At 36.9% G+C, this 576716-nt stretch overlaps 1 protein-coding gene and 2 pseudogenes across 7 annotated transcripts; 2 read left to right on the plus strand and 1 right to left on the minus strand.

Moving 5' to 3' along the window:
• Window positions 1-29522: 29522 nt before the first annotated feature.
• LOC141520325 (aldo-keto reductase family 1 member B1 pseudogene) lies at window positions 29523-29882 on the minus strand (annotated as a pseudogene).
• A 2467-nt stretch (window positions 29883-32349) lies between these two features.
• On the plus strand, window positions 32350-373218 carry TTC7B (tetratricopeptide repeat domain 7B). 7 transcript variants are annotated; one of them, XM_074235506.1, is made up of 22 exons: window positions 32350-32521; window positions 64623-64777; window positions 72007-72175; window positions 106614-106744; window positions 117853-117974; window positions 151398-151476; window positions 163426-163598; window positions 177937-178000; window positions 197868-198005; window positions 220022-220105; window positions 220951-221055; window positions 222778-222895; window positions 224629-224686; window positions 232029-232101; window positions 235792-235952; window positions 258874-258990; window positions 267135-267232; window positions 272314-272484; window positions 275261-275311; window positions 286062-286202; window positions 297540-297742; window positions 369671-371554. In XM_074235506.1, exons 1-22 carry the CDS (start codon window positions 32401-32403, stop codon window positions 369890-369892), a joined length of 2754 nt encoding a protein of 917 aa, XP_074091607.1. In that variant the 5' UTR covers window positions 32350-32400; the 3' UTR covers window positions 369893-371554. The 7 variants fall into 7 exon arrangements, with proteins under 7 accessions (XP_074091607.1, XP_074091610.1, XP_074091608.1 ...); XM_074235509.1 differs by lacking the exon at window positions 369671-371554 and adding an exon at window positions 300202-304031; XM_074235507.1 differs by lacking the exon at window positions 197868-198005 and having other exon boundaries at window positions 369671-371576.
• Window positions 185448-197861, plus strand: LOC141522246 (low molecular weight phosphotyrosine protein phosphatase pseudogene; annotated as a pseudogene).
• Window positions 373219-576716: the final 203498 nt, after the last annotated feature.

Raw genomic sequence — 576716 nt, forward strand, 5'->3', positions numbered from 1 at the left:
TCAGATAAAACCAACAAGATAGAATTCTGACTTTGTAGTTTGCCTTTTTCAGTTCTCTGACTGATCAGATGGAGTTCTTTTGGGGCCATGGAGTCTGTCACACTGGCAAAATCAGACAGCATTGTCGCAATCTTTACAAAGCTGGGTCTGTGGATTAGCAACTAAAAAAGGCAAGTGTGGAGCTATTTATAGAGACACTGAAGTAATTATCTTGCTAGACTGAGTGAGCCAGGGAATATCATTACCCCTCAGCCAAGTTTTGGGTTTTCTATTGTTACCCTGAAATTAATGTCTTCTCGGACTTGTCATAGATATCAATTGCCCATTCATATATGGCAGATATGACTTCTTTAAATAGTCCCCTAGAATGCTGAGTAACATGTATCAGGATCATGAAAGCCTCATTTTTACAAATTCATATTCATTAACCTTTTTGCAAAATTCACCAATATTTCTATGAAGTATGACTAGTAGGATGGTATAATGGAAAGAGTGCTGGGCCTGTATCAAAAAAAAACTAATCAAATTTGGTCTCAAACACTTACTTGCTGTGTGACCCTGGTCCAGCTTCTTTATTCTGTTTGCCTCAGTTTCCTCACCTGTAAAATGAACTGGAGAAGAAAATAGCAAACTGCTTTAGTTATCTGCCAAGAAAGCCCAAATGGAATCACGAAGAGTTGGACATGACTAAACACCACCACAACTAAAGTGTTTGCTTATTCTATTTGACATTCACACGAAAGGATATAATTAGTGACAATGTTTACTCCATCCTGAGAGCCTAGCTGAAAATGAGTGCAGCCCTCATAGAAGTTGTTGCTGGTCCTGCAGAGCCTGTATCATACTAAAAAACAATTTTAAGATCTCTTTGGCCACACCTTGAAACAAAGTGGCACAGCTCTGAATGACTAAGAAAGAGTAACACTAGTAGGCAAAACAGCACAGTAAAAGTCAAGGCCGGGGTATGCTCTAAGGGGGCACTGACTTCTCTATTTTTTTTTCTATCAGCCTGAAGCTTCACATTAACATTCATTCTTTCCTTCAGGATTAAGGCATTATCTCCTGGAGAGCATTACTCATCATTTATCATTCTTATCTTAGTATGAATTAGTCAGGACACTCGACCTATTTTGCTGACAGTCCAAAGTGCATTGTTCAAAGTACTGGACATTGCCTAGGGGTGATTGTGCTGGGGGGTGGGGGAAGAGAACTAAGGGAATACTGGTGGAAGGAAGGAAGCTGAAAGGGAAATGTGATGATTCAGCTCTGGTCAGGCTCTAGACCTCCCTGAACTCCTCTCAGGTCCCCAGAGCCCCAGACTTTTCTTTGGAATTCATCCAAGAGAACTTTGCCCCAGAGTTTTCGCCTTTAATGATTTGTTAAATCTCACTGATTTCTAACCCCCAACACAAGACATTAAAGTCCCTAGTTTCTTAATGAACTTCACTCTGGATTCAGAGATCTGAATCCCTGATGACATTTCCTTATGTTCTACTGTTATTGGATGACCAGTTCTGAATTCTGCCTTTTCTTTCCCTTATTACTACTTGTTTCCATGTAGTTCAGATGACAATTACAATTCCCAGCATTAATGTTCAAGAGAAAAGTACACAAATTCAGAAATAATATTCTAGGATAAGGAATTGGGAGAGAGAGAGAAGTATGTGAATGCTTTTCATTCCCGCTGGCAGAAGCAGAAGTCAATGGATGGTAGAATGTTGCATATCTTGTCTGGCATGGATGATATTTTGACTAGTTTTGCTAAACTATTTTTTCCTCTTTCACTTAAGGTCTTTTTTGCAAGACTGGACTTGGATAAACAAGAAACAAATGTTATATTATACATGTATAACCTATTATCAGACTGCTCTCTGTCATGGTAGAAAACTCTGGAACTGAAAAACTAGCAAAAAAGAATGAATACTGAAGACTCTTGGCATGTAAACTGGAAAATAAAATAAATGAAGGTTATATAAAGGTTATATAAAAGCAAAAATTAAGACTAAAAAAAACCCTACTTGGAACCTAAAATTTCTAAGAAGTTGTGAGTTTCCATATTTCTACAAATGGCATGATTATATAATAGTGTACACGACAAAATGAGCAGGCAACAAGATGAGCTAAATTTACATTGTTCCTTAGGCAAAGCCCATACCATGTGTCAAGATGAGCTATTTTTTGGGGGGGGGGATATGGAGATTAATGCAATAACTAATAATAAATAAGCAGACCTAATGTCTGCAATGGCATGTCCCAGATTGAAATAAAAGGGACCTTGGATGTTTATTACAAGCCATGCCTTTTTGGTATCTTTTATTTTAAGTTCAATATGCTATATCAATGTTATTTCCTAGGAACCTGGGCATCCTCTTTTCTATCCAAATACCTGTTTCAGTATACGCTAAATAATGTATGTAAAACAGTTTGTATGCCAATTAACTGCTATAAAAAGCTATGGTCAAAATGGAATATCTTTTAAGTGGTCAGAGTTAATGAAAGTCACCTTAGAAACCCCAACCCCACCCCAGAGGCTAGATAATGTTTCTAAAAAGTCCTTCATTCAATGACCTCTCTGATCCTTAGAGAGTCCCATTTGTGCCAAAATCTATGGTTCCTCTGCAGTCAGAAATCTCTTTTTACTAGAAGCTCAAGAAATCTAAGCCCTTTGGAGCAGAGGGATCTCTCCTGAGAGAGACCCAAATCTCCCTTCTGGATAAGGCCTTTAAAAAAACAGTAACTCTGACCTAAAGAAAATGACTACTTCTACTACAGCTGACAACTTCTTGAGGCTTTTGGGATAGTTTCAAACGATAGTATTCCCTGGAGAAGTGCAGTTAGCCAGGAGATGAAAATCAATGTGAGGCAGTGAATAAGGGCTAGGATTTTAAAAACAACAAATATACTCAGGTCTGGGCAGAACGATTTTCCAATTGCTTAATCTTTCAGGGGAAATGTGAGACCAAGTTCAATTTTTAGGGTTTTGCTAAAAAAAATTCATAAAACTAAACTGACTAGATAGCTCCTAGTTTTTCAAATTCAAAGATGATCTTGACATCAGGGAGGTGATGCCATGACATGCAAGTGAATTGGATTTAAGTGAGGCAGGATTGTGCAAAGTCACCAAGCTCATTCTCTCCTCTGGAGTAATCTAGGTCCATTAGGAAGGTATAGATCAGGACTACTGGAATGACCCCTAGATGCAGTGGAAGACTTTGACCTTTTTAAGTTAAAGTATTTCCCATAACTCTGATAGAGGTTTACTATCTAGAATATCTGAGAAATTGTTACAAATTCAGAAGAGCAATCATCTTCCCCCAAAAGATAATTGGTCAAAGGATATGACCAGAGAGCTTTCAGAAGAAATAATGCCAACTTTCAACAACTATCTAGGAGAATAATTCAAATAAATGCTTATAAGATAAATATACATTAAAACAACTCACATTTTACTTTATACTAACAAATTGGGAAAGATTTTTTTAAAATGATGAAAACCGGAGGAATTATAAGAGGATAGACATATTAGTGTTTTGTCCTTCATTTTTGAAGAAGACCAACAACATCAGGGAGGTGATGCCATGACAAACACATGAATTAGATTTGATTGGGGGGGGTGCTGTGCTAAGTCACCAGACTCACTTTCTCCTCTAGAGTCATCTGGGTCCAGTAGCCAGATATGAATCAGGGTGACTGAAGATGGCCCTGGATGTGAGTCATTCAGGGTTAAGTGACTTGCCCAAAGTCACACAACTAGTAAGTGGCAAGGCTGGATTCAAACTCTCATCCTCCTGACTCCAAGGTCAGTACTCTATCCACTGCACCACCTAGCTGCCCTACTAATAGTTGAGGCGTGAATGAAATATGATTTTGGAAAACAATCTAGAATCATATCTCCAGAGTTACTAAATTGTACATACCTTTTTCCTCTGTGATACTATTACAAAAAATAAAAATTAAAAAATAAAAAGATTGAGGCAAAGATCCCCAAAGAGTTACAGTTTTTAGTTTTCAGTTGTATCCATCCCTTTGTGACCCGTTTTTGTGGTTTTTCTTGGCATAACTGGAATAACTTGCCTTTTCCTTCTCCAGCCTATTTTACAGAACAGAAACTGAGGCATACAGTTAATGACTTGCCCAGTCATATAAGTGTCTGAGGTTGGATTTGAACCCAAGTCTTTATTACTACAGACCCATGAACTATCTACTGTGCTACCTAGTGCCCCAAAGAATGATAGCAGCATTTTTTATTGGCAAAGTACAGGAAAAAAAGTGAAATTCCTCCCACATTCCTTCCAAACTTACAGTGCAGTGTTGTGCTTTAACATAAGAAATTAAATGGGAATTTGGAGGGAGTTTTGCAAAAGCTGCAGACAACTTGAAGAGGCCAATAGAAGATACAGAGTCTGTGGCCAAATGCTTAAACCAAATTTTACAGTAAGTTACTGTAAATACCCCTATAAAAGAAAAAAAAATTCAGACTTCTTCTCTGGTATGAAAGGAGGTCTAAAAATTTTACATGGCTTTTCCAGATTTTAGGGAACCATGCCCCTAACCTTGGTGATGTGGGAAGGGTAACTATGTTCATCAACAGAAATGTCTGGAAAAAAAACATAAAAATATGATGGAATTTGATTGTGTTGTAAGAAATAGAGAATGTGACAGATTCAAAGAAATTTGGAAAACAACCAATATTTATTAAGCATTTATTATGTGACAGAATCTATACCAGTCAAGGGATACAAGCACAAAGAATTAAACAATCTCTTCTAGCAATAAGCTTACAGTTTAATAAGAGGCAACAAGTACTTACAAAAATATAATTTAAATATAAGGTTAGTAAATGTTTATATATTTACATATATGTATTTTCTAGTCTTTTATTTATGTTCATAAATATGTAGGAAATTGTGTATTTAACCTTATTTATATGTATATGTGTATTTACTACATATTTATTTATTTTGAAGACAGTTTCATGGTGCAGTGGACAGAATACTGGCCCTGAAGTCAGGATCAGAGTTCAAAAGTAGCCTCAGACACTTCTAGCTACATGGCCTTGAGCAAATCACTTAACCCTGATTGCCTCTTATCCAGGACTATATACCATAGCCCTGATTCATATATCTGGCCACTAGACCCAGATGACTTTGGAGGAGAAAGTGAGGTAAGTGACTTAGCACATCACTCCTTCACTCAAATCCAATTCAATACATGTCATGGTATCACCCTGATATCATGGTCTTCTTTGAAAATGAAGGACAAACATCATCATCATTTATTTATTTTACTCATATATGCATTAATTAACCTATATTTAACTATTTATATATGCATGTCTTTTTTTAACACATTTATTTATTTGTCCATATACGTTTAGGGTGGCTAGGTGGCATAATGAATAAGAGCATCAAATCTGGATTAAGGAAAATTTCAGTTCAAATATGAATTCAGATACTTACTAGCTGTGTGACTTTGGAGAAGTCACTTAACCCTGTTTACCTCAAGTTCCTTATCTGTCAAAAAAGCTGGTGAGGGAAAAGGTAAAGCACTCCAGTATCTACCAAGAAAATCTCAAAGAAGATCACAAAGAGTTGGATATAACTGAACAACAACCCCTACAACCATATGTATATGTATGTATTTACTAACCTTATATTTATTTATGTGCATATATTTGCTTATCTGTGCATATATATACTATCCTTATATGTAGCCAAATGTACATATATATAACTGCTAACCTTATATTTATTCATATACCCATATATATGTATATACTAACTTTATATTTAGCTGTTTATAAGTATCTATATATTTACTAATGTCCTATTTATTTATATGTCCATTTTTAACTTTATATTTAGTTATTTTGTTTATATATATGGGTGTCTACTAGTCTTTTATATATCCATATAACCCTGTATTTATATATAGATATATAGATATAGATATTTATAAATATGCCTTTTCTAACTTTATATTTATTTATATGTCCAGATTTTGGAATATATATTTACTGACTTTATAACTGAAAGAAAGATGGAAAGAAGAAAAAAGAAGGAAAAAAAGGAAGGAAAGAAAAAAGAAGGAAAGGAGAGAGAGAGAGAGAGAGAGAAAGTGAGGATATTTTTATAAGTTTGTATTGCCTTTTCTATTAGAATATAAGATATTACTAGGAGAGATTGTTTACTTATTTGTACTTGTATTCCTATTGCCTGGTATAGTTCTACTAAATACTGGTTGATTTCCAAGCTTCTCTGTATCTGTTATAGTCTTTATTTCTTACAGCACAGTAATATTCCATATTTATACATCACAATTTCCCAGAAGTTTATGTACATATAATCCACAAAAACACAAGGTAGTTTGGAGGTAGGGAGGATACTATTGCTTGGGGCAATCAGGAAAAGCTTAATGGAGAAAATGGCAGCTGAGCTGCAGCTCAATAGTAAGAGAGGGATTCTATAAGCACAGGTGAGGAATGACTGCATTCTAGGCCGTGGAGAAGACCAGAGGAAAGGAGCAGAGTAGATGCAGTGCCAGGAGTGATGTACCTCCGAAGGAAAAGCCTCTTTGGCTAAGAGGACTAGAAATACCTAATAAAGAATGAGAGATAGGTTGGTGCAGGGTCAGATAGGATTTTAATAGTTAAACAGAGGAGTTCCTATAGGGTGTTCCCCAAATCTTAACAAATTCTATTGCACTAAAACTTTGGGGACACCCCTGTATTTTATTCTAGAAGCCATAAAAAGCCACGGGAATTGATTTCCTAGGGGAGTCACATGATAAGACTTGTGCTTAAGGAAAGTTATTTTAGCAGCAGTGTATAAAATGGACTACAGTTGTGAGAAGACAGAGGCAGGGAAACCAGGTAGGAAGTTTATGTTGTGAGAGAAATGATTATCTTTCTCATATCTTAATAGCCAAATATTAAAATTGAGGAGAGCACAGCTTCCCCCCCAACATCCTATTTTCTAGTCCAGTCTCTCAAGTTCTGAGCTGATGAAAGATAGGATTAACATTCTCCTGGTTGCTACTCCACTCAATTAGATCAGACTTCCAATCTAAGTCCCTTTGGCTTGGGTGGGGGATAAATTCTTTGAATAGATTGCCTAAGACTGTGGTAACTTAGAAAGAAAATGACAAAGTTCAGATCCAGCCCCTCATTGTAATAGTCATTCTTTCATTAATTATAACCAATTAGAATTGATTGCCACCTCCTCCAATGGGCATATAAACCCCCTTACCCCATTATTGTCTGCTCTAAGAGAGAGATAGTCAAATGACCATCTTTTTATTAAAATGCTGCTATTATTAATAAAATAAATCATTTACCCAGAAATTATGTCTCTCAAAATATTTTTAATAATCACAGTTGCAATAATCTAGGTATGAGATAATGAAGGAGATCTCAGCTAAGGCAATACTATGTGAATGAAGAGAAGGGGTTAGATATAAAGAGATTTTGTGAAAACACTAATAGTAGGATTTGGCAATTGGTTGTATATGTGAATGAGGGAGAATAAGGAATTTAGACAATGCAGAGATTATAAAACTGACTCATGAGAGAGGATTGTAGTGCCCTTGACAGATAATAGGGAAGTTTGGAAGAGGGGAAATTTTAAGGGGAGAGAAAATTTAGTTTTAGATATGTAGAAGTAGAAAAACTTGTGTGAATTGATGCAAAACCAGAACAATTTACATGATAACCACTATAATGTAAAGAAAAACAATGTTGAAATATTTCAAATTGTCACTTCAGAAGACTGCTGGATGGGAGGAAAGCCTCCTGCCTCTTGATAGACAGGTGTGGAATCAAAGTGATCAAGGTATCTAGTTGGCACAATGGGTAGAATGCTAAGCTTGTAAGGGAGACAGATTCAAATTCAGCTTCAGATACTTGTTAGCTGTTTGCCTCAGTTTCTTCAATTGAAAAATAGAGATAATAATAGTAACCCCCTCAATAGACTGTTGTGAGGCTTCATTCTCAATGTAGGAGCAGTGAGTGGAGCATTTGAGGGGGCAGACGAGGATTTTTGCTAAATAAAAAATATTTATATATAAAACTTTAAAACTAGACCATGGTCCCTGACCTCAAGGATTTTACAATTTAATAAGAGTGATGACAGAAGATTACAATGCAGCATTTAAGAGAGGTTGTATAGAAAAGACTATAAATCTTAAGCTGGGGTCGATGAACTTGTTTTTATAATATTTTGATAAATGTATTTCAATGTAATTGATTTATTTGTAATCCTATATGTTTTATTTTATATACTTAAACATATTATTCTAAAAAGGGGGAATATAGACTTAGACTGCCAAAGGGATTAATAACATAATATAAGGTTAAGAATCCTTGTCATAAACCCTATAGGAATTCTATACTTTTTTCCAATTTCTTATATTATGAGCAAGGCAAAATTGAAGTAACTCCAAGGAAATTATGAGATGCAAAAATTTAGAGTAACTATTTCAGGTGTTCACAGAAATTATTTAACTTCTTTGATGTCTGAGTTCCATAGCACCTGCTTCAGTCTCCTTCATAATCTTTGGAACAAATTGTTCTCATTCACCCTTTCTACTGGGGGAAGTCTTCACATACTTGGGATAGACATCCCCCCTCATTTCCTGATACACCTGAGGCTTGCTGGTTACCCTCAACCCGGTTTAACCTGACAACCTAGACAGTTTTACAAGTTGTGGCTGCTGTACATGCTACATCTTCTTGGAGTCACAGAGGAGAGAAGTGGATGAAAAGTAGACACCAAAGGTAGATGAGTAGCCCTGAAAATGTCTCATCGAGCCCTCACACCAAAGGTGTTAGTCCTCCCTGATCATACCATATACTAACTTTTGACTTACTCCCCTTTTAGAATAACTACATGAGGACAAAGACAGTCTTAGTTAAATTATATGCTTTCCCCAGAATCTGCAAACATGGTTGTCAAATGAAGCAAGGGGTCTAGGGAGGATATTTCTCTAGCCATGTTCTACTACTAATTTGCAATGGGATGTTAGGCAGATTAGTTCAATCAGTCAACTAACATTTATTTAAGTTTTTTTTTTTTTTTTTTTGAGGGGTTTTTTGCAAGGCAAATGGGGTAAAGTGGCTTGCCCAAGGCCACACAGCTAGGTAATTATTAAGTGTCTGAGGTCGGATTTGCACTCAGGTCCTCCTGACTCCAGGGCTGGCACTCTATCCACTGCACCACCTAGCCACCCCCTCAACTAACATTTATTAATATGTATCAAGGACTGTGCTAAGCTTACAAATAAGGGAACAAAAAAACGGCAATTCCTTGCTTAAGAAGCTGAATGGGAAGTAAGATAGAAAGGGGGGAGGGAGCTTAGGGCAGGGGAAGATAGAGGTTGCAGCCTAGAGAGGAAAGAAACATAGTTGGCCTGGACATCTCTTTAAATGGAAGTTCTGGAATGGGCCATGCAATCAGAGAGTGAACACCTTTGTGTGAATTCAAAACACCTGAGAATAAGTTTGTCTGGACTATATTAGAGAGAGTCAATGAGTTCACCCCTCTTGAATCTCAATTTCCTAATCTATAAAATAATGGGGTTGGTTATATTCATCTTTAAGGTGCCTTCCAGCTCTGATGATCTTTCATTGATGCTATTTCTGATCATTTTCTTTAAATCTTACCATCCAGAGCTAGGCTGTTTCCTGTCATGCTAACTTATGTCTTGCCACTGGACTCTGATCACGTTGGAGGAATGTGTGAGGCTGATGACTTTGCAAACTCTTCCTCACTTAAATCCACTCATAAGGCAAGACATCACCTTCCTGATGTCACTAGTCCTCTTTAAGAATGAAAGAGGAGGGACAGTTAGGTGGTGCAGTGGATAGAGCACCAGCTCTGGAGTCAGGAGTACCTGAATTCAAATCCAACCTCTGACACTTAATAATTACCTAGCTGTGTGGCCTTGGGCAAGCCACTTAACCCCATTGCCTTGCAAAAAAAAAACCAAAAAAAAAAACTAAAAAAGAATGAAGGAGGAACAACAGCGTTCTAAAGCAAAGGTTCTTAACCTACATGTGAAGATGTGAGGAACTCTGGATTTTAAAAAAATACATATTTGATGTTGAATTATATTTATTATCATAATTATGTAATATGTAGATACAATAACAAATTATATGTGATATATTTATATTTAATAAGATACAAATGATTATTATATAATTATATAATATATTTCATTAAAATTAGTTATTTTGTAATCTTGTATATTTTATTTTGCATAATTGAAAACATGATTCTAAGAAGGGGTCTACAGACTTCATCAGACTGACAAAGGGATTGCAAGTTCAAAAAAAGACTAAGAATCAGTGACCTAGGCAGATGTTTAGCCTGCTTACCTGAGCTGTGGAATCTCACAATGTGCTCAACAATTTATCTTCAGCTGGGTTCATTTGAGAGTATTTTTAAAATCTGTTCCGGAGTGAGTTCTATGTAATAGCAATAGATACAAAGGACCACAGAAATCCTGACTTTTATCATAGGCTCAAGCCAATCCAGCTGTAGTCCTGAATTGGCATGGTGAATACCTTCTTTGAACCTTTTACTTTATTGGTCTCCATGCCCTAGGACAATTCAAGTGCTCCCTTTTGGTATTGCCAATAGAAGAGAATCCAGGGAAGGAGAGAAGAACAGGTAAAATTCAAATGGATCAATTTGTATGTGGGTTAGAAACACTGCCTGTCCCAGAATGGAGGAAAAATCAAAGTGATCATTTAAATGAGATTTGGGATTGACCCACCAATGTTGATTATATATAACTAGTCCAGTTTACTAAGAATGTTGGTCCTGGTGTCAGAGGCTGCCTCTTATATATGATATTGGCTAACCAGTCTACACTTCAGTTTCCTCATAGTACCTATCTTGGAGAATTGTTGGGAGAATCCAATGAAATAATGCCTATAATGCACTTTGCTGACATTAAGGAGCTGTATAAATGATGTGTTGTTATTATTATATATAAAACTCTTTATCCTTCCCTGCCTTCAATATATAACAGTTTTAGATCTCGGAGTCTCAATGTGGAAATGGCCTGAATCTATATTATACAGTGGAATTATCCATGGATTTGGATCCAGAAAATCTTGGTTCAGTTCTGGCTCTGTTAATTACTAACTAAACTGTACTTGTTTCTACTACTTGTACCAGCTATGCTAACCAAATTTTAAAATTAAGAAAACTGAGGCAGACAATGGTGACTTGTCTAGAATCACACAGCTAACTATCAGGAATAATAGCTAGCATTTATAAAATGTTTTAAAGTTTTTGAAACACTTTACATACATTAACTCATTTGATTTTGGGAGGTAGAGGTTATTATTATCCCCATTTTACAACTGAGGAAACTAAGGTAGATAAAAGTTAAATGACTTGATTACACAAGTACTATATGTCAGGTTGAATTTGAATTCAAATCTTACAGACTCTAGGCCCAGTGACCTATCCACTTAGCTCTCTCCAGATGAAGTTTAGTGACTTGCCCAGGGTCACCCAGAAGTAAGTATCTGAGTCAGAATTTGAATTCAGGTCTTCCTGACTAATCCACACTCAATCTACTGTGCCACCTGGTTATCTAAATGAATATATAATGAAATGCAGAATTAGATCTCAAGGATCATTGTATCATAAATACAATGATTTGGTCCTTCCTGCTAGCTCTAGGGTGAAGGAGGGTACTATCTTCTCTTCCATCTAGCACTTTTACATTTAGACACCCAGTATTCTCAGCCCTTGCCCAAACTGCTATGAAGAAGGACCTTGTATTTTTACTTTTCAGTTAAGTGAAAAAAAAAAACAGAAACAAATCCCAAACAAACAAGCTTAGAATTAAGGACCAAAGTTCAGACCCTTTCAGTTTTATATCAATAAACTACAAGTATACCATAAAATGCTGACTCTTGTTTCTCATTTACAAATAAGAAAATGCACAAGTCATAAAGAAGTTATCACCCATCTTAATTTTATATCATGGATAAGACAGTTTTTTTAATACTCTGCAAAGCAAGAATTAATGACTTAAAGAATAGAGTCAGAAATAAATTTCAACCATTTGTAAAAAGAAAGGGAGGGAGGCAATAAAAGTACATAGTAAAAGCCCTTCTCTTTCTCCAGTCTTCTAAGGGGAAAAAAAACAACCCAACTAACATATATCATACATATTAAATATACTATCAGGCATTTTAGCAATTTAAGTTGAGACTAGAGAATTAGGCATTTGCAAGTTTATGGACTGGGCTAGCTGAAATCAGAAAGGGAAGTTCTGGGCATAGCCCTGTTCAATCCTCTGTTCAAACCCACTGCCCTTCCTCAATTACATAAGTATAAACTAAATTCAAGGTCAAGCCATTAAGGGTGTGGGGGGACAGGAAAGGACTTATTTAGGAAGTAAAATTTGAGCTGAAACCAAAAGGCCTACAATGCAATGATCAGGAAAAGGTCTTCTCTGTCAAGAGCTGTTAGTCCCCCTTCCAGTCAACCTCCCAGCCTGATGAAGATATTGCAGTAACATTCCCAAGAATGCAAACTGCTTTAAAGAGCCCTCACACTCAGATTACAAACTATTCTATGGAGAGATGATGTGAAGATATTTAAAAATAAATGAAAACAAAATCAACCCCCAAATCCTAGTATAATGAGGACAGAAATTCTTCCACAAATCCTAACAAATACTGAAGAGGGCACACTTCATAGTTAACTCCACAGACATCACTAAAATATTTGTCAGCTTTTGCCTTATATATCAGTTTTGAAGTGAGCTTTATAACAGTAAAAATTTCCCATTTTAATATGAGGAGAGGGGATTGGGAAGGATGCAATAGAAAAATAAAAGATACATTCCTGAAAATTGTAAATTTATAGCACAACCTATGTATCTATAATTATGTTCATCTCAGGTTTTGTTTTGTTTTTTAATTTTATCTTTCAAAGGACAGAAATATCAGCGCAGAGAAATCAGATTTTTAAGAGACTGACTGGGTGTTGTGAAGTGTGACTACAGGTGTTTTTTTTTTTTAATGAAGGAAATTTGTTTTAATGGGAACCTAGCAATAGTTAAAGGGGTTATAAGAAACATGGGAGATGGGGGAAAGCTTTTCCAGCTAAGGTCCCCAAGAATGTTTCTTAACTTGAGGCTAAAAACTGAGGGAAACTGAGGGAATGCTTTGGGAGACTTCTTTCCTTTTCTTAGCCCTAGACACTTAATTTCCTCTGCCTGTCTTAACTCTACCTCCGCAATTTTTCTTCCAAAACTGAATAAAATAGTCTTTAGGACCCTCCAATGATGTGCCAAGTGGGAGGCATTACATCATCAGTATCTATTCTCATTGGCTTGTGTTAGTCAGCAGGCCCAGCCCCTTGGTTTGAGGATTCTGAAAGCCGCTTCGTTTTCCCTAGATGAAGCTTCTTGGTTAATCCGTGCTTCCTATCTTAGACTCCCTCTAGATACTCAAAAGTTTTGCTCAGTTTAAGGCAAAACAACCAGGGTGCCAGTTGCCAGCCTCAAAATGGGATAGTTCTATTTTCTTTGAAAAGTTTCCTGGGTGCATCAGTTTTCTACACCTTACTTACCCCCTCCCCAAATACTCAACCATCCAGGGACTCTGGTTTCCTTGCTGTTACACAAGAAGTTCAATTTCCTGAATCCCTGCATTTTCTTTTCTTTTTATAAAAATAATTTTTAAAAATTTTAAACTTATATGTAAAATGAGTGGGAAAAACATTGCCGTGTACACAACAGATCATAAGAGAGGACACAATATTTAAAAAAAAAATTCCATTTCAAGAAATTCTATATAATAAATACTACACCTTATTTTCAAAGCTGCCCAGCTTTTCATTGCTTCCTTGTTGGCTTTCTTTTGTTCTCTACTATACATTTTTAATTTTTATTTTCCCCTCCCCCTACCAACCCTAAAAAAAGTTATAATTAAACATATATATACTCATATATACATACACACATAGATAGCTGTATACATATAGATATCTATATACATATACATGTACATATAGATATCTATAAACAGACCATAAATAGTATAAGACAATGCTATTTATTTTTACCTGTCATCTGTTTCTCTGAAGGTGGATAGCAACTTCATAAGTCTAAGTCTTTCCATGTTTTTCTGAATCAACTAGTTTATCATTTTTACACCACAGGAATCTTGCAACCCAATCACAACCTATCTGAGAGATTTCCTATGAAAGTTTTTTCCCCCACTGTTCTGCATTCCTTCTATTCTTAACATTATTTTTATTTATACAAGAAAATTTTAATTTAAAATAATTTTTTTTTGCAATTCAACTATGCTCTCCCTTATAATTTAAGATCCAATACATTGTGCTTAGCAGTTCTCTTCTTCATTATACCTGGAATGTCTAGCAACTGTCCACCCTCACTAATTTGCTCTTTTGTGTAATCATATAAATATAATAAAAAGAATTGAACTCCTGGGCTCAAGAGTCTGTCTCCCTTTTCCACCAAGAAGTTACTCTCCTCTGATCCCAAGCAGACAGTCAGAACTTGGTTTATACCTTAGGGGAACCTGGTCACCTAGAAGAGGGATCAGACTCCATTTCTAACATTCTGACTTTCAATAAAGTTTAATAAAAACAACATTGGTTCTGGAGACAGAGGATCTGAGTTCAAATTCTATCAATGAATATGTTAATAAAATTCTACCATGTAACAAAATTTATGACACCTCATATGGAACTAAAGGGCTTGCCTCCTCTGGTTAAAGTAAAATGGGAAAATTAGAATTAGTTTAGCACAGGATAATTTTGGAAGAGACATGATAATTCCACTGGACATTGTCTCTATTATAAAATAAATGATGATGATGGGGGTTTTTTTTTTAGGTTTTTGGGGGGTTTTTGTAAGGTAAATGGGGTTAAGTGCCTTGTCCAATGCCACACAGCTAGGTCTGAGGCTGGATTTGAACTCCTGACTCCAGGGTATTGCACCACCTAGCTGCCCCATGATGATAGGTTTTAGTGTGTAAAAGTTGACCACCCTCTGCAGAAAAGTATGTAAAGAATTGAATGAACTTATGTTAAGTGAAGTGAGAAGAACTAGGAAAACATTATAAACATTAATGATAACATTGTGAGATGATCAATTATGATGGATGTAGAGCCTCTCAGCAGTTCAGTGCTAAAGGACAATTCTAAAATGTGATGCATAATGCTTAAAACACATCCAGAGAAAAAACTATGGAATCTGAATGCAGACCATAAGCATACTATGTTTACTTATTAAAATCTGTTTTTTGTTTTTTCTTTCTTCCTCATGGGTTTTTTCCTTTAGTTCAGATTCTTCTTTTACAACATTACTAATATGGAAATATATCAAACATGATTACATGCATAATCTATATGAGATTACTCACTGTCATGGGGAAGAGTGAGGGAAAGAAGGATGACATAGAAATGTGGAACACAAAAAACTTACAAAAAGAGGAAAACTGTATTTGCATGTAACTGGAAAAAGTAAAATAAATTACCTTTTTTTTCTTTTTGCAAGGCAAATGGAGTTAAGTGGCTTGCCCACTTAACACACAGCTAGGTAATTATTAAGTGTCTGAGGCTGGATTTGAACTCAGGTACTCCTAACTCCAGGGCCAGTGCTCTGTCCACTGTGCTACCTAGCCGCCACTACCATTTTTTTTTTAAAAAGAAAGTTACCTGCCTCTAAAAATATCCACATCTATAGGTGAAGTACCAAAAAGGGAGGTAAATTGGCTGGGGAGGGAGACCCAGGATTATTACTGTCGGATTACAATAGGGATTTATGATCCCTAGAAGAACAAATCTCTCTACATTTGTGTATGTATGTGTGTACCTATGTAAATATATAGGGAGGGGTATTTGGAAGACTGACATACCTCTTCCAGAAGTAATATCAGAATATAAATGCAAGATAACCTGGGAGAAAAGTGAGGTATGATTGGTGCCAAATCTGAAATAGAAGAATTTGGAAAGTGTTGACCAATCAGAACAGCGAAACCCTGGGTAGGCATTCTGGGGATGAAATACATCTTTAAGGACACAATTTGTATGCCTCTGGGAAGGTCACAGTCTTCTTAGTCCTCAGTTTCTTTAATTGTCAAAGCAGAAGATTAGACTTCTGACTTTAGCATCAGATTCCCGGGTTTAAGAAGCATTTCTTATGGAATTCCTTTTGTTAGCTAAAAGCCTGGCAAACTAGCTTGCAATAATAGGTGAAGCAAAGAGGTGAATACCTTCCAGGCAAATTTGTACTACAGTCTATTATCTGGCATTTGTTTACACCACATTACAATTTACTCATTATCCTGGTCTCCTCCCTCCTCCCCCCATCAACCCTTCCCTATGCCTAACTTTAATACTACAGAGGTGCAGTGGTCTTGGGTTGAACCAGATTAAAATGTAATTGGGAAATACTGAACAAAATAAATAAGAATACCAAAAAGGGACGTAAATTGACTGGGGAGGGATGAATGTATAGTTTTCTAAGTCAATATGCAGCAGGCAGGGATCTTTAAGTGTGGTTTAGTGGACAACCTCCCTTCCCCCAATTGATTCTATTTGAATTTCACACCATTACTAAAGACCTAACCACTATCTTCATAGTCACTCAGATTTCCAAATGAGATATCATCCTTCACTCATTTTCTCATCCCACAAATACAATCAGTTGCCAAGTGCTGTCAAATCTACTATCACAACATCTATATATTTCCCTTTCTCTCCTCTGACACTGCCACCATCTTAATGCAGGTTCTTGTCCCCTTTCACCTGGTCTCTTGCAATAGGCTACTGGTGGATCTCCTTGGCTCAAATCTCTATTTCTATTCATCCTCCACCCAGCTTTCAAACTGATCTTCCTAAAATGAAGGTCCGACTATATTAGCCTACTTTCAATAAATTGCAGTGACTCCCTATTACCTACAGGATTAGATATGAAATCTATTGTCTTTTAAAGTCCTTCATAATCTCTTACCTTTACAATCTTCCTTACTCCTCTCCATATACTTTCTCATTCCCATGATACTCTTTCCCACTCAAGCTACTTTTATCCTTCAACTATAGGTATATTACTGGTTGCCCCAAATATCTACAAAATTCTCCCCTTTCAACTTTGTCTTTAAAAATCAAATGTAAGTCTAAATTAAGCCCTATATTTGTTAATTGATTGATTTAATTTAATATAGAGACACAGAGTGAGGAAGCTGGTCTTGGATTAGGATTACATAAATTCAAGTGTCACCTCTGACATACAATGACTATGTGACCATGAGCAACAGGTCTCTCAGTATCTAGGCAACTCTCTAAATCCTTAAAAATCTCACCTTCTACAAATATGGTTACAGACATTTTCACTAGTTGTGTGATGCTAGACAAGTCACTTAATGTTGTTTGCCTCCTTACCTCATCTGTCAAATGAGCTGGGGAAGGATATGGCAAACCATTTCAGTATCTTTGCAAAGAAAGCCCCAAATGGGATCTCAAAGAATCAGACATGTCTGAAAATAACTAAACAACAGAAATGTGAGCTGCTATTACTATGAAAATAACCCAGAGGCTCTACTAGACCCTTATGCTCCTCTGGGATCATGTCAGCCTCCATTTTCTTAGTAATATAGATGAAACTTACTGAAACAGCAGGGTTGGGGTAGAATTGGGAAAAATTTCAGAATCTCATAATGGGAAATAAATGTTATTGCTAAGTCATTTCAGTTGTGTACAACTCATCATAATCCCATTTGGGATTTTCTTGGCAGAGATTCTGGAGTGGTTTGACATTTCCTTTTCCAGTTTATTTTACAGATGAGGGAACTGTGGCCAAGAGGTTAAGTGACTTGCTCAGAGTCACATAGCTAGTAAGTGTCTAAATTCTGATTATAGGGTAGCTAGGTGGCAAAGTGCATAGTACACTGGTTATGGAGTTAGGAGGATGGGGAGTTCGAATCCAGCCGCAAGACTCTTGCCACTTATTAGTTGTGTGACCTTGGGCAAGTCACTTAACCCTGATTGCTTTGCATCCAGGGGCCATCTCCAGTCATCCTGATTCATATCTGGCCACTGGACCCAGATGGCTCTGGAAGAGAAAGTGAGGCTGGTCACTTAACACAGTGCCCCCTCACTCACATCTAATTCATGTGCTTGTCATGACATCACCTCCTAATATCATGGTCTTCTTCGATAACAAAGGACAAACATCAAATCCTGATTTGAACTCAGGAATATGAGCCTTCTTGATTTCAGGCCCATCACTCTACCCACTGTGTCACCTAGGTGCCTGTCCAACCAACATCTGAACAAAAATTTCTTCTATAACCTTTCCTTGTTGGTTATCTCCAAAGACAGTTCCATTTTATTTTTGGATAGCTCTGGCCCATTTTGTTTTTGGATAGTTTAAATATTTTGGAAATTTTTCCTTACATAAAACCTAAATTTATTTTGCAACTTTAACCCATTATTTCTGGCTCTACCTTCTATGGCACAGTAGAATAAATCACATTCTTTCTCCATATGACAGACTTTCAAGTATAGATGCCCCCAAAGTATAAATGCTTTAATGAATTAGAACTGTACTAATAGAACTGTACATTGTATTCTTCATTAAAGAAGTCAGTTCCATCCAGAATCTACCCTCTACATACTTATTTTACATTTAGAACAAATATCAAATTTGTGAAAAAGATACAGAGCAGCTAGGTGGCACAGTGGATAGAGCACTGGCCCTGGAGTCAGGAGGACCAGAGTTTAAATTCGGCCTCAGACACTTAACAATTGCCTAGCTGTGTGGCCTTGGGCAAGTCACTTAATCCCATTGCCTTAAATAAATAAAAATTTTAAAACATAATAAAAAGGAACAAAAGATACACACATATGTTTATTTACATTACTTATTTTCAGAAAGAAGAAAAGTCCAAACTGCATAAAACTCAAAAATTATGTTAAAAGTTTGAATATAAAACTGAGAGATCCAACTGGAAGACCTAAGCTGTGAACTATACTAAGATTTTTGGGACACCCTCTACTTGAAAGTTATTATATCTTCTCTTCTTCAAGCTAAACATCCCATTTCCTCATATGGCAGGAAAAAGTGATTAACCTTCCTGAACCTGCTAATCCCCCTCAGTTAAGCAATGTTATTCCAAAATTGTGGTATCTAAAACTAATTGCAATAACTCCAGATGTGATCAGACTCCAGGTCTGATCAGGGTAGACCTAGATCTGGGTATTATGCCTCTCTCAATGTCACCTACAACTACATTCAGTCTCTTGGCTACCATATCTCAACATTGACAAATTTGAACTGTAGTCAGTCCACTAAGATCTCTAGATTTTTTTCAGATCAAATGTTATTTAGCCATGTATCCCTCATCTTTTACTTGTAAAGCCAATTCTTTTTTAAAAATCAAATGTAGGTCTAAATTAAACCCTATATTTGTTAATTGATTGATGTAATTTAATATAGAGAGACACAGAGTGAGGAAGCTGGTCTTGGATTAGGATTACATAAATTCAAGTGTCACCTCTGACATAAAATGACTATGTGACCATGAGCAACAGGTCTCTCAGTATCTAGGCAACTCTCTAAGATAATAAATTGTAGAGAATCTGCAGCTGTAGAAAATTTGAATTATTGGGGGAAGTCCTTCATGAATGTTCTTAATCTGGTTAGGTATGATTTTAAAAAAAAGAATTGCTGGGTTTTTTTGTTTTTTGTGTTTTGAACAGAGGCATCCCATATAGTGGGAAGAATGTTGATCTTAAAACCCAGGAAGACATGACTTGGAATCCTGTTTTATATTTATTAGTTCAACTGTGGACAAGTCATTTAACCCTTATTACCTTAGGGGGATCTTTAGGATTTAATCAGAAGTTCCATACCCTGAGCAAAGGAAATTACAGATTATTAACTGTTTAATATAGATCATCTCACTGAAGATCCTTTTGAGTTCAGATTTTTTTTTAATCCAATCACTTCTATCTTCTTGTTTGGTGTCATTTACAAGTTTGAAAAGGATGCCATCTATATAATCAAGTCATTGGTTATGAAATATATATGTATTTTTGATGTTTCACATACTATATATATATATTATATATATATATATATAATATATATATATGTATATATGTAATAGCCAAGGCCAATTCAAATCCCTTGAACACAACTACTATGGAAATCAATCTGAAATGAATGGAAATGGACTGATGTGCAATCTGGATCTGTGATCCTGGGAAGGATCTTCCTTTCTTTTACTCTAGGAAACATTCCAAGTTGTAAAGCAGATGTTGACCTGCATTGGTAGAAGTCTCTTCTTTTAATGAAATCACCAGTCCAGTCTCCATTCCTACATGAGTATCTATTGTTTCCCTCACTGCATCTGGCACCTAATAGATGCTTAGGAAATGACTAATTGATCCCTTTAAATTTCAGGGCTAAGTCATTTCAGCTACTGCCTCCCCATTTAAGCAATAGGCAAATATAACTTTCTGTCTTGGTTGCAGTATAGACTTCTTTGTTGCTGGGCAAAGTGTGGGACTGTGTCACCAACTGTATGTTTAAGACCAGGGCTAAAGCTTTTCTTAAATTTCATAATCCTCACCATCAGCCCCTCCTCTCTAGCAGGCCTTCCAATTCAATGGATTAAAGACACCAAAGATAAGCATTCTAGGAGATAGATTGGCTCTACTCCATCAGGGTTTTCATATTTGGAGACTATTGGATGCAGTTGCATCTGGGATGAAGGCAGGGCAGAGGTGCTTATAGAGGGGTGAACAGATACAAAGAATCGTTATAAATCTTCACAGTACATCTGTTTAAAATGAACCCATGGCAGGCCTAACTTCTCAACCCTTCTGAGTCATTTTTCTCAATTATCCAAATAGATTTCTGTAGTTTTCTTCACCATGGTGTATTCTACATAGAGCAAGCATGTGACTCTCTTTAAGTTCTTGAAATATCTGACCCATGCAGCATGATAAAGTGATGGAGCGCTAACCTTCCTCTGTCTGAGCTACTAACTTCAAAGTCTAAACTGCTGTTTATTCTTCTCAACATGCAGAATTCTCTCAGGCCCCTTACCTTTGCCTCATACCTATTTCCATACTTTTCCTTATCTTAAAACTGACCTACATCTACAGGATCCTACATTTTCTCCAGTGTTCTTTCCTTCTGACCCCTCCTTGTTTTCTTCATCCCAATAGCCTTTCTCTCCCTCTCTGTACACAATTCCCTTTGGTTTTCCTCTATGTTCTCTCTCCACCTCTGATTGTCTCTCTCTTTCTATCTTCCTCCTTTCTTCCCTCCCTCCCTCATATTTCTCCTTATGTCCCTTCCAGTTTCCTTCCTTTTTCCAGTGTGTTCACCCTTCCCTTTCACTCAGTATCTCTTTCTTCCATCTTTTTTCTTCATACTGTTTTTATTTTTACCTCATCTATATGCTTGGTATTGTTTTCTCCTTTCTCCATATTCCTTCCTTTCCCCATTCTTCCCCTCCATCTTTAAGCTCTTCCTCTATTACCTCCTCTCTCATCCATATACCTATCCCTTCCTTATCCTATTTTCTCCCCCTCCTTTTCCTCTATATCTTTCCCTCTTTCCTCTCTTTCTCTTCCCCTCTTATTTCTTCCCCTTTCCCCCTTTCTTCTTCCTCCTTCCCCTGTATTTCCTCTACCTTCCTTTTTCCTCTCCCCCCTTTTGTGCTCTTTCATTCTCCTCACCTCTTTCTTCTTTGCTTCTATTTCCTATGTGTCCCCTTCTTCAAAATATTCTCAAAGTATTCTCAGTTTCCCCCCTACTTTGTCTACATACTCCACTCAACCAGTAAAGGATCACTTACTAAGTTAGACTTGAAGGGAAGGAAACAGATTCATAGAAGATTTGGATTCCATGTTCTTTTGTTAACTACCCACAAGATCTTTTACCTATGGCTATCAAGTTGATGTCTTTCAAAGTATTAGCTTGGGGTCACCAATCATATACACCCTCCAGCTTGGCTCCCTTCCTGCAATACATCCTGAGTTGGATTTGGCCCAAAGGCTATGATTTTCATATCTTTGTCAAACTTGTAAAACCTGAAAGCCCAGAAATAAGATGCCAGCATAATTACTATTATTAACATTAAATACTTCCTACTTCTAAATTCATTGGCATGCTGTCTACAGGTAAGCTCACCTGCAATTTAGGGAAAGTTTAACATACTATTATTTATTTACTTGTCTCTAGGTTTTTGCAGTAAGAACTTTTCTAGGATCCTACTAAATGGACATAGAACTACAGTATCATGGAAATGAAACGGGATTTGCAAGGTCAGGTGTTTAAGGTTACTGGTTCTATACAGGTAAACATTTAAACCATTTGGCACATAGGATTGATTTGTCTTTTCTCCAATGCCTAGGGCACACTCTTTTTGATAAATTTTAGTTTAGCGCTTTTTTTTTAGGTTTTTGCAAGACAAATGGGGATAAGTGGCTTGCCCAAGGCCACACAGCTAGGTAATTATTAAGTGTCTGAGACCGGATTTGAACCCAGGTACTCCTGACTCCAGGGCTGGTGCTTTATCCACTGTGCCACCTAGCTGCCCCCAAATTTTAGTTATTTTCTATTATTTTCATTCTTTCTTTGCTCAATTAAACCAGCAGGGTCAGGACAAGTTAGCTATGGCATACTGTCAAAAGCTTGTTGCCATAAAATTAGACCATCGAGAGATGATTCCAAACCAGCAAAGAGCCTCTGATATGGGAAAGACTCTCAAAGGTCAAGGTCTCCCACCATCCTGATTTTACTATGTCAGGTCACTGGGCTCACATAGAATAGTGAGAATGGTGTCTTTGCACAAAGCCCCCTTCACTTTCCTGAAGTCATGAAGTTACCCTTCCATACTGGAAGGTAACTATTAGACTTGGATCTTAAAGTATTTCATTTGAAGGGGTATCTTTATCAGTTTCTTCTTCACTCATATGAGATATTTCCATTGTAGTCTGTGTTAACATTAGAACCCCTCATTGTTCTGACTTGTAGACCTTCCTCCTCTAAACATCTCCCCAAATTCCTCCCACTTGTAAATGGGGGGGGTATTAATAGAAATAATAAAAAAATCATCCATTCTTAAAAACCATAGAAAAGATTATGGAAAAGGATTGTACATCTGGAGCTAAAGTTGGGGTAGGGTGAGTGGGTGGGGCCAGCTAGGTAGCACAGTGGATAGAGTACCACACCTGGAGTCTGCAAGGCTCACCTTCCTGAATTCAAATCTGGCCTCAAACATTTACCATATGACTCTGGGCAAATCACTTAATCATGTTTGCTTCCATATCCTCATTTGTAAAATTAAATGGAGAAGGAGATGGCATTATTTTTGCCAAATAAACCCCAAATGGGACCATAAAGAATTGGACACCACTGAAATGACTGAATAATAAGAATATATGTCTGGAATTTCTCTTGGGGTAAGCAATTATATTTAAAGGCAAATTGGGGAAAGAAAACCCAGAGGGCAGAGATATGTCTTCCATTCCATCTTTCCAGTTGATGGAATTTTCAAGGGCTGTTCAATTCCCTTGACTACAGATTCATCTTCATTATGCTGATTTCCATCATCTTCTGTTTGAGGGTGGTTGTTTAAGTACTGTTCATTGTGCTTGACCCTTCCTTTGTAGGCCCCTCCCCATTGTTGCAGGCTATGGTAGCAGTGTGTGATCAGTAACTATCACTGCCCAGCAGTAGTTCTACTCTCAATGTCTTGATGTGATCGCAACATTTTGTCCTATATGGGGAACAGAAAGTCTTTTTTTTATTAAAGATTTTTTTTATTTTGAGTTTTACAATTTTTTCCACCTATATTGCTTCCCTCCCCCCATCCCCCATAGAAAGCAATTTGTCCTCTACATTGTTTCCATGTTGTACATTGATCCAAATTGAGTGTGATAAGAGAGAAATCATATCCTTAAGGAAGAAACATAAAGTATAAGAGATAGCAAGATCAAGCAATAAGATATCAGTTTTTTTTTTTCTAAATTAAGGAAATAATCCTTGGACTTTGTTCAAACTCCAAGATTCTTTCTCTGGATACAGATGGTATTCTCCATTGCAGACAGCCCAAAATTGTCCCTGATTGTTGCACTCATGGAATGAGCAAGTGCATCAAGGTTGATCATCACCCCCATGTTGCTATTAGGGTGTACAGTGTTTTTCTGGTTCTGCTCATCTCACTCAGCATCAGTTCATGCTTCTTTTTTTTTTTTTCCTCCAAGGCAATGGGGTTAAGTGGCTTGCCCAAGGCCACACAGCTAGGTAATTATTAAGTGTCTGAGGCCGGATTTGAATTCAGGTACTCCTGACTCCAGGGCCAGCGCTGTATCCACTGTGCCACCTAGCTGCCCTCTCCTTGTTTCTAATAGAACAATAGTGTTCCATGACATACATACATCACAGTATGCTAAACCATTCCCCAATTGAAGGACATTTACTTGATTTCCAATTCTATGCCACCACAAACAAGGCTGATATACATATTTTTGTACAAGTGATGTTTTTACCCTTTTTCATCATCTCTTCAGGGTATAGACCCAGTAGTGGTATTGCTGGATCAAAGGATATGCACATTTTTGTTGCCCTTTGGGCGTAGTTACAAATTTCTCTCCAGAAAGGTTGGATGAGTTCACAACTCCACTAACAATGTAATAGTGTCCCAGATTTCCCACAACCCTTCCAACAATGATCAGTAGCTTCAGAAAGTCTTTCTTAAAGGTCATGCTGCTCCCATATTGAATTGTAATAGCAATTGCAATCAGAAACTGCAATTGCTCACATAACTAACAATGGAAAGGAAAAAGGAAGCCCCAAGACCTATATGCCCCTATATAGAGCTCATCACTTCTTTTTTTTTAATATTTAATATTTATTTATTCTCATTTTCTACAAATAATTTTTTTACATTAATAAAATATTCTTGTTTAAAAGTAAACAAAATACCCCCCCAAAATATAGACTCACTTGAGTGATAAAGTAAAGGGGAGAGAAAAAAATTAAAATAAAAAATAAAATAAAAAATAAACTAAAAAATAAAAAATAAATTAAAATAAAAATAAATTAAAAAAATAATAGTAATAATTGTAGGTATGGCCAGGTGGTGCAATGGATGGAGCACCAGCCCTGGAACCAGGAGCACCTGAGCCCATATCTGGCCCCATACACCCAACAATCACCCAGCCATATGACATGTGAGCCACCCCAACCCCACTGCCCTGCAAAAACCGAAAAAAAGAAGAAAAAGACCCAAAATAAAATAAAATAGTAATAATAGTAGGGGTTGCTGGGTGGTGGACAGAACATTGGCCCTTGAGCCAGGAGCACCCTTGTCCAAATCTGCCCTCAGACACCCAACGATCACCCTGCTATGCAGCCCCAGGCAGGCCACCCAGCCCCATTTGCCTTGCACCCCACCCCCAAATAATAATAATAATAAAAAAATGTGCTTCAGTCTGTGTTCCAACACCAACAACTCTGTCACGGGTGGATCACATTTTCTATGATAAGTCCATGACAAAAGTTACTTCCATATTTTTCCACCGTTGCCATTGCTGATCGTAACTCCCTCCTTTCGTATTTCTCCACTACCATGTACTCTATTTTCTCTCTCCTTTCACTCTGACTCTGCTGTAGGGTCGCTGAGTGGCAGAGCAGACAGATCCCTGGTCCTGGGGCCAAGAGGCCCTGAGCCCCCATACCACCCCTTAGGCCCAGCATCCACCTGACCCTATGGTCCTAGACAGGCCTTCCAATCCCAGCCCTTGCAAGAAGTAAAAAAGAAAATGTGTTATATCTGACCACTCTCCCCCCATGGTCCATCCTCTCCTCCATCACTCACATTCCCGCCCCCTTCCCCCTGACCCCCTTCTTTCCTTCTTACTACAGATGTCTATACCCCATTGAGTATATATGCTGTTTTCTCTCCTAGCCACCTCTGATGAGAGCGAAGATTCCCTCATTCCCCCTTGCCTTCCCCCCCTTCCATATCATTGCAATAGCTCATTGTAATAAAGAAAAATCTTATTATATGAAATATCTTGGCCTATTCCCCTTCTCCTTTTTCTTTCTCCCATTACATTTCCCTTTTTTCTATTGACTCCATTTTTACACTATATTTTATCTTCAAATTCAGCTTTCTCCTGTGCTTCAACTATAAAAGCTCCTTCTACCTGCTCTGTTAACTGAGAAGGTTCATATGAGTATTATCAGTATCATTTTTCTATGCAGGAATACATGCAGTTCATCCTCATTAAGTCCCTCATATTTCCCCCCTCTCCTCCAATCTCCATGCTTCACCTGAGTCCTGTATCTGAAGATCAAACCTTCTCTTCAGCTCTGGCCATTCCAACAGGAACATTTGAAATTCCCCTGGTTCATTGAAAGTCCATCTTTTTCCCTGGAAGAGGACATTCAGTTTTGCTGGGTAGTTGATTCTTGGTTGCATTCCAAGATCTTTTGCCTTCCAGTATATTATATTCCAAGCCCTACAAGCTTTTAATGTAGTTGCTGCTAAGTCCTGTGTGATCCTGACTGCAGCTCCACAATATTTGAGTTGTGTCCTTCTGGCTTCTTGTAATATTTTCTCTTTGACTTGGGAGTTCTGGAACTTGGCTATAATATTCCTAGGGGTTGTTTTTTTTGGGATCTCTTTGTTGGAGGGATGGGTGAATTCTCTCAATTTCTATTTTTTGCCCTCTGCTTCTAGGATATCAAGGCAATTTTCCTTTAGTAATTCTTTGAAAATGATGTCAAGGCTCTTTTCCTGATCATGACTTTCAGTTATTCCTATAATTTTAAAATTATCTTTCCTAAATATGTTTTCCATATTAGTTGTTTTTTCAATGAGATGTTTCACATTTTCTTCTAATTTTTCATTTTTTTTTTTGGTTTTGAAGTAATGAGTCCTGATTTCTCATAAATTCATCAATCTCCCTGAGTTCTATTCTTTGTCTGAAGGATTTGTTTTCCTCAGAGTTTTCTTATCTCTTTTTCCATCTGGCCAATTTTGCTTTTTAAAGCATTCTTCTCCTCAATAACTTTTTGAATTGTTTTATCCATTTGATTCCTGTATCTCTCTCATTTCTTTTCCCAGTTTTTCTTCTAACTCCCTCATTTGATTTTCAAAGTCTTTTTGGAGCTCTGTCATAGCCTGATCCCAGTTTCTGTTTTTCTTGGAGTCTTTAGATGCAGGAGCTTGTGTTTCCTCATCTTCAGACTGAGTATATTGATCCTTCTTGGGATCATAGATAATATATTTCTCAATGGTGTTTCTCTTTTTCTCTGCTTGCTCATTTTACCAGCCTAAGCCTGGTTTTGGGGTGCTTTCTGAGCTTTTGGGACACTACCACAAGGGTCTCAGTGTGTGAGGCTCTGTCCTCCCTCCTGGTGTGTGAATGACCATAAGTGCCCCCCTCTGCCACGGGGCTGAGGTGGGGGGGGGGGGGCCCTGCTGTTCTATAGGGTGGCCTAGACTGTGATCAGGATCTGAATTTGGTCAGAGCCCCAGAGTCCTGTTCCAGGGGCAGAGGACAGAGCTTGGCAGTCTCTCTTCACTCCCTTCCCTAGATTCAATGGACTCATGCCCTGGGGGCTCCTGTGTATGGGCTCCTCCTGCTTCTGTTTCCTGGATCTGGAATGCAGTGGCCTGAGGGCTGGACTTCACGTGCTCACTCTGGCAGAGGTCCCCTGCTGTTCCTCCAGGTTGTACTGGGTGCTCCCTGGGGTGTAGCTCAGGAAACTCCCCCACTACTGTGAGCTGTGGCTCCCAGCACCCTGGGGCTGCCTCTGGGAGGCTGAAGTTCTTTCGCTCTGGTGGGCCACCCCTCTGGCGGGCTGCACCTCCAACCCCGGGGAGCAGAGCCTTTGTGCTCTTTTCCAGGTTACCTTGAGTAGGAGAACTGCCTACTGCCTCACTGGGTCCCTCTGTGGGTTCTGTCTCTCGAAAAGTTAGTTAAAGTCCTTAGTTTAGAAGATTTATGAGAGAGCGCCTAAGGACAAGATCCGCTCTTGTTGCCATCTTGGCTCTGGCCCCTTCTCATCACTTCTTAATGTTTCATAATTTTATGTCCACTTATGGAACTTCTAGGAGGTTTCTTGGTTCTCCACAGAGATGAAGCATGCCATAGAAACATCCCCTGCATTCCTAACACTAAAGTCTTCTAATGACAGATTGAAAAAGCATTTATTGTGCTTTTTTTAGGTGGGTAGTTCAGAGAAGTGTGGAGAAGAGAGGAATGATAGTGAAAAGAATGAAGTGAGCATGGCCTAGTCACCTCATGAATGTCCCAGTCAAAGGAGAGGACACAGATTTGAGACCTCTCCAGGATGTGAAGGCTACCAGGCAGAGAAGTTTCCTTTAGCTCTTCAGGTTCATGTCTCTATACATAGAAGTGAATCTGCTTTCTTTAAGGTTGCTGTAATATACAGCAAACTCTTAGCAAGTTTTGATTTTGTATGGCTAGAACCAAGCCTTGCTAAGGAGCTTATCATCAGAGGGCTGATCAAAGGGCAATGAATTTTTCTATTTCCAGCAAGTCATAAAGATCATCTACTCAAACTAGGAAGAGATCATAATCTATCTCCATAGAGGGAACACCTACACTGATGAAATCATAAATCTTTTGAGTCATTAAAGTAAGAAGAAAATTTCAATCCTGATGGAAATAAAGAAAGAGATTTTCTGGTAAAAGTTCCAACCATTGGAGATCTACTGTAATTTTTTCTTTTAGGTTTTTGCAAGGCAAATGGGGTTAAGTGGCTTGTCCAAGGCCACAGAGCTAGGCAATCACTAAGTGTCTGAGACCAGATTTGAACCCAGGTACTCCTGACTCCAAGGCCGGTGCTTTATCCACTATGTCACCTAGCCGCCCCTATCTACTGTATTTTCAAGCTCAAAATTATAAAGTTCATTCTGATTGAAATGCTGAGACTGGTATTAAAGAAGAGGTTGTAGGAGTAGGCTCTCTCTCAGGGTTAGAAATTATATTTAAAGGAATGTTTTGGATTTTAATCTGTAACATGGGCACAGATGTACCTGTCCTACCTGTATTTTAGACTTGTTTTTCAAAGATTAAAAACTTTGGGCTAATAAGTATGGGAGTTTAAGATCAGCTGGATGTGGTCTCTATTCTAATGAAATATATATTTTTAAATTTAAAGCAACAAATTAAGGTTTTTGACTTCAAGCAGATAAAATCTGCTAGTTACTAAAAAAAAGAAAACCATTTGCTGGGGAGGGGGTAGTCATTCTGTAATTCTCCTAGTTGGTTAGGAAAGAGGGTCCTGAAAACCAGGAATTAATCAACTGGAGACCCAATACTGATATTCCCTGGTTGATCTAACTCTTGGGAGCAGAGGCCAGGGTTGAGCATTGCAATGTAGAAAAACAATATACTCTTGTCAAGATAAGTCAATACAGCTAGAAGCATCAGTAAACTGTGCAGCAACTAACCAGAATTTCAAAATGAGACATGGAAGGAGTAATCTTTGTGAGAAGCAGCACTGGCCAAGGTACAGACTCTCCAGTCTCAGTTGAAGCTTAGAATAATCAACATCTCCTCATCAGTCAGTTCAAAATCAAACATCTGAAAGTTCTCAGCAATCCTTGATGGCCAACTTGGGAGTCCATGGCTGATCTGGAGGACTGTAGGTTGTCACTTGGACTGGCAATATTTAATCAACTTCTGGGTGAGATATGAATGACACTCAGTCTCATGCTCCAGTGCAGCCCTGGCTTTGTCAAGTTTCTTATTCTAGAACTGGTTGAAATTGGATCCTCCAATGGCTTTCACCAATCCCACATCCATCAACTCTTCCATGTCTGTCCTTCTGTTGGCAAAGTTTATATTACTGACAATGACATTACCCTTGCCTTCCAATGGGAAAAGCTCCTTCCTAGCCTTGAATCCTGTAGGTCAAAGAACAAGGTAGAGATTCAAGTAATCCACTTTAAAAGTCACTCAGAGTTTTTTGGCAGACTTTTTTTTTTTAGGCTTTTGCAAATGGGGTTAAGTGGCTTGTCCAAGGTCACACAGCTAGGTAATTATTAAGTGTCTGAGAATGGATTTGAATCCAGGTACTCCTGACTCCAGGGCTGGTGCTCTATCCACTGTGCCACCTAGCTGCCCCATTGGCAGACTTTTATAATGGTATATGCACCAAAGCTTGAATGAAGAGATCGTTATGTTTGAAAAAATTCACTTTCATTTTCTCTTGAGTGGCCTGGCCTACTTCATTCTCATTCTGATAGATATGGGCAAAGTCCAAGTCTGGGCAGCGGTATCCATTATCAGTTGTAGCCTTCACTGACTGCATCGTCTACTTGGCCTGGAGGGGACAAGTGCCGTCCAGGATAATCATCTTCGCCTTGTTCTTTAGCATGAGGAAGATAGCCATGATGTTCTGATCCTGCAGAAGATGGCTTAGACTATTAATGTAACAACTGGCCCACAGTACAAACCTGATGGTGTGTTTCTAGTTGCCCTGCAATCCTTATCCTCTAAGAATTCTTAAACTTAAGGAAATATACTCTGTGTCAGAGAAATGAGTACTGACATGATAAGGAGTAGTGAATAGGGTGGATTTCTGTTTCTTGAGTCTGATACAATCTACCATGCCTTATACACTATTCCACTCTGCCAAAATGGATTCATTCCTGTCAAACTTACTGTTCCATAGATCTATCCTGCCCTTTACCATTCCAGGTCATCTTTGCTTATGGAATCTATTTCCCTCCTCATACTCACTTTTTCCATTTCTGACTCTTAAGATCCTTCAAGGTCTCAAATGAAGGATTCTCTCCTTTGTGAAACCTTCCCTCATTCCCCAAGCCCAGAATTATTTCTCCTCTTCCCTTGGATAACAGATAATATTTTGTTCATATCATTTCATTATGTATTGGTAAAAACAAATCAACTAAATGTGCATTTTGTATTTTCACAACTTGCATATATAGCATTTAAGGGATGTAATCTAGTAGAAAGATAAGGTATATTATTGATTCTGTCTTTACAGTTGAGAGGTGTGGGGTAGACCCCCTTTAATTCCATAGCAGCCTTGGGGTCTGTCAGTTTCTTCCATCGTGGTTTAGCCCAGGATGATTTACCCTCCTGAATAGCCTTCTGTATGTGCTGCAGCCACAAGTGGACATCACAGATGGAAGAGCAGACCTGAAAAGGAGGTAGCGGTAGCAGTCTTCCCTGAACATCCCATACACTCCACCTGTGCAGAGAAGATGCTTAATAAATGTATATTGAATTGGTTAACTCACCCATTAGATAATAAGTTCCTGGAGGCCTTTTGTCTCCTTTTGTACTGATATTTATATTTGCTTGGCACATTTTTTTTTTGTTCAGTTCTGTTCAATTCTCCCTTGCTCCTCAGTCTATACTCACCCTGCAGTTTTCTTGGCAAGGAGACTGGAGCAGTTTGTCATTTCTTTTCTCCAATGCATTAAGGTCAAGAATGGTTAAGTGACTTGCCCAAGGTCACACGGCTAGTGTCTGAGTGGAATTTGAATTCAGGTCTTCCTGAGTCCAGTCTCAGTGTCCTAACCACCGAGCCACCTGCCTGCCCCTTGCTTGGTACATGTTACTGTTACTGTTGCTGTTTTTCCTTTTTCCTTTTTGTTTTTGGTTTTTGCAAGGCAAAGTGGTTAGGTGGCTTGCCCAAGGCCACACAGCTAGGTCATTATTAAGTGTCTGAGGCCGCATTTGAACTCAGGTCCTCCTGACTCCAGGGCTGGTGCTGTCCTAGGTGCTTAATCAGTATAAAGGTTTCACCAAAATGCCAAAAGGGTCCGCTTTTGGCATTTTGGTGGAACTTTTGACCCCTTGTTACAGAAAGTATTTAAAAATTTAAAAATTTAAATTTAAAATCTAAAAATTAAAAAGTTAAAACATACAGCGGAATACAAAGGAAAACGTAAATTTCTCATTTCTCATTTCTCAATTAAAGTATGTGGCACAGCGCTTAGCAGCGCCCCTGCCGGGGCGGCCCGTGAGCCGCGGCCTGGGGGGCTCGGCCGGGAAGGCGCGCTGCGGGGACTCCCCGGACCTCTGACCGCGGCGCCTCGCGCCCCTCCCCTCGGGCGCCCCGCGGGCTCCCGGCCGGCGCTGCGGCGCCGCCCCTGGCCGGCAGGGGGCGCTGTCCGGGCCGCCGCCGTCCCCGCCCGCCCCTCGCCCTGCCCCCTCGCTCGGCTCCCGTTACGCCGCGGAGCCGGGAGCCCGGAGCCGGAGCCGGGAGTCCGAGGCGGCGGCGGCGGCGGCGGCGGCGGCTGGGCCTGCGGGGCCTGCGGGGCCGGGCCGGGGCCGGCGAGCCCGGGGCCCGAGGCCCGACATGGCGACCAAGAAGGCGGGCTCGCGGCTGGAGACGGAGATCGAGCGCTGCCGCTCCGAGTGCCAGTGGGAGCGGATCCCCGAGCTCTGCAAGCAGCTGTCGGCCAAGCTCATCGCCAACGGTGCGGCTGCGGCCGGGGCTGGGCCGGGGCCGGGGAGCGCGGGGCCGGGCCGGGCCGGGGCCTGGGAGCCGCGGGGCCGGGGGGCCGCGGGGCCGGGCCGGGGCCGGGGCCGGGGAGCGCGGGTCCGGGGAGCGCGGGGCCGGGCCGGGTCCGGGTCCGGGGAGCTCGGGTCCGGGGAGCGCGGGTCCGGGCCGGGGAGCTCGGGTCCGGGGAGCGCGGGTCCGGGCCAGGGAGCGCGGGGCCGGGCCGGGGAGCTCGGGTCCGGGGAGCGCGGGTCCGGGCCGGGGAGCGCGGGTCCGGGGAGCGCGGGTCCGGGCCGGGGGCACGGGTCCGGGGAGCGCAGGGCCGGGCCGGGTCCGGGGAGCGCAGGGCCGGGCCGGGTCCGGGGAGCGCGGGTCCGGGCCGGGGAGCGGCGGGGCCGGGTCCGGGGAGCGGCGGGGCCGGGTCCGGGGAGCGCGGGTCCGGGGAGCGCGGGTCCGGGCCGGGGGCACGGGGTCGCGGCCCGGGGCGTGCGGGGGGTCGCCCGGCCCAGGCCCGTGGAGGAGGCCTTGTGCACGGGGTCACTCGGGGGGACGCGAGAGCGCGGCCCGGGGCGGGGGCACGGGGGCGCGATGCTCGGCAGAGGAGGCCCCGCCGCCCGCGGGCCGCCACTGGGGACCGGCGGGACGGCGGGGGGCTCCCGGCCCCGGCGGGGGGCTCCTGGCCCCGGGCGCCCCCCCTCTGCCACGCGCCACCTGGGCGGCAAAGGGAAGAGAGGCAGACCCGCGCCGCGACCCGTGGGGGAGCCAGGGCACCGCCGGGGCAGTGAATGGGGTGCCAGGCCCGAGGGTCGCTGCCTGGGGACCGGCTCGCCCCGGCGCGGGGAATCTTCCCTAGTCCCTGGGCATCCGCCCACTTGTGGGGAGAGACTGTGCAAGGTGATCTTTTTATTGTTTTTTAGGTTTTTGCTAGGCAGTGGGGCTAAGTGGCTTGCCGGAGGCCACACAGCTAGGTCATTATTAAGTATCTGAGGCCGGACTTGAACCCAGGTCCTCCTGACTCCAGGACTGGGGCTCTACCCACTGTGCCGCCCCTGTAGAAGAAGGTGATCTCGATCAAGTAAGGGACAGACCCACACCAGTTTTGGAGTCTCCTCCCATTCTGCATGTGTGTGTGTAAATCCCTGGGGAACTCATGGTTCATGTATGCGTGTGCAATGGTATGTATGTATAGAAGTCTTGTTTCCAGGGCACAAGGAAGCGGACTGTGTGACAGGCACAGCGTTGGCATGGGAAACTTAAGATGTCAGAGTGTGTGTAGACTCTGATTATTCATGCCAGTTGCTTGCTGTAGCAGGGTTGCATGGGGAATCGGGCTGTTTGCAAATTTATTAATGTCTGAACTTCATAAGGATGCATATTGTCTATTTAGGGACCGTAGGGGCATCTGGGATAGGAGGGTCTGTGTTCTGAGTATTTTCATGGGAAAGCAAGGCATCTACATAGATAAATAAAGAAGGTCCCTGAGAGGTCAGGGTGGGGTCCCTGAGGTCATGGATGTGCATGGATGTTTCCTGGGGTGGGGATGGAGGCATCATATATAAAGACCTTTATATAGGAGACAGAACAAGTTAGGATTTGTATATACTAGAAATTCAGAGAACGGTCAGTTATGTCCAGGTTATGCTAGGCAGGGGCTGGGTCTTCAGATGATTGGAATCAGTGTGAATATGGCATTACAAAATCTGCATGGGGAGGGTCACTGAAGCAGGATCCAATATGCACAACATCATAGCCACGAGGGTTCTATTCATGCGGTTGGGTCACACAAGGACTCATGATTGTATGTCTGGAGGCTGGGTCACAGGGAGTCAGTGAATGTCTCTGAGGATTACAGGGAGTTAGTATGTGTATGGAGTGTCCAGACTTAGTTCTGAAGGTCACAGAGAATAAAGATATGTGCATGGGAGGAAGTAGGTGCTTAGTTTACATGTATAGAGGCTGTATTCTGAGACATGACAGGGTTTGTCTACAGGAAGCTCTGGGAGTCAGGACATAGCTGTGTCAAGGCTGCAAAAATGGACAGAGAACCTTAGGACAACTAATATATTATAGCTTTGAAAAATGGAGTGTCAGGTGCCGTTGTGCTAAGTTTTGGGGATACAAAGAAAGGCAGAGGTCAGTCTCTCCTCCCCAGGAGCTGACAGCCTAGTGGGGAGACAACATGCAAGTAACCCAAACTATATACAAGATGTACAGTGTTTATGTAAGGGTTGAGTGATATATGACATAGGATATTTATAAGAATATGATACTTAGGAGGGAATCAGGTGTGAATGGAGTAGGAGAATGGCAGGTTTGGTGTGTATATCACTGCCAGTATTGGTTATTTACTTTCAAATTAACTGAATTTAAACTTGTACTATGTAGAATCAGTACTGAATTGATAATCCAATTCCAGAGCAAAGCTCTGCATGATCGTATTTGCTTTTGAAACAAGTATTGCTAATATTTGAAGTCAATTAGTTTTGGTTAGTATAACAATATTACATTAGGAAAGATCCATCCATTGCTTTTTAACCTTCTTTTCACTCTTAAAATGGTAGAGAACTCTTAAGGTATGCATTCTGTACTTCAGTATTCTTCCCAAATATGACCAACTGTCAATGCCCTATTTCTTACTATACACTTCATTCTCCTGTGGTAAATTTCACTGACCAGGACTTTGGCTTTAACCACCTCACTTTTGCTGCTACAGGCCCATTTGTGGAATTAATGTGTCAGCATAGCTATAACTAGGAAAGAATGGAAGTGAAGTTAGAAGCTAGGGAAATAGGTTTAAAACAAAGTTGTACATTTTCTTGTTTGTGTGACTTGCTTAGCTATCACAATCATATAATAATAAGACCTTATACTTTATAGTGCTGAATAGTTTTCCAGAGTACTTTTACATTTATAATCCTTTAGGTAAGGAGACTTAGGCTCATGAGTGATTTCCTGAACATCTTCATAACGGTCAAGTTGAAGATCCAGGACTTAAACTTGATTCTTCTTACTTCTGGTCTACAGTTTTTTTCCCCCCACTTAAAGTGACACAGTTACTGCATTTAGAAGCTTCAGGCACCCCATCTTTCCGGGGTGACCATCTTTGCTATGGTTTAACCAGAGTTTTTATGTTCTCTTCTCCCTACTGGGATCATTCTAGACATTTTCTTCACTTTTAGGAAGAGAGGATCATAGAATTATGGAAAGGACCTTAGTGTTCCTCAGGTCTATCCTTCCCATTTTGTAGCTAGGGTTCCTGAGGCCTTGAGAACCCACAACACTTCTCTGAGGTCACACAGGGGGCAGCATGAGGATCTGATTCCATGACCTCTGATTTAGTCTAGTATGCAGTAGGATGAATGCTAGACTTGGAGTCAGAACACAGTGAAGGGATAAAAGTCTAATCATTCAATCATATCAACTCAAATTCCCACAGTATTCTTAAATTTGACACTTCTCTCATTGCAACTTTGGGAGAGGTAGTTAATGCAAGAATTATCATTCCCTTTTCCCAGATGGGGAACTTGTAGCCCTTAGATTTTTAAGTAATTTTCATAAGTATTTATATTTAATAGTATATCTTTGCTGGGATTTTAGAGCTTTTGATTCTCTCTGTAGTAGTTTTTTTTTTTTTTAACATGAAGAGTTGGCCTTTAATCATTTGACTCCTTCATCAAGGAATCCAGGCAGAGGAATGAATAACCGAGAGAGTGCTAAATATAGCCCTAAGATAGACCTTTAAATTTTCTGTAGATTTTCACTTTTATCATGATTGTAACCCCCTTAAACAAGACTGATGGGGAGGGCAAAGTTTTGTTGGGTGTCTACATGAGTGGGTGTGTTTCAGGGGCCCTAGTTGTTTGAACCAAAAAGACTGCCTGGTAAATCTTTACTTTGATGGTAAAAGATCACAGAGACTGTTTAGTAAGTTTAAAAAAGAAAGGCAAAGAAATCAAACCACTCCATCCCACCAATTAAACAAAAGCTATACTTAGAGAGAAGCTAGTGATGAAGGAGGAGGTTAGGAGGCAAAAGCAGGAGAATGAGACACTACTCAGCTGGCAATACCACTTTTCAACTTTATCAGTAAATACTTTTAGAAGACTAAGGGTGAACCAGCCATTTGACTAAGAGCCTATTTCCCATTTTTCTTTTGAGCCCTAATCATTTGCAGCTTAAAATAAGGTGAAGGGATTGAAAGTTAGCTATTTTCATAATTGTCTAAAATGAATGTATACTATTGTATTTAAAGTTATTGTTAATACATAAGGGACCCTCTCAAAATAGCATTTGTTATTGCTTCAAATGAGAAGAAATTGCATTGTCTAGTCTGTGTATCACTTAATTATTAATAGTCCATCTCTAATGATCTTCTAAGGCTGTTGGAACACTTTGCTTTATCTTCACAATTTTTTTTTTGCAAGGCAATGGGGTTAAGTGGCTTGCCCAAGACCATACAGCTAGGTAATTATTAAATGTTTGAGACCGGATTTGAACCCAGGTACTCCTGACTCCAGGGCTGGTGCTTTATCCACTTCACCACCTAGCCGCCCCCTGTCTTCACAATTTTTGAGATGTGTTGTTTTATAATTTTTTCCAAGATTTAGATAAGTACAGTAAAGGGCAATTACAAGCTGAAAAGTAAAACCCAGAAATGGAAAAATGATAACTCTGTTCCCTTGCTGGTTCATTGACCCTTTTAATTTACCTTCCCCCAGCTTTATTTTTTTTCAAGGCAGTAATTGAATGAAAGGCTAAAGGTAAATTATAGCTGATTCAGGATAAGGAAAATTAAAAAGTGGATAAAGACTAGAAAGCACTCAAGGTTAATTGACTAGAGCAGGGATTGGCAGCTTTAAAGTGTGCTTGCCAAAGATGGCCACTAGCCTGTCCCACAAAATGGGACACTAGCCTGTTGCTGCTTCTTTGGCTCACTGTATTTCTGATGAGGGCTATTGTCAATCTCTGGAATTGTTGAAGAGTATTAACAACATACATTTATATATCAATTTGAAATTTGACCTTTGTATACATTGTACAAGCATCATCACCCCCCCCTCCATTTTAGAGAAGAGAGAAGTGAGCATCAGAGCTAATATTTATACCCTGGGTCCTGATATGATTCTATGTGTTAGAACTAAAAGATATAGATAATTTATTCCAACACCATTTATAAATTATTAGATTTCTTGCTTAATCACTTAACTGGTTAGCTGAATAATAGATGAGACTAAAGCCCAGCCCTAACTTGAGTTTAGTGCTCTTTTGGCTATATTCATTGTTGAATAAGGATGGCATGGAGAAGAGTATACTTCCAGAGAGTCTCTTGCTATCTTCCTTCAACCCCACCCTCAATTTGTATAAATCAGGGTTCCCCATACCCTTCTAGTAATTAGTTTCCATTTCACCCTCAAAAAGAAAGAATTAGAAAGATTGCTGCCACTTTTTCTTCCTTGTGTGGGTACTCCAGGAGTAGAGGTTTACAGTTTCACAATTCCTCATTTGGCGTTTTTTATTTTTGATTAGAAAAGAAATTCTTTCCCTTAATATGTGTCATATAGTTATTAAGATTCTATTTTGGTTTTTTATTTTTCTCTCTAGTAATTTGTGAGTACTAGACCAAATTCTTAGATGAGTTCATGATTTTCCTGATTCACATGATTCCTCTATGGATGCAAACTGAAACCTTTTTATGCCTCCCTCTGTTTAACTATTTTCCCATGCCTTCCCATAGATTTGTCAAAGACAATCCACCCAACATTCTAGAGGCCTTCCACAATTTCTCCAAAAAAAAATCCTCAATCTATCCACCTCTTACCTCCCTCACTCTTGCAACCTTAACAGCCTTTCTTTTTCCATCACCGTTTTCTTCTTCTTTATTAAAGAAAGATTTTATTTATTTGAGTTTCACAATTTTTCCCCTACTCTTGCTTCCCTCCCTCCCACCCCCCACAGAAGGCAGTCTGTTAGTCTTTACATTGTTTCCATGGTATACACTGATCTAAGTTAAATGTGATGAGAAAAATAAAGTATAAGAGATAGCAAAATTACATAATAAGATAATGGGTTCCCCCCCCAAATTAAAGGTAATAAGTCTTTTGTCTTTGTTCAAACCCCCACAATTCTTTCTCTGGATAGAGATTATATTCTCCATCGCAGCTAGCCCCAAATTGTCCCTGATTGTTGCACTGATGGAATGAGCAAAGTTCATCAAGGTTGATCATCACCTCTATGTTGCTGTTAGAGTGTACAGTGTTTTTCTGGTATTGCTCATCTTGCTCAGTATCAGTTCATGCAAATGCTTCCATGCTTCCCTGAATTCCCATCCCTATCCCTTCCTGGTTTCTAATAGAACAATAGTGTTCCATGGCATACATATATCACAGTTTGTTAAGCCATTCCCCAATTGAAGGACTTTTACTTGATTTCCAATTCTTTGCCACCACAAACAGGGCTGCTATGAATATTTTTGTACAAGTGATGTTTTTACCCTTTTTCATCATCCCTTCAGGGTATAGACCCAGTAGTGGTGTTGCTGGATCAAAGGGTATGCACATTTTTGTTGCCCTTTGGGTGTAGTTCCAAATTTCTCTCCAGAAAGGTTGGATGAGTTAATAGCTCCACAGATTTCCTGCATGTCTTCCAACATTGATCATTGTCCTTTCTGGTCATATTGGCCAGTCTGAGAGGCATCACCTATTTTTTTAATAGTACCCTTTACTCCTGTACTTTAGGGTCCATTGCTACTCAAAAGAGTTAGGCCTAGTTATCTACACAGAAAAAAAGAATGCTTGTGCTAGATGAATGGACAACTTATAGTGCTGTTCATCAGTATATAAATTTTGGACAGATAGTACAAATGGCCAATGAATTGACTTCAAAATTAAGCAGAAGGAGACCAGACTGAATAACCTTTAATAGAATGTGAAGCTCCTTTAATAATCCAAATTTCTCAAGTACCCAGGGCACATCTCTTTATATTTAATATTCTAGAAATCAATTATTTTAGTCTCTGAAGAGTTAAAAATAAGTATTCAGAAGGCAGTGGAGAGGCATTTGCCAAGTGAAAAACATACATACATACATATATATATATATATATATATATATATATATATAAACAAGAAACTTTTGACTCTGCCTAAATTTCAATCTTGTTTTAATTCATTAAATATAAAATAAGCCTACTATGAGCAGAACACAAAGATGATATATAGTAGTACTTGTCCTCAAGGAGTGAACATGTACACAAATGAATGTGATACACTACAAGTGAAAATTAGAGATCCAGATAGTGCTAAAATAAAAAAAAGTAGGAGAATATTAAATAATCATAAATATAAAGTCTAAAGGAACCTTAGATTTCATCAAGTTCATCCTCTCTCAGTTGACAAATGGGGTAATAAAGCCCTAGAGAGTCTTGGTTAAGGGAGTAAAGCAAGACTTCAGGGAAAAAGTACCCCCTGAGTAGGGCCTGGAAGGTCTTCACAGTCATCAGATCCTAATTCTGGAGATGGAAGGTACCTCTTATTTTACGTGTGGCATAGGGGGTATAAGTGTCTTGCTTCAGGACACCAAAGTAATAATCATTAGCTTTGGGTTTGAATAAGGTCCTCTGGAGTTCTAATGTAGGTAGAGAAGGTAATACTTTTTTGGTTTTGTTTTCCCTTAAGCTCAGAGTTCATCATTATTAAGGGTTCATTGTATGGATTATAGCTTTCACAAGTTCAGTTATCATCGCTATGCAGAAGACTTCTCAGATTTAATTTTTTTTTTAGCTTCAATTTTACATCATTATTGTACTTTTTGAACTGGATGTCAATTTGGGTTCAAAAGAGAACTCATATAAGATGTTCCAAGAAATCTTAGTTTTTTTTAAGCTGTTAAGCTATTTATTTTGTGCTTTTCTCCTCCTCCTGATACTCCCCTTTTTCTGAACTTCCCTAACATTGTTGAGGGTATCAACCTTCTTCCAGGTTCTTAGCCACTATGTCTTCTTATACTTCTTACCCTTAACTCTACATACTCTACCTTAGTTGAATGGATTGTTGAATTGGCCTTCTATTCCTTCTCATATGTCTCAAGTCTCTACTCACTCTAATCCGTTTTTTTTAGGTTTTTTTTGCAAGGCAAATGGGGTTAAGTGGCTTGCCCAAGGCCACACAGCTAGGTAATTATTAAGTGTCTGAGACTGGATTTGAACCCAGGTACTCCTGACTCCAAGGCCGGTGCTTTATCCACTACACTATCTAGCCGCCCCTCTAATCCATTTTCTACATAGCTACTAGAATGATTTTCCTGAGGTAGAGATCTGCCCACGTTAACATCTCCCAATACCCATTTAATAAGCTCCCAGATCCTAGAGCACTTCACAACCTCACTCATCTTTTTGTCATCTTTACTCTCTTGCATGTATTTTTTGGTCTAGCTGTGTCATCTTAATTGATATTCTTCATAAATGAGACTCTACCTCTAATCTTGACCTCTTTGCAGTCATGCCTGAAATGTTCTTTATTCTTTTAGAATTTTGAGTTTCTTTCAAGATGGAATTTGTCACCTTCTACAGTAGTCCTTTCCTGTTCTTTGCTTCCTCTGCTTTACTTTTTATATAGGCATACATAGCTACTTTGTGAATATGTTGTTTCACCAGTAAGTTCCTTGAGATCAGAGAGTAGTGTTATTTTTCTTTGTACTCCCCTCTCATAGCATGGTGTTTAATTGTTACTTATTATAAGGATTTACACTTTGTTTTTAGTTCCTTGCTACAGTAAAAAAGTGGTAATTTTGGTTTATATGGGCCCTTTCACCTTTTTGAGGTATATGACTAATAATGAAATCTCTGTGTCAAAGGGGGAAAGCCATTCTCTTGTCCTAAACCTTTATTTTCTCATCTGTAAAATGAGGGGGGTGTAGATTTAAGGTCTCTTCCAGCTCTAAAACATATGATCTTAGTAGTCCAATTTGACAGAAATGAAGAGTGCATGAAGGAAAAATCCATCATGAAAGGTAGATTGTGGTGAGTTTTATAAGGCAAGAAGAGAAGATTGTTTTTTTTAAATCTTACATGCACTCTGCCCTTTTTGTTGTTCCCTGCACAATATACACCATGTCTTGACTGTGGGCATTTTCATTGGTTGTCCCTTATGCTTGAAATGCTCCCCCTCCTTGTCTCTGCCTCTTGGCTTCAGATCCCAGCTACAGTCCCATCTTCTACCGGAAGTGTCTCTCTCTCTCTCTCTCTCTCTCTCTCTCTCTCTCTCTCTCCTTCATCCCTCTTTCAGGTAGCTTCTTTGTCTTAGGCTCTTTATTTTCTTGCTCTGGCAGCCTGTAGAAAAATGACTTATAGATTAAGTTTGACTTATGTCTGGTCTCCCGTAAAGAGGAAAGTAGAAACATACTCAATATATAAAAATGAATCAGATATGAAATGACTTTATTGCCTATGAATAAAAGAATGCTCAATACAGATAAGATTCACAATGTACAATTAAGCACACATTGACAAAAAGACTTACAGTAGACATTTGAGACTCAGAAAGAACTATCTTATCAGATCACTGAACAGACATTTTATATTTCACCTAGGTTTTGTATTGTCAACTCTCTTTAGGTCTGGGTTTTTTTTTGACAAGTCAAGTAAGGGCTTGAGGTCATCCTCTTCAAATGCAGGAGAAACTTTCCTTGTCTGTCAGCCAGCTTTTAACAGTGGACCCAGGATCTCTAGATCTCAAACACCTATGCTTCCATCTTGATATTGATATTATTTGTTAGGAACACAAAGCAGAAGAGGGAGCCAGAGACCTAACCTCAAATTTGTATAGTTTCGCCCCCTGTTAATCACTATAATTTAGGAGGAGTTATCAAGCTTCTGGGAAAGCAGCAATTTTTTCATCCCCATTCCTCTATGGATAATAGTTGCTGATAGTCCTGATGTGATCTGATGAGAAGAAAAAAGTGATAGAGGGTCACTTTCTTTTAAAGATTCAGTGATTCAGTGACCTATCCTACCAAGTAGCCAGTAAAATGATTGCTTTGTTATTCCAAAGAACTTAGGTCCTTTAAGAATGAGCTCTTAGCATGAAAGTGGAAAAGGAACAGGTTCAGCAGTTATGTGGGTACTCTATCCTCTCCAACATAAGAATGATTTTCTGAAATAGGGAGACTGTGAAACTGTTTTGGCTAAAAGGGGCTAATATTTTCACATATTCTGGTATAAAGATTGGAAAGTTTGTGTTTTTCTCTCTCTCTTCCCTAGCTGAGCTTGTATTTCTTTGTATAACTTGGCTTTTTCATCAGAGTTCATAGGTGTATATCAACCTGGTTGGAGAAATAGGAGTGGTGAGACCTGATATTGTTGTTAAAAAACCTGAACCTATTTTTCTTTGAATTTTTTGGAACAATTGAATTACAGAAATGGAGAGTATAATAGAAAATTGAACCAATCTTAACACAGAGTACAAGTCTCTTTTGAATCAACTGAGGATTTCTTACCTTTCAAAATCTTTTTATCTATGTAGTCATGTTCAGATGCCAGATACCTGAGATCTTTGTCTAGGAGTATTGAATTTACTTAAAACCATATAACTTCCACAATGATAGTTTCCACTTTAAGGAATTTCATTGCTCTGATTTAAATCTTATTTTGAGATATTTTAATTATGAAAGAAGCTTTAACTCTGAATTATGAAACAGAGAATTCTTCAGGAGTAAAGCTTATTGTAAAAAATGTAACCAGACTGTAGAGTGGGAATAAAATCATTCTGGCATTTTCTAGCTGATGTCATTCTGGCATTTTAAGGGAGCAGTATACATTGCATTATTAATTCTGTATCCATATTTCTTAGAGGAGGGAAACGTATCTGATAATCAAGACCTTCAAAAGAGTGAAATGTGCAGGGAAGAATAGGCTCATAAGGCAGCCATTTTTTAAAACAAATTTATTTAAGCAGCGGGGTTAAGAGTGACTTACCCATGGTCATACAGTTAAGCAATTATTAAGTGTCTGAAGCTGGATTTGAACTTAGGTCCTCCTGACTCCAGGGTCAGTGCTCTATTCATTGTGCCACCTAGCTGCCTCTTGCCATTTTTATTTTAGAAAACTTTTGTCTATTCCTTCTTCCTTGTAAGGAGCTGAAATCTACTGCCCTATAATTCCTACCCATTGTTCTTCATTCTCCCCTTTGTAGCCAAGGGATATAAATCTATCCTATAATATCACAGACTTTCTTAAGTCTTTGTACTTTGACCCCTGACATCATTTTAGAAAGGGGAGGTGTGAGAGCAGGTTGAAAAGGACGATTTACCATACTTGATAAATGGACTTACTATTTTAATAGTGGTTAATGCTTCCATTTAGATCAGTTATGTTATGTATCCTGCTAACATTTTGGTGAAGCCTGAGTTTCTTCTCAGATTAATGTTTTTAATGCATAAATTAAAATACCCAGAATTATATAGTAAACCATTTCTGTTGAAATATAGTAAGCAAAATATATATTTAAAAAATAGGTTCCTTGGCTCTAGGTTAAGAACCCTTTTTTAAGAAGGAATTTAAATATCAGTGGGATTAGTATAGTAATGGATAAATGTGATTAGTTTATTTTGGTGTTCATAATCTTCATTTCAGCCCTTGGACATAAGACAGGAGGCAATACCAGCTCCTAGGAAGAATTAGGAAGGTTTCTACCTCTGGCTGAGGGAGATTAGTCCAGGTGGTTTAGTGTTCATATTTATTGTTTTTTGGGAAGTATTTTTAGCCATTTGGAAGATAGCAGGATCCTTAGAATTATTGGAACAAGGCATCTGGGTGTGGTCTGAGTTATCTTTCCAATTTATTTCCCCCTTGCTCTGTAATCTTAACCCTTGAATTTGCCTAGGATTAGCTTTTTTTCCCCCTCTTGAACTCACTATTGGTTTCTGTGTATGTGCTCCTTTGTTGCAAGATCCAGGGACTGTGCCTTAGCTATTATTGTATCCTCTGTTTAGTAAAGTGTCTTGCACAAAATAGTAACTTAATAATTGCTTGTCGAGTTGAATGACCTTTGCTCATAACATTCCTCCTGGCAATAGTACAATTCTTTCTTTGCTCATACAAATTCTACCTGTCTTCCAAGGCCCACATCCTCCAAGAAGACTTTTCAGACTGTTCCCACTGTTGTGGACTGTTTAATCCTCTGATCCCAAGGGTATCATACACTGGGATATTCCTTTTACTGATCAACTCCTTAATGAGTTGCTCTATCAAAAAAAATATCATTACCTGGTTGCCAGTCCTCTCTGGTAATGAGTATCTTTGAATTTAACTGGATTTGTCCTCCAACAACAACATATTAAGAACAGAAATTGAAGCCTCAGACACTAAATAATTGCCTGTGTGACCTTGGGCAAGTCACTTAACTCCATTGCCTTAAATAAAAATATTTTTAAAAAAGGAAATTAACTATGAAAGTAATAAGGATGGCTAATTGTCTTAGAATCAATTCTTCGTTAATGCTATAGAAGATAAAACAATTATAAAAGATAATTAGATATTGTCAGTTAGGTTTCTGATCATCACAATAAGCAAATAGTGCAATAAAGCAAGCCGGATGAACTTTTTTTGGTTTCCTAGTCATGTAAAAGGTATGTTTATTGCCAACTATAGTCTGTTAAGTATGTAATAGTATTATGTCTAAAAACAATGTCCACACTTTAATTAAAAATACTTTATGGCTAAAAATGCTAAGGTTTCAAGTGAGTCAAAATCTTTTTGTTGTTAAGAGGCTCTTGTCTCTGTGTTGATGGCTATTGAATATTCAGGATGATGGTTGCTGCAGGTGATAGTAGGCAATTCTTAAAATAAGATAACAATGAAGTTTACCACATTTGTTGATTCTTCTTTTCTTTCTTTTTGAATTATAAAGATTTTATTTATTTTGAATTTTACAATTTTTCCTCTAATCTTACTTCCCTCCCCCTACTCCCCACAGAAGGCAGTTTGCCAGTCTTTACATTGTTTCCATGGTATACATTGATCCAAATTGAATGTGATGAGAGAGAAATCATATATCCTTAAGGAAGAAACATAAAATGTAAGTGATAGCAAGTTGATTCTTCTTTTCACTTGAATTCTTAGAGTCATTTTAAGGTTATTAATTGAATTTAATTTCAATCTTTTTAGACCATTCTTATTAAAATTTTATGCAAATTAGAAAAAATATGAGTAAGTATTCAGGACAGACAGTATTTTACATATATACATATAGGGTTTTTTTAAGGTACCTTAAAAAACATTCTTCTGTTCTACAGGCATTTATTAAGTCCCTATGTTATGTGTAAGACACTAGAGATTCTAAAGCAAAACAGTCCCTGCCCTCAAAGAGCTAATACCCTACAGGGGGAAAAACATGAATACAGATAAATCTAACATATGAAAGGAAATACATTAGAAGGTTTTTTTGGGAGGGGACAACATGTAAATAGGAGATATACTTGAGCTTGATTGTGCAGCATGGAAGATACTGACACAGAACTGCCTGGTCTGGAGTGCTCCCATTAGAGAAGGTGCTGTGCTCTATAAGCATGGCAGAATGGGAGCAGCTCAAAGGAAGTGTGGAATGTGCAAATTTAGAGAGCCCACCCAAATGTTCACATGGACTGTTTGTGCCTGACCAATGGTGGAACCTTCTGAGCTCATATTAGTTTGATCAGCCACAGTTGTAAACATTCTAACTTATGTCTAAAATAGTGATGTTGTTTTGGTCTTCAGTAAGAATTTCAATAAGTCAAGAACTAACCAAACAACCAATTTGAGATTCTTGTAGGCAAAGGAGGAGGAGAACAATTCTAGGTATGGAGCAGTTTGTGAAAAAGGCAAACATAGGAGATGGAATGTCTTTCATGAATAATAGTAAACAGGCCAGTTTGGTTAGAGGGAGGGGAAGAATGTGTGTGAGGAAGAATAATGAAAGAATTCTAAAGATTAGAGCCAGATTATGAAGAGTTTTGAATGCCAGAGGCCTTTGTATTTTTTCCTATTGATTCTAATCCTATAAGTATGCAATGTAGGTGTAATTCTCATTTTATATAAGAGAAAATTAAGACCTTGTCTAAGGTCAGACAGCTAGTAAACAGAAAGACTAGGACTACTTTTGATTGTTCAGTGATTTCTGTTGTATCTGAATCTGTAATCTTATTTGGAGTTTTCTTGGCAAAGATTCCCAATTTCAATATTGTTGTGTCTCAGAGAATAGGAAGGTCCCACAGGGCTGAGCACAGTGGAACACATATAATATTTATAGATTAAGTTCTCACTCTTATATGGGCATTTGTAGTGCCCTCAAATAATTATAATAGTAATATCAAAGGTTACTGATCATACATCCCCATGACAGATATAATAATAATGAAAACATTCAAAATATTGTGAAATTTAAGAACAATGTGATGTAAAGACATGATGTGAGCACATGCCTTTGGAAAAAAAGACTTTGTTACTTGTAGGATTGCTTTCAAGTTTACCAAATTTGTTTATTATTTATTAAACAGACCTTCAATTTATTAAAAAATGCCCCCATCTTTGAAGCAAAAAATAACCGAAGTACAATAAAACAAGGTATATCTTTATATTTCTAAAAACTTAAGCTTGTTGTGCTTTTCTTCTTTCTGGTCCTTCTCATCAATCATGTGAGGTAAGTGGTAATCTGTTATTTCCCCTGGGTGAGAGAACTGAGACTCAGGAGTTAAACAATTGTTAATTATCCCACAGGTTGTAAGGTTTGGAACTGAGACACAAACCCCTGTTTTCTAACTGAAATTTGTGTTCTTTTTCCATTTATATCATGCTGCCTCATCAGTCCATTTATTGCTAGCCCAATATTGAAGCTATTCCAACTTCATAAAAGTTAGTAGAGTTTGAGATTTCATGGTATGCCCCTTTGGAAAATCCAGTTACTTATCTGTCATGCTAAAACATAAAGAGGATTTAAATGGTAGGTTCCATTCTGTGTTGCTTTTTTTGGATATTCTGTGTGTGTGTGTGTGTGTGTGTGTGTGTGTGTATATGTATATATGTATGTATCTCCTCAGTGCCATCCGAAGTTCACTGAAGTTAAGTTATTAGGCCTTATATTAGTCTTTGTGTCTTCTAGTGTATAGCATAGTGCTGGGCCCATTGAAGAGGTTCAGTAAAATCATTGACCTTCATTGCACATATCCAATCTGAATTGCTTTATTCTTGGTCCTCAATCTGGTCATGTGGAAAAGGAATTTGAGGCCAATTATACTGTTGCCTCATCGACCAGCAGTAGCACCTTATGTCCCTGTCATCCAGCCAGCAATTTCATTTGGTCCTCAGGAAATGGTGTTGGCTCCTCTGATTCAGAGCAAATTCATGTGGGAGGCCTCAGGCTACTCTAGGTGACCTCATGCTTGGCAGACTATTGGAACTTATGGCCTATTTTACTTGTTTAGAGACCAACATTTCCCTTCTAAGGAGCCAAGGTGTTTTCCCTTGCTGGGAAAGTGTTTGCTGATTTGTTTAGAAACCAGCTCCAACTGTGACAAATGAAAGAGTGAGTTTCCCTTGGCAAAAAGGGTTAGATGGCCTTAGTACAAAACAGATGGGTCAGCCGCAAACCACAGAAAATCAAGCTGAAGGCCAAGGAAAGAAATGTTCTTGAGGACACTGCCCTAGGCATCTCTGTATTGTTACTCAGTTCAGCAATGGGAAGGAAGTGGAACTGGAGGAGGGTGAAGGATGGGAAGGAAGTGGAACTGGAGGAGGGTGAAGGTATTTGGGGAAGCTTGTTTTAAGTTTTGATTCTTTAGTACTTGTTTGGGGTTAGGGAGTATTTTAGTTAGGATTTAGCTAGCATTATAGAGATCAGAACACTTGGACTTTACATCTAAATTTGTCATGGATTGATTTTGCACAGGCTACTTTTAGAATTAGTTTTCCTTACTATCTAGTAAAATGGAAAGATCATTGGCCTTGAACCTCCATATCAATTGGCATGTCATTTAATTTTTCTGAGTCTAAGTACCAGCAAAATTGTATTTCTCACTGCTCTTTAACTTCAGACTCTACTTTGAGTAGGATGCCTGGATTATGAAAAAATTCTTTTGTAAACTTATTATTTTTTTTTTAGGTTTTTTTGCAAGGCAAATGAGGTTAAGTGGCTTGCCCAAGGCCACACAGCTAGGTAATTATTAAGCGTCTGAGATCGATCGGATTTCAACTCAGGTACTCCTGACTCCAGGGCTGGTGCTTTATCCACTGTGCCATCTAGCTGCCCCTTGTGTAAACTTATTGAAGCATTGTTACCATTATTCTCTCAAGAGAGTTATGAGTTAAGTAACTCGTTTTCATAGAATATTTGCTGGGTAGTTATAAATATTCCTTGAATGCTTAGTGTGCTAGATGTTATAGTATTAAAAAACAAGGAGCACACAATTCTTTCCTTTTTAGAGCTTACTGTGGTAAAGAGATGTTAGAGAAGATAAAGGACTGGACATGGTGTCAGGAAGACTTTGACTCAAATCCAGCCCCAAATATTTACTAGCTTATATAATCATGGGCAAGTCATTTAATCTCTGTCTGCCTCAATTCCACCATATGTAAAATGGAGATAATAATGGCCCTTACCTCTCAGGTCTATTTGTAAAGAACACATATGTTTGAGCTATTAGTTTTTATTACTTTTTAATTGAACTAAATCTATCACAGATCAGTAGTATTAAAGTGGATGGCACAAGTCCTGTGGAAACACAGTAAGATAATGATAATCACAATGGGTTTTAATTAGGGGAGGTTTTAAGGAAGAGCTGTTTTGAATGAGATCCTGAAAGATGTGACAGATTTGAATTGGCAGAGAGAAAGGACATTTAAGGCGCAGTAAAAGCACTAATACCCATGTAAAGTCAAATTAATTTTTTATAAGACCCTCTATTAGATTGAAAATGTCTTGCTCTTTCGTCTTGCTTTCCCCCACTCTTGTCTTCCTTCAACACAAGTTCTTATACCTAGTTTCAGTTCATATTTGTTGAATGATTATTGTTTTTATTTTAAAAGAGGTATAAAAGTAGGAATGAGTAACCTGTGGGAATGACAACCCAGAAGAAGAAAGACAATTTTTGAATCTTAGACTCATAGAGTTTTAGAATTAAAAAGGACCTTAGAAGTTAGTACAGTCCCTTTCTTTTAAAAATAAGGATCCAGGGATGGCTAGGTGCTACAGGGGATAGAGTACCAGCCCTGGAGTCAAGAGTACCTGAGTTCAAATCTGGCGTCATACACTTAATAATTACCTAGGTGTGTGGCCTTGAGCAAGCCACTTAACCCCATTTCCTTGCAAAAAAACCCTAAAAAATAAAAAAATAAAATAAAAATAAGGATACAGAAATCAAGACTTAAATGAATTGACCAAGATTTATTGATGGTGTTGTTCAATTTTTTTTTTTTTTTTAGCCAAGTCCAACTCTTTGTGACCTCATTTGGTTTTAGGTTTTGTTTGTTTTTTTTTTTTTGCAAGGCAAATGGGGTTAAGTGGCTTGCCCAAGGCCACATGGCTAGGTAATTATTAAGTGTCTGAGACCAGATTTGAACCCAGCTACTCCTGACTCCAGGGCTGGTGCTTCATCCACTGCTCCACCTAGCCGCCCCCTCATTTGGTTTTTACTGGCAAAGATATTGGAATGGTTTGCCATTTCCTTCTCCAGCTCATTTTATAGATGAAGAAACTGAGGCAAACAGTATTAAGTGAATTGCCAGGGTCACAAAGCAATAAATATCTAAGGCCAGATTTCAGCCCAGGAAGATGAGTCTTCTGAACTTCAGGCCTGGTACTTTATTCATTGTGCCACCTAGTTGCTCTTGGCCAAGATAATAGCAGATTAATGAGAATTGGGGGCTAAAACCCACATCTCCTAATTCATAGATCACTTTCCCTTTTAGTGTCTTAATGTAAGTTAAATTTAATTGCTGCCTCTTTCATTAGACAGTAATCAATCAATACACTCTTAAGATCTATTGAAGGAACTTGGGATGAGGTTTATCTTTTATCCTCGAAGACCATGACATCAGGGAGGTGATGTGATGACAAGCTCATGATTTGTGTTTGAGTTGGGGTGGGGAGGGAGCTTTGCTAAGTCACTGGCCTCACTTTCTCCTCTGGAACCATCTGGGTTCAATGACCAGATATGAATTAGGACCACTGATGTGAGGCAGTCAGAGTTAAGTGACTTGCCCAAGGTCACACAGCTAGTGAGTATCAAGTGTCTGAGGCAGTATTCTTGTCCTCCTGATTCCAGGGCCAGTGCTCTGTCCATTTGCCCTCTACAAGGAACTTGGGATAATTAACATTCTCTCAAACCTGTCTGTCTTCTTCAAGCTAAAAGTCTTGAAGTAAGGTCTGTCAATTAGAAGGGAGATTAGATTTATTTTCTTTACCCCCTGAGGGTAAAGGATCGTTGAGTGGAAGTTTCTGAGAGAAACTCTGGTTCAATGAGAACCAAAACAACCTGCCAGCTAGAACCAGAGGTCTCTGATAGAGAATTCCCTCACTTGCCTGGAGGGATTTGACCATGTGGTCCCTAAGATCCCTTCTATGATTCAAGGCTAGAATCAAATTGGAGAGCTTGGGAGGTTGTGGAGTGATTGTGCTAGACTTAAGAGGAGGATTTTAGAAAGTATTGAGCTCCTTTGAAGAAAGGTGCTGTATTCATTAGATTTATATTGCTTTACTCTTTACACAACTTTGTCAGACTTCAGTAAATGGTTAAAACAAAGGTCTCTGCAAATATAAAGATTATTGACTTGAGAGTCTAATGGAATTGAGAGTTGGCTTTTGAGGTTTCTGGAATTCAAAGTGCCTCCTGATGGATTTTCTCCTCAGGAACTGAAGAGTACCCCCTGAAGAAATGGCTTTCCTGTGTTGGCGGGTGTGAGTGTGGGCCATGACCATATGTTGTTTTGCATATGTTATTAAAATCAGGAAAAAGTTTTCCTGGCTAAGGGAAATGAATCATGACTCCTCCCCCCACCCCCAGTCTATGGTTGCTATGGAATCTAATGAGAAAAGTAGCACTATAGGTACTTCTTGGTGGTCTGTAGAAGTGTTTCAGTTGAAAGGGATTCTGGGCAAATGTGGAGATCAGGTCCTGGGTGCATATAACCAGATTTAAAGACTCCTGTGTTTCTACTGTTCAGCTAGTGGGGATAAATGAAAGTTCTAAGTGTCTAATTCAGCATCCTATTGTTTATCCATTACCAAACCAGTTTTGAATGTTGCCTTGACCTAGTTGCCCTGGACTTAATGGTTTTCTGACTTAACTTCCTCTTGGGACATTGCTGCCTCAGGCCCATTTAACTCCATGAACCAAGATCACTGTTACTCTGCTTTTATTAACAGCAGAGTTCTTTTCAGCCCTTTTGATTCCATCTTCACTTGTTTCTGTGGCCATTAACATTTTGCTATTCTGTAACAGATGATTCATTGGGCCTCTATTTTATTGGACTCTTATTTTATTTCAATCAGTATTAATCAGTTTGTTGTGATTCCAAAGATGTAGTGATTTTAAGTTCTGATAGTAGGCCTCAGAGCTGTGAACTACAGATTGTAAGTTCAATTACTTAATCATAGAAAGCTACCAAGAAGACCTCTCCCTTGTTTTTCCTTCTTATGGTGACCAAACCCAGCTTGGCAGTGGTGACTCAATTACATTGAAAGCCCCTCCCCCCCAGCTATTTTTGTTGCCTTTCTATCTTTTTGTCATCCCAATATTGCCCAACATGGGGAGATTGTCCCATGCAGATGTTTTGACATCTCTTTATCAACCCAGTCCTTAATTATGTTCATTGACTTGGTGGGACCTCCCCAAGAGTCATGATTGATCTATTAAGATCTGCTCACTTGACCATTTGCCCATCAATTAGATTCTGTATTTTATGTGAACCCTCCTAGAGTAGCGGGGCAAGATTGGTCTGTACATCAATAAGACTGTATTTTTTTTTTACTGTTCCACTTGAATTGTCTGGGTTTCAAGCACTAGAAACCTAAGACTCTTGAGGAAGTAGACATCTCAGATTGTGAGGAAGATCTGTGGTTTACTTCATTAGAGAGGGCAGAAACTTAAATTAGACCAACACCTCCCACCCTATACCAAGATAAGATCAAAATGGACACAGGATTTAGACATAAAAAACAATATTATAAGCAAACTAGATGATCAAAGAGTAGTACACCTGTCAGATCTATAGAAAGGAAAGCAGTTTATGACCAAGAAAGAGATGGAGAACACCATTAAAAACAAGCCAGATAATTTGGTTACATTAAATTAAAAAGCTTTTGCACAGACAAAACCACTGTAACCAAGATCAAAAGAAATGTAGTAAATTGGGAAATGATTTTTACAACTAGTATTTCTGACAAAGAAATCATTTCTAAAATGTACAAAGAACTGAGTAAAATTTTCAAAAAATAAGCCATTCCCCATTTGACAAATGGTCAAAGGATAAGCAAAGACAATTTACAACTGAGGAAATCAAAATGATTCAGTCATATAAAAAATTGCTCTAAATCACTACTTATTAGAGAAATGCAAATTAAAGCATCTCTGAGGTACCAATTCACACCTCTCAGCCTGGCCAATATGACCAGAAAGGACAATGATCAATGTTGGTAGGGATGTGGGCAATTTGGGACACTAATGCATTGTTGGTGGAGCTATGAACTCATCCTTTCTGGAGAGCAATTTGGAATTATGCCCAAAAGGCAACAAAAATATGTATGCCCTTTGATCTAGCAAGCCTGGAAGTGTTTGATGCTGAGCAAGATGAGCAGAATCAGGAAAACATTGTACACCTTAACAGCAACATGGGGGGTGATGATCAATCTTAATGGACTTGCTCATTCCATCAGTGCAACAATCAGGGATAATTTTGGGATATCTGCAATGGAGACTATCATCTGTAGAGAAAGAATTGTGGAGTTTGAACAAAGACTAAAGACTATTACCTTCAATTTAGGATAAAAAAATACTATATTAATATGTAATTTTGTTATCTCTTATACTTTACTTTTTTTCTTTAAGGATATGATTTCTCTCTCATCATATTCAACTTAGATCAGTGTAAACCATGGAAACAATCTAAAGACTAACAGACTGCCTTCTGTGGGGGGTGGGGGAGGGAAGCAAGAATGGGGAAAAATTGTAAAACTCAAAATAATAAAATCTTTAAAAAAATAAAATGCCATTGATTCAGAGCTCTGCCTTAGTGGTTTTTCTTGCAGATTGTTCAGTTTTAGAGTACTGCTATTCTCTTCTTACCATTGCCCTGAGGTTTGCTTCAAAATGTTTTGACAGAAGCCCTTTCCTTTCTCTTCCTTGTCTTGGGAAGCCTTTGATAAATATTGTATTTAGAGCTGAAAGGGATCTTAAGTATTGACAGTCTTTTTGGAGGGGAACCTGAGATTATAGAAGGGAAGTAACTTTCCCAAGGGCACACAGATAGAAAGGAATAGAATCAAAATTTCAATCTGAATCTTCTGGTATTAACTTAGAATTTTTCTGACTATTATTATTAACAGTGTAAGACCTTATACATCTGGATTATCAAAAGGAATAACACCAGATGTTTGAAGGAGATGTTCCAAAGTCAATCAGGGTTTTGTTTTTTGTTTGTTTTGTTTTTTTTTTGTTTTCAACATTCATTTTTTGTAAGATTTTAGTAAAATTTTTCTCCCTCCCTCTCATCTTCTCTCCCCAAGATTGCAAGCAATCTGATAGAGGTAATACATATGCAATCATATAAACTTATTTCCACATTAAGGTATTTTGTGAAAGAAGAAACAGAACAAAAGGGAAAAACCACAAAAACCCCCAAACAAAAAAAAAAAAAGTAAAAATAATAGCTTTCAGGATCTGCATTCAGACTCTATAATTCTTTTAATGCATATGGGTAACATCTTCCATAATAAGTCTTTTGGAATTATTTTTGGTAATAGTATTGCTTAGAAGAGTTAAATCAGTCATAGTTGATCAACTCATAATATTGCTTTTACTTTATACAGTGTTCTCTTGGTTCTGCTCACTTCACTCGGCATCAACTCATCTAAGTCTTTCTAGGTTTTTCTGAAATTTGCCTGTTCATCATTACATTCATAGACCACAACTTGTTCAACCATTCTTAAGTTGATGGGTAGTCCCTCAATTTCCAAGTCTTTGCCATTGCAAAAAACCCCCAACTCAAACAGCAATCTGCTCTGAATATTTTTGTACATGTAAGTCCTTTTCTGTCTTTTATAATTTCCCGGAGAAAACAGACCAAGTATTTGTATTGCTGCATCAGTTGATTGTCCTTTGGGCATAGATCTTAATTGCTCTACAGAATGGTTGTATCAATTCACAACCACACCAGCAGTGCCTTAGTGTCCTAGTTTTCTATATCCTTTCCAACATTTATCATTTCCCTCTTCTGTCATATTAGCCTTTCTGATAGGTGTAATTTGCATTTCTCCAATCAATAGTGATTTAGAGAATTTTTTCATATGACTATAGATAACTTTAATTTCTTCATCAGCTAGCCAGTAGAAGAAACCTGGCTAGAGTTTTGTCATCAATGTGGGGTAAGAAAAGAACTGCCTGTGTTTTCTGAGAGACTATATGTTCGGTTTCAACAAAGATGGAAGTTGTCGCCTTCTGGATTAGAGATTTTTTTTTGCAAGGCAGTGGGGTTAAGTGACTTGCCCAAGGTCATACAGCTAGGTAATTAAGTGTCTGAGGCTGTATTTGAACTCAGGTACTCCTGACTCCAGGATAGGTGCCCTATCCACTGCACCATCTAACTGCCCCATGGATTAGAGATTTTTTAAGGATAAGAATTCTGTGTTTCATAATTTGTATTACTGTTACAATTTGCTTCTCTTAACAAGTTTGTTTTATTTTACTTTCTTTTTCTTTTGAAAAAAAAAAACAACTTCTAACTCTGGGGGAGTCCCAGGGGAAGAGGTAGCCATATTAAATTAAGGAAAGACTAGTGAATAGAAAATGGGGTAAAGATAATTAGTTTTATGGATACTCATGTAGAATTTGATAATGGAATAATTTAAGAGAATAACCTTAGTTAGGACTGGATCTGGTTGCTGTTCTTTCCTGGAGTTCCAATTCTTAGGGTTAGTGGAAAGAGTACTCAGTTTGAAGTCTGAGAATGTGAATTCATATTCCAACTCTAATTTTTAATTCTTGCAGGACCTTGGGTAAATACTTCTTTAGTCCTCAGTTTCCGATACTGTTGGAACTAGTTTGGGCTAGATGTAATTTAGAATCTTTTCTAACTCTAAATCTCAGTACTTTTTTTAATAAAAAGAAAATTTTTACTACTTCAGGTATCTTAATGCTATTTTCTCAAAATATCAGCTGTGGCAGTCCTATAAAAGTAAAGGAGTTTAGGAATAAGAATGATATTTTAGACTGTATTCCCTTCACAGGCTCCTAGCTGAGAGCTTGAAATGAGCTATAGATTGAACTGTGTATTTAAGAACTAAAATTGAAAGACAAGTGTACCACCCCTTCCTGCCTTTCAAATTTTATAAATGTTTGTTCAAGGCAGGACCCCACCCATTTTCCAAGTCCCCTTACCACTTAGCTCTTTCAGTGTCAGGATTTCCCTTTCCCAAGAATGTTGCTTAACCCAGATTATCAGGTTGGATTAGGGTGACTTCAATCTTTAGAAGACCACCCTTATGGAGCAGAATTGAGACTTGGTTTTCCCTTTCTGCTTTTTTCTAGTATAGCTCCTCAGTCCCAGGGCTTCAGGATTTATTAGAAGGGATTTTTAGAGATTTCCTAGTAGAGTGGTTTTTGAAATCTTTGATCTTAATACCCTTTTGGGTGATTAAAAGTTTTTGAGTATCCTAAAGATCTTTCATTTATTTGGATTATATCTGTGAATATTAATTATATTAGAAATGAAAACTAATGAAATTTTTATTATATGTTAACATAAATAACTTTATTTTCACAATGAAAAGAACAAAAAAATTAGTGAGGAAAAAATGGGGTTGTTTTACACATTTTTGCAGATCTCTTTAATGTTTAGCTTAATAGAAAACAGACAGATTCTCATATCTGCTTCTGCAATCAGTCTGTTATGAAATGTCATTTTGGTTGAAGTATATGCCAGGCTCCTACTGATATGTAGTTAGAAAAGGAAGTAATTTTTTTTTTTTTTTTAGTTTTTGCAAAGCAAATGGGGTTAAGTGACCTGCCCAAGGCCACACAGCTAGGTAATTATTAAGTGTCTGAGGCAGGATCTGAACTCAGGTACACCTGACTTCAGGGTGGGTGCTCTATCTACTGTGTCACCTATTTACCCCCAAAAGGAAGTATTTTAATAGGCAAATAATGTCTTAATTCATATTGGTATAAAAGTAGCATCTACAGACCACACTTGAAAACTGCTAATTAGTCCATTACCCTTATTTTGCAATTGGAGAAACTGAAACAGAGACATAACTTATATAAAATGAAAAAAGAAATATGTTGAATCCAGATCCTTTGATTTCTAATCTAGTGGTTATTTCACACTATATTACATTGTGTTTTTTGATCCTATCTCCTTAATGTGAATATTCTAGAAGATTGATGTTTTCCAGTTTTTATTCAAATAGACTTTTTTTTTGGTTCACTCATTCTCAGCCCTTATGATATTAAGTTCTATTTATAGATGAACACTAGTCTGCATCAAATTTTTACAAAACCCTTAGTAAAAGTTTTACTGTTGTTCAGTGAAGATTTTAACCATCTGCTTATTATACACAAATGGATTAGTCCTTCCTAGTTTGGCATTGTGATTAGTTTTAGAGTTAGGAAGTCTTAATTTCACATTAGTTGTGACCACTGGCAAATCCCTTAACTTCTTTGAGCCTCATTTTCTTTCTTGTTTTATAAAGCTGAGATTATACCTCTACTTTCTATTTCAAGTGCTTTTATGAGGCTCAGATGCAAAAAAGCTATGTAAAGTGCAAACTTATTTTTATTTACAGAGTGGTCATCATACACATATTCTACTGACTTTATATCAGTTCATAGAAGTCTTTCCAGATTTCTCTGAATTTGTCCCTTTTATCATTTCTTAGAGCATAATAATAATACTATTATTATACTTGTATACTATAATTTACTTAGCCATTCTCTAATTTATGAGCACTTTCTTTGTTTCCATTTCTTTGTTATATTAAAAAGTGCTGCTATAAATATTTTCCCCCGGGAGCAGCTAGGTGGCTCATTGGATAGAGCACCAGCCCTGGAATCAGGAGGACCTGAGTTCAAAAGTGACCTCAGATAGGTGAAAATTACCAGCTATGTGACCTTGGGCAGGTCACTTAACTCCATGGCCCCACAAAAACAAATTTTGCACATATGGATCATTTCTCTTTGACTTTAAAAATCCTTTGGCAGTATATGGTTAGTAGTGGTCAAAGGGTATAACATTTGGGTATGTTCCATATTGCTTTCCAGAGTAATTCCTTGCTCTGTCAGCCTTGCATTAGTGTGCTGGTCTTCCCCCACAGTCTCTCTGCCAAATTCATTTTCATTTTTTTGTCATTTTGTCATTTTGATGGATGTCAAGTAGGATTTCAGAATTTTTTTTTAATTTTCAATATTCTTAGGTGAATGAATTGGAGTATCCTTTCATTAGTTTTCTTCCTTGTGATCTACCTATCATATCCTTTGACCATTTATTTATTAGGTAACAGCTCTTGTTCTTAACATGTTTATGTCAATCCTTTATACATTTTTAGATTTCAGAGAAATTAGCTGCAATTGTTTTTTCATTTCTAACTTTAACTTCTAACTTATAGTGCTTTTATTTTTGCAGAAAACTTTAGAATTTTATGTATCCAAAATTTTCCATTTTATTTCCTTTGTTAATCTCTGCTCCCTCTGTGATCAAAAACATTTCCCCTCTCCATCACTAGAAGATACCTTTTTTTCTCTAATTATGAAATGATCTTTTATATCTGGGTCATGTATCCATTTGGAGCCTATTGTGGTATATAGTATAAGAAATTGTTCTCAGCCTAATTTTTCCCAGGTTGTTTTCCAACTTTTCAGGTGGTTTCAGAAAATAAATTCTTACCTTTACCACTCAGTATCTTTAGGTTGCTAAAGCTCTATGTTCCTATGTTTATTTGCTTCTCCATTTTGTTTATCTAATCTCTTCCAATGATCAATTTAATGTTTGTGTTTTTTTTAGCCAGTACCAAATTCTTTTGATGATTACTGCTTTGTAGTATAGTTTGATATCTGGTATTTCTGGGCCTTCTTCTCACTTTTTTTCTACTATGTTTTCCTTTGAGTTCCTGACTGCTTGTTCCTCCAGATGAATTTTGTGATTTTGCCCTGTAAAGTGATCTTTTACTAGTTGGAGCTATATAGCAATGAAGCTGTAAATTAATTTAAGCAAAATTGTTTTTTATGATAATAGCATGGCCTAGCCATCAACAATTTATTCTAATTCACTTATCTGTTTTTATTTCTGTAAAAGGGTATTTTGTTTAATTCCTATGTGTGTCTTGGTAAGTAGACTTCCAAATATTTTGTATTCTGTAGTCATTTTGCATAATCTTAATTCTTTTTTAAAAAATCTCTCTTTGCTTGGTCTTGTTGGTACAAAAAGACATGATATTTATTAGTTTATTTTATATATTGCTACTTTGCTGAAATTATTGAATTTTAATTTTAGTTGAATCTCTAAGGTTCTCTAAGTCAACCCCAGTGATAATTTTTTTCTTCTTTGCCTGTTCCCTTGATTTTTAAAATTATTTTGTTGCAATAACGAGTATTTCTAGAACTAGATCAAGTAATAACTGTGAATATCTTTGTTTTATCCTTGATCTTATTGGAAACTAGTAGTTCTACATTATAGATGAATTAGATAAATGCTCTCCCTTTATTTTATTTATTTATTTTTTGCAAGACAATGGGTTTAAATGACTTGCTCAAGGTCACACAACTAAGTAATTATTAAGTGTCTGAGGTCAAATTTGAACTCAGGTTCTCCTGACTCCAGGGAGTCTCTATCCACTCTATCCACTGTGCCACCTAGCTGCCCCACTCCCTTGATTTTTAGAAAGCTATTTATTATATTTAGGAAGAGTCTATTTCCTCTTGTTCTTTTTACTACTAGCCCTGACAGACATCCGTGGTATATTGGGGATGGTTTTGGTCTGGAACCTCTTGCATATCTTTTTGTACAGATGTCTAGACAATGAATCTGTCTCTTGCATTTGACTCTCAGTGCTCTAACTTGTGCAGAGAATTGGGGAGCCCTCTTTTCCTTTTTATTCTTTTTAGGTTTTTTTTGGCAAGGTAGTGGGGTTAAGTGACTTGCCCAAGGCCACACAGCTAGGTAATTATTAAGTGTCTGAGGCCGGATTTGAACTCAGGTCCTCCTGACTTCAGGGTTGGTGCTCTATCCACTGCACCACCTAGCTGTGCCCCCCCCCCCCCCTCCCCACTCCGTTTTCCTTTTGGGTGACTCATGGAAGTTGGATTTTCCTTTGCTTCTTTTTTGACAAGCCAGCAACCTGTTAATGAAGCTCACATTGACTTGATATGCCTGGAACTCCTATTCACAATGTTGGCTGATTTCAGAATTCACTGCATATCTTTACCTCCCTTCTTCAAAGGTTTTTGAATTTATCTGAGCTGGCTCTGGCCTCTTTGAATCAACTTCTATCAGCTTTTGTACTCTCTGAATTTATTTGTTTTTTTTGTTCAGTTATGGATTGGATGAAAAATCTTATTTCAGAGGGTTTTCTGACTTGTTACTGGTCTTTCTGGGGCCATTTTCATCTTCTGTGGTTTCTCTAGGTGAGTTAGATTTCCCTACTATTACCTTTAATTTTGCTATCTTCTCTGGAAATCCTAAATTGTTTTCTTAATGCCTTTTTTTTAACCATAATAATACCATAGTGCCATAGTAATTTTCCAGTATCTTGTCCCTCTACCTTGTTGAACACACCCAGTTGAGCAAACCTGTATGACAAATTGATTAGCATATACTTCATTCCATTTATATAAACCTGTACTTCTCAGCAGAGAGGAGAGAAATGGGTTTTATCATTTTTTCTCTGTGATCAATATTAATTAATTCTTTTGTAACAAAAATTTCTTAGATTAATTCTCAGACGATAGACACACTACCTGCTATCTTTAGACTTTTTTTTGGGGGGGGTTGCTAGGTAATGGGATTAAGTGACTTGCCCAAGGTCACACAACCAGGTAATTATTATGCATCTGAGGCCATATTTGAACTCAGATCCTCTTGACGCCTGGGCTGGTGGTGGGGGGAGGTTTATGTGTACCCTTGCTGTCCCACTTTAGACCTATTCTTGAAGCTTTTCCTTTTTTGGCAGGGTCATTATAGGTTGGACAATTGGCATTGCTTTGGAGAACCCAAAGTTACCTCTGAGATAATAATAAAAACAGTAACTTATCCTTACGGTTTAGATGCTTTTTTTCTAAACTTGAGGGTACAGATACATTATTGGTTTTTAAATCATTTTTCAGATGAGAACACTGAAGTTCTGCACTTAATAATTTTGTGACTATAGGCAAGTCACTTAAGCATCTCAAACTTTAGTTTCCTAATCTGTAAATGAGGATGGTAAAATGACTTCCCTCATAGGGTTGTTGTGAGAAACCCCTAACATTATACAAATGCAAGCTGCTATTTTGGGGGAGTATAAAGGGATTGGGACATGTGTTAGAATCATTAGTGTGGATGGATCTTCCCATGTGGAAATTCCCCCCACTAATGGACTTCAACTTAAAGCTTTGGAGAATTGCCAATGCCATAACAGGCCTGTGCGTGAGTCAGAACTTTGAACTCACATCTTCTTGCCTACAAGGCTAGTTCTCTATCCACTGTACCACAATGCTTTTCACCATTAATGCCTTTTCTATAAATGGTTGTTAGAGAGTTTCTGGGGGGCCTGAGAGGAGGGAGTATGTGATAAGGGAAGCATTTCAATTCAATCCAACTCTCTATCATCTATGCCATTTTGCCTGTCATACTTTTCCTTTTCTTACCTCTTCTTTCCCCATCTATATACTTATATAGTATATTGTACAATACAAACATAACTAATTATTGTGACTGCTACTATAGTAATCTTTTCTTTTTTCTTTATATTTAAATTTTATTTATTAAGTATGATTTTGGTTTACTTATTTTATATCATTACAATAATTTTGGTATAAGATTTTGGTATAAGAGTAAACATAAATCTCCCCCCCCCCAAAAAAATGAGAAACCTCAAGAATAGTGAGACAGAGAGAAAAAAAGATGTACTTCAGTCTATGCTCAGATTCCAATGGCTCTCTTTCTGGGGGGAGTTGCCTTTTTTTTTTTTTTAGGTTTTTTGCAAGGCAAATGGGGTTAAGTGGCTTGCCCAAGGCCACACAGCTAGGTAATTAGTAAGTGTCTGAGACCGGATTTGAACCCAAGTACTCCTGACTCCAGGGCTGGTGCTTCATCCACTGCGCCACCTAGCTGCCCTCGAGTTGTCTTCTTTATCATAAGTCCATCAGAGAAGTTCAATATTTTTTCCACAATTGCTATTACTAGTTGTATTTCCCTCCACTCTATTCCTCCCCATTCTCATCTATTCTATTCTCATCTATTCTATTCTATTCTCATCTATTCTATTCTATTCTCATCTATTCTCATCTATTCTATTCTCATCTATTCTATTCTCATCTATTCTATTCTATTCTATTCTATTCTATTCTATTCTATTCTATTCTATTCTATTCTATTCTCTCTCCTTTCATCCTGGCCCTGTCCAAAAGTGTGTTGTATCTGAGTACCCTCTCCCACAAACTTCCCTCTCTTCTATCACCTGTTCTCCCCTTCCCTCCCCCCATTCCCTCTTATCCCATCCCCTCTTATCATTTTTCTCTAGGGTAAGCTAGATTTCTATACCCTATTAAGTGTGTATGTTATTTCCTCTCTGAACCATTTTTGATGAGAATGAAGGCTCACTCATTCCCCCTCACCTTCCCCCATTCCATTCCATTCCATTGAAAAAGCTTTTTCTTGACTTATGGGAAATTTCTTAGCTCCTTCTTCCTCTCCTTTCTCCTCCTCCCAGTACTTCCCTTTATCACCCATTGACTCCATCATTTTACTATATTATACCATTATATTCTGCTCCTTCCTGTGCTCTGTCTATATATGCTCCTTCTAACATCTCTTCATATGAGTTCATATGAGTTATCAATATCTTCTTCCCATGCAGGAATACAAACAGTTCAATATCATTAAGTTCCTCATGGTTAGTCTTTTTCATCCACCCCCTCTATGGTTCACCAGCGTCCTGTACTTGAAGATCAAACTTTCTGTTCAACTCTGGTTGTTTCAATAGGAAAGTCTGAAAGTCCCCTGTTTCATTGAAAGTCCACCTTTTCCCCTGAAAGAGGATGTTCTGTTTTGCTGGGTAGTTTATTCTAGTTTGTAAAACCAAGATCTTTTGCCTTCCAGAATATCATATTCAGATCCCTCTGAGCTCTTAATGTAGATCCTGTGTAATCCTGACTATGTAGCCATGGTAGTTGAATTGTTTGTTTCTGGCAGCTTTTAGAATTTTCTCTTTGACTTGGGAATTCTGTAATTTGGCTATAATATTTCTGGAAGTTTTTCTTTTGGGATCTCTTTCAGGAGGTGATCCGTGAATTTCCTCAATTTCTATTTTGCCCTCTGCTTCTAGGATCTCAGGGCAATTTTGCTATATTATTTCTTGAAAAATGAAGTCTAGGTTCTTTTCTTGGTCATGACTTTTAGGTAACCCAATAATTTTTGAAATATTTCTTCTGGATCTGTTTTCAAGATCGGTTGTTTTTCCATTGAGATATTTCACATTTTCTTCTAATTTTTGGCCTTTTTGGAAGAGTTTTATTTCTTCCTGATTTCTCGTGAAGTCATCAGTTTCCTTTAGTTCCATTCTGCATTTGAAGGAGTTATTTTCTTTTGAGATCTTTTTTATCTCCTTTTCCAGCTGACCAATTCTGTTTTTTAAGGCATTCTCCTCATTTGCCTTTTGTTTTTCTTTTTCCATTAGGCCTAAACTGGTTTTTAGCATATTATTTTCTTCAGTATTTTTTTATATTTCTTTCACCAAGCTGTTGATTTGGTTTTCATGATTTTCCTGCATCACTCTCATTTCTCTTCCCAATTTTTCCTCCACCTCCCTTAATTGCTTTTCAAGTCTTTTTTGAGCTCATCCATAGTCTGAGTCTATTTTCTATTGCTCTTGTAAGTTTTGGATATAGAAGCTTTGATTTTGTCATCATCTGAGTATGTGTTTAATTTTCTATGATCAGATTCTTCTTTTGCTGTTGTTTACTTATTTCTTCAGTCCAAGACTAAAATTACAGCACTTCCAAAGCTTTATGGGTTTTTTGGGACACCCCACTGGGACCTTTATTCTTTCAAGGTCTTACCTCTCTAGCCTGTGCTTTGATATGTAGATGACCCTCTGCCCTGGAGCTGTGAGCTGTGAGGAGGATCCCTGCTATCTTAGTATGGAAGACCAAATTGCAACCTGGATCTGAGTGTCAGTAAACAGCAGAGTCCTGCTCCAGGGAGAGTAGAGAGATTTCTGCAGTCTCCCCTGACCCCCTTACGGTCTGGAGGTGCAGGCTGGTTTCCTCTGATTCTAACTGCAGGTTCTGTGGCTGGTGCTCCTCACTCCACACTCATTCTAGTGTAGTAGAGTTCTCTTACTAACCCTTCAAGTTGTTCCCTGTGATCCCTGGACTGGGCTCTACAATAATGTTTTCTAAAGAACAAAATTCATTATCCAATGACTTTCTTTTCAACCTTATCCAAGATAAAAATTCCAAGAGTTCCTCATTATAAGAATTCACATCTGAGGTTTCTTCTGTTAGTTATGGAACATGAGAATAATGTGGTACTGAGTGAAGTTATTTTTTTTCTCTTGGTCATCTCTATTGTCCATCTTCCAGTTTTCCAATGTACATCATGAACCAGTTCTCCGACCCTGATTAATCTTTAATTCTTTTTCTTATAGATGATATGGCTGAGCTCCTCCTTGGGGAATCCAAGCTAGAACAGTTCCTGAAAGAAAATCCATTTAAACAGGGGACCAGTCCTCGGGGTCCCAGGCCAAAACTGACAGAGATTCGGAAACACCTGACTGCTGCATTAGATCGAGGGAATCTCAAGGTATTTTGGGAACTCTGAAGGAAGGTAGAAAAAAATGGGAGGAGACAGATCACTGGGACAGAGATCTCTACAGAGTTTGGGATTTCTAATTCAAGTGCTTCAAGAAAACTGAGAGGAGGGAGGGAAAACATCTAAAAAATTTTTTTTAATTGCAGCCTAGCCATTTAATGTGACTTTACCCCTAGAAATAAGATTCTCTTTCCTGGATTTATTGGAGCCATTTATTTCACTTTGTTAGTTCCATAATTTACCAATTATCCTTTGGGTAATGCGGGCTGAGCAGTGTCCCTCAGACCAGATTAAAGTTATTTATTCAACTCTAAAAAAATTTAAGTGACACCTAGACCACTTCTATCACTTTACAAATGAAACTGAAGTCCAGGTTGGTAAAGTGACTTGCCCAAGGGGGTAGAAATATTGTGTCATAGCAGGGTTTTCTTTTAAGTCACTTTACATCATATTCTTTGAAAACGTATTATCTTGCAAAGCCATGATTTTCTTTCCTGAAATAAAACTGAAAATATATTACAGAATTCCCAAGTTAAAACTTTGCTCTTTTAGTAAAAGAGGAAAGTTGATCACAGAAATTTCTCCTATAAAATAATTTCCTATCTTAAAGCATAAGGGAGTTGCAATGAACTGATCTGGCTACATAGGAATATTCACACTTTTAAAAAATTGTGCCTGATATTTCAAATAGAGGATAGTTGGAGGATTTGTGTTACTGTTGAACCAGATAGGTCTCTAGTCTGATGTCACCATTTTCTTCCCTTTTCCTGTGTTCTTGTTTCTATCAGCCTTCTTATCTCCCTCTTACGATGTTTCTTGGCCTCTATTTCTGTTCCTTGTAGTACCCCACAATTTTTCTTTTTTCTTTTCACATAATGAATTCCATCCTCTCTGGATCCTTTCCCCTTTTGCTTCTGAAGTTAAATTTTTATCTTTTGTTCCAGTGGAGTAAAATGGACAGAATGGGGTCAGAAAGACCTGAGTTTGAATCCTGCCTCTTTATACTTACTAGCAGTAAAATTGTGGGTAAAGCATTTAACCTTTATGAGTTTGTCTTCAAAATGAAGATAATATTTTTAGTACCTGCCTCACAGAGTCATTGAGTCTCATTGCAGAATCTTAACAGTCATAGAAATGTCACCTCTCATTTTTATTCTCATGGTAGATTTTACTCTGCCACCCCCATCTTGTCTTTGTGTTTTTTTCCATAAATCCTCATTAAAACAGCTATTTAAATTGCGATCATATCTAATCCCTTCTTTGGGGGCTTTTGTTTTCTTCATCATATTATCTTTATTGACAGTCATTCTTCCCTTGTAATTTTGATATTGTATTTTAACCCTAATGGTTTCTCTTTCTTTTCTTTTTTGACTTTTTTAAATGCTGGAAACATGTTCAAGCCTGCTGCTTACTTAGTTTTGAGACCTAACAAGTAACTCTACCTCTGTAGACTTTAATTTCCTCATCTATAAGTGGATGGTTTGGACCAGATGTCTCCAAAGTAGCTTCCAGCTTTAACGTTGTTTGAAGTCCTAATTCTTCCTGCTGTGGTCCTTTATTTCTCATTAATTTGCTAATTCATTTTCTTTCTATTCTTGGAGAACTCTGTTGTTTCTAGCATAATTATAATGAAGAATTAATTTCATTGTATTCTCTTAGTTTCAGTCTATTACTTTAGTCTGTTTTAGCCTAATTTAAGTCTATTACTATAGGCTTATTAAACATCTTCAAAAAATGAGGTAGTTCTCACAATTGAGGCAGAGTGGATGGCATAGTATAAATACATTCTTCACCTTAGAAGAACACCTCAAGTCATATTACCTTTTCTAGTGGCTTCTAGGAAGAATCCCTCCTTTATTTCCCCCAGTAGACAGTAAACACCCGAGGGCAAGAATTATTTCTTTTTTGTTCTTTATAGCTCCAGATCTGAGTGTCATGCCTTGTATATGATAGGTACTTTAAAAAAATTTTTAAAAAATTTTATTGATGCCTTTTATTTTTTACACAACAAATATTTTCTCATAATTCCCTTCTCTCCTCTACATTGTCACAAAGAAAAACAGTTGAGCAAAACAACTAACATAGGGACTACTTCTGATGGCTATTAGGCACCCAATTCTTCTACCTATTCTCCTACCACTGTGGAGGAGTTGTGTTTTATTAGCTATCCTTTTGAACATGTTATCATTGCCTTCAGTCAGAGTTTAATTTAAATTATTATAATTATTTTCAACCCTCCAGGACCATAAGTTATAAATCAGATTAGTTCCACTGGGCATTCCTTTAACCAGTGAAATCCTAGGTCCAAACAACAAAAAATCATTGTGGATAATATTGATTTCTTGGTTCTTCTTCACTTTGCATCAGTTCATACATCTTCTGTTTCTCAGGTTTCCTTATATTCCTTATGATTCCTTGTTTCTCATGCTTCAGTAATATTTTGTTATATTCATATGCTCTAATATGCTCAGTCATTCCTTGATTGATGGACATTCTTGAAAAATTGGAAAAAATCTTGCCAATTTAACTTAAAATTTTAATTCTGGTCCTTATCCTTTATCCTTTATCCTTTTTTGACCTTTTTTTCCCTCTACCAGTACTGTTTCTCTCTTTTATTCCAAGCACAGAGGTAGTGAAATCTAATCATACTTTCCCATATATCTTCAACCACATTCTCAGTCTTCCCCATATCAGAGATTTATGTTTTTCTTTCAACATAATTATTGGAGTTAGAGGACTTGAGTTCAAATGTGACCTCAGACACTTGATACTTACTAGCTATGTGACCCTGGGCATATTACTTAACCCTGATTGCCTCACATCCAGGACCATTTCCAATTGCCTTATTCATATCTGGCCAGTTGACCCAGAGGACTCCAGAGGAGAAAATGATGCTCAAATTCAATTCACTTACTTTTTATGGCATCATCTCCCTGATATTATGGTTTTCTTTGAAGGACAAACATCAATCAGTCAATCATCTATTATTTTTTCCACTTAATTTATGGTTCTTTTTTTTTTTTTGCTTTTTGAACTCTGTAAGAGGCAGTGTTAACACTAGAGAAATTTGGAGTCAGAAGGACCTATTTTGAAACCCAGAATATGTTTTTAATATTCTTCATGGCCTCCAGATACTCATTTTGTAGTCTGTCAAAGAATATAGGTGAGAGTTGGAGACTAAAAGTTTTTGGGACAATGGTCACACACTAATGGTTCAGTTTTCAGTAAATTTGCTTAAGATTCACAGATGCCTTGTTTTTCCTTTCTTTGAAATGTTGGAGGAATACTAGAAATGGTAAAGGAAGGGAAGACTTTTAGATATAATTAGCAAAAAAAAAAATCATCCTTAAACTGGGTAGGTTTCTGATGGGATTGTAGCTTTAGAGATGGAAGAGACCTTAAATGTTGTCTAGTCTAATTTCTTTTTGCTGATGAGGAACCTGACAAGGCTTGGCTCATCTAAGAGATTAAGCGGCTTGCCCAGGGTCACATGTTTAAGACATGCCCAGGTACATGTTGGAGAGAGAATTTGAGGTTTTCCTTGACTCCAGTCCTTGACCCTATGTGGCATAGTGCTTCTCCTTCACAAACACTGAGAATGTGAAAAAAAGGAAAGAAAAAGAACTAGGAGAGATACAATAGATTTATTATCTTTTAATCTGTTGGTAGCTTAGTGCAGTGGGGAAAGAGCAGTTAATTGGGACCAGGAGCCCTCCTTTCAGGCTGTCCTGAAACTAGTCTCCTGTGCCCCAGGCTCCAGACCAGTTGCCACTTTACTCTTGACTTTGCTACTCATAAGCAGGATGACATTGGGTGGTAAGGTCTTTTCTGCGAATCATTTACCTTATCTGTAAAATTAGGAGGTTAGACTAGAGAACCTCTTAGAGGTTGTTATATTTAACATCCATTCTATTTTTTTTTATCAGCTTCATTTCTATTAAGTCTCCTCTGTTTTTGTTAAGTTCTGGATGTGAATAAGAGCTTACTCATTTTCATGAGCTGCACTCTGACTTTGCATAAATGTCATAATACTAGAGCCAAACAAACATACTTGAACCCAAAAGACTTTATTGGTTTTAACGCTCTCTGCTTTAGGCAAGCCCAACTCCAAACTGTTCCCTGAATTCTACATCACATCACTTATTTCTGTGCATTGCACAACTTTCTCCATACTTCTCTGGCAACTTGATGGTCTAGTGGATAGACACCTACTTGGAGTTGGAAAGATGTGAGTTCAAATTAAGTCTCAGACACATACTAGCTGTGTGTCTCAGGGCAAGTCACACAGCCCCTTTTGCCTCAGTTTCCTCATCCATAAAATAAGCTAGAGAAGGAAATTGCAAATCATTCCAGAATCTCTGCCAAGAAAACCCCTAATGAGATCATGAGGAGTCATATAGGACTGAAATGACTGAACAAGTCTCTACTCAGAATCCTTTATGTTCTTTTCAAGACTTAGTTTAATTGTTTATCTCTAAGAAACCTTCTATGCTTTACCCCCTGTTAATGCCCCTTCCCTTCTCAAAAGATCTCTATTTGAGTATATGTAATAATCATTGTTTCAGTCAATATTTATTAAGCACCTGCTGTGTGCCAGACTGTCTAGTGCAAGGCATACAAAAAAAGGTGAAGCTTGCAATTTAGGGGGAGACAAAAAAGGGAAAAAAATGAGCAGAAGGAAAGCATAAGAATTAAGAGGGATTAGTAAAGACTCCATGTCAGAGATGGGATTTTAGCTGGGAATTAAAGAAAACCAAAATGGCAGTAAGTGGCGTTAAAGAGGGGAGAAAACCAGAGAAAAATGCCTGCAGCTTCAAGATGGAGTGTCTTGGTGGTGGAACAGACAGGAGACTTGTGTCACTCAGAGTATGTGGTAAGGAGTAAAGTAGAAGATTGGAGGAGTTAGGAGGAAGCCAGTTATCTTTTCTATAGATTATAGATTCTTTGAAGGTAGGAACCATTTCATTTTTTTAGACTTTGCATCTCTAGCACTTGGCATGCTATGAAACACTGTGCTTAATAAATGTTTGTTGAAATTCAGTTCAGTAATTTGATAAATGTTTATTAAAAGCCTACTCTATGCAGAGTATTGTGCTAGATGCTGAAGGAAAAGTAAAATTTTGGTAAGAGATTGTCTTCAAGTGTCCAAGTCCTAGTTACAGTTCTTTCTAGCTACCCAGCACTGGTCAAGTTCTTTAAGTTCTGAGATTCAGTTCCCTTATCTGTAAAATGAGATGATAACAATAATTCTATCTACTTCATAGAGTTAGTCTTAGAGCATCTGTTGATATCATGGATGTGACTGTATTTAACAATAATGAGAATAAGAAATTTGCCTGTCATTTCCAAATATAATCCAAATGTCTGATGTAGAAAACATCCCTTGTACTAGCCTGAGGCTACTGTTTTTAACTATTATTACCTCTTTCCTCTATTTAATGCTTTTTTAGAATTAATTATATTTAGATTTAGAAAGGACCTTAGAAGTCATCTAGTCCAACATCTTCATTTTTTTTCTTAGGTTTTTGCAAGGCAATGGGGTTAAGTGGCTTGCCCAAGGCCACACAGCTAGGTAATTATTAAGTGTCTGAGACCGGATTTGAACCCAGATACTCCTGACTCCAGGTCTTGTGCTTTATCCACTGTGCCACCTAGCCGCTCCAACATCTTCATTTTTTAAAATTGATTTTCTTCAGTTGGATTTTCTTCAGAGGATTCTTCAGAGGATTTTCCCACCTCTAATCTTCCTAATCCTCCAGTGAAAAAACAACCATGCATAATCAAGCAAAACAAATTCCCAGTTTTCCATATCCAAAAATGTATGTTTCATTCTTCATTGGTAGCATTCTTCATTATCTATCATCTGGAATCATGATTGATCAATGTTTTGATTGATCACAAGACTTATTTAGCCCTTCAAAATTGTTCTCTCTTACAGTATTGCTATTCCTCATTTTATAGATGAGAAAACTTTACCCAGGGAGATACTTCATTTACTGAAGGTCTCACAAATAGGAGGTATCAGGGCCGGAATTTGAACTCCTCTCTTTCTTACTCCAAATCCTTTGCTTTTCCCACTTTGTTTTGCTTCCCTTTAGTTGCCTTTTGTTTGTTTACCCCCTTGTGAATATCCCTCTTAGACCTGAGGAAACTGCAAAATAAGGTAATTTCTCTTTAGAAAATACTTGAAACTATTTTATCAGCAACTTCCTTATCTTATCTCAGTAGCAGTGGCTGTTTGCCAAATTCTAGATGTTAATAAAATTGTTAATAAAATTGTTTTTGTTGTCTATATGGATTTATGTAAGATGAATAAAGAAAATTTAGCCTTAGTTCCAAGAAGGGCTAGATATAGGTATGGAATTTATTGCTTCCTTTTCTTCCTTAGAATAAGAGAGAAGGAAGGGGGAGGGATTATGAACTAGAGGATGGGGGAAGAAGCATATATTTTTGGGGTGTTGAGAGGCCTGTATTAAATTACAGTAACTGGTACACATAACACTTTAACGTTTATAAAATATTTTCATACATAATTTATTCTCAGTTCTTTCAGGTAGTTATTTACAGGTATTATTATTTCCATTTTATAGATGAAGAAATTGAAGCCCTTAGTGATGAAGAGGATGGAGATGACCTGGTTAGGAAGGGTCAAAGGCAGGCAATTTGACCATTCTGAGTTTCAACCCAGGTCCTAAGTTTTGAGAACCTGGGCTGAAAAGACTGAAAGAGCTTGCTAAAAATGACCTACTAAGTATAAAAATTGACTCCCATTTCATCTCATCTCTCTCTGAGTTACAAAAGCCTTCAGTTGAAGAGTGCTGGCATAAGGGGCAGAGGATTTAGATTTGAACCTTGACTCTTCTTCCCACCCTGGTGACCATCTTCATCTGTAAAATGAGGAGAGTAGTTTTGGGAGATGTCACCTTAAGTTGCTTCTGTTTTTAATCCTATTTCACTTGTAGCTGCCATTTCTTGGTGAGCATCATCAGGAGTAAGGGATCCTAAATGGGTCAGTTGATGGCTAGATGGATACTATGTGAGTAAATCCTGTATTCTTTTCATTAATGAAGAATTCATTCTGCCCCCAATCCAGACTGCTCCTGGTGCCCATGGGTGAACTTTGATACATATCAGCTGCTGCTGCCTCAGACGTTTGGGGCAGAAGGAAGCCGTATCTATAATCTTGGAGGAAAATGGATTTTCTTTTGTTTTCCTTCTAGTCAGAATTCTTACAAGAATCCAATTTGATCATGGCCAAGTTGAACTACGTGGAAGGGGATTACAAAGAAGCACTCAACATTTATGATAGGGTGGGTCTGGAGGACTTGACGCTGACAGGAGTTCCACCTTATAGGTTGCGAATGATTGCCGAAGCATTTTCTACCAAAGGTGAGAGAGACCCTTTGATTTTTTTCTTTTTTTTTAAAGTTCTTTTTCAGGAGTGATATTTGGAATACTGGGAAAGCATTTCACACCTTTTCTTTGGCACTTTTGCTCTTCTCTGGTGATTCATACTAGCCCAATGCAAGGTTTCTTCCTACTGCTTACAGTGCCATGGGGAAATTTTCCATTGGTTAGTGGTTCATTTCAATTCATTCTTCTAAAATGAACATGTCATAGAGTCAAAGGTCAGGGTCTGGAAAGAATCTCATAGACTTTTTTTTTAATTTCCATCATCTCATAGGTGAGGACACTGAGGCTTAGGGAGGCTAAGTGACTTGTTTATAGTCTCGTAGGTAGTCGGCATCAGAAGTAGGATTTGAACTCAAGTCTTTTGATCTTTGAGCTAGTTTTTTTTCTCACTGTACTGTGCCACATGGCATCACAGATAATACATTAAATTTATAGTCCTATAATCCAGGTTTGCATGTTTGAATATTGACTTCACTAGTAGTCTTGTGACTTTGAGTCTGGGCCTCAGTTACTTTGACTGGAAAATAAAGGGGTTGCTATGGAATCTAGACTGATAGATTATCTATAGAGGTTTCTCTAGCTAACTTCTATGACCATATGAATTAATCCAACTTGCTTCAGGGTAAATTATTTGAGCTAAAATTAAGTCTGTTTTGGGATACTGTATAAGCAACTACATTTTCATTTTTAAAAAATTGTATACATTGTTTAGTTGATCTTGATTAACTGTTTGGTAGAAGCTTTTTTCAATAATTATCAAATATTTATTGTTTCTAATATGTTTAGAGTTCTTTTCTAAGACCTGAAGGGGAATATAAAGATATATAAGGCATATACTGAGCCCCTAAGAATCTTACAGTATAGAAGGGAGATAGGACATGAAGAGTTGGCTCAGGATCTTGCACTATGTTTAGGCATTTAATAAATATTTGTCAGTTCTCAAATGTTGAATCATGTGGAGCAGCAAATTATTAAGTAAAGCAAAATATTAAGTGCTATAAGAATCCAAAGAAAGAATACTTTTGAGCTGAGGGCCTAAAGAAAGCTATATGGATGAGTGGGAACTTGAGTTGGATTATATAGAGTAGGTAGAATTTTCACAGCTGAAGAGAAGGATGGAAGATATTCCAGGGGGAGGAGGAGTAAGGTGCCTTAGGTCATCGAAGGATGACTGAGAGGAGGGGTCCATTCACTTTTTTTGTGGGTCCAGAAAACCACTTAGAAAAGACAGAGCTGTGAGAGCTTGGCTTAGCAACCAGAGGTGGGGGGGGTAAAAAATAAGCTTTGGTGCCCCTTCCTCTTAATACCTGCTATGGAGTGGGGGGAGAAATGACTTATGAGTTGGTTTGAGATTAGAGAGGCTGTGTGGTATAGTGGAATAAGTGGACTTAGAGTTGTTGGATTTAGGTCTAACTCCCAATTACTAGTTAGGTGACCTTGACCAACCCAGAGGAGAAGAGAACCTCAGGGCTGGGAGGGGCTTTAGAAACCATGTGGTATAGCTTGGACCTCCTCAAAAGTCCTCTCTACAATATCACCAACAAATAATTAACTCCTTTTGGTTTGAAGACCATGAAGGAGGATGAGCTTTCCAAGACAACTTATTCCTCTGCAGAATTATAATTGTTAGGATTTTTATCCTTAAATTGAATCCCAATTTGCCTTTCTTAGATTTCTACCTATTGCTTTGAGTTCTACCCTCTGTGACAAAATAGGATAAGTTGAACGCTGCTTTCACATGACAACCCTGTATGTAATGTAAATTACATAAGTCATTTACAGGCTAAAGACCCCATTTTTCATGTATAACCTCCTGAGAACATGGAATGGCACTTCCCAATCTTTTATGCTGCTGTTTAAGTCACCTAAAATTGATTTCCTAATTTTAAAATGATAATAACTGTATTCATTGATCTTGAAAGTCTATTGTGTGTTAGACAAGCTTGAGGTTTTATGAGCTTACAGGACCTTCAAAATTTCATCCAAAGCAATTCTTTCATTTTTAGTGATTGAAGAAATTGGGAGGGGTGGCTAGGTGATGCAGTGGATAGAGCATGGGCCTTGGAGTCAGGAGTACCTGGGTTCAAATCCGGTCTCAGACACTTAATAATTACCTAGCTGTGTGGCCTTGGGCAAGCCATTTAACCCCATTGCCTTGCAAAAACCTAAAAAAAAAAAAGAAATTGGGAACTAGAATGGTGAAGTGACTTGTTCTAGGTCACACAGAGTAAGTAAGAAATAAGTATTTGTTTCCAGGTTTTCCCAATTTTTGGTCCAATGGTTTTTCTTCTACATCTCAACACTTCTTACATAATGTTCATTATGTTCATTCTGTTGATGCCATGCTTGTAATATGTTCAGATATTCAATTTGGCTATAGTTTTTTTTTTTTTTTTTTTTAGGTTTTTGCAAGGCAATGGGGTTAAATGGCTTGCCCAAGGCCACACAGCTAGGTCAGTTTTTTTTTTTTTTTTTTGCAAGGCAATGGGGTTAAGTGGCTTGCTCAAGGCCACACAGCTAGGTAATTATTAAGTGTCTGAGGCTGATTTGAACTCAGGTACTCCTGACTCCAGGGCAAGTGTTCTCTAGTCACTGTGCCACCTAGCTGCCCCATCACATCATGCTTTAATCAATCAAAAACCTATTTCTAAGGGCCTTCCTTGTGGCAGGCACTATAAGAGGGATACAAATGGATCAGTCCTTATCCTCTTGCATTCTGTAATGTGAAATAACATGTCCATATATTATTTGCAAAATAAATAAATATTAAGGTAAAGGTTTTAGGGGAAGGCTTCTGGCAGCTGGGTATGATCATGTAGAAACTGGGTCTTTGAGCTTTTAGGGAAGTAGAGATTCTAAGAAATAGAAATTAGGAGAGAGCTGATTCTAGGCCATTGTGTCAGGAACAGTCGGTCTGATTGGATTATTGTGTATTGCAGGGACTAATGTACATTAAAGTTGATTGGAATCTGGTTGTAAGGACTTTAAAAATAAAGCCCAGGAGTTTGTATTTGATCCTAGAGGCAATAGTGAGTCTCTGGAATTTATTTCAGTGGTATACTCAGACCCTTACTTTAGGACAGGTGTGGGGAACCTTTTATTTTTTTGCCGAGGGCCATTTGGATATTTATGATATCATTCTTTGGCTATATTTGATCAAACATTTAATTAATTGACCCCCCAAAAAACTCCTAGATTTATTGAATATCGAGTTCCCCAAACCAAAATGACCTGAGGTTCCCTATCCCTGCTTTAGGGCAGTCATTTCTGTAGCTGTATGAAGGTCAGTTTGCCAGAGAGGAAGAACTTAATTAAGGTCTGGAGAACAATGAGGAAATTATTGCATTATTCCAGCTGGGAGTCAATTAGGGCCTGAACTAAGTAGTTGAAGAAAGAAGAGGACTGTTGAGGGATGTACTTTTCTGTTTTTTGTTTTTTTATAATTTTTGTAAGGCAATGGGGTTAAGTGATTTGCCCAAGGTCACACAGCTAGAAGTATTAAATGTCTGAGGCTGGATTTGAAGTTAGGTCCTCTTGACTCCTCTCAGATGCTTTTCCACTGCAACTCTTACAAATGTTATCATCCACCTGTTTTATAGATGAGGAAACTGAAGCTGGTTTGTTAGAACCATTATAGTCTTTCGTCTATCTAAATTAATTCTGTGGGATCAGGTTGGGCTCATCTATGTAAATAAGAATGAGCTTCATATACTTTCTGACATGGATTTCATAAAAAAGCTCAATGTCAGGAATTGCACTTGAGAAGCATAGATTTGAGGGACCCTGGAGAGATGTTTACAATAGAATGAAAGTTCTAGTCTTTAATTTTGCCTCTGGGAACAGTTTCTCTGAAGGCTCCAAGTATAGTATTTTTGAATGTGCTGAGTTTCTCACTTTAGTTTTAAGGCTGCTCCTTCAATTTGTCTCTTGTCTGCAGAATGTATTAGACCCTAGGGGACATGGGCAGTTTAGGTAAAATATGATCCCTGTCCTACCCTTTAGACTGCCTGTAGTTGCCTGATAATTCAGGGCACAGTACATATGCCCAATAAGTGTTTAGTCAAAGGGTATAGCTTGCTTGAAATTTCAGTTGCTTCTCTCTAGAATTGATCCTAAAAGTTTATCTGGTTCATGAACAGTTTGGACATAGAACTGTTTGCCACACTCAATACTGAACACTCAACATGAACCATTTAAATGAAGATAGTGGAGGAAGTATTTGAGCATATGCAAAATATTTGAGTCTATTCAACCATGGTAGCTATACTTTGGGCCCCAGAATCATGGACTTTGAGGTGTATTACAGTTTTATTCAACATCCCTTCAACAGGAAATCTTGTACCCTTCTTCTGGGTGTTTTAGAGGAAGAATAATTTTATTAGGCAGCATCAGTTGAACCAGAATATTTGTTGTAATGGTAATGGGTAATCTCAATGGGGTAACAGTCCTGAGTAATTCCAATTCATAATTTGTGTAGCTTAAGGGATTGTGTTTTAGCTCTACCTCTCCTCCCATCCATTTTCAGTTTCCTTTATTGGATAATTATTCATCTCTCTCTCTCTCTCTCTCTCTCTCTCTTTTTTTTTTGGTAAGGCAGTGGGGTTAAGTGGCTTGCCCAAGGCCACATGGCTAGGTAATTATTAAGTGTCTGAGGCCGGATTTGAACTCAGGTACACCTGACTCCAGGGCTGGTGCCCTATCCACTTCACCACCTAGCCACCCCCATCTCCTTCTTTATAATCATCAAGGATCTAATTTTTTTGACTTGTCATTTTTTTCTTTTTTTATTGATACTTTATTTTTCCAGATACATGTTATAAAAGTTTTCAACATTCATCCATATGCATACATTATTTCCTTACCCCCTCCCTTCCCAACCCCCTCCCCTTAGAGGTGAACAGTTAGGTGAATATTGTACATGCATATTTCTGTTAAACATTTTTGGTATAAGGAATTAGGATTAAGGGAAAAGAAAGAAAACCATAGAATAGGAAAGAAATAGATAAGAGAAAATTTTAAACAAGTGAATGTAGTGTTCATTAGATTCCGAAGGTTTTTTGTTTTATTTTTCTTCCTCTGGATGGGGATAGCATTGGTTATAGTCGGTCTAAAAGGGTTGTTCTAGCTCTCTGAACTGCTAAGAGAAGCTGCATCCATCAAGGTTGATTAACTCACAGTGTTGTTAACATTTTAGAACATTCTCTTGGTTCTGCTCCCTTCATTCAGCATCAGTTCTTGTAATTCATTCTATGCTTCTCTAGAGTCTAAGCATTCATGGTTTCTTATAGAACAATAGTATTCCATAAACATTCATATACCATAACTTGTTTAGCCATTCCCCAATTGATGGGCATCCCCTCAATTTCCAGTTCTTTGCCCCCTTAAAAAGAGCTGCTATGAATATTTTGAAACAAGTGGGACTTTTCCCATTTTTTAAAAAATTTAAGATAATGGGGTTAAAGTGACTTGCCAAAGATCACACAGCTAGGTAATTATTAAGTGTCTGAGTCTGGATTTGAACTCAGGTACTCCTGGCTCCAAGGCCGGTACTCTATTCACTTTGCTACCTAGCTGCCCTTCTTTTTCCATTTTTTTAATTGCTCTTTGGGCATAGTTCCAAATTGCTCTCCAAAATGGTTATATCAATTTACAACTCTACCAGCAATGCATTAATGTTCTAATCCTCCCACAACCTCTCCAATGTTGATCATTTCTCCTTTTTGACATTTTAGCCAATCTGATAGGTATGAGGTAGATACCTCATGGTTGTTTTAATTTGCATTTCTCTAATCAATAATGATTTGGAGCAATTTTCCATATGGTTATATATGGCTTTAATTTCTTTATTTGAAAATTGTTCATATCCTTTGACCATTTCTCAATTGGGGAATGACTTGATTCTTATAAATTTGATTTAATTCTTTATATATTTTAGAATTGAGACATTTATCAGAATCCCTAGTTATGAATGTTGTTTCCCTAGCTTTCTGTTTTCTTTCTAATCTTGGCAGCATTGATTTTATTAATGCAAAGTCTTTTTAATTTAACATAGTTGAAATCATCCATTTTGCAATTTATAATGTACTCTATTTCTTGCTTGGTCATAAATTTCTCCCCTTTCCATAGCTCTGACAGGTAGAATATTTCTTGGTCTGTTAACTAATCTATGGTGAACTTTATGTTAAGAACTTTATGTCTAAGTCCTGCACCCATTTTTTAAATTTAATATTATTCTCATTTTGTACAAATAGTGTTTTTTTATACATTAATAAAATATTCTTGTTTAAGAGTAAATGAAATACCCCCTCCCCCCATAAATATAGACTCGCTTGAGTGATAAAGTAGAGGGGGAGAGAAAAAATTAAAATAAAAAAAATAGTAATAATTGTAGGTATGTCTAGGTGGTGCAATGGGTGGAGCACCAGCCCTGGAGCCATGAGCACCCGAGGCCACATCTGGCCCCGTACAACCAACAATCACCCAGCTGTGTGACATGCAAGCCACCCGAACCCCACTGCCCTGCAAAAACCAAAAAAAAAAAAGGGAAAAAAAGACCCCAAATAAAATAAAATAAGATAGTAACAATAGTAGGGGTGGCTGGGTGGTGGACCAAGCATTGGCCCTTGAGCCAGGAGCACCATGGTCCAAATCCGTCCTCAGACACCCACTGATTACCCTGCTATGCGGCCCCAGGCAGGCCACCCAGCCCCATTTGCCCTGCACCGCCCTCAAATAATAATAACAATAACAAATGTGCTTGAGTCTTTGTTCCAACACCAACAACTCTGTCTCAGGTGGATAACATTCTTTATGATAATTCCATTACAAAAGTTGCTTCCATGTTTTTCCACCATTGCCAATGCTGATCACAACTCCCTCCTTTCATATGCAGACAGATCCCTGGTCCTGGGGCCAAGAGGCCCCGAGCCCCCCTACCACCCCTTAGGCCTAGCATCCACCTGGCCCTATGGTCCCGGACAGGCCATCCAATCCCAGCCTCTTGTAAGAAGTAAAAAAGAAAATGTGTTATATCTGACCACTCTCCCCTGATGGTCCATCCTCTCCTCCTTTATTCACATCCCCACCCCTTCCCCCTGCTCCCCCCTCCTTCTTACTCCAGATGTCTATACCCCATTGAGTATATTTGCTGTTTCCTCTCCTAACCACCTCTGATGAGAGCAAAGATTCCCTCATTCCCCCTTGCCTTCTCCCCTTCCATATCATTGCAATAGCTCATTGTAATAAAAATCTTATTACATGAAATATCCTGGCCTATTCCCCCTCTCCTTTTTCTTTCTCCCCTTCCATTTCCCTTTTTTTCTATTGACTCCATTTTTACACCATATTTTATCTTCGAATTCAGCTTTCTCCTGTGCTTCAATTATAAAATCTCCCTCTACCTGCTCTGTTAACTGAGAAGGTTCATATGAGTATTATCAGTGTCATTTTTCTATGCAGGAATACATGCAGTTCATCATCATTAAGTCCCTCATATTTCCCCCCTCTCCTCCAATCTCCATGCTTCACCTGAGTCCTGTATTTGAAGATCAAACCTTCTGTTCAGCTCTGGCCATTCCAATAGGAACATTTGAAATTCCCCTGGTTCATTGAAAGTCCATCTTTTTCCCTGGAAGAGGACATTCAGCCTTGCTGGGTAGTTGATTCTCTGTTGCATTCTAAGCTCTTTTGCCTTCCGGTATATTATATTCCAAGCCCTCCGAGCTTCCAATGTAGCTGCTGCTAAGTCCTGTGTGATCCTGACTGCCGCTCCACGATATTTGAACTGTGTCCTTCTGGCTGCTTGTAATATTTTCTCTTTGACTTGGGAGTTCTGAAACTTGGCTATAATATTCCTAGGGGTTGGTTTTTTGGGATCTCTTTCTTGGGGGGATTGGTGGATTCTCTCCATTTCTATTTTGCCCTCTGCTTCTAGAATATCAGGGCAATTTTCCTGTAGTAATTTTTTGAAAATGATGTCAAGGCTCTTTTCCTGATCATGACTTTTAGGTATTCCAATAATTTTTAAATTATCTTTCATTGTTTTCCATATCAGTTGTTTTTTTCAATAGATGTTTCACATTTTCTTCTAATTTTTTATTTTTTTTTTTGATTTTGAAGTATTGAGTCCTGGTTTTCTCATAAATTCATCAATGTCCCTGAGTTCTATTCTTTTCTGAAGGATTTGTTCTCCTCAGAGAGTTTTCTTATCTCTTTATCCATCTGGCCAATTCTGCTTTTTTAAAGCATTCTTCTCCTTAATAACTTTTTGAACTGTTTTATCCATTTGACCTAAGCTGGTTTTTAGCATGCTATTTTCTTCAGCAGTTTTTTTGGATTTCCTTGACTAAGCTGCTGACTTCATTTTCATGTTTTTCCTGCATCTCTCTCATTTCCTTTCCTAGTTTTTCTTCTAACTCCCTCATTTGATTTTCAAAGTCTTTTTTGAGCTCTGTCATAACCTGAGCCCAATTTCTGTTTTTCTTGGAGTCTTTAGATGCAGGAGCTTGTGCTTCCTCATCTTCAGACTTGAGTATTTTGATCCTTCTTGGGCTCATATGCAAAATATTTCTCAATGGTGTTCCTCTTGTTTCTCTGCTTGCTCATTTTCCAAGCCTGAGCCTGGTTTTGGGGTGCTTCCTGAGCTTTTGGGACATTCCCACAAGGGTCTCAGTGTGTGAGGTTTTGTCCTCCCTCCTGGTCTGTGAATGACCATAAGTGCCCCCCTCTGCCATGGGGCTGAGGTTGGGGGGGGGCCCTGCTGTTCTATGGGGGGGGGCCTAGACTGGGATCAGGATCTGAATGTGGTCAGATCCCTAGAGTCCTGTTCCAGGGGCAGAGGACTGAGCTTGGCAGTCTCTCTTTACTCCACTCCACTCCCCAATGGGCTCATGCCCTGGGGTCTCCTGCTTACTGGCGCCCCTTGCTTCTTCTGTTCCTGGATCTGGGCTGCCACAACCGTGCTGCTTGCTGTGTGCCCTGAGGGCTGGGCTTCATGTGCTCGCTCTGGCAGAGGTTCCCCCCCCCCCTGCCAAAGCCCTGTTCCCCCGATTTGTGCCTGGTGCTCCCTGGGGCCTAGCTCAGCAAACTACCTAGCTGTGGCTCCCAGCACCGAGGGGCTGCCTCTGGGAGACTGAAGTTCTTTCGCTCTGGTGGGCCCCCCCTCCGACCCCGGGGAGCAGAGCCTTTTTGCTCTTTTCCAGGTTACCTTGAGTAGGAGAACTGCCTCCCTGGTTCCCTCTGTGGGTTCTGTCTCTCGAAAATTTAGTTAGAGTCCTTGGCTTATGAGTTTTATGAGAGAGCGCCTAAGACCGCAACCAGAATCTTGTCACCATCTTGGCTCTGCCCCCTCTAAGTTCTGTACCCATTTTGACCTTTTTTTGATATAGAGTATTTCGGTATGAGATGTGGGTCTATGCCTAGTTTTTACCATACTGTTTTCCAGTTTTCCCAACTATTTTTATGAAATAATGAGTTCTTATCCCAGAAGCTGATGTCTTTGGTTTTGTCAAACAATAGATTACTGAAGTCATTTCCTACTGTTTCTTTTTTACCTATTGTAATTCACTGGTCTAGTACTATATTTCTTAACCAGTACCAGGCAGTTTTGATGACTGCTACTTTATAGTATAGTTTTAGATCTGGTAGGGCTAGACCATCTTCCTTTACTTTTTTTTTCAACAGTTCACTTGATATTTTTGTCCTTTTGTTGCTCCAGATTAATGTTGTTACTATTTTTTAGCTGTAGTTTAGTTAGTATTTTTTTACCTTAGTATTGTTTGGTGGTTTGTTTGGTATGGCACTGAATAAATAATTTAATGTGGATAGAATTATCATTTTTATTATCTTAGCTTGACCTAACCCATGAGCATTTGACATATTTTTCAGTTGTTTAAATCTTAATTTTATTTAGGTGAGAGGTGCTTTGTAATTGTGATCATACAGTTTCTGGGTTTGCCTTGGCAGGTAGATTCCCAAGTTTTTAATGTTGTCTGCAGTTACTTTAAATGGAATTTCTCTTTCTATTTCTTGTTCTTGGGCTTTGTTGTTCATATTTAGAAATACTGATCATTTATATGAGGTTTTTTTTATATCCTGCTACTTTGCTGAATTTGTTAATTGTTTAAAGTAATTTTTTAGATTCTCTAAGCATACCATCTTTTCATCTGCACAGAATGAAAGCTTTGCTTCCTCGTGGCCAATTCTGATTCCTTCAATTTTTTTTCTTCTCTTATTGCTAAGGCTAATATTTCCTAATACTAATGATGACAGTGGACATCTTGTTTCACCTCTGATCTTATTGGAAATGTTCCTAGTTTATCCCCATTACATATAATTTATCGATAGTTTTATATAGATACTACTTATTATTTTTAAGGAAAACTCCATTTATTACCATACTTCTTAGTGTTTTTAACAGGAATCAATCTTGCATTTTATCAAAGGCGTTTTCAGCATCTATTGAGATAATTATATTATTTCTGTTAGTTTTTTCTATTGATATGTTCAATTATATTGAGTGTTTTCCTTAATTTTGAACCATCCCTGGTATATAAGTCCTACCTGACCATGGTAATAACTTGTTGTACTCTCTCTGCTATGTAAGATTTTCACATCAATGTTAATTAGGGAGATTGATCTGTTTTCTTTGTTTTGGTTCTTCTTGGTTTAGATATCAGCACCATATTGATGTTATAAAAGGAATTTGGCAAGGGATGGCTAAATGGTGTAGTGGATAGAGCACTGGCCCTGGTGTCAGGAGTACCTGAGTTCAAATCCGGCCTCAGATACTTAGTAATTACCTAGCTGTGTGACCTTGGGGAAACCACTTAACCCTATTTCCTTGCAAAAATCTAAAAAAACAAAAAAGGAATTTGGCAGAACTCTTTTTTTTTTTTAAATAGTTTATGTAGAATAGGAATTAATTGTTCCTTAAATGTTTGCTAAAATTTATTTGTAAATCCATAAGGACCTGGAGACTTTTTCTTAGAGAGTTTATTGATGGTTTCTTCAATTTCTTTTCCAAAATGAGGTTATTTAAATATTTTATTTTCTCTTCTGTTAATCTGGATAAGTTTATATTTTTATAAATATTCATCCATTTCACTCAGGTTTTCAAATTTATTGGCATACACTTGGACAAAATAGTTTTGAATTACCTCTTTAATTTCCTCCTCATTGGTGGTGAATTCACCCCTTTCATTTTTGATACTGGTAACTTGGTATTATTCTTTCTTTTCTTTTTAAAAAATCAGATTTACCAAAGGTTTATCTATTTTATTGTTTTTTCATAAACTCAGTTCTGTTTTATTAATTAGAACTATGGTTTTCTTTGCTTTCAATTTTATTTATTTCTCCTTTGATTTTAAGAATTTCTAATTTGGTATTTAATTGGGGAATCTTTAAATTGTTCGTTTTTCTAGCCTTTTTTTTAGTTACATTTCCAATTCATTGATATTCTCTTTCTCTATCTAGAAGACAGAAAATTTCTCCTAGGAGTTAATTCTTTTGTGGAGGTCTCAGAACTTTAAAACATACATTGCTGACCACACTGTACATAGATATATTGATGTATTTGAATTTTCAGTTTTTTATGTTATATAGGCCCTACTCAAGGGAACCTATTGGAGCCTTAGGGCTATTGGAGCCTTAGACCTAGAATATGGAGAAAGAATGGATTTGTTGTTTTTTGTCATTGACAGCTAAGGGAATGTTTTTTAGCTTGAAGTAATTCACCAGCCACCCACATAATTTTGCTCTCTGAATGTATTAGCCAAGTGCTGGGAGTAATATATATACTGAAATAAGGCAAAGTGACAGCTTAGATTCCTTGAGATTTTAGTTAGAGGAGAGGAAGATTTCTCAACTATTGCATAATATTCAAGAAGGAAAAGGTTAAAATGGTTGGGTTTCAAATTCCAGACTGGTCAGATAACAAGAAGAAAGTTGAGGTGCATTAGCAGATCTATCCTAGATTCAAAAGAAGAAAATTAGGCAGTTGGGTATCTCTGCTGTGATATTTTTAGGTGCTTATTGTCACAAGAGTATTTGTAATTTCACTTACTCTATGGTGTCTTGTTTACTGTTTTTAAGGGGAGTAATTCCATATATAATTTTTAACTTTGGGTAATTAAACATGTAGAACTTATATATGGTGCCTGAAATTTTGTCACAATGATCTGGGGTCTTATTTGCTGGAGAGGGAAATGACTAATGTCTCTGGTATCTTTGCCAAGAATGGAGTCAGACATGACCAAGGAACATCAGCAACGATTTCAATAATATAAATCATAGACCTGGATTTTTAAAAAAGCCATTTTTTGGGACAATTAGTTGGCATAGTGAATAGGAACATTGACTCTGGAGTCAGGAATACCTGAATTCAAATTTAGCCTCAAGACACTTAGTAACCATGGTACCCTGGGCAAGTCATTTAATACTAATTACCTAAAAAACTAAAAGGAATTATTTGCAAGTGAGAAGAAAAAAATTCTGTCATATGCAATCTTAGATATTGTTTTGTTTAACTCTGTCTTTTTACCAATCAATAAAATTGAGAGCTAGAGATGAATAACTTGCTTGTATCATACAATAGGAGAGCTGGGACTAATACTGAAGATTACCCAACCCTTTCTACTTTGATACCACTTTGTATGCAGAGCTAGTGAAGGTGGTTACTTACTTGTGATTTTCAAGACCCCATGAAACCCCTTTTGCCATACCTCCCCTGCCCTCATTGTTTCTCTTCATCATAACTGTCTCTTGTTTAAATCTGATTTGTTCACATCATCAGAATCCTTCCCTTCAGTTAAATGACAAAACAGGTATTTTCTTTAGTATGTCATTAAAAAAACAAACAGTAAACAAGTAGTTATGCAAAATTGAAGTTGGAAGAGGCTATAGAGACCATCTAGTCAACCTATAAATGAAAGCAATTTCTATTGTAACTTACCCATCCAGTAGTCCTCCAACTTCTACTTGAAGATTTCTTTAGAGGAGAAATCCTCACCTCTTGAGGCAGTCTTTGGTTCTTGGGTAGTTGCGATAGGTAGGAAGGTTCTTCTGCCATTCAGCTTGAATTTGCCTTTTACAGCTGGCTTTCACCCAGTTTTCCTTGTTCTACCTCCTGGTGCAGGATGACAAGTTTAGGTCCTTTCTCACATGATAGTTCATATTGACATCTACTATGTGGGTGCAAGGGGTTTTTGATTCTACCTTAAAAAGGGAGTGCAAGCACAGATGTGAGATGATCCCTGACCCAGCTTATGAGGTGGATAGAACATCTTTCCAAATAAATACAGGAGATGTACAGAATAAATACACTGATTTTGTATGTGTGGGGGATAAGGGTAGGGAATACTAACAATTTGGTGAATTTAGAATTTGAACTGAACCTTTAGGGGTATGAGGGGCTCTTAGAGGGAGAGTGAGGAGGAGGAGCACTAGGTATGAGGGACAGTTTCTGCAAAGGTGGCCATGATACTTGGAGTGTCATGTATGGGAAACAGCCAATGGGCTGATGAGGGAATGAAGAGGATAGGATGGAGTCACCTGACTTTAAGGTGATAAACAAAGGGACTGGCATCTGTTCTCAAGGGGACTGTCCCTGGTTCTTCTTGAGCAAAGGAGAGACATATGCACTTCTAGAATGGCCAGATTTGGCAACTTTGTGGAGGATGAATTGGAGAGGGGAGAGACAATCAGGAAGCGATTGGAATGTCCTGGAGAGAAGTGGTGAGGCTTTAAACTAGAGAGGTGAATGGGAGACATGTTTAAGCTAGAATTAAAAAGCTTTGGGACAGGTTCAGTTCAACACTCATTACATGTGACAGGCATTGTGCTGAGCATAAGGGTAGAGAGAAGGACAGAAATATCTCTGCCTCAGGGACTTCGAGGACAGTGATCAGTGCATAGACAGGAGATGAAGGGTGGTCCTTGAGAAAATGAAAGTAGATCAGTATAGCTGGGCAGTGTCTGGAGGTCAGGAAGGAGTCAGGCAGGGAAGTCTCTAGATGCCAAACAGGCCAAATGGTCCTAGGGAGCTACTGCAGTTGATCGGGTGTGGGTATGGGTGTACATGAGCATGTGTATGGCATGGTTAGACCTGCACTTTTAGGAAGATGAATGTGGTTGCTGAATGGAGGATGGAGTCACAAAGAATGATTAGAAAGCTAGTGATAAGAGGACTCTTCTGTATTGCTGGCTCTGTGCATGACAAGAGGGAGTATGTTAGAGATATATTGTGAATGTAGAAATCACAGGCTTTGGTGGTAGATTGGTTATGTGGATATGAGACATGCTTCATTCAACAACCATCTAGTATTTGCTGCTATGTGCCAGGTTGTGGGTATGCACAGGTGAGGAATGAAACAATCCCTGCTTACAAAGAGCTTCCACTGGAATGGGGGCAGACAGCTAGATGGGCATTTTGGAGACATCAAGCATTATGACCAATTGACTGAGTCAGAGGAAAAACATTATGTGCTCTGAAATAAACTGCATATTGGGCAAATGGAAAAGCAAAGGATATCTCTGAAAAGAGAGAATTTTGGAAGAAGTGCTCAGGTGGCTCTGAACACCTAACAATACCTGTCTGGAAATCCCAGCACTGTAATCAGATGATCTCTAGTCATTCCCACACCCTCCAACTTGAAAATTCAGTGTCTTCACACCCCCATAGACTTCAATTTTCTATACTGTGATTCAGTCACTGGTAACATTGGCTTGAAAAGATGTTGGCGAGGTATCTGGGATGCTGTTTGCTTGTTTACTTTCTGTTCCTGCCTTTGTCAAATTTAATCACTTGCAAAGGGAGATGATTGCACTAGATGATGTTTTAAAATGTATTTTTAATTTTTCCATTTTTAACATTCATTTCTAACTATATGCAATATTTTGTATGATGGTCCTCCACCTCTTTACAAAGATTAGAGTTGTGGGTTGATGTTCTTTTCTCTGGAATATGATTTTTTGCAATTTTAAATGATCCTCTGATACATTAACTATACATTTGGCTCTAAAATTCTGTGATTATTTTGCTCCCCACATCAGTTACTTTAAAAAGATTTAAGCAAATTTTCTTTCTTTTTTTTTGCAAGGAAATGGGGATATGTGACTTGCCCAGGGTCACACAGCTAGATTATTATGAAGCTGCATTTGAACTCAGGTCCTCCTGACTCCAGGGCCAGTGCTCTATCCACTGCGCCACTTAGGTGCCCCTGCAGCCAATTTTATTTCAAGGCTAGTGGAGTAAGTTTGCTTGGAGAGGCCTAAAGTATAGATTCCTTGACCAGGGAATTTCAGTAAAAGTGTCTCTCAATCTATAATAATAGATTTTTTCCAGTTTGAAAGAAACAGATGAAAAAAGCTTCAGGGTCTTAGGGATTTGTGGGGGAGGGAGACAGGTCTCTGATGGCTAGGCACAGGGTCAAAAAGAGAAGGCTAGGAACTTAGATGCCATTTTTCTAGAATCAGTCTTTGGCAGAAATTGTCATTTAAGTTATGTAATCATATTATAAGCTATCCCGAAGAACACAGCTTGGAGGAGCAGATGTCAAAGGCTGCTTCTGCTGCTGACTAGCTGAGTGGCGTGGTGGACACATTTCTTCATGCCCTTTTTCCTACCTGTAAATGGGGATAATAATACTTGAAATACTTATTAGTGACATTAGGCAGATATATACTTTAATATTACAATTAAGTTTTTGATCTCAAAAGATTTGTGTGCCTTTCTGTTAATACAGATTGAATCCTTATATTCCTTTTGTCCTTTGTAATTCTTAGTCGTATTCTCCTATAAATCCTGCATTGAGGATCTCACTGTGTTGGAAGAATTCATCTAGTACTGTTGAGGTTCCAGGGGCAACAAGCATTTAGGCCATCTGTTACCCTTCTCTCTTTCTGCATGACTAACCTAACTCCTCCAGTCACACGTTTCTTTTTATGCCACTTTTTGATTCCAGGTTAGTAATAGACTATAGCTCATGTCCCCAGTATGGGCTTCTATATAACCTATTGAGTGAGTCATTTGCAGTTTTGATTTTTCAGAAATTATTGTAGTGACCCAATATTTAGCCATGCCATTCCATTGAAATAATTGTGCTAAAAAAGTATAATTATTGTCAGGCAACAACTTGACATCATCGAAAGGGCTGCACAATTTGCCAAATGTAACCTACCTCCCTATTCCTATTAAATTATGAACCCAGCTCATTATCCACATGTAATACCTATTCAAGAGACATGAACCAAGTAAGCCTTAATGGATTGCTACTCCAGCTGAGCATCATAGTTTGGGCAATTTGTTTATTCGTGTGAGGATTAGTAAAACAGTTTTCACTGTCACTAGAGAAATCCCTTTCATTTAATTTTTTTTTTTTTTTGCAAGACAGTGGGTTAATTGACTTGCCCAAGGCCACACAGCGAGGTAATTATTAAGTGTCTGAGGCTGGATCTGAACTCAGGTCTTCTTGACTCCAGGGCCAGTGCTCTATCCACTGTGCCACCTAGCTGTACCGATATTCTTCTTAACAGAGGCAAGCACACATCTATTTTATGCTTATGTCCTTGAACAAAATTATCTCGATGGTTATATCCATCAAGAAATCTTTTATGATTTTAATGTATGCATGAGCTACAAGTTGGAGAAAAATTTTTTAAGATTGCATTTAGTTGGGGCAGCTAGGTGGTACAGTGGATAGAGCGCCAGCCCTGGAGTCAGGAGGACCTGAGTTCAAATCTGGCCTTAGACAATAATTACCTAGCTGTGTGACTTGGGCAGCAAAAATTTAAAAAAATCACAAAAAAATGCATTTTGCTTCATTTAATTTTTTAAAATAGAAAACAATTCAGTGAAATTTCATGTTTTCTACACATCAGTCAGTTGGTTGATGGTGAAGATGTCATCTCCTGTAGAGAATTATTTGCAAACATATGAACATATGCTTATTCTTTCTCATATTTTCATCAATTTCCTTTGATATGTGTGATTATTTTCATAAAGATTTTATGGAGATAGAAAAAGAAACCTATGACTCACTAGATAGTAATGTCCTCTAAATTCTGTTTTTTAGGTCATAGTACCTTTTTTCCTAGTCATTTGAAATTTTCCTTTCTTTTAAATAATTTCTTCAGTTGTTTCAGTTGTATCTGATTCTCTATGATCCCATTTGGAGTTTTCTTGGCAAAGATACTAGAGTGGTTCTTATCCAGCTCAGTTTTACAGATGAGGAAACTGAGATTTGCTCAAATTCACACAGGTAGTAAGTGTCTAAGGTCAGATTTGAACCCAGATCTGCCTGACTCCTGGCCCAGGACCCTATCCACTGTGCTGCCCATGAGATGGCACCACTGTCTGTCTACAGCTAAAAAAGTTGGCTTCAGGTCCCAAAGAAAAGCCCACCTTTTACCTTCCCCAGCTCCTCTTAATTCTGGTGCTTTCCCTCTGTTAGATAGTTTGCTTTATACATATTTGTGTATTTGCAAATGCATAGTCTCTGAAGACATTGCTGAGACCTTTGACCAGTATTAAAAAAAAATAATTGCTGCTTTTTTTTGGTTAAAAAAAGCATAACACAAAACAAAAATCAGAATCAAAGGAAGTTTGTAAGACCTGTGAGAGCTTTGATCTTTGAAAAAGACCAAATGTAATTGAGGGTTAGAATCAAAGTAATTATTGCAGCATCCTCTTCTGCCTCTTGATTCTTTTTCCCATCATTTGAGATCTGTAACATCCCCTTGATTGCAGGGATGTTAATTATCACCAGGGGTCAGTGTGAGTCTGTTTTCTAATCAGTCAAGATTTTATTGGTTCCCATCCTCTAGCAGAGCTTGTACTAAATACTGTCTGGGTACCATAATTCCTTTTGGCTTTATTACAATTTGAAGTTTGAACGCTAGTCTATGGAGGTCACTGAGGTGATGCAATTGTAGTGGACCTTCATTGCCCAGCCTGGTGAGCCTTCCTGAAGGGCATGAACTCCTGTCAAATGGCGTCCTCCCTGCACCATGGTCCACCAGCTTCTTAAAGAAGTTAATTTTGGGAACTCATTGGCATCCCTTGGATGAATAATTATTTTCATTTATTGGATTTAAGCTTACCTGATTTAGCTAAAATTCAAGATACACATCAAAAAGCTTAATAACTAGTCTTCCTTATTGACTTTAATTAGTGAATCTCCTTTGGGAAAAATACCAGTATATAGAGAGAAAAAAATCAGAGAATTGTGTATTTCACTTAACATTTATATTGCTTGTGGGGATTCACTTTTAGAAGTTATTTGCCACTTGGTGATTATTTTAGACAATTGTCATGAACCTTTAACTGATATACTAATTTACTTGTTCTCTATGTTAGCATTTTTAGAAATTCTCATATGAGTTAAGGGTTCATTTGTATAGTATAGTTGGAATCTGAAGAACTAGGTTTGAATGCTGACTGCCATCACTTGTAAGCTCTATGACCTTAGAAGTTCATTCATCTCTCTGAGCCTCAGTTTCCAGTCTGTGGAGTGGGAATAGTATTATCTGCACTACTACCTCAGAGGATTTTGGGATTATATAGATGTAGGAGACATGAGATTAAATAGACGAGTAAGAAGCACTTGTAAACTTAAGGGTTGGTTGGTTTTGTCTTTTGTTACTGAAGAAGACCAAAATGATATCACTATGTTTGAGACAAATTACAGTGAGTCACACCTGTGACTGATCAGACCAATATGAGCTTAGAATGCTTTACCATGTGTTGGACACAAATAAACTGTAAGATGTTACAGAAGTGGCAGCAAATTATCTTTGTATTTTCTTTCTTTCTTTCCTCCCTCCCTCCCTCCCTCCCTTCCTCCTTTCTTCCTTCCTTCCTTCCTTCCTTCCTTCCTTCCTTCCTTCCTTCCTTCCTTTCTTTCTTTCTTTCTTCTTATTTTGTACAAATAATGTTTTTTTATACATTACTAAAATATTCCTGTTTAAGAGTAAACACAATACCCCTTCCCCCCAAGAAAAATATAGACCCGCATAAGCAATAAAGTAAAGGGAGAGAAAAAAATTAAAATAATAATAATAATAATAATAATAGTAAGTATGGCCAGGTGGCGCAGTGGACAGAGCACTGGCCCAGGAGCCAGGAGCACCCAAGCCCAAATCTGTTCCCAGACACCCAACAATCACTCAGCTGTGTGACCCCATGCAAGCCACCCCAACCCCATTACTCTACAAAAACCACAAAAAAAGACCCAAAATAAAATAAAATAGTAATAATAATAATAGTAGGGATGGCTGGGTGCACCCGGATCCAAATCCGGCCTCAGACACCCAACAATCACCCAATTGTGCAGCCCCAGGCAGGCCACCCAGTCCCATTTGCCCTGCAACACACCCCATAAAATAATAATAATAATAAAAAATGTGCTTCACTCTGTGTTCCAACACCACCAGCTCTGTCACAGGTGGATCACATTCTTTAGGATAAGTCCATCACAAAAGTTACTTCCATATTTTTCCACCATTGCCATTGCTGATCGCAACTCCTTCTATTCATACTTATCTACTACCATGAACTCTATTTTCTCTCTCCTTTCATGCTATCTCTATTGTAGGGTAGCTGAGTGGCACAGCAGACAGATCCCCAGCCCTGGGGCCATGAGACCCTGAACCCACATACCACCTCTTAAGCTCAGCATCCACCTGGCCCTATGGTCCCGGACAGGCCATCCAATCCCAGCCCCTTGCAAGAAGTAAAAAAGATAATGTATTATATCTGACCACTCTTCCCCCCATGGTCCACCCTCTTCTCCATCACTCACATCCCCCCTCCTTCCCCCTGTCCCCCTTCTCTCCTTCTTACTCCAGATGCCTATACCCCATTGAGTATATATGCTGTTTCCTCTCCTAGCCACCTGTGATGAAGGCAAAGATTCCCTCATTTCCCCCTTGCCTTCCCCCCTTCCATATCATTGCAATAGCTCATTGTAATAAAGAAAGATCTTATTATATGAAATATCTTAGCTCTTTCCTCCTCTCCTTTTTCTTTTTCCCATTACATTTCCCTTTTATCTATTGACTCCATTTTTATACCACAATATATCTTCAAATTCAGTTTTCTCCTGTGCTTCAACTATAAAAGCTCCCTCTACCTGCTCTCTTAAATGAGAAGGTTCATATGAGTATTATCAGTGTCATTTTTCTATACAGGAATACATGCAGTTCATCATCATTAATTCCCTCATATTTTCCCCTTCTCCTCCAATCTCTATACCTCATCTGAGTCCCATTCCAACAGGAGCATTTGAAATTCCCCTGGTTCATTGAAAGTCCATCTTTTTCCCTGGAAGAGGACATTCAGTTTTGCTGGGTAGTTGATTCTCGGTTGCATTCTAAGCTCTTTTGCCTTCTGGAATATTATATTCCAAGCCCTACAAGCTTCCAATGTAGTTGCTGCTAAGTCCTGTGTGATCCTGACTGCAGCTCCACGATATTTGAACTGTGTCTTTCTGGCTGCTTGTAATATTTTCTCTTTGCCTTGGGAGTTCTGGAACTTGGCTATAATATTCCTAGGGGTTGGTTTTTTGGGATCTCTTTCTCGGGGGGATTGGTGGATTCTCTCCATTTCTATTTTGCCCTCTGCTTCTAGGATATCAGGGCAGTTTTCCTGTAATAATTCTTTAAAAATGATGTCAAGGCTCTTTTCCTGATCATGACTTTCAGGTATTCCAATAATTTTTCAATTATCTTTCCTAAATCTGTTCTCCATATCAGTTGTTTTTTTCAGTGAGATATTTCACAGTTTCTTCTAATTTTTCATTTTTTTTGGTTTTGAAGTATTGATTCCTGATTTCTGGTAAATTCATCAATCTCCCTGAGTTCTATTCTTTGTCTGAAGGATTTGTTTTCCTCAGAGAGTTTTCTTATCTCTTTTTTCCTTCTGGCCAATTCTGCTTTTAAAGCATTCTTCTCCTCCATAACTTTTTGAACTGTTTTATCCATTTGACCTAAGCTGGTTTTTAGCATGCTATTTTCTTCAGCATTTTTTTGGATTTCCTTGACTAGGCTGCTGACTTTATTTTCATGTTTTTCCCTGCATCTCTCTCATTTCTTTTCCCAATTTTTACTCGATCTCCCTCACTTGATTTTCAAAGTCTTTTTTGAGCTCTGTCATAGCCTGAGCCTAATTTCTGTTTTTCTTGGAGTCTTTAGATGTAGGAGCTTGTACCTCCTCATCTTCAGATTGAGTATTTTGATCCTTCTTGCGGTCACAGGCAAAGTATCTCTCTCAATCGTGTTCCTCTTTTTGCTCTGCTTGCTCATTTTTCCAGCCTGAGCCTGGTTTCGGGGTGCTTTCTGAGATTTTGGGACACTCACAAGGGTCTCAGTGTGTGAGGTTCTGTCCTCCCTCCTGGTCTGTGAATGACCATAAGTGCCCCCCTCTGCCACGGGGCTGAGGTGGGGGTTGGCCCTGCTGTTCTATGGGGGGCCTAGACTGCGATCAGTATCTGAATGTAGTCAGAACCCCAGAGTCCTGTTCCAGGGGCAGAAGACAGAGCTTTGCAGTCTCTCTTCACTCCTCTCCCTAGGTTCAATGGGCTCATGCCCTGGGGCTCCTGCTTACAGCCTCCAGCCTCCTCCTGCTTCTGTTTCCTGGATCTGGGTTGCCTTGGCCGTTCTGCTAGCTGTGTGCCCCGGGGGCTGGGCTCCACGTGCTTGCTCTGGCAGAGGTCCCCCGCTGTTCCCCCACTTTGTGCTGGTGCCCCCCCCCCCCCGGGGGGTGCAGCTCAGGAGACTCCCCCACTGCTCTGAGCCTGGGCTCCCAGCGCCCTGGGGCTGCCTCTGGGAGGCTGAAGTTCTTTCTCTCTGGCGGGCCACCCCTCTGGTGGGCCACCCCTCGGATCCCGTGGAGGCGAGCCTTTCTGCTCTTTTCCAGGTTACCTTGGGTTGGAGAATTGCCTCACTGGATCCCTCTGTGGGTTTTGTTTCTTGGAAATGTAGAGTCCTTATTTTATAAGTTTTGCTCCAGAGCACCTGAGAGAAGGTCCTCTCCTGTCGCCATCTTGGCTCTGCCCCTCTATCTTTGTATTTTCTTGTCTATTGATAACATGCCCACAGCCTTTAGTATAATAAAGTATTTTTTTTATATTTTAGTAATTTAGTGTAATACTTCAGGTATTATGAAGTGCAGTGCTTCAGTACCTAGCAGTGTTTAATTAAATTCACTACTGATTTTGTCCTCCTTGGAATATACCTGGAATAGGAAAATAAGGAAACAAATGATGAAATGGCTTAAATTATTTCTTTTCTGCCAGAGCTGTTTTTTAAGTATATTTGGAGTTTTCATTCTAGATCTCAATGTGATATGGTGGAAAGAGCACTAAACTACCAGCCAGGTGATTTAGATTTAGTCACCTCCCTTCCATTAGCTAGCTCTGATACCTTAGGCAAATCATTTCTCTCTGTAATTTTTCAGAATGGGAAGGTCATCTAGTCCTCCTAATTCCAGAATCTTGGGCTCTTAATAGTTGAAAGGGACTTCTAATGCCCTTCTGAACATCTAAACATTTATTCATGTTTTAGATTTGAATTAGAAAAGTCTCTTCAAGCTCAAGATTCTGTATATTTGCTTTTGTTTTCTCACCTGTAAAATGAAGGGTTTGAATTGTCACTAGGGCCCTTTAACCTTTTTGTGAAGAGAAACAACTTCTTGTTTCCCCAAAACCTTGTAGTCATCTGGGGGCAAGGGGTAATGTCTGGCAAAGTCTTGTGGAGGATGGAGGTAGACATTTGTAGTAAAAATCTTGAGTGGGAGACAGGGTCTTATTTCTGTCTTCACTATTTCCTGAATTGCTGTAGGGAGAGCTGGATATGTGAGATTGAACTATAGAGATCTTGTAGGTGAGGCTCTGTGATTCACCAGGGAACACCCAGATGAGATAATCATGAGGATCATGAATCTGAGAGGGATCACCTCATTTTTCACATGGAGAAACTAGTGCTCAGAGAAAGTCAGAAAGGGACTTGTCCAAAGTGACGTAGTCTGTATGTGGAATCAACATTTAAATGTGTATGAGTCCAAATCTGGTGTGCCACAGTCTGTGAGATGCTAGATACCATATTGCATATGGCCTCCCATCTCAGGTTGCAATTCATGCTTCCTGTTTATATTTAGATGTGGTAAGAAGAGAAAGAGGCGTTTTATTGCCACTGACCCACATTCACATTTAGACTGGTTTTGATGAGTTAGGTAGTTGGCTCTCCTTTAGTTCTATTTAGAGAGAAGTAGATACTGGGAAAGTACAGAGCATCAGTACATAAGATTTGAAATTTTTCTGTTGAGTAGTCAAAGGTGCTCTGGTTAGGTGGACAGTTTGGTTTCAGACAGAGTTCTGTGGGGGATCCCTATCAGGGAGAGCCCTCAAATTTAGGTACAGTGAAGAAAATGCAAAAATGCAGTCATTTTATGTCCTTTTAGTAAGATTTGGGTAACTTGGTGGCACAGTAGAGAGAGTGTCTGCTTAGAGTCAGGAAGTCTTATCATCCTGAGTGCAAATCTGATCTGAGTGACTCTGAACAAGTGACTTAATCCTGTTTGTCTCAGTTTCCACATTTGTAAAATAAATTAGAGAAGGAAATGGCAAACTACTCTTTTTTTTTGCAAAGAAAATTTCAAAAGGGGTCACAAAGAGTCAGGATGCAGCTAAAATGATTGAACAATAGCAGTATGATTTCAAATCTGGTTAGAGGGATAGGAGAGATTTGAATACTATATATCTTTTTTTTTTTGGTTTTTGCTTAGGCAGTGGGGTTAAGTGACTTGCCCAAGGTCACACAGCTCCATAATTATTAAGTGCCTGAGGCTGGATTTGAACTCATGTCTTCCTGACTCCAAGGCCAATGCTCTATCCAGTGCACCACCTAGCTGCCCCACTGAATATCTCTTTAAGAAATCCAAAGTTAGACTTTTAATTCTTTATGCTTCTTTTTAATAACCATGAAGAACTGATGTTCGCTGCAGCACAGAATGCTAGGTCCTGGAAGATGTTTGAAAGCTTAGGTAGCCTCATGAAGTTTACTGTCTAATAGGAGGAGAAGAAAAAAATAATAATCATGGAAAGAAAAGCTTCATTGTAAGGATAAAATAAAGTAGAGCTCCTTAGGAGTCTGGGAGGGATTTATCTGAAGTTCTTCAAGTCAGAATTTGTTTCCTTAGGTTAAACTTTCCTTAGAATGAATTTTAAAATGCTAGAGTTAAGGAATTCCCTTTGAAGTATGAAAGAAGTAAGTTTGCTTTTAGTAGAATGAATTTCTTTTTCACACAATGATAAATTTACCCATTCTGCTAGTCTAGACTAAAGATAAAGATAGGACCAAAATCAAATAAATTTAGAGATGGTGATTTTATAATGCATTGTTGAGGGGAAAATGTTGTGGAGATATACATTATTTTTGAGATTAAATTCATTTCCATAACAGATAATTTTCAAGGTCACTTCTGATTCTTTTCCAGTTTGATAGATGGACTTTTCAATAATTTCACATACCTATTGGATATATGAAAACTGAAAATAGTTTAAAAAGAATGTGAGGGAAAGAGTCCTGTTTATAAGATGAAGAGAGAGTAGACAGAGCATGAAGGCCTTAGGCATAGATAACTTTTAAAATTTAAGATAATTTTAAAAAAATATAAGTTTCACTTTGAAGAGAAGGAAACATGGCATGGAAGAAAGAAGATAGATTCAAGGGATTTAGGATTTAGGATTCATTTTGTAGAAGTGAGCAAGTCTGTAGGCATAAGGGAAAGAGATTAATGATGAGTGAAAGATTGGAGGTGCAGTTGGGTGATGTGGGGAGAAGTTAGGTGGGCTAGAGTGGTGGATGGAGCTAGTTGATCACTGGATTTGAGGTCAGACAGAGGTCAAGTTTTATAGTTTAAGCAAACTGAGGCCCAGAGAGAATAAATGATTTGACCGGTAGAAAGTAGTAGCACCAGACCCTGGGACTTAAAATTGAGCCTTTGTTCCACAGATTGCATTCTCCCCATTCCCCCCCCCCCCCCCATCTTGAATCTTCTCAGTGAAGTGCGATCCTCAGTCATCTTCTGCTTCAGTGTGTATGTGGGCAGAGCTGCACTGGGAAGTGAGAAGGGATGGAAAGTTAGTTTGGATACATGATATAAGACGTGAGATGGGGAGTTGATAAGGGTAAGAGTATCAGGTTCATAATAATAGCTAGAATTTATATAGTTCTTTAAGATTTGCAAAACACTTTACAAATATCTCATTTTCTGCTTATAATTCTGGGAGGCAATTGTTACTATCTTCATTTTCCAAAAGAGCACACTGAGGGTCAGGGGATGTGACTTTGCTAGAGTCTTACTGTTAATTAAGTGGCTAGACCTGGATTTGAGCTCATCTTCCTGACTCCAGGGCCACTGCTCTATCCATTGGCACCCCCAGTTGCCTAGGTTGTCCAGCATGAGTAAAGAATTTATAGTGGATGAAATCAGCTCATTTTGTGGCTTTCGTTACTGAGGGCTTGTGATAGAGAAATAAGCAAACTGAAAGTGTCCCTGGAGCGCTGCCCTCTGGCCCTCGGGAGCATGGTGTGTCAGGATCAATAAAATGTGAGCCAGTGAGTGCTGACAATACCTTTCCCTTAAGGGCTTTTAGGAAGAACAAATGAGAATTTCATATCTGCTCATTTAGAGAGTGCTCTCTGGGGGAATAAAGTGTTGATATTATTTCTTTCTTAATTTAATTAATTCAAAATATGTAAAGATCAGGCTGGTTATTTTCATCTGGTTATTTTCAATGTCCTCCTTTTTTGTCAGGGGATAGCAATTGTCTCTGCCTCACATTCCTCTGTTTCCTTGGGAGAGAGCTTATGCTTTTCGAGAAAAACTCCATGCTCCTCTAGTTACTGATTTCTAGTTATACTTTATTGAAGCACAGTGACAATATCTCTCTGCTGTTAACATCAGTATTCTGTATTTCCAAATAATAGCTTTTCTAGTTCTGTGATTTTGTGGGTGCTTATTGAAGAGTTACTGGTACTAGAATAATCCTGTCACATAAATTATTTGCAGAATAAAATCTAGAAGAGAAGTTGTACTGAATAGAGGTCAGAATAGATAATTTCCAAGGTCACTTCTGATTCTATTCCAATTGGATATGATCCTGTGAGTTTTTGGAATGTCTTTGTTTTCATTTGTAGAAACTGAGACCAATTGTAGGTAAGAGTCTTGAAAACTGTCTAGATACAATTTAGATCAATTCACAGAATCATCTAACCTAACTTATTCACCAAAGTAATCTTCACTTTAACCTGATACATGGTTTATCCAGTCCCTGCCCAAAGACTTCCAAAGAAGGGGAAACTATCTCTTCTCTCTCTACTGATGATAACTCTAATCATGGGAAAGTTTTTGCTGATTTCAAGCACATGTTGGCCTTTTTTCCATCTTCTTCCCATTACTCCTGATTCTGCACTGTGAAGCCAAGCAGAGTAAATCTACTCCTCCCCCCATCCCCTCCAAAAAACACTGATGCTATCCATAATTTATCCAGGATTTGTCAGTCCCTGTGATTATTGCAAATGCTTGCTTAACTTTTTCTCTAGTGTCCTTTTTTTGTTTGTTTTTGCTAGGCAGTGGGGTTAAGTGACTTGCCCAAGGTCACATAGCTAGGTAATTATTAAGTGTGAGGTTGGATTTGAACTCAGGTTCTCCTGACTCCAGGGCTCCCTAGTGTTCTAGAGCTCAAATGGAAGAGGAGTTCATGAGAGGAAGAATAGGAGGCAACTAGGACATACTGTAGACAGAGCATGGACCTGGAGTGCAGAAGACCCAAGTTCAAATCTAGTCTCAGGCACTACTAATTGTGTCTTGCCCCAGTTCTTACTCCAGGTCACACTACTAATTGGGTGACCACCTGGGGCAAGACACTTAACCTCTGTGTTTTCTCAATTTCTGCAGGTGCAGGATGAGGCAAAGTAACAATCCCTACCTCATGAGTTATTGTGAGGATCAAATGAGATAAATATTTGTAAAGTGCTTACCATAGTGTCTGGCTCATAGTAGGAGCTATAGAAATGCTTATTCCTTTCTCTTCCCTTTTCACTGTAGTTAGTGTTTTCAGATGATACTGTGCCAGAGTTCTAAATAAGATATTTTTTGTATCTAGTACCAAAAAAAAAAATAGGTAGAAAAAGTGCCCTTAATTGAAGGGCAAGTGGAGACAGACAGTGAAATAAAGGAGAGAGAAGTAGAGGAAAGATTTTATCTCAACCCTGCAGATTATCTGGTAGCTTCCATTTGAATCTAGAATCTAGTTTAATTCTAAACTTCAAAGAGAATCCCTTGATTCTAGTATTCTAAAGAATATTAAAAAAAACATATTTAACCCAGTGAGACACTTCTTGGCTTTAGGGACCTCAAGGAAACCCCTCTTAGCCAGCTCTAAACAAACAGATATCAGGCACCCACTAAGTATAAAATGCCGAGAACACAAAAGCAGTATGAAAAAAGCACCTTTATTCAAGGAGTTTCTATTGTTTTTGGGGTGGGGATGAGCACGGAGTCTGTAAATAATAAGTATATAAATAATATTTGAAGGAGGGAGGGAGAGAGAGAGAGAGAGAGAGAAAGAGAAAACACTACATAACTGAGTCCCTGAGCCTTAAAGAAAGCTATGGATTCTGAGAGGGAGGGGGTGAGGCAGAAGCCTCAGGTAGCCACATGTGCAAAGACATGGGGATGAAAGAGGAAATTTTGTATGTGAGGAATTGCAAGTGGACCACTTGTTTGGAATGGAGAATGGGCAAAGAAGACTAATGTGAAATAAGCCTGGAATAATAAGCTCTGAGGCATATTAGCAAGGGCTTTTAAAGTCAAATAGCGGGGGAAAAGATGGAAAGCAAAATTCAGGGAACAAATATGCCAAACAGCATGCATAACTAATGCAAAGTAAGCCTAGAAGAGTAGACTGTAGCCAGATTGTGAATAGCTTTAAATCCAGGCTGAGGAGGTTGCATTTTATCCTACAGGCAAGAGGTAACCTCCAAAGTTTCTTGAGCAGAGGAGAGACGTAGCCAGACTTGTGCTTTAGGAAGATTATTTTGGCATCTGAGTGGTGGACAAATTGGAAAGAGGAAATATTGAAAACTGGGCGTCTAGTTAATCCTGTTGTAACAGGGCAATCTGAGGGAGAGGTACTGGGGGCTTAAGATTCATGCTGAATGCATAAGTGTGAAATAGACAGATGTAATTTTGTGAAGATGGTAGATGCCATTAAAGAAGGCATCTGATTGACTATGAACATGAAAGAAGTGGAGGAATTAAGGATATCTTTTAAGTTAGGAATTTATGTGATTGGAAAAAATGATATTTTATTCAAAAGAAATAGAAAAGTTAGGAAGATGATTTAGGGTTTTGAGGAAAGATACTGAGTTCTGTTTTGACATGTTAAATCTGACTTAACTCTAAGGCAGCTAGTCCAGTTGTAAAATATCTGTTGAATATTTTGTGATGTGGGTCTAGAGTTCAAGACCTTGATATCTAGAGTCATTTGCATAGAGATCATGGTTGAACTCATGGCAGCAGATGAGATCAATGAATATAATGAGACAGAAAGAGCCAGGATGGAATTTTGGAACACACCCATTTTTAGGGGATGGGAAATGATGATGATCCTGCAAAGGAGTCTGAAAAAGATCAGCCAGATGGATATGAGGAGAACCATCAGAAATCAGTGCCATAAAAATCCAGGGAGTAGAGAGTATATTCAGGAGGGTCAGTTGTACAAATACTTCAAAGCCATCAAGAGAAGGATGTAGTGTCAGAAAAGACCATGGGATTTAGTAATTAGGTGGTCATCAGTAGCCTTGGAGAGAGAAATTTCAGTAGAGTAATGAAGTCAAAAACTATATTGCTAGGAGATAAGAAGGGGGTGAGAGCAGAGGAGATGGAGGTGTGAGTCTAGAGAACTGAATAGTAGTGATGTCATTGGACTTCAGCAGCTTGAAGACTCCACACTCTTCTCTTCTTTGAAAATCAGGACAAAAACTCTGCTTTAGACTTGTAAACATGCTCTTTTCAGGTCTTATAGACATTCATTTATTCCAGCTTTTTAAGAATCTGGATTGAAGTACTTGGACTTGATTATATGATGCAGGACAGCTAGATGCTCTCTTAATATCTCATCCTTCAATCAACAAGTATTAAGTCTCTGCTATGTTTGTCAGATGCTATGATAAACATAAGAATACAAAGACAAAAATGATTATCTTTTGTTGATCATGTGAGAGCCTTCGTAAGATAACAGATCATGTTTCACTCACTTAAAACTGACTCTATTAGTAAGAAGGCAACTGATACAGAGGATTAATTACTAAAATATAAAAGGCACTAAAAGTCTTCCATGATACCACCTTATCACCATTTTCCACTTTATGAAGGTAAAAACATCTTTAATGCCATTTAAAAAAAAAATTTGTGGTTATTGAAGGTATTCCTTCAATCTGACAAGGAGTCTTCTTTTTTTATTAATTTGGATCCAGTTGGAGATAACTCCCTGTCAATGTTGATCCTCAACATTTGAAAATATATAGATCTGGTTAGTTCAGGGCTTGTGACCAGCTTGCTACTGGGAAATGAAAATCCTCTTGCTCAAAGCCTGATAAATTAAATCCCTGCTTTTATTCTGAGACTATCAGCAAATCCAGGGGATTGATGATTACAGTAATCATTTTACCTTATCTTTGTATTTAGCATTTTACAGTTTACACATCACTTTCACATAATTAGTATATTTGATCATTGCAACAAATACTTCTATGAGTAAGTCGTCTTAGCAAAAATTATTGTCTGCATGTTACAGATGAAGAAACTGAGATTCACTAGAAATCACATTGTTGGTAAATTCATATAGCTGAATCAAGAGAAGATCAAATCAGCAGATTTTACAGCTGCGTGTGGGCTAGATTTTCTATAATGGGAAGCTTCTTTTATAGTGGAATTTATGTTGTTTTGAGATTGATATGTGACTTTTGTTTCAAAGAGGACTAGTGATATTGTGGGGTGATGTTTTGACTTGCATATGAATTTAATTTAAGCAAGGCAGACTTGTACAAAGTCTTCAACCTCACTTTTCTGAATTCAGTGAAATCCAGTGGCAGGAGAAAAATCAAGAAGACTTGGCCATGAATGACTCAGGACAGTGGATGATTTTGGCATTTTTGATATCAAATCAAGCTTTAAGTACTTCATTTTCAACCACTTTTATACTAGAGGAACATATTCTTATCTGCCCATACTGTTAGAGGAGGTCTTCATCTGCTTTGAGTTGACATTCCCCTGTTTGTTACCATCAACTTAGTCTGTTACCATCAACTTAGTTTAATCCATCTGCCAAGGTGGGTAGGTGTGGCTGCTGTGTATGCTACAGCAGCTTCAAGAGAGAAAGTCTGGAGAGTCAAGAGTGAAGATGGAAGAGGAACAAGTGAGAGAATATGACTGGCTTTGAACACTTTTTTTTTTAAAATGAAGGTTCCAGGAGCTCTGGATCAGATGAAGGGGAGAGAAGTGATCTTTCGGGATAAGAGAACTGTTACAGGATGATAGCTTGGAGAGTCAGGAGCAGAGACCAGAGAAGAATGAAGTGAAGGGTAAAATCTTAAGAAATTTATAATGAAATCTAGGAAATATCCCAGGGATGAATTTTGGCAGAACAGTGTTAATATTGTAAAATGGCACAGTAGAAGGAAGACTAACTTTAGAACTATAGAAATCTGGATCCTGGTCCCACCTCTGCCACTAATTTCATCACTTTGAGTCAATCACTTCACATCTTAGTCAATCAGTTACTTTATTTTTTAAGTGGAAGTATTAGTGGATGGTCTTGTGATACTTGTAATTCCATGAAATCATCAAACATTTCTGTTTAAAATGATGGATATATTGGAGTATTCTAGCTAATTTAAATTAAAAATAGTAATGGTTGACATTTATGTAGGACTTTATGGGTTATAAAGTGCTTTCCATACATTATTTCTTTAATATAGGCATTGTTATCTCCATTTTAAAGATGAGGAATTTGAGGCTCAGAGAAGTTAATTAATTTGCTTAATCTCTACCAGATATTAAGTGTTAGGACTAAGATTTTAATTTCATATGTTCATCATTTCAGAATGAGTGTTAGCACTTTTTAATCTTACTATAGCTGCTGATTGTCACCAAAGATTGTAGATAACATCAATTAATTAATTTCTTATTCATGCATTTTGTATCTCTGATATTTCAAAAGATGCATCATCTTTTTTTTTTTTTTTTGGCCAGACTATGGGGTTCAGTGATTTGCCCTAGGTCACACAGTTAGGTAATTATTAAGTGTCTGAGACCATTTGAACTCAGGTCCTTCTGACTGCAGGGCTGGTGCTCTATCCACTATGCCACCTAGCCACTCCTGACACATCATATTTTGTATGCATTTCTTCAGGATACTCATTGTGGACTTTAGTCATTATATAGGACTTTAGGGCCCTAAAAAATAAAAACAACAACAAAAAAATTCTGGCAAAAGAGAGCATTTAGTTTGTTAGGTGTGATGGCAATGTTTAAGATGACACCTTCTTATTAAAAAACCAAAAGATGCACATTTTCTTTCTTTTTTTTTTTTTTGCAAGGCAAATGGGGTTAAGTGGCTTGCCCAAGGCCACACAGCTAGGTAATTATTAAGTGTCTGAGGGAGGATTTGAACTCAGGTACTCCTGACTCCAGGGCCGGTGCTCTATCCACTGTGCCACCTAGCTGCCCCAAGATGCACATTTTCAAATATGACTTAACGGTTCTAATTTAATCCAAGTTCATCTGGCTACTTCTTCTGATTATTCATTTTAACAAGTAATAGTTAACAGCTGAGGGGTGGCTAGGTGGCGTAGTGGATAAAGCACCGGCCTTGGAGTCAGGGGTACCTGGGTTCAAATCCAGTCTCAGACACTTAATAATTACCTAGCTGTGTGGCCTTGGGCAAGCCACTTAACCCCATTTGCCTTGTTAAAAAAAAAAAACAAACCTAAAAAAAATAGTTAACAGCTGAGATAATTTTCTTCTACATCTGATTTTCTTCTTACTTTCTTAGGTCTTTGCTTTTAAAATTGATATAAACAGTTTAAAAATCCCATTATTAAAACTACTAGAAGGCAGAATCATTTCTGATATTTTATTATACCAACAATGCTTGTTATTTTTAACTAAATAGCCAACATTAACTTGTTTCCCTCATCTTTTTATCACAAAAGTTTGGATTATAAAATTAACAATAGTGCAGTGTGGTTTTTGAACCTTTTCTCCCATAATAACCTAGTGGCGAAATTAGTTATAATAATTATTCCCATTTTTCAAATGAAGAAATTTAGATTCACTGAGTTAAAATGCTTTTCTGTCAATCACATAACTTGTAAAAGGCAATCACTAAGACTTGAGTCAGGTCTTGCAACTCTTAGTTTAATGTTCTTTCTACAAGAACATTTAGCTTCTTCCAGTTATGCTTCATGTATGTATATATCTCTTTCTTTGCACTGCATAACAGAGAGATATATTTTTTTTGTGGAGGGGAGGAGCTTTAGCTTTCTGGTTATTTGGATTCTGGAGAAGTGAGATTTAGAAAGTTTCATGGGTTTAATCACACTTGTTTTTTTCAGGAACCAAGTTCTTCTGGTAGTTTTATTTTTCTGTATTCTAAAATTTGGACCTAATAAAAGGAAAAGAAAAGATATTATGTTTTTCCCCTAGATGCCACACACCACATCTTTTTTTTTTGCTTTTGTTTTATGTGGAATTTAATTACTGCTTCAGTCACAATCTTTGGGATTTTTCTTTCTTTGACAAGATATAAGCCTCTCCACTACCTGTATTCAATTGGGAGAGACCTCGGAGACAAGGACTCTTTTTCTTTCAGGTTTGTCTCTGCAACTCATAGGTGAATGTGGGTCAGTGCCTGCTGAGGATGATTTAGATGGAAGTCATGCAGATTTAGATAGAGGCCATGTAGGCTTGTAATGGGTTTTCGTGTAGACATATTAGCTGACTTTTCTTAGAAGTTCATCTCTGTTTATCTAGGGTCTGCTTTAGTTTCCTCACTTGTAAAATGGGAGATAACACTTTACTCCCAAGGTTAAAGTGAAGTGAGATGATGATTGAAATGCATTTAACATAGTGCCTGGCACATTGTAGGCGCTGTAGAAATGTTAGCTATTTTTTTTTTTATTATTATTGTTAAGACTGTTACTGATGAAATGGCTGCTCTCAGTCCTGAGAGGAGACCAAGGATCCTTCCAGAGTCAAGGAGTGTTTGAGTGTATTGGGAGAGCAGGATCTTGCTACCATGGAGAGAGAACCAGAGTATTGCCACTGCTTGGGATTGGAGTGGAGCCCTGCCCTTCCTTAGCCACTCATACATGAAAGGATGCTCATGTATGAGAAGAACCCAGACTGTGATTGGGTTGAAAGCTACTCCTGCTGCTCTGCCATTCTTATTCTGCTTCTCTGTTTCCACTTTGCCTTTCCTGTTCTCTCAGAGGGGGAGATGAGTCTATGCCCCCTAGATCCCATCTTTCTAAGAGATTTTTAATTTTTTGTAGTTGGTATGTATTTCCAAAAGAAGTCAGTTTCAGGAAGATACTATTCATTTAATTGACTATTAGCATCTCAGAAGGGTCTCAGGCATAATGGTGATTTAAACCCAAATGAGATTGACTGATAGCTTCAGTCAAAACTTATGTACAGTTAATTTGTATTTATTATATATGTATTAATTAATGTTTGTATATATTTTGTATGTATGTATATAAATGTTGTTTTCCCTGGATATATTGTAAAATTCTTAAATGTAGGGATTGATTCACTTTTGTTTGTATAGTGCTACATCTAAAACTACTTGCTATATATAGAGAGAACTTAATAAATGATTGGTACTTGATTGATTAATTGAGGGTGCTAAGTTATCCTTTTGCAAGTAATTCTTTTGCTTTCCATTTCATATATCTGAAATATTTATGGATTTATTTATGGTCATTTCTATTTTATTTGAGGGACACCATTATTTTCTTATTCTTGTGTCTGAATGGTGTCTTCATTAATTAACTGATTCTTATAGTTATCATCCTGCATCTTAAAGGCAGTTAATGCATCATACCTCATGGAAGCATTTGTATATTAGAATGCTTTTTCTCCCTACAATTTATGGGGTTTGGTTCCTTCTTTTCATGTTTCTTTCTTTCCTTTCACCAAGCCTTAAGTGGAACCTCAGTCAGAGAGCTCTTTCTCTGATTATTCATGAGACAGAGGACCCTGAGTATTCCTACTGTCTGGGACACCATTGATAATAAGTTTTTCACAGACTAACATCTTTACTCAATTTTGTGTCTTTCTTTATTTCAGGTCTTTGTTTAGAGAAGTTGCCAATTTCCTCTTCTACTAGTAATCTTCATGTAGACCGGGAACAAGACATTATTACCTGCTATGAGAAGGCAGGGGACATTGCCCTCCTTTACCTCCAGGAGATAGAAAAGGTGAGTGAGAATGATTTGTACATTTGACCTGAACTTTCTATTAAGGTTAAATAGGAGGAGAACCTGAGTAAAGCTATGTTATTGTATGTTTTATTTCCTTTATTTCTCTACCTATAAGATGATGACGTGGTTAATTGTTGCTTGCAGGTGAAGCAGAGAGAATATCAGGCATAGAATCAGAAAAGGACCTTGATTTTAGTTCTGGTTCAGCTCCTTTAAATTAAAATGTTGTCTTAAGTGCAGGAGTTTTTAGTGGGATCTGTGACCTTGTCTTTTAAAAAAAATTGATAAATGCTTTTCCATATAATTGGTTTTATTTAAAAACATGATTCTGAAAAGGTTAGTGGATCTTTGACAGCCTTTTGTTCTTCATTTGACTCACCTAGAAACAAAGTAGGGAACTTAGTTTGTGCTTTGTTTGTTCCATTTTCTTGTTTTTCTGAGCAGCTCAATTAAACAGTCAATAGAATGCTAAACTGGAAGCCAGAAAGACCCAAATTCAGATCCTACCTTTGACCCTGGATAAGTCTCTTACCCTCTCAGTTTCAGTGTCCATTTGTAAAAATAGAGATCACATTCTAGCAGCTATCTCCCAAGGGACTTGTGGAGGATCAAATGGGGAACACATGCAAAGTGCTTTGTAAATCTTTTAAGTGTCACAAATATGCTAACTTATTACTGAGGAAGGATTAGAATTTTTATGTCATCATTTTTGTCAACTTTAGTTTCCTAGTTTATACCTTCTGAGTAAATGGTCCACAGATTTGGGACAAATGCATAAAATTCCTCTTTTAGGATTGATACATGAAGTATAGTGATTCTAGGAAATGACCATGTGTAGAACTGAGGACAAAAATCACACTGTATAAATATCAATATAGGGATTTCTGACCCAGCCATGCTGGGGAAGGATGTGTTTTATATTACAGTTTGTTTAAAATGTCATCTGGGAATTTATGGATATATTTGCTTTTCTTAACAAAGTATCATCCTATTGGAAGACTGTTGTGTGAAGGGAAAAACCTTTGTTTGAAATTCTTTGTATTATCATAGAGAAATTGCCAAAACATTTTTAACGTACTTATTTATTCACATTTATTTTTAACTTGTCTATTTCTTCCATCAAGTAATGCCTGTTCCTTAGGTCAAAGTAATCAATACCCTGTCCCCAAGCTCACTTACACCCTAGTGATTTTGAATGTTTTTGTCTCCTAAAGGTATTGGTATTTGGGGACCCTTACTTCTCAGCATTGCGTAGTTACATAGCTGCCTACTACTAGTCTGGGTAAATAAAATTATATACCTTTTTAATGACTTGGGAATTGACAGTTCACAATATCATTCATGTGGATGTTATAGCTGAACTATCCTTAAGAATATATAGCACTAGGGCAGCTAGGTGACACAGTGGATAGAGCATCAGTCCCTAGAGTTAGGAGGACCTGAGTTCAAATCTGGCCTCAGACACTTAATAATTACCTAGCTTTGTGACCTTGGGCAAGTAACTTAACCCCAATGCCTTGCAAACTGCGCTACCCCCTCCCCCGAAAAAAGAATGTGTGGAACTGAGACTATTTTCTTAGGCAATGAATTTCAAGTTGCCAATTCCTTATTATTTCAGTACCTGAACAATAATATTGGTATAAGACAAGGAAAGTGATAAAAACAGAATCTGAAAAAGGTAACAAGGAGCATGTTAAGTCAAATGTTACTTAAAAGTATTCACCAAACAGATACACTAATAAACAAAAAGTAAAAACTTTCAATCCTGATATTTGCAATTCTGTACATATTCAGTGAATTCAGATGGCAGATGAATATTCTATAATTGGTATTCTATACCCTTCTATTGAATATCTTCAGATAAAACTCAACTTAGTTTTTTTATGAAGGGCAGAAATTCCTAGGAAGAGTAAATGAGAAAAGGATTATTCATGATTTGCAGTTTTTAAAGTGTAACTTTTAGTGTGTTATTCTGTATGCCTCAGGATCTCTATCTGTATAGGGAGATCTATATGTATGACCCTAATTATTTCAACTTAATACTGCAAATATTTATTCAGTGCCTATAGCGGATTAGACATTGCTTGATAGGCATGGGGGATAGAAAGACAAAAATAAAACACAATTTCATTGTATTATGTCGGGAGTAGATGCAAGTTGTTTTGAAGAGTCCTGATATGAAAGTTTGCATTAACAGGGTTATTTGAAGATCTGTAAATTTTTTTTCTGGAGGAGGGGAAGGAATTAATCTCCTAAAGAGAAGAAAAGATTTCTGTATAAATGTTGCATCTTTTTCTGTAATTGAATATAATAAATCAAATTAAGTAATATAGAATGTTATAAGTTTATAAGCTTGATTTTGTTCAGAAGTGACATCATACAAAAAGTAAATAAAACTGTCTTCCCTGAAAGAAATTTGTGCTGTTGTATTTCTATTAATAAAGATGGTTTCATAATTAAATATTTTCTTTTGGATCTTGCTTTTAGCAGATGAAATCACCCTGTCTTCATCTTCTGTGAACATCAATTAGTAAATCAGTTTTGACTTGCTTCAGCATGATTTGAACCAGAGATAGAAACCTTAATATATATATAAAACAGTTCATGTCTTTACTTTCTATTTTGGGAGAAAAAAAAGCTGATATTAAATTGTAGGACTTTCGTGCCCTTTCTCTTTACTATTTCTGGAATTTGGTGTTGGAAGACGAAACATCAGGTGGAAATTATTTTCAATATTAATCCTGAAAACTATTTCCAGTTATGCAGGAAAAAGAACTCTCAGCTATTTGATCTACATATTTCTTCTCTTCCTGTGATACTTGCCTTGTGTCTACTTGACATTTATCTTAGAGCAGAAGTTCTTAATCTTTTTTTTTAATCTAATGGTCCCCTTTGGCAGTGGTGTGATAGTCTTGCTCCTTCTCAGAATCATGTTTTTAATTACATAAAATAAAATAACATAGGATTATAAAGAAAAGCAATTATAAATACAATGATCAAAATAAAAAAATCCAAGTTCACTAACTCCCTTGCCCCCTGTTAAGACTCTTTAGTCCAAAACCCTTGTTTCTTGGAGAAGAAAATTGAAACTTTGGAAGATTGTGACTTGAAAAAGATTACCCAGCTGTTAAGGGTCAAGGCATACCTAAAAGCACAGAAGACAGAGGATTACAAAGTAAACCAAATAGATTAAATATAATTATCAAAAATACTAAAGGCCAAGAAAAAGAACTCCTTTCTGCAGGAGAATTTAGAAGCTGGTTTAGATGTAAGGTCACTTTGTAATCTGAGTTCATAACCAAGAGAATATATTGAAAGGTCTCATGAAAGGACTGGTGACTATTGAAGGCCCATTTATCATTTTGAGGTTCTACAAAATTGGAGCATGAAGAAAAGACTACTCATACTTTTACCCAGATTGCTCCATCTCTTTTATTCTAGTAAGCGTGGCATATAAAAAAAGTTCAATATTTCATGGGGAATCCTTTGGAATCACTGCTTCCTTGTTTTTTTTTTAAGTTTTTATCCTGACAAACCCCGAATTAAATGAGTGTTTCCATGTAGAAAGTAAACTTAGAAAAAGATTGAATGTGAAATTGCAGGGTCTTTTATATTTAGCATACTTTTTATTTTCTTTTTTCCTGAAATAAATTCAATGTATAATTTTCAGAGCTATCTGGTCTCTCTATATTTCCTATTAACCTTCCTTTACTGTCTTCTGTGTTAAGGAAATAACTTCCATAATCCTTTTTTCTTTCTTTTTTGGAAATACCTCTTTAGCTAGCTCTCCTTTTCCTTTTCTTCCTCCTCTATAGGCAGGGGAGAGGAGGGTGTGTATAGTCAAGCAAAAGTAAATTCTCCACATTGACCCTGTCCAAAAAATGTCTCATTTTGCCTCTTCAGTGCATCTTCTTGCTGTCAGGGCATGAGTGAGATACTTCCATCATGACTGGTCATTGCATTGATATGTGTGTGTGTGTGTGTATATATATACACACACACACACACACAAATATATATATATATATATTATATATATATGTCTTTCTGAGTAGTTTTTTCCCTTGGCTTTTTTTTTGGAGGAAATTGGTTCTTGCCAGTTTTTTTTTAAGTTTTTGCAAGGCAATAGGGTTAAGTGATTTGTCCCAGGACACACAGGTAATTATTAAATGTCTGAGGCTGGATTCGAACTCAGGTCCCCCTGACTCCAGGGCCAGTGCTCTCTCTATCTACTCAGTCGTCTAGCTCCTCCTCTGAGTTATTTTTCTTGCTACTATTTCAGTTATTTAAATAACTGGCTCTGCTGTCTTCCTCACATACTTTTCTTAAAAGTGTTATATTTGTGAAATATACTTGATGGAGTGACTTAAAATGTGTTTTTGCATCACTGTCTCAGGAATTTAGTGTAAAGAAGAACAGAGTAAGTTCAGGATTTTTATGGAATCCTGAGTTTTTCTCTTGCTCTCTCCTCACCCCAGTTCTATTCATTAATCTTGGCTTCATTCTTGAGTCCTCTACCTAATTTCTTCTTTTTTGACCTCTGGTCTGTTCCTTTTCAAAAGCCTTGTTTTCTTGTCCTTTATCTGATAGTCTGGGAAATAGGAAAGTAAACAAGGTTTTAAATTGTTTAGGTGTTTTTTGTGCCTCGTCCCCTCCCTCTCTAGTTTATTCTTGAAACAAAGTAGTGTTTCTGCAAAATAATTTTTCTAATGCTTAGGTCCTAGGGTAAAGTACTTTGTATTCAGAACAAGAATGGACTTTAGGGATTATCTAGTCCAGTCCATTTTTTTTTTAACTGCTAGGAACAATGAGGCCCAGGGAGGTAAAATGATTGAACCAAGTTACACAACTAGTAATTTAGTAGAAGCAGATTTTTGAATTCCATTCTCTGTCTTCAAACCAGTGTTCTTTTGCTTGTATCACATTATCATTTCCAGGTTTAAAAACCTTTAGGGGGCTCATTCTTTTATTTAGGGTAAAATAAAATATCCTTAATGTGACATTTGGGGCCTTTGACATTCTGACCCCATCCATCCTAACTTTCCAGTCATGTTTTCTTTTCTTTTTTTTTTAAATATTTTATTTGTTTCCCAATTATATACAATAGTAATATATACCCATCATTTTTTGCAAGGCTCTGAATTCTACAATTTTCCCCCCTCCTCCCTTCTCCCCCCCCCCCCCAAGGCTGTCTGACAGTCTCTGCATTGTTTCCATGCCCTTCAGTGATGTAAATTGAATGTGTTAGAAGAATAAACATAAGAATAACCATACCTCCCCCCCCCAAGAAGATGGGAAACCTCAAGGAGAGAGAGAGAGAGAGAGAGAGAGAGAGAGAGAGAGAGAGAGAGAGAGAGAGAGAGAGAGAGAAAGAGAAATGTACTTCAGTCTGTGTTAAGATTTCAATGGCTCTGTCTCTGGGGTGAGTTGCTTTCTTTATCATAAGTCCACCAGAGAAGTTGCTTCAATATTTTTCCCCCTAGTTGCTATTACTACCTGTTCCTCCACTCTATTCCTCCCCACTCCCATTTATTCTATTCTTTCTCTCCTTTTATCCTGGCCCTGTCCAAAAGTGTGTTGTATCTGAGTACCCTCTTCCCTCTCTTCTATCACCTATGTTCCCCCCTTCGCTCCCCCCTCATTCCCCCTCATCCTGTCCCTTTTCCTCCCATCCTTCCCCAGGGCAAGACAAATTTTCTCACCCTATTAAGTGTGCATGTCATTTCCTCCCTGAGCCATTTCTGATGAGAATGAAGGCTCACTCACTCCCCCTTGCCTTCCCCCCTCACCTCCATTGAAAAAGCTTTTTTTTTTGACTCTTATGTGAAATCTCTCACCTTCTTCTTCATCTCCTTTTCCTTCCTCCCAGTACTTTCCCCCATTGCCCATTGATTCCTTCCCTTTACCACATCATACCATTATATTCCTTTCCTTCCTATGTTCTGTCTATATATGCTCCTTCTAACAGCTCTTATAAATGAGAAAGTTCATATGAGTTATCAATATCTTCTTCCCATGGAGGAATACAAACAGTTCAACATCATCAGGTTCCTCATAGTTAGTCCCTCTCTTCCACTCCCTCTATGGATCACCAGAGTCCTGTACTTGGAGATCATTTTCTGTTCAGCTCTGGTTGTCTTGTTAGGAAAGTTTGAAAATCCTCTGTTTCATTGAAAATCTATCTTTTCCCCTGAAAGAGGATGTTCAGTTTTTGCTGGGTAGTTGATTCTCGGTTGTAAACCAAGATCTTTTGCCTTCTGGAATATCATATTCCAATCCCTACAAGCCCTTAATGTAGATGCTGCCAGATCCTCTGTAATCCTGACTATGGAGCCTTGGTAGTTGAATTGTCTGTTTCTGGCATCTTTTAGAATTTTCTCTTTGATTTAGAAATTTTGGAGTTTGGCTATAATATTTTTGGAAGTTTTTCTTTTGGGATCTCTTTCAGGGGGTGACTGGTGAATTCTCTTGATTTCTATTTTACTCTCAGCTTCTAGGATCTCAGGACATTTTTTGCTGTATTATTTCTTGAAAAATGAAGTCTAGGATCTAATGGTCATGGCTTTCAGATAGTCCAATAATTTTCAAATTATTTTTTCTGAATCTGTTTTCAAGGTTAGTTGTTTTTCCAATGAGATATTTCACATTTTCTTCTAATTTTTGGCCTTTTTGGAAGAGTTTTATTTCTTTCTTTTTTCTTGCAAAGTCATTACCTTCCTTTGGTTCCATTTTGCATTTGAAGGAATTATTTTCTTCAGAGAGCTTTTTTATCTCCTTTTCCAGCTGGATAATTCTGCTTTTTAAGGCATTCCTCTCCTCATTTGCCTTTTGTTTTGCTTTTCCATTAGGCCCAAACTGGTTTTTAACATATTATTTTCTTGAATTTTTTTTGTATTTCTTTCATCAAGCTTTTGATGTGGTTTTCATGATTTTTCTGCACCGCTCTTATTTCTCCTCCCAATTTTTCCTCCGTCTCCCTTAATTTCTTTTCAAAGTCTTTTTTTGAGCTCATCTATAGTCTAAGCCCATTTTCTATTTCTCTTGGAGGTTTTAGATATGGAAGCTTCAACTTTGTCATCATCTGAGTATGTGTTTTTGATCTTCTATGGGACTAAAGTAGTTCTCTATGGTCAGATTCTTCTTTTTCTGTTGTTTACTCATTTCCTCAGTCTAAGACTAATTTACAGCACTTCCAAGGCTTTGGGGGTTTTTTTTTTTGGGGGGGGACACCCCACTGGAACCTTTATTCCTCCAAGGTCTTATGCTCTCTAACCTGTGCTTTGATATGTAGATGGACCCGTACTTCCCTCTGCCCTGGGGCTATAAGGAGAGATACAGCTTGGTTATTTAGTATGGAAGTCCAAACTGCAATATCTGAGTGTAGGCAAACAGCGGAGTCCTACCCCAGGGAGAGAAGAGAACTCTCTGCAGACTTCCTCTATCATCTCTGGGGGTGCAGGCTGCCTTCTCCAGATTCTTGCTGCAGATTCTGCGGCTGGTGCTCCTCACTCCTTGCTCACCCGGGTGCAGCAGAGTTCTCTCACCACCCCTTCAGGCTGTTGCGGGTGATCTCTGGATGGGCTGGGCTGCACCGAGGCTTTTTTCCCAACCCCCCTTTGCTGCAGAACTTCTAAGTTATCTTGGACTGGGAAAATGTATCTGTCAGTTTTGCTGTGGGTTCTGCCCCTCTAAATTTTGGCTAGAGCCATCCTTTGTTTTTTGGGGCTTTAGGGGTCAGAGTTGTCAGGGAATGCTGCCTTCATTGCTGTCATCTTGGCTCCCCCCCCCCCCAGTCATGTTTTCTAAAAATGTTTTCCATACTCTTTGCTCCAGACAGAATAAACTTTCCTAACTTCATCCTGTCCTTTCTTGCTTCCAAATAGGCTGCTCTTCCAGCCAGTAATAGTTTCTTTGTTTCTCATTATTGAAGACATGCTTCTCTTCCCTTGAGTGAGCTCAGGCTCACTATTCAAAAATTTTACCAGCTTTAAAGAGTTCTTGTCATTATTACTTTCTATCTTATGGCCTACTTGGTCATTTATGTGCCATCTTTCCTATTAGATTATAAGCTGTATATTTCTATCACCTGGCACAGACTGCCTCGTTGCTTAATAATTTTTTTGTTTTGGGTTTAATTGAATTTTTAAAATTGCCCAACCAGATCTCTTTCCATGTTCTCAGAAAGGTTTTCTTCTTTCCTTTCTTCCTTCCTTCCTTCCTCCCTCCCTCCCTCCCTCCATTTCTCCCTTCCTTCTTTGAAATAAAAGTCATTGGTTAAAAAGTCAGTAGTGAATACTTATAGTCTTTTTTTAGAGAATTTGATAATAGTTCAGTTTTTGTAATATTTTATGATTTAAATGATTTTTTAAATTTTGAACTTGACAAATGATCATTTCCAGTAGAAAATTAAGTTTATATATGAATCCATGATTATATGTAATATGTGAATCTATATTTTACATGAATCTATAGCCTGGGTTTTTACAGTCTGTTCTGCTTATCTGTAACTTTTTTAAAAAACAAAAACCACAGTTAAACAAAATATATTGAACTTGACTGAAACTATGTGTATCTTGTTTTGTTCCTTGAGATCACAAGGAGGTTGTCAGGAGGTTGGTAATAATCTTCACCTGGAGTCACGTTTGCTCATTGTTTTTATCAACAGTTCTTAAGTCTTATACAGTGTTGTAGTCATTGAATAAATTGTTTCCTTATTCTGCTCACTTTATTCTACATTAATTAATAAAGATTTTCCCATTATCCTTTTCATCATTTCTCATGGAACAGTAATATGCCAGTAAATTTGTTTGGCATACTTTGTTCAGATATTCCCTAATTGATGGAACTTTATGGTTTAAAATTTTTTTTCTCACAAAAAATATTAGGTAGATCATACATTAATTTTAAATCTACATTTTATAGATGAGGAGACTGAGAAAATTAAATGATTTGCTTACAGTCACATCATTCCTAAGTTTTACTTGCTACAGAGCTGGGACTTAAAACCAGAAATTCTGCTTCAAAGTCCACTTCCTTCTGTGTCACTTAGCTGCCTGTATTTAAGGCATCAAGTCATCTGTAATATTTTGGACTTGATCAATAGTTGGGGATTTTAGTTTTGTTTTTTATTTTTTCAAGGCAGTGGGGTCAAGTGACTTGCCCAAGGTCATATAGTTAAGTCCTTTTTTTAAAATAGTATCTGAGATCAGATTTGAACTCAGCCCCTCCTGACTCCAAGAGTGCTCTATCCACTGCACCATCTAGCTACCCCAAGTTGGGGATTTAGAAAGCTCCATTACTTGTCTCTTAAAAGTGAATTCTTAATAACTAGAGGTATTTAAGTAGAGGTGTAGTAACTGTTTGTTACAGGGCAGGGCCAGGTGGTTCAGTGGTTGGAGTGCTGTGCTGGAATCAGGAAGACTTATCTTCCTGAGTTCAAATCTGGTCTCCAATACTTACCAGCTATATGATCCAGGGTAAGCCACTTCACCCTGTTTACCTCTGTTTCTCATCTGTAATGATAAACCATTCCTGTAAAGAAAACCCCAAATGAGATCATGAAGGGTCAGATGTGGCTGAAAGGACTGAACAACAATAAATCATTTGCTGGAGATATTTGTAGATGGGATACTCAGGTTAAAAATGCAGCTAGATGACTACTAGAGTACTTTCCAACTCTGAAATTCTCTATGTTTGAAAAAAATCTTTGATTTAAAGTAGTTAATAAATAGGTTGCAATTTGAATAAAGGCTGTGAATGCCTCATATACATATTTAGAGACTTAGGAAAAGGAACATTTGTCTTTGTTTGCTTATCAATTTGCCAGCTAGGTGACCCATTGAATAGAGTACTGGACCTGGAGTCAGGAAGACTTTAGTTCTTACCAACTCTCTGACCCTGGTGAAGTCACTTTATCTGCCTCAGTTTTCTCTTCTATAAAATGAGTATAATAATAAAAGTAGCTACTTTCCAGGCTAGCTGTGAGAACAAAGGTGATATTTGAACACTATCTGAGATATTTGCACTTGATAGGTCTTTTTCTTCACTCCCTTCCTCACATCTATCCTGCTTTTCCTTACTCTTGAATATTTCTTCTAGTTTTCGGATGAAACCTTCCCCGAGTTTGAGAAGCAGATTCTTCCACAAGGAAATGTCAGTCAATGTATGAGAAGTGCTGAGGGTTACTTTCCTAGAATGACCTTCAGAATTGATTGTTTACCTTGAGTTATTTCTGCATCTTGAATCTTTTGGGCTTACAGATTTAAATCAGTCTGCTTAGTGCCAGGAGCAGTGATGAATGCTTTTACCCACGTGAATTGGATAATTTTTAAAAATTAAATTAAATTTTTTAATTATTTTTTTAAATTCTGAATTTAAATATATACACGGGTAGCATTTCCATATTCAAAGCAAGATACAAAGATGATTCTATATGAACCTGTAAATCTCTATTTTGTAATACTTAATAATATTTCATTAAAACATTCATATACCATAATTTGTTGGGATTTCAAATTTTTTGTTTTTGTTTTGAATTAAAAAACATAACAGAACATTCCCTCATCTTTTTCTCTCCCCCCTTTTCTTTTAATCTATTTGTGATCTTGGGCACATTGACCTCCTCTCTCTGAGCCTATTTATTTACCTGTAAATGAGGGGACTGGGTTACTGGATTAATAAATTCCCTCTCATGTTCTGTGCTTCTGTGAGAAGCTCTGCCTCTGATTGTGCCTGCCTTTGATAGCTCCTTCCTATTTGAGTGTCATCTCTCTTGGGTCTCAGGACTGCTTCTGCCCTTTCATTGGGATACTGTCACTCTGTTCCACTTCATTTGCTCTTCCTCTCAACTTCTGATATTTATCTCAAACCCTACTTCTGAGTCAGCCTTACTGGGCTTCACAAAATGTGGTTGAGTTTTGTCTGAGCACCTGACTTGGGAAAGCCTTCTTACTTTGCTTCATATTTAGAGTGAGCAGCTCTGAATATGAGCCTATGCTTTACTTTTTTATCTTGAATTAGATTTGTAAACATTTTGTATTTTGCATAGAAAGGCAGTGGACTTATGGAATATCCCTAATTCTTTTACTTATTTTATCTCCCTCTAGGTACTTCTTACTAATATTCAAAATAGAAGTCCTAAGCCTGGCCCTGCACTCCATGATCAAGAACTAGGTTTTTTCCTAGAAACAGGATTACAGAGAGCCCATGTCCTTTACTTCAAAAATGGGTAAGATTTTTATCCCTTTCTAATTCTGTTCCTTTCCATGAATAAAAAAAGGAAATCCTGATCTGCTGCCTTTAGCTTAATTTCTGTGCTAAGGCAGCTGTTTAAAATATGAACTAGAATAGATGTATTTGTGGCAGCTCTGTTAAAAAATCAGGGGAAAAAGAGCCCAGATCATTATTTTTTGGTCATCTTGACTCTGCTCATACTAGATATATGGCATTGTAGCACAGGTACAGGAGGGGACTGTGGCTCGGCTTTCATGAGTTGTCTCACAGCAAAAGCCTCTGATCATTTGAAGGAAGAAGGCAACTTTACCTTGGGAACTTTTTTCCTCAACATATGGAACTCCTCCCTTCATATCATTGATACTGCCATGCTGTGTAAGACCTTACTCAACCTCAGGGTTTTTTTTGAAAATTTGAAGCATAGAATCCACATACATACATGGTATTGCCAGTACCTCTTAAAGTCATTATTTTAAAGTTTAAGTGTGTGATTGTAGTGTTTCTGATTATGTAAAACAGAGGTGTCAAACTTGCTGCCCTTGCCATGTTGGGAACCTGAAAAACTCCCAAGTGTTATGGAACCAGCTCAAAATATATTTGGGAAATGTTTAACAAAATAATAAAAATGCAATACATCACAGATAAGTCATCACATGACTTCAGTTATCTGTTTCAATTTGAGTTTGACACCCCTGTGCTAGAGCATTTGATTTAGGTCTTTCATGTTGTGCCGGAAGTCATGATAAATGTCATAATCTTTTTCCAAATCTTTTCCATTGTTGCCTATTTTAACAATGTGCTGCAGGATAGATGTACATGAAGATCAACAGTATGTATCTGGACATTCTTGGTTGAATCACCTCTAGATCCTCTTAGGCTTTGCATGGAATATCCTTTGTAGCTCTTATAAACCTTCCTTTAGGATGTACTAAAATGTGCTTTGTAAGGCAGACAGGACATAATTCCCAGTCCTCACAAAATGAACAAAGGTATTCATCCTTCTCTTCATTTTTAAGAGCTTCAAAACTTGGGGCACAATTTTCAGGAAAAAAGATTTTGTTTGTAGAAATGGCTCAAAGCCAGCATGTATTCTTTTTTTGGATTGGGAGAGTAGGTGGCTGCTATTTTCCAAATAATGATAAATCATTGTCTAGGCATATTGGCACATGCCTGTGGACCTCACTACCAGGGAGGCTGAGGCAGGAGGTTCTTTTGTGCTCAGGAATTCTGAGCCGTACTGGACCATGCTGCATGAGTGTCCTCACTATTTTGGCATTAATTTGGTGAGTCCCTGGGATAAGAAAGTCATCAGATTGTCTAAGGAAGCTGTGAGTTGACCCCAGCTGGAAAAGGATTAGATAAGAGCTCTATGCTGATCATTAGTGACATTGGGCCTGCTAGTCTTCCAACCTGAGCAAGATGGAGAGACTTAGTATTTTTTTTTTAAAGATAACTTTCTAGTTTGGGGGAAACTAGTCTGTTGTTACAGATTGGGTTTGAGAAGAACCAGTAAGCAAACTTGAAATAAATGCTCCAAGGTTTGAAACTTGGCTTTGGCATGAAAATGCTTCCTGAGTTTGATCTCATTTGTGATGAATTGAGTTAGTGAAATGCATGACTTTTGAGCCAGTATTATATTCTAGCTCATTTGCTTTTATAAATAGTGGGTAGGGGAAAATGGAATATGTTCTTATTCCATTTTTTCTGTTTTCTTGAATTAAAAGACTTCTTTTTAATCACAAAAAAATCTCCCAATCTCCCCCTTCTTGTTCTTTTCTTCATCTCTGACAACCCATAAGCAATGTTAAGTAAATGAGAAACTTCTAAGGGAAGGACTTCATTCATTTGGATCTTAGATATATTATCTTCTTCTGAAATTCAGTGCTTGAGTTTGGGAAGTATGAGACAGTGGGAAGAGGAAGCAAAGGTGTTCCAGACTCCAGTCTATTTCCTTGACTGCCAACTATATGTGTCAACTACATATTTTAAAGCAATAGAGTTTTGCTAGTAATGGGTCTACAAATTGTAGATTGTTTAACTCCATGATATCTCTTCTCTCTCACTCATACTTTACTACTCTTTAACCTAGTATTAAGGAAATTTAATCCTTTTTAAAGGGCTTAATTTTTTTTTCCCCAATGTTAGTCTATAGCACTAATGTTGGATTTTGAATTCCAACTGCTTGATAATGTGATATATGTTTGCTTCTGCAGAAGGGGTAGGAGTTTTGACCATTAAATCTAGTATTAATATCATAAAACATCAATGAGGGGAGACTGTAGCTCTTCAACCACTACCTTTATATAAGTGGTCTTGAAAGTGTCTTAAAAACCATGAATGGCAGAAATTTGTCATCATAGTGTTAGGGTGAATGTCTTCATGCTGATGTGAATGAACTGAGTCTTGGTGGCTGGCTCCAGAGAGACCCAGTCTGGCAATTTTCAGTTTGGTGATCAAACAAATTACCAACTGGTCAGTATTTAAAATGCTGAAAATATTGTTGTAGTAGTAATCAGACTAAATAGTTTTAATCTTTAGGGTTTCACTGTAGAGTTCCTGTTTATATTATTCTGCTTTCCTCTTTGCCTCACTCCTATATCATCTTTGTGTCCTCTGAATTGGCTGATATTTTGTTTTTTGTAGTAACCAAAAAAATCTTGTAGTTCCTCTGTGTTCCTGGAATGAAGGGAGACAGATGGGGGTTTTGGTAGATTTTTTTTTTTCAGTTGTAAAATATGTAGCAATATGAGTTTAACAGAGGACACTTTATCCTTGAGAAATATTTCTTCTAACTTCATGGGTGTCATTGACAGCATTTCTAGTACTTCAAGTAATTGATCTTTTCTCTTATTATGTTCATCTTTTCTTCAAGTGTTTGCCAAATTGATGAAACTGGGATTTATCTATTTATTGAGTAGGCCCCAAATACAACTATACTTTTGTTAGTGCAGGGAGATCTCAATTATTCTGTAGTACTAAATTTGGTAAGCACCTTAAGCATTTATCTTGTTCATCTTTCCCTCTTCAAAATTTAATTCAATTTTTCAAACATTTATTTTATACCTAACCTTTACAGAATACTGGGGGATACAGAAAAAAAATTGCATAGCCCTTGCCTTCATGATGTTACAGTTTACAGGTAATATGTGTTGAATACAAAGGAGATACTCAGAATTTGAGGAGTGAGATCAAGGATTTAAGGACCTTGGTTATCGTTATTTCAGTTCATGTTTATCATCCAGTCCAGCCTTATTTTTAGTAATTTGGAAGTCCTTATGAACTAAGGTCACACAGCTTCTTTCAGCTGGGGACTTTTAGGAACATTACCAAGGCTCAACCTTGAAAGAAAAATCATGATTTCAAAAGTTGGGGAGGGGAAAAGAAGGAAGTATGTTTTAGACACCAGATGTGGATGGCCTGGGCAAATATAATGAAGTGGGAGAGGGCAAAACTAGATCAGAGAATAATTAATTGAGAGCATGGAGAAGAATCAAATGAAATATGACAGGATTTGTAGTTTGAAGTCAGATTATGGTGAACCTTGAAATCCAGGCTAAGGAGTTTATATTGTATTTTGTAGGCAGCAGGTGAAGAGAGAGAAGGTGAAAAGTCATTCTAAGTGGCTAACCCTAAACTGCACAAAAGAACTAGTTTTTTTTTAAATCCCCCTTTAGATTCATAAAGACATTCCATAGCCCAAATTTTTACAGTTTTTATTAACATAGCATCATATAGCTCTGTCTATCTTATCCATCTATAACTTAAGTAAGTCATTCATGCTGTAAGAGAGGTTTTATCCTGTCTTCATTGGGAGGAGAGAGCAGCTGGTTACAATAATATTTGTGGAATTAAATTGAAGTGTTATCCCTTCTGTCCCAAGTCCTTTGTGCATACTCTTGGGGTACAAACTCATCTAATTGTCTTTTAACTGCAGGTGGTAAGAAACTTGCCATTTGGAGGAAGCCAGGAGTGTTTAGTGTTCAAGACCTTTCACAATTGAATCCTAAGCTAGCTTTCCAACTTGATTTTAATCTACTTCTCCTAGAACATTCTAACAAAATTTCACTAGTCTCATGCATCAAATATTCTGACTGGCTCTAACCAGCTTTTTTTCCTTCAGCAAGTTATTTAATTTTTCAAGGTCTTCTTTCCCTCATTGGTCATTTTTGGAGAACCCTTACACATTTTGAGGTTCTGTGATGTTCCATGTTTTTTCTTTTATTGGTTTTTGTTCATGGAATTTCTGACCTCAGGAATACCTACCTATACCCCAAAATCCCAGCCAGCAAGACTCCCTCAGCTCAGAAGACATTTCTTTAATTTTCCCCAATTATTTCTTTGACCCTCTTCTGCTGAGCTGGCATGACTGTTCTTTCTCATTTTATTCTGTAAAAGCACTTTGTGTTCCCATGAATTTGGAACATTCTAATATGTATGTTTGTGTATAAAGAATAATCATTTATTTTGACTAATACGGAAATGTTTAACATGATTGAACATGTATAACCTGTTGATTGTTTACTATCTCAAGGAGGAGGAACAGAAAAGAGGAAGGTATAGAATTTGGAACTCTAAACTTTAAAGACCAAATGTTTAAAAAAATTTTAACTCATAATTTGTGGAAAAGTAAAATATATTAAATAAAAAATAATAATTTATTGAATGACTACTCTGTGCCAGGCACCGTGCTAAATCCTATCCTCAAGAAGCTTGCAATTTAATGGGGAGGGACTGTGCTGAAGGGGCAGGAATGGGACATCTGGCCCAGAGCTGCTTGACAAAGGCCTGCCAGACTAGGAGATGATCTGAGGAGGTGAGAGTTTTAAAGTTGATCTCAGTAGCAGAATGATGAATTTCTGAAGATGATGAAGCCCAGGAACAGAATGGGAATGCTAAGGACCATTCCCAGAGCACCCTTCTTAAGTGGTGGAGGATTTTGGGGAGGAGGTACAGAAAGGGTAGAGGAGGTATGATTGCTAGAGCTATTACCATCTTGCACACTGTAGAATTGGAGAGGAGAAAGAAGGAGGCAGTTGGACTGGATGACTTCTTAAGGTCCCTTCAGTGCGGGGCTCTGCACTAGATTCTAAACTCCTTGTAGGCAGAGACAGGCTTCCCTCAGCATTTAGCCTGTTGCTCAGAACTTAGTGGGTGCTTAATCATCTTTGTTGGATAAATGAGGAAATATTTTATGGCTTAGTGGCATCTCAGATTAGACTCTCAGAGGGCAGTCTCCCTCCTTATTTTACTGTGTGATTGGTCATAGTGGACAGGTAATAGTAATTATCCATATTGGTTTAATATAGACCACCCTGATATAGGTTACATTTCTAAAATATACTCTCATTGAAAGGAAAATATAAACTTTTATACACTGAAAAGACATTATAGGATAACTTGTATAAGTCTTATTTCGGGGATTTTTATGTGGATCAATATGATACTATTGATTCTGTAGAAATTGTGATGCAACTAAAGTTGTATTTCAATTGAATGAGGTCTTGAAAAAATGGATTCTTTTATATTTATTGTTCAGCTTCATATAGAAACTTTTTAAACAGATTAATTTGTTTTTGCAAAAAAATCATTTAAAATGATTGCTTATCTGATCATCCACTAATTTAAGTGAATTATGTTGAAGATGGAGGACAATTTATTTGGATGGCACTGAATAATCAATCATTAAGATGGAGTTTTCAGGGTAGAGAAGCAAGGGTCAGATTTAATTATGATTGTAGTGTAATTTATAGTATATAAAACTCTCAAAGACTGATTATGGAATTTAATCCAGGTTTCTACTGCAGAGTGAGAGAAAAATGCTATTCAATTGATGTATACCATAGTTACTATGGAATGTGTGCTTGTAATGTGTATTATTCATATATGGAATTTTACAAAAAAGTAGTTTCAAATTAACAAAAAATGAAGGCATTTCATGCTTCTTTGTCATCTTTTAACTATTCAGGTCTTTACTGTCACTATATGAATAAGATTTTTTTTAAATGAATTCACAGCAATTTAGTTTGTTTCTTTCAGAACAATTTGTCTTTTTTTTTTTCAGGATGCATGTTCCTGAACATACATTTTACTTTCTTTTTTCAGGATCTTGTTCATTTTTAGAAACTGATTCCTGAAAAACTACCTAGGAAGTAGTGTGCCTACTGACTACAGAGTTTGCTCTCTGGGGGCAGTAGTATCAAACTCAAATAGAAAGGAAGCCACTAAACTGTGCATAAGATTCTTTGAACACACCATGTTGTCTTAGAAAACCACATAGTAACATTATTTATGTTTTGTTTATTTTGTTAAATATTTCCCAATTATATTTTAATCTGATTAAGTCACATAGAGAAATGTGGGCCAGTTCATGTTTGACTCTCTCTTTCCTATGGGATACTTTGACTAGTAATGGAGGTAAAAACAATAAGTGATTGAGAGAGGATTTTACTGATACCTTGGAGGGAGGAAGATGGCAGACAAAAAATGTATGACTTGGTTTTTAAAATATTTATATGATAAAAAAAAATTGTTACATTCAGAGAAGGAACTATCCTTTGCCTTTCTTTGTATTCCCAGGGCTTAATTCAATTACCAAGACTTAATAAATGCTTGTTTACTTGATGTGACTTCACTTTTCATAATTCACAGATTGTATGTTAATATGGTACAAATGTAGGAACAATAGGTTAAAATCATGAAAAAGCATACAAGTTCTGTCAGATTGTTCACTGCCGTGGGGAGTGGGGAGGGAAGAAATTGGGTGATAGAGAACTGTGGAATTCAAAAGCTTTCAAAAGGATGAATGAAAATGAAAACTATCTTTGCATATATTCAGAAAAAATAAAAAATAAATAAATCATTAAAAAGCAAATTCAAGTTTGATGTAAAGGAAAAACTTCCTAACAACTATATAGCTATCCAGAAGAAAAATGGATTGTGTTGGGAAGTAGATTTCCCTTTACTAAAGTCCTCAAGGAAAGGCTGAATGACCCCTTGTCAGGACTGTTGTAAAATGAATTCTTTTTTCAGGTAAAACTTGTACCACATAACCCTTAAGGCATGTTTCAGTCCTGGGTTTCAGTGGTTCTTATTCTGTGAAATGTATAAGTTAAAAGTCCAGCTGAAGACTCTGTCTTCCAAACCCTTGCTGGGTTATTTACATTATCTGGGGCTACTTTTCAGAATAGCTACAGACATGAAGAAGCAGCATTAATGCCTCCTAAAGTAGGTTCCTAGGAGTGAAGCTAAATCTATAATCACTTTGTGTGGCAGTTGGGGAGATGAGGGATGTTAGAAGATATGGGGAAGGGAGCAGCTAGGTGGCACAATGAATAGAGCACCTGGAGTCAGGAGGACCTGAGTTCAAATGTGGCCTCAGACACTTAATAATTGCCTAGCTGTGTGACTTTGGACAAGCCACTTAACCCCATTGCCTTAAATAAATTAAAAAAAAAATCAGCAGAAGATTTTGGGAAAAAGAGTAAAACTATAAAATTAAATTATCAAAGACAAGGCATCACAAGTCTAAAAAAGTATAGGAATTACTGCTCTAAACATAAATTCAGTGGGAACATAGCAAATATTCTACAGCTCTGATATTTCACACAAAGATATAGTTTCTGCATGTTTCCAAGAGAGTCCATGTTAAGACACTGACTGACAGCATTGTATCATGCCTTCCAGAAAAAAGGTAGGCAGCTGGATAAAAGTAGTTAAGCAAGATACTTTTATGCAAATTGAGCCAACCAATTTAATTAGACAACTAATTAATTCACTGACTGATTTTTTCTAAACTAGAAAAATTCCACTCCATTTTTTTTTTTTAGTAAAATGAACAACAGTGAAATAGGGATGCATTATCTCTCTAAAGGTAATAAAGGTTTTAGACTGAGATTTTTTTTTTAGATTTTTTTTTTTTTTGCAAGGCAATGGGGTTAAGTGGCTTGCCCAAGGCCACACAGCTAGGTAATTATTAAGTGTCTGAGGTCGGATTTGAACTCCTGACTCCAAGGCCAGTGCTCTAGCCACTGCACCACCTAGCTGCCCCTAGACTGAGATTTCTAATGCTTTTTTTATGTTAACATTTATGAAATACATAGAAAAGCAATTATTTCCTCCTCTAAAATTGTTCCTCATATAATCCATCATTGAAAAGATGATCCTGGAGTTTGATAATTGAAAGTGGGGAAAAAAATTTCCCCACCCAAAGTGTGACATTATTAAAGAATAATAAAGCAATTGTCTAGTCTGTGTTTCATTAAAACAAATGATTCCACTTGGGCTGGGGTTTTTACCACTAAAAAAGAAATAATAAAATTTTTTGAAGGGTTAAAAGTAGTTCTGCCATCCAATTGGAATTAAAAAAAAAGATTATTTTCTATGTGTAAAATGCTATCTCCAACTATATGATATTTCTAAAGGAAGGAGTGAAGAGAAGGTGCTAGAGTGGAATCAGGAGAGCTCAGCATTTAACCCCCAAAAATCAATTTTACAGATATGGAAATTGAGGCACCATAGTAAAGTGAAAAGAGTCAGAAGACCTGAGCTTAAATTCTGGTTCTGCTACTTATAAACTGTGATCACTTAAACTGGTGCCTATAGAAAAGTCACTTAAGACTTTTGTGCCTTTCTTTCATCCTCTGTAAAATAAGTGGACTGCATGGCCTGGTAGAGAGAGCTGGTCCTGAAGTCAGACATGTTTCTGTTGTGTGACTCTGGGCAGCTCCCCTAACCTCTCAGGGAACTGGACAATTCTCTGTAACTTAAGTAAAAGTGCTGAACTTCACTGGAATGGAGTTATCTATCTCATCTACAAGTCAAATAAATCCTTGAAATTGCAGGCATAGTCCTCAAGCCAGTGGTGTAGAATAAAAATTAAAGGACTGGGAATGAGAATTCCTGAATTTCAGGTGAAGCTACCCCCATTTACCATAGGGGAACCTTGGATATAATGATAACTAATCAGCATAACTGATCGATAATATAGAAAAAGGGGGCGGCTAGGTGGCGCAGTGGATAAAGCACTGGCCCTGGAGTCAGGAGCACCTGGGTTCAAAACTGGTCCCAGACACTTAATAATTACCTAGCTGTGTGGCCTTGGGCAAGCCACTTCACCCCAACTGCCTTGCAAAAACCTAAAAAATAAAAATAAAAATAATATAGAAAAAATCCAATGTTCAGGACCTTTAGACCTTGAGCCTCTATGAACGGTTGGTCTGGGAGTGTTTTCTCTTATCTTTTCTTTATGATGCTGCATCATTAATTTTATATTTTTAGTATTATGCCTGTTGCTTTCTTTATTAAAGCAGTTTGTTATTTATTTAAGGCAATGGAGCTAAGTGACTTGCCCAAGGTTACACAGCTAGGCAATTATTAAGTATCTGAGGCTGGATTTGAACTCAGATCCTCCTGCCTCCAGGAGGTACTGGTACTCCATCCACTGCGCCGCCTAGCTGCCTGCTGCCTGTTGCTTTCTTGACTACTTACTACACACTGTGTTTAGTTCATGTATCTCATTCCTGGCTTTTCTGTAATCATCACACACATTTTCTTAAAGCACAGTAATATTCCATTATATTCAAGTATACATTTGTTTAGCCAATCCTTAATCAGTGGTCATTTACTTTCTTTCCAATTCTTTGCTGTCATAAGGGGGAAAGATAGAAAGAGAATAAGTATTTGTATGGCATCAGTTGTTTGTCAGGCACTTTATAAATATTATCTCATTTATTCTTCATACTTAGGATCACACAGCTGGATTTAAACTTGAGTCTTCGTATTGCCAAGCCCTGTGCTCTATCTACTGTGTCACCTAGCTGCCATAAAAAGTGCTGCTAAAAATATTTTGCTTTATTTGTGAACTTTCTTAACAGTGACCTTCTTGAGTTATAGACCAGTAATGGAATCTCTAGATCAAAGAGTATGGGCATTTTAGTTCTTTTATTTGCATAATTTTAAATTGCTTTTCAAAATGTTTGTGCCACACTTATATGCTTATCTTCCTCAAACTTCCAACATTGACTATTGCCAATCTTTTGTCACCTTACTCAATTTGTAGCATGTGAGGTAAAATCTTAGGGTTTTTAAAATTTAATTTTTTCTCTTATTAGTAATTTGAAGCATTCTTTCATGTGGTTGTCAGTTCTTTGCAGTTCTTCTTTTGAGAACTTTGTTTATATCTTTTTACCACTTGTTCTTTAGGGAATAGCTTTTGGTCTTATATAAATCTGAAAATTGTTTATGTACCTTAGATTCCAAAAGTTTTCAGAAATTGGATACATATTTCAACTATTACCCTAAATTTATTCATATTCTAGATATATTCATTTTTTCTGTATAGAAGCTTTTGAGTTTCGCTTAAATTAAAGTCATATGTTTTACCTTTGGACATTGTCCATAGCTGTGAGAGTTTTATGTTATATTTCTTTTCTAATTTCTTATTTTTTAAATTACCATCATGCATCCATTTTGAATGTATTGTGGGAAATGATGTTAAGGTGTGGTTCTAAACCTAACTTGTGCCAAACTGCATTTCAGTTTTCCTATCACCTACCTGTTTTTTTTTTAATTTTTGTTGATTTAATGGAATGTGATTTACCAGAATTTGGCCTTTTGACCACAGTTTTTTTTCCCCTTATTGATATTTTATTTTTCCAGTTAAGTTTTTCCAGCATTCATCCACATGCATATTTATAAGTTACACAGCTTTATTTTATCCTCCCTTCCTACCCCCTCCCTTTAGCAGCAGTCTAGTGAACATTGTACATGTACATTTGTGTTTAACATGTTTCTGTATTAGTCATTTTCTGTATGAGGAATTAGGAGTAAGGGAAAAGAAAGAAACCTTTCCTGTTATGTCCCTTCTTCTTTTTTCCTTTCCCTTTTACTAAAAGTACCTCATTAGCTAGAGTATGAATTAAAATACATATTCACTTTCTAATCTCTTTATATCCAACCCTTCTAAGTTATACTCCCACCCTCTGCTCCTATTGTATCACAAAATCTGAGTATCTAGTAGAGTCACTTTTGATTTAATTATGTATAGAGCCTCTTAAGTGCTCTAAGTTCTGGGACACACTGAAGGTTTCTCTTAAAAACTTTAGAATTGATTTTAAGGCATGGGAGACACTGACACAGAATCACCCAGCATAGGGTACCCTCATCAGACAAAGTGCTAAGCTCTATGAGCAAGGCAGAATTAAAGTAGCTCAAAGGGAACTTGAGATACATAAGTTTAGAGTAAACACCTCAGGTATTCACCTGGACTATTTGTGCCGGACCTGTGGTAGAGAATTCTGAGCTCCTATTGTTCTGATCAGCCACAGTCATTTGCACTGTAATTAGTCCCAAATGTAGTGATATCATTTTGATCTTCTTTGATAATGAAGGGCAAGAACCAACTATACCCATTTCTTCTAAGTACAGTCTCTTCAACTATATTCAGTCCTTTAACTATCTCAAGAGAAATATAATTCTTAGAGTATACAAGAGTTAGAAGTGTTATCTTCCCTTGTTGTGGGGTTGTATACAATTTAATGTTCTTGATTAACATTTGTTTTATTTTTTCCCTCTTTCTGATTATCTTTTTCAGTTCTCTATTTCATCGAATATCCACCTTTTCTCCTGATATATTATGCTGAATTTTTCAGGGTAATAAATTCTTGGTTGTAATCCAAGGACCTTTGCTTTCCACAATATCATTTTCTAGGCCCTAGGCCCCCTGATCTTTTAATGTTGAAGCTGATAAGTCATGTGTAATTCTAATTATTCTTCATTTGTATTTGGCTGCTTGAAATATTTTCTCCTTTATTGAAATTTCTGGAATTTGTTTATGATAGTCCTAGGGTCTCTTTCTGGAGGTGTTCTGTGTATTTCAAGGAGTATTTTGTCTTCTTGATCTAGTATATTGGAAGAATTTTCCCCAATAATTTCCTGAAAGATAATTTTCAGGTTCTTTTTTTGATCCAGACTTACTGGTAGACCAATAATTTGTAAATTATCTCTTCTTGATCTATTTTTTCCAGATCTTTGTTTTTTTTCCTAAAAGGTACTTTACATTTTCTTCAATTTATTCATCTTTTTGATCTTGTTTGATGGAATCTTGGTGTCTCATGGATTCACTAGTTTCTATTTGTCCAATTACAATTTTTAGTTTTATTTTCTTTAGTTAGCTTTTGTGTTTACTTTTCCAGTTGCTTAATTTTACTTTTTTGCTGAGCTGTATTCCCTTTCCAGGTTGTTGATTTGACTTTTAGATGTTGCACTTCTTTTATAGTTGGTTGATTTTGTTTTTTGAAGAATTACATTCATTTTCCAGTTGGTCATTTTTACTTTTAAAGGAGTTGATTTCTTTGGACAGTTTTTCATAATTTTCCTGCATGGCTCTAATTTCTTTTTTTCCATTTTTCTTCTTCCTTTCTTCTTTGGTTTTTAAATTCTTTATTAAGCTCTTCTAAAATTTTGAGTTCATTCCATTTACTCCTTTGAGACTTTCTATGTAGGTAATTTATCACTGCTTTTTTCTTTTAAGGTAGCATTTTTGTCATCTCCATGTGCAAAGTAGCTTTCTCTGGTTAGTGTTCTTTTAGTTTTTTGCTCATTTTGATTGTTGAGCTCTGCTCCTGGGGTATAGGGAGTATAGTCCTGAGTGTTCTGTGCAGGCTGGTAAAGATGTTCTCCAAGCAGCCCAGATGTTGCCTATGAAGAGGTTTGTTTCCTTCTTTATGCTTAACCTCCTGTTGGCTTTCCCACTCTCCTGCCTTGCTGGGCTTTACCCCCCCCCCCCCCCCCACCGCAGATAGAAGTGTTCATTGAGGATCCTCCACAATGTCTACAGTTGGAAACTTATTTCAATCTTTTTTGGGGGGTGGGTGGGGTGGATTAGTAGCTTTTATGTCTGTGCAGAGGCTTCATTTCTAGCAGTGTGTAGGGTTGTGTTTCTTAGTTGGATTACTGTTGACTGCTCTTACTCTGATTCTCAAAGGGTCAGCATTGTAAATACAAAATTTTGTTCCTTGGAAAGAGAATAGCACTTTAAAAAATGATCCCAGAAATGTTAGGAACTCTAGGAACAGGTGTAATCTGTTTTAGGATTTTAGGATATAATGAGAGGAACATCAGATGATACCTAGGTGTGGCATGGTATACTCCAAAGAATATGGTACTTGGAAGATCGACTTTTTAGCTGTGTGACAGCCAGACAAATCACTTCACCTTCTCTATGAACCTCAGTTTCCTTATTTATAAGGGAGGGATGATAGTGTTTGGTAGTGTTGCTGATCTTAAAATCAAGATGACATGAATTGAAGTCTCACCTACTATATTGTAACTGTATGACCTTTCTTAGCAGAGGACATTCCTTACTTGAGCAAGGACAATAGCTGAATGAGGAAGAGAAACTTTTCCATAGCTAAGGTAAATAGAAAGTAGAAGTTTTTTGGACCTCTTATGCTAGGGAAGAAAACAACATGCAATCTTTATGATGTATTCAAATATACCTGAGCCCTCTAAGTCCAGAAGTATTTAAGATTATTCTTCCCAACTCTCCCTTTCTTATGAGACTTTGCAGGACCATTGTGTTTTCCTAGTGAGCATCTTGCCTGCACCCTGATGTGCCAGCCTTTGGCCTTTGAGAAAGGAGCCTAGGAAGGACTGGTTTCTGATTTGCACATAGAGGGGCTTGCTATATGGAAACTTATTGGCCTATATTAATAAATGGAGGAAATATTTTTTAAAAAATAAGGCTTCCTTCTTGAACACCAACATCAGAAGACCCTGAGAATATTCAGGTTGCTCCTTTCTGCTGCCCCTTCCTCTTCCTTTTAATGAGAGTGCTTTAACAGCACTTTTCTTTCTGGGAAATGTCTAGCATTTTGTTTTTTTTTTATAGTCATCTTCCATAAAACCAAAAAGTATAAAGGACTTTAATAACCATTTATTGAGGTGGGATGAGAGCTAAACAATTCCTTTATTTCTTTGTTTTTTTAGGCTTTTGCAAGGCAAATGGGGTTAAGTGGCTTGCCCAAGGCCACACAGCTAGGTAATTATTAAGTGTCTGAGACCGGATTTGAACCCAGGTACTCCTGACTCCAAGGCCGGTGCTTTATCCACTAGGCCACCTAGCCTCCCCTGAGCTAAACAATTCCCAAGAAAGAGAATTGATTTTTTGATAGTGTAGGCTGTTTAAAAATATTTGGTTTTTGAGTCCCATAAACTCCATTTTTTGTATACCTCTCCAAATATTTAGCTCTTTAGGTTAAAGTCTAGTGAATCTGAATTGAGCATGTAAGCATACTTTATGATCATAAGGCATTCCCTCCTCAGCAATGGACCTTTGCTTATTTAGGGGACTTTATGTCCTGTCTGACCATGTGGCAACATTTGTGTATATTACAGACAAGTCATAAATATTTTGTAACTAGAGACAAGGTGGAAATTAAGTCTGGAGATGGGAAAAAAGCACTATCAGGAATGTCATTTTCCTTGTCAAATTTAGTGACTTGCAAGTTTTAGCTCCTAGGTTTGGGTGTTAACATCTATTTGGATTTTCTATATTTTAAAATTGTAGCTTTAAAAGTTTTCAAGATAATATTTTCTCATTCATTTTTATAGCTGCATTTTTACCCATCTTTTTCTTTCTGTGCTAATAAATATGAAGGTAAACAAGGAAATGATTGAGAAATTATCTATATTTTCAGGAACAATAAAGTTTTCCAATGAAAATGAGTAGGACATGCATTTTCTTTTAAATACTTTTTTTTGTCAGCATATACATTTATATGAAAATTAACTAAGCACCTTAGAACATTAATTTTGCTGATGTTTTGGTCAAGAACTTTGGAGTAAATCTAGAGAGACTTTCCTTCTCCTCCTAGGCTGTACTTTGTCTTACATTTTAAGGAGTTGTAGGTACAAAATGGTCAGTGTGATGTTTGGTTTGTTTCAAAGATTCCTTGAATGTTGGATTTGTTGAGGATTTTATGAGGAACTGAATGGAGCTAAGATTAGAACTAGCCATTGCTCTATATTCTTTCTATTATATTTCACTGACTTTTTACTACTTGACTTAAGTCAATGAATTTTTATTTATTTTAATTAAATTAATTAATTAGTTAATTTATGCTTCAGTCTGTATTCAGACACCGTGAGCTTTGTCTTTGGGATGGATAGCATTCACTATATCAAAAGTCCATCAGAGAAATTTCTTCAGTATATTTTTCTTTCCCAGAGTTGCTATTGCCAACTGTATTTCCCTCCATCCTATTCCCCCACCCTTATTAATTCTATTCTTTTTCCTTTCACCCTGTCCTTCCCCAAAAGTGTTTAACAAATATTTATTAAGCCTTTTGTATATGCCAGACTCTGTACTAAGCATTGGAGACACAAGCCAAATGAAAGACAAATTTTTGCTTCTAATGAAGGAAAACAACAAATAATAGGGAAAATAACAGAGAAAGTCTGTGGGTAACAACAATTGTGGGGAAATACTAGAGAAAGTCTGGAGAGTCAGGTATGGAGCCCAGAGAAGAATGAAGACATTTCTGACCTAAGCATTCTCCTTAAGATGATAGTTATTTTAGTACCATGTAATAAGAGGAAGGCTGCTAAGGAATAGAGTACACTTCTAGAGGGAAAAGCCTAGAAGGTGAAAAATGTGGTAATCCCGGAGGTTTGATGGCCTGAAGGTATAGGTTTGGTGGGGTGGTAGTGACAGGGGATTGGACAGGCTATTTGAAAGAAGTGTGCCCAATCATCATACTCACAGTTTCAGTAGGTAGTCTATGACTACTTAGTGTAGCTGTTTAGAGCATTGGTAAAGTTACAGTGGTGGCTTCCATCCCAGTATATAAGCTCATTAACTCTGTACCCCATAGCTCTTTGGCTAAATATGACTCTTTAACTCAATAAGCTATTTTGTAAATTCATGCCTTTTGATTCTAAGTGGGGAAGCTGGATCCACTAAAAGCTATCACCATCATGAAAAAAATATTATATCATCTTTGGATCAGAAGCATTCTTTTTATTTCTCTTATTTAAAAATAATAATTAATAATACTATTAATTATCTTTTGCTTCTCTACCAATAATTTCTCCATATGTCCTTTCCTGCCTTGTAACAAGGTAAAAGTTAAGCAACACTAGCTAACTAGCTCTGACAGTATAGAAGTATTTTATCTAAATGTGAAGGACATCATATTGGTGATTATGACTAACCTAGTATTTTATTTTCTAGATTGAGCTTTCTGGCTAAGATTTCATACTTTCATAAAACAGTAGAATCTTAAGAGAAGTTCAGAACTATCTAATCTAAACCTTACATGAAGTATGAATCCTTGACATAATATCTCTGAAAAATGGTTGTCCAGCCTCTGTTTAAAGCTAAAATCTTTTCTGTTTTAAGTTTACTGTTATATTGGGACAGCTTAGTCTATTCTTTAATGATGATAATGCTGTCGATGATGATAAATAGCTCCTATTTGTATAATACTTAATAATAATGAGGTATCACAGATACCTCACAGACATTAGTATTTCTATTTATTTTGCATTTAAGATTGAGGGGTTAAGTGACCGAAGTCATAGAATGTTGAGTTTCAGAAATAGACCCTGAACTCAGGTCTCCTTATCCAAGTCCACATCCTTTTTATTAGGAAGCTCTTCCTTATATCTTGCTGAACTTTACTTTCTTGTCTCTCTTCTCCACAGATGTAATTGGTGTTCTCTGCAGCCAAATAGAACAATTTGGATCCCTCAAACAAGAGATGCTACTCAGGGTTACTTAAAATATTGAGAAAATTCCAGCATCTGGGCATGTTTGAAGATGTAGATTCATTGTGTATTTTAAGTTCTTTGAGAAATGGAAATTTGGAGAGCATGTGAATGTAAAGTGGTAGGGACAGTGAGAAGTCATAGTAATTATTTTTAAAATGACTTCAAGGCTTTTTAACAAAACTTGAAAATGTAACTATGTACGGGATCTTTTCTTCCTTTTTCAGTGAAGAAACATATTGGGTCTCTCCTGAAGCAGAAATGTTATCATGAGAGTGTTTGTCAGGTTGTATTCCTACACTACATTTGATTTCTTTCTTTTTTTTTTTTTTTGCAAGGCAGACGGGGTTAAGTGGCTTGCCCAAGGCCACACAGCTAGGTAATTATTAAGTGTCTGAGACTGGATTTGAACCCAGGTACTCCTGACTCCAGGGCCGGTGCTTTATCCACTGTGCCACCTAGCCACCCCTACATTTGATTTCTTAAAAGCATTGGCAGTTCCATCACACTCATGCACTCAACTCCTAGAAAACTTGAGTTTGGAGTCTTCAATTTTTCCTTGCTGAGTCTTACTCACTGTCCTCAACTTTAGTACCCATCAGAGTAAATAATGAAGCAGTCAAGAGTGTGGACTGGAAAAAGTGCCTTTTGCAGAAATGAATGTTCATCAAGGCTCAGAATGGGAGTATCTTAAGTGTAGTATCTTAAAAATTTTAGAAAATTTTCAGAAAGACTAGCACTTAGGACTTTATCCCAAAGTTTATGGGCTTTAAATATTGCCATGCTTTTTAGTTTTGAAGTTTTTTCAGTTATAAAAAGAGAATGCTTTTTAAAAAAATTAATTTTATTTTTTGAATTAAAGGCTCTCAAAGAAACAAAGTTTAAAACTATCTAAATGTTCTTTTTCTTCCATTCCAGCATAAAAAAAAATAGCACTTTTATTTTCCATTTTAACTTTACTACCACAGGAGAATGATGAGAATAGAAGCTAGATATTAGATATAAAATTTAAGAGCATTATAATATGGCTTTGGAGTTGTAATATTAAACAAAATTTGGATAAATAACAAAGGAAGATGAGGTATTATTTCTACTTCCCAGACAAGCAAAATACAATATATTGAATTTAATAGTGAATCTAATATTGAATTCAGCCTTAGAAAGCCCTAGGCTATTTCACTTTTATACAGTCCTTGATTCTAAACACCCTCAGCTTCTCCAGTCTGATTTTTTTTTTTACTGCATTCCTCTCACTTGTTTTTCCTTTTCCTTTCTTCCTCTCCCTTCCCCCTACCTTCATCTTTCATTTCTCTGTCCTGCCCTGCTCTGTCCTTTGAGTATGAGAGTAAAGAACTTGATGCCAGTATTACAGAGCTGGATATGACATGGGGGAAAAACAATCAGCCAGGCCTAAAATATTATAAATAAGAATTTAATAAAAATGACCAGATTTCTGGTGCCAGAAGCCAAAGCAGGTGAAACTGAGTGATCTTGTGCCTCTCTACATAAGGGAAAAGGGGATGTCATTGAGGCGAGCCTATTGTTTTGACCTGGATTGATTTGGAAGTCTTCTGATATATTGTCCTACAAGAGCTGGAAAAGGAGGCTTTGGAAGAAGAAAACGAAAAAGAAAGAAAGGAAGGACTGAAGAAAGAAGAGTGTGAAAAGCCTGTTGAAGAGAAGTCTGTTCTAGTGGGGGATGTCTAGTTGGTTTGATTTTAATAGTGTGCTGCTTGTAATGTTAGCTAGAGATTCTTCTAGAGGCTGCATATTGTGAAAGAATTGTGAAAGACTGGGGGGGTCTTGAGCCTGGTTATGCTTCCTACTAGCTGTGTAACTTTGCTAACAGTCTCTGTCTATAATCCTCATCTTAATCTTAAACTTTGTGCTTTTCCCTCTGACTCCTGTAGGTTAACTTTTGCCTAAGGGTCTCATGTCATCTGCTCTCTGTCATTCTTCTTTCCCCTCTCACTAGAACATGGATGATGTCTTTTGGGTGAACTTTGGCCTTATTTTTCTGAGACCCAGGACAATACATCCTCTTCTGGCCTGTTACCTTGTGCTGTCAGTCCTGCCAGCCTACTCTTGTGTTTGGTTTCTTTCTTTTTTTTTTTTTTTAAGGTTTTTGCAAGGCAAATGGGGTTAAGTGGCTTGCCCAAGGCCACACAGCTAGGTAATTAAGTGTCTGAGACCGGATTTGAACCCAGGTACTCCTGACTCTAGGGCGGGTGCTTTATCCACTACGCCACCTAGCCGCCTCCTACTCTCTTTTCACAAAACCTTTTTTATAGGTTGTCTTCCCCTATTAAATATAAAGTTTAATATCCTGGTACTTAGCCTATCACTTGTCCTGGCGGGTAGAAGGGGCTTTATAAATTGTATCTTTATTTTTCACTTTTACCTTTCTGGACTTGAGTTTCTTCACTTGTGATATGGAGGAGCTTGCACTAGATGTTCTCAAAAATTCCCTTCTTGGTCTAAAAATCAGAGATTCCAGTCTTTTCCTTCTAATGAATAGGTTACTATTGCTTTTAACAACCATTAAAGATGAGTGAAACAGTTGTATAGATTTCTAGAGAAGAATTTGAAATGAACTTGAATATTATGTCCTTCATGATAGGGAATTTATGAAGTACCTATTGTGTTCCAGGCTCTATGCCAGGCCCTAGGGATACAGAGCTGAAAAACAAGAATTCAGCTCTCAAGGAAAAAAAAAAAACTGTCACAGGAAGCAATGTATAAGTCTTCAGAAAGCAGGTGATACCAGGTGTTTTTGGAGAAGGCAAGTGCTGGCAGCTGGGGAGGGGATCAGGCGAGGTGTCTGTTAGGAGGAGACAGCTCGAGATTCTGAAAGATCCCATTGAGATGGTATTGTGTTCCAGGCCTGAGGGGCAGCCTGCGGATGGAACATGCTCTGAGGAACAGCAGGCAGGCTGGATTGTGGCTGGATTGTAGAGTGAATCAGGAAGGAAATCAACTAGCATTTTTAAAAGTACTTATTATATATGAGATCCTGAAAATACAAAGGCAAAAATGAAATAGCCCTTGCCCTCAAGAACATTCCAATGTGAAGGGGAATAAGGTGTGCTGAAAGATCCTTTGGGGGGAAGCTAGGTGGCACAGAGGATAGAGCACTGGACCTGGAATCAGCTGGACCTGAGTTCAAATCCAGCCTCAGACACCTCATAATTGCCTAGCTGTGTGACCTTGGGCAAGCCACTTAACCCCATTGCCTTAAATAAATAGAAAAAGAAAGAAAAAGAAAGATCCTTTGGAATCAGATTGTGAAGGCTTTTAATTGCAAAACTGAATCTTTTTGAATGGAAGAATTTGAGTTAATGGTCAGTCTGTGCTTTATGACTATCATTTTTAGCAGCTTAATAGAGAGATATGTTGGAGAGAGGAAAGACAGACTGGCATCAGAGTAATGGGTTAGGAGGCTTCTGCAGTAGTCCTAGAGAGATGATGAAGTTCTGAACTCAGGTAGTGTCAGTGTGAGTAGAGTGAAAGAGGCTGAAGCTAAAGGTGTGTAGGTAAACTAGAAAAGACTTGGTGATTGACTGATTATAGAAGGGGAGGGAGCGTGAAGAGTTGAGGATGATCATATTGCAGCTTAGAATCTGTGTAACTGAAAGGTGGGTGATGCCTTTGAAAGAAAGTCAAGTTGAGGTGAAGGGTGAATTTGGGGAGAAGGGACCATGTGTTCAGTCTTGGACTTTGAGAGTCTGAGATGGTGACACAGGCAAGCCATATTTGTGATTCCACATCTCATTTGATGGAGGTGGAAGTTATGTGCTACTGCACAAAGAATACCACCAGTGTTTTCTGATTTTGAAACCTTTATTAAAGTTGCACACATTGGTTGATTCTGCAGCATGCCTTTCATCAAGATCCTACTTTAGCAACATCTGTCTACTGCAACCGTGGTTCACATGTTTGCACCCTCATATCAAATACGTATCAAATAAGCCTATTTTAAATTTGTATATACAGCAAAACCCATTATCCACAAACTCTCCTTTCTCCCCAACTTTTCTGTTACTGTGAGGAGTACTATCATCTTCCCATTCACCTAAGGTTTGCAACATTAATGCCATCCTTGAATCCTCAATCATTCTCACCCTTTATATCCAACCTGTTGTCAACTTTTTTCCTGTTCTATGTTTAGAATATTGCTTGTATATATGTCTGCTTCTCATTCACACAGCTGCCGCACTCATCACCTCTCACCTGGACTAATGCAATAGTCTACTAACTGGTCTTCTGCAGCCTGCAGTCTTTTTCCATTCTATTCTATTCAGCTGCCAAAGTGATTTTTGTAAAGTGCAAATTTAATTATGTAACTGCTCCTCCAGGTTTCTGCCCAGCCCCCATAAACTTTAATGACTCCATGTTATCTCCAAAAACAAATATAGAATTCTCTGTCCTCTTCTTTCATTTCTAGTCTTTCCTTCAATTTATTCCCATATACAGTTGGATTGAGATTCACTGACCTCCTTGCTATTCATCACCTAAGATTTTCCATCTACCAACTCTACCTTTTTACTGGAATGTTTTCCTCCCTCACCTTGACTTCCTAGTTTCCCTGACTTCCTTAAAGAATCTGCTCAAATATCACTCTACGTCTTCTCTGCTGTTTGTGCCTTCTGTTTATACTGTAAATATCTTCTGTGTGTGTGTGTGTGTGTGTGTGTGTGTGTGTGTGTAGCTATTTATGTTTTTTCCCTCATTAGAATGGGAGCTTCTGGAAGACAGGGACCATATTTCTGCTTTTAATTAATGCTTGTTTAATGACTCTGGGACATTCAGGTGGGATGTATTCAATAGACAGTTGGATATTTAGTTGAAGAGACAAGTTTCTGTGATCCTATTACAGTTTAAGAGAGAGATGAAACCTGAATATGTAGATTTAGGAGTCAGTCATCTGCATGCAGATGATAAGTGGAAAAATGGGAAAATGCATATTCAGAGAGCTTGAAGAGGCCATGCTTAAGTTCTGATATTCCAAGTCCCAAGTTTTGACTTCCTGCCAAAGTTCTGTGCTGTTTGTGTCCTGGCAAGAACATTTATGCTGAGGACAATTTACAGTAATGAATTCTGACATCATTGCACTTGTAAAGTGATTAAATGACAGACTATCAAGAGTCTATTTGAAACCATCCAAAGGACTGAGGATTCTTGGCTCTTGTTTCCATTAAGGAATGAAGTTTTTAAGTACTAGGACATCCTAAATGTTGAGTGTAGCATAAAATTTTGCCAGCTGTTTGGAAATGTCTGTGGATTTTAGGAACATGTTGTGTTAGTTTTCCTTTAATTTAGAATTACTCTGTGGTAGGAATACACTTTTTATTATTTTTTTCTATAATGACTTTCAAGGACAACTTTCTGTTTTCTCTCTCAGAACTTTGATGTTGCCTTGTGCTTTTTTGATTTTTTTCTTTCCTTTTTTTTTAGGTTTTTGCAAGGCAAACGGGGTTAAGTGGCTTGCCCAAGGCCACACAGCTAGGTAATTATTAAGTGTCTGAGACAGGATTTGAACCCAGGGACTCCTGACTCCAAGGCCGGTGCTTTATCCACTGCGCCAGCTAGCCACCCCTTTTTTTCTTTCTGAATTTGGAAATACAATAAATAATTGGTTCATGAAAATGGAATTTCAAGGTTGGAAAGGACCTTTGAGATTATTGGATTAGGATGTTTACTGTGAATAAAGGATAGGTGAAATTATACATTTTTTTCTTGGGATAGTTTTTTCCATTCCTTGAGTTTAAAAATTTTGATCTTTAACCTCCCTGATACTCAGTTTTATTTTCAGTTTTGAATCCTCTGTGTTTCCTCACCTCTCCTTCACTGTTGAGAAGGCAGGAAATATAAAACCCATCACAAATATGAAGTTATGAAAAAAGATTCTATACTTAGCCAAATTCTGTGCTTATGTAGAAACAAGAAAAAGAAAGGAAGAGAAAAAACAATAGCATCATTTTGTCCTCGGGGTCCATCAGTATTTATCTAGAGATAGATAACATTTTTCTTTTCTTTTTTAAAAATTTTCTTTTGGGGGTAGCTAGGTGACTCTAGGATAGAACACCAGCTTTGGAGTCAGGAGGACCTGAGTTCAAATCCTGTCTCAGACACTTAATAATTACCTGGCTGTGTGACCACATTGCCTTGCAAAAAAAACCTTAATAAAATTTTCTTTTTATTTTCAATATTAAATACTCTACCTCCTTTTTCTCCTTCACCATTGAGAAAGAAAGAAATATGATACCTATTAAACATATGAAGTCATGCAAAATATTTCCAAATTAGTCATTTTCTGAAAATAGAATCAAGAAAAATAAAGAGAAAAAATGTGTTTTAATTTGCATTCATAATTCATCACTCCTTTCTCTATAGGTGGATATTTTACATCCTGAGTTGTCAGAATTGTGAATCATTGCATTGATTAGTTACTAAGTCTTTTACAGATGATTATTTTGACAATATTACTGGTACTGTGTAAAATTGTTCTCCTGGTTCTGTTCACTTAGTTTTGAATTAGTTTATATATATCTTCCAGATTTTTCTAAAACTGTCCCTTAATTATTTCTTACAATACAATAATATTCCATCTTATTTACATGCAATAACTTGTTCAGCCATTCTCCAATTGATAAAAATACCTTCAGTTTCCAGTTCTTTATCAATACAAAAATAGCTGCTATAAAAATGTCTGCAACAAATGCATCCTTTTTCATTAAAAAAATCTTTTGTGGGTATAGACCTAGAAGTTGTATTTCTGGGTCAGCAAATATACACAGTCTTATATCCCTTTGTAGCCAATTCCAAATTGTTTTCTAGAATGGTTAGACTAGTTTCCACCTCTACCACCTAAATAATGTTGTTCCTATTTTCCCACAATCCTTCCCTCATATTTGATTATCCTTTTCTGATATTGTAGCCAAGCTAAGTATGTGGTAGTACCTCAGAGTTGTTCTATTTTTTAAAGTATTTTTTGATTTGACTATTGATAGCTATGATTCCTATCTCTGAAAACTGCTTGTTCATCTCCTTTGACCATTTATTAATTGGTGAATCTCTTGTCTTTTTTATAAATTTGGCGCAGTGCTATATATATTTGAGAAATGAGATTTTTTCCAAAGAAACTTGATCTAAAATTTCCTCCAACTTCCTGTTCACCTTCTGATTTTGGCTATGTTGGTTTTGTTTTTATGAAACCTTTTAAATTTAAGATCGAATTATTCTTTTTTCTATACTATGAACTTCTCTCTTGTTTGGTCATAAATTCTTCCCCATCCATAATTTATGACATTACCCTTTATGTCTAAATCGTATACTCATTTTGAGCTTGTCTTCCTATACAATGTGAAATGTTGGGTTTATGCCTAATTCCTGTCAGACTACTTTCCAGTTTTCCCAACAGATTTTGTAATAAATAATTTTTTGCCACAGTAGCTAAGATCTTTCAGTTTCTCAAACATGAGGTAACTGTGCTCATTTGCTTTACTGCATACCTAATTTATTCCATTGTTCTGTTACCTTTTTTCTTGTCCAGTACTACATTGTTTTTATGATTACCATATTGTATAGTTTGAAATCTGGTACTACAAATCTGGTACTCCTTTCACATTTTTTTCATTGATTCCCGTTATATTTTTGACTTTATGTTTCTGCAAGTGATTTTTTTCCCCCCTAGCTTTAAAAAGTAATTCTTTGGTAGTTTGGTATTGCACTGAATAAAAAAAATTGATTTAAGGAGTATTGTTGTTTTTATTCTATTGACTTGATCTGCCCATGAGATAGTTCTCCTTTTATTACATATCTTTTCTTTGTGTGAAGATTGTGGTGTAATTGTATTCTCATAGTTCCTGTTTGTGTCTTGGCAAGTTTCTTGTTTTTTAATCCTTATACAGATAAGGACCTTTTCTAACTCTTGAAAGTCTCTCTACTTTGAATTTATCACTCAGAACTGTGTAATGGTGACACAGCTTCCAGATGGCTCCTGTTCCTATACACCAGTACTAGTACAGAGGTTCCATAGCATCTCCTTTTGCTCAGGTTTTCAGTCCTCTTATGGTCTGTGAGTTGCTTTCCCCACTACTGCCACCCTCACAGCTGACTGCTACTTCAGTTCTTCTGTATTATGTATGCTAGTCCCCACTCCAGCGTCCACGGAACTCTCATTTGTTTTGCTAAGTTGTCCTGGGTCCTAAAAATGACTCACGTGACTTTATCTTGATTTGCCTGATCAGAATTCAGTCTGGAGCATTATGTAGATGTGTGGAGGAGCCAAGGTAAAAGTGCTGCCTCTCATTCCACCATCTGATTCTGACTCTTAAAAAAAAAAAAAGGATTGTATGTAAAAGCATCATCTTATCTCTATAATTGAATAGTAAGTTCCTTAAGACTGTTTCTGTGCCCTTTTTCTTTTTCTTGTTTTAGGTTTTGCAATATTTTTGGGACTTAGGAACTTTCACAGAAGAGTTATTACAAGCAACAGGCTTTTAGGATGGGTGCATTTTTATTAAGGAAGGCAAAATAACTGATTCGAGATACACAGTGGAAAGGAGTAAAAGGAAGTATAGAGTATTAAGGAGTAGAGTATAAAAGAGGGAGAAGTTCAGAAATTGAGTGATGTTATATTGTATCTTTTTTTGGGGAAGATTTTAATTGTCTTCATTTTTATTTTTTGTTATTTCTGTATTATGTGAATCATACTGTTTTCAGATACAGTACACATAGGGCAAGTTATATTCAAGACCAGAAGGGACCTTAGATATTATCTAGTACAGCCCTTTCACTTAAAATAAGGAAAACTTGAATACACAGATTCTGTTTGTCAATAAAATAGTGAATGGGAGAACTAGATTCTCTTTTCCTCTGCTTTTCCCTTCACTTCCCTCTCCCTCATACTCCACCCCAAACCCTTTTTTAAAATTTATTTCTTTTGAATTTCACAGGTTTCCCCCAGTCTCACTTCCCTCCCCACCCCAAACCCCCACAGAAGGCAGTCTGTTAGTCTTTACATTGTTTCCATGGTATACATCTTTCTAAGTTGAATGATGAGAGAGAAATCATATCCTTAAGGGAAAAAAATAAAGTATAAGAGATAGCAAAATTTCATAATTAGAATAATGGGTTTTTTTAAATTAAAGGTAATAGTCTTCGGACTTTGTCCAAACTCTACAACTCTTTCTCTGGATACAGATGGTATTCTCCTTTTCAGGTATCCCGAAATTGTGCCTGATGGTTGCATGATGGAATGAGCAAATCCATTAAGGTTGATCATCATCCCCATGTTGCTGTTAGGCTATACAGTGTTCTTCTGGTTCTGCTCATCTTGTTGTAGCTTTTATTTCAAGAACTATGTCAAAAATAGTAAAGACAGTAAGCATTCTTGTTTAGAATTTTTGTAGCATTTTTATTTAAAAAGACCATATTTAACCTTTCTTCCTTTCTCAATTTATTTATAAGTTCCTTTATTCCTTACTAAGTGATCATTTTTTTAAAATTTACCTTGGATTGCTAAAATATAATATTCTTCTTAAAATATTATCAAAGTTTAATCTTGTTTAGGTTTTTTTTTTAAAAATCTTTCTATTCAGGTCTTTAATTTCTTCCAAGTGGTTCCTTTTGTATTTGTAGAAGTATGAAAGATGCATTTTGAAATTATCGATTATTTTTGTCTTAATAATTAGATCTTTGTGTGATTGTTTTCTTTTAAGTACTATATTTAGGTGCTATGCCATTTGATGCATATAACATTGTTTTTTCATTTGTGGTTCCTTTATACATAAACATTGTCATTTTGATTCCCTTGAGTCTGTTTTTATTAATACCTTGTCTAAGATCATGATTTCCACCCTTGCCAACTGAGACATGATAAATTCTATTCCAAACTTCCCATTTTAATTGCAGATCTTTATTTTAAGTATATTTCTTCTATTGTGCATATTTTTTGAGTTTTACTTCCATTCTGCTGTTATCTGATTTCTGGACAAATTTTCTATTACTCATATTAAGATGGTTGTTTATTTTTTCCCTCTTTCAAATCCAGTTGTCCTGATTTTGTATTGCTTGTAATAATCTAATCTCAATCTGATTCCACTATCTAGTAAAATAAAATGATATCAGGCACTGACCTGGCATTGAGGCTAAGAAGAGGGACTAGACTAGTGGTTTCATTCATATGGGGAACTTTCTGTAAAGAAAACTCCCTCTACCATGCAGGTCAATGCCACTTGTCTCTGCACATTTTAAGAGAGTTGCAATGAATGTTGGGAGGCAATGTCAGAGGCAAAAATTGAACCGAAGTCTTCCAGGCTCTGAGGCATTAAGTACTTAATAAATACATGTTGATTTACTTAGTTTCTTCCCTTTCCATTTTTCCTCAGAGAAATGACTAGGCTTTGTATTGTGGTTGCTTATGCTTTTCTTTTGAAATCATTCATTTTGAGTGCTTTCCCCTCTCTTAAACCTCCTTTTCCAGTTCAAACTCTCTCATTCCCTTTTGCTATTCTAGCCCCATCTCCTGTTTAATTTAATCTGCTTCTACTGCTGTAATCTTTTACATTTTTAGTTTTACTTGTCCAGATAAGTTAAAAGTGTTGTTTGTGACATTCCTTCTCTATCTCTGCGACATCTATGGAGCCTAATTTCATGAAATACTGAGTTCCTACCTACCTCTCATTCTTCTCAGGTTCAATTAGTTCTTAAAAAGTTCTTAAAACTTTTCGGTCTTAAAACCCCTCCATTCTCTTAAAAATGATTTAGGACTTCTCAGAGGACTTTTGTTTTATGTGGGTTATATCTATCAATATTCACTATAATATAGATTAAAATATCTTAATATTATTATGAAAATAATTTTGACCTCAAGGACACCTCTACTTAAAGGGTCTCAGAGAGACTTTCAGGCATTACCAGGACTGTACTTTGAGAACTATTGTTTTTAAATCCATAATCTTAGCTAAGATGGAATTCCCAAATGTTAGTAGTTCTGTCTCCCCCTTTAAGTATGTATTTCTGAACTCTTCAGACTTACCTTTCTTCAATTTCTTTTTTCCCACTTGATTTTTATTTTTTTTTTTTAATTTCCTTTTGTTTTCTTCAGGGGTGCTTTAGAAGTTATGAATTCTGATAAAAATCCATTTCCCCCTGGGGAATTATATGTTAATTTATAAGATAAATTATCTTTGGATTCAAGCCATTTTTTTCTTTTTTCTTGGTTATGTTGGATTCCAATTCTTTCTTTTCTTATTGATGGTGAGTAGTACTGTGAATGATTCTTAATTCTCACTAGATTCTTTGATGATTTGTTTCTTTTTGACTTTAGAAATAGTTAATTTTTGATAAGGGAATTCTATCATTTTATGGATTTTTTAGCTGTATAGAATCCTCTGGTTCTGATCTATATGGGAATTTTTTTTTAAATTTCCTCAAATGTGGTATTCAGGATTTTTGTTTTATCATCTTTTTTCTAGGAAGCTAGTACTTAGCTTATTTCTCTGAGTTTTCTCTCCTAGGGTCAATTAAAAAAATAATCCCTCATATAGTTAGTTTCATGTTCTTATTTTTTTTTGTCTTGGCTTTAATAAAAATCATTATGTTATTGACTTCTTGAGTTCTGTCTCCTATTTTTTAGGGTATCTATGGCTTTATTAAAATTTTCTGTTTAATACCACTAGTTCTTGTTTTGAAATTTGCTTTAAGAAGTCTAATTTCATTTCTTGTCTTCTCTTATTCTTTCATTAGCTCTTACAACCATTCTCAGATCTGTATGACTATTCCATTCCCTAATCTGAGATACTAGTTGTAATTATAGAATATGAATTGTTCTCTTGATATTCTCTGACCATCTAGTTTTTTCTAAAATTATAAAAAAGAAATTTTCTTTGTTCATTGATTCAGACTGCTGATTTTTTCCTGAAGTTTTTTTCTTATTTCCTTTTTACTCTTTTAGTTATTTGGCATATTTCACAGTGATGTAGAGCAAGTCATCCCTTCAATGAGCTGTCTTGCCAGAAATTCTTCTAAAACCCATTTTAGAAATCTCCTTATGCCTTAATATCTTTTTATGTATGGATTAACCTTATTGTAATTTTATGTATCCCTTAGTACTTAAACCAAGTCTGACTTATTGCTTCTTTATTTTATGGTCTGACTAAATATAACTTTTATATTTGAAAATAAAATTTTATTTTATTTAAAAATTATAAACAGCAGACCAGTTTTGACCTTAGAGCCAGTCTTTACCTTAGTGGATGAATCATGAATCATAAAAAAAATTTAAAGGGTATTAAAAAATACCCCAAATACTATATCTATGAATATGAATGCCAAATATCTTTTCTTGGATAATTTACTTGACTTCCCATTAAAATCCATTTTCCCCTAGGGGATTATGTATAACTTTATAAGATAAAAGTAATAGCTTTAAAAATAATTTTAATCTTTGTTGCTATCTCTACCAGATGTTAATTAGAAATTGTTTAAAGGAACCATGTTTATTGCTGGAGGAGGGAATAAAGAGACAGCTTTTTACCCAGGTTTATTGAAAAGAATATCAGATTAGGATTCCAAAGACTTGGGTTTTAGTCAAGGTATTCTACCAACTAGCTGTGAATCCTTGGACAAATAATTCTCTTTACCTTAATTTCCCAGTTTTTAAATTGAATGCAAGATCATATAGGCCCTAAGGTATTTTTTTGCCCTTAAACTTTTATGAATTTAAATTTCTTATTTTATCCCCTTGTCTATCCAGTTTATTTAATTATGGGGCATTTCCAATGTTCTTCCACCAGAGGGCCTCAGTCCTGCATGGGAGAAACCATCCTGGTGAATCAGAGGGGAGTTTGATTTCTTCATTGATAGTTTGCCTGCCAAGAAAGCTGTGGCTTTTTTTTTTAACATAAGCAGGAAGCCTATTTCTTTATATGTGTCACCTCATCCATTCTTATCACCTCTCCCCTGTTACCCCCTTGCCACTCTACCACTCCAGCCAAGATCAAACCAGAGTTCAGAAGAAACTTACAGTTTATGATGGATTTAGAAATTATTTTAGTAACCTTACCAGCATTATATTTTCAGATGTTAAGTATTAGTAAGGGGTTGCACCAGGAAGGCATAAATAGTAGAATAAAATGATTACTATTAATTAGGAAACTTGTATTCTGGTTAATCCACCAGTAACTTGGTGCTAGGAATTGAGTCAGACACTATGGACTAAATACCCTATAATAATCCATTATTTTATATGGGCTTAAAGTTATAGAACACACTATACTTTTATTTCTTCCAGAACTTTACTGAAGAATTTTGTGTAACTTAATTGAAAAAGGCACTATTTCATTGGTGGAGGGAATTTAACCTATGTTTACTATCAGTTAGATCAGATAATCTCTAAGGTCTCTTCTTTCTAAAATTCTCTTTCTTTTGGTGTATGCGAAGACCATTCTTTGAAAAGATTCCTATCTTTACTTAAGCAAATAGGATTTACATTTTACAACCTAGGTCAGCTGGTATTATTTAGTAATGAAAGCAACTGTGGAGTCTCTTTAAAATAAGAATCATGGATTCTCAGAATTGGAAGGAACCATTGGGGCTATCAGGATCACCCTTACTAAAGGGTGATATTAGGTTAAGTGGCTTGCCCAAGGCCACACAGCTAGGTAATTATTAAGTGTCTGAGACTGGATTTGAACCCAAGTACTCCTGACTCCAGGGCTGGTGCTTTATCCACTACCCCTATTCCTTGGGTTTTTTTACCTCTGCCTGAAGACCTCTTATTCTGGAAAGCTCATCATCTGAGTCAGCTCCTTCCAATAGTTGCTAAGATGTTCTTCTAGTTGGACTTTATATCCCTTTAACTTCTAGACATTTTGTCTATAATCTATTCGTGTGTGTGTGTGTGTGTGTGTGTGTGTGTGTATACACATTTCATTTATTTGAAATCATAGAAAAGCTTGAAGGGACTTTAGGGTTACCACCTCATTTTATAGATAAAGAAACTGCCCTATAGAGAACAAATGATTTGCCCAAGATCATTCTAGTACTAGGCAACAGAGTTGGAATTTGAACCTAGATCTTCTGATACCTAATTCAATGGTTTTTTTTTTAATTTTCTTTTTGTAAGGCAATGGGATTAAGTGACTTGCTCAAGGGCACACAGCTAGGTAATTATTAAGTGTCTGAGACTGAATTTGAACTCAGGTCCTCCTGACTCCAGGGCCAGTGCTCTATCTACTGCGCCACCTAGCTGCCCCCTTAATGTTCTTTCCAAAATACGATACTGCCTCATAGTCCCATTGTTTCTTTTATTCTCCAGATTACACATTCTCATTTCCTTCAATTTCAATATATTCTTGTTTTTGCATAATTTCAAGTCACCCCACTATTTTTGTCATCCTTCTTTCTTCACATTTAAATTTGTTAATGTCCTCCTAAAATAGGACATTAATAGCAGTCATAGTATTTCAAAGGTGGTTTTACTAGGCCAAAATACAGTGGTACTATCATCTTTATTCTGGCTAGTTTTCTTTGGACTTCAGTTTCTCCATTTGTATAATAGAAGAATTGAACTAGATTAGAACTAAGACTACTTTTAACTTTGACATTGTATTAAATATCTAAATACTTGATTTAAATATTTGATGGATTAGGATATGGTTATCTTGAAGCAATCTTATATGTGATCTCCTCATTGCAGTATTGAGGCTAAATTGCAGGTACCTTAGGGTGCATATAGTGGTTATAGTAAACATTGGAAATTAAAAATTGAAATAAACCTTTCCAATTTCAGAACTCTTTTGTTCTTTTGTTTGTGCTGAGATTCTGTTTAATTTTTAGTAAAGCAGTTTTGCAAAAGACCCATATTTTTTCTAAACAAGACTTGAACTCATTCTATTGTCTTGTCACCACCCTATTTTAAGAAACCCACTTCTTATTATTCTTTGACCCTTTAGTTTGCTTAAGATACCAACTATTATCTTGTACCAAATATGCTTGATTCCCCACATAGGCTGTTGTGAAAACCAAATGAAAAAGAAATTAGAATTGAATAGCAGGATAAAAAGTGTATCTCAGAGTTGCACAGATTTCCTTTTAGCTATTCCCCTCCCTCCTTTAGATCTGCTCAAGATCTATATTTATTTTTATGCTACTTTGAAGATTTTGATCCAGTATCCTATGTGGATGAGAGGGGATTGAAAATGCTTTTATACCTGTAATGATCAAAGGTTGTTTTTAAAGTTGTTATTCTGTACATCCTTTGAAAAAGATTTGAGTCAGATATCAGAGTCCCACACGTCAGTGTCAATAACTTGCATTCAGGTGAAGTTTAATATCTTCATTTGGTTTCAGGTATCATGTGGGAAAAGATCAAAATACAGAGGGCATTTGTTATGGATGCAGAGATTTAGCTAATAGGGTTTGTGCTGCTTGATTTCCTCTGTGGTTAATTGAAAAGAGTTTTGACCTGATGAGCATGTTATACACATTGTCAAATTACAACATATGCTGTGGCTATATTCAGTCCAAAGGAAAGAAAGATCTGGAAAATGATACCAACTAAAATCTTGTTTTAGGAAAAGGGGAACAAGCCAGTTGGAAGCAAAATAGCAGTTCTGTCTTTTAAAAAAATGAGTCATTTGAAGTTGTTTACATACAACATACATATCATTTGAAATGGTATTTGTTCTGTTCTCAATCATCGTGCCCCCACTTTATTGTAGTAGATCTTAAAAATTGCATCTTTGATCCAGTTACTATGTTCAACAAGACTGATGTTGTTAGGCAATATAGGGCATATGGAGGAGAGGGATGTGTAAGAAGTCTGGTCACCAGTTTGTGAAGAACGTTAAACCTGGTGGAAGAGTTTAGATTTGATTCAGTATAAAATCTTTTGTGTTGTTCTTTGATAGGATATTTGTTCTGAAGGGCCATGCTCTTGATGAATGGGGGGTGGAGTAGTTCCTTAGAGACTGACTTTTCATGCATCTCAGAATACTTTTATATTGCCATATATCTACTATTGAATCTTCTGACCACACATTTTATCTATATTCTCGTGTTCTTTTTGGCTCATGATGCAATTTAGTAACATTTAAAGAGAGTAATAAGTGTAAGTAATTTACAGTAAAGCTACAGTAAAATAATGTATCATGGAAGGGTAAGTGTGGAGACATCCTGGGGAATGTTATAGAACTTCTTTGATTAGCATTGGTTTTCAGGTTTTGATTAATACCGCAGATTTTTTTTTTTTTTTTTTTTTTTTTTTTAGTTTTTACAAGGCAATGGGGTTAAGTGGCTTGCCCAAGGCCACGCAGCTAGGTAATTATTAGGTGTCTGAGACCGGATTTGAACCAAGGTCCTCCTGACTCCAGGGCTGGTGCTGTATCCACTGAGCCACTTAGCCACCCCCAGATTTTCTTTAGTTATTTGCACTGAAGTTTCAAAACATGAGACTACTAGTCCTTGATCATTGTTTTTAGTGGGAATATTTTTAATAAAAATGAATAATTTGCTCAGGAAAACTGCTTGCTTAGACTTTGGTTAACAGCTTTTACTTAGTCAAATTATGTTTCAATGTGATCTATAATTGTTTAATAATAATACACACCAGATGGAAACCCTATCAAATTCTGTGTACATACAGGAACTTGACAAGAGGAGTCGGTAGATTTAGAGAGATTCTAAGAGCTGTTGAAACAAGAACCACACAAAATCTGCGAATGGTAAGTTTTGCTTATTGACTGTTGAAAGTCAGTAGGGGCTAGATATAAACTATGTGTCGTACAGTTTGCTATAGCATAGATTTGCATTTATCTTGAAGTAAAAACTTAAATGTCAAGCATATAGCAACAAGATTCAATGAAAGCCTGTTATAAGAGTTTGCTTGTAAGGTCATATTAGTTCTGGCCTGAGGCATCAGTATATTTAAAGATGTTCCAATGTGCATTAATTTTTTCAACAAATATTAAGTGCCTGTTATGTTCAGAAAACTGAGATAAAAATATTTAGTGCCAACTTAGGAAATGGACCCCAAAAGAGATAAAGATTGTCTTTTATAGCTCAGTAGAATCTCCAAATTCTCTTTTTATGTGTATGCATATGTGCAATGCACATAAATACACATGTATTTTGTGTATGTGCACATTTGCAGTTTAGTAGTCTGTGAATATTGCATATGGAAACAGTATTTACAATATTTACATATCACTTAACAGTCCAAAATATATGCACATATACTGTTTGTATTTGTGCGTGCGTGCGTGTGTGCGTGCGTGTGTGTGTGTGTGTGTGTGTGTGTGTGTGTATGTGTGTGTGGAGAGACTGAGATAGACAGAGAGCACACTCAGATAACCATACATTCTTAGACCATAAATTTATATAAATATGTATATGCAGGTTTTTTGGACTATTAAACTATAAGTGTCTATATATAATCAAAGGGGAATGATCACATTTAATTTCAGCATGGAGGCTCTGGAGGCTGACCATGAAGTTTACTGATTTATTAATTTTTATAATTAATGGCACAACAACATGAACATAACTGTTTGAAATAAAATATTGATTAGCATTGTTGCTCACCTGTTCATTTGTTTATTCTCTTTTACTTTTTGAGCCCTTAGTTTCCTCTCTGGTGTAAAAAAATGAACGAGAATTCTCTAGCTTTATCTTCCCAGCAGCTCCTGTTCTATGGTAGCTTCTGCTCCCCAAAGGCTGTACCAGTGAAAATAGCTCAGAATAGACTTTAACCTTTTGAGTAGATTGAGTAGATTTTAAACATGGTGGAAGAGTTTAGATTTGATTCAGTATAAAATCTTTTTGTCATGAGAGGTTTTTCCTCTCACCGTCTAGGACATCTTCTACATTCTTCACAGATCCTTTAACTGCAACACAGGATTGTTAGGTGAGGAGGCATCACTCAGAAGTTTTCAGCATGAAGTGGGTTTTGGAGGGAACTTGCAGAATTTCATCGCCTAGAGAGTCTTGGACATGGGTCAAACAATTTCTGGTGCTTGATGCAGTCCTGGTTGGAGGGTTGGGGAGGGGTGTAGATAAGCCTGAATGTTCTCTCTGGTGAAGGCTCATATCACTTTGCACTCTGCTTTATATTACATTTGTGTACTGTATTTGGAGTCAGCAGATTTGATTCAAAGTCATTGCTTTTCCATTTCCATTTTAAAGTCACTTTACTGGTCTGGGCCACAGAAAGCACTTTCTAAATCAGAAATCAGTGTAGAGATATTAAACAGTCTGCATTTTCACAATTATTAGCACCAGTAGAGAAATCAGTACAAAAGTAATATAAAATAAATGACTTTGTTATAAATTCTCTGAGAACAGGGACTGTGTCTTAGCCTTCTTTGTATTCCTCTTAATATGTAATGCAGTGGCTTTTTAACAAATGTTTGTTGCATTTGTTGTTCTATGTAGTAAATATTTGCTTTATATTATTTATAAATTCATTAAAAAGGTTCTGATAGAACACTTCAATTAGGAAAATTCTTTAAAAATAAATAGAACGACACATGTGGGTAAACATGTGTTCTTTTTTCTCTTAAATATATTTCCTCCAACATCTCAGTTGGCCAGTGTATGAGGGCCTTCAAAGATTTCCATTCAGTATTACAATGGCACATGTTTTCATAGCTTTTAAAAAAGGATAATGAAAACCCAGTTTTTCAGAATTGATTAAATATGAAATAATATTTGCTGGCTACTAATTTCAAACCTGGTTGCTGTCAAATATTTCCTATTCAGTAAAGGACTTAATATTCTGTTTTCTTCTTAGTTTCCTTTGCCTCTTTTAGGGTTTGGTGGGAAATAGTTTAGCTTAGAAATACTTCAAATAACGACAGGAAATCATAGTGATCATTTTAGTTGAGGAAAAGACTTTTGTAGTGCCAATATTCAGGACCTCTTTTTAATAGGCCAATATCAGATGAATTAGTGAATATTAAATAACCTTTAGTCATTGTTTGTTAGAAATGCAAATTCTACTTCAGATGTGAATAGATATCCCTGTGCTATATCTTAATGTCATTTACTGTAGTTGACCTTGATTAAATTGCTCTTACCTCTGGACCCATATTTACTGGTATTTCTTTTTCACATATCAACTTAGGTCTGACCTTCCTACTTTTTAAAGCTCCCTTCTGAGTTATACATGGTGTTCAGTTCTTTGTGATTCCCTTTGGAATTTTCTTTTTTGGCAAAGATCCTGGAATGGTTTGCAATTTTCTTCTCCAGCTCATTTTTCAGAGGAGGAAACTGAGGCAAACAGGGTCAAGTGACTTGCCCAGGGTCACACAGGTAGTCTGAGACTAGATTTGAATTTAGGAAGATGAGTCTTACTAATTTTAGACTTGGTACCATCTAGCTGCTCCAGGTTAGGTATATATGTGATACAATAGACAGTGTTCTGAACTGAGAATCTGAAAACCCAAGTTTAAAACTTATTTCTGTCACAGACTTTATGGTAGTTATTTAACCAGATAAATTTAAGTTTTCTCATTTGTAAAATGTAGATGATCATGCTTGTACTATTTTATTCATAGGGTTGTTAGGATCAAATGAGAGTATTACTATGCAGTACTTAAGAGTTCTTTAAGAAGAGGGAACCTGTGATACTGTTTTTACAGTATTGTTATGACTTTTTTTGTGATGAACCTGAATGTTAGAGAGGAAAGACCCTTAGAAATAGAGCTATTCCAGGGTTTCCCAAATGGGACATTGGATCAATAAAATAGCTTGGTCGTCTTCCACTAACCTCTATACTTTTCACAATGTTAGTGTGTCAGTTTTTAGCAACTGTGAGAATGGGACCTAGAGCTGGAGAGAAAAGAAGAAAATAGAGGTGAGAGGAGTAAGATCAAAGAAAAAGAGAAAGCAAAGGAGTCAGTTTTGTTAAGGCTCTTTCGCGGGTTTAAAGAAGTCAAGGTGTCAAAAGGAAAGGTTTTGTGGACCACTGAAAATTTTGCCTTGTACTGGTGTATAAGTCTGCAGAGTAGCATTTGTGATTGATTGATTCAAACCAACCCTTTATTTAATAAATAAATAAGGGAACTGAAGCCCAAAGAGGAAAAGTTAGCTGGTCAGTTAATGACAGAACTGAGACCCAGCAGGATAACTTTCCATTTTTCTTTGTTCATTATCAAGGTCATTTTGAGAACTACTAGACTCCGAGAGGGCCAGGTGCATTGGGATGGGGGATAAGGAACACACATTTAGGTAGAAGTTCTTAGAATCCTTGAAATCTCCCTGTACTCACTGTATATTGTATGTGACATGGAAATTTTCTTTTAAAATCTTAGTATTTATTCTTTGGTTAGTGAAAGGAAGTAATCCTCTGTTGGCCTCAACTTTCAGGGGAAGTCATTAGTTTACATGACTGAAATGGGATCAGATTGGAACCGTAATGGAAAGTTTAAGGAAAACAATGTGGGAACTATTTAGTTTCTCAAAATTGAATTCATATCATATCTTTGCAAAGACCTCTCTAGGGACTAGCAAGTGTACGTTTACTTTCAAAATTTTATAGGTATTTAAAAGCCATTGGGATTTACTTAGAAATGATAGGAAAAACTCTGTCATTACCCAGTGGTTATCAGAAACCATTAAGCCAGTGATTTGGTTGTAGTTAAGTTTCCATGTGGTGTTTTAAAAGATTTCAAATTGTTGGAAACCTAGAAATAATCCTCTTTTGGAATATTTTTATTATTAGAAAACTCATTTGCATAGAAAATTAGTCTTTTGTATGGACTAGAGAGAAATGAAATTCTGCCTTTTAGAAAATGTTCTAGCTTAGTGCCTTAGACATACAGTAGTATTGCTTAGTATGTATTTGGTAAATGAACAGATACTTTTAAACATCTTCTTTTGCTGAAGTTTATGTGGAAAGGATATATTTGGAAATGAAGGTGATGCAAAAACAAAAGAATAATTAAAAAATACTCTTTCAGTATAGAAGTTATACTGTGACCATGTAGTTTGAGAAATTAAAATGTTTTAAAGAATTGGCTTGATGAATTGGATTTGTATTGTAATAGGAAGTTGATCTTATTAGCATGGATCCCCAAAACAAATTCAAGCAAGACAAAAATGAAGTCACTGTAAAATTGCTGACTTGAAACTCAGGATTTGTTCCTTTGTTAAAGAATGCTAAGTTGACCGATCATGTTTCTCCATGGCCCAGTATTTTTATAATAAAAAAATAGTTTCCTTCTCATGTCATAGAGAAAATGTGATGATAAATTATACCAGATTAAATTCAGTAAGCTTTTGTTGAGTGCCTATAAGAATAATTATGCCTACAAGTATAAAAAAAAAAAACATAGGAAGTAGCGTTAGGGATCTATCAACATATTGTTGTCATATAATATCAGTTTCTCAGAGTTGCAAAGGATCTCTGACAATTTAATTTAAACTATAATGATACAGAATCCCTTTCACAATGTCTTGGTTAGCAGTCATCAATTTTTTACTTGAGAACTACTACTTTTCCAGATACCTTATTCCACTTTTGGATACTTTTAATTATTAAGAAAATTATTCCTTACATTACTTCTAACTCTTATCTCCCTAAAACTTCCTAATCATTGTCCTGGTTTCACCCTCTAGAGCCAAGAAGAACAAATCTAGGTAACTTGTTTTATATAACTATTTCCCATCCTACTTTTCAAATACTTGAAAATAGTTTTCTTTTATCTGTCATCCCTGAGTTTTCTATCATGATAATCCCTCTACTAAATTCTTCTCTTCTTTAGGCTAAATATAATGCTTTCCCCTTGAGGTCTTTAGTTCTCTCATCTATAAAATAATGGAGGCCTTGGCCTGGATGGTCTGTAAAGACCTTTTCAGTTCAAACATTCTCTGATTGTGTGGGTATTGGGTCAATACCCAATGGAAGATTAAAAGAAGGATGTATACAAGAGTCTCAGCAGTCATAGTTGTGGAGGGATTCTGATCTGGAACTGGAAAGGGAAGCTCTAGCTAAGAATTGGAGACAGTAGTAACTCCCATTTTTATAACCATTTTTATTGTATGAAAAGTTTTTAAAAACAACCCTGTGAAGTAGTAGTAAAGTATTATTATCTTCATTTTACAGGTAAGTAAATGGAAACTCAAATTTAAAGTAAGTGGTTCTTGGCATCATTAGCCTAGTGAGTGCCAAAGTTAGAACTTACACCCAGGTCTTCTGACTCCAAGTCTAATGATTTTTTCCACTATACAGAATGATCTCATCATGTCTATTGTGTAGCATTTGCTTTATCAGATTCTAAAGTGAAGTTAGTTCACAAATACCCTGAGCCTAACACTGTGCTAACTACTGTGTTTGCAAAGAAAATGGGAGGATCGCGATCCTTCTCAAATGAGCCAGTAGTCAAGAGTGGGAAGGTAATATCCATTTAAGTATTTTAACAATGAAAATTTTTAAGGACCTCAAGAGGGAAGAAATACTCATGTTTAATTCATTAATTAAAACTATATTTATTGACTCTCTCCTAAGTGCTTGAGCTTTTTTTTTTAAATTCCCAAATCTCTTTGAGCTTTTTTGTAGCATTTGGTGCTGGTGGCCACTTAATACTTCTCAGTATTCACTCCCTTCTTTTTTGAGTTGTGTGACACTGCTCTCTCCTGGTTTACTTTCTTTCCATCAGAGTTTGCCTTCTTAGGCTGTCACTGATTAATCTTTCTCATCCATCCTCTTATATGTAGGTGCCCTGAGGAGATATACTCAAATTCTCTTCTTATATTCCCTACCTTTAAAATATTATCTACTCACTTGCCTTCAGCATTTGCTTCTATGGGGATAACTTTTACATCTGTGTATCTAACCAGTGTTTCTTCCTTGACTATCAGTCTATATGTTTAGCTGCCTGCTGGACACTGCAGCATATGACGGAGGAAAGAGTATTGACTTTTGCATCATAAATCTTAGGTCCCAATTGTAGCTCTGTCAGTGACTTTGGACAAAATATATAATTTTGAACCTTAGTTTTCTTAAATTTTCTTTCTGTTTTTTTTGCAAGGCAGTGGGTTAAGTGACTTGTCCAAAGTCACATGGTTAAGGAATTATTAAGTGTCTGAGGTTGGATATGAACTCAGGTCCTCCTGATTCCAGGGTTGGTGCTCTATCCATTGTACCACGTAGCTACCCCTGTTTTCTTAAATTAAAAAAAAATTTGATTTTTTTTACAATGCAGACATTTATGAACTGCTTTAATTCAGTGAGAGATCTGTTTTTAAACAAAGTAAAATAAACAAAACTACAATACAGTGTCCTTATCTGAAGGTGTAGGCTACATTCCATATCTACAACACCTTCCGTTCCCTAAACTCTATTTAAAAAAAAAAACCTTTATAAATGAACGTATTTATTTGCCATGATCCACATGAGCGATGACCGACATGTTTCTGATGTTGGCCTTTTTGTCTATGATGGCCCTGATCTGGTCTATGGTGAAGTTTACCATGGTGGCGGATGGCGGTGGATTCTCTGGCTCGCAATCCAACTGGGGCGAGTCGCGCCGAGAATGGCGGCGGCGACGATGGAAGAGCATGAACATATCTATTTATTCTCTCTCCTACTCCTATATGGGTGAAAAAAGCTAATTTCTTGTATTGCCAGGCAAGGCATATTCCCTCATTAGCTATATACAGATATGATTGTGTGTATAAGTCTGTACCCTGTATCACCTCTTTCTCTTACCTCTCAACTCTCTATCAGGAAGTTGATAGTATTTTTTAATCATTGATTCTTTGGGATCATGAATCATCATTTTTTTGACTATAATTCTTAAAACTTTCAAAATTGTCTTTACAATGTTACTCTTATATAAAGTGTTCGTCTATGTAACTAAGTGGCACTGGAAAGACTGCTTGGTCTGGAGTCAGGAACTTCTGAGTTTAAATATGGCCTCATATACTTAGGAATTGTTTCACTTTGGATAGGCCACTTAACCTGTTTGCTTTAGTTTACTCAGTTCTAAATTGGAGGTCATAGTAGATCCTGTGTAAATAGTATTCACAGGTAAGATGGTGAGCCCAGTGCCTGACTCCTAGTAGGCACTTAATAAATACTAAAATCTTCACAATTGTTCTTTTTAATGATAATGGTTTTAGAATGTAATTTGTTCTTCTAGTTCTGCTGACCTCACTCAGCATTAATTCATGTGTATCTTTTTCTTTTTTTTGAATTCATCTGTTTCTTCATTTTTTATTTTATAAAAATATTCTTCATATTTACATTCTACAACTTGTTCAGCTATTCTTCAAATGATGAACATCTCTCTAGTTTCATTTTTTTTGTCATTTCAGGAAGAACTACCATAAACATTTTTGTACATATAGAACTTTTTCCATTTTTTTTCATTCAGGGGGTTTAGGCCTAGTATGTACTTTTTAATTAACTTTTTTTGGTATAATTCCACATTGTTTTCCAGAATGGTTATCCATTCACAGATCCACCAAAAGTATAGTATTTTCACCCATCTCCTAAGAGAGTTGTCATTTTTCTTATTTGTCATCTTTGCCATTCTGAAGCATATGAAGTGGCATTTCAGAATTTCTTTAATTTGCATTTTTCACTTTCGTAATGATTTGGGGCATTTTTTCATATGGCTATAGATAGTCTTATTTCTTCTATTGATAATTGCCTATTTGTATCCTTTGACCATTTATTAATTGGGAAAACTTATTTTTACAAATTAAAACAATTCCTTCTATCAGAGAGAATTTTTGCCAGTCTTCTAATTGATCTCCTTGCCTCTAATCTCTCTTAATTCTTTTTTGTTGTTGTTGTTGTTTTTTGTGGAAAAAAATTTTGTGAGCATTAAGTGACTTGCCCAAGGTCACACAGCTAGTAAATATCAACTGTCTGAAGCTGGATTTGAACTCAGATCCTCCTGACTCCCAGTCCTGTGCTCTATCCACTGCACTGACTGTCTTTAGTCTTTCTTAATTCTAAGCCATTTTCCATATAGCTACCTCAAGATTTTTTTTTCCTCTGTAAAATGAGGGATATAGAATAAATGACTTCTAAAGACCTTAATAGTTTTAAAATTGTGACCCTATGATCCCTGCTTAGTGAAAGTTGTCCTTTTATCATTTAGAAGTCAGCATGACCAAAATAGAATTCATAACTTTTATCCCCTAAACCTTTCTCTGTTTCTATCATCTTTCTTATGGTTAGCAGCTTCAAAAACCATGACATCTTACTCTAAAACCCAGTATGGCAAGGTTTTGTTGATGCCTCCTCTATAGTTTCTCTCACATATTCCCTTCCTACTCACACTGCCACTAAGGAATTATTACTTTTCATTAGGACTATCAAAATAGAGTACTGTAGAAGAGATATTGTAATATCTCCTCAATGATGTAGTCACTGTTGAGAATTTCTTGTGAAAGCCCTACTACTGCTTTCACTGAGGATGTATAGATTTCTCTCATAAAGATTTGGTAAAATGGGAGAACAGACATATAGAATGGTAGTTATTGGTATTCATTTTGTTGCCTTTTTTAGTGTTAATAAGGTTTAAGTTTTTTTCCACACTCTTTTGGTATGTGAAACAAAACAATCCATGGGAAGCTCATTTGAGAGGTACAAAGCAGAGGGCTATGGGACTGTCAGTTTTCACAATTGTTTTTACTAGCTGTACCTCCACTCTATTTCTCCCCACTCTCATTTATTTTGTTCTCGTTCTCTCTCTCTCTCTCTCTCTCTCCTTTCATCCTGGCCCTGTCCAAAATTGTGTTGAATATGAGTACCCTCTCCCTCAATCTTCCCTCTCTTCTATCACCAATTCTCCCCTTCCCTCCCCCCATTCCCCTTCATCCCGTCTCTTTCCTCCCATTCTTCTCCAGGGCAAGATAGATTTCCTCACCCTATTAAGTGTTTATATCATTTCCTCCCTGAGCCATTTCCGATGATGAAGACTCACTCATTCCCCCATGCCTTCTCCCCCTCCACTCCATTGAAAAAGCCTTTTCTTGACTTGTGTGATATCTCTCAGCTTCATTTCCTTTTCCTTCCTCCCAGTACTTCCCCCATCACCCATTGACTCCATCCCTTTACCACACCATACCATTATAATTCCACTCCTTCCTGTGTCCTGTCTATATATGCTTCCTTTTAACAGTTCTTATAAATGAGAAAGTTCATATGAGTTATCAATATCTTCTTCCCGTGCAGGAATACAAACAGTTCAACATCATCAAGTTCCTCATAGTTAGTCCTTCTCTTCCACTTCCTCCATGGTTCACCAGAGTCCTGTACTTGGAGATCAAACTTTCTGTTCAGCTCTGCTCATCTCAATAGGAAAGTTTGAAGTCCCCTGTTTCATTGAAAGTCCATCTTTTCCCCTGAAAGAAGATGTTCAGTTTTTTTGGGGTAGTTGATTCTTGGTTGTAAACCAAGATCTTTTGCCTTCTGGAATGTCATATTCCAACCCCTATGAGCCCTTAATGTAGATGCTGCCAGATGCCTGTGTAATCCTGACCATGAAGCCTTGGGAATTGAATTGTTTGTTTCTGGCAGCTTTTAGAATTTTCTATTTAATCTGGGAGTTTTGGAATTTAGCTATAATATTCCTGAAAGTTTTTCTTTTGGGATCTCTTTCAGGGAGTGACTGGTGAATTTTCTTGATTTCTATTTTACCCTCAGCTTCTAGGATCTCAGGGCAATTTTGCTATATTATTTCTTGAAAAATGAAGTCTAGGCTCTTCTCCTGGTCATGGCTTTCAGATAGTCCAATAATTTTTAAATTACTTCTTTTGGATCTATTTTCAAGGTCGATTGTTTTTCCAATGAGATATTTCACATTTTCTTCTAACTTTTGGCTTTTTTTTGGAAGAGTTTTATTTTTATTTTTTTTTTTTAAGTTTTTTTGCAAGGCAGTGGGGTTAAGTGGCTTGCCCAAGGCCACACAGTTAGGTAATTATTAAGTGTCTGAGGCCTGATTTGAACTGAGGTACTCCTGATTCCAGGGCCGGTGCTCTGTCCACTGTGCCACCTAACCACCCCCAGAAGAGTTTTGTTTCTTCCTGATTTCTTGCAAAGTCATCAGCTTCCTTTAGTTCCATTTTGCATTTAAAGGAATTATTTTCTTCAGAGAGCTTTTTTATCTCCCTTTCCAGCTGGATAATTCTGCTTTTTAATGCATTCTTCTCCTCATTTGCCTTTTGTTTTGCTTTTTCCATTGGGCCTAAACTGGTTTTTAATATATTATTTTCTTCAGTATTTTTTTGTATTTCTTTCATCAAGCTTTTGATGTGGTTTTCATGATTTTTCTGCATCGCTCTCATTTTCTCCTCCCAATTTTTCCTCCAACTCCCTTAATTGCTTTTCAAAGTCTTTTTTTTGAGCTCATCTATAGTCTGAGCCCATTTTCTATTTCTCTTGGAGGTTTTGGATATGGAAGCTTCAACTTTGTCATCATCTGAGTATGTGTTTTGATCTTCCATAGGACTAAAGTAGTTCTCTATGGTTAGATTCTTCTTTTTTCTGTTTACTCATTTCCTCAGCCCAAGACTAATTTACAGCACTTCCAAGGCTTTAGTTTTTTTTAGGGGGGGGGAACACCCCACTGGGACCTTTATTCCTCCAAGGTCTTATGCTATTTAGCCTGTGCTTTGATATGTAGATGGACCCGTACTTCCCTGTGAGAGATCCAGCTTGGTTATTTAGTATGGAAGTCCAAACTGCAGTATCTGAGTGTAGGTAAGCAGCAGAGTCCTACCCCAGGGAGAGAAGAGACCTCTCTGCAGACTTCCCTTGCTGTCTCTGGGGGTGGAGGCTGCTTTCTCCTGATACTCGCTGTAGATTTTGTGGCCCATGCTCCTCACTCCACACTCACCCAGGTCCCTCAGAGTTCTCTCACCATCCATCCAAGCTGTTGCGGGTGATCGCTGGGCTGGGCTGGGCTAGGCTGGGCTGGGCTGGGCTCTGCCTTGGCTGTTTTTTTCAACCCCCAGTCCTGGTGAGACACACCTTTCCCCTGGAACTTCTAGGTTATCTTGGACTGGGAAAATGTATCACTCAGTCTTTCTGTGGGTTCTGCCACTCTAAATTTGACTAGAGTCATCCTTTGTTTTTTGGGGGTTTGGGGGGTCGTCATTCCCAGGAATTGCTGCCTTCGTTGCTGCCATCTTGGCTCTGCCCCTCCAGAGCTGTCTTTATGAAAATAATCACTGATTGGATCAATAGAAACCTAGTGATACTAGTCATTCTTATAAAAAGAAAATTATTGGGAGTCCTTTGGATAGTCAGGAGGTTGAAGAGGATCTGGAGTCTGTCCTGACTTTGTCCCTGACTATGTGGATTTGGCAATTCAATGCATTTCCATTCAACAAGCACTTATTAAACACCTGTTTTGTTTGGCACTGTGCTAAGTATCTGAAATACAAAGACAAAAATGAAAGTTCCTTGCCTTCAGGAAGCTTAACATTTTACAATATGTTAACCTCTATGAGACTTAGTTTTCTCATTTGTGCAGTGGGAATCATTATACTTGGCACTGTCTACATCCTGTAGGTTGTTATGATCAAATGGAATGACATATTTAAAAGTACTTTGTAAATTGTAACACTATCACTGTTATCAGGAGTAAGTTTCTGTCATAAACCAAAAATGTCAATGTAGGATTACCAATGTTCATTTTCTGTTTCATCCACAGACAATAGCCAGGCAGTTAGCAGAAATTTTGTTAAGGGGTATGTGTGAACAGAGCTACTGGAATCCTCTGGAGGATGCTCCATACCAGTCACCTCTCGATGATCCCCTCAGGAAAGGAGCCAATACGAAAAACTACTCTCTCCACCGAAGAGCCCGAGTATACACAGGAGAAAAGTATGGGAGTTCTTTTGCCTTCTCTTTTTATACAGTTGTTATTAGGAGTTAGGAGTAAGAAACCTCATGATAATTTTAAAATATGATTTTTCTCCTTTAAAAAAAGGAAAGGGGCCTCTAGGTGGTGCAGTGGATAGAGCACCAGCCTTGGAGTCAGGAGTACCTAAATTCAAATGCAATCTCAGACACTTAATAATTACCTAGCTGTGTGGCCTTGGGCAAGTCACTTAACCCCATTGCCTTGCAAAAGCTAAAAAACTAATTAAATAAATAAAAAAATAAAAAAAAGGAAAGGCCACTAGAAATGGTGGCCCAATAATCTTTGCTATTGAGGAGGAGGCTGGTGGATTGCTTAAGCTCAGGAGTACTGAGTAAACTTATATTAAGACTTAAGCTGGTGTAACTTTGAATCTGGTATTATGGTAAAGTATTTTGGTGTGTGTTTGGGGAGGATACTAAGTTGGCTTAAGAGGTGATCTAGTCCAGGCTAAAAATGGAACAGGTCAAAATTTCTGTACTGATCATCAGTGGGATTTGGCTTTTCTGAGTACCTACTATACATCCTCTCTGAATGAGAAATGGAGAGAGGCAAGAAGAGGAAGCCACTTCATTCCATTGTTAATTTAACTTAAAGACAATTTTTACATTAATTTATTCACTCAACAAATACTTGTTGAGCATGAATGAGTGGATAGAGTATGATGATATAGGAATCTGAGTATCTTTTGTTACCTTACAAACCTTCATCTATTTTTAAAAATTCTTATCTCAAATAATGAGAAGGTAGTACCTCACTAAGAATTACACCCTAGTCAATAGCAAAGTTAATTTTTCCTATGATAATACTTTTTCTCTTGAGTAATTATTGATGTTTTGAGTAAAAAAGAATATTTTAAACTAGCTTGTTTGTGAGAGAATATTAAGAAGTAGGAGAGAAATGATTTATAAGTGATAGGTGATATTGAAATTTAGAATTTTCTTTTCACATTTTAGATTTGGAGTCCTTTGGGTTAGGGGATGAGAAAGGAAGTAGATAGCTTTTTTAGGCTTTACTCCTTTCTCCAGTATTTCTACAGGGTTTTTTTTTTAAGATTTTTATTTATTTTGAGTCTTATAATTTTCCCCCTAATCTTACTCCCCCCCCCCAACCCTTCCCATAGGGGTTTTAAAGGAAACAGCCTCACAGTCCTGTACCTCCAACCCTGGGCAAGTAAGTGAAAAGCAGATAAGGAAATAGAAAAGCAGCTAGACCCAGTAGATCTCAATAGGTTGGACTTTATACTCTCCATAACCCACCTTTTAATTTTAATCCTTTGACCACTTGGTCCTCCATTAAATTAATCTAATTCTTGTCATAGAAGTGACCCTGAGTTTCTAGAGGCCATGCTAGTGTAGAGTAAGTTCTGATAGGATTTCCCTGGTTGAAGTACAGGCACAGAGATGAACTGTGTTAGTGAAGGACCAGGTTTAGCTTGAGTCCAGAGAGACTCATCGTCGTCAGAACACTGGTCACAGATGATTAACTTTTTTCACTTAAAGAAGTTCATGAAACTGCCTACTAATGCATACTAATTATATTTTTAGAAAGCAGAATCATAATTGATAAAAATCACAGATCTAGTAGAGTTTTTGAAGAAATTTATCCTGGTATGGTTTAGAGAAATTTCATTGTGAGCAAGGAAGGAATTAAGACAGGGAAAAAGGATAAGGGTGGATGTGGTCCATCTGAATCTTCCACATCTTGACTCTTCTCCATTCTTATAATTGACTGGGATTAGTATCATAATTAATAATTGACTATACCATATTTTTACCAAATGCTACAATTACAGAATGTTAGAATTGGGACAAATTTTAGAAATGACTGAATCTTGTCTTTTCATTTTTAAACACAGGGAGACAAGCTCAGAAAAGTTAACTTAATCAAGGTCATACAGTAGCAAATAGAACTGATTCAATCCCATGTCTTCCAATTCCAGAATCCATTTTCTTTCTGCTACACCATCCTACATTTGACTTAAAGCCCAGATATTAAACATTGAAGAATGCCTTCAGAATAAACATTCTAGATTGTAGCAGTTGAGACAGCAGGGCAGTAGTTAGTCATTTTGTAGGAGATATTTGAAAAGTATCTGTACACTCAGCAGAGAGATTGTATTTCTCAAGGTTCTTAATTTCTGTAAACCTGCCTTAACATTTCTCTTTGATAGCCTCTTGTTCAGTTTGCCATTGATTCAGACAAATGAACATATTCCAGCCTTTTTTCCTAGACTGATTTAAATACTTTGGTACTCTTCCCCTTTGCCATTGCTTTCTTGAAACCTAAACTTGTTTAATTTGCCTCCCTCAAAATCTGTTTCATATCTTCTTCATCTCTCCAGTTAAAATGCTCACCCTTTATTATTTTGAATGACCACTTATCTACAAAGTTAAAAATGGTTTGAGATTTTTTTATTATCATTTTTAAAATGAAAAGGGGAAGCCTGATGTAGTAGAATGAGTTCTGATTTGAGAGTTAGAAGACATAATTTTTTTTGCAAATACATATAATTTTATTGATATATTTTTATATCAACCATATTTCTGAATGTATTGTTCCCATCTATCCAACCTAGCAAACTATAATAAAGAAAAAAAAAGAGAGAAACAAAACTAATTCAACAAACCAAGCTAAATCTCAATGGAGTCTGAAAGAATATGCAATATTCCACATGCATAGAATTCCCCACTCCTAAAAAGAAGGTAGGGGGCAACATTTTTTTCTTCTCTAAGGTCAAGCTTCTTGATAATGATAATTACACAACATTCAGGGATTATTGTTATTGCTGTTGTTTCCATTTACATTGTGCTAATCTTGTGTATTTTATTTCCCTGCTTTTCCTTGTTTCATTCTGCATTGGTTCATATAAAAGATATGAGTTTCTTATCTCTTTTATTGTAGACCTTACTGTATGATCTTGGTTAAGTTACAAGAGTGTGAGATAGCCTAAGAACTTGAATTCAGATCTTAGTTCTGCCGCTTATTACCTGTGCAAGATTTAGCAAGCCATTCTCTAGCCCTTGATTTACTCCACTGTAAAATGAATAGGAGTTTGGGATGTTCTCTAAATTCCTTTCCATCTTTTGCCATTCCATGTTTTAAGGTATTTTCCTGCTCTAATAGTATATGGTTCTAGGTTCTATTTCCTAAAAAAAATCCTTTTCAGTTCTGATACTTTAGTACTCAATATTTTAATAATTTTAAAGAAATTTGTTCTCTAATTTTTATAATCAATTTTTTGTTTGACAGTTTTTAAAAGAAATTCTTTTTTTACAATTTTTATGTATTTTCCAATTATATACAACAGTAATTTCTACCTATTATTTTTGTAAGGTTTTGAATTTTACAGTTTTTCCCCTCCTTCCCTTCCCTCCCCTACACCCCCCACCCCACAGAAGGCAGTCTGATAATCTTTACATTTTTACAATTCTTTAAAACCTTTTGATGTTTTATTTTTCCCCCCAATTACTTGTAAGAACAATTTTAACATCTCCCCCCCCCCCCCCCAATTTTGAGTTCCAAATTCTTTCCCTCTTCACTCATTTTGGTAAGGCAAGCAAATTTGACATGGTATACATGTGGTCATGCAAAATACATTTTTTTTTTGGAAAGGCAGTGGGGTGAAGTGAGTTGCCCAAGGTCATGCAGCTAAGTAAGTATTAAGTATCTGAGGTAGAATTTGAACTCAGACCCTCCTGACTCCAGGGCCAGTGCTCTATCCATTTCACCACATGTAAGTCCTTTTCCTTTAACTTTTTAAAAAATTCTTTTTTGGTATAGACCTAGTGGTTGTATTGCTGGGTCAGAGGATATGCATGATTTTATAGACCTTTGGGCCTAGTTCCAAATTGTTTTCCAGAATGGTTGAATTATTATACAACTTCCCCAACACTGCATTACTGTTTTAATTTTCACATTCTCTCCAACATTTGTCATTTTTCTTTTTCTGTCATATTAACCAATCATATAGTGGGGTACCTTAGAGTTCTTTAATTTGCATTTCTCTGGTTAATAATGATTTAGAGCATCTTTTTCATATAACTGTAGAGAGCTTTGATAACTTTATCTGAAAACTGCCTGTTCATATCCTTTGACCAGTTCATCAACTGAGATATGGTTCTTATTTTTCAATTTAACACAATTCTCTTTCTCTCTCTCTCTCTCTCTCTCTCTCTCTATATATATATATATATATATATATATATATATATATATATGAATGAGGTTCTTTATCAGAGAAACTTGCTGAAATTTTTCCTCAGTATGATTACTCTGTCATTCCCTCCATCCTATTTTCCCCCATATTTATTCTACTCTTTCATCCTGTTCATTCTTAATAGTGTTTTGTTTCTGATTTTACCTACTCTAATCTGACCACCCTTCTATTATTCCCCTTCTATCTCTTATCGCCTTCCCCTTCTGCTTTACTATATGTTAAGATCGATTGCTACATTCAGCTGAGAGTGTATGTTATATCCTCTTTGAGCCAGTTCTGATGAGAGCAATATTAATTTACTCATTCTTCCCATGTCCTCCATTACCCTTCACTGTGAAAGCTCTTTCACACTTTTATGTCAGATAATTTATCCCATTCCACCTCTCCTTTTCCCCTTCTCCCAGTACCTTCTCCTTTCTCACCCCTTAATTTAATTTAATGTTTTTTTAATCATCCCACCATATTCAACTCATTCCATGCACTCTGTCTGAGTATACTCCTCCTAATTGTGCTAATAATGAAAGTTTTTATGAGGTATAAATATCATTTTCTCATGTAGGAATGTAAACAGTTTTACCTTTCTGAATCCCTTATGATTTTTCTTTGCTATATTTAAGCATTTTTCTTCTCTTGAGCCTTGTAGTTGAAAGTCCTTTTTTATTCATCTCTGGTCTTTTCAATAGAAATGCTTGATTTCATTGATTGTTACATTTTTCCCTGAAGGATATTCTCAGTTATTCTGGGTAGGTGATTCTTGCTTGTAGTACTAGCTTTTTTACCCTCTGGAATATCTTATTCCAAGTCCTATGATCCTTTAATATAGAAAATGCTAAATCTTATGTTATCTGGACTGTGGTTCCTTGATATTTGAATTGTTTCTTTTTGACTGCTTGTGATCTCTTTGTTATGGGAGCTCTAGAAATCAGCTCTAATATTTCTGGAAGTTTTTGTTTTGGGATTTCCTTCAGGGGATGATCAGTAAATTCTTTCAATTTCTATTTTGCCCTTGGGTTCTAGAATATCATGGCAGTTTGTTAATTTTTGAAAGATGATGTCTAAGCTATTTTTTTGATCATGGGTTTTAATAATTCTTAAATTATCAAGTCAGTTGTTAAAACAATGAAATATTTCACATTTTCTGATGCCAGCATCCCACCATATTCAACTCATCATGACTTTCCCCAATTTTCTTCTGTTTTTTTTCTTTCTTTTGATTTTCTTTTATTGTTTCTTGATGTCTCATGGAGTCAATAGCTTGCACTTGCCCATTTCTGATTTTTAAGGAGTTGTTTTCTGCAGTGAAATATTGTACCTCTTTTCCAATTGTCCAATTATACTATGTTTTAAGGAGTCCTTTTCTGCAGTGGATTTTTATACTACTTTTTCCATTTGGCCAATTCTTTTTCCATTTGATCATTTTTCTTTCCAAGGCATTTTTTCCCCCACTGAATTTTGGTGCTTGTTTTATCATTTGCCTTACTCTGTTTTCAAAAGTGTTGCTTTGTTTAGTTTTTGGTGCCTCCTTTACAAAGCTGTTGATTCTCTTTTCATAATTTTCTTGCATTATTTTCATTTCTCTTCCCAGTTTTTTCTCCATGTCTTATTTGATTTTTAAAATCCGTTTTGAGCTCTTCCATGACCTGGGACCAGTATGAGTCTTTGGATGCAGGATGTTTTGAATCCATTATCTTCTTCCAGGTTTCTATTTTTGGGCTTACCTGTCACCATAGTAACTTTTCTGTATTTAAGATTTTTTTGCTCATTTTCCAACCTATTTCTTGACTTTTAAATCTATGCTAAAATGGGGTTCGGAGAGAGCACTATTATAAGCTTTAGGATTTTTTTGCAGTTGTTTTCAGAGATAATTCAGGGGACCTGTAAGTTTTTGGTACTTCCAAAGTGGTATGATCTAGGAAAAGATGTGTTTAGGACTCTCTTATACTGTGCAAATGGCCTGTGGGTGACCATACGCACTCTTTTCTATCCTGGAATTGTGACCAGGGTTCCAGCTCCCTTGCAGCTTCCAGCTCTAGTGTGCTCATAGTCCTTCTTACCCTGAGACTGAGAATCAGGATTGGAACACAGATCCAAATATAGGTAATGCAACAAGAGTCCTGTCCCTGGGTCCAACAAAGGCAGCCTTGTAAACTTCTTCTGACCAATTGTCTGACCCACTGTGGGCTGAGAGGTCAGGAACCTACCACTACTATCTCTGATTCAGTCACGCTCAAGACCATCATCTGGTTTCCTTGGGCCCAGTTTGTGCTGGTGTGCAGCCTGTACTCCATTCTCACCCCAATGTGACAGACCTTTCCTGCTGACCTTCTAAGTTGTCTTGGACTGGTAAATTATTTCATCCTTTCCTTTTCTGGGTTCTGCCATTCTAGAATTTGTTGTGTGGCATTATTTAAAAGTGTTTAGAGGGGTTTGGGGGAGAGCATAAATTAGTCCCTGCTTTCTCTCCATCATTTTGGCTCCCTTGAAAAATTTTTTGAAAGAAGTTTGTGAAAGGTACATAGAGGCAAAATGTGGAAAAGCAATTAGAAGCACAGTCTTCCATTTTTGCTAACTTTTTTTTCTTAAAAATAGTAACTTACTAATAATCTCCTTAGAAAAGCTTCTTAATACACAAAGTGACCTTAACCTTAATGTACGTCACTCTCTACCTACTATCAGGCTTGATACCTATAGTTTATTATAAGTTTATTTTGGTATTATCTCAGTTTGACCTTGAATGAGTTGCTTTGTTATGGGCCTCAGTTTCTTCTGTTGAACACTGAGGAAGGCTAGACTAGATGTTCTCTAAATATTATTAATATTAGAGCTACTTCAAACTCAGATCTCTTAAATTCTGTTATCCCTACTCTTGCTTATGAAATATTACTTTAAGCCATTGCAATTTAATTTCCTAAATAACATTGTAGATATAGAATTTATGAATTTATAATTTGACATTTTTTTAGTTGACAATAATTACAATAAATTATATTTTTCATGATTACCTGGAAGGAGAGATCTATACAGTAAATCTTGAAGTAAAAATGAAGTTTGCAATCTAATATTGTAAGAGGGAAGAGTAGTATATCACAAGTGTTTCTTCTTGGCATCAGAATTTTTCTATTTTTTTTGGTAGTTAGATTAATTTTATTTCAGCATTTGGGATCTTTGAAAGGAATTGAAGGTAATAATAATAATAATAATTGATAACAAGACTAAAGACTTGTAAATAGTTCATCAAGTCTTCTGTCCTTGCTTACAATTCAAATAATAAAAGATCAAAAGCTCTTATTATAGAGAAAAACTTTTACTTATGTGAGGAGCACAAAAACATATTCAGGACACAGAGAAAATTCACTTTAGCTAGACAAAATGCTTTTTGGTGGGATGTCTGTATATAACTTTATTTTCCTGAATTCTTTTGAAAGACCATTTGTTATAAAGTGCATTTTTCCCACTACCCTATCTTTTTCACACTGTTTCACTTACATGAAATTTCTTTAAGATATGCCGAATGGGAATAAAATTTTAGTGGAAGAAACTTAATGATCCACAAATTGACTGTAGTACTTGAAAATCAGATGTAGGGGTGGCTAGGTGGCGCAGTGAATGGAGCACCGGTCCTGGAATCAGGAGTACCTGAGTTCAAATCCAGCTTCAGACACTTAATAATTACCTAGCTGTGTGGCTTTGGGCAAGCCACTTAACCCCATTGCCTTGCCAAAAAAAAAAAAAGAAGAAGAAGAAGAAGAAGAAAATCAGATGTAATGTCTTAAAGCCCTCTTTTAGGGATTCTCTACACTCAAAGGTCTCTCAGCTTAGTAATCATATTTTATTTAGGTGTTTTTTTTCCCACTCTTGGTTCCTGATTCATCAACTGTTATTTAATTGATCATGATGCAATGGCATTGTCACAATGTGGACAGAGAGCTGAGTTTGGAGTCTGAGAATCTGGTTTTAAGAACCCACGCTATAACTTGTCTGCTTTGCCATATTTTTCAGAAACATTGGACACAGAGCATGCAGGAGGCCCTGGATGTGTCAAGGACAAATCCTCCTCAGCTGATGGTTTGCAGCCATCATATCTTCATTGTCTAGCAGGGACAGTGTCTTCTCCTCCCCATTTTTACTGCAACTTTCCCCACCTCATGCCACACCCCTTTAGATGGAGATTTGTAATTTCTCCTGCTTCCTTTGTCCCACTGCTATAAATATTGGATTGGGAACTCTTTGAGCTCCAAATGTATGTTTATTTCTCACTAATAAAACTAGTTTTCATATAAGTTTCATGAAGTTGTGAATGCTTGTTGGCAGCCTTAGGCAAATCTTTTAACTTCTTGGCATCTTTGTGTTCTCTATCAAATGAGGAAGTTGCACTAGATAAGACTCTAAGGTTCCCTTCTAGCTTTGATTTTAGAAAAAGTATCTCTTCTTTGGTTGCTCATCACTTGACTTAGATATTGCTTTAGTGTCTCCATAAGAGGGGTAAGGCAAGTTAGAAAAGATGGACTTGAAGTCAGTAAATGTTACTGTCCAGGCAGGCTGATAAGCCCAGGATTGCTTTGCATTTGTGTGTGGCAGATGGTTCTGGTGTTATGTGGAGCAAGGAGACTATTAGCTGGCACTGTGATATTTCACATTAAAACAAATAGGCAGTGGTCTTGATGATGCAGTCCACCACTGTACCTGGAAATTATTGTTGGGCTCTTGAAAGTCTTGATAAACATTATGGAAAACCTAGCATGTAGAGGGATAGTGTTTATGAATTCAAAAATCCCTTAAAGGAAAGTTTCCAGTTAACCAGAGTTGATTGCTTCATGGAGACCATGTCAAATTCCAAATCCTGTCATTATCATTCATACTATTTCCTCCTCTTTATTGATCTCTTTTGTTTCTATAACAGTATTTTCTGGATTTTCCCAGGCATCTTTCCTTTGTGACAAACTAAAACACTTTGTCTGTATATGTCTACATATGCTATATATTATTTATTATTTCTATATTATGTTTATATATAGACAAGAACCAAGGCAGCTACCACTCTAAATATAACATTCCACAGCCATAATCCCCGCCTCTCCAACAAAAGGAAAGAAGTACATTTTCTCATCTTTTCTAAGACCAAGATTTGATCTTTCTTTTTTTATCTCATAAAATTGTAACACTCTATAAAGCTGAGTGTTCACTCCATCATCTCAAATCTGTAATGGAATTTCTAAAATATAAGCATAGAGTTGTGTTTTCATATATACTATCTCATTTCCTTTTAAATCTATACAAAAACAAAAACTACTATATTTAATAGCTAATTCTAGAGTAAGTAGCTAATTCTTGTTTTATTACCTCACAAGGTTAAACTAAAGACTTGATTTAATTTACTAATTTGCTCAGGCAAATATTCTTCTCTAGGGGAATAGGGTTTTTTTTTTTAATCTTACTGGATATTTTCCTTTAGATACATTAAAGACTATTGGAGATCTTCAGAACAGAAAGGGAGGGAAATTACAAAATTAAAAGTGCTGTAGAATCTGTGCAAAGCAGAGACTAGTGTTACCTTTTGGTTTCTCTTCCGTGATCCTGAGCAACACTGAATTAAAAGTTTTCCTTTTAGTTCATTCTGATATAATTCAGATTCAATTACTTGCTACAGGTTGAATTGAATTGCATTTACCCCCACCCCCGCCCCCCCCAGTTAAAGGGACTCCATTCAATCTCATTTGAATTCTTGAATAGGGATGATAATTTAAGGTTCTCATTTGTCTTTTTTATCCACAAAAATGGAAGAAAATAAGAATAATTCTATATGTTAACATGCCTTCACTTTGTATGTATAGAAGGCTTGTTGCTCTATACAATAAAATTTTCTAATTAGGTAAATTTCTCTTTGTTTAAAAGTCAGGTATGTATAAAACAAGTTTTTTTGTAAGTAGAGTGTTTCCCTCCCATTAACATACATAAATGTCAGCAGGGGTGGAGCCAAGTTGGTGGAGTAAAGGCAGGAATTCCTACAGGCTCTTCCCCAGACCATTCCAGATATCTTTTTTTTTTTTTTTTTTGCAAGGCAGTGGGATTAAGTGGCTTGCCCAAGGCCACAGAACTAGGCCATTATTAAGTGTCTGAGGCTGGATTTGAACTCAGGTCCTCCCTCCTGACTCCAGGGCCTGTGCTCTATCTGCTGTACCACCTACCCGCCCCCCCCCATCTTTTAATAATGAATCTGATCAGATTCTAGAGTGATAGAACCCACAAAAAGATTGAGTAAAACAATTTTCCAGCCCAAAGACAACTTGGAAGATTGGCAGGAAGGGTTGCACTGTTTCACTGGGTTTAGAAAGGCCCCACAGTGCAGTTGAACTGGAGTGAACTGGCTTCAGTCATCCAGGAATAACCCACAGGGTGCCTGGGTACCTGGGTGCCTGGAGATGAGGCAGTTGGACAGTTTCTAGTTCTCTCAGCCCAGGGATTGCCAGGGACAACTTGCAAGCTCAGCAGGAAAACTCTGCTGCTCTAGGGTGAGCATGGAACCCAGTCCATTGCAGGTCTCTGCTGGGGACGAGGATCAGGTCAGAGGGGCCGCCTGGCAGTTACTTCCAGAGCTCCCAGCCCATGGACAATAAAGGGGGTCAGTAAAGGAGTCGGAATGAGGTTGCTCAGGTCTCTCTGCTATCTCTGTGGCTTTACCCATACTTAGATATAAGTCGCAGTCTGGGGTCCCTGTCTCAGGAAAAGGAATTTTACTGCTTGTAGTGAAGCAGGGATGCTCCTCGTGGTTCTAGAGAAGAAAGGAGTGCTGGTGGTCATCTATAGACCAGAGCATAGGCCAGAAGAGCAGTCATAGTATCTCATAAGACCTTGAGAGGAATTGAGAATGAATTGAGTTGCAAAAAAAACCTTCAAAAGCTTAAGACAGTGTGCCCTCCACCCTGGAAGCAGAGCCCCACCTTAACAAAGAGTTAACATCAAATCATAGACTGGGGAAATGAATAAACAAAAGAAGAAAAAAAATCCAATCATAGACAATTACTTTGGTCCTATGGAGAATCAAAATACATACTTAGCAGATAACAGGGTCAAAACATCTATATCCAAGAAAAATATGAATTGGGTTCAGGCTATGGAAAAGCTCAAAAATGATTTTGAAAATCAGGAAAGGGAGGTAGAGAAAAAATTGGTAAGAGAAGTGAGGACAATGCAGGAAAATCATGAAAACCAAATCAACAGCTTGGTGAAAGAATTACAAAAATATACTGAAGAAAATAACATCTTAAAAACTAGTTTGAGTCAAATGGAAAAAAGAGTGCCTTAAAAGGCAGAATTGAGCAGATGGAAAAGGATTTACAAAAGCTCTGAAGAAAATAATTCCTTGAAATATAGAATGGAGCTAAGGGAAGCAGATGACTTTCTGAGAAATCAAGAAACAATAAAATAAAAACCAAAACAATAAAAAACTAGAAGAAAATGTGAAATATATAATTGCAAAAACAACTTACCTGTAAGGAGAGTTAATTTTTTTTTTAAGATTTTATTTATTTTGAATTTTACAATTTTTCCCCTAATCTTATTTCCCTCCCCCACCCCCACAGAAGGCAGTTTGTAAGTCCTTACATTGTTTCTGTGTTGTACATTGATCCAAATTAAATGTGATGAGAGAGAAATCATATCCCCAAGGAAGAAACATAAAGTAAAAGAGATAGCAAGATCAGACAGTAAGGTAACAGGTTTTGTTTTGTTTTTTTCCTAAATTGAAAGTAATAGTCCTTGGCTTTTGTTCAAACTCCACAGTTCTTTTCTCTGGATACAGATGGTATTCTCCATTGCAGACAGCCCCAAATTGTCCCTGATTGTTGCACTGATGGAATGAGCAAGTCCATCAAGGTTGTTCATCACCCCTATGCTGCTGTTAGGGTGTACAGTGTTTTTTTGGTTCTGCTCATCTCACTCAGCATCAGTTCATGCAAATCCCTCCAGGCTTCCCTGAAATCCCATCCCTCCTGGTTTCTAATAGAACAATAGTGTTCCATGACATACATATACCACAGTTTGTTAAGCCATTCCTCAGTTGAAGGACATTTACTTGATTTCCAATTCTTTGCCATCACAAACAGGGCTGCTATGAATATTTTTGTACAAGTGATGTTTTTACCCTTTTTCATCATCTCTTCAGGGTATAGACCCAGTAGTGGTATTGCTGGATCAAAGGATATGAACATTTTTGTTGCCCCTTGGGCATAGTTCCAGACTGCTCAGGAGAGTTAATTTTAAAATTATTGGGCTACCTGAAAGTCATGACCTGCCCCCCCCACTTCATTTTCCAAGAAATTCTCCAGGAAAATTGCCCTGATATCCTAGAAACAGAGGTTAAAATAGAAATTGAGGGAATCCCCTGATCATATCCTGAAAAGAGATCCCAAAATAAAAACTACCAGGAATATTAAAGCCAAATTTCAGAATTTCCAAGTCAAGGAGAAAATATTACCAGCAGCCAGAAAGAAAGATTTCAAATATCATGAGTTATTTAGCAACTTCTACATTAAGGGTTTGTAGGCCTTGTAGGGCTTATAATATGATATTCCAGATTCTTGGAATGCAACCAAAAATCAACTACCCAGCAAAACTGAACATCCTCTTTCAGGAGAAAGCATTCAATGAAATAGGAGATTTTCAAAATTTCCTGTTGAAATGACCAGAACTGAAGTGAAAGTTTGATTTTCAAGGACAGGACTCAGGTGAAGCATAGAGAGGATGGACTGGAAGGGTAAATGATAAGGGATTTAATGATATTGTAATGCTTCTATTCTTGCAAAGGAAGATGATACTAAAAACTCAAATGAGGGGCAGCTAGGTGGTGCAGTGACCCTGGAGTCAGGAGTACCTGGGTTCAAATCCGGTTTCAGACACTTAATAATTACCTAGCTGTGTGGCCTTGGGCAAGTCACTTAACCCCATTGCCTTGCAAAAAAAACCCCTAAAAAAAACAAAACTAAAACTCAAATGAACCTTCTCATTTATTAGGGTAATTAGAAGGAGCATATTTAGACAAGGCACAGGAGGGAGTTGAATTTGAAGGTATAACATATTTAAAAGAATTAATGGGTGAAGAAGGAATGTACTGGGAGAATGGGAAAGGAGACAAAGGAAGACAAAGAGACAAGGAAAACTTTTCAATGAAGTGGAAGAGGGGGAAGATGAGGGGAAGTGAGTGAGCCTTTACTCTAATTGGAAGTGGCTCAGAGAGGAAATAAAATGCACACTCAATTGGGTATAGAGATCTGTCTTACCCTAGAGGAAATAGGGGAGGAAAGGAATGGGATTAATGGATCAGAGGGAAGTTTGTGGGAGAGGGTAGTCAGATAGAACATTCTTTTGAGGAGGGGCAGGGTGAAAGGAGAAAGAGAATAGAATAAATGGGAGTGGAGGGGAATAGGATGAAGGGAAAAACAGCTAGCAATAGCAACTGTGGAAAAAATATTGAAGCAATTTCTCTGACGGACTTTTTTTTTTTGCAAGGCAAACGGGGTTAAGTGGCTTGCCCAAGGCCACACAGCTAGGTAATTATTAAGTGTCTGAGACCGGGTTTTCTGATGGACTTATGATAAAGTTAGAGCTAATGGTGTCTGAATACAGACTGAAGCACCCTATTTTTTCCTCACTTTATTTTTCTTGAGTTTTCTCTTTGTGTGTGGGGGATGAATTATATATACTTTCACAGCATGACTATTGTAGTAATGTTCTTCATGGCTATACATTTTTAACCTACTCCAAGGAATTTGCTTTCTTAATGAAGGGTAGAAGAAGGAAGAGAGAGAATTTCAAATTCAAGGTTTTGGAAGTAAATGTTGAAACTTCCTTTTGCATTGTAGCTGGGGTTGAAAAAATTTTAAAAAATTTAAAAATCATTATCAAAAAAAATACACAAATGTCATGGGATATTATTCCCAAACAAGCTGGTGAATTCCCAGTAGTCTGTTCCTTTGTATTGTAAATGTATAAACTTTCATGTAATTTCTGCTCTGCTTCTAGTAATGTATGCTTACATTATTCTAACTTGGCTTTACTAAGATTGATGTTTTGTTTTGTTTTGGCAGCATTTTTTGCCCCCAGGAAAATACTGAGGAAGCTCTTTTGTTGTTACTGATCAGTGAATCAATGGTAAGTGCCATACAGACTATTTTTTCTTCTCCACTAAGATTTCTTTTTGATCAGGGTGCAGGTTTGTTTGTCAGATGACTCAGGAGGAATGTGATTCCTAGAGGGAGTACTTCATTTTATTGTCTCTGGGAAGGTGCATGCATGAGTGCTGAGAAACCAATACAATTTGCTTTTGGACTGTGTTTCCCTTATTGTTCAGACTTACTGATCTTGTCCTTGGTCAGAATCTGTGTTGACACAAGACCCAGTGTTTCCTCTTAAATCCTGATGTCATCATAGTATAAATAAGCTCTGCTAGACCCATGACAAAATTACACTGTCTGTGGTTCCAATCAACATAACATATATCCCATTTATAGTCCTGTAATCAGATGACTATCAAGGATCACCTTGATTAGGAAGTTAAAAAAGTTGATTGTGATGGAAGAAGATAATGTAGAAATAGGGAAGGGACCCTCTTACTTATTTTTGTCTTAGTAATCTAGGCATTTTTTGGGGGGGGTAGTTCTATGTTCTATCTAATATAATATCAGGTCAGGCTTACCAAAAGGTCTTGGCTTATATATGTCAGAACTTAAAATTAACTATGAGGTTGTTTTTGTTTATTTTGTTTTAGGATTTTGCAAGGCAAATGGGGTTAAGTGGCTTGCCCAAGGCCACACAGCTAGGTAATTATTAAGTGTCTGAGGCCAGATTTGAACTCAGGTACTACTGACTCCAGGGCCAGTGCTCTATCCACTGTGCCACCTAGCCACCCCAACCATGAGGTTGTTAATGTGGTCATCAGACTGTTGAAATGGTGCCAAGGTAGTGGAGTCAAGAAGATTTTAATTCAAAACCAGCCACAGCCATGCTAGATGGGTGACCCTGGGTGAGTCACTTAAACCTCTTTGCCTCAGTTTCTTCATTTGTAAGATGGGGATAGTAATAGCACCTACTTACCATGGTTGTTGTCAGGACTTAGCATGGTGCCTGCCACATAGTAGGCACTCTATAAATGTTATTCTCATCTTCCTCTTCCTCCTCATCACCATCCTCATTATCATGAAAATCTCTCTTAGTGTTGACAAATCTATAAAATTTAAATAAAAATTTTTTTCTGCGTTCCCACTGTGTAATGTTGTAGACAAGATGAAATTGTTGTTGCTGTTCAGTCATTTCATTCCTGCTTGTCTCTTTCTGACCCAATTTGGGGTTTTCCTGGCAGAGATACTGGAGTTGTTTGCCATTTCCTTTTCTAGCTCATTTTACAGATGAGGAAATTGAGGAAAGCAGGGATAAGTGACTTGCCCAGGGTTCCACAGCTAGTAATGTCTGAAACCAAATATGAACTCAGGAAGATGAGTCTTCCTAGCTTCTGGACTAGCACTCTATCTCTTGTGCTTCTGAATTGCCACAGTATGGGGATAGATTGATTTTATATTTAAAAGTAAAGTGGGGGCAGCTAGGTGGTGCAGTGGATAGAGCACTGGCCCTAGAGTCAGGAATACCTGAGTTCAAATCCGGCCTCAGACACTTAATAATTACCTAGCTGTGTGGCCTTGGGCAAGCCACTTAACCCCATTTGCCTTGCAAAATCCTAAAAAAAAAAAAAGTGAACTGAATTTTCAGTTTTGAGTATTTATGGTATAGCAAAAATAATACTAGACTGTGATCCAGAATGGTTGATATCATAGCATGTAGAAGAGGGAGAGAAGGTTTTAGGATTGGGTCTCATTTGAATCCTGCCTTTGCCACTTGGTTAAGTTGTTTCACTCTTAGGTGATCTTCTAGGATTTCCTCTGGTCCTAACATTCTATTTATTTATTTTGTAAATGATAGTGTTTTTGTCATCAGTTAGTTGATCAACTAGCATTTATTAAATATCTACTATGTCCATTAACCAACAAACATTTATTAAAAACCTATTATGTGACATACACTGTTATACACGATGAAAATACAAAGAAAGGTAAGTCAGTGTCTTCTCTGAAAGAGCATAGAATCTAATGAAGGAGACAATATTGTGAAAAACTATGTACAAGTTAGAGATGGTCATTGGAGATAATCCACAGAGGGAAGGCACAAGTAGTAAGGGTAATTGAGAGAGGCTTCTAGCAGAAGGTGGGCCTTGAGCTTGTACTTGAAGGGAGCCCTGGAAGCCTGAAGGCAGGTTTGGGGAGGGAGAGTGTTTGATGCTGCTGTTCAACACACTTGGCTAGATGTCCTGGTCTAGTGAGAGACATTTCAAAGCATGAGAGCATTATCCTTTGCCCCCTCTTTTTTTTCAGTCTGACTGATGATATAGTCATGGGAGGACAGAGCTAGAAAGGACCCAGAGATTCTCTAGCCAAAAATTGTCTTTATTTCAGTATAATTGATTTCCATGGTAATCCTTTGTACTTTATGAGTTTAAAAGCATTTAGGAAAGGGGGTTTGTAGGCTTCATAGACTGCTAAAACCCTCAGTTGAGAGTTCTTTACCTCAACTGTGTGAAGACTTCTCCTGGAAGAAAGGGTGGATGAGAACGATTTGTTTCAACAGTCAAGAAGGCAGCTGAAGCAAACTCCATGGAGTGCATAAAGCTTGGTCAAACATCAACAGCCTTCTGGACTTTTGCCCTTCTTGACTTTTCCCTGCTGCTGGACTTTAATGACTTTGGAAGTGAGAGTGAGAGTGATGAGTTGGTACAACTCTGTCTCACTTAAATCCAGTTCACATGCAAGTTATAGCATCACCCTGTGATGGTGGTCCTCTTCAAACATAAAAGATGATCAGAAGACCAGACAACGAGGTTCATGATGCAACCTTGTACTGGGCAACAACAGTTCTATAACAGTGCTGAAGTGATTATCTGACTTGTATCTGCATGTCTTGCAATGAAAGGGAACTAATTTCTTCTCTTTTTGAATTTATTTATTCATTTATTTATTTTCATACATGTGTATGTATATATTTTTAAGTTACAAAATTTCCTTCCACCCTCTCTTCCCATCCTCCACCCCTCAATAATGAACAGTCAGGTTAGCACTGTACATACATGTTTTTGATAAACTATTTATAGATTAGTTATTTTCAGTATGAGGAATTAGGATTAACTGAAAGAAGTAAATAAGAGATCATTTTAATAAAGTGTTCATCAGATTCTGAAGGGTTGGTTTGTGTGTGTGTGTGTGTGTGTGTGTTTGTTTTTCTTCCTCTGGATAGGGATAACATTCTCCATAGCTGGTCTAATACAGTTGTCCTAGCTCTCTGAATTGCTGAGAGGAGCTGTTTCCATTGAGGTTGTTCATTTCACAATGTTGTTGTTGATGTGTACATTGTTCTCTTGGTTCTGCTCCCTTCACTCAGCATCAAATCCCATAAAACATTCCATGCTTCTCCAACCATTTATGGTTTCTTATAGAATATTAGTATTCCATAGTATTTATATATCATAACTTGGTTATCATGAATATTTTGGAACATGAGGGATTTTTCCCATTTTTTAAAATTTTCTTCTGGATATAGACCTAGAATTGGAATTTCTGGGTCAAAGGGAATGAATGGTTTTATTGCCCTTTACGTATAGTTTCATATTGCTCTCCAGAAAGGTTGGATCCATTCACAACTCCACCAGCAATGCATCAATGTCCTAATCCTCCCACAACCTCTCCAACATTGATCATTTTCCCTTTTTGTCATCTTGGTCAATCTGATGAGATATTTCAGTGTTGTTTTAATTTGCATTGCTCTTATCAATAGTGATTTGGAGTATTTTTTCATGTGATTATATATATATCTTTAATTTCTCCATATGAAAACTGTCTATTCATATCCTTTGACCATTTATCAATTGGGGAATGACTTGTGATCTTATAAAATTGATGCAGTTCTCTATATATTTTAGAAATAAGACCTTTATTAGAACTCCTAATTGTGAAGATTGTTTTCTAGCTTTCTGCTTTCCTTCTAATTTTGGCAGCATTTATTGTAAAGTGTAAAACCTTTTTTTAAATTTAATATCAAAATCATTCATTTTGTGATTTATAATGTGTTCTAATTCTTCTTTAGTCATAAATTTATCCCTTTTCCAGAGATCTGCTAGATAGAGTATTTCTTGGTCTATTAATTTTTCTATGGTATTGCTCTTTATGTCTAAATCCTGTACCCATTTTGACCTCATTTTGGTATAGGGTATGAGATGTGAATCTGTGCCTAATTTTTGCTACTGTTTTTCAGTTTTCCCAACAATTGTTGTCAAATAGTGAATTTTTATCCCAGAAGTTGATACCTTTGGGTTTGTCAAATAGTAGATTGCTGTAGTCATTTACTGCAGTTTTCCTTGAACCTATCCTAATCCGTTGATCCGTTACTCTATTTCTTAACCAGTACTAGGTAGTTTTGATGACTGCTGCTTTATAGTATAGTTTTAGATCTGGTAGAGCTAGGCCACCTTTCTTTACATTTTTTTTTCATCAGTTCCCTTGCTATTCTTGCCCTTTTAATCTCCAGGTGAATTTTGTTACTTATTTTTTTCCAGCTTGGTAAAGTAGATATTTGATATTTGATTGTTGTGGCAGGTGGTTTGATTGGTGTGGCAGAACTCTTTTAGAGACTATTTATACTTTGGGGCAACTCTAATTTTTTGAAAATTTTTTCTTTACATCTAACTTTAAAATAATAAACTCTTAGTAATTTCTGACCATTACTCTTAATTTTATCATGTGAGGCTAAGTAAAGAAGTTTTGATTCCTTTTCACATGAAAACTCATCAAATACATGATAATATCAAGTAAGGTGCATTTGTAAGTTCCTTCATTCTGTACATTGTGACTCTCAATGAATGACTTGTTGGTTATTTTGTTGTTTATATCTCCTTATCAATTCATATTTAGGATGACCTTTGAGGTTCTTTCTAACTTTCAGATTTTGTAATTGTGATTTTTTAAATGTACTAAGTAGAACATTACATTTATTCCTTTTACTTTTTATATTTTAACTTTTATTTTTCCTATTAAATGCAATGGTAATTTTTTAACAATCATTCAATTGCAATTTTATGAGTCCCACATTTTTCTGTCATTCTCCCTTCCCTCCCTCCTCCCTATGGTGGCAAACAGTCTGGTAAAAGTTGTACATGTACATTTATGTTTAATATCTTTACATATTTGTCATGCTGTGAAAGAGGAATTAGAACCAAAGGGGAGGACTGCTGGGGTGGAGCCAAGATGGCTAACCTGCTCCGGGAGCCTTTCCCTACCAAAGATAAATGAAGCCTGTACTCTGACATTCACACTACAGATCCCACCAAGAAAAAGAGAAGATTCAAAGAAGGTTTCAACTATAGACATTGTGGAAGATCTTCTGTGAAAGTCTGTTTCTTTGGGGGAAAAGGGGAAGTAAAGTACAGGAGGCAGGAGAGTGAGAAAGCCAGCCAGGAGGCTTTTAGCTGCAGTGCACTCCAGGTCCTGACAGGTTAATAATAACAGAGATCTGGCAGCTAGATAGCAAGCCTGTAGGGAGGATCCCAACCCTAAACAAAGTCTGAACCCTGAAAACATCTAAGCAAAAGACAGGATTCAGTTGTGAACAATCCTCTGTTAAGTCAGAACCTGGACATGGTGGGGGATGGGGTGGGGACCTCTGCATAGGCAAGGCCTGAACTACATAGACAACATCTTGGCCAACAGCAAGTCTAGCAAAATAAAAGCTTGGATCTATATTCCATATACCCCAGGAGCAGAACTAAAACAGCAAAGATGAACAAAAAAGCTAAAAGAGCGTTCACTATAGAAAACCACTTTACAGAAAAAAGATGACAGCAATGCCATATCTGAAGTAGAAAGCACTGAAAAATCACTCACAGGGGAAGTATCAAAACAATTTATAAATTGGACTCAAATACAAAAGCTCATGAAGAACTTAAAAAAGGATTTAAAAACCAAAGAAGAGAGGAAGAAGAAAAATGGAAAAAAGAAATGAAAGCTATGCAGGAAAATTGTGAAAAGTTGGCTAAAGAAATCAATACCAGGGTGGCTAGGTGGGGTAGTGGATAAAGCACCGGCCTTGGAGTCAGGAGTTCAAATCTGGTCTCAGACACTTAATAATTACCTAGCTGTGTGGCCTTGGGCAAGCCACTTAACCCCATTTGCCTTGCAAAAAAAAAAAAAGAAATCAGTACCATTAAAAGTAAAAATAAGCAACTGGAAAAGGAAACACAAAAGCTAATTGAAGAAAATAAAATAATAAAAATTAGAACTGAACAATTAGAAACCAATGAATCTACCAGATTATAAGATGCCATCAAAGAAAATGAAGAGACTGAAAAAACTGAAGAAAATGTAAAGTACCTTCTAGGGAAAATGAATGACCTGGAAAATAGATCCAGAAGAGACAATCATCGGATTACCAGAAAGCCTGGACCAACAAAAGAATCTGGAAAACATGCAAGAAATTATAAGGGGAAAACTGCCCAAATCTACTAGAGCAAAATAACATAATATGACCATTGAAAGAATCCACAGAATCCCTCCAGAAAGAGACTCCAGGATAAAAAACTCCAAGGGCTGTAATAGACAAATTCCAGAACCCTCAAATAAAGGAGAGAATTTGCAAGCAACAAAAAGAAAACAATTCAAATACAAAGGGAACATAATCAGACTACCAATCAGCCTCATCATTGAAGGATCGGAAGGACTGGGGTAACATATTTGGAGAGCTAAGGACCTAGGATTACAACCCAGAATGTACTACCCTGTAAAATTCAGCATATACTGTCAGGGGGAAAGATGGATGTTCAATGCAGTAGAGGACTTCCAGAATTTCCTGACACAAAGACCAAAACTGAACAGAGAATTCAATTGCCAAATGCACAACTGAGTTGCATAAAAAAGGTAAATGAAAAGGGGACTGAAAAAACAAAATTGTTTTAAACAAATGTTGCTTGACTATCAAATTGTATACAACCCTAAAAGGGAAGATATAACACTTCTAATTCTTTAGAACTTCTCCAAGCATAATTAGAGGATAGAATATAATTGAAGCAAATGAACCTAAAGGATATGGGTATAATTGGGTTTTGCTCTCAATTGAATAGGTCCAGGATGATATCACTATGTTTGAGACAAAAAGCCCTGGGAAAAAAAGCAGGGGTATTAACTTCAATTTAAGTGTCTCATTATCTTTGACTCACTATAACCACATGTTTCTAAGCATCTTGTCTACTGAGGGCATCATAAACTGTAAGGCCCTGAGACATTGTTTCTGTTATTTACAATCATTTATAAAGTTCTCAGGTCAGACCTCCAGAGCCTCCAAGTACTTAGAGATCTTCAAGATTCAGTTAATTAGATCAGGGTTTGAATTAATTGGTACTTCACTTAACAAGAGGTTAAGTACCCTGGGTGGGGAGTGTGTGCTGGGGGGGGGGGGGGGGGGTTTAAGGTGGGAAAGACAATAGGCCCTTGCTTCACTTAAAAAGGTGTTAAATAGCTTGGGTGTGGAGGGCAGGAGGAAAACATAAAAGAGAATAGGCCTGGGGGTAGGGGCACAGATAGTTTAAGAAATGAAAAGCTTTGGATGATACTTTGGCTTGTGAGGAGGATTGTGTGTACTTGAAAGATACTAGAAAAAGGCGATAAGGTAAAAAAAAATGATTTTAATTATAATTTGATGTAATATGAGTCAATGCTGCTTATCAAGCAATCAAGTAAACAATTTGTGATAAAATCTTGATAACAATAGCTTAACAAAGAAGTAATGAAACTGAGATTGATGATACCTGATTAATATTATTAGAGTGATAAATAATACCAAGGCAAGAGGCACAAAGATTTATAATTTTAGAGGAAAAGAAGGGGAAAATGTGAATGCTGAGTAAATTCTATTCAATAGATTTAGCCCAGTGAAGGAATAAAATACATTCTCACTTGGGTTTAAAAATCCAACTTAATCTACAGGGAAGGGAGGCCTGGCAAAGAAAAAGATAAAGGCAGAAGGGACTGATAAAAAGGATGGGAAGATTTAAGTGAAAATAAACTGAAAGTTAATTTTTTTTTTAAGAAAGATTTTTCTGGGGTAGCTAGGTGGTGCTGTGGATAGAACACTGGCCCTGGAGTCAGGAGTACCTGAGTTACCTAGCTATGTGGCCTTGGGCAAGCCACTTAGCCCCATTGCCTTGCAAAAAACCTTAAAAAAAGATTTTATTTTGTTTTATAATCCCCTCCCCATTCTTGCTTCCTTCCTCCCACCCCCTACAGAAGTCATTCTGTTAGTCTTTAAGGGAAAGGTAGTAAAATTTTGGTGAGGAGGAATAAGAGTAAAGGAAAGAGATAAATATAAAAGGAAAGAGACAGCACTGAGGGAAATACAGAATTAGTAATCCTTACTGTAAATGTGAATGGGATGAACTGTCCCATAAAATGGAAGCAGATAGCAGAATAGATTAAAAACCAGAATCCTACAGTATATTGTTTGCAAGAAACACATTTGAAGCAGAAGAGTTCCACACAGGGTAAAGGTAAAAGGTTGGAGCAAAATATATTATGCCTCAGCTGAAATAAAAAAAAAAATCTGGGGTAGCGATCCTGAACTCAGACAAAGTAAAAGTAAAAGTCAATCTTATTAAAAAAGGATAAGGGAGTAGGGAATAAAAATGGCCACGGAGGGGACCAGGTCCGAGCAGTTTGTGTGTCTGGGTAATATTTGTCCCTCACCTATAGCTGAAGCTGTTTTTAGGAAACTTGTAAATAATCAAAATATTTCAGATAAGTGGATCAATGACAGTGGTGCTGTCTCTGACTGGAATGTGGGGCGTTCCCCAGATACAAGAGCTATAAACTGCCTAAAAAATCATGGCATTAATACAACTCATAAAGCAAGACAGATTACCAAAGAAGATTTCCTGGCCTTTGATTATATATTATGTATGGATGAAAACAATCTGAGAAATTTGAATAGAAAAGTTAATTAAGTTAAAAACTGCAAAGCTACAATTGAACTTCTTGGAAGCTATGATCCACAGAAACAACTTATTATTGAAGATCCATATTATGGAAATGACTCTGATTTTGAAACTGTATATGAGCAATGTGTAAGGTGCTGCAGAGCGTTTTTGGAAAAATCTCATTAAGGTTCACACTCATTTATTGCTCAAGGACAACAGTGATTGCCTTCAACTTAAAAATGATGTATGTATATCAACTGATGTGTTATTAAAAAGTAATAATGTACTGCATTTGAAGACCATCATTGTTTCTTCAGTTTATTTAATGTTCATATATATTCTGATTTTAAATGATAATGAAACTCAGTCATCATTTTTGGAGCAATAATATTTGATTATAAATCAGTTATTTTCAAACTAGATAGAACGCCCAATTTATGTTACAAATTTTAAAAATGAATAAATTGTATTGTGGAACAAACTAAAATTTGCATGTGAAAACTAATACACAATCATTTATGTCTAATTGGGATCTTTAACAGGTGAAGAAAATATTTACTTTTATGCCCTAGATATAGAAAATAAATGAGATCATTGTGAAAAGTTAAAGACAAATGTATTTTCGTGCATCAGTAGTTATTTGATGGCAATAACTTAATAAAACAAATTCTGTTCATCTTTTTTTTTTAAAGGGATAAGGAAGGAAAGTGTAACTTCTTAAGAGGTATCATTGGAAATGAAGCTATATCATTACTAAACATGTATGTATCTAGTGGTATAGTGTCCAGATTCCTAGAGGAAAAGCTGGGTGAATTACAAGGAGAAGTAGATAGCAAAACTTTAATAATGGGAAACCTCAATCTCCCTCTCTCAGAACTATATAAAATTTAACAACAAAATAAACAAGAAGGATGTTAAGAAGGTGAATGAAATCTTAGAAAACTTAGATATGATAGACCTCTGGAGAAAACTTAATGGGAATAGAAAAGAACATAGCCTTTTCTCAGCAGTACATAGCACTTTCACTAAAATTGACCATATACAAGGGCACAAAAACCTTAAAATCAAATGCAAAGGGGCAGAAATAATAAATATACACTTCTTAGACCATGTTGCAATAAAAATTACATGTAATAAAGGGTCAGGGAAAGATAAACCAAGAACTAATTGGAAATTAAATAACTATTTTAAATAGTGGGTGGATCAAATAGAAAATAATAGAAATAATCAATAATTATATCCAAGAAAATGATAATAATGAGACATCATATCAAAATTTATGGGATGCAGTCACAGCAGTTTTGAGGGGAAAAGTTACATCTCTAAATGTCTATCTACATGAATGAAATAGAGAAAGAGGAGATCAATGAATTAGGTATGCAACTTAAAAAAGCTAGAAAAAGAACAAATTAAACACCTCCAATTAAATACTAAATTAGAAATTATGAAAACGAAGTGAGAGATTAATAAAATGGAAAGCAAGAAAACCACTGATTTCATAAATAAAAACTAAGTGTTAGTTTTATGAAAAAACTAATAAAATAGACAAATCTTTGGTTAATCTGATTAAAAAAAAAGAAAGAAAACAACCAAATTACTAGTTTCAAAATGAAAAGGGTGAAATAACCACCAATGAGGATGAAATTAAAGAGATAATTTGGAGCTACTTTGCCAAACTGTATGGCAATAAATTGGATAATTTGAGTAAAGTGTATGAATATTTACAAAAATACAAACTGCCCAGATTAACAGGAGTGGAAATAAATTACTTAAACACCCCATTTCAAAAAAAAAGAAGAAATTGAAGAAACCATCAATAAACTCCCTAAGAAAAAGTATCCAGGTCCAGATGGATTTACAAGTGAATTCTTTTTTTTTAAGATTTTATCTATTTTGAGTTTTATAATTTTCCCCTTAATCTTACCCCCCCCAGAAGGCAATTTGCCAGTCTTTACATTGTTTCCATGGTATACAGTGATCCAAATTGAATGTGATGAGAGAGAAATCATATCCTTAAGGAAGAAACATAAAGCATAAGAGATAAAAAGATCAGACGATAAGATATCAGGTTTTTTTTCCCCTAAATTAAAAGTAATAGTCCTTGGTTTTTGTTTAAACTCCGAAGTTCTTTCTCTGGATACAGATGGTATTCTCCATTGCAGACAGCCCAAAATTGTCTCTGATAGTTGCACTGATGGAATGAGCAAAGCCATCAAGGTTGGTCATCGCCCCCATATTGCTCTTAGGGTGTACAGTGTTCTTCTGGTTCTGCTCATCTCACTCAACATCAGTTCATGCAAATCCCTCCAGGCTTCCCTGAATTTCCATCCCTACTGGTTTCTAATAGAACAATAGTGTTCCATGGCATACATATACCACAGTTTGCTAAGCCATTCCCCAATTGAAGGATATTTACTTGATTTCCAATTCTTTTCCATCACAAACAGGGCTGCTATGAATATTTTTGTGCAAGTGATGTTTTTACCTTTTTTCATCATCTCTTCAGGGTATAGACCCAGTAGTGGCATTGCTGGATCAAAGGGTATGCACATTTTTGTTGCCCTTTGGGCATACTTCCAAATTGCTCTCCAGAAAGGTTTGGATGAGTTCACAGCTCCAGGAACAATGTAATAGTGTCCCAGATTTCCCACAACCCTTCCAACAATGATCATTGTCCTTTCTTGTTATACTGGCCAGTCTGAGAGGTGTGAGGTGGTACTTCAGTGAAGCTTCAATTTGCATTTCTCTAATAATTAATGATTTAGAGCAGTTTTTCATATGACTATGGATTGCTTTGATCTCCTTATCTATAAATTGCCATTGCATATCCTTTGACCATTTGTCAATTGGGGAATGGCTTTTTTTTATACAAGTGAATTCTACCAAACATTTAAGGAACAATTAATTCCTATTAATAAACTATTTTAAAAAAATAGGAGAGACTATAAATATAAAATATTATTTATTATAAAATATTATATTATATAAAAATATAGAAGAGACTATATGACACACAGTATTATAAAACTCTCCTTAACCAAATAAACCCATATCTAAATAACTGGAAAAATATCAAATGCTCTTGGTTAGGTCGAGCTAATATAATAAAAAGGACAATTCTACCCAAATTAAATTACCCAAATTCTACCCAAATTAAATTATTCAATCCCATACCAATCATACTACGAAATAACTACTTTACTGAGCTAGAAAAAAATAGAAACAAAATTCATCTGGAGCAACAAAAGGGCAAGAATAGCAAGGAAATGATGAAAAAAGTGTAAAAAAAAGGTGACCTAGCTCTACAAGATCTAATACTATACTATAAAGTAGCAGTCATCAAAATTGCCTGGTATTGGTTAAGAAATAGAGTAAAGGATCAGTGGATTAGGATAGGTTCAAAAGAAACTGCAGTAAATGACTACAGCAATCTACTATTTGACAATCCCAAAGACATCAGCTTCTGAGATAAGAACTCACTATTTGACAGAAATTGTTGGGAAAACTGGAAAATAGAATGGCAGGCAGAAACTTCCACAATTCACACCCTGTACCAAAATAAGGTCAAAATGGGTATAGGCTTTAGGCATAAAGAGCAATACCATAGAGAAATTAATAGACCAAAAAATACTCTATCCATCTGATCCTTGGAAAAGGGATAAATTTATGACCATACAAGAATTAGAGCAGATTTTAAACTACAAAATGAATGATTTTGACTATATTAAATTAAGAAGGTTCTGCACTAATAAAATCAATGCTTCCAACATTAGAAAGAAAGCAGAAAGCTAGGAAACAATCTACATAACCAGGAGTTCTGATAAAGGTCTCATTTCTAAAATATATAGAGAATTGCCTAAAACTTATAAGATCACTAGTCATTCCCCAATCGATAAATCGTGAAAGGATATGAACAGATGGTTTACAAATGAGGAAACTAAAGCTTTATATAATCATATGGAAAAATGCTCCCAATCACTATTGATTAGGGAAATGCAAATTAAAACAACAATGAGATATTATCTCATACATATTAGATTAGCCCAAATGAGAAAAAGGGAAGATGATGAATGTTAGAGAGATTGTGAGAGGATTGGGACATTGATGTATTTCTGGTAGAATTATGAACAGATCCAACCTTTCTGGAGAATAATATGAAGCTATGCCCTAAGAGTAATAAAACTGTTCATAGCCTTTGACCCAGCAGTTCCAATTCTAGGATTGTAAATTGTAAAATTGTAAAAATTGTAGAAATTGTAAAAAATGGGAAGAGTCTTACATGTTCCAAAATATTTGTAGCAGCTCTTTTTGAAATGGCAAATAATTGGAAATTGAGGAATGGCTAAACAAGTTATGGTACATGAATACTATGGAATATTATTGTTCTATAAGACCATAACTGGTTGGAATGACTTACAGTATCTGATGCTGAGCGAATGGAGTAGAGCCAAGAGAACAATGTACACATTGACAACATTATGAGATGAGCAATCTTGATAGAAGCCACTACTCTTGACAGTCCAGTGAGCTAGGACAACTGTATTTGATTGGTTTTGGACTATATTATTCCCAACCAGAGGAAGAAAAAACAAAACAACACAAATCAAAACACATAGAAAAAAGCAACCCTCTTGAATCTGATGAACACTTTATAAAAACTATCTCTTATGTATCTCTGTCCCTTAATCCTAATTCCTTGTGCTAAAATTTACTAATTTGTAAATATGTTTAATAAAATATGTATGTAAAATGCTTACTTGACTGTTCCTTGCTGATGGGAGAGGGGTAGGAAGGGAGGTGGAGGGAAATTTTCTAACTTGGAAATATGCATGTACAAATGAATGAAAATAAGTAAATAATTTTGAAAGGATCTAAAGGGAAAGGAAAAAACCATGAGAAAAGAAGGAAAGGAGGTGCATTCATCATAGTGGATCATCTGATACTGTTGGTAATGTGTACAATCTTCTCTTAGTTCTCCTCACTTCACTCAGCATCAGTTCATGTTATTCTTTCCATTTTTCTCTGAAGGCCAATCACTCATGATTTCTCAATAAACAGTGCTACTCCATAACATTCATATACCATAACTTGTTCAGTCATTCCCCAGTTGCTGGACATTGCCTCAATTTCAAATTCTTTGCCACTACAAAATGAGATGTTTCAAATCTTTTTGTGTACACGAGTCTTTTCCCATTGTTCAGGATTTTTTTGGAATATAGAGCTAGTTATTGGGATTGCTGGGCCAGATTTATTGCTCTTTTGTCATAGTTTCAGATTGCTTTCCAGAATGGCTAGATCTGTTCACAAGTCTATCAACAATACATTTATTTTCTAATTTTTCCATATTGTCTCCAACATTGATCTTTTCTTTTTATGTCATCTTAACCATCTGATAGATTTGAAGTGGTACTTCATAGTTTTAATTTGCATTTCTCTATTCAATGATTTGGAGCATTTTTTCATATGACCATATGCATGTATGTATATATATGTATATACACATATATAGCTTTATGTGTGTGTATGTGTATATATATCTTCAATTGATTCATCTTAAAACTACTTGTTCATATTTTTTGATCATTTAGCAATTGGGGAGTGACTTTTAATCTTAAAAATTTGATTTAGTTGTCTATATATTTTAGAAATTACTCCTTTATCAGAAACACTAGCTGTGAAAATTATTTCTCAGCTTTCTGTCTTCCTTCTAATCTTAGCAGCAGTGATTTTATTAGTGCAAAAATATTTTTATTTAATATAGTCAAAATAATCCATTTTGCAATTTCTAATGTTCTCCATTCTTGCTTTGTCATAAATTTTTCCCCTCTCCTAGATTCAGTAGTTGAGTATATCTAGTTTTCATTATTAGTCTATGGTATAAGGGGTGAGATGTGGATCTATGTCTAGTTTTTGATGTGCTATTTTCCAGTTTTCCCCAACAGTTTTTTTTGAATGATGAGTTTTTTTAGTATAATTTTTTTCACATTACTACAATAACCTTGGTGTAAAAGTAAACATAATCCTCAATCCTCCACAAAGATAGAGAAACTTCAAGAAAAATAAAGTGAGAGAAAAAAAGCAGTCTGTATTTAGATACTGTCAGCTCTCCATCAGAGATGTTGCTTCATTTTTTTCCCACAGTTACTATTGCTAGCTCTATTTCCCTCCATCCTATTCCTCCCTGCCCCCATTCATTCTATTCTCTCTCTCCTTTTACCCTGTCCCTCCTCAGAAGTATGATGTACCTGACTACCCTCTCCACAATCTTCCCTCTCTTTTATCACCTACACCCCAGCTTCCCTCCCCCATTCCCTTTCTCCCATCCCTTTCCTCTTCTTTTTTTCCTCTAAGGTAAGATAGATGTCATACCTATTGAGTGTGTTTGTTATTTCCTCTCTAAACCACTTCTGATGAGAATGAAGGTTCACTCATCCCCCCCCCCCCCAATTGCAAAAGCTTTTTCTTGCCTCTTTTAAGATAAATATCTTAAACCATTCTACTTCTCCTTCCCCTTTCTCCCAGTACCTTCCTTTCTCACCTATTAACTCAATGATTTTTCTCGCTTTGCTCTCATTTTTCTTCTCAGTTTTCCTCTACCTCCCTTACTTTATTTTCAAAATCTTTTTTGAGCTTTGCCATAGCCTGAATTCAATTCATATTTTTCTTAGAGGCTTTGGATATAGAAGCTTTGACTATGTCTTCTTCTGAGTATTATTTTGATCCTCCATGGGTCCAAAGTAATTATCTGTGGTCTGATTCTTTTTCTTCTGTTGCTAGCTCATTTCCCCAGTCTATGTCATGATGTTAGCTCTTTGTTAAGGTGGGGCTCTTTCTCCAGGGTGGAGGGCACATTGTCCCAAGCTTTTGAGAGTCTTTGCAGCTGTTTTCAGGGACCTCAATTTCTCAAGGTCTAATGAGAGACTTTGACTACTCGTTTGGCCTGTCTAATCTGTGGATAGCTATAAGCACTTCCCTCTGACCTGGAAATTTGAGGAGGATCCCCTGACCCCTTTACTGTCCATGGGCTGTGCACTCTGGAAGCAGCTGCTGGGTGGCTCCACAGGCCTGCTTTTGGTTCCTGGGGTGAGGGCATCTCTGAGGCTACCTGTAGATCAGACCCTTCTTGCAGATCTTCCAAGTTTCCTTGGGCCAGAATATTGATTCATTCAGGTTTTCTGTGAGTTCCATCACTCTAGAATTTGTTTAGAGTCATAAATTAAAGACATTTGAGTGGTCTGGGTGGAGAGCTTCTGGGATTTCCAGCCTTCACTGTGCCATCTTGGCTCCGCCCCACATATGTTCCTTTTAAATATCATATTCGTTGACTATGCCTATTACTCTATCCTGTGGCCATCATCTTTGGATCCTGTCTCTGTCATCTATCATGTAAATTGTCTTTTTAAGCTTCATATCACTTTCACATTTGACAGGAATATTTTTCAAAGCTTCATCCAAACCATTGATAAAAATATTGACTATTACTCAGGTCATTTCTCTGGCTGGTAGATCTTGAGCAGGTAGAGATGCCCACTGTGAGTGATCAGGTCAGAGGCAGCAAGTTGTCAGGAGAGGCGTCCCCACCCCACCAATGAGAAGGGCCCTCTCCCCCTTCCCCAGCTGGGGCCCAGAGTTGTAACTGTTGAAAGAAGGTGGAGATTTTGTTTTTAAATCTGATTAAACTGCCCCCCCCAACCCTCCAAATATTGACCATCCTAGAGTTAAGGACAGATCTTGAATACTGTGCCATTATTGATTATTCTGTGAGTTAGTTATCCAGCAAATTCTGAATTCACTTATTATCTAGTCTCATTTCTTCATATTGAGATTTTCTCAAATGCTTTGCTGAAATTTTGATACATTTTATTTATAAAGCATTTCCTTGACCATCTCCTGACCTAGATATTGTATCAAAATAAAAAAAAATGGAGTTAGACTGATATGTTATTGATGAAGTCACAGTGCTTTGAATTATCAATCACTGCTTTCACTTCAGTGATTGGTTGAAGGATTTTTATCAAGAGTAGAAATCAAACCTTCAGTAGTCTTCTTTTATTAAGTAATTTGGGACCACTTTTGCTGTTCTCTACAATTTTTCAAAAATAATTGAAAGTGACTCAGGAATTCTCAGAGTTTTCTGGGGAATACAGACAGAATAGAGAAGAACTGGTGAAATGGGGAATAAAGGCATTAATCAGGGAAATTATTTTTGTCTTTATTAAAAACTGGAAAGTGGTCATGTTTGTGTGGTCAGAATTTCTATCTTCATCAATTCATATGTTTTTCTTTGACTTGTCTTTTCCATCATTGAACTTAATCATCCTAGAAAGTAACAGGCTGTTATCCTTGCTCACCTATGCTTATTACTTTTCAGCCAGTTGGCACCTCAGGAATAATTTGTGTTTTATGATTTCCCCAGATTCTTCTTGGTCTAATAACTTCATTGCATTCTTTTATCCTACTCTGATCAAGTCTATTTCATATTAGACTTTCAGGAAATGGTACTCTTATAATAAGCATTCTGGCTTTACCAGAAATTTACTGTATCTGGCCTGAAAGGCAATATGTTAGTTTGGGGAGGAATAGGCATTTCATTTATCCCTGTCTGTCTTTAATTGTTAATAGCTTAACTTTTTTAATAGTTTTTAATAGATGCTAACTAGATGACTGAAAAAATGAGAGCTTTTTAGATTAGTGACTTGGAAACTATCAAAAAAAGGTTTTTTCCTTTTGTTAAACTCACCAGTATATATTAAGATCTAATGACACTATTTTACAATGATGCCAAATGATTCTTTGGTTAGAAATCAAAATGACAACTCCCTGACCAAGATAGTTATGTGCAACCTGTTATCCATTCCATAATTAGAAATTATGTCAAAATTAGTATACCATCATGAAAACTTGTTTTCTTCTCTATGATTTTTTAATTTTTTTCAGTTTGTGTTCAACTTCAGAATCAAAATGAACAATTTTTGGTTTTTTAGTGACTAAGAAAGTGGTTTATTTTTATGGCTCTATTAAGCTGTAAAGCAGAAACATAAATTTACCTGTTAGAGCCTACACCCACAAGAAGTAAGTTTAGTATTGAGTTGCTGTGTGTCATCATTTTGATTCTGGTTAATCTTTCCATAAAATAAAGGAAGTTATCAAACTCATAGCTATGTAATGGTAACTAAAACAACCACCTTAATTTCACTGAAGTGAAAATCTAGTGTTCGCAATGGTGTTTGAAAACATACATTATACATTTGTAAACAAAGAATCCTGGATATTTTCTTTGGAAATTAAGAAAAAATTATTTGATAAAGCTTGATAGCTTCAATTATGATCTCTCACGAATACCAGAATTCTTCCAGTTCTTTTCCTTTTCAAGTTATGGTTTTAGGACAGGTAGCAGTGAGTAAAAAAAAAAAATAGGATAAGATTATTTCTGGCAATTCTTACTTGGTTAATTCATCATTTCTTTCCCTGACTTAGAATTGACACCTGGATCAGGAAAACTCTGATGAATATTTCAAAATGAGGCCTGCTCTAACAAGAAGTGATTCATTCAATGAGAAGTGCCCTGATTATCTCTTATTCTAACTTTTATATTTCAGAGGAGGGAGTTTTGAAGCCAAATCCATACTGATCTATGGTGCTAACAGTAAATGCCAAGGAGTTGGTGCTGAAAAGAAAGGCAGTTCCTTCTTAGTGGGAGGCAGAGTTGGTAAGCAGGCTTTCAGAATGGCATGAAGGAAGGAGAACATCAAAATGGCCATCTTTATGACCCTAGTACTTACTTTATGTGCCACTCCAAGAACATAGTCCTGGGGGCCTTCTTTCTACCTTTACTGATCCAAAATTATGAAATTTTGAAAGACCAGGCCTGTCAAATAAAGGCAGATTTGAATCATTTTGGTCCCTCTAATAAAAAAATGGGAAAAATGAGCTATTTTTATCTCTAATACATTGTTTTTCTAGGAATCTGTTGAAAAATAAAATTTGAATGCTAATAAAACAAGTTTGTTGTGAAAAACATTTGATTTCTAGATCAATGAGATTATTACGTTTGAATGTGTGGTATGTTTCTGTGCTAAGGTATGGAAGACTTTAAATTAGAAAGGGGCTCTCTGTGGTATTATTTAAATTAAAAGATCTGCTCAGTTTTTTCTACTGTAGGTCTGTTTTGCTCTCCTGTAACCCATATTGACTTGTAGTCCATTTTGGTGAAGATCATAGAGGCATAGAACTATAGATTTAGAGCCATAAAAGATCTCAGAGGCCATGTAGTCCAATTTCCTCTTGGGTCTGATAAGGTTAAGAGACTTGCTCAAGGTCACAAAGGGATCAGGGATGTGAGTGAGTATTGTATAACTTATACCATGGAAAGGAAAACAAATCTCTGCAGGAACTGTTGATGTGAAAGCACTATTTCATGATGGAAATTGTGAGAGTTAGGAATCTTCCTTCCTTCCCTCCTCCTTCCTTCTTTTCTTCCTCCTTTGCTTTTTTCTACCTTCTCTCTGTCCCCCCTCCGAGGAAAAGTACCAAATAAATGTTAGATATCAGTAATCTTTCTACTGGTTGTATAGTGCTGTTCTCCTAAAGCTACGCTATGTGTGCAATGATTCCATAAGGGCATATATGCATCTGGGAAAATAATTTTTCTTTGTATTAACTTTAAATACTTTTCTGCACATGTTTGATTTCAGTTGGAGCAGCCTTTTGAGTTAGTCCCATTGTTTACATATGAGAAATCAAGTTTGTTTTTGTGCAGAACAGTGTACAAAAGTACTACAGTGGCCAGCTTTCAACTGCCAACAATGTATTTGTATCTGTTCCTAGTTTTTTCTAAGACCTGATCTATACATTGTTGGCTCTAGGAGCATTTTTGTGAAGAGTATTTTATAAACAGCAAATAGATATTTAGTATGTGTACTGACCTTTCTCAAAGCCCTTTTTCTTTTTTGATGTTCTCAGGCAAACCGGGATGCTGTATTGAGCAGAATACCAGAGCACAAAAGTGACCGCATCATCAGCTTACAAAGTGCATCCGTGGTCTATGATCTATTGACTATAGCTTTGGGAAGAAGAGGCCAATATGAAATGTTGTCAGAGGTATATGGCTCATAAGTCACTATGATCAGTTTAGTGGGTGCACCCTTGGAAACCATGAGATGTATTTATGTCTAATTAAATGGACATTTTCTTGAAAATATATTTTATGGTCAGTAGACCCCACTAGTCTATGTGGTATCTGCTGGAAAGAAGTTTGCTATTTCTAAAGTATATGCATCTTCCAAAGTAATTGTCCATCAGAATTAAGGAACTTTGTGGACTGTGTGTTACAAATTTTCATGTGAGATGGAATTAAAAAAAAATCTCTACGTAGCTTCTGATGAGATTGGTACTTAAAAACACAGTCTTTTTTAAATCAGCATCTATAAGGTACAGTATTGAGCAAGATCCTAAAACAAAAAAGTGACTATATCATCAATTTTTAGTGTCTTAAGGACTTTTTATTTGTCAATGAGTTATGTAGTCACTTAGCTTTTCTTAAATAATTCTGCTCAGAATTTTGAGTTTTCAGACTTCAGAAGATGATTAATCTTAGTTTGCCACTGTCTCAATTCGCAGTTTTCATGCCGTGAAAAGCATCAAATTACTTTATGGCTAGATATGAGCTAGATAAGTCCTCAGGTAATTTTGGCTTTTCTTTTTGGAATTTTTCAAAGAATCTATATTTTGAAAATAATTAGTTTTCTAAGTTTATTTTTCCCTTAAAATTTTTCCATCCATTGCCCTAGCTCTGCACAGGAATATATGAACAGAATATCAGAATGAATTAAATCAAATTTTCTCCCCTTTTGCAACCTTGAGATCCTTCCATTGTATTTGCACATTAAACAGAAGCTGAGTGGGAACAGATGAGCCTTACATATCTTAGGTCTTTGTTACATATACACACACACACACACACACACACACACACACACACACACACATATATATATATATATATTTTTTTTTTTCTATACAAAATCATGGTTAGCCATTCTTTTAAAAAAAAAATCACATCTGTGACTATGTAAAGCAATAGTCAGATGCCCTGGACATAGTCATGACTCATTGTCCCTAGGCTTAAACCACAATTGGGAATATGCTGTGTTCTGTCTGGAAAGTTAGTCAGCACTATAGAGTATCCCTTATAATTCACCATCAAGAACATTTTACAATGAATGATTTCAATAGACTGACATTATCTCTGATCACAGCAGTTCTCTGTATTTTCAAGGAAAGTTGTACTTATCTATGGAATGTCATCTGGTGGAGGTGGTTAGTACACAATATGCCCTTATTAGTAGATTTGTTTTATGGTCAGGTTTTTTTAAGATGACATCTAATATCTTTTAAGATACCTCTTTTAGGGGCGGCTAGGTGGCACAGTGGATAGAGCACCGACCTTAGAGTCAGGAGTATCTGGAGTCAGGAGTTAAAATCTGGCCTCAGACACTTAATAATTACCTAGTTTTGTGGCCTTGGACAAGCTACTTAACCCCATTTGCCTTGAAAAAACCTAAAAAAAAAGATAACCTTTTAAGATGACACTTTTTGGGGTGGCTAGGTGGTGCAGTGGATAAAGCCACCAGCCCTGGAGTCAGGAGTACCTGGGTTCAAATCCAGTCTCAGACACTTAATAATTACCTCGCTGTGTGGCCTTGGGAAAGCCACTTAACCCTATTTTCCTCGCAGAAAAACTTAAAAAAAAAAAGAAAAAAAAGATGACACTTTTTGACATGTCTTTAACTTAATTATTTTCCCAGATCTCTTATTTTCAATATTAAATATTGAATCCCTTAATATTAAATATGATTTTAACATGGTAGTTGACATAGGGCAGTCATTTCACTCTATGGTTTTTAGTTATAAAAAATTCTAAAGCTTTAATTTTTTGGGCATCTGAATTCAGCCTGTCTTGCTCTTTGCAGGCTTAATGTTTTCCTGCATATTGACTCTTCATTTCCTAAATGATTTGAGGGAGACTGCTATAGTTTTAGCAGCAGTCCACTAAGAGAAGATCAGAGCTAAGGCAGGCATTTCCTTCCATTATTGAATACTGAAAGCTTATTTTCATCAAGATGATTTTTCATTTTATTTTCAAGTGTAGTTTCCATCTTGTGATGGAGTCATGTTTTAGCAATTTTCCTCAGACCCACAAAGTTCATAAACTTAGGTTTTGTTTGTTTGTTTTTTATAAGGCAATGGGTTTAAGTGACTTGTCCAAGGTCACACAGCTAGGCATTTATTAATTGTCTGAGGCGGAATTTGAACTCAGGTCTTCCTGACTCCAGGGTCAGTGTTCTATCTACTGTGCCACCTAGCTGCCCCAAATTATACCTTTTTTTTTGAAGACTTTTGTATTCCTGAAAGTCTCTACAAAATTATTTTTATTTCTGATTTTAAAAATGTCAAAAATGAGACATCTAATGAGAAAATTGAACTATCCATCTTGAGTTTATTGGTCTCCCTTTTTCACTTCTGTTCCTTTGCTGTAATAGCAGAATTTTAGGTGTCCTCCCTTGCCAGCATTAACTGCAATTCTGACCCTTGCAGCTCCTCAGAGAACTTGCCCCATCTGTTGTTCGTTCTCTCTCTCTCTCTCTCTCTCTCTCTCCCTCACTCCCTCCCTCCCTCCCTCTTTCTTCTCTCCCTCCTTCTTCTGTTCTATTCCCCCTCCCCCCATGCCTTTATCCCTCTTTCTCTCTAAACCAATTGCTTAAGAGACATTATGGACTTAGGCTTCTCAAACTCAGCATATCCAAAACAGAATAGTCTCACTCCCTTTTAGAACTTCCTCATTTTTTTCAGAGGTTCAGCCAAGTTTTCAGTTACACAGATTCCAACCATGGAGTGAGTTGTCCTGGACTTATTACTCTCTCATCTAATATATACAGTTATCTGCCAAGTTTTGTCAGTTGTGCCCTCACAACTTCTCTCACATTTTCCCCTTGTCACTGCCTATTTTTTCTTACTTATTCTCCTCTCAAGACTCTTTCTTTTCACACAGCTATCAGTGTAGTATTTCTGAATCACAGGTCAGAACACTTCATTTCCCCTTCTCCAAAAACTCCATTGGATATCCTGTTATCTGTAGGATATAATCTAAATTCCTTGTCATTTAAAGATCTTCACAAGTTGACTCTAACCTATCTTTCCAACCTTATATTCTATGTTGTCCCCTTCATGTGCCTTTAATTCTGTCAAATTATTCTTTTTATTGTGCTTCACTCTATCTCCCATCTCTCTTCCTGGGCACAGGCTGTCTTCCATTTCCGGAAGGCATTTCTCTTTGTGCCATCTCTTATGATTCCTCATTTTCATCAAAGCTCAGCTCAGAGACCACTCTCAATGTGGTCTTTTCTGAATCTCACAACTGCAAATGTGTCCCAAACCACAATTACCTTGTATTTATTTTTTTTTAGAGTGACCTTCCTGGAGTCAGCCATCATGCCCTCATCTCTGATCTTGCCACCATGACCACTTGAACTTTACCATCATCATGCCCCTGTGTGGACTTTCTCTCCCTCCTCCACCTTTTTTAAGTCCCCTTTTTTATTCTGCTGCTCCTAGATCCCTCCATCCCTGTCCTCAGCAGCACTGCCCTCGCATCTTCTCCCATTAGAATGTAAGCTCCTTGAACATACTTTTATTGGTATTGCCAGGACACTCGAAACAGAGCAAGCATTTAATAAATGCTTATTGTTTGTTGCCTATCTAGAGAGCTGGCCTCAGAGCCAGGAAGATTCATGTTCAAGTTCTGTCTCATACCGTGGGTAGAGTAGTATTTCTATTACTTATCACTTAGTTGTTATTGCCATTGTCATTGTTGTTTTAGCTTTGGATGATGAAGTGGGGTCTGGTATAGGTAACTCCCAAGAAGGAAATACCATCTGTCTACCAATATAACTTGGCACGTATGATGCAGTTTATAATTTTAAAGTTTCCTGGGGTCCTGATAGCTTAAAGTACCTACCTAGGATAAGGGCAGATAGCCTATAAAACCAGACCTAAGCCTCAATGTGGGTTGTGACCTGGGCATGAGTGTGACTCTCTTGACCTTAAAGGACCTAATAGCTCAGCTGATGCTCATCTGCCTGACAACTGGGCTTTTCTCTTCCCCATTGAACAGAGATGAGGGGAGAGGAAGTTGTGGGGAAGGGCTAAGGGTGGTGGAGGGAACAGATCAGTTTTCTCATATGTGAAATAAGGGGTTTGATAACATACAGGATGTCCTTCAGTTTCAAGATCTTACATCAGATCTTATTCTTAGTATTATTATTATTATTTTCTTATTCTTATCTCTATACTATCTTTTTTATATAGAATTGATATGGGAAGCTAGATGATTCCAGTTCTTCAGGTTTACATTTCATCTGTCCAGAATTATATTCCTTTTTGGGTTTAGGACTTGGTCTGGCCCACTGAACATTGATTTACAAAGGAAAGGAAATATGTTTCTTTGTTGTTATCTTAGGGAAATCATGCATGAACTGATGGTATCTTTAGGACTTAATCCATAGATACAAATCTACATGTTCTAGAACTATTGCCAATGGAAATTGAAGCCATAAGATTGATTCCACATTTGAACTCAGTAGTGACAGATGGACCTGAATTAGCTTTAAAAATGGAGCAGATGAAATAATTATGTTATTTTGCTGTTGCTAGACTACTTTCTACCCTTGTTGTGTTGTTCCTCTTTTCAACTGCATTTTTTATTTTCAACTGCAAAAGTAATATGACTGATTTTTTTAAAACAAATATATTCAAGTATACAAAAAAAGATTATTGGCCTTCTCAAAGTAATTGCTATGGGAAACTTCTTTCACAGTGCTGCCATTTTCAAAACACTTCTGGAATTGTTTTTTAAAATTTGCCTTTATATTGTACTCTGGTTGTGTAGACATATGTAGACAGGTCCCCCATTTTTTTGACTTTCATTTCTAATTCTTGTACTATCTGCATCACAGAAATGTTATAAGGAAAGTACTCCATGAACCTTAAAATTGCTATATTAAATGCAAGATGTTATTATGATTAATTCAGGTGATATGGGTCTTGGGAATGTATTTGGGGGATTCTGCAGGGGGAAGGCTCATTTTGCTCCCCAAACAGATTGGACTTTAATGAAATTGATTGGAAGCAGGGAGGGTGTGGCTTGTTAATGGGCTGTGAAGGCAGTTTTCCAAGAGAATTTAATACAAGAACTCCTTCTGGAAGTGACTGCCCTGCTGTGGATGACACTCATTAGGAGATAATAAGCTCTTCCATGTTTCTTAAAATACATTAATATTTTAAAGGTTCTGTGATTTTGTTATGGGTGCTATGTACTCAGAGGTAGATTACAGCCTTTCTATTACATAACAGAGAATTTTCTTTAGTTGATGTGGCCAAAAAAATTAATCACTGGGTGGGTGGCTTACCTTCTGGTAATGAGCATCCAGATTTAGCTAGGCTGGTCTTCAGATAACTGGCATATCATCTGTCACCAGACTTGTATTCAGAGATGTTCCAGCTTGGTAAGAACTTAGCTCAAACTTTCTTTGCACTGGCATGACCTATGTGAACCCAGGATCATTCTCAGATTTTTCTCTTCTCACCCCCTCCCCCTTGAGAATTTATTCTGTGTTGGAGAGACAAGTGGACACAGAATGGCCCTGCCCCCCTGGAACTTATTTTATTCTATTGATTTCTTACAAGTCTGCTGATATAATGAGGAATTTTAACAAGACTTTAGAAGTATTTATCAAAAAGAATACTTTAATAGCTTTATACTGGCATCCTGTCTCTACCTATTTTTGTTACATAGTATGAAAGCAGAGCTTTGAGGAATACTTAAACATTATTTTGGATCAAGTCTGTGGCCCACTCAGTATGATGTTTATAGTCCCCAATTATGCACACTAATTATCCAGACAAAAATTATTATATATATGTTTAAGCTAAGCATTCTTTACCCACAATTCATAATGACTTTTTCTGACATGACACTGGTCTCTCCATAAGTTCCATCTGGAGAAATTCCAATTTTGCAACACTTTATAATTTTATGCAACAATATGTCCTATTTGGACAGTGGCTTTCAAAGGGAAATTTAAGAGTTTATATTAAAATTCTCTGTTATGAATACTAATTCCTCTTAACATTCCACTTTGTTCTTCTACCATCATGTAGCATTTCTCACTCCTTTAACTAAGATCAAATTATTTTATCCCTTGGGTTTGTGTGACAAAATATCCTTCAACTTCATATTCTTGAACTAATTACTGGTTAAATATTTATTTGTGCCTTAATTTATATATATATATGTATATACTAGTCCTACCACATAATCCTCTTAATGTTCTTGCCCATGTTACCCACTGAAGTGTGATTCAGATCATTAATAACCTCTTGAATAGTTCTGTGATCACTACTTTATATGGATTGACCTTTCTTTTTCCTGGATTCTGTCAACAAGGGGTTACTAACATCCCTGTCATGTTATTCTTTCTCTTTTTGAAGTCTTAGCTCTTCCATCTCCAGATAATTTCACACGTACTTCCTGCATTTTGGTTCCCTTTGTCATTTTGTTTAAAGTTCTTGAGAACTGCCACATGTGATAGTCCTCATATGATAGTTGTGGATGTCTATTTGCCATATTGTCTTTCCAATGATGCTCTTTCCTTTTTTACATTGGCTTCTTTTTGCTGATATTTTTTGGATTTCACCATCTAGGAATCTGTATTATGTGTTCAGGAGTAGTACACCCACTTTCTTATGGGAACTGTTGTTTTTCCCTTTCTGCCACCCATTGTGCTGAGATTCATAACATCAAGTTCTTTTTATGCTCCAGGATTGGCTGTATTTTTGCATTCTGCCCACATCAGACTCTTTTCAACCAGACGCTGGACAAGTATGATGACATTAAGGGAAACACCAACTGAATATTTGTCACATCTATCTTCTAACAATTTTATGTATAGTATATAATATTTATCATATTGCCAAAGCTATGACTTTTCATGTTTAAGGACTAATTTTGAGGCTTCTTGAAAGGCTTGCGTAGGAAGGAGAAAACTGGTTTTTTTTTTCTTCCTTCAATTTAAGTAGCAGTTCTAGTTGGCATGACAACCTAAGCTATTAAAAGTAAAGCATCAAACACTGTCTCCTCTATTTTTTAGAATGAACTAAAGCTGCTAAAAAGATTGTTTTTTTGCTGTTGACTATTAATGGCTCTTTGGTGGTACTAAGCTATAAAAACTTTTTTGAAGGATATATATATATATGTATTATATATATGTCTACTATATATCACTTTAGATACAAAGAATAAATGTTATTTTTATTCTTTCTATGTAAAGTAATACATATAATCATTTATATAAAATCTCAGTAATATTTGACCCATGTGCCATGATGGCAAGCAGCACTGAGAATTATGTAGAATAGTTTTATTGCCTCTTAGGATCATATTTATCTTTATTTATAGAATATTTATAGAGATCGAAGGAACTTTAGAAAATCATCATCATTTTTCAGTCAGGAAAGAACTATGCCTAATATCATCCACATAGGGCAGGACTGTCCAAAATATGATTGTAGTAGGCTGTATGCCACTGCAGTTTGTTTTTATGCAGCCCCCCTGTGGGTTTACTTAATGCTTTAGTAAATGAAGTCAAGCTACTGCAGAGCTCTCACTAAAATGGCAAATCAAAATATATTGTCTATTGTTTCAATAAAAACTTTTAAAAATAAGGTTGGACAGCCCTGACATAGGGTGTGACAGTCAATTTTAAACCCAGGGCCTCTGACTCCAAACCAATTTACCTTCCATATTCTCTTTTGGTTTTTCTTTGACTTCCTAAAAGTTCTCTGATGCAGACATGAGTCTAGTTTAGTTATTACTCACTAAACCATATTTGTTCAGACTTTAAACAAAATTAGAATGGGCCATATGGAAATGAGACAGTGATTATATGTGTTTTTATTTCTCCTAACTTTTAGTTTAATACATTGCACATAGTGAGCCCTTAATGAGTGAATTAATAGTAGAAACATTCTTCTTGGTTTTCTTTCTTTTTTAGAGAAAAGTGTATTTTGTGATAAATTCTGAACAAATTTAGATGGTAAGTAGGATACAGAGATGAACAGCCAAAATAGAAAGGCATTTTTAAAGACATTTAAAGAGACAGGGCAACTGAACATATAGCAGATTCTTTTTTTTTTTTTTTTTTAGTTTTTTTTGCAAGGCAATGGGGTTAAGTGGCTTGCCCAAGGCCCACATGGCTAGGTAATTATTCTGAGATCAGATTTGAACTCAGGTACTCCTGACTCCAAGGCCAGTGCTCTATCCACTGTGCCACCTAGCCATCCCAGCAGATTCTTACATTAACCGTTGTGTTGTATATCAGGAAGATTCACCTCTCTGAAGAGTCCATTTCCTCTCCCATTTCCTGTTGTTTCAAACTCTATCATTATTGCTCTTCTTATTACAGTTTTAAAACACATACATAATCCAGGAGAAGAGGTCTTTTTAGGTTGAGACAGAGAATTTGAATAGAGATAAGTAAATGGGAAGGGAGCGGAGGATGTCACATAGAGATAACTTTAAATTTGTTCCAATAAAGAGCTCCCAACAATCAAAGGTAGTTCCCTTAAGATAGGAGTGCCCAACCTTTTGGATCTTTTGGACCACATCACCCAATAAAAACTTGTCAAAGGCCATATAAAAAATTTATTATTTATACAAATTTATATATTCATATTATACATAAATATAAAAGTGTAAGTATATAGTTATTTATATGAAACATAATATAGAATAACTTATGTAAACTTATATTTATAAACATATAAATAAATTTTATATATAATAGGCATTTCTATTTATATATTAGTATAAATTTATATAACTCATTTAAATACTAAATTCGATATATATGACCCTTGATAATTTTTTTGTTGGATGATACAGCCCAGAAGAGCTAAAAGGTTGGATACCCCAGGTAAAAAGTTCCTAACAGCAAAGGAAAAATTTGAGCAAAGCTCATGTGACTTTAACTCTTTGGTTTCAATGACATAGATCAGTTACTGTTAATATTATATACTATATGTATTGTTGTCCTCTCCACATTAGACCATATGACAAATCTTGGAAGGGTATTTTTTTAAGTACTATTTTGACTGGATAATCTCAAAGGACCTCATACATTCTACATTCTGTAGAATGAATGAAGTCCTGTTCTAACAGCAATTGATATGAAAAAATTTGGAACTTTTAGTGCTTTTGTGAATGCAATGTGAGCTAACAGTGTAATATAGGTGATGTGAAAACTAGTGTTGTCTTAGGCTTAAATAATAAATATAATGTCTGGAGTAAAGATACTTATAATTTTGCGTTTGGTAGGCCTCATCTAGGTAGTTTGATTGTTGTTAGCAAACTAGAGCACATTGAAATGAGTACAACCAAGACAAAAGAAGGAAATAAAAAACATTTACTAAGAAGATTAGTTGAAAGAACTGGAAATTTATCCTGGAGAAAAAAGACTGGGGCTTATGGGGACAGTAATAGCTATCATAAGTGTCAGAGAGACTGTCATATGAAAGAGAGATTAAACCTTTTCTTTATGGTTCCAGAGGGAAGAATTGGGACTAGTAGGTGAATTTTACATTAAGGCATATTTTTGCCCAGTATAAAGCATATTCTGACAATTAGAATTGTCTCAAATGTAACCTTCAGTGGAAATATTCAGGCAAAGGTTAAATGACCACTTGTCAGAAATGTTGTATAAGAAATTCCTATATGGATAAGGAGTTCAACCAAATGACCAGTAATTGTCATCTAACTCATAATATTTAATGACTTATCTATACTAGAACCTTAGAGTGAATTAGAATCACAGAATTTTAGTTGATTGGCACTTTGAGACCATTTTGTCCCACCTCATATTCTTTCTTATTCCCTGATAGATGATTGTTTGGTCTCTACCCAAACATTTCTAATGGCGTTCTTACTCTTATCAGGAGCTTGTTTCCATTTTTTGTGATAGTACTATCATAGCAGCCAAGTGGTGGAATAGGTAGAGCACTGGACCTGGAGTCAGGAAGATCTGAGCTCAAATCTGGACTCAGAAACTTATTAGCTGTTTGACACCGGGCAAGTCACTTAACCCTGTTTGTATCAATTTCCTCATAAAATGAAGATGATGATAGAGCACTAATTCCCAGAGTCGTGGAGATCAAATGAAATAATACTTGTAAAGCATATAGCATAGTGCCTGGCTAAATAGTAGATCCTATATAATTGCTTATTTTTAAATTGGACCTGAATTTTGCCTCTTTTAACTCTTAATTTGTCCTAGTTCTCCACCTTAGCGCAATATAGAACTCCATGTAATAGCTCTTCAGATTTATTTTTTATTTTTATTTTTTTTTAGTTTTTGCAAGGCAATGGGGTTAAGCGGCTTGCCCAAGGCCACACGGCTAGGTAATTATTAAGTGTCTGAGGCCGGATTTGAACTCAGGTACTCCTCTGACTTCAAGGCCGGTGCTCTATCCACTGTGCCACCTAGCCGCCCCAGCTCTTCAGATATTTTGAAAACATTTGTCCTCTTTCCTTGATCTTGTTTTCTAAAACTTAAATACATTTAATTCCTTTAGCATTTCCACAGGTTTTATTGCTTCTATCCCTTCACCCTCCTTTGGGTAAGATCTCCTTGAAAATGGATCCAAAGGGGGCGGCTAGGTGGCGCAGTGGATAAAGCATCGGCCCTGGAGTCAGGAATACCTGGGTTCTCAAATCCAGTCTCAGACACTTAATAATTACCTAAGGCCGTGTGGCCTTGGGCAAGCCGCTTAACCCCACTTGCCTTGCAAAAACCTAAAAAAACCCCAAAAAACAAAACGAAAATGTATCCAAAGCTGAACAGTATTATTCCAAATGTGTTTGAAAGAACTAAGAATACTTGCAATTAAGTGGATTGATCTTTTCCTCTCCCTGAGTAATTTTTAAAATATAAACTTCAGTGAAATAAGCAAAATCATATGTAACACCACAAACTAAAAATATTCTAGTGTACTAAATGGAAAATAACAAAAGTATTATAGTATTTCCCTTTTTGTTCTCTTTTTTATCTTTGTATTTATCATTTTGTTAGATTATTTTATGAAGCTTTAATGCTTATTGTTGTTTCTCCCTTTATCTTTAAACCTCCCCTCCTCTCCCCCTTACCTTAAGCTTTCATTGATCGTATAGGAAAGCTTTAAATATATTAATGGATTTTTCGAGGAAAAAGCCTTTGTGATGTGAAGAATTTTATTTTAATACAGATAATCACCTTTGTAATTTTATGTTTCATTAGTTTAGTTTTCTATGTAGCAAAGAAACAATGACTTTATAATGTATTTTAATACCTTTAGTTTTCACTAATTTAATATCTTTAGTTTTCACTGATTCACTCATTATTTCATATTGCATCATTTTGTATAACTTTTTTCTGTATATCTTTGTGTTTTTCAGATTTGCCATTTTATCACAGAATTAATTGAATAATCACACCCTGATCTATATGGCAATTCCCTCGTTGTTGGACATGAAAAGTTTGTTTAGCTGTTTATCGTTATAAAGCAGTCAACTGTGAATAGTTTGTACAGAAACTTCTTTTTTTCCTCTCTTAATAACAACCTTAGGATTAGTAACTATTGGTCAGAGTTAAAAGCCATGATCAATTTTGTAACTTACTGTAAATTGGCAAATGATTTTCCAAAAAGATTGTACAATTCTTACTTCCAGTGTCAGTGAGATAATAATGTACCTATTTCCTTAAGGTCCTGAGAGTAATGACTTTTAATAGTTTTGAAACTATTTGATGAGCACAAGCTTATAGCTAAAGTTGTTTCAGTTTGTTTTCTGTAATAATTGTCCAGAGTGATTACTTTACTCAAAATTAATGATCCCTGTGGCAGGACCTAGGAAATGGGTCCTCTTATAAATTTTTGTCCCTTTCTTATAACTTTGAATGTCAGGTTTTTTTTTTTTTCAGATAGGAATATGGTGCTTTCCTCTCCTCCAAATGTTTTCTTTTCTTTTTCTTTTTGGGTATGTAAAATAAAATCCACCTATTTTGTTTGCATTCATTTCTTGCATTTGATTAAAAAAATTATTTCATACCCCACAGAGACAAATATATCATTTCTCTTTTTGACAGTTTAAGATGTAAACTATTTTTTAGGGATAGGAATTGCACCTGTGATGTCATTAGTACAGGAAATTCCCTGGTGAGGCAGCTCCTTCTGCTAAGGCTGGTTGACACTTTCTTTGCAACTTAAAGTCTGAGAGTTGCCTAGATCTCTGAGAGATTCATGCCACTATGAACCCAGGGTTTCTTAGTTTCCAGACCAGTTCTTGACTCATACTTGATTCTAAACTTCCTCTCATTTTATTATATCATATAAATATAGTTCATATCTATATACATTATACATATTTATATATAGAAAGAAATCTTTTAATTAAAAGTGTTGTAAAAATCAGGATGAAAGATGTGATAAATTAATTGCCAAATATTTGATGTATTTCCAGATGAATTCTAAAGTTCTTTATACCATTAAACACTAAACTTCTTTGTTACTTCAATTGGATTTTGGGTGGTTGTTTTTCTAATGTTGAAAAAAATTTAATATTTGACAGTTTTGACTTTTTCTTGTGGATCTAATGATTGCTTTTGAAATCCTTTTATGAGACTGATTTAATATTTAGATCATATTTTTCCCCTAGGAGGACATCCCATTGTATTTGTGTGTATTGTCAGTACAGTCCAATGTGGCATGGTTTAGTTAAAGGCCTACTGTGTGCAAAATACTATGCCAGGAATATAAAGACAAAAGGGAAAAAAACAAAACAATTCCTGTCCTTAGGGAACTTAGCTAAAACAGGGAAGAGAGCACTAACAACAATGGAGGTTAGGAAGGCTCATCTTAGAAGGTGAGCTTACTCTTGAAGCTTGATGCAGCCCCTTGAAAGTTCTTAAATACAGAGCTGACGTGGTCTGTGGGTGGCCATATGTATGCTTTAGGAAGATTATTTGAACAGCTAGCTGTTCAGTGAATGGATTGGTGAGGGTTTGGGAAAACTGGAAATCAAAATGGGAGGTTTGGATGTCAGTTCTTGTTTCCTTATCATCTGTGGTCCTTGGATACATGGTAATGGGTTGAGTAGATTTAATTTAAAGGGAATAGGAATAAAAGGTGTCAGGTAGTGGGGAATGAAGAACTGATTTTGAATGCTGGTGGTTGAGAATTCAGAATCACTTGGGAGAGTGTTGCTGTGATGTGTATATTAATAATTGAGGCAATAAATTTCAGTAGGTTATCATTGCCTACAGTGGTAGAGCATCAGGAAGCCTATTACTCATCCAGATATTTGAAATTGAAATAAATTTAGGCTTAATGTAGGAAAAACTTCCTAAAAATTGAATTCTATTCACATGTAGCATTTGTTGCCTTTGGTGATGGATGAGTTCATTAATAACTAAAGGTGTACCAGGAAAAATCTTTGTTATTTAGTAGATTTTTTTTTCAGATACAGATTAGAGTAAATGACTTCTGAGGCATCTTCTAATTTTGAGGAACTAACACTCTGTTGAACTGCAATGTGTCTTCTGTAGAAAATTTTTTCCAAAACTATATTTCCATTTTATATTTTCATAAAGTAAGACTTCAGTGTTTAAATAGAACACTGGCATATACCCATTCTCCTTATTGTAGGGGGAAGGTGATGGAAAAGATGTACAAGCAAATTGTAGCATTTTCTGTAAATTCTTCATAGTTTTGTTTTTGTTTTCCAGCCCCTTTTAATAGCCTGGAAAAAGACTGCTTTATTTGTATCTTATATTTCTACAAAACTTGCCATGTGTAAAATATTTTTTTGTCAAGTAGATTTTTGGGGAGCTAGTTTTAATTTGCTTTTTAAAAGAAGTTTTATTTGATAATCAAATGACAAAGGTACCTGGATTCTTATCCTGCCACTGTCACTTACATAGATGTGTAACCTTACGAGGATTTCCTTCTCCATGGGCCTCAGTTTCTTCACCTTTGAAATGAAGGATTTGGACTGGAATAGTGATTCTCAAAGTGGTATCTGAATTCTCCTGGGGTTTTTGAAAACTTTCTATAATAATACTGATATTTTTGCATATTAAAATACTCCTTCCTTACATATCTGAGGCCAGATTTTCTTTATATACTTCAATTAAAACAACATATTACAGCAGATTGAATGCAGAAGCAGATCAGAGAGTTCACCTGACTTTTATTAAGGTAGACATTAAAGAGATTTGAAAAATTTGTAAAACAATGCCAATCTTTTAATTTTTTATTTGGAAATTAGAATTATTTTTCATAAAAATATGTTAACAGATAACAGGTTAATTTTTATAACTCCTAACAAAATGATCCATAAGTCCATCTAGTTACATAATATAGTTTGTTCTTAATAGTGATGGGTTTTAACTGCAATCAGTCTATCTCAAAACACTGAAATGGAATTTCCTCCCTTTATATTTGTGGATGCTGTCTATTCTTGAATTTAGAAAAGAGAACTTGACATTTCATAGATTGTTTAATTAGATTTTATATGCCAGGGAAGTTGCTAAATCAGAGTTTTTGTTTCTTTTGTTGTTGTTGTTGTTATTTTGTATCAGAATAGTTTCCCATTCTTGGACCCCCTCTGTAGCTGGCATGGTTGATACAAGTCAAAATAATAAGTTATAAGCGAATTAGCTTCTTGGTATAAAAAAGCAAACAGATTTTTTCAGTGACATTTTGACCACTACTCAAGTGATTAAATACTAATTAAAGTCTTAATTATTGCTTTTTAAGGATTCTACTGAATAATTATGGTATTAATTTTAATGTGTGACAGTAGTCTAATTGCAAATAATAGATTTCTTTTTCATGTTAGAAATAATCCTGCTTTCCTTTGTTAACTAATTTGTCATCTATTCATTAATTACTCCTAAATCTATACTTCTGATTCTGATCTTTCATCCCCATTCTATTCTTCTGTTTCCATTTCAGTGACTGAAACCTGAAACTAAAATGTCTTAGATAACTGAACTTGTGTTCCTCTCTAAACAAATTCTCCTGTTTACCTGTTTAACCACTGATTTCCTGCCTCCCTAACCTTATCAAGTTAAAATTATTTAACTCTTCTGACCATTACCTTCCCAATGTCTAATTCCTTGTATACTGTTGATTCTTCCCCTACTGTTTCTTTTCCATTCCCATAGCTTATGACTTCTCTTGGGTCTTTATCATCCTTTTCTTAGATTAATGAAATAATTGCACTCGAAGTACAAGGTTGTTGGCAGCATTCTGAGGTACTCACAGTAGACTAGATTCTATCAAGAAGTTTTTTTATGGTTAGATTTCTTGGGTTTCCAAAGTTTTCCTTATTTGCATCAATGTTGCTTTTTTCATAGTGTTTTATTTTAAATAACCTGGAACCCTATTCTGATTAACCCTTCAATTTTTGTCCTCATATTTCTTGCCTATGAACTTTTCTTATTTGTACATGTCAGACCAGAAAGAAAATGTGGGTTTCCTGCACATGCTTTGGGAATAGGAGCCTAAAAACTTAGCTTATATCTTAGAAAATTGCAATATTTGATATTTATATAGCATCTTAAAAATTGCAAAGCATTTTACATATATTATTTGATTTGAACCTTGCAACACCTTGCAGTTACTAAGTGGCAAAGTTAATATTAAAACCCAGCTCTTTAAGTTCTTAGTCCACTCTTATTTCCGAAACCCTATGCTTAAAGTGTAGGAATATCCTTCTTTTCACAACCATTCCACCTTCCTTATGTTTCCGAGTAAACAGCAAAGCAGGAATAGGGAGAAAAAAATTAAACACTATATATATATAGGAATTTAGCCCCAAGGTCAAAGTGGGAAATTGAAAACAAATGAGTTGAAAAAAAAAAAGATTATATAAGCATCAAATTCATTTTTTTTCTGTTTACTTTCTTATAATTTGCTTTGAGCTACTTTATTAAATAATAAAGGTTGTATGTAAAATTGTATTTCTTATTTTATATATTGATTTAGCTAGTGGCATATGCTGAACCCAATGTCTAACTTCTCCCTACCCTAATCTGTCCTACATAAAACTCCTAATGGTTGCCATGGCTAAAAAACAACACTGGAAATCTAGCTTCTCTCATTGTCCTCTTCCCTATTGTTTTAGCAATGGGCATGGCTATCTTCTACAGCTATAAATATGGCAGGAGATCTTGAGCTTGTCACAGACACCTAATGAGATCCATTATCATGATCGTGGTGCCTTTGACACTCTCCCCTCATTTCTCTAGGCTGTGCCCAGAGCAACTATGTCACTGTCCCCATGATTGGACTCAAATGTTTCTGATGCTGCCACCAATGATAAAATCCTGGGTTTCTTCCTCTTCTGCTACTGCTCATTAAAGGTCATTGGCATCATCTTCTTTCTTGTTCTCCCTCAATTGGAAGCTATTGAATCTCTCATTTTTGGGGGGTAGGGAGGGGACGTTTTCTTTACTTTGCTTACATATGCTTTACATTTGTAGTCCATTTTGTTTTCTTGTTCCATCCCAACCCCTTGATTATAAAAGCCTTGAATGTACCCCATTAATTTTGTTCAGCTCAATGTTCAGCATGTGATAGGTACTTATAGACCTGGGATTCTGTAGTGGATTATTATAGGGATTTGTACTTGATTTTGTGCTGTAATCAGGGACTTGAATAAAAGTTTAAATGATAGGCTCATCAGATTTAGAGATGATTCAAAGGTGGGAGAAATAGTTCCTAAAGGATGTTTGGTAGCCTAGAGCATTAGACTCAGTCTAATAATTAAGATAAATGTAAAGTCTTCCACTTGGGCATAAAAATTAAATTCCACAAATGAAATGGGGGAGGCATGGGGAGGCAGAAGTCATTCTGAAAGAATCTAGGTGGGAATGTAAGCTTTTATTAGTGAAGTAATGAGGCAGTTAACAAAAAAATGATGATAATCCTACTGTACTCTGTCCTTATCAGACCTGATATTGAATTTTATATTTAGCTTGAGACACAATACTTAAAGAAGGACATTAAAAAACTAGTGTCTAGAAGGGGGTAGCCAGGACCTGAATTCATAACATAAGATTGTTTAAAGGAACTGGGGGAAAGATGCTGGGTTGGGGAAGGAAATAAAATTGCTATGTTCACATTTTTGAAAAATTGTCATATGCTGAAGGGGTTCAATTTGTTCTTTTTGGCTCCAGAGGGCAGAACTGGAAAGAATGAGGGTTAGAAATTACAAAGAAGACAAGGCTGGATGTTAGGAACCCACTTCTTAACAATTAGAGCTGTCTAAAAACTAGAGCAGCTTGACTCAAGAGGGTGTTGGGTTTCTCATTTTTTTTAATGTTTTTGCAAGGCAAATGGTGTTAAGTGGATTGCCCAAGGCCACACAGCTAGGTAATTATTAAGTTTCTGAGACCTGATTTGAACACAGGTACTCCTGACTCCAGGGCTGGTGCTTTATCCACTGCTCCACCTAGCCGCCCCTGGGTTTCTCATTCTTAAAAGTCTTCAGACAGAGAGTAGAAAGCCACTTGTTATTGATGTCATATTTCTTTTGTATTTCTTTTGAATACGAATTGGGACTGTATACCTGCTGAGGTCACTGCCGCTATCAAATTCTGTGATTCTTTGACTTGTTGGAATAGGGAATCCCTAGGTGGGGATTCCCAATTCCAAAAGAGATAGGTATCACTCATGCAATTTAGAATCTTAGAGAATTTCCTAGAAAAATTTTGAGAGCTTGTGACTTGCTCAGGGTCATGCAGCTACTTTGTGTTAGACTTAATATATGCTTTAAATCCATTTTATTTATGTAGAATCCTGTGCTAAATATTTATATGTGTTTGTGTTCTTTTTTCTATAATTAAATGATATATTCTTTGGAGGTTATGGGGTATGGAGCAAGTTTTGTCTCTGGTCCTTTCTGCTATGCCTAAATTAAGTACTTGGAAATTTTGTTTTACTGACTTTTAGTTCTTAGGATAAAAGGAAATATGTGTGCATGTTTATTTTTAGCATCTAGTTTTTTTTTTCAGAACAAACTGTTTCCATGACTGCTCTTCTTTCATTTATAAGGAAAACAGTTGATATATAATATTCAAACTAGTGAAAAAGAAGAAAAATATAAAACATTTATATATATATAAGTATATATATTTGTTATATATAAATATATAAATATAAACATGCAATTGGCATATCATTGAATTTTTTAGGGTTATTATTAGATTAAGACTGATTTATATTTATTTTCCTCCTCTAAAATTGCTCTCCTTTCCAATCTCCCAGTTTTTGTCTGGGGTTCCACCATTTTTTGAATCCCTTCTACCTTGCATATCCACAGTCAGTTTCCAAGTTGTCTTTTTTTTTTTTAAATCATTCTTTTGGCCCCACTTTTTCTGATTCTAGTCACTATCCTAGCCCAAGTTCTTATCATTTCATAGCATGATTATTCCCCTATGCTCCCTTCATCCAAATCATTTCATACAAATTTTGCTTGTTTTTGATGTCACTCTGTTTTAGAAACTGTTGTTTTTCATACCAAATCTGAATTCCTCAGACTATCTGTTCAAAGTCCTCTATTGACAATGTCTTCCTTTTCCATCCCTGTGTATTCTCATTTCTTTCCAATGTGCATACTCTGCTTGATTAGCCTGAGTTTTTGTTTTTTTGGCCAGGATTATTCCTGCCTCTATGCATTTGCTCATTCTCTTTCCCTATCCCTATTCTCCCTGTTTCCATGCTAATAGAGATAAATGTAAAAGTTTTACCATGGTTTCACAAAATACACAAAATCTAAGTGGTTGGTGCAGTAACTTGCACAATTATATTTGAGAGCTTGTGCCTTGTTCAGGATAATGCAGCCATTTTGTGTTAGACTTAATATATGCTTTAAATCTATTTTATTTATGTAGAATTCTGTGTTAAATATTTATATGTGTTTATGTTCTTTTTCTATAACTAAATGATATATTCTTTGGAGGGTGTAGGGTTGGAGTGATGGCTACACTGTGCAAAGCATCCTTCTCAATTGCCTTTACCATAATTATTCCACCCCATGGTCTGATTGATAGGTAGTACTTATCAGCTGGGGGAAATCTAGAGAAGGACAAACCTAGTAACTGAAGTTACTTGAGTCCATTCAAGGACTGGCTAGAGGAACTCAGCATTATTATCAATTAAAAGAAAAGTTTTTGGGTGGACACAATAGTTGTTTTCACATATTTGAAAGTCTCTTATCTTAAAGAGATCAAGCTTTTTCTTCTTAACTTTAGAAGGCAGATCCAAGAACAGTGTGTGGAAGTTACAAAGGGGAAAATTAAGACTTAATATAAGAAAAAACTTTATAATATTTTGAGTTATCTAGAAATGGAAGAAGTTTCCTGGGAAAGTAATAAGGCCAAGTAATAAGGGACCAAGGAAAGGTTAGATGACCACTTACTTGTCTAGTGTATATTAAAGGGATTTTTTTCCAAGTTTGAGTTGGATTAGATAATCATTAAGGTATCTCTTGGGGTTTCTTTGATCCCCCCAAGATGAATTTACTTCTCTTCTTCCTCTCCAGAATATATAATAAGCTTACTTTACACATGATACTTACTCAAGATGCCTCTTCTGTGAAACGTTTATGTTTCACATGAAACTACAATGATCTTCTTATTATATCAGGTCCACAATAATTTTTACCTTTTATCAATTAACTTTGTAGTTTTCTCTTTTAAAAAAAAAGTCCAGGGGTGGCTAGGTGGTGCAGTGGACATAGCACCAGCCCTGGAGTCAGGAGTACCTGAGTTCAAATCCGGCCTCAGACACTTAATAATTACCTAGTTGTGTGGCCTTGGGCAAGCCACTTAACCTCATTGCCTTGCAAAAAAAAAAGTCCAGCTTTTAAAGTTAGATTATATGTTCTTTTAGGGGGGAAAACCATTTAATTCCTGAAAGCCTGAAACAGTGTTAAGAGCATTGCAGTAAATCAATCATTTAATATCTCCTGTGGACCAGGACCGTGGTAGGTGTTGGAAATACAAACTGCATGACTGACAGAATCCCTACTCACTTGGAGTTTATATTATAAGAGGAAAGAAAATGAATAATTATATAAATATAGATAGAATGAATTGTTTATTCATTTATTCTTGTCTACCTCTTTGTGATCCTATAGACTTCTGTCTATAGGCTTTTCTTGGCAGAGATACTGGAGTGGTTTACCATTTTCTTTTCTAGTAAAGAATGAATAGAAGAGTATAAACTCAAAGTAGTTAAATATAAGCTAGTTTCAGAGGGAGAAAAATGACAGTCTTGGGAGAATCAGAAGACTGTGCATGAGTTTTGATTTGAAGAAAAAGAAGGCTTCTATGAGCTACTGCTGAAGCCCAGAGATATGATATTGAGCACTGTCTAGCAAGACTGGAGAGTCAGCTTGGGGTCAGGTTGTATTGGGTTTTAAAAGCTAAACAATGGAGATTATATTTTATCTGTGAGACATTAGGGAACCACTGGTGTTAGTGTAGTTGGGAAGTCACACAGTCATATCTACACTTAAGGAAAATAACATTAGCCTTCTAGTATAAAGGCTGAACCAAAGTGAGGAGAGAACCAATTTGCTGTCTTTTGCAATAAGCTAGGCAAGAAGTGATGTGGATCTGATATAAGATTATGGTTAAATGGGGAGAAAAGATTTATTTTTATTAGGTGTAAATGATAGGAGGTGGTAATAAGAGGAGATTTGATCTGTGTAATGAGTGACTGTGTGGAGTTAGGGATGATGTCAAGGTTTGGTGACATGGAAACTGGAAGAATTGTTTTGCCTTTGGGAGAAATATGGATGTCTGGAAAAGGAATGGGGTTTTAGGCAAAGATGAGTTCTATCTCAGACACACTGAAGTTTAGGATGTCTCATTGACATCCTGTTTGCCATGCTCAGTAGACAAGTGGTAATGCGAGTTCAGAGGATGATGAAATTACCAAAGAGAGTATAGGAAGTCAATAATGGGGGGCTCGGACATGACAGAGTCTTTTTGAGTACTCAGAGTGAGATGATATTATGTGGATGATGAAGAGAGGGATGTCATGAAACCCAGAAAAAAGAGAGGATCCAGGAGGAGAGAAAATGGTTAGCATTACTGGATATAGAAGATAGATTGCATGTGATGAAGACTAAGAAAATATCAAATCTGGCAATTAAGAGATCATTGGTAACTTTGGAGAGAACAGCTTTAAGTGGAGTAATGAGGTATGAAGCTAAATTGTAAAGGCTTGAGAAGGAAGAGGAGTCCTATGGGTAGGTAGTTTACTTTCTTTGCATTTACTTAAGAATAAAGATAATTTGCTTTTATGTAGTACTAGATACTTTGTAAAGTGCTTTTCTCATAACTTGCCAACAAGATGAGTAGTGTCAAATACCATCATCTGGGTAACAGAAAAGTGAAGTGAGCTGCCTAAGATTGCAAAGTTAATAAATGACAGGTTAGGAACTTGAACTTGAACTTTTTCCTTTGCAGGAAACACCAAAACAACAACACCGAAAGTTTCGTGCATAGTTTTTTTTTTTTTTAAGCCAGGTCTTTAATTGCTTTGGGGATGGGGAGAGGGGAGTTCCCAGTAAGCAAACTTCTACCAGTGCTGATCAGCACATGGTCTAAAAATTATCAGTCCTCCCCCACTCCCCTCTTCCACTATCTCTCCCCCTTCCATACTTCCTCACTACCAAATGACTTTTCTAGGCTAATATCATTAGTTTGTGTCAGAGACAGCAAATTGAGTTCTGATTTTCCTTTCGATTAGGCAGCTCTTAAGTTAATTAAAGTCTATTTTTATAGTGTGCCATCCAGTATTTACAAAAATTCCAGAATATACACATGATTCACCCATGAATTATTCTGGACATTCCTTCTAGAGGTATGCCTTGGAAACTTTGATATCTGTTCATCATTTCTATATTCGTAACTTATGATTTGCTTATCTTTACTTTTTTCTTTTCAAATTAGTGTTTAGAAAGAGCTATGAAGTTTGCATTTGAAGAGTTCCATCTCTGGTACCAGTTTGCATTGTCATTGATGGCAGCAGGAAAAGTGAGTTACCCTCTTTTATGTGCAGTTCTCAATTTGAGTAGTTCTGAGGAATCTGTAGCCAGAAATTAAATTGCATCTTATGGAAGTTAAAACCAAATGTTGGGAATCATATTCAAGAAAACAATTGAAGCCATTGGACTAGCCAGGTTTGCTGATCTGGGGGAAAACATTTTGGAGAGAATTACCCTCTGTAATGGGTCTTTTCTTAGAAATTTGAATAATAAAACTTGGGAGGAAGACTCAAGTCTTGAACACAAAGCTAAAATACAATTTTAGGGAAGTAGTTTGAGGGAAAATTTTCTAGAAGAGAAAATCCAATTCACTGTTTCATTCTGACCCATTTAATGCTTATTCTGTTAGTGATAAGGTCCAAGATAGAGGATTTTCTATTTATTTAAGGGAAAATTAGCCAAAAAATTGTATAATAAATGATAAATGAAATAGATATTCCCACCCTTAAAATATAAACTTGTTTCCGTGTTTAGTAATCATTTTGTTATAAGGAATGATTTGTATGTTGAAAAAAACTGAATTGATTTGAGTGATTTTCCTCTTTACTCATATTACTAGGCAAATTAATGTTCTCTGAGGCTTCTGTCAAAAGCTGCAGTGCCTTATATTTATTAGATTAGATTAGATTTTGGTGGGGGAAGGACAAGAAGATTGATGAAAGAGGAGAATCTCTGCAGGGATTTCTTTGTTTTATCAGAAGTTAAAAATTAATTAGGAATCACTTTGATAAAAATAATTTTTCTTACCCAGCCCCCTCCCCAAGATATGCTTTGTCACAAATTTGTCACAGATTTTATAATTGAGTTTCATAGAACTATTTCTCTCTTGTTAAGTCTGCTCGTGCTGTAAAGGTCTTGAAAGAATGTATCCGTCTGAAACCTGATGATGCTACCATTCCTCTCCTGGCTGCAAAGTTATGTATGGGTTCTCTTCATTGGGTAAGTAAGTTAGTGCTTTAAAATCCTCATTAAATTTGAAGATTATTTCACCATGTTAATTCATAGTCATAGAAACATTAGCTCATAAATATTGTAGCAATAGAGTATTAGAACTGTTTCCCTGTTGTTATCTTCCTTTTTGAAATGGGATGCTACTTAAAAGTAGCATGTAAGTAAACATTTTATACATTGACTCATATTTTAAAATATGCTTATTGTTTAAAGAAATCCTTTGGTGAATCCTTTTTAAAAAGTGAATCATCACTTCACTTACTCGTGGTACAAATCTGGATGTTTACTGGGTTTTGTGTACAGCCTGCTGATCTTGTATAAAAACAGGTTCTACTTCTTTTCTACATTTTTCCCCCCCTTTCATTTCAGTTCAGCACACATTTATTGAATGCAAAGGTCTGTGTATTGTTATTCTTCAAATGTGTATTGAATTATGCTTAGATGTAGTGTGGATGTGTGAATTTCTAAAACTCAGTCCCTTAAACAGAAACAGAAAGCTCGGGTACTAATGGTAAAGGTTCCCAATGATAGAAAGATGTCAGCTAATATCTGGTAGAGTGATTAATTTTTTTCACCTTCAAAGATCATTGGTTAGATTTTTCAAGGGAAAGTTTGCCACATAGTTAACTCCTATTGATTTTTCAGTTTTAGAAATAGAAAAGTAAACACAATGGAAAATTAATCTTTGAACTATTTAAGTTCTGTCTGACTAAATGTAGAAAAAGGTTGTATTTTCAAAGACAAAACATTCACTTGAAAAGCATGGCTTTCAGGAAGTTGTGTTAATGTTTGCAGGATTCTGCAAAGATTTGTACGGTACTACTGACATTTACGAGCCTGGAATGTTGGAGATAGGTGGCTCCAAATGGAAAAATATGGATCAACTTAAAAGAATTTTTGAATTTTAAATTCAATTTGAGTTGAAAATTTTGGTTTCTAGAAGGAACTGTTGTGTTGCCCTCCATAAATGTTACCGTTTTTTCTAGTTTTTAAAAAAAAGCATTTTGAATTCTTGTGTATATAGTTTATTTGAATTTTTGTTATTCTGTGTACATAGCTTATTACTTGTCCTAGATTATAAATAACTGGAGGGAAATGATTTCATTTATTTTTATTTATCTTTGTTTATCTTTATTTATCTTTGTATCTCCTCCAGTGTCTAAAATAGTATTGTAATTACTTATAGAGGGAACTTAATAATGTCTTTTGAATGAATGAATGGGTGAATGTATTGAATAAAAACATCTGAGTACTATTTAATAATTTTTAACATATAAGATGAAAGAGGATCCGTGTTTTTTTCAACTAAACCAATCAAAGGAAAAACCTTAAAAAATTATAATTTTAAAAAATTTTGGACTATTGGAAATGTTGAATGGAGTTTTAGGCAGAATATTGGAGCTGAGAGTCATAGAATAAGACATGGTAAGAGACCTAGTGATGACTCCTAGAGCAATAAAGAGAGATTTTTAAAAAATCATTAATTGTTAGAAGAAAAAAGAAAAAAAACAAAGTAAGAATTTTGTGTAACTATGGTCCCAAAGAGACACCTCAGTGTAACCTCAGAGTCTGGCAGTTTCTCTTAACATTTTTTTTAATGTAACCTAGTACATTTCTGCTTTCAACCATACATTCTTATAGGAGCTTATGTAAACAACTGATCTAAGGTAGTCAAATAAATTATATCTTTAAACTTGTCTTCTTTTTCAGTTGGAAGAAGCTGAAAATTTTGCCAAAAATGTAGTTGACATGGGAGAGAAAACATCAGAGTTCAAAGCCAAAGGTTACTTAGCTTTGGGACTCACTTACAGTCTGCAGGCCACTGATGGTAAGATTAAGTCAGGGCAAGAATGGATTATTTCATTTAAGAGTTATTCTCTTGCAACCTATGTTGCTATCTTTGAGATGTTTCTATAAGCAAGGAAAGAATGATTTTCCATATGTAAAAGAAGAGTGGGCTATTTGATCTGCATCTTTATAGACTCCTTTATACTCATGCCAATCATTGCAAATAGGTTAGGTTGTATATTAGTTCTGGAGCTATGAGCCTTGTGGGACCAGATCCAACCAACTTCTCACCCATATGTAGTCTGGTGGTTTCTTTATGGAAAGGCTTGTTGGGTTTCAGAGATAATGACTTAAACAGTGTCTCACCTCTTCAATAAATTTCTTATATCTAAGCAATGATTGCCCTCTCTCTTTACTAGCAATTGTTGTGCATATAAAAGTGGAAAGGAAAAAAAAATATATATATATATATATATATAATATTTGGAAACAAACAGAATATAGACTTTAGAATTAGCTCTAGCTGAGTTACAAGCATCTCAGATTATGTTCTGAAAACTTGATATATTTATAGCTAATCTGGATTTTCAATGTTATTGGTTTCATTATGTGCTTTTAAGAGAACTCATCTTGGAGATGCTTTCTTTGAATAGTCTAAGAATCATTCTTAGTACTTCCATTACTAATTTTTCACAAAATTTGACATATCCTGTGGATTTTGTATGTTGTTGAATTAAATTTTTGTTCTTTTATATTACAGAACACATAGTTTTAGTGGATTTAACTGTTCTTTCATTGAAAGCAGCCTGATGGTATACAAAGACAAGTCATTGTTAGAGAAAGCAGCCTAATAGTATACCAAGGTAGAAGCCCAAGACTTCTAGTCCCATAACCACTTATTCACTGTGTTAATCCCAACCTTACCTACCTCATAGGAAATTGAGTTTAGTGGTCCTTTGAAACTCCAAAACTCTATGACTCTAAATGAAATGGGGAACTCAACAAAGGGAAAATTATATATATTTTAAAGCTGCTTGTACCATTCTACTTCACCTCTAACCAAGGACATTCAACCAGTGGGACTGGATCAATACCTAAAAAATTTCTTAAGCCCTTACTCTAAATTTGTTCACATTGCTATTCCTTTCATTGCTTTCTGGTGATTTCCCTGTCTCTTACTGTTAACCAGTTTATTATTTCTTTATGAAACTATTGATCATTTCTGAGTGAGAGATACATTATTTAAGGGTTGTTTTTTCTTTCAGTTGTCATGGTGAGTTTGTTATGATATATTCACAAAACCTAATTAAAGGAATTAAGTCCATGTTGAAGGTATTATCCTTGACTATGAAACAGTTTAATTTTCTTAGTCCACTCAGAACTTTAACTAATAACCATCCTCTAACCAATTAATTTGTTTATATGTAATAGAGAAGATAGACTGTTTCTGAAGTTAGCAGCCTTTCTCTTTGCAAGTAAAACATATCCAGGTACTGCTGACCATCAGTCTGTCACAATATCACTGTAATCTTCAAAACTGTGCTACAGTTGGCTTATAGATGTAGAACATATCTTTCTAAGTAGATCATAAACCCTCAAAGGCAGGGTATGAAATTCTTGTTCTGTCCCTGACAGTCCCTAGTATGCCTTGTAACCGTTCAGTAAATGTGGGTTAACACATACTTTTTTTTTCTCATGTGATTGATTTTGTATATATAATATCAGTTTTCTGCCTTTACATATCACACTAACTTGACTAAATCCTTTTCTCAGCATCTTTGCGAGGGATGCAGGAGGTCCTGCAGAGAAAGGCTCTTCTTGCTTTTCAGAGGTGAGTGGGTGTAAATCTTTCCATTCTGCTGTACATAATGGAGGGAAAAAACCTTATTATAAGTATAAAAAAGAAGAGATATTTATAAAGATTATATAAACAGTACTTTTACCTCTGAGAATCTTCTATAGTACAGAACATATTGTATTAAAAATTGCTTCATCATTTGTTGCTATATGAACCCATATTCTTACTCTGTTTATTCATTTGGGTTCATTTTATTATTTAGCTCTTTGATATGCACAAAGACATGTATGTGGGAATACAAGGTGGTAATTTTTTTTATTATAAACATTTGTCAGGGCGGCTAGGTGGCGCAGTGGATAGAGCACTGGCCTTGGAGTCAGGAGTACCTGGGTTCAAATCCGACCTCAGACACTTAATAATTACCTAGCCATGTGGCCTTGGGCAAGCCACTTAAACCCATTGCCTTGAAAAGTCTAAAAAAAAAAAACCATTTGTCACTATCTAGCCAAGAATTTTAAGGGATTGTTTTGATACCAGCCTGTTCTGAAATAGTTTTGGGTTTTTTTTTGTTAAAAACTGGAGACAGATTTTTGTTTTAAGTAACTTAAATTGACATTTTCAGGCCATTCCTGATATCTTTGAAACATCTTATGATCAGTCTTTGTATAGCAAATAAATTACAGCTCTGTCTGCTGCAATCTAGCCACTGCACCACAAAATTTTTATAATTTTGTTTCTTATTTTGGGTATATTTACCATCTCATTATTTAAATCCACCTGTTAACAGTAAGCTTCTTTGGGTGCCCTTCAACCTGGAATGTGACAAATGGGAATAGGAACTGACTTACTTCCTATGTGACTTTTGGCAAATTATTCACTTGATTTCCTCATCTGTAAAATGGAAGGATTTGGTATTTCTTATTCTTGATTATTTCCTAGAGCACTTTGACTTGATCTCTTCTTTATCTCCACCATACTGTACCTTCTTTATCTCCATCATACCATACCACACCATATCATGTCAGATCCCCTATAGTAGAATGTAAACTTCTTGAATGAAAAATTGTGTCATTTTTTTGGTCTGATTTTCCTCTGGACTTAGAACAATCCCTTTACAATTTACAATTGAATTGACATGAATTGAATAAAAAATATGGAATGAAATTGGAATAAGAAAGATTTAATGTATATTGGTATAGGAGGGTTATTTTGAAAATTGTATTATTATCTATGACTATATTTTAATATCTTATAGTCATAAATATACTAATTGTATTAAGTAAATATACTTACTATATTTTGTAGTCATCAGCATGACTATATCTTAATATTTTTAGTATTTTAACAAAACTAAGCCTCAGTTTTCCTCATCTGCAAAATGGCAATCCTTTATCTGCCATGTAGAATAGTTAATTGTAAGGGCTGGGTGATATAATGGTTGTTAAAAACTATCTAAAAAGCTTAAAGTTCTTGCTTATTCAACTTAAATCGCTGGTACTGAGTGTGAGCAGATATTGTAAATTTCTTCGTTTACACTCCTTTATTTATTTCTCCCTTTGATGTAATGCTTATGTTTTAAGCAAATTTATTTTCTTATACATAGAGTGCAACATTACATAATAATTTTTTATTTAATAGATTTCTTAGACCTCTTTGAAGTGCTTCTTCCTTTTACCAAAGTCTTGATTTTAAAGCTCTTAGGTTTACAATAATTCAAAGTTTTCTAGAGAACATTCAAGAAGAGCAAGTTGCATTTCTAATATTTTTTCCCTTTATAGGAAAGGGGGGCAAAGTAGAAAGTGAAGAATAGATAAAAGGGAACAATTTGATTTCATTAGAAAAATCAAGATAAAAACTTGAAATGTGCCTGTTTGGCATGTGCTTTTTGGAGATAAATTCAAATTGATTAATAATCCTATTTAATATTCTTTAGATACAGATTTACTATTTTATATAAATACTAGTTTCTTAATTACTTTTGTTGTTTGACAAAACAAAACATGAATAGGACAAAGATTCCATTGTAGGTGGTATGCTTGCAGGCATCTGATGAATTCAGGTCATAACTTTGAGACCTGATTTCCTCCCCTCCCCCCCACATTTACTTCATAGGATAATTTTCTAATGTTTTACTTGATAGTAGGTAGAGATGGTTATTATTATGACATAAATAAGTCATGAACTTATTTGCTCAACATTTGTGGGCCTAGCTAAATATGTAATAGCCCTAAGAACTTTTTCTGAAATTTGAGGAAATTAGATTTTATTAATAGTCAAAAGAGGTAACATAGGGAAATAAATGTTTACAAGTATCCCTCTTTTTTTTGGTTTTTATTCATTTAAGGCAGTGGAGTTAAGTGACTTGCCCAAGGTCACACAGCTAAGTAATTATTAAGTGTTGGAGGCTGGATTTGAACTCAGGTCCTTCTGACTCCAGGGCCAGTGCTTTATCCACTAATCCACTTAGCTGTCCCATAAGTGTCTCTTAATAATTAATTCCTTCTTTGAGTATTCTTGCCAGTGTATGTAATGTGGAGGTAGAGGGGAAGTTGGGCCAGAGGAGGAGAGAAATACAAATCACTGGATTCCAGTTTGAAGTTTTTGGTGGAAAGTGTAGAATAAAATTCCAGTGTCATGCAAAATCTTCAATGGCCAGTAGACAAAAGAACAAACCTAAAAGGTGGGCATTGCACTGAGGTAAAAGATACATTCACAGGATTAGGATAAGATTATATGACAAATGGTAATCTCAGGTTACAGAACGTGTTTGTTCTTTGAATGGTCATCACAGTGACTCATTTCTATACTGCTTTAAATATAACAAGCTGCTTTGATCACAAGATCCTTGCAAGGCTGTTAGGCCGTATTAGCTCCATTTTATAGAAAAACAAACAAAGGCAAAGGCATGTTAAGTGAATTACCCAGGTTAAACTAGTGACAACACTAGAATTTGAAAAGAGCAAGAATTGTAACTCTTCTACTATTAGTATATGATTATGCTAAAGATTTAGTAAAGCTTTGACATGATGCAGTGAGAAAGCACAGAAATTAAAGTCAGTCAGAACAAGAAAAAGAAATTGGAGATAGGCAATCTGTACAGCTTCTACCAGTGCCACTTATTAATGATGTGACTTTATATAGACACTCTCTGGACCATTTTTCCTTATCTAGAAATAGATTTATAAAATTTCTTTTATCACATAGGTTTATTGTGAGAACAAGAGAGATCATAATGTATGTAAAACCTCCACTAACCATGAAACACTACATAAATATATAATGATGTTCTTATTTGTTATCACCTAAGCTCACTGAACAGGTGAACATTAGGTGCCTACTCCATGACAGGGGTGGGGACACAAAGAGGCTAAAGATAGTCCCCATCCTCATGAAGCTTACAATCTACTGGGGGAGTCCATGAGCAAACAAATTTGTACAAATAAGCAATAGGTAAGCATTAAATCTTAAAATTTAATCTTTTAAAAAATCAATAGAAGTAAGGTACTAGAAATTAAGAAGTTTTGAAACCAGGGAATCATTAGGTGGAGATGAAGAAGGAAAGCATTCCAGATTCTTTGCTGCCAGAAAAAGCAAATGACTGGTGCAGAAATGGAATGGCTTGTACATGAAATGTCAAGAAGGACAGTATCACTGAATCAAAGAGGACATGTCTGGAAAGAGAGGAGGAGAATAGACTCTGAAGTGCTTGGAATGCCAAGCAAAGGATTTTTGTATTTGATCCTAGAAGAGATAGGGAGACTATGGGTTAAGGTGGAAAAACCCACTAGCAGTTTATTAATAACTACATTTATATATTTCTTATTCTATGCAGCTTGTTGGTACATTAGATTGAGCGCTGGGTCTGGAATCAAGAGGACTGGAGTTCAAATCTAGCCTCAGATACTTAGTAGCTATGTGATGAAGGGCAAATCATTTCACTCTGTTGGCCTGAGTTTCCTCATCTGCAAAATGAACTGAAGAAGAATTTGACAAACTCATTCCAGTGTCTCTGCCATGGAAATCCCACATGAAATGATAAAAAATCAGATATGACAGAAAAATGACTAAATAGCAATAACATACTATGTGTTTAGATGCTTTGCACTTATTATCTCATTTGATCCATATAACAACTTCTAGAGCTAGGTTTTATTATCATTCCCATTTTGTACAGATCTGAGTATTAAATATTAATCATTTTATCCAAAAGAAAAAATGAGACTAGACCTATTTTCCTAAACAAGTTCCTTATTTGGTAAATTTGATCTAATTGCAGTTTTAAAAATTCCTAATTATTGGACTAATGGAATCTGATATATAAAAAATTATTCTCAGGGCAGCTAGGTGGCACAGTGGATAAAGCACTGGCCCAGGAGTCAGGAGTACCTGGGTTCAAAACCTGTCTCAGACACCTAATAATTACCTAGCTGTGTGGCATATTCTTATTTTATTAGAGCAGTTAGAAGGAGCAAACACAGACAAGGCATAGGAGAGAGCTGAATATGAAAGTATAATATGTTATAATGGGTGAGAAGGAATCATACTGTGAGAAAGGGAAAGGAGAGGTAGAATAGGGCAAGATATTTCATATAAAAGAGACAAGAAAAAGCTTTTGCAATGGAGTGGAAGTGGGGGAAGGTGAGGGGGGAATGAGAGAGCCTTCATTCTCATCAGAAATGACTCAGAGAGGAAATAATGTACATACTTTATAAGGTATAGAAATCTATCTAGGTGGCACAGTGGATAGAGCACTGGCCCTGGAATCAGTAGTTCAAATCCAGCTTCAGACATTTAATAATTACCTAGCTGTGTGGCCTTGGGCAAACCACTTAACCCCATTTGCTTTGCAAAAACTAAAAGAAAAAAAAAAAGAAATCTATCTTACGGGGAGGGAGAGGAGGTATAGGTGATAGAAGAGAAGGAAAATTGTGGGAAAGGGTAGTCAGATACAACACACTTTTGAGGAGGGACAGGGTGAAAAGAGAAAGAAAATAAAATAAATAGGGGTGGGGAGAAATAGATTGGAAGGAAATACAGCTAGCAATAGCAACTGTGAAAAAAAATATATTGAAGCAACTTCTCTGATGGACCTAGTCCTTCTGCCCAGAGAGGAACTGGGGCCTCAATGAATCTCCCTCAGAGGTTAAAAATGTTGAATTATTAACTCTATTCCATTCAACTAACTTGGATCTGTCATTACCCAACTCAGAGTCTTTGCAGTCATTTGTGATATGATAGATGGGCACTACTTCCTAAGTGTATAGTTTTGTGCAGTTTTATAACCTCTTCTGTTTCAATTTCCTCACCTGAAAATGGAGAGAAATATGCAACTACCTCTTGGGTTTATTGTGAGGAGAAAATGAGATACTATTTGGAAAGTGCTTAGCCAATGCCTGGTACTTAGGAGGCATTTTATAAATGCTTTTCCCCTTCACTTGCTTTCTTCCTTCCATCTATGGCGACCAGCTTAAGCTGGGTCAATAAGCTCTTCTCAAAATTCTAGGTGCTGAGGATGCAAAAATACAAAGGTTAAAGATACTCCTTACCCTCAAGGAACTCACAGTCTAATGCTAATGACCAGGTGAAAAATAAGATATAGACAGTAGAATGTGGAGCTCTTTGAGGGAAGGCACTAGCTTTAGTAAGTGGAATTTTAGCAGATATTTGAAGGAAGCCCCAAGGTAAAGACGAAGAGGGAAAGAGTTGTAGGATTGAAGTATGACTATTGGAAATACCTGGAGTCAGGAACTGGTATGTCTTGTGGAAAGGGAGGAGGGATGCCAGTGTCACTTGGACTGAGGAGTCTAAGGAAGGGGAGTAAGGAATATGAAGACTGGAAAATCAGAAGGTACTGGGTGATGACTTAAAATGACAGAGGATCTTATATTTGATCTTGGGGGCATTGAGGAGTCAATGGAAATTATTGAAACAGTGGAATGACACAAGCACTTTAAGAAGATCACTTTGATAGCTATGGGAAGAAATTTATACAGTGACAAGTCAAAAGAATGCTGCTTTAGTCCAGGCATGAGTGATAATAGTCTCTACCAGATGAGGCATTGCCTTAAGTAAAGAGATGTGTTTTTTTTAAGTAATGTTTTAAAGGTAGAATCAATTGGGACAAGGGGTGGTGAAAAAGAATGAAAATTTAAGGATAATAACTAAGTGATGAGACTGGATGACTAGGAGGATGGTGTTACCCTCATCTGTCATTGGGAAGTTAGCAAGAGAGGAGATTGGATAGTGGGGTGTAGAATGACTAGTTCAACTTCGAACATGTTGAAGATGTCTGTGGGACATACAGTTAGAGAGGTCTGAAAAGCAGTTGGAGATGTTAGGAGATCAGAAGAGATGTTAAAGTTGCATAAATAGATCTGGGAATCACTTGAATAGAGATGACAACTAAATCCTTGGTTGCTGATAAGATCACCAAGTGAAATAGTGTGACTTCTTGCCAGAGATTGCCCAACTGAAAACATACTTCTGTTTTGCGCATATATATATATATATATATAATCTTTTTTAATATTTATTTGTTTTTCCATTTACATGCAAAGATAGTTTTCAACAATCACTTTTTAGTAAGGTTTTGAGTTTTACATTTTTCTTTCCCCCTGTTTCCCTTCCCTCCTTCCTCCTGACAGGAAGCAATCTACTTACTATATGCTATATGTGTGTAACTATGTTAAACATATATCCATATTAATCTTGTTTTGAAAAAAGAATCAAATCAGTAAAGGAAGAAAAAAAAAGAAAAACTATGGGGGGGGAGTAATTATAAATAAAACAAATTTTGAAAATTGTAAATAGTAAGTTTTGGTCTGCATTCAGATTCCATAGTTCCTTCTCTGGATGTGAATGGTATTTTCCATCACAAGTCTTTGATTAATGTACTGCTGGGATGAGCGAGTCCATCATAGTTGATCATAACACAATATTGCTTTTAGTGTGTTCAATATTCTTTTGCTCTGCTCACTTCACTCAGGATCAGTTCATGCCAGTCTTTCTAGACTTTTCTGAAGTCCTGTACCTCATGTTTTCTTACAGAATAATAGTACTCCATCACATTCATATACCACAATTTGTTCACCCATTCCCCAATTGATGGGCATTCCATCAATTTCCAGTACTTTGCCACTATGAGAAGAGTTGCCATAAATATTTTTGTACATATAGGTTTTTTTTAACCTTTTTTTTACACATATATATTTCTGATGGTGAGAGAAAAATTGTTATAATGATCACTGGTGGAGTCAAGATAAATATTCAAATTCTTAGTAGCATAGAAAAAGGTTATTAAATGAGCTCACACACTTGGTAAAAAAAGCATCTTTTATGTGTATTAATAATTGTAAATAATTTGAACTTTTTTTAGGGCCCACAGTTTGTCACCTACGGACCACCTAGCAGCTTTTTATCTGGCTTTGCAGCTGGCCATATCTAGACAGGTAAGTTTATATAGCATTATTTCCTGAATTTAGGAAGAGATACCATCCAGGTTTAATTGCTTCAGTTTTTTAATTTGGTATTTTAATGGATCTTTCATCCACTTGAAATTAAATTGAGACTTTGAACCTTTCTAATCAATCTGCCAACTATCTATATAGTGTAAATGGAAGGCAAACTCAGAAGGAAGATTCTAGTAGAGTCTTGAAGGTGAGGTGGGTAGGCCTTCTGTAGAAAGTAGGGAATTGGGGCAGCTATGTGGCACAAATGAATAGAACACCAATCTTGGAGTCAGGAGGACTTGAGTTCAAATGTGACCTTAGACACTTAATAACCAAGCTATGTGACCTTGGACAAGCCACTTAATCCCATTGCCTTGTAACAACAACAAAAAAGAACATAAGTAATGGAGCTGAAGTCATCTTGGAAGCCAGTTAAATATAGCGTTTGGAGAGAGGGAATTTCAGATGTGAAGAGCAGTCACTGAAAAGACAACAGAGTGAGAAGATGGCCTGTGTTTAAGGAATAGCAAATAGGCCAGTAGGTCTGTGTATTATAAAGTATGTGGAAGAAAACTGGAGAGATAAAGGATAATAGTGAACTGGAATGATTGGATCAAATGAAAGTTTTTATGTATGGGGTTTAGGTGTATTTGTGGGCAACAAAGCATCATTAGACAGGGAGAGACTGGAGATTGGAGGAAATGGTTATATCTGCTGGAGAAGATGGAAGAGAATGGAAACAAGGGTGCCTGTATAGAAGTTTATCTCCACAAAGATTAGGACCACCTCTTCATAATGATGTGCGAAGGAATAATGGGAAAAGATGGATCTAAGAGAGAGGGTAGGAACACGTCAGGTTGTGATAGATTTTATATGCCAGATAGCATTTTATATTTCATTTTAGAGTTAAAAGAGAGAACACCGTAGTTCATGAGTAAAAAATCGATGTTAATCCTGTGGATTAGTGAAATCACATTGGTAGTTTAGGGGAGGCGGACTGGAATGGGGAAAGATATGAGAAAAGGAGACCATCTAGAACACGAGTGCAAGACTGTGGATATGAGTGATGAGAAAGGCCTTGTAGAAGAAATGTTATGAAGTTAGAAAATACAAGACTTGATAACAGATTGAATATGTAGGGTGAATATAAATGAGAGGTTGAGGATAAAACCTGGATTGTCAGCATTGGTAGAGAATGGTATGCCCTCCATAGTAATTAGGAAAGTAGGGAGTAATAGGAAAACCATGTAGAAAGGAGAGTTTGGAGGTAAAGACAGTGAAGCCTGTTTTATGAATGGTGTTTGAACTAACTGAAGGCCATCCAGTTTGAGATATCTTTGAGGCAATGCTGGGAAAGCCTATAGAGGAGATAGTAATAAGGAGAAGGTGACAGTGTCATATGTTGCAGAAAAGTCAAGGATCAGGATTGAAAAAAAGACCTTTAATGATGGCAATTATGAGATCATTTCAACTTTGGAAAGAGAAGTTTCATTTGAATCATAAGATCAAAAACCAGATTTCAGAGACTTTAGAAGAGAGTGAGAGGAGAGCAAATGGAAGAATTTAGTGTCAATGGCTTTCTCAAGGAATTTAGCTAATAAGAGGTAGGGAGATAAAGGGCAATAGTGAGCTAGGATGATTGGATCAAATGAGAGTTGTTTGGGGTATAGGTGAATTTGTGGGCATCAAAGAAAATGTCATTAGACAAGGAAGGACTGAAGATTGGAGGGAATGATTACATCTGCTGGGGAAATTGGAAGGAAATGAAAATAAGAGTGCCTGTATAGGAGTTTGTCTCCACAAAGATTAGGGTCACCTCTTCATGAAAGATGTATGAAGGAATAATTGGGAAAAGATGAGAGAGAAACCTTATATATACTCACCTGTTGGGGATGTTTCATAGATGTATCTTTTGCATGGAGATTGAGAAAGATCCTTCTTGCAGGTAGAAAAGGCCTAACATAAAAAGATGGTGGAGAAAGTTTGAAGGAGACCTTGTTCAGCAATGTCAGATGTTGCAGAGATCAAGAGAGATAGAAAAGGCCATTGTGACTGGGGAAAGAGATTCAGTAGATAAGGAGAGGCTCAAAGTTGTCACGGAAGGGGTGATCAATGACTAAGGAGATGATATTAAAGGCACAAGTTGAAGGATTGGTTTGGGGAAGGTGATTGAAGAGGGCCTCACCATGTTGGTTGAAGTCTCCAAGTTAATTTTTAAAATTTTTTTATGGTTTGACACTCTTCTTTTTTATTATTATTATTTATTTTTCCAATTAAAGATAACTTTCAATATTCACTTTGGTAGTTTTCTCCACTCTCATTGTTTCCTCCCTTCACCCTAAACTAGCAGGTAATCTGATATAGGTTATACCTGTACAATTGTGTTTCCAGAAGGAAAAAAGAAAAAAAAATTAAAAACATTTTAAAAGGTAAAAATAGTATGCTTTGATCTGCTTTCAGATTCCATATTTCTTTCTCTGGATAGGGTGGCATTTTCCATCACAGATCTTTTAGAATTGTCTTTGATCACTGAATTGCTGAGAAGTGCGGGTCTATCATAGTTGAACTTCGCACAATGTTGCTGTTAATACACAATATTGTGATTTTGCCCACTTCACCTAGCATCAATTCATGTAAGTCCAAGTTTTTCTAAAGTTGGCTTGCTTATCATTTCTTATGGAGTGATAATATTCCATGATATTCATATACCATGGCATGTCCCAATTGATGGCATCCTTCAGTTTCCAATTCTCTGCTTCCACTAAAAGAGCTGCTATGAATATTGTTGTACATGTGGGTCTTTCCCCCTTCTTTTTGTGATCTCTTTGGGATAAAGACCTAGTAGTAGTATTACTGGATCAAAGAGTATATTGCCCTCTGGGCATAGTTCCAAATTGTTCGAGTGATTGTATCAGTTCACAACTCCACCAATAGTGCATTATTATTCCAGTTTTCTCACATCATTCCTATATTTATCACTTTTCTTTCATATTAAACATTCAGGTATGAGAATTCTTTTAATTTGTATTTCTTTAATAGTGACAGAGCATTTTTTCATAGCTATATAGCTATAATTTCTTCATCTGAAAACTACTTGGGAGCAGCTAGGTAGATAGAGCACCAGCCCTGGAGTCAGGAGGACCTGAGTTCAAATCTAGCCTCAGATACTTAATAATTACCTAGTGGTGTGACCTTGGACAAGTCACTTAGCCCCATTGAATTGCAAACCTTAAAAAAAAACCCAAAACAAAAACTACCAGTTTATATTCTTTGACCTTTTATCAATTGGAGAATGACTTGTATTCTAATAAACTTAACTCAGTTCTCTATATTTTTTTAGAAATAAATCCTTTATCAGAAACACTGACTGTAAAAATTTTTTCCTATGTTTCTACTTAACTTCTAATTTTGCTTGTATTAGTTTTGTTTATGCAAAAACTTTTCTATTTAACATAATCAGAATTATCCATTTTGCATTTCATAATGCTCTCTTTTCTCCTTTCCATAGATCTGACAGGTAAATGATTCCTTGCTCTTCTGGTTGGCTTATAGTATCATTGTTTATGTCTATATCATGTACCCATTTCAACTTTTATCATTGTGTAGGGTGTGAGATGTTGGTCTATGCCTAGTTTCTGCCATACTATTTAAAAGTCTTTTTTTTTTTTTTTTGGTTTTGTTTTCAACCAGATACCAGAAGCATTGGGCTATGTTCGCCAAGCTCTTCAACTCCAAGGGGATGATGCCAACTCTTTGCATCTTCTTGCACTCTTATTGTCAGCTCAGAAACATTACCATGATGCTTTGAACATTATTGACATGGCCCTGAGTGAATACCCAGAAAACTTTATGTGAGTAGTCTGTCTAGTTTTCTCTTCATTAACTCAGAAAAAGGTCTTCATTTTGTGTAGCTGAGATCTACTCTAGTTTTGGCCAACTCCAGCTAGAATCTGGTATAAAAGTGGTTTCTTTTCAGAGCTCATAACCACTATGCAGATTAGTTGGCATGTGTCCTATCATCATTCTTTTTAGAGATTTACAGCAGAGTGTAATTTCAAATTAATACATTACTCTTTAAGTATTGTATATAATACAGTGTCTGTATGCTAATAGACATACTGTGGAAATAAGGAAGGAACTTTGGGTCAAGAATCAAATCTAGTAGTATTTCCAGCTCTGCTCTTGAAACACTGAACAGCCAGGATAATGTCACTTCCTCTCTTTGTAACTCAGACTTGTTCTCTGGGCAATGGAATTATGTAAAATGAATGAATTAATAATTGTAGGGTATGCTGAGAGTGTTCATTTTAAAAAAAGCACCAAATTTGGGAAAGTAAACTGCTTACCTAACCAATCATCCTATACGTTCTGACGAATGATTATGTTTATAAGATAGGAATTGTAGAGAAAATTACCTTCAGTCTTCTGGGCTACTTGTCCAAGTTTCACTCTCTAGTAATGCCTTACCAGAATTCACCAGAGTGTATGATCAGAAAACACTAATGTGCTGTTGAGAAGTAGCACAAGGACGCAAAGATTCTCACCAGCTTGTTTCATTTCCACTAACCAGCAAGGACCTATTGTTGTGGGGTGGGGGGTGGGGGAGTGAAATAGCAGCATGGGAGGAAGAGGAGGCAATCTTAGGTTCTCTTCAGAACTAAGTACATCTTCAATAATTTAAAAGGATTATCTTGTATGTTATTCCTTTATATTATCACCTCCTAGTGTTTTCAATCAGTACCATTTCAGCAATTCTACTTAGAAAATAGGTGCCTAAACTTCCATTACAATTTTTTTCATCTTCAAGAAGGAAAAAAAGCACCCTTAACTACTGGATGTTAGATAATAATTTGGGAAAATTCAGACTTAGGATATAACACTAGTTTAGATATTTATGTAGAATGAGCTAACAAGCTATTATTGTTGCTTTCATTTCTTGCTAGTCTTAGAATCATTCCTTCCCTCACTAAGTTTATTTCTAGATTTTGTCCAAATCAGTGTAGTCTCTGAGAACCTTAAAAATCATTTCTTTCCCTTTTGATTCCTTTTCTTTTTAAAAACTGTTCTTTTCCCATCAATAAATTATCACCTACTGTATCCAAGTTCTCTCATAAATATTCATAAAGCTACTCCTTCCTTGCCCTTCTTTCCCTTTTAATTTTATTTTTTTAAGTACAGTGTTACCTTACAGTATTGATAGCCTAATGTGTCCCTGAGAGGAGGGAGACTGAATGAAAAATTGTGCTATAAAATAAACAGTAAACAAAAACTACTAATATTATCCTGAAAATTGGTGACAGCTCCAAGTGACAGCTGCTGACAGGCTTTTCAAGTGGCAGACCTAAAGAACAGCAGTGGAGATATTTGAGGAGTGAAAGGCTGTTATTTTAATGTTAAACAGTGAGCTTGAAAAGGCAAGGCATATGGCAGCAGGTTGGAAAGCAGTAGAAGTCTAGGTTGCTGTTTAAATATTTGTATTTCTTGATGTGATGGGAAACTTATCTTCTGGGAATAAATAGTTCATTGAAAGTTTGGGTCAGACATGGTCTACCAGTCATTCTGACTGTAAATGAAACCTGGGATTTCTCTTTTCTCTCTAACCTGAAGAAATCACAGTAGAATTAAAGAAAAAAAGTACTCAGTCATACTTACATCTAGCAACATCTTTAGCACACAGTAGGCTCTTTGTTGTGTGGGCAGTTCAGTTACCAATATTAGTACAAGCTGTTCCCAGTTCCAGTTCCTTAAGCTCTTTTTACCAGTACCTGTCTCTGGGTTGACAGTTTCTGAAATTGCTGTTGCAGTATATGTGGTCTTTGAATAAGCTTCCGTTCAGATGTTATAGGCATCTCTTGCTGACCCCTGAAGTTTACTTCAACTGGGAAAGTATCTCATTATGTCTCTCCCCCTCTTCCTCCCCCCTTTTTTAATTGACTGTGCTACTCCAAAATTTAATGTCATGTTATTTTAAAAGTCTGTGAAGTCTTGTATGAATTGATATGGAATGAAATGAAGAAAACCTGGAGAACAATTTAAACAACAGCAACATTGTAAATGCACACAACTTTGAAAGAGTTCAAAACTCTGATCATTGCAATGACCAGTCAAGAATGATCTTTAAACATACTACCTATCAATTTTCTGGACAAGGCCAATATAGAAATTTGTTTTGTTTTGACTATGCAGAATTACTTTACAAGAATTTTGGCTTACGTTTTTTAAGTCTTTTCAAGGGGAGCAAGGACAGAATTGTGTGGAGGAAAAATAGATTCCTTTTAAGTGAAAGTAAATAAGATTGAATTGGAAAAAAATGAAAGCACATTTTTTTTAATTGAACATTCCATACATAGACCATTAACTACATCTAATGTCATTGTATCAAAACACATGCTTTTTTTTTTAATAAAGTTTTTGCAAGGCAGTGGGGTAAGTGACTTGCTGAAGGTCACACAGCTAGGCAATTATTTTGTGTCTTAAGGTCAAATTTGAATTCAGGTCCTCCTGACCCCAGGGCCTGTGCTCTATCCACTGTGCCACCTATCTGCCCCTCTGTCATCTTTTTAAAAATTAACTTTGCGTTGTTTTCCCTTGATTGATACATCTTACTAACTCATTTTTTTATTTGCCAAGATGATGAAATTAGGTGGCAATGTGATGAATGGAACAGACTTTTTACACATTTGTCTTTCTTTGGGACAATAAAGCAATATGTCATGATTTTTTGTAGATCTGGAGGCTACAAAGAGGTCTCTTTTTTATTGCCATTCCTATTTATTTTTAAAAAATGCATGGACTGAGAATTGATGATCTATTCATTGGAGTCTATCGAAAATATAACAGTTGTAAACTAGCATCAAATTTTGATAATTCATAGATTCACAGATTTTTTTGTTGAAAACTATATCAGAATTTGCCTAATTGGAGAGTGATAGACTCTTAAGTGAGAAGGTACCCCAGAGGCCATCAAATCTAACCATTGAGTTTACAGTTGTAGACAGCAAGGGCCAGAGAAGTTAAATGATTTGCACGATGTCACAAAAGAAAATAGCACAGTTAGGATTTGAACTCACGTCATTTGATTCCAGATCTAATACTTTTTCCACTAGAGCATATCCCCATGACATTACTTTATTTTGAGCTCTGTAGTTTAATGCCTTCTAACAAATTGTGGCTATATTTTTTGTTAGGAATGCTTTATTGATTTGACTCATGTTATTTCCCATTTGGAAAGAGAAATATGAATGTATTTATTTAAATTATACATATGCACACATATACATATGTTTAAATAATCATATATATTTTACTGTATGTATCACATCCCAGATCTGTGATTTGATTGGTATGAATCTATCTTCTACCAATATAGATTATAATCCTGCTAAAATATTTTTTCATTTTATTCAACATTTATTAAACTTCTTTAAGTGCCAGGCACTGTGCTTAAGGACCCAACTAAGACAGAGAAAGATAGCCTCTATTCTCAATCCCAAAAATATAATGGGGAGAAGACAAGATCAAAAGCAAGCTGAAAAAGAGGAAGGTATGGGAAAGACACCACAGAGGACCCAATATTTGAATTATAGCTACAGATGAAAAGTGGATAGTGAACAGAAATGTCCAGATTCTGTCCTCTGTCAAAGAAAGCTTTGGGAAGAGTTTAGTGTTCCATCACCTACCCACCATTCAAAGTGGGGAGGAGATTGAGGGAACTGGGAAGGTATTGAACATTCAAGGCTGAATTAGCAGCATGGTGAGTAAATTTATTACTTTTTCTGCTTTTGCCCCTTTGGTGGTTTGGTGAAGTCTTATGGACCTTCTTTGGTAATTATTTTTAAAATGAATACAATAGGATATATAGAATTCCAAAGGGAAACCAATGATATTTAAATACAGATGTAATTTTCCCTTCATCCTAGTTCACAGATTCACTGAAATCTATCTGTAGACAGCTTGGTGAACTGTGACCCCTAGGTTATAAACTTCTGCTTTAAGTCATTCTTTCAGTTAGCCTTTTGCTGATGTGTCTCTCCAAATTTAGTTAGTGTCATCTGTGGATGATAGACTCACTGTGCCTCACCAGATCCTTACATAAAATTGGTTTATCTTGGTAGAATCAGCTAGATTTTATGTTCTTGGAGCCTATCGTCTCCTGTATTCTTTGCTGAAGTTTTAAGGGAAAAGGGGAGGAAATCTTTAATGAAGGTTATATGCTATATATATCATCAATTAAATAGTATTCCAAATGTTATTAAAAGAACAATGATCATGTATTAGACTTCATAAAGGAGAGGAGAGCTAATACCCAACAATTATTTATACATAAATTTAATATTAATAAATGAAAAGATAGTTACTTTAGGGCATATATCAGTCATCTCCAAATGGACACATGGCACCATTTTTAAAAAGTGACATGAGAGGCGGAGCCAAGATGGTAACAAGAAGGGATCCAGTCTTAGGCGCTCTGTGATAAAACTTGAAACTAAGGACTTTAAACTTTCGAGAGACAAAACCCACAAAGGGACCCAGTGAGGCAGTTCTCCTACTCAAGGTAACCTGGAAAAGAACAGAAAGGCTCTGCTTCCCGGGGTCGGAGGGGCGACCTGCCGGAGGGGTGGCCCACCAGAGCCAAAGAACCTCAGCCTCCCAGAGGCAGCCCCAGGGTGCTGGGGGCCTCAGCTCACAGCAGTGGGGGGGAGTCTCCTGAGCTGCACCCCGAGGAGCACCGGGCACAAAGTGGGGGAACAGCGGGGGACCTCTGCCAGAGGGAGCCCAGCCCTCAGGGCACACAGCCAGCAGCATCTTCTTTCCCCAGCCCTGATCCAGGAAACAGAAGCAGGCGGAGCCAGTAAGCAGGAGCCCCCAGGGCATGAGCCCATTGAGCTGAGGGAGGGGAGTGAAGAGAGACTGCAGAGCTCTGTCCTCTGCCCCTGGAACAGGACTCTGACCACATTGAGATCCTGATCCCAGTCTAGGCCCCCCCATAGAACAGCAGGGCCCCCCCACCTCAGCCCCGTGGCAGAGGGGGCCACTTATGGTCATTCACAGACCAGGAGGGAGGACAGAGCCTCACACACTGAGACCCTTGTGGGAGTGTCCCAAAAGCTCAGGAAGCACCCCAAAACCAGGCCCAGGCTGGGAAAATGAGCAAGCAGAGAAATAAGAGGAAGACTATTGAGAAATATTTTGCAAACGAGCCCAAGAAGGATCAAAATACTCAGTCTGAAGATGAGGAAGCACAAGCTCCTGCATCTAAAGACTCCAAGAAAAAAACAGAAATTGGGCTCAGGCTGTGACAGAGCTCAAAAAAGACTTTGAAAATCAAATGAGGGAGTTGGAAGAAAAACTGGGAAAAGAAAGGAGATAGAGATGCAGGAAAAACATGAAAATGAAGTCAGCAGCCTAGTCAAGGAAATACAAAAAAATGCTGAAGAAAATAGCATGCTAAAAACCAGCTTAGGTCAAATGGATAAAACAGTTCAAAAAGTTATTGAGGAGAAGAATGCCTTAAAAAGCAAAATTGGCCAGATGGAAAAAGAGATAAGAAAACTCTCTGAGGAGAAGAAATCCTTCAGACAAAGAATAGAATTCAGGGAGATTGATGAATTTACCAGAAATCAGGAATCAATACTTCAAAACCAAAAAAATGAAAACTTAGAAGAAAATGTGAAATATCTCATTGAAAAGACAACTAATATGGAAAACAGACTTAGGAAAGTTAATTTGAAAATTATTGGAATACCTGAAAGTCATGATCAGGAAAAGAGCCTTGACATCATTTTCAAAGAATTACTACAGGAAAATTGCCCTGATATTCTAGAAGCAGAGGGCAAAATAGAAATGGAGAGAATCCACCGATCCCCCCGAGAAAGAGATCCCAAAAAACCAACCCCTAGGAATATTATAGCCAAGTTTCAGAACTCCCAAGTCAAAGAGAAAATATTACAAGCAGCCAGAAGGACATAGTTCAAATATCGTGGAGCTGCAGTCAGGATCACACAGGACTTAGCAGCAGCTACATTGGAAGCTCGGAGGGCTTGGAATACAATATACCGGAAGCCAAAAGAGCTTAGAATGCAGCCAAGAATGAACTACTCAGCAAGGCTGAATGTCCTCTTCCAGGGAAAAAGATGGACTTTCAATGAACCAGGGGAATTTCAAATGTTCCTTTTGGAATGGCCAGAGCTGAACAGAAGGTTTGATCTTCAGATACAGGACTCAGGTGCAGCATGGAGATTGGAGAAGAGGGGGGAAATATGAGGGACTTAATGAGGATGAACTGCATGTATTCCTGTATAGAAAAACGACACTGATAATACTCATATGAACCTTCTCATTTAAGAGAGCAGGTAGAGGGAGCTTTTATAGTTGAAGCACAGGAGAAAGCTGAATTCGAAGATAAAATATGGTGTAAAAATGGAGTCAATAGGAAAAAAAGGGAAATGTAATGGGAGAAAGAAAAAGAGGGAGAATAGACCAAGATATTTCATATAGTATGATTTTTTCTATATTACAATGAGATATTGCAATGATATGGAAGGGGGGAGGCAAGGGGGGATGAGGGAACCTTTGCTCTCATCAGAGATGGCTAGGAGAGGAAACAGCATATATACTCAATGGGGTATAGACAACCGGAGTAAGAAGGAGGGGCGGGACAGGGGGAAGGGGTGGGGATGTGAATAAAGGAGGAGAGGATGGACCATCAGGGGAGAGTGGTCAGATATAACACATTTTCTTTTTTACTTCTTGCAAGGGGCTGGGATTGGATGGCCTGCCCAGGACCATAGGGCCAGGTGGATTCTGGGCCTAAGGGGTGGTATGGGAGCTCAGGGCTTCTTGGCCCCAGGACAAGGGATCTGTCTGCTGTGCCACTCAGCGACCCTACAGCAGAGTCAGAGTGAAAGGAGAGAAAATATAGTACATGGTAGTGGAGAAATAAGAAAGGAGGGAGTTGCGATCAGCAATGGCAATGGTGGAAAAATTTGGAAGCAACTTTTGTGATGAACTTACCATAAAGAATGCGATCCACCCATGACAGAGTTGTTGGTATTGGAACAAAGCCTGAAGCACATTTTTTTATTATTTTTATTTGGGGGAGGGTGCAGGGCAAGTGGGGCTGGGTGGCCTGCGTGGGGCGCCACATAGCAGGGTGATCTTTGGGTATCTGAGGCCGGATTTGGACCCTGGTGCTCCTGGCTCAAGGGCCAATGCTCTATCTGCCACCCAGCCACCCCTACTATGATTACTATTTTATTTTATTTTCGGTCTTTTTTTTCCCCTTCTATTTGGTTTTTGCAGGGCAGTGGGGATTGGGTGGCTTGCATGTGACACGGCTGGGTGATTGTTGGGGCCAGATGTGCGCTCGGGTGCTCGTGGCTCCAGGGCTGGTGCTTCGTCCATTGCGCCACCTGGCCATACCTACAATTATTTCTATTATTTTTTTTATTTTAATTTTTTTTCTCTACCCTTTACTTTATCGCTCAAGCAAGTCTTTATTCGTGGGGGGGTATTTTGTTTACTCTTAAACAAGAATATTTTATTAATGTAAAAAAACATTTGTACAAAATGAGAATTAAAAAAATAAAACAAAAAAAGTGACATGAAGTGCAGAAAAATGAAATGAAAGGAAATACTATTAACAGCTATCATTAGGGGAAGAATTTTAACTAGTGGAAGGATTGAAGTCACAGAGGAGAAAATTTTCAATTTTGAATACAATGAATTGAAAAAATTTTGCATAAACAATGCAGCTAGAATGAAAAGAGAAGCAATTAACACGAGAAAATTCTTTGCATTAAATAGCAAAAACCTTTAAATAGATGATCAGTCATAGGTCATATGAATAGTTTTCAAAAGAAATGAAAATTATCAAAATTATGAAAAATGTGAATGGTATTTCCATTTAGCTGCAACATACTTACTTTGTTTGGTTCCAATTATAATGAGAATATTGGTATTGATACGTTTCATTTTGTGTTCCTGCAGACTAACTTATACCTTTACTCAGACTAACCATTGAAGAGGTTGGAGACAAAGATGAAAAGTTCTTAGTTTATTCAACCACAAAATACCCTCCCACACACAACAGTCCCTTACAGTTTCAGTTTTATGTTTAGTTAATCATTGGACAAAGGGTCTTGAGTTTACAATACAAAGAGTTAAATTCCTGTTTATAGATAGTCTAAAAAAACCTTAGTAATAATCAGTGTCCACTGCACTGTCTTCTTTTCTATTCTTCTGTTACTTTCACTACAGGCTTGCAGAGAGACTACACAAAGCTAAAGGCCTCATGACCAAAGCTTTCATCACCCAAGTGGCAAGCTTCCCAATGATGAATTTCTTCATAGTTAACCAGACTGGTCTGAGTTAGACTGACCTCATATATCACAGGAAAAGCCTTTGCACTATGGTTGAACTTGTCAGAAATTTCATTTCAGTGGCCTAACATTTTAGAACCTAGAGTCATCTCTAGGGTACAGTGAGCTTTGTAGCATGTCCTTTGTAGGTGAATGTCTTTAAGTTATAACTATTTATCTTTCTTTTAAAATTCTAATTTGTCATAAAAAGAGATCCTAGGATGACTTATGACCTTCTTTAGTAAAAAATGACCATAAAATATTGTAGGAAGAGGTTGAAACAGTACCAGATGTTTATACACCAGAATTTTCATTTTATAGGTCAGGAAACTGAGGCACAGGGGCAAACCTGAGGTATTATAATTCCTTTGCAGTTTATATTGGGTCCAAGATTTATGAATCTGAAGAACTTCTTGTACTCTTTAACAACTTTTTACTCAATATTTGAACTCAAGAGTTCAAAGCAGATTTATACATGTAATATTTATCTTTGTAGCATTATTCCTAAGTAGATATCACAGAGTTTTAGACTATTAGGAATGAATGAGGCCCTGAGGATCCTCTAGTTCAGTGCTTAATACCCTCAGTTAACAGATAGGGAAACTGAGTCATTGAAAGGATTATCATTTACCTAGGATCATGCAGTTAGCTTATGATGAAGCCAGAACTAGAACATGGATCTCTTGATTCTCAACCCTGTGTTTTTTCCCACTTTACCACATTTTAATATTTTTCTCCTTAGTTTTGTTTTTTTTTTCATTGAAACCTAATGAAGTGGTGGAATTTTATAGAAGTCAATAAACTTTTCAGTAGATTTGGTTCCATTGACAAACATAAACCTACATTCTTTCCTCTTTATCATTACCTTTTTTAGTTTCCAAAGTTTCAGTATATTGCTTTAAAGCCTTATTAAAATGATAATGGTGTATTCAAAATAATTTGTAATTTCAATCTCCTGTGATTTCTCAGTTAACTAGATGCTACTGTTCTTTAGATAAAAATTACTGAATAATCCAAATGCAGTTAAATCAAAGTCCATTTGTTCCAGACTCTTGCATTTTGAGGTGTCTGGCAAAGTCTCTGGACTCTGTCAGAAATTTTAAAATGCAATTCACTTCAGTAACAGGATTTTATTTCTTTCTTTCAAAAAAAAAAGAGGAAAAAACCCAATATAATCAAAGAATTTTGCTGACATAGTATGGAATTATAGATTCAGAGAATGTTAAGAGTTTGAAAAAAGTTTAGCATTCATCTCATTCAACGGCCTCATTTTATAGATGAGGATACTGAGGCTCAAGATGTTCAAAATCATAAAAAAAATTAACATGTAGTAAAGAGGGGAAAAACACAGGACTGAGAATCAAGCATAGAAGGAAGAGCCACATGGATTACAATTCAGACCTTGAACTTTTTTACTATAACATATTGTGTTTTTTTTTAATCAGCCATTAAATAGAAATCATGGAATATAATAGTAGAGCTGTAAATTTTGTTAGTGCACTGGACTAAGTTATTGAGGGGCATTCTAAATTCCTGGTATTTGCATTTCTTTAATAGGATAAACCTGGAAATAGAGCTACATAAAAATATCTTTGAAGTCTGTGATAGAAAGCTAGTTCTTTAAAATGATATGAACTTTTTCTCAATGTACTGAAACTTGAAGTCCAGTTAATTTGTTTGGCTTTAGTTAGACATCTTTATAATTTTTTTAAGGAGAAAAAACATGAGAAATTTTGAGGAATAAAAACATACCAATTAGAAAGCGGAGAAACAATCTTGTAGAGAAATAAAGCCCAAAGAACGTCTCCACAAATGAATGCTTCGGTTCTGAGCTGAGCCAGACCACTCTAGCACTGCCCATAAGGCCCACAGTCTTCCCTCTGAGAAGACTGTTGAAATGAGAAACCTGTCTGGAGCTGAAGACATCAGAATCTAGAAAACATCCGGGCAGATAAAATCTTGAAATACTTGGTAGTAAGAGTGTCTTGGGCACTTAGAAGATCTTAGATAGAAATGAATGGCAAACCTTCCTTTGACCTTCATAGTACATGCAGGTGACCAATACAAACTGTAACTCAAGAGGTGTCTAGCAAAGCCTCTGGATTCCTTGTCAGAAATTTTAAAATGCAATTCACTTCAATAAACATTGACGTTTCTACTATGTGCCTGACTCTTTGCTAAGTATTGGGGATTCAAATAATAAGAAAGACTATACTTGCCCTTCAGTCTGATGAGGGAAGACTATACAAAAGGAAACTGGGGGGGGGGGTTCCTGGGGAAATTGAAGGCATAATGTTTTGGAGAGGTGGAAACTGGTGGAATTACTGATGGAAATGGAGTTATTATAAAATAATAGTTATCCCTTTTGCAAAGAGATTTTCCCCATTGCAGTTTCAATATTTCATGGGTCAGCATAAGAAATTAAATGGAGCAATTTTGGGGGGAGGAGTTTTGTGGAAGTCACAGATGACACAGAACAAGTTTTGAAACTCAGAAATACATAAAATATATGTATCGTGTTGCATAATATAGTCTAGGAGCAAATACTTAACCCAAATTTTATGATAAGGGTACTATAAATACCCCATAAAAATAAAAGGGAAAAAAAATTCAGACTTCTTTCATATGAAAGGAGGGCCAAAAATTTTTATGCCAGTGTTCCAGATTGTAGAGGCATCCCACTTTAACCCCCAAAATGTGGAAGGGGGTTATGTATGTATACATTTATATGTTAAATTATGTTTGTACATATGTATAGACTAATATATATTATATATACTAATATATTAAATTATTATTATCAAAATATGTAGAAAAAACACAAGTTCATGATTGTTGTTCAGTCATTTCAGTTTTGTCCATCTTTTCATGACCCTCTTTGAGATTTTCTTGGCAAAGAAATTTTATTATCTCTTTCTCCAGTGCATTTTAAAGATAAAGAAATTGAGGTAAACAGAGTTAAATGACTTTCCCAGAGTCACACAACTAAGGAAGTTTATTTGAGCTCAGGTCTTCCTGACTAAATCCCCAGCATTACTGATTATGCTACCTAGTCATGTTCTCCAATTAAAAACCTTTCTTAACATTTCTGCAATATTATTACTATATTAATAAGATTCTGTGTTTGAGAGACACAAATGATCCACAGTATTCTCCTATTTACTCTTTTTTTCCTGCTTCTTAAAGTGTTTACTCTTGTTCTTGAAGGTTTCTTATGTTTCATTTTCCTTGTTAATTAGAAAGGAAAAAGAGAACAGCTTTAAGTCATTCAATGAACTCTGAGGAAGATGCAGAGATGAAAAAAGACAGGATTCCTAATCTCAAGGTTTTTCTCTTCTTTTACATAAATTCATGCACATCAAGAAGACTTGAATTTAAAGAAATCCAGTATCAGAATTCTGATAATAGAGGTCACTTTTGGGAGAGGACATCAGGGAAGGCTTAAAAGGGAAGGTGTCATTTGAATCATCCTGTTGAAAAATGCGTAGGATTTCAAAAACTTGAAACAAAGACTTGGTACACTGGCATTCCAGAAGCAGTTTGAACATAGGCATCTAAGAAGAAAAACACAGTGTTTTATAGAGTTTTGATGAAGCATAGTATACTTGAGGGTAATGGGCCCTTATACTTGTACCTCAGAGAGCTAGGGAACAGAAGTAGAACAGTGGGTAGGAGTTTTAGACAAGCTTGTTTACCTCAGTGTCATAAAAAACTTTCTACCATTTAGAGCTGATCGGAAGGGAAGGAGGCTGCCTCAAGAGGTGACAGGTTCCCAGTTGGGGAAGATATCAGGTAGAAGCTAGATGATCACTTAAGTGTTTGAGGTGTTGTAAAGGTTATTCCTATCCATGCATGCTAACACCTTGGACTTGATCATACAGGTTCTCACTTTCATGTATAAACTGATTTATATGATGACCTAAGGCTAAAAAAATGCTATGAAAGAGGTAAAAAAATATGCTCTGCCTCCAGGATCAAATGCCAAATCCTCTGGCATTTTAAACTCATCATGACTTGGTTCCTTCCTACTTCTCCAGCCTTTTCATACTTTGCAATCCAGCCTCCTCTTGGCCTTGTAGTGGCCTCCTAGCTGGTTCACAGAGAGGATATGCCTCTCCCAACTCGAGGCATTTTCACAGGACCCATGCCTAGAATGCTCTCCCTTCTCGTCTATGCCTCTTGGCTTCCTTCAAGTCTCAACCAGGCTTATCTTCCGTGAAAAAACTTAATGCATGTGTCTTCCCTTTAACTGTAGCTCCATTCAGTTTATCCGGTCTGTGCTTTGTATGTTGCTGTTTCCATGCTGTCTTCTCCATGAGAGCAGAGGCTTTCTTTTTATCTTCAGTGCTTCACATAGTGTTTGTGTAGTAGTAGATACTTAATATTTAATTGACTATCAGACTAGTGACTATTTGAAAAAGGGAGTCATTAAAAATTGTGGGGAATGAAAGGAAAAGGTGATCCATCCCAGGTGAGCCTTAGGAAAATTAGTCTATAAAGTTTTTAGGATGAACTAGACTGTGGAGAGACTGGAAGCAGAAGCTTAATTAGGAAGTTATTATAATAATCTGAGAAAGCAGTGTTGAGGCTCTATATGGTAGTGGTAGGTATGAAGAAAAGAGATGGGAGAGATTGTTGGATACCATGGTGGATAGGGGGAAGAAATGATCTAAAATGGGATTTTTTGAGATGTTTTATTCTTGCTAAATATGTCCTTTTGTTCTAAAAATACTTCTAGGAGGATGGAGTATCCCAGATTGTTAGCACTTTGACTAAAATGAAAAGTAAATGTAATTGACATGGGATCTAACAGTAATTCTTGCCTGTCATCTACAAAAAAAAAATATTAGAGTACTAAGAAAATATACCAAGATTTTTAAAAATTATAAACTTGAAAATCATTCAGCAAATATTGATATTTCATATATATATAAAGAAATCTACCAAGAGAACATTATATGAATCCATGAATCTATTATATAAATCTAATTTTTAAAATATTTTATTTTTAACATGGTAAATCAACATTGTATTGCTTGTCCATATCTGCTTTTGAACTTCCTTCTTTCTTCTGTATTTTTACACACTTTGCTGTCCTCCTCTCCTCCCTTCCTCCTTCCTTTCCTCCCTTTCTCCCATCCATTCCTTCTCTTCTCTTCCCTTCTTACCCCTTTCCTCTCCTATTTTGTTTTAATATTCCATATTACATAATATTTTCAATATATTATTTCTTTTTTATATTTTATTCATTTTTTTGCACTGATAGCCATTAGAGATACTGTTTTTAATTTTCTTTCTTTGCTTTCTTTCTCCTTGCTTTTGGAATCAGAACCTTATTTATCTTATAGAAAGAATTTGGTAGGTTGTATTTTTTCTTTATTGTTAACAAGAAATCATGTAAAATCAGAGTAAGTCCAATCAGGGAGAGTGTCTTTGAAAATCTGTTTATGGCTTGCTCAGTTTTTTTTTCCTGAGGTAGGATTATTTGAATTTTCTATTTCTTATTCAAATAATATGGATATTTTTTATTTTTAAAAAGCATCCATTTCTTGAAAGTTATTTTTCTTGGCAATTATTCAAAACTGCTTTTAAGAATTCTGTTTCTTTTTTATTCTTCTTTCATTTTTTATATTGACTCATTTGTTTTTCTTTTAAAAATCAGATTAGCTAATGTTTATTTTACTTGAATTTTTAAAAATTCAGCTTCTATGTCTACTTATCAGCTTAATAGTTTTTTGTTTTCAATTTGTTTTTTGCTTTCGGATATCCTTTTTTCCCTTCTTAGTTGGAGTACTCTGTTGTTCTTCTAATTTTTAAAAGCTGCATATGTTATTTCATTCATCTGTATGACAAAGGTGTTTAAAGATAAAATTTTCCCACAAGGACTGTTTTAACTGAATCCCAGAAAAGATATCTCATTGTGGTGATTTTCTTTGAAATTATTTTTTTGAGAGAGGGCTAATTTGTGACTCATTAGTTTCTTCAGATTAAATTATTCTTAATTTTAAACTCTTTAATGGAGAAAACTCAAAACATAGGTCACCAGAAAAAAGGGGTCAGGGCCATGAGATGAGAGATCTTGAGGTTTAATCATGACTTGGCCATCATTTAACTAAACAAACTATATATTTTCTCTTGACCTCAGATCCCTCATCTGCAAAAAAAAAAAATTAATTTTGAGCTTTTAATCTGGGGTAAACTTTTTTTTAATTTTAAATTTTTTTTAGTTTCACATTACTATAGTAGTCTTGTTAAAGTATCTATGATCGCCCCTCCCCCCACAAAGAGAGAGAGAGAAACCTCTGGAAAAAACAAAGTGAGAGGGGAAAAAAAGTATACTTCAGTCTGTGTTCAGATACCATCGGCTCTTTGGGCAGCTAGGTGAGACAGTAAACAGAGCACTGACCCTGGAGTCAGGAAGATCCAAGTTCAAATCCAGCCTCAGACATCCAGCAATTATCTAATTGTGAGACCTGGCCAAGCCACCAAATCCCATTGCCTATCTATGGGCTAAGAGCTCTGGAAGCAGCTTCTGGATGGCTCCGCAGGTTCCTTGGATGGGCTGCATTGCGCTGAGGCCTGGCTGGCCTGGGCTCACTCTGGAATGACAATTTTCCTGCTGACCTTTCAAGTTTTCCTTGGCAGTCCCTGGACTGAGAGGTCTGGAAACCACCCCTGTTGCCACCACAGACCCAGGCGGGCTGTTACTGAAAGGTTGGAGTTGGTTTTCTCTGGTATGGGACATCGCTATGAGCCTTTCTAACCACAGTGGAACAGACCCTTCCTGTGGTTCTTCTAAGTTCACTTGGGCCAGAAAATTTTTTCTCTCAATCTTTCTGTGGGACCTGCCACTTATAGAATTGGATTAGAATCATAATTTTAAGGCATTTGCAGTGATCTTGGGAAGAGCTTCTGGGAATTTCTGTTTCCATTCCACCATCTTGGCTCCATAACCCTTCTTCCCCCGCTGCCTTCTTAACCTCTGTTCTTCTTGTTCTTCTGGTACTTCTTTCTTCACTATGCGTCAGTTGGCATCATCTGTATTCATACTACACAGTCTTTTCTGAAACCAAATATTTAGTCATTTTTTATGGTGCTGCGGCATTCTACTACATTCAGTATAGATCAGTTTGTCTAGTTAACTGTTAAGTCCTAGTTATTCTTTTGTTCTTTTAGGCAATCCCCCCCCCCCCCAGTTTTCAGAAATAGGAAATTTGTTTTGCTTGTGACTCTTTCTCCTCAGTATTATCTTCTGTGTTTGTATTTCAAAGTTCCTATTCACTTCTGCTCTTTTAATCGAAATGCTTTAAGGTCCTCTATTCTATTAATGATCCATTTTTCTCCCCATAATATAGATGAATACCCAGACTTGCAGGGTAAATTGTTCTTGGATATAACCCTTTTTCTTTTGCCTCTTGAAATGTTGTGTTCCAAGAACCAAGTCTTGTATGAGTTTGATTGTGATTCCTTGGTACTGACCTTCTCTTTTGAATGCCTACTGTGTTTTTTTCTTTGATATGGGACTCTGAATTTTGGCTACGACATTAATGGATTTTTTTCTTTCTGTCATTTATTGCAGACAATGCTGGGTAGATTCTTTCTATGTTTAATTTGTTTTCTGGTTTGTATAAACATCATGACTTTCATTTATGATTTCTTGATTTCTATTTTTTTTTTTTGCAAGGCAATGGGGTTAAGTGGCTTGCCCAAGGCCACACGGCTAGGTAATTATTAAATGTCTGAGGCCGGATTTGAACTCAGGTACTCCTGACTCCAAGGCCAGTGCTCTATCCACTGCACCACCTAGCTGCCCCTCTATTTTTTTTAATTACAGTTTTCAAGCAATCCAATGATTCTTAACTTAAATCTCTTGACCTCTTTTCCAAGTTAGCTTAAAAAATACCTCTTTGTTGATTAAAAAAAATACTCTTTATTGATCATTGCCTAAATTTCTTCCTATATCCCTTCTCAAAGGGATCACCCCTTACTACAAAGAATTTTTTAAATCAAATTTCTTAGAGTATTTGGAACCTTTTATCTTTGAATTTTTGAGAAACTTCTCATTTAATTTGCAGTGAGAATTTAGATTTATTAATTTGCATTGTCATTCTCTGGGAGTTAAGAAATTTCATATTTTCAAATCTATTAATGAGTCATTTAATTTTTGTATTTCCATATAATTGTTTTTTGCTTCATAGTTTCTATTGTCAGTTGGGTATATTATTTTTCAAAGCTTCTACTGGAGTGATAAATGCTAATCACTGTTTGTGTGTATCTTAGTTTTTTTTGATTTAACGTAAACCAGGCCAGATGTTTTAGAACAATCTTAAAATGTGTGAACAGAGTATGGCAGGGATGATGATAAGTATTACTTAGTGAATTTTTAAAAAATGTTTTGGAGGTTAACAAACATTCAGAAATTTTTGGAAATTGATAAAAGAATTAGCACTTATTTTTTACTTGTTCATTTCCTACTTTTTCCATCATTGCTATAAAGATGGTATACATGGCTTTTTGTGTCCAGTTTTTTAAGTTTGTTATAAGATCTTTTCTTTTTATTTCCGTAAAATGTTTTTTGATTTTTCAATCAGTGAAATTTTATCCATCTATTCTTTTTTCCTGCTAGCATCTCTATTTCAAGCCATTTCTTCTTGCTTAACTTTCAGGTGTTGTTGCTAGCTTTTTCTTTAATTTTTGCACACTGAATTGTTCATTGTTCTCTCTGTCTGGCTTCCTTTAATTCAACCCACACCTTTTCAACTCCATATCCTGAGTCAAGTGTTTGAAAGCTGTTATTTAATGTTAATTAGAAGTTCTTTTTCCAGCAAGCATCAGGGAAAGAACATTCCTTCAAGCTGTGAGGCTCTGGCTTTTTGTACTTTCTGTACATTTAAAAAAAAATCTGAGATAATTGCCAATAAAAAAGGTATATTACCCATATATTATGGAAACTGTTCCCCCCTCTCTATCCATACAGCCCTTATCTTCTTACTTTCCATATGGATTACAGTTTAGTCCAACAGCCAGAAAATAATTAATTTAATAATAAAATACATATAGCATGTAGAATTGTTAATGGTTTTCCAACATTTCAAACTTAGCTTTCTCTCTCATTGAGTTGACTGGAATAGTTTCCAGGGTAGTCATTTGTTTCCTACATTGCACTAAGAGATTTGGTGGTCCCTCCCAAGCTTGGTTTATAATTGTGTTATTAATCTGTTTTATTTTTCTTCTTACTATCTATCATTTTTTGCTTTGCCATATATACTCCCAGCAGTGATTATGGTTATATGAAAGGCCAATCTGAAACATTTAGTGATTGATCTTTTTTTCTATATAGCCAGTCCCCATCCCTAAGTCTCATGTGAACTACCACATACCTATTATTACTCCAGCTTTTTATTATGGGTTTCAGATGGATGTCGGAGGGAGAATATGTGGAAAAATAATCCCATTACAGAATACTTTAGAAAATCCTTGTTTCTTGAAACTCTGAATAGCTTTACCCTGAAAGTCTGTTATTCTTCAAAGGTTAAGCCATAATACTTCTATAAGGATTCGTATTTCTCTTTTTTTAATTTTACTGAAATTTCTATACTATATTCAATTTGTTCCTCTCTCAGGAAACTCATACCATATGAATTAGTGATGACATACACTAAAATATACTGATTTAAGGGGCAGCTAGGTGGCACAGTGGATAGAGCACTGGCCCTGGAGTCAGTCAAATCTGGCCTCAGACACTTAATAATTACCTAGCTGTGTGGCTTTGGGCAAGCTACTTAACCACATTGCCTTGCAAAAAGAAAAAAAAAGAAATTCAAAAAAATATATACTGATTTAATAATCATAATTTACATATATATGGTATATATGGATTACATAGACACATAATACATGTGGCATATATAAAGCCATTAGATACAGAAAACTTTGAGGGATCGTATAATCTAAGAGTACTTCACATATTTTTAGATTTCCTTTGAGCTATTTGGGTGGTAGAATCCTAGATTTAGAGCTTCTAAGGTCCTTAGATACCTTGCAGTACAACTATTTTATTTTGCATATGAGAAAACTGAAGTTAGATTAAAGATTTGCTTCGGATCACTTTGTAATAAGTGTTGGTGCTAGGATTTGAACTTAAGTTCTTTGACTCCAAATCCAGCATTCCTTCCACTGAATCACATTCAGCACTGTCAAATCAAATCCCAACCCAGTAGTAGAAGCAAGATTTGTCTTAATTGTTCCTACACTAAGAGAAATATCTTCTGTTTAAGGACCCAACAAAGTGATTCAGTAAATTTCTCCACTAACCTGTCCAGTGTCTTACTCAGCTCAGTAACATAAGAAACATTTATTGATTTCTCCTATAGAGACTATATCAAAAGATAAAACACAATGCTTACCCTTACAGTGTTTAGTCTAATAGTTATGGCTTGATACTATTTTTATTTGCATATAATTTAAATCCTTCATGTTAAAGGTTAGAACCCTATATCCTTTATTTCTATCCCCAGTGGAAAAATCAGTCATCAGTCCTATAAAATACCCACTATTTGCAGACCACATATTAGTCCAATAGAGTCTTAGAAGGGATTACATGTTCTCAGAGAGCAGAATTAGGAACAGTGGGTTGAGTTTTAGTAAGTTAGATTTAAGATCAATATAATGAAAATCACAGTCAAAGTTATTAAAAATTGAAAATGAAAAACGTTAAGAGCTTGCTCTCACTGGAGGTTTTTAAGAAGAAATTAGATGACCATTTCTTGGGGACATTATGGAGAGGATTCCTTTTTAGTTACCTGTTGGAATATATTACCTTTGTGGTGTTGTGATTCTGTGACATGGATTTTATGGCACTTGCTCTCAAGAAGATTATAATCTTTTTTTCACATTGAAAATTATACATTTATTATTCCAGCTACATACAAAGATAGTTTTCAATATTCACTTTTCTGTAATATTTTTGAGTTCCACATTTTTCTCATTCCTTCCTTTCCCTCCTCCATCCCCTTGATAGTGAACAGTCTATATTAGGTTATACATGTACAACCATGTTAAACATATTTCCATATTAGTCATGTTGTGAAAGATGAATCAGAACAAAAGGGAACAAAAAGCCTTAAGAGGGTAAAAAAGTCATACTACAAAGCAAAAATCAAAAAAGATTATAATCTTTTAATAATGAGGAAATCAAATGAGAGACCTTTATTATAAAGCACCAGTTAGTATGTATAAATTGAGTAGGGGAACAAATGAATTTTCCCAGAAGAGATTATTTGTTAACTGAATTTAGAAAGAAATAAAGGTCTTATTTTAATGAAGATGAAGGTAGAGGGAGTAGTACATATGCAGTCTTAATTATCTTTTTATCTCCTCAGTAGCCTGTTAATTTTGCATATATCATATTTCTTTGAACCTAGAAGGATCTTACTAAATGGAAGTTGAATGAGTTAATAAATGTAAAAAGGAAGAGTAATTTTTAGGTAAGAGAAAATTGGCATGAGTAAATGGCACTATATGAGAAGCTCACTGTTTGGTAGAAGTCTTAGAATATCATAGTAAAAAAATTGATTTTAGTTTTATAAAGAAGTCTCTTAAGTAGGCTATTATAGAAATGTTAGGTGAGGAAGAATGTTAACTAAGAGTTTAGTAATGATTGAAAATTGAAGGGGGTAGCTAGGTGGCGCAGAGGATAGAGTACCGGCCCTGGAGTCAGAAATACCTGAGTTCAAATCCATCCTCAGACACTTAATAATTACCTAGCTGTGTGGCTTTGGGCAAACAACTTAACCCCATTGCCTTGCAAACACCTTAAAATAAAAAGAAAGAGATATTAAAAGATGGAATCAAAATGTATTATGTAGAAAGTCTCAAAAAACTTTATTTCAAATTTAATGGAATAATCAGGGAAAGTGGGTAAGAAATTAGGCATCTAGAAAACTAGAGGAAATGAAGCCTGTGAAAGTAATGAAGTAGTACCTTCATAATTGCACTGAGTGATGAAGAGTCCTGGTATTTTTGTTTGTTTGTTTTTGTAAGGCAATGATGTTAAGTTGCTTGCCCAAAGCCACACAGCTAGGTAATTAAGTGTCTGAGGCTGGATTTGAACTCAGGTACTTCTGACTCCAGGGTGAGTATTCTATCCACTGCGCCACCTAGCTGCCCCCTTGTATTGTTTTTTTCATATGAATGGAATGTAAAAGAATTTATTAAGCATTTTACTAGGTAAATGCAGGGGATATAAATAGAAAATTTAGATAATCCCTGATCCCACAAAGTTCATATATTATTTGGGTCAGATAACACAAAAAGAAGAAGGGTGATGGATGGATGGAATTGCCAGGTGAGACATGTGTTATAAAATTTCATGAGGATTCAAGTGCATCTGTTCTATCGTCAGAGATAAAAAAATCTTTCATCTTCCTCTAGGGTTCCTAAGGCTGTTCACAATCTGGCTTTAAATCTACCTTTTGGACTTTATTTCTTAGCACTTTCTTTTTTATATTCTCCATTCTAACCAGACCAAACCATGAAAAAAAAAAAATCTTCTCTTTTCTCATACATGAAAGTTTGGCTTATCCTTATATCAAAAAATTAATTCCTGTACATATCTACCTATTAAAACCTTTCTCTTCAAAACTTTACTGAATTGTTACCTTTTCCTTTTCAGATTACTCGAGTTGAAATTGATCTCTCTCTGTTGTTCCTGTTGCATTCTATTTTGTATCTTCCTTATTTGAGCATATCTTGCCTATCAGATTGTAAGCTCCTTGAGGTGGCTAGTGACACGGTGAATAATAGAGCACCAGCCCTGGAGTCAGAAGGACCTGAATTCAAATGTGGTCTCAGACACTTACCACTTGTTTAACTGTGTGATCGTGGGCAAGTCATTTAACCCCATCGCCTCGCAAAAATTAAAAAAAAAAATGGGACAGCAGGGTGGTACAAATTCCCCCACCCCAAATGAATAAATGAAAACAAGAAATTATGAGTAGTGGCTTCAGAAAAGAAAATAGGGTGCAGCTGGGTGATACAGTGGATGGAGCACCAACCCTGGAGACAGGAAGATCTGAGTTCAAATCCAGCCTCAGACACTTAATAATTTCTTAGCTGTGTGATCCTGGGCAAGTCACTTAATCCCATTGCCTTTCAAAAAACAAAGAAAAAAATTCCGTTACTTAATAAATGTTTACTCAGTTGAATTATGTATCTATTCTCTAGTCCACTGATCTTTTTTAAGTCTTTCTTTATAGGCTTTGTTTTCCAATCATTTCAAATACTAAGTAATACCCTCAATATTAGTAATTCTATTCAACAAGCTTTACTAAACAACTGTTATGTTCAGAGCATTAAGTCCTGAGAGTATACTGAGTTGAAGATATCACATATTCATGAAGCTTAATAAACTTGAAGTGAATCAATATATCCTGTTACTAACTGAATTTTTTTTTCAAGGCATTGGGGTTAAATGACTTGCCCAAGGCCACATAGCTAGGTAATTATTAAGTGTCTGAGTCCAGATTTGAACTCAAGTCCTCCTGACTCCAGGACCAGTGTTCTATCCACTGTGCTACATAGCTTCCCCTTACTAACTGAAATTTAACTTAGAAAATATCATAGAGAAAGAATCAGTTACAAAACTGAGATTTTTTTGATAGTGTTTATGTTAGCTGGTTCATAGTACATGTAAAATTTTATAAGTGAAAAGAGAATTCTATTGAATCTTTAAAATTTTGTAAATACTTTGACTTTTTCTAAAAAAGTGATCTTGGCAAGATTATATTGCTTTTCCAAGTCTTGGATATATCATTTCATTTTGTGTTTTCATTTGACCACTTTTATCATTTTTGTTGTTCTTTAGCGATCTGAATGTTGATACTTTACACACCTATTCCATCTACTCATTTAGTATTTATCTGAGAGTTTATGATCCTGAATTCTCACCCTCTTTATTTCTAAAATCTCTTTATATCTAAAGTCATAAACTCTTTATATCTAAAATCAACCTGATGATAATAACCACCCCATTTGCCTCATAGGAATGCCATGAGGACAAATTCTTTATGATACTCAAGTTTCTCATTTATTAAGTTGGGATAAAAATTTATTTTATTAATATATAATATAATATATAACATAATAAATAATATTTTAAATATACCATGTTTGTCTTGAGATTCAAATGCAATAATGTATGTAAATGTTAAGTTTTCAAGTCTTGAAGTACTATAGAAATGCCAAGGTCTATAGAAATGCCAATTGTTGGTACTATAATAAATTGATAAAAAAAAAGTTTAACAATGACAGGACACTTTAGATTCATAATATTGTCTGTTGTTATTCTTGGCTTGGTGATTGTTCCCTGAAATAAATATTTTCCTTTGTTTCTTCCTCTATTTTGCTACATCAGATTACTGTTTTCTAAAGTGAAACTGGAGTCTCTCTGTCGGGGCCCAGATGAGGCCCTCCTTACTTGTAAGCACATGTTACAAATATGGAAATCCTGCTACAACCTCACTAATCCCAGGTAAGAGACCAGAATATACTGTTTTGCCTTATCTTTGCATAGTTTCTCAATGGACAGAATTCTTTTAAATTTACATTTTAACCATTATTAACCCCTTATTGAAAATGCTTTGCCTGGTCTTTTTATATTTGCTTCTTCAAAAAAAATCAATTGCTCATATATAAGATGCAGGAAGCATGGATATAAAGCAGTTTGGGAGGGTGATAGGTATTTTAATGAACTACAAGCTAATTATGTTTAAAAAAAAAGATTGAGACTCCCTGTCTCACATAGGTTAGTAGTATAGGAGTTACTCATGATCCCAGTCCCACTTTGTTTGGCATAGGAATTTTGACTTGCTTCTCTGTTTCTGACCTGAGTGGGTTTATCTGTCCTTAAGCAATTTGGTTTTCCCCTGCCCTCCTGTACCCTCCTACTTCCTCAGGCTCAACATTTTAATGATGAACTTCATGCAGATACCTGATCCTCTTGGTACATTGTATATTGGAAATCCCAAAATTAAGACATCCACCAACCTCCCCTAAGCAAAGATTATAAGCTTGCAACATCATAAATAGTTGCAAACTTGGGATGAATCAACAGCATGACACAGTAGTCAGAAAAATCTTAAACTATCTTAGATTGTATAAAAAGAGGCAAAATATCCAGAGAAATAGTCCCACTGTATCCTATATTGTGTCATGATTGGATCCTATTTGGAGTGCTGGTTTCAGTTTTGTATGCCATCTTTTAGGAAGGTCATTAACAAACGAGCTCATCCAGCAGATGACAAAATATTTAGAATTCTTAAAGCCAGGCCAGGTGAGGATTGATTGAAGGAACTTTAATTATCGACAAGATAGCTGTCATTAAGTATTTTAAGATTTCTCATGGGTAAAAGGGTTTAAACTTTAAAAGGCAGAAATAAAAGCAAGGAGCAAAAAAATGTTTCATCTAAGAAAAACCTTCCTAACAATTAAAACTATCTTTTAGAACGAACTTCTCCAGGATGTGACAGATTTTCCATTCCTGAAGGTCTTCAAGGAGAGACTAGATGATCACTTACTAGAGAAATAAGAGGGGAAATTTTCAAATTAGGTATAATATTGCTTTGGTCAGCATAGCAAAACCTTTGAACTTTATATTTCAATTTGAAGGGAATCTCATAGTAATATTAACCAGAAAAACATATAGATTTCTTTACTCTTATTTGTATCAAACTCAATTCAAATTTGATCTCTACTTTCTTCACCCAAACTTATTTAACTCCTTTCAAATCCCTAATTATCCATCATGGGTCACAAATAGACCCATTAATAAGTTTACTTAAGACATAGTGATAGAAACGGTGCTAATCTTCATTGGGGGAGGAAGTCCCAACTTAATAAATGAGAAACTTGAGTATCATAAAGAATTTATCCTCATGACATTCCTGTGAGGCAAATGAGGTGGCTATTATCATCAGGTTGATTTTAGATGTAAAGAGTTTATGACTTTAGATATAAAGAGATTTTAGATATAAAGAGGGTGAGAATTCAGGACCATAAACTCTCTTTAAATTGATGACATCATAGTTAAACAACATGACATTTAGTTAAAAAAAAAAATAAGATCCACCAGTTCTTATACTCCTTGAGAGAGGGAAAATATTGACCTGTCTGGATTATTAAACCACTCTCTGTTGCACCATGAGAAACAGTTGGCCAAAATGGCAAGAAAAAGACTGGAGAATTCATTCAGCCTTACAGAAAGCTTCTGAAATGATCACAAAGTAGCTTATTGCCACATCATCTCTTGTTTAAAGGAGTCTGGATATTACAGAAACATATCCATTCTCTTGATTCAGTTTTTCCATTTTTATTAAAGAAGGGGTAATCATTACCTTCAAGAAGAAAACAGCAGTCTCATATGCATCTGTTTCTCTGTGTTTTAAAGGAATAGATTCTTTCTTAAATATTTCTTGCTTTTAAAGAAATAGATTCCTTTTGTGTTTCTAGCCTTGTCATCTTAACCATAGCTGGGATGACTGGGACAGGCCTTTCCTGGAGTTAATGGAGCAGATGTGAAGCAAATATGGCTATTTGAAGGAGACTTTCTTATCAAGAACCATAGTGATATTTTGTGACCAAAGCTTTAGATGTATAATGATAGTAGTTTAAGCCCATAAGTCCACAAGCTGTGAAACTGGACTTAACACTTAATATAAATCTACAGTTTTTCCCTAGCACACATGAATACTATGAGAATAATTCTATCCCAGGAAACAAAGTGCAATTTTTCTAAGGATGGGCACAAAAATAATATTCATTAATACGTCTTCACTGAAATTAGATCATTTTATAAATATCAGTGTGCTACCTGAAAGAAATCTTAGTGGAAATTTGAGGCCAAACCCAAGATTAGTTCCCTATTTTTCTCTTACTTATATATCTCATTTAAGAAGGATAAAATAAATCCACCACCTTTCTATTGCCAATTTTTACCCAGTCCTCCACACTTCTCCCACCTCCCCACATTTCCTCCCACTTAGCAACCAAGAATATTGAATGCAAGGGGGAAAATAGCAAAAATTTAAAAGTTTAAAATAAACAATTGGCAAAAAAGCTTCCACTGTGTCCACATTTCCTGTCAGCCTATTTAAATTAAGAGCAGAGATCAGTCTTCTTTCTATACTTAGCATTCGTTCCTTATAACACAGTATAGACACTTGAGAAATGTTTGTTGAATTGATTGTTTATCATTGTTCCTCTAACCATCTCAGAGTTCGGAGAGAAGAGGGAAGGGGCTAGTTTTGCAAGGATTATTGTTTGGCTATTCAATCTTCAAGATGTTTCCCCTAGAATAGAAATAAATTCTTCAGAAGTGGAGACCCCTTTTTCATTTTGCAAATATAGTTACCCTTCTTATCACTCACTAGAAAGATTAAGCCTTCTGCATATAATAATAAAAACAAAAAAGTTAAGTGTCAGACCAATGTTCAGTAGTAGTTCAGGCCTGTCTTATTGCTATTTCTCTGATAATTCAGGCTAAAATTTTCTTTTGCTTTGCTTATAGGGGTCTTCCAAGTAGTACAAGTAAGTGTCCCCAACAGTGAAGCATCACAGAAGAGACTTAAGCAGGGAGAGTGAGGAAGGAATATTGAGAGTTGGAAGTGACCTCAGTGACTATCTAAGTACTTGCTCCATATTTGATCCCTTTCACCCCCTTTTAAAAAAAAATTTATTCCAAGGTAGTGGGGGAGGGTAGGGGGTTGTTACTTGCCCAAGGTCACACAGCTAGGTAATTATTAACTATCTGAAGTTGGATTTGAACTAAGCTCCTCCTGACTCCAGGGCCAGTGCTCTATCCACTGCTCTACCTAGCTCCCTCCTTTTTCCCTTTTAAAACATTTTGTCTAGAAGTCAATTTATTCTTTGTCCTCAGCTTATCTCCCTTAGCATTTTTTTCTACTTGTAGCAAGAAAGTGTTTTCCATAGCTGTTACAGATTATGTTAGAGAGGACAACGGGGCAGTAAGAGAGAAGTCAAAATGGACATACAACTTAGCTCACAAACCCTGAACCAATGTATACCAACTCCCATGTCACATCACAAATTAGAAGAGAATTATATTATGAAAAGTGCCACTTAGTCCATGGCACTGACCAATTTGAAATAGCTTTTCAAATGCTGTGAGTAAAATGGTGAATGAGATTTTTTAATCCATGTATTCATTTGCCAAGGAATTTGTCATATTAAGAGGTCTGCTTACATTCAGTGTAGAAATTTACAAATGACTGGTATCCTCTCCTTTGTGTCTTTAAGCTGAAAATTTTAAAGCTCCCTTAGTTCTTATGCCAGAGTATCAATTTAATGATAGCTAATCAAGAAATATGGATTCTGACCTTTTTTGTTGTCAGGTTTTGGACTTTTTCAATAAGTTGGGTTTTAGGTATTTCAGTATAAAATAATATTAATATTATTCACCTTAAAAAAAAACCCAGTCTCTACAAATAGGTTTTTGGATGGGTTGAGCAAAAGGAAAGAGATGATTATAAACTCTATTGTTATCATTCAGCTGTTTTAGTTATGTCCAACTCTTCTTGAACCTACCTGGAGTTTTCTTGGCAAAGATACTGGAATGGTTCCCTATTTCCTGCTCTACCTCATTTGTCAGATGAGGAAACCAAGACAAACAGGGTTAAATGACTTGCCCAAGGTCACACAGCTAGCATCAAAGGTTGGATTTGAAATTAGAAAGATGAATCTTCCTGAATCTAGGCCTTGTATTCTATCCACTGTTGTCGTGTGAACTTCTTACCTTTCAATAATCCTTGATTTTTAAATTGTTAATTGTGAAATATTCCAAAATCATGACCCTTCAGGTATACATTTTTACACTTAGAGTAAAACTATTGCTAGTCTATAGCCCTGTCATATAATATCTTCCCTATTTTCTAACGCTTTGGAGCCCATGGCATAACTGTAGGACTTTAATGAGAAGGGGGAAATAGTTGACCAACTTTCTCTGACCCACATACAACTTCTGCCTAGTAGATAAAGACTTACAAGAGATTGTTGGGGAAGCAGTAAAGAAATCTTTCTAAACCCTGCCAGTTTCGAGAGTTTTTCCTTCCTTTTTCCTATCTTCTCCCTTAGGACGTGCCCTGAGCAGGAGGGGGAAAGGATGTGGACCAAAATCCCTTTGCATTTTCAGATTTATTGGATCAATCATATTGTTTCTGCTATACAGTATTTTCAAATGAGAAAATAGGAATTCAAACAATTAATTTAGCTAGAATACTCAGAGGGAGAAGGTAGAGAGAATCCAGGGAATTTGTGATTCACTTAACTAGGATTTTGAGTTGCCATGGTTGCCAGAGGTAACCTCCCTCCCTCACCTAATGGGTCATATGAAAGTCAAATCTTGAGTATTTATGAATCTGTATCATGTAAATGAAGAATTACAGATTGCATAAGACACCCAATATAATTCTTAATCAGTCACAAAAGCCTGATTATTTTTAGAGAGAGAGAATTTTCAGTGTGGAAACAAAAGCATCTCTGTTTTCAATAGATAATTGTTGCTTTTATACTTTTTTGAAAAGAAAATATGGAAGGTAGAAAAAGGAATGTAATGAATCCTGTTTCTCATTCCAGTCAGTTGACAGGTTGGGAGAACATGGATCCAATATTTCTGTCAGTAACTGAAGTTTCAGAACCTAAGATGGCAACTAATAGACCAAAATTGTGTTGACTTCCAATATCCAGGAAACTCTCTAAAGCTGATTGTACATATATTACTCAAGGCTCACCTCATTGCCACCCTCAATCTCCAACTTCTTAAAAGTGAAACACCAATTGATTGCCTTTTTTGGGAAATCTGTTAGTATTTGTAACAAGGAATAATAATAATAATATATAAATACCTTGTTTTACAAGTAGTTACTTGTATTATGCATATAACAATCCACCTGCCCCAAAGGGTTGTTCTGAAGATCAAGTGAGATGATATATTTAAAATGCTTTTATAAACCTGAAGATGATATATAAATGCTAGCTGCTGCTGCTACTTCTCACTGAATGTGGCAGATATTAGTATCAATACTTCTTTGACAGACATTGAGTCAAAGAAGAGAAGTTAAAGTGATTTGTTCAAGGCTGTGCAGCATGGTTGAGAATAAAAAAAAATATTTCTTTTGTATACTAATCCCAACCCCATTTTACTAGGTCACAAATAATATGTTTTCTTCATAGTTCCCTAAATCTGAAACTCTTCAGGTCAGGCCTACAGGATGAATGCAAAATTAATCCTGAAAACAAAGCATTTATTTCCTTAGATCTGGTCAACTTGAAATAAGACCTTTTTTCAGTACAAACATATAATGAACTTCCCTTTATTAGATAACTATATTATATTTTCAGATAAAGACTTCCAAAATATTTTTAAATAGGAAGGAAGGAACAATGCACTGAGGTTTTTCATTATTTATAGTGTTAAAAAATCTATCAATTACCAATTGTAGGCCTAGGTCTCATTATAAAGGAAAAAATAAATATATATACACACTGAAAAATTAATATTGTCTGATTATAGGCTTTACCTGGTATATCTGAGACAAAAATGTATGTTATATATAAGATAACAGTGATGCTCAGTAATGTGATGATAATTTTAATCATGTTCCTATTCTGAGACAGTTATGTTATCACTTCTAAATTATGGAATTAAGTGATAAGTTACAAAAAAGTACTGTATAAATTAATATTTGTAACTAAGAAATCATCTGTGCTCAAGAAAATTAATTTCTGTTTCCTATGGAGATAATGAACTACTTTACTACATAGAGAAATGATTACTTACAAGCAGTATTAAATACTGTACACTAATCTGACAGTTATACAAAGGGAGGCGTTTTCCTTTCTTACAAAATTTTATAACCTTGTAACTAAATATTTAATCTACTTTGATATAAAAAGATTCAAAATCTTAGAGACAGATGGCATTGTTCAAGGTTTTGGGGTTTTTTTGTGCTGTATAAAAAAGATTCTAGAATAAGCACAGAAGTTGAAGCAGCAACAGCAACAATAGCATTAGGAGAAGAAATTTTTGGTGTAATGATTGTAAAAAGAACTTAAAACTATATAATACTTTAAATTTGTCAAAGTGAGGTAGATAATATAAACAACTACCTTGTGAGATAGCTAATACAAACATTTTATATCCATTTTATAGATGAGGAAACTGAGATTTAGAAATATTAAATAACTTGTTCATAGTAAGATACTGAGTGCCAGAATCAGGATTTGAATTCAGATTGTTTGCCTGACTAAAACTCGCCATTTTTTCTGCTTTAATATCATATATAATCTATTTCTAGTCTGACCTAACTACCTTCCATAATACTTTGCCAGATTAATTGCTTTCAAGACTGTCCTGTCGAAACAGCTACATAGTAGATTTAACTTGTGAGACAAAGGTATAGTGTACAGAACACTTGGGAGTTAGGAGATAGGGATTTTACTCTCAGCACTTGCTCTCAGAGAGCTGGGTAAATTTTTGTTTGTTTGCTGTCTTGAGTCTGTTTTTTTCTCTTTTGTAAAATAAGATAGTTGACCAAGATGTGCTGTAGGTTTCATTTTTAGCTCTAAAGGTCCATGATTTCCATTCTTATCACTGGTGATTTAGAGATGAAATACTGACCCTGTTCCTATCAAGGTCTTGAAACACATGAGGACACGAGTCCCATTTAGCCTTTTTATAATAGCTCAGGTTTCTTTTCTCCCAAATGAAGATCCATTTAAGTGCTCTTCATGTCAATCAAATGTGAAGATACCTGAATGGATTTGGCAAAGTGTAAGGAACAATGATGATAAAGCTGATACTGATTGTGCAACTTGCATAGCATTTTGGGGGGCCTCAGATTCCTTCTCAGTTGAATGAGAGTTAGATTTCATGACTGCAGAGATCCTTTGCAGTTCAACATTTTAGATCCTATGTAAATGGAAGACTCCACACAGAAGTCGAATAATAAAATGGTTGTCCTTCTCAACCCTCATCTCCATTTTGTTGTATAAAATTTTGTGGTTCAGCTCATTGTTATTAAGTTTGTACAATGTTAAGGACCTGTGTTCTTTGTTGATAATACAAATATGAAAAAATCTAACAGTTCCTGAACTCCAAGAATTTATAATCTTATGAGGGGCTTAGATAGCAACACATATAACTATGATGTCATCAACAAAAAGGAGTGGATCAAAATTGTGTAAGAAAATTTGAAGAGGGAAAGATTACCTTCAGCGGAGGGAAATAGCAGAGGTTTTTTGGGAGGAGCTGGTCTCTGAGTTAGACTTTGAAAGCAGCAAATATTTTCCACAGGCTAGAGGCTGGTGGAGGAAATAGAATGGGGTTGGGGATAAGACCACATTTAAGTTTGGAGAATCATGTGTTCAAGTTTTCATTTTTGTCCCTTATATAATGGCAAAAATGAGACTGATTTGAATTGCTTCTGTTTTATTGGGAACTGAAAGAAATTCGCTGTTTCATATTCCTCTCCCTAAGCCTTGAAGCAGGATTTCTCATCTTCTCATCTCAGCAGTCTCACATAATTGATTTTATATATATCAAGAATCAGTATGTGACTTTTTTTGTTCCAAATGACTGACATTTCTAGCTATGTTTTATAGTGATTCTGGACGGGGGAGCAGTCTCTTAGATAGAACCATTGCTGACAGACGACAGCTTAATACAATCACTCTACCAGACTTCAGTGATCCTGAAACAGGTGAGAATAAAAAGCAAAGGGGAAATATGGAGGCTAAAAGCACTTAGGGTATCATTCTGTATAATAGTGTGAAGAGAAATCAACAAAACTGGGGTTAGGCAGAAACATTTTTTATGCAAATATTTTTAGTTCTTAACTTGCATTTTATTGAGTTTCTTTTACAACTGTTTATATACAATTAAAGTAGAACAGCTGGTACCTGCCCTAGTCAAGTAAGTCTTTAGGAAAGTTCATATTCTCACTCTTTCCATGAGAGCTAAAAATTAAGAACAAAAACATAAACAGGTTACTTCCTTCATCTTTTCCTGCCTCCCACCCTTCCACCTCAGCAATCTACCCTCTCCTTTCCTACCGTATCAATTACTTTTCCTTTTAAGGTTTTATGCAAGGCACTGGGGTTAAGTGACTTGCCCAAAGCCACACTTTAGGTAATTAATAAGTGTCTGAGGTCAGATTTGAACTTAGGTCTTCCTGACTCCAGGGCTGGTGTTCAATCCACTGTGCCACCAAGCCACCCCCCTATCAATTACTTTTTAAGGTTTTTCTCTTATTACTCTCTTTTTAGACTACACTCTAGTTTATAATTAATTGCTCTTATTGTAAAGAACTAAAGAAAACATAGTACAGATACCCACGTTGAGGATTTCAAATTCCAGTCTTCCAAATCAGCCCTCTCTAAATCAAATCCTGCACATGTTCATTAAAAGCTCCTCAGGGTGTCATCCTCTGTGCAGATATACCCTGTCATTTGGGTTTTCCGTATTTGCCTTAAGTACTGTGTAGTGTAAATATACCTCTGTGATTTCATAAACCAAAAGCAAGTACATTGAAAAACTACTGACTGTTTCGGAGACTCAGCAGACTCACAAAACAAAATGAAATTCACTCATATTCTAGTCCTGAAATAGTTTAGTACAATGGGACTTCATTTCGAACTTTATATCAGACTCTTGCAGTTGATGGTCTCTTGTTAGGTTTAATCCCTAATTGTGTTTTACCTGATATGTTTGAGCTGGTAAAGCACTTGTGACTTTTTTTTAATTCTTTTTAAGATATAGACTATCAGCCCTTTATAACAGACAAAGTCCTTTAAAGTATATCCCACAAAGAGCTATCACTCATGTAGAGTTCAAAGCTCATCAACTTAGAAGGGTATAGTCTCCTATTAGCTGTTGGCATGGTAATGAAAATGGTGGTACAGGGTACTGAAGACATTCTGCATTGCATTCCAACAATGTACAGTTTAACCCAGAATGACACTTGTATTGAATTGCACAAACTGTATTGACACTGATTTGGAGTTCAGTTTGCTAGCATTTCTTTATCCTTATATTGCACCTCTATCACCACCTCCACATCCTATTAGTGACCAGAGATGTCAGCTCCTAAGTTTCTGATGACAAAAATCTCTGCTTAAAAATAATTGTTAAAAATGAGTTGATGTTAAATTTTAAAAGAAAAGAAAGCTTAGAGAGAGTCTGGCTTAAAACCCAAGTTCCCTGTGAGCACTTGCAACCTAGCAAACAAGCTAATAAAGTGACAGAAGCTTTTCTGTTGCCCAAATTAGCCATTGGTGGTTTGTGGTGTTTGACTTGTAAATCCTTTTAAATCCAGCGAGATTGAATTTCAGAAGTATATCCCTATGGTAAAAATCTTCATTTTTTTTGATACACAGTAATTCTCTGCCTGGGGAACAAACCTTTCCCCATTTCTTCAAAGCAAAATGTTCAAGACTAAAGCATATGCCAACTTCCTTGATATCCCATTGTTTTTCAAACCCTTTTGAGGCATTTTCTACTGCCTATTCAGTATTAGAAAGGTACCTTGCAAGTGGGTTTAGGGCATGTGTAGGGGTGAGGTGCTTATATTTTATGACTCAGGGAGACTGAGTGCCTCACAATGTTAAAGGAATAGGCGTTTCATCATGATTAACTACTGCGTGGAACAGCTCTGTCATAGCAAAGATAAGGAATTGGGACTCATTAGAGCACCTGCAATGATTTAGACAGATCTAAAACAGCTGCTCTGACTTTTCTTCTCTTTCCTCTTCTCCAGCTCCCTGTGAGGCAAGCCATGCTGAATTCAAGATATTTTTCCTTCTGGCCCAACTTAGAGACAACTAGCCAAGATAGTTACATACTTGAAAGCTCAGTTGCCCTTGGAGTCCTAAAAACCTCTCAAAATGCTGCACCACATTAAAAATAGTTTTTTTTTTTTTAAGGCTGATTTTAGAAAGGAAATTTTAACATCTGTTTTGTTACTATTCTTCCTTTTGTTTCTTATGGCATTTTTCTCCAAAGTTCTCCAAACTTTCTTGAATGCCTTTCTAACCAAATGAAAGGTTGACTTGATGAATGTTCTTGTGGTGCAGCAGTGTCTTCATCAAAGTGCAACCTTTTTCTCTTCTCCTTCTTATTCATTTATCTGGTTTTCAGTAGACACAGTATTTATTCAGCTTTTAGGAACTTGGAGAATGTTATGTCTAGACTTTTCCATACAAACATTCAGAGAACATTTGATGTGATTTTTGGTGGTGAACCCCTTTTTTAAGAAATCCAGTGAGGGAATGAATTTCTGTTAAATAGCCACAGTGAACCAGTCACTGAACAGATACAAAAGTGTAACAGATTTGCCCTCACAGTCTTTCTATTCCAACCTTAGTTAGGAAAATCAAAATCATAAACAGAAAAATTAGCAGGAAATCTCTTACTTTTCCAAAGAACATAAAGATTCCTTTAAATAGCAGTTACTTTTGTACATAGAGTTGTTTACCCAACAGAGGGGGAATAAAGAAACTTCTGGTAGAAGTATTAGGATTGTGGATTCTAATTGAAGGTTCCTCTCTGAAAAGATATTTTTTTTAGGGCACAATCTTTTGGGTAAAATCTTTTGTGGACATCAAATCAAAAATAGTTAGCTTTTATATGGTGCTTTAAGAATAACAGAATGCTTTACTGTTTATTGTTATAAAATAACAACAACTTTGGGAATTAGGTGCTATTAATTTTCCCATTTTATAGATGAGTAGAGCTTTCTAACTCCAGGTTCAGCTCTCTTTATCCATTGTGACACACCTGGTTATTTCTGTGGGATTTACCCTGAAATAAAAAAAAATTAAAATCCAACATTTGTCCTTCTGTTATATACATTTAAGTATTACAAAAAACATTTACATATATATATATATATAAAATACTTACATAATATATTCATGATTATGGGTACATATGAATTATATAGTTTGTGAATTATAATATATTTTAAACTGTGCACATGAACTCATTTTCTTACCTGTTTGCGTGTTGCTTAGAGAGACAGGTTAATTTTAAGTATGAATCTGAATCAAAGAAAAAACACAACTTGAAAAGTAAACTTGCAGAGAAAAAATAACTTAGAATACAAAGACAAATGTAAGTGACCTGGAGTCTTTTTTGAGACCAAAGGCTATCTTGACCATTTAAAAATATATATGCCTTTAAAAGCTTGTGGTTGACTTTCATTGAATATATATATATATATATATATATATATATATATATATATATATATGTATATATATATACATATATATATATATATATTTAATTCAGGTTTAATGATATGATATGCATTTCTATGAACATCAGGAGAAGGAAGAACTCTTGGTACTTAGGGTCCAAATAAGTAGAAAATAACCATGAATATTGCACTTGGATGTTCATTTTATTTGTGGGAAGGTTAAAAATAAAATACCAACAAATCATCAAACATGAATACTCTTTACTTCAGCTGTCTTCTCTAGCTCCCATCATTGCAGTCAAGTGGGTTCCAGCTGACATAAAAAGAACACTCAAATTGTATTACAACCTTGATTCTCTGAAGTTATGAGTCATTGCCTTTTTTGTTGGCATAAATTGGTAGCTTCTTAAAGAGAGGCTTTTTTTTTAAAAAAAAAAGTATTCTGCTTTTTTTTCAAAATTAGTTATGGGATATTTAGAGTTATTCTTTTCATGGAAAGTAGATATTGTTCAAACATATATTCAAGGCAAAATATATCTTTTAATTTGGAAGAACTCTGTCCCTTTATAAAAAAACACCTTGCATTGAAATTATAAGAGCTAAACCTTATTATTGTTATTCAGTCATCAAATGAAACATGGGATGCTTATGAATAGCTTCTATTACAAATGGACCTAGTGATAAACTTTCATCTGAGAAAATTCAACAAGCCCTTCTTCATGATGTTTACTTGATATATCATTATATTTGGTGTGTGTGTGTGTGTATATATATATATATATATATATATATATATATATATATATATATAATTGTGAAAACTTGATATTTGAAATAAACTCTTCATAAGTGCTTCTCAGAAAAGCTATTTTGGAATTCAACAGCTCTCATGGCATTTTATAAATTAAAATATCCATATACATGCCACATATTTCATTGATATCTATAGTCCTTTCATTGATAAAACAGCACTGTTCTATCTGCTCTTTCATCCTGACAGTTCTTATCTTCTGCTTTCTATAAATCCTCCTTAGAGAATATACCCAACACATTGGAAGCAAGATTTTAGTTCTTTTATTATCTTGGGTGTATGAATGTACTATTCAGATGACCCAGCTTTTGTTTCTAGATCTTACTACATGACCTCTTTTTTTTCAGTCATTTGTATTTTTGATGATGTCCTTTATGTAACTTTTATCCAAAAATTAATTCCAGTTTCTTTAATTAAATCTGTTTTGTGTTTAGTGATCTTGCCAAGGAATTTTTCTCTGGAAAATTTCCTTTCATTCTATGTTATACTTGTAGATCAAATAATACCCTCCCCCCATCCCAAACCATTGTTTAAAAATCATTTGTTTTCCATGCATGGTATTTTATTGTCAATACTGAAATTGAATGTGTATTGCATTATCTCATTTGATTTTCAGTTTTCCTTGAGTATGTTAAAATTATGTTTGTAGATTGTTTTTGTTTTTGTGTATTTTTGAGGAATTGCATTGTTTTTATTTGTGGGGTTCAGGTTGTTTCTTTGGGTTATTTTTGGCCTTTATCCTTTTTTTTTTCTCTCTCTCTTGCTTTTGTAGTGTCAGATTCCTCTTCCTCCTCCTCCTCTTCTCTTTCAAGAACAGAATCTCCTCTTCACCTGTTTGTATCTACTCATCTTCCTCATTCTCATCCCAAACCTGACACTTTTGTGCGATCACGGGCAGCTTATTCAGTCAGTGACCCAGCCCCCCATCGGAAACCCTCTCTCTGTAAAAATGTTTTTGGCATTCCTATTGAGTTTGCTTGGTGTTTTGTTTTCTGATAATCTTTCTAACTGATAAGCCATGTTTAACAAACATACAGTGATACTCAAAAAGTTTAAAAAGAAGAAAAGCTTCCCATTAAATCATCAGAAAGTTGGGAGTAGGAAGAAGGGCAGGGAAGTGGAAGTATGTATGCAAATACGTGACTTTGCTCCCCAATTTCCAAGCTCTTTTCCTAATTGAAAAAAAAAAAGGAGTTTGATGTTTCTTGTTCAGAACATCAATAAACAAAAGTCAGCATACCAAGCACCTGTGGAAAGCACATTTGTATGCATTTTTATATTCAGTATATATCATATATCATATTATTTTATATACATATATATTATATTCAGTATATAAAGTACTTTCCAAAAACCAAGATACAAGGTGCCTTTCTAGAGTACAGCATTGAGTATGTAAGATACCTTTCCAGCATCTGTGAATCTTTCTAGGGTGATCTTCTGAAGTGTAAGTGCATGTTAGTATAAGTGTATAATAAAAAAAAAAGGATTAGTAGGTACAAAAATATTATCATTATTGTTTTCAATTTTAATTTTAGAAACATAATTACATTGTCATTTTGTTACTTCTGAGTTACTCTTCTATTTTCAGAAAAAGGAAAATATTAAGATTTTTGTTGTGAAGCTATGCAGGGAAATAGGAAAGTTGATGGGGGGAGGGAGGAAGTATATGTGTGAGAGGGAATAGGTATTTATATAGATTCTATTATGAGCCAGTTATTGTGCTAAGCACTTTTTACAAATATGATTTCATTTGATCTTCACAACAATTCTGAGAGGTCAGTGCTATTATTGTTCTCATTTTATAGTTGAGGAAGTTGAGGCAAGCAGAAGTTAAGTGACTTGCCCAGAGTCACACAGCTCATATATCTGAGACCAAATTTGATTTCAGGTCTTCCTCATTTCAGACCTAACACTCTGGGCACTGTGTCACCAGCTGGACTAATTTAATCTTGTTTAAATTGATACTGATGTAGAAGAAAAATTTAAGCCAGACAAGGACCAATCTGTTAGGAAGACTACCTTTGGATTCAAATGAGATGCTTTGGGTGGTGATTTATCATTATACATTGCTATATAAAGGTATAACATTCTCATTAATGCATTAATGTTTGTCCAAGTTTCCTGTTCCCTGTTTCTTTTCCATTTATTCACTTGGAATATTATTGAAGAATTTCATTGCGGGATACATATGCACAACTATTTTCTATTCCCATCTTAAAGAATGTACTGATTTGAAGAGTCTTAAAGGTAACTAATGCTTCAGTAATAGAAAACTATTTTCTTTAAAGCAGGGAAATTTGTTTTCCATATTCTGTATGATTAACCCATTATATTGTTCCATACACACGAAGTGAAGAAATAAAACTGTCATCTAGATAGCCCAAACTGAGAAACCCACTTGCCTCAATTATGCGTTTTGAATTCTGCTTTTAACTTTAAAGGTAGTTTCTTGAAAGACCATGATGGAGATTCCTCAAAAAATACTTATAATCCTTTCATATAATTTTGATTTTTGTGTCTCTTAATGTATTGATTAAGAGGCAAAAGTCAGTAATATGTTTTATCTTCCATTAATTGGAATATATATGTGTGTGTATATATATATATATATATATATATATATATATATATATATATATATATATACACATACATACATACACACACATATGTGTATATGGGTATATATTTATATATTTAACTTTTTAAGACAAATTTCCAAATATTTATTCCAGAAAAATAATTTTTTTTACAGAATTAGCTTAGTCCAACCCTGATCTCAAGTGAAAACTAGATTTTACTATTCCTGATATATTTCATCATTATATTTCATCACACCTCCATTTATCCTGAACCTCATTAAAATAATTCTTTAAAAATATAAGGGGAAAATATGTTGCTAGGTACTTAGAAAAACTTTTTTGTTTCACTGTATCTTTGGAATTCTGAAGTTGTGATTTTGCTTTTGTCACTTGACTACATGTTAATTACTAATTGTTAGAGTTTTGAACTTCTAGACTTTCTGTTCATTGTGGCCAGAGCAATGCTCATTTATTTGTGTGTGTTTTTTTTTTTTTGTGGAGCTGAGTCATTTCTCAAGGGATATCTAACCACTAACAAGGAGATGTGTTAGCAGAAGCACTAGGATTCTAGGACTTAGGATTTTATTTTTGTTTTTGTTTTTTTAAAAGACAGGGATGCACATCCTTTTCTAGATTACATGTTGAAACTCAGTTTCTCTGTGGTAAATGCCTGAAAGAAAACAGTGACATTGAATCACTAAGCCTTTCTTTTAGGATAAATAGATTTCTCAGGTTCTAAATTTCATAGTTATTTTTTCCCATTTTTACTTGATAGGAAGAATTTGCTTAACACTTGTGAATATAACCCATGATGATTGGAGCTTACTTAAAGAAAAATTTCAAACCTTTTTTATTTTTGTTATTCCTTTGAGAACTTCCTTTTCTGGAAAACAAATTCAATTTGTGAAATGGTCAGTATCATGTGAACTTTTCAACTGGGAGAGAAATGTACAGCAGTTTTTCTTTAGTTAAAAAAAAAGCAGTGTGCTAGGAAAATACACAGAGCAGCACTTATTTGAAAATCTGAATCAAAATAAGACTTAACAGTAGGAAGGTTATCAGGAATTGATTTGCTTTCTTGTTTTTAATTTAATCATTTTGTTTTTAATTTGTGGTTTGATTTGTTATTTCAAGGCAACTCTCCAGAAGCATACGTTCATGGTTTTTCTTCCCTTTTTTCAGTTAGTAAGTAGCTTACAGATCTATTAACCTTTTTTTAGGCCTCCTTTCCTCCTTCCCTCAATCACACCTCCCTCTTTCACCACAGAATGTCTTTTTCTATTGTGATTGATGGGTTGTGGGCAATTGACATAATGTGTAAAGCAAGGCTGTAGCATGTTTAGCCATCTGGTCACTCTAAAGGCTGTTTTATTACAAGATGTGAAAGCACTCATCTCTGCTTGAGTTTAATTATTGAAGAGGCAGTATTCTTTTGTCAAGGACTACAAAGAAGCATATTAAGGAAGTGAGTAGACAGTTTGGCTTAGTGGGAAGACCACTGGTCTGAAAGTATGATGCTTGTGGTCAAGCTATTTCACTTCAGTTTCTTCTTGATTAAAATGAAAGTCTTGGATGACATTATCTTTAAAATCCCTTGGCTCTAAATTTTTATTCTGATCACAGAGAAATGAATTCTACTAATTTTATTAAAATTGAAAGTGGAACATGATTTTTACTATGCCTGCTAGATCCTGGAGGTGACTACCCCCTTAGGTGTAGGTAGGTGTATTAGAAGAGATATTCATTCTTTTAAAACTTTGGGGTGGTGTTTAACACTCTAGTACATCCTAATGGCCTGCAATAATGAATACAAGTCTAAAAAGTACCCAGTGAATTACTTTCTCACTTGTAACATTATAGTGATTTTATTTCCACTTAACTATGTGAAAATATGTGCTGTGAAAAAGGGATTTCTCTAAGGTTGTGTAGTGATTACTCTCATTACAAAGAGGATTTTTTTTTTATAAAAGAATTCACCTCCAGGTTTTCTTTCATCATTCATTGAGGAAGCATTTTTTAAGGATCAACTGCATGCATAGTTCTAGGCTCCCTTAAATATTGAGCTTTTCTGGTATACCTCAAGAATATGATATCTAAAATCAACTTGCAAGTTTTCAGAAATATATAATATGAAGCAAAGTCTATTTTATTTTTTAATTATTGATTATTTTCTGATAATTTTCTAATAATTACCTTCCTTTTATTCCTGAAAGGGACTGTTTAAGAAAACACTGGGTAGATGTTTACTGAAAATAAAGGCTTCTTGGTTCAACTTTTCATATCATTGATTCTAGTGAAATCATGGAACTTGTCATTGCCACTGAGATAATCATTCTTTAAGAATGAATAACCCAAGAAGGGAAAGAGAAAAACTGATCAATAGTAGAATAAATCACAGCCCAAGATAAAATTGATAAGCCAAAAGCAAGATTACATTAATTTTCCTTTTTCCATTATGATATTTTCTTATTGATAGTATTTAACACAGCATTTTATGCTGGATAAAAACATAATAAGTTTTGCACTTGCTTAGTTAAGCTTGCTAAATGTAATCTTTTTTAAAAAATTCAAATATGAAATTATTCCAGCATTTAAAAAATTACACTTTAATAATAATCCCAATTCTAGATTAGTGACTTTTTGTATCATTTTATATATTATAATTTGAATGATTAGGTATTTTTATACCCCTTACCTAGTACCCAGCAAAGGGTCTTTCACTTAGTAGGCACTCAAGAAATATCTGTTGGATGAATGAATAATTATTAAATTCAGCACAGTGGGTTTCAAATGCAGTACTTTTTGGAGGATGAGATGTTAAGTATTCCTTTTACTACCAATAATAATTTAGTTTCCCCCCAACATTTTAGGTTTATAAAATACTCTCTTCACAACCTATGATGGAGGTCCAACAAATATTTCTAGCAGCATCACAGTTCATGAAATTCTTAAGCTCACAGTGGTGAGGTTGGCTTGATCCACTCATTCCAGTAGAGATGGGTCTGGGATTCAAACTAAGGTCTGATGCTAGGACCAGTGCTCTCTCTCTACTGGTTTAGGTTACTTTTTCATCCAGCAAAATTCATATGTAAATCAAACAACTTATAAATTACAATAAATACATTGACATTTGGGTTAGAAATTTTTAATTAAGAATTAGTCTTTATTGTTTATTTTTTAAAAGTCAGAAAGGGGAAGAAAAAAAATCTGTTCTTTTGTTCTTAAAGAGAAGAATATTGTGATCAGGATAAACGAACTGTCCAGGATAAAAAGACAAAGCCATATGAATATTTAGTGTGGAGTATTTACATGTAAATGGAAGCATCTGCCAGTTGTAGTCCTATAGAAGATACTGTCTCTTTTGGTGCATAAAGCCCATATTGGTAGTTCATGTATACATTAATTTTCCTGCATGTTTTCTGAATGACTTAGTTTAAATGCTTTGCTGTTTGACAGTGGCACATCAAAAATTTGAAGCATGGTACCTTTTGCCCTGCATGGTTTTGGTGACATCCTGATCTCTTCCATCTATCAGTGGGATAATTTCTTAAAACTTAACTTTAAAAAAATTTTCACTTTCCAGGAGGAGAGAGAACCTGAAGTTTTAAATTGAATTGTGCATTTGACATGCTGTAGTTATTTGGAAATCATGATCTACTAAGGTTTGGGTCCATGGGTGTGATCATTCTTGTTGATGTAGCTCTGTGAAAAAGAAGCAACATAACCACTGAACAAATAACTTTTTCAAAGACTTCACTAAAGAAAATATCATGATTGACTTCATTATTATGGTATTTGGTCACCTGGTTTCTTTCTTGCACCGGTAATATTTTTCATAAATGCCAATAAGACAGTTTCTGTCCTTGAACCTTGTCAGTTCTCTGTTATTGCTCCTCAAATTATGAATTGTTGGGCTCTTTCTGAATTAGACACACCTAAGATATGTAGGCTGCTGACGTAGCATGAATGACTTTATAGTGACCATATTGATTAAATATGGTACTACCACCCCTACCACTACAATATTCTCTCCTCATAAATCTAGAATACAGAGTGGGCATTTCTGTCCTCTTCTCGAAGTGGCAATGAGCACAAAATCAGAAGGTTATGAATAAGAAAAAGGTAAAGTGCTAACGTGGCACTAAAGCATGGAAAGATATCAACCTCTCATCTGGGGAGTGAAGCTTCTCTTTTACACAAACAATGGTCCCTTAGTCCTCTTGCTCCTTTTTTTCATATCTGATTTTAATCCATGGGGTAGGTTGCAAGTCTGATAACTGAAAGACATCAACTCATTGGCAAGTGTTTCACGGGGTGGTATAATTTTGTTTTCAGTTATGATATTAAAACCTGAAATTCCTTTCCTTTTAAAAAACAAATGTTCTGATCAAAGCTTGCTGACAGTGCTGAGTCATTCTTACTGTTATTTAATATTCAAAGACATTAAGAAATGAAACCATTTCTTTTTGAATTGTATTAGGCCATAGCTTTTCAGAAATTGAAAACTAAGTAAACTGTTAATAACTGATATTTAATCATTTGAGGGCTAGGGGTACTGCAATGCTGTGATATATTTTTATATTTCAGTGACATAGCTGTTCAAGGGAGGGCTCTGATCCAGAGTTAAGATGAAAGAAATATATATGAGAAAGGCACAGGCAGGACATGAAGATATATGTTCATATGCTTACTCACTTCTTATGGTGGCACTTCACATAATTATGTCAAAAAAGCAAGTCAAAATCCAGTTTCAGGTATAATAATAGATAATCTACCAATGGAATTTTTTTCTATATAACAAAGAGGCATCATGGTTTAGTGGGCAGAGAGATGATTTCAAAGCCAGGGTGAACTGAGTTTAAGTTCTCCCTCTTAGCCTTAATAGATGTGTGACCCTGGGCAAGGTAATAAGCCTCTCAGGCTTGTCAAGGAAGCTCTCTAAGACTTTAGAAATCACAGAGAATATTCTAACCCACGTTGATAAAGGGAGTTTTTCTCATTGATAGTTCCTATACCAGTAACGGTACAATCTAGTACCTATCCCTATTAAACTCCTTTTTAAAAATTCATTTTTGCAAGACAGTAGGGTTAAGTGACTTGCCCAAAGTCACACAACTAAGTATTTAGGGTCTGAGATAGGATTTGAACTCAGGTCCTCCTGACTCCACCTAGCTGCCCCCAAATTGTATCAATTTTATAAATGCTAAAAAGAAAAATTAAGAAAAACAGTGGGACTAAAGAACTCAATGCTATCAGAAAAGTCAATATGATAATATTATGGTATGCAGGTAGACTATGTGTAAATAGACTTGATGGTAAAGATTTTTGCCCAAATTTTGTAATGTAGAATGGGAACCTAGGGAAGTGTGGGTTGTAGTGGGGGGAGAAACTGTATTCTTGGAGTACAGTATTGTATTCCTTATCCTTATCCTTATACTTATATACTGTCTAAAAAGGCAGGCTACTTTTCCTATAGGGCCCTCAGGGTGTCAGTGCAAAATTCTTCCTCTACTTCTTTCTGCAGCTCTTAGTTTTTTTTTCCCCCCCTCATGTTCCAGGACAGTAGTCCAGAGGAAAAGCCCTAATTATTCCAGGGAATGGCACTGATAATTCAGTAGGTGGCACTCTTCCTCCAAATCAGGATTAGTATCACTATGACTCTAGACCAAGAAGGAAACTTGGGTATTTGAGGGAGGAGGAGGAGAGGCTTGCAGTTCCCATAAAACTGAGATCAGAGCACTCTTGCTTAGTTGTATTTCATGACCTTTCTCCCCTTCTATCTAAAATTGACAATTTAAACAGAGAGACCTCTGTAATATTTCATTATTTATTCTTATCTACCTGCATCAGCTCTCAGTTCAGCTCATTATAAAGACATTTTTTCCCCTTTCAAACCCACTGTATAATGTTGCTCAGGTTATGTATATCAATATCACTTGATCTGCAAGAGGACAGGACCAGCTGTCAAGCAGTGCCCAGGACTGATAGTTGCTATAAAGATAGGCACTTCTCAAATTAGTAAGGTAAATAATAGATGATCTTCATCCAAGTCATTTTCCATGGCTAACCTGTTGAACCTAGAGGATTTGGAAGCAACTGAACTTGTATTTCCTTTTTCTATAGAGCCCTATGGGTTAAATGGAGTGATTACCTGGGAATGAATCTTCTAGCAATAATAGGTTCACTGAAGTAGCAATAGGTACACTATAGCTTATCTCATACTATTCATTGAGTTATAGAATGGTAGACCTGATCTATTTTTTGTTAAGTTCAGATTTTTTTAAAAAAAATGATTGAACTGGAAGGGACCCTTAGAGGTCTTCTAGCATTTATCTTATAGGAGCAGGTGGGGAAATGACTTGCCCAAGATCACACAGATCATGGGATCACAGAATTCAATCCTCTCATTTTACAGAGGAGGAAACTGAGAATACCCAGAGAGGTTAAGTCACTTGTGTAAAATCATACTGTGGTTAAGTTTCTAAGACAAGATTCAAAGGCTGGTCTTCCTGCCTCTTAGGTCCAGCACATTAGCCACCCTGAAACCTAGCTGCCCACCTTATGGTACTTTCTAACTCCCAAGGTAAGAATAGTTGACCAAGAATGGCTACTAAAGAAACCTCTTCTAGCGTTTCTTGGCATAGCCCTGAGGATTTAGGGGTGGTTGGGCTTCTAGTGCTGTTGCTCACAAGTCTCTATCAATTGTAAAATAGTCAGAATTAGCTAATTACCTTTTAGAAATTAGTATTTACTGAGGAAAATATGATATGTACAGCTGGTACAAAAGCATTTCCCAGAACTCTAGAATATACTTTCCCATAAGGACATAGAAATTCTAAGGGAGGAGTGGAATTAAGTACAAAGAACTCATGGAGCAAAGAGTAATTTACTAGATGTCTGGAACCCAACTCTGCTCTCCCTAGCTAAACTAATCCTCTTGATGTAATAATATAAACTAACCCTTTAAGACACTCCTGCATTGTAATGAAGAAGTTTCGTGGTGAAAGGGAGAAAACAATTATTTTTATATCAAATAGTAAGGCTGCTATATTAGTATTAGTGTATGTATATGTTATATGGTTTGGTTCTTTGTTGTTAGTATTCCTCTTCTTTACTGTCTCCAATTTGGGGGTAGTTAATTTCAACATACTTCCAATATGGTTGGCATTCTTCTATAATCTGGGAATACAGAGTCAAAACAAAAACGTCCCTACCCTCAAAGAGTTTACATCTGCTTGGGGAGGTGTAGCACATGCACAAATATGTGTAAAATAAGAAAATTTGAGGAAGACCAGAGTTCTCACAATTAGGGAAATGGTACAGATTCTTCCTGGTGAATGTGGATGTTGAACTGAACCTTGAAGGAAGCTAAAGATTCTGAATGTTGGGTATAAATAGGAAGTACATTTGAGGGATGACTGGATTTTTTATTTTTAAAAATGCATACATATGTGTGAGAGTGTGTATGTTTGTGTATGTATACATATAGTTATTCTGAATTTGATTTATCAACAGATATGGGAACTCCCATCTTTAAAGAACATTAAAAGAAGATTGCATTGAAATCATAAATATTAAGACTAGCTTTATTTTGCTAATTCCCCACACAGTCAATGTTAACAGGTGAACACTGCCATTATCATTTCTAGAAGTAGTAGGGATTTGATTACGTACAATGTTTCATTGCATGATTCAAAGCACATTGGCTCAGCCTTCACATAACTTGCATTTTGGGTCATTGACTTAAGAGGAGCAAAGGTCTATTACTGTTGTTGTCATATAACTGTTAACATCATAAACATTGCCACGTTTTCCTTTTCTTTAATTTTTAGATTACTTTGACAAAATGAGAAAGTACACATAACCTTGAGACAAACATCTCCAATGTGTTTCCAACAGTGTCACAGACATCTAGATCATTAATACTGAATAATATCTGAATTTCTTTGAGTTCATGAAGATATGTTCTTCTGAACAATGGGTGTACACATACAGAAAACTATTGAGACAACATTCCCTAGGAAAACAAAATAGAAGCACTAAAAAAACGACTATTTTTTAGGGTGTCATCATATCAGGGAATCATCCCTTTTTTGAACTGCTTACATTGAAGTCTCTGTTGAATGTATCCATGTATCTGTGTCACACTCACATATTTATCTTTCTTACTGAATGTATCTAAGATGTGACTAATGTCTCCTTTATACAGAGAGGTATGGCTTGGGTTTGCATTAGAAGAGCAAATAGAACTTAAATATTAGTATAAATTAGTGGCCTTAATTAGTCCTTTCTGCATGTTGGAACCAAAACCCAGTGAAGTAGCAAGTCCTCTTTATTTATTTATTTGTGTTCATTTTAACATTAACTAGATCTGGAATTTGGATTTTATTTATGCCTATAGACTGAGTTTACTTAGCTTATAACGGACATGTAGATAACATAATTATTAGATATCTTTGTCAGTTTATCATAGGTTTTAAAAAAAAAGAGGACCTAAACAACCCTTGAAAATAAACATAGTTTTCTCAATAAGTAAACAATAAAGTCTGATAGAAAATGTAAATAAACCTTACAGTTTTTATAAAGGGCTTTACTGGGCCTTGAAAACTAAAAGAAAGGATGAACTAGAATGGAATGAGTGAGCTCTAACTGGCAATGTCTCCAGTTTTTCCTTGAGTGAATATTCAGTGCTTGTTTCTTCATGGTTGGTCTACCTATGTTTTGGAAAGCAAGCAAGCTTAGTAATGAAAGCAATATTGCCAGATATTGTATATATTTTTGATAGTTTACTGTTTAAAATCCTTTGGAAAACTTCTATAGCTAGAATAGAACATAGAATTACAAAAATTAAGGATTCATGGACTCTTCAGAAAACATAGTAAAGATTTTTATTACAAACTAGTAACTAATATAAAAAATCAAATAGATTTATAAAAATAAGCTACAATATTTTAATAAACCATTAGTATTTTGCCAAAGTAGAACCAAATGGATTAATAATCAAAAATCGGTTCAATTGTGTTCCTCATCTCTTTGTATATGTATGTGAAGATCCAGATATCTTTGGGTTTTTTGTGTGTTTGTGTATGTATGCATTTATATTTACATATATACATATATAGTATGTATGTATGTTTATATTTTTATATGAGTGTGGGCATGGGTATATTAAATAGTTGTAGTCAATATCTGGACAATTATAATTCTGTTGATCTCACTTAAATAATTTTAGATATTTAACTTTTGTCATATTCCTTATAACCTTCATAATTATTACTTTTATAGCTCCTTAATATCCCATTACATGAATATAATTTATTCAGCCATTATCTATCCATGATAGTATGAATTGTTTCCAGTTGTTATTCCATATATAACAATTAGGCATTTTTTGTATAGAAGAGTCCTATTTTTCTTTTTGCAATATATATAGAGTTAAGTTTCCACCATGTTAGGGTCAAAATATAAAATATGATTTTGTACTTTTGTATTGCTCTTTAAAACTATTTTTAAATTTAGCATAACCTTTTCTGATTCAAGTATTTTTCTCATTGTTCTTTTGATGAAGAGTATTGATGTCCTAGACCTAAAATAAGACATATAGTTTTTATTCTTCACTGCCCCCCCACCCCCTGGTCCTCTCCTTCTCTTTTCTCATCTTTCTAGAAGTTCATTAAACCATTCACAGGTATTGTTCCATTATTAATTGGTACAAAAACTTTGACCTGCTCTTTTTCTGACCCATGACAGTTCATTCCTCCTTTGGCAGACTGATGGTCTTTCAGTCTTGAAGGCTCCTTATATTGGTGCCAGGTTTAGTGTGACACCAGATCAGCTTTGTCCCTTCTGCAACTCAGAATTCCTCAAGCTTGAGGGTTCTACCATCCTCTGCTCTAGTAGCAGAAAGAACAGGTTGTACCATCATGCCTATCAATGGCTACATTTTAGAGCAATACTAAAGAATGTTGAATAATGCATGTGATATGAACTGAAAAATTCCAAAGTGCTGAATTTTAATGGGATAGTTTATAACTTGGGAGAGAATCTGTCTTTCTTATAGTAATGAAATCGTCATCTCGTCTTAGACACACACACACACACACACACACACACACACACACACACACACATACACAAACACACACACACAGAGACACATCCTGAACCTTAAAAATCGATGAAGGGTGACATTTAAATTGGAATTTAAGGTTTGTGAAATGCTTTATCTATGTTAACTAATTTGATCTTCACAACAACCCTAGCAGGAAAGTAGTATAAGTTTTATTTTTCTCATTTTATATATGGACAGATTTTCACAGAGGTTAAGTGACTTGATCACAGTCACACAGGCAGAATTTGAATCCAGGTTTATCTAATGTCTTGCACTCCATTCAGTCTGCCATATTGCCCCTCAAAAAAGTTCATAAAACCATAAGTTAGACCTTGAAAGAAATTTAGAATCCATTATTTTCAACCTCTTCATTTTACAGATGAGGAAACAGACACAGAAAGATCACATGTTTTGCCCAAGATCAAAACAGCTAGTACCTGAGGCTAGTATCTCTGACTAAATTAGGCCTGAGATGTTAAAATTTAATTAATTATTGATAATATTTTAACATTTAGCAGTGATGTAACAAGGACATAAGTTCATTTCAACTAGGATTTATTCAGTCCTATTATTAGCAAAGCCCTCTGGTTGGTGTCATTTTCAAATTATATTTCAATATTTACAGGGTCTGTGATTTGGGGAATTTAAGTATTCCTGTTACCAAGTAGATACCTTTCTCATATGAGGTGCTGTGACTAAAAGAATTTATCACCTGATGGTGATTCTGGTGGCAAACCTACATTGTGGTGGTTTTGCCAGTTGGGTCTCAATAAATGAATAAAGGAAAATCTTACTTATCCAGGAGCAAAGAGAAATCACTGGTTCTCCTGTTCCTAATAGTTTAACTTGAGACAAATGGGCCATTTTGTTTTCTATGTGATTGTTCCTTTGACTTGAAAACATTTTCGTTTTACTGCTTTTCATTAGCCACTATCATGGGCAGTACAACTTAATTGTATTTTCTGAGCTGGATCACTCACTGAGCCCTTATATTTTTGTTCTAACTCTTCCTGCTGCCCCCATCCTCATCTATTATTAGCCCTAATAATAGTCATTTGATTGCACACAGTGCAAAAAGCAAAGCTACTCATCGCATTAAAGCCAAGCCGTATAATGCAGGGTCTAGAGGAGAGGCCTTGCTCAACCTCCTGTATTCAGGCTGGCCAAGTCAATGTAGACCTCTAAGTTTTTGGAAATTAGGAGCTCTTAGTAGTTGCTGTCTCAGTGACACTACGCTGGCTCTGTGGACCCTTCTGAATATTATAGTTACTCAATAATGGCAGCCATTATTAATGCCAGAAAATTCTATTTTCCATCACTCATGGATATTTATTTTGTAATGAATTGTATATATATTACAGGAAAGGCTTAAAGTCTCTTGGGAAGAGTAACACTGAATAGACACAAGTTTTAGGCTTTGTGCAGCTGCCCTAATCCTTCTTTGATTTCAGAAATGATGAGCCAATCTACTTCAGCCAGTAGAAAGAGTGCTGGCTCAAAAACTAAACTCTCTCCTTTTCTATCTGATGACCTCAGACAAAATACCTTCCCATCTTTGAACCTCAGTTTCTTTAAATCCAGTAATTCTGTGATGATTCCTCACAAGTAGTTTCTTGGGATGGTTGCTTCTACTGGATACATTTCTATCAAGACCAGAAAAATAAAGTCCAAACTTCAAAACAAAACAAAAAGTTGCTAAGAACTGTTTTCTTAGAAAAGGTTGTACCAGTGTACATAATGGCATGGTTTGTTGGTTTGTGGAAGTTGTGGGTTTGTTGAAGTTTGTTTGCTTGTTATGATTTTTTTTGAACATACTTTTCACAGGTTCAGTTCATGCCACCTCCATAGCAGCCTCCAGAGTGGAACAGGCCCTTTCAGAAGTGGCTTCATCTTTGCAGAGCAGTGCCCCTAAGCAAGGGCCCTTACACCCCTGGATGACACTGGCCCAGATTTGGCTCCATGCAGGTAAGATGGCAAAAGCCTAATTACCATACACCCTCTCCTCCCCCAGCTCCACACCCTTGCCAAAAAAAGGACGACAAGCTACATATATGGGTATGGAGTCATTTGGCAGTTTTATTTTTGGCAGGTGTACCAAATATGAGTATAGTGCTGTAGTATGTTGGAAATGGGCATTCTGATGCAGGGTAAAGAAGGAAGACCTCTGTCTCTGGAGTCAGAGGACTTAAGATTCATATCTCATTTCATGTGCATGACCATAGGATAGTCACTTAATCAGCATGAGCCTCAGCTTTCTCATCTGTAAAATGTGGGTGTTGGACTAGATGGCTTCTGCTCTCTATCTCATGTAGAGTAGGGCTTTATATTTTTGTTTGATAATCCTGAACCTCATTTATATGATATTGTTAATAGTAGCTCACATTTGTATATTTGTTTTTTAAGACTAAGTTGTACAAAGTATCTTTTAGCATGCCAAAATTTTGAGACAAAAACATTACATTTTATTTCTCTTAAAATGAGGATCTGGTTCTTGGAGTGCTCTTTTTTTTTTTACTTGTTACTCATGGAAAATAATAAATGATTTGATGAACATGTGAATTACTTGAAGAACCTTGGGCACTCTTGAATTCCTGATGGTGCTAATTATCTATGTGGTGTATCTGGAATCTTTGCTCCCTTTCCTTCTACTTGAGTTATTTATTTCTCTGGTTCCTATTTCACCTCTGGTGGTTTTTGGACTGATTCTTCTTTCTCTTTACATCCAGTCTGTTAAGTTTTGTTTTATTTTGACTGAGACATAAGCATCCCTGAAACCTATTCTGCACTTCTTCCCTTTTTACTGAAGTTGATAGGTTACCTTCCCAAATTAATACCAAGGGAGAGATATGAGGATCAGTGGGCCAAATAGCTGGGATCACTAAAGCTAGATATTCATTAAGAAACACAAAAATTTTTCACTCTAAAATATTAATGGTGTCTTCAACTGTGAATGTGAAGTCTTTGTTTCTATTTATAATCAACTTCTTATAGTATTCAAAGGGAACCATTCCAACATAGTGCCAATGGGTTTATATTACCACTGATTTCTGAAAGCCAAGAAATGGTGTCATCATGATTGAGAGTGTACTTATCATGGATGCATAGATCTGTAAGCTCTGCAGACCCTCCATTTAGAGAATGCAAGTTATTAGCTCCCTTTTGCCTTCCAAATCATGACAGAAGGATGTGTAATTGAACATAATGCATAATAATGTTGTAGTCAAGTATGTTTCTTAATCTTTGTGCTGGACTATGCAGATTCTTTTATTCTTCAAAAGGCTCAGCTCAGTTGCAGCCTCCCATGAAGGCTGTCATAGTTCTCCCAGTTGTTAATGTCTTTTTTCTAAATTACTTATTATTTATTTATCTGAGGGCTTATTATATCCTCCCTTATGGAATGGAAGCTTCTTGAAGAAAGAGACTTTGCCATTTTTGTCTTTGTGCCTTGCATACATTTGTCAAGTTCAGTTGCTTTTTTGATTGTTACTCTCTTCCTTAATGTTTCCTATCAATTAAGTTTAAAAATAAAAAGGCACTGCAAATCACAGATGCTGATTTAAATAAGAGAAATAAAATGTAATATTTTTGTGTCTCAAATTTTGATTTGCTGAAAGAAACTTCAAGTACTACTTAGCCTTAAAAAAATAAATATACAAGGGTGAGCTATTATTAACGATATCATATAAATGAGGTCCAGGTTTTTCAAACCCTACTCTTCATGAAAGAGAGCTGGAAGGGATTTCAGAAACCATTTAGTCCAATGCATCATTTAACATTATAGTTAGAAGAGATCTTTTTTTAATTCATATTTTATTTTATTTTTCCATATATTTTCTATGGTTGTTTTTCAACATTTATCCATTTGCAAATTTATAAGTTGTACATTTTTCTACAGTCGTCCCTTCCCTCCCTCCTTCTCCTCATGGCCAACAGAAAAAAGTTGTACATGTGGATTTATGCTCAACACATTTATATTGAGTCATTTTATGCAAGAGGATTTGATGATGATGTTTTGTCCTTCATTCTGAAAGAAGGCCATGATATCAGGGAGGTGATTCCATGGGAAGCACAAGAACTGGATTTGAGTGAGGAGTTGCTGTGCTAAGTCACCAGTCTCACTTTCTCCTCCAGAACCATCTGGGTCAAGAGGCTGGATATGAATCAGGATAACTAGAGATGGCCCTGAATGCCAGACAATCAGGGTTACATGACTAGCCTAAGGTCACACTACTAGTAAGTGAAAAATGTCTGAGGTGAGATTCAAATTCTGTTCCTCCTGGAGTCCTCCTAATTCCAAGCTAGTGTGCTATCCACTGCACCACCTAGCTGCCCCAAGGAGAATTAAGACTAAAGAAAAAGAAAGAAATCGTAAGGAAAAAAAACACAAGAGAAATTTTAGAAAAGTGAACCAAGTATAATTTGGATTCTGTGGTTTTGGGACTTTTTTTAGTGTGGATGTGGAAGGCATTGTCCATATCAGGTCTATCAGGGTTGTCCTTAACCTCTGAACTGCTGAGAGGAGCTGCATCCCTCATAATTGATCATCTCACAATGTTGTTAATGTGGACAATGTTTTCTTGGTTCTACTCCCTTCACTGAGCATCAGTTCATGTAATTCTTTCTATATGGAAGGGAACTTTAGAAACCATTTTTTTTAAGGGTGAGGAAATGAAGTTTTAGAAAGGAAGTTTTTTCCCCAAACAAATTAGTGGCAAAACAAGCTTTTTCTGACTCATATTCTAGTTAATTTTGGGCTACACTAAGCTCCTCTTCACGTGGAAAGGGAAAGACGGAAAAATCTACTATGCCAAATTGGTTACTCATCTGTAGCTACCTGTTAGAAGTTTACAAATTTTTTGGATCATCTATATATGTATATTAATTCATGTGATTAGACATTTCTTTTTATCTTTGATAAGAGGATATACCATAGCAAGATAGAATAATGTGTTTCCATCTAATCAGTGAGTAAAAGTTCTGACATTTGTCCTAGACTGGTGGTGATAGGGAATAATATACCATAAATGCTTCCTATATTTCCTCCTACAATTTCTTTGGTCAGAGTAGAAATTATATAATAGAATGAGATGAATTTTTATCTTTTTTCAAAATTATCACCATTTTTGACTGTTTCAAAGCAATTGCTTTCCATGGAAAATTCAGAATATAAGTAAAATTTCAAATACTCTTTGAATGTATGAGTCTTCAAAGAAAAGAACAAAGGCCATCCATGCTGATGTAATAATAGCAGTAATACTTAACATTTATAAAGCACTTCTATGTGCCAAGCACCATGCTAAGCACTCTACAGATATTTCATTGGATCTTAGTAATCAACCTGGGTGGTAGGTATTGTTGTTACTTTACAGTTGAAGAAATTGAGGCACACAGAGATTAACTGACTTGCCCAAGTCCACACAGCTAGTAAGGTAAACACTGGATTTGGATTCAGGTCTTCCTAACTCAGCACTTTATCCATTGCACACTTATCAGCACACACACACACACACACACACAGGAGAGACTTGTATGTATAAACATGCATTCACAAGTAGAAACACAAAAATATACACATATTTTAAGAGTAACACAACAGTGAGATATTCAGTAATAATAGTTCACATGCATATGTTTTAAGGTTTACAATGCATTTTCTGCATAGTAACCCTGTGAATAATGTGTTTTCTTAGTACCATTTTACTAATGATAAATCTGAGGCTTAGAATGTTGAAGAGACTAGTCCAAGATTGTACAGTTAGCAAATATCCAAGTAAGGACCTGAACCAGGGTGTTCTGACTCTAAGGCAAATGCTCTTTTCACAGAGTCAGCAACTGATTTCTCTCCAGGAAGCAACCTGTTTCTAGAGTGTTTCTAGTATTTCTAGCATGTTCTGTAGATTTTCTCTCATTCCCTTGTATATCTGGTGGTTTTAGCTATAATGGGAATGATACATGTGGAATGGAGGCAGTTGAGGATTCATACCAACATTCTTTGAAATCTAATTCTAAAATGTGGCCTTCTGATGTCTAGCCTAGTTTTTCCTCAACTAATTTAGTCATAGAACAATTATGGACTTGAAAGTACTGACAGAACCCATAATATTTGGAGTAGGGTGGGGGGCAGGGGGGAGGAGCATGAAATTTAGTTTGGGATAAGAAGCAGTTGAGAATGTTTGAAGCAGAAGTGTTTCTCTATTTTGAACCCATTGTCATAGTTAAAAATCATTATAAATACTTTTACTTTCCACAATTTTTTAAATTTAATCTTTAGAGATAAAAATATCACTCATATTAGACTTTTCTTACAACTCCTTATTTGTTTCATATGGAACCTGGTTTAGGAAAAAACTAATTCAGGTATTTGTGTAAGAGGATGCTTGTAGATCTCAGCAGTTCTGGTTCTCCTGTGAATCGCAAATCACCTAAAGAAAAAATAGATTTATTTAACATCTTGCTTCCATTCCAACCCATTTTGTGGTAACTAAATAAAGGAAAGATGGGCAAATTGAAGAATAGATTCCCTTGGTAGGACAGCTGAGGCATTCTATAATAGAAGGGGTGTCAGCTGCCCAAGGCATCAGCTCAAAGCCCCATAGGCTTTGGGGAATAATTCACTCACCCACCCACACATCATTTTGAAGTTTCACCAACATGTTATTAATCCCCACATATTCTGTGGCCAAATTAATTTGAAAAATCACTGACATGGAGAATTTAGAGATCTTTGTATCCAAAATTCTCTGTAACTAAAGTAGCCCCAGCTCCCATTTTGGGAGAAACTAGACCTCTACTGAGAACATGGACTTTGCAGTGTGTATCTGGGAAGTTGAGTTGTAATACTGGTCTCCTTCCACTTTCAAAAACATTGACTTTTCTCCCTCTATTCCAGACCACACCCCGTCTTTTACCTCTCTGTGTCCCTCCTCTTTCCTCCCAAACCCAATTCAAGTGTGCCTCCTACAAGAGATCTCTCCTCATTCAACCAGTTGTCAGTGCTTCTCCCACCCCAAAAATTACTTTGCATTTTATTTTATTCATATGTATAATGTTATATTATATAGTGTACTATAGTATAATATATATTTGTATGTAACACACACATATACATATGTAGGTATATTCTTTACTGATTCATGCACACAGGTTTGTTTCCCTAAGTATTCTGGGAATTCCTTAGGGCAAGGGCAAGTTGAAGGGTTTTTTGGGAGGGGGAATGGGGTTTGACTTTATTCCCACTTCTAAACCTTAATGCTGTTTCCATTATTAGTGGAGGGAGAACTTTAGAGAGACTAAGGGTCCTGGTGATGACAGCAGTGCTTAGAGAATGTAAATAGCGGACATATCAACATATTCCCAATTCAAGTTTCTTCCTTTATTTTGTGTTACCCAGAAAAAAGTGGTTGTTTCAAGGATATTTTTCTTCATTTTTCATTTCTTAGCTACATCCAATGTTGTTTCCTTTCATTGTCCCTCCTGGTAAATTCCCTTAACACTGTGCCACTCCATTTAGCAGTGGAACTTTTTCTTCCAAAAAAAAAATTCAGATTGCTTTCTTATGTCATTTGATTGCTTACCCCTGTGAGGTAGGGATGATAAGGAATTATTCTTTCATTTGATAGGAGAGGAAATTGAAGTAAAGTACAGTATTAAAACAGTGAGTAATTTGCTCAATGGGAGTTTAGAGTATTAGATTAGGAATCGAGAGGCCTGGGCTCTGAGAGTTGACTCATATATATCATTTGAAGGTAGAGAAACTCCAAGAATAACCCAAACTTCTTCTGTAAGGCAAACAACTCATTGTTAACACATTATTAACACAGTTTATGTTGTTTTCAAATGAATTAGGACCTCTCCCAAGTCAAGTTAGCTTCTTGGTACTACCCATCTTTTCATTTAAAATCATTTGGATGGCAGCTAAAAATGATGCTGTGGTAGGTGGTTAATTTCTGCTTGTTACTAATAATTATAGCTTCCATTTTGGCACCTTTCACAGACTAAACTGGTGGCTATTCTTAGCCAGTATAAGATCAGATTTTCTGATTTGCTTTGGGAGTTAAAAGGCAGAGTATTTTGTTGAAGTCCTTGACTCCAACTGTCAGTCTGTAATGTAAGCCTTTGCTCCTTTCTTCCTTTAACTTTCTTTTATGATCTTATTCACTACTGTGGTGTAAGGTAGCAAGGTCAGAGGTAAAGTATAGCCCACTTCTCTATCTTGACCATTTTCGATTAAATCCAAAAGCATATTCAATGCCTCTATTTGGCAGATATGACCTAGGCACCCAGAGGTCCCAAGGAGGTGCCAGGTGGCATCATTATACACTGAGTATATCTGAGAGCAGCCAGGCTTGGTCATAAATCTGGCCTATCCAGCTGTCTCCTGCCTCAGATAGAATGTTAAATTTCACTGTATATAATGGTGATAGAATTGGAAAATTAGAGGTAGAAAGGATCTTAGTACCTCTAATATAAGCATCTAATGGTAGTAGCTCTCATTACCATAACAGTTTAGTATTTATAAAGCACTTTTATTTCGACAGCCCTATGAGATAGGCAGTATAACTATGATTCTTCTCATTTTTTACAAATAAGAAAACTATGGTTTAGTGTTCAAGTGATTTTTTTTTATAGGTCATGCACAAATGGTCAATTTGAATAGATTTTTTTCTGGATATATAACAATAATAGGTTATAGAAAGCACTATAAACCTAGGAATTTTATGTATCATCTTATAGTTTTGATATTCTTTTATGTCCATTAACTCAATTTAATCCTTACAAATTCATGTGAAGAGTTATGGGTAATTAAATGAAATATTGTAGAGAAGCCTAACTCTTCCACATTAATCTCTAGCAAATACTTTAAAAGAGCTACAGAAAGACTGATGCAATAGAAAACTGAAAAAAAAAAATAGTGATCCCCTTGCTCTAGTTCAGAATTATACAGAAAGACCAGTGTGGATCAGGAGAGTAACTGTACCAGGGAAGCCAGCATGAGCACAAAAACTAGCAGAGGTGGGGAGATGAGCAATTAGTTTCCAACCATGAGCAAGTAAAATAGCTTGAGCTCCCATAAACAGAGGTGATGGCAGCCAGTGCTCTGAAAAGAGAAAGTTGAAAACCAGTCTGAGATCTTGAAGTCAGATTCCAGCCCTGATCTGTCAACCAACAACAACAGCAAAAAAAGAAATGGGTAATACTATCTATTTCCATAGGCCTCTGCATGGAGAAATAGGTCCTGGATATACTCCTTAGAAAACTGGGTCAGCTTAATACCTGGTCATTACTCTGGTGAGGGGGTTGGCAAAGGCCATGCAGGAGGCCTGAGAACCACTCTCCATGGGTATTGCCAGACCTACAGCATAGAATAAAAGAATTCCTAGATGAGTTTCATATTAGGAGAAGGAGAAAGGCAAGCTGGCCCTGAATTCACAGAGAGAGTTCACATTAACCAAATAAGAAATAGAGAATCTAAATAACCCAGTTTCAGAAAAAAGAAAATAATCCATAAAGAACTCCTTAAGGGAAGAAAAAACTTAGAATCTGATAGATTTGCAAGCAAATTCAATTTCCTACCCAGAGGAAAGAAAAAAATAAAAATTTATTAAACCCCTTCTTTGTTTCCTGGAACCGTGCCAAGCACTTTACAAATACTATCTCATTTGATCTTTATTAAAACCTTGGGAGGGAGATGTTAATAGTTTTTTAGTTGAAGAAACTGAAGCTAAAAGAGGTTAAGTGACTTATCCAGTATCACATAGCTAGTCAATAGCTAAGTATAAATTTGAACTAAGATCTTGCTGACTGCAGGCCCAGCACTCTAGGTACTATACCATATAGTTGCCTCAGAGAATTTCAATATAAAATTTAGATTACTTTCAAAATTAAGAAAAGAAGGATCAGTTGGTAGAATTCCTTCTTTTCTTAATATGTGACAAATATGGCATTAGTACCCAAGGAGAGATAGAGTAGAGAAAGACAACTATAGGCCTATGTCTCTAATGGATAATGTTATAAAAATATTGAATAAAATATTAACAAGAAAGCTATAATAGCATAATTAAAAGATTATCTCCTGTGACCAGTTTGAATTTTTACCTGAAATGCAGGATTAGTTCAATATTATGTAAAACATAAATACAACAGATCATATAAAGAATAAAAACAATTTTAAAGTTACTTGGTTATATCAATAGATTCAGAAAAGACTTTTGACAAAACACATTGCCTCAAGTTTAAAAAAAGCACCAAATAGCACAAGGATAATATGGTATGTGTAATTTCTACGATTACTTAATATGATAAATAGTATCTACCTAAAAATTAACACTATCTATAATGGAAAAATTCTAGAGACTTAAGAAGATAGGGGAAAAGCAGATGTGTCTAATATCATCACTATTATTTAACAAAAGTTCTAGAAATGCTATATTTAGCAACAAGAAAACAAAAATAAATTGAAAAATAAGCATAGACAAGAAAAAATTATCAATATTTACAAATGACTTGGTTTACAGAGAGAATACTAAATTCAGCTGAAAAATTTGTTGAAATAGTAACTTGCTCCACAAAGTAACAACTTATAAAATCCACAGAAATGATCAGTCTTTATGTTACTAATAAACCCAGTAGAAAAAACCAAAGAAATTCCATTCAAAATGATCTTAGAATGTATAAAATACCTGGTGGTCTAGCATCTATAAAACAGAAGTATCCAGTGATAGTTATTTTCATACTTGGCCTATGTGTGAAATGTTTTATTTGTACTTACTTGTTTCAAAGTAGGTTTTTTTGGAGGTGATGGAGAGTTCTAGGGATGATTGAGAAGGTGTAGTAGCAGTCACCCTCCCCCACCTCCCCAACAACCCCAAAGAAAGAAAAGATCATTGAAGAAACATTTTAAAAATGCACAAAATCTAGTAGAAGGTAGTTCAGCAGAGGAACAAAGGCAAACCAGGTTATATTGCAAATAAAGTTAATTTTAATATATACTTTTAAAAAATTCTTAGTTAAATGTACAGAACTGAGTCCGCTTAGATTTCACTATTTCTCTTGCCCCCTGAAATTTAGTTTTATAGATCTGTACTTGACTTTGACTGATCATTAGGAAGTAGGCTTCTTATATGAGAAAGGTTCAGGCGCTGCTACAAATATTTAAAAAGCCAATCACCATCTTTACAGGCATGTTATCCTTAACAGAATTGTAAATGAATGCCATCTTTCATATGTTAAGTGCACAGTAGTTGGGAAGCAGGAAAATTGTGTCTGTGGTACCCTTAACTCAGCAATAGGTCACCAAAGAGATCAACTTTACCCATATTAATAGAGAAATCTAGAACTCTGGGAGTGAATACTTTCATGTCCTTTGGCTTGAAGACATGAACCTATGAAGGTTATTTTTTCTTCTATCTGAAGAAGATGGTGTTTGAGTTTCATACTAAAGGAAAGGGGGCCTCTGTGAAGGGAATGGGGGACAAACAGTGCAAAGGCATAGTGATGGGAAACAGTTTTTTTTTTGAGAAATAGAAAAGTTAATCTGATAACTAAATTGCAGAGTGTCATGGGGTAGTGTTTTCCATCCAAGTTAAGAGACAGACTGGACCGGGTTGTGAAGAACTTTCAGAACCAAACATGAGAGATATCAGTTGATCCTAGACAGAATAGGAAGCCTGTTAAGCTGAAGTTTTTTGAGTAGGGAAATGACCTGAACAAATTTGTGCTCTAGGGGGAAAAAAAGAAAAAGTGGAGGGAAGACCTGGATTTGTGTTAGAGGTATAATTCTTTCATACCCTCTGAAATCCTCTTAGTTTAGGTTCAGCATTGGGGCAAAATTAGTCACTCTAAGAATATTTAACAAAAGAGGTTTCTCAAATAAATCAAAATATACAACAGTGAGGCAGTGACCTTTCACTTCTTTGGACATGGTTCCCATTTTTTCCTCTCTGGAAACATCTTCTGATCATCATGGTATGGCAATTCAGGAAGTCTTAGTTACCTACCAGATTTGAAAGGCTGGGTCTGGAACTTTATGTTCCTAGATGACTAGGAAGCTGTCTCTGGAAAACTGAGGCTAATCGGACCCAGAATTCAAAGGTATCTTCCTTTTTTCTTTTTTTGGGTAGAGCCAACTCATTTATCCTGGGAGGGAAGAAGGGAAATGTGTTCCTATTACATACATAGGCTATTGACTTGAGAGAATGGTTAAGATAACTTTTATTTTAGGTGAAAAATGAATTGTGGGAGAGATATGGACATGTTTGCAGGAAGCAGGGGAAAAATCATTCTTTAGGAATATGGGGGAATGACTACATCAGTCTTTTGGCAGAAAAAAAAACTTTGACAAGGATCAAGTTGACAAGCAGAGAGACTCTTGGTGAGAAGGGCTACCTCTTTTATCAATGATTAAATAAAGGAAGAGTTGCAGTTGATAAGAGTACTGGCCCTGGAGTAAAGAGGACCTGAGTTCAAATCCAGCTTCATACACTTAATAATTGCCTAATTGTGTGACCTTGGGCAAGTCACTTAACCCCAATGCCCTGCAACACCCCCCCCCCCCAAAGGAGAACTTTACTAATATCAAAAGTTTTGAGGTACAGAATAGGGAGTCAGAGGGAGCTTATATGATAGGACCTCACTTTTTTCAATAAAATATGCTAGAATATATCTGATGAGGAAAGGGGTTTATAAGAATGTAAGAAAAAAGTTTACTACAGGTGCTTTTTACCTCCAGAATTATAATAAAGGCCTGAGAGTTAAATCATTTGAGTTCTTTGCACATAGTAGGAACTGAGTAAATATTTGTTTAAGTGAATTGAGTCTGAGTTACTTGAATTTCTGCCATGACTGGGTCCTTTGCATTTATGCTGCCATAAGAAACTGACAGAGTCACAACTCAGTGACCCCCAAGCCCACTATCCTATCTCTAATGATGCTGCCAGGAGGCAGAATGGTAATTGTCTTCCTTAGAGAATAGTTACCTGAATATTACTAATTTTCCCTGACCTTCATGGAGAAATACTTTTTAATCTTTTTAAATATCTGTATCAGACATGGTTCTAGTGATTGAATTAATAGACTGAATAAATAAACACCAATATACAAGGTGTTATCTTTGAGGGAATTGGTTGAATTAGGGCACTGCTTGTTCTGTTCCTTTTCCAGATGGGTCTCTTCCAATATGAAGCTGCCTGGTTCACCTAGTGGGAAATCAAAACCTACCCAACCAGTGAACAGCTGTGGGAAAGAATAGCTGTATTGATGTGTCCTGGGCAAGTGCAACCCACCCTTCTGCTCTTCTCCTCACAGCTGAAGTCTACATTGGAATTGGCAAACCTGCAGAAGCAACAGCGTGTACCCAGGAAGCAGCTAACCTCTTTCCAATGTCTCACAATGTCCTCTACATGCGAGGCCAAGTCTCTGAACTCCGGGGAAACATTGATGAAGCCAGACGTTGGTATGAAGAAGCCTTATCCATCAGTCCCACTCATGTGAAGAGTATGCAGAGATTGGTAAGTTACAAATATAAATCATCACGCCATTGTTGAGTTGGCATCCATCTTAGAAGCAATTGGGAGTTCATATCCTTTGAATTTTGTTTCAGTTTGAAAGAGTAGATTCCAGTTAATTAAGATGCTGTGAGCTTTGGGGACCTGTCCCCCAACTTAAAAAAATGCCAAACTGAAAGTTAGTGATTTCATCTTGAAAGTGGCTTGGTTATACTGTGTCAGAAGTTTCAGTGTTGTCAAAATGCTTATAAATTTGAACCTTTAACCTACAGGTGTGAGAATGTGCTTGTTCTCAAAATTTTTGTGATTGCTTTACCTTTGAGGAATTTGTAACATTTTTGTTCCCTTATGGTAGCTCTACTGGAGAATTTCCTAAGCACTCAGGTCCACATCTGAAGTACACCAAGGGAAACTAAAAAATTTTATCTTATACCATTTAGTTTCTTGAATTTTTGACAAGTGAGTGACATTACCCTAAAAAAGAGATGAACAGTTCCATTCACAGTACAATTACTTTTCCCATTTCACTGTGAAGGTGGGATTGTGAGTTTTGATGATTTGATGTGGGTTCTTTGCTATCTAAGAATTACCAGGATTAAAAGGTAAGTAGGCAATCTGGAAAGAAGCCACATTGTTCATGAGTTTGCTGTAAATGACATACTTATTATTTCACTTAGACTACCATCTTCTGGGAATTTGAGGCATGGGTCAAGGACTGCTACAATGGGTCCACTTTCCTTCCTATCTGAATCTTCAGTAGTTATTTGGGAACCTGGTTCTGTGGAGAATTATCCACCATGTTTGTCATGTCCACAATTTATATCCTAATTTTAGATTGCTTAGGTAATGAATAATTCTAGGCAGGGATGAATTGACTTGGTTCCTTGGAAAAGTGACTTGACCTCTCTCACTTTTAATTTTTTCAACCTATAGAATGGGGATTAATAAATAAATTACTGTATACCTCAAAGATTTTGGGGAAGAAAAATGCTTCAAAACCCTGAGGCTTTGTTTAAATGTAATTAAATGATTCTTTCTAGTTGATCAGTTAAAACTATTTACTGAATGCCTCCAAGATACCACATCTTTTAAATGTAATTCTGAAATTGAGCCTAAATCAGCTAATTATTAAGAATTATTGATATACCCAAAAGTCAGAGTAATTTTTTGAGACAAAAAAGTATATATTTCTGTCATATATGTATATAAAGATGTACATAGATATGGATATATGCCACTTTGTGAAAACATATTATTCTTTCACTTAATATATATCAAGTCCAAATCTGTTTTTCTCTTCTAACATCTCCGACTTTTTCCAATATAAGGAAACAAAGTTCCATGATAGTACTTGGGTGCTTTTGATATTGCCAACTCACTGGAGCTTTGGACTTAACATCCCTACTAGCTTTTTTTTGTGTTCTGACAGTCCATCAGAAGGATCAGGAATGGTAGAAAGAAACACTGATTTGATAATCAGGAGATAAATTTGAGTCCTTGCTGTGACACATATTGCAGCATCATAAATTAAGAATTAAAAGGGATCTGAAAAGTTTTCTAATATAACTCTCCTAATTTTACAGATCAAGAAATTGAGGCCCAAAGAGTTAAATGACTTGCACAAGACCACATAGGTAGTAAATGGCAGAACTGGAATTTGAACCCAGTTCTTCTGAGTTCAAATCCTGCTCTCCTTTCACTATATGTAGCATATAAGTAATATTGTATAATTACCTTCATTTGTTTGATCTTCAATTTTCTCCTCAGCAAAAGGAGAAGTTTAAACTTGATGGCCTTTAAGATTCCTGCCATCTCTAAAATCTTATGATTTTTTAATAAGTAATGAAATACTTTTACCAGTACAAAACTAGTTTTCATTATTTTATTGATTCTCACTGTGCTTTTTGGTAATCAATATTGTCTTCCATTTTTTAAAATGAGAAAATAAGTAAGATAAGGATTTTTAATCAAAATTTTCATGATAGCAACTTTTTCATCTTTTAAACCTCCATATATATATATATATATATATATATATATATATATATATATATATAATATATATATATATATGTATGTATGTATCTTTGCTGCTTTCTAAGTAATTTCACATAGTACCTGTAGTTTGAGTAAAAGTATTAGATGACTCTTAATTTTTGTCTTACTATCATAAGGGGAATTTTTATAAAACTCTTTAAGATATTGCTGCTATCACTAGAGTGTTCAGAACAGCTATAATCAACTTCTTGTACCCAATCTTTTTATTCAAAAGGATAAGTGAGTTTCTGCCTAGGTACTTATGAATTATTCAAAGAAGTATTTCTCATACATCCCTAAGGGGAACATATGAGACAAAAGATCAAATAGGAGAATTGCACAGGGAAAGTTTTATGTTTCACCTTTGCAGCTTTTCAAGACATATGAGCTCCCAGACAAAAGCCAAAAGCTTCATTTTCTTGCAGAAGGAAGCAGTGGATCCAAAACAGGAAAGCCGCATGTAACAGACTATACAGATCATCATTTGGGAATTTTCCTTCTAAGTCTATTGGAAATTAGTGACTTTAATTTGAGGCCATTCTCCAGACTACATAAGATACTAACTCTTCTCAGAATTTGCCCAATGAAGAAAGAATTAGTTTTTTCAAGACATTCCTCTCCATGTTTTTCTGTTCTTTTCGACTTAGTCATTTTGAAATGTCCAAGAGCTAACTGAATTGTAAATTTAGTCCCATGACACTAGGACCACTTTTAATGTTTATTGCATTTGAGAAAGTTTTTGAAACACATGTTTCTTTGTTTTAGGACTCTGATATAAAACTTAAAGGGCTGCATGGAAATTTTTTTCTTGGTTGATTTGTAAATAAGGAAAGATAGATTATATCCTCTGATGATTTATGCCCAAGAGAGTATTTGCAATACGGTCCCCAGAGTTTTGAGAGGAGGAGAACCTCCCTCCACCATCTAAGAGTATACCTGGTAGCAGGGAGTGTTTAATTTACCCAACTTCTACCAGTAGTCTGTGTGGTTGAGAAACACTTGAAGCATAAATGACCTCAAAGGGAAATTAAGCTAATTAGAGCACATTTTTCCCTGCTTCCATCTTCCGGTGCCTTCCTTGCCCTTCTTGGATAACTTGGAGAATGCATGGAATCTGTTTTGACTCTGTGCAGAGTAATTCAAGGAAATAGGAAAGAAGAGACACAAAGAGTACCCCAAATATTGGGTTGACCTTCTGGGTATGGAGTAATGAATAATTAAACATAAATCATTGTAATTGGTTAGTGATCCCAAGGAATTCCTAGTAGAATCTCTCAGAAACCTGGGGTCTGCAGGGGAAAAAAATAAGGATTTGGCACCTAAAGGGAATCTAGAAAGCAAGTGAGAGGGTTGGGAGGAGGAAGAGGCCCTTCAGAAGGCATGGCTACAGGTGAAGAGCTAGAGCAGACTGGAAAATAATTGACTATAGGAAAGAAAGAAGCATAGCTGGGACCCCTTCACCAGGGACTTTCTGGAGATCAAAAAACACATTGACTGTAATAGGTATTCATTTGTCTTAGAAAAAAAAAGTAGCTACACGAAAATATGGAATGAACCTACTATTTGTTTCTAAGTACACTATATATAAAATGTAAACATTTGTGTGAATGTAAATATTTTACCATGTCAGGAAGGCTGATTTTTATAAAGCCAAGCCTTAGAAATGCTTTTGATTTGACATGAGGAATATAAACAGAACCCAGATCATTAAGTGTTTAATAATTCTCTTCTGCTGTAATATTAACTGATAGTTGGTCCTTTGCCTTAGTATATATTTGATTGTTAAAGAAACAGAAAGGGATGGCTATCAGAATGATAAAGGAATATCCATAGTGTTTGGAAGAGAAAAGACAAAGTGATAAAATAAAGGAGGGTAGAAAATTAGTGTCTGATAATATACAACAACCAGATTCCCCCCCCCCCCATCTAGGAAATCCGTAAATATGTCTTAGTTTATTTTGCATAAATATGTAAATACACAAAATTTGCATGGTGTGTTTGAAAACCTATCTCTACATGATAGTAAAACAAAAAGCAACTGTATAAAGAATATACATTTTGGTTTATAGGAGGGAAATGTGATTAATAATGGTCTAAGGAGAAGAGGACAGTTTCCTCAGACTATTTTCCATGGAACTGGCTCATTTACTTAGTATAGCCAGACAGAATGACCAGAAGACCTCTGCAAAATGGGAACATCTGGTAACCCCATGATAACGTCAGTATTCTCTTTTAAAGAAAATTTTTGAAATCAAATGATAAAGGAAAAGCAAGAGATTTCAGGAGAGAGTTAAATATGGAGAAGAGCCAGTAAGGTTATTGTATATGGGAGCTGGTAAATGAAGAATAATAGCAAGGAAAAAAGTAGAAATAAGGAAAGAATGTGTAAATTTATTCTAGAAGTCAGTATGGTGCCCATTGTTCTTTGAATACCCACGACAGATTGAGAACAGGAATGAAAAAGAAATTGATGGTTGCATTTCTACTAAAAAAAATACTAGAAAGCATAGGAATAAATGGAATATTCCTTAAAATGATAAGCAATATTTATACAAAACCATCAGCAAGCATTATAAGTAATGGGGATAAGCTAGAAATATTTCCAATAAGATCAGGGATGAAACAAAGATGCCCATTATCACCATTATTTAATATTGTATTAGAAATGTTAGCTTTAGTGATAAGAGAAGAAAAAGGAATCAGGATCAGTAATGAAGAAATAAACCTCACTCTTTGCAGATGATTTGATGGTATACCTAGAGAACCCTAGAAAAATATCTAAAAAACTATTCGAAACATTTAGCAACTTTAGCAAAGTTGCAGGATATTAAAAAACCCCACATGAATCCTCAGCATTTCTAAATATTACTAACAAGATATAGCAACAAGAGACAGAAAGAGAAATCCCATTTAAAATAATTTCAGACAATGTAAAATAAATACTTGGGAGTTCACCTGCCAAGGCAGACTCAGAAACTTTATGAAGACAACTATAAAACATTTTTCACACAAATAAAATCATATCTAAAATAACTGGGAAAATGTCAGTTGCTCATGGGTAGGCTGAGCTAATATAATAAAAATGATAATTCTACCTAAATTAAATTACTTATTTAGTGCTATATCAATCAGACTTCCAAAAAATTACTTTAGTGAGCTAGAAAAAAATAGAAACTACATTCATATGGAGGAACAAAGGGTCACAAATATCAAGGGAATTAATGGGAACAAAATGTAAAGGGAGGCGGTCTAGTCATACCAGATCTAAAATTATATTATAAGGCATCAATCATCAAAACTGTCTGTTACTGGATAAGAAATGGAGTGGTGGATCAATGGAACAGATTAGGTGCAAAAGAGATAGCTGTAAATGTCTATAGTAATTTACTGTTTGAGAAAGGCAAAGATTCTAGCTTCTGGGATAAAAAATCACTAGGCATAGATCAACATCTCACACCCTTTACCAAGATAAGATTGAAATGAGTGCAGGATTTAGATATAAAAGGTAATGTTAAAAACCAATTAGGAGAACAAGGAATATTTTCACTGTTAGATCTTTGAAAAGGGGAGCAGTTTATAACCAAAGAAGAGATAGAGCATATTATAAAAATCAAACTAGATAATTTTGATTGCATTAAATTAAAAAGGTTTTGCACAAACAAAACAACTGCAAGCAAGATTAACAGAAATGTAGTAAGTTGGGAAACAATTTTTACAACTAGTATTTCTGACAAAGGGCTCATTTTTAAAATATCTAAAGAACTGAGTCAAATGTATAAACAAGTCATTCCCCAATTGATAAATGGCCAAAGGATATGGAAAGGCAATGCTCAAAGAAATAAAAGCTATCTATAGTCATATAAAAATTGCTCTAGATCATTTTGATTAGAGAAATGCAAATTAAAACATCACTGAAGTACTCACACCTCTCAGATTGGCCAATATGACTAAAGAGGAAAATGGTCTATGTGGAGGGGATGTGGGAAAACTGGGACATTGTTGGTGGAGTTGTGAACTGATCCAACCTTTCTGAAGAGCAATTTGGAATTATGTCCAAAGACAATAAAAATGTGCATACCCTTTGATCCTGAAATACCATTACTGGGTCTGTATACTGAAGATATCATAAAAAAGGGTAAAAATCCCACATGTACAAAAATGTTTTTGTAATAGTAAAGAATTAGGAATTGTGGGCTGCCCTTCAATTAGGGAATGGTTGAACAAATTGGGGTATACAGAATACACATACGCATACATACATATATATGTATGTGTATATATATGTGTGTGTGTGTGTGTATATATATATATATATATATATATATATATATATATATATATATATATATATAATAGAACACACTATTGTAAAGAAATCATCAAGGACAAGATTCCAGAAAACTCTGGAAAATTTTGCATGAATTGATGCTGAGTGAACTGAGGAGAACCATAAGAGCATTATATACATTAACAAATTAACAGTATGGGGTGATGATCAACCATGATGGACTGGTTCATTTCAGCAGTACAATAATTAAAGACAATTTTAAAAGACTTGTGATGAAAATTACCATCTAGAAAAGGAGCTGTGGAGTTTAAATGAAGACCAAAGCTTAGTATCTTCAGTTTTTAAAAATTGTCTTATGTATTATGTATTTTTTTCTCTCTAATGTTTTTTTTTTTCCCTTCCTTTTGGATCTGATTCTTCTCACTCAACATGTTTAATATCAATCTGTGTTTAGGATGGTAATAAATGTAGAGCCTATATCAAAATGCCTTCTGTCAGGGGGAAGGGGAGAGGAGAGAGAAGGAGAAAAATTGTTTAACTCAAAACCTTGTCAAAAAATGATTAGTAAAAACTAGCATTGCATATAGTAGAAAAACAAATAAATATAATATTTCAAAAACAAAAACAAAAAAAGAAATTGGTGGTTGGAGTAAGCCTATGTTTGTGGAGTGAATAATGCCTAAGGAAGGAAAGGTAGCCAGAAGGAACTATTAGAATTCAGCCCCATGACTTTGGAATATTAAGAGGTTTGTGGGAGTCAGAGGCAGAGAGGTATAAATATACATCAGAGTAATGCTGTTGAAAAGCATGAGGATTGAGTGAGCTGAGTGAAGGTGCTAAATGATAGAATGAAGGGAATTAATGAATATAATAAATGAGGAGATGAGAGATAGATGGAAAAAGTATTAGACAATTGCCATAGAGGAACATAAGGAAAAGAGAATTAGACAATGTCAGTGTTAATTCTGTTGTTTCTAAAAGATAAAATTGAGATTCAAAATTACCAAGCTATCTTCAACTACCGGAAAATCAAAGTTTCCAGAGTACCCAATACACAAAACTGAAGCAAGAAGACCAAAATTCAAAGGAAAATGAGAGTTAATGACTTTTTGAAGTAGTAAATTCTAGTGGAAATAGAGTAGAAGAAAAATTAAGAGATTAAAAAGAAATAATTAGAAATGAATAGGTTAACCTCGAATGATCTGCAGAATTAAATGTGGTCCATTAAGGGAACTTGCATTACTTCTGTATTTCTGTAGAAGTGCTTTGGGACCCTTTCAATATTGAGAAGACAAGACTGTCTTCAAGCTAAAGTGTACTTAATTTGGTTCTATTAGTATTTTTTTGTTTTCCTTGATTTTGTTTTCTGTTTTTGCCTCATAGTAAAATATCATTGTGATATATTCCAAGTAGCAGCAATGGATAATAATGTGATTTATGTTATTAACAAGAAAATTAAGCAAGTTGTTGGCAGACTTCTGGGGGAAAGACTAGCTGAATAGTTGAATGAAGCAATTGCTTATGAAGTATTGAAAGATATCTATATTGTACACTGATAGTGAATTTGAAAGGAAAACATTAAAATACATTGTATGGGGGCAGCTAGGTGGTGTAGTGGATAAAGCACCGGCCCTGGAGTCAGGAATACCTGGGTTCAAATCTGGTCTCAGACACTTAATAATTACCTAGCTGTGTGGCCTTGGGCAAGCCACCTAACCCCGTTTGCCTTGCAAAAACCTAAAAAAAAATACATTGTATGGTAGGGTATGTCTTAGAGATTTTTTTCTCATTTATCTTATTTACCAGTTTTAAAGATTGATCTAGAAATAATCATGAAGCACAATCAAATAAATGCTTCCCTAGAAAAAATGAAGGGCCCGTGGCAGCTTTCAAAAGTCAATTTCAAAGAGAGATCTCAAGTTGAGGCTTTCTTTCAACTGACTTCTAGTTGCATGGACTTTTTTACTTTGTGAAAGTACTTCCCCTCTTCCTTATGGATAAATGTAGTAGGAGAATTAAAACTAAACAGTGGAGGTGAATTCTGTACTGCTGAACTCCAAAGCTATGTTCATTCTTTTTTTGCCTCTCTTTCCTCTCCTTCCCTTTCCTTCTCTCTCCCTTTTTTATATATGAAAAAGACCATCTGTTTAATTTTCCTCTGGAGCATCTAGTTATATTTCTTAGGCAAAATTGCTTGTGTCTGATTTTTCTGTAGTTTGGCACAGTGTTTTCCAATTTGTTTTCTATTGGTGGAAAGGAGCAGCATAAAATCAATGGAGAGTTTTCAAAGAGCCCATCAAGGGAATATTTCCCTGAGCATCTTTCCAGATTTTGCTCATCATAATGGTAAGAGAGTCAGTATCACACCCCAAAGTACAGACACAAACAGTGATTGAAATGAGAGAAAAATGGTAGTGTTTGAGGTTTTTAGCCAGTCTTAAAAAGATTGCCATTAATCCCTTCTGCTACTTACTATGATTAAAACAGACATAATTAAAGTAATGATTTATGATTGAAATATGTTTTTATTTTGAAATGCTGATAGAATTAGATTGCTTTTATCTAGAATGCAACTATTTCTTTGTGTATCCAGTAGCAGAGAGAATGATGACTAGAAAATAAAACTTGAGCATGGTTCAGGAAACAAACTCTGATTTGCCATTTATAAGAAAGGCAGCCTGGTTTGAGTAGAAAGAGGACTGGCCTAAGAATTAAGAGGCCTGGGTTGTCCATTGCTCATGAGCCTCCTGAACTTAGACAAAACTATTCTGACCCTTTACTTCCTCATTTATAAAATGAGAATAATGACAGTCGTTGTAGGGGTAATACTTTGTAAACTGTAAAGTGGTACGCCATTATAAGCTGTCATCATTTGGAGGCTCTCCACCAAAGAACTTATACTGTGATGACCAATATTTTCAATCAAAACAACTTTTGAAGAACATCAACTAAGGTACAGAGGGATTCTCAGCCTGCCTCAGTGGAGAAAGCCTTCTCACTGATGGAAATCATTATCCTTGAACTATTGAAGTATTATTTAATTTCCTTCATCATTTTTTTGCAAGGCATACCAATGCCTTAAGTGACTTGCCCAAGGTCACACAGCTAGGTAATTAAGTGTCTCAGACTGGATTTGAACTCAGGTCATCCCGACTACAGGCGGGTGCTCTATCCCCCATGACCTAGTTGCTCCTCATTCATCAATTTCAAAATGTTGACTATGTATATATTAAGAGAAACTTTTTCCGCTCTTCTGTTGTTTAAGATACTTTAGATAACCAACTCTCAACTATATTGGTATGGTTATCATTATTGATAATTTAATACTAAATTTGAAATGCACAGATACTAGTTTCTTTAGTTCTTTAAAAAAAACTTACCATAAATATTGGTGAATATTCCTAATGTGAGATTAAATTAGTGGTATGCCAAAAATAGCTGTTTATACTGATAGGCTCTAGATTGTAGATCCTTTATTTCCTCTCTTGCTTAATTCTTAATTCTCTTTAACAGGATGCCTATGACACTGTCTTTTTATTACCCTCATAAGCTTAGTGTATTCTTGAGATTCCTTAATATTTGAAATGCACAGTAGCCTTTTCTCCTAAGAAGCTCAAAATTTGACATCTGTTATCTGATTCTACATCTTTTCTCACATAATGAGGTTCAATGATAGAAATGGTGTTCTGTAATGAACATCTTTTTCTGAGAGTATGCATATAAAGGCCTGGAGTCTGATGTTTGGAGATATTGAAAGAGGAGAATTCCTGCATTGAAAGAGAGTTCTGTTAGGTAATCTGTAAGATCCTTTCCTACTTTCACAGCCTTTCTCTCATTCAGTTTAGTTCCATGAATATTTTGAGATGCCAGTATGATGTCCTTTAAACTTCAATAATTTCTTAGTGGGTATGATGGAAACAACCTGCATCTCCTTGGTACTGAACAAAAGGCATATTTTCTTCTCAGCATTGATAGGGATCTTACATTAGTCATAAGACACAAAGTATTTGAAGTCAGAAAATGTGGATTAGAGTCTTAGTTCTACACTTAGTAGTCAGACAGATTAATTTCTCTCTCTGAGCCTGTTTTCTCATCCATAAAATAAGGATAACAATAACACTTCACAGGAGTCAGATGAAATGTAAATGCCATTTATTATTGTTGCTGAGCTATGATCATACATTTATTTGTCACAGAATATGAAATATAAGGTGTTTGACCCCAACAGTGAGTGGAAGAAGTTCCATGGTGCAGTGGAAAGATCACTGCACTGCTGTGAGAGTCAGACTAGAAATCCTCTCCATTGATAAATATTTGAACCTAAGTTTTAATGAGGAAAGTTTAGATGTAATGTAAGGAATATGGTATAGCTATCCAAAATTAGATGGAACTGCCTCCAAAAGAAATGGGTCTCCTTTTGCTAGAGGTCTTTAAAGCTAGATGTCTAGTTGTTTGATATGTTGTCTGGGGGCTGGGGTAGACTCAGTGGCCTTTGAGGCCTTTCAACTAACTCTAAGGAAAGAGAAGAAGCATTTGTAAAGCACCTATTGTGGGCCAGCAACTATGCTTGGCACTTTTTGCTTTAATTTAGATATCCATTTCAAACGCTAAAATCCAGTGATGTGATGACCTTTAATAAATTTTCATTTTTCAATATTTTAAACCTATAGACTAAGTTGGTGAACTTTAAAACTGCATAAGAATTTGCTGATTAGACAGAGTGTGAATATTGATTTGCTTATTTTCCTATATTATCAGCAAAGAATTCTTTCTTGCCTAACAAAGAGGAAGGACTGAACTATGAACACATATGAGATGGCTTTCTACCTTCTTAATGGGCAGAGACAGTGACAAGTCCCATTGCTCAGCAGCACACCCTAAGGAGCCGTCTTGTGCCTGGCAAGTTAAGCCCCCACCATCCTTCCATGACCCTCTCAAATACTAGTAGGGACAATCTAGGATTATGAAGTTCTAGGAATAGCATTGCTTTCTCCCCCCCCCACCCAATCACCAAATTTGTTTCTAGCCCATAGCCATTACGCAGGGAAGAAATCATAGGGAGAAAAGGCCCATGTTCCTCATCACCACCAACCACAATTTCTAACTACATGCCACAATCACAAATTGAGAGGCAGAGGAGTACTAGATCACTGTTGCCGCTTCGAGCCCAGCTCTCATGGCTATCATATAGTAAACAAATCCTTTGGAGAAAGGGCTAACTATCCCTGTTACTGGCCATCCAGTACAGGCAAGCCATCCATGATGAAGCAGAAAGTTTCCCTGGGGAAGACAGGAGGCAGTTTATAGCAGGAAAGTTAGACCATCACCACCACCTTGACCACCATCTCCCCTCAGATCTTGATAGGAAGAACCTAGGACCCTGAACCCAAGAGTCTTGGGACTAATATTCATTTCACTGCTATGGTGGAAGCAACCCCTGGAGAAGTTGCAACCTGGCACCTCCTTCCACAGGGTCTATACCCATAGCTACTAAAGATCCAGAAAGGAAAGTGCTTATCACTAAAGCCAAATGGTTCAACATCAAAAGTTGCAATCATTTTATCAGTGATATTACAAAAGCGTCATAACCATCTGCTTTGCCTGTTTACCCTAAGGACCCCAGGACTTTTCCTTCTGATTTGTAACTGAAATGCTCCATATTTGGTTTCTCACTCCTTGAGATCTGAATTCCTTTTTCTTTTTGGATTCCCAGCACTAAGCATAGTACTCTGCACATAGCAAAAAATGCTTCATTCATTAATTCCTCTATTTTCCCCTCTAGAAGAGAGTCTAATACCCTCTAGAAGAGAGTCTAATAGGGTGATAGGGATAACAACTTGACCCATATTTTCATTGGTAAAAAGATGCCCCACATAGAGTCTCCCTTTGACTAACTCAAGAAGAATGTCCTCTGTAACCAATTGACTCAAAAAGTCTACTAGATTACTTCAAGGTTAAGTGATTTGTGTTCAAGAGAGGGTGGTTGGAAGGTGGAGGGAAGGATGAAGAGAGAGAAAAATGTAGAAAGATGGAGAGAGGAAGGAATGGGGAGACAGTAGAAGAGGGAAGGAACTATTAGGAGACTGCTACAATATTCCAAGTAAAATCTCAGGAGAAAGGTTGATACTGGCTGAGTAGGAAGATATTAGAAGATTCCATGGAAGACATAATAGATTTGAGTTGGACCTTAAAGAAGATGGATAAGAATTCTGTAATTTAAGAGGAAGAAAGGAGTATTCAAAATAAAGGTTAGACTGAACAATGCAATGAAGTTAGGAAAGTTTAAGATGTGTTTAAGTAACCTGATGTTATGTGATGAACCCTAGATAGTTGAGTCTTGAATACCAGACAAAGAAATCTGAATTTTTTTTTTTTGACTTGTATCAAATTGAACTTGACTCAGATTTCTGTGGCACTTTAAATTTTGTAAAGCACTTTCCGCACAATGTTGGTGTTGAGATAGATAGTGTCAGTATCATTATCTTTTATAAATAAGGAAACTGAATCTTATAGTTAGTACAGGTTAAATCTAGGAATAAAAGTTTGATATCCTAATGTAAAATTCAGTGATCTTTTCACTATACTTTACTGCAAAGGAATGAAAGGACCAAATTGATACATAAGAAAATTAGTATGGAAGCTATATAAATACAGTGGAATGGGAAGATGATGTAAGTGGGAAAACCTATTAGGAGGTTACTACAATAGCTCAGCTATGCCCAAGGGGCCCATAAAGCAAGATTCCTAGGGTCTGTTAACTTTAAAAAAAAAGAACTTTTAAAAATAATTTTAATATAATTGGTATTCTTTATAATAATATATATAACAGAAATCTATCTGTTGAATCACCTTGCTGATTTTAAGATGACATGTACACAACTTTAAGAAATAAAATAAAAATATTCAGAGAAGGGGTTCTTACAAAAAATTATAGAGAAATGAATGTCCCTGAGAAATGTTTTGAAGATAAGAACTTGTTAATGGAAAGAGAAAAAATGAATAAGAGGGAAGAGATAAAGGTAAAATAAAGGTTTTTGAATTAGAAGATCAGACTGGTACTCCCAAATCAGTTGTGAGGCCAAAAGGAAGAGTCTTTTAAGAGGAAAGAAACTGAGTTTTGGACATTTTGAATTTAAGGATTCCTTCAATCTCCCTCAGTGCCTAATGCAGTATTCTATAGGCAGTAATTGTTTAGTGGATGTTTATTGAATTGAAAAAAAATCCATCGTCTTCAGCAGTGGTTTCTGGGATAATTGATTTTGATTGATCCCATCAGACCAAAAGAAATAGAAATGAATCAGACAATGTACTTCAGGATGATGTAGCATTTTAAATGCCAAGCTGTAGAAACGAGGGAGGAAGCTTGCTGGCTCTTGTTTTCCTTGGCTGCAGAATTAGAAAGCATTGTAAAGGGACACTCAGTGCAAAGATATATGTACTATTGACACAGATGTTGCTCTTTTTGTTTGTACCTCTCCTGTTTAAACAAAACTCAGAACTGGAAAGAACCTCAAACATTCATCTCTTCCAATTTTGCTCCCCTGTAGGAAACTTGTCCCTGAACATTCTGGGTGATAATGACCTTTGGCTTCAGGGCTTGGCCTGCAATAAGAACTGGGCTTGTGGCATTTTCTTGGTCAAGAGGATGCTTGGTGAGGATGCATTCTCTATTAATATAGGTCATTAGTACCTCCTTTTTAGAAGATACTGGAGCACTGAGAGGCCAAGAGATTTGTCCAGGGTCGTAGTATAAATGGTCAGAGACAAGACTTTGATTCTGAGGCCAGCACTCTCTTCACTGTGCCATGCTTTGTTTAATGAGGCTTAGGTCTCAGAATAATTTGCTTTGAAACTCTAATGAACCTAAAAAAGTTTGGACATTTAATTTAGTAAACATTTACTCAGCACCTACTATTTACAAAAAAATTAAAGCCTGTCTTTGTTTTTTGTGTTAACAGCTTCTCCTATACTCTTTGAAGGCAGGGATCATGGCTTTAGGTCTCTGTATGCAGTTGCAGCACCTACTAAATGTTTGTTGTATTGCTGTCCCTTTTCATTGTTGGGCAGATCTTGTTGTTAAAAAGTCCTTTCTTGTGGGGATGGTGTAGTGGAGTAGTGGATAAAACACCAGCCCTGGAGTCAGGAGTACCTGGGTTCAAATCCAGTCTCAGACACTTAATAATTACCTAGCTGTGTGGCCTTGGGCAAGCCACTTAACCCAATCTGCCTTGCAAAAAAACCTTAAATAAATAAATAAATAAATAAGTCCTTTCTAGTGTTGATGCTAAAATCTGTCTCTCTGGAACTTCAACCCATTTGTTCTTTTTTGTTATCCCTGGTGATAAAGACATTCAGCTCAGGGACCAAGTAAATGAATGATAAATAATAACAGTATCTTCTTGATGACTATTTTGAAGTTCCACGTATGGGGTGAGGGTGTTTTGTTTGTAATCATTTCATTTCAACAACGGCACCTCCTTAATGTATACTCCAAGAGGGATATTCTATTGCTCTAGAGAGCAAATCTTGCTAGGGGCAGCTAGGTGGCGCAATGGATAGAGCACCGGCTCTGGAGTCAGGAGGACCTGAGTTCACATTTGATGCCAGACACTTAATAGTTCCCTAGCTGTGTTACCTTGGGCAAGTCACTTAACCCCATTGCCTTACCAAAAAAAAAAAAAGAATAAAGTTCCTGGGAATTTTGGTTCACCTGGTTTTTAATGTTTGATTAATAGTTCACTTTCTAAAACAGCCAAGAATATTGATTATCTGCCCATCTGGCAATGTTGGCAGGTTGGCAATGAGGGCCATCATTTGTCAAACTGGGTTCTAGAAGTTTGGAGCCAAATTGTTGTACTCACTTTGTGCCTACCTGCCCCAATTCAATTCAGCAAATTATTATCAGCATCTACCTTGTTTAAGACCTTGTGCTTTGGATTTGGAGAGATAGAAAGATAAATAAAAAATATCACTTTCGCTGGAGGAACTTACAGCCTTTTCAGAAGAGGATGAAACAAGCATTTATTAAGCACCTTCTTGTAAGAGGTACTGTGAAAAGCTCTTAGATATGCTTCTTGGGGCAGCTAGGTGGCTCAGTGGAAAGAGCACTTGCTCTGGATTCAGGAGGACCTGAGTTCAAATCCTGTTTCAGACACTTAATAATTACCTAGCTGTGTAATCTTGGGCAAGTTACTTAACCCCACTGCCTAAGAAAAAGAAAAGATATGCTTCTCATTGGATCTTCATAAGAATGCTGGGCGGGAGCTGCTGCTATTAACCCCATTTTGCAGTCAAGAAAATTGAGATTTGCAGAAATAAAGTGACCCACCTAAGTCATGAATCTAGTTTTCTATTCTGTTTGAATTTTAACTCTAGTTTTTGATCTACAGGCATAGAAATTTATCTGTTGAATCACCTTGCTGATTCTAAAGATGACATGTATATAACTTTTTTTTGTTTTTGTTTTTTTTAGGTTTTTGCAAGGCAATGGGGTGAAGTGGCTTGCCCAAGGCCACACAGCTAGGTAATTATCAAGTGTCTGAGACCGGATTTGAACCCAGGTACTCCTGACTCCAGGGCCGGTGCTTTATCCACTGCACCACCTAGCCTCCCCGACATGTATACAACTTTAATTTAAAAGAGAATGTAGTAAGCAGAGAGGGGAAGTACCTAAAAGTTCTGTGAAAAAACCAAGAGAGAGAAGCTTTAACTGCTGGGATATAAGGCAGCTTTATAGCCCTTGTAGGATGGTCTTGAGGGAAAAAGAGAAATTAGTAGGTGGAACTCAATTGAGGGCACTTTAAGAATAGGATTTAATGTGAGCAAGAATGTATAGAGCAGGGGCAGCTAGGTGGCGTAGTGGATAAAGCACCGGCCCTGGAGTCAGGAGTACCTGGGTTCAAATCCGGTCCCAGACACTTGATAATTACCTAGCTGTGTGGCCTTGGGCAAGCCACTTCACCCCATTTGCCTTGCAAAAAAAAAATGTATAGAGCAACAAAAGTAGAAAGGATGGGTATTATTTTGGGATCCGCATCATTCAAGAAGGTGAGCTGCTTAATAAATGTATTTAAAAAGTACCTAGAACAAAAACAAAGGTCAGTAAGAAACAGACAAACAGAATAGCTTTGGAGAGAAGATTTTGAGTTTATTATATGCTAAAAAAGAAATTCAAACTATTTTCTATTCTGCTTTGTATATGGGAATACTCACTGCTGAGGTCAGAATTTTTTTTCAAAAAGGGGAAAAATGCATTTTATTAGTGAAAATATGTGTTATCCTACCAAAGGAGAATTCTTCTGCTATATACATATAAGTATACGCATTCTTCATGAAAGAAATTTGAAAAAGTAATGAGTTAAATTTTGATTTGCAAAAGATCTGGGGAAGTTTTTTTTCTTTTTTAAAAAGTATTTCACAAAGTTTTACATTCTTGATTTGGGAAAACACAAACCATAAGTAATCCTTTCATGTCTTCTCTTTAGTTCAGAGAATATTCTTTGATGCTAGAAAAGTAGATAGTACACCACTAAATTTTGTGAGATGAAAGTTTAGAATTTAAGGGAGAAATGACTTCTCATCTCAATTAAATTTCAATCTGCTTCTGCAGAGATGTGCTGTATACTCAACTTGGAGACGGAAGAACTTGGATTCAGGTGTAGACATTGACATTTAGCTAGTAGCATGATGTTGAGAAATTATTTAGCTACATGTACCTTAATTTTCTCAAATTGTAACATGGGATTAATAATAAGTCAATAAATATCTATTTAGTGCCTCCAGGCATAAAAAAAAACAGGCAAAAGACAGTTTCTGCCCTCTAGGACTTTACAGTTAAACTGAGGAGAAATGTCAGCAATTATATGCAAAGAAACCTATATACAGGATTTTGTTGTTTAGTTGATTTAATTGTGTTTGATTTTTTTTGTGGCCCCATTTGGTGTTTTCTTGGCAGATACTGGAGTGCTTTGCCATTTCCTTCTCCAACACATTTGACACAAGAAAACTTAGGCAAACAGAGTTAAGTGATTTGCCCAGGTTCACACACCTCAGAAGTGTCAGAGGTCAGATTTGAACTTAGAAAGATGAATCTTTCCAACTTCAGACCTAGCTGGTAAATAGGAAATAGTTGACAGAAGGAGGACACTGGAATAAAAGCATTTGAGAAAGGCTTCCTTTAAAGGTGAGATTTTAGTCTAGACTTAAAGGAAATCAAGATGGGCACCTGAGTAGAGTCAGAGTGTGAAAGAGAGCATTCCAAGCATGAAGGACAGCCAGAGAGAATGCTGAGCGCCAATAAAGGGAATGTCTTGTTTGTGGAACAGCAGCATGGCTGGTGGTCAGTGGCCAGTGTCAGTAAGCCATATTGGGAAGTAAGATATGAAAAGGTAGAAAGGGACCAGGTTATGAAGGTTAAGAATTTTGTATATGTTCCTGAAGGCCATAGAAAACCATTAAAATGTACTGAGTTGGGGAGTGCAGCAGTTTGGGGTGGGTGGGTAATGTGGGATGCATTTTAGAGAAATCACTTTAGTGACTGAATGAAGGATCAATTGGAATGGGTAGAGACTTAAGGTAGAGAGATCCACCAACAGGATCTTGCAATAAACCAGGTCTGGGTTATGAGGGTCTGCACCAGAGTGGTGGCAGTATCAGAGAAAAGGAGAAGGAGACATATTTGAAAGGTGTTACAAAGATGAAATCAGCAGGTCTTAGCAACAGAATGGATAATTGAAGGGTGAAAAATAGTGAGGAATGGTGTTGCCCTCTACAGTAATATGGAAGGTAGGTGGGGGAGGGAGGATTTAAGAGGAAAAATAAGGAGTTTAATTTTGGATTTAATATTATTCAGTTTGTGATGTCTGAAAGGCAGTTGGAGGTTAGTCAGGGAGATTGGGACAGGAAAGGTAGATTTGAGAATACTCATCATAGAGATAGTAATTAAATCCATGGGATGTGATGAGATCATCAAGTGAAATAATACAGAAGGAGAAAAGAAGAGGGTCCAGGACAGAACCCTGAAGGACACTATGGTTATAGTTTATGATCTGGATGAAGATTCATCAAAGAAGATAGGAATGGTAAGATTGGTAGAAAAACCAGGTGAGAGTGATGTCTTAAAAAACTTAGAAGAGGGGCGGCTAGGTGGCACAGTGGATAGAGCACTGGCCCTGGAGTCAGGAGTACCTGAGTCCAAATCCGGCCTCAGACACTTAATAATTACCTAGCTGTGTGGCCTTGGGCAAGTCACTTAACCCCTTTGCCTAGCAAAAAAAAACCCCCAAAACTTAGAAGAGAGTATCAAGGAGGAGAGAGTGATCAACTGTGTCAAAGACCACAGAGAGGTTAAGAAGAATGAAGATTGAGAAAAGACCATTGGATTTAGCAATTAAGAATCTGTTAATAACTTTTCAGTGTAATTTGCAGATGAACTTTTTAAGGAGTTTAGCTGCAAAGGGAAGAAGAGATTTAGGATGATAGTGGAATGGAAGAATCAGGTTGGATTTTTTTCAGGATTGAAGAGATGTGCTTGCTTATAGACAATAGGACATGAGTTGTAGAAAGGGAGAAATTGAAAATAAAGAGAGGGGGATAATAGAGGGGCTGATCTCTTGGAGGAAATGAAATGAAATGGGATCACTTGAAAAAGGAGAGAGATTAACTTTGGTCAGGAATCAGGGTGAAAGACAAATGTAAAGGAGAAGATAGTTGCAGAAGATATCTTAGTGTTAGGAGATGCAGAAGAGGGGAGAAGAGGGAACTCACAGTGAATAGCCTCAATTTTTTTCTGTAAAATATGAGGCAGGGTCCTCAGCTGAGAGAGGTGGTGGTGGTGGGGGGCGGAACATGCAAGGTTTGAGGAGGAATTAAGTGTTTGGAAGAGCCATTGTAGAGAATGCGATAGTGAGTTGATTAGGGAGGCATAGAGGAATTGCCTAGCAGCTGTGAGCCCCCAGCTGAGGTTATATAACATAAATTTGTAGTGGACTCAGAATATTCACTTGATTTTCTCTACCTTTTTCAGCAGCACGAGTAGGAGTAAAGGTGATAAAGTAATGGTGAGGATTGACTGGGCATAATCAGCAGTATTATAAGGGGAGTAGGGATCCAAGAGAGAAGTGCAATATATAGAATCAAAATGGAGGGGAAAAAAAAAAGAGAAAATTGCTAATGCAGGAGAGATAACCTGGGAGAGAATTGAGGGGTAAAGGAATTGTAGATCATGGTGCTGATGAAGAATAAATTTATGTAAAAAGAACACAGAAGGATAGACCAAAAGTTGATATATTTCATTCAAATAAGGGAATTTCCAAATTCTTGAAAATAGAGGTGATATATTGTAGGTCATGGCAAAATCAAAGAAAGGTATGATCATATTTGAATGTGTGGCTGAAGTGGAGGAGTGAATAGTTCATGGACGGTGAGGGTGAGTAGGGTGAGGAATTGAGGGGTTGAGGTATTTAAAGGAGAGTCCTTATGTATGCTGAAGTCCCCAGACAAGAGTTGGAGAGGAGAAAAAAATTTTAAGTGAAGTATTAGACTCATATAGGGAAGAAATAGGAATGACCTAAAGGACTGTAGACATTAGCTACTAGAATTGTTATTGGGTGATAGATATAATATGCCTGTCTCACTGGGTTCTTTATGAAATAAATGAAAAATAATATAAGAACACTTTTAAATGAAAAAGTTTAAGGGGCAGGTAGGTGTCACAGTGGATAGAGCACCAGCCCTGGAGTCAGGATGACCCAAGTTCAAATCCAGCCTTAGACACTTAATCATTACCTAGCTGTGTGACCTTGTGGGCAAATGACTTAATCCCATTGCCATGCCAAAAAAACCCAACATAAATGAAAATTTTCTTTACAGAGATGGTGAATAATTCTTATTACAATACCAAAAAACAAAACAAAACAGGTAAATCTCTTCTAAACTTAATATGAGCCATTGGACTGCACTGAACCACCTCTCTGGTCTCCTCTAACCCTCAAGTTCTAGGACTTTGCAGCCTCTTTCATGCAGTTCAGGTATGTGTTATTAAGGGTTAAACATGGCACATAATGAGATGGAGAGAGAACAAAGCAAGAAAAGGAGACAAAAAAGTAGGCCAGTTTGATTGGAATTTTGAATATGCCCAAGATAAACAGATTGTAAAGGGCCTTGAGTCCTTTGGTCAAGAATTTAAGCTCAATGTAGAGTCAATGAAGAACCCTGAAGGAGGATTGTAGTCCACAAGCATTCCTTTACTTCTGATTGTAGAAAAATACATTCCATATTTATTTCTGTTTTCTGTTTTATAGTTTTCAATGACTAATTATAGGTATCCCAGTTAAGTTTCCCATTAGTAATTATAGATCTATGATTATTTTAAATGTGACATACTGTATTCAAATCATTTATTCTTAGAAATCTGGGTGCTTTCTTGCCATTTGACATGTCTTCATTGGCTTTCTATTTCACAGCAATTACTTGACTTGTTTTTATTGTTATGAGATGATTATCACTCTGGGTTTTCTACATTTTCTCAGAAGATTTTCCTTCAGTTCTTCATTCTTATAGTCTGTTATGGAGATTTATATCTATAGTTCTCTTTCTAAATTTCTAATACTATTCTTCTTACCACTGATATTTGATCTCCCCCTTCTACCTGTCCTCCAAAAGGAAGGGTGGGACTGACCTTTGGCCTTAGATAAACATTGAAAAGTGGATGTTTGAGTTTGGGGTTTTTTTGTGTGTTTTTTTCCTAACAGCAAAAGACTGAAAATAGGTCATTACCATCTTATGACTGATCATATATCATCTTTCCACCTACTAATATCCAAGATACTTGGTATTGGCTCAAAAGCCTTCACGTTCAACATTGTAGGACTGGTCTTTTATGTATCATTTCTTCTCTGTGTGTTCTAGAACACACCTTATGGCTTAGTTTTTTTTTTTTAAGTTAAGTCTAAAATTTGATGTATATACTCAAAAATTATTTCTCCTGGGAGACAGCATCCAGTTCAATACTCTATACCCTCAATTAAAGAGATATACAGAATAAAAATTCTGATCCTAATTTCTTTATATATCTTTTTCATACTTCCATTTTCCTAAATGCATTATTGGGTTTATCTATCTCTCTTTCTGTCTGTTTATTTCATTCAGTTATTCTTTTACTCTTTAATATATGTTGTTTCTTTGAATAATATTAATGAACTTTGTGCTTGAATCTCACATAGTTTTCTGATTTTGCACCTCTCCAGTGCCAAGTATTATGTGTATCTCTGTATTTGTCATCAAGGAATACAACCCACTACCAAATGTTCTCCTGGGATACAGTGTTTTATACTTAGTAGGTCCTTAATAAATTTGGAATTTAGCTGTGCACTGTGCTCAGGGCAGATACAAAAGATAAATAAGATAATGTTGTTTACTTCATAGAACTAAACAAAATAATGACAAAATTCCTTTGAAGAAGCAAAAGGTTAAGAATTTCAAGGGAATTATTTTAAAAATGTGGAAAGGAAGGAGACATAGCTGATCATAAAAGTATAATATTCACAATTACTTTGTACTGGTTAAAACATACAAAATGTGATCAGTTAGGTACACAAGTCTCAGAAATAAGTCAACAGAGTAGCACAGTGTTTAATAAATGCAAGGACATTCATTATTGAGATAATCCTAACTAATATTCAGTTGGAGTTGTTATTTGTCAAAAACCTGGGAAAACTGAAAGTCAGTATGGCAAAAATTAGCATTTGTCAATATCTCATATTATATATCATATTAAGCTCCAAATGAATATTTGATCTAACTCTAAAATAGATGCATTGTAAACAAAATAAGAGGAGAATGGAAGTACCTACCTCTCATACTTATGGATAAGGAGAGAAGGTAGAATGGACAATTTTAATTACATAAAATTAGAAAGTTTTTGCACAAACAAAATCAATCCAATTAGAATTAGAAGGTAAAGCTATTTACTGGGGAAAAATTCTCTGATGAACATCATGTTATCCAAGAGATACAGAGAACTGTTACAAATATTTAAGAAGAACTATTCCCCCCATAGAGAAATAGTTAAAGGAATACAAGCTATCAGCAAATCCCTAATAATAAATGCAAAAAAACCTACTCTTGAAACTTTACCTTACACCTATCAGATTGGCAAAGATGACAGGAGAGGATAATAAAAGTTGTTGGATAGGCACAATCATTCTTTGTTAATGATATTTTGAATTTCTCTAACCATTTTGCCATGGAAATAGGCATGACCTGAGAAGTAAGCAGAACCAAACCGATTATGCATTCATTATGTTATTGGAAAGGAAAACAATTCCGAATCAATCAAAAATCTGTTAAGCGATTACTATGGAAAAGACACTGTGCTAAGCTCCAGGGATACAAGAGGCAAAAGTCAATCTCTGCCCCCAAGGAGCTCACTATTTAATGGGGGTGGGGAGAACCAGACCAACATGTACAAAGATATACAAAGCAAGCCATCTAGACAGCATAAATAGGACATCATTTGCTTAAGGGAAGGCACTATAATTAAGAGGGGTTAGAAAAGACTTCCTATATAAAGTGGAAATTCATTTGAGATTTTAAAAAAGCCAGGGAGATTAGTAGTTGGAGCAAAAGAAAGACAGCATTGGAGCGGCTAGGTGGCGCAGTGGATAGAGCACCTGCCCTGGAGTCAGGAGGACCTGAGTTCAAATCCAGTCCCAGACACTTAATAATTACCTGGCTATGTGGCCTTGAGCAAGTCACTTAACCCCATTAACTTGCAAAAAAAACCCTAAAAAAGAAAAAAAAAAGACAGCATTCCAGGGATTGGGGGGGATGGGGGGGACAGGCAGAGAAAATGCCTAGAGCTGAGAAAACTGGTCAGTGGAATGACCAATCACAGTTGCAAAAGACTGATTAATGAAACATGCTTCCTACCTCTTGGCAGAGAGATGAGATGATAGAGCAGAGATACAGAATGAGACATATTTTCAAATACAACCATTGTCTGAATTTGTTTGGCTAGACTATACATATTTGTTAGAGTGGTAAATTTTCATTTATGTGTGAGCATGAACATGGTTAAGTCTGAAAGTAGATGTAAAAAGAAAATGGGGTAATGAGAAGTGTTAGCAATGTTAAAAAAAAAAAAAAGGAAAATATACAGAAGAAATATACAGAAGAAAGCAGAAGGAAGTTCAGAAAGGAAACTGACAAGTCAGAGTAACTGCTGTTACTATCATGTTAACTTTAATATATACAGAGAAAAAAATTTGTATAATAGAGATTCAATTTTCATATACAGTCTTTTATTCTTTGTAGTTGGAAGTATTCGTGTTCATCTGAAATCATAATAAAAAATAAAATTTAAAAACTAAGAAATGGCTGAGTTTATCAGATAGAGTTTGCATTCTGGCGAGACATTAAGTCTATATAGGTAAATATATGCATATATATTTGCATAGTTAATATAAATTGGAATATAGGTGTATAAGAAAAGTCTCAAGTGCTGCAGCTCTTCATGCAGTAGGTCATATTTGAGCTGGACTTTGAGTTTTTGCTTCTCCAGAAAGGGCTATTTGGCTTACCCCACTTCTTTCCTTGGTCCACAGCCAGAAGAGCCTCAGACTTGCTATATCTCTCAGCTCTCGGCCATCTCTGCACTGCAGTGGTAATCAAGGCCATGTGTCCTTGCTGATATCAGCACCGAATTATGAGCAAAGGCAAGAGCCAGAGAACGTGAGGTGTCACCCTTGTCATTAACCTCTTGTATCCATGAGAGACTGAGGGGGAAGAGTGAAAAAGGGAGAAAGCAGATCAGAAGCAAGAATCTGATCAGTCAAATTGTTCAAATTATGGAAAGTCCTTTTCAAGGACTTAGTCCAGTGTCCTTGAGCTAGGAGCCAGTTAGGAATTGTTCAACAATGGTGAACCTTTGAACCATAATGATAGGAAACATATTTTTCTGAAGAACTTTTCTCTTTGGTCTCCCCTGCCCCCAACTTGAATATAATCTCCCCTGCAGCTCTCAAACCTGTTGATGTGTTTCTCACCCAAGCATTACCATCTGCCAGAAACATGTGGGTCTCAAAACCTCTTTTCTTGAGGTTTTGAATTTTTTTTTTAAATGAGCCATAATTTTCTTGTCAATATTGCTTTCATGGCTTTTCCTTGGCTTCCTGTAGGCTAGGCTGACTGACTAATCATAAGCATTTATTTTACCTTTTTTTGAAAATATGGAATATCAGAGGATTCAGAGTAAGGGACCTCAGAGAATATTTAACCCAACTATCATTTTTTAAGGAAACTGACTTGGCCTAGATCACAAAGGTAGCAAGTGATAGAGCTCTAATGAATCCAGTTCCTTTTTTTCTCCTCTGTGGTGCTCTTTGTACTCTACCACACTGCCACATCATTCCTTCTGTCTTCCTTTTTGTTGACCATTCTGATTTTTGGTTGTCTAAAACAAATTTAGAAATTGTATTTGTTTTTACCTTTTCATCATGTTAGCTTAGTCATCATCAACAAATAATAGAAAAATGCCCAAACTTGTTCCAAACTGTATATTTTGTTCTTCAGGTCAAGGTGATGAAAGAAATCTACTTGAAGTCTGATAGTTCAGTCTTAAATGTATTGTGGGCTGCCTCTCACTGGAGTTGTTTAAGAAAAGGTTCATTTGGGCATGTTGTAGGAGTTTCATATGTTGGTTAGGGAATTGATCTCTTCCATATCTATAGAATCTGTGTTTGAACTTGTAGGAATGAAAAGGAAAAGAGCTCTGTTATGACAGTGATTGTTCCTGAGAGAATTAGCAAAAACAAACAAAAAACCAAAACAACTCCACATGCCAGAAATATATCTGGATTTGCTAAGATCTGAGTAGTTTAGTTACAACCATAATTTAAACACTTGTAAATGTCTCAGAAAATTAAAGGGAAATGAGAAATGGAAACAATTTACTGAAATCTAGATTTGTGCAATAGTACATAGAATTTTATTGAATCTAGAACTGAACTCTGAGTTCCAAACTGTATCTGAGATTAGCAGGAGTGTAGATAAACATTCCAATGAAAATAGTTAACTTACTAAACTACTAATGCAACACTTAAGATAAAGCTCCTGCCCTCAGGGAACTTAAGAGTTAACTAGAGAAATAAGACATACTTGTCAGTAATTCCAGTGCACAATGTTACATGGTAAATATGATATTAAGGGGTGTATAAAATAAAATTCTATGTGAGGTAGAAGGAGCATTCTTTTAAAAACAGTCTCTTTTGTTTTTATATCACGTTCATTTCTAAATATAGTTCTTCCTTCCAAAGTTTTATCCCTCTTAACAAAGAATTTTTTTTTTAAATCAGTTCAGCAAAACTCACACATCAACCAAGGCTGATATTTTTCTACACAGTATTTTACAACCATTGGCCCCTTCCTGCAGTGAAGGATGGAAAGTTCCTTTTCATAAATCTTAAAAATTTAGGATCATAGATTTTTGATTTGAAAGTTAAAAGTTATCTAGGCCAGCCTCATCATTTTACAGATGACAAACTAATGGCTTGCTCAGAGTTACAAAGCTAGTAAGTTTTTGAGGAAGAATTTGAACCTTGTTCTTACTTACTCCAACCCTAGCATTCTGTTCTCTATTTAAGTGGAATCAAACTCAAATAGGAATTGGGACCTTTACATGATACATAAGGATCCTGTCACCTCCATTTTGACTTAGAGAACTACATATTAACATTATCCATGTTCTATTCATAAATTATTTTGTAAATATCTCTATTATTTAATATGATATGAGTGAGTCAGGGGACTTCATGGTATGGAATTTTGCAGACTCTCTGATTTATTATCTGCTCTATACCATATTACATCCTTCTTTGGAGTCAAACTTGGTTATTATAATCTTAACATCATTTATTTTCAGTCTTTTGGTTGTCATTGTTCTTGCCATTTTACATTATTGCATTCATTTTTATTTTATTGTTTCAGGTAACCTCATTTTCTATTTTTCTGTTGCTTCTCTGTATTTTTATAATTGTATCTTACAATATGATAATTTTTTGTTACATTTATGTGCTATTATTTGTTTAGCCATTTTTTATTGATTATTTATAATCTTTTGCTACTTCATAACATGACTCTATGAATATTTTGGTTTACAAAAGACCTTTCAGTTATGACCTGTGTGTGTATGTGTATATTTGTGTACAAGAGAGAGAGATGGAGGGAGAGAGGGGGAGAGGAAGAGGCAGAGAGGGAGAGGGAAATGGGGAAAGGGAGAGAGGGAGAAGGATGGAGAGAGAGAGAGAGTTACATCTCTGGTATAGGTAAAGGTGATGTGAATTTTGAAAGAAAGAGAAAAAGTAAAATGAGGAGAAAAAAGAACAAAATATTGTCAAGGACAAAGAAAGCATAGTTTCACTGTCTAGAATTCTGAAATCAAGAGTGTCAGCATCAAAAAATACTGAAACATTCACATCTTTTTATGGAAATGTTTAACGCTGATGGGAAATTAAAGAAATGATCAGTAAGGTGCATTGATGCATATTCTCTGACTAGATTTAGGATTTGGATTCATGAATTCATAGACTCACAGAGATTTTGAGGTGAGGGATCATCATAGCAATTTAGTCCAATTCAGGAGAGTTGATTTAATTTGTCATGAACAACATGGAAGTTGTCTGAAAGATGGATGAGAAATGGAGGATAGAATTGACTCTCTACTAAATGTTCTACTAAAATGTAGAATAAATAAACAAAAGAAAGCTATATATTTATTAAATAATCCATGTGCCAAGCATTGTGCTAAATGCTAGGGTTATAAATATAATCTCTGTCATTAGAGAATTTATATTCTAATGGGAGGATACATAACAAGGGATTGGAGGCCAAGAAGGATCCCTCATTCTGGAAAGTTACAGGGAAAGTAAGGAGTTGGGGGACACACCTTCTCCGGGAACACAGGCAGGCTTCATTTGCTCATGGATTTAAAACTGGAAGGGTTAGAGGAAGGAATGGGAATATGCTTTACTGCAAAGTAGTTGGTCAGACTGTGGAGGAAAGAAGAGCTAGCCTGAGAGTGGAGAGAGAGGTGGCACATGTCCCCCATCGGGATATTAGGTGCCCTACCAGGTGTGATCTCTGGTGTGGTTAGGGATGGAGAAGATGGGAGATGACCTGAGAAGAGGGAGGGAAGAGTGAAAGAGACTGGCTATGAAATAAAGAGTTCTGGTGACAGGCAGTCCTGATGAGGGGCATCAGGACTTTCAGACTTCCTAATAATTTGGCTGCCCACATGCCTGTGAAGAAAGGGAAGTAGCTTCCTTTGGGCAGCCATAGGAAGCCTTTTTTAAATGATTTACTATTTTAATTGCTTTCATCTCATTTCAGCCTTTAATCTCTTTCTCTCCAAATATTTATTTTCTTAAAAGCAAAGGTGCATTTTTGAGTTCCCTGTCACTGAGGCATGATCTCAAAAGACTAGAAACTTCTCATTTAAAGTTCTTCTCAGTGCCATCACGTAAAACTATGTATCATGCAGTTCCAAACTGAGTGTTTCTTTTCTATGTGCTCTTATGCAGGAAAGCAGGACACATTGAACTTCTTCCCAGCAAGAGCCTATTGCAGAATTTTTAAGGAAATGACTTTAGTTTTAAGTTTAATTTATTCTATATTTAAGTGGTCAGAGATGAGTAATTCATTTGGATGGGAAATGAAAGTTTCCACCAGGGTAGAAAGATGTCCTTGTATCAGAAAACCCCATGTGCTATGTTTTGCATTTGAATGTTAAAAGGGGATTATATAAATGGGCACTAATTTTCTCTGTTCTGTTTTTTAGTTTGATATTCTTTTGAGTTGCCAACTCCTATATTTTGTACAATAGTTTCAGGTATTCATAATGTGCTTATTATTAAAGTACCTCCAATTAAGAGATGTAGTTTCTGGCCTAGCTGATAGTTTTTCTTTTTTACTGTATGTGTTCATAAGAGGCTGTATCTAACATTTTCTGCCAGTTGACTACTTGCAGTTTTGAATTTGACTAAACTTGCAAAGCGGTGCTGTTGAATGAAACTATCCAACTTGAACCTTCCATTTTTGTGTGTTCTTTCATTATCTATGGCAATGTCTTCCCCCTCTTAAGATTTATCAATTCCTGCTCTTGCTTAGTCAGAAAGTGTCTTATCATTTGTTTGTTCCTGTTTAAAAATGGAAAATTAATTAATGCCTGGACCCTGGCAGAGATAGAGAAAGCTCTCGCCAAAATGACTGCATTAGATTGGAACTGGTTATGAATTATCCCAGAGGGTTTTTCTTTTTAATTGTATTGCTTTGTACTAATAGAATCATTTTTCACCCAAACTATGTCAATGTCATCACCAGTCACTCCTGTTAACCTGGTATATGACATCAAATGAATAGTTCCCCAGTAGGCATTTAAGCTTGTTGGATTTTTGTCTTTTGGAATTATACTCTAATTTGGGGGGAATTTAGGGTTTTTGATATCTTCAGTAGATAAGATTCATAGAAATGTGCTTCATTAAATGGGGTAACTGATTCAGTAGATGGCAGTCTTCATCCAAGCCAGGGTGAAGTTATTGTCCTAATGTGGCCTTTAGGAACTACAGCAGCCTGAGAGAGGTACCATTTTTCAATTAGATGTAAAAATCACCTTCTTTGGATAATTAAATATGCCCCCTTAGCTCAAACAGGGTCATTAGTTTGAAAATCTGAGTCCAACTTGCTGTATGGCAACTGGCAGCAAAGGACTATAATTTCCTTTGGATTCTCTACTTCTTGTCTGAACTTGCCAGGGACTATTGCTAATCTTTACCTCAAAGGTTATTGAATAAGAATATTAAGATAATGGTTAAGACATTATATGTCAGAAGTCAGCAACCTTTCAAAAGTGGTATGACAATATCCTGACTTCTCCCTATTCTTTTGGCATGCTAGGCCATGGGACAAGGGAAGGGTAGCTTCTAACTCTCAGAACCAAAGTACCTCAGAGAGGGTGACTCAAAGCTGTATTCTCAAAAAAAAATCTAGGCTAATCTAATCTGAGACCAGTTCCTATCAGTGACCATTTTAGCTGAATTCCTTGGTTACTTACTGCTGCCTGCAGACATACACACAAATCGAGCCCCTGCCCAGAAAATATCCATCTCCTTTGTGATCACATGATTAGGATATAACAATTTTGAATGGGGTGTCAAAGTTAAAAACACAAATTCATTAAATAGGTCAGTTGAGGTAGAACTGTCAAAATACTGATAAAAGTATTTCTTCAATTCATATGGTTCTTGAGCATCCAAACAATAAAATTTTATAGAGTAGGCCTGCAATAACTTAAGAGCAAGTGACTTCATGCAACCAGCATTGGTGTGCTTTCTGATGCTGGGAATAATGATAATATCTCACCTTTTTGAAGTACTTTGCATTTTATTAACTACTTTATTTTCAATAGTCCTGTGATGTAGTTAGTTCAAATATTGTTATTCTCATTTTACAATTGAAAACACTGAGGTTAACCCAAAGAGGTTAAGAGATTTGTCTAAGATCACATAATTTGAATGCTAGGAACCTTATCCTTCCATCTTTCTCTTTGTATCACTCTTTTTTTTTTCCAGGTTTTTTGTTGTGTGTTTATTTTTTTTTTTGCAAGGCAATGGGGTTAAGTGGCTTGCCCAAGGCCACACAGCTAGGTAATTATTAAGTATCTGAGGCCGGATTTGAACTCAGGTACTCCTGACTCCAGGGCTGGTGCTCTATCCACTGTTCCACCTAGTCACCCTATCACTCTTTTTTTTAAAAGAGACTTTTTAATTTTTAATTTTTAGTTCCAAATTCTCTCCCTCCCTATTCCCTTTTACCCCATTCAATGAAAAGGGTATGAAAAACAAAACTTGTTGCAAAGATGTATAGTCCGTGGTGGGATACAAATAAATGAACAACCAATTCACCAAACTCAACATAAAATTAGGTATTAGCTCTGCCGAACAGAACTGACTGAATCCTACCACTGTGTTTAGTCATGCAAAACATTTCCACATTAGCTATGTTCCCCAATTCCTCTAGCCCTCAAAAAATGCAAGAGAAAGAAAGAAAAAATATGCTTTAGTCTGTACTCTGGGTCCATCTGGAGGTAGAGAGCATTTTTTTTATCATAAGTCCTTTGGAATTGTGATGGACCATTGTGTTGATCAAAGTTACAAATAGTTATCTTATAATACTGCTATTGCTGTGTTCATTGTTCTCCTGATTCTGCTCTCTTCACTTTGTATCAGTTCATCCATGCTTTTTTGAAACCTTTCATTATTTCTCATATTCTATCATATTCATGTACAAAACTTATCTAGTCATTCCTCAATTGATGAATATCACCTCGGTTTCTTCTTCTTTGTTAAGTATCTAGCACATAGTAGGTATTTAATAAATATTTGTTAAACTGAATATATAAGATTATTTAATGAACTGCCTTTTAGATCCTTATTTCTCCTGAAATTGTAGCATTACAAAAGGTAGGCAAAGAACTGTGATCATCCAACTATAATCTAGAAGAGAAGGTAATGAAAGAATAAAATGTTTGTCTTTAGAGACTTGAGAAATATGAGAAAATTCTAGAATAATTTAGAGGAAGAGGTAGCAACCTATTGTATAAATACCAATGAAGGCAAGTGGGTCTTTTTTTTTTAAAACGCATGAGGACCATTTGTAGCTTTTAGGCTACCCTCTGTCTACTAATTCTTCAAGTTTTTTTTGAATCCTGGTTCTACTTCTTATTTGCTGAATGGTCAGTCAATCAATCAAAACTACTTATTAAGCCCTTACTGTGTGCCAAAAACTAGATTCTGGGAATACTTGTATAAAAAATGAAATAATACTCATTCAAAATGAGCTTATATTGTAAGGGAGTAGAAAACAATAAGTATATATAAATATGTAATTAATAAATGCAAATATGTATGAATAGAAGTAGTTCAAAGTAAAGTAGTCCAGGAAAGAAGGCATTATTAATATTTGTGGGAATCAGGAAAGCTTCAGTGCTTGTTGACTGACAGAAGTCAGAGGTAAGGAGGAAGGACAATCCAGGTCTGGGAAGAGCCTGAGTAAAGGCATGAAGACAGGAGCTGAGGAAGGCTGGGGATGTCAGGCCCCTCTCTAGCACTAGGATCCTATTGTTAAAGTTAGGTAGTCATCACAGCTCATATTGCTGGAAGTGCCTTGCCCATTGGTCCTGTGAGGCAGGCAGGAGGAGCACCAGTATTCCAGTTTTACAGGTGAAGATACTGGCTCATAGTGGTTAGGTCCTTTGATCACATGATTGCCTAATGAACTTTAGTACCTGAATTTAAACTCAGGGTCTTCTGATTCTCAGGTAAGTTCATAGTCCTCTTTTAAATTGTACCATGCTGCCCGGAAGAAAATGAATTGAAGCCACATACACCATGAGGGAAATCAGCAAACCCAATTACACACTAAAGATCATGGGTGAAGATGGATGGCTTTGGGGTACTTGTGACAGGAGAGAACAACTGCAGAATGGTCTACCAGGAGTACATCTCTGTAGTTGATGATGATCCAACAGAGGAGACTGAGAGGGAAAGAATCCTCAAACAGGGAGGAGATAAGACCATAAGAAGAAAGAAATAAGAGGTGGCAGCATCATGAAACTGAGAGGAGGAAGTGTCCTTGAAGTGGTGGTAATAGCAGTGTATTGTGTTGGAACAATTAAGAGTATTATGAGAACTGAGAAATGTCGTTGGATTTGGCAATTAAGAGATCATTGTTAACTTCAAACAACATTTCTGGTCATATTCCAAAAGGTCAGAAACCAGAGTACAGGGACCTGAGCTTTTTCCACAATTTTCACTGGGCGGGGGGGGGGGGGGCAGGATAGAGTAGCTTCAGATAGGGATAGTAAGAACCAGTAGATAGCTTTTCCCCCTCCACTTATTTGCAGACTGTAGAACACTCCATATGTAAAGCTGTAAAAATTGCCATTCTTTCTTTGTCAGTCTGCTTACCTCTCACAGTTCTTTGTGCAGTTGATGAAGCTACTCCAAGTCAACCTCACATAAATGGATCTTGTTACACTTCTCTCTCTTTAAAGTCTTAAGGCACAGAGCAATGAATAGTGCCCTGACTAGAGCCAAGGACCTAAGTTCAATTCCAGTGCTTGCTCCTTGCAGTCTTTGTGACCTTGGACCCTAGGCAGCTTCAGATTGAACTAGACCTCAATGGTCTCCTCCACTTGATGGATTATCCTGTAATCTCATTGTCAGCTCCTCCATAAAGTCTTCACCAGTTAGAATATAAGAATGTCTTGAGCTGAACATTGAGACCTTAGAATAATCCATGACAGCTAAAAGGTGTTGTGGAAAACCTAGAAAGTTGGAGTGATGGATGGAGCCCTAGACTCATTGATCCATGTGATGCTTTGAGCTGGATGGGGGAGTTGGGGGGGGGGGTGTTAGAGGGAATTTAATCCAATTTCCTTGTCTTATAAAGAAACATATCTGAGATCCAACAAATTAAAAAATGATTTAAGTTTATTCAGCCTTTAAGTGTCAGAATGGGGGCATGAGCCCTAATTCATTATGTCACTGTTGTTTCTCTTTCCTGACTGCTTTTCAAATATTCTGTCCTCTGAAATAGTGCCGACCTAGATAGTAGTCTGCCTTTTAGAATTCTCTAGTTTTTCATTTGTGCAAATATAGATCTGTACTTCAATTGTAAGATCTTTGAAGTCAGGAATTTCCTTTACATCCTCTTCCTCCCCCCATATTGCTTAGCACAATTTTAATATTTAGACATTACTTACTAAATATCAAATACTACACTAAGTACTGGAGATAAAAAGGCAAACACAATCCCTGCCCTTCAGGAGCTTATATTCTACTGAGGAAATACTGCATACATAGAGAAATAAACATAAACTATGAACAAATTATATTGATGTAGGGATTCTAAATTGCCTGAACTGGTATCAGTGCTCCTTGTTGAAGACAGTGCTTGGCACTGACAGAGCTTCATAAATGTCTATTGAATTGAATTGAATGCCCATTCCAAGCAGACTGTCCCAGAAAGCCATATTTTCATTCAGTGGGAATCTCCTTTCCCATTCCTCATGATTTTATTGTTGAAGCCAGAGTGAGGGAAAGGTTGAAGCCTCTGTTACCACTACTATCCCTGAAGAGAATTCCTTTTGGGATTTCTTGTAAAAAAGATCTTTCTAACATTAGAGTTCTTCAGTCATGGAATGTACCATTGTGAAAAGTCATGAGTACCCCTGCTGAGACGAGGATGTGTAAATACAGTGGGAGGTTAGACCTTTACAATCATGTAGTAGATGGGGATTTAGAATAAATGGACCTGGTTCCAAAGATCATCTATGCTCGTTACTGCCTTAGATACCTCGCTTTATTTCTCTAAATTCCACTTTCCTCATTTGTTAAATGTATTGTTCCACTAACTGCCATCTAAGATCAATCCAGCTATTCATCTTAAATGTTTATTTTAGTCAAAGATATCAAAATTCCAACTAGAATTCTGATTCACATTGAAACTTCAGAGTGGTAAGCAGTTATCCTACAAGTGGTGATGAGCTTGTTGAAAAATTCCAGTCCAGAGTCTGAAACTCTTCCCTGCCCTCAATTAGAACATTACTCCTGCCAATTAAGTTGTGGTTTACTCAAAGACTTTGTTATTAGTTGCATAGGTTCACAAAGTTTTTCACACTCTCCTCACCATGTAACACTGTCCTAGAGGCAATTTGTAGCTGCTGCTACTGCTGCTGTTGTTCAGTCATGTCTGACTCTTGTGACCCCTTTTGGAGTTTCTTGACAAAGATACTGGAGTAGTTTGCCATTTTCTTCTCCAAATCATTTTATAGATGAGGAAACAGAGATGATGAGGGTGAAGTGACCACCCCAGGGTCATATAACTAGAAAGTATCTGAGACCAGATTTGAATTCAGGGAGATGAGTCTTTCTGATTCTAAGTCCAGTGTTCTATTCCCCTGTACAGCCCAGTTGCCAGAGAGGCAGTATGGATATTTCTTTTGAGTTGTTTTTCCTTCTCTCTTTCTCTTAAGCAACAACAACAAATAATTAGCTCCTCTTTGCTAAACTTTGGAAGTAAGAGCCTGTCAGACTCTCTAGGGAGGTCTGAGTTCATTCAGAGTTTCACCAGAGAACATTGATGCCTATCGCCAGACCCTACATGGACAGTATAGGATGCCAGCTTCCCACAAAGTGTTTCAGGGTGTTAAGAGGTATCAGTGTGTGCCTCTGAACCTCTTGGGAAGTCATTAGGCACAAACTTTCCATTACTGTAGATCATGGTCATATGGGAATGTTGACTTCCAGGCCATTCTTTGCCACTCCTTCATGTCTTGTTGCTGGGGAAGACAAATAAGAATAAATATGTCAGTGAAATAAATAAGTAAATGCAAGCCTCCTGCTCATTACCAATGGAAAAGTACTGGCAAGGGAAATCATATTACCACACAAGGAAAATGTTGACTGGTATATTGGGCCCCAGCTTCTGGGCATAACTGGTGCCTTTTATGTCTCTTAAATGCTGATATGTAAAATTAATATTTAACTTCATCTGAGGTTCTGCTTATTCGAGCAAAGAATAAAATTTAAGTGGAAGGGAAATTCTCTTCTAGAGCATTCTATGAGGTTGTTCTGCATCCTAGAGGTGACATTTCTGTACCCTCAACCTCTTCAGTGAACCTCAAGGCTAATTCGTCACATACAAGTCTCAAGAGAAGTCCATGCAACTTCACAGAGATGATTTTTGGTTTTACTCTGCAATTGTCCTCTCATACTAAATGAGAATTATTTTACCAAACATTTTTCAGAACTAGGTCAATGTACCAATGCAGTACATTAGGGGCAGTTATAATGACTTTGCTTCTATAGGCATATGTATATGTATTTTTTCATTGAATATCTGAAAATATTTGCATCTCAGAACTTAGAGAGTACCTGGCACTATTTGGCACTTGGCATGTGGGACCACATCAACTATATTGAGTCTCTAGGCCCTCTTCCCAAAGGCAGCATCTGGCATTCAGTTGTTTGAACTTGGGAATAATTAATAAAAATAATTCTGGTTTGGGCTGATGGCTTTGAAATATAGAGGGAACCAGGAACCACTTTGTAATGGATTTTTCAAAGTAAATGGAGTTGCTTAGAATTGGGGATGGGGGGGAGCATCAGAAATATTTATGTTGAGATGAAGTCATCCTGTTATTAAAGACAATTTTTCCCTCTTCCTGTGACAGATGAAATTAATAAGCCATTTATTCTCAAGGGCAAGCTTAAAGAGGATTCAGCCACCTAAACCATATTTCACGAAGTTTCAATGTGACAGGCCTGCTGAAGTGTAGGGAAAGGGATATATAGCTTATTCATTTGGATTCTTTACCTTTGGATGATATATACTCTTCTTTAAAATGGAGTTTAATCAATTACCTAAGTGACTCCATCATTGATCCAGAATTTCTGAAAAAATAAGATTATTAAGATAGTAATATGTATTTTATAATAAAAAAAAATCATTGGCAGTAGCAGGATGTATCCATATAATTATGGTTTCAGAACTGGAAGGAATCTCAGAGGTCATGTAGTACTACCCCTACCTACAAATTAATTCTCCTTGGCAAGTCCCTGTTAAGTGGTTGGCCAATCTCCACCTGAAGTCTTCTAAACATGGGGAGAGCCATCAACAAGAAATAACATTTGTATATCATTAAAATTTTTCAGAAAGCTTTACTTGGATATTATCTAATTTGATCTTTTACAACAGCTCTGTGAGGTAGATACTATTGTTCATTCTGTGTTCTCAAAGATGACCAATGACATCACAAAAGTGATGTCTTTACTTGGGAGTGAATTGGGTTTAAGTGAGACAGATTTGCTCAAAGTGGTCAACCTCATTCTCCCTCCACAGTCATTGAATCCAGTGGCAATACAAAAGTTAATTTGTCTGAAAATAATCTGGAATGCAGAGGGTAACCTCGGTCTTTACATATTAAGGTTTTTTAAAAAAAAAGTTATCCATAATGTAAAGAAGAGGAACCCGAGGCTTAGAGAAGTTAAGTAAACTGCTCAAGGTCACACACAACTTGTAAATGTGTAAGAAAGGATTTGAATTGAAGGAATCAGAATTGGCAATGAAGAAGCAAAGCTTTCTTTGCAGATGATATGATGGTATACATAGACTGAGAAAATCATCTAGAAAAACTGCTTGATACGATTAACAAATTCAGAAAAGTAGCAGGATATAAAATAAACTCACATAAATCATCAGCATTTCTATATATGAACAACAAAGCCCAAGAGCAAGGGATAGAAAGAGAAATTCCATTTAAAGTAACTATAGACAACATTAATTATTTGGGAATCTACCTCTAAGACATACCTGGAAACTGTATGAACACAATTATAAAACACTTCTCAACCATATATAATCTGATCTAAATAATTGGAAAAATATTAATTGCTCATGGTTAGGTTGAGCTAATGTAATAAAAATGACTATTCTACCCAAATTAAATTACTTATTCAGTGCCATACCAATCAAACTACCAAATAACTATTTTACTGAGCTAGAAAAAAAAATCACAACAAAATTCATCTGGAACAGCAAAAGTTCAATAATAGCAAGGGAATTGATGGGGAAAAAAATGTAAAGGAAGGTGACCTAGCTCTACCAGATCTAAAACTATACTATAAAGCAGCAGTCATCAAAACTTCCTGATACTGGTTAAGAAATAGAGTTAATGGATCAGTGGTTTGGGATAGGTTCAAAAGAAACCTCAGTAAATGACTATAGCAATCTACTATTTGACAAACCCAAAGATATCAGCCTCTGGGATAAGAACTCACTATTTGATGAAAATTGTTGAGAAAACTGGAAAATAGTATGACAAAAACTAGGCATAGATTCACATCTCACACCCTATACCAAAATAAAGTCAAAATGGGTACAGGATTTAGACATAAAGAGCAACACTACAGATAAATTAATAGAACGAGAAATATTCTATCAGATCTATGGAAAGGGGATAAATTTATGACCAAAAAAGAAATAGGGTACGTTATAAACTGCAAAATGAATGATTTGACTACATTAAATTAAAAAGGTTTTGCACTAAAAAAAATCAGTGCTGTCAAAATTAGAAGGAAAGCAAAAAGCTGGGAAACAATCTTTACAACTAGGAGTTCTGATAAAGGTCTCATTTCTAAAATATATAGAGAATTGCATCATATTTATAAGGTTGCAAGTCATTCCCAATTGATAGATGGTCAAAGGATATACACACACACATATATATACATATACATATACATATACATATACATATACATATACATATACATATACATATACATATATATATACATATACATGGACAGTTATCAAATAAAGAAATTAAAACTATAATCATATAAAAAATGCTGCACTATTGATTAGAAAAAATGCAAATTAAAGCAACAAGGTATTACTTCACACCTATCAGATGGGCTAAGATAAGAAAAAGGGGGGAAATGATCAATGTTGGAGAGGTTGTAGGAGGATTGGGACACTGATGCATTGCTGGTGGAGTAGTGAATTGATTCAACCAGTCTTGAGAGCAATATAGAACTATGCCCAAAGAGCAATAAAACTGTTCTTTCCTTTTGAACCAGCAATTTCAATTCTAGGCCTATATCCAAAAGAAATCTTAAAAAATGGGAAAAGTCCCACATGTTCCAAAATACTCATAGCAGCTTTTTTTTTTTGAAGTGGGAAAGAATTAGACATTGAGGGGGGATGCCCATCGATTGAGGAATGGGTAAACAGTTATGGTACATGAATACTATGGAATATTATTGTTCCATAAGAAACCATAAATGGTTGGACTCTAGAGAAGCATGGAATGAGTTACAGGATAGGATGCTTAGTGTAGGGAGCAGAACCAAGAGAACAATGTACATATTAACAACAGCATTGTGAGATGATCAACCTTGTAAGCAGCTCAGAGAGCTAAGATAATTGTATTAGACCAGTTATGGACAATGTTATCCCCATCCATAGGAATAAAAACAAAAAAAACCCTTCAGAATCTGATGAACATTTTATAAAAATTGTCTCTTATGTATCTACTTCCCTTAATCCTAATTCTTTATACTGAAAATGATTAATCTATAAACATGTTTATCAAAAATATGCATGTACAATGTTAACCTGATTGTTTGCTGCTGGAGGGAGGGGGATGGGAAGGGAGAGTGGAAGGAAATTTTGTAACTTAAAAATATACATATACACATGGATGAATATTGAAAAAGCTTTCAAAACATGTATTTGGAAAAATAAAATATCAATTAAAAATTAACATAAACCGATACCTTTTGTTTTTATGTTACATTTATCTCTTAATACATGCACCTTTCTCCACTATCTATCAAGTCTTACCTTGTAGTTTAGATTTAAAAAAAGAAAACAGTCTTAAAGTATATATGATATGAAAGAAAATAGTCTTAAAGTATATATGATATGAAAAAACTCTTTCTAAGCAGGCATGTTTCTTTTTTGTGAAAGAATAATCCAAAATAAACATTTTCTGAAGCATTTACCTTGTGACTGGTACTTTCTGCCCTCCTTTGATGTGTCTTCATTTGGAGGCTTGGGCATTTCTTTTACAGGATTTAGCATCTACCTGAGACCCTACCTCCTACCAAGAAGGACTGACCTTACTAGTTTAGAAAATATTTAATTGAACCTTGCTCATCTTGAGTATCCCCACTACTTTAATGTACTTTTTCTGAATCTTGCAAACCTAGTTCAAATTCAAATCTCATTCTTCCATGAAGGCTTCTCATTTTTTCTTTCCCCAAATTTTCTTTTCTCACTCTGAATCTTCTTTACGACCTATCACATTTTGTCTTATAGTTAGCATATATGTGTCCTTTGTTTTAATTTTGTTCCTAGTTAAATTTGAAAATGATGGACCCTGTAATCTTTTTCATCTTTATATGCCCTAGCACAATACCTTGCATATCATAATTGTTCATCTTTATTTGATATTTAAAAGTTTTCTAAGCATTTCAAGTTTTTTTTTAATCTGATCCTTACAATAACCCCATGGGGGAGCTACTATTATTATTATTATCATTTTACAGGTGATGAAACTAAAACTCAGAATTAACCTTTCTGAGTGACTTAACCAGGGCTACTCAACTGGTATCTGAGGTAGAATTTAAACTTAGATTTTTCTGATTCCAAGGACAGTAAGTTAAACTACATGGAGGTTGTTAAAGATTCCAGTTCAACATCTAGAGAACTGTTGTCTCCAAAGGGAGGAGTTTGTTCCCAATTCATATTTTGGTTTTTTTTTTCTATACATTTGCATGTTCTGTCTCTAAGGCATGGAATGGACTCCCTCTTACTCTTTCAGTACCCTACTCAGGTGCCACAGTATCCATGGAAACTTGCCTTACTCTCTGCTCCAATTGAAATCTTCTGTTTTTTAGAGCACCTTGCCTCATCTTTTCCTTTACAATTGTCTCATTCTTCCCTGTACCTTAGGGGTTTTTTTGGTCTCTTCTCCCTTTAGATTATAAGTCCCTTGAAAACAGGGTTTCTGTTGTATCCCTTCTTATATCATCACTAGCACCAATTGCAATACTAGCATCACTACCACCAATAGCATAGGAGACACGGCAGACTGGACAAAAAAAATCATGCTAGGCACCAGGAAAGATAGAAAATTGATGAAAGAAATGATTTCTGCCTTTCATGGAGCTTATTCATTTAGCAAGAGTTGAAACTTCAAAATAAATGCTTCTGTTTTAAGGTTTGTGGGTTTCATTAGTGTGGGTCCTCCTTTTGTTGTGCTGAACTCATCCATTTTATGAGGTAGTGGTGGTAGTAGTAGTAATAGCTAGCATTTAACATCACACTTTGAGGTTTGTAAAAACACTTTACATAACATATCTTTCTGGATCCTAGAAAACAGTATTCAGATTGCTCGAATACTTATTATTACATGGTAAATATATTAAAGAATTATGAAACAAAGTGCTATGATAAATGTTGGATGAATGAATTAGGAATGAATGAATCTGGGTTGCAGGGCACTTTATCTGTTTTAATTATAAAATAGAATACAAAGGCAGATAAGCTTTCCTTGCTTACCAGAATCATGTATAAAATAGGCTCCTTACTGAGTATCTTAGCAGAAGAGCCAAGCAAGTGACCTGAAGGGAAAAAAAAACTTGAAGGAAACCAGATGCAGGGGATCTCCGAGTGCCTGTACAAAAAGTTCATCAAGGGCCTTTTGATTTACTCAATGTCCTATAATGAAAGCATAGTTATCAGTCGTTAAACTTTAAACCAACTATGTGCTAAGTGCTAAGAATACAGATATGAAGAATGAAATTACTCCTACTCTCAAGGTTGGTTTACATTCCAATGAAGAAGCTAATTACATATATAATATAAAGAAATTAAATGCAAAGTACTTAAATACAATTTCCCTTTTTAAGATGTGAGCTTCTTAGGAGTATGGACTTTCCATTTATATCACCAAGGTTTCACATATAATAAACACTTAATAAAATACTTTTTCCATTTCATTCATACAAAGTTCAGGAGGGAAAATATTAGAAAACTAGGGAGATTTGTAAAGACTTCATGTAGAAGATGGTAGTTAACCTAGTTGCCTTCTGGAATGCCAGAAGTGAAGATGAGTATATTCCATACATGAGTAGATAGCTAAGGCAGAATCATTGAGATGGGAGAGTTTGTATTGAGAAACAGAGAAAAGGTCAGTTTAGTTGGATTGCAGAGGATGAGATGGGAGATTATGTCCAATAGAACTGGAAAGATAGATTGGGACCAGGTTGTCAACTGCTTAAAAGCTAAACAGAGTGGTTATTATTATTCTATTATTCAAAAGAAATACTGGCACTGATTAATGGAATGATGTGGTCAGATCTATAATTAATGGAAGATCACTTTTGCAGCACTATGGAGAATAAATAGACTGAAATGGAGAGAATTTATGTCACAAAAACCAATTATAATATTCCAAATGATAAATGTTTACTGCCTAGACTTAAGGTGGTGGTTGTGTTAGAAGAGAGAAGGAAAAATAGATCTAAAGAAAGGACAAAATATAGTAATTGATTGAGTATGTAGGATAAAGGAAGAGTGGAGTTGGGGATAATAATGAAGTTATGAACTTGGGAAACTAAAAGAATGGGACTATCTTTCCTAGAAGTAAGGAAAATTGGAAGAAGGGTGGGTTTGAGGGAAAAGATAATGCATTCTGTTTTGAATATACTGAGTTTGAGATATTTCCATGACATCCAATTTGAATTGCCTTAAGGCAATTGGTGATGCAAGACTGTAGCTCAGGGGAAAGACCAGGGCTGAATATATAGATCTAAGAGTCAGCTGCATAGAGAAGATAATTTAAACCTTTTAGGATCCTGTAATAAATTCAGTCAACATCTACAGTTTAAAGTACATAATATGGCTGTCTTGCAAAGAAAACTGATGAGCCATTAGACATTGAAGGAGAAACAAGAGGGAGGAGTATCACAAAGACCTAGAGAGGAGAGAGAATCCAAGAAATGAGATTGGTCAGCATATCAAGTATATCAAATAGACTGAGAAAGAGAAGGACCAAGAAAGAAACATCCAGTTTGGTTAAATGTTAACAGTTGATCATTGGGGGCGGCTAGGTGGCGCAGTAGATAAAGCACCAGCCCTGGAGTCAGGAGTACCTGGGTTCAAATCCGGTCTCAGACACTTAATAATTACCTAGCTGTGTGGCCTTGGGCAAGCCACTTAACCCCATTTGCCTTGCAAAAATCTAAAAAAAAAAAAAAATCAGTTGATCATTGTTAACTTTTGAGAGAACAGCCTTAATTGAAGTGATGTCAGAAGCCATAATTGCAAAAGTTTGAAGAGTGATAGGCAAAGTAATGTTGGAAGTTTTGTTTTGGAATTTGACTAAGAAGGAAAAGAGAAAATTATAGAACAATAGTTTGAAACAATGGTGGGATCTAGTGCAGGTTCTTTAAAGGGTAGATAGATTTGGGCATGTTTGAAAGCAGTAGAGAAGGAAATGATTGCATGAGAGAAGTTAAAGATTGGAGGGAATATTCCTGATTGAGATTGTAATAGTCTGAAGAAGATTTGAGGGGTTGAGATCAATGTGTATTTAAAGGATTTGGTCCTGACAGGAAGGGCTACTTCATTGTCAGAGTTTAGAGGAAAGGGGAGAGTAAGGGATAATGACAAGTGATTTTGAGTTGGAAAAAATGGGAGAAGTAAAAGCTTATGGGGTGATTTTTTTTTTTGGTTGTGTTTTGTTTTTTTTGTTTTTGTAAGGCAATGGGGTTAAGTGACTTGCCCAAGGTCTAGGCAGCTAGGCAATTATTAAGTGTCTAAGGCTGGATTTGAACTTAGGTCCTCCTGATTCCAGGACCAGTGCTCTATCCACTATGCCACCTAGCTGCCCTGAAGTAAAAGCTTATAGAAAATGATCTCAATTTTCTCAAGTTTCTCAGCTATGAAAGGAGTGTTAAGGAAAAAAGAGAGGTTTGGAATCGTTTCTATGGCAAATGAGCAGGGAGGAAAAACAGTCTTGTGTATTGAGGACCCTAGTAAGGATGGATAACATGAATTTATAATGTACCTAATCATCACATCTAGCTTCATTCAGTACAGTGAAGTAATCCATCAGGGAATAGAAGTGGTACAAGACTGACATTGGGCAAGGGGTGAGTGGCATTAGTACAAGAACAGGAGAGATCTGTGGTTTAAACAACAGTGTGGAATTGAGTAGACCAATTGTAAAATCAAGATTGGAAAGAAAAGAAAAGAAAAAGTGAGAGCAGGAGTAATTGACCTATGAAAATGATGTGAATTGGTATAGTCAGGACAACCCTAGATCCTGCCTATCAGTTTCATTTTTTAGATAATGAAGAACCACTCCTATTTTCATCTAGTTCATTGACCTCTTTGTTCAAAAAGAGAGGAGGGGTGTCTAGGTGGTGTAGTGGATAAAGCCCTGGCCCTGGAGTCAGGAGTACCTGGGTTCAAATCCGGTCTCAGACACTTAATAATTATCTAGCTGTGTGGCCTTGGGCGAGCCACTTAACCCCATTTGTCTCAGACACTTAATAATTACCTAGCTGTGTGGCCTTGGGCAAGCCACTTAACCCCATTTGCCTTGCAGAAATCTAAAAAAATAAAAATAAAAAAAAGAGGAGAGAGAATGGTGTAATGATATCAGAAGACCTCATGACCTGTGTGATCTTAGGAAAGTTAGTCCCTCAGGCTTCAGTTGATTAAACTGAAAGTGAATGTTAACTCTGGATGTTTCCTCAGTGATTCCATTCAACAGGCTCATAAATACCTAATTTATGCAAGACAGGAGTCATGACTCTACCTCTACTTAGTTATACAAATGTGGGTAAGTCTCTTCCTCCGTTTGTGTGTCAGTTTTCTCTCTGAAGGAGAATTGTAAAGACTAAGATGATCTTCACATTAACTTAGTATATAATCCTAGCTTCCTCTCTGTGAAAGGAAAATGTTAGATTGAACAACCCTTTGAACCCTTGAGCAATTGGGTTCTCAGACCTTGAGAATATAAATGTGTGTTACGTCTGTCTATACACACACACACATACACACACACACACACACACACGTATAAAGGTATCACCAATTGCCTTAAGACATTTCAAATTGGATATCGTAGAAATATCTCGCATCCCTTTATAGTTTTCTGGGATTTTTTTTTTCAAGTCAATGGGTTGCCCAAGGTCACACAGCTAGGAAATATCAAGTGCCTAAGGCTGGATTTGAACTCAGGTCCTCCTACTCCAGGGCCAGTGCTCTATCCATCATGCCACCTAGCTGCCCCTCTGTATTTTATTTTATGTATTTTAAAATATTATTCTTCTAATGGATCCATTGATTCACCCCCCCCCCCCAATAAAAGTTAAGAACTGGAGATTAATGGATATCCAAAACTTGAAAACAAACTCAATGTGAGAATTTTAATAAGTCCCCATCTTTGGCCCCCAGTTTCTTCTCTATGAAAGGAAAAAGGGGCTGGGCAATTATCCCTTCCAATGTTAATGTTCTTTGATTCTATTAAAAGCAGCAAAATTTAACTAGGAAGGAAGAGAGAAACTGAGGGATCTCAAATTGACTATTCCAATAAGGCCCCAAAGTATCTTTCTGAAAGAAGGCCATTCTGGATGATTAGCTTCTGGCTTAGGAAAGGAAGGATTCTTTCCTTTTATCTAGGTTATGTTAGCGTAGATGCTGAAAAGGTTTGTGTTCCCAGGAGGCACATTTCTTCAAATAAAATATTTGACCTGGAAGAGGGACCAGCCTAAGTACAATCACAACATTCATCAGATATTAAAAAGGAAGAGAGTAGCTCAATCCATTAGTGAATCCTAATTACTTGCAGGCATAGGGTTGGTCAGTTCTGTATGGTACTCTCTAGATTGGGCTTAGTGCCCAAGCATCAAAAAGCACTGTGGCTTCTTGAATGCCCTTAGCACTTGGTTCAGAGCAAATGTAATTGGAGATAGCCATAAGAAATCTGCCCATTAAACCCCTAGCCAGTCTCCTCTCCACAGGCCCTTGCACCAAGAAATAAGACATTAGTTTGCTAAGTAGGAGGTACACATGTTCTCCCTGGCTTACCTCAGGGAAGAAAAAGAGGTAGTTGCTGTTGTACCAGGCATGGCCAGAAGAAATGTAAAGCTACCCCCTTGCCTAGATTTATCTTCTGATTGGATTTTTGGGACCATGCTGTTTCTTTCTTCTTCTTTCATGGTATCTGATATAAGGTATACATTGCTGAGTGACTTGACCAAGGGTTTGGTTTGATCATTACTTCCCTAGAAATGATAGGGATGGGAGTAGTTAGCCTCCTTAGCATCTGGTTCTTTAAATTTGGGAAGGGAATTTAGGGGTTGAAGAAGGCCTAAAAGACAGCAGAGTTTTGAGTGCTTATTTCAGTGAAGTGGTTGCTATGAATACTTCCTCCAGCAACATCCTTGTGGGACTTGTATCCATATTCTGCCATAAACATTCCACAGAAGATTCCCCCAGTGCTCTGAACGGTTTCCTCTAAGTCCTTTTTTTTTTAATTTTATTGATATTTTGTTTCTTAGTTATCCCAAGCATCTTTCTCCATCCTCCTCTTGGAAAGATAACTCATATGATAAATTGTTTTTATTTATTTTTATTTTATTTTAGGTTTTTGCAAGGCAAATGGGGTTAAGTGGCTTGCCCAAGGCCACGCAGCTAGGTAATTATTAAGTGTCTGAGACCGGATTTGAACCCAAGTACTCCTGACTCCAGGGCCGGTGCTTTATCCACTGCGCCACCTAGCCGCCTCCTTTAAGTCTTTTTAACATCAATTCATATACTGTTCACCTGTTATCCCTAATTCTTGTTATATGAATGATCAATCTTTTCCAGTAATACATTTCCTAGGTGATTTATTTTAAGTGACTTCTTGCCTGAATATGGTAATATGTTGCAACCTATTTATACTCACAATATGATTATCTCTCACCCTTTGGATGAATTTTAATTCTTTGAAAATTGTGACATTCCACGTATTGTAGCCACAAATTATTATTATTATTATTAAAAACATGTTTCCTTTTTTTCTTTCTAAAACAACAATGGCACCACAGAAAGCATACAGTTCCCCTAGGTGTAGCTCAGGTCTCTTCTTTCCTCCTTTTGAATTTTGAGCCTCATTCTCTGACTACTTGCAGGGCCTGACCAAGATATATTTCTGATCAATGCACTCAGTGGATTCTCTTCTTCTGCCTGTCATATTCTGAAAAGTATTTTTCATATTCTTGTTTGTTTGTTTTTCTTGTATCAATAGGTTGCACTTCTTTGAATTTCTTATTTAGGAAGCTCTATGGTATTCTAGGGCTTAGTGCCATCTATACAATATTTTCTGCAAATAGGAGCTTTTGAAGGACTTAATTTCTATTCTGTACAGTATATTTTCCATGACAGTGGTAAATGCCTTTGCTAAGAATATGCCTTCCTGTTTTGTGCTTTACTTGGTATTGATAAACATAGGATCACTGAATGAAGTTATTTCTGTTGTTGCATCCACCAAGAAATCTTATATGATCTTATCATATATTTGGAAAACACCTTACAAAAGCCCTTAATAGGATTTCATTATACTATATGGAGTCAAATACTTTTGAATAATGGTTAAATAACAAGGAGATAGTCTATTCTCTTCACCTTTTAGCCAGTTATACAATTGAAAGGAGGAGAGTTCTATTAAAATAATTTGCAAAATCCTACCTGTAACTATCATATTTTTTTAAGATTTTTTTTTCCAAGGCAATGGGGTTAAGTGGCTTGCCCAAAGCCACTTGGCCTTAAGTGTCTGAGGTCGGATTTAAACCCAGGTACTCCTGACTCCGAGGCTGGTGCTATATTCACTGTGCCACCTAGCCGCCCCCAACTATCATATTTTTAAAGTACTCTTAATGCATGTATAGATTTCTCTCATAAAGATTTTGTTGAGATGAGAACAGAGAAGTAGAAGTCAGTCATTACTCTTTTGAGCACCTTTTTCCAGTAGTAATACTGTGTATGTGATTGTTTCCTTCAGATATCGATCAGCTTCTTCAACATTGTGTCACCTTCAGTATCTACCTCATCTGTATACTTAGCCTATTCTAGATGCTTTTTGTGTTGTTTTCTTTAATAAAACAGCAAGGTGGCATACTACTAGGGTTTGTTTAAAAAGGAAGAGGGAAGGGGGTAGTGTAGTGAATAGAGCACTGGCCCTGGAGTCAGGAGGTCTTGAGTTCGAATCCAGCCACAGACATTTACTAATTACCTAGCTGTATGATCTTGGGCAAATCACTTAACCCCATTGCCTTGCCTCCCCCCCCCCCAAAAAAAAACCCCAAACCTAAAAAGGAAGAGGGAATGGGAGAAATAAGTAGCACTTGAACCACCCTCTTTTCTGAACTGGTTAAATAGGGAAGAATGCACATATACACACAGAGAGTTGAGTATAGACATATATTTCACTTTACAAGAAAATAAGAGGGAAAGAAGAGAAAGAAGTTTTATTTAGTCTTGCTAGGAAAATGAATCCGCCTTAATTATTTGAATTGTAACAATAATCATATCTCACTTAAAATGACTGCTTTTGTCAGGTGAAAATATTTCCATGGATCCAGTTAGTCAGAGGCATGAACCAGATATAAAAATGATCTAACCATCTCTAGGTGGTACAGTGAATAGAGTACAAACCCTGGAGTGAAGAAGACTCATCTTTCTGAATTCAAATATGGCATCAGACATTTGCTAGCTGTGTGTCCATGGTCATGTCACTTAATCTCATTTGTTTGCCTCATTTCTTTATCTGTACAAAAAGTTAGAGAAGGAAATGGCAAACCACTCCAGGATCTTTGCCAAGAAAACCCCAAATAGGATCACAAAGAGTTAGACATGATTGTACATCTTTAATGAACCAACAACTCAGAAGCATTAGATAAACCTAGTGGTTTGAAAAGTCCTTAAAAGCTATTGTACAAAAAAGAATGATATTATGTTGGAGAATTTGTCTTTAGATTGACTGAAGAAACTTGATCACTATATTCAGTATTCAGCATGTAGTAACCCACCTTGATTTCAAAGGACTGATGTTTAACTATGCTACCCCTCCCCCACCTCCTAACAGGTGAGGGATTCATTATACATAATGAGATATACATTTTTGGATATGGAGATTTTGTTTTTCTTTCATATTGGCGATTAATGAGACAGAGGGGAAAAAAGGGAACCAGTAGGGCAACTACTGTTCCCATAGAGGATACCAGCATTCATTCCAGACTCCCAGATTCTCAACTTTAGAATTATTCTTGACTTTTCACTCTTCCTCAACTCCCATACCCTATCTGTTGTCTTAATGTTTCTCCCTTCACACAAGTCTTTTATAGATGGCTGTCATCTTCGTTCATGATTTTATTATCTCTACTCTGGACTTTTTGTTGATATAATTTCCTAGTGAAACTCCTAGTTTCTAATCTTTTCTCTTTAATCATTGCTAATGCAGCTGCCATAACAATCTTTTAAAAAACTGTCTGCTCATGCAACTCTTGCTTAAGACCATTCTGTGACTCTCTTTCACCTCTCAGTTTAAATATAAATCCTTCTCTTTGCCAATTAAGGCCTGTAACCCAATCTGTATTCCAACTAAATCCACCTACTTGCTTTTCCCTAAGCTCAACATTCCATATTTTATCTTCATATCTTTGTGCAGACTCTCTCCCAAGCCTGACATGCATTTCCTTCTTACTTTTGCCTTCTAGAATCCCTAATTTCACTCAAGGCTCAACTCACGCATTACTTACAATGGGAAACCTCTTATTCTTCCCTAAGAGGGAGTTATTTTATGACACATATACTGTTAAGTTAAATTATGACACATCCTATTAGGATAAATGATTTTTTTTCCTTGTGTTTCTGCCACCTCACATTCAGATTACTACAATGCACAAATTTTTCCCCACGATCCCGCTGAATGTTGGGAAGATGTAGATTTGCCTATAGGCAGAAGGAATGTAAGGAAAGACAAAAATATGTGGCATAGACACCAATTGCCTCCCAGCAGAACTACCCTTTTTGACATTGATGTGTGTGTGTGTGTGTGTGTGTGTGTGTGTGTGTATTATATAAGCAGCACCAAGGAGTTTTTATATGATTTTGGCCTACTTTTGAATTACGATGGTCTTGTGAGGCAAAGATCTCTAAGACTCACAGTGGCTATGATGGCCAGGAAAAATATAATTAAGTATCCTGGTAAACTGGGCCAAAAGCAAAGTTTCTTGAGTTAAAAATCAAATCCAGCAACACAAACCTCTTTACTATGCTGAATATTTCTTTTTAAAATTTTTTTTATTTAAGACGATGGGGTTAAGTGGCTTGCCCAAGGTCACACAGCTAGGCAGTTGTTAAGTGTCTGAAGTCAGATTTGAATTCAGGTCCCCCGACTCCAGGGTCAGTGCTCTATCCACTGCACCACCTAGCTGCCCTCATGCTGAAAATTTCAAGTAAAGAAAAGACTGAAGTGTCCCTAACTCCCCAGTTCACAATAGTCCATCCTCAGAACCTGATAGCCATTTTCAATTTCCCAGCAGATATGTAGATACAAATAGATAAATATATATGTATATAATATTTATGCTCCTGTTATATTTTATTTTGATTTTAAGTAAAATTTAAAAAAAAAGAACACTGCAGCATTTGGTTAGCTCCACTGAAAAGCCCTCTCTCAGGAAGAAAAGGCCTAGAAAATGGTGGCTCGGGTGCATTATTTTTATTTCTCATTCAATCAGTCTCCCTTTAGTGGTTTACCACACAAACCAGAGAGAAAGGAACTCATATGTTTTCCTTTGAAGGATTAAGATGTAGTCTCTCAGCTCCCTTTCATCTGTCTAGACTTCCTCCTTCTTCCCCCTCACAACAAAGCCCTTATAAACTGTTATTCCTATGGTCACATGTATAACTACCTGAGAAGTGAGAAGAGACTTAGATTAGGAGAGACTAGTAAATTCTAGTATCAGCTCTGACACTAAATATCTGTATGACTGGATAAGTCCCTTAAATTTTTCTGACCCTCAGTTTCCTCACTTGTAAAATGAGATTTTACTAAATCATCTTTATGATATCTTTTTGACTCTACTATTTATTGATCCCTTATAGGAAAGGGTCCCCAAAGTATGCCTTTGTTTGGCCAAATAAATTACTAAACTCCACAGAAAAACTCCTTTAATAATAATGAAGATTCTTTAGAGGCTTTCAGGTCCTCATTTGGTTCATTATCCTTAAAGAATTTAGATGGTTAGAAAAATGGTGTCTGCACAAGGCTAATTCCATCTCTTGGTCAGAAGGATAGGAATTCTAGCCAATTTTATTAGTAGGACAGATGTTTTCCTTGCCTTTCCTTTGTCCTTCACTTTCTCTGCCAATTTTTCTTATGCCCTAGTAGGAAATCCTTTGAATGAAATGCATTCCACCCCCCTAGAAAAGAGTAGAATTTTGGTTATTTTTCCAGGCTTCTTTGAATTCTCATTTTTTAACTAAATCTGTTAGGTGTTACAGAGAAAAAGTAATTTTGAAATTCATAATGTGTTTTTGGCAAAACCCAATGAAACTGTCACCTTTAAATGTTCCTTAGGTGCAATCTCCTCCCAGGTGGTTCTCTCAACTTTGGAATCAGCAGCTTAATCAGCAACTTTTCAAATACTTCAGGTTTCTTGGTCACAGAAACTGGCCTTGAAAGTTCACTGAAGTGTTGTGATAAAGGCAGAAAGCTTGGTTTTGATTATTGAAATCAAGAGGGATCATATTATTTAATTTATTTAATATTATTTAATATTGATCAGAATATTTTTTTAAAAAACATCTATTGGGGGGCGGCTAGGTGGCTCAGTGGATAAAGCACTGGCCCTGGAGTCAGGAGTACCTGGGTTCAAATCCTGTCTCAGACACTTGATAATCACCTAGCTGTGTGGCTTTGGGCAAGCCACTTAACCCCATTTGCCTTGCAAAAAAAAAAAAATCTATTGGGGGGGGCAGCTAAGTGGTGCAGTGGATAGAGCACTGGTCCTGGAGTAAGGAGGACTGGAGTTCAAATCCAGCCTCAGACACTTAATAATTACCTAGCTGTGTGACCTTGGGTAAGTAATGTTAACCCTATTACCTTGCAAAAACCAAAACCAAAAACCAAAAAAAATCTATGCATTTCTCATCTGTACAGAGATTTTCCTAACATACTTTCTGAAAGGCTCTTCCATAAGCCTTTGCAACATTAGACAGTACAAAAATCTCAGACTCTCTGAATTGTAAAGAATCTCAAATATAATTTAGTACAGGCCATACTTGAATGGGACTCCTCTCCAGAATCCCCGCAACAAGCAGGTATTGATTGCATAGCTCCAAGCAAAGACAGAGAACACTGCATACCTTCTGAGGCTGCTACTTCTGCTTCTGGAGAGCTCTGATTGTTTTTCCTCTCCTAGTGATCTGAACTCTGCCTCTTGACTATCTCATCTTCCTAGGTCTGCCCCTGGGGCCAGACTATCATGGGACCTCTTTGAAGGCAGGTACCAATTTTTGTCTTTCTTTTATCCCCAGGTCTTAGTATATGTTGCTGTCAACTTTGGATCATTGGTCTAAATACTTTTATTAAATATTAACTAAGTCAAAGTTATCATAGATGAAAATCACAAGGTTTGGTCAAATTTAGATATAAGCAATATTTTTAATATTTATAAAAACCAAAAGAAAAGAAACCTATTTGGGGGGAAATAATCTTTGAGTAACAAATGGCTATATAAGATCTCAAGATCTGTCTGCCAAAAATCAATAAAGAATTAAAGTACATCTATCAAAGTAAACATGCTCCCCAGGTAAGCAACACTCAGAGGAGAAAAACAATTTTAGAGAAAAATACAGACTGTCAACTCCATTGAAAAATGGAGGGGCGGCTAGGTGGCGTAGTGGATAAAGCACTGGCTTTGGAGTCAGGAGTAACTGGGTTCAAATCCGGTCTCACATACTTAATAATTACCTAGCTGTGTGGCCTTGGGCAAGCCACTTAACCCCATTTGCCTTGCAAAAACCTAAAAAAACAAACAAAAGAAAAATGGTCAAATTCCTTAAAAATTATAAAAAAATCCAAATCAAGAAAAAAACTACACCAATATCCCCTTATCTCCATTCACATGACCATCATGCTGGTATAGCCCTCATTATTTCATGTCTTGTACTATTGTAGTACCTCCTGATGGTGTCCCTGCCACCAGTCTCTTTCCAGGTTAGGCCATCTTCTACTTAGCTGCCCAAGTGTTCTTTCTCAAGCACAGGTCTAACCATGCTATTTCCCCTATTCACTGCACTGCGTTGACTTCCCTATTACCTTTAGCATGAAATATAAACTCTTTTATCTTTTAAAGTGTCTTACAACCTGAGCTCTTCCTAATTTTCTTGTTTTCTTATACTTGATGAACTCTGTACCTCAGTGACATTGGCCTTCTTGCTGTTCTCTTAGCACATGATACTATGTCCACAGTATACTTTCATTCCTCACCTCTGTCTTTTAGTTTCTCTATATTCAGGTAAAACCCCCCTTCTTGTGGGAGGCCTGTCTTAGTCCTATCCCTACCTCCTCTCTGAATTTGCCTTCCATTTACAGTTTATGTCTCTTTTATATACATAGATATTTACATATGGACCAGTGAAAATTTTTTGAGAACAGTTGGGCAATGCATATTGTCAAAAAGTCATGATCCTGGGGTGCCTAGGTGGCGTAGTGGATAAAGCACCGGCCCTGGAGTCAGGAGTACCTGGGTTCAAATCCGGTCTCAGACACTTAATAATGACCTGTGTGGCCTTGGCAAGCCACTGAACCCCATTTGCCTTGCAAAAAAAAAAGGCATGATCCTTTGCTAGAACTCTATCCAAAAAATACCATTTAAAAGGAAAAAGGACAAATCAAAATATTTATAGCTACTCTAGGTGCAATAGCAAAAAAACAAATATAATCTGTCCATCATTTGAAGAATGATTAAATAATAATTATTATTAATTATATATATATAATTCCATTATTAATATGTTGGAATGGCACAACAAAAATTATAATTTTGAAAAATACAAAAAGATCTATCCAGTGTGACAAAAAGTGAGATTGGCAGAATCAGAGATGTATGTCTACATACACCTTGACTACAACTATATAAGGAAGAAAGGAAGAACAAAGAAAAATGAAGACATTGATATTAGAACTTCAGCCCTATTTAAAGAGAGACACAAAACAAATATATATCTTGTTGTTATTGAGTTGTACAGTTGTGTCTGACTCTACATGACCCTGTTCTGGACAAAGATACTGGAGTGCTTTGCCATTTCCTTTTCCAACTCATTTTACAGAAGAAGAAAATGAGACAAATAGGGTTAAATGTTTTGCCCAGGCTCACACAGGTGGTAAATGTCTGAGATCAAATTTGAACTTAGGCCTTCCTGACTCCAGGCCCCAGAACTTTATCCAGCATACCATATCGCTGTCCACAAATCACATTATTATCTGTTAATTTGTTTGTTATTCTTTGTCAAATTCTAAGGACTTATTTGAAATTTTATTCCTTATTTTTATGTTTATTTAATTTTTGTTGATGGATATATTTATAATTTTTTTTAAACTTAAAGCATTATAAACATATGAGCAGTCTTCAGTTGGAAGCACCAAAATTGGAGTTCTCTGTTGTGAGAGTATTACAAACTAGCCTGCTGATTCTCATTAACAAAGGAAAGATGGAGCCTTCTTTCAACCCAAGTTTCCACATAATGAATTTCACAGACTACAGTTTTTCATAACTTGATTATATTTCATTGTACAGAATACCAGTATTTGCACTTCAAGTTACAGCTTCATCTCTAGCATCCTTATTTTAGCTACTCAGCCAACTTCCTAGCCCTTAGATTCTAGAGAAATTTCAGTTGACAAGAGCTTCTCTTTTGCAATCTTATTTAACTTAAATTCAGTAAAGACCATCATGTCGTGCCATAAAAGTTCGCCCATTCTGAAAGTACAACCCATCTGCCTTTGGTAAAATTTATTTCATTAGCATTCAGTTATAAGTATTAATTAGGCTTCTCATAACAGAATTCTGTCTGATAAGGAGCAAAAATACCATGGGAAAAAATTGAAAGATGCACTCAATAAACGGCCTTAATACTGTATTTGGATCTATGTGCCAATAAAAGATCCAAGCTTCTCCTTCTTTTCCTTGAACAGTGCCTCCTCTGAATTTAGAGCTTTCATTTGAATCTGTAAGACCAGCTTAGAAGCACCCTGAAAAAAATAGACTCTTCAACAAAGGTGGAGGTGGGAGAGAGGGGCGAGAGGCTGATCCTCAGCCCTTTTCAAGGACCATTATTAGCATGATATTACTACATTGGGCATTTCCTGGTAAAGCCTGGTTTCTTAGAAAGCACCTCATTCCTGCCATCCCAAGATGATGGTAATTCATGAGCTCTCTTGTTGACTAGGTACCTTTGCCAGTTTCTACTTTATTCTGTCTCTCTCCTTATCCCAAATCAATAAATAAATTGAATGCAGAGGGGGCAGCTAAGTGGTGCAGTGGATAAAGCCCTGGCCCTGTATTCAGGAGGACCTGAGTTCACATTCAGACTCAGACACTTAGGAATTGGCTAGCTGTGTGACCTTGTGAAAGTCATTTAACCTTGGGGCAGCTAGGTGGTGCAGTGGATAGAGCACTGGCCCTGGAGTCAGGAGTACCTGAGTTCAAATCCGGCCTCAGACACTTAATAATTCCCTAGCTGTGTGGCCTTGGGCAAGCAATTTAACCCCATTGCTTTGCAAAAAAAAAAAAAAAAGAAAAAAGTCACTTAACCCTGTTGCCTTAAATAAATAAAATTTAAAAAGAAAATTTTTTAAAAAATAATAAATTGGAAGCAGAGAATAAAGTACTGAAGTACTAAAGTACTCTAAGATGATGGCTATTCTTTCAAAGAACAGACCCAATGAGAGCTTCAGAGTTTGCTTCTGGTTACAGTAACATTATTGTGTATTATCATACCAAGTATGATTTTACTCAAAAGATTTCACACTGAAGCTTAAAAGGATCTAGTCTAGGTGAACTCATTGAAAGAAATGAAAAAGACTTGGGTTTTTATTCTGGTCTGTCCCTTCAACCTCTTTGAACCTCAGTCTCTGAAAAATGACAGAACAGGGTTGGATTTCTTTAAGGTCTATTATTGATAAATGTATAGGATTCTCCTTGAGGCTGATATAACCATAAAGTTCATAATTTTCGGATTTTTTTTATCCACCTAGGTTATATCATTTAGCACAATGTGATGGGGGAAGCACTGAATTTGGAGTCAAGATTCGAATTTAAGACCTAGCTTTGTCATTTACTAGATGTGTGATTTTGGACAAGTTCTTTTACCTCTCTGAGCTTTTAGTTTCCTTATCTTTAAAAGAGTTAAATAAAGCCTCTTCTACATACCTCCTAAGAAGATGTTTTGATAATCATACTTTGTAAATGGTAAATATCTGTATTAATGAAAACTGTCATTTGTGTGACTTCATCATATTGTAATGTCATCTAACTTGAATGAGAGTCTGGTCTAGCTAATTAAATAACAAACACTTAGAGAGCATCTTGCATCTACTTTGTGAAAGGTTCTATTTTTATATTTTTAAAAAAGAATAACGTGTAATTCTTGTCCTTGAAGACCTTATAAGTCTTATAGGGATATAAGAAATTCCAAGAAAACTGGATAATGTTTAATCACTATAGAGATTGATAAAGGATAGGGAACCTGGCTACAGTGGCAACTGAAGTCTTTCTGAAAACTGAAAATGGTTAGACAGTCCTACTATCTTCCCTCCTCCACGTCTACAAATTCTGGCAGTCAGTCCCCCATGTCTAAGGCTCCACTGAGGTTCTTGAAAGCTATAATGAGGACGTCATCAGATTAAGTTATTACCATCATCATTGTTATTACAACCAGCATATGTAGCACTTTGGAGTGAGTTTTACTAGTATATCTCTGAGAAAGGCTTTGAATATGAGTCTTCATGATCCAGTACTCTGTTCACTGTGCCAATTAACTGTACCTTCCTTTTGTAGGAAGAATGTGAGAAGAGAAGGGAATTATGCTTACTTTAATGTACCCCTAATCTCATCATCATGGATGATCTCTCCATCAAAGCAAAAGTGTCCATAGTTTCTCATCCTATGGAGTCCTTGTTTATATATCCTTTCATTGATTTTCTTACAGAAGCTTTACCTAATATGCTGGAACCCTTCCTTTGGTTCTTTTAATTTTTCATGAATACAATTGTAACACTGTACATGTCTGGATCTGTGGCTTCCACTATATGAGATCAAAAGATAGAGCAAGGAGAAATCTTAGAGAACATCTAGCCCCATGATTCCAGAGATGAGGAAACTGAGGGCCAGAGAGACTGACTTATCCCACAGTAAATAGCAGCTTAGACATTCAAAGTAGACTCTCCTGACTTCAAATCATTTTTTTCCCCATTATATTATGCTGCTTTATACTATTCTCACCACCAGCAATATTTCTCTTCCCTAGTCAATCCACAATATACATGAATCATATTTGTGCTAACAAATCCTTGGTAATGGAGCCTATAGACAAGGGAGGCACAGGAGATCAGGGTAGGGCACTGCAGGTCTTTCATTAGTAACTGGTCTTCTGAGAATATTTTTAGACATCATTGAGTTCATCAATGTGATGCTCTTGATAGAAAAAAACAATGAATTAGTTTTCTGTTGGTGAACCTCCTCCAAGGCTTGCACATTGATAGAGTAGTCTACCATAATGTCCACATTAAAATTTTGGGTTGGTAGAACCTGCCAGGGCTCATGTACTGCTAAAATTGCTTTTGAGAGTCTAAGTTTACCCTTATTCTCCGGTAAGGCACTGGAGGAGCTCTTTAGTAGATGCATGCCCTTACCACCATGGCTAATAAATTCCATGTTAACTCTTTGGCATTGTTCTATCTCCAGGGCAGAAATGACCAGGATAAGCTATGGGGCTGTAGGGTAGACAAGAAGCAGGAGGGGAGATGATGTTCTTGCAGATTCTGTGCTGTCATATTGTTTCCTGGCTGTGGCATCACCATTATTCCTCTGTGACTGCATCAAGTGTTTTACTCCTATACTGTGGCCAGGAAATAAGAAGGGGGTAAATAACAATCAGACAGCAAAAATGATCTGGGATCCTTTTACATCTTTCAAAAAACACAGTTGCACTAAAATACTTTCTCATTGTGATACCACACAGACAAACATCAGTTCATGTTTGGATTGTCTTCTTCCTCAGAGATTACAAGGACCAATAAACATTAGATGTTTCTTTATTCATCATTAGAGTGAACCTTTAATCATGGTTAAAACCAGCACCAAGTTTAGCACCCTATAGGTTCTTCTGAAATCCTTTTTCCAAACTAGAGTTTTAGAATCTTGCAATTAGGTTTTGACCACAGGGCAAAGGCACATATGCCTGTGAATCTCTTGCTTTCCAAACTCAGATAAATATCTCTCCAACTTCCTTAAGCTAAGGGCAGATTTTGATGTTAATTAGTGACCAGGACTGATGCTCAGAAATTTACATTTCAGTGAATTCTAGAATGTTAAACTCAGAAATTGTGTTAGAATACAGAATGGTAAATAGAATCAAAGATCATAGAGCTTTGGATCTGAAAGAGTTCTTAGAATTTTGAAAAACACTGAATGTCAAAGCTGTAAAGGATAAGAGGGTCTTCCTAGAGGCAATATCTGAAATTAGAAGAAAGGATTCTAATGAATAAGTGCCAAATGCCAGGACAGGGCTGATGGAAAGGTTAGTTTTGGAGGGGAGAACAACTTTTTGGTGTGTGCCTTATATCATGGGGGAACCTCCTCTGATTAGTCTCTTAATGAGAAGACCATGAGTAGAAGCAGACAAGCTGCATGAGCAGCTGGCTAAGGTTTGGACTCTGACCTTGGAATGTGTGGGCTGGTAACAGTGTGTCACTGCTGCTTCTGCTTTGGGACAAAAAGGATTGGCCTGGGAGTCAGCAAACCTCATTTCAAGACTCAACTTAGCCATCACCCAGTTGGGTGACCTTGGATAAAGCTGCCTTTTCTTTCTCTCTGTGCTCCGTGGCCCCCTCTGAAAGATGAAAAGTTTCGACTAGCCTGCCCCTGATGCCTCATCCATCTCTAAGCATTTGTTCTATTCTATTCAATGTGTGTGTGTGTGTGTGTGTGTGTGTGTGTGTGTGTGTGTGTGTGTATATATATATATATATATATAATAAGTAGATAACTTGAGTCAGCCTGAGTAACTTGATCATTCTTAGCAGAACAAAGGTCTAAGCAGTTGAGAGGAGTAATTTTTTTATTCTTCATTGGCTGGTAAATTTTGAGATTTGTTTTTCTTCTTACTGGGAGAATAAACATAATAGAACCTTTTCAATATATTTAGGTAGTCAGTCTTCTTTGGAAAATAGGATTTCTTTTCAGCTACACTCTCTTCTCCTGAGTAAATGGGTAAATTTTGGCTTGGAAAGAATATCTCTGTGTTGGTTTCAAAAGTGTTGCCTCTGCATTTTTTGCAGCCTCCCTTGTAATTCTGAAAATTTCCCAAAGCAATTTCTATGAACTTACACTGCAAGTGCAGATAGCCCAAACAGTATGTTACAAGTGGGCTGCAAAAGCCATTTAACTTGGAAAATTAGAGCCGCAACTTGATATCATAGAATTAAATTATATGAAAGAAAATAGCCTTGAAATGTATAAGAGGACTTGTACCCTATGTAAGGGTTCCCTCAGCATTTCCTAGGTAAGAAGTTTAATCATTTGTATTCATTTTTTTAATTAAAGCTATTTCAAGAATACTCTTCAGTTATCATTCAATCATGCAATTCCAATGTGTCTCATTTGAACATAGTAGGTTTTAATTTAATCTTTGATTTTTGACTTGTGCATCAATGTGATCATCTCATTTGCACAAAACACCTGATTATAATAATTATAATCTTTTGAAATATTCATTCACTTTTCACTGAGGGAAAAAAAAACACTAATAATTATTTTGTAATACCCTTTACAAAAGAGCCAATACTACTCCCTCTTTTTTAACCTCCAGTTCCTCCAGAGATCTGAAAATTAGGAAAGGCAAGAACAAAATGGACATTTTCCCCTCTCATCTTTCTAAAGTAGTGTGCCATTTGAGTATTATTGCTTAAAGCAATGAGAATTTTGAATTTGGAGATGGGATTGAATTGAAGGGGAGCATGATCATTGTCTACTTGGCTTTCTTGGCAGAGGCAAGAAGTAGGAGTGATGAGAAAAAGAAGACAGACTTAGGCCAATTGTAAGGGATCACTTAGTAAACTGTCCATAAGTGAAGTGGGATGCCCAAGGAGGCATCCCTTCCTGAACTGAAGTTCTTCAGCAAATAGTTGGATAACCATTTGTCCATGGTGAGATATGATGTTGATGAAGATGTGTTATATGTAATAGATAGATAATTCTTTAGGATTTATAGACCATAACATAATCTTGAGGGACTAGAATGATGCTGGTAACCTCAGCAGAAATAAGGAAATTGGGGAGTAGGGGAAATGATTAGTTCTGTTTTAGACAGAATTCAAGGGATGAGAGACTGTCTAAGAGTCTGGTGTAATTGACTATACTAAACTCCATTTTGCAGAAAAGAAAACAAGACCCAGATAAGTTGTCACTTACTCAACCATGTAAAAAGGAAGTGGTGAAGTAGGAGGCAGATCTCCTGACTCTCTTCTGCTCCCTACTATACCATATTCCCTTGTTTATTATCTTATATTTAACTTTTCCTCTTCCTTCCCCCCCCCCCACATCTCCCAACATAGGCTGGCAGCTATTTGAGAACATGGATCAGGTTTTAGTTTTTACTCTTTCTGCACAACACCCTGCACAGAGTGGATACTTAGAATATTTTGAGAAATGCAAGAGAAATATGGGACCAGAATTTTATTCAACAAATTTTATTAATTGTCCTTCTGCATATCTATATTTAAAATCCTTTAGTTGCTCCCCTTTGCCTCTAGGATAAAATACAATCATCTCAGGTTGACATTTGTTCCTCTAGTCTGACTTCTGCTTATCTTCCTAACTTCATTTCATACTGTGTTCTAGTCAGACCGGGCTACTGACAATTCCCTGAATTTAACATCCCATTGTCTTTTTACAGATTGTTCCCTATGCCTAAATGCAGTTCCTCTTCCCCTTTGCCTCTCAAGCAGCCATTTTCTTCACATTATATTTTACACTTTCCATGAAACCTTTCCTGATCACCCACAGTCATCAGTCAGAATCATAGAATTTAAGAGTTGTAAGGAACTTCAGGGGCCCTCTAGTCATACGTATACCTTAAAGAATTCCCATTAAGGGTAGTTAGATGACCTTGGAGAAAGGAGAACAGGAGTTTAAATCCAGCCTCAGAAACTTGACACTTAATAACTATATGACCCTGGGTAAATCACTTAATCCTGACTGCCTTACATCTGGAACCATCTCCAGTCATCCTGATTCATATCTGACCCCTGAACCCAGATGGCTCAGGAGGAAAAAGTAAGGCTGGTGACTTAACACAGCATCCCTTCACTCAAATTCAATTCATGTGTTTGTCATGGCATCACCTCTCTGATGTCATGGTCTTCTTCGAGAATGAAGGACAAAAAACCCCCAAACAATCCCCATTATAACAATCACCAATTGGTTATTCCAGTTTCTTCCTGAAGACTTCCAAAAAGGAGGACCTCACCATCTCATAAAGCAGCCCATTTTACTTTTGGAAACTCTTAATTGTTAGAAGTTGTTTTCCTGACATCAGGTTCAAATTTGCTCAGTTACAACTTCTACCCTGGTTTTGCCCTATAGGGCTGAACATAAGAAGTTCAACAACCTTTCCACGTAACTACCCTTCAGATACTTGAACATAACTGTCATATTCCTTCCAAGTTTTTTCTCTTCAAGCTAAACATTCCCAGTTCCTTCACTTAATCTTCTTAGATCTTGATGTCAATAAATGCCCTTAGTTATTCTGGCTGCTCTTCTCTGGACCCTCTCTAGCTTATCAGTGCCTCTCCTGAACTATGGTGCCCAGAACTGACTGACCAGGACATAGTACAGTAGGGTCATCATCATATCCCTCTTCTTTCCAATAGAAAGTTATGACCTATTTAATGAAATCCTAGATTCCGTAAGGGTTTTTGGACAGCAATATTATGTTGATTCATTAAGTTTCTAATGCCTTAAAACAATAGGTCTTTTACAGAATAACTGCTGTTTCTTCATATTTCCTCTATCTTATATTTAGGGAGCTGATTTTATATGTTTAAGTGTAAATATGTTTATCCTGATTGAATTTCATCTTATTAGACTGAGCCCAAGCCTCACCCTGTCAAGGTCCTTTTTGATTGAAGCTCTCATCCAGTGTGTTAGCTATCATTCTCATCTGCAGATAATGAGCAGATCATTTATGCCATTTTCCAAATCATTGATATAAAAATGTTAATAGCCCAGAGCCCTCAACTAGTCACACTGATGCTGAACCATTAACAACTACTCTTTGACACCAGCCATCCTAGCAATTCTAAATCCTTCTGATTGTATTAATCTATATCTCTGCATCTTATCCACAAGAACAAATTGAGAAACTTTATCAGTAGCTTAACTGAAATCTAGGTATGTTATATTCACAGTCTTCCCTTTATCTGCTAGTTTAGTATTCCTGTCAAAAAAGGAAATGAGGTTGGCCTAGCATAACATGGTCTTGATGCAACCATACTCACTCTTCGTAATCACTGATTTCCTTTTTAGACATTTGACAAATATCTCTTTTATGATTTTTCCCCCTAGAATTTTTCTAGGAATTTATGTCAAATCCAATGGCCTATAGTTTTTAGACTCTGTTCTGTCTTTGAAAATCAGGATCATATTTTGCCCTTTTCCAATCTGGTGGTACCTCTTATTTTCCATGATCTTTCACTTATCACTGAGAAGTAATCACATTTGTCACTTTTTTCAGAACACAAAGGGTTAGTTCACCTGGGTCAGGTGATTTGAATTCATCAAAAGCAGCTAAGTGCTTTCTTGCTGTCTCTTTACTTATCTTGGGTATCACTTCTCCATTAGAAAATTTGGCATTTCCAGTGAAAAGGTCATTTTTCTTTGCAGAGGAAAAAGAAATAAAATGAAAATTTAGCAGCTCTACCTTCTGTCTGGGAGCAAAGGTCTTTAATCCTCCTGTTTTCCCCAAATAATTCAATCACGATTTTCCTTGTATTCTATATATTTGTGCATGGGTTCCATCTCTCTCCTCCTAGTCTAACCTAGTCTATCTGGAAGAGTAAGAAAAGAAAAGTGAAGACTAATTAGTTGTTCTCATGGAACAATTAATAATCTAAAAAATGAAATATAGTATATAAACACACATATGCATATATATATACATGTATACATACTATTATTAGAATCAAATCTAGGACATGAATCCAATTTCTAGTATCTCCAACATTTGTTGTTCTAAGCCACTGTTCAAAGACCTTTCTGATAGAGAACTAATTGCTCTATCATCTAGTGAGAAGATAGAACAGAAACATGAAAAGTTTTAAAACCATTTATATGAAGAAGCCCTGCATGATGTAAGCTAGATAGTTGTCTGTTGTGGACAAAAGACATAGTCATTTGGGAGAGGGAAAAATAATAGTAGTCATGGAGTTGGACTGGAAAGACCATCTGGGAAAAAGAACTTTCATGGGTAGTTCAGGGGACAATAGGCTTAGGGTGATACAGTGTCAATGAACCAGGAGCAGACCTGAGGGGGACCCAGAAGCACCACCAAAAACCCATTCCCATTTTAAGGAGGAGAAAAGTTAAAAGGTAGTTTCATACATTGATGTTTGCTCCCTAATTATTTTGATTTCTGGTTTAGGGAATGATTTTATCCAAGATTTTTAAATGGCATCTGAGATATTCCAATAGTCATCTGGTAGGTGTCTTTACCTTAAGTCTCTCCTCACTCCTGTCTGTCCTGTACTCAGCTGCTAAAATGATCTTCCTAAAGTTCAAGTCTCATCATGTATTCTCTGGTGGCTCCCTGTTAGCTCTAAGACAAAATATGAAGTCCTCTGACTTTTAAAGTCCTTTCACAACTTAACCCTGTCCTATTTCCCCAAATATTCTTCTAGTTTACCCCCATCCCAAAACTCTCTGTGTGACCCTAGAGACATGGACCTTCTTGCTGTTCTTTACACATGATACACTCTCTCTCCACAGTCTGTATTTTCATTGGCTGTTTGATGTGCCTGGAATGCTCTCCTTTCTCACTTCTGTCTCCTGGCTTCCTTTATTTTTAAAATTTTTTTGTTTGTTTGTTTGTTTGTTTGTTTTTCCGCAAGGCATTGGAGTTAAGTGCCCATGGTTACACAGTAGGTAATCTGACTTTGTTTAAACCAGCTCAAATCCTACCTTCTGCAAAAAACCTCTCCCTGGTGATCTGTCTTCTCCTCTTTGCCTCTATACTAGTTCTTTCCCTCTGTGATTACCTCCAGTTTTCCATGAAACATATCTTCATGTCTATATATCTCATGTGTACTTAGTTGCTTGCATATTGTCTCTGTGAATTTGACTGTAAACTTTTTGAGGACAAATTACTTTTGCCTTTTATCTTATCATATTTGCGCTTAGCACATATAGTTTCTGGCACATAATGAATACCTGTTGACTGGAGAAAAACAATAACAATATAAACAACACTAACTCCTATTTATATAACACTAGCATTTTACAAGAAAGCTTCTATATGACAATTCTTATAGATAGTACAAAATCGATTCTTTTACAAGTGAGGAAGCCAAGGCTCAGAATAGGTAAATGATTGGTGCATGGGCACACAGCTGGTAATCCTAGAACTAAGGCATAAACCTTGGTCTCCTCAGTTCCAGTCTACTAGTCATGCCTTGTGACATGTTAGGATATACTCTGACTCTTCCCTTCTCTTATTAATAATGAGTTTTTCTGGCCACAGGAAGGTCAGTAGTGGTACTTCTTGGGCAGCTTTATCTTTAGAAATTATCTCCAGTGAATAGATTTACTGAGAAACTCTGTGCTTGTGACTTTTTTTCCCTCCAAAAATAGCTGCCACCTTCTTAATTTTTTTGGAGTCAGAATCCAGAGCACACAGACTAGACATTTCCAAGTAAGCCAATTAAATCACATATATGATATCAAAGTATTGAGAATACAAAGGAACAAAAATATCACCACATCTTCCCTCAGGGGTCTTACAGTCTAAAAGGAAGAGAGTGGCACCTGAGCTGGACTTTGAAGGAAGAAAAGGATTTTAGTAGACCAAGGTAATGAAGGTGTATACTCCAGTCCTGAGAGGTGACCTATGCAAATGCACAGAATTAAGTCCCAGATAAAATAAAGGAGCAGTTAGTTGTGTAGTTGAGCTAAAATGAAAAGAGTAGTGGTTTGCCAGACTGTGGAAGATTCTGAGTTCCATAACTTTGATATTCTGGAATCAGAGGTTTTTTTTTCCCCTATGAGCAACCCAAGCCTCCAAAAGTCTGGTGGTAAGGATCTAACCACAGGTATTATAGTGGAATTGCTAAGGACCATGAAATATTTTCACGAAAGAAGAAACAGGATCTGTTGACTAATTTAATGTGGGGGGAATAAAGAAAGTGAGTTCAAGATGACTTTTAAATTTCAGTCTTGTACCCAACTATCTTTTTACCTTACCCTTTATTACAGGATCTGTCATCTTTCAACAAATTCCATGCTTTGATCAGACAATTCAGTCACTTTATCACCTGCAAATACTGTTCACCCCTTCCTATAAGCCTTTCTTTGCCCCATCCTTCTAACTAACCAGAATTCATCAAATTCTCACAGTGGACCAGGAAATATGCTAAATACTAGGGGTAAAAAGAAAGGGGATTGTTAGCTGTTCTTAGCTTTGTGGTTACTGCTGGCCATGGTCCTGACTTGTAATCCAGCAACAATGTCACCGAGTAGTGGGAGACCAGTTAAGAGTTATTTATAATGGTTTAGGTAAGAAGTGAAGACAGGCTGAAATATAGTGATAGCCATGTGTATAGAAAGGTTCAACTGAACTTGGTAACAAAATGATGATAGACATCTCCTAATGAAAACATGAGCAATGGTAGAAAGAAAGCTGAGTCAGAGATGACTGGGATAATCAAGCCTAGGTAACTGAGAGAATAGTGGTGTCAACAACTGCATTAAGAAAGTTGAAGGGAGGGGCGGCTAGGTGGCACAGTGGATAGACCACCAGCCTTGGAGTCAGGAGTACCTGAGTTCAAATCCTGCCTCAGACACTTAATAATTACCTAGCTGTGTGGCCTTGGGCAAGCCACTTAACCCCATTTGCCTTGCAAAAACATAAAAAAAAAAATTGAAGGGAGGGCAAATTTGGGGAGAAAGAAGATAAAATTAGTTCTTTTGAGGACATGCTGAGTTTTAGATGATAACAAGTCCATGCAGATGGAGATAGCCAATAATAATTTGTAGATACAAGGCTGGTATTCAGAGTGTTTATGATTTTTGTGTTGTGTTGACTGAAATCATGCAATTAAACAATACTACAGGTGAATAACTTAAAGGAAGAAAAGGAAAATATCTAAGCCAGGGTCTTATAGGACACATACATGTAGAAGGCTATTGATGAGCACTTAACAAAGGAGAACTAGCTAGAAAACATACAAATTAAAAATCCCCAAATGAATGCCAAATTAGAAATTCTGAAAATCAAAGGAGAAATTAATAAAATTGAAAGTAAGAAAGCTATTGAAATAATAAATAAAACTTAAGAGTGGGTTTTATGAAAAAAACTAATAAAATAGATAAACCTTTAATTCATTCTGATTAAAAAAAGAAAAAAACCAAATTACCAGTATCAGAAATGAAAAGAATAAACTCATTAGCAATGAAGAGGAAATTAAGATAATTCAATTAAGAGAGCTAAGAGAAAGCAGTGTCATATCAGCTAAAAGAGGAAAGAGCTAGTACGTCATATGAAATATTAAGAAAAAAGGCAAAGAAAATGGAAGCTTAAAAAGTATATTGAATACAAACTTTAAAATGCTATAAAAATCTAACTATGATTGTTATAGAAAGTAATATTGCCATTATATTCTACATATTCAAATCATATCTAGTATTTAATTTACTGGAGTTTCTTCTGGGCACTAAATTTTAAGAAAGCAAACTGGAGAGCATTCAAAGGGATGATGAAAGGACTAGATAATTTTAAATTAAATTATTTAAATTAAAGGAAATGGAAGAATTGACCTGGAAAAAGAGAAGACTAGGAGACATAATAATGTCTTTGGATTTTCCAAAGATTCTTAGGGAAGGGAATAAGTATTTATAGAACCTGCTATGAACCAGACACTGTATTGAGTACTTTACAAATATGGCACCTCTGTGGGGTGGGTACTATTTTACAGTTGTGGCAATTGAGGCAGGCATGATCAACTTGCCCAGGGATACCTACTTGGTTAAGTGTCTAAGATAGGATTTGAACTCTGATTTTTTCAGATTCTAGGCCTGGTACTATTCACTGTGCCACCTAACTGCCTCACACGATTCCTTGCATAGAAGAAAAACCATATTTATTCTACCTGATCGTGGTATGGTGACAGGGGATAGAGAGGAGGTATGGGATGAATTGTTAGAAGTTTAAAGCAGAGATTTAAACTTGATATAAGGGGGAACTTGTTAAAATTATAGCTATACAAAAGTTGAATAGACTGCCTCAGGAGGTATACTTGGAAATCTTCAAAAGAGATTGAGTACTTGGGAAGATGATGTATAAAGGATTTTGGTCAGAGAGGAGTGGATGTCATCTAAGAATCTTTCCACTATTTTGGGATTGTATGATGTTAACTTAATGACTGTTCAGATCTTGCCTCAGACCCTGACTGTGCGACCCTATCTGCCTTAATCCACTGGAGAAGAAACGACAACTCACTCTCTAGTATCTTTGCCAAAAAAAACTACATGGTTAGTATGGTCCCACAGGGTCATAAAGAGTTGGACATGACTGAACAAGCAAAGACAAACAAACAAAAACAAAACAACAAGTAACAAAGATTGTTTTTAACCTCATTGTTTTTTTTTTTTTTTTTTTGGTCACCATAATGACATGCAAGAGAATTGAGCTTTTAATATATTGAAAACCCCAGATTTTAGCCATTAAAAATGCATTTTTTGGAGAATTCAGAGGGGTCATTGGTGATCTTGGTGAGAACAATTTTAATAGGGTAGTACCTACAAAAGTGAGATTACTAACAGTTGGGAAAAGCATTGAGTAAACAAGCTACTCTTTCTAGAAACTTAATACTGATAGAGAAGTGACATATACAAAGTTAAAGATGATTCTCTAAACAACAAGAGAAACAGGAGTTGGGGAAGAAATTATCATATATATGTAGTCATTGATATGTGTGAATATATGTACAAATCCACAAATAAGATATACTCACATGTATCTGCCTTTTTGCATACATATACACCAATGGAGCAAGGTCCTAGAGAGTGAAAAATGGTATTGGAATCAAATGCACACTTAGAGGACTAGCCTTAGCAAAGAAGATGGTTAAGATTGAAGCAAATAAGGGGACACAATGTAGATGAAGATAGGGAAATGTTCTGAGTTTTGAGGAGGAAGAATGTGTAGGGTCAGATGGATGGCCTCAATTTAATGAATACAAGAGGCAAGGTTGCTAGGTTGGGGAGAGAGTTAGACCTAGGAGAATAGAGAGAATATTTTGATATAGTTGCTGTGCTAAGTGTAGTGGGGGCTTATGAGGGGTAAAGAAATGATTTTCCATCTAATTAGGAAGGCTTACTTGAAGCTATGATGTGTGAATTTGTAGTAGATTAAATCTTCAGTCTTAATGGAAGATAGATAGAAGATGTGGAGTCACCAGAGTCATGAGTTTAATTGGTAAAAAAAAAGATCAGCTGCTTAGGAAAAAATATTTTTTTTGCAGTTCTTCCATTCAAGGACTTGCATGTGTTACAGATTTGTGAATCTGTCCATTAAGAGATATCAGAATTCAGAAGATTTTCTAATGAAAATCTCCCAACAGTGAAACTGGCAGGCCATGCCCATGCTGGGAAAAAATTGATGTCTGATCATTTCTATTCCAAGCCCAATTCCTACAAATCTCCATTTACCATCATTAAATGGGCTGGGTTTACTGCAAGAAATCAAAAAAACATTCTCTCTCTTTTTGCTAAGATACTAATTTGTTTTCTGGTTGTCAGAATCAGAAGCCCATTTACTTTTGCTTTTATCCTTGGGTTTGGCTTGGTGATCATTTTGCAGTCAGATCAGCAGAAAAAAAGAGGCTCTCCACTGGTAAGTGAATGCTAGGTATAATGTAGTGAAAAAGATTAGTGCCTTGGCAATCCAAAATTCTGGCTGCTGGTCCTTGCTGAGGGTCCTTCAGCAGCCTTCTTCCAGCTCTAACGTGCACTTCTTCCTGTCTCTATAGCAAAGAGGCAACCTATAGAGAAATCAGGAGCTTTCAGGGAAAGCAGTTGCTAAGTTAACCATGGGAAGAAGCAATAAGGTCAGGAATTGGCGAATGGAGAAATGAAAAGGAACTCATAGACTTGCCAAATTCCCAGAACATCTTGATTATTGTGTCAGTACCTGAGAGTGTTCAACTGGGGGAAACCCCAAAGTTGTCCTTTTTCTGCCCAGGAACAAAGTCTTTGTAATGTCTCTTGCAGCACGGTTAATATTGTAATGTTGTAACTCAAGACCCAGACATACCAAAAATAGCCACAGCATGTACCTGAGGAAATAAGGAGTTTCCCTTCTGTCATATCTGGGCATATTTTTCAACATCACTGACTGACATTCCTGCTTAAATGAAATCATCCATATGCAGCAGAGCCCAGTACATGTATTTGTCTTCACTTTGCTCAGGAGGTGTTTTTCCAGATTTGTCCATTTTAAAATGCACCAAAGTGTAAACACTTTGCAAAGTGCATAGCCCCCTCTCCTTTATATGTTTAAATTTTAGTGTTAAGAGTTAGAAGGGACTTTTGGGGGGGGTTGGTTCTTTTTTGGGCAAGGCAATGGGGTTAAGTGACTTGCCCAAGGTCACACACCTAGGCAATTCTTAAGCATCTGAGGGTAGATTTGAACTCAGACACTTAAGAATTGCCTAGTTGTGTGACCTTGGGCAAGTCACTTAACCCCATTGCCTTAAATAAATAAAATTTTTAAAAAATTTTTAAAAAGTCATCTAAAACAATCCCCTTATTTTTCAGATGAAGAAACCAAAGGCCACAGAGATTAAGTGATTTGATTTAAGTCATACAAGGGAGTCAGTGGCTGAGGTGTGATTAGAATCTTTATCTTTTTTTTCCTAAAGGTCACCCCTCTGCCCCCTCCCAGTAAATCTACTGCTTTTCCCATGATCCCAGGCTGCAAATTTTGTTTTATCATATCTCTTGAAGCAAGACTATATAAATGTGAATGAATGTGGTACATTGGAAAGAATATCATCAGAAAACCTGGATTCAGATCCTGCTTCTGTCACTCCTCAGGGGCCTAGAGAAGTTATTTAAACTCTCTGGGCTTCAGTTTCTTTACCTGTAAAATAAATGTCATTAGTCAGCATCCAAGTTTCCTTCCAGTCCTGAATCTGTATTATGTCCTGAATAGTAGCCTGGAAATGGAGAACTAAGCACATGGTTGCTACTGACTTGGTATCTGCCAGACTGGAAGTCTTACAGTGCTGAGGATGGGAGGAAGGCAGACTGGAGGAGGTCCTCCCCCTCCCCTCAACCCCCCAGGGAATCACTGCTTTCCATGCCAAGGAGACTAACTTCATTTTCCATAGTTGCATTAAGCTTATTTGATTCAGATTAAACCCCTACACTTTCCTTGGCTCTAGTGTGAAAATTGTTGAGTTCTGTTTGCCAATAATATGATGAAGGCTTCTTTTTTAGTTTTCATCAAGAGAAGGAGATGGGGGTGGCTAGGTGCACAGTGGATAGAGCACTGGCCCTGGAGTCAGGAGTACCTGAGTTCAAATCCAGCCCCAGACACTTAATAATTACCTAGCTGTGTGGCCTTGGGCAAGCCACTTAACCCCATTGCCCTGCAAAAAAAACCCTAAAAATAAGAGAGGGAGATGGTACCCTCTACAATAGTGGACTTGCTTCTCTGTCCCTCCTTCAGCCTCTTCAGAATTGTAATTGACTGTAAGTCCAAGATTAAAGAGCTCCTACAAAGGCAACCAGGGCAAGAGAGACCTGAGTTCGAATGTGACCTCAGACATTTGCTAGATGGATGACCCAGGTCAGGTCATTTCACATCTGTCTGCCTCAGTTTCTTTAATGTAAAAGTTAATAGCACCTGCCTCCCAGGGTTGTCTTGAGTATTAACTGGGCTCATATTTCTGAAGTGTTTAGCACAGTGCCTGGCACCTAATAAAAGCTTGTTTCCCTTCTTATGGAGCATTCTAGCACAGAGTATTGGATGGACATTTAGCATTCAGTGGCACCTTTGAACTTATGCTGAAACCATGCTTTTTTTACTTTCTTCATCAAATTATATTATGTAACTGGGACTTGGAATGGGAGAGGATATAATTGGCAAGGGTATATAAATCAGAAGGTAAACCCTGAAAGAAATATTTCTAAAATTACACCCAGTCTCTGCTCTTGACAAAGCCCTCCTTTATGTGGTATTTAAATTATAGAATGTTTGAGCCCTTAGGGACCTTAGAGATCATCTAACCTTTGATTTTTTAAAAACTTTTGAAAGGAATAAGTTTTCTATGATGCTCTTTTGTTTTCACATTACAATCATGACCCTTCTTTCTTTATGGTACCCTTACCCCTCATAACTGACATATTTACTGCTTCTAGATATATGCAACATGTCACACCCATAGTCATCCACCTATTGAAAGGAGGAAGGTGTGCAATGTCACTCTAGAATCTGCTTTTAATTCAACTCTTTACAGTGAGCAAACTTGGAGAGGTTGTGTTCTGTCACAAGACATAGAAGCAGTGAATGGCAGAGCCAGCATTCAGATTTTTGTTCTCTTGACTCCACATCCAATACTCTTTGTATTCCACATGATAGAAAAGAGTTTCTCTCCTCTTTCCATCCCATGCTCCAGTCTTCCTTTCCTCAGAGGCTCAGACAGGGCCTAGAGGTCAGGGTCTCCCACTGCCCAATGTGTGGGTTATATTGCTATCCTAGACCTGGTGATTGATTTCCCTATTTCCATTGGTATCAGAGTCAAATCTCACATTCTGACAGGGAGATCTCTATCCTTCCTTTATTGATCCCAGGCAGCAGAAGCTCCCAAGTGTTCCAGGTATGATTGGGTTCATTATGATATATGTGGGTTGTCCCTGTTTGTTACCAAAATTAGGGGTGAAAAATCAGTTTTGAAGATGGCATCATTAAGAAGAAGATGACGATGACATCATGGCCCTAACTTCTTAAAGGGGATTTGGAATCAGAAAAACTAGGCTCAAAATCCAACTATGTTATTTCTGTGACTATGACTTCTCTGAGCCTCATATAAAGTGCCATTTAGGCTCCTTTCTCCCTTTGTAAACTTTAAAGTTCTATAGGAATGTGAGTTACCTTATCATTTAAGCAAAGGTATATATAACCCTAGAGACATGAACTGCAATCTGAAGGGATTCATTGAATTATCTTGTTGTATGGGAAAAAAAAACCTTTTCTCCTTTATTATTGGCCTCTGTCCATTAGGAACAATATCATGAGGAGTTAAAACATGAAGTTTCACCATATAGGGTCCTCTCTTCTGGCCTCTGGCTTCCAGTGGGAGCAGGTGCTCTTTTCATTTGAGCTACCCTAGCTAACAGCTGCCCTCTGTCTATCCACAGGCTCTCATCCTTCACCAGCTGGGCCGATACAGTTTAGCAGAGAAGATTCTCCGCGATGCGGTCCAGGTGAACTCAACAGCCCATGAGGTCTGGAATGGCCTTGGAGAGGTCCTCCAGGCTCAGGGCAATGATAGTGCTGCTACAGAGTGCTTCCTGACTGCTCTGGAGCTGGAAGCCAGCAGCCCCATCGTCCCATTCACCATCATTCCCAGAGTGCTGTGAGTGGAGCTTGAGCTGAGAGACTGGTCTACCACAACGTCTGGAGGTGAGGCCAAGGACACACTTCTCAGACGCCAGCATAACCACACTCTGTGGTTGGGGGTAGGAGGGAACCTCAGTCCCAGAGGAGATTGGGGTTCATAGGATAGAAGAGGAAATTACCTGATTGTTTTAGCAAGGGAGAGGAATTTAATGAATCACTGAGGCTGTGGACGAATGTTAGATTGACCAAGATGACAAACCAAACACAACTAAAATCATGCTCAATTCATGTGGTTTTTTTTTTGGGGGGGGGGTGTTGTTGTTATTTTTCTTTGCCTCATGGTAGTTTTCAATTCTAATGATGTTCAAAATGGATTATGTGCCATATTTTGTTAGATGACATCTGAGTGCTCTATAAAATGATTACAGAATCAATCAACAAATGTAGAATAAGATATTCAAAGTGAAAATTCAGTGGCAGAAAAGATTATTTTTAGCAAACCTGTCATGAAAACTGTTCCCTCTTTCCCACTATTACCCTGACTCCTACCCTTGGCCCAGAAACCAAATGTGACATTTCTGCTTCCTGTCTCAGTACTAGTTAAAGCCAGAAGACCGGCTGACAAGTTCTTGGTTTTGTTGTCAATAATTGTAATGCGTGGCTGATAATTGTCTTTATTTAGAACAAAGCCTGAGTCCAAGAATATTTATATTTTACCAATATATGCCTGTTACAAGAGAAGGAAATATGAGTTATTTAAGTTTAACTTTTTTATGTGAATTCAGAGTTTATTTATCAATGGAAATATGTAAAAAAAAAAGCTTCAAATGGAATATTTACCAACATTCCTTATACATTACCTACACTTGGCTAAATGGAAAGATGATGTTAATAATAAAATGATTTTTAAATGGAATCTGGGCCTGTGTTATCTCTTAAGTCGTTGAATGGTACTGAGAGCACTGTTAATAGGATTGATTCACTAGGCAATGATGGCTCAGTGGGAGCTGGACAGCTTGCCTGGGGCATGTCTAGTCTGTATGTTAGCTCCAGCCTTGAGTTAAGATAGCCTTTGTCACTTTAAGGCCCAGGGCAAAAGGAAGAGTGGGCTGCTACCTGTCAAGCATGAAGTAAGGGACCAGTATCCTCTAGTTTCTTCTTAATTCTCTGCTGCCCTGGTGATCAAAGGATCGTGGATTAAAAAAAAAAAAATGGAAGGGTACAAAAGAATTTTAATATCTTTTTTCATAATATCCCCAAATTAGAAATTATTGGGGGGATCCCTATTGGGAAATGGCTGAACAAATTCTGGTGTGTAGTTGTAATGAAATGTTATTATGCCATAAGAAATATTTACATGGACAGCTTCAGTGGAAACAGAGAGGGCCTCTGAACTAAGGCAGAATGAAGTGAGCAGAATGAGGGAGAACACTATATGCTGTGATAATAACATTATAGAGAAAAACAACTTTTAAAGACTTTAGAACTTTGATTGATGATAAACTACAAGTCTAAAAGAGTGGAGAGGACTCCTGATGAGTGAAGAACTTAAAATGCATAGAGACTCCATTTTTTCCCCAAGGTTCATGGGGGAGTTTTGCTAAACTAAACAATTATATTGATGACTTTCCTAAGGTTTTTAAAATGGTCAATGAAGAACTGGGAAGGACAGCTTATTTTTTTAAATGCTAAATAAGAATAAAAAATTCGTCATTTGTATAAAAAAGAAGAAGAAAGAGTTGGAAGGAATCACATAGGTCATTTGGTCCAATTTCCTCATTTTACATCAAATGGAGAAGAAAACTGAGATCCAGAGAGGTTATGTCACTTACACAAAGTCATATAAAACTTTATGGTAGAACAAGGATTTTAACTTAAGTCATCTGACTCCAAATGCAACATTCTTTCACTATCTGTTTCTACCATTCAGTAAACATTGGTGACCTGACATATATGGAATGATTTAAGGTACACTCTATGTAGTACTGCTGTATTTCCTTTTGCTACTGTGGCAGATTCCACCATTATAGATGCATTTGTTTGGGAATGTTAAAATAATAGAATATGTATAAGAGTTTAGATGCTAAGACGCTTAGATGCCTTGTCTTAGATGCCCAGATATGAATCAGGGTTCCTACAACTTTGGCAAAAGAACATTTAAGCATTGACCAAATCCTACCTACTGGCCAACTCAAAAGACTCCAAATGTGAGTCAGGAGATAGAATAAATCTCTCCTCCAAGGCCAAGAGCCACAGTGTTTTAATAAATGGCCTACATGCTGCTTCTGGCTTCTTTAGGATAAGGAAGAAGATTATGGGACAAGAGAGGAAAGACTTTTGAGACAGAAGAGAAGAACATTGCATAAATTCCTTCAAGAGACTTAGATTATATAGTTCAAAAATAGAACTTGGAGAGGAGAAATTTAGGAGAATCTTCTATCCATATAACAGATCAGGTCTATATTGTATCTCTTAATTAAAAAAGAAGCCCCAATCAAGGATGGTTAAAGAAGAATTTAAAAGATGAAGATGAATTAAACTATAGAATCTGAAAAGGGAAGTAGAAACCCAAGAAGAAAAAGAAGAGAGTTGGCAAGATAAGTCAAATAAGAAAAGTTAGGAAAAGGAGCAATTAGAGGATAAAGCAGATGAGTGGTTAGTGTTTAATTGATTAAAACACATAGGTTGTGGCAAGGCTAATATAGGGTAGATTAGTCAGTTCAGTCCATAAACATTTATTGAGGCAACTGGTGGTATAGTGGGATAGAGTTCTAGGACTGGAGTCCAGAAATTCAAATTTGATCTCAGACACTTACTAGCTATGTGATCCCTGACAAGTCATTTTTCTCAATTGTAAAGCAAGGATATTGGCAACACTTACCTTCTGGAATTGTTGTGAGGATCCAAGTTGGATAATGTTTGTGAAGTGCTTAACATAAAGTAGGTACATTATTAAATGCTTATTCTCTTCCCTTCCTTTATTAAGCATATTTTCTTCTATTCTTCCTTGTTAAATATACTAGAGTATATAAAGTAGTTGCAAAGAAATGAGAATTCCACCATTTTAGACACACTGAAGTTCACAAGACACAAAATCCAAAGAACAGTAGCAAAATCCATGGCCTCATATATCTATGTACAAAAGACAAAGTTTAAATTAACAAAAATAAAAGTCAGCACAGGGAGGTAAATTTAATTTGATATATATCACTAAGACTTGGTAGGATGAAACTTATATATAGACCATTAGTCCTGAATGGATTTACCTTATTTAAAAGAAACAAGATAGTTAAAGGGTTGGAGTAATATACAATAAAGAGGGTATACTCATGAGGAAATCCAGAATGAAAGAGAAAGGGAAGGAAGGAAGGAAGGAAGGAAGGAAGGAAGGAAGGAAGGAAGGAAGGAAGGAAGGAAGGAAGGAATGGAGGGAGGAATGGAGGGAGGGCAGAAAAGCAAAGAATAAATTCTATTCTGAAACTAGTTTCTCACTTAACATGGAGCAACTATTTGCTAAGTAAAATAGATGAAAACCTAAGGGGTTGGGGGTGCAAAGGGAGAAGTGGCCATTTCCTCCTGCAATTTGTGATTAAGAAGAGAGGAAATTCCAGAAAACAGATTTTGGGGATTTTGGTGAAAAGGTTTCAAAGAATTCCAAGGAAAGGTGGGTAGATTCCTGTGAGCTGGAATGGAATGAAAGAATTCAACCTATGAGAGATAGAGGTATCCCAAGTGAAATTCTGAATACCCAAAGGGAAACAATTCCAATTATGAGAGGAAGGAAGGAATCAAATTTGTCTGTGACACCTAATGTAAATGTACAAAGAACTCACCAATCAAATTATTGTTTTTTAAAAAAATGCACAGAAGATGGAAGCAAGGTCAGGTAACAAGCATGAATGCAAAATTGTGTGTGTGATATATATATTCTATTATATAGTATAATATAACATCTATACATATTTAATAATATATAGAATATGGTAGAGATAGCATAATATACATATATAACATATCATGTTTTATATATATATATATATAATTATGAATTTAAAAATAACAAGGCATGAACCTGTTAAGATAGTATCAGGAGTGCTAAAATTCAGGATAAACTGAGGCTGTGAGGACAACAAAATGGTGTGTGTGTGTGTGTGTGTGTGTGTTTTTTAATTTGGGAGAAAAAATATCAAAGAAAGAATAGGCTTCTTGTGTGGGAGTGAATGAGATGATGAAGACTGACAACAAAAGGCAGACCTGCCCAATTCTTCTTTTCTCCATCAAGAAGAATGATCTTTGTACTGGAAATGACCAAACAAAATTGAGTAATACCAAAGATAAAAGAATACCCAGTTAGCCAGGATAAATCCAAATTGCCTGTATCGGATGGACTACGTTCTCAGATACTGAGAGAACTAGTAGATGTGATAAATGCACTGAGCCATTTGTCAGTGGTATTTGGAAGATTGTGGAAAACCAGAAATGGATCTCAGGAAGGGATGAGAATGTGGTCCATGGAGCACAAAGGAAGAGGATGGTGTTAAGGGAGAGGGAGAAAAAGGATTTGCAGTTCCATCTTTAATCTTTCATGGTGGCAGAGGAAGTGCTGGTTGATTTCTGGGTTGATGTTAGTAATAGAATTCAGAACCAGGAGGTAATATAATGTTCACCTAGTCCAACCCTCTTATTTTACAGATGAGGAAATAACTTGCCCAAGACCACACAGCTAAGTAAGTTGCAGAATGGGGATTCAGTTTCCTCCTCTAAATGGGAAGTAGATATACTTGAACTAGCTACCTCAAAAATGTTGTGAAATCAAATGCAATAATGTATGTAAAGTATTTTGCATCCAGTACTATATAAAGGTAAGATTCTATTATTAATAGTATAGAGGTTGGGAAGAAGTCATAGACGAACTTCACCTTCACAGAACTGGCTGTAGTCACATTCCTGACAGTGATCTCTAGTTATCTTTTTTTTTTTTTTTTTTTTTTTTTTAGGTTTTTGCAAGGCAAATGGGGTTAAGTGGCTTGCCTAAGGCCACACAGCTAGGTAATTATTAAGTGTCTGAGACCGGATTTGAAGCCAGGTACTCCTGACTCCAAGGCTGGTGCTTTATCCACTACCCCATCTAGCCATCCCTATCTCTAGTTATGTTTGACTTGATTGTTGGCTACTCTGGTTAGTTTCCCATTCCCCCTAATAAGGACAGTTAGTACTTATGTGCCAGATACTATGATAAGCATTTTTATTGTTGTTCAGTTGTTTCAGTCATGTCCAACTCTTCATGATCTCATTTGGGATTTTTTTAGCAAAGACGCTGGAGAGGTTTGCCATTTCCTTCTCCAATTCATTTTACAGCTGGGGAAACTGAGGCAAACAGGGTTAAGTGACTTGCCCAGGGTCACACAGCTCATAAGTGTATGAGGCTAGATTTGAACTCAAGAAGATGGGTCTTCTGACTCCAGACCCCTCACTGTCCACTATGCCACCTCATTGCCCATGTTAAGGGCTAGGGATACATAAAGAGGCAGTGGACAGCCTCTGCCCTCAAGGAGCTTACAACTTAAAGGGGAGACAACAGGCAAGTAAATATGTACCAAACAAGCCCTGTATGTTATAAATAGGAACTAATTAAAAGAGGATCACCGCTGAATTAAGAGGAGATGGTGAAATTTCCTGTAGAAGAGAGGATTTTAGTTGGATCTTAAAGTCAGAGCAACTGCTTATATGATGTGTGTAGGTGAGTGTGTGGGTTTGCAATATATACATACCTATTTCTAAGCTCTGGTTCTATGTCATTAACTACATATTAGACATTTCAAACTCATTGTTCCATAGGCACCTCAAATTCAGCCAGTCCAAAAAAATGACTCACCACCTTAAACTTCTAAACACACCCATTTTGTAGATCCTGCCATTACTGTCAAGGTCATCACCATTCGTCTATCCCTCAGGTCCATGACCTGAGGGTATCACCCTTGACTCCTTGCTCCCATTGGCACCCTGGATCCAACCAGTTGCCAAATCTTATTGTATCTGTCTCTACAACATCTCTTACATACATACCTTCATCCAATCCCACCTTAGTCCAAGGTCTCATTACCTCTCACCCAGATTATGTCAAAAGATTTCTAATTGGTCTCTTTGCCTCAAACCTCTCCTTTCTCCAGTCCATATCCTTGCTGCCATGGAGATGTTCCTAAAACACCAGTCTACCAAGTCAATGTCTGTCCTCAGTAAACATCAGTGGGTCCTTATTTAAATAAAAACTCTTTTGTTTAGCATTGAAAGCCTTCCACAATCTTATCCCTTCCTACTTCTCTTTTGCAGTTTTCTTAACTTCCATTACTCCTAGTAACGCTCTTTGACTTAGCTGCTGTTCCTGAGACATGGGGCTCCTCCCATCTCTCTTTGGACCATCTTGGAGCCTGAATGTACATTCTCCTTATTTCTTCCCCTAGGATTCTCCCAGTTTCTGGCAAAACTATGCTAAAGCATCACCTTTTATATGAAGTTTTTCATTATTCCCCTAACTTCTAGTGCCCTCATTTCCAAACATTTCCTATAAAAATTCTATATGTGTTTAAATATTCAATTCTCATCCCCCCCATTAGAACGTAAGCTCCTTCAAAATAGATCATCTCGTTTGTCTTTTTATGTCCAACTTTTGGGATGTTGCCTGGTACAAAGTAGAGGTTTAATAAATTGCTTACTGAATAAAATTTGCTATTGTGTCTTTCTGTAGACACTGAGTCCAGGTAGGAGTGAGAAAGTTCATACTTGTCAAAGTTGCCGATTGTCTTTTAATGCTAAAGCAGATGGTCTCTTCTCAGTCCCACTCTACCCATCAACACTGCTGATCATGCCCTTCTCCCGGACATGCTAACATTTATTAAATGAATATTATGCACTAGGCATAGTGCTAAATAATTTACAAATATAATCTTATTTGATCCTCATAACCACCCTGAGAGGTTTTAGTTTTCCCATTTTACAGTTGAGGATATTATGATATAAAGAGGTTAAGTAACTTGGCCAGGATTACAGCTATTAACTGTCTGTAGTAGTATTTGAGCTCAGGTCTTAGAGTTTAGGAGGAAACCAGAGATTCTAGGAAACAGAGGCATAATGGTTAAAGCATTCCAGGCAAAGGAAAGAGTCAATGCAAAGATGGAGAGTTGGGACATGGTGCACCCTGAGGAACTGAAAGTGGGTCAGTTTAGTCAAGTATGGTCAGTAAGAAAGCATAGCCTAGAAAGGTAGGAGGAAGCCAGGTTATGGAGTTGTAAATGTCAAAGGAGATCAAATATAAAAACTTTAAGAGTAATAGGGCAATATTAAAGTTAATTGAGTGAGGGGGAAGAGGAGTATCAGGGTCATATCACTTTGGCGGCTGAGTGGGACAAAGACTTGTAGCAGAGAAGTCAATTAGGAAGGTATTCTGTTGTTGTTTAGTCATTTCAGTCATGTCTGACTCTCCATGACTCCTTTTTTGGGTTGGTTTGTTTGTTTTTGGCAAAATGTTGTTATTTATTCAATTCAGTTGCATGACTCCATTTAGGATTTTCTTGGCAAAGATACTGGAATGGTTTTCCGTTTCCTTCTCCAGCTCATTTTAAAAATTGAGGAAACTGAGGTTAAGTGACTTGCCACAGCTGATAACTGTCTGAGGTCACATTTAAGCCCAGGTCCCCTGTCTCCAGGGCTGGTTCACTATTCACTACAACATCTAGCTGCCCTTAGGAGGTAAAGTAGGTGCTGTTTTGTTCTAAGCCCCACCCTGACTGAACTGAAGAAAATGGTGTTAAATTACAGCCCTAGCTTGAGAAGGAACCTTTCAAGGAACCGGGTGTAGCTGTGAGAAACACCAGATTTACATAAACAGAACTGGATTTGAAATCGGCAATCTGCCACTAGTATGTCCTGTGCATCCTGACAAATGACCTCACCTTTCTGAGCATCTGTAATGGAAGCTAATAATACCCTCACTCCATCCTGGGGCTTCATCAAGGGGCAGATGAGAATGTGTGGGGAAGCACTAATTGCTCTCTTAAAGTCGATTACTGGTTACCTAATCTACTTGCTATCAGGTTTGGGAATCACAACATGTTACAACAAAAACCTGAAGATTTTTCACCCATCCTGGAAGCATAAGGTAAAAGGAAATTGTCTTTTTAGGGTGACTTCTGGGAAAGAGACATGCATCTGGGGTGACAAGTAGCAGCAATCCTTATTATGGGAGCATAGACTCTGAACTAGAAGGCACTTCAGAGGTTACTTAGACCAACCCTTTCATTTTACAATAAAGAAACTCAGGCATTAAGTATCAGAGGTGATATTTGAACCAGGTTCACTAGATTACAACTCCAATTCCCTTCTTAATAAAGTCTGATTTTTTTTTCCATTCTACTGGTATTTTCCAGTATCTTGCAGATACTTTCTATATTGATTCTTCAGGGTCCTCATAGTTGCATTGCTTTGAGTGGTATCCTTTTCAATTCAATGATTTTTCTCATTTTTGTGTTCTTTAATTCCTTTGTCACATTTAAAAAGTTCAAGAGACATAATTTCTGAGTAATTTAATCATTTTATTAATAATGCCATAATTTTTAATGAAAAGCAAGTGGCACTCGTGAATCCCAAATGTCCTCATGGTGGGCGATTTCAAAACTTATATGCCCTTAGAAGAGGGTGTTCCTGAGGAGGGAAGTCATCTTAATTGATTAACAGTTAATGAGAGGAAGACTTCACAAAGAAAAGTGAGCTCACTCCATTGAGGGGCTGAGAGGGAAATCATGTGTCATTCTTGGACAGGAAGACTATCCCTATACTCGGATCACCCCTAGCCTTGGGCCAGCTGGGCAAATAATTTATATCCCCCACCCAAACCTGAACTAGTTGGGTAGAGTGGCAATATCCAGAATGAGGACAAAGTTGATCCTATCTTCCATCAGAACTCTCCTTGAGAGATTGGATAAGGAAATAGGACAGGGAGGAAAAAAACTAGGGTCTCCCTAGTTTTAATAACTGGCTATTAATATAAGAGAAATAATCATTTCTCTCACTTTCATTTTACAAGTAAGAGAGGCACAGAGAGGTTGAGAGACTTGCTTCAAGTTAGTAAGTGGCATAACTGATCCTTTGTTTACAAAACGACTTCTTCACAACAACCCTGTGAGGTGGGCAGTATAAACATTTTTATGTTTACAGATGAGAAAACTGAATCTGTATCATCAAAATAGGGAAAGTCAGTCTGAACTTTAACTTTAGACTTCTGAGTAGGCAAAAAACAAACAAAAAAAGTCACATTGTCAGAGCTAAGAACCCAGAAATCCCTATTGGTCAGAGGTTAGGAAGAGAATTTTTCCATGTTTGGGGGCTCAATGGAGCCCCCAAATGAAGCTCATTTTTCTGGCTTTGGAGTGAGAAGAATCCCTGCTCTGCTATTTAGTACCTGAGTGACCTTGGCCAAGAGACTTGTCCTTCCTGGATTCCAGTTAACTTAGCTATAAAGGAAAGGGGTTAGCTAGCTAGATGACCCCCTCATGGCTCTTCCAGCTCTAAATCCTATGATTCTTTGAACTGAGCCATGCAATCCAGACAGTGTTCAGGGCGGACAGCAGCGGGGGGTAGTAAATTAGATCTGAAATTGCAACGTGAGCTGACAGCAAACCAAAAAGGCCAAGTCTTCTTTGGGCTGTTTGGGCTGGCATCGCATTACGTTACCCCAGGAGGCTTGGCCCTGCGAGAGCCATGAGGCATGGGGAGGGGGTAGAAGACTCTTGGGTCCTTGTAATACCAGGAAGTTGAAGGCACATTGGAGGTTTTCCAGTGACAAGCACCCAGCGGTGCCTGGAGCCCAGGGAGTGATTTATGGAGGGTGGAGGGGGAGAAGAAAAGACACCAAAGAAGAAGAAGTTGGTTAAGGAGAGGACAGGGGTCCCTAACAAACTAAGATACCAAGGAATAGTCCAGAGAGGAGGCTATTAGAAATTTTGAATGACAGTTTGCTGGTGACTCGTAACCCCTTCGCCTGGACTCACTAAGCAAGATCACCAAGCATTATTATTATTTTTTTTTAAAAGAAAAAATAATCCTAGTGCTTCTGTCCAGCCTGTCCATGGCAGGACTGCTCACTGCTATCTTCCCACTAGTATTTTTCCAAGCTAGGATTTCTGGACACCAGAAGACTCGGTACAGTCCGATCTTGATCCCAAAATAGGTTAGTATCAAATAAGCCCCAAATGGCTGTGAACCCAGAGGCTCTGCCTTGCTAGGTTCATTCACTAGAGATCATCCTGACAAACATTCCAGCATCCCCGTCCCCAGGGAATAAGAGTCCGGGGAGTCATTTACAGACCCTGACTTGTGCCTGCTCCTCACGGGAGAGCCAAAATCCCTGGGGATTATACGGATTTTGAGCTGATGAGGACCTTAGAATTCCATCTAGTCCAATTCCTTCATTTTATAGATTAAGAAAGTGAAGTGGAGGGAGGGGAATTAGAACCAAGCTTCTATGACTTCAGATCCAGTGCTTTTTCCAAGCTGCCTCTACTGAGTGGAAATATTTCTATTCAATTGAACAATCTTTTATTAAGCACCTACCGCATGCTAGGGCCTGTGTTGTTCAGTCACTTAGATCCTATCTGACTCTTTGTGACCCTATTTGGGGTTTTCTTAGCAAAGACACTGGAGTGGTTTGCCATTTCCTTCTCCAGATCATTTTTCAGGTGGGAAAACAGACAAACAGGGTTAAGTGACTTGCCCCAGGGTCACACAAGCTAGTAAGAGTCAGAGACTTCAGGTCTTCCTAATTCCAGGCCCAACTTTCTCTCCTCTGCTACCTAACTAGAGGTGAAGGAAGTGCAAAGTTTATACAAAACAAAATGGTAAAGCTGGAAGGAAGACCCTTAGAGATCGTCTAGCTTAACCTCTTCACTTTACAGAGTGGACTGAGGTGCAGAAAGGGGAATTATCTCTCCCCCCCCCCAATCATATGACCTACTGTTGATACTGCTGGGACTAGAGTCCAGAGAGATCTCAGGGAACTTCTCTTTTCATCCAGTGCACTTGACCCACTATAGAGATAAAAGAGCAGGGACCATGGCTCAGGGCTCATAAGCCCCTAAGGGCTGGGACTGCTTTGAACTATTTTTGTTTTTCTTTGGATTCTTAAGTTCAGGACATAGTAGGAGCTTAATAAATGATTTTTTTTGATGAGCTCATCCTCATAAGAATCCTTTAGGTAAAAGGTTATTATTATCCCAATGTCATGAATGAGGAGACTCAGGTACATAAAATGACTTCCTCAAAGTTGATAGCTGGTGACAGAACTAGGATTCAGATGTGGCTCAGCAGATGACACTCCCTTCTGGACTCTTTCAATGAACAAGCACTCTTTCAATAACAATCCCTTTATAGATAGATGTATACCTATCTAAATATTTTATGGGAAGAAACAATTCCATTTTTGTCTTTGTGTTCCTAGGGTGGTGAAATGAAAGGTAGAACCTGGAATCAGGAAGACCCAAGTTCAAAGCCAGCCTCAGACACTTAGTAGCTGTGACCCTGGACAAGTCACTTAACTCTGTTGGTCTCAGTTTCCTCATCTGTCAAATGAGCTGGAGAAGAAAATGGCAAAGCACTCCAGTATCTTTGCCAAGAAAACTCCAAATGGGGTCACAAAAGGTCAGAAATGATTGAGAACAGCAAACCCAAGTGTTTAAAACAGCCTATTACAGATGCTTATTGATTAAATGAACAATCTATTACTTCTTGCCCTTCTCTCTCCCTCTTTTCTTCTCTCTTGCTTCTCCTCCTCCTCCTCTTTCTCCCTGTCCCTCTCCTTTCTCTCTGGAATCAGAGCTTAAGAACCAGGTATTACTCATTCATCTATATCTATAAGGTGTTGCTTTGTTGTATTAGCCAGGAGAGTCCAGTTATGCTGAATTGTGAGAAAATCAGTGTCAATCTGGCTAGGAAGCCAACCGTGAGAGCCCTGAGGTCTGCAGAGCTAACAGGCCACCAACACATGCTTCCCACTGGTCTTCCAGATACCAGCCTCCAGCCACATATCAGCTTCCTGATGGGTCAATTGATGGGTCAAGCATTGGGGAAGGGTTTAAGTTTGGGAGCCAGAATCAAGCAGAGTGAAGCTAACAAGATTTGGAGGTCCCGGCCTACCTATCCCCCCATTTTGTTTTGTTTTTTGGTGAGGCAATTGGAGTTAAGTGACTTGAGCAGGGTCACACAGCTAATAAGTGTCAATTGTCTTAAGGTCACATTTGAACTCAGATCCTCCAGGACTGGTGCTCTATCCACTGTGCCAGCTTTCAGAAATCACATTTGTGACTGTTTTCCTCTCCCCTTTTCCTGAACAACCTTAAAATGAACATCTTTAATCTATCCATCTTTACCTCGAACCATAGTCTCAGATAAACTGAGAAAAGACCAATATACCAGGTAAATTTTCTGCTGATTATGCTGTGTGGTATCTGGTTCCCTCTGGTCCCCAAAGGGTAATATTCCAAATGAAGGCTGCTTTCTACTCTGGGAAAGCTCACTCTGCTATTTTGTTTTGTTTTTGTTTTCTAATTTTATTTATTTAAGGCAATGGGATTAAGTGATTTGCCCAAGGTCACACAGCTAGGCAATTATTAAGTGTCTGAATTCAAATTTGAACTCAGGTCCTCCTGACTCCAGGGTCTGTGCTCTCTATGCTGTATCACCTAGCTGCCCCCACTCTGCTATTTATTATACTTACCACCTAACACCAGAGGGAGCTCTGAGAAAGTACCAGGCTCGATCAGAACACATTGCCGACCATTGCCTAGGTCTGGCCATCTCTGGGTGGTGAGGTTCATTTCTCTAAAAGGCGTGGTCACCATGGATTTATCACAATCAGAATATCTTTATATATCCACCCAATGGAAACTCACTTCCTCTCTGCAAATATTCTGATCTGTATACCACAGTGGAATATGCCCTTGAAAGAAAAATGAGTTAAAGTTTCATCTTACATAAGGAGAGAATCAATACAAAAATAAAATCATTATATTCACTTAAACAATGTTGTTGTTCAGTCACGTCTGACTCTTTGTGACCCCATTTGAAGTTTACTTGGCAAAGATATTGTGTAGTTTGCCATTTCATTATCCAGCTCATTTTTCAGATGGGGAAACTGAGGCAAACAGGGCTAAGCGACTTGCCCAGGGTCACACAACTAGCACATGTCTGAGGCCAGATTTGAACTCAGGAAGATGAGTCTTGCTAACTCCAGGCCTGACTCTCCATTCACTGCAACATCTAGAGGCCCCATATAAACAACTAGCAGTATTTCCCAGACAGAGGCAATCTTTAAGCTGTCCATAGATACAGGCCAAACTAAAGGATTATAGGATGCCTTTTTTGGTGCCTCAGCCCTTCTTACTTGGAGACACACCAAAGCCAGGTGTCTACAAACGTCCCATCTAACCAAGTGCTTCCTGGGTACCATCTGGATCCTGCCAGATGCTGAGGCCTGTGTCAGGTGCCAACCTCAGACTTTTTTTTCACCAAGCTGGCCCAAAGCTTTTGGGGGGGGGGGGGAGAATGAAATCCTGGGCAGCCTAGGCCATGAAGAAATTCCATACTGATGCTCCCTTTCCCTCACGTTTCCCTTCCTAACTATGTCACCTGGTCCCTTGGCTCTATCATGTCAAGGACCAAGACAAACTGCCTCCCTCCATCCTTTGGCATTCTACCTAGTGTCAGATTTAGGGGCAGTACTGACAGCTTGTCAGTTGGGATATAGATCTAACTCCTCCAGCCTCCACCCATTATGCGGCTAAATGACATTCCATCAATAATAAAAATACAAGGCTCTCAAGTGGAATCCTGGCCTGTGAGCCAGTCCGCCTGAATCCCAGCCCCAGCCCCCACTCTACTTCTCCATAGCAGAGTGATCTCGGAGAACTGAGGTGCCCTTGCTACGCCTCAGTTTCCTCCTTTGTTAAAGAGAGACTGGACCCCAAGGGCTGTAAGATGCCCCTCTCCATCTCTGACTATCTCTGATGCTGTCTAGGAGGAGGGAATACTTGAAATGTTTATAATAGCTCATCTTTATCTCACTTACATAATCCCCTTTGAATCTTCACAAAAAGGATCTCTTCTTCCCCTCCTCCTTCATTTTATAGTTGAGGAAATTGAAACTCAGAGGTTAATGGATTTTCTCAAAGTCATCTAGCTAATAAACCTAGATCTCTGGACTTTAAATCTTTTTGCTCTTTCCACTAACACCAGACTGTCTCTTATAAGCAGAGATTAGTTTGACAGATTAACTATCAGAGAGCAGGATTCCAAAGACATGGGACACAGAATATCTTAAATGTTGGTTTTAGGATTATAGATTTAGAGCTGGAAGAGATGGTAAAGATCATCTAATCTGACTCCCATCCCCCTTATCGAAGAGGGGAAAAATGCTTAGAAAGAGAGCAGGATTTGAAGGTCACAAGGAGAAAGTGCAAAGCCAGAATTTGAACCCCCATTCATTAACTTATTTATGATGGTAAAAGAAGTGGTTTGGAGGCCAAGAGAGTATTGTGTGGCAGGGGAGACCCTGGGTGCTAGTGAAGGGGTCTACAAAAGGAAAAGAAATTTGAAGGAATCCTAACTTAAAAAACAAACAAACCTTTGTTTTTGTTGATTTGTTTCCATAGATGGAAGTATGGATAGATAGACAGATGGAAGGGAAGGGAAGAAGGAAAGAAGGAAGAGGAAGAGAGGAAGGAAAGTAGGAAAAGAGGAAGGGAGAAATGAGGGAAGAATGGAGGGAGGAAAGAAGTGAGAGAAATAAAAGGGGGAGGGGAGAGGAATAAGGAAAAGAGGGCGTGAGGGCAAGAAAGGTGAGTTGGGTGAAAGTTGGTGAAGTGGGCAGGGAGGATTGTGCAAGTCAAGGTATATTGTCAAGGGTGGGTTTGGGGACCATGATTAAACCAATAGTGTTAGGATAGTGGTGTCAAACCCACAAAAATGAGTACCATTAATGAGTAGCTGGGTCCTTGTTGGTCCCACAGTGACTGTGATATTATCTATGCTTTATTACATCTTTGTTTTGGGGGGGGGTTAAATATTTCCTAATTACATTTTAATCTGGTTGTAGTTTCACTAGGGCCATGACTCCCGATTCTGTTTGACAGTTTGGGGTTAGAGCATAGGACAGTATAGGGAGGCATCAAACCAGTGCTGGGATAGGAAATGGGGAGCCGGATTCCTGGGTAGGGCCTGGATCAGGTGTAATATCATGGAAAAACACTGGATTTCTGCAGGGGACCTGAGTTGGAGGTCTAGCTACTTACTCCCTATGTGACAATGAGCAAAATCACCCCATCTCTCTGGGCCTCAGTGTCTTTATCTGTAAAAATGAAATAGTTTGATCTAGCTCTCTAAGAGGTTCCCTATCTATTCTCCCAAAGCCATAGGTCATTCCAAAGGAATGAAGCTTGCCTCTAGGGACCCAGCCCAGGATGGAATACCAAGATATAAAAGGTAAAAAAAAGTAAGGGCCAGGATACCTGAGGGTATGTGCCTGAAAGTGACTGGTTGAAAGGTTAATGATTTTTCTTTCTTTGAAAGCAGTGTCCTTCCCTGTCCTCCCTCCTCTACCAATTCCCAATTCCTCTTTTGGATCCCTAGAAACAAGGATGTGTGTGTCTGTATGTGCATCTGTGTATATCTGTGCACATGTCTCTGTGTCTGTATCCTGTGTGTCTTCTCTGTATGTATTTATCTCTGCGAGACTGTCTCTGTGTCTCTCTGTATCTGTCTTTCTCTGTGGGTGTGTCTGTCTGTGAGTCTGTCTATCTCTGTCAGTCTCTGTGTGTCCGTATTTGCATGAAGATCCCTGCTGACCCCTGAAGAAAACCGGAGAGACCCGCCTTGTCATTTGGAAAATGCTGGTGATTGTCTCAGCTCTCTCCTCTGGCCCTGGCCCTTGCAGGGGGTCTGGAGGTCCCCCAGGCCCCATGGGTCACCCCCCTAGCCCGACCCCACCTCCTCACACACCCCAAGCTTGGAAGCATCCGGCCTTCCCAGAGACCTGCAATGCAGCATGCACCCAAAGAGGGCAATAGAGAACCAGCCTGAGACTCTCCCGGCAGGCGGAGGCTTCTGTCTCCAGCTGCGGCTCCCTCGCACTCTGGCCTGTCCTCCTTTGGCAGCACTAGTCTGCCTTCCTCCTTGCTCTTCTCCGTCTCTCTGCAGGCTTCTGCCATTCTTTCTCGTCCTGCCTTCCTCTGTCCTCCGCACCCCCTGCTTCCCTGCCCACGCCTTTCCCTTCCCATGTGCTTTGGACCTCCCTCTCTGCCTCTCCAGTCTGCCTCAGTCTCCTGCCTCTGCTCTGTCTGGCTCTTCCAGGCCACCCTCCCCCCTGCACCTCCTCTCTTTCTCTGGGGCTCTCCCAGTCTGTCTCTGGACCTCCGCTGGTCCATGCCTCTCTTTCCCTGCCTGCCTTTGTCTCTCCCTGCCTGCCTGCCTGCCTGCCTCCCCACAGCCTCCAACCCACCTTCTGCCAGGCAGCAGGCAAACCCTTCACACCCAAAGCCCCCAGTGTGCGGTTTATAAAAAGAACTAAGCAGGCTAGCTGGCAGATGGAGAGCCGGGCTTCGGGCAGAGCCGGCCTCGGGGGGCTCAGCGGTGACCCTGGGGCCGGGGGCTGGGGGGTCCAGCTCAGACTCTAGCTCCCAAGGCCTAATTCAATGTACTTTTCAACTGAACCAGGGGATTCACACCCAAAGGTCCCTTCTTTCCTTAGGATTTTCTCAATCAACAGTGGGGCTGGGAGCTATAAATGCATCCTCCCACCACTTGTTTCAGTCATTTCCTGTTGTTCACCCAGCCCACAGCCTTGCTCCTGCCCTGGATGAGCGTCACTGAGCTATATATTGTTCTAAGGGGAGGAAGTGTCCGGAAGGGCTCTCTGATTGCTCCCAGCATGTCCTCTGGGGGCTAAATGCTGTAGGAAAATCTGCCTTAAGAGACAGTAAGGTACAGGACTGCCCAGGAAGTTCAGAGACTGCTTTCATCTGATTCTGATGCCCTCATTTTTACAGTTGAGCAAACTGAGGCTTGGACAGGTGAAAGGCTTTACACAAGGTCTCACAAGTCATAAATAGCAGGCTTTGTTCCAGTCTCCTGACCCTGTTACCTAGTTGTGTAACTTTGGACAGCAAATGGAACTTCTTGGGTCTCACTTTTTCCCCATCTGTCAAATAAGGAACTCTCCTCTCTTCTGAACTCCCTTATTACAGCTTCCTTGCTACACCTCCATATTCCCTGTCACCCAGGCTCATAATCAAGGAATCATCTTAGACTCCTCACTCTCTCATCTCTTGCCATATCTCTCCTTTTTCTGCCAAAGCCACATTTCTCAAATATGCCCCTTGGTGCAAAATCTCATCACCTGGCACCTGTACTATGGTAAAAGTCCTCAGATCGGTCTCTCGTGCTCAAGCCTCTCCCCACTCACATCTTCCACTCAACTGCTAAAGGGATCCTTCTAAAGCTCAGCTCTGATGATGCCACTCCCCTCCTCCATAAACTCCAGTGGCTCCCTATTATCTCCACCAAATATAAAATCTTGTTTGTTCATCACTATCTGGCCCCTTCATACCTTTCTGATTTCCTTATACCTTAATCCCCTCCATATACAATATGACAACAACTACTCCCTTTCTCTCCTCATCTCAAATTCCCTGACTTCTTTCCTTCCTTCGACTCTTTAAGTGTTTAAGGGTCACCCAGCTAGTGCCTGAGACTGAGATTTGAATTCAGATCCTCCTGACTCCAGGGCCAGGGCTCTATCCACTATGCCACCTGACTGCCCTTCCCAGGCACAACTCCTGCCTTCTGTAAGAAGCCTTTCCAAGTCACCCGAGCACTAGTGCCTCCCTTCTCAGATTACCCTTCCATGTATATGACTGTTTGCCTGTGGCCTCTTCGGTTAGAAAAGGAGCTCCTTGAGGCAGGGAGTGTTTTTACCTTTCTTTGTATTCCCGGGACCTGCACAGACCCTGGCCACCCTCTATAAAGGGTCGTTGACTTAATTTGAATGTCTTTCTGCAATCTGTCAGATCGGGAGATAACATGCTGCTCTGGAATTGCAAAGGTCCAACTGATCAGTGTGAACTATTCCCAAGGGAGCCCTTGAGGAAAACAGTGACTCAGAATCCCAGAGTTTAAAGGGCACACGGGGATCAGGAGGCCTAACCTTGACCTGAAGCAGGATTGCCCCTCCAGCTGCCTGAGGAAGTTCAGTCTTTCTGTCTCACTTTGAGTCCACTATCCTCCTTCTGGAGGATTCTCATGATTAGGAAGCCCGCTATTGACTGGAGGCCAAGAGAAAAGGGGGATGACCCAGGCCTGCTCACTAGAGCTATGCAAGCAAATGACCCACTAATGCCGGAAGGAGTCAGGGACTGGCCTCGGGGTTCAGGGTGGAGCTGATCCCTAGTCTTAGTCTTTTCCACTTCCTACCCAGCGGGTGGAGCAGCTTGGTCTTTGCTCTTGGGACTAGGAGAAGGTAGACACACCGGAATGTGAGAAGGCAGTCTGAACTGAGAACATGCCTCCCTTGATCCAGGCTCCCAATCCTGTCCACCCACTTCTAGAGATTTTCCATAGGATCTTGGAACTTAGAATTAGAAATCTTAGAGAGGTCATTTGTTTCAGTTTCCTCTCATTTTTTTTTAGCAGTGAAAGTGGTTAACGCATTAGTCTGTTTTGCCAGATTAAGATCCAAACTAAAGGCTTAAGCACAGGAAAGGTAAATAAAGTTTGAAGAAATAGAGGTAAGCCTACCCTCAGGGAAACTTCAGGCTCCCAACCCTCTTCTAAGGGAGGAAAAGGGAGAGGAGAAAGGAGAATTGCTGCCACCTTCTCTATCCACACCCCAGAGCTTTCAACAACAGTCTCCACCCACACTGCTTGGCTTTAGTCTCTGGGGTTGGCAACCTCGTGCCTCCGAGCCTTTTGCCCCTTCCACCTGGCTGCCTCCCCTGGTGGCTGCCATGAGATCCCTGCAGTTTCCCCCTCCTTCCCACAAATCCACATGTGGAGGGTGGACTTTGGGAATCACAGGTATCCTCCAAGTTCCAGCCCATGAAGGGGTTGAGAGGGATACTGATGGGCAACCTAAGTCAACATTAGCTCACCTGAGACTTGCAATAACATAGTAACAATTGTGTTTTGATGTATTTTAACACGTTGCAAAGTGCTTTACATTTTAACTCAATTTGATCTTCACAGCATCCCTATGAGGTAGGTATTGATTACTGAATCATTTTTCAATCCTGACTCTTTATAACCCCATTTGGTGTTTTCTTTTTTTTTTCTCTTTGTGTTTTTTTTATTTTATTTTTCCAATCACATGAAAAGTGAGGTTTTCTTGGTACAGATACTGGAGTGATTTGCCATTTTATTTTCTGAAACTGAGAGGGTTAAGTGACTTGTCCAAGGTCTCACAGCTGACAAGTAACAGAAGCTGGATTTGAACTCAGGAAAATGAGTCTTCCTGGCTCCAGGCCTGGCTTGCTATCTATTGTGCCACCTATCTGCCCATTTTGCAGGTGAGGAAATCGAGGCAAACACATTATGTTCCAAGTATCCCACAATCTATTCACTGAATCATATGACTGCTTCTTTTGCTCTTTCAACCCAGTAAATTAGGAGCTATCTTCATCTCTATTTTATAAAAGAAAACTTTAGACTTAAGGAGGTTTAGTGACTTGTCCAGAGTATAAGTAGTAAAGGCAGCATTCAAGCCCAGGGCCTCTGACCCATGTTCTTATGATGACCCAGGTCATCCTACTTTATAGAGTCATGGGAACATAGCTCTATAGCTAGAAGGAAGCCTGCCATTGACTGGAGGCCAAGAGAAAAGGGGGATGACCCAGGCTTGCTCACTAGAGCTATGCAAGGCCTCATTTTACACGTGAGAAAATTGAGGCAGAGAAAAGTGATGTGATTTGTCCAGGGTCATACATCTAGTTTCTTAATAATCATCTTGAGTGTGTCTTTTCACAGTACATTATCCTATTAGCTCTCTCAGTTAAGTCTAATAGACATTATTATTCCTCTTTACAGAGAAGGAAACTGAGGTCAAAAGGTTTGTCCATGGTCATAGGCACTTAATAAATATGAGACTGATTTACTGATTATTTTATAAGAGAAATTCTTTCCCAGAAGTTTCCTTTTTTGTGGTTCAGTTGTTTGGGGTTTTCTTGGTAAATATGCTGGAGTTGTTTGCATTTCCTTCTTCAGCTCATTTTATGATGAAGAAACTGAGGCAAATAGCATTAAATGACATTCCAGGGTCACACAACTAGTAAGATTTGAACTCGGATCACATCTGAGGTCACATCTGAACTCAGGTCTTCCTGACTCCAGGCCCACTGCATTACCTGGCTGCTCCAGACCATTCCCTATTGCAGGTTTAACCATTCATATATTCATTCATTTGTTTATTAGCTCTAAGGCCAACCTATCCTCTTCAAGTACCAGAGGTTCAGTGGAGAGAACACTGGGCCTGGGATCAAAGAGAGTCTCATATACTTACTAGAATAGTGAAGTGACCCTGTTAAGTGAGTCACTTAACCTCTGCCTCAGTTTCCTCATCTGAAAAGAAGAGATAATAGCAATACTCACCTTCCAGAGTTGTTGTGATGATCAAGTGAGATATCTGTAAAAGCATTTCACAAACCTTAATATGCTACATAAATGTTAGTTATATAATTAGCTATTTGAGTTCAGCCTTATTAGGTGTTTGGGAAAATAAGAACATTATTAACCCTTTATGTTGATATTGTACTTTAGAGGATTGGAGACCAAGTACAAAATGTTGACTCTGCATTTTTTTACACTACAAAATAGGGTTAAATGACTTCCCCAAGGTCACACAGCTAGTATCAAGTGTCTGAGGTTGGATTTGAACTCAGTTCCTCCTGCCTCCAGGGCCAGTGCTCTATCCACTGTGACACCTCGCTGCCCCACCAGAACAAAGTATTAAGAAAATAAGTTGGGAAGTCAACCTTTGAGGTACTTTCCAATGACACTTTAAGTTTAAGGCATCAGTATGTTCCATAGGCAGAATATTCTGACATTTGGTTCATTAAATGTAAAGAATATTCTTGGTCATCTGCATGTCAGTCTAATATTAACCTCTGAGGTCCCTCCCAGAGCAGAGGATCATAAGGTCCTACACTTAGAGATGGACAGGACAAGTCCCTTCAGGGTCATCTGTACCAAGTTACACAGGTAGCAAGAGGCCCATTAGAATTTAAACTCTGGTCCTCTGACTCTAAATTCAATACTTAAAGGGGCAGCCAGGTAGCTCAGTAGGTAGAACACCAGTCCTGGAATCAAGAGGATCCAAGTTCAAATATAGCCTCAGACACTTAATAGCTGTGTGACCCTGGGTAAGCCACTTAACTTACCCAGATAAGTTGCTCCCTCTCCCCAAATATCTATACCAAAATGATTTTGAATTTATAATCTTTTCATCTGATCCTTAGAAAACCCTATAGACATGATAAGGATGTATTGACAAAGTGACCAAGCCCAAAGTCAATAAAAAAATTGCCCAAAGTCTGCCTCATTTTTGCAAAGATAGGGATGTAAAAAATAAATTATAGTACTAATTATTACCTGATCTCGTTCTACCTCCTCTCAGTTCTTCATGCTTGGAATAGAAGCTATTAAAATACATACATACATACATATATATAAATGAATAATAAGAGTTAATATTCATATAGTGGTCAGCTAAGTGGCACAGTGGGTAGAGTGCTGGACCTGGAGTCAAGAAGGCTCATCTTTATAAGTTCAAAAGTTCTGAAGTCAGTTATTAACTAGTGGTATGTTCCTGGACAAGTCACTTAATCCCTCAGTTTCCTCATTTGTCAAATGAAGTGGAGAAGGAAATTCTAAACCACTCCAGTATATTGTCAAGAAAACCCCAAATGGCATTACAGAGAATATGACAGACCTGGAAGTGACTGAACAACCTTGTGATTATGATCTTATTTGATCCTGGGAGGTAGGTGCTGTCATTATCCCCATTTTACAGATGAGGGAACTGAGGCAAACAGGTAAGTGACTTGTCCAGGATCACATAATAAGTGACTCAGGGCAGATTTGAACACACATCTTGGTGACTCCAGACCCAGGGCTCTAACTATTGGCATACCTAGTTGACTTTATGATGAATTAGAAAATCATCAACAAATGCAAATATTTCCTTATGTTCCTGTTTCAGAAAAGTCTTCCCACGCTTCTCTATGTTTGTAGTCCTAACCTCCCTATGGAGTTATACATGAAACCACAAGATTACATACATAACTTGGTCATCTTAAAAAATTAAATTTAATATGCTAGTACCAACATTGCTCTGTTTGTCTGTTTGGTCCCTCTGAATGCCTCTCTGGTTTCCTCTTAGGACAGACTTCTTCCACATATCTGCCTGCTGAATTCTGATCCTCCCATTCTTCTGTATTAAAACCCCTTCAATAGTTCATTAAAAGGGCGCTAGGTGGCGCAGTGGATAGAGTACCAGCCCTGGAGTCAGGTGTACCTGAGTTCAAATCCCGCCTAGACATTTAATAATTACCTAGCTGTGTGGCCTTGGGCAAGCCACTTAACCCCATTGCCTTGCAAAAAGAAAAAAAAAAAACAAAAAAAATAGTTCATTATAACCTTTTGAGTAAATATGAAGTCCCTTTGCCTATCAGTCCTAATCTGACACCACCTTACTTTGTTAGCCTTATCTTAACACTCTTACTCTATGTTTACTCTATACTTTAACTCAACTGGATTATTCCTTATTTGCCTAGTTCTCAACTTAATAATACTTATTAAATATAAGTATTATTTAAATAGTATTTAATTAAATATATCATATAAATATATAATATATAAATATTTAATTAAATATATTATATAATATATAATATATAAATATTTAATTAAATATAAATTTATATAAATATAAATAATATTTATATGAACATAAATAAAAATAACGATACATACATATATATGTAAGTTGTCCTATCTCAAAGAAAACCAGGTTGTTGTTGTTATTATTATTATTGTTATTATTATTATTAATGCCTACTCTGGCCAGATCCTGTACTTAGCACTCTACAATTATTATCTCATATGGTCTTCACAATAGCAGGTGCTATTCTTAACCCCATTATACAGGTGAGGAAACCTAGGCAAATAGAAGTTAAGTAATTTTCCCAGAGCCTCACAACTAGAAAGTATATGAGACTAGATTTGAACTCTTATAAATAAAATGAGGGAATTGGATTCAATGACCTCTAAGTTCCTTTCCAATTCTTGATCTAGTTCTATATATTCTAATGAACTGAGTGCCCATGGGCATCTAGAACACTGGTATATGCTCCAACTGGCTCCATCCAAGTGATGGACATGGAGGACCTTTCCTTGGAATTAATCAAGAATTAGGGTGTAACTTATATTCCTTTGCTCTTTTCTGAAGTATGATGGTAGCTGTGGACTGAACTCTTAGAAATTCTGTCTAGTGGCTTGATATCACCATTGTCCATCTAGTTTGCCCTAGAGTAGTTAGTAGAGCCTGCGACTAAGGTAATTACTTATACAGCATCTCCCTTGCCTTCCTATCTTGGCCTTCTGCAAATCACTCATTATTGCCATCACCTTCCTAGCCTGAGGAGACAAAGAGTTGGTACCCACCAGAAGGGATATTTTAAATCATGAATCTGAACACCTAATCAAATCCTTCCTCAGATGCTTCCTGGCTATGTGACCCTGGGCAAGTCATATACCAACTCGGAGTTTCCTCATTTGTAAAACAGAGATAATCATACTTACTCCCAGGGTGGTTATGAAACTCAAATTGTGTGAGGCACTTCACAAAATTCTGTTCATTATTTCCTGTTTCTGCTATGTATAACTAGTTTGTATTGCATGTTTTCGCTCTCCTTTGATTGTGAGCTCCTTGAAAAGCAAGGACTTTTTTTTTTTTTTTTTTGCCTTTCTTTATATCATCAGTCCTTAACACAAGGCCTGGCAGAAGCAAGTGATTAATCAATATTTATTGCTTGACTAAAGTACCAAAAAATGTGAGCTATTAAAGCATAAGGAAATTTCCTGTCTCCAAATGAAAAGTTAGCAACACCTCTTGATCAAAATAAGAAAAAGGATCACCAGTTCTATAAGCATTTTACAAAGCGCTTTACTCATGATGACTCAGTGGAGGGAAGTGAAATCTTTATTTTATATAGGAGAAACTGAGGCTTATCAAGGCACAAGTTGTCCTCATTCATACAATTAGTAAATCAGAGAATCATAGACTTCTAAGTGATGGAAGTAATTGCAGAAACCATCTTGTCAGCCCCCCGTAAATTTATAGAAGAATCAAATTGTGACCCATTGAGAATTTTCTATTGTAACATAACTAATAAATGATGGAACTGGGATGCAATATTTCAGAAGATCACAGAGTTAGACCTGGATAAGACCTCAGGGCCAGTTAGGTGGCACAATGTATGGAGTACCAAGCATTTACTGGATTTAGCTGGTTGACCCTGAGCAACCTTGTTTGCCTTAACCTTGTTTGCCTCAGTTTCATCATTTGTAACATGAACTAGAGAAGGAAATGGTAAACCACTCCAGTATCTTTGCCAAGAAAGTCCCAGGAACTCCATGGAATCACAAAATATTGGATATGGTTGAACAATAAATGATGAAATATCTCAGAAGTCATGTAGGACAACCTTTTCATTTAGCAGATGAAATTTAAGCTGGTTTAAGCCTAGAGGTCAGACTTATTCTGACTGTCTAAAGATCAAAACTAGGAGCAAATTGCAAAGAGACCTATTTAGGCTTCCTAACAATTTAGAATGATCCAAGGGGCTGCCCTCAAGAGGTGGTGGATTACCTGGGATTAGATGACCACTGAGGTCCCTGCCCACTTTCAAACTCTTTGATCTTGTCAAGTGACTTATCCAATCCAATACACATAAGAGTAATAATACTAATAATAATGTTTGTCCTTCGAATTCAAAACAGTCCATGACATCAGGGAGGTAATGCCTTGACAAACACATTAATTGTATTTTAGTGAGAGGGAGTGTTGTGTTAAGTCACCAGCCTCACTTTCTCCTCCAGAGCCATCTGGGTCCATTGGCCAGATATAAATCAGGACAACTGGAGATGACCCTGGATGAGGCAATCAGGGTTAAATGACTTGCCCAAGATCACATAGCTATTAAGTGTGAAACTATTCAAACTTCTATCCTCCTGACTTCAAGGCCAGTGCTCTATCCACTGTGCCATCTTTTAGAGACAGAATTTGAACTTGGATCCTCTGACTCTTGAGCTCATGTCCTCTCCCCTGTACCACACTATCTCCTGCCCCCTAGATAGTATAGCTCCAGCATCAGCTATTTCCACTGCTCTCAGGTTGTAGGGGCCCATTTCCTCTCTTTTCTGGCTGGAGTGGGGAGATAGAGACAGATTTGCAGAAGGTGCAGCCAGGAAGCCAAAGATGTGCTGTATCTGAGCCAGAAGAGTTGGCTGCTGGTCTCCGGTGCTAATTACCAATAGGCAGTGTTTACACCACCTCTTATTTTTAATCAGGTAAACAGCTATTTTCCTGACCTTGCAACTAGCAGCGGAAAGGTAATTAGCACCTATTGTGTCCTCCTTCTCACCTGTTCAACAATCCCAGGGGTTGGTGAGAGGGAGATACAGCCTAAACTCTGCAGCAGATGAAATAGCCAGTGGGACAGAAGAGGGGAAGCTAAGAATCTGAGGGGAAGGTGAAGGATTGAGGCGGGTAGGGGTGTTGAGGGGCCAGGGGATGGGGTTCGATTCTCTCTTGTTCTCAGGAGAATCATTTTTGCCTGGAACTCACAGGCCAATAGCGATTGAGGCAAAAAATGATATCATTGCTGACATGCAGGATCAGAAGAGAAGGTGGACCAGTCACAGTAGGGAGAGAGAGGGCAGAGTAAAGGATGACTTCGTCAATGAAATAGCTCCATAACTTTTATTGATCTTTTGTTTTTATGTTCCCTTCCTTTTTAATGATACCCCTTCCTCATCCCCAGTAAGTTATTAATTTTAACAAAGAAGAAAAGGGGGGGGGGAGGGAAGAAACCAGTTCAGCAAAACCAAGCAACATATCAACTGAGACTGAGGCAACATTCCATATTCATAGTCCCCATCTCTACTAGGAACAGAGGATAACTTATTTTCTCATCTTTTGCTCAAATTCATGTTGGGCCATTAGAATTCACTAATGTTCCATTTACTCCTTTTTCTTCCTTTCCTCCTTATACCCTCCTTTCCTTCTTTTGTATCTCCTCCCTTCTTCCTTTTCTCCCTTCCTTCACCGTTCCTTTCTTCCTTTCTTTCTTCTCTTCGTTCCTTCCCTCCCTCCTTTCTCTCCTTCCTTGTTCTTCTCATTTACATTGTTGTAATTATTATGTATGTCATACATTTCTACATTCTGTTTGCTTACTCTTTATCAGTTATTGTAATTTCTACGTATCAATTCATGTCTCTCTTTATTTTGATATTTGTTGTTCCTCATGTGAGATAATATTCCTTTACACAGATGTGCCACATTTTGTTTAGTCATTCCTTAGTTGTATATCTTTAAAATACTAAAAGACTTAGTAGAAGAAAAGCTTCTAGAACATTTAGATAAATCAACATTGGAAGGATGATGGAAGGACATGGACGAGAATCACACATAGACATGGAACACTACTGGAGGATGTCTCCAATTCCGATGAGTTTATAGATCTTCTGCTGCCCCAAAGCATAAGATTTAAAGATGACTATCAAGGTCATCTTCTCCAAATTTCATTTCATAGATGAGGAAACTGGTCCAAAGAAGAGACATGTGGTCTTAGTTTATACAGGTAGCAAATATCAGAGCAGGTTTTTATTCTTGGTTCTCTGATTCCAGGTTTGGCACTGATTAGCCTTACAGTACACAACTCTTCAGGCTCAGATGGATAAAAAAATCATGCAATACTGAGCTTCAAAAATTCATTGAACAAACATGAAGACCTTATTTTTAATGGCTACATTGTGCTAGGTGATAGAGATAGAAACATAAAGACTTCTCCAGTTCTGCTACCCAAGGTTAATTATTTAAGGAAGAAAGGAATAATAATAATAATAATAATAATTGCTAGGAGGGTGATTGAGGCCAGTGCTAATGGGAGGTCTAGGAACTGTGAAAACTATGAGGAAAGAAAAGTTACTTCCATTTGAACTGGAGCATAGGGAGACCTGAGTTCAAACCAGATCTCAGACACCTAATACTTTCTTAACTGTGTGACCTTGGGCAAGGCACTTAACTCCATTGTTTTGAAAAAAACAACCAAAAAAAGAAATATTATTGTATTTGATCCTCACAATGATGCTAAGAAATAGGTACTGTTATTCTCTGCATTTTACAGATAAGTAAACTGAGGCACAATGACATGAAATGACTTGCCCTTATTCACGCACATAGTAAATATTTTAGACTGGATTTGAATTTGGGACTTCCTGACTCTAGGCCCAGTGATCCACTGACTGTACCACCTAGCCCCCCCGCCCCGTCTTTTAATTCATTGCCATAGGAAAGTCTCGATGAGGAAACTTACCCATGCAGTCCATAGAACAACAGCATCATACATCTAGAGATGAAAGGGACCTTGATAAAACATCTAATCAAATCTCCTTTTTTTTTGTAATTATTTAAAATTTGGAAAATCAAATTTATGTATCTATATTGGAATATATTTTATATATCTAATACCTTTTTATATCTACCCATATATCATTTATATATGAAATATAATATCAATCAATTTGTATTTATCTATGAAATATCTTTACATGTATATAAATATGTTAACTATATTTGACATCAATCTATATAGTTAATATATTAATCTATAATTATCTATTTAATATATTTATAGAGATATAAATATATTTAATAACAATCTATATATTTATATTTATCTGTATATAATTTATATATTTAATCTATAAGAAATAATATTTAATTGAGAATAAAATTTAATTGTAAATATAATGAATGACTGAATGAGAAAATATTTATTAAATAAATGCTGTTTTCCCCTTAATGAAATATAACTTTCCTGAAGGCAAGGACTATTTCATCTTTCTCTTTGGGTCCCCAGAATCTAACAGTGTCTGGGACATGACAATATTTTTTTTTTGCAAGGCAAATGGGGTTAAGTAGCTTGCCCAAGGCCACACAGCAAGGTAATTATTATGTGTCTGAGACTAGATTTGAACTCAGGTACTCCTGACTCCAGGGCCAGTGCTGTAACCACTGCGCAACCTAACCGGCCCCATGACAATATTTTAAAAAAGATTCTTAATTCGTCCAACCCTAATTTACAGATGAGAAAGCTGAGACAAATAGGGTTAAGCAATTTGCCCTGGGTAAGCTAGTAAGCAACCAATCTTCCTGACTCCAGTCCCAGCATTCTATTCACTGTACCACCTTAGCTGCCCAATTCAATGAAAGCATACAATTATTATTGGAACTATCATTGCTATGATTGTTATCAAGTGAGAGTTGTGATATTATGGCTAGCGTGATTCTCTGCTAGGGCTGGGCCAACTCAAGCCAACACATACCACCTCCCATTTCCCTAACCCTCACCACACCCCAGATACCCTGCCAGAAGAGGTAGGGTAACCACTGATGTGTCAATGATCTGAAAGAATTGTATGTGAATCTAGGCTGTGCGCCAAGTTAGAGAGGTTGGAGGATGATGACCCCTGCACTCAGGGAACTCTGACCTTTGGCAGCATCCCAAGTTGGTTCATGTTTCCTTCCAATTAGTCCTGAATAAGAACATTTCCTCCAGATAGAATAATGGATTTTTAGAGATAGAAGAGATCTTAGAACACAATGTTAGTACTAGGAGGGACCTTGGGGATAATCTGTCCCAGCCTTCTCATCTTATCAATCAATCAACATGCATTTATTAAGTTCTTGCTATGTGTAATACATTGTGCTAGGTACAGGAAATATGAAGAGAAAAAGGGAATAATCCACTCCCCAACCCAACCTTAGATTTTATAGGTGAGAAAACTGTCTTAGAAAGAAGGGACTTACTCAAAGTGATACATCCTGTTAGTGGCAGAATCAGGACTAAAATCCAAGTCTCTTGGATCCTGGATCATCATTCTCTTTATTATTCTCAAGCCCAGCTGCCCCACCTTGTCTGCCACTCTTGGGTTCCAGAGAATGCCAATGAGCAAGGCAAGCCAGAAATCACTTGAAGTTAAAGCTGAGATAGCTAAGTAGTGCAGAGGATAATACACTAGATTTGAAGTCAGGAAATCTTGAGTTCAAATTCATCCTCCAATATTCATTAGTTATGTAACCCTGGGGAAAATCATTTTACCTCTCTCAGCCTCAGTTTCCTCATTTTCAAAATGAGGAATAATAACAGCACTTTCAGGGTCATTATGAGATCAAATTTTACAAATCTCAGAGCTTTAAAAATTATAGCTATTGTTATTATTCCGTAATAACATGTTCTATAATGCTTTAGAGTTTGTTGTTGTACAGTCATTTTGATCATGTCTGATTCTTCATGACCCTGTTTGGAGTTTTTTGAGCAATGATACTGGGATAGTTTGCCATTTCCCTTTCCAACTTACTTTATGGATGAAGAAACTGAGGCAAAAGGGTTAAGTGAGTTGCCCTGGGTCACACACACACAGAATTTGAGGGCAGATTTGAACTCAGTAAGATCACTCTTTCTGACTACAAGCTCTAGCATGTTGTCCACTGTGCTACCTGGCTGCTTTATAGTTTATAGTTGAGGAAATGAAGGGGATGGAGGGGAAATCACTTAGCACAGTGATGGAGATAAAGCAACAGAACATGGGACTAGTTGTCTGGTTCTAAGCCTAGTCCTCTTTCTACCCCCACAAGGCTCTTTAGTTTGGCATCCTGATTTATATAGCCAGAGTCTCTAGGGAGACCCAGAGAATAACTTCCTATGAGTAAAACAGTATACTGTGGAAAAGGTTCATGGAACCAGGTTCATTCTACCCCAGATTAAACTATATCAAGGATTCTTCAGTTCAACTAACAGTTGTTATTGTTCAATTATTTCAATCATGTCTGGTTCTTTGTGAGCCTCATTTGGGGTTTTCTTGGCAAAGATACTCAAGTGATCTGTCATTTCCTTCTCTAGTTTATTTGACAGATAAGGAAACTTGAATCAAATAGGGTTGAGTGACTTGCCCAGCTAGCACATGTAAGTGAGGCCAGATTCAAACTCAGGAAGATGAATCTTCTTGAGTCCAGGTCCAGTACTCTATCTATTCTATCCACCTAAATACCCAACATTTCCTGAACACCTACTTTATGCACTGAAAGAGAATGGCTAGAAATAACATGCATAATAAATATTTTGCATATGTAATAAATGTGTGTGTGCTTATTTTTTATATCAAGGATAATGGTGTCACAACATTTGGACTCAGTGTCCCAGTTCCTAATGTGCTACACAAGAAAACAGAAATAGCAATAAAAGAAAGCAGAGCTAGGAAAAGCCGATGGGCTGCTAGACCAAGTACACACAGATGTTTGTGCCAGAAATGTCACAATTTGGAAGGTGTTGACTGATCAACTCATAAAACAGAAGAACGAGGGGAGGAGAGTTGGCTATTAGAGAAAGCACAATGCTCCTCTAGAATAAGACAATTCAGACTATAGTAATAACTGCTTTCCCATGGCTTCAAAACTAAAGAACAATCTGTCCATATATTTGAGGGTATCCTTGAAGAAAGCAGGAGAAAAGACCAAGCAGGCTTATGCAAGTGGAATTCCACAGCAGATGGCATCTTCACTGTCCCACCATCATCTGAAAGGTGAAAAGAACACAAGATCTCACTGAGCTTATTGTTTGCTGTCTATAAAAGGCTATCCTCCTGGGCCTCAGTCTCCTCATCTGTAAAATGAGAGCACTGAACTAAATAGCCCCAGAGCCCCTTTGCAGTTGTAGAGCTATGATTCATTAGAGTAAATGCATCTTTCAAGGCTCTCCTGCAACAAAAGGTCTTCTGTCTCTATATTAAAAATGATATAAGGTTCTTTGAAGAAAAAGTAACAACAGAAGTCACTTTGTTCAGTGATACATAAAGCAAGGGAAAGTATATTGCTAAAAGTCTTAAAGTCACAGACTTAAGACTGAATTCTTTTTAGAGGCCATGGAGTTCAAATTCTTCATTTTGTAGAAAAGGAAACTGAGACTAAGAGGTCAAGTGATTTTCCCAGAGTTGTTTGGCAATTAGATGTAGGATTCCCAAAGACCAGGTGTTCTACGTGTGTGTGTGTGTGTGTGTGTGTGTACACACTCCTTCAGAAGTCTGGTGAAGCCTACAGATCCCATCACAGCATAAATGAAATACATATAGGATTTTCAAAGAAACCAATTATACTGTTATACAAAATTTTTTTAAAATGTGGAACTCTGGCTAGGAACTACATAGTGATATTCCCCTTAAGTGCTTCCATTTGTGGTTGACTTCCAGCTGATGGCTTCAAGCTCTGAAACATTACAGAGCCTTTTAAATGAGATCAAAGACCACTTAAATGGAATTTGGGAAAAATCAAGTAGATGCTAAGTGTTTAGACTATGTTATGATGCTGGATGGATGGTCTATAGAACTGTTCCTCTAGTACAAATTTCTTGGAAAGACATTGCTGATGGACAGTGAATTCAGTTGAGGATTGAACTGGAGGAAAAGAGGACCATATTGCTTCTGGGGAAATGAAGACTTTGTGATACAGGGGAAGATATGCTGACTCAAGAGTCATAGGATCTGGGTACTGATCCTACTTTGGATACTATACTATCTGTGTGACTTGAGTGAATCATTCAGAACATCTCTTGGTCTCAGTTTCCTCATGAATAAAACTACTAAATTAGATGATAGTCGAGGTCCCTTCCATTCTGAAATTTATGATCTATTCATGCACAACAAATTATACCATGCTTTGAACAACCTTAAATTTCTTCCTGAAACACAGGTTCATCTTTTTGAAATTTGTTTGTGTCCTTCTAGGGATTCAGAATAGCTAAAAATCATGGAAATCCACAATATACAAAAAGGTAAAATCACAAGATCAATGAATGAGTCCAATGAGTGAGCCCTAATGTATTATCCACAAACAAGTGATGTAAAGGATGACATCCAAGGGGTGTAGGATTGAAGATGAGGAGGGCCAGTGATGTAGAAAGAGTAAGGAATAACCAATGGACAGCTTGAACACTCCAATACTATGCAAGGTGACCCCTGTGCAAGGTATATGGGAAACCATAGATTAGAGTCTCATAGGATAAGATGATGCTGAAAGGTTGTAATTTGCATGTTTGGAGAGAATGCCCATATCAGAGGGTATTTGGATCTATTGGAGTAAATGGTAGGGAGAGGCCTTGATCTGTGATTACATTGGCACTGGTAACTCCCAGGTGAGGAAACTCCTTCATCAATGCAGGTTGGTACTTTCTCAGCAACAAGAGCTGAGATGTTGACTCAGCCAGGGTCCTAAAGCCAGTATGTTTCAGAGGCCTTCCTAGTTTCAAAATTAACTTGAAGACCACTGGTTTTCATGTGTCTGCATATAAAAGGTCAGAGAATCTCTGAGTAGGAAGGTACAGAGGTCATCTAGAGTAAACTCCCATTCCATATAGAAATCTTCCTTACTCCTTTTTAAATAAATGATCAGAAGTAAATACTAACTCTATGGTATAAAACAATATGTGTTGATCTGTATTGCTTAAGTCTAGGATCCTTAAAAATATTCCTTCTTTGGTTGATGCTTCAGTCAACTACTCTGTGAATTTTTTTGCAGATGGTTTATGATCCTAAAGCTGATTGATTGATCGTCTCCCTCCTGCCATCAGGGAAATTGCCACTTGTCAGAGCAGGATGTGTGCTCCAGGAATGCATACTTATGATGAGTTCAAACTCACTTAAACCATAAGAAGGAAAAAGTCATGGTATAGGGACAAAGTATGTCCTAAATATATCTGAATTATCTAGTATTTTTAATTTTTTGTGTCACCATTCTCCATTCATAGGAATAACTGAAAATTCATAAAGTAGGCTGTGACTAGAGATCTTTTATCATTCATTTTATTTGTATCCCAGCATATTTGTTGACTGACTGATCACATAGCAAAACTTTATCAAATGTGGAGATATATGGAAAAGTAGAGTTTCCAAGACTTTGAAAATGTGGAATGTTATAGAATGTTGCAGGTGGAAGGGACCTTAGATCTCAAAGGTAAGGCCTGGGTAGGTAATCTGAGAGGATCTAGATCAATCCTTCTAGTTTTCTTTCTTTTTTTTCTTTTTTGGTTTTTGCAAGATAATGGGGTGAAGTGACTTTCCCAGAGTCACACAGTTAGGCTGAGGCCAGATTTGAATTCAGGTGGGCCGCCTAGCTGCCCTAAAATTCTATTTTTCACACAAGAAAACAGGATTTGAACTCAGATCTCCTTAGTCCAAGCCTTCCGCTCTGCTGTGTGGCCTTCATTGTCTGCATCCCTCCTTAAACTAATGCTTCTTCATTCTTGATTTCTAAATACTATGAGGACTATGAACATCAAAATCTCCCAGAATTACCTATTTTTGTTGTTATTGTTGAATTCTCTTGGTCTTGTTTGACTTTTTATATCCCAATTTGGGGTTTTCTTGGCAGAGATAATGGAGTGGTTTGCCATTTCCTTCTTCAGCACATCAACTAAGTTAAACAGGGTTAAATGACTTGGCCAGAATCACACAGCTAGTAGACATCTGAGGCTGGATTTGAACTCACCAGGATGAGTCTTCCTGATTCGAAGTCCAGAACTCTATCCACTGTGCAGCCTAGCTGCTCTGCACCTCCAAACTATTTCTACTTCTAGGCAAACTTTTTTTTTAGCCTCTGGATCACAAGTTTGAATGTGAGGCACAGATGCACAGAGTTGCACCTTCCCACCTCCCAACCCCAACTAAATCACAAATTCAATAAAATCTGCCATATATACCATCCAACAGTGTCCAGTTAAGAAATTATTCAGCAATGATTTGCTAAATCTAAAATCTTTATCCTTCTCCCTGGAGAGAGGGAGCCAGTCCTTTTCTAGTGTTCAAAGCTCTTCTGTGTCCTGAATAAAAGTCCTCTTGCTCTTTCAGCACTTAGCAGAGTGCCTGGTCAATGTTTTCTGAGTGATTATTGATCTTTCCTATACTGTCTAGGATCATAACTAAGAATTTTTTACAAAATGGTTTATTAATGCTTTTTTAAATACATTGTTGCTGCTTCCCAATAATTCTTCCCTATCAATGAAATCTCCTCTTAATAAAAAATAATAATTCAGTTAGGCAAACATAGTAACAGATTGGTCACGTCTAACAAGGCATGACTCATTCTGCACCTGTAGTCTACCACCTCTCTGCTGAGAGGAAGGAAGCCTGTTTTATTGTTAAGTCCTCTAAAGTCACAACTGAGCACTGCATTTATCAAAAGTATGCTGTTTTTCCACATTATTGTAATTTGAAATTATACTATAATTACCATACAAATTGTTCCAATTTTGCTTACTTTGATGTTGTTGTATTTACTGCATATATTGTTCTGGTTTTGCTTACTTTGATTATACTGGTATCATTTTTCAGTCATGACTCTTCATGAACCAATCTGGGGTTTTCTTGGCAAAGATATTGGAGTGATTTGCCATTTCCTTCTCCAACTCATTTTATAAATAAGAAAACTGAGGCAAACAAGTTTAAGTGACTTGTCCAGAGTCACACAGCTAGTTAAGTGTCTGAGGATGAATATGAACCCAGGAAGATAAATCTTCCTGAATCCAGCCCAACCACTCTATCCATTGAGTCAACTAGCTGCCCCTTGTTGCTCTGTATTAATTCATTCAAGCCTTTCCAAGTTTCCATTTCATATTCTCTTATTTAAATTTTCCCTGAATATTAATCAGGAATCAAGAATCCTCTTCCTATATCTCATGGTGGAATGGAAGTAATCCTGGGTTCTCCTAGTTCTGCCACTGTAGCCTCACTTTCCCTGAAATTGGGTTTCCCTATACTATCTACAGTATAGACTGAGGAAAGTACTTAAACCTCCCTGAAAACAAGAAAGGGTCCACAACTGTTGGTGTGCCTCATTTCCCCTTTCAATAAAGCTCCTTATATCTACTCCATCCCTTGCTAAATTAATAAATGTAAGGAAATAAGTTCTAGCATTCACTATAGAAACATGAGTTGTTGTTTGTTGACTCTTATTTTCAAAAGTTTGCCAAGCCAGGTGGGAAGGTTTTGGCAACAATTGGTTATCTATTCAACTTAAATAACATTATGATGAGTTTTAAGTCTCCTGCATGTAGTACCATATATCTCTACATTCAATAAGTTGATGTGTAGATGAAGAGGGTGAGTCAGGATGGGGTCATGGACCTTAGAAATGAAAGACTTGAATCATAGTGAGTCAGGACTATGTGATACACCTCAGAAATGAAAGAAGTGTTATGTGAAGAAGTTTAGAGAAATGAATAATACAGACAATGAAAGGGATGGTAGAAATGTATCACTTAAGTCTGGACAAATTTAGCACTATTTAAACACTTTACAAGGGTGCTATTATTTGGAATCATACATCAAAAACACACTATCTTTTAAGAATGACACACAACAGCTCTACATGTTATAAATCTAGGCCTCAAACTATCCCAGAAAATCCACCCAATATATTGCATAGATCCAGATTGCTATCACAGACTGACTCACTGTCCCATATTTTTCAGAGGTAGCAGTGATGGGTAGCAACCTAAGAACAGTGCTTTTTTTTTTAATTTGTCTTTAATTCTTTTTTTATTTTTAGTGTTATCTTTGCTAAGGTTTTTTTTTTTAGGGTTTTTTTTTTGCAAGGCAAATGGGGTTAAGTGGCTTGCCCAAGGCCACACAGCTAGGTAATAGAAGAGTGTTTTTAATAGATATGACCATCACAGGTACTTGTAATCTCTAAGACACATAGAGAGAAAAGTTTTGAAAGCTAGAGAAGCCTAATATAACAGATCAAAATCCCATGGAAACAGTAAAAAATATATAACATCATATAGCAACTGGCATTGTATTGAGGATGCTTTCAATTAGCCTACAGAGATGAACTTGCAGCGTAATACTTTTAGTTAGCTACAAAAATGCAACATACTTATGCAATAATCCACAGAACATTAAATAGAAGAAAATAGCAGAATAGCAACTTCTATCTATCTGAACATCAATGAAAAGAAAAGAATGAGATAATTGCAGTAGCAACATATTGTTTTTAAGTTTACCTAACTAATTTAAGATCATTCCTAGAAGGTTGACTGACCATAGGTGATAATTTTTTTCAATCATAACAATTCAGTCTCCTGCTAAGGCAAAGAAGGGTCCACAATCTTGGATCAGGTAGATCCCCCCCCCCCCAATAAATATGAAAGGAAATAAGATCTAGCATTTACCGTGGACATCATAAGAAATAGAACAGATTAATTAATTTTTTAAAATAATGGTTATTTACCAATAATTCTCTTCTCCAGACTGCTCTTGACCCTGAACTTTTCTACCACCTCAACAGTCTTCTACAATTCCAACTCTACAACTTTTTCCTCCAAAGAGGAGGCAGCAAGTTCTCTCTCTCTCCAACTAGTGAGCTCCTTCCCAAGACTGTCGTTTCATGAAGTGTCCAGGTCACCCATGCTTCTTTCTTTCTAGAATCTTTCTTTCTCCTAGAAACTTTCTTCTTTTCCAGGCTCCATTTCTGACTCTTGCTCAGGAGCCTGACCTCCTACAAATGTAATCTTTCCCCCCTTCAATCTCCATTTTAGAGATTGACTTCTCCCACTAGGATGTAAAGTCCCTAAAGGTGAGCACTATATTTATGTTTATATATGAATTCCCAGAGGCTAGACAGCCCTAGGGGGCTTCCTTTCCTGATCTGTAAGCTTCTTGAGTTCAAGAACTATGATTTATTTATCTTTGCATCCCTCTTAGTCCCTAGCAAAAGATAGAATTTGGTGACTAGTTTTGGAGTCAGGAATCAAGGACAAAGTTACATCGCTCTAGTCACCCACTTTGCAATCTTGGAATTGTTCTTGACTCAACTCTCTCTTACCTCAGGCATTCATTCAGTTACCAAGTGTGTCAGTTCTACTTCCACATTGCTTACATCTGTTTTCTCTCCATCCATAAAGCCAACCCCGGGTCCAGGCCCTCATCACCTCTTGCCTGAACTGTTCCAGTATCTTCCAATGTCTTTCTCTCTCTCAAATCTCTCCCTTCTCTAATCCATTCGACACACAACTGGTAATATTATAATTCTACAATATTAGGTCTGACTATGTACTCCCCTACTCAATAAACTATCGTGGTTCCCTATTGCCTCTAGTATCAAATGCAAACTCCTGTGTTTGCTATGATTAAATCTCTTCACAACCCAGGCTTCAACCTACCTTCTTATGCTTGGTAAAGATGACTCTCCTTCATTTGTTTTAAGGTCCAACTTCCTTGCTGTTTCTCACTCATTTCATTTCCCATGTTTGCTTTGTTTCTCAAGCCTGAAATACATTTTCTCCTTATCTTTGCCTCCTAGAGACCTTTCAGACTTCAGATTGAGTGCCATCTCCTATTTGAGGCCCTTCTTGATTCTCCCCCACACCTCCTAGATGCTGGTATCTACCCCCCCCCCAAGAAATTACTTTGTAATTAATTTAGTAGAATCTAAGGAAGAATTTCCCAACAATTAAGGCTGAATCAGAAGAGAATAAACTGCCTTCTAATGCAGTAAGTTCCCTGTTACTGGAGGTATTCTACATAGGTTGTCAAGCATATTGGAGAGGGTTGAACTAGATAATTTTTGAAGACCTTTTGAATTCTAAGATTCTTTGACTCTGAATGAATACTTTATAATTACATCTTATCTGCCTTGATTCCTATCAAGGTTCAACATTTCATATCCTACATCTAGAGCATCTTCTCTTACATAGAATCCCAAGAAAATCTACACCAGGTTCAAAGTACTCTATGGATCTGTATTTATTTATTCAAAAACAGCTCAAGAACCCCAACAAGCATGTTTTCCTTTTCTCCGATTAGTTAGACAGTTAGTTCAAAGCAAAGTCACTTAAAATGAATTAACAAACTCAAAGTTGCAATAACCCCTCCCCATAAACTTAAAGCATGCTTTCCCATATATATATATATATATACATATATATATATATATATATATATATATATATATATATATATATATATATATATATAATCCTATAGAGAGAGATGTTTGGCCAGGACTCAGACAGGGTGAGGCTGTAGAATCATCAATGCCTTCTGATGATTCTAACACACTTCTCCAACTCTACCTTCTCCTTGCTGCCCTAGATCCTTCTAGACCCTGCTAAACCTTACAGTAGATCTTTCTATACTGGTCTCAAATGGTAGTTGGTGGTTGTAGGATGAGGCATTGCTTCCTGCAACCAGATTAAGAATTCATCTCTTCAGGTCCTGCCATCTGAATTCTAGTCTTTGCCAAGCCTTACTCTTCATGACCTCACTTGAGTGGTTTGCCATTTTCTGCTCTAGCTCATTTAACAGATAAGGAAACAGGGGTTAATTGACTTGCCCAGGGTCACACAGCTGGCAAGTGTCTGAGGATGAATTTTAACTCGGGGAGATGAGTTACCTGACATTAGGACTAGGGCTATACTACCTGGGCAGGTACCTGTGAGCTCTAGATTGCTAGGGCTCAAATCTCTCCCTATCAAGGCAGCTTATAACTCTTTAGTCAGAATTACCATACTCAGCTAACAAAAGGATAGGCAGAATGTCCCCAGGCTAAAAAAATTCTTTTTGGTTCCCTGGGTCTAGATAAAGATCTCTGTCCCTGTATTATAAATAACTTAGCACATAAACAAATATTAGTCAGAATAAAGGAGATAATGTCAATGTTGTTTCTTACCTGTGCTATTACACGCCTCCAACTCTTTCTTCATAACCCCATTTGGGTTTTTTTTTCTTTTTTGGCAGATACGAGTGTGCTTTTCCTTCTTTCGCTCATCTGACAGATGAGGAAACCAAGGCAAACAGAATTAATGACTTACTCAGGGTCACACATCTAGTAAATGTATGAGACTAGATTTGAACTTGTCTTCTAGGTTCAGCACTCTATTTTTTACCATCTCGCTGCCCTTTTCCCCTGCTTTCATTGTGCCTGTCTACCAGCACCAAAGCTCTATTATTTTAGTGCTGTATTTTGGACAGATAAAAACACTTATCTTGTGTCTCTAAAAATAGTATCATGAAATTATAGAATGTTGAAAGTAGAATAAACAAGAGTAAAATGTCATTTCACCAAGGAATAAAACTGAGGCCAAAGAAGTTAAGTGACTTGAGGATGGTCATACAGCAAGGTAGCATTTGATCCCATTTCTCATTTCTCCAGGTCTAAAACTTTTTTCATGCCAACCCACTGTGCTGATTGGACTCATGAAGTCTGGGGAACCCTGGGCCCTGTCATTAAAACATGGGATTGTTGAGGGATGGGGGGTGAGGTGGGGAATTTTGTTAGCCATGAACTATCTCTGGTAATTAGATTCATAGGGATTTGTTCTCCTCTGTTAAATTATTTATTCTTAAAAAAAATTAGGAGATGGGGAGGGAATCATATTATAAAGCTAGCAATCTTTCAGAATCTAAAATGCTGAAGTTGGAGTCAGAAGAATGGGAGTTTGAATCCAGTCTCAGACACTTGCCACTTACTAGTAGTGTAACCTTGGGCAAGTCACGTAACCCTGATTGCCTTGCATCCAGGGGGCATCTCCAGTCATTCTGATTCATATCTGGCCACTGGACCCAGATGGCCCTGGAGGAAAAAGTGAGCTGGTAACTTGGCCACAGCACCCCCTCACTCAAATCCAATTTATGTGCTTGTCATGGCACCACCTCCCTGATGTCATGAAGGACAAACATCCTAGCATATAGTAGGCACTTAATAAATGTTTATTCGATAGCTTGTTTGATGAATGCTTGGGCAGCTAGGTGGTACAGTGGATAGAGTGCTGGGCCTATCTTCAGGAAGTTCAATATGACTTCAGACACTAACTAGCTGTGTGACCCTGGGCAAGTCGCTTAACCAGTATGCCTCATCAGACAAATTATCTAGAGAAGGAAATGGAAAACTACTTCAGTATCTTTGCCAAAAAAAAACTCCAAATGGGGGTCACAAAGAATTGGACATGGCTGAATGCTTTCCAAAGCAGCCCATCTTATTATCAGGACAGTTGGTTGTTTTTCCCTTATATCTGGTCCAAAATGACCTCATTTTGTCCCCATCACCATGAAATTGGTAAGAGTTAGGCCGCAGTCATACCAGGTAAATTTTCTCCATTCTCATCACTCACTCAAACAATGGGTTTCTACAATAACTTTCTCTAGGCCTTGGGAATGGGTTGTGTTTTTTTTTTTTTTTCAGAATAGAAAGTCAGCATTTACAGAGATTCTGAGCACTCCAGTGGAAAAGAATAGAGGGAGGGCATCCTGTCAGTCTGATTTCATTTGGAGCTCCAGGTGAGTATGTGTGGGGAAGTTGTGGGAGGGAAGTCACTAATATCCAATTCTTGGGCTATCTTCTGTCCTCTTGGCTTCTTCCTCCTTAAGAAAAACAGATGATGCTACTGTGACTTTGGGGTTTCGCAGCACAATTGTCTAAAAATAGCTTTGACTTATTGGCTATTCCTTTTTAGGAAGGGTTTCGGCGGCCACCAAGTCTGTCGTCATCCCCAGGAAGTGGATGGAGAGCCTGGGCGGCCCAGCTGGCGGCAGGGACTGCTAACCCCTGTGCTTGGCTTCTGCAGTTCAGCCCCCCCCATTCCATACTCCCCCTCGGCTTCCCCTTCTCCACCCTTCCCTTTTCCTATCACTGCCACCCCTTGAATGAGGCACCAGGGAAAAGTTACAGAGAAAACCGAGGTGGAGAATTAGGAGAGCCCAGGGCTTGCTCTGGGAGAGGTATAGAGGAAGTTACTTAGTCTCCCCTTTGTCTTTTCTTGGGGAGCTGTCCTCTGGGACCCAGACACCTTCCTGGCCTAAAAGAAGGCTTCTCAACTCCTTTTCTGATGTGTGTGTATCCCTCTAGAGCATACATCATGTGGCATTTTGTTCTCTAGTTGGCAGTTTTTCTCTCTTAGAACCTAACACAGTGTTGAACACACAGTAGATGCTTAATAAATATTATATGATGATCAAATTAATTGAATGGATAGATCAAGATTCTTTTGTAAAATGCCCCTTTAGGACAGTTTCTTTTTCTTAGAGTGGTTTCTATGATGGTCAGGTTACTGCCAAGCTGGGCATACTCTGGAACAAAAGCCCTAGGATCTTTTTGAACTGTTGGAATTAGGGGCATCATCTTCTTTGGTGCCTCTTATTCAACCTAGTCCTCATTCCTCTTCCTCCTCCTCTTTTTTCCTTTTGCTCCTCCTCCTCCTCAAATAAAAACACGATCCCAAACAGAGAGCTCTCCCCGTGGTCAAAGTCAATAAATAAATTGGGGCAGCTAGGTTGCTCAGTGAATAGCATGTGAGGCTTGGAGTTAGGGAAACCTCAGTTCAAATCTGACCTAAGACACTTAGCAGCCAAGTGACTTGGGCAAGTCCCTTGACCCTGTTACCTTGCTTTCCTCATCTGTAAAATGAGCTAGAGAGGGAAATGACAAACCACTCTAATATCTTTGCCAAGAAAACTCCAAATAGGTCACAAAATCAGATGTGACTGACCTGAACCTCTGACTCCCAAGGCCAGTTCTCTTTGTATTTTATTTTCTTGCCACTTGTGTGACCTTGGGCATGTCAATTTAAGACTCAGTTTTCTTATCTGTAAAATGGAGAAACGATGAGAAGGTTTCTTAAGGCCTCTCCAGCTCTACCTAGCTTTGAAGAAACAAAGGAATGAGGAATCCTGCCAATCTTCCCCAGGAGTCTCAGAAAAATACCAAAACAGGGAGTTTGAGAAGCTTTCTTCTCAAAACTCATAGGAAGCTACCAGCTGAGCATGAATTTATTCATTGACTCTGAAAATTGCTTCCTGAAGGGGGATGCTGCTTCTATTCTAGGGCTCCTGCCCTGCCAGCCTCCCCTCCTCTCCTCTTCTTTGTTCTCTCCGTTTTGTTGATGTTGTTCAATCTTTTCAGTCATCTGCCTCCCTATGACCCTATTTAGGATTTTCTCAGCAAAGATACTAGAATGGTTTGTTCCTTCTATAGATGAGGAAACTGAGGAACCAAGAAGGGACAGATTGAGTCAAGCATTGGCTGTTCTCTTCTTGTACTTATGTCCACATAGCTAAGTGTAGTATGTTAGAAAAGGGGTTGAACTATAAAACATTACATCAATATGTATTTACACATTTATATACAACCACATATACAGAGAGGGAGAGAGAGAGAAAGAGACAGAGACAGGGAGATACAGAGTCAGAGATAGAAAGACAGAGAATATGGTACACTGGGAAAACTGTGCCATCTTTCTCCTCCAATAGGTATGTTCACAGAGGTATGTATAATGTAAGAAGAAATATTCTGGAATTAGAATCAGGACACAGCTTGATTTGAAATCGGTTCCCAATGGAGTAGAAATCTGGTTCTATCACTTAATCTGTGTGGGTGGTGCTGGATCATTCACTTAAACTCCCTGGACCTCTGTTCACTCACCTATAAGGTAAAAATGGTTGCAGGTAACTTTAAGGATCCCTTTCCCTCTCGTCTGTGTTTCTAAATCTCTCTGGATTCACCACCAAATTTCAGCTGCCTTCTGGAATTGAAATTTTCCTCAGGGCCTAGGGTCTTCTCACCCTGGATCATCATGGAAGCCCTCTTCTCCCTGTTAGTTCCTTGGGAGAAATGGGGTCTCCATTTTGGAGACAAGTCCAAGGTGACCAGGGTTTCATTTCCCTCCTGGCTAGACATTTGGCTCTTCACTTTTCATCACTTTTCATCACCCCCACAAGAGTAGCTTCTCTTTCCCTTTATGTATTGTCTTCCTCCATTAGAATGTTAGTTCCTTGAGAGCAGAGACTATTCCTTTGCATACTGGTACACCATAGGAGCTTAATAAATGCTTATTGCCTGCCTACCTTCCAGCTCCAGCTCGATGATCTATAACTAATTAATCTCAAGTACTAACCTCCTGTGAAAAAATGACTGGAGCCAAGGACAGCAGCTGGAAGGTCTCATAGGCAGGAGGGTGTCCTGACACTTTAGCACAGATCTTTAACAGCTCATTTCAGATGAGGCTAAGCACTGCGGCAGACAGAAAGAGAACCATCTTGGAAGAGTAAAACCCCAGGGTCTAATTCTGGAGGAAGTACCCCATCCTGGAGGATAATATCCAATGCAATATTAATCAATCCTTTTCCCTAAATCCCAGGAAAGGAGTGTACAGAGCATCAATTTTTAAGACTCTATTGCAGTTTAGGAGAGACAGTTATCAGAGAATCAACCTTTTTTCTCCTTAAAACTTTTTAAAAATAGACTTTTTGATGTCTTTGTTAATATTACCTACATTTTTTGCTGACCTACATTTCATTACATAATGTTACTTACATATATTGCCTATATTTCCCTCTTCATTTCTGTCCTGGAGTAATAATTTTTATTACAAATAATAAAAAGGGAGATTGGAAAAAACAACAGTTCAGTAAAAATTAACCACCTTGTTGAAAAAAAAATCTAACATTATACTCAGTATTCCATACCTACAGTTCCCCACTTCTTTAAAGAAAAGGGGGAGAATTGCCTTCTCATGACTCTTCTTTGGGGCTAATCTTAATCATATTATAATTATGACTATATGATAATTCTACCACATTTTTTGTTAGTTTAGTATGTAAATGTTGTTTCTATTTACATGTTTATTATCACTGGATTATTTTCTTGGTACTGATAATTTCATCTCATATCAATTTATATGTATTCCCATAGGAGAAGTAAATTCTCCAAGAAGTTAGGAGTGAAAGTGAAATCATAGGCCTCAGACATTTAATTCCCTAGCTGTGTGACCTTGGGCAAGTCATTTAACCCTATTACCTTAAATAACTAAAATTTAAAAAAAAAAGAAAGAAAGTGAAATCATGGACCTAGAAGAGACATTAAGAGAAGTCTGCCACCAGTTCAGTTCTGAATCCTTCAAGAGAAGTAGGGGCCTTAGCCTAAGCTTAAAGAACTCAACACAGAACATGTAGTAAAAACATGGTCAATCTGGAAAATCGCAAGGAGGGGGCACAATATTGATGAAGGAGATAATTGCTGGTCTTCATTTTTATGTTCTTTTCATTTTTCCTTGGATATTTTGAATTTAGAGATGAATTTCATTCACTAGTTTTGCTAATATTAGATTGCTGTTTGTAGAATTTTATACTTTTAATATATATATTTTGTTTCTTTTTATCACATTTTATTTTCTTTTTAACTAAAATTTTCAGTATGATTATTGTTCTAAATCCTGTTTCTATCTTTGGTTACTTTCGTTTTTAATGCTTCTTTTTTTGGTCTTTTAATTTCTCCAAAGTTGTTTCCATTATACTATGCTACACTCCTAAATTGCCTAGAACCTAGGAAAGTCGACTTCTTGATGATGTTGGTTGTTGAATATTGGGGCTGAGGGGAGGGGAGGAGGACAAATGATGGTGGAGGGTAGGTAGAGTGGTGGAGGGCAGGGATGAATGGGTGGTGGGGGTAGTAGTTAAGAACATCTAAGTGGTAGAGTTGATAGAGTCTGGGTCTGGAGTCAGGAAGACCTGAGTTCAAATCCATCTCCAGACACTTTACTAGCTCTGTGATACTGGGCAAGTCACTTAACCTTGTTTACTTCAGTTTCCTCCTCTATAAACTGAGCTAGAAAAGTAAATGGCCAACCACTCCTATGAAAGCCTACTACGTGATGATGATGTGATCACTAATAATGACATTAATAGTAACTGCTAACATTGATATATCCCTTAACACATACCAAATCCTGTGCATATATTAAGAATACGAATGGTATACTATTTTGTTATTCATACTAAATGGCATATTTTGCTTTGTTGTTCCTCACTGCTTTACAGTATCACTGAAGTATAAGATTGTTTGACAGTTTATTTTTAAACATGAGTCTTCAATCCAAATTTGTTTCCATTATACTATGCTATACTCCTAAATGGCATTTACCTAGGAAAGTTCACTTCTTGTTGATGTTAACTGTGATGTTAGTTGTTGATTGCTGGGGTCAGGGGGTTGTTGTCTATTGTCATTATGGATTAATGCTTTGAAAATATTTATGTTGCATGTTGAGTGTATCATCATTCAATGGACATTAACATCCATAGGGGATAATTAACATTTGAAGTAACCCTGGGTAGCTGAAACCTTGGAAGCCAAAGATATTAAAAGAATATGAAAAAACAGTAAAAGATTTGGGAAACTCTGGAATAATTTATAGTGGAAGGAGAATAAGAGAAGTAAGGATAGGTTCTTGAATTATTGGGCCCACTTGAGTAAGTGAAAATTCTTGAAAAAAAATCCATATATTGAACTATGTCTGGAAATTTGTTTGCCAATCAAAATGAGAATTCCATTAAATTCTTATAACATTAATGAATAAGGGGGAGGTAGAACTAGAACCTAGCAGGTAAAGTACAGACTAAGATATGCACTAGGGGACCCAGTTGTAGAGGAAGCTAAAGAAAGATTCTTGTGGGCATACTCAAGACACCTCACCTGTGGGGGAAGCTGCTTCTATTTTTTTTTCTGTACCAGAAGTGAAAGTTTTACCTGTGCATGCAAAGAGAGCTTGTTCCTTTATATACAGGGAAGCAAGGATCAGAGCTAGTTCTCCTACATCCAAAAGGATGTCACTTGAGAGAAAAGCCCAGACTAGGTCTTCTGTGGCATAGAGATCCCTCCCTCAGGCAGGAGACATGAACTCCTTCCCCTGAGGCAAACAGAGGAGTCCTCCTTACTTGTATATCAGGTGATGGCTACATCCCAAGCTGAGCAGACACCTCAGTCTAGAGATCTCATTGGAGACAGTAGAATGAGGCACATCATAGGAATTTTCTTTGGGAAGGACCTTTTCTCTCCTGGGGAAGACTCACTAGAGGTCTGGGATGAAAGTTCACCAGAATGATTTAATGGGCTTATAGACAAAAATTGGGAAAGATATAGACCTATTTTTTTAAAGCAAAAAACTCTTTTTTTGCCATCAGTGTAATCATTACATATGGACTCTAAAATAACAGTCCTGGATATGTTTCTAAGGGAGGTAAAAACAATATTGATATGAAAAAAGACAGGAAAAAACAGCTATATTAGACCAAGTCCATATGGAGTATATATATCTATGCTAGATTCAATATGATTTTCAGGGCATTTGAGATATTGATTCTCAAGATAGTTGAAGGAAGAGAAAGTATCAGAAGTACAAAAATACCTTAATATAAAAAGAGTGACACACCTCTATCAGCCATAGCTACCAACTTATGGGTCTACTTTCTCATCTATAAAATAATTTTTGAGAATCCTCCACCCATATTTTAAGACTTTCCTTGAGAAAGGTGAACTTTCTCATGTAATGTTCACATGTTTGCCATGGCACAATTGACTGAAAGAGGAAGGGGAAATAAGATCCCCCTTATTGTGTCTTTATTGTGTTTTTATTATACAAAAAAGAGCATGTGATTCAGTAAAGAAAAATGTTACCCTAAAGGCTTTTCTCTAGCAACATATCTCCCATATAGATGTAAAAATAATACAAGATTCTTTAAAGTTCAAATATATAATTTTATTCAATGAGCTTCTACTTATTAATATCAAGCAAGGCATAAAACAGGGAAATATGCTCACTGAATATATTTTCCACCATTATGGAAAAGATTCTAGCTTAGAGTTCAAGTCAAAGATGATTCCCTCAAGATGGTGAGCTTCTCCAGATTCTCTTGTTTATAGATATGTTGATTGCATTATGCCCTAGATTTGAAAATTATCTTTAAAAAATATTGTAATAATAATAATAGGGCACCTAGCTCCACAGTTCTTTCTCTGGATACAGATGGTATTCTCCATTGCAGACAGCCTCAAATTGTCCCTGATTGTTGCACTGATGGAATGAGCAAGTCCATCAAGGTTGGTCATCGCCCCCATGTTGCTGTTAGGGTGTGCAGTGTTCTTCTGGTTCTGCTCATCTCACTCAGCATCAGTTCACGCAAATCCCTCCAGGCTTCCCTGAATTCCCATCCCTCCTAGTTTTTAATAGAACAATAGTGTTCCATGACATACATATACCTGAGTTTGCTAAGCCATCCTCAATTGAAGGACATTTACTTGATTTCCAATTCTTTGCCACCACAAACAACTACTATGAATATTTTTGTACAGGTGATGTTTTTACCCTTTTTCATCATCTCTTTAGGGTATAGACCCAGTAGTGGTACTGCTGGATCAAAAGGTGTGCACATTTCTGTTGCTCTTTGGGCAGAGTTCCAAATTTCTCTTCGGAAAGGTTGGATGAGTTCACAGCTCCACCAACAATGTATTAGTGGCCCAGATTTCCCACAACCCTTCCAACAATGATCATTGTCCTTTCTGGTCATACTGACTGGTCTGAGAGGTGTGAGGTGGTGTACTGGAGGTCCCTGGAGTCAGGAGAATGGGAGTTCAAATCCTACCACAGACATATTTGACACTTACTAGCTGTGTGACGTTGGGCAAGCCATATATCCCTGATTGCCTCACCTTCAGGGCCATCTCTATTCACCCTGATTCATATCTGGCCACTGGGCCTAGAAGGTTCTGCAGGAGAAAGTGAGGCTAGTGACTTAGCACATCACCCCCTCCCTCAAATCCAATACTTGTGCTTGTCATGGCATTTACCTACCTCATGTCATTGTCTTCATCAAGAACAAAGGACAAAAAAATCATCATGTACATACATATACACATGTGTGTAATATTTATGTATGTCTGTATAAATAAAATATATGTTTGTGTATGTATGTGTGTATGTGTGTGTATATATATATATATATATATATATATATATATATATATATGTGTGTGTGTGTGTGTATATATGCCATTCCTATAAAACCCTTCCTTCCCTCAATCTGACTAGATAGTAAACCTTTCCAGGATAAGGGTTATATAAATATGAGTATTAATAACTCTAGGCAGTAAAAATATAACTAGAATTTTTGTGTTGAGCAAGTGGTACAAAAAGTTCTTTAAGGTGATGGAGACAGTAACCCTAGGACAGCAGTGCAAAATTGCTATGGGGAAAACCAGGACAGAGGATGGGAAGAAGCAGAGTTGGATGGGGAATAAATCAACCCAGGTTGTTATATGAAACTTCCTTTTAAAACAAATTGTTCTTCTTAATCAAGTACTAAGCTTTGTTGTTTTTAGCTGCTAAAGAACTGGAAGAGACTTGGCACCCTATAAAAACGGTATCCTAGGGAGAAGCCCTGGTCATTCTACCCTGGTTACAATTTCATTAAACAGGCTATAAATATAAGTTATTTTTATTATGGTAGGCACCCAATAAATATTTGAATGAATGAACAAAGTAGCTTAAAGTTAATGTGATTCTTCTCTGTAAAAACTCTTATCCCTCAGATCTACTACCCAGAATTCCTGAAAACTGAAGAGTTGAGAAAAATCTCATTGCAAACCCAGTGCTAGCTAGATCACAAGAATCTTCTCATAACTCTAGCTATCATGTTTGAATTGGTGGGGTTGTGTGTGCTTCTCTCTCTTCCTTAAAAAGCAGTGGCCCCCAAATTCCCAGGAGAGGGAAAATTAGCAATCAGTGTGTGATATTGTTTGTCTTTCTCCTGACAAGAGGAACAATTTTTTTTTTTTACTTCTCTTTTAAAGTCATTTTTGGCTGTACTTTCTTTTTAATGAGCTTTTGGCTGGGAGCCCAAGTTTGATCAAAGCCTCCACAGGGGATGGGGGTGGGGAGGACAAGAGGACAGTGTTCTTGCTGGGAGAAAAATCTGAGAGGCTCATCAGAGAGGTGAGTCCTCATTGATCAAGACCCCAGATCAGAGACTGGTACAACCTGGAGGATGGGAGTGGGGGCAGGGAGGAGTGAGGCTCTGCAGTTAGAAAGGGATGTGGGGGTTGGTCCAGGTAAAAGTAGAGGTGTTTCTGTAGCATAGAAAGAGCAATGAACTTAGCACCAGAAGAAGTGAGTTCAGATGTTGGCTCTGCTGCTAAATACAGTTATACCTATATGACCTTGGGCAATTCAAGTTTCTTATATTTAAAGTTGTGTAGAGGGTCAAGGTTGAGTTCTCTTGGACCTCAGTTTCCTTATATGTAAAGTATATGAAAGGGGCAGGAGGTTGTCCATATGGATCTCAGCTTCTTCATCTGAAAAGTATGTATAGGAGTATGGGGACAGCTAGATGATTTCTAATGTTTCAGTTCTGGTTGCTATGATGTCTCAATTTCCCAAGAAGAGGGAGAAAATTAGTGGCTAGCAATGGTTAGGGACAAGACTCCCACACAGAGACATCTTTCTTCCTAACAAAGTAATCCCTTGAGAAAGGAGAAGAAAGGGATTTCTAAATCTTTTTTTTCTTATCTCTTCCTTTGTTCAATGAATAACTGTTGGAATGTCAGAGACTGTACTCCAACTGATTCCTATGTGCTTTCAGGCAGCTGGAGGGCCTTCCTAGGGTGAAGGAAGTTAGCCCCTGGGGAGCCCAAGGTCTGAAGCACAGGCCTAGGTCAGAGAGCCAACCTCTTGTCCTTGGGACCTCCCCTCAAGATTTCTTACTCATTCAAACTCACTGTCCAGCCCCTGCTGCTCTCCCACTCTATCACATCCACATTCTTGGCTTGGGTCAGTCCCAACTGTGAACTCCCAATGGATTGAATTCCTTTGCCTTCATGAGATTTGGCTTCAAACCAAAGGAAACCTCCTGTCTAGCAATTGTACAAAGTCTGGTTCAGAGTGAAAACTTTGTCCTCTCCTGCCTGGCGTGTGACAGGGAAAAAGGGTTTGAGGACTCTAAAATGGCAGTAGAGTCAGCTTAATGTAATGGAAAGAGCTGGTCATAGGGTCATAAAACTAGAGCTGCAAAATACCAAAGAGGTCATCTAGTCCAACCCTCTCGTTTTACAAGTGATGAAACATAGACCAAAGGAGATTAAGTGACTTGGCCAAAGTAATGCAGGGAGTATCAGAGGTGAGATTTGAACCCAGGTCTTCTGATTCCCCTACAAATGTTCTTTCCATGGTACTATGTCTCACTGAACCCAGAGGACTCAGAAGCCTAGCTCTTTCACTTCCTAGCTGCTCAATCATGGCAAAGCACATCAACCTCTCAGCCTCAGTTTTCTCATCTGTAAAATGGGAGTGATGGTACTATTGATTCAAGTCTGGTAAGGAAATCACTTTTCAAATCCTAAAGCAGAACAGAACTATAAGCGCAGATTATTTTCTCTGCTCCAAGGCTGTGCTGGGGCCACAGAAGCAAACACTGCTAGGTGGCAGGCAGTGGCAGTGACACGGGCAGGATGATGACAGAACTGGTGGTAAACAGGTGGGAGATGGATCCCTCCTGAGAGGCCGTTGCCACTGAAGCTGTTGATGTTGCTTCTGAGAAGGGAACCAGGAGGCAGTTGCTCTGGAGCCTTGGAGAGCCCCTGGGAGGTAGAGCCTGATGTTTGCTACTGGAGCCAGCCCTGGCCCTGTTGGAGCCAGTGAGTCTAGGCAGGATTGGGGCAGCCCATCTCCTACCCCAGGGAGGTCGAGGCTCAGAAGGGACTTGATTAGTCAGAGGTGCAGCTATTCTGGGCATCCTAGGCCCCGAGGCTTAAAGATAGAAGACACCATCTAGTTCAGTTCCCTAATTTTGCAGAAAGAAGAAACTGGGGCTCGAGAAGGTTAAGTGATTTGCCAAATGTCACAGGGGAAGTTGGATTTGAACTCAATGAGTCCAAACCTATGGCTTTTTTCATTGTACCATGCTTCCTCCCATTGGTGCTAAGCTCAATCCCTCCCGTGCCTTCTAGACCTTCGGTTCTGGTTCAGATCTACAAATGTGTTCTCCGCAGAGGAGATGCCTATGCCATTGGAGACCTTTCCTCTGGTTGTTTTCATATAGTTTAGGATACCAGTATATTTTTTTTTTGGAGACCTGGGTGGCCTATGTATTATCCTTCACACCCAATATATGATTAGCCCACTTTCTGCTCCAGGATACATCTCTTTTAGGCTGTATTTTATATTATGCTGGTAACATCTGTGGGGAGAAAAAATATATACATGATATGCTTTTAAGCTTAATGTGCATTAGTAACATTTCCTTTATCACTTTAAGTCTAGAAAATCAATAAAACAAATAATCAAGACCTGATTTGTATCTTTGTCAATTTCAGAAGGGTAAATCCTCTCATTGAAAATTTAACAATTTGACTAGTAAAGCACTGAATAAGGAAATTAATTTAGGTAATATTTTCATATTTATTATATTGACTCAGGCTATCTGTGAGCAATTAATACTTTTTCAGGTACTTTTGGTGTGAAAAATATTTTATAATTGTGTTCATTTAGTCCTTGGGTTTGTCTTGGCAGGTAGACTTCCAAATATTTCATATCTGTAGTTACTTGAATCTAGGTCCAAAGGGTTATAAAACAATGTATACTCCTTGATGCAACAATACTTCTAGGTTTATAGCTCAAAGAGATCAAAGAAACAAGGAAAGGACCTATTTGTACAAAATTATCTACAGCAGCTCCTTTTGTGGTGTTAGAGAATTGGAAATTGAAAAGATGCTCATCTATTGGGAAGGATTGAGCAAGGTGTATAATTGTGATGGAATACTATTGTTCTATAAGAAATATTGAGAAGGATGCTTTTAGAAAAACCAGGGAAAATGTGTATAAACTGATGCAAAGTAAAGTGAACAGAACCAAGAGAATTTTGTGCAGAGTAACAAAAATATTGTAATAATCAATTGTGAAAAACCGAGCTGCTCTGATCAAGACAAAGACCCAAGAAAAATTCCAAAGTATGCATGATGAAAAATGCTATCTACCTCCAGAGATAAAACTGTTGAACCACGAATGCAAATCAAAACATACACTTTTTCTTTATTTTTCTTAGGGTTTTTTGTCTGTTTTCTTTTGCAACAAGGTCAATTTGGAAATGTTTTGCATGACTTCTTATGTATAATTGATATCACACTGCTTGCCTTTTCAAGGAGAGAGGAGAAAGGAAGAGAATTTAGAATTCAAATTTTTTTTAGGTTTTTTTGCAAGGCAATGGGGGTTAAAGTGGCTTGCCCAAGGCCACACAGCTAGGTAATTATTAAATGTCTGAGACCGGATTTGAACTCAGGTACTCTTGACTCCAGGGCCGGTGCTCTATCCACTGCACCACCTAGCTGCCCCTCAGAATTCAAATTTTTAAAAAAATGAATGTTGACTGTATATGCATAACCTATATCAAATTGCTTGCTGGGGAGAGAAGGAGGGGAGGAGAAAAAACTGGAACTCAAAATTTTATAAAAATGAACATTGGAAACTATCTTTACATGTAACTGGGAAAAATAAAATACTATTCAATTAAAATAAATGTTAAAACTTTTTACATGTAATTGGGAAATAAATAAATGTTTAAAAAAAGAACATTTAACAATTGCCTTTCAAGACCCAGTTCAAACTGGCTCCAACCACACTTCTATTTTTATACTACTTTGCTTACATTACCCACTATATAGTACAATGTCTGGGATAAAAGGGACTTAATAAATATATGTTTATTGATTGTTATTAGGCTGCATTGTGCTCACACCCACCATGCATCTTTCCCTTTAGGCTACTTGCCCTTTCCATACCTCTAAGATGACCTAACATCATCAGTAAGACATCCAGAATTGAAAGGATGGGCTTTTGAGAGGAGAGACACTTTTTTCAAAATATGTTCCCCCTCCAGGGTGGCTAGGTGGCATAGTGGATAAAGCACCGGCCCTGGAGTCAGGAGTACCTGGGTTCAAATCCTGTCTCAGACACTTAATAATTACCTAGCTGTGTGGCCTTGGGCAAGCCACTTAACCCCGTACTTAACCCCATTTGCTTTGCAAAAAACTAAAAAAAAAAATGTTCCCCCCCAGATTTGCCCTGTCAACTTCAGTTCCCCTAGTACAGTCATCTGTATGTGCACACACCTTCAAATATATATAAAGAGATATATATTGTATAAATTGGTATGTCTACACAAACATATGCATGTGCCTACATACTTCTGTAGAGATGTAAAATCAATATAATTACACAATCACACTTGTAAACATACATACACACATATACATATAGATACATGAGCAACTCATATGCGCAAACAGTTATTAGAAACTTGAGCCCACAGCACTGTACTAACACCCCCTGAGAAGATAGGAAGATGATTGAGAATCATTCCCTGCCCTCAAGGAACTTAAAATCTATTGAGCAGAGTTGGGGAATGAACATAAACAATCATAATACAGAGTGAACGTGAGAATGAGAGGACTATGGTGCTGTTTGAGGTCCTAGGAAGACAAGAATTTTGACCCAGGGTGAATCTGGTGAGGCCTCATGGCAGAGGTTGTATCCACAATGTGTTTGAAGATTGTGCATACTGGTCAGAAAACCTTAATCTAGTTTTGACTCCAGTAACTACCGAGCCAAAACTGGGAAAGCCAAGTCCTTATTCTATATCTCGTTCTTCCCTTTGGTAAGATGTAAAACATAAACCCTTCCTTATTTCAACCACTAAGAGATGAAGGGTAAGGCATTAAAGGAAAGGGAAAAAAGTTGAGGAGAAGCTGTCTTCAACTCACAGAGCTATAAGGAAAAATTAGCAGATTTGGAAACAGAAATTTGTTGTTGATCAATTGTGTCTGATTCTGTGACCCCATAGAGGATTTTCTTGCCAAAGATACTAGCATAGTTTGCCATTTCCTTCTCCAGTTCATTTGAGAAATGAGGAAACTGAGGCAAACAAGGTGAAGTGACTTGCCCAGGTCACACAGCTAATAAGTATCTGAAACTGGATTTGAACTCATGAAGTTGTCTTCCTGATTTCAAAGCCAGTGTTCTATCCACTGTGTCAATTAGAAGAATGAATTCAAATCCTATTATTTTCTTGAACCCTTGGAAAAGTCACCTCCCCCCGGGAAATAAAGATCTTTGGGTCGGATAACCTCTGAGGTGTTTTCTAGTTTTATAATCTAAGAAAACTAGAGCAGGATTGAGGCTGGATAGACTGGTGATAATTCGGAGATAAAGGGACACAGACAAAGGAGACAATGTGGTTCAGGATGTAAATGGGATGTGCTGAACATGGAGTCATAAGACTGGAATGTGAATCCTGTCTTTCCCACTTACTGTGTGAACTTGGACCTCAGTTTACTCTGGTGTAAAATGAAGGGTTTGGACCAGATGGTTTTTCAGACCCCTTTAGTTCTAATCAATGATCTTCTGACTCTTGAGGCAGGGAAAGTGAGGAGAAATACTTAGGTTTAGGATTTTCCTGGGATATAACTTTGAACAGTTACAAAGACAAGAGAGACAACCACACCCCTTTAAAAGAAGTTCCTATTTCTGACCTCCATTCCTATTTCCCACCAGAGTAGCACAGGAAATACAAAAATACTACCAGGAAGCATCCTGTCAGGAAATTTCTGGTTTCAGAAGTCACAGAAAATAACAGGGATTTCACAGCTTGATTGAGAGATTGAATTTCAGGATTTTTGAGAAGACTATGTGGTTTTCTTCTTTATTTTAGAGATTCCCCTTGGGGTCAATAATAAAAATTAAATCCAGAAAACTTTTACTAAGTACCTACTATATTTAAATTACCATATAAGTACTGAGGCAGTGTCAAAGAATAGGGAAAATTCAGTCTGGACCAACTTAGAGTTGATTGTCTGAGAGAAGGAAAGAAATCATAAATATGTATATGAATGGAGAAACATAAGAAGACTTCAGTGGACTGATTCAAAATGAAGTAAGCAGACCCAGGAACATAAGATAAAGTCCAACTGACAAGAGACAAGAAGAAACCAGAGCATTGGCCAAGTGACTTCTTAAGACTACTATTTATTATAGTACTTACATATTTCTTGTATGTGCAACATTTATGTATTTCAAGTATAAAATTGTGCCACCATTTGTTATTCTCTGTCTTTTTTTCTGTCTTTCTCAGGTTTTTTGGTGTTTTTTTTAAAATTTGTTTATCTATCCCTATTTCCCCATAAACCCTGTGGTTTTATGGCTCAATTCTGAATAACAAGATGATTCTTGGAAATGTATGTTGCATTTTAGCAAAACTGACACAATACTGGAAAATAGACTGGTCTCAGATGGGTGAGGGTCTTACAAACCTAGGTAAGTAATTTGAATTTTATTTGGTAGAGAATTTGTACAGAAGAATAACAAATGACAGCTGCTGAATCCTTCTGCATGCATCATACCACTTTATAGATTTAGCCAGGTTAGCCAGCTAATTAACAAAGAGATAGTGGTTCCAGACAGGTTGGTTAGTACTCTTCTCTTTCTAGACCTTCCTTTTAAATAATGACAAAAGTGATCTTTAACTTGAGTCTCTATTCAGTAATGAATGAGTTTGACATCTACTCACAGAATATTGATGGGATTGAGAAAAGGTGAGTTCTGAGACAGAACAGCACAGCAAAGCTTAGCAAAAATACTCAGAATTTAAAGTGGGAGATGTTTATAGTAATCATTTAGAATGACCCGTACCTGAAAGGAATTTCCAGAACAACACATCCTATGAACTGCCATCTGGGCTCTGCTTAAGGACTTTCTTTGAACAAGAAGAAACCTGTATCTTCCTAAGACAGTCTATTTCACTATTAGATACCTCTAATTGTTAGAAACTTTTTTTCCTGGATATCAAGTCTTAATTTGCCTCTGCAATTATCACTCCTTTCTTCCTAGGTCTGCTCACTGGGGCCAGTCATTCTTCTACATTGTAGCCCTTCAGATATTGGAAAGTGCCTCTTTTCTTCATTTATGCTAGAATACTTTTGGAACTGGGAGAAAATCAAAACAGTAAAATTGACCTTTGAACTATGATTCTTAGGAAACTCTTGGGTTCAGCTGTGCTACTAGTCCCCAAATCAGACCAGGTCTCTTTTTGTCAATTTGGGGATGGAGAGGGAGAAAGACAGACACCGACCTAGATAGAAACAAGCACACACACACACACACACAAATGCACACATGCAAGCATGCACACACGAAGGAGCCCAAGGAAGCTATACCATTCACAGTAGTGACTTACCAAGGTACTCCCCAACAGTCCCCAAAATACACACTCAATGACTTTATATTCCTAGAGGGAAAGTAGCCTAGGGAAACAGGAAAGTCATTGGCATTGGCCATCATTTCTGGGAAAGCCAGTCTCAAAGGATACGCTGAGGACCATGTGACAGTGATGTAAGAGAAAATTTCTGCAACCAGCAAGGAAAATTGGGCTGAATGTGGCCTGGAACCTGGATTCTAATTGGCCACTAAATAGCTTTGTGAACTTAGGCCAATCATCTCATCTTCCTAATTCTCAGCTTCCTCACTTATGAAACGGGAAGAATAATGTCTAACATTCTTTTCCCCTTCCTTTCCTCACAGGGTTGTTGTAAGAATAAAATGGGATTCTGTATGTGAGTAGGTTTTATAAAGAAGATAGATCAATGGAATTTTAGAGCTGGAAGAAACCCTGTAGATTATCTGGACTAACGCTTCCATTTTTTTGAGAGATTAAACAGAAGAGAAAGGAAGTGACTGGCCCAAGGTCACACTATGAGTTAGTTGCAACTAGAACCCAATGCTCAATAGTCTCATTTCAGTGTTCTTTCCATGATGCCTCTTCAGGCTTTCACATATCTTATAATTATTACAATTATCTCATTCTTTTTTTTTTATCTTTTAAAAAATATTACTGAGCTAGAAATCAAAAGCTATCTTGCTAGGATTCTTTTTATCTTCAGTGTCCTGCAGACAACTGCACGGGTGGATTGAAATAAATGCTTTTTGTCGTTTTATAAAAGCATCAGGATGGAAGCTTTTCTTCTTCTAAGTAACTGTGTTTTGAAAGCTTTTCTTTCCATAAAGCTTGGAGAGTGGGATAATTTGGCAAGGCAATAACTTTTGAAAGATAGCCCCAAAATCTGTATTAATAATAATGGTAGCTAGAAGTTATAGGATATTTTAAGGTTTGTAAAGCACTTTAATAAATAGTATTTTATTTGATCTTCTCCATAACCTTAATAGTGTTATGGGGAAGATCAATGATTTCTTTTATTATTTCCATTTTATAGATGTGAACACTGATGCAGACAGTAGTTAAATGACCTACCCAGATTTACACAGCTAGTAACTATCTGAGGCTGAATTGGAGCTCAGGTCTTGATTTCAGATGTAGTAATTCTATCCACTGGGCCACCTGGAGGTCTCATAGGGTTAAATCAAAGCCACCTAGCTGCCCCTATTTGTTGACTTCTCAAGGACATTTGAGGGGTTTGTATTTGTGGTACAGTGAGTCATCTGTTGGTTTATAATGGATAGGGATCTTCTGATCTATAATTCTGGTTACCTGATCACACCTATATATTTGGCACATACTCAATTACCGCATCTCATAGTGATATGTTGTACTTAATATTATTATTGCTTTTGTTGCTGGTGCTGTTATTGTTGTTAAATCGATAAAGATGGAGTGAAAGATCACTTGGTTAGGCTATAAGGAAGGCAGTTAGTTCACTGTGCGGATTTATTACACCAGGTCCTAAGGGAACAAAAATTGTCCCCATTCCCAAGTCATTTAAACTCCTCAAAGCAAACCCATATTGTTCCCCTGAGGAAGGTGAGGCAGTGCTCACTAACACTACACTTAAGCACAGTAACCGGCTACCTGAAGACTAATGTGAGAGGCATCATATGGTCTTGAAAGGCTCTAAATCTATGTCCCACCAATGTGTCTTAGGTAGGACCCTCCCAACTTGAAATTCCCACTATCAGAGTCATTCCTGTGGGTTAAAAACCAGAGATAAGAACATTATTTTCAAAAGATTCCCATAAACTCAAATATTTGTGTCCTAGGGTAGTGGAAGTGAATAGCATTCTTGCATCAGACAGCTACCTGTCTCTGTGCTTGAAGGTAGAGAGAGAAAAATGGTTTCTGTGTTAGAAGGTAGAGATGAGAAAAATCATGAGCCATGGAAGTCCTAACTAGTGACTTGAAAGGCAAGAGGCAATTAAGTCATTCAATTGCTTCATGGTTAAATGGTTTCATAATTTTAAACCTACCAGTCACCTTAGAAGTCATCTAATCCAAATCTTTCATTTTACAGATTAGGAAACAGAGGTCAGAGACGTTAAGTAATTTTTCCTAAGTTTGTGCAGAAAATAGATAGCAGAACTTTAACTTAAATCCAGGTCTGCTGATCCCAAATTTAGGACTCTTATTCATTTATTTGAAAAATATTTATTGAGCATGTGCTATGTGTAATATACGAACTAGGGATGATAAGACATAGAAAAATGAACAAAGCCTCTCAAAGAGATTCTGCTTCTAATGGAGGAGGGATCAAAGAAGAACACAAGAAGTAGGGATTGTTTCATTTTTTTTTGCTGAATTATTGGATATGTTACATTACAAATAGCATGAGTAATTCCATTTTTGCCTTTATCTACCATTTTGTGAAGTTAAGTACCAACTTCTGTAAATCACCTGATCACAGGAAAGTGTCTATGTTCTCCACCAATAAAAAAACCAAGCATTACAATCCCTATAATCCTTTTTTTTCTCCACTTATTTCAATTGTATTATAACTGTAGAAACCAAGGTTCTGGGTCATTGTCCTACTGATACCCTGAGACCCAATTTTTTCTGCAACTACATTCATTGGTTAATAAGTGTTCCTGCTCAATGTCTGTAGTCTGCCATAACAGATATGATCATTGTCCTAAGAAAAGTAATTTAATTGCCAAAGTATATTGTACTTCCATCATTTTTTATTTTCTTAGAGATCTGAGATGTTACAGATTTGGGAGATCTCTTCAGTGATAGAGATCGCAACTTCACTTACTTGCCAGAGAAATATGGAAGACAAGGCATCACTGGTTTAGAATATAAACTTAGTTATAATAATATACAGAGAAGAATAATGGAAAATTCCATGAGAAGTGGAGGGCAAACCCAGTTTAAAGAAATACTGACTAGGGGCCTTCAGTTCTTCTTGATTCTAGGTACAATACTCTATCCACTGGGTCATCTAGAGCTCTTATAAATTAGATCAATGTTCTGACTGGATAGTTTCTATAATGATTTCTGGGTTCTTGAAGAGTAGAGGAAGCACCTGAACTCTCCCAATATATACTTTCAAACAACTTTAAAATGAAACCTCAAATCAAATTCTAGAGTGGTAGAGCCAATAAAAGATTGGAGTGAAACATTTTTCCATCAAAAGCAATTTAGGAGATTGAGAGGAGAAATCTGTAACATGGGGGTGGGGGAATGGCTTAGAGTACACGTGGGGCAACCATGGTGGAGCACATGGTGGGACCATGGAGGCAACTGCAACAGCAGCTTAGAAAACTCTCAAGCAAGAGATAAGAATGGGATCTGGCAGCTGGCCAGAAAGAGATTACAGGAGATCTTGGAGCTAGCCTTGGATGTAGGGCAGAGTGCTGTTTGGCAACTCCCTTGCCTGTATCCATGGTCACAATTCCAGATCAGAGAGAAGCACTTGTGATTTAAAAGTAGCATCCTGAAAAACAATATTTCTCCTGGTGGCAAGGAAGCAATGACCATATCTCTTACCAGATCACACCACCTTGAAAGCACTAAAAACTTAAAAACTCTGAGAACTAACTCTGAACACAGCAATGACCTTGTGACAGTCCTCCCACACATACCCTCCCCAAGCCTGACCCTAGCAACAGAGATGAATTTTAATATAAAATTCAAAGTCAAGAGATAGGCTGGAAACAATGAGTAAACAATAAAAGAAAAACCTGACCATAAAAAAACTGCATGTTGTCAAGAAAGATCAAGACACAAACTTAGAAGACAAGGGTGTAAAAACAACTACAAGCAGAACCTCAAAGAAAAAAGTGTACATTTAATACCAGGCCAACAAGAATTCCCAGAAGAGTTAAAAATAATTTTAAAAATCAGTATAGTAGAGGGAAAAACTAGGAGAAAATAAGAGTACCACAAGGAGATTATGAAAAGACAATAATTTGACAAAAGAGATTCAAAAATACTGAAGAAAATAATACCTTTTAAAACAGAATTAACCAAATGAAAAAAAAGATATAGAATGTTGGTGATGCAAATAACTGCTTAAACACTGTTGATTCCTTACAATTTAGAATTTGGTAAGTGAAGCTAATGACTCATGTGACATCAAGACATAATAGAAGAAAAGTTGAAAATTAAAAACTAAAAGGAAATGTAAAACATCTCATTGGGAAAACAACTGACCTGAAAAATAGATTAGGGTGAAATAAATTAAGAATTATTGGAATGATGAAAACCCATGACAAAAGCAAGATACTACACATCATAATTCAAGAAATTATAAAGGAGAACTGCTGTAATATTCTAGAATCAGAGGGCAAAATATAAATTGAAAGAATTCACCCAACACCCTCTGAGATTCCCTTCAAAAGACTCTCAGGAATATTATATTCCAGAACTCCTAGGTGAACAGAAAATACTTCAAGCAACCAGAAAGAAACCATTTGGTACCATTGCACTACAGTTAGGACCACATAAGACTTAGCAGCTACTATATTAAAGGAGCAGAGGGCTTGGAATATGATATTCTTGGAATATGATATATTAGCAAAGGAATATCTAACCAAGAATATCCTGCTCAGCAATACTCAATAAAATTAAATGAATATTTAATGAAATAGAGTACTTGCAACAAAAAAAACCCTAAAGATTATTAGAAAATTCAGTTTCAAGAGAAGTACAAAAAGATAAAGATGTAAGAGGTCAGTAAGGTTAAACTATTTATAGTGTTATATGGAAATATGATATTTGTAATTCCTAAGAAATTTAGCATTATAAGGGTAGAAGGATACAATATAGACAGAGGGCACAAAGTAAGTTGATTATGTTGGAATAATTTCAAAAAATGAAAGTATAAGAAAGGGGGATGCACTGGGAAAAGTGAAAAGAAAAAAGAATGTTGAAATTATCTCACATAAAAGAAAGAGCTTTATAAGAAAGAGTGAAGGAAAAAATGTGGAGTCAGGCAATGTTTGAACCCAACTCTTATCTGAACTGGATCAAAGAGAGAAGAACATTTAAGCTCCATCAATTAAATACAAACTCAACAAAGATAGGTTACATTACTTATCCTTACTCAACAAGGATGTAGGAAGGAAAGGGTTAAAAATAAGGGCCGGGGATAATAAAAGGGAGGGCAGATTAAGGAAGAGAAGAGTCAAAAACAAAACAGATTTATGAGTAGATTCAGAGTAAAAAGCAAGAGAAAAGAATAAAACAGAAGAAAATAGGATGGAGGAAAATGATTGATTAGCCATCACAACTTGAATATGAATGGAATGAATTCACCTTTAAAAAGAGAAGCAGTATAATAGATTGGAAACCAAAATCCAAAAATTATGTTGTTTACAAGAAACACACTTGAAACAAAAGAGACATATAAGAGTTAAAATGGGGGGGGGGGGGGCTAGAGCAAAATCTATTAAGCTTTAGACTCAGTAAAAAGGCAGGGGAAACAAGCATGATCTCAGATAAAGCAAAAGCAAGGACAAAGCTAATGAAAAGAGATAAGTATGGAAACTACATCTTAATAAAAGTTATCATAGACAATGAAGTAATATTGATATTAATTGCACATGTACCAAATGACATAGCATTGAAATTCATAAAGGAAAAGTTAAATGAGTTATAGAAGGAAATAGTAAAACTATACTAGTTGGGGACCTCAAGTTTTTCCTCTCAGAGCTAGATAAACCTATTAAAATACATAAGAAAGAAGTTAAGAAGATGAATAGAATTTTAATAAGGTTAGACGTCTGGAGAAATTTGAAAGGAAATAGGAAGGAGGATACCTTTTATGCAGTTGTATATGTCACTAGCATAAACATTGACTATATAATGGCACAAAGTGATTTCACAAGAAAATGCAGAAAATTAAAAATATTAATTACATTCTTTTAGATTTTAATGCAATAAAAATTACATCCAACAAAAGACCTTGGAAGCATAGATTAAAAGCTAATTGAAAATAAATATAATCTAAAGAATGCGTGAAAGAAAAAAGCATAGAAACAATAACTTCACTAAAGAAATAACAATGATGAGATAACAAATCAAAATTTATGGGATGCAGATGAAGCAGTACTTTGGGGAAATTTTATATCTCTAAATGTATCAGTAAAAAAAAAGAGAAAAAGAAGATCAATGAATTGAGCATGTAACTTAAAAAAACTAGAAAAAGAACAAATTAAAATCTCAAAATTAAGCACCAAAATGGAAATCCAGAAAATCAAATACAAGATTAGTAAAAAATAAGAGTTAATAAATAAAAGTAGGAACTGATTTTATGGAAAAAAATTTGATTAATTTGATTAATAAAAAGAAAATCAAATTGTCAGTCAAAAATGAAAAGATGAATGTGCCACCAATGAGGTTGAAATAAAAGTAATTATTAGGAATTACTTTGCCCAATTACATATCAATGAAATTGACATCCTAAGTGAAATGAATGAATATTTACAAAAACATAAATTGTCCAGATTATCAGTATAGTAAACAGAATACTTAAATAACAAATACTTAAATAATGTAATATAATAATGTTTTATATGTGTATAATAAACAATAAGTAACATTTTCTTAGAAAAATAAATTGAACAAGATATAAGTGAGCTCTCTAAGAACTCTATAAGAAAGAATCCCTAGATATACTTACAAGTGAATTCTACCAGTTTTAAGGAACAAATTCAGTATAAAACAAACTATTTGGGAAAAACAGGTCTTTCTTTACCAAATTTACCAAATTATTTTTATGACCCAAGTGTGATTTTGATACCTAAACTAGGAAGAGGAACACAAGAGAACACTAAAGGAATATTCCTTAATGAATATTGATGTAGAAATTTTAAATAAAATACTAGCAAGGAGATTAAAGCAATTTATCAAAAGATCATCCACCATGACCAGGCAGGATTCATTCAAGGATTCAGGGCTGGTTCAGTATTAGGTGATTTATAATTTCCTACAGTCAGTCATGTTTTCTTCCTTCTGTTTAATTCTGGGTGCAACTTATCCATTTTCAGTATCAGTATATACACCGATAGACAAATTCTATAATTGTCTAACTTCATGCCATAATTTAGACATTATGCATAATTCATTCACTAGGTTTTTCCTGCGTAGATTATTAAAAGAGGATAGAGAAGAAATCCTCATAGTCTTTGGAGTTGTTATAGATTCCAACCAGTGGGCACACCCATCTGCAATCTGACTGACCTCTTATTCTCTGGCCATCTTCTCACCTACCATGCTGATGCTAGTCTCAGAGTAGAGACCATACCTTGATGGACATCATAATTCTTTCAATTCCAACTCTTCCCCTGGCCACCACTGTCCTGATGGGTGACTGTTCCACATGAATTGCTATATCTAGGAAGATCTAGTCATACTTCCCTTTAGACCTTGACATCTTCTTGCCTATGGTCCCACCATCAAGTACATCTTCCATCCTTTTCAATTTCTGGAGCCATATATTAATAGGACTCTTGACACTGAAAGCACTGTGTCTGTTAATCCTTTGAAGTTTCATTCACTATCTGTAATTTTCCAGGTCAAAATAATCCTTCCCTATCTAGCATTTCCTTATATATTTTATTGCTATCTGTTAGAATATAAAGAAAGGAACTATCTCTGCTTTTGTATTCATATCCTTTACACTCTGTATGGTGCTTGGCACAAAGTAAGTATTTAATAAATGGTTATTTATTCATTCATTCTGCAACCAGTACAGTATCAGGTGCAAATAAAACAGATTGGTGAATCTCACCTTCTTTAGAAAATCTCTCTTTACCTTGGACGATGTATGAGATCTTCTTCATGACAGGAACAAAACATCTTTCATCGTGTTTTGCTTCACTTGTTTTTAATGATCAGAGAGTCATTGAACAGGTTGATCTTGTTAGTTTTGATATATGTGTGTAATACAGCTTATTATAACAAAGCCTTTTGGTCATCATTTTATTCTATGAAACTGAAACTTTTTAAATGGTCACAAACAAATACAAGCAAGTATTTTCCATGGAAGTAAGCTATCAGAGTTACTGGGGTGGCAGATAAATGTTATTCCTTGCTTTCCTTCCTTTTCCAGAAAAAAACAGCTAAGAGCCAATGGGCAATACTTATTTATACCTTGCCAGGATTGGTTTGAATCACTTTATAACATAATCATCAACTTTTATAAGACACTGGAACCTTATTGGAGCATTGCCCAATCTAGGGATTGATGTGACCCAACTCAAGGGGAGGATGATTTACATGTTTGACTGTTATTTAATTGTTTTACATATTTATGTCTAGTCACCTTGGCTAAATTGTTACGTTCTTGAAGATAGGGGTCATATATTATGTTTCTTTGTATTTCCCAACTGTACCAAATGCATAGGGAGGTACCCAATAAGTATTTGTAATTTTCTATTGATTCCAATCTATACATTATTCTAAAATGTCACAAGAATTTTAAGGCTAATGTTGTAAACCAATAAGCATTCATTTAAATCAGTAATACAAATAAATTAAGGGTAATGATTCCCATTCCAAAGGATTCCTCATTTTAGGAAAGATTCACTGCATTGATTTCTTTAGATAGGGAATTCTCTTCATGTATTTTAAAGAAAATCTTAGTTTTAAATGTTATAGTTAGGTAAAATTCATGAAAGTTATAACAAGATTCTCAACTTGTTCAATAATAGGGTGCAGTTCATCAGACTTTTTGTTTACAAATAACACTATATTAGTTACAGAATGAATAAATAATCATTTATTAAATGCTTACATGTGCCAAGCACCATACAGAGTATAAAGGATATGAATACAAAAGCTGAAACAATTCCTTTCCTCAAAGAGCTTATGTTCTAACAGTTAGTAATAACACATATATGGAAATTGTAGCTAGGGAAGGATTATTTTTGGCTTAGAAAATTACAGAGATGGTGAATGGAACTTCAAAGGAGTAACTGACATAGTTTTTTCCAGTATCAAGGACCCTATTAATATATGGTACCAAAATAGAAAGGGATGGCAGATATTCTTGATGGTGGGACTATAGGTAAGAAGATAGCCAAGGTCTAAAGTGAAGCATGAATAGGTCTGCCTAGATATACTAGTTCATGTAGAACAGTCAATGCACTGGATAGAGCACTGGTCTTGAAGTCAGGAAGACAGGAGTTTGAATCCAGCCTCAGATAGTTTTTAGTTGTGTGACCCTGGGCAAGTCGTTTGACCCTGATTATCTCTCATCCAGTCCTCCTGATTCATATCTGGCAAGGGAGGAATTGGAGCTCACAGAGTTATTATGCCCATCAAGGTATGGTCTCTATTCTGAGACTGCAGCATTAGCATGGTAGGTGAGATGATCAGACAATAAGAGGCCGATCAGGCCCTAAGGTGGATGTGCCTACTGGATGGAATCCATAGCAACTCAAAAGACTATGAACATTTCTCCTCTATCCTCTTTTAACAGTCTTCATAGGAAAAACCTAGTGGATGAATAATGCCTAATGTCTAAATTATGGCATGAAATTAGATAAACAATCTATAGAGTTTATCTATCAGTGTATATGCTGATGCTGAAAATTGATAAGTTGTACCCAGAATTGAATAGGAGGAGGAAAGCATGGTTGATTGTCTATAGGACATTACAAGTATCCTTTAATGACCTCAGACTTCTCTATGGGAAAAAAGTCTGTTTTTTTAATATCAACATTTTATGGCATTATTCTGTATAAAGTTAGTCTTTGGAGTATTAAAAATGAATATTAATTATTTAGATGACCATGGAGAGGCAAATAACAAATATAAGCAGGATGCAACCAATAATAAATAAGGAAGCACAAAGCACAATATGGAGAAACAGCTCTGGTTGTTATCAGAGAAATTCATGACCAGAATGCCACCAAGGTGACACAGTGCACAGGACCTAGAGTTAGAAGGTTATGAGTTCAGATCCAACCTCAGACACTTGCTACCTGAGTGACTCTAGGCAGGTCCCAGGCAATGGGGCAGCTTCTTCAAAGGTACAGAGATGGAAGATGGAATTCCATGAATATCCCTCTTCACCTCTACAACTTAGAATCTCTTGTTTTCTTCTAAGTTCACATCATTCACTACCATATGAACTAAATTTTCCATGGTCAACACAAACTCATGTCAAAGCCAAGATCTGAACCCTTGTCTTGAAAGCTCAAGACCAGCCATCTACCTACCCAAGCCTCACAATAGTTCTACAGGGAGGAAAGAACACAGGTATCAGTCATCTTTCCCCACTACCAGACAAGCAAGCTGCTTCTCAGAGAGGTTAAAATTCTTGCCACACTCACTCAATTAGGACTTAGATCTATGTCATGGTAGTAGAAAGGTGACCAAATCTAAACCTTTTGGGGAGCCCAGAGTGACTGCACTATTGGTGTGGAATCTGAGGCCTCATGGCTAGGAAGGAGGTATAGTATTTCAATCTTCCAAGACCATTGGAACAGTTGAACCCTGTTAGTAAGTAGTGTCTTGGTTACATTGCAGGTAACCAGAACTGGGTACATAGTTATGGTTTACTCAGTTATGTTTCTCACTGTAACACTAAGAGCGTATTAAAAGGAAGGCATTGTTTGCCCATAGGAGCTTTAGAACAATGTCCCACTGATGTGGACTATTCCAAAAGAAGAAAAGTAAAACATTAATATCTATTTATATAGCCAGGTAGTCTGTTTAGTTCTACAGAAATTTAGTCAAGCTGATATTGTCCTCCACAAACCTTCACCTCCATCTCACTGTCATTATGATGATGCCACCACCAGACCTTGCCATTGTCATTTATCACTGGTTTTAGTAAGATTTCTCCATGCTTAGCTCCTACTACCTAATTACCCAACTTTCCAAACCCATCACTCTTAGTCCCTCTGAATTAGAGTTCATTCCTTCATGATAAATACAAACTATAACAACAACAACAACAGGTGGCACTTGAATATGACTAAGAGTTGTAAGAAAATCAGAGTGGCAGAGTTGAGAGAGAGTGAACCTTGGATTCTGAAAGACCATTGCTTAAATTCCAGATCTGACTTTTATTGACTGTATGACCATGGGGAAGTCTCTAAGCCTCTTTGAGTTTCAGTTTCCTCTTCTATAAAATGAAAAGATTAGACTTGCTGGCCCATATGGTCTCTTCTAGTTTTGAATCCATGACCCTAGGTTACAAAAGAGGACAGCATTTACATAGAATGTATAATTCTATGATCTTATGATGAAATCACGCATCTAGTCTCTCCCCTGCTCCACACACACAAATGATATAAAGCCCTGTATGACATATCACATGGTCATTAAACAAAAACAAGTCCAATTACATTGGTTTGGTGAAAAGTAAAAACAATTTAAATAGTATTGGTAATTCCACCAGCCATTGCCCTCAATGACTATGATCTGGAGTGAGTATAAGATGGGAAATGGGAGTCTGCCCCCAGAATGCAGCCTCTCCCACATGTCTCAGACAGAGGAAAGGAAAGATAGAGTTGGAAAAGCAGCATAGGGGAAAGATGGGAAAAGGCAAGAGCATCTCCCCAGCCAAGTCCTTAGAGCAAATTCTTATTCTGAAATTATAGGTCGGGGTGGAGCCAAGATGGCGACAAGAAGGGATCAAGTCTTAGGAGCTCTCTAATAAAATTCATCAGCTAAGGACTCTAACTAAACTTTCGAGAGACAGAACCCACAAAGGGTCCCAGTGAGGCAGTTCTCCTACTCAAGGTAACCTGGAAAAGAGCAGAAAGGCGCTGCTCCCTGGGGTCGGAGGGGCGGCCCGCCAGAGCGAAAGAACTTCAGCCTCCCGGAGGCAGCCCCAGGGTGCTGGGAGTCTCAGCTCACAGCAGCGGGGGAGTCTCCTGACATACCCCGGGGAGCACCGGGCACAAAGTGGGGGAACAGCGGGGGACCTCTGCCAGAGCAAGCACATGGAGCCCAGCCCTCAGGGCACACAGCAAGCAGCATGGTCTTTCCCCAGCCCTGATCCAGGAAACAGAAGCAGGCGGAGCCAGTAAGCAGGAGCCCCCAGGGCATGAGCCCATTGAGCTGAGGGAGGGGAGTGAAGAGAGACTGCAGAGCTCTGTCCTCTGCCCCTGGAACAGGACTCTGGGGCTCTGACCACATTCAGATCCTGATCCCAGTCTAGGTCCCCCCATAGAACAGCAGGGCCCCCCCACCTCAGCCCCTTGGCAGAGTGGGGTGCTTATGGTCATTTACAGACCAGGAGGGAGGACAGAGCCTCACACACTGAGACCCTTGTGGGACTGTCCCAAAAGCTCAAGAAACTCCCTAAACCAGGCCCAGGCTGGGAAAATGAGGAAGCAGAGAAACAAAAAGAAGACTATTGAGAAATATTTTGCAAATGAGCCCAAGAAGGACCAAAATACTCAGTCTGAAGATGAGGAAGCACAAGCTCCTGCATCTAAAGACTCCAAGAAAAACAGAAATTGGACTCAGGCTATGACAGAGCTCAGAAAAGACTTTGAAAATCAAATGAGGGAATTGAAAGAAAAACTGGGAAAAGAAAGAAGAGAGATGCAGGAAAAAACATGAAAATGAAGTCAGCAGCTTAGTCAAGGAAATCCAAAAAAAATGCTGAAGAAAATAGCATGCTAAAAACCAGCTTAGGTCGAATGGATAAAACAGTTCAAAAAGTTATTGAGGAGAAGAATGCTTTAAAAAGTAAAATTGGCCAGATGGAAAAAGAGATAAGAAAACTCTCTGAGGAGAACAAATCCTTCAGACAAAGAATAGAATTCAGGGAGATTGATGAATTTAACAGAAATCAGGAATCAATACTTCAAAACCAAAAAAATGAAAAATTAGAAGAAAACGTGCAATATCTCATTGAAAAAACAACTGATATGGAAAACAGACTTAGGAAAGATAATTTAAAAATTATTGGAATACCTGAAAGTCATGATCAGGAAAAGAGCCTTGACATCATTTTCAAAGAAATTACTACAGGAAAATTGCCCTGATATTCTAGAAGCAGAGGGCAAAATAGAAATGGAGGGAATCCACAATCCCCCAGAGAAAGAGATCCCAAAAAACCAACCCCTAGGAATATTATAGCCAAGTTCCAGAACTCCCAAGTCAAAGAGAAAATATTACAAGCAGCCAGAAAGACACAGTACAAATATCATGGAGCTGCAGTCAGGATCACACAGGACTTAGCAGCAGCTACATTGGAAGCTCCTAGGGCTTGGAATACAATATAGCAGAAGGCAAGAGAGCTTAGAATGCAGCCAAGAATGAACTACCCAGCAAGGCTGAATGTCCTCTTCCAGGGAAAAAGATGGACTTTCAATGAACCAGGGGAATTTCAAATGTTCCTTTTGGAATGGCCAGAGCTGAACAGAAGTTTTGATCTTCAGATAGAGGACTCAGGTGAAGCATGGAGATTGGAGGAGAGGGGGCAAATATGAGGGACTTAATGAGGATGAACTGCATGTATTCCTGCATAGAAAAATGACACTGATAATACTCATATAAACCTTCTCAGTTAATAGAGCAGGTAGAGAGAGCTTTTATAGTTGAAGCACAGGAGAAAGCTGAATTCAAAGATAAAATATGGTGTAAAAATGGAGTCAATAGGAAAAAAAGGGAAATGGAATGGGAGAAAGAAAAAGGAGAGGGGGAATAGTCCAAGATATTTCACATAAGATTTTTTTTATTACAATGAGCTATTGGAATGATATGGAAGGGGGGAGGCAAGGGGGAATGAGGGAAACTTTGCTCTCATCAGAGATGGCTAGGAGAGGAAACAGCAAATATACTCAATGGGGTATAGACATCTGGAGTAAGAAGGAGGGGGGAGCAGGGGGAAGGGGTGGGGATGTGAATAAAGGAGGAGAGGATGGACCATGGGGGGGAGAGTGGCCAGATATAACACATTTTCTTTCTTACTTCTTGCAAGGGGCTGGGAATGGAAGGCCTGCCCAGGACCACAGGGCCAGATGGATTCTGGGCCTAAGGGGTGGTATGGGGACTCAGGGCTTCTTGGCCCTAGGACCCCGGATCTGTCTGCTGAGCCACTCAGTGACCCTACAGCAGAGTCATAGTGAAAGGAGAGAGAAAATAGAGTACATGGTAGTGGAGAAATAAGAAAGGAGGGAATTGCAATCAGTAATGGCAATGGTGGAAAAATATGGAAATAACTTTTGTGATGGACTTATGATAAAGAATGAGATCCACCCATGACAGAGGTGTTGGTGTTGGAACAAAGACTCAAGCACATTTTTTGTTATTATTATTTGGGGGAGGGTTCAGGGCAAGTGGGGCTGGATGGCCTGCCTGGGGCCACATAGCGGGGTGATCTTTGGGTGTCTGGGGCCGGATTTGGACCCAGGTGCTCCTGGCTCAAGGGCCAATGCTCTGTCTGCCACCCAGCCACCCCTACTATTATTACTATTTTATTTTATTTTGGGTCTTTTTTTTCTTTCATTTTTTTTTGGTTTTTGCAGGGCAGTGGGGATCGGGTGGCTTGCATGTCACACGGCTGGGTGATTGTTGGGTTTACGAGACTGGATATGGACTCGGGTGTTCGTGGCTCCAGGGCTGGTGCTTCGTCCATTGCGCCACCTGGCCATACCTATAATTATTACTATTATTATTTTTTTATTTTAATTTTTTATCTCCCCTTTACTTTTTTCGCCCAAACAAGTCTATCTATATTCATGGGGGAGGAGGGGTATTTCGTTTACTTGTAAACAAGAATATTTTATTAATGAAATTATAGGTCTAGCTTGCCAAATTCACTTACCTACATTTTTTAAACGTGCCAGAGACTGTTCACCCTAGAGATCTGCTGCAGAAAGAGGATAATTTTGACTGTGCAATTTTCATCCTAATATGCCAGCTAGAACCTAAACTCTACCTAAGATGCTACTTCATCATTACTCCCATTATCTATCAAATTTGGTCCTTGCAACAATTCTGTAAGATAAACATTGCAGATATTACTATCTCCATTCTACAAATAAACAAATTGAGGCCCAGAGAAGATCTATGGATTGTCCATTGTCATAGAAGTATTAGTAGCTATCATTTATATAATTTATATTTAAGGTTTGACACGAAAACAAGCCCAAAAGACCCACCTCTATATTATCTCAGATAAGAACCTGGTTATTACAATCTCATTTTACAGACTAAAGAGTTAAATCTAGGAGACCCTTTTTTGAAAAAGAAAGAGAGTTTGCCTAGAGAACTCTGAGGAGAAATACAGTAGGTATTGTCCTGAGTCTTCCAGCTTCTGGACAGGTTTCAATGTCTATGGACCCAAAGCATAAGCTGAAACTTAGTCACAGCAAACCCCTAGTGGTCAGAGGTAAGGAGTGGGAGTTAACCTGGCCAGTATAAAAGAGGAAACTTGAAGTCACTTCAAATGAGTGAAAGGCTTTCATAGACCCAAATCCGACTTCTGTGACAAGACTCCAGGTGGCAGGAATTAATGAGAACACTGTGGACCCAGAATAAAAACTTCGCATTTGTATAGCCTTTTAGAGTTTCCAAAGGATTTGTAAACCCTTTATTTTATTTGTTCCTTTGAACACCATGAGGTAGAGAAGAAAAGTGCCCATTCTGTAAGTTAGGAAACTGAGGCCAAAGGAAGTTAAATAACTTTCCCAAGTCTGGGAAGCCAGGTAAAATTCAGCATTTGACAATCATTGATTCACGGCCTGGGGTGTATAAAGCCTTCTTGTGACCTGCAGATGAGATTAGAACAAGGATCTCTTGACTTTGAAAAATCAGATTCCTAAAGCTGCCTGTGGTTGTGAGGACCAAATGAGAATGTTTATAAAGGCTTTAAGTTTTACAAATGCTAGCTCTAATTAATATCATTGGCATTGTGGATAAGGTCATCAACTAGGTCAATGAATCATTTAGCATTTATCAAGAGCCCACTGTGTGTCAGATACTGAAAATGAAAAGACAAAGGAGGGGCAGCCTCTGCCATCCATAACCAGAGAGACATCAATTAGGCACATATGCAAGATGATTTTGGAGAGGGTCAGAGGAGTATAAACTATGGGGCTCCATGAAGAAGGTGGTGCATGAACTGAATCCTGTAGAAAGCCAGGTGAGGTAGTTGATAAAGTGCTGGTCTGGAGTTAGGAAGACCTGAGTTCAAATCCAATCGCAGACACTAGTTGTGGTGACTTTGGGCAAGTTACTTAACCTCACTTTCCTCACTTTAGTAGTGTTTAGCATTTAGAAAATGTCCTATAAATATTGACTATCATTATGAAGATCAACCAAAGCAAAAGTAAAATGATAGGAAATGGAATATTATGTTTGAAGAATCATAAGAAAGTCTATTTGACAGAATTGTGAAGTGTAAGAAGGGGAGTAATAGACTGTAAAGGTAGATTGGGTCCTCATTAAGAAGAACTTTAAATGCTAAACAGAAGGGTTTGTATTGGATCCTAGAGATAAAAGGGAATCACTAGAGTCTATTAAGTAAGGTAATGAGATGGTCAGACCTGTGCTTTAGGAAAATCACTTTGACAACTGTATGGAGAATGAAGTGGAAGAGGGGGAAGAGTTGAGGCAATAGACAATAGCTTTTGAAAGACTCTACTGATGCCTGAAATTCTACCATTAATGTCACCCAGTTGGCTCATACTGAGCTACTTATAAAGCTAATGGGATCTTAAGCTACATTAACTAAGAGATGGAACATCTTGATCTCAGTAGTTCACAATTGCTGATGACCCAGGGATTAACTGAAAGATACATGATAGGTTTAAGTAGGTTGTAGCATATTAACAACTCTAACTTTTGTCTTGGTAGAAGTAAAAGGTAAATATGTAAAAAATACCATTGAGGATGTGTGTTACAGAAAAGGGAGTAAGTTGGTGGTATATCAAGAGTAAGGGGCCTCAAATAGACAACCTGATCTAATAAGATATAAAAAAGATGTCAAAGATATAAAGGAATCAAAAAGATCTACAATTTATTGAGTAGCTATTCAGGGGAGACTTGGAGTGAGGAGCATGAGAACTGTCTTCAAAGAGGTGAAGGGCTATCATGAAGAAGAGGGAATAGACTCATTCTTCTTGGTTATAGAGGGCAGGACCAAATGGTTAGAAATAACAACAAAAGAAATCATTTCAGGAGTTGTCTGAGTATAGTGGGACTATCATCTCCTAGATTTCATTTCATCATAAGGAACAGCTTCCAAGGAATTAGAATTCTCCAAAATGGAAATGCACTGTGTTGGTAAAACTAGAACTCAGTACCAGACAACTAGGTGGCTCAGGAGATAGAGTACTGGGCTGGTAATCAGGAAGACCTAAGTTCAAAACCCACCTCAGACACTTACTAGGTGTATGACCCCAGACAAGTCCCTCAAATCTGTTTGCCTCAATTTCCTCATCTGTAAAATGAACTGAAGAAGGAAATGGCAAACCACTCTAGTATCTTTACCAAAAAAAAACAACCCTAAAAGAGACCACAAAGAATCAGGAACAATAACAGGTGTCTAATAACCAGTTCTATGGGGAAAAAAAAAAGTTTAATCTGCTTTATTAACATTTTTTCCATCACCTTATTAAGTCTAGATAATCAATAGAATGATCAGGTCCTGTTATGGAGAGGTTGAGGATTTCTGGGTATAAGTACTCACCCTGAAAATTCAATATCAGCTCTTAGGAACCAGTTTGAGCCAGGTCCAGGACACCACAGATTAAACGCATGGGATAAAATAATGATGTTTGTCCTTCATTCTCAAAGAAGATTATGACATCAGGGAGGTGATGCCATGACAAACAAGTGAATTGGATTTGAGTGAAGGGGTGCTATGCTAAGTCACCAGTCTCACTTTCTCCTCCAGTCATCTGGATCCAGTGATCAGATATGAATCAGAACAACTGGAGATGGTTCTGGATGCAAGACAATCAGGGTTAAGTGACTTGCCCAAGTTAGTGTGAGGCCAGATTCAAACTCTGACCCTCCTTACTTCAAGACCAGTGCTTGCAAGATCCAGCTGCCCTAAATACATGGGATAAATAGTTAAATGACTTACCCAAGAACACATAAGTAGTGTGAGAGACTTACTAGGGGCATTACCTTGAGCAAATCACTTCACTCATCAGTTGGAACCTGTTTGTTACTTTGCAAAATGAGAATAATTAATACTTGCACTGATGTACTGGGGTATTGTGATCAAAATACTTAGTTAAATGTGGAAATCTGATGAGCCATGAGTGAGAAGTTTGACAAAGCTTTGATTAAGAAATATCTATGCCTATGACATTGTCTCTATTCCAGGAGAGTGAATGACTGGATTGTCAGGAAACATAAATTTTGACAGGAAAGGTATTTTTCTTAAAAGATCATTAAAGTTTTGGGGTTTTTTTGTTTTGTTTTACAATTAAAGGTTTAGGTTCTTTTGATTATTATTGGATGGAGAAAAGCACAGGAGACAGTGAAGAGACACAGGGAAGCTTTTAGCACACAATAAAACTGAACATCTTCTCTTCTTCCTCTTTAACCCTCCCCTCTAGAAGGAGTGAAAGAAGTGGGAGATGGGGCTTAAGTCTTGGTTCTACCACTAACTAGTGATTTAATCACTTGGTTCCAAGCCCAGTCTAATCACTACCCACTCTGCCTCTATTATTAGCCCATATATGATGATTATGATTGAGTGTCGTGATTCAGTGTATAGTTTCAGATCTGGAATCCAGAGGAACCTGGGTCACTCTATCCACTGCCCACCATCTAACTGTCCTGAAGACTTGTTGGATTGCCTCCAGTTCTAGATCTCTGATTCTCTCATCTACTCCTATCTTCTAAATGATTGAGGAAGGTAGGAATAGGATTTTAATTGTCAAATATTTATTGAGATAAAATATTTACTAAGAGTCTACTATGGACAAAGAACTGTCCCAGCTATTAAGAGAGAACTAGATAAGAATTCAGAAAACTACTTCTGAGTCCCCAGGGGACTGGAGTACCAGCTCTCTCCCTCTGAAGAAGCCCATTTCTTGAGAGCTATAGTTGGGGACTAGGTGCAGATTTAGGGAAATCTCACCTTCTCCTTCAAATTCGGTGATATTTTATACCCCTACCCCGGATCCTGATGAGGGGGTATCACATAAGACTTAGGTTTGGCTCATATCAAGGGCCTCTCCCCAAAATAGGAGTTTCTACAAGGAACTAAATATACAATGTAAACTAACTATAGGACAGATATTTATTTCTTTCACTTAAAAGAAATAACACAACACTGACAAGAATGACAAAGACAAGTATGTAGTATTAATTAGAAATATTATTTTACCTTCCTGGGAGGCTGATACTTAAAATATCAAAATATGAAGTATTTTTTTCTGAGATTGCTTTTCACTACATTGTCTCCTTCAAAGTCCATGTCTTCCAGCAAATCAGACAGGGGAGTTCATAATCTAGTGAGAGAGATAACACGCAGATAGACAAGTACAAACAAATTATGTGGGGATAAATAGGAAATAAGCAAAATAAACAACAGAAGGAAGGCATTAGAATGAAGAGGAATTGGGAAAGGTTTTCTGTAGTATGGAATTTAAGCTAGAAAATTTTTCAGAAAAAAAAGGGGGAGTACAGTTAAATGACACAATGAATAAAGCATTGAGCTTGGAGTCAGGAAGGTTCATCTTCCTAAATTCAAAAATGGCCTCAGATACTTAAAAATACTCAGATTCTAGTTGTGTCACCCTGGATAAACCACTTAATCCTGTTAGCCTCAGTTTCCATAACTGTTAAAGAAGTGAAGGAAACAGCAAACCACTCCAGTGTCTTTGCATGCAAATACCAAAAAAGGGTTACAGAGAGTAGAACACAAATGAAAACAAGGAAAGAATGGATTTGAGAAGAATAGCTAAACCTTTTGTTCCTGGATTATGGAAGAAGACCTCAACATTGCCCTCTACTTCTCTCTCTACTACCACTCAAGGACTAGGAATGTGGTCTTCCTTGGCCAGAATCACAATAGCAATCACTTTTGCAATGGCAAAAGTGGGATTTGAACCCATACTTCTTGAGTTCTGAGACCAGCTCCCCAACCACTACCTCTTAAAGGATGTCAGGCTTTGAATATATCCTACATTCAAATTCATTCTCATTCTCTCTCTCTCTCTACCCCTCTCTCTCTCTGACTTATTGACTGTGTGACCCTGGGCAAAATATAATCACTTAATATTTCAGGGCACCATAATTGCAAAATGGTTTCCCATCTGCATTGGTAGAGAAGGTTCCTTTTTGAGGAGGTGTATTTCCCTACAAAGTCTGCTCCAAAAAAATTACTAATAATGTTGATAATGATGACTGTCTCTGGATCTGAGTACTAAAAAGCTAAACAAAACTGATTTCATTAAGGGTGACTTCATTTTTAGCCACAAACTGGGCCTCCCCTATAGCACCCAAGGTGTTGGGTAGGAGCTATTCAGTGGTAATCAAATTACTCTGCAAATGCCACAGTCCAATAAACACCTCATTTCTCCCTCAATGGAGCAACAGGAAATGAGTCCGGCACCCAAGTATTAAGTGTAATCCTGTATAATTACATGATACTACCTGGTATATTCTCCTACAGTCACTAATAAGCAGGGGAAATTTAGACACTGCAGAGCGTTGTCTGATTGTTTATTTCTTTACAAGTGGCAAGGATATGACTGTCATTAAAGGATTAGGGTAATTTTTGGAGGATTGCCACGTGATCTCCCTGGCCAAAACCCTGAGATAATCTTAAAGGTCCCAAAAAGAAGTCAGATGTGATTACCCTGCCCTTGGGAACTGGAGCTGCTGAGAGCTTTTCTGCGAGAGAAGAAGATGCTTTTCTGGTATTTAGGAAAGGGGTTTATTTCCCAGTCCCATTCTTGTGTGCTCCTGATTGTCCCTGAGGTCCTCTGCTTTTGACAAAAAATGAAAGGAAACATTTTTTTCCCTCCTTCCTGTGTCTCACTTAGAATTTATAGGACCATGAGATTGTAGGTCAGGAAGGGCATGGAAGGTCATCTAACTCAATTGTCTCATTTTACGGTTAAGGAAACCAAGGCACATAGAAATTAAGTGACTTGTTCAAGACCATAAAGGTCAAGTGTTTCAGACAGGATTCAAGCCCAAATCCTCTTAAACCTGGAATCATTTCACTTTCCCTGTACCAACCCTGGTCTCTGAGGGTAGGAGAAAGAAGGGCAGAGGGCAGTCATGGGACTCTCTTCCATCATCCTGAAACAAAGGTTTGCCTATTCTCTAATTCATTCTTCATACAACAGCCAAAATAACCCTTCAAATACTTAAAAACCATTAGTGATTCTCCATTGCCTATTGAAAAAAAACACAAACTACTTTGTCTGAGATTTAAAACCCTCAACTGACAGAATAACCTTTAAATTCAGCCTTTAGAGGCTATCCTATAGAAAAATACACAATATGTTGCTGATCTTATACTCTTCCTTCTAGGACATTCTAAATTTTTATCAGGTAGGGCCACTGGTCATTCCTCAATCTTGTCTTCACCATTATCTACATCTAGAATAATGAGTCTCTTTTTTAGGTGTCACCTCCTGAATGAAACCTTCTTTGACTCATCTCCACCCTTCTTGAAAGGAAGGGATTTCCCTTGTGAAATTTTCCTGGCATATCTAAGTCTAAATTTCTCCTTTTCTGCTCATCACATGTTAATATGCATCTTACTTACTATAAGACAAATACAGGTCATCTTCTTCCCATTAGAACTATGAGCTCTTTTGCATTAGGCTTTTTATCACCAGTTGTTATTACATATACAACATCCCATCTCATTTTGGAGAGGACCTTCCCCCTTATATACGATGCTCTCCTTTCTCACTCCTCTCCCTAAGTTTCAGCTCAAGGGTCAGCCCTTAGAGACCTTTTCCCTGATGTTAGTAATGCCCTCTCTCTCAAGTATTTTATAAATGTCAATATTTTATATATTTATTATTATTATATTTATTATAGTATATATTTATTTTTCTATGGACAAAATGTATTCTCCAATTGACATTTTTTTAAAATCTGAAAACCCAGCTCCTAGAATGAGATGGGAACTTAATAAATGCCTCTTGGTTTATGAATTCTAATCCTACCAAGGAATTTCTTTATAGAATCGTAGACTGACTAAGATTTAGAATTAGAAGCTCACATTTTTTATATTCAGGGAGCTTAACACAAGTATCTCCCTGTATTCCCTCAAAGCTGGGCTTCCTCTTTCCTTTTTCTTCAGTTGTTTCCTCTAGCAACTCAGGACCATTGGTATCACCCAAGGTGGGCAGCCAGTGCCCAGGAGGCTGTCAAAGGACATCACAAAATTCAGGCTCATCTTCCAAAGTCCCTGCTAAGTCCCTTGGGTCTCTGGCTTTCTTACCCCCTCCTCCTTTTGGTATTGTGAATGGCATTCTGGGGCCAGAATCTACAACAAAACTCTTCTTTGTTTCCCAGTTGCTATGTGTGCTGATGTATTTACTCAGTCTTAGTCAACAGGAGGTGCCTGGAGCTACCAGCTCTGTTATGACAACTTAAAGAGCATATTCTTTCCTTCCTGGGTCCTCCTCTCCCTGGTTTTCCTGCTTAACTGGGCCTTGCTGCTGAAAGAGACTGTTAAGGATCCTAGAGCTGCTGCTGCTGCTGGTGGTCCTGGAATCTCACACTTGTCTATCTCTTCCAATATGACTTTTCCTCCCTCTCTGGGCTAAACTGTAATTTACATTATTATAACTCCTATCATTATTTTAAAAAATTTGGGATGGTATGTCCAGATTTGTGATCTCATCTAGAGAATAGTAAACTCTGTAGGACTCTCCCTCCACCAAGGTATAACAATAATTTGTAATTTCAGTTTTGACAAGTTCCTTTGGGATACCAAGAGGTGAAATGATTCGCTCACTTAAGTCGCATAGCTAGTCCATGCAAAAGGAAGTGAACCAAAGGTCATCCTGACATGAAAGTCAGACCTGTGTCTACTATATCACATTCCTTATTATTAAATCATTTGGATAAAATAATTTTAATAACAATTATTATATAATTACCAATAATAAAGAGCACCAAAACTGAAGTCAGAAAGACCAAAGTTCAGATTGAGTCTTAGACATTTAATAGCTTTATAAGCCTGGGCTAGTCACTTAACCACAGTTTGCCTCACATTCCTCATCTATAAAATGGGATTAATAATAGTACCTGCTTCCTTGGGTTGTTATAAGGAACAAATGAGATTATAATTGTAAAGTAGTTAGCATAGTTCCTTTGATGTAATAAGCGCTATATAAATGTTAACTGTTATTATATCTTCTAGCCCTTTAAAGTTTAGGAAGTTTTCTCCACAAAAAAATCTTGTGATATAGATGGTATGAAGAAGTTTATCTCTATTACACAGATAAGGAAACTAAGTCATAACTCCAGTGACCTGCCCAGGATCATACAGTTAGCAAGTGTTCATCTCATTAAGTAGTCAATCACTTTTCCTCCAAGGGACCTGCTATCTCTTTTGCAGGCTACTTTTATACTCTCTTTTGGAGGTTCAGGAGAGACAAAAGAAACAGAATATAGTAAAAAAAAAACAACCCAGTGGAAATGGATTGAAACAGGCAGAAGATTCTAGTTAGCATCTGACTTTGCCAGTGATTAGTTGCATGACTGAGCAAATTGTTTACCTCCTCTGAGTTTCAATTTACTCATCTGTAAAATGAGAATAATACTGATAATTCCTACCTATCAGCAGCTGGGTCATGCAGGGGGCAGATGGATCTGAAGTCAGGAAGATGCAAGTTCAAATCCAAGCAGGGCAAGTCACTTAGTCCCTGACTGCCTCAGTTTCCGTATCTATAAAACGGAATAATGACAGTACTTACCTCTCTGGATTGTTGCGAGGATCATCAATTCTATTCAATAAGCATTTATTAACCACCTACCATGACCCAGACACTATCCTAAGAAAGGCAAAAGACAGTCATTGTCCTCAAGGAGTAACCATCTAATGGAGTTGACAACATGCAAACAAAAATATAAATGATAAAGAAGAAATGTTTAACAGAGGGAAGACACTGGAATTAAGAAGAGTTCAGGAAGGTTTCCTGAAAAAAGGTGATATTTTAGTGAAGACTTAAAGGAAGCCAGGAAGATCAGTAGTCAAAGCAGAGAGGAATATTCCAAGCATGGAGAATAGCCTGAAAAAAATGCCCAGAGTCAAGAGATGGAGTGTCTTATTCATGGGACAGCCAGGAAGCAAGTCACCATCACTGAATGAACAAGTGTGTGTTAGGGAGTTAAAGTGTAAGAAGACTGGAAAGGTAGGATGGGATTTGGTCTATGAAGGGCTTTGAATACCAAATAGAGAATTTTGTAGTTGATTCTAGAGGCAATAGGGAGTCGCTGGAGTTTATTGATTGGGGAAGACATGATCAGGCCTGCGATTTTGGGAAATCACTTTAATGACTGAATGGAGAATAGATTGGAGTGGGGAGAGATCAAATGAATTAATATTCGCAAAGTACTTTGCAAACCTGGAGATGCTATATAAATGCAAAATGATGATGATGATGGGGCCATTTCAAAGACTGCCTCAGAACTTCAAGTGTCTATCTTCCTGTTGGTGATGCTCCCACTATAAATGTAGAACTACAGTCCCTCAGGGAATAGTCCTTTGGAATTGCTATGGCTGAAAAGTTCATCACTCTGCAACTGTGATTGAGCTTATTTGAGTTTAGCTTGTGTCCTTGGACAACAGATGGGTCGGTCAATCACTTCTAGGGCTGGACTTGAGGACTTTCTGGCTTGGTAGACACAGCTTTCCTATTGCTATTATAAATTTCATTTATTGATTTAATTTTTATTTATGTAGATGAGAGCATGAATCTATTGTGTATAACTTTTTAAAAAATTATATATTAATATTTGACATAATAGTACCAACATTACCCTACTCATCTGTGACCCCTTTCTGAACTTCCTTCTCTGCATAGGGTTGAAGAAACTAGTCATTGGTTCCTGGTTGGAATAAAGACTTAGGAATCAGAAGACTCAAGTCTTATTGCCTCTGATCCAGCTGACAAAGTCATTTTTCTATATTATAAGTCTGATCATGTTATGCCCCCTTCTCAATGAGTTCCAAGGATCTTCAGGATATCTTGTATAAGCTCTGGTCCCTTCCAAATCTTCACACAACTCCATAGGCTTTACAATCCAGTTACATTAGACTGTTTGAGTCTGACACATCATCTTTTCCCTTCATGCCCATTCACCTAAGTCTTTTGGTTTCCTTGGTTTTCTTTGAGCCTCAGCTCCAACCCTGCTTTCATCAAGAGGTCTTTTCCCAGTTGCTAATTGTTTCACCAATGAAGTTATCTTACATCTACTCTTTTTTTTTAGGTTTTTGCAAGGCAAATGGGGTTAAGTGACTTGCCCAAGGCCACACAGCTAGGTAATTATTAAGTGTCTGAGACCAGATTTGAACCCAAGTACTCCTGACTCCAGGGCCCGTGCTTTATCCACTGCGGCACCTAGCCATCCCTAACTTACATCTACTCTTAAAACACAGTTGATTTCCAGAATTCCAGAATTTTCACCATTTGCCCATGCCTGGGTTGCTTTTCTTCCTCATCCCTACTCTCTGACTTCCAACAAGTCCCAGCTAAAACCCCATCTTTGATAAGAAGCCTTTCCTTATTGCCTCTAATAATAATTCTAATTAGAGGATCATCTTAGAGGAATGTTCCTCTGTGCTTTGACTACTGATCTTCCTGGCTTCCTTCAAGTCTCCATTAGAATCTCACCTTTTTCAGGAAACCTTCCTGAACTCTTCTTAATTCCATTGTCTTCCCTCTGTTAAACATTTCCTAATCCCTCTAATAATTACCTCTAATAAAGAGCCTTCTGTCGGTAATTTTCTCCAATTTTCCTGTTTACATTCCGTTTGTTCATAGTTGTTTGCATATTGTTCCCTCCCCTTAGTCTCTGATCTCCAGGAGACTAGAATTTGCTTTTCATTTTGTATACCCAACACTAAGAATAGTGTTCAGGCTGCTTAATAAATGCTTATTGACTATCTTCCTTATAATGAATTCGCTATATGTTGTATCCTCATTAGAATATGTACTCCCTGAGGGCAGGGGTTTTATTTGTTTTGCTTGTTTTTCTTTGTATTTTCAGAATTTAGCCCAGCAGTGTTAGACATATTAAGAGCTTAATAAATGTTTGTTGACTTTCTTGTGACAAGTCAGCTTAGTCTTATTGCTCTAAATAAGTCTTTGTAATTGTCAATGACAGAGAAGGTATTTACCTGCAAACAGAGATGGAGTTCCCTTATCTGGGTATTCTCAATATTTTTAAAAATCACAGGTCCAGTCTCTTTTTTGTGTATCAAGGAATAGTGGTCATAGAGCCAAGTCAGAACAAGGGGCCAGAGTGAATGCTTACCTGCATCTCCATTGCATTGTTTTGTTTTAAAAATATGTTGGGCTTTCTTCAAGTGGACCACAAGAGCAACCGCCTTTTGGAAAAACTCCATGAAATTCTGAGCCAAAAGTTATCAGCCTGCATATTCTTGGAACTGAGCACATACACAAAAGTGTTTGTGTCTGTGTGTGTGTGTGTGTGTGTGTGTGTGTGTGTGTGTACATACCTTAAGGACAATAGCTCTATCATATAATCAAGTTAAATGAACCACACCCAATGTAGGAATCCAGTCTTACTCATCATTTAGAGTAGACCCAAAAACAGAATAAAAAATTCTCAGGGTTGACAGGCATCTTAGAGCAGGGGCAGTGGGTTTGAATCCTTCTCCTTTAAATGATGATGATGATGATGATGATGACTAGCTTTTATATAACATTTTAACTATGCAACTTGATCCTCACATTGGCACTGGGATATAAGTGCTAAAATTATCCTCATTTTACAAATGAGGAAACTCAAGGTGAATAAAAGTTAAGTGATTTGCCCATGATTATATAGCTAGTGTCTGAGGCAACATTTGAACTCAGGTCTTCCTGTTTTATTGGTGTGACTGAATCTGAAGCAAAGATCTTTCACAGATGAGAGGAAGAAGGAAATCTACATATACAAGGTGACATATGAGATGGGTTTTGAATAATGGATTGGTTTTCAATAGGTAAAGATAAGGAGCATAGTATTCCAGATAGAAACCCAGTGAAGGGTAGGAATGAGATGTATATAAGGGACAATGGAAAGTTTGGTTTGATTGGAATATGAGGGAAGTGTTTTTAACGTAGGGCCTGGGAACTTAAAAAATTGTTTCTGTTTTTCTTTTTTTTTTTTTTAATTTATTTAAGGCAATGGGGTGGAGTGATTTGCCCAAGGTCACACAGCTAGGCAATTACTGTGTCTGAGGTTGCATTTGAACTCAGGTCCTCCTGACTCCAGAGTCAGTGCTGTATCCACTGTACCACCTAGCTGTCCCCATGATAACCGTTTTTCAGTAGAATTGATTTCTTTTGTAATTTCATATATATATATATACACATATATATATGTATATGTATATGTTTTTGCAAGGCAAACTAGGTAATTATTAAGTGTCTGAGACCAGATTTGAACCCAGGTACTCCTGACTCCAGGGCTGGTGCTTTATCCACTACGCCACCCAGCCACCCCAATTTCATATATTTTATCTGATGCATTTAAAATTGTTGTTTCACTATACTGTCAAAGGGGGTCCATAAAACAAGCAAAAAATTCAGAACTCTTGGATAAGAATTTGATGGTGTTAAGGTTGGAAAGGCAGTGTGGTATCACATTGGGGGAAGGTTTTTAATACCAGAGGAAGTTAGAGATCTTTCTGGTGGTCATGGAGGAGACAGTAATTTTTGTAAGCAGAAGACTACTGTCAGTTACAAAATAGGAAAGATTTGTCTTCCATTTGATTTTTGCATCTTTAGTACCTATCATGATACCTTGCAAATAGTATGCACTTAACAAATGTTATGGTACAGATTGGACTGAATTAGATTGGATTAATATGAAAATAAGATTGGGTTGGGGAAGGGGAAATAGGTGTAGTCTTAAACACAGATATCATCTACATCTAAGGTGATAGACATCCCACCATCTCCCACCTCCCTAAGGGAGAATGTGACCTATAATATTCCACTGCTACTCAAATTAAATTGTAATTGGGAAATATTTTATAAAATAAATAAAAATACAGTAAAATATAGATAATATTATATTTTAAAAATTAAGTCATTTTGCAATCAACAAGGATCCCTATATTTGGTTAGTTTGGGGTCCCGTTTCTTATTTGAGTTTTACACCATCCTAAAGTATCCTTGAGAAATGTTCATCCAGCTTCGACTTGGACACCTCTAGTAACGGACAATTTACTAGTCTGCTGATCATTAATAATTTATTCCTTAGATTGAATTGAATTCCCCAAATACTTGCAGTGCCAGGGCTCCCAGGAACAGGAGTGGTTCTTGGGCTACAATCCAAATCCCAGAACCCAGAGCCATTGCTGGAGGAGAAAAGAGAGAATCAATGTTTCTTCTCACAGCCCCTGCCACCTCCAATAACATTTATAGATCCAAGTAAGTTGGTTGATAGACCTCCTTATCTTGAAATTCAAACTTTAAAATGCTACCTGAATTGGTAGGAGGATTAGTTTTTGATGCTAGTGTGTAAAAAAGGACTTAGTTATGATTTCATTCATACAAAAGTCAGCATAGTTTTTGCCATCAGATGGTAGAGTCAACTCATCTCAATCAGAAAGCTGACTGAAGGCCTAAAGAATGAAGAAGACCCAGAGTTTGAAGGAGGGATTTGGAAAGCCATATTATCCAGATGATGAAAGTTGAAGGTTGGTTTTTCACTATGTACACTGGGTTACAGCAACCAGTGTTATTACTTTCTTGACTAAATTACCCACTAGATTTGAGACATTGAAAGAACTAGTTTCATCCCTCTGGGCTATTCCTCCACTTTGCAAGTTTGCAGGTTGATTGCCCAGCGGGGCGGCTACCCTCAGGTTCTAGGCTTACTGTGTGGGTTTGCACTCCTAGCACTAAGGTTCATGAACCCTCACTGACTTGGTTCCCATTAATAGCCAGCTAGAATGGAGGTGGCACAATGGATAGAGTACAAGTCTAGATTCCTCTTCCTGTGTTCAAATCATCCCTCAGACATTTACTGGTTTTGTGACCTTGGGAAATCACTTAACCCTTTTGCCTCAGATTCTTCAACTATAACATGCTGGAGAGGAGAAGGAAATGTCAAATCATTTCAGTGCCTAGAAAACCCCAAATGAGGTCACAAAGAGTCAGTCACAACTAAACCAACTGAACAACCCCAGAGAAGAGAATTTTCTTTGCCTTATTATGAACATTTTCTCCATTACATCTCTAAGTCTAGAATCAACAAAACAATAAATCAAGGTCTGATTTGCAGTTTGCCAATTTCCCAGGTGTATAGTCTCAAACTGAACATTTAAGTATTGACTCTCCTACTTGAACCCAGACAACATGTGCATACAACTACTTATAATCTGTAGTATAAATTCCCTCCCAGTTGTAGCATCCTATTCTAAGTCTACATTCTACGTTTTAACTAAGATTCCTTCTAACACTGACATTCTTCTGCCACTTAGATTCTACAGTTTGATAATTCTAGAGTATCTTTTTACTGCAACATTCTGTCTCCAAGTCCCATAAAATCAAACCCTATTCTTGCGTTGTCCCCCAAGGCCAATTGCTAGTATTTTCAATCTAGCCTCTTTCTTGGGTACACCCCAATTTAGGATTGAGAAATCTCGGCAATGTATAACTTTGCCTCCTGTGGGAAGAACATACTAGAGTCCCAGGGTGATTCATGACCTGGAAGAAGGGGTTTCTTATTGAGAAACTAAGCCTCTGAGGAAGTCTCCTGGACTCTTGCCCAGGAAAAGCCTCTGCAACCTTTTCCTGATCTTCTGGGTCTTAAACTTTTTTCTTCCTAGCTATTTCCCATTTCTAGGATACAAAGAAATTCCCGGGTGGGTAAGATAGTGTCTAACAGCCACCTCCCTGAGAAATCCTCCACCCTTGAAGTTACACACATATTGGGGAAATCCCATTTAAACTACTCAATCCCTAGTTGTTCAAATGTTCAAATGAGTTCTCTTTCCTAAATTTCCTAGAGACAGAAGGTCCATCAGGCACCAGAATTTTAGAGGCAGCTGGGTAGCTCAATGAATACCAGACCTAGAGTCAGAAAGACCTGAGTTCAAACCCAGGCTTAGATAGTAGTTGTGTGACCCTGGGCAAGTCACTTAAGCATTATTTGTCACAACTATAAAATGAAAATCATAAGAGCATTCACCTCTCAAGAGTTATTGTGAGGATCAAATGAGATAATATTTATTAAGCACTTTGCAAAGATTAAAGATTTACATAAATAAATACTAGCCATTGCTATCTTAGACATCATCTAGCCCTGCCTTGCTAGACGGGAAAGCAAATTACTTGTCACAAAGTCAGAACCAGGATTTGAATCCAAGTCTCTTGGTTTCAAATTTAGAGTTCTTTCTAGATACCAGATTATGGAGAAGCTCTGGAATATACGAGCTATATGTCTGCCTCCCCACACCTCCCCAGATAGAGGAAACATCATAATCATGCTACCGTTTTTTAGCTTCAGTGGAATGAAGGCACAGAATCTCATGGAGTCAAAGTTCAGATTGTCTTCCAATAATTTTGACTTCTTAATGGCATAAGTTAAACATCTTTATTAAATGGTGTGTGTGTATGTGTATGTGTGTCTATAGAAACCTGTCCTCAGAACCAGGAAGACTAGTTTCTAATTCTGCTTATGACACATACTGACTGATGTGACCTTGGGCAAGTCACTAAACTTCTTAGTTCTTTAGGCAACTTGCATCTAAAAGTTCACTATATTAATGAAGTTAAATCTAATCAACAGGGAGAATATCACAGGTAGAGAGAGGGCATTTGTGGCTTCTGACTATTCAAAGATTCTTCCAATTCTAAAAGAATTATGGCTTACATAGAATGATAGGATCAAAGACTGTTTGAGTTGTAATAATATTTAGTGCTATCTTCTTATTTGATAAAGGAGGGAACTGATGCCAAATGGGAAGAGTGACTTCCTCAAGGTAATAAAGTTAATTCTCTCATCTCCAGCACACAGGGAGGGCAGGCACATTTTCAAAGAGCAGTCAATTGGGGCAGCTAGGTGGCACAGTGAATAGAGCACTGACCCTGGAGGTCCTGAGTCCAAAAAATACCTAGCTGCGTGACCTTGGGCAAGTCACTTAACCCCATTGCCTTGCAAAAAACCTAAAAAAACCCCAAAGAGTAGTCAATCAGTCCACAAGAGATCCTAGGAAAGAACCTTTGGGAGTACCCACAGTTAGAGGGGATAAGGTGAACGAGGAGATAACAAAAGAGACTAAGAAGGTCAGAAAGGTATGAGGAAACCCAGAAGAGAGCACCTAGTTATTAATCAATCAATAAATAGGAATCAATCCTATCATGTACAAAATATTGTGGTGTAGAAGATTAAGTTAACAAAACATACTGAAAAAGATCAGTCAGGTAGGAAATCTGGATTTTACTATTGACTACTTACTACATGACCTTCCAGAAATCATTCTGTCTATGCTTCAGGGATCTCACAGACAGAATAAAAATGGAAGAGAAACTTTTGCCATATGCTAACAACCTAAAGATATTTGGGAGGATAAAGAAACCTATCTAGCTCCTTGAGAGACAGCTGCAACATAATTTAGGAGACCTTATCTCTAACTCCTGATCTCTAACTTTCTAGCTGAAAAACTCTGAACAAGGCCCTCAGTGTCTTAGGTCTGAATTTCTTAACCTGGGAAATGAGAGCCTGGGAATTAACAATGTTTAAAAATATTTTTCAGTTCAAATATTCTAAGGTTTCCTCCAGTTTTAACATTCTAAAGCCCCATCCAACATTCTACATTTTAAGATTCTTTACAACCCTAATGGTCTTTATTGTGTGCTAGCTAGCATTTTCTGTTTTGCAGTCCCATATGGGTAAGGTTGCAACTCTTTAAGTCTCTCTCTCTCTCTCTCTCTCTCTCTCTCTCTCTCTCTCTCACACACACACACACACACACACACACACACACACACACAGAGTCACAATTATGAACTGCCTTCATCTTACATGCCTCTATGTAGATTTCTGGAGTCCTCCCCTCCACCTTTAAATAGGTACATTTAGATGATTTTTTTATAGCAAAATACAAAAATACACCAAATTGCTCCTCTGGAGGGGTTGATATTAAACAAGCAGAACCCTGTAGATATCTTGAGGTGCTGAAGTCTTAACTGAAAAAAAAAAAAGTATTTTTGACTCTCCTTGAGACCTGAAGGTTGTGGTGTTTGTTAAATCCCAGAGGTCACCAAGTATTTCAGAAATTATACTCTGTGCCCGCTACAAGTAAAATCTTAGCCTTTCCAGCTTGGCTGGGTTTATTTGATCTGCTTCCCATGTACCCAGCACAGTTTACTTTGGAACATCAGGAATTTTATTTTTCCACTTTCAAAAACACAGTCCTTTTTTTTTTTTTTCAGTTACTGTGATCAGGAAGAAAACAAAGCCTTGAATTGTTTTTGAGGGTTGGTGGATGGAGCAAAGCCACTTACCTAATCATAAAATGTGCCCCACGTGCCCGGAGCCGGGGGAAAATATAATAAATATAGGTAAGCCAGGAAGAAACGAGGCAGCAGCAGGTCCAATAAAAATTAGGCAGAAGACACAGGGATATTTTGTCTCTCCCTTGGATTTGTGAGTTGGGAGGGCAGAGGAAAGGGAGAGTAGGCTGCATTTTCCGATAGTTGCCTCACTTCTCTATTCCCTTCCAGCCAAGTGGGTCATGGGATCACAGGCTTAACATTCAAAGGAATCTCAGAGGACAATGCAACCCAATCTTCTTGTTTTAGAGATGAGGAAACTCAGTCTCAGGGAAGTAAAGTGTTCTTTTCAGGGCCACATGGCAAGTTCTAGAGGGGGATTTGAATCAGCTCTTCCTGACTCTAGATCCAGCAACATCCTATCAACTGCCATGCTTGATGGAAGAGTTGGATGTCCCCCCACTTACCTTCACCCATGTCCACCGTGTCTTCTGGCATTCCTTGTCTATGCAGCTACCTCTTAACATGTTTTCTCTAATTCTGACTTCTTTGAGGACTCTGATAGTTAATGAATAATTATTAAATTCCTACTATGTTCTAGGAGCTATGCTCGGGTATCTCCAAGACAGCTTTTAACCTCAAAAAGCTTATGCTCCAATGGGGAAGACAATACACAAAAGAAAGCAGGAAAGGAGGAAGGGCATCGAAAAGGACCTGTGTGAAGGCCATGAAATACCTGGAGGAGAAGCACAGGTTCTGGTGGGAAATGAAGGGTAGTCTGGAACTTTTGAGTTTTCTACAAAGGGAGGCTTTAGGAGGAAATTTTTGCTGCAACCTCCAGTCCTCAAGGCAAGAGGCAATTGAGGATAAGGGCAGCTAGATGGTGCAGTGAATAGAATGCTGCATCGGAAAGACCTAAATTCAAATATATGACCCTGGAAAAGTCACTTAACCCTGTTTGCCTCGGCTTCCTCATCTGTAAAGTAATCTGGAGAAGAAAATGGCAAACCCTCCTATTTCTTTGCCAAGAGAGCCCCACCCCACCCCCGCCAAAGGGGTCACATAAAGTTGGACATAACTGAATAACAACAACAACTAAGGTTACTGAGGAGGTAGCAAAGCTAAAGCAATCTTCAAAATGATGAGATTCAGGTGATGAGTTTATCCTGGGGGAAAAGCAGAACGGTCTTAGAGTTAAAATGAAACAGATCAGCTGCTGGGAATTCTCATTTCCAATAACCTGCTGGGCATTTTCACTCGGAATTGATTATCCTGACAGGCCCTCAAATTTAACATTAGATGATAATATTAATAACTCACATTTCCATGGTTTCTAAATTTTAAAAATCACTGCTCCTTCCAGAAACAAGGCAGCCAGTAGAAAAAAAATTTTACAAATGAAGAAACTGAGAATAAGAGAAGGAATATGAGCCATGCTATAAGCACCAAGTGTCAGAGGTGAGATATGAATCCTGATGCCAAGGCCAACACTCTTTTAGCTATGCCATATGACCTCTATTTGAGGTGAGGGACAGTTTTGTATTTTCCTATCTCTCACTGTGCTTAGCTAATGACTGGGCTTACATTTGGTGCTCAGCAAATTCATTATGGATGGATGAAAGGGTGGGTGAATGGATGGATGGATAGCTAGATGAGTGGATGGTTGTCTGGGTGGATGGATGGATGGATGGATGGATGGATATGTAGATGGAGAATTGCTGGGTGGGTAATGATATGAAATGATATGAGATGTTATGAGATGACATGAGGTGATATATGATAGGAAAGGATAGGCTGCAACAGAACTCAGCAGTAATTCTCATCTTTAGCCTCTAGGATATCCTAGAGCATGAATCAAACCCTGTTCAAAGGTCATATAACCCTACCTTCTAATCCCAAATATTGCTATCTCTCCAATCATCCTCCCCTCTTCAAAAATATAAGATTAAGGGAGGAAAAAAGATGCTGCACCTCAAATAATAACATATTAGAAACAACAGACTAGTGCAGAACAGAAGCAGGAAGCAGGTGAGACAAGGCAGGGAGAACAGGATGATAAATAAGAGGAAGCTAATCAGCCCTAGACAAGACACAAAAGGCAGAGGGGATGTGGGGGGAGTCCCTCCCTTTAGGTCACAGAAGATGAAGACCTAAAGGACAGTGAAAGATAGAAGCATTTTTAAAATACATTGATCTGAACCTGTTTGGGGGAACATTCCATGTGGAAAAGTCTTTCAATGACATGGTTTGAAACTCATCTGTATCTTAGTCTTGGAATTTCAGTGCTTGGGAGTTTGAGAGATTAAATGACTTGCATAAGGTCACCCCAACTAGAATATGTGAGAGACAGAACTGGAACCAAGGCTTCCTGACTCAGAGTTCTATCATTCATCTCTTATAGTCTCTCTTTTACAAATATTAAGAATTTTAAATTCACAAGATCTAGAAAGGGAAGAATATTAAAATTCATCTAATCTAACTCACTCATTTCATAGGCAAGGAACCAGTGACTCAGATTTTTTTTTTTTTTTTTTAGATTTTTCAAGGCAATGGGGTTAAGTGGCTTGCCCAAGGCCAGGCTGGGTAATTATGAAATGTCTGAGGCCAGATTTGAACTCAGGTCCTCCTGACTCCGAGGCCAGTACTCTATCCATTGTGCCACCTAGCCACCCCACCCCATGACTCAGAGATTTTAAGGAACTTTTTCAAAGACATCAAAGAAATCTAAGGATTAGAACCCAAATCCTTTGACTTCAAATCTGGTGAACAGCCTTCCTCATTGCCTCCTACCATAGTGAGACCCAAAATATTAAATTACTAGACCTGGGTGAAATTTACTAGTAAAGGATCTCTAATACATAGCATTCTACAAACATTTCATTTGGTGAGCTACCAAAGAACCATATTATAGCCAAGAAATGTGCACAAAGTATCCATCCACTTACTCATCCATCAATCTAATCATTCAGTAGGACATAAACTCCTTAAAGACAAAGATTGCTGGATTTTTGTCTTTGTATTATCTATTTGTAACCCAGTGCCTTGCACTTTATGGGTCCTTAATAAATGTTTGATGAATTAAATTGAATTTGTATGTCTATAGTCTATAAGGGGAAAAGAATTTTTCTGTCCCAACTCTTCTACACAATAGCTGTGTAGGGCTTGGTATCCTCATTTGACTCAGACCCAAAAGATATAGAACTAAGTTCTAAAAAGAGTCAGAACCAAGCCACCTTCTAGACTAAGGTATCTTTATCTTTTGTGTCATAAAACCCTTTGATAAAATCCAAGGACTCCTCAGAATAAGTATTATAATATACAAAATAAATTATTTAAGATTACAAAAGAGACCAATTATTTTGAAATTAAGTGTAGCTTTTTCTTTCCAAATTCATGAACCTCCTTGAAATCTATCCACAGACAGGTTCTGTGGACCGTGGTCAGGTTAAGGGTCCCTGTTGTCAACAAACTGAGAGGTGCTGTCACTGGTTTTATGAATAGTCATATTTAAGGTAAGCAGATGAATTTGCTTCATAAATTGCAATTTTATGTTTCAGAGGAAGAAGCAGTCTTTTTCTTTGCCCAAACTAACTTCTTCACTTGTGCCCTTGATTCCATCTCTTCTGGGAGCTAGACTCATTAATCATTCCCTCTCTCTCTGACCTTCAGTGTTTCACCACTTACTGGACCCTTCTTTATACTTAGAAATAGGCAAAGGCATTCCTATTTCTGGACCATTCCGCCTCCGATCTACCATTCACACACTTAAAGAAGATTGGAAATGGCCCCAGATGCAGTGGAAGACCTTGGCCTTTTTAAGCTATGACCTTTCCCAGGTATCAGTTTGTCTGAGGCAATGCCAATCAATAATTAAAGGTTAGGTAGGAATTGAGGTAAAACATGGACTGCATGTCATTGGTACTCTTTGGGAACAAAGGATGAACAACAACACATTACTTAAAAATAACTTTCCTAAAACTCAAGTCTGATCACTTTACTCCACCACCAAAAATCTTCAGTGACTCCCTATTGCCTTTTCAATAATTCCCATTGTACTTTATTTCACAAAACTCTTTCAACAACAATAAAAATGACTGTCAGTTCCTGAGGGTAACAATATATTACTCATAATATTCTTTAATCATTTACTGCTTAAGGCACTAGTACACCATCATTGAAAATCCCTAGGGGATTCGAGAAGCACTTGGTGGGAACTGCTGGTCTAAGGGCTAAATTTATAATTTTTAAATATGTTTTCATTTTTATAAATGTTTTCTATGTTCCAACAAACATATATAATACTGGTAGGGAGGCTATTAGAGAAATACTTATTTCTCTGAAGTACAAATTCCAGGACAGCTGTCAGTTCTCAGACCCTTATCATGTGCACATAGTATCTCTGTGTTAGAATGTAAGCATGTTGAGGACAGGGAGGGTTTCACTTTCATCTTTGTACAGTTATCCCTTCCACATCTCGGGGGAGGGGGGATAGGGATAAGGTGGCACATGATATGAAAAATCAAAGTAAAATATTTTGGCTCTCTCTTTGTACCAGAGAAATCTGAATTCTTGTGATATTAAAAAATAAGTTGATATTATATAATACTAAGAACATATTTCATGCTTTTCTGAGTTTTTAAACTTTTTCTAAGGCTTCTGCAAAACCCCATCCAATTTCCCATTTAATTTCTTATGCTGACCCCTAATATATTGAAACTGCAATGAGGAAAGTTACAATGTGGAATGGATACCTATATTCTTAGCACTTTGTATAGTAATCACTTAATAAGTATTTATTGTTTATTTATGACATTCCTCTTGGCATCACATTTTTCTATATTTCCAATTCCCCTATTGGTTTCTCAGTTCATGGAAGGCAGAGATTGTCTCATCTTATTTTTTCATTTTTGTATCACCCTTGAACTCAAGACAGTATAGTCTTACACACAAAATGCTCTTGATAATTGCTGGTTGAATTCCACAAATCATTCATTAAGACTATTAATGAAGAGGGAGAGAAAATATGTTGCAATTTGTGCTGGGGGGAAGAGGGAACCATTCTGGTGAAAATACAGATCCTTAAAGCAAATATGGACATTCTCTACTTTTTAGTCAATGCCAGATAGTTTTAATACTTAAAGCAATATAATATATAATATAATATATGATATGATATGATATGATATGATATGATATAAAAGATCTGGTACTATTAAACTTCCTCCTTTTATGTATTTTTATTAGTTCCTCTGATATACTTGACCTTTTGTTCTTCCAAATGAGTTTTGTTATTTTTTCTAATTTAGTAAAATAATTCAGTTGGGAAGGCATTGAATATAGAAATTAGTTTAAGTAAAAAACTGTCATTTTCATTATATTGGTTCTGCCCACCAATGAGCAATTGATATTTCTCCAGTTATTTAAATCTGATTTTATTTGTTTAGGAAGTTTTTTTTTTATAATTTTGTTCATATAATTCCTCAACTTGCATCCTTCAATTTTAGAGGAAGCCCTTGTCCCACTTAACAGTGGACTATGGAAATGGCTCTGTTTTGGAGACTTTTTCAGTGTTCTTCTTTCCTCAGCCTCCTAAATTGGACGAGAACAAGAACCTGGAGGGAAGTAGTATAGTGGTTCTCTCTAGTCCCTTCCCTACTCAGTAGCAATGATGACTTGAAGTGGAGATCCATGTGATTCTGAATTTAACAACCACTGAACTTAGAAGATCTGGCTATTCTCTTCTACCTTTTTGTTTCCTTTCCTGCCCACAGGTCAATGACTTCATTTGTTAAGTAATAAAAAATTACTCTGGTTCTAAGAGTTCCGGGAAGTTTTAATATTTCTTTAAATATGATGTTTAGGTTCTTTTTAGGGGGGAGGGATGGTTGTTGTGGCTTTCAGAAAGGTCAATGATTCTTAAATTATCTCTCCTGAAATCTGTTTTCCAAGTCAATTGTTTTTGCTATGATACACTTTATATTTTCATGTATTTTTTTTTTTATTTAAGGCAATGGGGCTAGTTGTCCCTCTTCTATTTTTTTTTAATCTTTTCACTGAATATTTTTTTTTGTCTCATGTAGTCATTGGTTTCTATTTAGCCTATTCTAATTTTCATTAAGTGTGTTGTTTGGGCAAAACTATACTATTCATTCACTTTCCAATTCTTTCTTCTATAGCTCTTATTTCTTTTCATCCCCCCCCCCCAAGTATACTTGATTGATAAAAAAACATTTTTAGCTCTTTTAAAACTCTTGCTTCATTTCTTTCAGAAATTCAAGGAAATGTAATTTGTGCCTATTATTCTCTGAGGCCATACTTATAGATGTTTTGGAGTTATCTTTTTTCTGGGTTAACACAACAGATTTTTTTCTGGCAGGACTTTTTTTTTTTATTTGCTCATTCTTCCAACCTACCTTCTAATTTCAGACTTGATATTAGAGTCAGGTTCTGCACACTTCTGGAAGGAAGGTATAGACTTATTGCTGTTTTCTTTTGATTTTGAGTGTTGTGGTACTCCACACCTGCAGGGACAATTCAGGCTAAATACTAACAAGCTTTCCCTTTTTCCAAAATGATCTTTTCCAGAGAAAAGTTAGATCACTGGTCTCTTGGTCTGAGTTCTGCAAATTCCTGACCTAAGTTTAGATCTGAACAATAGTAGATTACTATTGGACTCAGCCCATATTGTTGTTCAGTGGTCACAGTACTATCCAACTGTTTATGACTCTATCTGGAGTTTTCTTGGTTTATATAGCAGAATAATTTGCCATTTCCTTCTCCAACTCATTTTATAGGTGAGGAAACTGAGATAAGGGTGAAGTGACTTGCCAGAGTCACACAGTTAGCAATTAGTCTGAGGCTGAATTTGAATTCAGGTCTTCTTGACTACAGATGTTATATCCACTGTGCCATCTAGTTCCCCCCAGACCCTATTAGTCAACTGGAAAGTTATGCTAGAACTTAAACTCCCTTCTGTTCTTAGGGTCTGAGCTGCATAGTGGTTGTTTGCTTTTGAATTTGCTCCTCTCTAGGTACCCAACCTGGGACCTGGGGCCAGTCTTCACACCAGCTGCCAGTTGGCACCTGTTCCTGTACCTTCCATGAGGTCTTGGTGTCTTGTATGGCCCTGCGATTTCTTCTCATGAAGCTTTGGCCCTCTCTTCAGTTTCCTGGGAGCTAGAATGCTTCATGTACTCCTGGACAGAGCCCATCCTCATCTCTGCAGACCTGTCTGTCTTTCCCTGTCTCTTTCTATCCTGATCTGAGCTGGACAAATGATTCTGATTTTTCTCCTTATATTTCAAGATCAGGATTTGGTCTAGTGTATTTTTTCACATCTGTTTGGAATTATTATTGCTGTTTGGTGGGCAGGTAGGGTAGAGTTCAATCTCCTTTCTTCTGCTACTCCACCATCTTGTATCTGCCAGTTTAGAAGTTCCACTTCCAAGGGAATACAATTAGGATAACATTAAACTTCTTGAGGGTGCCTTGTATTTCCTGTATTTGTTCTGTGAATCTTATATAACTTCTATTATAAGAGAAATAAGCTATTTTATACCTGCTACCCATATTATACATCCAGAATCATTGTAAGAGAGGAACTTGTTGCATACATTGGGGAAAAAAGTAGACATGAACCATATCCAAGTTTTATTTTCAAGATTCTTTCTGAAAAAATCCAAGTAGGGGCACTAATGAACCAAAGAGAACTTGCTGTCTTTTAGGATCAGCCCACCAGGATGAACTTGGCCATCAAGGGATCACTTTCCACACCCCTAGGGTCCCTCAGGAATGTGGGGAAAGCATGATCCTTGGGCTACAGGGAAGCAAACATGTGAGGGACTCCTAGAAGTTTTCTCCTAATCTGAAACAATTTATGATAGTTTCATAGGTCCCTCCCCATTTAATAGAGGAGGAAAGAGGAAGAAGGGGCAATGTGATGAAGTGAATTTGAATTGAATTTGAAGATAAAGGATTTTATTTTACATTTCATTTCTGACTCTGCTTATTCAATCATAGGCAAATCACTTGACCTTCATGGGCCTTAGTTTCTTCATCTGCAAAATGGGGGATTGGATTAAATAACTTCTAAATTCTCTTCCAACCCTAGATCTAGGATCATACGAACCCATAACTTGTCCAATCTTCCTTGTGAATGAGTTCAATAGAGTTTTCCCTCCCTTAAAAGACCAGGAAGCATAGGAACATGCAGGGTCTATGAGGGGGAAGATGGTACCTGCTTTGACCAACTGACTCCTCTGCTTGTTAGAGCACAGAATATAGGCAGATATATGTGGGGCTTAGGAGAAAAACATGTGCTTGGAAGAAAATTCACATTAGCCAAGGAATTAGTGCTTTGTGGGGTCAGGCAGGGGATAGGTTACTCTTTTCCCTGGAGTGGTTTGGCTATTTGACAGAGGAATCTCCAGTTTTTCTTTCCCTTTTTACCTCCTGCTTGGCAATTTACCTCAGATCAAATGCTTTCCAAGGCCTTCATGTTTGAGGCTCGCCCTGCCTTGAGGGCTGCTGAACTGGGAGATCCTTGATGAATGGGAATTCAATTTTTCCCCAGAGCCAACATTGCCTCACCACCAGCCTGGAAATTTTTCAGACTTTCTTAGAGACCTGAGGAACAAGGAAACTGACAAATAGTCTAGAAAGACTGGCTTGGGAGGAAAGACTAGAAGAACTAAATCTAAGGATTTCACTCAGAAAAGATAGTCCAAAGGGTAGAGAATGAGGGAAGGAGAAACTGTACCTGGGGAAGAACAGAATAATAGCTATTCAAGGGTAAGAGAGAGCTTTCAGTAAATATGGAGAAGGAAGGGCATGAACATGCTCTAAATATGTGCCAGTCTGGTGCAGGGAAAACTTGTACCCAAGAGTCAAAAGATGTGAATTCCATTCAAGTAAACTCAATGCCCCTTAATTGAGTATGACCAATGAGCTGGATTCTGGGGAAAGAAAGGCAAAAAAAGATAAAGAGCTTTTGCCCTCCAGGAGCTTACATTCCATTTAGGGGAAACAACAAAGATAAGTATATATAAAAATATGTATAGGGTAAAAAAAATAATTTTTGGAGTGGGAAGATTATTGACTGGGTGAGAGAAGGATCATCAAAGTCCTTCAGCTGTAAGTGGTCCCTAATCAATGTGATGAAGAAAAATGGAGATTTTTACAAGGCAGAGTTCTAACAGGAGTGGGTCTATAGGGCAAGGTTTTCATAATCCCCTAGGTCTCAGTTTCCAAATCTGTAAAATGAAGACTCTTCTTACCTCTAGAACTATGACCTTATGTCTAGTAGTAGTAGTAGTAGTACCAAGGTATTCCTATTCCTAGCTCCTTGTTCCTAGCTTGAACACTTCATTAACTTGAAGAAGTGACTTTAGTTTTGTAGTACTTGTCTGTAAAAGGTAATAAATGACATATATGCAATTTCTGCCCCAGAGAAAAAGTCTTGAACTATATCTAAGTGACTTCTGATAAAATCTTTTTTGGATTGTACATTCACCTAGAGTTTCCTCCGGGAAGATAAAAATGTGACTCATTTTGTCCCCACCTAGCATTTTTCTTAGGAATATCAGGATCTGGCCCCTGTTTAATATTAATAAGGTTTTGACTACAATTAATGAGGGTAGGTAGGTGATAGAGTACAATCTTTCTGAGTTCAAATCTGGCATCAGACACTAACTAGTTGTGTGACCCTGGGAAAATCATTTAACCCTGTTTGCCTCAGTTTCCTCATCTGTCAAATGAGCAAGAGAAGGACATGGCAAACTATTCTTGTATCTTTGCTAAGAAAATCTCAAATGAGGCCACAAAAAGTTGGACTGACTGAAAAAACTAAACACAGCAATGATTCATGAGTGCCTAGTCGTGGGAGCACAAGACCTTTGAGAATGTTTGGTAATTCCAGTAGTGAATTATGTTATGGAATGGAGAGGTGGAGCCAAGATGGCAGACAGAAGCCAGGAATTTCCTTAAGCTCTCCCAGGTTTCCCTCAGAAACACATTAATTAAGCCTCTTAAAAGAATTCTGGAGCAACAGAACTCACAGAAGAATGGAGTGGAGCATTTTCCAGTAAGGCCTGTCTTGGGTAGAGGGAGAGATGCCCTGGGAAGCTCACAAGAGGAATGGGGCATGTGGGGACCAGCCAGAGGTTCTCAGCTACAGGAGAGATCTGCAGTGGAGACCCCTGGAGTCTGGGCTCAGCAGGCCAGCTAGGAGAGCTCCAACACTGGTACCTGGACCCCCCATTCAGCCCATGCAACTCGGTGGGAAGGTTGAGCCCAGTGAGCAGGCTGCTGGTATTGTCAACACATAAAGTCTGAGAGCAGGCCCCTCTCCCAGAACAAGAAACTTGGGATAGTGCCTAGTAACAAAACTCAGAATGAGTAAGAAAGGTCAGAGAAAAGCTGGGACTATTATAGAAAATTACCTTGGAGATAGGCACTGGCAAAACATCATCTCAGAAGAGGATGGCAGAAAAAAGCACTAAATGTGAAGTTGCAGAGGAGATTATAATTTGGTCTCCAGCCCAAAAAGACTTCTTGGAAGAACTCAAAAAGAATTTTAAATATCAAGTAGAAAAACTGGGAAAAGAAATGCAACAGAAATTCAAAATCTTGCAAAAGGAAGTACAAAAATTGATTGAATAAAACAAATCCTGTAAAAATACAATTGAGCAAATGCTAAAACAAAGGGAAAAAGCTAACAACTCCTTTAAAAATAGAATTGAGGGAGGCTAGGTGGCACAGTGGATAGAACGCTGGCCCTGGAGTCAGGAGTACCCGAGTTCAAATCCGGCCTCAGACACTTCATAATTACCTAGCTGTGTGGCCTTGGGCAAGCCACTTAACCCTATTGCCTTGCAAAAACTAAAAACTAAAAACTAAAACTAAAAATAGAATTGACTGAATGGAAAAGGAGATGCAAAAGCTAACTGAAGAAAATAATTCCTTGAAGAAAAGACTGGGGCTAGTAGAGGCTAATGACTCTATGAGACATCAGGAAACAGTTAAGCAAAATTTTTAAAAAATGAAAAAAATAGAAGAAAATGTAAAATACCTTATTGGTGAATTATGTTGTTGGAATGGAGTGCATGCAAGTATTTCTGACCATTTCCTGATTTTATTTTCATGGTGAAGAAAAATCTTTTAATTGGTTGTTGAATTGGAATTGTGTCTACAGATGTGCCTATAATATACCTATAAAAGTCACTAACCAATCAAATTACTCTCTTTTCTACTTGCTTGGTCATGAGATGTATGAACGATTCTAGAGGGCTGGTGAGGGAAGGTTCTTTTCAGGGATTTACCAGCTTTAGGTTTGTGTCTTGTTTCCTTTAGTACAGGACCAAGGGAGATCTTGAGAGCTTGAAGTACCAGCAGAAGACAAACCTAGGAAGGGGTCAGTCTTGAGAGAAAATTTTAGTATGCATATCTTTTTTAAATTTTTTTTTAATTTTTAGGTTTTTGCAAGGCAAATGGGGTTAAGTGGCTTGCCCAAGGCCACACAGCTAGGTAATTATTAAGTGCCTGAGGTTGGATTTGAACTCAGGTACTCCTGACTCCAGAGCCGGTGCTCTATCCACTGCGCACCTAGCTGCACCAGTATGCATATCCAATATGGGATAATAGACCAACTCTGTAGCTGAGAATCACTATGTCCTGAAGTAAGAGAGATTCATCTAGTGGTGATGTCATATTTTGAAGTGAATTTGGTGGGGCAAAGGTTTGTAGTCACTTTAAAGGGACCGAATTGACAGGAATGGGGTGGGGTGGAGAGGGGATGTATTCTCATTTTGGGAATGGGATGGTGGTTTATATGTGGGGTTTTATTATATCTTCTTAGTAAAATTCCCTTTGTAAAAAGATAATTTATGCTAATAAAATGAATTTTATGTTAATAATTATTAATTAGTGATATTGAGGAGATATTGACTGATTAAATGAAACTGGCAAGATATTAATTAGCTTTGGTGATTTGATATTGGGGAGAACAAACCAAAATGGAGGCTCAAGCTGATAACAATAAGAGAACCTCATATCTTCTCAAGTTACATTGCTACATAAATTATTCTAGTTCTGTTCACTTTATTTTGCATGAGTTTATATAAGTCTTTCCAGTGGGCAGTGGCAGCAAGGTGCAGCGGTTAGACCAATGGCTTCCTGACTTGGAGTCATAAAAACCTGAGCTAGATCCCACCCTTACATACTTCCTAGTGATGTGACTCAGGCTAATTCCAGAACCCCTCTGTGCCTCAGTTACCTCTTCTGTAAAATGAATCTGTACTTGATGAATTCTTAGGGTACTTTTGAGCTCTAAATCTATGATCTTAGGACTCTAAATCCAAGACTCTACCAGTTTGCCATACTGCCCCTCAAATTACTTTTGGGCATTAAAGTATAAAAGCACTGCCCTATTTGGGGAAGCTGCACCATTTGGAACCATTCCTAATTACTTATATTTTTATGGGTTATAATGATTTCTGTGGATTTGCTAAAGTGAATCACTAGTTGAGAAATCACTGAGAAAAAGATTTGGATTTGTGCTCCATGAAGTAAAATCTAGGATTAATGAGATACAGACTAGGGATGAAAGGCAAGTAGCAAGGACTGGTTAAAACAAACACTTTTTTTTTCTTGGAGTTTTGCAAGGACTTTGAACTGAAAAGGTAAGGTGAGAAAGACAATTACTTGCATAGATCTTTCAAGTCAGACACTAGTGACAAACAGGCAAAAGGTAGAAAGAAAATTAGCAATAGAGAGGGCCAGTAATTCACAGAAGATAAAATTTAAGTAGAAAGTCAGAGATAAAACTCAAACAGTACAATGTCTATATACAAATATACAAAGCATGAATTACAAATAAGGTGATTTAGAGATCCTAACATAAGGAAATAAATTCTTTGCTTAGAATGAGATCAGTATCATTGAATGGGACAAGAGACTGGAATATAGTTATGGAAAGATCCTCTCAACCAAAAGGAAGCATAGATTACACCAGGTGCAGAGTAGAATTGAATATTAAGAAAGCATAATCATAGGAGGAATTTATAAATCAAAATATGGTGAAGTGGGTGAAGATCAATAGATAGAAAAATCAGACATGACATTTTCATGGCAACATAATCATCCAAAAATGTCTCAAAAAGGCAAGAACAATAAAGTTGTTTGGAGACAAATCTAAAATTCTACACTTGTGTTAAAGAAATCTCCTTCACAAATCAAAGGACAGAGGAGGCATAGCTGTTCTGTCTAACAAGCCTTTGGGAATTTAACAAATTGCCAGCTCAACATGACTCAACAGTATAAAATGGCAACCTCAAACTAATGGATCTTTAGAGGTTGTTTTCAGTTCAACTCTGTATGATCCCATTTGGGAATTTTAGAGAATTAGAGTGGTTTGTCATTTCCTTCTCCAGTTCATTTTACAGATGAAGAAACTGAGGCAAACATGGTTAAGGACTTGATCAAGGTCAAACAGCTTGTACGTGTCTGATGCCTGATTTGAACTCAGGAAGTGCTGTTTCAATGGATCTTTGGCTAAATTTATAGAGACAGTGTCAAGAATGAGGTTAGTCTAGTCCTCTATATTCTGCTCTGGTTGGAGCACATCTACTTCGGTTGCATGTGTAAGTGGGGAGGATATGAAGGATTATAGAGGATGGAAATAAGTGAGAAACAGCAAAAGCGAGGAAAGTTGGAGCAGAGGGCTTATATGAAAGAGAAATCAGATTGTATATTATTTTAGGGATAAGTCAGGACTCATGATTTCATTGGTGTAGGGAGCTTTCCAGATGAAGGAACTGGACCCTCTGCCCCGCCTCCTCCATCACCACCACCACTACCACAATAGGGAAGCATTTTCTCTAGTTTAGAGTACAGAGGCTTGTGACTTGTCCAGGCTTATAGAATCAGTAGATGACAGAAGGGAGGCTTACCCCAGAGTCATCCTGATTCCAATGCCAGTTTTCTCTTTATTAGGCAACACTGCTTCTCATTCTCTTCATTAGGTAAAGGAAATGGGGATACTGAACTTGGAGAAAAGAAGGATGAGGGGAGCAACTTGAAGGTCATTAGATATTTGAAGGGCTATTATAAGAAAGATTAGATTTATTGGGGGAGAGAAAAATCAGGACATAAGCAATATAAATTAGAGAGAGATTTAGGCTTAATTTGGGAAAGCTCCAAGGTTTACTACAGTGGCTAATACTTAATAAATGCTCCTCACTTGAACTCTACAAGGGAAGCTGGAATGACTACTTTGGGGAGCTGACATAGAGGGAATTTTTGTTTGGTTGTGAGTTGGGCTTGTTGTCCTGAAATTCTATTGTCAGAATATCTTTACTTTCCCCAGAACCCAAGTTCTAAACTAGCAGAGCCAGGATTTAAACTCCAGTTTTCTGCTTAGCATTCAGCCTTCTTTCTACCATCCTATGGGTTAGACTAAATGATCTTTGAGGTCTGAGGTTCCATGATTCCCATCCATCTCCAGGGCCTGGGCCAAGAGCAAGTGGCATCCTAATGAACAAAGAAATCGGTTTATACTTTGGAGACTGAACATGAATTTGATTTACCCACCCACACATGTGAACTGCTATCCGCTGTTGCTAAGTAGATAACTTTCCACAGAGTCCATTTCAACCATTGCCATAGCAACCGCTGCTTGTGAAAGGCAAAACTCCTCAGACTATGGAGATTACGTTGGTGTGAAAACAAGTAATTTCAGGACTCAGCTTTCTGCCACAAAGGTGTGGTTTGTGTAGCTGTCCTGTGGCTAAGGGTCAGTCAATCCTCCCCCCACCCCCCCTTTACCTGGTGATTTGCACATTAGAGAGGTGAAGTGGGGAGGGTACCATTCCACCTTCCAGAATCTCCTCATTTCACACTCCAGTGAGACGAGGGATGGGGGGTGGGGGTTGTAGAAAAACTAAGACCTAGACAAAGAAACCAGCAGGAGCAGAAGGCTTCTAGGAGAGGAAAAATCAGATTGTAGAAGAAAACATTAAAAAATCTAGAATCTAGACTCTAGAATCTAGAATAGAACCTAGAGACTAGACTCTAGAACCTAGATTCTAGGACTTAGATTCCAGAATCCAAATTTATTTCTGACACCATGCCAGGATGATTTATAAATTAATTTCCCTTTCTTTCTCTGCCTAGTTGTTGTATAAGGGTAGCTAAATAGCACAGTGGATAGAGCTCCAGCTTACAGACTTATTAGCTGTGTGACCTTGGACAAGTCTCTTAACCCTGATTGCCTCCATCTAGAACCATCTCCAGTCCTCCTGATTCATTTCTGGCCACTGAATCCAGATGGTTCTGGAGGAGAAAATGAGGTTGGTGACTTAGCACAGCACCCCCCTCACTCAAATCCATTTAATTTGCTGTCATGGCATCATCTCTCTGATGTCATGGTCTTCTTTAAAAATGGACAAACATCATGAGTCGTGTCTGACTCTTTGGACTTTATTGCCTTGGGATTTTCTTGGCAAAGATACTGGAATGTTTGTCATTTTCTTCCCTTGTGTGTCCCAATTTTATAGATGTGGAACTGAGGCATATAGGGTTTAAGTGACTTATCCAGGGTCATACAGCTAGGAAGTTTTTGAGAACAGATTTGAACTCATCTTCCTGATTCTGAACCCAGTCCTCTCTCCACTGAGCCACCTAGATGCCTCCCTGCCTTAGGCCACTATAAATTGCAGAACAGTGGGTGAAAGGAATTTCCTCACAGGAAGTTCCCTACTCATGAAAGAACAAGTCTGATTCAAAAAAATGGAGCTAAGAATGTCAGTTCTCTTTGCCTCACCAGGCTCTTGTGAGGCTCACACTCCTTAAATGTGAACTACAATTATATGATTTCCCCAAGGCTCCTCCTAGTTCTAAAATTCTGATTCCCTGAGGGGGAAAAAAATTTTCTTTTGTTCCTTCAATATGCCCCATACATCAAAACTGCTCATTATTTTATTCTGTTATTCTATTTTACAAAAGGGCAGGGTGTAGTGGGAAGGAAAAAGCATGGAATTGGAGGACTGGGTTCAAGCTTCTTGTTCATCCCTGAGGAACTGTGAGTGATTTGGGTGAGTCAGTTCATGTCCTCCACCTCGGTTTCTTGACCTGTAAGATGGGTATAATAAAACATGCTTATGAAAAAATGCTTTGTAAATTATAGTGGGCTATCAAAACAGGCTCCTGTCCTCCTTTAGGTCATGAATTTTATTCATGCTGATCTCCCTGCCACCTCCCAAGCCTAAGGAAGGAGTCACAACGAGTCACTCAAACAGATCCCCAGATCTCTGAGAGAAATGGTTTATTACACGAAGCCAGCTTAGCCATGGGTTCCAGGGAATGCTTGTCCCAGAAACTTGGATATGAATGAGGACCAAGCCAATAGAAGCCTTCTCCAAAGGGGGAAGGCTTAGTGATTGCTGCATCTCATGTAAAGAAAAATGATCGTGGCTCCTCTCTGACCTCAATATTAAATGGGCTGTACTCATGAATTGTCCTCTCAGGTCTATTTTTTGATTTCTGTTCTTAATCATAGTTAAGAAAGATAAAAAGCATTGCTAATGGGCTGAAGGATAAACCCTTTCACCTCTTCAAAGCTCAATTTTCTTCTCTACAAAATATAAAATCCTTTACAGCCCAATCAGTCAACAAGTATTAATTAAGCAATTACTATATGGTAGGCAATGGAGGTACAAGTACAAAGGAAGAAACAATTTCTACTCACAGGGAACTTAAATTCCAACTAGGGAAACAGCATTATATAAAAAAATATATATTGTATAGATATAATATAAATTAATATATACATACATACATGTATATGAGTGTAGATAGGTAGAAAGCTAAATAGATAGTTAAAAAACCAGGTTGCTTGGAAGGATGGCAGTTAGGGGATCAGAAAAGGTTTTTATGTAGGACATCATCTCTGAGAGGCATCTTTTTTTTTTTTTTTAGTTTTTTTGCAAGGCAAATGGGGTTAAGTGGCTTGCCCAAGGCCACACAGCTAGGTAATTACTAAGTGTCTGAGACCAGATTTGAACCCAGGTACTCCTGACTCCAAGGCCAGTGCTTTATCCACTACGCCACCTAGCCGCCCCACTGAGAGGCATCTTAAGGGAACAGAAAGGCCTTGAGATGAAGGGAAGGAAGAAGGGTAGTCCAGGCATGTGTTTAGTTCCCTCAGATTTTCTCAGCTCCCCTCTTTCTTATCCTCTCTCTGTTTCTCTTCCCTAAGTCTTGAATCTGGCATAGGCCAAACATACTACTCATAAATAAGGATTCAAAATAAGAATCAACTAAAAATTAATTGAAGCAATTAGTAACTTTGGAAAATAGCAAGATTTAAACTGAACCCATAAAAATCATCAACAATTCTGTATATTGTTATCTTACCCCAAAAATAGGAAAAAAGAAAATTCTTTTAAAATAACTACATGATGTATAAAACCTAGTAAGATATAAGAATTATATGAATAAAACTGAAAAATCACCTTTATAGAAATAAAGACTGCCCTAAATATTCAAAAACATATTAATGGCTTAGGGTTGAATAATGCCAATATATTTTAAAAAATTAACCAACAAGCATTTATTATGTGCCAGATGATGATGATGATTCTAGTCCTTCATTCTCAAAGAAAACCATGAGCTCAGGGAGGCGATGCCATGACAAGCACATGAACTGGATTTGGGCTGGGGCTATGCTAAGTCACCAACCTCGTTTTCTCTTCCAGAGCCATCTGGGTCCAGTGGCCAGATATGAATCAGGTTGACAGGAAATGGCCCTGGATGCTAGGCAATCAGGATTAAATGACTTGCCCAAGGTCATGCACCTAGATAGTTCACCTGTCTGAGATTAGATTTGAACTCTGGTCTTCCTGACTCCAAGACCAGTGCTCCACTGTACCCCCTAGCTGCCCTGTAGTATTAAGTGATACTATAAGTGATAAGGATATAAAGAAAGGTTAAATCTAGTTCCTTCCTTAAGGAGATCACATTCAAATAAGGGAGAGAGAGAGAATGCAAACAATTGTGTTTATGTGAGTATATCTATATGTGCATATGTATATATATACATATGCATATACTAAATAAATGTATATAATGAATAAATATAAAATGTATGATAAATGAAAGATAATTTCAGAGGGAATGCATATCAATTAAACATATAGAATCTGATAAAATAATATTAATCTATAGGAATAAAGACTTTAGAATCTAAGATAAGTAGTGGGAAAAAAAAGTGGAAGGGCCTGGAAGTAATAAATCTCAAACTATGCTACAAAATAGTAATCATCAAAATTATTTGTTATTAGTAAAAAAATAAAGTTTATCATTTATATCAATTACATGTGTAAGATACTAATATAAGAAGAATATTTCTTGTTTAGGATAAACTCAAGAACTCCAGCTGTTGGGGCAAAAACTCATTGTCTAAAAACAACTACCAGAAAAATTGGGAAGAAATCTGACAGAAATTAGTTATAGATCAACAGCTCACATCTTAGACTATATATAACAGATATATAACCTAAATAACAATGGATATATCGTAAATATATTAGAAGGGTAAGGAGATAAATATCTTTCATAACTCTGGATTGGGGAGATTTATTGACCAGAAAAAAAATCTGATTTTTAAAAAAAATCTAAGGTTTTACTCCACATCTGTCAGATTGGTAAAGATGACACAAAAGGATAATGACAACTGTTGGAAAGGCTATAGAATAAAAAGCACACTAATGTTTTGTTGGCAGAGATTTAAATTGATCTAATTATTCTGGAAAATAATTTGGAGTTATATCCCTTTAATCATTAGGTTGTACTTTGACTCAGAATTACCATTACTAGGCCTATATATAGGCCTATACTTAGAGTATCATTTTTGTTGCAAGAATCCAAACCAAAAATGGGTGCTCCTTAATTCAAGAATGACTGATTAAATTATGACATATATAGATATAATTGAATATTATTGTGCTGGAAGAAATGACAAAAGAAATAGATTCAGAGAAACCTGGTAGAACTTATATAAACTGATACAGAATGATGTTAGAAGAATGGGTAGAATTATATCCAATACTACAGCATTATAAAGAAAAATATTTATAAAGGACCCAAGAACTATGAAAGTCCAATCATATCTCTAGAAACTTAATAATGAATAATGCTTCCTAGCTCTTGGATGAGAGATTGATATCCTAATAGTTCAAAATGAAGCATACATTTTCCAACTGTGGCAATGTGTGGATCTGACTTACTTGACTATACTTATTTGTTAAAAAAAAAAAGGACTTTTTTTTCTTTTTCTTTAGGTAGGGGAGAGGGAAGTAAGGGAATGGTGGTAACAATATCAAGCAAGCTAAAAATTAGCCCCTTCTACCCCCTCCCAAAATCATCAACATTTTTATATATCATTTTTTAAAAACACCCACAGGAAGAGAAAGAAAAAGAAACTGCTTTCAAAATAACTACATGATGTGAAAAACCTGGTAAGATGCAAGAATTGTATGAATTCAACTGAAAAATCACTTTTATAGAAATGAAGTCTGACTTAAATAATTAAAAATATATTAATTGTCCTTATTTGGGCCAACAAAATTTATTATGTGTTAGGAGAAGTAGGGAAAAGAAGAAAGAGAAAAAGGAGAAAGGAAAAAGAGGGAAAAGAAAAGAAAAAGGAGGAGAGGAAGAGGAAGAAGAAGAAGAAGAAGAAGAAGAAGAAGTGAAGAAGAAGAGGCAGAAGAAGAAAAAGTAGAAGTGAAGAAGAAGAAGAAGAAAGGAGGAGGAAGGGAGGAAGAAGGAAGAAAGAAGGAAGAGAAAGAAGGAGGAGGAGAAAGAAAAGGAAGAAATAGCATCAATGAAATAATTTAAAAATACATAGAAGAGAGTAGAAGGGAGTGTAGAAGCAAACAAATACAAGCACCATTGAGTTAAATTTAATATAAACTTAAAAAAAATCAGTACTTAGTAGAAATTTCTGGTGCCATATACAATCTCTTTTTCTTGTTCTTTATAAAAATGTTTGTGTTTGTTCATGTTTATCAATTTTTAATAATAAAATGAATTATACTTGTCATTCAATTATATTCTAGTATTCTTTTATACTAACATACAAGTTATTCTGCTCTCTCATGTTGGCCATTTAGGTTATTTACAGTTTTATGCAACTACATATATCACTATGAAAATCTTCAAACAACTCTTAAAAAAAAAAAATCACCCTTTCATTGTGTATTCCTAACAATGGAGTTCTTGGGTCAAAGGATGTAATTATGTTTGTAATTTAGTTTCTTAGTGACAGATTGCAAAAATACTCAACCTCACTAATAATCAAAGAGATGTGAATTAAAATAACACAGAGGTAACAATATGCCACAAACCCATCAAATTGGTTAAAAAAATTAAAAACAACAAAAATCATTGCTGGAGGGAAGGGTGGTATAGAGAAACAGGTATGCTCATTTACTGTGGGTGGAATTGCAAAATTATAATATCATTTTGGAGAGCAATCGGGCAGCATGCATGCTTAATTTTAATACTGCAATTATTTGAGGATCCCTGGTTTTGTCATGCTGCCAAATCTAATGACCTTTTATTCTGTTCTCATCCTTTATGACCTCTCTGCAGCATTTGACACTGCTGATCATACTTTTCTCCTGGATATTCTTTTCTCTAGGCTTTCATGACAATGCCCTCCCCTGTTCCCTTTCTATTTGTCTGAAAGTTCTTTCTCAGTTTCTTTTGCTGGTTCCTTATCCATATGATGCCCACTAACAGTGACTACCCCCTAAGATTCTCTCCTGGGTCCTTTTCTCTATGCTTTCTCTCATATACTGATTTCATCGGGTTCTGTGTGTTCAATTATGATGTCTATACAGATGATTCCATATCTATACAGTTAGCCTTAAGTCTCTCTTTGGCTATAGGCACACATTACCAATTTCATTTTGGATATTTTGAACCACATGTCCTATGGATACCTCAAACTCAATACATTTAAAATTAACTCATGATCTTTACTCCTAGAGTCCCCCCAGTTGAATTCCCTGTTTAGGATACCACCATCCTTCCAGTCACCCAGACCAATAACCTTAGTGTCATCTTCAATTCATTCATACTCGCCCAACATAACCAATCAGGGCCAGCTGAGTAGTTCAGTGGATAGAGTTCTGGGTCTGCAGTTAGGAAGGCCTGAATTCAAATCCAGCCTCAGACACTTCCTATCTATGTGACTCTGAGCAATTAACTTAAAATTCTATTTGCCTCAGTTTCCTCATCTGTAAAATGGGGATAAAAATAACCCCTATATGAATTAGATGAGATGGATTAGATGAGATAACATCTGGCATATTAAATACTATATAAATGTTACCTATTAATATTATTCTATTATTAGTTGCCATATTTGGTTGTTTTATCTTTCCAGTATTTTATATATAATATACATACATATATATATATATATATAGCCTCTCTACTCCCAGATACATATATATATACACATATTTTATATATAAATATATATATACACATGATACATACATATATATGCATATATGTATATGTAAAACACCTTTTCTTTACTTACAAATCTGCCACCTGGTTTAGGCCCTCACCAACCTATTACCTGGACTATTGTAGTAGGCTTCTAAATAGCTAAATAGCGTCTCTCTTAACTAACTCCCAACTCCAATTCCTCCTCCATTCAACTACCAAGGGAATTTCTCTAGAGCATAGATTTTTTTGATGAGCTCTAATGGCTCCCTCCTAAATCAAATATGTCCACTATTGGGCTTTTAACTTTTGCAACCTGACCATTTCTACCTTTTGAGGCTTTTTACAATTTACTCCTCCATAAACCATATAATCCAAAGACATCGATCTACTTGCTGTTCCTCAAACATGCCATTTCATTCTCATCTTTATCCCTTTTACTGGCATACTCCCATGCCAATAATGCTCTGCTCACTTGCCTAGACCTTTTAGTTACCTTGGGTTATCTTCTAAAGGAGGGCTTTCCTAATCCAACTCCAATCCTCATAACCTGCCCCTCTGAAATTACCTTCCATCTACTCTGTATATAGTTTGCACATGTATGTAACTATGTCTGTAAATGCATGTATTTATATATTGTTTCCTCAATAGGATTTAAGTAAGGTCTTTGAAGGCAAGGATGGTTTTGCCTTTCTTTGTATCACCAGGGCTTAACCCAGTGCCTCACACAATGAACATTTACTAATCCTCTTTGATTGACCAATCCCTGCAGTCAAGAATCTGTAATTTTATTCATGTTTGTTCCTTCCACTGTTGTAGATAATACCCCTCTTTTTTCTCTTTATGCACAAATATATGAAAAAATCTTTATTAAATGCTTATTTAAAAGCATTTAAGAGTCAAACATTGTAGTGGATAAAGCACCGGCCTTGGAGTCAGGAGTACCTGGGTTCAAATCTGACCTCATCCACTTAAGAATTACCTAGCTGTGTGGCCTTGGGCAAGCCATTTAACCCCATTTGCCTTGCAAAAACCTAAAAAAAAAAAAAGAGTCAAACATTGTGCTAAAGATACAAATGGAAAAAAGAAAGACAATCTCTGATCTCAAGTGAGAAGTATAGAAGTCCTAAAGAAGGCTTGTGAGGCCCAATTGTTCTTAGGTCTTTAAGAGATGATTTTTGTGATTTTCTGCAACCTGATCCCTTACTAGGCTCATGGGGGTGGGGGGAGAAGGATGATGAAACCAATTGAAACTGGATCTTGAGAGCTGATGGTTAAATCAGAAAAATCTGCAAACCAGGACTTGAGTTATTGTTTTGTTAATTATCTAGACTTAAGATAGTGATGGAGAAATGTTAATAATGCCTATTAAACTCAGAAGTGACACAAGTGAATGTTTACTTCTCAATAAAATCAATTGTTAAGCATTTCCCAGCACACCTTTACTCATACTCATCTTTCTAACTTAGTTGGTCTACAACACCTTGGGCTCTATTGGCAAAGCCAAGATACTTTCATGACACAAGAAGACACTAAAGTATTTTAGTATAGAAAAATCCTAAAAACCAATGTCACTACTTAATAGATAATATTGGTTGTTATTTATTACAATATTTCCAGATCATGGAAACATAACTAATCATTTGTTTGTTCCTCATAGCTCTTTACCCATTATGGAAATCTGCTCTGGCAACACTGAAAAATGAGAGCCAAGTGACAGGAATTTCACCTCTGGGGATGTGCTGTTATGCCTTGCTAGATGGAAAAAAAAATGCAGAGCAGCAGGTAGATCTCCTAGGACTCACCCAGAAAGGATGTACATTAGACTGAGTTTTCTGAGAGTTTTATTTTCCCTCCCAAAAAGTTCTATCTCCTCAGGGAATTCTTCAATGAATTCCTCAGCCCTCAGGGATTCCTTCTTTCTTCCAATTTCTATAGTAACTTATTGTCTGATCCATTTATTGGACACTTTATATGTTCATACTTTATATGTGCAGCCAACATCAAGGCGACAGAACAAATGGATAGAACACTGGCCTTGGAGGCAGGAAGACTTAGCCTGAATCCCACCTCAGACACTTATTAACCTTTAGTAAGTCCCTTAACCTCTCCAGTTTCCTCATCTGTAGAATAAGGGAATTAGTTTCAATGGCTTCCTACTATCTCTAAATCTATGATCCTATGATCTTTTAGGTATTAAATGTAAACATGTATTAACACAAGACACTGAGCCAAGTGCTGAAGATACAAATGTAAAAACAAGACAATTTGTCTAAAGGGACATTTTACTTAAGGAGGACAATATGTGCACTGGTAAATAAGTACAAATTAATTGAGACAATTAATGTAGAGGATAATGAACTCATTTTGGAGTCCAGAAGATCTGAGTTCAAGGTTGAACACTGACACATGTTGATTGTGACCTGGAACAAGTCTCTTTACTTATGTGTATTCCAGAAAGCCCCTTAAATTAGTAAGTAGAAGAGAAGATACTATTCTTCCTTAACAGAGGAAATTTCCTTCCGTAAAGAAAGCATATATCTGGATCCACAATAAAAACAAAGTAAATTAAAAGTAATTCTGGAAAGGTGAATCACTAGTAACTTGAGAGATCAGGCAAGGGTTGGAGGAGGCACCTGAGCTTAGCCTTTGAAGGAGACTCAGTATTTTAAGGTGGAAGGCATGGGGAGGAAGGAAAATAGACATAGGGAATAAACTTTGCAAAGGCTTCTAAATTTCTTCATCTTTTAAAGTGGTTGAACCAGGAGATTACTAGTTTCCTTCCAGTTTTAAATCTCTTATCTAAATTTCAAGAATTAGAGCACTGATGGCTTCCAAAATGTGGGACAATGGTATATTTATTATTTTTCTATCTTTCTACAGATATATCAGAATGTAATAATAAAAATAGCAATAATAATTCAGTTATCCCTTCCAGATTGTGGGAATTAGAGATGTGGCATCCCTGTGATTTGGGAAATCTGCATAAAATTTTTTTGGCTTTCCCTTTGTACCAGAGAAGAATCTGGATTAGTATGGTATTTAATGATAAAGTATATTGATGTTATATAATATGCATATATTTCATGCATTTCTGTTTCTAAACTTTTTTCCATGTTATTAGTTGGTAAACTTTACATGTCATTTGAGACTTCTGCAAAGCTCCCCCCCAAATTCTCATTGATTTCTTTTACAAATTTGCAATATATCAATACTGGAGTTAGGAAAGTCATGATGTGGAAGGGGTAACTATAGTTAGTTCAGCAATCATTTATTAGAAATCATGTACTATGCTAAGTGCTGAGAATACAAATACAACAGAGAGATAATTCTTATCCTCAAGGAAAACTATAAGAGGAGAAGATAATATATAAAGGGAAGTTAAAAGATGGAGAAGAAAGGGAGAAGGTACTTGAAAATGCTGAAAAAAAATCTGGAGTCAGGCATGGAACCCAAAGAGGAATGAAGACATGATTAACCTGAATATTTTCCTTTAAACAGAGGTTCTGGGAAAGGCAATAAGTCAGAATGGAAAGAGGACTAGAAAGATTTAGTTCAAATCTTACCTCTGATGCATGTTGTGACCCTCTTCATTTCTTGAGGCTCTGGACAACTAAGACTAAGATTTTTGTTTGGTTTTTGTTGGTTTTTTTGGTGGGACAATGGGATTAAGTGACTTGCCCAAGGTCACACAGCTAGGCAACATCAAGTGTCTAAGGCTGGATTTGAACTCAGATCTTCCCGAGTTCAGGCCCAGGGTTCTCTCCATTGCACCACCTACCTGTCCCGACTAAGACTATAAAGTGCAGAGGAGCTGCCTTGGATTATTATCTTGCACAATATTTCAGCATACCTAGGAAAGCACAGATATAGTCACTATCCATATTAATAGTAATAATAATAATAATAATAATAACAAATCCTTCAAAGTCCAATCCATCATTCATGCCACGAGAGTTAGATTTAAAGAATTCTTTCCTAGCAAAAGATTTTCTCATCCAAGAAGGCTCAGTAAAGATTGATTGACCTATATGAAGAAGGCTTTCTGCATGCGGGGGGAGAGAAAGAAAAAGAGATTGGGTGGGAGAAAGAGCTATAAAGAGTACAGAGGAATATCTGTAATCTCACCATTCTGGTTATTTTTCTACTGTAACAGATTAAGACTCCTCCATGCCTTCCTAGGTCTCATTGTCCACTTTCCTCTACAGAAGATTCACTGAGTGCACTGTTATCAGTTTGATTCAATAAGGTTAACCTATTTATATTATTACATGGGAATTTCTATTCAGCTCAGGCCTTTTCACACAGGAGTGCTTCAAAATCCTCTGTTTCATTGAATATTCATTTCTACCCCTGAAGAATTGTACTCAGTTCACCAGGTAGCTGATTCTTGCTTGTAATCCTAGTTCCTTTGTTCTACTGAATATCATATTCCAAACCTTCTGATCCTTTAATGAGATTCTTCTAATGTGTGTGTGTGTTATCCTGACTATGGTTCTATGACACTTTGATTGTTTCCTTCTGGGTGACTGTATTATTTTCTCCTGTACCTGGGAGCTCTGGAATTTGACTAATATTCCTGGGAGTTTTTATTTTGGGAATCTCTTTTAGGAGGTTATCGGTATATTCTTTCAATTTCTATTTTGACCTATGGTTCTAGGGGATCAAGGAAGTTTTGCTTGGTAATTTCTTGAAAGATATTGTCTAGACTCTAGCTGTTTTGACATTGTTATCTCCTTTTGATCTTCCCTGACACCACAGTATTTCTTTTTTTTTTTTTAATTTTTTAATTTAGTTAAGGCAATGGGGTTAAGTGATTTGCCCAAGGTCACACAGTTAGGCAATTTTGTTTTTTTTCCAAGGCAATGAGGGTTAAGTGGCTTGCCCAAGGCCACACAGCTAGGTAATTATTAAATGTCTGAGGTTAAATTTGAACTCAGGTACTCCTGACTCCAGGGCCGATGCTCTATCCATTGCGCCACCTAGCTGTCCCCAAAGTATTTCCATGGTCAACTTTTTGACATGACTTTCAGGTAATCCAATAGTTATTAAATAATCTTTCCTCAATTTATTTTTTAGGTCAATTGTTTTTCCAATGTTGTTTTCACTTTTTTTCTATTTTTTCATTTGTTTGATTTTGCTTTATTATTTCTTGATGTCTCATGGAATCATTAGCTCTCACTTGCTCAGTTCTAATTTTTAAGGAATTATTTTCTTCCTTGAGCATTTGTACCTCCTTTTTCATTTATTAAATTCTACTTTTTCAGGAGTTCTTCTCAGTAAATTTTTGTACGTCTTTTCCAAGTTGGCTCATATTACTTTAAAAGGAGCATTTCAGGAAATTATTTTTCAATATATATTTATTTATTTTAATTTTTACAATTTTCCCCAATCTCTCTTTTCTCCCCTCCCACCCACAGAAGGCAGTCTGATAGTCTTAACATTGTTTCCATGCTATACATTGATCAAAATTGAATGTATTGAGAAAAAAAAAATCATATCCCTAAGGAAAAAATAAAATATGAGAGAGCAAAATTACATAATACATAAGATAACTTTTTTAAAAAATTAAAAGCAATAGTTTTTGGTTTTGTTTAAACTCCTCAATTCTTTTTTTGGATACTGATATTTTCTCCATTGCAGATACCCTAAACTTGTTCCTGATTATTGCACCGATGAAATGAGCAAGTCCATTAAGGTTGATCATCACCTCATGTTTTTTTCTTTTTAAAAATTGATATTTTATTTTATTTTTCCAATTGCATGTTATGAAAGTTTTTCAACCATTCATCCAAATGCCTATGCATATTTTTAAGTTACATAGTTTCCTTCCACCCTCCCTTCCCACCCTCCTCTCCTCAGCAGCAAAAAGTCAGGTGAATATTACATGGATATATTTGTGTTGAATATGTTTACAGATTAGTCATTTTTGGCATGAGTAGTTAGGATTAAGGGAAAAGAAAGAAAACCATGAGATAGGAAAGAAGTACATAAGAGAAATTGTGAATTTAGTGTTTATTTAGATTCTGTAGGTTTTGTCTGGCTTTCAACTCAGAGATTGTGATAAGTCTAAATTACTGTTAAGGAGGAGAGGGAATGCTTGTCCCCCCATGTTGCTGTTAGGGTGTACAATGTTCTCCTGGTTCTGCTCATCTTGCTCAGCATCAGCTCATGCAAATCTTTCCAGGCTTCTCTGAATTCCCATGCCTCCTGGTTTCTAATAGAACAATAGTGTTCCATAACAAACATATACCACGATTTGTTCAACCATTCCCCGATTGAAGGACATTATTCGATTTCCAATTCTTCGCTACCACAAACAATGCTGCCATGAATATTTTTGTACAAGTGATGTTTTCACCCTTTTTCATGATCCCTTCAGTAATGGGATATCTGGATCAAAGGGTATGCACTTTTTATTGCCTTTTGGGCATAATTCCAAATTGCTCTCCAGAAAGGTTGGATAGTTCACAGCTCTACCAACAATGTAGAGTGTACCAGATTTCCCACATCCCTTCCAACATTGATCATTATCCTTTCTGGTCGTATTGGCCAATCTGAGAGGTGTGAGGTGGTATCTCAGAGAGCAGTTTTTCATATGACTATGGATCACTTTGATTTCCTCATCTGTAAATTGCCTCTGCATATCCTTTGACAATTTGTCAATTGGGGAATAGCTTGTTTCAGTAGATTTTTCTACCTCTTTTGCCATGTGGCCTATTCTGGTTGTTTGTTTTTTGGAGACAATTGGGTCAAGTGACTTCCCAGCTAGTAAGTATCTGAAGCTGGATTTTAACTCAGATTCTTCTGACTCTAGGGTCAGTGCTATTCTATTTTTAAAGGTGTTATTTTTTTAAAATATTTTTTGTGCCTCCTTTACCAAACTGTTAAAACTTTTTCATGATTTCAATGCATCACTGTCATTTCGTTCCTATTTTTCCAGTATTTTTCTTATTTGATTTTTAAAATCCTTTTTGAGTTATTCTGGGAATTCTTTTTTTTTGGAGGACCTAATACAATTTATATTTTTCTTTGCAGCTTTGCATGTATGTGTTTTGACATTGTTATCTTCTTCTGATCTCCCCTGACACCACAGTATTTCTATGGTCAAGTTCTTTTTGTTGTTGTTTGCTCATTTTTCAACCTATTTCTTGACTTTTAACTTTATGTTAAGTTGGGCTGTGCTCCTGCAGTAAAGGGGGTTTTAAATCATACCTTAGGTTTTTTTTAAAAAACTGTTTTCAGATCTAGTTCTAGGGGTAAGTTTTTAGTTCTTCCAAGGTGACATGATATAAGGAAAGGTGTGGTCACTACACTTCTGGTCTTTGTCTCTGGTCTGTGAGTAACCACTAGCACATTTTTTGACCTGGAAATGTGTCTGTGGTCTCATCTCCTGTTAGTGCTCCTTTTTTTGCCCTGGAACTATGACTCAGAACTTTGTATGGGTGATGCTCCTAGTGCCAGCAAAGTATCCCCTGTAATCTTCTTTTGACCCAGTTGGCTGATCCCCATTGAGACATACCTCTCCAAACAAATTTCTGAGTTGTCTTTTCATGGAAAAATGTTTCACCCCATCTTTTTGTTGGTCCTGCCACTTTAGAATTTTTTTGGGGATTTATATTAATTTATTTGGAGGTAAATTTGGGTGAGCTCAAGCAAGTCCCTTAAGTCTGCCATATTCCTGAAGAATAGTTTTTACACTTTCATTTAAAATTGGAATGGTACTTAAAAAGGAAAAAATATTCTTAGTTCACTGGATGGCAGTGCAAAAAAACAAGGTAGTAGTAATTTGCCAATGTCAGTCTTAGATTCTTTTTTTTAAAGGTCCACATGGTCTACTGAAATATGAATAGTATAAATAAATACTAATATAAATACCAATTGACTGTAATTTTTAGGGTTGCCAAAGAGTTGTGGATTTAACTAAAGAAGAGAGAAATTGAGCTGTTTTGATCATCATTATAATTTTTAAAAAGCTAATGAAATCTTAAACTGAATTAATAGAAACATAGAGTTCGGAACAAAGATGATGATAGTTCCACTGTTCTCTGTCCTGGGTCAGCCACATTTGGAGTAGAGTATTTAAAATAGACAAGAAGACAGAGCTACGTCAGTGGCTAGCTACTAATTCCATCAAATTTGAGGGGGAACCTTTACTCTTCAAAAAAGAATTAAGCAAAGACCTTTCTTTGTAATTCTAGATTCTTGTTTTCCTTATTGGTCCCCTTACCTTTTGTAATTTCAACAACTGGGCTGGAGGGAAATCAACTAATTAGGGCACCTTAATCAACATTTCCCCTGCCCACACACTTCACTGAAAAAAAAAAAGAGTAAAGTAAGGGAACTGCTTACTAAGAAGGAAGAATATAAGTGAGGGGGCTGCTTACTAAGAAGGAAGGATATACTGGGTTATCAGAATGGCACTGATAAATGGTTACATTTTTGGAGCACTTAACAGTTTTCAAAATATAATACAATAATATCTAGCATTTATATAGACCTTTAAAATATATCTCATTTTATCTTCATGACAATATGTAGATGATATTATTAATCTGTTTTACAGTTGAGGAAACTGAGGCAGACAGAACTTAAGTAACTAGCTCAGAGTTGCATAGTTAAGCATACTTCTGAGGTCAGATTTAAACTCTGCTCCTCTTGAATCAATGTCCAGAGCTCTATCCATAAGCTATGTCTCATTTTATACTTACAATAGACAGGTGAGGTAGTCACCATTAAGCTACTTTACAGATGTAGAAACTGAGTTTGAGAAAGATGAAATTAATTGTCCAAAATTGCATAGTAGGAAAAATACAAGAGGTGGGTCTCTTATCATATCTTCTGATTTGAATCCAATGCTTTTCCCTCTATTGCCCTTCTGTGCTTTCTCTCTACATGGAGTAATGAAATAGTCTGAATATTCTCAGTATGGGTATACTCAAATAGAGCTTTGTTCTCATCTACTTGGGCATTTTCTCCAAAAATGTGGTTTATGACTCCTTGTGTCTACCTAGCCTGTGAGACTCCAGTCTATGTTCTCCCACAGAAAGTGAAGAGAAGAAGGGAGAGTACCTATTGTGCTTTCCCTAGAGATTTCAAGGCCCATAGTTTTAGCACCTATATTGTTCTAGCTTGGTTATGTGATTCTGAGTCACAGAATACTAATCTTAGAATAATTGACGATAATGAGTATCCCTCAAAGTGACAGCTAGATGGCTCAGTGGATCAATATTGGACCTGGAGTCACGAAGACCTGAGTTCAAATGTAACCTCAGACACTTAGCTGTGCGCCCCTGGGCAGATCACTTCACCTTCTTTGCCTCAGTTTCCTCATTTGTAAGATGAGATGGAGAATGAAATGGTAAACCACTCCAGAATCTTTGTCAAGGAAAACCCATATACAGAATGGTCCTCCTCAAGAAGAATTGGACACACATCAAGGTTTCAGGGGGCAATGGAAAAGCACTGGATAAAGTGAGGGAAGACAGCAATAATTTACAAAAAAATCAGGGAACTACAAGGAAGGAGGAGCAACAGAAAGATGTCATTCAACTAAATTAAATTTGTTTAGCACTAGAAAGTATAATAGTACCTGACCTCAAGGAACTTATATTCTACTGTATATATAAATAATACTTTCAAGTAAACAATACTTTCAAGAATATTTCAAGTAAGTCCATGAAAGCTACACTTGAGAAATATGATGGTTTAGAAGCCCAGAAATTCAGCTTGGACTAATGAATTCTATAAATAATACATTTGTGTTAAGCTATCTACACCTTTTCCCATCAGTTCTCTCATGACCATATAGAGTAGCATACAATTATGAAACATTTTAATAAAGAACCTAAGGCAGCATACAACCTTGAAAGTGCCTTCTGAATCATCAAAGAAAGATTAAATTATTTTAATAGCATGTTAATGTTAAGTTTATTTTACTGTATTTTATTCCTTGATCATTAGTTACCCTGGGTTACATTAATTAGACCATTCAATTAAGCAGAAATGCCAATTTCTCAGACATTCCAAGAAAAAAACCACCAAACAGGAATTTGCTGTAATCATGGTCTACTGAAATATGAATAGTATAAATAAATACTAATATAAATACCAATTGACTGTAATTTTTAGGGTTGCCAAAGAGCTGTGGATTTAACTAAAGAAGAGAGAAATTGAGCTGTTTTGATCATCATTATAATTTTTAAAAAATCTAATGAAATCTTAAACTGAATTCATAGAAACATAGAGTTCGGAACAAAGATGATGATAATTCCACTGTTCTCTGTCCTGGGTCAGCCACATTTGGAGTAGAGTATTTAAAATAGACAAGAAGACAGAAACTTTAGCTAAGTATAGTAATCCTTGACACCGGCAGGTCTGAGGTTGGTTGATTGCTTGAGCTGGTGAGTTCAGAACACAGAAGGACTCAAGCCAACTGGGTGTCTGCAATAAGTCCCACATCACTAGGGGGAGCCCCTGGGAATCCAGAGGGTTGGGGGAGGTGAGAGATAGCGGGTTGCCTAAGGAGGGGAAAATCAGTTCAAATCAGAAATCAAGAAGGTCAAACAAGGAAGGAAGGAGGGAAGGAAGGAAGGAAAAGGAGGAGGAGGAAATAGCATCAATGAAATAATTTAAAATGCACAGAAGAGAGTAGAAGGGAGTGCAGAAGTAAACAAATACAAGTACCATTGAGTTAAATTTAATATAAACTTTAAAAAATAATCAGTACTTAGAGATTTCTGGTGCCATATACAAGAGGGAGGAGAGAAGGGAGGGGGAAGATGTAGGGAAGGAAGGAGGGAGGGAGGGAGGGAGAGAGATAGGGAGGGAGGGAGAGAGACAAGGAGGGAAGGAGGGAGAGAGGGAGGGAGGGGGAGGAAGGGAGAAAGGAAGGAAAGGAGGGAGGGTGGGAGGAAGGAAGGAAGGAAGCAAGGAAGGAAGGAAGCAAGGAAGGAAGGAAGATTTTCAAAATCGATGACAGAATAAATGCTGAAAAAATGTAGGATCATAAGGGACCTTGGAATTTTGCCATGTGAAGTTTATTGAAGGAGCTGGGTATATTTAGCATCAAGAAGGGAAGACTTGGATGAAGATATACGTGATCATTAGACTCAAGTATCATTGAACTGTTTTGTAGAAAAGATTTATTCTGCTTGACCCAAGAGGATAAAACTAGTAGAGTACATTGTACAATTAAACATTTAATAAATATATGTTGAATAAATGAACATGCACCAATAAGCACACATTATAGACAGATAGCTTTTCATTGACATGGAATCACACATTTAGAGCCAGTAGGGATCCAATCCCATAAATTTACAGATGAAGAAATAGTCACAAAATGTGACTTGTCTGGGTCACAACACTAGTCATTATCTGAAGTAGGATTTAAACCCAGGTTTTCCTGACTCCAAGTTCAGTACTTTATAAGGAAGAAATTTCTAACAATATGAGCTCCCCAAAATTGATTTGACTGAGAGACAATGAGTTTTCTGACACTAAATGTATCGAACAAAAGTCTAGATGAAAATCCATCAGAGTTGCTAGAAAGCCATGATATCATACTTGGAGAGAAATGGAAGCCACTAAATTGTACATAACAAACTCTGTGAGTAGCAATTTGACTTAGAAATCCATATATTAACATTATCTATATTCTATGGTATTTTTATTTATTTTGTTACATATTTCCCAATTACATGGGGTTAAGTGACTTGTCCAAAGTCACACAGGTAAGTAATTAAGTGTCTGAGGCTGAATTTGAACTCAGGTCCTCCTGACTCCAGGGTTGCTGTTCTATCCACTGCATCACCTAGTTGCCTGTTCCAGTGGTCCTCTAGAGAGGGCTTCATATTTGACTCCTTTCCTATAGAAGATATTTCTTTATTGGGTGAGAGTTTAGACTCTAAGAATTCTAAAGTCCTTCCTATCTCTAAGAACCTCTGATCCTATAAAAAAAGTGGTAGGAAGAGTACAAGGGATGATAGTAATGATGATGATGATGATGATGACAACAATTATTATTTTTATAGCTAATGTATAGTGCTTATTATGTGCCATATACTATGATAAGAACTTTAGAAATATTATCTTATTTGTTTTTCACAGCCACACTATGAAGTAAATATTATTATTATTATTCCCATTTTTTATGAATGAGGAAACTCAGGATAGATAAAGTTTAAGTCTAGAATCACACAGCTAGTAAGTTATCTGAGGCTGGATTTGACAAATTCAGATCCTCTTGATTCCAGGCCCAGTTCTCTATCCACTGTACCATCTAGCTGCCCCAGCTAAGGAACTAGAAAAAGGAGGAAAAAAATGATTAAAAATAGACAAGAAGACAGAAACAGTAAAGGCATGGAAAGGTGTGCAAAAAACAGATACAAATCATAATGAGGATTTCCCAGAGTTGATTTAGGGACTTTTATTCTAAGCTTGAAAAATTCTGCCTATTTCCAGAGACTTTGGCTACGTTTCTAGATCCTAAATTGTCTCATGCTAATGTTTCTGTAATGGGGTTGGACAGTTACCAACTTGTTAGCTACAATTATTTTCCTAGGGTTTAAGGTTTTATCATATTTAGGTTCCTAAGTGGGATCAGAAAAAATGAGATCACGCCAGAAGACATTGAAGATCTGCCTTTGGCCTGGGAGACAAAATCAAAAAACATAGACTTGTAAGGGAATTTAGAAAAGAGAACCTCAGAGCTGGCAAGGGGTCTTAGAAAACTCAGTGTTAGATCTTGAAGGAAGTTTAGAACAAAGAATGTTAAGAGTTGGAAGGAACTAAAGAAAGTTGCTTCTTTGGGACAGAGACACATCTATGAGAGGAAGTTATATGGTGTGTAGTGGATGGAATGTTGGATGTGAAGTCAAGAAGACCTGGTTTGGAATCCTCCCTTACTGTGTGACTTTGGGCAAATTATTAATGCTTTCTGGACCTCACACATATAAAATGAGATTAGATTCAATGACTTCTAAGGTCTCTTTCAACTCAATCTATATTACTGAAAGTCCAAAGTTCTGGCTAGTGCTGAAAGTCTCTGGAGATATTGCAATCCAGTGCTCTCTCTCAGTTCTTTCTTTTTCTCCCTCTCTTTCACTCTTTCCTTCTTCTCCTTCTCTCTTTTCCCTTTCTTTCTCTCTTTTCCTTCCTTCTATTGTTCCTCTCCTCTCCTTCCTCCTTACCTCCCTAACCCTCCTTCTTTCTTTCCTCCCTTCCTCTCTTTTCCTTCCTTCTTTTCTTCTCCTTCTCCCTCCCTTCTTCTCTTCCTTCCCTCCTTCCTTCCCCTCTTTTCCTTCCTTCCCCTCTTTTCCTTCCTTTCCCTCTTTTCCTTCATTTCCCTCTTTTCCTTCCCTCTTTTCCTTCCTTCCTTCCTTCCTTCCTTCCTTCCTTCCTTCCTTCCTTCCTTCCTTCCTTCCTTCCTTCCTTGCTTCCTTCCTTGCTTCCTTCCCTCTTCTTTTTTCTTTTTAAATGACTGAGTCTCCCTTGATTGCCCAGGAAATAAAGGAGTTATTCACAGGCAGAGTCCCACACTGATCAGCACAGGATCATTTTCAATCTGGGCCACTCACCCCTCCTTAGGCAGCCTAGTAGCCCTTGTTCCCATGGGCCCTCCATGTTCAAGCAGAATGTAGTGCAGATACCCAATTGGGTTAGCCTTATTACAGTTCAATGCCCCCAAGCTCAAGAGATTCACAGCTTCAAAAACTGCAGGCCTGAGTTACCAATACCCCATCACCTCCAATCCAGAGCTATTTCTATAACACCCTTTTTCCTTTTTTTTTTTTTTTGAGACTGGGATTTTAGTTTGCAAGACTTTGGGTGTTTTCATTGCTGTTTTAAAAGAAACATATTTCAATTAATTATTTTAAAAGGAATAAACACAAAAAATAAAAAAAATAAAAGGAATATACCATGTCAATCTTACACAGCTGCCTATGCAAATGGTAAGACAGAAAATGCTTCCCCTTAAAATCCCTCCAGCCATTAGGTTGTTAAAGATAATCAATTATACTAACAGCTTTGGAGTTTCCCTCCCAAGCCTGTCATATGGTTGGATTATTAATAGACTGTCTTGATGGGTGTGTCCTGAAAAGACTTCAAAGTTCTTGAAATAAGGTTCACAAAAAATTTACTTTCTCTTGGATTTGGGAGTTGAGGGAGCATAGACAATTACAGAATTGCTAAGCCCTTAGAAAGGACACATCCACACCCTTCGAACAGTTTCTATAGAAGATTGCCTATCCTTCCCATTCTTCCTTGATGTTCGGCATCCTCGTTGTGTTATATCTGTGCATGAACTTGTACACGTACAACTGGTATAATTAGACCTAGACTTCTCTTGCCCGCAGGGAAACACAGAGAGCTGGAACTCTCACAGAAGCTTGGGGGCTGTGTGTGGTGGGATTTTTCTCCCTTCCCTTACATATGCTCCTCTGATTCATTCCATTTTCAGGAACATACTGAGCAGAGCTGGGATTGGCACCACCACTGATCTATAAAGAAAGGCTTGGCGGGGAGTACTTGAGTTTGTCTGAAAAGGACATCTGCGCAGCCCCAGGGTGAGGGCTGAGAGGACTGGTTGGGGTTGGGGGTGGGGAATGGAAGTCATGCAGAAGTCTAGAAAGAGCACATGGGCTCTTCTAGGGCAGAATGGACCTCTTTCAGTTTTCTTCTACACTGAATGTAGATGTTCCATGGTCATCAAATGGTATCATGATTCTATGATCAAACCTTTCATATCTTATATATGGGATTTTGTCTTATGCTGGGAGTCTTTCTATTTCAAACAATTTCAGAGCTGGTTATTAAATAATGGTAAATAGTTATCAATTCAAGAGTCAGAATCCATCAATATTGTCCAGATAGATTTATAAGGGCTCTAATGGTTGTGGTACAGTAGATAAAGTGTCAGGTCTGGACTCAGGAAGATCTGAGTTCAAATGCTGCCTCAGATGTTTATTAGCTATGTGACCCTGGGCAAGTTACTTAACCCTGTTTGCCTCAGTTTCCTCATTTGAAAAAAGAGCCGGAGAAGGAAATGACAAACCACTCTAGTACCTCTGCCAAGAAAATCTCAAATGGGATCATGAAAAGTTGGACATGATTGAAATGATTGAATAATAACAACAACAATCCCTTACTAGTTAAGAAAGTGAAATTTCAGAAGACATTAGGGAAATGGACAGACCAAAATCATTATTAGGAAATAAGAGTTTTGTTTTACTCTAAGAAAAACTTCTCAGCAATTTGAGCTGTCCAACAATGGAATGGACTGCCTCAAGGAATGGTGAATTCCCCATCGCCTTAGAAGAAACTGGTACGATAGAAAGAATATCAGATTTGAAGTTTGAGGTCCCAGGCTTGAATCCTGGCTCTAATATGCTACCCATGTGATGATGAATAAATCATAAGCTTCTCTGAGCCTTAGTTTCTCATCTATGAAATGAGAGTTGGATTACATGACCTCTAAGGTCCCTTCCAGTTCTAAATCTATGGTCCTATAAGATGGAATTAGTGCCTTTGGTAAGGGGTGAACTAGATGGTCTCTGGGTCCCTTATGTGCCTTAATTTTAAGACTGATTCAGACTCATCCAAGGTAGCTTGACATAGTTTGAGAATAGTGGTTTTCTTGTAAGTAACCATAGAATCAAATTGCATCTGACTTAGAGGTTCCATCCATATTCTAGGTTCCTGTCAAAAAGTAGCAAAAGATTTTAAATCCTGGAAGGCCCAGAGGCCAAAAACCAAGGTTTATATTCTTCATGCTAAGTGCTAATGACATCACTGAACAACCAAAAAGAAATTGGTTTTTGGCCCCAGAGAACAGATGGCAATATGCACTTTTTCCTCCTCTCCGTGGAAAAGTAGAGGACTGTGGGTGAAGAAATTTGCCTGTACTCTCATTTGCCTAATTGTATTTAACTCTTTAATTCCCAAATTTTAAGATGAGGTGTCCATGGCACCTCAGGATGTTTTAAACTTTTAAGGAAAACCTAGCAATACCTGTATATCTATCTGTCAGATACTGCAAGAACTACTGGTTTAAGGTAGTTCACAGTGTCAACATTAGATTCTGCTATATTACATCTCTCTCAATAATGTTGTTGGGAGTTTCAGATTTACTATGTTTACTTCTATTTTCAACCACATCAGTTAACTTTTCAAAATTCTCATTTGCAACATCATAGTTTTGTGAAGGTGTGTTTTTAGTGGTTGCTGTGATTAAAAAGGGGGCAAGGGAAGAAAAGGAGCAGCAAGAGAAGGGAAGGGAATGGCAAGACAAGGGAAATCAAGGGAAAACAAGGGAAGGTAAGGGAAAGGCAAGGGAAAGCAAGGGAATGCAAAGGAAGGGAAAGTAAGGCAAGGGAAGGAAGAGAAGGCAAGGGAAGAAAAGGAGCAGCAAGGAAAGACAAAAGATAACAAAGGAAGGCAGGAGAAAACAAGGGAATGGAAGACAAATGAAGGCATAGAAAGAGAACAAACATATAAATTGCCTACTATGTACCAGGTATTATGTTAAACACTTTTACAAATATTGTCCCATTTAATCCTCACAACAACCTTGCAAGGTAAACATTATCTTTAACCTCATTTTATAGTTGAAGATATTGGGGCAAACAGAATTTAAGTGACTAGTCCAGGGTCACAAAACTAAGAAGTGTCTGAAATCAAGTTTGAACTCAGGTCTTCCTGAACCATGTCTTAGCATTTTACCCCCTGCATCAAAATAAATATGGAACATAAACTATATAAAAATAAATGTAGGACAGGAAATGAGACTGTCCTTGTTCTGATTCCTATGTTTAAAAAGCTAGGCAATACTCAACAGGTACATATATCCCATTAATAAGTAATTGAGATTATTTAAGAATGAGATTAAAACTATTTGATCCTTCAATTTATGAGTATTTTTTTCAAATGGCTTCTAAGAATTTAGGACAGAAATAACTATTAATAATAATTATTCAATAATTGTGGTGAGAAATGAGATTAAAATATTATTTATTCCTTCAATGAATGCATATTTTTTTCCAAATATCTACTAAGTTGTTAGGATATACATACTTTTAAATTTGTTTGGAGTTAACTACTTAATTAATAGAAGCATTAAATATTTCTTTTGGTCTATGGCTGCTGTGAAAAAAATTAGTGAAGACACTAAGGGTATGGTAAATCAAGAACGTTTGGTAACTGCTGGCTGTTTTACTCAGTTCTATCAGAGGGAAATACTTGATATTCTCTATTGGAGACATTCCATTTCCCATTTCCTTTCATAAGCATTATCTCATGCCTGGAATGCTCTCTTTCCTCATCTCTGCCTTCAGGTTATCTTTTCTTCAAGGCTCAGATCTAGTAACACCTTCCACAAGAGACTTCTCTGGATCCCTCCATGGTAAGAGCTTTTATCCTATCAAAAAAAAATACATTTCTCCTATCAAAAAATACATTTAATTTGTATTTAGTTATCTGTGTATTTGTTGCCCAACTCCCACTCTCTGTAGTAGAATATGAACTCCTTGAGGTAAAAATTGTTTCTTTTTTTTAATCACTCTATCCAGCACAACAACATGCCCTTTATGCCACATTAATGGCACAAAGTAAGCACTTAATAAATGCTTGTTGAATTAAACCAAGTTGAAATGACTATGGTCAAAAAAAACCCCCAAAAGGCAGCAATTAAACTTTATTTTAAAAAAACCAAAACAAAACACCCAACCCAAAAAGTATGGGTCATGCTATTCAGTTCTGACCCTTGAATTGATATCTATGATGATTCACCACTATTTAATAGCCTAGTTCTTATAATGTTAGAAATGGAAAGACTTTTAGAATTTAAATGATTAAAAATAGAATATAAAGCATTTGATCATAGAATTGTATAATTTAAGAGTTGGGAAGGTCTTTAGAGATCACCCAGATCCTATAACTCCAAATCCAGGGTTCTTTCCAGGACAAAGAATATTGTCTTAGAACTTGAAGAGATCTTAGAGATCATCTAGTATAACCCTTCTTCATTATACAAATGAGGAAACCAAGGACCAGAGAAGGGAACCATGACCAAAGTGAGTTCCTGAATCAATGGCAGAGCTAAAGCTTGTCTCTTGACATTTAACTCAGCGTGATCCCAGGTACCAAGTTCTCTGCCATTTGTAAAAGGAGATTTACCCTCTAGGGTCCTCACTTAGTCTCATGACTTGTCTCCAGTCAAGCAAACTGAACAACTGCTTCACTCTTTTGCTGCAGCCACATGTTCCAAAGGAATTTCTGATGTTCCTCAGATGTATTATTCATGTCACCCCATGTGGGTGAGAAATGCCTGCTTGGTGCTATATACTGTGATGGATGGGGAGCCTGTCTTTAAAAAAGAGAATTAATAAGTTCTGAGAATAATAGAAACAAGGTTACAATGGGGCTAGAGGAACTATTTAATCCAAACTTCTCCATTAGGGAATTTTTTTACACTATCCACAATAGGTAGTCATCCAGTGATGACGATCTCATTGTCAATGGGAACAACATTTACCCTATTTCCTATATTTGAACTCTTGGGTCTGACTTTGATTCCTTCCTCTCCTTCACCTATCAAGTTCATAAGAATCTGCTTCTGTATCATTTTTCAAACCCATTCTCTCCTCTCTATTTCAATTTCCACTACTGTAAGTCCTTATTTCCATCAATTATCATTGCCTACAACCTGATCTTCTTGACTCCATTTTCTCCCCCACACCCAATTTTCTTTTCATTACTTTGACAAAATACTTTCCCTTATGTTGGGATCTGGTCACATCATTGCTCCTTTCAAAGATTTCCACTGTTACATTATTGATTACTGAATAAAATCCAAACTCATCTATTGGCCTTTATCCTGAGGTAGACTATTCCAAAGTAGAAAATTTCTGATTGTTATATTGAACTAAGATCTGTTTTTCCTTAGCCTCCATTCATTGGACCTATCTCTGATTCCAAGAACCAACCCCAATTAATCTAACCACTCTTCTTGTTGTTGTTAAGTCATTTTAGTTGTATCCAATTCTTTATGATCCCATTTGGAATTTCCTTGGCACAATAATAGAAGGTTTGCCATTTCCTTCTACTCATTTCAGGGATGAGGAAACTGAGGTAAACAGGGTTAAGTGACTTGCCCAGGGTCACATAGTTAGTGTCTGAGGCTGCATTTGAATTTAGGTCTTCTGATTCTAGGCCTGGCATTAACTACTGCATTATTTAGCTGCTTCATTCTTCCTTATTACAACCCTTCAAGTACTTGGAGATAACAACTATGACCTTACTTCAACCCTCCATCCTCAGCTCATGCCTCTTCTTCTCCAGTTACACATTCCTCATTCCTTTAACCATCTTCCATATGACAAAATTTTAAGTCCCCTAATCACTTCTCTTCCTAGAGTCCTTTATCAGTCTACCAATGTTCTTCCTAAAATGTAATTCTCAGATTAGAATACAGTATTTCACAAGGGTTCTGATTAAAGCAGAAAAGAAAGATTATATCCCTCTTATCTGTATATATATTTCAATTAATTTAGTCTTAGATTATCATTCTTAGTAGACACAATACACAATTGAAATCTGTGAAGCTTAAGATCTACCAAAATTCCCCAAATTTTTTTCAGATGAACTGATATCAAAGCACAAATCCCCATAACATAATTATACAACTGATATTTTGAATTTAAAACCCAGATTTAGAATTTTCCATTTATCTCTATTAAGTTTCTTTTTTGTTAATTTTAGCCTAGGATACTATTCTATTGAGATAATTTTGAATCTTGAGTCAGATCTTTAACTAGTAGACTATAAACTCCATAAGGGCAGATATTTTATCTCATCTTAAAGAAATCTCCAACATCTAGGGAAGTGCTCTGCATATAGTGACTATTTAATAAATGTTTGTTGTTACTTTTATTGTTGTAGTATCATCTGCTCTCCATTAAAATGCTATTACTATATCACATCATATTGTGAAGAAGACTCTAGATTCTCAAAGGATATGAGAATTTTTACCATGCTGCAAAGGAGACAGACCACTGACTGAGGGATCCATGTGAGGATCCTTCCTTAGTCCAACTAAGTAAATAAACTAAAGATCATCAATAGTTTGTATCTAGTGTTGAATCATTTACTTATTAAAACAAAAATCACAATGCTCTTCAAATCAGAACAAAAAAACAAAGTAAAAAGAAATTACAACATGCAAGTAAAACAAATCCAATTTTCCTTTTTTAAGATATTTCCCATAGGAAATGGATAAGGGAACAGATTTCAATACAAACTGTCATCAATTCCTAGTGAGAAACACCACAAAGAGAAGGCTGAAACATCTACACTTGATCACTTTGCCAAACACAGACATGGTAACCAAGGGTAACATGTATAAAATATTAACTCATCTTTATGGAGAAGATAGTGGAAGATTATGACTAGAATCATCTGATGAAACAGAGAAGTAGTAGAAGGAAAGAGAAATAAGTTTACAGAAAACTTATCATGAAACCTCATTGAATTAGTTTATCTCCAAATCTTTTTAAGAATAAAATAAAAGGATAAAAACTGCAAAAAAATTGGAAAATATCTGTCAACATTTCTATAACAAACTATTTTCTTCATGGATGAATTTATTGTTACTTCATTTAGCATCTTATATCACAGAACCTGATAAGCTGCATGAAATATCACCAATGAAAACAAAGACAGGATGAATAGCGAGACAAAATCAAGTAAATACAGAAAAGATCTGTATGGATCTTTGGAGAGTGCTGAAGGCTTGATTCTCAAGATAATTGAAAGAGGGGAACTGTACCAAATGATTGGTAAAATCAAAGAAAAATTTATTACTGAAAAAATCAACTGGGAGCATATCAGTAACAGACCATATCTTGATTGTCAGACAGTTGACTAAAAGGCACAGAGAATATAATACCAAACTTACTGAATTTCTTATTTGTTCACTAATATTAATTTACTCAATTTATTTATTATTTACTGTGTTAATTTATTATTTATTATATTAATTGTTTATTGACTATTTTTAAAAGACCCATTTGATTCAGTAGAACAAAATAAAAGTTTTCTTCCAATGATGTGTATCTTAAACATACATTATAGTCTCATGAGATTCCTTGATAGTTTTACCAACGACAAAGCTAAGTTAGTCTGATAATGCTTTAATTATTAATATCAAAAGAAGCACAAGACAGGGAGATTAACTCATCAAGAGTGTTTACCATTGCCATGGAAGATGTCCAATGCAGAATCTAAATGGAAGAAAGATGGTGTGATTCTACAGTTATTTCTATAAATTGCATTGTGTTGATTGCACTAAGTCTAGAAATATTCCAGGGTTTCCTAAGTAAGACTTATAACTACTTAGAAGAGTTTAGTCTAGTTGGTTATTGTCTTTCATTCTTGAAGAGGGCCAAAATGGGAGAGTAAAGTTACCAGTATGTCTGACTGTGGTTGATCAGAACAATATGGTCACAGGTCAGGTATAAATGAGAAATGAACACTTGGGGTGGACTCTCTAAATTTGCTCATCTCTCATTTCTTTTGAGCTACTTCAATTCTGCTTCACTTCACTCCTTTCTCTCAGGAGTGAATACCATACTGGATCCTGTGTCAGTATCTCCCATGTTGCACAATGAATTCCAAAATTCTTAAGAGAGATCCTGAGAGTATCCTTCTATCACTTTTTTCTGACTCTCATGTTAGTGCTTGCCATGATTTCTCCAAAAAATATTCTTTCTGGTAATTGGTTTAATCTACATCAGAAAAGTTAAGTGGAATTCTTATTGTCCATAGTAGTAAATTGGTCCCTCAATACATATATTTTAGTTAACCATTTCAAGTAAACAATGAGTGGGACCCAGAGCTGAGTAAGTGGAAAAGAATAAACTGGACTGCTTTTAAAAATTGTACTGTGCTTTCAACAGCTCCTGAAACTTCTCTCTCAAACAAAAAATGCATCTTCCATAAGGACCCAATATGGTGGAATAGCAGGAAGAAGTACAGCCAAATTTACCCACACAACACCTCCAAACAGATCTAGAATATGCACCAGACTGAGTCCTGATTGGTAAATCCAAGAAAAAAAATCACAGTGAGTTATTTTTCCAACCCAGGTCAGCATAGGGAGACAAATAGAGGTTAGGACAGAGATCTAGTCTGAAATGGCACACACACACACACACACACACACACACACACACACACACACACGGAAAAGTTACAACTAGGGTAAAAGAGATTCCAATTCCAGAAAAGGAGATTCCAACTTTTTTCAGGAAAAGATTCTAACTGATAGCTCTGTTATTTACTACCTAGTTCCAGGTCATGGATCCAGGAGTGAATAAGGAGAGGAACTGAACAAAGAGGTGTTATTCCAAGGTGAGGAATGATCATAAGGCCCTAGGTTGTGTCCATATCATGGGATGAGTTCAGAAGGAAGAAGCAGCTATGATGATCTGAGGCCAGGAGTGGAATATAGTTGCTGATCCAGCATCCAGTTCAATTAGAAGCCTGCAATGGGATAATCATAAATCAGAGTAGAACCTATGGTTCTTTCACTTCAAATCAGCTGAATTATTTTAACTGACATGATAGTACTTAAGGTTAGTAACAGTCTACTGGAATTTTAAATGGGGCAAGTCTATTGTATTTCTCAGATTCAGATCCAGGTAAGTTTGCAGAGCTTAGACCAAGAGAGCAATAATCATTTGCTCTGGATAAGAGAACATTAGGACAACCTGAGCTGTCCATGAGATCTTAGAATAATACAACATTTAATTTTCCAAAATAGCAGCAGCAAGACCAACCCAGACCTTCCTTCCAGAAGTACACAAATCCTGGCCATAACATGAAGTTTGAAATCAGAATGTAGGCTGCTAAAATAAGCAAACAAAAGGAAAAAAAGAAGGGAGGCTAGGCGGCACAATGGGCAGAGCACAGGCTCTGGAGTCAGGAGTACCTGAGTTCAAATCTGACCTCAGACACTTAATAATTACCTAGCTGTGTGGCCTTGAGCAAGCCACTTAACCCCATTTGCCTTGCAAAAACCTTAAAAAAAAGGGAAAAAAAAATTCTGCCATTAAAAACTACTACAAATCTAGAAGAAGAGATAATTTCAAAATATCTACAAGCAAAATTTCAGAGGTAAAAAAGCTTGGGTACAAATTCAACTAGAATTACTGGAAAAGATGAAGTAAATGATTGAAAAGGAAATAATTAGTGTTGTTTTTAAGTCATTGAAATGATAGTGCTAATGGAAAAAAATGGAAAAGAAATGAGAGCTATAGAAGAAAAAAATTGGAAAGGGAATTTACCTCTTGGCATAAGAGATAAACAACTTTTTCCAAACAAACTCCACGAAAATTAGAATGGATTACATAAAAGTCAATGACTCCATAAGACAATAAGAAATAACAAAACAAGATAAAAAAAACTAAAAAAAAATAGAAGAAAATATAAGAAATCCCATAGCAAATATAACTGACTTGGAAAAAAAGACTGAGGAAAAAAGACTGATTGAAGAATCAATAAAGTACCTGAAGGCTAAAAACAAAAAAAAAGTCTATCATATTTCAACAGACTTTAAAAGAAAACTGCTCAGATTTCTTAGAAACAGAAGTCAAAGTAGAAATAGAAAGAATCTACCAATTACCTGAAAGAAATGCCCAAATGAAAACTGCCAGGAGCATGATAGCAAATCAAGAACTTCTTGGTCAAAAAAAAAAAATCCTGAAAGTAACCAAAATTCAGGACCACAGTAAAAATCATATAAGACTTAGCAGTCACCATTATAATAGATCTTAGAAAATGATATTCCAGAAGCTAAAGAATTATATAGATTAACAATCAAGTTTTACCCAGTTAAACTGAATATAATTCTATAGGTGAATAATTGAACGGTTAATGAAATGTATGTGTGGATGTGTGTGTGTGTGTGTGTGTGTATACACATATACATTGCCGACTGTGTCAGTTTGGATATCTTAGTGCAATTTAAAAGCTATTAAAACTTAAAATTACACTAAGATTTTTAGGGGAGATATTTTGGTTGTACATACATATGCATATATTCATACATACATATATGCATATGTGTATATGTAGGACAAACACAGCAAATGAATAATAGATGAACCCAAAGTTGAGTAATAAGATTACAAAAACTGTATTAATTACCTGAGCTTCTTACAAAAATAAAAGCTCATCTTTTTAATGCCAGTGTTCTTCCAATGGTGCTATATGTCTGTGAGTTTGGAGCACTTGGATCATAGACTTAGAGCTGGAAGGTAAATTAGAAGTCACCAAGACCAACATTATCATCTTACAGGTGAAGAACCTGAGTCCCAGAGAGTTTAAGTCATTTACCCAGAGTCATACAGCTAACACACTTAACAGTGTCTAAAGTGGTATTAAAATCCAAATCTTCCTTACTCCAAATTTGGTGGTTTTTCCTCTATACTACTGAAATATATATATATATATATATATATATATATATATATATATATATATATATATATATATACTATACAAATTGAAACTCAAACTAAAAAACAATGGAGAGATACTTCATAGGCATAAATAGGTTGACTCATATAACAAGTAAGGACTTACAAAGAGTAGAATAAACAATGTTATAAAAGAAAAATATGAGTGAAAAAGAAGTGGGCTGCTTATATGACTTTTTGTATTTTCTCAATTTCAAGAAAAAAGAAAGTGGGATTATTTGCATAATAAATGGGAATCTCTATGGTGTATTTATGGAAAGTCATGGACAAGTTGTGCCACTATCTAGCCCATGTGTCATTTTCTCCAGGATATAATAAGAGGTCTTCAGAATTGTATTGTCTTTACCCTCAAGGGCCATGTGGTGCCTTTTTTTCCTAAAAAAGAGTCATAGATGAGAAAAAGTTATTATACAATTACCTAGTCCAAATTCCTCTTTCTACAGATGATCAGAGAGTTGGAGTGATTTATCTGAAGTTGCACAGTTGCTTTATGTCAGTTTTCAGAATAGACTCTAGATCTCTTGCCTTGTAATTCTATATTCTTTCCACTACACAGATTGTGCTCCTCCTTAAAGCTTCCATTAAAGTATATGTAAATGTAGGCATAAGTATGCATCTTATGTGAAGGATAGTACATAAATAAGGTAGATTTTAACCTTTCATAAATATTTAGCAATTTTTGTACATATTATTACAATTTGCATTACTGTGTCACTTATAATGTCTTTCTTTTATTTTAGGGTTTTTTTCTTTTTTGCAAGGCAAATGGGGTTAAGTGGCTTGCCTAAGGACACACAGCTAGGTAATTATTAAATGTCTGAGACCGGATTTGAACTCAGGTACTCCTGACTCCAGGGCTGGTGCTTTATCCACTGTGCCACCTAGCCACCCCCACTTATAATTTCTAAGAGAGGCACCATAGCATGGTGAATAAAAGTTAGGTTTGGAGTCAGAAAAACTTGGGTTAAAATCCTCTCTCTAACATGAACTAGCAGCTAGGAGGTGGAATGGAAAGAGCACTGGAACTAAGTTCAAATCCATCCTCAAATACTTATTGTGTGACCCTGAGCAAGTTACTTCACTATTTTCTGCCTCAGTTTACTCAACTATAAAATGGGGATAATAATAGCAGTTCCTCATAGGATTGTTGTGAGGATCAAATGATTATATTTGTAAAGTTTATGACACACAGTAGGTTTTTAATAAAGCAAGTCATTGAGCAGACAACTCAAAGATTTTAAATTATAGTTGAGTTTCTGAGTTGCATTAGGGGAGGAAGTTTCCTTACCAAGAGCTTCCCAAGTCAATCAAAGAACCAGACTAGGGAAAAATGAATAAGGTTCTACAATAGAAATTTGGTAGTATTTTTGTTCATATTTATGAAATAAAATTGTTTAATATCTCCTTCAATTCACCCTAATTACTGAATTATCTGCATATGTACATATATACACAATGTTACTTTCATATGAACAATGTGTGAGTGACTAAAGAAGAGAACTAATGAGATAGAAATGAGATAGATAACAAGCAGATGTTTGTCAGTGGAATGTATCATGCCTGGGCAGGCAAGCTCCTTTTTAAAAGCATTTAATCCTAATTCAATCACTCTAAGAATTAGAATTTGTAGAATATTAGTGCTAAAAGGAGCCTGAAAACAAAGTATTGGAGCAAAGAGCATTGAATGTTAAGACGGTGAAGGACCTATAAAGGTTATCTAACTTAAACCTGTTTTTTTTTTTATCCAGGCCCAGATAAATTCAATAATTTGTCCAAGGTCATATGCAATGAGTGAATGCAGAGCTATAAACTAGAAACAAGGTCTATGCCAAAAGTGTCTATTCATCAAAAGAGAAAGTAAGCATATGCTCCATGTGGGGAGAACCTTTGGTCCTCTATAAGCCATTTCATTAATTTATTCAGGGTCTACCTTCCTTACTGCTGGCATTGTATTAATCAATGTGAGAAATATGAAGACTATAACTCACAGGCTTGCCTTCATAAAGTTTACTGCCAATTGGACAAATGAGATGTACCCCCAAGTAAATCAGTAACTATTGAGTGTGTCAAATGGATGTTACACACAGTGATGTTATATAAATCCAATTTGATTTAATTCAATAGTTATTAAGTACCAACTAGGTGCAAAGCATAGGGGATACAAAAAAAAAACCAGTTCCTGTCCTTAAGGAATTGTACATTCTTCTAGAACAGGAGTAGGAAACCTTTTTTCTGCCAAGGGCCATTTGAATATTTATGACATCATTCACAGGTCATACAAAACTATCAACTTAAAAATATCCTGTTTAATTTGGCCAAACAATTAATTAATTCACCCTGAAAAAGCTCCTAGATTTATTGAATTTTGAGTCCAGTCTTTGGTTGCTGTTACAGCTCCAGACCAAATGTTTTCATGGACTTTATATAGTCTGAAGGCTGGATGTTCCCCATCCCTGCTCAAGAGGAACAGAACTGGGGGCAGAGGGAGCATTTATTAAGGACCTAATATATCAAATATACTGTTTCACAAATAAACCCTGGGAGGTTTGTGAGGACCTTTGCATAATGAGGTGTCAAACCAAGAGGAGAGAGGACATGGAGCCTACAGAGGAAACATGCAATCCTGGAACAGACTGTGGTCCAGAAACCAGGAGATCTGGGTTTGAATTCTGACCTATTGCTACTTCTTAATTGATCTTTAGTTTTTATGAACTGCAAAATGGTGGGAGGATTGGATATCTATGGGCATTTCCATCTTGCCTTAAGGTTTATAAATTGTTTTCCTCACAACAACCCTGTGAGACAGATAGTAGAGGGATTATGATTCTCATCTGATTAACAAAGAAACAGGCTAATAAAATTAAGTAGTTTAAGATCATAAAGATTTAGGATTGAAAAGAGACCTTAGAGTTTACCTAATCCAGCCCCTCAATTTATGAATAATAAAACTGAGGTCTGGAGAGGTTACTTTATAAAATATGAAATTCCTATTTGGGGAGATTCTTTTCCTAAGTAGGAGAAATGTTTGCATTAACTATTGTATATTTTAATCCTTGTTTGTTTAAATTAGTTTTCTAACTTATAATGGATCATGACCTCCTAACAGAACCAAGATGCAAACCCAGTTTTTCTGATTCCAAGTCTGGGGTCTCATACCAGAGATAAAATTCAATTCAAAGCTCCTGACTTCAGTGGTCCTAATGTGATACTTTTACCATTGCAAGAATTTAACTACCTCTTCCCTCTCCTCCACACACAAAACCCAGATAATCTCCAAGATCCCTTTCATCTCTAATGGCACAGGAACAGAACTGATTTCAAATGATCTTAGCATTTGCTGAAGGATGGAATCCTGAGAAATTCCTGGTCTATATGGAGAGACCTGAAGAAACATTGAAATGTTAGAAGTACTATCTTCTTGGAATCACAGAATTCAATTCAATCCAATTCAGCAATTAAATTAAATTAAATCAGATAATTATATAATTAGAAGGAACCAACACTGGCTGACCTAGAAGGTTATCTGGTCTAATCTATAACTGAACAAGAGCCTCTCTGTAACATTCCCTTTGTAACAAACAATTATCTAGCCTTCACTTGAAGACTTTCTTTGATAAAGAGCCATTGATAAATGAGCTCACAAGGGGGGTCAGGAAAATGCTAGATAGAGTCAGCTGGTACAGTTGAGCTGTTAAATTTATATCTTGGAAATTAGTAAATATTATAATCAATTCTTGATTTATTATTATGTTCTTTGTGTATTTTAAAATAATGACAGAGAAAGTGTTAGTACAGATTAAACTGAAAAGGGTATCCTACATTTTTGAAGAGTTGTCTATAAAACATTTACCAGAACACTCTTGAACACAGTTCATTCCATTTTTACCTAATGCTACTTGTTAGTAGGATTTTCTTTACCTTTTATCAACCCAAAATTAGATTCATTTCATCCTCTACCCATTGCTCCCAATTTTCCCCTCTACTAAGACTAAGAACATCAAATCTAAGCCCTCTTTCTCTTGACAGCCTTTACGATACTTGAAGCTTAGTGCCATGGTCCCTTTAAATCTCTTCTCCAGGTTGAACATCCTTTCCATAAACCATGGTCTGTAGTCCTCCACCACTACCCTAGTCATCTTCCTCTGACTGCTTTCTAGCTTGTTAATGTCCTAAAGACATGTGATAGGTATTCAGCATTAGATGCTCCAGTGATTTCTGTGAGTACCATCATCTACCTTATGGTGTAATGAGCTACTGATGTATATATTTCTGTTTTGGAGTAAAGCTCAATTATGAACGGAGTCCCTGAATGAATCCATTTCATGTTTATTGTATACTGAAACTGCAATTCCAACCTCAATTTTGGTAGATCTGTTTTATGAGTAGAAGAAATTTTCATGTTTAATTATAAGTTTGTCATCTTTTCTTTTTTCTTTGCTGTATGTGTGTTAATTATTTTCTTTGAAGTATTGCTGTTTGTAGTTTGTAAGCTAAAACTTCAACAGGTTTTATTTTTCTCTCTCACCAGGAATTTTACTGAGTGGGATTCACCTTTTCCTCTAAACCCAAGATAATGGTAGCTTCTTCAAAGGTGGTTGTCAGGATGATGATTATTCCCTGAACTGGGCATGCTGCCTATACTGTGATAATAACCCCCTTTCAATGTTACTGAATGTTCACTGTCCTCAGGCCAATTATGAAAAATTGTACATTCCAGGTCTCTCTTTTCCTCCTACCTTAGGTGGGTAATAGTCACCTGCACCTAAGATTGTCAAGGGCACTGAAGGTATAGAGGCTGAGCTGACTGAAAGACTACCCTTCAGAAAAGGCTTTTTTACAAGTACAGTCACATATTTTTTGGCCAATTAGTATTCCCCAAACTTCAAGGCTAGACCATATGATGAGACTTTACTGATAAAGTGTGCCATATTTCCCTCTATATAAAGACCCTCTTTGTATATATGACAAGTCCATGGTTAAATCTAATGTAATTAGTCTCAGGTTTTGCATGATCCACTGTTTTGTATAAAACAATGATAAAATGCAAAAAAAAAATCAGTTTGTCTTAATTTGAAATTAAAGGCCCTTAAAACATAAATAATAAATAAAGTTAAATTGAGCTGAACGTTCCCAAATAATAGTGATACCAGGTGGCCAGGCAGTGATGAAGCAAGAGAATGGAGTAAGGATAACTTCATCATATCCCACAGTAAGGCAAGCAGATATATTCATGCAAATAGCAAGTTTTGTGAAGAAGGCTCAAACTATTCATAATCATATTCAATTTAGGGTAGTAGCAACCTTCTTTGCCATCAGCTCACTGTTGGTGCATGGTGGCCCCTCTCCTCTTGCCAGATAGTAAGGGCTTGTGAGCTTCTCCTATCCCATACCGCCCACAATCCTTCGGTCTCTCCTTCCATCTGGGAAAAAACTATACTTTGCATCAGTCCCCTTGCCAATAAAGGGTAATATAAAAAATGGAAATTCAGCCTCAAATTCACTTGCTTTTAGAGATTTCATCCAGCGACTCTAACACAAATACTGACACTTGAATTGGCATTTCAGTGGTTGGGATAAGACCAGTAACCGCAGGTCTAAAGAAGTAAACTCACAATGGAAGACATCTGGGGTGGGGGGTGTGTAGAGAGGGCATCAGTTTTTCTGTTACCCATTTTTATTATACTTCTGAAGTCTGGTACACTGCACCATATGCATCAATAAATTCCCTAGGAATATATATGAATTCTACATTTGCCTTTTAGTGGTGCAAAAGAGATATTTACTACATAACTATCCATTTAGAGAGTATTTGATGCTAAATGTTGGAGGCTTAGTGGGAAAAACTGATCACATTTCCAGTCTTTGGAACTACCCTCCACAAACCCAGGACAATATGGTGCCTATAATTAACTGCAATACTATACTATATAGAATACTTCTATAGTCCTCAGTATAATGGTCACTCTTATTGTAGACTAAAATTGAAAGCTGATTTTTTTTTAAGTTAACATTTTTTCATAGTTAAATCTTTGAATTTGCAATTCCTTCAAATTTCTAGATCCTTTCATAAAAGTTTCTGTCTAGTTACGCTTCTCTCATTTTGTACTTGTGAAATTTGTTTGTTTTCATCTAAGTATAGAACATTATCTCTATTAAATTTTATTTTATTAGATTTGGCTCATTGGTTTGACCTGTCAAGATTTCTTCAAATCTTGGCTTTCTAATCCAGTGCAAATTGGATCTGCTTGCCATCCATGACATTTTACAAGTCACTGATAAAAACGTTCAACATTAGAGAGCCAAATACAGATCCCTGGGACTTCCATTTGAGTTGACGTCATGCTATTAAGAACTATTTTTTAAGTCCAGTTTTCAAATAGTTCTGATTCTACCTAACTCTACTATCTGTATTCTCAAACCACATCTCTCTCCATTTTGTCCATCAGAATATCATGAGAGTTTTTGTCAAAGTCTAGGTAAATTATTTCAGCAGCATTTTCCTAACCAACCAGTACAGTAATCTTGTCAAAAAAGGGAAATAAGGTTAGTCTTGAATGACATTCTTTTCCTTTTTTTAAAGGTTTTTGCAAGGCAAATAGGGTTAAGTAATTTGCCCAAGGCCTCACAGCTGGGTAATTATTAAGTGTCTGAGGTTGGATTTGAACTCAGGTACTCCTGACTTCAGGGTCAGTGCTCTATCCACTGCGTCACCTAGCTGCCACAATACATGACATTCTTAATGAAGCAATGATGGTTATAAATGGATCATGGCATCCGTACTGGCCTCTTTAGACAGTTTTCCCTTTTCTTCAATTAAGGGATGTTTCTGTCTGAGGATTTGGAATTTCATTTTTGAGAGCCATTCATCTTTCTCTGCAGAGTAGGGGACTTATTTTTCTCTAAATCCTCTCCACTTTCTCTATATCAAGGATACATGTCCAATTATACCCAGTTTGTCTCTCCTCTATCACAAATTCTAAAATAAAATGATTACTTCTTCCCAGGGTTCTCATAATTCTTAGTCAAGATAAAAGTTCTATCTACTAGAATAGAAATTTTCCTTGTAACTTTCTCCAATTTTGAAGAATCAAATTATCATTGAGATAAGTCAGTATTTAGTTAGCTGTTCTGGAGAAGAAGAAGAAGGAAAGAGAAAGAGTGAGAAGGAGAGAGGGAGAGAGGGGGGAGAGAGAGATAGTCCTACCATAAAATATGTGAATAAATATCCATCACTTCTCTACCATTTTTCCAGACCATGTTTGTAATCTTTGGTGTACACTCATCTATTAACTCCTTCTGTCCAGGTGGTTCACTTTATGCTCATAAAAGCATTTTTGTTTTTTCACCTAAATGCTCCCAAGTATGCCTCTACTCTAATTCCTTGATTTTTTTTACATAAATATATGTTCTTATTATATAATTATACATGGCCTTTTCCCATTTTATCTTTTCTATTTCTTGTGAACAAAGTAATACCTTTCCAGAGGCATATATCCCAGTGAAGGTACTCATCCCACAAAATCTCAGTGATATCAATGAGATTACATTTGTCTATACTTATTAACCATACGTTATGCACTTATGTCTTTAGTCAATTTAGTTAATGAATTTTATTCCTGGTTTCTTTTTTGGAAATTGTTGCTTACAAATTAGTTGGGCTCTCTCCTGATCTTATTCTTCCCCAAGTTTTAGCTATTAAAATCCCAGATGTGGCTGGAGAGATGCACAATCTCAAACAAATTAACCCCTCTAGGCTCATTTCTTCCTCTGTAAAATAATATAACTATACTAAAATAGAAATTTGCAAGCTCTGTTGGGAGAACATTTTGTACATATAATGGAGAAAATCAGTTCCCTGCTATACCTCTCCCCATATTTGCTGTGCTTTGGAGTGGGCCTCTGTGTGCTTGATGCTGAAGGATTTGGTACTTAGGGAAGACAATGCAGATCCTTTCATCCCAGTGATGGCAGCAGGGACAGGGGGATATGTCAAAAGAGAATTGACCACAGAACTAAAAAGAGGTACTGATTGGTGAGATTTTAAAGGGAGATTCTGTTCTCACCCTCACTGTCACTGCCTGCCTGCAGAGTTCAGATTGGGAAATCTGGGAGCTCTGATTGGCCCTTAGATTGCATTTTTAGGGTTCATCCAAGATTTCAATTTTTTAAAATTTTAGATTATATTAATATGGAGAGGGGAGTACAATTTTTAAAAGTGCATTGATAGAGGTGGTTTCTTCATTTAAGTATTCCCTATATTATTGAAATCACATCTCTAGATTCTAATCTTAATTGTTCTTTGTTCCAAGGTATATTACCCTACCAGTATTAGTAAAACTCTATTTAGTACAGAATCCAGAAGCAACTAGGCCAACTGAACTTGCACAATTGTGTGACTAATAATAGAACTGACAGACCCTCACTGTACCTAAAATGTACATCTTCTTTTAACTTGACTTCTTCAAAATTCAGCAATTTTTTTCTTTTATTAAAGATTTTATTTGAGTTTTACAATTTTTCCCCCAATCTTACTCCCCCCCCCCCCCACGGAAAGCAATCTGTCAGTCTTTATTTTGTTGCCATGTTGTACAAAAACTCAGCAATTTTGCTGCAAAAGTAGAAGGTCTTTCATGGTAATTATTAAAAAACATCAGGGAATCCAACCTTGATATTATGTCTGCTAGGATGATCATGGTATATGAATGTTTGTTGGATGTTGGATAACCAACTCGGTGAGCAATGGACAACTAGCTAAAGTTTCTAACTTCTACTGCTATTGCCTTCTCACTGAACTTAAATTCCATTTATACCATACATATCTTATATGTGCAGAGTTGTTTGCATGCTGTCTCCCTTACAAAATGGAAGCTCCTAGCATGATGACGCCACTTTTTAAAAATCTTTTTTTGAATTCTCAGTGCTTGGTGAAGCTCAGCAGCTTAGAATTGTTTTTTAAAAATGTTTGTTGACTATTAACCAAGGACTGATGACCTTAGGGGTTGCCCATTGATAGACTATGATGAAGGCAGTATTGAAAAGGAGTTTAAATAATGTTAATCATTGTTGTTGAGTCTTTCTAGTGATCGATTCTCTGTGACTGCATTTGGAATTTTCTTGGCAAAGATACTGGAGTAGTTTGCCATTTCCTTCTCCAGCTCATTTTACAGATGAAGAAACTGAGGCACAAAGGGTTAACCCTTGACTTGCCCAGGGTCACATAGGTAGTAAGTGTGTAAAGTCATATTTGAACATAAGTCCTCCTGACTTCAGGCCCAGCATCCTATCCACTGTACCACCTAGCTGCCCCTCTTTAAATAATGCTGTGTATTCTTTTTATTTTTTGGTGGGTGTCCATGTGTGTGTGCACGCGCGCGCGTGTGTGTGTGTGTGTGAAAATTATTGGGCAAAAGTACAAGAAGGAAGTACTATGCAGTTTCTGTTTATAAAGCTGCTTGAAACCCAGGTCAACCTGCCCAAAGATCTAGAAAGGGAGGTAAATACCTTACATCTGATCTGGACTCACTCAATGAGATAAAGTCCATCACAGAGACAGCAGAAAGGTCTGTGGCACTTGCAAGGAGCCTGCCTTCTTCTGAGTCATCCCCCTCTTTGATCAACAGTCCATGACAGAGACATGGACTTTGTCCATGGGACAGGCAAGTGGTCAAGCAGAACGTCAGGGAAGGCAGCTTACTTAGAATGAAGGAAGGAGCATTGGATTGGGAGAGGGAGGAAATGAGAAGGCTTGGCTCTGAATCCTATCGAGACATTTACAGCTATCCCTTCCATATCACATCTCTCTCCATCTCAGTTTCAATGTATTGCAAGTCAACATAAGAAATTAAAAGGGAATTTGGGGAGAATTTTGTGGAAGTCCACAGACAATACACAAAGGCCAGCAGGCAATATAAAAAAAAAGTTTAAAAACTCAGAAATTCATAAAAACATATGCATAGTATTATATAATAGCAATAATTTTATCTTTTATTACTATAAACACTCCAAAAAAAAAAGAAAAAGAAAAAAATCAGGCTTCTTCTCTGACATGAAGGGAGAATCAAAAAAATTTATGCAGATTTTCTAGATCATGAGGCCACAGCACCCCAACGCCTGTGATGTGGAGGTGATAACTTTACTTCCTAGGTGATCTTAGACAAATCAACTAACCTCTCTGTGCCTCATTTCCTTATTTGAAAAATTAGAGGATTGAGTTTAGTCTCTAAGGTCCCTTCCAACTCTATGAATGTCAAATTTAGGGGTTTTTTTTGGAAGGGCATAGGGGAGTGGAATATATCTGTTCAACTGGTTAGAATATGGCAGAGATATGATGCAGGAGCCACAAAGGTTGAATATATTAGATAAGTATTAGACAGCACCTGGGAGTCCAATCTTGATATTGCAACAACTTAAGATTATCACAGTGTCTGAATATTTGTTGAATGCTGGATAGTCAACTTGGTAGACTGAAAACAACTAGTTAGAGTTTCTGACTGCCTTTAAAGAGGAGGCAGAGAAGCTCTCCAGCTTTATCCTAAAGTTGAAGGAAGTGTTAGAAAGAGCAGAGATTGTTGGGAGCAAAAAAGAGAGGTCATAGCTAGGGTTAGCTGTGGCTTCCTCAGGACCTTGTGGCTGTACTTTACAAATTAAAGAAAAGGCAATAGCGTTAATGAAAATGATTTTGGTTATTGTTCAATTGTGTCCAACTCTTCATGTCCCCATTTGAGGTTCTTCCGGCAAAGGTACTAGAATGGTTCATCATTTCCTTTTCCAGCTCATTTGAGGCAAACAGTCTTATGTGATTTGCCAAAGAGCTAGTAAGTGTCTGAGGCCAAATTTGAACTCAAATTTTTCTAACTCTGGGCCTAACACTCTATCCAATGTATCACCTAGCTGCCCAATGAAAATAATAGCTAGAGTTTATACAGTGCTTTAAGGTTTAATAATGTTTTACCTTCATTATCTCAGATAATTCTCACAACTCTGTGAGGTTTGCACTATTATATACAGCATCAGACACTAGTTGTGTGATTTTGGGCAAATCACTTAACCCTGATTACCTTGTACCTAGGGCCATCTCCAGTTATTCTCATTCATATCTGGCCACTGGACCCAGATGACTCTGGAGGAGAAAGTGAGTCTGGTGACTTAGCACAGCACCCCTCACACAAATCCAGTTCTTGTGCTTCTCATGACATCACTTCCCTGATGGCTTGGTCTTCTTTGAGAATGAAGGACAAACATCATCATTATCTCAATTTTGTAGATGAGACTGAGAGGAAGAGGACCAAGGAAGTAACTTAGGCAAGATTTGAACTTGTGTTCTTGATTCAATATTTATACCTAGCCACATCAAACAGAATGTGCAAGTACCTGAGCCATTCTACAAACTGGCTGTATTGAGGGAGCCAAGAATACAAGGTAAATATTCTTCCCAAAGGGACAGAGACACTATTTTCATAAAGCAGTCTGGGCTGTGATATTAACTGGTTGAGAGCCAGAGGACTTAAATCCCAAGCTTTGTTTGAATCCCAGTCCAACTATCTTGACTTTCTTCTAGTTACTCTGGGTTTCGAGTTCCTCATTTAGAAAATTAAAGATTTGGGTTAGATGCCCTAAAAGATGCCTTCTAGTTCTAAATCTATGATCAATACCTCTCATATACATACCCTTCCCTACACTGACAGAAGTAATCCTTCACCTTCCACCTGGATTGGGGCAATAAACACCTAATAGGTCTTTCTGAAGTCTCTCTCTCTTCAACCCATCTCCATGCATGGGCCAAAGTGATATTTCCCAAAGCACAAGACTGACCATTTAACTGTCCTAGTCAGACAACCCCAATAGCTCCCTATTGCCTTTGGATCAGAATCTATAAACTCCACTGGTATTTCATGCCCTTCAAAATCTGGCTCCTGCCTACCCTTCTTGATTTATTACACATTATTCGCTGTCACGAACTTGACTGTCTAGCCAAACTGGTCTTTTACTGTTCCTCACACATGATATTCCATCTGCTCTCTCCATTCTTTTGCAGAGGCTGTCCCCCATGCCTGGAATGCACCCCTTCCTCATCTCCAGATTTCCTTCGAAACTCAACTCAAATGCCAGCTCCTGCAAGAAGCCTTTTCTGATCCATTTCCAAAGATGCACCCCCCCAGAAATGACTTTTTATCTATTTAAAAGTATACCCCCCACAATCACCACCATAAACATTCCTTGAGGATAGTGTAGATGGGGTTATTTCATTTTTATTTTTGTTTAATCAGTTTAATGCAGGGTCTGAAACTTAGTAGGACTTACAAAAATGTTTCTCCATCTCTGGATCCTTTCTGATCATGCTTTTGGGGCATTCTCTTCTGGGATTACTCCTGCTGCTTTGGAAAGGTTGTTTATGTAGGGTTTGGGACAGACCTCTCTGGGGATGAGCGAAGAAAGTCTTGTTTCCTTGCTAATTAGGTCTTTTGCTTCTGTTCTTTATATGTTATAATAAATTTGCTTTAGGTTTGAATGTTTATTAAAAGATTGTTGCTTTGTCGGGGGAAGGGGGAGGGAAAGAAGGGAGAGAGGAAAATGTGAAACTCAAATCCTTACCAAAAAAATGATTGTTGAAAATTATCTTTGCATACAGTTGGAAAAATAAATAAATGAAATATTTTTCTTAAATTAAAAAAAATTAAAGATTGTTGTTTGGTGGGGGCTTTGGGAAGGGGGAGGATGAGTGGTGAGAAGAGTCACAAATTAACTAACCTCCTATGCTTCGATTTGTCTGGTTGGGGGTAAAATATAGCAATAATCATATTCACTCGAAGAAGAGATGATGTCATGACAAGCATGTGAATTGGATTTGAGTGAGGAGGAGCTGTGCTAAGTCACCAGCCTCACTTTCTCCTCCAGAATCATCTGGGTCAAGTAGCCAGATATAAATCAGGATGACAAGATGTCCCTGGATGCGAGGCAGTCAGAGTTCAGTGACTTGCCCAAGGTCACACAGCTACTACGAGTCAAGTGCCTGAAGCTGGATTCGAATTCCCCTCCTCCTGACTCTAAGGCCAGGGCACTACCTAGCTGCCCTTGGAAAAAGCATGTCATAATGATTTTGTTAGAGGAGAAGTTCCCCAAGAACAAAACCAATACAGTTGCCAAGAGTAAAGGGGTCTTGGAATTCCACTTGGCACATTGGTTATCCAAATTAATATAGTATGTTACTTATATGAAAGATCAAATAATAAATCTGTCTGGAGAAGGCCTTTGTTATACTCTACTGGGGTACCTAAGGAACTGAAGGAGGGTCCTGAGGCAATCTTTAGCATTGCCAGATTAGCTAATTGTCACCAGGCAGAGGGGACCCCATTGTTGGGAAAGGAGAGAGCTACTGAGAGGAGGAGGGAAGCTGCGTAAGGAAAAGGGGGATGGGGAGGGGCTATGACAGAGGAGGGAGGAGGTCCGACTGTAAGCACCTGGAGGGCAGCGTCTGTCTTTTGCCTTTCTTTGTATCTCTGGCAGTTAACACTAACCTTGGGATATTGTGTTTCATAAGTGTTTATTTACCAATAACTGACTTACTGATCCAAATGGGGCCCTGTGTTTTGGGGAGCCAAGAGAAAGATATGCATGAAGACTCTAAGGGAGAAAGTTTATTAATCTCCAAGGCCAATGATTCATATTAATTCATTGTTGAAAGTATTTAAGAGTTACACCTCATTTGAACTCCTAAGCTGCTTACCCCAGAACCCCAGAACTTGGGGAAACCCTGCTAACTCTCAGATAAAACTGTGCTGGAAAATTCTACGGTCTAAGGCCCCCCATGGATCTAAGATGCTATGTTCTAACATTCTCTCTTCTGAAGCCCCTGCCAGCTCTGAAACCCCACAATTCTGTATTTTTGACTCTCTCTATTCCTGCAGGCTACAACACACAGCAGCAGTAACATCAGCATTGCTGTTATAAAATAGATTGCCAACCCCTGCTGTGTTTTTTCTCCCTGATCCATTTTCCTTATGACATGGGTTGAAACATCATGCCTCTGCTGTCTCCAAAGACCACCTGCCTCTCCATTTTTTAATTAGACATAACCCCATTTTCTCAACCTTTGTGCCTCATCTGGTCACCTGTGGGTCCTCTAAGCTCACAAAAGAAACCCAAATGCAGGAGTCAGACGACGACAGCCAGGATGAGAACTGTTTTTCTTAGCGGGAGCAAACAGAGAAAGCTTGGATTAGCCTGAACAGCTGGTATGGATTCAATAATCAACTGTTCTGCAGGGAGGAGGGGGAAAAGCTCATCCCCCCCCCATCCTGTAGCAGAGAAGAACAGGATACCATGGCTGCCAAGCTCACAATTGAAATCTGCCCACACAGAATAGCAAATTCCCCTCAGCTTGAATTTAAATTTGCCTGGGCTCTGAGCTCTCTTTTTCCTCTAGTTTGTAAAGATAGGCATTCTCTGGGTTATACTTCTCTTGCCACAGCAGGTGAGGCTGCTGCTATAGGACTCCTCCCAGTGGGGGTCTACATCTCTTTCATCATACTAAGAAGGAGTACAGGGGCTGCACGGGGTCATTATTATTATTATTGTTATTATAATGAATAGTAGCTCACATTTCTACAACCATTTGAAGCAGATAAAGCAGGTATTATTGTTCCCAATTTATATATAACAGGCTTCCCACTCAACCTATTTGAACAAGGTTCAATGTATAGGAAACATTCAGACTGTCCTTCACAGACCAGGCAGGAACCCAAAATTGAATAGCAAAGCATTTAATTGAAACAAACTATCATAAGAGCAAAAAGAGAAAACTATACATTAAGACCATTTTTAGTTCACCTTAAACAAAAGAACACTCTCCCACAAGCTCAAATACCATTGAGGAAAAAGAAAAAAAAAATTCTCCACAGAACCAGAACAATTTTCGAGGCATCTGCTTGTTTCCTAAGTTGTTATTTGCCAAAATTTAGTTTCTGGAGCTGTCATTAGTTGTCTAACTTCCATCTTGGCCTTCTTTACTGCTGTCCATTGAACCTCCACCCCATTTCTTATAACTGCTGCTTCTGTTGTTCTTTTCATATTCTGACTTACAGATCTTGGGCAAGATTCTCTTAGATTCAGACCGTGTCTTTTCTGTCATATTCTTCAGTCTGTCTCCTTATAGCTCATGATGGTGTGCACCACACAACCATAAAAGGACTTTTAAAAACCATTAGATTTAGAAGCTCCTTGAGGGCAGGAATATCTGTTATCTCTTTTTGAATCCCCAAAACTTGGCACAATGAACAGCACATAGTTGGAGCTTAATAAATAAACATTTATTAAGTGAATAAATTGAATGAATAGATAAACCCTGTCCAAAGAAAGTCCTCAGCCCTTACTCCTAGCTGGGTTGGGATGAGTACCTTTCTTTTATCTCTTCTCTACTTCATAATACAGGCAGTATTCCTCCCCATATAGTTTCTAACTTATGCTATATCTTTCTGAGATCAGTGGCAAAAACATACAGACTTCTTGTTGTCTTTTTGAGTCCTGACATTTCCCCTCTGCCCCTAATGGCAGTAAGTTTTACTCTACCAATGTTTTCCTATAGTCATAGTTATAATAAAGGTCTTGTACTTTTATTGGTATGAACAGCTAGTTGGCACAGTGGATAGAGTGCCAGGAATGAAGTCAGGAAGACATAAGTTAAAAATCTAACCCTAGACACCTACTAGCTGTGTGACTCTGGGTATGTTACTTAACCCTGTTTGTCTCAGTTTCCTCATTTGTGAAGATGAGCTGAAGAAGGAAATGGTGAATCACTCCAGCATCTTTATCAAGAAAACCCCACAAGGGGTCACAAAGTGTTGGACATGGCTGTAATGACTCAACAATAGCAGCCTTTATTGGTAAAGTATGTGATATAAAAAAAGAGTATATTTCAAAAATAGAAATTTTTTTTTATTATTAACATCATCCTTTAACCCAAGCTTTACACTCCAATCAAAACAGTTTTCCTTTCCCTGATGTACTCTTGACTCATTCCCACCTGTATGTTTTTATACATATTGTATTCCCCACTTAATATACCCTCCTATTACTGTCTTCCTCTCTAACTTTGACTATCCTTCAAGCCCCAGTGACTTTATATATGGGTGTGAATGAATAAACACACAGATATATGTTAGATATAGATGAAGAAACTGAGGCTTAGAAAAGTTAAGTACATTTATCTAGAATCACACAGATTTAAAGGCTTGAATTTTCTGATAATGCTCCTTCCAAAAAGTGTGAGGTGAAGACAAGTTGCTGATGGAAGCTCTGGGTTCCCAACAGTGTTGTTTTTGTAGCAACTGATGACTAAATTGAGTTGTTGGGTTGGGTGATTCATTTCCTCTCTGTTCTCATTTTTCCTAACTCATCTGATTAAGCTATCAGTTAGCTAGTACAGTGGACAGAGCACCAACCCTGGAGTAAAGGGGACATGAGTTCAAATTTGGCCTCAGACACTTTGATACTTACTAGCTATTGACCTTGGGCAAGTCACTTAACCCTGATTATCTTGCAATCTCTAAATCATCCTGATCCTTGGACCAACATGGTTCCAAAGGAGAAAGTGAGATTGGTGACTAAGCAGTGGATACCTTCACTAAAATCCAATTCACTTGCTTGTCATAGCATCACCTACCTGTTGTCATGGTTTTCATTAAGAATGAAGGAGAAATAACATAGGATTAAACAATCCTTGAAAAGGAGTTTAAGGTTCAGTTGGTCCAAAGCTCTCATTTTACAAGAGAAGAAAATAAGGGTTGACAGAGAAGTCACTTGCTCATGATCACAAAAGTATTTAACAGGGATGCTGAGACTAAAACTGGGGCTTTTTCCTTGACCATCATTGATTTCCAGAATTGTGGAAGGTTGATCTTCAGTAGTATCAAACTAAAAAAAAATCAAATGGCTACTAAAATGTATATAAGGATCCCTGCAGGCTACATATTGACTTAGAAAACCACATATATTTATACATTTAATTATTTTTGGTTAATTTCTTTATTTTGTTGAATATTTCCCAAATAAATTTTAACCTGTTTCAGGCTGCACTTAGACCACACATGAGGTGTATTTGCCATCTCTAAGCTGGATGACCTCTAAGGTGGCTTCCAAGTCTAAATTTCTATGATATCCTTGGACCCACCACTGTCAAGCCTGTCTTCCTAAATTATCTGTTTAGAAAATTTTCATGACTCCACATATGTATAATGACAGACTCCTGTGTCTGGCATCGATACACCTTCATTATCTGATTCCAGTTTGGCTACTGAGGCAACTTAAGGATAGCAGAAAAAGGAATGGACTTAGAATAAGAATTCTCCTGAGACTTTTATTGATACTTTCTAGCTATGTCACCATGAGCAAGTCATATAAATTTAACTCATTGGTAAAATGGAGGACAGAATTCTTACAGGATCATAGATTTTAAAACAAGAAGGGACTTAAATAGAAGCAAGTGAGTTCAAACCCCTGATTTTGCAGAGGAGGAAACTAAGACCCAGAGAAATCAAGTAATTTATTAATAGGTGTCTAAGGTAGAATTTGAACTCAGGTTTTCCTGACTCTAAGCCCTATACTTTATCTAGTGTTACCCTTGGTAACTCTTAAAATCTAATAGAAAACTGAGTTATCAATAAAATGTTTTGCTGAAAAAAATCATAGTGATCAAGACTGACCCACAATAAGGAATGTCATAAGGTACCTTACCTACATTCTTTACAAAAGTGGGTACCTATGGCTATAAAACACTACTTATACTATCAGGATTTTTTTATATGTTTGTTAGTTTTGCTGAACTATGTTTTTCCTCTTTTTTATTCTCTGTTATAAAGTATGGCTCTATTTTGGGAAAGTATGTGATATAAAAACAAAAGACAAAATATATTTCAAAAATAGAAATGTAAATTATTATTATTAACTCATCTACCATTCTTCAACCCAAGCCTTATGCTCCAGGCAGGAGAGTTTTCCCAACTATATCTGGCAAACTCTTGACTCATTACCACCTGCATGCCTTTGAACATACTTTATTCCCTATTTACCATACCTTCTTGACTACTGTCTTTCTATCTAGTTCTAGTCATCCTTCAAAGCCTAGCCCAAATCCTTCCCAGATTATTCTGTGACCTTTGCTTCCTCTGAACTTCCAAAGACATTTTTGTCTGAACCACTCATTTGACACTTGGATCTTGTGTTTTTTAAGAGTTTCTTTGTATGTATCTTAATAACATAATACATCTTGCTTCCTCCTCCTCCTCAGTTGTGAGAGCAAAGTACCATTCTCACAATCAATGACTCTAAAGATTTGCAAAATGATACACATGCATTTAGCTCATAAAATTCCTGTGAAGTAGCTGTAATGTCTATATTTTTAAAATATTGCTTTGTAACTCCCTTATTCAAACATCTTTGGTTGGCTCTCTATGGTCTCTAGGTTAAAATGGAACTTGTCATGCTGGAATTTAAAACCTTCCTCAATCCAACTCTGAATCTACTTACCCAGACATTTCATCTTACTCCGCTCCATTCATGCTCCATTCTAGACAATGGACAGATAAGATGTTCATAGAAAGTGCATCTCCCGCTTCCTTACCTTTCTATAGAGAATGCCTGGAATGCATTAACTCCTATCACTTTTTAGAATACCTGTCTTTTTCACTGATAGCTCAGGTGCCACTTCCTCTGGTAAGTCTCTCCTGATCCTCTCCTCCCCTCTCCCTCCCCCACAGTTATTTCTGTTCTTTCCCTCCTAAAATTATTTTGCAACATTTGTTTATAGATTGGGGAATAATTTTACAGCTATTATCTGATTTTATTCTCACAATCCTATAAGATGGGAGATACTATTATCCTCATTTTTGAGGCTGAAAGTGGTAACCTGGCTAGTATCTGAGGAAAGACTTGAAATTTATTTCTTCTTCATCTCAGGTCCAGTCCTTTATACTCTTCAAGATTTGTATTATTTTGGTAGAGTGTAAGCTCTTTGAAGGCAGAGACTGTTTTGTTTTTTCCCTTGTGTATCCAACACCTAAAAGATGCTTGGTTGAATTAACATTCCCATTTTACAGAATGCAACCAAGGCTCAGAGAGATTAAGTAACTGTCCCATGTCTACATGGCTTAAGATAAACAGAAGCGAGATTTAAACTCAGGTCTCAACAGCTCCTAGCACAAAGAAGGCACTCAATTAAATTGGTATTCAATTCATCTTCTTTTGAATCCATTTCTTTTATACTGTATGTGATTGAGGCAGCAGTTAAAGCTCTTACACTGGAGTCCAGAAGATCTGAGTTCAAATTTGCCTACAGACACTCAATAACTACGTGACCCTGGGACATCACTTACCTTCTGTCTGCCTTAATCTACTGGAGAAGGAAATGCAAACCACTACAGTATTTTGCCAAGGAAACTCCATAAAGGATCTTGAAGAATCTCAGGCACAACTGAATAATAACAAAAATATGTGTTTAGGGAAGGAAATTACTCTACCAGAAAACCCACAGAAGCAAACCCAGGAAAGAGACTCTTCCCACTGAACCAAAGGAGCTTTTTCTCCCTTCTGCTACAAAACTTAAACCTTATCTTCTCACTTTTTGAGAATTGGGACAAGGAACACATCTGTGTCCCAGAGGGTTTCCTTTTGAAGTTATTTGCTTTATCTCCAATCCTCTCTCCACCCTCCCTCCCCTAATCCTCCCTCTCTCTTTATCCCTTATTCATTCTCATTCTCTCTCTCTCTCTCTCTCTCTCTCTCTCTCTCTCTCTCTCTCTCTCTCTCTCTCTCTCTCTCTCTCTCTCCTCCTCCTCCTCCTCCCTTTCTTTCATTCCCTTCCCTCCCTTTTTATCCCTCTCCTCTTTTTTCCAACCCTCTCTTTCTCCATCTTCCACCCTTCTTTTCCCTTTTCCTCTTCTGATCTCCTTTCTCTCCTCCTCCCTGTCCTTTTCTTACCCTTCTCTCTCTTTCTCCACCTTCCTGTTCTTGTCCTTTTAATCCTCTCTCCTTCTACCCTCCTTCTCCCATCCTTCCTCTCCTTTCCCTCTTCCTTTTCCTCTTCTGAGGAAAGTATGTGATATAAAAACAAAAGATATTTCTCCTCTCTCTCCCCCTTTCATTTTTCTCTCCTCTCCCTCTCTCCACTCTTCTCATTCTACCCACTCTCCCCTTCTCCTTTCTCTTTCCCTCTCCTTCAACTATATATCTCTGTCTTCCTCATCCACACGGCCTTTTCTTCCATCTTCCATCTATCTCTCTCTTCAGAGGACCAGGCAAACTGAACCAAACTTTGAGCTCAGCACAGACGGGTGTGGGTGCTGCTGTGGGCAATCAGCCCAGATGAAGGCTCACACTCACTTTGTCTTTCCAGCTTCTTGGAAACCGAATGGGCCTGCTGGGTTTACAGGTGGCCCTGGGAGATAGGAGCTGTCCCAGGTCCTTCCTCATCCTCCCTTAGCTGAGTCACTCACTCCTCCAAGGTAAGTTCAGCCATCCTGCATCCCCTAGGCTTGGCTACTTCAAGTGCCTGGAGACTGGCCAGGGGCTCTCAAACCCCACCCACAACCTCATCTTCTTTGAATAGCTCTGTCACTTCCTCACATCCCACCATCCTCCCTGGAGCCTTCTCAGAATAATCTGAAAAGAGGTGAAGCCTTCTCCGAGTCCTGCCTTCCTCCCCGGAAATGCCAAGTGGGACATGTTACCGCTCATTGTCCCCCTGTGCAATTCTCCTATATTTTGTCAAGAGCATAATAATCTTATCTAAATTTCTATTCATTTATGAAATGTCTGCTCTGTGCAGGATGCTATGATAAATTCTGGAGGAGATATTAAAACAAAATGTGATTTCTAATATCCCAAAACTCATAACCTAGAGGCCAAATCCAATCCAATCCTCACTTATTAAACACCCATTGTATGCCAGTCAGGTTCCCTGGGGTAGGGTATATAATTAATGAAAAGAAAGGTAGTGCCTACCCTCAAGAAGTTTATATTCTGAAGAGCTAAAGGAAGACATGGGAACATCTTCCTGTGAAGTTGAAATTAGTCTGAGCAGCAGATGTAGAGTGGTCCAGCTTCTGGACTTCTATAAAGTTAGCCCCATGGATGCCAATTTGATATTCTACCCTCCAGCCTTTCAATCCAAGGGGATAGAAGGCTTCTGTTGGCTGTATGGTGATGAGATTAGAGGTGATGAGCTGAGCCACAGACAAGTGGTCACAGCTGAGACACCAATCATGTTCTACATGATGATAAACTAGCATTTCTAGAGTCCTTTAATGTTTGCAAAGCACTTTGCATCTCATTTGAGAAACATGGCAACACTATGAAGCAGGTGTTAATACTATTCCCATTTTAAAGTTGGGGAAACTGAGTTTGACAGAGATTCAGTGACTTGTGTAGGGTCCAAGTAAGAGACTGAGACAAGATTTGAAAACTTCAGTCTTCCTGACTCCAAGGCCAGTGCTCTATGTTCTATAGTATCTAGCTGCATCAAGAAGAGGTCTGAGCAAAACTCTTACTCTTTGCAGATGACATGATGGTATACCTGGAGAATACCAAGAAATCATCCAAAATACTACTGGAAACAATGACCAATTTTATCAAAGTTGCAGGATATAAAATAAAACCTCATAAATCCTCAACTTTTCTATCTATGACTAGCAAGATACAGCAGGAAGAGCTAGAAAGAAAAATCCCATTCAAAGTAACCTCAGATAATATAAAATACCTGGGAGTCTATTTGCCAAGGCAGACACAGAAACTTTTTGAAAACAATTACAAAACACTTCTCACACAAATAAAATCAGATTTAAATAACTGGGCAAGCATAGATAGGTCAAGATAATATGATAAAAATGACAATTCTACTAAAACTAAACTTCCTGTTTAGTGCCCTACCAATAAAAATTCCAAAAAATTTAATGAGTTAGAAAAAGTTGCAAGTAAATTCATATGGAGGAAAAAAAGTGCAAAAGAAGGTGGCTTAGCCTACCTGATCTAAAATTATATTATAAAGCATCAGCCATCAAAACTGTCTGGTATTGACTAAGAAATAGAGTGGTGGACTAGTGGAATAGACTAGATGTAATAGCAGGAAATGATTATAGTAATCTGCTGTTTGATAAACCCAAAGAGTCCAGCTATTGGGATAAAAACTACTAGGAAAATTGGAAGTTAGTATGGAAGAAACTTAGATTAGATCAACACCTCACACCCTATATCAAGATAAGATACAAATATAGACATAAAAAAATACTATAAGCAAGCTAGAAGATCAAGGACTAGTTTACCTGTCAGATCTATGGAAAGGGAAGTAGTTTATGATTAAGGAAGAGAGGGAGAACGTCATTAAAAACAAACTAGATGATTTTGATTACATTAAATTAAAAAGCTTTTGCACAGACAAAACCACTGTAACCAAGATCAAAAGTAATGTAGTAAACTGGCAAACAATCTTTACAACTAATGTTTCTGACAAAGGATTCATTTCTAAAATATACAGAAAACTGAGTCAAATTTTTTTTTAAAAGCCATTCCCCAATGACAAATGGTCAAAGGATATGCAAAGGCAATTTACAGATGAGGAGATCAAAGCAATCCATAGTCATATGAAAAATTGCTCTAAATCATTACTTATTAAGAGAAATGCAAATTAAAGCTTCTCTGTTACCTCATACCTCTCAGACTGGCCAATATGATCAGAAAGGATGATGATCATTGTTGGAAGAGTTGTGGGAAATTTGGGACACAATTACATTGTTGGTGGAGCTGTGAACTCATCCAACCTTTCTGGAGAGAAATTTGGAACTATGCCCAAAGGGCAACAAAAATACCCTTTGATCTAGCAATACCACTACTGGGTCTATACCCTGAAGAGATGATGAAAAAAGGTAAAAAGTTGTACTTGTACAAAAATAGTCATAGCAGCCCTGTTTGTGGTGGCAAATAATTGGAAATCAAGTAAATGTCCTTCAATTGGGGAATGGCTTAGCAAACTGTGGTATATGGATGTCATGGAACACTATTGTATTATTAGAAGCCAGGAGGGATGGGAATTCAGGGAAGCCTGGAGCGATTTGCATGAACTGATGCTGAGTGTGATGAGAACCAGAAAAATACTGTACACCCTAACAGCAACATGGGGGTGATGATCAACCTTGATGGCCTCACTCATTCCATCGGTGCAACAATCAGGGACAATTTGGGGCTGTCTGCAATGGAGAATACCATCTGTATCCAGAGAAAGAATTATGGACTTAGAACAAAGACCAAGGACTATTAACTTTGATTTAGGAAAAAAAAACCTGATATCTTATTGTTGGATCTTGCTATCTCTTATACTTTATGTTTCTTCCTTAAGGATATGATTTCTCTCTCATCACATTCAATTTGGATCAATGTATACCATGGAAACAATGTAAAGACTGGCAAATTGCCTTCTGTGGGGGTGGGGGAAGGGAAGTAAGATTAGGGGAAAAATTATAAAACTAAAAATAAATAAAATCTTTAAATACAAAAAAAAGAAGAGGTCTGAGGAGGAAATAGCTAACTTTCCTAGAGGAGGCAGCATTTCAGATCCACTTTAAAGGATAGATAGGAATTTAATGGATGATGATGGCAAGGAGAGGCATTTTAGTCGTAGGTAAATCATAAGTAAATGATAATAGAAGACTATATAAAGGACCAGAAGGGACTTCAGAGGTCATGTAAACCAAATCCTTCATTTAACAAGAAACTCTTCCTCCCCCCCCCTTTCCCCTCCCATTCACTGGAAGGCACACAGAAGCTTGGAGTAGTGTCTATCCCTTCCTCCTACTTCAGAGAATGAGTAGATAGATATATTCTGGCAGTTATGACAGAAGCCAAGCCATGATCAAGGACTTGAATTATGAAGAGATGAAAAATCTTTTCAGAAGTTTTGTGGATATGCTAGAGGACATGCTTCTTGACAGTCTCAAAATATAACCTCTCCAGACAGTCTAATGGCTGTGCAGGTGGAAGCCTCAGTCAACTTTCGACCTCGTAGGCAAACCTTTATCTGGAATGGAACCACTTCCCATCTGTTATTTTCTCTTTGATTCTGGCTTTATGAACTCTCAAAAGGGAACTAGCATCTTCTACATCCCAGGAACCTGAGCAGCAGCAGAATGAATGTAGAGCAATTGATTGCAACACCAGAAGAAACATATTGGTTGAAAGGGAAATAATTTTTTTAAGAACTATTGAAAAATTTTTTAAAGAGTAATCTTGGTATAGACTAGACTAGAAAAAAAAGAGCCTTATTGGTATAGATTAGACTGTGCTTGGACCAACTAAGTGGCACAGTAGATAGAGTACAACCCCAGAGCCAGGAGGACCTGAGTTCAAATCTATTCCCAGATACTTTCTAGTTAGGTGACCCTGGGCAAATCACTTCACTCTATTTGCCTCAGTTTCCTCATGCAAAATGACCTGGAGAAGGAAATGGCAAACCACTCCAGTGTCTCTGCCAAGAAAACCCTAAATGAGATCACAGAAAGTCATACATGACTAACCAAATTAAAAAAATTCTTAGTGAAGATGAAATGTGAAATAGCAAATTATTCATTAGCTCTCAAAAAGAAACTGTAAATATCTCAATAAGGTTTCGATATTATACTCTCAATGAATATTATGAGCAATAACAAGTTATTAAATTCTAACCTAATCATTATTTAGGTTTTTGTTGGGGGGGGGATAAAACTACTTGTACTATACATGATACAAATTTTTCTCTGGAGAGTGTTTTTATATTTCTCCTTTTGCTGGTAGAGCCCTTGACTAAGAGTCAGAAGTAGAATTAATCTTAAGGAATCTGAGGTGAAAATGGAATGAAAGCATTGGGGAGTCTATATTTCCTCATTAAGAAGACAGGCAACCCCAGAGTAATGAACCCAAAACAAATTGTGAGGTCAGATATAGGACAGGGGTTGGCACAGGGTGCTAGCTTTTTTGACCAAAGTCAAGTTAGCCACTGAGTGATACTAATGAGGAAATAATGACTTGAGCAGGGAAGGGACTTGCCCAGGGTCACTCAATGTCAGAGATAAAGTTTCCAACCAAAGTCTTCCAACTCTAGAGCCAGTATTCTTTTCATTGTACCACTGGGGCAGAGTATTATAGAATGCACAAAGAAGAAGAATAAAATTCTAAGATCAGGGCAATACTTCCTTTGGTGACCAGGAAATTTCTACATCTATCTCTATTGTCTTGTTTTTCATGGTCAGTGTAGTGCCAGATTTTAAAGGATTGAGTTATCCCCATTAATGAGTAGGTATATCTCATTTGAGTTACACAACAACACTACAAAGCAGGTGTTATTACTATTCCAATTTTAAAGCTGGGGAAACTGAGTTTGACAGAGATTCAGTGACCTGAAAATTGTAGCTAGGTGGTCCCATCCACAACATGTTTCACATCTCATTCAACCTGTTCCACCAGGACACCAAATCTACCAAGCTCAGGGATCTTGCCATTTGCCTTAATGCTACAGATACATTCACCACCCTAACTTTTCACCTCTTTCGCCTGCTCTGAGAAGAATAATTAAATAAATAATGCCATTCCTACTGGAAGGGGTAAGACAATATTCAACCCAATGACTCCATTCACAATTCTTATACCTGCCTAGACCAAAATTTTCTTCATTGGCCAGTATTCTACTACATGTGGTATAGCTTCTGATTAGAACATAGCCTCCCTGAGCCCAGAAACTGCCTCTATCTTTTATTTGTGTTCTTAGCATCTAGCAGAGTGAATGACACTTAGCAGATGATTCATAAATGTTTGGTTGTTTATTAATTGATTGGAGAGCCTCAAATGTTGCTTTAGACAGTAGATATTTAATAAATACTTGTTGAATTGCATGGGCAGCCTCATATTATAAGCACAGTAGTCATGCAATTCAACATATACATACATAAATAAATTACAAAGTCATGCAATTAAATGTACATATTACATGTATTGTGTTATTATATATGTACTTATATATGTTTGTATATCTATTTACACATGTGTGTAGTCCACTTCTTGACAAGCCTGGGAGGTTTTTCTGAGGGATAGAGCTATGTTGATACAGAATTGGAGGAAGATAGGACTCCTAATTGGCTGAGAGACACATAAAAACTGAACTTTCCCCTCAGGAAACCTGCCCCAGGCAGGTTTTACAGATATAAAATTATATATAGATAGATAGATGGACAGACGCTTAGATAAACAGATAGTACACACACATTTATATATATATATATATATATGTATATACTAAATACTCACACTAATAATATACATATATATAGCTATATATGTATTTCCAGTACTGAGACTTTTTATAGAAGGTCAGTACCTACTATCTGTAGAGACTGTTCTAGCCTCAAAACTCTCAAACATGAAATAACATAACTGGACTAGGTCACCAAAGTTCTTAAAATACAATTGAGAATTTGGGGTTCATTAAAAAAAGAAATAAAATACACTTCTTACCTCTAGGTAAAGAGGAGGGAGACTTTAGATTCAGAATGTTGCATAAATTGTTAGTTAGGATTATTTCATCTATTGATTTTACTTAAAGGGTTTTTCTTATTTTCAAGGGAGGGTTCAATGGAGGCTTTTTATGGGGAAATTTTCTTGTTTAGTAATTTTAGTCATGCTCAAATCTTCATGACCCCAGTTGGGATATTTTTGGCAAAAATATGGAGTAGTTTACTTTTTCCTTCTCCAATGTTTGATAAGTGAGAAAACTGAGGTAAACAGGATTAAGTGACTTGTCCAGGATCACACAGCTAGTAAGTATTTGAGGTTAGTCTGGAACTCAGGAAAAGGGGTCTCATTCCAAGTTTGGTGTCTATCCACTGCATCACCTCTTTTTTTATGGGGAAAAAGACTGGTATAAAAAGCAAAAGGCAATAATAAAACAACAAAAACCAATAAAATCTGGAGGCAAGAACAGATGCACAAATAACTATGACACAAAAAAAGGTGAAATGAATGTTAAGGTATTCATGAAAAGTTTTATGAGAACTTTGAGGAAGATGTGATTACTTTCACTGGTGAGAAAGGGAAAATTTTATAAAGAAGGAAGTTTAATAGTTATACCTTGAAGGGAGGGAGGTCTTTTAATGCACAAGTGGGAAGAATTTATTTTGACCATGAGATGGAAGACAAATACAGATGGGAAAGGGCAGCTTCAGAACAGTGGTTTTAAATAATCCATTTTTAACTTGAAAATAGATTCCTTGATAGCCCTGAGAATCTTATAAAATTATTGAAATCTAAAATTAGAAGGGGCTCAGAAATTTTGATGGCATTAAAGATCTGAGTTTGAAGTTTATCTCTCCTTTACTACCTATGGGACCTTGGGCAAATAATTTTACCTTTAGGGTAAAGTGAAGGAATTGAACTAAATTATTTCTGATACCCTTTCTAGTTCTAAATCCTATAAAATTATCCTTCATTTAAATTTTTATTTTAAAAATATATATATGTTTTCATTGACATCTAAAAAGAACAAAACAAAACATTGCTGTCACTTCTAAATACTCCCACTAATAAAAATCCTCTCATAATGCAAAACTTGCAGTTAGTTAAATATTTGACAAAGTATGCCTCATTCTACACCTATAATCTACCACCTCTCTGCCAAAAGATGTTTCACTGTCTCTTCTCCAGAATCAAAATTGGTCACTGTATTAATGTATTTTATTGTTGTTTCTCTTTACATTATTATGAACATTATTCTCTTGGCTCTATTAACTACTATATTCTCTGCATTGGTTCTTACAAGTCTTCCTAGTTCTCTCTGAATTCTTCCTCTTATTGTTACTTATTGCATAATAATATTCCATTCATCTCATGTCCTATTTGTATTCCCGAATTGATTGTGCATTCACTTTGTTTACAGTTTTTGCTACTGCAAAAATGCTGATAAGAATATTGTTATCCTTCATTTTACAAATGAGAAATCTGCAGTGATTAGAGAGGTAACACTGAAAGAGGGGCAGGGGCAGGTTTTCACTTTTCTTTACTCAGACCCATCACATACACACACACACCCACACGACCTCAGTCACAATGGTTCTGCCAGCTCTGAACCTGTTTTGAATCTATTTATGTGTTCATATTTATTTATTCAGGTACCTTCCAGGATGGACTGTTTCATAAGTTTACTACCCACTGTGTGAAGTAGGATTTCCTCTGATTTGTCTTAAATTTGCCTTTTGTAAGCTTCAAAGCTTTTATATTCTAGGGTATGTGGAACAAGTCCAAAGCTACCCTCTTCATATACTCCCACATTATGTGAACTTGGATTCAATTCTCTCCCAGGCTCAAATTTCCAACCTAAAGAATTCTTATCATTCTTTACTCACATGGCTCCCCACTTCCCTCACCTCCCATCCTGCAACACCACATAAAATAAATACAAAGCACAACCAATTATATACAGAGTGGTGTGTTAGGCACAGAATAGCAGAAAATTTAAAGACTTGCCATTTATTATTGTCCTGGTAAAGTGGAAACTGCTGGCCTTAGAGTCAGGGGACCTAGGTTCAGATTCCACCTCTGATAGGTATTATTATTATTGCTATTATTGTTCAGTCATTTCTGATTTTTCATAACATCTTTTGGGGTTTTCTTGCAAAATATGCTGTGGTGGTTTGTTCTTTTCTTCTCCAGCTCATTTGACAGATGAAGAAACTGAGGTAAACAGGGTTAAGTGATTTGCCCAGGGTCACACAGCTAGTAAGTGTTACTGTTCAGTTGTTTCAGCCATGTCCAACTCTTCATGATCCCATTTGGGGTTTTATTCCTTCTCTAGTCCATTTGACAGATGAGGAAACTGAAGTACACTGGGTTAAGTAAGGATCACACAGCTGAAAAGAGTTTGAAGTCAAATCTGAACTCAGGAAGATGGATCTGCCACTCTATACTACCTAGTAGTTTGTCTGATATTTACTGTCTATGTAACTTTAGGTAACTCAATCTTCCTAGACCTGTCTTCTTATATTTTAAATGAGGAGGTTGGACTAGATGGGCTATAAGGTCCTGTCCAGCAATCAGTCCACAATCCTATAATGATCTCTCAGAGGTCCTCAAACTTTGGTCACTCTTTGCCTCAGTTTCCTCATCTGTCAAATGAACTGGAGAAAGAAATGGCAAACCACTCCAGTGTCTTTGCCAAGAATATCCCAAATGGGGTCATGAAGAGTCAGACGCAACTAGAAAATGACTGAAAGTCCTAAACTCTTCTATATGGTAAAATTTATGCTACTATCATTGCAGTCAGAAGATGGAGGTTCCACTTTTGTCATAATCATTTACTATCTTTATAAGCTTGGACAAGTCATCAAACTTCTGCTGGATCAGTGCCTATGGGACTCATCCCATGGAGTTGTTTTAATTATAGGCTTTTTTCCTGAACCCCTTCTGGAAAGACACACTCTCTGGTACACCACTGAAAGATATGTATTTGGAGATGACAGAGCAACCCTTATTGTTCCCTTGGTCACTGTGATGGAAGAGTTGAGCAAATTCTCTGCACACTTCCAGTGTCACAAGTGCTGGGGGTTCTTGCTGAAGGACATGCTTAACCAGAGTCTTGTGGCTGGACCCCTCATCAACATGATGTGTGCATGTGTGTGTTGGGGGGGTGACAAAAGGGACAGGGTTGTTTTATTCCAAAGAGGATTGGCCACTGAAGCAGGGAGAGCTGCCCATTCAGTACACTTTAAGAGGGGTGACTCAGCTCTCTTCCTGCCTATCAAGCATGTCAGGACCCTTCAAACTCTATCTCGGATTTCCAGCTGCAATATCTCATTTCCCCTCCCTTCTTCCCTCTCTTCCTAGTAGCAGTGAGAACATTGCAAGGAGAATATGGGCTGCTTGCCCAGGTGAGTGTGAGAACAGATCTCAAGTCCCTAGAGGATGCTTCTGCTTTGGGTTTCTTTCCTTGAACACAGATGACCAAGTTGCAGATCTGAGATATATGCTTTTAGCCTTGGCAGCAACCTTATGAGTTTGAAAGGGCAGGAGCCCCTGCGTCTGTCTGGGTGTGATCATCCAATTGCTTAAGAGGATACTCCAGCTGAAAGAACAGACAAAGTCCAAGACTGTACAGTTTGCCAGTAGGTCCAAATTTGTGCTTTGCAAAGATGATGTAGGTCAGAGGTAAAAGATAAATGCTTGTTCATCAATCCCATGAGACTAACAGAGAATACCATAGGGGTAATGAGTTGCTGTATCATGTTTTAAGTATTTGTCAATACTTTGTCAAAAAGTATTTGTCATTACTTTTATTTTTTAAGCACTTCTTTAGTGGTAGAGGAAATAAATGATGCTGTCTTATATTTGATATCTACCTCTTTGTACATTGAGAACCTTTCTAGACAGAACTCTATTAATCTCTTTTGGGGAGGATCTAGACTCTAGATCATAAGCTATACCTAAGCTTTGTTCAAGAAATTTTTTCTCCATTGGGGAAGGGAAGAGTAGACATGGGAATAAATAACAAGCCATTAAGTATAAGAGGCTGCTATCTTCTCTTTAGAGTCAGATTTCTCCAGGACATGAATCTTGATCTAACATGAGTCCAGAGCTGGGGTCCCTTATGGAATGAATACCCTCCTGAGAATGAGGGGGTTGGACTAGATGACCTTTCCACCCCTAAGTCTATGATTCTTTGCTCTCCTCCCCCAGTAAGAAATCCTTTACCAAAGATTTGAGCGAAAGACTACCTCCTGCTGTCTTTGCTAACTTCCTGTCTATGCTGTTGACCAATCAATCAATAATAAAGAATGTATCAATATCTCCAATATGTCAGGCCTATGCTATAATGCTGAGACTACAAAGACAAAGTTGAGAAATGTCCCTGCTTTCAAGGAGGTTACAGTCCAGTCAAATTACGCTTACTTCCTGCATAAAGACTATATATCATTCTCAGTCCTAACATCACAACATTAGCATTCCTGGCAAGAAAATTAGGATTAACAGGTAAAACTCAAATAGGCCTTCAAAAGATAATACATGGAAGCAAAAGGTCCATCAGTACACATGACCATAACAATTTCATCATAGAATATTAGATCTGGAAGGACAGAGGAAATTCGAGCTCAAAGGGATTATAGATCATTTGCTGTTGTTGTTTAGCCATTTTTAGTCACATCCAACTTTTCTTGGCAGGAATACTGGAGTGGTTTTCCATTTCCTTCTTCAGTTTATTTTATAGATAAGCACACTGTGACAAACAGGGTTAAGTGACTTGCCCAGGGTCATACAACTAGTAAGTGTCTAAAGCCAGTTTTGAACTTAGGTCTTTCTGATTCTGAGGTAGCACTATATCCACTACACCACACAGCTCTGAACAACCTTTAAACACAATGTGAGGATTACAATCAGGGGTATGCTGGAGCCAGCTCATACTGGCTTTGGAGAACTAATTATTAAATTTTCAGTGTGAGCATTTACACCTTGGAAATACATACCAAATCAAGGTTTGATTTATTGTTTTATTAATTATCTAGGGTTAAGAAACTAATGCAGAAAATATTAATAATGAGGATTAAACTTAAAAATAAGACAATATTTTTTTTTCCTTTTGGAGGGTCAATCAAACATTTACCAGAATGCTACAAGCTATGAGAGACCATAGAACACGGAATGTTAGAGGTGAGAGGTCTCAACTCCCAACTCCCTTTGCTTAGAATAGAGGATATGAGAAGATGCTTAAACCATAGATTATTAGAGTGAAAGATACCATGGAACAGAGAATTTAGAGAAAATGTTAGAGGGACTTCAAAACATAAAATGTGAGGGCTATTAGAGACTGTAGAACATGGACTGTTAGAGGTGAGAGGTCTCACAGCACAATCCTCTCTACTCTTTCCACTAACCCATGCTGCCTAGGAGGTTTGCTCCTATCATTAGTTTAAAGCAGCTGCAAATAACCAAACACACTTAAAACTCTCCAGCAGAAAATAACTAAGTAATTAGTAAAAGGTTGTTTATTGAGAAGGGAAATGCAGCAATTAGAAAGTCATTTGGGGGAAACTATTGAAGTTGTATGATGAGACCAGAAGTATGCCTTGGGATATCTATGTGCAATATTTCAACCAAATAGATAGGAGAGGATACTAAACTAGGAAAGACTATCAAAATAAATCATAGTTAGAGGGGTGTTTGCTCATGGGCTCTGCCTGGTGTGCTGGGATTGGGGAGTGGGGGGTGGCTACAGTGAGTCTGTGTCTGGGGGAGGACTCAATCACATCAGGATGCTGGGAAAAAGCCCAAAAGGCTGGCAAGCAAGGGGACAACATTTCAGAGCCTGGCACACCGACTGTTGTTTCCTGGAGTTCTGGTGACAGATGTCTCCTTGAGGCTGAACTCGCAGCCCATAGCAATCAGGGGACAGCCGACATTCTGGCTGTCAGAAGAGGTGTTGAAGCTGGAGACAGGAGAGAATCATAGCACATCATAGCACGTGGGAGCTGGACTGGAGCTCAGAAATCAGAATAACTTATTTATTTAGCACTCAAGGCTTACAAAGCCCTCTTAACAGCCTGTGAGGTAGATAGTAAACAAGGATGGCTTTTGAACCACTGATTTGGAGATAATGGATTAGTGGCCTCATCACCTTAACGTCTTAGCCACTTCATTCAGGGCTGATCTCAAACCCTTGATTCCTGATATGTTATTCTTATCCTTGGCCTCCCATAAAAACCTTCTCAAAGATTCCATCTAACTTTCCTGGAGGCCTTGTTCTAGGTCTCCTAACTCAAGGATACAAGCACAGGTTTCCAGTCTTCTGTCAGCCCTTTTTTTCTCATCAGACACTTAAAGAAGGAATTCCTATCCATTTTTGTGTTTATGGATCCATTTGACAGATTGGTGAGGCATGTGGACCTCTTCTCAGAATGTTTTTAATTCATAGATTAAATTATATAAGATTATAAAGGAAAATAATTAAGTACAGTTATAAAAAATATATACATATATATCAACCAAGCATCCATGAACCACACAAATGTATGTATCTACATATATGTGTGTACATCTTAATCAAGCACCCATGAACTGCACATGTACGTGTATATACTTTATATGTACATAGATGATATCTATTTATGGTTCATGGATGCTTGGTTAAGACAGATATAGAGTTTATACACACACACACACACACACACACACACACATATAAATCTCTATAGCTACACACACATAAATGAAATATCCAAGCATTTATTAAAAGCTTACTATGTATCAGTTGGGTAATGGTTGAACAAATTGTGCTTTATGAATGTGATGGAACACTACTGTTCTTTAAGAAATCATGAGGGAGAAGACTTCGGAATAGCATGAAAAGACTTGCATGAACTGATGCAGTGGGAAATTAGCAGAATCAGAAAAATATTACACACACTAACAGCAGCATGGGATGATGATCAACTGCAATGGACTTGATCATTTCTGCAGTACAATAATCAAAAACAATACTAAAGATTTTTGAAGGAGAATACTATCCATATTCAGAGAAGGAGCTGTAAAGTTTGAATTCAGACCAAAGTTTACTATCTTCCCCCCAAAAGTTGTCTTATTAATTGTCATTTTTTCTTTCTAATTTTTTTCTCTTTCATTTGGATGTGATTCTTCTTTCAAAACACGAATAACATAAATCTATGTTTAGAATGGTTATAGATACAGAGCCCATATTACATTCCTTTATATTAGGGGAGGGAGGAGGGAAGGGAAAGAGGAAGAAAAATGTAAAAAAATGATTGTTGAAAGTTATCCTTACATGTAGTTGGGAAGAGGAGTGGAGCGGGGAGGGGAGGAAGAAAGAAGAAAGAGAGTCATTGCAGCATATGATAGACATGCTATGTTAATCTTAATATTCGTTCAAAAATAACAACAGGGCATGCTCAGATGAGATTTCTTTGAGAAAAAGATTTAATAATCTACCAGCTGCCAAACTAGTGGTTCTAAGATGTAGTCATGTCACTACTCAAAAACTTTAAGACACATGTAGTAGAAAAAAAATTACTATCTATTTTGTTAAAATGCCAGGAAATTACATTCCCAATCACTCAAGTCTTACATATGGATAATGGAGAACTGGTAATAGCCACAGAGCATTTCCTTCCACTTCAATGGTAAATCTGAAACCCTTCATATATGAACTAGGTATGTGAAAATGTAGCATTAAGGAATAATTCCTTAATAAGTATTGACAATATGTATGTTAATGCTTTTGCTTATGCTATTCTGTATTATAATCAATATTTCTGTAATTTATAATGAAATTATTTTCTTGTTAAAAAAGAACCCTTGACATAAATCAAATCTATAAGCATTTATTAAAAGCTTACTATTATCAATTGAGGAATGGTTGAACAAATTATAGCGTATGAATGTGATGAAACCTATTGTTCTATAAGAAATCATGAGGGATGGGATTTCAGAAAAACCTGGAAAGACTTACAAGAATTGATGCAAAGTGAAGTGAACAGAACCAAGAGAACACTGTACACAATAATAGCAACTATGATTGACTTGTTCATTTCAGCAGTACAATAATCAAAGACTATTCTAAAAATACTTGTGATGGAAAATACCATTCATACCCAGAGAAGGAATTATGGAGTTTAAATGCAGATCAAAGCTAAACCATCTCCATTTTTTAAAATTTCTCTTTTGTCTTCTGTATTGTTTTCTTTCCAAAGATTTTCCCCCTTTCAATTTGATTCTTCTTTCATAGCATTATTAATATGGATCCATGTTTAGCATGGCTATGCACACACACACAAATATATATATATATATATATATATAGCCTATAAGAGATTGCTTTCTGTCAGGGGGAGGCAGGATAGGGGAGAGAGGGAGAAAAATGTGAAACTCAAAAACCTTGCAAAACTGATTGCTAAAAACTACTGTTATATGCAGTTGGAAAAATAAATAAATAAAATATTTTTTTAAAAAAATCTGAGAGAAGCAGGGGGGAATACTTTACTATATGGTAACACAAGCAAATAAATAAATAAATAAAGTAAAAACATAGACAATGCCTGCCCTGAAAATGCTTATATTCTGACAGGGAAGAAAACACATAAAAGAAAAGTTAAAAAATAAGGAAATGGGAGAAGTTTGAGGAAGGAAGGGGTTAATGGAGAAAGAAGTTTGGAATTTGCAGGTAGTGACACAGTGAAAGGGTTTGGCCCGGAGTCAGGAAGGCCTGAGTTCAAATTTGACCTCAGGCACTTATTAGATGTGTGTGACTGGGCAAGTCACTTAATTTCTCTTTACCTCAGTTTCCTCACCTTTAAAATGGGCACAATAACAGTACCTACTTTCAAGGACTATTGTTGAGGATAAAATTAGATGATATTTATAGAAAAGTTTTGCAATCCTTAAAGCACTATATACATGCTTTTTCTTTTTTCTGCTTACACTGGTGGTACAATGGAAAGAAAGCCAGATCTGGAGTCAGAAAGACTTATCTTCCTGAGTTCAAATTCAACCTCAGACTCCTACGTGCTGTATGACCCTAGGCAAGTTACTTAACACTGTTTTCCTCAGTTTCCTCATCTATAAAAGGAAATGGCAAAGCACTTCAGTATCTTTGCCAAGAAAATCGAAAAGCAGTCTTGAAAAGTTAGATACATCTGAACAACTTATTCTTTCTCCTCCTATTCTTTTTGTAAAATTTATTTATTTATTTTGAATTTTACAATCCCCCCCCCCAATCTCACTTCCTTCTATTAGTCTTTACTTACATTATTTCCATGGTATACACTGGTCTAAGCTGAATGTGATGAAAGAGAAATCAAATCCTTAAGGAAGAAAAATGAAGTGTAAGAGATAGCAAAATTACATAATAAGACATCATTTTTTTTCTAAATTAAAGTTAATAGTCCTTGGTCTTTGTTCAAACTCCACAGTCCTTTCTCTGGATATGGATGGTATTCTTCTTATTTTTATTTTTATTTTTTTAGGTTTTTGCAAGGCAAATGGGGTTAAGTGGCTTGCTCAAGGCCACACAGCTAGGTAATTATTAAATGTCTGAGACCGGATTTGAACCCAGGTACTCCTGACTCCAAGGCCAGTGCTTTATCCACTACTCCACCTAGCCGTCCCCAGATGGTATTCTTCATTACAGACAACCTCAAATTGTCCCTGATTGTTGCATTGATGGAACATGTGAGTCCATCAAGGTTGATCATTGCCCCTATGTTGCTGTTAGGGTGTACAATGTTTTCCTGGTTTTGCTCATCTCACTCAGCATCAGTTAATGCAAATCCCTCCAGGCTTCCCTGAATTTCCATACCTCCTGGTTTTTAATAGAACAATAGTGTTCCATGACATACATAATACCACAGTTTGCTAAGCCATTTCCCAATTGAAGGACATTTACTCAATTTCCAATTCTTTGCCACAGCAAGCAGGGCTGTTATGAATATTTTTTGTACAAGTGATATTTTTACCCTTTTTCATCATCTCTTCAAGTTATAGACCAAGTAGTGGTATTGCTGGATCAAAGGGTATGCACATTTTTGTTGCCCTTTGGGCGCAATTCCAAATTACTCTCCAGAAGGGTTGGATGAGTTCACAGTTCCACCAACAATGTATTAGTGTCCCAGATTTCCCATATCCCTTCCAACATTGATCATTGTCCTTTCTGGTCATATTGGCCTGTCTGAGAGATGTGCCGTGGTGCCTCGGTGATGCTTTAATTTGTATTTTTCTAATAAGTAGTGATTTAAAGCAATTTTTCATATGACTATGGGTTGCTTTGATTTCCTCATCTGTAAATTGCCTTTGTATATCCTTTGACATTTTGTCAATTGGGGGATGGCTTGTTTTTTAAAAATTTGGGGGCAGCTAGGTGGCGTAGTGGATAGAGCACTGGCCATGGAGTCAGGAGTACCTGAGTTCAAATGTGACCTCAGACACTTAATAATTACCTAGCTATGTGGCCTTGGGCAAGCCACTTAATCCCACTGCCTTGCAAAAAAAAAAAACTAAAAAAAACCAATTTGACTCAGTTCTCTGTATATTTTAGAAATGAGTCCTTTGTCAGAAGAACTAATTGTAAAAATTGATTCCCAATTTTCTACATTTCTTTTTATCTTGGTTACAGTGGTTTTGTCTGTGCAAAACCTTTTTAATTTAATGTGATCAAAATTATCTAGTTTGTTTTTAATGTTGTTCTCCATCTCTTCCTTGGTCATAAAATACCTCCCTTTCCATAGATCTGACAGGTAAACTAGTCTTTGATCTCCTGGTTTGCTTGTAATATTTTTTTATGTCTAAGTCCTGTAGCCATTTTTATCTTATCTTGGTATAGGGTATGAGGTGTTAATCTAATACAAGTTTCTGCCATACTAACTTCCAATTTTCCCAACAGTTTTTATTGAAGTATTTCATTTGGGATAAAATTTCCCAAATGACTCTTTGGGTTTATCAAACAGCAGATTACTATAATCATTTCCCGCTATTGCACCTAGTATATTCCACTGATCCACCAGTTTATTTCTTAGCCAATACCAGACAGTTTTGCTTTATAATATAATTTTAGATCTGGTAGGGATAAACCACCTTCTTTTGTACTTATTTTTCATCAAATCCCTGAAATTCTCAACTTTTTATTTCTCCATATAAATTTAAAATTTTAATTTAATTTTAATTTAATTTCAAAATTTTAATTTAAAAAGTGAATGTTTAAAATTGTCTTTACATTCAATTGAAAAAATTAAAGTTTTATTTAAAAGAAAAATAAAGAAGGTGGTATTTGTGCTGAGATTTAAAGGAAACTAGATATTGTAGGAGGTGGGGGTGAGCATGAGTGTATTCTTGACATGGTCAAAGACATGGAGGAAGAAAGTGGGGTGCTATGGAACAAGAATGTAAGCAGGCTATCAGTTTGGATCATAAAATAGATGCAAGGAAATAGCATCTAATAAAGCAAGAAAGCAGAGGTTGGAGCCAGATCATAAAGTGCCTTAAATACAAGAGTTCACATCTATCCTAGAGGTACAGGAAGTAAATTGAGTTTATTGAGCAGGGGAATAAAATTGCCAGATTTGTGCTTTGGGGAAAAATTATTTTGACAGCAATGGATTGAAGAGAGGAGGAACCAGTCAAGAAGACCAATTAGCCTATAAGCATAAATCTGCATGTAATTGAGGCAGTGGGTGACTTCTCTCTGAGGAAAGACCAATGGGGGTGCTCAGGCTAGGGTATCCTGGTATACTCTAGCTCAAGTTCTTTGCAGACTTATAACCAGAACTTAAAATGAAATTGCTGATCAGATGAAAGGACTTTTTCATATGGAAGTTCCCTACTGCAATGAAATTGTAGATCCTAATCTTCCCTTCCCCCAACTTTCACCCCAGTAAGACTCATTACTGTGAACATGGAGGTGGTTCTAGAATCAAAAAGATCAACAGAAAGCTGGGCTCACCAGTCTGTAAATTATATACTTATAAAAGTATTCTAATGAGATCTTTAAAAACAATAAGCACCTTGACAGCTACAGTAAACAATGACTCTCTTTTACAGCTTTAACCTTTATCAGCCCCAGTTCTGATTGTTCCAGAAGGATCTAATAGTGTCAGAGACTGAAAAAGAGGTCATCATCATCATTATAATAATATGGTAATCATAGATCATATTTGCATAATACTTTACAATTTATACTTTCTTCCAGACAGATTTGAGAAATATATCCATAGCATAGAAATTTAATGGTTCCTGATATTCTAACACCCCCAAAATCTTAGAGATCATCTGATTCAACAACTTCATTTTACTAGGGAAGAAAGTGAGTCCCATAAAAGTTAAAAGACTTACCCAAGGTCACATAGGGAATTGGTAATAGAAACAAGGCTAGAGCTCATATTTTCTTTTAAAAAAATAATTACACTTAATTTTAACATTCATTTTTAAAAATTTGAGTTACAAGTTCTCTCCTTCCCTCTATCCCCTCCCTGAACCACTGAAAAGGCAAGCAATACAATTTCAATTATACATGAAGTCATGGAAAACATAGTTCCATATTATTCATGTTGGGGGAACAAAAACATGAAAAATAAAGTAAGAGGAAAAAAGCATGCTTCAGTCTCTACTCAGCATTCATCACCTCACTGGAGATGAATATCATTTTTCATTTTGAGTCCTTTGAAATTGTCTTGAATCATTATATTGATCAGAGTAGCTAAGTCTTTCATATTGATCAACATTACCATATTTTTGTTACTGAGTTTGTTAGAACCCAGATGTTTCTATCTACTAGTCCAGTTATCTTTCCCCTGTATCATGTTGGTTCATGAGCTCTATTTCTTAGGTATGGAGCAAATCTCAGAAAGATTAAAAACACAGGTAGGTGGTACAATGGATAAGAATCCGAGTCTGAATTCAGCCCAGATACTTACTAGCTGGGTGACCTGGAGAAAACATTGAACTGCTCTGTGACTCAGTTTCCTTGACTACAAAATGGAGGTAATAATAGTCCCTGCTTCCACAGGGTTGTTGTCAGGTTCAAATGAGACAATATATAAAAAATTCTTTATAAACTTTAATTGCTATATAAATTCTATCTATTATTATTAACTCATTCATAATCTTGAAAATAAAATGTTTTATAATTAAGATTTGAGTCCAAATCTTCTGACTCCAAATTCAGTGCTGTTTCCTCGTCCCTGGTCCCACAGTTACCTCTCTCATAAATAGATATTTACTAATAGTAGATCTGATGAAAACCTAGTCAATGCATAAACTCACTGGGCCTCAGTTTCCTCACTTGTAAAATAATGGTGTTGTTGGGTTAGAAAACAACCAAGTTTCCTTTACAACTTAGATGTGAACCTATATAACTACAGTAATATGCTTAATACTGCTGTGGGGCATACAATTACAAAAATTTATATTATGTTTAAAGAAACAAGATACATGAAAAGTATGTATGTAATTAAATACAAGTAATTAACATCAGAGAGATATTTCCTCTTTCTAGTTCTGGGCTAATATTCTGTTACTATTCATTTTTTAAAAGCCCTCATTATCTTATATTGCCAATACTCAATGGGTTGTAGTCCAAAAGTCATCTTTCATCTGTATATGGACATGATGTAATAAAATGAGGACTGATTTTTTAGGGGGGTGGAGGTGATGAGTAGAGTGATGGATTTCATTTTCCAGCAGGCATAAAGAGGAAATTTATTTTAGTTAAGACCTTTCAGTCTTGTCTGACTCTTTGTGACCCATTTGAGGTTTTCTTGGCAAAGATACTAGAATGCTATACCATTTCCTTTTCCAGTTCATTTTACAGATGAGGAAACTCAGGCAAATAGGGTTAAGTGACTTGCTCAAGGTCACACAGCAGTAAGTGTTTGAGGCCACATTTGAACTCAGGTCTTCCTGACTGAAGAACTGGCATTCCATCCACTGTTTCACCTAGCTTCCCCATAAATAGGAAAGGGGGAGCTCCTAAAAAAAACCAGTTATCAGTGAAACATTGGGACCAATTTCTTACCTCAAAAGTGGGCCACTTCTGCCAAGTCCATTCCAAATAGAACAGGAAAACCAAATAGGAAACATAGGAACAGCAGTGATTGGGTCAAAATAGAATTTTTTTTGGAGACAGAAATTGTGGGGGGGGGATAGGTTGCAGACCAGTGAAGAGTGCCTGTACACAGTAGGTGTTTAATATATGCTCATTCATTTAGCCTAATAAGCAGGTGATCAAGGACAGATAGTTCTTTTAATTACTCAGCCCAGGGCCCAGTTAGGAGTACATGCTGCCTATAGAAAAATGACTGCTCCATGAATGAGTTTCCTTGTCCCTGATCCCTTGGCTTGTGAATATTGAAGATTTTTATTTTGCAAACTTTTCACATATGTGTGTCTGTATGTGTGCATGCACTGCACCTGGTAAAAATGGGAGACCACCATATTAGGGAATGTGGCATCATCATTCATGTTAACGTTACATTGCTTCAAGAAAAATTAAAAGGGGCACCTAGGTGACACAGTGGGTAGAGCACCAACCCTGGATTCAGGAGTACCTGAGTTCAAACCTCAGACACTTAATAATGAACTAGCTGTGTGGCCTTGGGCAAGCCACTTAATCCCATTTGCCTTGCAAAAACTTTAAAAAAAAGAAAGGAAAGAAAAAAAAAGAAAAAGAAAAGGCATTTCAAAGTAAGTAGTATAGGCAATAAGGGCTATAGGACTCCAGAGACTGTTGGAGTAATTGGAGGAAGCTTCATTCAATTTAAGTAATTTCAATTTACCCAATTTAATTCAAAAGGCATTAATCAGGAAGGTCAGGTTTGAGCTGGGATCTGAAGGATGGAGAAGATTCCATATTAACCCTGTTCTTGGGTAAACCATTGCATATCTTCGGGCCTCAATTTCCTTACTGGAAAATAAAGGGACTGGTCTAGATGATTTCCGAGATTGCCTCCAATTTTAAATCTGGATTTATAGCTATTAGATATAAGACATATAGTTTCTGGCTGTGAATTTCAAATCCCTAATCTATTTAAATGAGAGGGGTGGATAAACTCCATCATTATCTGCATCATGTTCAAGGCAACCTAAATATTATATGATGATTCCAATGTATCCTTCTAAGTTCTATCACTCTATATTCTAAGATCCCTTCCAATTCCAGCAATGTTCTTTGTTCTATGTTCCACTATTCTATCTTTTAAGACTCCATCCAGATCCAAAATTCTACCATTGTTATTTCTAATACTCTGCCTTCTAAGGGTCTTTACAAATAGAAATTCCTAAATTTTATTTTCTAAAACTCTATTTTTAAGATTTCTTCCAGACCTAACATTCTGTGATCTATAAGTCTAAATGAAATTCAAAATCCCTGGATATTTTGTATTTCCTCTGTCTCTTAGGATACCCCCAACATCATTTCCTTTGCTTATCAGAGTCATAATTATGTTTATAGAAACCAAATCACCTCTGTTCTCCCTCTGTTTTGGAAAAAAGTAAATAGCTTCAGTTTTTATCATCTCTGCCGCTTCTGAACAATTGTTGCAGTAAAAATGCCTTTGCCTGCACAAGGTCCCCTTCATCCCTCTAAGGAATTGTTCTCCTTGGCTGCTGTTTCCTGAATTCCTTTGCAGACTATATCAGAAGTTGCTTCTTTCCCCGACTGGGTCCTGCTCTTTTGTACTTGCCCCTTCTGGGGAGTGAGTAGAAGATTGGATGTGTAACTGGCCAACAGTGGATGCCAAATCAGATTTTCGTTTTTCAACCTTTTCCAACAGAAGCCAGTTGAAGGTGGGTGGAGAGAACCAGAGCAAAGGGCACCAAGGAGAAAACAAAAGAGGGTCAGGTTTCTGGGCACCCAAGCAGGAAAGTGTCCTCCAAGCATAAGGGTGAATGGATCAGATTACTCTGGGGCACCCAGACAGGGAACTCCCAGTTCTCCCTGGAACAAAAACCCTGTTGTCTAAAGTTTATCTTAGGTTAGAACCACAAAAGCAATGACTGCTGTGTTTTGAAGATAGATTTTGTCAAAATTCCCAAAACAATTAGAATTATAAAGAGTTAGAAAAAAATGCTAGATTTAGAGTTGGGGACCTTGGGTTCGAATTCCAGTTTTTACCATTTATTAGGTAGGAATAAAAGGCACTCTCTCCTGTCTAAGACTTCTTAAGACAGACGATACCTTGAGATGGAAAGAGATAACCAGTCATAATAACAGTTTATTATGTACTTTTAAGGTTTACAGAGCAATTTCTATTACAGCCACCCTATGAGATAGAAAGTGATGCTATTATTATAATGTCCATTTTAGAGATAGGAGAGAGATGCTTATCTTTTTATTCCCCTTACCCCTGAGTATTATCACGTCTTGTATATATTTCAATACTTCAAGAGATTTTGAGTTCACAGATTTTGAGAATTAGAAAGGACCTTAGTCTATAAATTGTCATGCAGCCTGGGTTGAAGATCTCCAAAGAAGGGTAATCTACCACCTCTTCAGTAAATCCATTTACTCTTTGGACAGATCTAATTGTTAGAATAATTCCCCACCCCACCCCACCCCCACCTCAACCCCACACACAGACTAATTATGCTCCTTAGTTAAACTTTTATTAAGTACTAGGTGCTGTCCTAGGTACTGGAGTTACAAATACAAAAATGAAAGTCTCTTGTCCCATAAAGTTTACCCTATATTAGGAAAATATATGCACAATAAATACAAGAATTTGAGGGTAGAGAGGCAATCACTTTTGTAGGATATAGGAATTAGTGTTTAAATTGAGTTCTGAAAAAAATTAGAAATTCTATGTGGCAGACGAGGAGAGGAAGAACATTCCAGGTACAAGGAATGGGGATTGAGGAGACTGGACTGCAGATCCACAGTTTAATAGACTATTTCTTTGACTAAAACAAAAACAAGAACATAACTTAAGAGACTTTCAAAATTCTGGGAATGAGTTTCGGAACCTAACCAGACATGTTCTGTCATGATACATTACTTGTCTATTTCTGGATTCCTACTTGAAGCTTTTCCAAATTGATGCAGTCAATTGGTATAGCATTAGAGAACCCAGGGTCACCTCCATGTCCCAATGAGGCATCATAACTAAGATTTTCACAAGGTTGGCATGTGTTAGATAATAAATATTTGTTGAATGATGACATTTATTTATTTCTTTATTCTTCACTCTAGTGTATCTGCCAATGGTGTTAATGAATTAAGTGCATGGAATGTCCTTGAAGTTATGAGGAGCTATGAGGTTGGAAAGTGTTTGATTATTCACAGGTATGTGTTTATGTAAATAGAAGAAAAAGAACATTGCTTTGTATGCATGTATTTAGGTTACAGAAGGAAGTATTTAGAGTTAAAGTCTTCTTAAAAAGTTAACTTCTAAAACTGTTCTGTTTCACTGCTGGTGAAAGACTCGTATTCATGGAAACTGAACTAAGTAACATGGTCCAAGGAGTTCCTGGCTAAGAACAGAAAAATGTTCTAAACAATTATCTCAACAAATTCAAACAAAGGAAACCCAATGAGATACTTTTGTGATCCAGTGCCTAGCATACTGTTGGTAGATGTTATTAATAAAGGTTTAGTGATTGATGAATTGTTCCCCATTCACTCTTAAATGTCTGCTCCTGGCCTTCTACTATCAAACTAGATCTGCATCCCATCATCCCGGTCAAATATGGTTCAGTTAGTCTCAGAATGTGAACTCTGAGTTTGTTAAGTTTTCCTAATTTACCACTAAATCATTCAATATGCATTTTAACTGAAGATCTTCAGAAACAATGCCATCATCTTTTTCACCAAAGCCGGGGAAGTAACTCTAGTGCTAAGAAGTATATCAGACCAAGTCAGGGGAAAATGTCAGGGTCCCTAGGACTAGCCATAAGGAAGAGGTCAGAAAGCCCAAACTTTCAAGATATTCAAACTTTCTTTTGTGTTTTCCCATTCTCTACTACCAAATAAATAAATGAAAGACAACTTCATTGGAAAAAGATTGAAAGTAAAGAAAGCCTGGTCAGAGAGTAGCAAAATCCCTTTACATTCAGGACAGGATAGATAGACCAGAACCAAATGGAAAGAACTGAGCAATGCAAGTTAAAGGGCATTAGGTATCACTGCTCCCCAACTCCATTAAATATCTCTCTTTCCAGACATAGAAACCATGTGCCCATAATTCAGATAAATTCTACTATTCAGAATGATATAGTTATCATCATTGCTTACTCCACACTAGTTTATTCTATGTGGAGAATATCAGTTAGCAATCAAGCTTCAGGCCCTGACTGAGACAAAAACCTATGCAAGCACAGGCAGTCTTGCAACACATACACACATACACACAGAAATTCTGTTTCAGTCATACCCATGGACTCCCAGGCTCTGAGTTCATCTATACTCACTCTGTTCGTACCCAAACACACCCAAAACACATACTCAATGCAGCCACTTTCTTTGTGCCAGGACTTGCCACCCCCTGGCTAGCCTCCAACCATCTCTTGCTGGTATCTATGGGCCTTCTAACTATTTGTTGATGCTTTAGATGCCTCCCTCCATATTATAATCAGTCATTTTTAGACTACTGTTGCAATAGCAAGGAGAGAAGTTGTAGAGAGTAGAAGGCAGAAAAATAATGGGAGCAGAGATTGAGATCTGGACAGGAACAGTGAGGTCAATGAATCCAATTCTTATTTTACAGATGAGGATTTTCTTGAGTTCCAATACTGGCTTCTGTCTTCTCTGAATCTCATAGGCCTGGCAAAGGACAGCAGAAACTGACATTTTCCCAGCTTCTGTGATCAAGGCTTCAGGAAATTCTGTCACATAAATCCATTGATCTTAGACTGATACTATTCTGTGGACTTCCCAATTGATCAAAAAAATTCATTCATTATTATTATATAATTAATTATATAACATAATATATCAATACATGTAATATATAATATTAATATGATTAATATAATATACAATATTATATAATATATAAATATATTATATATTGTATGACTTGCAAAATACTTAACAAATATCTCACTTTCTCTTTACAACAACCTCTAGAGGGAGGAACTACTGTCATTTTTTATTTTACAGATGAAGAAACTGAGACAGAGGTTAAATGATTTGTCCAGAATCACAGAGCCAGTAAATAGCTGTGGCAGGATTTTAACTCAGATCTTTCTTACTCCAGGTGTATCACTCTTCTATCTACTTTGTTTTGTGAGGTACTACCTTGAAACTTCTAACTAAAGACTACATCCTTGCCTGACCATCTGACTTCATGGTGACAGACTATGTTATTGTCTTGGTCATATTGTTTAACCCTTCCTGAGTCAGACCAGTCATTTAAATGGATGACTGAGTGAGAAAGCACTAGAGACACAAAGCAAAACAGTCCCTGTCCTCAATAAGCTTAAATTCTGATAGGGGAAAATAACACAAAAAGGGGTGATTGGATCTATAGGGGAAATGATTGTCATGTCCTTTCTAAGAATGGGGTGCTGATTTGATTGTTCATCTCAGAGATGGATTGAAAGTGGGGAATGGGGAATATGCTCTCAGATCTGGTAAGATATGGTGATAACTCAGGACATGACATAGTGGTTCTAAGACCAAGAAAGATAAGGTGAATTAGGGCAGGTATGACACAGAGCAAAGTACACTAGCCAAGAAGTTAAGATACCTAGATTTACATCTGGCTCATGTTACCTACATAGCCTTGTACAAGTTACTGCAATTCCCTGGGTCTCTATAAAATGAAGAGGTTGGACTAGATGGCTTTTGGGGTGCCTTACAACTTTTAATCTATGATCCTATCTGGTATATATCCTGAGTATCTTTCCCATATCTGGAGAGACTATACCTTTTAAATAAAGGTCTTAGCCTTAACATCCTCTTTGGTTCATTTATCTTTTGCCTTCTTTTCCTTTTGCTGACAGTATCTGATGAAAGACAATGTTATAAAGGAAGTGGTCTTGGATTCTTCCCAGTGAAGTCAATGGGTTTTGATCCTCTGCTTCTGAATTTGGCCTTTTCCATTTGGAAACTAAAACCATGTAAGTTTCAAAAGGTCAAGAGAGCAAGTCTCCATGAATCTGGAAATTTGGATATCCTAGAATTCTACTGTCTGGTTTTTGTTTTTTTTTACAGATGGGTCAGTAGCAATGTCTGGAGGAATAGGAAATAATCTAGATGAGTGGGCTATATGGACTCATCAAGTAGCAAAGTCATATGTAGACATGAACTCAGTGGTACCAACTTTATATAAAACTGTATTGAGAGAGTTCATTTAACCTAGAGATCAAGGGATCACTGTAGGGGAGAGGGAATACACTCCAAGGATTTGGAAGAAAATGTTTATACTTCTGTCCTTGCTATATTGATGAAGCAAATATTCCTTTGTAAAAGCTAATTGAGGGGCAGCTGGGTGGTACAGTGGATAGAGCACTAGCCCTGGAGTCAGGAGTACTTGAATTCAAAACCGACCTCAGACACTTAATAATTACCTAGCTGTGTGGCCTTGGGCAAGCCACTTAATCCCATTGCCTTGCAAAAGCCTAAAAAAAAAGCTAATTGAGCTTAAGTCAATAGAATTAGGTGACTAGTATTTATAGTATGGGGAAACATAACTGGTTAGGGACTCAAGCCAAAAACATTAGAGAAGAACCACCCCCAAGTCCTCAATGTATTCATAGAACCCTGAGCAGGGAAATATAAAGGCATCACTCTGGAATAATGAGTCAAAGAGTACTGATTATATACATTATAATTCTATGTATTCCCACCAGTCAAAACCCAGCATCACAGGTCTGGGATTCCAAGGTCCAGTCAAAAGTGTGGAGGCTGGAAAGCAGATGGCATGGCATGGAGATGATTGGGAAGAACCATGGTGAACCAGGCAAGATAGGGGAAATGCTCACCAGTCAGAGTCAAATGTCTCAGAAGGCACTACTGGCTAGATGGACTAGCTATAACAGTTGAATCATGATGGATGGGGATGTCCATTTTGTTGCAAGCAAAGCAGAAGTGACTACTAGTGAAGAAAACCCATTTTTCCTCCACTCTCTCTATGGCTCAATCTTGTGGAACTGCTCATGCTACAGGGAGATGTTTTAGCATCTTATCTTCAGTGATTCTTGACTTCTGTCATTTCCAGGAAGTTCCTTCAGTATCATTGGTCACATCATTCCCCTGAGGTCCCACAAGAAATCCAAGGAAGCTCCAGAGAGCCAGCTGCTATAGCCAGCCTGGTCTACCATTCCATACCACCAAGGCCTATAATATCACTTTTAATTTCCAAAATGAGCCCATCTTTCAGGACAGAGTTGTCAATAGTAAGGCACAAGTGGTTGTGGATTATCATTCATGATGGTTGCCCCTGAATGATCATGAGAATCTGGTTATATAAAAATAATGACCCAGAAGAAAGAGAGGGTTATAATGGCCAAAGTATATATTGATGGAAGCACAGACCTCATCATTGAGGCAACCTTATACTATCCATTGGGAATGGAGATGTAATGTGCAAGTTTGTAAGTATAAAAGATAAAGACCAACTGAATGATTTCTCACAAAGTTCACTGACTACTGAGCAGAAAGCTGCATTTTGGGGGGCCAATTGAATCCAAAATGTTCCATGGGAGTCCCACCTGACAGACCCTCTTTGGACTATCTTGTGTCTCTCATCTCCAAATATGGAAAATGAGAGCAATTGATTCCCAGTTGTCTAACTGCAGATGATCATGCCAGTTTTGTGAAATGGAGGGGTGAGATTAGTATGTTATTTTTCCCCTCACATTTCTGTTCTCTACTCCTTATCCTGTTACTGCCACCAAGGCCACTCTAATCTAGGCTCCTAATATGGCAATTCTCCAGAGGATTTGAAGAAAGAATGTTTCATCAGAGAAACATTTATCAGCAGAGTCATTCTGTTTTCGCTGTGAAATTTTTGTCCTTTTTCCTCTGGCACATTCACTTTACTACAGTATTTCTCTGTCCCCTTGTCTGACCTACCTATCACATTTCTCCCCTACTGCTATTTTGCGAAGAGAGAGAGAGAGAGAGAGAGAGAGAGAGAGAGAGAGAACACAAGTAATAAATAATTCTCTTTTTTGTGGGTCTGTAATAAAGAGAACTTTAGTGACCTTTTTTAAAAATGTGGACAAAGTAAAATTGTTTCCAGTAAAATAATACAGGACATAGGGACCTAGGTGAGTCCTGACCCTGTAGGTAGGAAAAATTTCTTTCAGGTATTTATTTAATGGCAAGATGAGGAGTAGTAGATCTGGGGAGCTCCAGCTTGTGAAAAGAGAGACAGAGTCAGAGATGATGAACAAGATCAACCTGGAGAAGGATATGAGATTCAAAGGAGAAAAGAAGCATAAGGAATGAAAGGTAGAATGGAGGTGATTAATCAAGGGTAGTGGTTTGGGACAGAAATCATGTAACAAAGATGGAACGAAATCAGAGGACCAATCAAGAAGGGCAAAAAAAAAACCCCACCAGACTCCCATGCCCCATCAAAACTCCACAGATTTGGGGAATTTTTGTAAAGTAAGGTGGCAAGGGCAGCACTGGTTCAACCAATAGACAAAATTTCACAAAGAGACAAAAAGGAAGAGAGGAGGAAATGGAAAGACGAGAAACTCAGAAGCTAAATGGTTCTAAGAGGGGCAAGCCATTGTCAAATTGGAAGGCAAAAATGGGACTATCATTTTTAATGTCTGTGTGGAGGATATTTTAAAAGGGCTATGACAACCCCACACAGAGAAGAACATGCTGCTCTTTATAAATTGGGAACAAGTAGGAGGAAGAACAAAAATTGACCTCCGCAGAGCCAAAGTGATTATATCAATAGCTGAGGGACCCTGGGTAAGACAAAATCAATGTCCACCAGGATTTGGCTTCAGGCAAAGCATTCTATTGCAAGCTCACCATTTATGCATGTGTGTATTATCCTAGATATTTATTAATAGATGTACATATGCATTCATGTGAAGATTTGTGTTTTGGTAAAGAAATACTTCTTCTGAGGTAGATCACCTGTCTTCAACTTATCATCTTAAAAGAATTGTTTGGGGCAATGAGAGATTAAGAACTTAGTCAGTCACACAGTCATTATGTGTCAGTAATGGAAAATAAATCCATGTCTTCATGATTCCAAAATGGAGTTTTTATACATTATACCACCCTACCCCTTTTTATCTTCTTGCAAGGGGAAAAAAATCTGTATATCAAATATTTTTAACAAGGATCTGATACTTAAAAATAGGCAACTAATAGAAATAAATGACTGAAATCCATTCCAAAAGAGATTAAATCATCAAAACATATGAATCAACATGTCTCAAAGCAATTGTACACCATTAACAACCATATGAAAGAATGATCAGTCACCAATAATAAGAGAAAAGCAAGTCAAAACAGTTTCAAGCTTTCTCTCACATCAAGCAAATTGGCAAAGATGACAAAAGATGGAAACAGTCAATGTTGAAGTGATCTTAGAAAGATGAGTACACTAATGCATATTTGTCTGGTCTTTAATTGACTCAACAATTCTAAAAAAGCAATCTTAGAAATATACTAAGAAAGATACTTCAATGTCTCCATTCTTTGCTAAACATATAACCCAAAAATGTCAATGATAAAAAGCAAGGTTATAAATACTAAAGTATTTAGAGAAGTACCTTTTGAGGTAGTAAATAACTAGAAACAAAATAGATGTTCATTAAATTGGAAATGAATAAACAAATCATGGTACATGAGTATAATGGAATACGATTGTGTTGTTTGTCCTTCGTTTTTGAAAGAAGACCATGACATCAGGGTTATGGTGCCATGACATGGAAGTGAATTGGATTTAAGTGAGGGAAAGCTGTGCAAAGTCAACAGCTTCACTTACTCCTCTAGAGGCATCTGGATCCAGAGGCCAGAAATGGATTAAGATGACTATAGATGGCTTTGGATGTAGCAGGAGATCTTGGCCTTTTTAAGCTAGGATCTTTAACAGGTCTCAGTTTGATGACTAATATAGAAATGATTGTATAACCTATATCAGATTACTCATTGTCATGGGGAGGGGGGAGGAAAGAGAAGGAGGTAGAAAAATGTGGAACTCAAAAGCTTATAAAAAAGATGAATGATGAAAACTATTTTTGCCTGTAATTGAAGAAATGAAATGAAATAACATTTAAAAAACAGGTCTCAGTTTGACAAAGGCAACACCCATTCAGTGATTAAGGCTAGGTGAGAAAAGAAACCTCTTTTACTTAGATTTTTAAAAAATCAATCTGGGAAGGGAAGACCTTCACTCAGAGTCAATCAGGGCCTAAACAATGACCAAATGGGACTTGATATGCTATGAAATGATAAAGAATACATGTGCTATGATAACGAATATATGTGGTACAGAGAAGCAAGGACTTATATGAATGTCTGTAAAAGGAAGTAAACAATCAATCAAAAAGCATTTATTATGTCTTGGGTATTATTTAAGCACTAAGGATGCAAAGAAAGGTAAAAGACAGTCCCTACTCTTGAGGACTTCATAATCTGATGGAGACAACATGCAAACAACTATGTGTAAGCAAGCTATTGACAAGATAACATGGAATGGGGGGGGTAGCTAGGTGGCACAGTGGATAGAGCACTGGCCCTGGAGTCAGGAGGACCTAGGTTCAAATTCGGCCTCAGACACTTTAATAAATTACCTAGTTGTGTGACTTTGGGCAAGTCACTTAACTCCATTGTTTCCCCCCTCCCAAAAAAAGGATAACTTGGAATAGTCAACAGAGGGAAAGCACTAGAATGAAGGGGATCAGGAAAGATGTATAGAGTAGTTGAGAAATAATCCCAAAGGCAAAGGTATTAACAGCTGGGGAAGGTGAGGGGAAAATTCCCTTAAAAAGGTAGAATTTGAATAGAGACTTGAAGGACAAGAAAATGTGGAGGTGAGAGGGACAATGATCCAGGTGAGGAGACAGCCAAGGTAAAAACAGTTGGGAAGCAATATCATTGTGAGCAGCAACAAGTTAGGTCAGTGTATCTGCTTTGTATATATTATGAAGGCAAATAAATTATAAAAATACTGGAAAGGTAGAAAGGGGTCAGGTTATAGAGAGCTTTTAATGCCATACAGAGGATTTCAGAGTTGATTCTGGTGGTAATAAGGAGCCACTGGAGTTTATTGGGTAGATGATATGCACATTAGTTAGAACAGTATAAACAGAAAGAATGACCAAAAAATACAATGGAAACTAGAAACAGTGAAATTATAATAATCAAATTTGATTGATTTAGGAGAATTATGAAGAGGTACCTACCTTCTCTGTAGAGGAAGGAGATTATGTGTATGAATCACCACAGATGCCAGACATATTTTCATTAATTAGATCCTTCTTGGTGACTTTTTCCCCCTTTTTATTCTGTTATAGATAACAGCCCTCTAGGAAAGGGGACATCAGAAAACAAAGGTACTGTCAAAACAAAGTCAATAAAATTGTTGATAAGGATATCCCCCCTCCTGTTTTTCACTCCATTGAGTTTCATCCAACTGTTCTAATCTGATTTTTGAATTATTTACTCACCTATCTTCTTATTAATGCATTTAAAGGCCTTTATATAAAAATATATATCACAGATTATTATATAATGATATATCACATATAAACATAAAATTGTTTATTATAATATGTTAGATGATAATTAACATATAGTGTTATATTTATTTTATATAAGTAAAGATATATCTTATGTAATATATTCAGTATATAAAATATGATTATTATATCATAATATATTATTATGAATATATTATATAATAATGTTTTATAATGATTTTTATTGCATAATTATATGATGTAATAATATGATTATTATATAATTGTTATATACTTATGTGAGTAAATTTAGGAGCTAGAATAATTATGGTTTATTATTATTAAAACAATTATTATTACCATTTTCCAGATAGAAGCTCCATTTAGTTTTTCTCTGTCTTCAAATCCATCTAAAAATAATTTAAAGACTGATCAATGGAGCAGAGTAGATATATAATATACTGAAACAAATACAGTAACATAGTGCCCTTAAACTGAAATCCAGTTGCTGGGAAAAGGGATTCATTATTTAAAAAAAAAAACTTCTGGGAAAACTGAAAAGTAATTTGGCAAAAATTAGGGATAGACTAATATCTTATACCATACACTGAGAAGAACTCCAAATAGGTGTGTGGTTTGGACACTATAGGAAACATCAGAAACAAACTAGAAAAGCAAGAAAGAAATTACCTTTCAGGTTCATACATAGAGAAGGTATTCATGACCAAAGTAAGTGTTAGGGACAATTATAGAAGAAAAAATACACAAATTTCATTATATAAAATTTTAAAGTTTTTGTACAAATAAAATATAGTTAAAATTAGAAAGAAAATAAGAAGCTGGACAAAAATCTGCAGCACATTTCTCTGATAATGGTGTCATATTTAAGATGTATAAAGAACTGATTCAAATTTCTAAAAAGAGTCATTTTCCAATAGATGAATGGTCAAGGGATGTGAATAGGTAGTTTTCAAATAAAGATAATCAAGCCATCAACAACCAGTGTTCCAAATCACTAACAATTAGAGAAATGTGAATTAAAACAACTATGAATTTCTACCTCATATACATGGCAAGATAATAAAAGATAGATGGCAAATATTGGAGGAGCTGGAGGAAAACACTAATGTTATGTTGTTAATTGATCCAACCATTCTGAAAAACAATTTGAAACAATCATCCAAATCACTAACCCCACATCTTTTGATCAAACTACACCACTGCTATGCCTAAATTCCAAGGAGATCAAAGAACAAAGGAAATGATCCAAATGTATACACATATTTATGGTTGGGGTGGGGAGGGGATAGTAGTAAAAAAGAAAAAATTCAGGGTATAGAACCTACCGAGAACTGGCTAAGCAAACTGTGATGTATTAATGTAATGGAATATTATTATGCCATAAGAAATAAAATGCTCAATTTCAGAGGAAATTAAGATGACCTCTATAAACCAAGGCAGTGCCAAGTAGCAGAACCAAGAGAAAAATGTATTAAAATGATGTTACTTGAATGACTTTAGAACTCTGCTCAATCAAGTGATAAATCAGAGAACTGAAGATTAAACATACTACCCACCTCCTCCAGAAAGGTGGTGGGTTTAAAACGCAAAACAAGACAACATTTTTCATCATAGTAAATGTGGCAATTTGTTTTGTTGCACTTTGTACTTTTGTTATGAAAACTGTGTTTTCTTTTTTAAAAATTTTTCAGTTGGAAAAAGAGACAGTGTAAGGGAGAGTTAATACAGACCTATACATTTTTTTTAAAAATTAAATTTTCATTCTTAATGTATATTTAATCAAATTCAATAAATATATATAAATACCTACTGCTCCAGTGAAAAGAACATTTGATTTGGAGTCAAACAATGTGTCTTAGATCCTGTTTCTGCTTTACCTGTATAACCCTGGGCAGTTTACTTAATCTCTTTGTTGACCATTATCTTCAACTGAGGTAGGATTATATAATTTCTGATGTTTCTTTCCCATTCCAAATCTATGATCTTGTGGAAGAAACTCATAAGAATAAAAATAGTTGACATTTTATAGCACTCTGGTTTACAAAGCATTTTATTTTAAGACTCTATGAGATAATAAGTAGTATAGGTATAAGGGGAACAGGTGAAATGGAGTTCATGACCTGCAATTTCATCAGGTATGGGAACTCCCAGTATGAAAACTCTCTCCACCAAGGCAGATCAGCAATTTATCTGTAATTCATCATCTTAGAGAGATCTGTGATTTGTCAAAAATTACAAAGCTATGTTTTAAAGGCAGGTCTTGAACTCTGGTTTTCCCAGTTTCAAGGCTGGCTCCTTATCCATATATAGGCAGCTGGGTGGAGAACTGGATAGAAAACTAGACTTGGGACCAGAAAATCTTGAATTTAATGTGATCTCTGGTATTTTCTAGCTGTATAACCCTGGGTCATACATTTCTCTTTTATTAGTTTCTTCATCTGTACAATGGGAATATTAAAATTATTATGCAAAAACATTATGCAAAAAACTAAATGTACTTAATCTAAGTTTTAAACTTAAATAAGTGATGGAGAGAGCACCAAGCTGAAGTAAGACTCATCTTCCCAAGTTCAGATCTGGCCTTAGACACTACCTGGACAAGTCACTTATCCCTGTTTGCTTCAATTTCCTTATCTATAAAAATGAGCAAGAGAAAAGAAGTGACAAACCACTCAAGTACCTCTACCAAGAAGATCCCAAATGAGGTCAGGAAGAGTTAGACACAATTGAAATGACTGAAAAAACCACAAATAAGAAAAACATCTCCAGAGTTTCTGTGGGAAAGCTGGAAAGTTACCTTGATCCAATAGGAATCATGGCATTGTTGGTGTAATGGATAGAGCATTGGACCTGGAGTCAGGAAGATCTGATTTCAAATCCAATTTCCTAGTTCTATGACCCCAGACAGTTCTGTAACCTTTCTGTACCTCAGTTTCCTCATCTGTAAAGTGAAGATAATAATCACACCTACCTCCCAGGATTGTTGTGAGGATCAAATGAAATAATCATAAAACAGAATGCCTAGCTAAAAGTAAGCACTATGTAAGTGTTACCTAATTATTATTAATGATTTAATAATCTTAAAATGGTACTACAATTTTTGGAAACCCTAGACACAGAAGTTTCTTTTTTATTTTAATAAATTTATTTAATATTATTATAAAAATAACAAAATTATCATAATAGTAAAGATAGTTTTCAACAATCATTTTTGTAAGGTTTTGAGTTCTACATTTTTCTCCCTCCTCCTTCCCCCTGACAGAGAGCAATCTAAAATAGGTTTTATATATATATGCATATATATATATAACTTTGTTAATCATATTTACATATTAATCATGTTGTGAAAGAAGAAGAATCAGAACAAAAAGAAAAAATTAGAGGGGGAAAATTATAAAACACAAAACAAATTTTAAAAACTGAAAATAGTAAGCTTTGGTCTTCAGTTCCTTCTCTGGATGTGGATGGTATTTTCCATCAAAAGTCCTCTAGAATTGTCTTGATCATTGCACTACTGAGAAGAGCAAGTCTACCATAGTAAAGATGAAGAAAATTTTAAAAAGGGGAGGCATTCTCTGTTGGAAGGAATGTGGAAGGCCTCCTATAAAGTGGTCTTTGAAAGGAATCTTGAAGGAAGCCAGGAAAAGCAAGAAGAGTGAAAGAGCATTCTGGGACTGGGGTTAGCATGCCAAAAAGTTGAATCTGAAGAAGGAAGTCTGAAGAAGTCCCCTTCGGAAGGGGAAAGCTAGACGTTTTTTTTTTTTACCAGAGTCGAAAATACATGTAATGAATAAAACTAGAAAGATAAGTGGGGGGCGGGGCGGGGGGCAGGTTGTGAAGGGCTTTAAAATCCAAGCAGAAAATTTGGATTTTGTATTTGATCCTGGAGGTATTAGGGAGCCACTACAGTTTATTGAGTTGAGGAGGCCAAAGGTAGATGGACTATTTTCAGTTTAAGTATAATCATCATCATTATTTTATTTTTATTATCATTGTCAAACCCATCTCATAAATTAGAAAAATGTGGCCCAGAGAGGTAAAGTAATCTTTACAGGATCATAGGATTTCAAACTAGAAAAGACATTAGAAGATTACCTCATGCAATCTCTCTGTTTGTCCACAGGCACAGAATTACAGAAGTGAGGTCTCCTATCTCCTGGTTGTCCTTTTGTTACGCTGCATTCCCATTACTCTTTCCAAGTTCTGTAAAGCCATAATCGCGATGACCCTTGAACTGACTACCTCAGATTTGCCCTAAATGATCAGCATTCATAAGATTATTAGGCTTTCCTGTCTAGATACATTCCAGTCATATAGGGGAAATGTGCTGGGGCTGTTCTGGTATTAATATTCCACCCACAAGGAGAAGAGCAGGGCATCCCAGGACTGAATGCATTTCAATATGTATCAAAAATTGAGTGCATTTGTCTCCCAACTACAATGTACGCAGAGTGTGAAGAAAGGACAGGCTGGCTCCAGAGGCCTGTGTATGTATGTTGTGACAGACGCGGGGCACCTTAGACACTTTGTACTTAGTCCCTTTGAAGCTCCTGGCTGGGCTTGGTGTCAACCTTCAGTCAGGGATGGCTGAGGCTCCGGATCCCAGAAGACATCCAGATGGAGGCCTGACAGGTCTGGGAGGGTCATGACCCGGAATGTCGGCCAGGCTGACATTTTCAGGAATTTGCTTAAAAGTCAGAATAAAAGAACATGAAATTGTTTTGAAACAATGCTACTCCAGGGAGCCTCCCAGACAGTTTCTGTGGACTAAGCTTGCCTGCTGACAATAAGCCACTGAATAGAGGTCAACCCTGCTCACAGAACCATGAAACACTGAAGCCTCAGGGACCTTAGAGATCACCCAATCTGACCCATTTATTTATTTTTTTTGGTATTTGCAAGTCAATGGGGTTAAGTGACTTGCCCAAGGTCACACAGCTAAGTAAGTATTAGGTGTCTGAGGCATATTTGAACTCAGGTCCACTTGGGGACTGGTGCTCTATCCACTGTGCCATCTAGCTTATCCCCTGACCCATTAATTTTAAAGATGAAGGAAATAAAGTGCTGACTCTCACCCAAGGTCACACAGTCATTCGATACTTAGTCTTAACTTTTTTCATTGCACATCCCTATTAGCAAAAGGCATTTAAACAAACATCTCATATATACATATATTTTACTTATATGTTATATACCTATTTTTGGACCACTGTGCTAGTATATACATATAGACTACTGTACTAATATTAGATACTGTACTAATACATTAGATTTGAACTCAGATCCTCCTAACTCTAGGGCCTGTGCTCTCTCTATGGTGCCACCTAGCCAACCACTTACTACTATGTGACATTGGGCAACTGGTTGCCTCTCAATTCAGGGCTATCTCCAATTGTCCTGATTCATATTTGACTCCTGGACACAGTTGGTTCTGGTGATTTAGCACAGCAGCCCCTTATTTACTTGTTTGTCATGGCATTACCTCCTTGATGTCGTGATCTTCTTCAAAAATAAAGAATAAACATTATTTATATATTTAGTTTACAAATATATATATATATATATATAATTATAGTTATATTATATATCTTATATATTCTAACATATATTAATTAAAAATGTTTAAAGGAGAAAATAAAGATAAAAGAAATGTGAGCAAAGAAGCCATTTTGACTATTATACATACTCAAATTAACTATAAAAGATGTATGAAGGAAGTTGCTTTCTGCATCTAGAGAAAGAACTGGTATATAGAAGTATGTATAGAATTATTTAACTATAAATGTGTGAGTGTGTGTGTCTAATGGTAGCCATCTCTAGGGAGAGGGGGGCAAAAAGAAAGAAAAAAAAGGAGGTAAAAAAGAAATTTGCATGATAACTTTATTCCATATTTAAAAGTAATAGCAAGTTGTACTTAAAAGATTTTCAATATTATACTGTATTATGGAAATGCTTGTTTTATTCCATAAATGAAAAATAAAATAATTTTTTAAAAAGAAGATAAAGATAGAAGAAATTTTTAGAAAGCTAAGATAAAGATAAAACAATATTTGGTCCTAGAGCCAATAGGGAACAAATGTAATTTATTGAATAATGAAATGACATGGTCTGACCTGCTATTCTTTAGGAGACAATGGATTCAGGATGCAGAATGAGACATATAATTTTTAGACAAGGCAAATGTTTTGCTTGACTATGCATATTTGTTACAAGGGTGGTTGTTTTGTTGGGGGTTTTTAAATAGAGGAAGGATGAGAGAAAATCGATTTTTGCTAATAAAAACTCAATTTATTTTATTTTCTTTTTTTAGAGGAAACAATCTTGGAAGCTGTGTTGAGGATGGATTAGAGAGGAGAGAAATGAAGCAAGGAGGGCAGTTAGAAGGCTATTGTAATTGTCTCAGTGGGAGGTGCTGTGGGCCTCTACCAGGGTGGTGATTATGGAACAGATGCAAGAGATGAATTGGAGGTTCCTGGAAAAGATGAGATTTGGCAACTGATTAGATATGCTTGGAAAGGGATAGTGAGAAGTCAAGGTAACACCTGGTTACAAGCCTGAGTAATTGAAAGGGTGGTGGTGCTCTCACCAGAGACAGGGAAATACAGAAGAGGGAGGGATTCCACAAAATACTCAGTTTGGGGAGGGGTAGTGGACAGAAAGGGAGGGTGTACTTACTCACTATCCAGGGATAGGTTTGATGTTGTGGTATAATGGTGAGACAGAATATAGAGATGATAGGTATTGGCAAAGAAATGCAATCACTGCAATTTTGTTTGCCTTGCTGCATGGAGTTAGGACCAGGTCTCTGAGCTCTGGGAGCAGGAGACCAAATATGGAAGATGTGGAGTGGGGAAAAGAGGATGGAGAGCAGTCCACAATTAGCTATAGGGTCAGAGGAAGCTGGAATGTGACCCATTCATGCAATTGGTTGACCTTTTGGGATCAAATTAAGGCCTCCTTGGACTCATCCTTGGGACCTACTTTGGATTTCTCTGCTCTAAAGTACTATTCTAATATAACCAGTGCAGAGGATCAAGTACCAGCACTGGACTCAGGAGGATCTGAATTCAAATCTAGTCTAAGATACTTTATACACACTAGTTTGTAACTTTGGGCAAGTCACTTAATCCTATTGCCCAACAAAAAACAAAAAAAAAATTTAATTTAAGAAACAATTCTTATATCACTCTTGCTGAAAAACTTTGCTTGATACCTCTGCCACCATCCCCCAACCATAGGTGATGACAGTTCCTCTCCTCAATTCTGTGTTCCTTTCTTATCTACCTATATATTAAGAGTTGAAAGAGTAGCCCTCATTTTACAAATAAGGAAACCAAGAGAGGGTTAAACAGTTAAATAATTTGCCATAGTTACAGAGAGAGAGAGAGAGAGAGAGAGAGAGACAGACAGAGAGACAGAGAGACAGAGAGACAGAGAGAGACCAAGATGCTATGGAATAATGAATAAAAAATTAGTCTTAAATTTAAATATGCCTGGGGTTCAAATTCCAACCAAGAAATATCTAGGGAAATCCTGGATAAATTGTATAATATTTCTCAGCCCCCAGGCTGTATTACTGTATAAAGTTTTAATTTGATCAGTGGGTGCCAATTTTCACCAGGGAACTCCCTCTCTTAATGCCATTGGAATTGGTATGGGAAGTTCCCTAAACCAAAGGAATTATAAGTCAATCAAAAAGTAATTTTTAACTAGTAAAAGTCAGAGGCAAGAGGTGAATTTCAGACTTTACTGATTCTAAGACGAACATCAATCACTGCTCCATGAAACCTGGTTTTTTATCCTAGTTGGGGTTGTTTTTTCTTTCTTTCTCTTTCTTTCTTTCTTTCTTTCTTTCTTTCTTTCTTTCTTTCTTTCTTTCTTTCTTTCTTCCTTCCTTCCTTCCTTCCTTCCTTCCTTCCTTCCTTCCTTCCTTCCTTCCTTCCTTTCTTTCTTTCTTTCTTTCTTTCTTTTTGGCATATGCCATTTTGTCATCCTTACTCAACTGTAATTACTATAAGGGCAAAGATTGTGCCTCATCTAAATTTTTATCTTTTCTAATGTTTCATACAGTGCTCTGCACACAGTAAGTACTTAACACACATTTGTTGAACTGAATTTTTGTTCCTTCCCAGAACGTTTTGTGCATAGTAGGCATTCAACAAAAATGTTTTTCTTAGAGGGTAGAAAGCCAAAGAAAGTCCCAAAAGAAATTCCTAGGCAGGGAAAGCTTCCTAAGAGGAAAGGCCTGGCTAGTGTCTTAGTTCATATCAACTTCAATTAAAGAAAATATCCTAGGTAACTGTGGTATAATGGAAACAGAACACTGCTATTGGAGTCCAAAGTCCCAGATTCAAATTTTGAATACCTTTGAGATTTAGGGAAGTTTCTTAATGTCCCTGACCAAGTTTCTTTTTTAATTTTGATTTAATTTTTAACCTGTACATATATATATATATAACCTGGGAATAATATTTTGGTCTACCTAATACTGGAATGGGGGGGGGCGGTGGGGGGGGGCAGGCAGGGGAGGAGAGTGAACAAATGATGTAGTGGTTATAAAGTACTTTGTAAAGATATTATAATTGTCTGATATCATTATCATTAATCCAATTCTGAATGCCTTTCTTCCCTTAGTAATGTGAAGCAATCTGAGAATGGATGGATTTTGATTTCTACCCCTTGTTAGGGACCTGAGTGTGGAGAATGGGCCCAGAATTGAAGAATGTCAGCTTCTAAAAGGACTTCAGAGACCCTCTACTACATGTAACTAGAGTAGAATTATCTGTATCCAAAATATCCCCAAAGGGTTATCCAGCCTTTTTTTTTAAGACTTCTAATAAGAAGAAGGGGAAACTAGATAATATAATGGATAGAGCATTGAGCCTAAAGTCTGGAAGACTCATCTTCCTGATTCTAATCTGGATGCAGACACTTCCTAGGTATGTGACCCTGGACAAGTCACTTTACCCTGTTTGTCTCTATTTCTTAAATGTAAAATGAAATGGAGAAGGAAAATGTTAAACCATCTCAGTATCTCTGCAAGAAAGAGTCAAATTGAGTCACAGAAAGTTTGACACAACTGAAAAATGACTTAATAGCAAAACAACAAAAATGTCCTTGAAGATAAGGACTGTTTTTTGTATCTTTGTATCCCTTAATTTTATTGACTAACTGATATTGATTGGATTAAAAGGGATAAGTTTAGACTTGATGATAGGACAATTAGAGGAATCAAGGTTGAATGAGTCCCCTAGGGAGGATGGGTAAAGTTTGGTAGTGGGTTCATCTTTGTATTTACCATGATTAGAGCAGTAGACTTGGAGCCAGGAAGACCTGATTCTAGTCCAGCCTCAAAAAAACGTACCAGATGTGTGACCTTGGACAATTCATTTAATTTCTATTTGTCTCTGGAAAAGAAAATTGCAAATATTTCAGGATCTTTGCCAAGAAGATCCCATAGACAGAGGTCTACAGGCTTCTGAAGAGTTGGCTGCAACTGAAATAACAATAATCACTTTCACTAGAGGTCCTCATGCTGTAGAGGGGACTTTTTTTTAAAATTATTTTTCAGGTATGAATTTGGCCATACTGTAGAGATCTCTTTTCAACTGAAATTCTATGATTCCTCTATTAGAAGTTGTGGGAACATGTCTATATATGACTAGCAAGATACAGTAGACAGAGCTAGAAAGAGAAATCCCATTCAAAGTAACTTCAGACCAAATAAAATACCTGGGAGTCTACCTGCCAAGGCAGACTCAAAAACTTTTATTTTATTTTATTAAAACTTTTTTGAAAATAATTACAAAACTCTTCTCATGCAAATAAAATCAGATTTAAATACCTGGGTAAACATTAACTGTTCATGGATAGGCAGAATTAATGTAATAAAAATGATAATTCTACCAAAACTAAACTACTTGTTTATCACCCTACCAATCAAAATTCCAAAAAATTACTTGAATGAGTTAGAAAAAGTTGTAAGCAAATTCATATGGAGAAATAAAAAGTCAAGAATTTCCAGGGATTCAATGAAAAAAAGTACAAAAGAAGGTGGCTTAGCCTTACCAGATCTAAAATTATATTATAAAGCATCAGTCCCCAAAACTGTCTGGTATTGGCTAAGAAATAGAGTGGTGGACCAGTGAAACAGACTAGGTGCAATAGCAGGAAATGATAGTAATCTGCTGTTTGATTAAACCCAAAGAGTCCAGCTATTGGAATAAAAACTCTCTCTTCAATAAAAATTGTTGGGAAAATTAGAAGTTAGTATGGAAGAAACTTAGATTAGAATTAAAAACTTAGATTAAACCTCAAACCCATACCAAGATAAGATCCAAATGGATACAGGATTGAGACATAAAAACAATATTATAAGCAAACTAGAAGATCAAGGAGTATTTTACCTGTCAGATCTATGAAAAGGGAAACTGTTTATGAACAAGGAGGAGATAGAGAACATCATTCAAAACAAACTAGATAATTTTGACTACATTAAATTAAAAAGCTTTTGCACAGACAAAACCACTGTAACCAAGATCAAAAGAAATGTAGTAAATTGGGAAACAATTTTTGCCACCAGTATTTCTGACAAAGGACTCATTTCTAAAATATACAGAGAACTGAGTCAAATTTTCAAAAAAACCAAGTCATTTCCCAATTGACAAATGGTCAAAGGATATGCAAAGGCAATTTATAGCTGAGGAAATCAAAGCAACCCATAGTCATATGAAAAATTGCTCCAAATCATTACTTATTAGAGAAATACAAATTAAAGCATCTCTGAGATACCACCTCGCACCTCTCAGACTGACCAATATGACCAGAAAGGGCAATGATCAATGTTAGAAAGGATGTGGGAAATCTGGGACACTAATACATTGTTGGTGGAACTGTGAACTCATCCATCCTTTCTGGAGAGCAATTTGGGATTATGCCCAAAGGGGAACAAAAATGTGCGTACCTTTTGACCCAGCAATACCACTACTGGGTCTATACCCTGAAGAGATGATAAAAAAAAAGGGTAAAAATATCACTTGTACAAAAATATTTATAGCAGCCCTGTTTGTGGTAGCAAAAAATTGGAAATTAAGTGAATGTCTGTCAATTGGGGAATGGCTTAGCAAACCGTGGTATACGTATGTCATGGAATAATATTGTTCTATTAGAAACCAGGAAGGATGGAAATTCAGGGAAGCCTGGAAAGATTTGCATGAACTGATGCTGAGTGAGATGAGCAGAACCAAAAAAACATTGTACACCCTAACAGCAACATGGGGGTGATGATCAACCCTGATGGACTTGCTCATCCCTTCAGTGAAACAAGCAGGAATAATTATGAACTATCTGCAATGGAGAATACCATCGGTATCTAGAGAAAGAATTATGGACTTTGAACAAAGGCCAAAGACTATTACTGTCAAATTAGGAAAAAAGAGCTTATATTATTATATAATTTTAATATCTCATACTTTATTTTTCTTCCTTAAGGATATGATTTCTCTGTCATCACATTCAATTGAGATCAATGTATAACATAGAACCAATGTAAACACTAATAGAATGCCTTCTGTGGGGGGTGGGAAGCAAGAATGGGGGAAAAATTATAAAACTCAAAATAAATAAACTCTCTAAAAAAAAAAGAAGTTGTGGGAAAAACCTTAGCAGCCCCTAAGCCAAGTTCATTTATGTTGGCATTTCCCAGCAGACCAGCAGAGAATTAGTTCCCACTGGAACCAAAACATTAGCATCTTCAGATGGGTAAGGGTGAGCAAAGATAGAGGAAGGAAGATCAGAAAGTAAGGCAGACGTTGAACACAAGTGAATGGAAATCTTACAAAGGAGACAAAAAGAAAGGAAGGAGGGAAGAGAAGAAGCCCTGAAATGAGGAGAGGATGGAGAGTAGACAGGAGAGTGTAGGAGATGGAGAATGAGGCCTTTGGGATGCTTCCCAGTCCATGTGGTAAACAATACACAGGCAATGAAATACACTTGGCTGATTTAAAAATAGGCCCTAATACAGACAGACCCACAATTATTCCACGTGGTAAGATCCACCCTCTGGGGTGCTGAAAATTACATTTTCTGTTTTAACTCAATCAGCTAGCTGAGGATATAGAAACCATAAGGTTAAAACCCCTGGAATTCCCAGCAACTGTGCAGAAGGGTAGTTTCCAGGGAATTGAGGGAAATCTTAAACATCCTCTTTTTGCTCAATATACTTGCCTTGATCTAGGTTAGAAGAGAGAGCTAGAAAGGATTGTTGAGATCATCTAATTCAGGGGTTCTTAACCTGGGGTCCAGGAACCCCAATTAGTCCATGGAAGGGGAAAAAATTCCATCCTTATTTTCACTAATCTCTGACATTTAGCATTTTCTTCAATTATTTAAAAAGAGCATTCTGAAGAAAAGAGCATAGGTTTAACCACACTCAAAAAAAGCTTAAGAATCCCTGATTTAATCCAATCTCTTGTTTTACAGAAGAGGAACTGAGTCACTCAAAGTTAAATATGTAGTCAATTGAAAAATCAGTATTTGAATCAAAAGCCTTCAACTTCACATGAGTCTCTTTCCATTATACCACACTGCCTCCTTGGTAGCATCCCACCCAACTCTCCACAGGTGTGCACCTCTTGAGGATATAATGAATGAGTGGTGAGCAGAACAGGAGGAACAACCAATCTATCTGTTGTACCATAATGGCAAGTTTTAAATTGAAACCAAGGTTTGTTTCCAAGTATGAATTAGCAATATGCTTGGGAGGGTGGCTAGGTGACGCAGTGGATAGAGCACAGGCCCTGGAGTCAGGAGAACCTGAGTTCAAATCTGGCCTCAGACACTTAATAATTACCTAGCTGTGTGGCCTTGGGCAAGCCACTTAACCCCATTTGTCTTGAAAACAAAACAAAACAAAACAAAACAAAAAAACCAATATGTTTGGGGTTGGGAGTTTTCTGGATTTTTCCTTTACCTGGTGAAGTGGGAGGAGGGGTATGGAGGTTGAATAGAGCAGTGATCTCTAAAGTGGGGTACATGAGGAAAGGCAATGTTAGAACAAAAGAAAGCAGTACAATTTCGGATCATAGTCTTGCTCTGCTCCTCTTCATCCTCTGCCTGAGCCTAGTGTATACTGAGTTGTCCAGGCAGGCAGGGAAACATGTAACCCTCTCCCCCGCATGCCTGTGGGTTAACAAACACTGAGTCTTCTATCCTCCTTCCCGTTTTCACTGTAGTAGCAGCCAACTGGGGAGGGGGGCAAGGAGAAAGGAAGACAGGAAAGATGAAATTACAGGGAACAGAATTGGAAGTGTAGGGACTGGAGGGTATAGGGAAATGGGGGCATGGAGGTAGGGAACATGGAGTCAAGAAAACAGACAAGCCCCCCCCCATAGCGATAACACTCCACAATTGCTTTTGACTGATCCAGTCAAAAAGGGGTTTCTTTTGGTATCATTAATAAATAAAGCTAAATTAAAAAAATATATTGATTATTCATCTTTAATTCATCTTTTTAAAATGTTTTTATAAAGTGCATGATAAACTAAGTAGCATGTGGGTAAAATTCACAAATAAACAATAAAATATAATTTAATTATTTATGATATAAAATAATATATAAATATGTAATATATTTACAACATATCACATATTATCATTTAATATTAAAAATAAATTGTGCAGATGCCCTTAATTTTTTTTTAATTTATAAGGAAAAGCATATAATCAAAAAAGTGTGGAGACCAATGGTCTAGGGAATGTCTTCTGAGATGTCTTGGCTACATCAAAGGCCTTTGAAAACCAGTACAGAGAAAATAAAAGAGGGGTTGGAAGGGAAATCCTTGCCTTAGCATTTAATTGCAGAGATATGCCAGGCCAGTCACATTCTAAGGGCATGAATAATACATCTATATAGTTTCAGCATTTTAAAGAGACAGAAAAAAAATTCCCTTATCCATTTTAAAAATGCTCCATAGCCAAAAATAAGCCAGGCAGTCTTGGTTTTGTCCTTAAACCCCCTCCTTCCTAGCAAGAAGCTCTCCGCCAGTCTTCAGAAAGGCTTATGCAAAGCCCCGGGATAAGTCCAGTAATTAAGAGCACTGAATATGGAGTTAAGAACAACAATAATGAAAATAATAGTGGGACAGGGATTAGACTTATGATTTCTTGGGCTCAAGGAACTTCAGGCAAAGAAATTCCCTCTACCAAGGCAGACAGGTATCCCTTTGCTACTTAGAGTTGTGGGCAGTTAAGTGATCCACCCAGGGTCACACAACCAGCATCTTTCAGAGGGGACACTTGAACTCAGATCTTTTGGGGTTTAAGACTAGCACTCTAGGGGTGGCTAGGTAGCAGTGGATAAAGCACCCGCCCTGGGGTCAGGAGTACCTGGGTTCAAATCCGGTCTCAGACACTTAATAATTACCTAGCTGTGTGGCCTTGGGCAAGCCACTTAACCCAGTTTGCCTTGTAAAAACCAAAAAAAAAAAAAAAAAAGACTAGCACTCTAACCACCAATTCATGGTTCCTTCCAATAACAATAATACCATATTTCTAAAGTGATTTAAAGTTGAGAATTCCTCACAACAATACTGAAAAGTATTGTAATATTATCTCCATTTCTAGATGAGACAAACTATTACAGGAAGCTAGACTTGCCTAGGGTCACAGAGTGAGTCAACAAACTTGGGTCAAGCACTGAGGTTGAGGCTAGAACTCAAACCAGAACTTTCTTATACCAAGATTATGTCTCTACTACACCAGATAAGGTTGCTCAATAATTATTCACCCTGGAGAAGAAGTCTGTATGAAATGTAACCATTGTAAGCTTTTCTAAGCTAAAGAGTTCCCAGGATAGTGCAGTATAGAATGAGGATAATCAAGAGAAACTTAAGAAACTATAGCAAAGTAGATCTTTGCTCAATAGGAAAAAAAAAAATCTTCCTTGTAATTGGACTCATTCAGCAATGGCATGGGCTGCCTTGGAAGGAGCCTGTATATATAGGGGGCGGGTTAGTACCAGTAAGTCACATAATCCTGTTTACCTCAGTTTCTCCATCTAGAAAATCCAGGGGTAAAATTAAAGATCCCCAATTAAATACCAAATTAGAAAATCTGAAAATCAAGGGAGATATTAATAAAATTGAAAGCAAGAAAACCATTCATCTTATAAATAAAACTGAATTGGTTTTATGAAAAAGCCAATAAAATAGACAAATCTTTGGCTAATCTGATTTCAAAAAAGAAAGATAACCAAATTATCCGTATCAAAAATGAAAAGGGTGAACTAACCACCAATGAGGAGAAAATTAAAGAGATAATTGGGAGCTATTTCATTGAACTGTATATCAATAAATTGGATAACCTGAGTGAAATGAATGAATATTTACAAAAATACAAACTGCTCAGATTAGCATAAGAGGAAATAAAGTACTTAACCCCATTTCAGAAAAAGAAATTGAAGAAACCATCAATAAAATCCCTAAGAAAAAATCTCCAGGTTCAGATGGATTTACAAGTGAATTCTACCAAACATTAAAGGAACAATTCATTCTTATTCTACATAAACTATTTTTAAAAAATAGGAGAGGAAGGAGCTCTGCCAAACACCTGTTATGATAACATCATGGTGATGATACATAAACCAGGAAGAACCAAAACAGACAAAGAAAATTATTGATGCAAAAAATCTGAAATAGAATTTTAGCATTGAGAGTACAGCACATTATTACTAGGATAAACACCATGATCAGGTAGGATTTATACCAGATAGGCAGGTCTAGTTTAACATTAGGAAAACATTCAACATAATCAAACATATCAATAGCAAAACCAACAGAAATCATATGATTATCTCAATAGATGCTGAAAAAAAACCTTTGATAAAATACAACATTCATTCCTAATAAAAACACTAGAAAGTTTAAGAATAAATTTCCTTAAAATAATAAATAGTATCCATCTAAAACATCAACAAATTCTATATGTAATGGGAATAAACTCAGAGCATTTCCAGTAAACCCAGGGGTGAAACAAGGATGCCTATTAACACCATTACTATTCACTATAGTATTGGAAATTCTAGCAGTAGCAATAAGAGAAGGAAAAGAAAGTGAAGGAATCAGAACTGGCAATGAGGAAGCAAAACTTTTACATAGAAAAACCTGAGAAAAGCATCTTAAAAACTCCTTGAAACTATTAACAAATTGAGCAAAGTAGCAGGATATAAAATAAACCCGCACAAATCATCAACACTTCTACATATGAACAATAAAGTCCAAAAGCAAGAGATAGAGAAATTCCATTTAAAATAACTATAGACAATACTAAATACTTGGGAATCTATCTCCCAAGACAAACCCAGAAACTGTATGGACACAATTATAAAGCATTTCTCACCCAAATAAAGTCAGATCTAAATAATTGGAAAAAAGGTGAAATGCTCATAATAAAAATGACTATTCTACCCAAATTAAATTACTTATTCAGTGCCATACCAATCAAACTACCAAATAATTACTTTATATAACTAGAAAAAATGCAGGGCAAGAATAGTAAGGGAAATGATGGGAAAAAAATATAAAGGAAGGTAGCCTAGCTCTACCAGATCTAAAATTATACTATAAAGTACCAGTCATCAAAACTGCCTGGTATTGGTTAAGAAATAGAATAATGGATCAGTGGATTAGGATACGGTTCTAAAGAAGTCAGAGTAAATGACTACAGCAATCTACTATTTGACAAACCCAAAGACATCAGCTTCTGGGATAAGAACTCACTATTTGACAAAAATTGTTGAGAAAACTGGAAAACAGTATGACAAAAACTAGGCATAGATTCACATCTCACGCCCTATACCAAAATAAGGTCAAAATGGGTACAGGATTTAGACATAAAGAGTGATACCACAGATACATTAATAGAACAAGAAATATCAGATCTATGGAAAGGGGATAAATTTATGATCAAACAAGAATTAAAGCACATTATAAACTGCAAAATGAATGATTTTGACTATATTAAATTGAAAAGGTTTTACACTAATAAAATCAATGCTGCCAAAATTAGAAGGAAAGCAGAAAGCTGGGAAACAAATCTTCACAACTAGGAGTTCTGATAAAGATCTCATTTCTAAACTATATAGAGAATTGTATCAAATTTATATGATCACAAACCTAAAAAAAACAAAAAAAATGGGACGGCTAGGTGGCGCAGTGGATAAAGCACCGGCCCTGGAGTCAGGAGTACCTGGGTTCAAATCTGATCTTGGACACTTAATAATGACCTAGCTGTGTAGCCTTGGGCAAGCTACTTAACCCCATTTGCCTTGCAAAAACCTAAAAAAAAAAATTTATATGATCACAAATCATTCTCCAATTGATAAATGGTCAAAGGATATGAACAGACAGTTTTCAAATGAAGATATCAAAGCTATATATAATCATAAGAAAAAATGTTCCAAATAATTATTGATTAGAGAAATGCAAAGTAAAACAACAATGAGGTACCACTTCACATCTGTTAGATTAGCCCAGATGAGAATAAAGGAAAATGATCAACACTGGAGAGGTTGTGGAGGATTGGGACTTGATGCATTGCTGGTGGAGTTATAAATGGATCCAACCTTTCTGGAGAACAATAGGGAATTATGCCCAAAGAGCAATAAAAGTATTCCTACCCTTTGATCCAGCAATTCCAATTCTAGATCTATCTCCAGAAGAAATTATATAAAAAAAGATTTTGGGGGACTTTTTAGTCTTATGTATTCCAAAATATTCATAGGAGCTCTTTTTGTAGTGGCAAGGAATTGGAAACAGAGGGGCTGCCCATCAATTGGGGGAATGGTTAAACAAGTTGAGGTGCATGAATACTATGGAATACTATTGTTCTATAAGAAATCATAAATGGTCGGACTCTAGAGATACAAGGAATAACTTATGAGACCTGATGCTGAGTGAGTGGAGTAGAACCAAGAGAACAATGTACACATCAACAACAACATTGTGAGATGAACAACCTTGATGGAAGCAGTTCCTCTCAGCAGTCCAGAGAGCTAGGACAACTATATTTGACTGGCTATGGACTATATTATCCCCATCCAGAAGAAGAAAAACAAAACAAAACACGTGCAGAAAACCCAACCCTTCAGAATCTGATGAATACCTTATTAAAAATATCTCTTACGTATCTCTTTCCCTTAATCATAATGCCTAAAACTGAAAATTACTAATGTGTGAACATGTTTATCAAAATATGTATGCATGAAGCTAAAGTGATTCTTTACCACTGAGGGGAGGGAGGAAGGAAATTTTGTAACTTAAAAATATACATGTGCAAAATGATGAAAATAAATTTAATTTAAAAAAAAATAAAAAGAAAATTGGGGGGCAGCTAGGTGGTACAATGGATAGAGCACTGGTCCTGGAATCAGAAGGATTGGAGTTCAAATTCGATCTCAGATACTTTATAACTGCCTAGCTGTGTGACCTTGGGTAAGTCACTTAATCCCATTACCTTAAATAAGAAATATTTTAAAAAAGAAAATCTTAAATGAGGTCACAAAGAATTAAACACAGTTGAAACATATATGTTGCTGTTGTATTTGTGTATGTGTATGTGTATATGTGGATCTTAACCTTTGTCTTATAAAGCCTATGAATACTTTCTCAGATTGATGGTTTTAAATAATTGAAGGGAATATTAAATTTCAGTTAGGGGTCAGTGAATATAAGTATGTATTTTTTTCACCTCACTGAAATCTGTAGACCCTACTAGTTTTGAACCCTTGGTGAAGTGGTCACTCAATGGGGATGTTGTGGGAGGAATTCAAACCAAATGACCTATTAACAGTTAGGAAGACATCTAGGACCCATCTAGGACATCAGCATCAACCTAGGGTGACACATATACTTCTGAGATAAAAAGGTTTAATCTTGCAAGGAACAGAATTATAGCAAGTACTTCCCAGCCTCTCTATACCTGGCTTTAGACTTCTCTGAGCTACAGATGATTCCATGTTGCCTCAGTTCCTCCCATATTCATACAAGCCACATATTGCTTTGGGCTGGACCTGACCCCTAACTGAAATTTAATATTCCCTTCAATTATTTAAAACCATCAGTCTGAGAAAGTATTGTATTTAAGTCTTTGTGACCTCACCAAACTCTCCTTCTTGGCTCATGAGTCAAGAAGTCAAATCCATAAGCATTTTATCCAGAAGCCAAATCCATAAGCATTTTATCCAGTCCTTCTTTCATGTAAAGGATTGTCCTTTTCTATAACTCTGTGATTTATTTCCCCAGTGACAAGCATCTGCTAGTTCAGTTTCTGACAAAAACAATGTATAACTTTAAGAAAATCACTTTAGTCTCAGTTTCCTTAATTGTAAAATGATAATACTTCCAATCTTTGGATCATTCTCCATTCTTTTCCTTTTCCTCATGTACCATATCCTATCTACTTCCAACTGTTGGTAATTATAGATTGCATTTCATCTGGAAAATGAATTAATAACATCTAACTCA

This window comes from Macrotis lagotis, chromosome 4 (genome assembly GCF_037893015.1).
Source record: "Macrotis lagotis isolate mMagLag1 chromosome 4, bilby.v1.9.chrom.fasta, whole genome shotgun sequence".
In the NCBI taxonomy this organism is placed as follows: domain Eukaryota; kingdom Metazoa; phylum Chordata; class Mammalia; order Peramelemorphia; family Peramelidae; genus Macrotis; species Macrotis lagotis.

What these genes read in the sequence shown, in the direction of transcription:
- TTC7B (XM_074235506.1), top strand. Translation starts at nt 32,401, where the DNA reads ATGGCGACCAAGAAGGCGGGCTCGCGGCTGGAGACGGAGATCGAGCGC. An exon ending in CCATCGGAAACCCTCTCTCT is followed by an intron (nt 272,485 to 275,260) that starts GTAAAAATGTTT and finishes TGTTATTTCAAG; the next exon opens with GCAACTCTCCAGAAGCATAC. An exon ending in CCAGATTTGGCTCCATGCAG is followed by an intron (nt 286,203 to 297,539) that starts GTAAGATGGCAA and finishes TTCTCCTCACAG; the next exon opens with CTGAAGTCTACATTGGAATT.